The sequence below is a fragment of the Drosophila novamexicana genome, unplaced genomic scaffold, assembly GCF_003285875.2.
Source record: "Drosophila novamexicana strain 15010-1031.04,08,12 unplaced genomic scaffold, DnovRS2.1 tig00000108-arrow-pilon, whole genome shotgun sequence".
Taxonomy (NCBI): domain Eukaryota; kingdom Metazoa; phylum Arthropoda; class Insecta; order Diptera; family Drosophilidae; genus Drosophila; species Drosophila novamexicana.
The window spans coordinates 5,619,289-6,191,860 of record NW_020824772.1 but is presented as its reverse complement, the minus strand read 5'-3'; the positions used below and the strand labels follow the sequence as shown (position 1 = coordinate 6,191,860).

Below are 572,572 nucleotides of genomic sequence, written 5' to 3'. Positions count from 1 at the left end.
TCTAGATTAATCTGGCATTCAAATCTGAACACCGATTTTTTAGTCGAAATTCATGTCCAAATCTTACCCCAAGATTCGTATACACTTAGATATTGGTCAAAATTTACCACCCCCATATCTCGGCCAAATCTCATCCGATTTTCACGAAGTTTGGCTTGTTCTTCATGGTTTTCCATCTAGATTAATCTGGCATTCAAATCTCGACACCGATTTCTTAGTCGAAATTCATGTCCAAATCTTACCCCAAGATTCGTATATAGACATGGGTCAAAATTTACCACCCCCATAACTCGGTCAAATCTCATCCGATTTTCACGAAGTTTGGCTTTTTCTTCATGGTTTTCCATCTAGATTAATCTGGCATTCAAATCTCGACACCGATTTTTTAGTCGAAATTCAAGTCCAAATCTTACCCCAAGATTCGTATATAGACATGGGTCAAAATTTACCACCCCCATAACTCGGTCAAATCTCATCCGATTTTCACGAAGTTTGGATTTTTCTTCATGGTTTTCCCTCTAGATTAATCTGGCATTCAAATCTGAACACCGATTTTTAAGACGAAATTCATGTCCAAATCTTACCCCAAGATTCGTATACACTTAGATATTGGTCAAAATTTACCACCCCCATTTCTCGGCCAAATCTCATCAGATTTTCATGAAGTTTGGCTTTTTCTTCATGATTTCCATCTAGATTAATCTGGCATTCAAATCTCGACACCGATTTTTTAGTCGAAATTCATGTCCAAATCTTACCCCAAGATTCGTATATAGACATGGGTCAAAAATTACCACCCCCATAACTCGGTCAAATCTCATCCGATTTCCACGAAATTTGGCTTTTTCTTCATGGTTTTCCCTCTAGATTAATCTGGCATTCAAATCTGAACACCGATTTTTTAGTCGAAATTCATGTCCAAATCTTACCCCAAGATTCGTATACACTTAGATATTGGTCAAAATTTACCACCCCCATTTCTCGGCCAAATCTCATCAGATTTTCACGAAGTTTGGCTTTTTCTTCATGGTTTTCCATCTAGATTAATCTGGCATTCAAATCTCGACACCGATTTTTTAGTCGAAATTCATGTCCAAATCTCACCCCAAGATTTGTATATAGACATGGCTCAAAAATTACCACCCCCATAACTCGGTCAAATCTCATCCGATTTCCATGAAGTTTGGCTTTTTCTTCATGGTTTTCCATCTAGATTAATCTGGCATTCAAATCTGAACACCGATTTTTTAGTCGAAATTCATGTCCAAATCTTACCCCAAGATTCGTATATACTTAGATATTGGTCAAAATTTACCACCCCCATTTCTCGGCCAAATCTCATCAGATTTTCACGAAGTTTGGCTTTTTCTTCATGGTTTTCCATCTAGATTAATCTGGCATTCAAATCTCGACACCGATTTTTTAGTCGAAATTCATGTCCAAATCTTACCCCAAGATTCGTATATAGACATGGGTCAAAATTTACCACCCCCATAACTCGGTCAAATCTCATCAGATTTTCACGAAGTTTGGCTTTTTCTTCATGGTTTTCCCTCTAGATTAATCTGGCATTCAAATCTGAACACCGATTTTTAAGTCGAAATTCATGTCCAAATCTTACCCCAAGATTCGTATACACTTAGATATTGGTCAAAATTTACCACCCCCATTTCTCGGCCAAATCTCATCAGATTTTCACGAAGTTTGGCTTTTTCTTCATGGTTTTCCATCTAGATTAATCTGGCATTCAAATCTCGACACCGATTTTTAGTCGAAATTCATGTCCAAATCTCACCCCAAGATATGTATATAGACATGGGTCAAAATTTACCACCCCCATAACTCGGTCAAATCTCATCCGATTTTCACGAAGTTTGGCTTTTTCTTCATGGTTTTCCATCTAGATTAATCTGGCATTCAAATCTGAACACCGATTTGTTAGTCGAAATTCATGTCCAAATCTTACCCCAAGATTCGTATATACTTAGATATTGGTCAAAATTTACCACCCCCATTTCTCGGCCAAATCTCATCAGATTTTCACGAAGTGTGGCTTTTTCTTTATGGTTTTCCATCTAGATTAATCTGACATTCAAATCTCGACACCGATTTTTTAGTCGAAATTCATGTCCAAATCTTACCCCAAGATTCGTATATAGACATGGGTCAAAAATTACCATCCCCATTTCTCGGCCAAATCTCATCCGATTTTCACGAAGTTTGGCTTGTTCTTCATGGTTTTCCATCTAGATTAATCTGGCATTCAATTCTGAACACCGATTTTTTAGTCGAAATTCATGTCCAAATCTTACCCCAAGATTCGTATACACTTAGATATTGGTCAAAATTTACCACCCCCATTTCTCGGCCAAATCTCATCAGATTTTCACGAAGTTTGGCTTTTTCTTCATGGTTTTCCATCTAGATTAATCTGGCATTCAAATCTCGACACCGATTTTTAGTCGAAATTCATGTCCAAATCTCACCCCAAGATATGTATATAGACATGGGTCAAAATTTACCACCCCCATAACTCGGTCAAATCTCATCCGATTTTCACGAAGTTTGGATTTTTCTTCATGGTTTTCCATCTAGATTAATCTGGCATTCAAATCTGAACACCGATTTTTAGTCGAAATTCATGTCCAAATCTTACCCCAAGATTTGTATATAGACATGGGTCAAAAATTACCACCCCCATAACTCGGTCAAATCTCATCCGATTTCCACGAAGATTGGCTTTTTCTTCATGGTTTTCCCCCTAGATTAATCTGGCATTCAAATCTCGACACCGATTTTTTAGTCGAAATTCATGTCCAAATCTTACCCCAAGATTCGTATATAGACATGGGTCAAAAATTACCATCCCCATTTCTCGGCCAAATCTCATCCGATTTTCACGAAGTTTGGCTTGTTCTTCATGGTTTTCCATCTAGATTAATCTGGCATTCAAATCTGAACACCGATTTTTTAGTCGAAATTCATGTCCAAATCTTACCCCAAGATTCGTATATACTTAGATATTGGTCAAAATTTACCACCCCCATTTCTCGGCCAAATCTCATCAGATTTTCACGAAGTTTGGCTTTTTCTTCATGGTTTTCCATCTAGATTAATCTGGCATTCAAATCTCGACACCGATTTTTTAGTCGAAATTCATGTCCAAATCTTACCCCAAGATTCGTATATAGTCAAAATTTACCATCCCCATAACTCGGTCAAATCTCATCCGATTTTCACGAAGTTTGGCTTTTTCTTCATGGTTTTCCATCTAGATTAATCTGGCATTCAAATCTGAACACCGATTTTGTAGTCGAAATTCATGTCCAAATCTTACCCCAAGATTCGTATACACTTAGATATTGGTCAAAATTTACCACCCCCATTTCTCGGCCAAATCTCATCAGATTTTCACGAAGTTTGGCTTTTTCTTCATGGTTTTCCATCTAGATTAATCTGGCATTCAAATCTCGACACCGATTTTTTAGTCGAAATTCATGTCCAAATCTCACCCCAAGATTTGTATATAGACATGGGTCAAAAATTACCACCCCCATAACTCGGTCAAATCTCATCCGATTTCCACGAAGTTTGGCTTTTTCTTCATGGTTTTCCCTCTAGATTAATCTGGCATTCAAATCTCGACACCGATTTTTTAGTCGAAATTCATGTCCAAATCTCACCCCAAGATTTGTATATAGACATGGGTCAAAAATTACCACCCCCATAACTCGGTCAAATCTCATCCGATTTCCACGAAGTTTGGCTTTTTCTTCATGGTTTTCCATCTAGATTAATCTGGCATTCAATTCTGAAGACCGATTTTTTAGTCGAAATTCATGTCCAAATCTTACCCCAAGATTCGTATATACTTAGATATTGGTCAAAATTTACCACCCCCATTTCTCGGCCAAATCTCATCCGATTTTCACGAAGTTTGGCTTTTTCTTCATGGTTTTCCATCTAGATTAATCTGGCATTCAAATCTCGACACCGATTTTTTAGTCGAAATTCATGTCCAAATCTTACCCCAAGATTCGTATATAGACATGGGTCAAAAATTACCACCCCCATTTCTCGGCCAAATCTCATCCGATTTTCACGAAGTTTGGCTTGTTCTTCATGGTTTTCCATCTAGATTAATCTGGCATTCAAATCTCGACACCGATTTTTTAGTCGAAATTCATGTCCAAATCTTACCCCAAGATTCGTATATAGACATGGGTCAAAATTTACCACCCCCATATCTCGGCCAAATCTCATCCGATTTTCACGAAGTTTGGCTTTTTCTTCATGGTTTTCCCTCTAGATTGATCTGACATTCAAATCTGAACACCGATTTTTTAGTCGAAGTTCATGTCCAAATCTTACCCCAAGATTCGTATATAGACATGGGTCAAAATTTACCACCCCCATAACTCGGTCATATCTCATCCGATTTTCACGAAGTTTGGCTTGTACTTCATGGTTTTCCCTCTAGATTAATCTGGCATTCAAATCTGAACACCGATTTTTTAGTCGAAATTCATGTCCAAATCTTTCCCCAAGATTCGTATATACTTAGACATTGGTCAAAATTTACCACCCCCATTTCTCGGCCAAATCTCATCAGATTTTCACGAAGTTTGGCTTTTTCTTCATGGTTTTCCATCTAGATTAATCTGGCATTCAAATCTCGACACCGATTTTTTAGTCGAAATTCATGACCAAATCTTACCCCAAGATTCGTATATAGATATTGGTCAAAATTTACCACCCCCATATCTCGGCCAAATCTCATCCGATTTTCACGAAGTTTGGCTTTTTCTTCATGGTTTTCCATCTAGATTAATCTGGCATTCAAATCTCGACACCGATTTTTTAGTCGAAATTCATGACCAAATCTTACCCCAAGATTCGTATATAGATATTGGTCAAAATTTACCACCCCCATATCTCGGCCAAATCTCATCCGATTTTCACGAAGTTTGGCTTTTTCTTCATGGTTTTCCCTCTAGATTAATCTGGCATTCAAATCTGAACACCGATTTTTTAGTCGAAATTCATGTCCAAATCTTACCCCAAGATTCGCATATACTTAGATATTGGTCAAAATTTACCACCCCCATATCTCGGCCAAATCTCATCCGATTTTCACGAAGTGTGGCTTATTCTTCATGGTTTTCCATCTAGATTAATCTGGCATTCAAATCTCGACACCGATTTTTTAGTCGAAATTCATGTCCAAATCTTACCCCAAGATTCGTATATACTTAGTTATTGGTCAAAATTTACCACCCCCATTTCTCGGCCAAATCTCATCAGATTTTCACGAAGTTTGGCTTTTTCTTCATGGTTTTCCATCTAGATTAATCTGGCATTCAAATCTCGACACCGATTTTTTAGTCGAAATTCATGACCAAATCTTACCCCAAGATTCGTATATAGACATGGGTCAAAATTTACCACCCCCATAACTCGGTCAAATCTCATCCGATTTTCACGAAGTTTGGCTTTTTCTTCATGGTTTTCCCTCTAGATTAATCTGGCATTCAAATCTGAACACCGATTTTTTAGTCGAAATTCATGTCTAAATCTTACCCCAAGATTCGTATACACTTAGATATTGGTCAAAATTTACCACCCCCATATCTCGGCCAAATCTCATCCGATTTTCACGAAGTTTGACTTATTCTTCATGGTTTTCCATCTAGATTAATCTGGCATTCAAATCTCGACACCGATTTCTTAGTCGAAATTCATGACCAAATCTTACCCCAAGAATCGTATATAGATATTGGTCAAAATTTACCACCCCCATATCTCGGCCAAATCTCATCCGATTTTCACGAAGTTTGGCTTTTTCTTCATGGTTTTCCCTCTAGATTGATCTGACATTCAAATCTGAACACCGATTTTTTAGTCGAAGTTCATGTCCAAATCTTACCCCAAGATTCGTATATAGACATGGGTCAAAATTTACCACCCCCATAACTCGGTCATATCTCATCCGATTTTCACGAAGTTTGGCTTGTACTTCATGGTTTTCCCTCTAGATTAATCTGGCATTCAAATCTGAACACCGATTTTTTAGTCGAAATTCATGTCCAAATCTTTCCCCAAGATTCGTATATACTTAGACATTGGTCAAAATTTACCACCCCCATTTCTCGGCCAAATCTCATCAGATTTTCACGAAGTTTGGCTTTTTCTTCATGGTTTTCCATCTAGATTAATCTGGCATTCAAATCTCGACACCGATTTCTTAGTCGAAATTCATGACCAAATCTTACCCCAAGATTCGTATATAGATATTGGTCAAAATTTACCACCCCCATATCTCGGCCAAATCTCATCCGATTTTCACGAAGTTTGGCTTTTTCTTCATGGTTTTCCATCTAGATTAATCTGGCATTCAAATCTCGACACCGATTTTTTAGTCGAAATTCATGACCAAATCTTACCCCAAGATTCGTATATAGACATGGGTCAAAATTTACCACCCCCATAACTGGGTCAAATCTCATCCGATTTTCACGAAGTTTGGCTTTTTCTTCATGGTTTTCCCTCTAGATTAATCTGGCATTCAAATCTGAACACCGATTTTTTAGTCGAAATTCATGTCTAAATCTTACCCCAAGATTCGTATACACTAAGATATTGGTCAAAATTTACCACCCCCATTTCTCGGCCAAATCTCATCAGATTTTCACGAAGTTTGGCTTTTTCTTCATGGTTTTCCCTCTAGATTAATCTGGCATTCAAATCTGAACACCGATTTTTAGTCGAAATTCATGACCAAATCTTACCCCAAGATTCGTATATAAACATGGGTCAAAATTTACCACCCCCATATCTCGGCCAAATCTCATCCGATTTTCACGAAGTTTGGCTTTTTCTTCATGGTTTTCCATCTAGATTAATCTGGCATTCAAATCTCGACACCGATTTTTTAGTCGAAATTCATGACCAAATCTTACCCCAAGATTCGTATATACTTAGTTATTGGTCAAAATTTACCACCCCCATTTCTCGGCCAAATCTCATCCGATTTTCACGAAGTGTGGCTTATTCTTCATGGTTTTCCATCTAGATTAATCTGGCATTCAAATCTCGACACCGATTTTTTAGTCGAAATTCATGTCCAAATCTTACCCCAAGATTCGTATATACTTAGTTATTGGTCAAAATTTACCACCCCCATTTCTCGGCCAAATCTCATCAGATTTTCACGAAGTTTGGCTTTTTCTTCATGGTTTTCCATCTAGATTAATCTGGCATTCAAATCTCGACACCGATTTTTTAGTCGAAATTCATGACCAAATCTTACCCCAAGATTCGTATATAGACATGGGTCAAAATTTACCACCCCCATAACTCGGTCAAATCTCATCCGATTTTCACGAAGTTTGGCTTTTTCTTCATGGTTTTCCCTCTAGATTAATCTGGCATTCAAATCTGAACACCGATTTTTTAGTCGAAATTCATGTCTAAATCTTACCCCAAGATTCGTATACACTTAGATATTGGTCAAAATTTACCACCCCCATATCTCGGCCAAATCTCATCCGATTTTCACGAAGTTTGGCTTATTCTTCATGGTTTTCCATCTAGATTAATCTGGCATTCAAATCTCGACACCGATTTCTTAGTCGAAATTCATGACCAAATCTTACCCCAAGAATCGTATATAGATATTGGTCAAAATTTACCACCCCCATATCTCGGCCAAATCTCATCCGATTTTCACGAAGTTTGGCTTTTTCTTCATGGTTTTCCATCTAGATTAATCTGGCATTCAAATCTCGACACCGAGTTTTTAGTCGAAATTCATGACCAAATCTTACCCCAAGATTCGTATATAGACATGGGTCCAAATTTACCACCCCCATAACTCGGTCAAATCTCATCCGATTTTCACGAAGTTTGGCTTTTTCTTCATGGTTTTTCCTCTAGATTAATCTGGCATTCAAATCTGAACACCGATTTTTTAGTCGAAATTCATGTCTAAATCTTACCCCAAGATTCGTATACACTAAGATTTTGGTCAAAATTTACCACCCCCATTTCTCGGCCAAATCTCATCCGATTTTCACGAAGTTTGGCTTTTTCTTCATGGTTTTCCCTCTAGATTGATCTGACATTCAAATCTGAACACCGATTTTTTAGTCGAAGTTCATGTCCAAATCTTACCCCAAGATTCGTATATAGACATGGGTCAAAATTTACCACCCCCATAACTCGGTCATATCTCATCCGATTTTCACGAAGTTTGGCTTGTACTTCATGGTTTTCCCTCTAGATTAATCTGGCATTCAAATCTGAACACCGATTTTTCAGTCGAAATTCATGTCCAAATCTTTCCCCAAGATTCGTATATACTTAGACATTGGTCAAAATTTACCACCCCCATTTCTCGGCCAAATCTCATCAGATTTTCACGAAGTTTGGCTTTTTCTTCATGGTTTTCCATCTAGATTAATCTGGCATTCAAATCTCGACACCGATTTCTTAGTCGAAATTCATGACCAAATCTTACCCCAAGATTCGTATATAGATATTGGTCAAAATTTACCACCCCCATATCTCGGCCAAATCTCATCCGATTTTCACGAAGTTTGGCTTTTTCTTCATGGTTTTCCATCTAGATTAATCTGGCATTCAAATCTCGACACCGATTTTTTAGTCGAAATTCATGACCAAATCTTACCCCAAGATTCGTATATAGACATGGGTCAAAATTTACCACCCCCATAACTCGGTCAAATCTCATCCGATTTTCACGAAGTTTGGCTTTTTCTTCATGGTTTTCCCTCTAGATTAATCTGGCATTCAAATCTGAACACCGATTTTTTAGTCGAAATTCATGTCTAAATCTTACCCCAAGATTCGTATACACTAAGATATTGGTCAAAATTTACCACCCCCATTTCTCGGCCAAATCTCATCAGATTTTCACGAAGTTTGGCTTTTTCTTCATGGTTTTCCCTCTAGATTAATCTGGCATTCAAATCTGAACACCAATTTTTTAGTCGAAATTCATGTCTAAATCTTACCCCAAGATTCGTATACACTAAGATATTGGTCAAAATTTACCACCCCCATTTCTCGGCCAAATCTCATCAGATTTTCACGAAGTTTGGCTTTTTCTTCATGGTTTTCCCTCTAGATTAATCTGGCATTCAAATCTGAACACCGATTTTTAGTCGAAGTTCATGTCCAAATCTTACCCCAAGATTCGTATATAGACATGGGTCAAAATTTACCACCCCCATAACTCGGTCATATCTCATCCGATTTTCACGAAGTTTGGCTTGTACTTCATGGTTTTCCATCTAGATTAATCTGGCATTCAAATCTCGACACCGATTTTTTAGTCGAAGTTCATATCCAAATCTTACCCCAAGATTCGTATATAGACATGGGTCAAAAATTACCACCCCCATAACTTGGTCAAATCTCATCCGATTTGCACGAAGTTTAGATTTTTCTTCATGGTTTTCCTTCTAGATTAATCTGGCATTCAAATCTCGACACCGATTTTTTAGTCGAAATTCATGTCCAAATCTTACCCCAAGATTTGTATATAGACATGGGTCAAAAATGACCACCCCCATAACTCGGTCAAATCTCATCCGATTTCCACGAAGTTTGGCTTTTTCTTCATGGTTTTCCCTCTAGATTAATCTGGCATTCAAATCTGAACACCGATTTTTTAGTCGAAATTCATGTCCAAATCTTACCCCAAGATTCGTATATAGAAATGGGTCAAAAATTACCACCCGCATAACTCGGTCAAATCTTATCCGATTTTCACGAAGTTTGGCTTTTTCTTCATGGTTTTCCCTCTAGATTACTCTGGCATTCAAATCTGAACATCGATTTTTAGTCGAAATTCATGTCCAAATCTTACCCCAAGATTCGTATATAGACATGGGTCAAAAATTACCACCCCCATAGCTCGGTCAAATCTCATCCGATTTCCACGAAGTTTGGCTTTTTCTTCATGGTTTTCCCTCTAGATTAATCTGGCATTCAAATCTGAACATCGATTTTTTAGTCGAAATTCATGTCCAAATCTTACCCCAAGATTCGTATATAGACATGGGTCAAAAATTACCTCCCCCATAACTCGGTCAAATCTCATCCGATTTCCACGAAGTTTGGCTTTTTCTTCATGGTTTTCCCTCTAGATTAATCTGGCATTCAAATCTGAACACCGATTTTTTAGTCGAAATTCATGTCCAAATCTTACTCCAAGATTTGTACTTATATAGACAAGGGTCAAAAATTACCACCCCCATATCTCGGAACATCGATTTTTAGTCGAAATTCATGTCCAAATCTTACCCCAAGATTCGTATATAGACATGGGTCAAAAATTACCACCCCCATAGCTCGGTCAAATCTCATCCGATTTCCACGAAGTTTGGCTTTTTCTTCATGGTTTTCCCTCTAGATTAATCTGGCATTCAAATCTCGACACCGATTTTTTAGTCGAAATTCATGTCCAAATCTTACCCCAAGATTTGTATATAGACATGGGTCAAAAATTACCACCCCCATAACTCGTCAAATCTCATCCGATTTCCACGAAGTTTGGATTTTTCTTCATGGTTTTCCCTCTAGATTAATCTGGCATTCAAATCTCGACACCGATTTTTTAGTCGAAATTCATGTCCAAATCTTACCCCAAGATTCGTATATACTTAGATATTGGTCAAAATTTACCACCCCCATATCTCGGTCAAATCTCATCCGATTTCCACGAAGTTTGGCTTTTTCTTCATGGTTTTCCCTCTAGATTAATCTGGCATTCAAATCTGAACACCGATTTTTTAGTCGAAATTCATGTCCAAATCTTACCCCAAGATTCGTATATAGAAATGGGTCAAAAATTACCACCCGCATAGCTCGGTCAAATCTTATCCGATTTTCACGAAGTTTGGCTTTTTCTTCATGGTTTTCCCTCTAGATTAATCTGGCATTCAAATCTGAACATCGATTTTTTAGTCGAAATTCATGTCCAAATCTTACCCCAAGATTCGTATATAGACATGGGTCAAAAATTACCACCCCCATAACTCGGTCAAATCTCATCCGATTTCCAGGAAGTTTGGCTTTATCTTCTTGGTTTTCCCTCTAGATTAATCTGGCATTCAAATCTGAACACCGATTTTTTAGTCGAAATTCATGTCCAAATCTTACTCCAAGATTTGTACTTATATAGACAAGGGTCAAAAATTACCACCCCCATATCTCGGAACATCGATTTTTAGTCGAAATTCATGTCCAAATCTTACCCCAAGATTCGTATATAGACATGGGTCAAAAATTACCACCCCCATAGCTCGGTCAAATCTCATCCGATTTCCACGAAGTTTGGCTTTTTCTTCATGGTTTTCCCTCTAGATTAATCTGGCATTCAAATCTCGACACTGATTTTTTAGTCGAAATTCATGTCCAAATCTTACCCCAAGATTTGTATATAGACATGGGTCAAAAATTACCACCCCCATAACTCGTCAAATCTCATCCGATTTCCACGAAGTTTGGATTTTTCTTCATGGTTTTCCCTCTAGATTAATCTGGCATTCAAATCTCGACACCGATTTTTTAGTCGAAATTCATGTCCAAATCTTACCCCAAGATTTGTATATGGACATGGGTCAAAAATTACCACCCCCATAACTCGTCAAATCTCATCCGATTTCCACGAAGTTTGGCTTTTTCTTCATGGTTTTCCCTCTAGATTAATCTGGCATTTAAATCTGAACACCGATTTTTAGTCGAAATTCATGTCCAAATCTTACCCCAAGATTCGTATATACTTAGATATTGGTCAAAATTTACCACCCCCATATCTCGGTCAAATCTCATCCGATTTCCACGAAGTTTGGCTTTTTCTTCATGGTTTTCCCTCTAGATTAATCTGGCATTCAAATCTGAACACCGATTTTTTAGTCGAAATTCATGTCCAAATTTTACCCCATTTTCGTATATAGACATGGGTCCAAATTTACCACCCCCATAACTCGGTCAAATCTCATCCGATTTCCACGAAGTTTGGCTTTTTTCTCATGGTTTTCCCTCTAGATTAATCTGGCATTCAAATCTCGACACCGATTTTTTAGTCGAAATTCATGTCCAAATCTTACCCCTAGATTTGTATTTATACATGGGTCAAAAATTACCACCCCCATAACTCGGACAAATCTCATCCGATTTCCACGAAGTTTGGCTTTTTCTTCATGGTTTTCCCTCTAGATTAATCTGGCATTCAAATCTCGACACCGATTTTTTAGTCGAAATTCATGTCCAAATCTTACCCCAAGATTTGTATATGGACATGGGTCAAAAATTACCACCCGCATCACTCGGTCAAATCTCATCCGATTTTCACGAAGTTTATCTGTTTATACCCTGAACCCATTAAAAATGGGTATGAGGGTATATTGTATTTGTGCGAAAGCCAAATATATGTAACAGGCAGAAGGAAGCAACTCCGACCCCATAAAGTATATATATTCTTGATCCGCATAAATAGCTGAGTCGATCTAGCCATGTCCGTCTGTCTGTCCGTCCGTCCGTCCGTCCGTCCGTATGTATGAATGCAAGGATCTCAGAAACCATAAGAGCTAGAGACTTGAAATTTTTAGATGTAGATGCTCCTAGTTCCCGCGCAGATCGAGTTTGTTTCCGATAATCGATAACTTACTCCGTTTCCAAGCAATCGATTAAAATATATCGATATCCTGTTTTTTGGGCAATTTTGGTAAATAGTAAGAGCTAGAGTAACCAAACTTGACATATAACTTCTAAAATAGAATATATATATGCATTTGATGTTGGAAGAAGAGGGTTCAGGGTATCCCCTAGTCGGGAGCTCCCGACTAGAACCTCTTACTTGTTATTTATAGATATAGAATACATGTGCGGATTGGCAATTTATATATAGATGGAGTTGATTGTCAAGAGTAACATATGCAGACAGTCAGGATTGAATAGAAAACATTTATATTTCAACAAGGGTTCCAACAAGCACAATGAGATGGTTAGATCCAGAATATTTTTGTGTTAAGGGAGTCAAAGTTTTAGTCACGGAGCAGATGTATATGTGGAGTTTTTAGTAAACTTGACAGCGATTCTCCAGAGGATTTTGTTTAAAGTTGATTTACATAATGCAAAGATGTTTCAGACTCTTGACTCGAGTTTTACTATTTCTTAAATATATATACAAATTTCGTTGATTAATTTGTTTTGACTGCGATTGGCAGCTTTAACCGCGGCTAATCCCACATACTTAGATACAATCTTTGTTTTCTAGTTCCCTTCACCCGCCTTTGGGAAGGCGTCCTCATGCCATAATTAAAAGACGTCATTACTGAATCGCTGGGGAATTAGGCTCAACTTATTTATATTTTATCCATTGGCGAAAGGCTATGTGAAGCGTTGCAACAAGCAGCCTGGGTAATAAAAATAGCAGTCCCAAATTCAAATGCTTGCGGAAATAGATAGCACAACTTCCGGTGAGCCAATAAAAATAAAAAAGGACACAACTGCCCAAATGCACCCCAGAGGCTAGACGAGCCGCCAGGCGGCCGACTGAATGTTGGTCCTTAATTCTCACTTTTCTCATGCGACTGCTGCTATGGAACAAAGGAACAAAACGGTGAATTTGTGTTTAAAAATAGCAACAATAACTACTACAGCTGCAACAACAACAAAAAGAATAGAGGACATGCGATTGGAATCGATGGTAAGGATGTCTTCGCTGCTTCTGGGCAGCTGCTTCTGGGCGACAGTTGGCAGAGAATCGTTTGGTCCTGGGACGAGTCGCCATTTATCTTAATCTACCTTTTAACTTATCTCGTTGTTGTATTTGAACTTCTTATGCTTTCTTTTGCCCGATTCTCGTCTCTCATTTCTCCCCGGTCTGCGCCTTGCGCTATTGTTGCAACAAAAATCAATTAATTATTTATCACTTAAACTCTCCGCCACTTGTCATTATGTCATTGTTTACTCATTGCCCTGGAGGAGGAACAGCGAATGGCGGACAGCAGCAGCAAGCGAAAATGTTCTCTGCTTTCAAGTTTATCAATACTCAATTGAGATGGCGCGGGTGTTGGGGTTTGGTCCCGGGGCAGCAGCATTAGCTGACCCCATTGATGTTTGTGCGCTTAACTTTGCGCCGGCAGTTTGTCTTGACGGGCCTGGGCCTGGGCCTGGGCCTGGGCCTGGGCCTGGGCCTGGGCCTGGGTTGGGGCGTGGGGTTAGGGGTTGGTGGTTGGGGGTTGCCCTTGCGATGCCTTCCAGCCGTTATTCTTCTTATTTTATTTAACTTAATACTTATGTTGGCATTTTTTCTTTCTGGCCACCTTCAATGCCGATGTCGTCGCTGTGGCCTTTTGCAACAATCGAAATCCCCAATTGACAAAAAGAAAACCAATTTAGCAGACGACGACAGTAGTCAAGGCACTCCAAGGCCAGACGGGAGCAGAGCGGTTATTTCGTCTTGTGTCTTGTGACTCTGCTGCAAGCACACGTTGTGATAAATTCATCAGGTGAATGCCAAAGCACCCGCTCTCCGCACCTCGAACACCATGCCACCGTACAAATCCAGCTCCTTGATGCGGCTTGCTGTGTCGCCGCATCAAACGACAATTGAATTTGCTATGTTGAAAACTTGGACGGCCGCCTCAATATCGACAGATGGCTTGTTGCTTTTGGTTTTGCCGTTGGCCATTGGCAACACTCGACCATGACCAGGATCCGTGGCCATAGCTGTTGCCTCACATTCCAGTTGTCGTTAGTCGTATTTATTTAGTTGTGTTTGTCGTCGGCATGCCTTCAATTAATGTCAATTTGTTTTTAAGTAAGCTATCGATGGCAACTTGGAAGCGATTCCATTGACATTGGCTGGCCAAATGGTAGAGTGGCCAGTGGTGGGGGCACGGGGTCAGCCGGCGACAGGTCGCAGCTGACAAAACGCATCAAATGAAATGAAAACGTATGAGCGGGCAATTTGTTTATATTTGGATCCACAATCTAATATACCCAAAATGAAGCGAACACTCAATGTTGGCCCCCTAACTGGGCCAGGTGATCAACCCGACGACAGCTGATGTGTGTGGATATAAACTTAATGTAAATGTCTTGCCTCGTCCACGTTCTCGTCGTCGTCGTTGACTCTGCGTCTAATAGAAGGCTACCAGAAATGTTTTCCATTATGTTAGAATGCAATAAATTACCTGTAAAGGCAACGACAAAAACCACATACACAAAATGCTGGGCAGGGGCGGCAGGTTTTGGATTCAGAACCAGGGGTGGGACGGGCAATTGGGCAAGGGGCTCGAGCTGGGGCTGGGCACATGTATATGCACGCACATTAATTTACTTTTGTTGTCACTTTGCCAGTGGGCCACATTTGAAGTGCGCTGCCGGCAGGGATATAAAACAAATACAAATGACAAAGCATAGGCAATGACAGAGTGTGCGGCAAAAGAGTTTGAGTGTGTGAATGGTGGAGGGGGGAGGGGAGCAGTTGGACAGGCGACAGGAGACAGGAGACTACTCAACTCATACAGCTAGCTGCCAGCTTGATATGTAAATGCGTTTCGCACACATTTTGGGGCCGAGTGTAATGGAATTGTATGACATTACTTTTAATTAAAAGTGCTCGACATTTGGCCGGCAACCTGAGTGTTAGGTTCTCTTCCTTGTTTTCTGCTTTTTTGGCAGGTACTCGCCAGTGTTGAGTGTTTGTTCCCCTTTTGCCAGCTGTGAACAAGGACTTAAGTCTCGCACTTAGCCGGCTGCCAAGTCATAAAGTTGCCCAAAAATCATTCGCATACAACAAGCGCAATCGTTTATCAGTTGTATTTAATCTAATGGCTAGGAGAGGAAATTGCAAACAATTCAATTCCACACTTGACAGCAAACAATCAACTTAAGTACGAGCCCGAGAAATGGAAAAAATATTGCAAGCTGCCAAGTGCGCCGATCCTCTCGAACAAGAAACAGCTCTAAAAATAATTTTCTTGACTGTTTCGGTACCCTGCTCCGAACTAGTTTTATTGCATGGGCATGATGAGCTATCGCCAGTTATTGGGAAAGATCAAGATCTTATTAAATAAAGGTTAGTTCACTGAAATGAATACAAATATATTCTACTTAGCTTTGGCTGAACTCTGTAAAAGTTTCTAACGGTAGGTGTAACGTATACAAGAAGACAATCCGGCTTTATTCAGTATATAATATTTGCAGTTTCTATGAAAATTATTGACTCAGTTTCAAAGCTATCATCAGGAAACCTTCATCCAAGTGCAGTGCAGAAACTTATAATGGCTTCTTTTTAGATGCGTTAATATTCGCATTGCTTGTTAGTTCTTTCTCCTAATTGGTGTAACAAGATCTTTTAGCTCATAAATTACAATCCAATTAAGCACAGGGTATAGAGAAAAAGTTTTCAAGCAGAAAGCTGCGTATGTTCTATTTTATCAAGCAATGACCGCTTGGCTTTATTGGATTACACGGAATAGTATTTCAGTTTTTATTATTGCAAAAACATAACTTGAGAAGTAAAGGTTTCTTTGGAACGAAACGAAATGAGATGTACAATAAAAATGCATTGTCCATTCAATATATTTAAGAAATATGGTGATAAGCATAAGCAAATTCTTTGGTTTTTAAATTTTTAAAAATTTTTCTTAGAAACGCAAGGCAATAATATCATTTTTTCATAGCCTTTTAGATGTCGCATATTGCGCTTTAGTTTCTGCGAATTTGTATATTATGAAAATGCATCCCCCTGCTCAACAGGCCACCACGAAAGCCCCACTAACTTTATGAGTAGCGCGTAAAAAGCCAAAATTGCAAATAATGCGAATCACGTGGCGCATTTGTAGCTAGAGCTGTGACCCCTTCCCAGGGAAGCCACCAACAACAACCATAAATGAGAGATTGGATCGGAGGGGGGCTAAGTATAGGTGCACACGAAGGAGCGCCCCCCAATCGTGCAATCAACCATTACGGAGCGCGATTCAAGTTGAGTGTTTCGATTTGCAGGCAAATCATAAAAACAAATGTATAACATCAAATGGAAAATCAATGAAGCCAACCATCAACTGTGTCGATGGCATCGCCCGCGGTTTGTATAAATTGGTTTATTGCCTAAATAACACAAAAGAGTTGTTATGGCCTGGCTTGCACTGACGGCCCTGGTAATTTTATTTAAAATATATATATATATATATATATATATACTATGTTCATATTTTTTTGCAGTTTAATGCAAAAATAACATCAAGCAAGAGCCGGCAGCCTCCACAGCTTCCAGCCTTCGTTGATTTTCAGCTACAACAATAATTTTCTGGCACTGGTCCTCATATTGTATGGAGAGCAGGGTTGGTAGGGATGGTGGATGTTTGTGGAGCGGGGGGTTAAAATGTACACAATGGCTTCTTTGCATTCGACCGCCGAACCCAAAATAATTAAAAGTATTTGGCGTCTGTAAAGTAATTTTTAATTAAGTTGAAGTGCGCCGAAGTGGCGCGGCTGATGGCTTTTTTGGGAAAATGGTTGGGCGGAGAGTAGGGGGCTGATGGTGGGCGTGGCTCGATGAAATGGCTGCTGCCGGTTGCTTATTACCGTGCATAAACATAAACAATTTTAGAAATTAAATGATAATTTCTGAATATTTACATAATTTTATGCATTATCCCCAACGGCTGGTCCAAAAAGGCGGCCATCCCAACCCTCAGTACTTGCAATTGAGCGAGTCCTTATAAGTATATTTATTGGCATTCATTTTTTCGCTGTAGCAAATTAAGATACATGGATTGGTAATTTTCGTCTTTTCCTTTTTTTGTTTTGGCAAATGTTTACCTTATGAAATTTCATTCGCTTTGGCTACAGCTCAATGTCGCGTTAATCTCAATCTCAACGATTGCTATCAGCAGGCCCCAAATTGATTTTAGTTTCATCTACGTTTCCTGCTGTTCATTTTCGCCATCCTCATTGCATTTGGCAAACTCGCGCAACGCCGGCGCATAAATATTTATGACAAGCACAGGGTGCGGGCTGCCAGGAGCGGGTAGCAGATCGCGGAACTCAGGGCACGGTACGTGGCACTAAGTGGCGGCCGGTAAGTCTGCCAGGCAGCCCAGCACAACTTTTGCTCTATTTTGGATGCCAGCCAAATGCAATGAAATTCTATTTGAGCATTTGCAATGCACCCGTTCAGTTTTTCAGTTCTGAGTGGAGCTTCATTTGGCGCGTCGATGTTTTTTTTCTTTTTTTTTGGCCAGCTTAAAGTTTTAATTAAGTGCAAATTATAAAAGTGTAAATTTATCTGCTTAAAAAGGAACCAAGCCATCGTTGAGTGGGGCTGAGGGCAGGTCACGAGAAGAATGATTAACAAATTTGATTTTAATTACCTTCATCCTTAAATGTGTAGATAAATTATTAAAATAATAACACATCGAATGCTCCACCGAGATAGAAACATAATAGATGAATAATAAATGAATTGCGAATGAAAAGGTTGAAGCATTCGTTATCTCAAGAACTCGGTTTTCTCCAGAATTATTGAAATAATTTTCCCAGCTTTTTACAAAAATGGGTTGAGAAATGAAAACAAGCACATGAAGTGAAAATACCCCCGGTCCGACGTCTGAAGCCTGATGTCTAATGTGAGCTGCTAATGAGCAAGACAGACAAGCTTTAATGAAATGAAGAAGTTATGGAAATATCGGCGACTAAAGGGGTAGCGACGTTGTTATGAAACTTGGGATATGACTGAATATGTAAGGGGTGTGACGAGGCGGTGAGGCATAAAGAAAGCATTAATATGCTGCATAATTATGCGATAACCATGGCAGGTGGTCCCACACTATGCCTTCACTCTTCCCAGTTTGAACAACAAGAAACATCATAGCTGAACATCATAATATAATGCTACATAACGTTAACGCTAATGATGCCAGCAAAAGCATGGCCATAACCAACAACATTCAGCCGAACTACACAACAACACAAAGGTGTGTGTCAGGTGAGTCTATGTATGTGTGTGCGCGTGTGTGTGTGCGTGTAAGTATTGGGTGTTACATGCTGCAAAGTACTCCCCAAAGTGCCCCTAAATGCAAGAAATGACAGTCATTTCATATTTGTTGTACTCAACGGACTGCGCTCTCTCGTTGTTGTTACTGTTTGTCGTTGATGGCGATGTAGTTGTTGTTGTTGTTGCTACTGCTGCTAAGGATACGCACACAAGTGCACAACGTGTCATAAAATTAAATACTTCACTGGAGAATTAAATGCCGTAAAAAGTGGGCGTCGCCCGCACACAGCAAACAACAAAACACACCTCCATCAGGTACTACAAAATAGGAATTGTCCAAAGCCGAAGTGGTGTGGGGATTGGATGTGTTCACTAGTTGCTATGAATACCTGGGCGTTGCTTCCTCTAGCAGCAGCAAAACGTAGCTAATAACAAGTTTAAAGCTAAACGTGTTTTCATTATTATGTCCATTATGAATTCCTCTTATTGTCCTCTGACGCGCTGTCCGACTTTCTGATACAACTTTAATATGGCATAAATATACCCACACAAGCTTAACAGGTCGCTGAAGATTACGCTGACTCACCCACTGCCTGAACACTTTCGACAGCTCCTTGACCCTCGGCTACCACATTAGAGAATAGCTTAAGCCCCCATTTATAACATATCGAAAAGGTGCATTAAGGTGCTCAGCTTTGAGCTGAGCTACGCAGCTGCTAAAAAAAACACTCGGGCGCGAGCTGACTGCAATTCCAAAAACTGACATATTAATGGGCTCAGTATATATGTAAGTATATGTCAAAACGTCAGCCAATGGACTTAGTTATAGCTCTCTTGAATGGTTAGTGGCCGGGATTTGCCCTTTCACTTTAATTTTCTCGAAGGCCTTTTAAGTAGCGTTGGACGATTTTTTCAATAGTCATTTTTTTATAAGTATTATTGAAAAGTATCAATGACATATGCTTAAAATAATATTTCAGATCAATAAGTTTGTATCAGATATCTGAGAAGAAACTCCAAATTCGAGGAATACTAAATTAATTTCATATTTAAGTACTTGAAAGGCACATAAGAAGCTAATATATACAAAATTGTCTGTGTTTTTTTAAAGAATACATGTAATACACAAATTTACCTAAAAGCTACAATTTTATGTGTTTATGTGCAACTCACAAAACTATCTCTGAGATACAAGAAAACGAGCATCTATATATATATATATATATTTTAGAATTATTGTGACACTGATTTCTTAGAGTTGACCCATAAGCTTCTTATGATAAACCCACAACAGCCACACGCGAATACTGCTCATATATTTTCCAAGGATCAAGCATCGCGAAATATAGATTGATACTGTCCTTCGTCTGATTGGTGCATTGAATGGAACGAAGTTTGGCCCGATTGCTATAATTAAAACAAACCAGCGCTGATTTTGCCCAGATCTTTTGCTGGCGTCTGGCTGAGGTCGCCACCAAAGTTGACTGTCTTGAGCAGGCGGCGATGCGGTTTTGTTAAAATTACATTTGGCAAAGTTTTATCGCAGCTGCGGCGGGAGCGGCTGTAATTGCGACTGAGACTGCGGCAGTGGCATGATATCAGGACTGTAATTAATTGTGGCCGCTGCATTTCGGGGTGGCCATGGTAATTGTGGCGTGCAAATTAAAAGCCAGCAAGCAGAAAGAAAGCGTGTGGAAAAAGTTGCGGAAAACAAACAGAACATTTTGCAAGTGCGCGCAAAAATAAACCGAAACCCAAACAAAAGGAAAACGGCAAGAAAAGCCGGGATAAAAAAAACAACCAGGCAATGTAAACAGTGACAGCAGCAGCAGCAGCAGCTTGAACAGGACCAAGCATCGACAGACACCAGAAAATAAAAATACACACAACCTATACATATACAGATCAAGCAGAGACAAAATTGAAAAACAATAATAAAAAAAAAAAAAACAAAAGCTAACCGCAAATTATCCCGCTGGCAATTTTCGGTTAGGAAAAGTGAAAAGCAACACTCAGCAAGTCGAAAGGGCTACCAAACAGTCTTCGATTTCAAAGTGTTTCATTCTGTTGTTGCTGCTGCTGCTGCAGCCGCTAATGGCAGCAGTTGGAGTGTTGCCGCTGACAACAACATGGACGGAGCATAAAGCAGCCTAAAAGTGTCGCAGCAAATTGAGTGAGAGGGCGGCAAATCACATCAAAAACATATTTGAATATTTGCCGTCACTTTGCTTTCAGCCATTGCCAACGGCGAAGGGAGTGGCAAGTGGTTTCGATGGTTGCCGGTGACGATGTCGCTACCAGTGTTTGCCTAAGCGAAATGGTGCAAAACACTTCACTCAACCAAAGAGCATGCACACGAAAAAATGATATACTACTGCATGGAACTTGGCATATAACTAAAACAATTTGTTCTACACGACGGGCACAGGAATTCGCATGCTTCAAGTCAGCGGTTTAAAGTGAAATTGAAAATAAAAGTAAATGAATATTGAAAATGCCTTCGAAATGCTCCCCGTTTCTCTCAATGAGTCATGATATAACTACTAAAATCTCAACACTTTACACAGTCTGAGTTTGAGCACTTGTCCCTGCCACGACTCAGTCTCGTGTCTGGATTTTAATTCGGCGTGGTAAGTAAAGCTTAGCCGTTGCCTGCCACCTTGTGTACATAACAAAAAGGAACGCCACAGAGAGGAGGAGCGTGCTCACCAGCCTACGCTATCACAGTTGGACAGAGTTGTGCATGGTTGTGTGTGTGCTGGCAGGCGTATTGTCAGTAAAATGCCTTAGGCGAAAGTGTGCATTACGAGGTTTTAAATTACGCGAAAATACGCGCACACACACATAAACGCATTCACATACACGCAGGGGCTAGAGGCACACACATGTCTACATGACAGAAGCCACACTGAAAAACGCTCAACCTCAACGTCCTCTTGTCCTCATGTCATCTTGTGTGTTGTTGATTCTACTTACCCGAATAGAACTCGTAATGGAATGTGGTAGCAGGGGGAACCAAGTTGAGCAATCCTCGACGGCAACATTTGTGGGCACAATATCTAGTCCTTTATTGTATCGATGGCAACCCAAGCAATGGGGGCTGCACGTGTCAAAATTTGCGCAAAGGATATACAAAGTAACTCATGCTAATTTCACCATTGTTGCCCCGTGACTAGGCACGAGCTGGGGAATTGCCAACTTTAGTCGAAGGCTAATGCTAGGGGTGTTGGATGGGAGGTCCGCCTTGTGCCTGTGACTGGAGCTGCGATCGATTGCTGCTCCCGAGCATAAAGTAAAGACGTAAGCGCCAAATGAAATCTTACCATGCAAGTGTATAGAAATTGAGATAAGTGCTTATCGCACCAATTAAATTGGTTGTAATTATGTATGCAATTACTACGGCTTACATTTACTTGAAGTGTGGGTGTGAGTGTGTGTCTGCAGCTTAATTATAACCAAGAAATGATAAGCCGCTTAAAGGAAGGGAATAATAGTTTTGCTTGTTGCGATGAAATCAGCATTTTGTCTTCACAGGCCTTGTACGTTATTTAATAAGGTAAATGAAGTTACCAAACCTGAAAAGATTTGATAATCAATCTTTTTGAAAATATAAATATTGTAATTACAACTATTATCAATATCATTACTTTTTTCATTGATAATCAACTGTAATATTCATTATAATTTATATTTTAAGTGTGATCCTCGCTATTATTACTTTTTCGAAAACGAATAGTCCAGAAACTTGGTTTTAGTATGCAAAACATTTTTGTTGATGAGGATATCTTGATTAAATCAATTTCGAGGTTTTCCATGCTCCTTCTATATGAGTTGAATCAACATCGAAATACTATATTATACATCATCGCTAGAAATATTGTTAATTACCAAAATGAGAAATTACGAGCTTCACTTGAGTCCTCAATGTCTCTTAGTGCGCATCAAGTCAGTTTACTATGGTCCTTTTAGGAACATTTGGAAAATAATTCCCGCAAAATCATTTCCAGGCCAAATCTCTTTAGGGTATTTTAGTTTCGTTCACAGATGTGCAAAGGTAAATTAAATTTGAAGCCTAATGACAATTTCATATTTTTTTTCTATGGTCTATCAGTTTAATATATATATCTGCATTCGAATGACCCGTAGCCCTTTTTCAGTAGCTTATAAGGTCAGATAAGCTGCTATTGCAAATGCAGGTATATTGACCAGAGCTGCGAAAGGTAAACACAGTTGCCATTTGGCTCCCAAGCCCACTTGGCTTTCTCTTTAGTCGGACTTACATATTTGCATGTAAGTACAAGGCACATGCTAAGAGCAAATGCCCGCCCCTTCCCCTGATTGTGTACAAGTTGTACATGAGTAAATTGCAATTTCGTTTTATTTTATCACATTTTAAGGGCAAAGGCAGACAGCAGGGCAAGCTTTTGGCTTCTAGTTACGGTGCAAGCAAATAGAAAGACAGCTGCTAATTGACTGGCCTATGTCGAGACCTTTGGCTTAGCTAAGCCAATGCCTAAGCCCTACCCACGCAGCACGCTCAGTGCCATTAAAAGCAAATACAATTTGCGGCTGCAATTTGCCATTCTCGACTTAATTTGATGCACTTTAGGTTGCAAGTGGCATGTGGCAAGTGGCAAGCTTTAGTAAAAGCAAAGCATTCAAAACGGTTCCCACTAATTGGCAATGGTCTGTTCTGATAACTTGGCCGCGACTGCTGCTGCTTATAATTATTGGCCATCAAGGCGAATCGGCTTTTGGTTGCAGCGTTATTTTCATGGCCATTTCACATGCTGGTGCAAAGCATCAATTTGTGCGACCCTATGAAATGCTTTTTGGGGGGGAAACAGCTGCTAACTGTGCCCCAATGCTGGCTCACAGATGTAGCAGTAGCTGTAGCTGACCCGACAGCCATTTCGTTTGGCAATTCATTTCCATTATCATCATTAAAACTTTTCTACTTTTCTGCTTGTTTTTATACCATTTTATATATGTGTGTGATTTGCGCTCAAATAAGGCGATGTGTGTGCGTGTCTATCTTAGACAGCATCATAAGCAGCAGCAAGAGCAACGGCGGCATTTCTTTAAAAAGCAATTAAATTAAAAAGGGTATGGCAGCGGCAGCCTTTTTTCGGGCTGTCTGCCTGAGCGCTCACGTTACGTATACTTAATCGGAATGCTTGCTTACGTGCCGCGCACAGGACATTTTCCAGCGAGTGTGTGTCTCTTAAATGTTAATTAAATTGGATTTTTAGTGCGCATCGTAAAAAATTCAAGGCGCCCATTTAATTCACCGGACAACAACAACAACCGGGGAAACGGCCTTGTCCAGACGAAAACTTCATTTGCTTTTGGCTGCAACAGCAGGTGCCACAACACAAGGAGGCAGCCTGCTTGGTCAGCACAAGCACTTCAGTTCCTCGGAGTCATAAAAGTGAACGGGCCCCGAGTAGTGGACGTCAGCTCTTGGCGTAGACTTCGATGCGATTTGAAATATTTTGGAATTTTATTGATTTTCGGCTTACTGATGCGCTGCATATTAAATGGGCAATGCACCAACTGCAGCAGCCAACCACGCCACCTACTGAGCGGCGTATATTGCAGTTGTCATTATGTACGCCTGCTAAGTTTTTCAATTTGCGGGATTCGCAAAAGAGCGCGCGCGGGTCAGCTAAGTCTTTTTTACGGCAAATTGTGCTGCATTTTAAGCGGAAATGATGCGCGTCCTGCGGCGGCACATCCTGTCCACAAAATGGCCCTGCCTTTCCACCAGATTCACCAGCGCTTTATTTGCTTGCCCCCACCGAAAATATTTGCATATTCATCTAAACAAAACACCAACTTCCCGCAGCAACAGACAAATGGTACAAAAAACAAGTAAAAGGTTCATGTTGGAGACCCCTACTAGGGGATACCCTGTACCCTCTTTTACTAACACCAAATGCAGCTCGTGCTACGCGCTTGTTTGCTTGAGCAGAGCTTGGAATCTGGGCAAGCGATTGATTATCGAAAACAAACATATACTGCGGGGCACTATTAGGACTTACGTTCCAAATTTCAAGTCTCTTGCTCTTATATGTTCTGACAGACAAACGGACATGACTAGAGATACTCGGCTTTTGATGCTGATTAAGAATATATATACTTTATGGGCTCGGAGACGCTTCCTTCTGCCTGTTACATATATTTGCACAAATACATACGCCTTTTACCAATTTTTAATGGGTTTAGGGTATAAATATATATAAACAAAAAAATGGCAAAATTTAAAAACAGAAAATAAAAGAAAAGCATTTTAAAAGAAATTCGCGGGAGGACACAGGACGCTGCACAATGGCAGGCAGCAAAATTCTAATGGCCAAAATGACCGTGACCAGTGGTGGGTGTGCTGGTGGCTGTTTGGTGCAGTGTGGTGCCGTGAGTTGCGGGCGTGGCAGCAAGTCATCTTCAGTGCAGGCCAGCCATTAACTTGGTGACGTTCGCGTCGTCATGCCAGGATGCAGCATATTGGCAAAAAATCTAAATAATTGACATCACCAGCAGCAGCCACAGCTACAACAAGAGCAACAACGAGGTTTGTTTGCTTTAGTTTTTGTTGTAATTTTTCTGTTTTTTAGCGCACCTGCGTTGGTCAAAGCTGGCGATTTTCTAATTGCCTTATCGCTTGCAGCGGCGACAAGCGTTCAGGCGTGAACGGGGAGTCCCAGTCCTTTGACGATGACTGTACACGTATCGCAGTTTATCACAGGAAAAAGAAGAAGAAAAAACGCATACACACACCTATGTACAAGCATGTCAATTGCAATTTGAGTTTCGAGTTCGAGCAACATCAAAGGTGATATTTGCACATGCAAATGGCTTTTTGCCTCACTGCTGATGATAACACGTCGAAATATTTCATAAGTGCTGACCAAAAGAAGCAATAAAGTGTGCAAGTGCAACCGCAACAGGAATCCCTCATGGACGGACACTCTATTCGCATGCAAAACGTCGGAACTGTGTCATTGATTGCAAGTTAGATTGACAATTAGGCAAAATTGGCGCACAGTTTGCTATCGAATTACATAGCTAGAAGCAGGAGAAGCTTGCATGCGTGTCAGCCAAACGCATATCAGGATATGAACTGAGTTGAATTGTTAGCTGCTTCAGCACCTGATACTTGGCTGAAAGCTGACACATGATGACGAGTGAAATAGGATAGGTTGGCTGAAATTGATAGACAGTCTTTCCATTCCATATAGCCCAAAAGTTCATAATCATTTTATCGAGTATATAGCTTATAAGAAAATAAATTGAATAACGCAGAGTATAGATATACTCGATCGGGGAAATAAGGTGTTTAGACAGAGGTCAGTGCCCCTTTAAAAAGGCTATGAAAACTTAAACTATACATTTTACACCTTTGCCTATATGAAGTGGTTATTTCATGATAAGCCTTATTTCGGATTATTTTTGTTTCTCATAGGGTGTGCCACAGATTTTACACATTTGTATATGTGAATTAATTGTTATAAGATAAACTTTATTAACTCTGTATATTTCAACGTTTTTTTGTTTTTTGATTAAATTAATTGATTAAAACCAACAAAAATGGTCAAAAATATAAAGCTCATGAGTAAAATTCTTTTGGTTCGCTAATTGTTGTAAGATTATAAACTATTTGTGCAAATGTATGTAACAGGCAGAAGGAAGAATCTCCGACTCCATAGATTATATATGTTCCTGATCAGCATCAATTGCCGAGTCGGTCCAGCCATATCGGTCTGTTAGTACGTTTCCGATTTGAGTCTGTTTCCGATAATCGATAATTTCCCCGTTTCGAAGTAATCGATATAAATCGGTATCGGAAATCTGTTTTTGGAGCAAAGCCCTTAGATTTTACGAACTAGAGCTGACAAGTTTGATATGTAGGTTCTTGAATAGTAAATATATATTTCAAGTATCTTTCATTTATTAGCTATTGCAAATTCTCATTTTTCCCGTCGAAAGTGAATCTCTGCTATGGCTGTCGAGTAGAGGCGATTAGTAGAAGACAGTTCAGGGTATCCCCGAGTCGGTAATTCCCGACTTGAGTCCCTAGTTTCTTACTCTTTAATGTCAAAGGAATATGTGAAAATACAGGTCATATAATCACCTTAAAGCCGATCGATTAAAATGGACTTTATTTCTCTTTATGTTTGTCTAAGCCTACCGCTGTTTATTCTGTATTTGTAAATATGCTATTTATATCCTCACATTTCAAGGGTATTAAGATTTCGAAAACGGAAACCTCTTTGCGCACGAAGTAGCTTGTGTATGTATAGTCACAATGTGGTGGCAAGGGTAGCAAGGAACGGCTCATTCGTTTGTGGCATTTACCACAGAGTGTCAAAGTGTGGGGCAGCAGCAAGTCTTCACTTTGTAAGTAACTTGTAGCTCCCTACCGAGTGTGCTACTAAATAAAAATTTATGCCTTGGCAACTTTCCTTCAACACACACACACACAGACCCACTCACGTCCATACACACACACACACACAGGCGAAGACAACTATTGTAAAGTACTTGACCACTTCCACTTATGCAATTATGAAATTGCCATAGAAAGTGACACTTTTATTCATCGGTCTGCTGCCATTGTCTCTTTGGTTAAGGCACTTTAGAGAGAAAGGAGAGGGAAATGGAGTCTAGTTGTTTTGGGGAAGGGGAAAAACAAAGCCCCTAGCCAAAATGAAGAAAATTGCGTTTCGAAAACTCTTAACAAAGTCATTTGGTCCAGATGCTGCCAGTTAAGTTAGTGAGCAGTGGAAAGGCGCCGCTTGGCAGCATCAAGTCCTGGCCGACAAACAGGCACAAATAGTTGAGCTCTCGCTCAGACAGAGAAAAACACATGTGGTTGAGGCGTCTGGTTGGCTGCGAAGGGTTAAGGTGCCCAGGCAACCAGGCAACGAGCCAACGGACCCGTGAGGGGTGTTAGATGTAGGCAAAATGTGCTACTTACTAGACGCATTTGCGAATGGGTCCTCAAGTTTGTCCGTTGCCTGGCAATTGGGTCAATTTCTGTGTGCCACATAGCATTTGGTCACTTACTCTAATTGTCTCTGTTCCAGCGACAAGTTTTGGGTTAGCTCAAATTAAGTGCAGACAGCGATTAGATTGAGGAGCCTGGAAAAAGACTTTGATAGAAGTGTTGCAGGGTCAAGGCGCTCCATTTGATGATCTTGCGGTGTAAGTGGCGTGGAAAGTGGGGTCAGGCCGAATCGAGTCGAGTCGAGTCGAGTCGGGTCTGACGTCTTTCGCTGGGCTATCAACATAAGTTTGGCAAAATATGCGCCGTAAATTTACAATTTTATTGGTGGCACTTTATCTGTACGCCAGTTGGAGTGTATCTATTTTGACACGTGTCGCATGCCATTCAAGGCAACAATGGCAGCTGTTTTTTATACCCTCATCGATGATATTACAGTTTCGTCTTTAAGTATATAAATATGTTAAGTATATATGGCACGATCAGTTGCTATTTAAGCTAATCTCTAAGAATTAAAGCAGTTCATATGTCGGAATAAGCTGGATTTGACCACTATACCATACAGCTGGCACCGTAATAATCAAAAATAATAACAAAATCTTTTCAATATCCGTCCGCATTGCCGTATCGCTCTGGAGGAAGAATAGTTTAAGGAAAATGTTTCTGAAAACTTGTAAGCCCTATGTGATCAAGGGTATTTATTCTTCGACGTGTCGAAGATAGTTCCTTCCTGTTTCTTGTGTTTGCTGCTATCCGCCGGAGTCGCGGCCATTTATTTTGGCAGACTGTGTCAATGGTCATACACGGAAATTGGCTGGACTCTCTTTAGTGCTGCTTTTGCAGACGGCGGCAACTACTTTAAAGTTTATTTCACTGCCCGTTTCCAACGCGTGCAATAAATTTTCCCAGCTCACGCCTCAATTCTTGCCGTCAATTTGCTGCTTGCCAAGTTATTCGGTGGCTGATGTACAAATTTTCATTGCTGTTTGCTGTTCAAAACTATTCGACTGTTGCCTTTTTAAATGTCTTTATAGAAACTAAAAATTGAGAGAAAGGAGAAGCAGCAAAAGAATGTGAAAGTTAGAAAAAAGGTGACATATAAGAAGATCATTATTAATGCAAAAGCTTAACTTCTACTAAATGTCAAATCAGTTCGAATTGAAAAGCTTTTTGAGATTAAAGAATAGGATTGTCGCTTCATTCTCAACTTAATTTAATTTAATTGAAAGTTTTCTATATGTTGTTCTTGGATTAATAAAATTTTAATAAATTTGATTATTATATAGTACTATAAATTTCACTGGCTCAAAGACGGATCTTCATGGGCTTTGAATGGGAAAATTGTTAACCAAGCTCTCTAGTGAGAGTTGGGGTTAAATATTTTTTAACCAAATATATTTCTCTCTATTTAATACAGCTTGTATCCTGTATGTGAGAATAAGTAAATTGTTGTGATGCCCTTTTCCGTCAGGCGACCAGTGAGCTTCAGTTAGACAAACCGACACCCAGGCAAGCGGAAACTCACAAAATAAATGCAACATTTGGCAGCACATTTCATGGCAAGCGGAAAAGTGGCTGCTGTGCACACGTATACTACTACTGTGTGTCTCTGTGAGTGGGATAATGCCTGGGCTTAGCTTACGCACTGGAGTTGTTGCAAGAGGCACCCTGCTGTTGTCGCACTTGCAATTCGGCTCTTCATTCTGCAATTTCCACTTGCTGCTTGGCCACTTCTTTTATTTTTTCTCTCGTGCTGCAGCTCTTGCTTCGACGCTGCCTTTGTGTCTCTCTTTTGCTGGCTGCGTCTTTTATTGTTTCAAATTTTATTGCTGCATCATTTTGGGGCACACAGACACACGGGCACACACACATACAAACTTTGGAAAGCAGAGCAGCCGCTGGTTTCCTTTTGCATTTTTCTTGATGCCCGTCCAAGTGGAGCATTTCTTGCGCTACTTTTGCCAAACGCAACTCGTTCACAGTTGTTGTTCCATTTTATTGCCTGCATTTCGAGCTTCAGCAATACGTGTGTGTGTGTTTGAATGTGTGTTTTTGTGTGTGTGTGTGTGTGGGGGTACTCTAGCCCGCCGGCAGTGTATAATCTCTTGATTATGTATGACATACGCATATGTAAGCTTATTTGAGTGGCCGCTGCCAACGTCAGCATCGCTGCTGCTGCTGCCCTGCGGCGTTATTTATGATCCTTTACCATTGCAGCGTCAATAAAAATTCTAAAATATTGTTATTGTTGCTGCTCAACAGCTGCGTCCCTGTTTCTGTCTCTCTCCGTGTCTGGGTCTGTGGCCAGCTTTGAAAATTACCCAGCACAATTTACGTTGGCTACGTGCAAAGGTCAGTCAGCTATATTGCAATTTTTGTTGTTGTTGCTATTACTACAAAAGTTGCAATTGTTGTTGTCGTTGCTTTTGTTGCGTTTGCTTTTTTTTGGCTTTGGCTGCTGACGTTGGCGTTTCAACGCCGCGCCCTCAACTTTATTTGCGTTTGTTTCGTATGCACTTCACTTTCTCTGTGTCCTCTCACGACCACACATGTCTGCTGTTGTTGTTGTTGGTGTTGTTTTTGCCGTTGTTGGCGTTGGCCCTCGTGTTGATTTTCCTGTATGTTTGCACCGCTTACGCAGCGCCAGCGTCGAAGCTGACGTCCAGCTTGCACTTTGTGTTTGTCTTTCATTTGCATTTGCCGCCTTGGCGCATGCAACGTTTTTTTGCCGCCTCTGTTTGGCGTACACAATGCTGGCAAGCGCTGCAATGGCGATTTAAGGTGGGCTTATAAGCGCTCGACTTCACGCTATTTATTATAGACATAGCTGCCGTTATGTTTACGTATTTGAGCTGTGTTTTTATTAAGAAACTGACAGCAAAGTTGATTGTTCAAATAATTGTTTAGCTTAGAAGAGTTAACAACTGTCAGTATAAACGCATGATTGGCATGAAAAAAATAATGTAGGATGTGGAACAAAGATTTCATCTGACGATGTGACTGACTGTTTGACTTAAAAACTGGTGATCAAAGCACAGCCTTAATCATAAGAGCAACGACGACAAATATTCTCCCACATTACCCAACTCTTTTATCACATTTTCCTATATTACCAATAACAATTTCCAAAATACGCGGTATGTTCTAGTAAAACAGAAACTTAAACAAATTTTTTATTTTCCAAGCAATATTTTCACACAAGCCTAAGGAGCACGACAACAAAATCAAGAAAATGATGTAAGGTATTTAGCTCTTAATCGCTCGTCCGTTAAATTTTTAATATTTTCTATCATCGCAATGATTAGAGGAAGGAGTTTTATACATATGCTTGGAAAGAATGATCGGTTAATATATTGAGCTGATAAAACGAACTAACATGCGCTGAATACAAACTACGCAATCTTTCTCTGGCTATCCTCCGCTTTCCCTGTCTATCTCTCTCCCTTTCGCCCTCTCTCTATCTTTCTCTCTCTTTCTGTCTCTGTCTCTCCCACTCTCTTTTTTCAGTTACATAAATATCTTGACTGCATTATAATAGCGAAAAGCAAAGTCCGATTTGACTCAAAAAAACAGAAACTCAAGCACTAATTAAGCACGCTCCAAATGACGCTTTCATTGAACGGAAATATGGCCTGTGAGGTTGTGAGTCCTATTCAGCCTCTCATCAGGCCAGCTGGCATAATGAACGGCCAGTCGGAATGGCATTCATTCTATAACTATAGATTTTACGGATTTCGCTGTCGGCAAGCTCACACACACATACACTACCTGACTCTTTTAGGTTGGATTGAAAATCAATCCAAGCACTTAAACTTTTAAGCAGATTTGAGTTGTGCAAAATGCAGTGTTGCATAAATACAATAACACACACACACACACACAATCATCCTCACACGAACGCAGCACACACACAATGCTTAGCACAAGCAAAATGGCCGACAAAGCGACGTCAAGCTTCACTTTGCAATGTAAACTGAGAAGGAGAACAGAGCAAAAGCTAAGGATATACAAAAAAAAAAAAGCAAAACAAAAGAAAAATTGCATATTAATTATGTTTTACTGGCACAGTTACATGTGAGAGCACGAGCGAGACAGAGAGAGAATGAGAGAACGGAAGCTGATGTGGCGGAATGTATTTATTTTTACTTTGAACTTATGTGCTTGTGTGTGCGTGTGGGTGTAGCACGCAGGACCTGCCATTGCTCAAGTTTCTGTATTCAGGGCGCTCAAAGTGTTTTGTGTATGCCTGCGCCTGACTTTAATAAAAACACACACTCACACACAGTCACAGTCTCTCACACACAAACATGTGTGTATCCTTCAAAAGTGTTTGCGTTCAGCTGCGAACTGTTTGTTTACAGTTTTTGCACAGCTTTCACTGCACTCGCACACACATTCACATCCACTTAGATGCCTACCATTATCTTACACGCCGCTCAGCTATCGCTGGCACAATTTTTCTGTGTGTGCGTGAGTATGGGTTCTTTTTTTACCTTTCTCATGTAAACTCAAAATGGGAAATTGAACAACAGCTTCTGCTCGCTTTGCTGCCCGAGCGAGCGGAAGCTGCAGCAGTCCCCTGCCCAACGTCTGCCTCAAGCCCAGACCACGCCATGTTTTCCTTTGCCACCTGCACACAAGAGGGAGGGGACTGGAGGAGGGATGTAGCTGCAGGTGGGGGCTGCTATCAAACTGCAAGGTTAACCATAATGAAAGTAAAATGATGAACAAAATGGTTGCCGCTTTTGGCCGACAATAAACAGCGACAGCAAACAGCAGAGCGGACGCAACGTCGCTGACAGTGCTCTCCAGCCCCTTGATAAATGCAATTTTCTAGGGTCTTCACATGTGGGCAGCTGTTGTGTGTGTGTGTGTAAGGGTGTGTGAGTGTGCGGGCGTGGTGCGACTGTGAGCTAGGGGCTGCCAATCTGCCTGCAATTCATTCAGCTCTGTGCTGCTGATTTTATGGCAAGCATAATTGCAATAACATTGTCCGTTGTCCTCGCCTACCCCTCTACCCCTCTACCCTGCTGCACCGCTTCACTGCCGCCAGTTAGGCCCGCTGCCGCTCGTTCTTCTGTTGCCAACATTAATTGCACAAAAATATGCCTCACCAAAAATTGGTGACATTTCTTTTAACTGTTATTTAATGTATACTTTTGGAGCCAAACCGAAGGCTCGGCCATGTGCCAGGCTGCACTTGTACTTTACTTGTGTGTGCGTGCGTGTGAGCATGTATGTGCATGCTTTATTTGTTCTTTTTCGTTTATCACTGGCCGAGCGACAGCAACAACAATTGTTTGTCTTTAATTATATTTGGGAGCGTTGCCATTTTTGCGTTTCACAGGACCTACTTATGAGCATTCACACACACGCACGCACGCACGCACGCACGCACACAAATGCCGCTGCTCTGAGCCTGCCAAGATGCCCGAGATTCCCTTGGAGCTGAATACCCCGCCCACTGTGATGTTGCTGTTATTACTCGTCGGCGCCAGTGGCGAAAACAAAATTAAATGAAAACATTTCCTTTTCATTTGAGCACGCATATAATGCCCTGCGATTCGTCGAGCATCGCATCGAGCAGTCAGCCAGACGGGCTAACACTGCTGCTGCTTGCAGTGGGTTCGGGGCTCCGGTGTGGACGTGGGTGTGTGGTGGCATTTTGCATATTCGAAACATGGAAGTGCCATATACTTGTATTTTAAATTAATTAAATGGGCGAACTGCAATATTGATTGAAGGCGCCGAGCCGGGCACTGCCGCAAGTTTCGGTTCGAGGACGTTGTCCAGGAAGGAGCTCGTTCGGCTTGGCGTATGCGTAATTTTAATTGACAGTCCAAGTAGCAGCAGTAACATCGCAAAAATGTCTGGCACTTCATTTCAGCAGCCAAGCAAATGGACTTCGGCATCGCGGACCTGATCAAACGAGCGGCTGGGCGTGTTGCTGTTGTTCCACAAGGGGAAAGGAAGGGGCCGTGGGGCTGCCGCCGCAACTGGACAGCTTCATTTCGCGACATTGCATGTCAAAGTGAAATATTGGCTGGAGACACGTAATAAATTTTAAAAAAATTTTTAAGTCCTGCACCAAGCGCGCCGAAAAAAAAATAAAACAAGAGCAAAAATGCAAAAATGTGAAAGGGAATGGGACTGACATAGGCTAGTGGTGCCTTGGTGGTATTGGTGGTGGTGGGGCGACGCATTGCCGCCAAAGTGGTTTGCACGGCTGCCTGCGTGTCTGTCATGCGTGCATTGCCACATACTCGTCGCAATTGTCGTTGTTACTACTGCTGTTGCTGTTGTTGTTGCTGCTGCCTCTGCTTTTTCAGTTGTTGTTGTTGCTGTTGCTGCCATACGAATTCGGCGGCTCCTCAGTGTGGCGTGAATCGTAAATCAACGATTTAGGCGCATGCAGCGTACAAGCCTCCTTTTTTCATTTCATTTTGTGTGTTTTTTTTTTCATTTTGGTTCATCTCGACTGCCATTTGACATTTTCAGATCCGAAAGGAAATAGGCTCATTGAACCTTTTTATACTCTACTGGAAATAGTAAATATATATAATATTTTATGTTTCGATGAATACAAATAGTACTTTATTTTAACTATAAAAAAGCTTCAATTAAAAACTGTCTCTAGTTCCTACAGGCCATTGCTGATTAAAAAGGGAATAAACATAATTGTTTAATATTTGTAGACGTTACCGTACAGTTCTTCGTAGCTCAAGCGAAAGTGTATGCAGCTCACATAAGCACGGACTATTTGGAAAATGGACGACGCTGCGTATACGCAATAACGCGTCATTTTCGTACACACACACTAACGCTTCTCGCATACCGTCAACACATCAGCGTGTTGCTCTTGTTGTTGTTGCTGTTTTTGTTGTTGTTGTTATTGTTGCCACAGCAGCAACGGCAACAACAGCAGCCGTCTCATGACATATTGATTTGATGCCCTGCTATGTCGAGAATTTCCATTAAATTTGCGCGGCAAGCGGAGACCCCGAAAAAATATCTACAGGCATTTGCCATTAGAAGGCAGACAATGAGCCCAATCGCGACTCCTGACCATATCACCTCTCTTCCCCCGGGTGGGGGTCATGTCATGTTTCTGCAATTGGCAATTGCGCGAAAAACTGCGACACACATCAATCAGAGGCCCTGACGCGTCGAGTGGCATTGTAAAATATTAAATTGCCCTTTGTTGCGTAATTGAAAACATAATTAGCCTGAATTTATTAGCTGAAATCGCAACCGGCGACCGCCACATTGGAACGCTGCCCGTATAGCCAAAGAGCCAAAGCCACATTATTTGTATTTACGAAAATCCACGGGAGAAATGCGACACTCAACAGCACCAAAGGGGGAGAGTGTTTGGTGCTCGAACTACTTATTTCACATGCTTCTAATTTAATTAATTCATGCAGGCGGTTTCCAAAGGCTAATTACACTAGGCAACAAGTCAATTTTATAGACCCTTCAATAATAACTTTTATTTTCAAATGCTTTTATATAATTATATTCAGTAATACGCAGACGCAATAGCTCCTAATCATTTTGATTGCTTAACTAAAGATGCCAGTGAAGTATTGTTACTTTTTTTACTGCATCCCGCAAAAAGCTGACATCTAATAACATATCATATAAGACCAAATTCAGTGTGCTTATACGTAATATTCCAATTTTTTTGTGTTTTCTTGTTGCTCAATCAAAAATTTGACATCTTAAACCAATCATATAAGAGCAAAAGAATATAAGTATACGGAATATTCTGACTTTGGTACTGGTTATACAATTTGAGGTGTTACGAATTAGCGTAATTTTGTTGCGCAGTGTTATGTAGCTGATGCCACTTTGGGATCTTTTGCTGCTGGTAATACCTTAACTAAATATATAATGTTGCAGCAGTCTCGTAAAGCCGAGACCCGAGAGCCTAGTGTCTGGGTGAACTTGTGTGAAGTTTGTCTGGCGATGCTCGACAGCTTGTCCCTGCTGTCCTGCCCGTCCTCGCTGTCGCTTGCAGGCGCAGTTAGTTAATGTTGCACATTATTTCGACAGCGCGCACACAGCAAAATCACTAGCTGTAACATCAACAACAACAACTACAAAAGCTGCAAACGCCTTGGTTTTTTCGCTTGTTTGCCTGGCACTTTTCTTTGGCTTGCCCTCGCCGCTATCCGCCAGTCGCCTGCTGCTCCTGCCGGCAGGACTAACTACGTTTTTTGACAAGCTCATGCATGTGACTTTGTCGTTTATAACTGTCATCCGGTGTCTCACTGTATCTATATGATCGTGTCTGTGTGAGTGTGTGTAAATGTGTGTGCTGGCGCTTGTAAATGTCTGTTGGTGCAAAAGTCTTGTATCCTTTTTAGCTCCACTCGCCTCGACAGCCGTGCATTCATTTTAATTTTGAAACTTGTACGCCAGTTTTCCTTACACAAACACACATTCTTACACACACACACACACTCGCGTACACGTTGATATGGGCTCAATTTGTGCCTGCGCTATATTACTTCCGCTGCACGTTACGTATACGCCGCATGTGCCGCACTGCTTGCTTCCGTTTCTTTTGCCACCAACTCCTTCCACACAACTAATTATTTTTTTGCTTGACAATGAAAATGTTTAAGTTTAATTAAATGCAACTCTCGCTTGCGCGCTCTGCTTTCTTTTCAGCTCTGCCTGCCGCCTGCCGCCTGACTACAACTATTGTTGTTGATGTTCTTGCCGCACCTGATGCCGCTGCCACTGCCACTGCATCTGCTGCTACAGTAGCTATTGCTGTAGCTAAAGCTGGCATCTTGGCCGCGTCGTGTGACTGCAACTTTTGCTGTACTTGCCAACTATGTAGTCGTCGCTTTTGCTGGCCCCAAATTTATGTTGCTTGTTTTCATTCGGAAAGTGTTAAATGTGCTTTGGATTTTCCAGATTCTAGTCCTGCTACTGCTAGCGCTGCTACCGTTGGTGCCCAAAATTATTTGCTGGCGTTAAGATAAAGTTGCTTCGCTTGCAACGAATGAATTTCACAGCTAATTGCAGCAGTTCATTTTGGGCCCGGGCGGTATCAGTGGCAGATAAAAAGAGTTGCTCCACAGCAAATAAAATTTGCACTTAATGCAAGTTGTCTAGAGATTCTGTGTTACAGTATAGTTATATAATATATGCTTCTTTATAGAAAGCCAGACACAATATTAAATATTTAAAATTTAAAAGAACTGTTTCTTGTCTAGCCACAATACAAGCAGGGATTTCTGGTTCTTTGCAACCAAGCCCAACAGCGAATACTTATCTTTGAAATATAATCCCTGCTACAAGGGCACAATAAGCCTTTTCCCGTCTGACTACATCGGCTGCCCTCTTTAGGGACTCAACTGCTTCTGTGGCATTTTTGCAATCTTTCCACGTCATTTGCCACAGTAACTTCGCGCCGCACGTTGTAGCTAGTGCTGTTGCCTATGCTTCCCTCCCACCTGCTGGGCCTACTTGGCGTTTACATAACTCTGCCTTAGCGTGAAGCATGCGGCAGAAAATGCTTTGACAAACAAAACTATTTGTCTTTGGATGATTTCCGGCAAAACTTGTCGCTATGGCATTAGCAATCGATAATCGTAGAAATGCTTGCGGGCGCCAAATTATGTTCTCCTTGAGGCGCCAGCGTTGGTGCTGACTGCGACGTTGACATTGACGTTGACGATGAAGATGACGCCCTGCGGTCACACTTGTCATGACGTTGATCAATTTTTAAGCAAGCACTAAACACTCTCTAAGCACAACTCATACAGTTTAAGCCTCAAAAGAATTTGGCACAGTCACACATACATAAACACACAAGCACATAAAAGAAGCAAGAATAGAAAATTATTCAAAAACGCCTGCAAACAACTTACCCTCTTTTCTGGGTAGTGGTAAGGGGCGTGGCAGCTGCTGAGCAATGCATATGGGTGTATGTATCTGTGTGTGTGGTTCTATGTGTCCGTGTGTATGTGTGTGTGTGTGTATGTAAAGGGATTGCTTGTGTTTGCCGACTTGCTGACTGGCTCTGTGATGCTCGTAGGGGTCTATCATTGCATACATTTGGGGCGCACACGTTCCCCGCAACGGATGGGGTTAGCACAGTTGGGGGATGAGCGGCCGCCCGCTTATGTTTGCCAACGCGTTTTTGGTCGCGTCCATGTTTGCGTGCTAATGTTTATAAATGCTTAGCAAGCTTAGAATCCGCACTGTGAGGAACAGCCTTTTGAATATTTTAATATGATTTAATATTAAACATCACTACGCGTGTGCAAGCGAGTGTGTGTGAGTGTGTGTGACCGAGAAGAGAGATCAAGATAACAAGGGATTACCAAATGCTTTCATTTGGCGCATGTGGGCGCCCAGTTACTTGGCTCCGAGTCACGACTCGGTATCCTCTGCTAGGCGCCGGTCCTCCGAGCGAATATTAAGCAAACGTTTTGAATAGTTTCCAAAGTTATTTGGGTTAAGATTTTTTCGCTACTCCAGCCTCAACCCCCATTTCAATTGCCAGAGTCGGTGTCGTTCCATTTTAAGCATGCTAAAAGCCCAAATAAACGCATTTTAATTCAAAGTTTTTGGCAACTCGTCGGGCAGAAAGAGTGTGTGTCTGCATATACATGTGTTTGTGTGTGTAAGCGCCATTTTGTGTGCGGTTGAGCGTGTTTGTTAAAAGCTTTGAAAAGATTTGCCTTGTAATCGCATGCACAAGAAGGACATGGGCTGGCAGTCAGGCAAGCAGGCAGGCAGGACATGGAACACCAACATGTTAAATCTCTTTGATGACATTGTTAATTTGACATACTCGGTTTTCTCATTGTTGTCGTTGTTGTCGCGCACCGCTTGACTTGATGGCATAGGCCTTGATTGGCTCATAAATGGAATGTATAAAATCGGAATAAAAATTTTTTGTAGTGCGCGCCAGAATCATAATGGTATAAGTTTGACAGCCCAAAGCTGTCCTTAAAGGGAATTTCAAAGGCGCATAATCGCTACGTTTTATAAACAGAAATGACAACGATAAGGTGAACACTGAAATTGTGTACCAAAGCCGAGAAGTGTACGTCGTACCACAGGTTGAATAAATATAATACAAAAATAAACAAAGAGATTTCCATAATAATAGCAATGCTGGTTATTTTTGTTGCAAATTATCGATTTTCCAATATGAGAAAATGATTAAATAATTGAACTGATTTGTTTGTTTGCTCTGTTCCTATATATACATAATTACATGTACAGCTAACTCTTAAAAAACTATTTTTACACAATACAAATTAAGTAGAAAAATAAAGATATAATAATAGAATCATACTCTATTAAATAGGCTTTCAAATGTCTCACCTACAAAATACTAGAGTAGCAACACCACCCGCATGTTTAACCAGAGATGTGTCTAATGCGTTAAGTAAGTGGAAAAAGTGTATGTAAAACCAGGCGAGCACACACAGAGAGAGAGAGAGAGAGAGAGAGAGAGAGAGAGAGAGAGAGAGAGAGAGAGAGAGAGAGAGAGAGAGAGAGAGAGAGAGGGGAAGACAGAGTGAGGGTGCAACACTCAATGACAGAGACAGAGACTGCTGAGGATGCTTACAAGGCAGTTGGAGCTGCACATACACATATGACTACAGCTGCAGGCAGGAAGACAAGAAGCCTGGGAGACAGAAGACGAAATGTAGACAAGTTGTAGTCATGTTGCCGTTTGCAGTTTGCCGCTTTCCGTCGCCTGCTGCAGGTGACAACTCCGTGAGCAACGAGCAGCAGCAGCAGCAGCAACAACAATAACAAGCCATCATACACTTGGCTGCTGTTTGAGTAACGCACACAGACACCCTTCGGCGTCCACAGGCTTTCACTTGTAGCCTTGTCTCTGGCTATGTATGCTCATTATGGCCTGCCCCTGCTCCTCCTATATGTGTGTGTGTGTGTGTGGGTGTGTGAAAGCTGCTGTTTATTCGGCAACAAGTTCCACTTTTGCTTAGCGTATACGCAGTTTCTTATTTTTTTTTTTACTCGCCTGTCCTCCAGCCGTCGAGGACTTTGCTCGAGTGCAGTTCAGCTTTGGGGCGTTCGGTCTTTTGGCCAGTGGGCGTGTCAGCAATGGCGTTCGTGCGCTGAATTCTTCTTAATGAGCGACATCAAGTGTTGTATTAAATGTCAGTCTGTGTTTATATGCAGCTATCTGGTTGTGAGTGCGAGTATCTGTGACTGTACGAGTATCTGTATCTGTCCCTATCCCTATGAGTGTGCGTGTGCTTGTGTTGTATATATCTGCATCTGTGTGCTGGCAAGTATCTGTAATAAAATTTGTAATGAGTTGCAGGCACGAAAAAGGATTTTTGAGTGCAATTTATTTTATTTCAGCGCTTTTATTTTTATTTCCTCTTTTGCTTCGTTTGCTTTTGGCATATTTTTATGGCACATACACAGGCACAGATAAAAATAAAAAATACAACTATAAAGATTTGCAATGCCCGGCGATCCGCAATTTCATGCTCTCCGGCTATGACATGTTTATTTCTGTTTGTGTTTCATTTCTTATGATTTTTAATTACGCTGGCGCTTCGTATTTCACGCGCGCCATAAAACGTAGTATACTTTACAGCGCCCGCCGCTGCAGGGTTTAAACGGGAAGCATTCTGAATTGGATTGTACACGAAGCGCAAGCTGCACTTGCAGCTGCAGCTGCAGCAGCATCATAGAGTCGCAAATTTATCGAATAGCCAAAAAGACAATTCATTACGTGCTTAGCCATGACCACGCCCCCTTGGCCAGCCCCTTGTGCAGAGAGCAGAGCATTTGCATTTGAGATAATTGCCGCAGCGTTTTGTATGCATAGCCGCTGGCAGCTCCGGCAATGGCTGGACAAGTGCGTCACGAGCTGTGAGCTTCGAGGTGGCCCATAAATTTTGTTGGGTCCAACATGTGCGACCCTGGCAACCCGCCCAAATCCCAATTGGAACGAAGCTGAGCCGAAGCTGAAGCATTCACTGCCGTTCACTCTGTTTACAGTCATTGCTACGAATTGACAAATTCGCTGTTCCCTGTCATAGAAAGGGAGTAGGGCAGAGAGATAAAGAGAGAGAGAGAAAGAGAGTGAGAGAGAGGGAGAGAGGAAGGCAGGGAAGCAGAAAATCCTTGCCAGGGGAAACGACCAGAAAACTGGGCCCGATGCGATACAATAGGAGCGACATATAGGAGCCAAGCAGTCCGGGCGGCCGGGGCATAAATGATAACAGTGGCAAAGCGCTGATTCATTTACTAAATATTTGCATAGGCCTTGTCAGTGCTGGTGTTAAAGGACAAAGCGTCGCCGTCGGCCATTTTTTCAGCCAAGTCCCTTCACCCTTCATCCACCCAGCTGACTGCTTTGGGGCATTGCGCAAACATTGCTCAGATATGTTGGTCAAGATTTACGATTGGCGCATGTCAAAGGCTTAATGCGCGTCCAGTTCCCTTGCTCGCACGCACCCAGCCCAGCGTCCAGCTGTATCCTGGCATCCTATTTGCTCAGCCTTATTAAACTGCCCAACTGCCCAGCGGTTTCTTCATTAATTAAATGCATTGCCCATCGCAACGAATGCTGCTACTGTTTCGTATGCGTAGCGCTGACAAAAAGCATAAATATTGTAAAGCATAAAAATAAATAATAAACCGCCACAATCACACATACACACACACACACACATGTACCCACAAACGTACATATGTACTCGAATGTATCTGTTTGTTTTATGCATACAAATTTGTGAGCACATGTAGCTCATTGAAGAATCCTGGCAAGGGATGGGCCACTTGCAGACTGATGTTAAATCAGAATTTCTTGCGGCTCTGTGAAATGTCGGTACTTAAATTTGATGGTATGCAAATTTATTTCTCTTTGTCTCTCGCTCAAGAATTATATAATTGAATTCGCATATTTACATTTGGGTGGGCGACTCAGCAACACAATTGCATTATATTCCTGTATGTGACGCTTAATTATGAAAGGCAATTAGTTATTTTCGTACGAAAAACAAATATTTATGAATAACACACAGATGAGTATTTCTTAAATGTACTGTGGAAACGTGAATAACTTTTCTATTGCGTTCTTGTTCTAATATACTTCAAGGTCGAAAAGGATTTTGCCTTCAATGGTTTGAAAGAACCCAGTTAGAATTTTTAATATACCAAACTAGATCAGTTGGATAAAGAGTACTCCAACCTAAACCTAAATAGAACTATGTTTATTTTCGTTATTGCAAGTTTTGTGAGTTATTGACATGTCAACTATGATACCTTCAATAATCTGATTTTGAAAAATTAACTCAATTTCAAAAAATATTTGATATTTAATTTTGCTTAATATGTGTCGCACCAAGGCTGGCAACCAAATCTTAATTCCATTCGATGAGCTGTAAAATCTTTGTAAGGCATTTGATTGCTATGATGAAAGGTTCGTTTAGAGACTTTACTAAAAGTAACGGAATAATATATATATGCATTGATAGAGTCATTCCTGAAGCCTGTAGTTGATTATCAGGTAAATTAATTTTCTGAATGGCCCTAAAGATAATTCAAGTGATTGCTGACTGAATCGCATGCATTTTACAAAGAAAGTTCTTTATAATAACAACTTCATTAAAACGGTAAGGTATTTCTGATAGTATATGCTCTCCCATATTGGCATAATTTCTGTACAGATTTCTGCTGCTCGAGGACACACGTTCCAAATTTGAGCTCATTAAATGCTGCAACCTTTGCCGTACACGCAAACATGTCAAAGGGCAGGACAAAAAGGACGAAGAAGCGGCAGCAGCATAAAAGTGGCAAACGTTCTGAGGCAATTTTATTTTACCAACCAAAACAACGACCACCAACTCCCTGCAGTCGCTGATCACAGCAACAATGTAGCAAAATGGGGGGGAAAAATGAGTGAAAAAAGGAAAAGTTAACCATGTTGTCATGTTGCCTTGCTTAAATTATAATGAAAAGGACTCTAGCTGCTCTTGGATGCTTCCTGCTGCTACTGCTGTTGTTGCCAGCCAGCCTTTAACTCATACATACGCGCACACACACATAGATCCTGACAGGCGATGCTTTTTTCCAGCTGTAGCCTTATTTTACCCAAGAGGTGCTGGGACTGTGCAGAGCGAATGCACAAGTCGATTCCATCTCATTGAAGGCTGCCAGTGTGTGCCTACACACACTTTGCTTCTGCTGGACCACTCTTGCACGTGTTGTTGTTGTTGTTGTTGTTGATGTTGCTGGTCCTGTTGTGACTGACTGACTTTTGGCATCACTTACCGCTCGGAAATGGGATCATCAGCCTGCCATTTCCTTGCGCGCTGCTTCACTACACACAGCCTCAGATATTTTGGGGCCAAATGATTGTTTATGTGCGACTACCACAGTGTGCGTGTGTGTGTTTGTGTTGTGCGGCCATACATATTTAATATTTCATATGTCTGCAATGATTTCGTAGGTCTCATTTTGCTTTCGCTGTCCCTTGACTGTTCGCTCAGCGCGTCGCTGCGTATTACATTAAATCTAAAACGGAGCTGCTGATGACGACGAATTGTCCTCGTCCTGCCGCCCCACATATCCTCGTTTTGGGCTGCCGCGTTGCAGCTGTTTATTTGTCACTGCCTGGCCTAATGCGTCGTCTGCCGATTGCTGTTTGCCTTCTGTGTCCTGTTCCCGCTCATGTGTATTTCATTTTGTCTTTGCCAGTTCCGCTCGACTTGCTCGCCATGCTGACTGCAATTTGTACGGAGCACAGTCCTCACAGTTCACGTTTCGCTTGGTTAGGCTGCGCTCAGGCTCAGGCTCACGCTCAGGCGAAGGCCAAATGCGACTTGATTCTTTAATATTTTTTTCCATTTGGACTAACAGAAATGGTTGAAAGAAAAGCTGGTGCTTTAATGACATTTTAATTAGGCACAGTCCCAAAGGCAACAGCATTTTTCAAATCTCAAACAAATTGATCGTTGACTCAGGCCATAAAGTCTTGTTGAAAGTCTGCAACTTTTACCTTAGACTTGGGTTAAACGCACTTACTCAAACAAGACGCTATTCAAGGTGGTCACACGTATCACAGAATATATGCATATACACGAGCCACCCACTCAGCTATCCACTTGCATCTTGCCCGTGCACCGACAGCAGAAGAGTCGGCCAAGTGGTTGCAGCTCAGTTAAGAAAAATATGTTGGCTTGCTGCCTGTCTGTTCGCCAGTTTGCGAAATCGGCCAAAACTTAAGCTAAAAGCCAACTAAACAAAGTGAAAATGTATAACGTGCCACGCCCACACCCATAGGCCGCTTGCTTACCCTGACTCACGAGTAGTCCTGCAGGGTAAAGGGGTGAACGGGGCAAGGAACAGCACTTATGAGTGGGGCAAGTGCACCTTGAACGTTGTCGTAAGCATTTTAGAAAATTTCATTGGTTTCGGCTACGCTTTGCAGGTCCCTCATAAATACTTGAACACTCGGACCACCCACTTGGTCGCCCAAAAGCCACTGCAGCAGTGGGCGTGACATATGACATGGACTGCATAAAGTTTCTCACAGTTTAAATAGTTGGTCAAAAATTTGTCTAAGTAGGCGACGATGCTTAGTATGCAACTGTAAAAGATTCGTTTCAAACTTCTTTCCATCCAAGACGTACCTATGGGAAACTTGTGCGTAAAGGGTATCAGGTTAGGTATTTAAGTGAAGATGTAGTTTTAGATGAAATGAACACTGGTTTTATTCAATTTTCAAACATATCAACATATAGCATTCAGCTTTGCTCGTGACAAGTATTTTCCGTAAATTAAAGACAATTCTTTTCCCGTGAGATATATGATAGAATCTCGAATCTAAATACAACCCTAAATCTCCAAGGGGTGAATTTTGCTAAAGCCGTAAGACATGTCTCAATTGAATTTTCACAACTAATATACCAATATTAATAATATTAAAGAGGCTATCATTTGGGTTTTTTTGTATTTCTGTTATAAATTTATTTATTTTCGCTGAATATGCTGATGGGAAATTTGTTAATTACAAATGTTCTATCTGTATGTTTCCTACCATACATAACTTTCTTAAACTTATTTTTATCTATTTTACAGGGTAGCACATAAAAACATTATGAAAAATGCATGCAAACGAACCAGTTTAAGTTTTTTTATGTGAAAGAAGAAAAGAAAAAGTATATTAAGTTTTTTTTTGGATGTGACGAATGCTGATGACTCTGCAAAAGAGCATTGGCTTTGAGACTATCTTATAATGGCAGAGCAGAATTTAATATGAGGAATGCAGAAATTAAACTGACATACTTAGATCTTCAGCATACACGCACACACAAAGTCGACTGGCAAGCATACACACCCAAATACATCGAGTGACTTCCGTTGTCCAAATCCTACAAAAGTTGTTGTTGCTTCGGGTGGTAGAAATTCGACTGCTTGCCATTTGCTTAGGCCTGGGTCTGAGCCGGGGCCACTAAAAAATTCCATTTGTGAACGGCAACCGCATTAAACCAAACTCATCTCCGGTTGTTAATGACTCGCTGAGTGCGAGAGAAAGAGCATTAAGTACCCCAACAACCAAGCTGTCAGCCAGTAGGAGTCCCTTCAGACATTAACCAGCTGCAAACAATTCACGCACTGGCTAACACTGAAACAAATGAAATCTGCAGCCGCTAACTGCTCACAGTGAGTGATGGAATTCCTCATGTGGGGCTCGCTTGTTGGGATTTGCAGGTTGTCGCTGCTTGTTGCAATTGTGGGTGAACATCACCGGCAGTAGCAGCGGCACAGATACCGCAAATTAGTGCTAAGTGCCCCCACTTCACGCAACGATCCACTCTTTGGTAAAACACCCAGTCCGCTGCCCCCCGCCCGTTGGCCAACGTGTGCCATTTGTTGTGGCAAGATTTGAAAGTTGATTAATGAATACAAAAATAAGGAGAATGCCTGCAGCAAGAGGCAAGGAACGAGCATTGGTTGCTTACAACTCCAAGTCCGAGCTGACCAGGCAGGATTTTATTCACTGAGAGAGCCAGCGTAAATAAATAAAGTGTGAATTTTTGTGTTTCCATTGCCATCCAGCTCTCTTTGTTGGTCTCTCTGTCTCGCTCTCAAGTCTCTGTTTGAAGAATGCAATTTTGTGATGAAGAAAAATTGATTGTCGTTGAGTGGAAGAACAAAAAATGAGAAAAAATATATATATAAAAACACCGCCGCAGTTATAAAATAAAAGAAAATCCCAGACATTGCCGAGCAGATTCATGAATAAGGCAAGTCCTAGACCAACTTCGAAGGACGAAAAACGGCAGCAGCTATTGTGAACAAAAAAAGAAACTAAAAAAGACTTAATATTTTTTCAAATTGCGGTAAAGAAATATCATTCATTCGAAAGTTCAATAGTGCGTAAAATAAATTGTTTCCGTTTTTAATATGCCAGAGAGCGCGACACGAACAAAATAGAATTTCGCTTTAAGCAGAACATTCGGCATGTTATTTCGATTCAATTTAAAGGACTCATGCCTTATGCAGCGACTGATAATCAATTTGTCACTTTGGCCCAATGTTTTGCATACCAAAACTCAATTAAATCAAGCACACACAGAAACGCACGTTAGCCCAAATGTATTTGAATGCATATAGATACAGATACAGTTACATTTAAATTTCCATTTACAGCTGCATTTAGGATTTCCCGCTTGCTGCTGGCCGCTTGCCGCCTGCAGCTGCGACCATCGCGGCTGCAAACGCACAGATTTATGCGCTCCGGCAACGCCAATGTCCGTGTATATATACCACTATATACAGATACATATATATATATGTATGTATATACCAAATGTACGTACGCGTATATTCAACAATATTTTTGCATGAATTATGAATTGTGTAAATTGTGAGCACGCGCACACACACACACATGAACACACATACTAATAAACTCACGCCTATACGATATTGAGCCGCTTTTCTGTACTTGCTTCCGGGGTATACTGGGTACGTAAGTTGTCGCCAGTGCTGCCAAGTGGCGTGTAGGCCAAACCGCCGCGCCAGCTGCGCGTTTTGCCAGAGTAACCCGAACGAGGGACACATAATTTTACAGACGGAGCCTACAGAGTACAAAAATTTAAATCACTGCGTGGCCTCGAGTGCTTTTTGTTACAATTTACGCTTTATGGGTGACATTTTACAATTTACTTTGTCGCAAAAGCACTTTGGCAGTGTGTGCGTCAGTGTGTGTGTGTGCCTGTGTGTGTGTGTGCCTGTAAGAGTGTCTGACTCAAAGCGAAATGGCCAATATAAATTATACAGTTATGTGCAGTTACTGTGACACTGTCTATTGCCTTTGCTGCTGCAGTTCGTTATGTCTCCCCTCTCTCAGCATGCCAAAATATTTCCAGTGCCATAAATTTGCCAACAAATTTCAAATCACTGAAAGTGAAAGATCAATTAAGGGGCCAGAAAAGCACTGTGAAAATACCAGCTAGCTTTAGGCGCCTAGGAATAACAATGCAACATACAGAAGAAAATAAAATAAATATATACATTATTTAAATATTAATATATAAATATGGATATATAGATCCTTGGCAATGAATTTGAGCGCCATTTCCACCAAGGAGGAATGCAATTGAGGAGGGCATCCATAGAAAGTTATTACATGGGCGGAAACCGTTGATACCAATACTTGGTTCTTCAGTTTGGTTATATTATATTTTTACTGACTGGCTAAAAGAGACCTAAAAACCCATTCAAATTTGAATTGAATTATTTTTATTTAATATTCACACTTTGCTGCTGGCAGTATAAGCATCTATTACTTAAGCTGACAAGAAAAGATATATGGGATCCACGCCAGCGAGACTCTTCAGTATATATGTCATTTGAGTTATTCAAGTTATTTCGCGGTACATTAAATCCCGGCTAGAGCACGCTCATATTCGAATGCTATAATTCATTAAAAGCAATGGAGTGCCCAGCGATTTTACGATATTGAGTTTCATCATTATCTCCAGAGCAACAAATTTCAACCGAAAAGGGAGGACTGTGTAAATTGATGAGCGTATATCTCTCTGTAGCGCCAACCAAATCCTTCATTTAAATTTGTAATGCGAAATTACATTTTATTGTTAATCCGCTATTTGCTTTAGCGCATTTTATGCTGTTTATTTTCCCAACTGTTAGCTGTATGTGTGCTCCAGCGTCTTTTTCCCTTTTTCACATTTACATAAGGTATTAAATTATCGCCGGAAAATATGTAATGTAGCGAAAAATATAATTCTGTTTCCATTGAGTGCGTAAATTCTTAATCAGAACTTTAAGCCGTCTGGATCCAATTAATGTATGATTTCTAAACGAATATTGATTTGGTTCTTGGTTATTTTTGTTTGTTTCTAAAGGTTACATATGCTTGTTATATGCGTAACACCTATCATATGCCTTATAAGCATTCTAATTAACAATCTATAAGAACCAGAGACTTTAAATTTCGATCTTAGGTGCTTTCGTGTGTGATAGAAGATGCTGCAGGGTATTTGCTAGTCGGGCCCCCTCGACTAAGGTTCTCTTCCTTGTTTTTGTGCTTATTTGTGTTGAATTTAAAATTTGTTCTTATTTTTAGTTGTTGCGGGTAGATCATATTTTAATTAAAAAATATTTAAAATTAGCTAAGTGCAAACCTAGGACCCTAAAACGTAGAGTCGGGCGGTTGTTAGCTCCGGTCATATCTCTCTAATATTCATTAAAGGCACATAAAAATACATAACGTCGGCGGCAGTTGCCAAACAAATTATCGTTAGCAAAGTTAAAAGCCAAATTGTGGCGGCCTGCTGGTAGCAACAGCAAATGAAATTGTCGCACTGCAGCCTGAAGAAGAGCGTGGAATATAAGAAGAAAACAACACCAAAACGGGCCGCAGCCTGAAATGTTGGTCCAAACAATTTGCAACAATCCCAAATGGCGCGCAGAGAGCGGGAGAGGATGCGAGGCGAGTGGACACGTGCTGCTCCATTTATATATGTATATATATACTTGTGCTAAAGCTCATCAAGCAGCTGAACTCCCTGGTCGGGTACTTATGTACTCCCATTATCTGACACACCTATTTAAACATTTAAAGCGCCGAGTGTGACCCCCATTAGTCGGCACCCAACCAAGAGGCACACGCCCCAGAATGCGCATAAATATTTCACTTATTTCGTTTTTACTGTATTGTGTGCTTGTGTGTGCTTTCTTGTTGTTTGTGTTTTGGGTCGTCTTGAGCATGTGGACATCAATTTATTTAGTGCGACTCCGGAGGCAACCGAAAATTTGCACATTCCGGATATAACTGGTACATAACCGACCAACCGTGCTGTGCGCCATCGATGGATGAAATTGTCTCGGGTGCCGCTTAAACCTGTCGCCCGAAAGGTGCTGCGGTGTTTCTGTTTAAAGCATCGTCATTAGGACCAGGTCTACTGTGCTGTCATCATTTGAGGGGGCGGAACGACTTTTGTCTTTGACTGAAAAATACTTTTTGGGACCGTCTTCCAGTCGTTTGGCGCAATTGATTGTTTGGCGCTTTGGCACTTGCAACTGGTTATGTATGTTGGACAGCCCGTCTGGATTATGTGCTTCCTTGATTGAACGCAGATTAGGATCGGCTTTATTTATTGACCCGCAGCCTCAACCTGCCTGCATAAAGTATGTGAACTGTGTTCTGCCGGCTACTTAAAGGTACAAGGTTCAAGACTAACTGCCATCCTTTGAGAGTTTACTGTAAGGCACTCCAAATGGCCAGCGCTTCTTGTCAGGCACTCTGATTCTCTTCACTGAAGGTATTTAAAGCTTCTTCAACATAATATCCTTGACCCATCATTGAATGCTATCAATGGGAACTATGCACAGCTATTCTCCATCTCCCTTCCTCCCCAGAGTCGTCTCGCACTCAACGAGTATTACTTATAAGCCACATTTGCTCTTAATACTCTAATTGGCTTAAACAATGCCCTAATTTTCTGCTTAGATGCGAGCAGAAACTCGCAGCCACAAGAACAACAGGAATAATAAACAATGCGCTATTGTTTTGTCTTCACACAAATAAACAGAAGTCCCACCCATGCATATACACACACACACACGCTTACACTTAATTATGTGAAAATATTTTTAGACTCATTTTGGTTAAAGACGCTTAAGCACGTTATAACTTTAGCCTCACCCAGCACTCTCGCCCGCTGTGGTAAGGACTGCTTTTGTTATTATTATTGTTGTTGTTGTTGTTGGAGTCGTTGCTGCTGCTGCGTCTGACGCGGCCGCTGCAGAGTCCAATTTGACGCTGATTTACCTAACAAGCGCAGTGCAAGAAACAAAAGACAAAAGACGGAGAAGGGCGGCAGGGAATTCACTTTTTGTTTTCATTTAAAGTGATTTTAAAAATTCAAAGGGCAATTGTCGTGGCACACACACATGCACACACGCACGCGCGCACACGCACACACATGCAAAGAAGCTGTCCTTATGGGCTGCAAAGAAAAATGGCCCTTGGCTCGTCTTTGCCTCGCGAGGGCTTGCATGGCTCTCATTGTTTACGTCACTTTTGTTATTATGCACACTTGTTGTTATTGTTTTTGTTGTTGCCGTTGCCGTTGCTGCTGCTGTCACCGCTCTTGCATTAAAACACATGCAACACGCAGCCAATGGACTCCTGACTGCTTCACCCTTTTCAGCAAGTCTCCAGAAGCAGCTCCTGCCGTTTGGTTTTGCACATTTTCAAGCAAACAAGCGCACTTGTGTGTGCGTGTGTGCTTGTGTGTGTGTATGTGTGCGTGTGTGTGTTCTGATTCTTATGCTAACCAGAACAATGATAATGTCGCATGCTAAATTGCATGCAATTATGTAATTTTGCTTTTTTTATTCTAAAGCTTTTTCTCAACTAGATGACGACCAATGCTTTCTGCAATTTGCTACCTTAACGCCCATTACCGCCGCCACCGTCGTTGCCCCAATGCCAAAAGCACACTGACAACAACAATAACAACGAAAACAATAACAGAATGTGAGGGCTGTCATTGCGGTGTTCGTTTTGTGTTCTGTTTACCTAACAAGTCCACACTCTGGTCCTGCTTCTCACTAATTATAACCTCAAAATGCAGATAATGACTGGTGCTCACTTTTTGACTCGCAGGATTATGGTTGCCATGTTACTATTTTTGCAACAGCTCGCTCAGCTCTGATTAGCTTAAGCACAAACGCCCCCAGGTGCATTCGGTAAGCTGCACTTTTATTTGGCCAAAAATTGAATGCCTTTCATTTGCCTATGTATTCTTCGAATTTCACATTCGCTGTCATTAAACTAAACAAGAGGTCAATTATTAAGCATTTGGTATTTCTGCCAATCAAGCTTCGACAGAAAATGAACTGCATTAGCTACACGCTTTGAAAAGCCGAACTTTCCATGCAGGGCTGGTTGGCTCTTGCTGGCTTAAACTACTCCAGTAAAGGGTTCGAGTTTTCGGTTCATGTAAAATACAATTTTGTATCAACAGCCGAATTGATTTGGCAATGTCAGCTCCTCCGTCCATCTGCCCATCTGATGAAGTGGAGCTTTAGCTAAATACTTGAAATTTTGAACATACATAGGTCTTCCAAGTGCCAGCGCAGTATGAATTTATTTCGAACTATCGATAAATCGCCCAGTTTGTCAGTAAACGATAAGAATCCATACTGATCGTATCATGGCTTAGAAGCCACCAAATTAGACAAGGTTTTATACTTACACATACAGAATAATTTACTTTTCAAACACCTATTCCCGTTTCCTTATAAAAACCTTTTTGGAAGTATATACTTGGGCTTTACTAGTTACAAAAGTTTAGATGCCTAATTACAAAAAAAAAAAATCACTATCACAAGTGAGGAGCTATGGGAAGAAGAAGCACAGTCGCAGTGTGCTTGTATATGTTTATGTGAGCTTTAGTGTACGTAGAAGGAAGATCGAATACTTGTAAAGCCAACTCGACGTGGGATTCAAAATATTCGGGTACTCCCGACTAGAGAACTTTTACTTATTCTGATTAGATTATTAATCTATCATTTTATATTGTTGACTTTAGCCTGTGTTTTTGTAGTAGATTTACTTTTAATTATTTATTGTATTATTTTCTGACAATCTAAAATTCACATCAATGCCTTTAAAATAGACCCTTTGTTTGGATTAAAACAATTTATTAAATTTTTACAAAGAATTTTTCCACAGTTAACTTTTGCTTGAAATCTTTTTGAAATGCTTAAGTGTAGTTTACCTGTGGATGTGCAGTATAACAGTTTGTAATATTTGGACACAAATATACAGGGAAATTCTTGTGTCTGGCCAGAAAACAATTTTCGATGATGCCTCAAAAGGCAAGTGCCACGAAAATCAAGGATATAACGAATCGAAATGAATATTACTCATCTAATAAATATAATAAATATTGTATGTAATTATTGTAAATTATTGAAAATAATTTAAAATATTAATATGCAACAATATAATATTGTTAATAAGTAAGAATTTTAAGATTTCAAATTTATATCAACGTGTAAGTGGTTTTTGCGCTCAACTGGGCAGCGATTCGGCGCAGTGGGTCGAATCGATTTTGGACAGTGGAATTTGAGTGGCAAAAAGGACGAAGTAGCACAGACGAGTGACACACACACACACACACACACACACACACACAGATGGAAACGGAATACTGTATAAGGCTTCGGAGCGCAACGGCAGCCACGAACGAGAACGAGAACGACGACGACGACAGCAATAGGAACTGACGATGAGGAGAGAAGAGCAGCGCAGCTCGCGGCGGCACTGGTGAGAATGAGAGCGAGCAATTCGTGAATATTTTATGAACGAGCGCGTTACACGGGGGCTCGCTCGCTTAGGCGATGCAAATAACGGGACTCTGGCAATTGGCAGCGTCGGTTCCTCATCCTCGTCCTCTTTCCCGTCTCCGTTCTCGTCCATATATAGTCCGCCGTAGCTCGTGGCGCCTCGTCAGAGAGAAATGTAGGGAAACGCATCCCGTCGTCCTCGCTGCTGTCGTCCTCATCGTCGTCGTGCTCATCGGTGCCGTCGTTGCATCCACTGCCTACGCGGATCGTTCGCTGGCAGCGGTAGCAGCGGTTGTCCGCCTGGCATATCCTGGCCAGGATAGCGGCGCCGCCGCCTTCGTCGTCGTCGTCGTCGTCGTCGTCGTCATCGTCGTCGTCGTCGTCGTCGTCGTCATTGTCGTCGTCGCAGCAGCGGCAGCGCTTTTCAATTTGGCCAATGCGTGTGCTGCTGGCGTTCAGTAAGAAAAGCGTCGCCCAACGGTCTAGAACGAACCCGAACCGTACGCTTTGAGTTGATTCTGTTCTTTGGAGTAGCCAGCGACGATATAGTCGTAAAGTCGAACAGTCGTATAGATATATAAAGAGTGTGTGTGCGTTGCGCTCGTCTCTTGATTCGTGCGTTACTCGAAACGATCAGAGCAGTAATGATAATTGATATTATTATATGATAGGACATTTGTCTTAACCTGTCTGTGAATTATTCAAGTTATATTTATATCAAAGCACCTACTGAATACTGAGCAATTTATATTTTATTTTTCATTTTCAATACGATCTGTGGCTCTAGGATCTGCAATGTATTCAGTGCACTTCCTTCGACTCTTCTAGAGATAAGTGAGAGATTCCCAGTTTTAAGACAGACTGTAAACAATTTCACGCATTTTTAAGCTACTAACTTGGGTGACATTCATTAAAGTTGAAGCGATGTTTGTTGATGTTATTTGCTGCTGCTTCGTTCTATTTTTGTTTGCAGTCACTGACATTCAGTGACTTCCAAAGTTCACTGCAAACTCATCAGAGCCAGCAGCCAGCAAAATAATTTGCAAACTGTGCGCAGTTGTTGTTGTTGCTCTTGCTACTGCTAGAAACTTTACAAGCGACATTGAGCTGAGACTTGTCGGCTGTATAATGATTTTTTTTTGTTATTGTTTGTTATGCGAAACATTGAAATTGAAGTAGTCCTCGTCTCTTTGGCTGTCTGGCACACATATGACAGCAATATTTATAATTTCCGCTGCTGCAGACAAAGCAACAAAAATAACAACAACAACAATAGCAAAACGATAAGCAACGAGCAAAATAATTTGCGATTACTGCCAGGCAAGCAGGCAAATATATAAGCCCATATCCCATATCCACAGTCGAATGTAACGTAACGAAAGACAAGGAGACGGCGGCAAGGACAGCCGAAAAAAAAAAACAAAAAATATTACAAGCCAAGTGCGCTCGTGTTCGTGAATTTCCGGTTGAACAAACACATAAGCAAGAAGTAAAAGAAAAGCGAGCAAAAATTATAAAAATAATAAAAACAACACCCACAGCATCGAGTACATAAGCAAGGGGTCTTCCAGGGGCAAAGACGAAGCCACAGTACGAAAAGTGAAAATATACGGAGAAAAGTTGCACAGAGCGGCGAGCATATTTCATAAGTTTACACACTTACGGACACACAACCACACACACATACACGCACATACAGAGACTAAAACATACACATAGAGCCATATAACAAAGCCGGGAGCCAGTTAGAGCGAGTCCAAGTCATATATGTGAGACGAAGGCGGCGGCGACAAAGGCTAACGCACGACCTTTGGCACAGAGTTCAGCTACTGCAGCAAAGGACACGAACACGGACACAGGACACAGCGACGAGGTCAACAAATCAATAGAAACAAAGCGCACAGCGAGAAAACAATTGGCCACAAGCATTGCCACAACAACAGCAGCTAGCAAACCACCAAAATTCACTCACAAATTATGCTGGCCATGTCGACCCTAATGATGCCCGCCCCGACTATAGCCATGGGGGCCCCGCAGATCACGATGGGCCCCCACAAGCCGCCAGAAACGAAACTGCTTGCCATACATCCCGCTGCAGCAGCAGCGGCTGCCGCTCAGCAACAGCAATCCGTGACAGCTGCCCATCTGCAGCACAATGGTCAGCAGCAACATGCCCAGCAGCAGCAACAGCAGCAACAGCAGCTGCAGCAGCAACAGTCGAATGCACAGCAGCAACATCAACAGCAGATCGTTGGCAGCAACTCCAAGCCAGGTAAGTTATTTGTGAAATAAATAAAAATAAATGAAAGCCATGATTGTTACAAACTTATTTAGATAAGTACATTGTGTTGAAAAGTATCTGAAACAACAATTTTTAATCGCAACACAATAGAACCTAGCTTAATTCGCATTGTTAAAACTCAAATTGCTTTACATAACTCTGAATGTCAAATATTAAATCTTGTACGCATAATTTAATTTGCAATTGGAATTGCGAAAAAAAATAAATAAAAACTTAAACTCAACCAGTCGTGTCTATGACACTATGATACACTTCTCGCCAAAGTACTTGCTGTTGCAAGTTTTATAGAGAAGGGAATTGAAGTTGGGAAACTTAATAAAAACAGACAGATGCGCTCCACTTGCTCAAATCAAAAGTGTCTGCTTCAATTTGTTACATGTTCTGTGACAAAATTAGAATACCCGTCAAGCGATGCCGTAATAAAAAGTAATTTATAGGAAATTTGTATGCAACCAGGACAACCTCCGAGCAATGATTTGAAAGTTGAGGGAACCAAGCAACACATTCAATTACACTTCATGCCAGGGCCACAGGCATAGACGCAGTTGGAACAGGCTGAGACTGAGCTGAGAAAATTCCAATAAGTCATAATTTTAACAGACACTTTCAGTTCTTATTGTGTTGTATTTTTGTGGAAATGTAATCCGAATGCGCAAATTTGTATATCGTATATTCGTATATATGGCATGCCATGGAAATTACAAAAATTGCACACGCATTTCTCAAATGAATTATTGTGGACAGGCCACAGTCCGGAATACAGAATACGGAATACGAAATACGAAATACCGAATACGGCATGGCAGACGGGCCTAAATGTCAAACGTTGGCATTACAAGCATAAATATCAGTTACAATTTTCATATTCCCAACCACAAATTTACAATTTAATACTCGCAGTGAGCAGGCTCAAGCCTCGAGCCTAGAGATGAATTATTTTTGGTGTCGAGCGTTGGGCAGGGGAAATTGCACAAAACGAGGAGATTTACAACTTAAAAACAACTTAAACCAAAACTTGATAACAAAGCGCTGGAGAAGAGAGACAGAGTGAGACAGAGATAGAGAGAGAGAGACAGAGAGAGAGAGAGAGTAGGTGAGGGTGGCTTCAATTGCTTTGGCCAATTCCTGTTCCCTCGCCACGTCCTGACTGAGGTTGCTAATGGCAAAAACTATACGAGTACACAACTAGACACAGCTCAGGCACAAGACCGGAAACAACGGCTCAGGAAGCTGCATGAAAATGAAACGTTGGCAACGCCTGGCATGAGGAATGGTGTGTGGGGGGCCTGCAGGGGTGTGCTGTCGACTTAAGACTGTAATGAAAATGAAAAATGGAAAATGTATAGTTAAAATAGTGAAAAGCCTGTGTGTATTAGTAAGCTTGTCTCGCTCAGCCAAAAGCGAGGCGAAAGCAACTTGAAAATGAATTTAATTATGGCAAAAACGAGAAAATTTCCACACTTGAGTCTGGGAAGTTTGCCTTTACGAAGGCGTTGTTGATGAGCTTGAAAGTTGGGAGAAAATTGTTAGACAACACAAAACACATAAGAAATGCAACTAAAAAAAGCTAAACAGAAAAGTGAAGAGTCTGTCTACGCCTGGTCAGATATTATAGAGCTTTGGCGGGATTGTAAACCAGGCAAAATCTATTTTTGCCACAGGAACGCACATCGTCCTGAGCGGACGACAATTGACTTTGCAATGAGCCACACTTCAGCGCTAATTAGCAGCACTGCAAAAACTCGACTGGCATTGATTAGCACTGCACAAGCTTCGGGTCCGAATGATTGCAAATTGAAAATTAAGCGTGCTGCACATTTCCAATTCAAATTTGCTTGCCTCCACCCAAAGCACAGGTCACAGCAGCCAAGCCGAGCCAAGCAGCTGCGAAAATGAAACTGTGGCCAACCCGCGCAAACAGACACGACCATTTAAATTTATACAAACACAGATACATGCATACAGTTTATACATATATGCACCGCAGTATACGGTGCATGAACTTTCGAGCGGCACTTGCAAGCATATAAACACACATACAGACACACATATACACCCACACACCAAGACCAACACTGTCAGACAGCAGTTACACCTATGCGACGCGGCAAAAACAAACTGCAAGATTTGAAGTGTTGCTGCTGCAAGTAGTGGCAGGTGGCAGGTAGCAGGTGGCAGATGGCAGCAGGAGCCAAGCCAAGCCAACAAGTGCCACCGTTGCTGAGTAAAGAAAGAGACACTAACCGACAAAAACAACAACAATTCCAAAAACTAGAACGTACAGTAAAATATCTAATGATCCACAAAGTATTCATACGACGTGCAAATTTGTTCTCTCTTGAGTTTTGTTAAATGATAAATTTAAATCGCAATTTTAAGGCTAAATAAAAAACGTAAAAATAAAATATAGAGACAAGATACATTTTAGTTGTCGTTCTTAAATTCAAAATCCCTTTCAATTTACTTTAATAATATTTTAATATTGAATTTGAGATTGAAAGCTTTTCAATTAAACATAAAAATTGTTGTAACAATTTTAGTTTCTGTTCCGTAATCCAAAAACAATTTTTCATTTTTATTATATAATTTTGGTTTCACTTTTAATGACTAAGATCATAATTAATATGACAATATTAGATTCTTTTTTAAATTTCAGGATTCAATATTTGAAATTATTTTTGCTTTTTCACTTTTCAAGCACAGTATTTTCCATTAAACATTAAAAATAGTTTCATATTAAATATAGTACATAAATGTATCAGAAGGAACATTATAATACGAGGAATTTCTAATATTAATAATATTAAAAATGTTTTATTGACAATAAATATTTATTTCATAAAAGAAAGGTTGATTTTGTTTATTTTGTAGAAGGTAAGACAGACCTTCTTAGTCGTTGTTTACTGTAATCCGCAATAGCCTCGCATTCTGCGCGCTGCACTTGGTTGTGTTTCTTAGACAGCATGCGAAACGGCGTGAACAACTGAAGGGAAGGCTGGTGCTTCACTTTCGCTTTGCCGCTGGAGGCGGCGACAGCAAAACTTTTAAATTGGTTGGCAACACTTGTCTCACACACACAGCAGCACGCGAACACACGTACATACTTACGTTCACAAACAGAATGACAGTCTTAACACACAGATGCATGTTTGATTTGGAAATGAATTTGGAAAATTTTGTGCTCTGCACTGCGCGAAAAGCGGACAAGAAAAACAGGAGCAGCTCAAAAAAAAAAAAACATACTAAGTCAATTGGGGCAGGGGAAACACCGAACAGCACCTAAACGTAATTTGCCAGCAAATCATTGGAAAAGCGTTGAGAACAGCAAGGGGCAAACCGAAATGGCAACAGCAGCCAAAAAGTATGCAATGGCAAAAAATACATAACTACAGACACACATATGCGTGTGACTTGATGCGCTCGCCTGAGTGTGCGTGTGTGTGTCTGAGCGTGTATGTGCGAGTGAGTGGGTGTAAAAACCACTAAAGTGAAATGCATTTATCGACCGCAAAGCGTTCGAAATGAAATCTGTTTAAGGGATTTTAATACCCTGGCGAACGTGCTGCCTGTGTGTGACTGTCGAAATGGCGAGTGTGTATGTGTGTGTGTGAGCTTGCCAGTGTGTGTGAAACTATGTATGTGTAAGGAAAGGACTGCCAGGCGAATACAAAAAGTCAATGAATTCGTTTGGCGAATTGAAAAATTAATTCAGTTGCCGTAGCTGGCATCGATAAGTAAAAGAAAAGGAAAACTTTACACGCTGGCGTTCAGTTCGTGTGTCTTTATCTTCTGTGTGTGTGTGTGTGTGTGTGTGTGAGTGTATGTGTGTGTATTTAAGTGAGCGTGCGTTTGTGTGTAAAAGCTTTTTACTTACTAATGATTTCTCATTTCGCTTACGGTATTTCTCTGTTATTTGCGCTTTTTGTCTTACTCTGCGTTTTACAGCCAGCAACGAGCCAACAACTTCCCACTCGTCCCGCGTTGTAAGCCATGGAACTGAGGCCAAATTACTCACTGCCGTTGTTGTGGATTTTCCTCATTTCGCTCGCTTTACTCGACAACAACAGCAACAACACGAACATTGGCGGCAGTGGCAACACAAATAGCAAACGAAGAGAAGGAAATTAAGCAAAAAGCGCAAAGATTTATTTCGCTTTGATCAAAATTAAATGAATTGATTTTAATACGCCCCGTGGGCAAGATATTTCCTACGCTGGCCAAATGAAAACGCATAAAAAAGGTGCTGGTGGGCTAGAGACGATATACTGCTACCATGGGCGTGGCAACAACCTTGGCTTGCCTTACACTCCCATCGAGCTGCTCTGACTTTGTGAGTGTGTGTGTGTGCGAGTATTTAAAGCGGATGTTTCAGACCAGCTCTGCTTAAAGAAACATAATCAATTCTGGTCGAGCTAAGCACTTGATGCAGAGTAAAGAACAGAGCTGATTGAGTTGCGATAAATGTTAACTAAAAGTTGCTGCTTGAAAGTAAATTGGTATTGCCTGATAGTGAAAGCTTAAGTAAGCTATCATTCATACCTTTTTTCCCTCAGAGAAAGAAGTCCCAGTTCTGAATTTAAACGCTTTCAATAGCTAAAAAGACAATATTTTATCGATAATTAAGTAATAGCATTTAGATACATAAATATAAATATATTGTGTTCATAAGTTATCTTATTCTAAATACTAATTTGATTTTGTAAAGGAAAGAATTCTTTCTATTTAACTCTTATTTAATAGTTTTTTCATACAATTTTGTATTTATTATTAACATTTGTTTTAAATGTGTGTTTTTTTCCACCAGCCAATAACTAAAGAGCGAAAACAATTCCGTTCAAATTTATCTCTATTGAATTCCGGAAAATAAAACGTAATTTGTCAGCGCAGCTTTTTTATTTTTCATATTTTATAATGTCTGTGCCTGACAAATGCCAACTCTTCGTTTTTTTCGAAGATGAAAAGTTAACATTTTATTGTCCAATTCGGTTGACATTTGGCAATCGCATTCGCATAGAAAATGAGGCTCAAAATCGCGCCACCGACATTTGGCTGCCTGGAAAATGTTTTTCACAGCCAACATGCGCTCAATTTTCAAAATTCAGACATTTGACAGCGGCGTCGCTGTATTCGTCGTTCTTTGTCTGTCGCTTCTCCTTGTGCCGCAGTTGGCCCCCAATAAAAGTGTCGATTTACAGATCTCTCGACTGCTGGGACCACCCACAAAAGAGCCTGCCCGCGAGCCTACCTAGTTGCTATGTTTGTGTGCATTTGTGTCGGCCCGGTCAACACTTTGGCACAATTTAAATTTCATGCATTTTTCATTAACGCCAAAAAGGGTGACCACTTGAGTTGGGCATCCATTTCATGGCACAACAACGACACAACGACGTGCTATGCATTGAATTGAGATCGGCTCGAGAGACAGACCGGGCCATCTTAAATGGCCATCTCTTTTACTGCTGTCCATATAGCAAACATAACATTTGAGAGTTGGATTCCATTTACATTTTGTACTCTTGCGTTGCCCGGCCAGCTCTCTCCTTGGACTGTTTGTATCGATTTTGAGTGTCGCCTGCCATTCAAATGCCATTTATTTCGCATTTATGTGCAGCCCCAGACTAGTGGCCCTCGGTCCGATGCTTTTGCCGTTGACTTTGGCACGTTTTAATGCATCGGCCACAGCAGCAGCAGCGGAGGCAGTGGCGGCGGCTGTGGCGGCGGCGGCAACGTGTGCAGTTTCTTACTGAAACCTTTTTGTTTACATTTTTTTCTCGTTTGTGTTTTTATGCCTTTTCTTGGCTTTACCATAAAGTCATTTGACTCGCCCTGATGGAATTTTAGAGCAGTGGGTGTACCGGATCACCCGATTGTATACGATAAAAAAAACCTGTTTAATCGTAAGCGGAATTTAATGGGCTGCTGTTGTTACATTTTACAGCATCAACAAAACGCGCAACCGCCAGCAGAAATGCATACAACAATTTTATGCAAATAATAATTTATGAAAATCCAAATAGTTTCAGGAGGCATCAGCTCAGGCCCCACCCTAAATAAAGCAAACAGCAGCCAACAAAAATAAATAAGAAAATAAAATATAATTCGAAATAAAAACAGAGAGTAGGTAAATAAAACATGCAATATGGACGATAGACTACGGACTATGGACTAGGGACTATAGACCATAGACCATGGACTATGGACTATGGAGTGTCCTGCCACGGACGTGGACGCAGGCCATAAAAAGTGCTAAGTAAACACATGTGCGACTGCCCCAGCCCCCTGCCCAGCACATAGTGTAAACACATAAATTTATGCATTTTCAATGGAGAACTGTTAGCATAAATTTACGGCCCAAAAAAAACCAACATTGCTGAGACGGGGTGGCTGCGGGGATGACCTGCGACCGAGTCTGAGACTGAGGCTGATGCTGCCAAAGTCAGGCTAAACAAGAGAAGCCAAATGTACAAAAAAATAGCGTTAAAGCAACGCAAAACAAACAGTCCGAAGCCCGACAAAAAATAAAGTAAACAAACAAAAAACAAACACTGCAAAAAGGCAACTCACTGAAAAAAAGAAGAACAACCCATAGGTCAACAGGCCGAGCGGTTGGCGGAGGCGGTAACAGTGGCATGGGCGTTGTCGGTGGCGTGGGCGTGGACTGGCGAGCGGGCAGCTACAAAACTGCAAGTAAATAGCTGCAAATTTTGGTGCTTCAAAATGGTTCACACACACCCAATCATTGAATCAATAAACAGCGACAGTGTCTCAGTATTCGTGTGCGTGTATGAGTGTGTGTTGGGTGTATGCTAACTGCTGCCAATTGCTGCACACAAAATGCTTGCCTGCGAAGTGCACAATAATTGCAGCATTTGGCAGGATGAGTATCCTGGCGTTGTTGCAGCCCGCTCGTGAGTAGCTGAAAAGAGCGCGTTTTCATTTTTGTAACCGTGTAGACGGTATTGTATGACACATATTAGGAGGAATATCCAACCCATATTCTTGATCAGAATCAACAGCCGAGTTGTATGCAAAAGTGTCCTCAGCTTAAAAGCTTTACATCTTTCTGTTACAGGCAGCACATATATCGAAACTGGCTGAATGAGACAAATAGCTTAGCTTATATAGCTATCATAGAGAACATGGGTCGCAAGCTTAGTTCTCGTATGACGTGTGTGATTAAATCATTATTAATTATCGGCATTTATTAGCATCACTATGCTTCCCTTATATGAGCAAAATCTTATGAGCATCTGACTACTATATCATATAGCTTTTATGAAAACGATCGCTCAAAAATTAAACTGTTCTATAAAATATTTTCGCTCTCAAGATATCATATAGCTCTATAGATAAAATTGATCAATGAATAAAATTTTGTTAAAACTTCCGGCTTTTTAATATGTCTACCAAGAAAACAGCAATAATAAGCCTTACAATACTTTTGCAAGGGTATATTTTTCGGCATGCCGATGATCCTTTCACATGTCACATTTTATTTGCATTGGGTGCCAGGCTAGCCCTTGAAAGCTATAAACTTGTATGAAAGCGTAGGTTAAAGCCAACGATAGGTCTCGATCAGAAATTTAAAACTCTAAAGTACGCAACAATTACAAGGTAATTTCGTTTTTATAACTACCCACTAGACTTACGCTTGAGCGAGAAGTAGATGTTTGCTTTAAGAGAAACAAGCAGGAGACTGCCCCTATTATTCTGTAGGAATTCTTCCTTTTTGCTTTTAAAGTCCCAAGAAATCAATCAATTATCAATTGAAAATGCAGATTCTTTCATTTGCTTCTGATGAGGAATAAAAAAAGGTTTATGTCTATTCTACATTTATTTTTTAATTTAGTAGACCGCCATCGCGCCGATAATGATCTGCCGGCAATTGATTTCTGCGATTAATGTTACTTGTGTTGGAGATGAACATAATAGTTGAAATGAATTTAATTTCACAATGTTTGATTATATACCGAGTGCATTTAAATTCTGAGAAAGAATGTCAAAGAAAAAGCTGAAGAAAATTATCGTTTGAATGGATCCATTCCTCAACAGTTCCCTTTCAATGAGCTTATCAATTGCAAAAGAGTTTTCCCTCGCAGCTTTTTATTCGCTTTTTTTACGGCAGAAACATTTAATTATAAACAGCAGAGCTGGGCTATCTTGTTTTCTCCCTTGACAAGAATCAATTTCTAGCTTTGGTACATGCCCAACGGGTGACACTTTCGATGCAAGCTTTGCAAGTGCCCAATGCCGTTCAAAGAGCAAATTTAACACAGCGGCAAAAACACTTGGCGTCACACAGAAGAGTCGATGGAAGATAGATTTGTACTTGTGTCAATAGCTACGCAAAGGGAACTTATCAATTCTTGTACAGGGCGTGGCAGAGGTCGCCACCAGAAGGATACACAAACATTTGGACAAAGTCAAAACGTTGCCGGAAATGCCATTGGAAATAGTTTGAAATTGTGCTCCAAAAGGGAAATTGAGCTAAGCCAGCAACGCACAGCAGCTTACCAGCAGAACGTACGCAGCTATCTCCCTTCCACTCCCACTTAGTCACCCTCTTCTTCTCACCATCTCCCTCTCCCTCCTCTCTCTCTCTCTCTCACTCTCCCTCAATATATCTGTCTCGCTTTCTATATGTACATTTGTATACCACATGCACTTCCTGCCTGGGCTTCTTTACACTTTCATTCCGTATGCTGCTGCCCTGGCTTGATTTTCTATTTGCCTTCGACTCACAGCTCGCTCGCTGTACGCTGTTGGCTGCCGCCTGCTTATGGAAATCCGCATGATGATTGCATATCCTTGGCTGCATGAAAACGGGGACGCTGGCATATCCCTAATTCCGTTGAAGACGACGAGCGCCGAAACTTTGCGTTCATTTGGTTGGCTTGCCTTATTTTCTTTCGTTTTTTTTAGCTTTCAGCTGGCAAAAGTTTTACTTTGCTCGGTTTTTCCCATTTTCCATAGCGGCAGCGCAGGCGGCGTCCTGCCAAAGTGTTTCTCTTCTTGCATTTGAAGAGCTTTTTCTTAATGTCACTTATGCATAAGTTCCTATGAGTTTGTCCACACACACAAACGCACACCCGATCCAGGCGGGGGAGCTCTTGCTAGTGTTTGCTTGCGGATAAGTGCAACGAGCACGACACACGCCTCAGAGTGTGAGTGTGAGTGTGAGTGTGTGCGCCTGTGTGTCAGTGTATGCGTGTGTGTGTTTGTGTTTGAGACTAACTTGACGGCACATCCTCTGTGGGGATTTACAAGTGCTTAGTTCTATGTCGCAAAAAATGCTTTAATATTATTATATTTTCTTTTCTATGCACTTGGATCCCTGTACGCTACTGGGGCTTTTCTTGCTTAGCTGCTTGTGCTTTTCCCTGCAGTAGAATGAAATTAAATTAAATGAAATATCTGCTCGCCTGTCAAAATAAGATATAAATACCCTCGAAATGCAAATGCGCGTCTCCGAATGGGCAATACAAATTGACTACAATGGCGCTGAAAGGACCTGCCCACCAAAAGAATCATAAATAAACAGCAGCACGAAACCTACACCCGTACACACGCACATTCGCACACAGCCTGACTTGATGTATTACATGTGTTGGCATTATTTACTTAACTCTCTGCTCTATTTTTGCCGCTCCAAAAAGTCAAAGCACACTTTTGTGTGGCTGCCGCAGCTACTATTAGTGCAGCAGAGACGCGAACAGCCGGAATATAACAACAACAGCAAGGCAAAAAAAAAAGCAGCAACCACATTGCCAGCAGAGCTAGAGACCATGAAGAAGACATTAAGACACAGCATGCGTTACTTACTGTAACCAAAACACACACACACACGCACACATACTTGTATATATATTAATGTACACGGACATGGCCATGGCAGACATTGGTGGGCATTAAGAGAAAGAAATATAATGCCAACATAACATTTAATCCGAGAAATTCCATATCGTAGTCAGTAGGGAAGCAAAAACAACAAAAAGGCACTGCCAAGAAAAAACGTGGCACCGTGGTATAGAATTGAATAATGAATATTATATATTCGGAGAAACTTCAATGTTAGATACATTTGTGTTGAGCGTTTTTTGAATAAGGCAAATGCGTTATTCGTAGGCTAAATAATATTTGTATTAGCTTTCAGACAATTATTTTATTTTTGTTACTGCTATACTTATTAGAATTCCCCTGTGTACATTAACTCTCACAAGTAGCTGGCAACCATTGTTCTTTATGTAACTACTTTAATAACAGTTCACAGTCCGCTTTTGAGTCAGGTGCTTTGCTCAGCCCGGCACAATGGGTCGCTCATTGCTAATGCTCTGTGGATCATTGCAATGGTCGCTGCTCAACGAACATAATGCTTATTTCCACTGTGCTTATCTGGTCTGAGCCAGCGTTGGGACAGAAGCTGTTTGGCTCTGGCTCTGGCCGCGGCTGCGGCTGCGGCAGCGACAGCGGCGCACTTAAATTGCGCCCGAGAAAATAGAAAAGCGCACCAGAAACGGTGCTGCCAAATGCGCACACATACTTTAAGCAGCTGCGGCAGGGACCGAGGGGAGCAGAGGAGCATAAAAGCCAGCGGAAGGAAGAAATAATCATAAAAATTATTTCAGCACACACACGAACACATACATGAGTGTGTGTGTGTGTGTGTGTGGGCGTATGTGTGTTGATGTTGATCATAATGTTGCAAGAACGCAGCGAACGAGGCGTCCGCTGGGGAATTTCTCTACTTTCGATGCCGTTGCAAGATTTTCATTTTAATGACCTGGCGCTGGCAGACTTTTTAATTTTCGTGCTTCATATTTTTCTATTTACCAAACACCAAGCGTTCACTTTCTCTGCCTGTCTCTCTTTCTTTCTTTCCTTTTCTCACTGCAGAAAAAGCAAGAGAAAATTGATATCCCGTCGTCATTTTTAATGCCTCCTGAATGCGGTTAATGAAACCTTGTGTGCCTTGCTGTGCACAGCTATTTTTAAATAACATTTAATGTTTATTTTCTGCCCATTTCATTGCAGGTAAGCGCCTATCTTCTCTTTGTCTTGGCTTTAGCAAGGGTTTCATTTTTATATTTATATATTTCAAAATTGTGTAATTATCTCGCACTTTGAAGTTGGCCACTGAACCATCAATTGCAAGGGCCGTGGGATTAGAGCCACAATTGGCTTTGGCGACATTGAGGATCTCATTAACAATTAATTAGACCATTTTCGTAATCGTAATGAAATGAACTTGCTAGCTGGCTGAGGATGCTTTGTGCCCTAATGCGTCGCGTTGGTCAAGCAAATTGTCATTGATTTTGTTGCTTAATCTGCTTAGCCTGGCCAACTGCCCGGCTGGCCAGTTTACCAGTTGGCTAGTTGCTTACCTTCACCGTTGAATGGAGCATAAAATCGAATTAATTTGAGGTGTTTACGTTGTAGCATCTTACTTTGGCTTTGTCTCTATTTGTGCTGACCCTCGCAGCCTCGACGCGCCTTTTCTGTGTTTTGCTTTCGGCCCGATTCGTTGGCCAACGACTGGTCATTTGACATTTGTCGACAAACCGTTTACATTAAATGTTTTGGCATTTCTTTGCCTGTTTTGGTTCCGTTTCGCCTGCCATTTGTATTTCGTCCCGTTTCCCATTTGCTCATCCCGCCTGAATGTCTTCCCCTGTCCACGGCGACATTCTTGAAATTGTGCGCATTGCCCTGGCCATAGAAAGCGGAGATATTGCTACACCGCCCGGTTGGTGTTGAGAGGAGCTTGATGCTCAAGTTGAGACATTTGGGTTGACAAGTGTTTCAGTTTCAGATTCACTCTTTGCCAGCCTTCCCGTTGCATATTTCCACAATATGTCAACATTTAGTTTTCAGTTTCTTTCTTTAGTTTTCTTTATGAATTAATGCGACCGTTGCTTTGATCCTATAAAGTACTTTTGCTTTTTATCTGCATGCCGAATCAATATTGATTGGAGCTTTAAGCGACTGCATGTAGGAGATCCCACGCAAGTGTAAGGTATTTGAAGTCTTACGTGAGAACTAATCTAAAGAAAGAAGAAAATAAACACTAAAATCGGAATATCGAACGTTTTTTTTTATGTTTCCAGAGATGGTTTTAGGAAACTATACACTTGATCGTTATTCAACATCTAGTTAAGGTTTTACTTGGCTTCAACTTTAAATTTGCAACTAAAGTGAAGCAACATAGACATTTTCCTCAACCTTATTTAATTTCCGGCAATTCTCAATAGCATTTGCAATTTTCATTAGCATTGTTAAACGAAACGTGATATTTTCATGAGACATTGCTGCTGCTGCTACTGAGGATGTGGAAAATTCGTAGACCGCATTCTCTGGCAATTCTTAAAACTTGTGCATTTGCCAAATGGAACCGAGGAATTCAATTAAACACATCAGCTCTGGCACACACGTATTAAAAATCACTCAATTTACCATTTTTGTTCCGTAGAAAAACCACACGCTCCATTAAACGGCAAACAAATGTCAAAGACCGAACCCGCCGCAGCCCACAAATGTTGCCAGCCTGATGTTTGTAAGCAAATTTTTTTAATTTATTGCATAAAATGTTGGGGTTTCTGCGCTGGCAAGCCACAAAAGCCAAAAAAAATTGTTTCAATTTGTCATGACAATTTCTTTGAAATGAACGCCCCCGTCCCTGGTGGCAGGCGACAAGCGGCAAGCTTGGCAAAAGACGAAGTAAGGCAACAGAGCTGTATTCAATTTGGCCTTAGCCGTTGCTTCCTTTGCCAATTTCCAGGACTAAGTACGTAGGACTATGTCGTTGACTGTTTACATACTTTGATGTAATTTGCAATTTGCACCTTGCCACAGAATGAAAAGAAAACGAAACACTCGTAGGAAGGAAATTGTCGAATGCTAGGCCATTATCAGAAGCGGCAGACTGAGAGTTGACAAATCAGCTGCGCCTTCCAAATGACATTAGGGCAGCGAGCGCCTTGGGTTTTGGCTCGTAATGCTTGGCTGATGCCAAGGACAATGGAGGGTGCAGGCGGCATTGTTGCAATTTGGCAGAGTTTGCTTCTCCACTCGTAAATCTGATATTTCCCCATGGCAAAATTAAATAAGTAATAGCATTCGGCAGAATCGATCGCTATCTGAAACGGCTCTGCAAGTAATTGCGCCTATCCAGCTGTGGCTGGGGCGGGGCAGGAGCGTAAATGGCGGTCGGCTTACACATGTAAATGGAACAAATTAATATTGCACTAGCTGCTGAGCGTTTCAAACAATTGTGGGTCGCCATTTAATTTGCTCAGGCGCAAGTCATGCTGCAGCGACATGCCACAGGACTGTTGCCTGTTGCTCTAGCGCTTCACTTAATCCATGACAACTTATGCTTAAATATTTTGACATGCAGCCGAAAAGTTCTGCTGGAGCTGAGCCAGCCACTCAAGTGACTGCCTCCAAATTGAAAGCAGACAACACGGCTTATGCGCGACCTGGCAGGTGCTTAAGTGCAAGCAAGGAGCAAATGGAAAAGCGCTGAACAGGCCCCAGCTAAATGGCCAAAACAAAAGCAACGCCTGCACAGGACAATAAATCGCTTGTTGTTGTTGCTGTTGCTCTTGCTGCCAGCGCAGGCATCGATAATACGGCCTTAAGCTGCTTAGTCGCCCCCACCGACAGTGCCACCTACCGCGTTTCTTGCCTTGTGATGCAATTTCCGCTGCGCCGTCAAAACGGGACGGGTCGGCTCTCATATTAGCCGCCTGTGCATGGCTGCAGACGACGGAAGCGTGGATAAGACAGCGACTGGCGGGAAGACCGCGCAACGGGCATCTGCAGTTGATGACTGGGCGCCGTTCGCGGATGTAACGATATGATTGGATTATTATTATTTTATTATTTATTGAGACGCTGCGCCAAGTGCCGCTAGACTCAACGAGAATAAAAAAAGAAAAAAGGCTAACTGCATTTGCCATACCCGGCCATTTCTTTCCGTTGGTTGCCTTCGCTGGCTCAAATGGCGTCCAGACATGCAAGTGGCTTTAGAATCTTTACCAGCGCCTTGTAATTGGCGCTTTTATCTCGTTCACCGTTGCCCAATTAAAGTAAGTTTGCAAAGTAATTAGGACGATTATGTGGCGCTCAAGTATCAATAAACGGCAATTAAACGATTGCGATGCGAGCATCGATTGTCTTAGCTGTGTTTTACCACTTAAAAAATTTTCTTTAACCCATTTTTTTTCGTGCTGGCTAAGAGATTGCTTTTGCAATAGACAATTATAGACAAAAGATGGAAGCTCCCTTTAAAATGGAAATTGTAGAAACTTATTTCCAGGCACGAATTGTAGGCTGAGTTGTTACTAACTATCACTATACATCAACTTCACGTAATAACAATTATCCAAATAAAATGAAAATAAGAATAAGAAAAATTGGTTAATAAGACAACGTTGACATTGTTCGCACACTGTAAGTTATTTGCCTATAGTTGTGCCTACGTAATTAATTATTGAATGACAGCATATTTTTATAGATATTTTGTTTGATCTTATCAGATATTTTGCGTTTTATAATTCATGCTAGTCTCTGTCATCGCCTTCCGGGCTCATGTGAGCCTGACTAGATAGTAAAAATGTTCTATTAATGAAATAGCTTTAACGCTGCAATTTTAACGGTCAAAGAATAGCATTCAATAAATGTTGGCAAGTTTGTTAACATACATAAGTTGTTTGCTCCATATAGCTTAATTAAATCCGCAGAGTTCCTTTCATATTTTGAAATTGAAAAGTAGCAACGAGAATAGCAGCAACAATACGAATCTTGCAGTCGGAGCACTGCATCAATCAACTAACTTTTGCCCCTTGCTAATGAACTTCAATGCGCATCCACTAATTTGAAAGTCACTCAGCTTAATCCGCAAAATTTAGCCACGGCCCGGACCCCGCCCAACATGTGTACACACATACACATCGAGCTAAGTCAGAGATGTCGGAGTTAAGTCCTGGCAGTGCCAAAAAGTTAAAATTTAATCTGTGTGGCAAAAGTTGATGAAGAAACTTGAACCGTTTTGAGTGTGCCACATGTTGATGTGAATGCACACACACACACACACACAGAGGCACATACACACATATGCACCCTTACACAATCACAGATCTAAGGTCCTGCATGCATTTTGCAAGCCATAGCTCATTCGTTCACACACACACACACACATCACAGCTGCTGTGTTCGCTTGTTGAAAATGCGCTCGCATCATTGGGAAAAGTTACGCGCGTTTGATTCAACTGAACACCCTTCCCCCTGATTCAATACCATTTCCACTATAACGTACACCCTAGAACCGTAAAAAAGGAAAAAATAATAAATAAATCTTAGAGTTTTAGTGTGTAGCGTAAAATTATGGGTTTTTGGGTTGGGTGGGGGTCTGTGAGAATTGGTGCTAAAAAGCATTTGTTATCGCTGTAAGAACATAAATTCACTTTTGTAATTATTTCTCGCATTAGTTGCTGAGGTGGCGCTCCGAAAAGTCAGTCAGCAAATGCGCGCTGACCAAGCTCCATCATGGCCCCCTAAAGATGCTCTGAAATGAATGGACGCTGCTCGGGATTATTTGTTAAAGCACATAGCAGTCGACCGTTGTTTAAAAAGAGCACACTCACTCACACTTACACTCATGCAAGCACCCACACACACATGGAGTCGCACACTCTTACACAACTTTAAAATTGAATCAATCATTCTCACTTTGATGCACATCAGCAACAGAAGCTGCCCCAACTGCTGCTGCAGTTTTAGCTAAAGAAAATGCTTTCTGCTCAATGTGTGTGTGTGTGTGTGTTAGTGTAGGGAAGTACGGAGTGTTAGGGGTTGGTCTGCCTGGAAGCATAAGCTGTAACTATAAACAAGCAGCTTATGTGTTTTAGACGCTCGCTCTTTCGTCCTGAACGTCATTCGGTTGCTGTAGCTCCATCTTTGCACAGGGTGTTAATTTTTGTTGGTTTATGAAGTCGAATCGTTGTTGTTTTTGGTGTTGTTGTTGTTGTTGCTGGACTGTGGGCCCCTCTCGCTTAAACACTTCAGGCACAGCAGCTGTGCGCAGTTCTAACGAGCAAAAACTAATAAATCCCCACGAAAGCGGCTGCGGAAACGGAAGCCGTGTGTTGCGCTCTGTTTTTTTTTTTTGTGTTCCTCAGCAACTAGAAATACGAGCCCAATCGCAAGTCTGGAGTCCCAGCTCAAACCCTATTCAAGGAAAGGCCTGTCTACCCGTGTCTGTGATGTGTTTTCTTGCTTAATTCTTATTATTATCCCAGGCATTATTATTATTGTTGTTGTTGTTGCTGTTAGCGACTGTTGCTGTCGTCTTTCACAGATTTTCCTTAGCTTTATACTCTAATACATATGTATATATGTATATACTTTATTTTTTTTTTTATTTTTTTGGGAGCTTCTTTCATTCATTCGCTTGTTTTTCAGCACTTGTCTCCCGCCTGCTCTTTGTTGGCCGTGCACGTTCGTGTTGCTTATCGTTTGCTTGTATTATGATTGCCGTTGCCATTGTTCAGTGTCGTTTTCGTTGTCGTTGTCGTTGTCGTTGTTGTTATTGTTGCCATGCAATAGTTCATTTTAATCTACAAACAGGATAATGCAAGAAGGATTTCGTAATGTGGCCTTAACGTTTTCTGCGCCTTCCCTAAGACATTTCCCTCACACCCACTGCTTCTTCCTTTTTATGCTTTGTCTTCTCTATCGCCTGCTTTTTATTAATACATAACCCAGCGATTTGCACCGTCCATTCTTGCCTGTTGTTTCCGCTCTTCCCGTTTCCGTTCCTGTTCCTATTCACATTCCCATTCCCGTTGCTGTTGATTGTGCAAACTTTGCTCTGAACTCTGAAGTCGTATAATAAATTTCATCACTGCTGATTGCTTAACATATTTTGAAGCTGGCTAAAAACTTTCGGTGCACTTAAAATAATAGTTTTTCACTTTCCTCCGCCTCCACGGTTGCTTACTAGGCCAGCGTCGCTTATTGCTGGCTGTCTTTATTGTTCTTTTTGTAAATATTAGTAATAATATGTTTATTAAACCATCTGCTTTTCAGCTTCCAGTTTGAAATTTCAGATGCTTTGGCTTTAACTTTTTAAGCACCCTGTTTCATAAATTTATTGCCAGCATAACAATTATTACAGAGCAAGACGGCAACTTTGAGTCACGTCTGCTACACCCACATTGCGGCTTCCTGTTGCTCCAGAAGCCGAGCCGATGCGTGTTGCTAAAGTTTTTCCGAGAATTTTAATCCATCCATTCCAATTATTATTCTGTTAAAAGCAGAAATTATCTACATATTAAATTAATTGAAGTTTCATCTGGAAATTCAGTTCACAAAAAATCTAGCTTAAGCATCATACTAACTATAAGAGGGGTCCCATGGAACTCGCAGCAGACAGGTAAAATTCCAATGAGAGGAAACCGCAAAATAGCTCTACAGATTAACTTACAGAAAGCAAGCTGAGATGCCGTACAAAATGCAATCAAACTGTCGGTGCGAATTTCATTCTCCTTTAGCATATACAGAACAAGCTTGTTATTTCCTTTTGATATCTCCACCATTTGCATTATATTTAAAAGTATCGATTCTAAGATTTCTTAAGTATAACCGTATAACCGTATGCCGTATAGCATATACAGATTATAAGGACCTCGAGAGAGCTAAACATAAAATTATAAAATGGAAAGGTCGCCAAACACAACATCAGATTATAAATATTTATATTTCTGGCTATCTCCCCCATTCTGTATATTTGTGAAAAAACGTATTCTTATGCCCGAAAAATTTTAAAGATCGAACTTGAAACACCGGTGCTAGAATGTTTCTAAACTCAGCTCGATGTGTGCACTCCTGACTATAACTGTCTATAACGCAACTAACATTCAGTAGTTTCCTACAGGGAGTAAAATGACAAAAATAAATTAAAGTTTAAGACTTTAGTTGCATGTGTGTGTGTGAAAGTGTGAAGCAACAAAAATCTAATTGCACACAAAATGAATTGATGTCGTTGCCAAGCGAACATGAATGGTTGGCAAAGGGAATATGTATTGGGAGTGGAAACAGGGGACAGACATCGACGCAGACTACGCTGTTGAGAGCCCTTTTTGGGGATAGCATCTCGAGTGTTTTATTAAGCGTATGTATCCAATTTCGTAGCGGGGCTCAAGTGGCCAAAGCGGAACACTGACGTCGGATGGGGGACGAGGAACGGCGGACGCAACTAATTTATGGAGCTCCATTAAAACTTGAGTTCAATTGCCAAAAATTTCATAAAAATTTTATTTAAAAAGCAAAGCAAAAAGCCAAATAGAAAAAAAAAGAAAAACAAAAGCAAAAAGTATTTATATATATGTGAGAGTACATAAGAGATGCGCAATCAAGTTTATTACGAACTCAGAGTCGTCGCCCAAGCGGCGCCAAAATGTTGACCCCCCTTCAAGCCTTTGCAAGGCTGCGCTTTGGCCATGTCCTGTACTGCGCGCATTGCGCTGTTCATTTGTGCAAAAATGAAATAAATTTAAATATATTTTTAGTGCATTTCGCATAAAACAAAAAGATACCTCACTGTGCTGTCTGCCGCCTGCTGGGCAGCTCTTGGGTGCTCGTTTGCTAAGCCTTGGGCTGGATGCTGTTTCTTTTATTTTCCGGCCGTTTGCCGTCTCAGCTTTACCAGCGCCTTTTATTGTTGTAGTTTTGTCGCAGCAGCCATCCAGCAGCAACTCTGCCTTTGTCTCTGTTTACTTATTTACTTTTGCGCTTTATTATTCTCCATTAACTTGACAAAATGAGCAGAGCAGCAGACTCGGGAATCTTTAGCTGCTGACCGCCTATTGGCCGGCTGTGCCGGCCTCCAGTTTCATATTGCCCATTTTCGCTCAAAAAAACTAAGGAAATAAATAGATAAAGCCTAGGACAAAGTCTCATTTAAGCGCAGTGCTATGTGGGACACATTTCAGAAAATGCAAAGCAGGCTCTACAATGAGCCAGGTACACTGGCTGGCCTAGTTAAGGAAATAAAAATAAAATAAAATAATCCTCATAAAAGGGACAATTCTTCATACCTTATACGTATGCTTCGTGTTTCTAGACTTTTCTGCCAATCAGTCGACTCACCTTTGGCTTAACTTTTCCTTTTGCGTTCACATTTTATGAATTCAACCTCAATTCCCTCGTCACACCAAGCAAAACAAATGCTCATTAGGGTCATTCAGTCAATTTTCAAAAATTTGCCGCAATTCATTTGTTAGCAACAGGAACTTGCAATTTATTCTCAGGACATCTTTTGTGGCAAAAGGCTTAAAAACGAGCCAACAAAGTCCTCCCATTGGTGCTGTTGTTAAAATTGTTGTGAGCGCTTAGCGCCTTAACAGAGTTTCTGCTCTGATTGCATTAAATTTGAGTGTTGCCGCCTCTGCCTCTTTGCCTTTGTTAGAGGAAACACAGACGAAACACTTAAGTAAAGGCAAAGCTATGATAAATAAGCATAAAGGATTTTCCATTGAGCATATGCTAACTCTTATGACAAGTACGTTAGAACTGGGGCAATCTCAGAGATTAAACCAATTAGCCGCTGAGGCACTACGGTAGCTGTTAGCTTCTAGCTATCGTCCTTGCGAGGCTCTCGTCTTAGTCCAATTGCCAATGTTACGTAAATACCACTCAGCGCCGAGTATGTGTGGGTGTGCGTATGCATGTGTGTGTGGCCAGCTTTTCAGGTTTAATTAGCTGACGGCTAGTTATCTTGCTCTCCACTTCAGAGTACCCCCGATCCCTCTTATCAAGCAGCCAAGTGCATTCCATTTCCATTCCGATCTCAGTTCCACAATTTGCGCGCGCCTCGTATGTTATTTTGCCTGCATGCACCCAATTAAGAGGTTTGCCCTCTGCCATGCCTGCTTGTACGTTTTCTTTTTTGCTTGTTGTTTCGGTGTCGAGGAGGAAGGGGTGTAAGATTTTAAGTGAAAAATACTCAGCGCAATTTTACTTATTTAGTACGTAACTGCAATTTACGCCATGCATCTGCATATAAAATGCATTTTTTTTGCAGCCTTTTTTAGTGTTGCGGAGGGCGGCCCGCCCATTTTTTACGCCAACTTTGCACACAGACCCATACAGTGTTATTATTTATATGTCTATGTATGTGTGTGTGTGAGCACAGGACCCCTTCTCTTTTTTATGTACTGGCTACTAGCCTTGCCAAAAAAATGCGAAAATGCAAATAGCATAAATACAATGCTGAAGCGCCTCCTCAGGCTCCTCTCAGGCTCAACTCTCGTTTCGTCTCTCTGTTGCTCGAACCCCCCTTAGCTCGACCGCTTTTTCACTTAGCTCCTTGCTGCGGATTTTTGTATATTTAAATGCATTTTCAACAAGCACACACACGCACACTCACTCACACTCTTGTACTCGTGCCCAGCACATACCAGAGAACTTTGCATACTTTCGGGCCCACAAAAAATCTTGCCAAAAGGGTTCGCATTGGCTTTCTTTTTTTTTAGTGCCTGCGCTTCCTTAACATTTGATTAATGAGTGCAGAACGCGTTGGCAGTTCATTTTTGGCGCACTCAGGACGGCTTAAGGGGATAGCGTCAGTCGCTGCGAATATTGCGCATACGCAGGATGGGCCCCATCAGGCAAATTTTGCAATTACGCCATCATCGATTGAATGGAACTGAAATGGCGACAACTGACATTAAATATGATATCAAGTGAACATTATTTGAGAGAAAGCAACAGTTCACTCAAGGCCTGGCGCAACAAAAAAAATAATTTAAACTCGACAAACCGGCCAGTTTAAGATAAGGAAAAGAAACGAAAATTATACCAAATAGCTACTTCTGCCGGTTATTCATTAAGCTAAGAGATTCGCAAACCAGCTTCAATGTGAATGCTTAAGGCTTAAAAGGCATACACATACACGTTCTCGCTTTCTCCTGGTCGCCGTGTATTTCAATTCAAAGCCAATACGCGGAAAGAAGTAGACGGGAAAGCAAGCAGCGTTGTGGCCGCAGTCAATGTCTGCTCAGAAATTGAATTGTAAGTAAGGCTAGAAATGCCGTCGCATAAATATGAAAGCAAATAAAAAACATAAACTATGGCCCGCTCAGGCCACCGTCGACAAGGCAACGTCAACAGCAAAAGCACAGGCAACACTGCCAAAGTCTGCGCCACAAAACGAGGAAGCCCAACATCAATTCTGGGATTAAGGACACTGATTTGATATACTTTTTATTACCATTAAGTATAAGTTGACAAAATGCCGCCACAGCGACGATTTAATGGGAAGACCCACCAGGCATCAGGCACCATTCCAAGAAAAATATCAAGCATTGAAATTTAAAGCTTACGTACATTGTACTCGCACTTTATGAAATAGAATCGGCTCTCTGCTCTCCAGTCATTAGCTGCGCACCATTAGCGCCGGCGACAGTCAAGCAAACCCTCCCCGATCCGGCCTCACCCACAGCGCTGTGGCCCAAAATCGTGGCTCGTTATTATGGCTGATAACATTTTTACGATGCCGACAATGACATGACATGATTTTTTCTCTTTCGTCTTTTTTTCTTCTCTTTCGTTCAGTAGGTTTTTTTTTCGTTCTCCTCTCGTTCTCGTTCTCTGAAGCGCTGATGTTCTCTGTCAGGGGACAAAACGATTTTTTATGCTACCAAAATGACTCAGTTTTATTGTGCCTGGGCCACTTTCCCTTTACATTCTTCCATGCACTGAGATTTTCATTTTTAAATCATTAAAAATGGCTCATAAATTTTTTGTTAAAGTAGCCAAAGCAGCCGTCCCAGGCAGGCCCGAAATATGGCTTGACAAAGCTTATGGTGCCAATGTTGGAATTGCCCAATAATATTAAAGTTTAGGGGCTTGCTTGTAGTCACATATTGGATTTAAATGGGAAAACTTTTTTTCAACATTTGAAGAGCAAAATCATTCTCTAACAAGAAAAGTTAAAAATGCTCAGCTATGACATTTTTTAAAGATTCAAAATGTTTCCAAAAATAAAAGTAAAATGCTTTTTTATTTTGAAGGCTTTTTCAATAATTAAATTGAATAGCTATCTTAATTGTATTAAAGGGCTTAATTAATTGAGGCATTGCTCTGCGAGCATGTTGAAGTACTAACTAAATATGTGGCTAATGCATAAATTAGCAACAAATTATTATAGTAATAACAACGAAAATAACTGTAAGTGCAAATAATCTGGCAACCGTCGTGGGCTGGGTAACATGTGTATTAAATATTATGTAATTAATTGGCATTAAAACCCAAACAATGCCCAAACAAAACCAGCAACAACCAAAGCCTCAAAATAAAATAAATAAAAGCAAGTTAATGTACTGCAGTCGAGAGTTTTACACTAGCAAATACCCTTTACACACACGATCGCCACAAGATGCGCATTTTATTTTCTTCAATAACTTCGGTGTTGTGTTGTATACATGAACAGAAGCAAGAAGTGCTATGATAAGCTCTTTCTTTAAATATGCAGTCTCATATTCTCTGAATTCAGCACAGTCAACAACAACATCCGCATACGAACCGTCGCACAGACCAACATGTCCATATTAATTCGGCTATTGATATATATATATATATATATATATAGAAATATATATATATATATATATATATATATATATATATATATATATATATATATATATATATATATATATATACTTCTGCTACTGTAAAAAATCGTTATACCCTTTTTACCTGTTTTCAATGGGGTCAGGGTATAAAAATCCATACCAGCCACAATATTGAATATGCCACGAGTGGCGATTACCTCCGAATTATCGAGACCCGGCCCCACTAATTCTGAGTGCTTTCATGTTCGGCTTATGTTTTATTAATGAATCGGCGCTTGGGCATACGTGTGTGAGTGTGCCTGCTTAATAAATAATAAAAGAAGGGGTTTGCTGCAATTATTTTAATTACGCGCACAGAATGGCCAAAGCAACAAGAATAACACGAGCTACCTCCAAGAATGTCTGAAGAAAAACTGATTGCATTGAAAAACGTTATAAAACAGCTGTTATTGCAGCACGATATCTGTAAGCATTGCGATTAAATTCTGCGACTAAATAATCCGATTGCGTACTCACTCATCCACCTAAACACATGTACTTCCTTGCCACAACTGACTTTAACCGTCAATTGGGTTTTAAACACATATCTCTGGGAATAACTTTGAGAAGCTATTAAAAATTATTGAAACTGTCGTTTAATTAATTCCAATTAAATAAATAGTAAAGATTTAATTAGCTTTGAGAAGGGAAAGCTGCAGTCCATTGGCAATCAGTGCTTGGCACTTACCAGTTAGATTAAAGGCTGGTTTGTCACACTTAAGAAATTGCATTGATGAAATTTGAAAACTAATGCGTTGTGTGCTCGTATTGCTTGATGTCCTGCATTTGGAATATTGAAATTAATTTTAAATTACTTAGGAAATTAGTTAACATAGAAATGTCAAACCTCATTTAGCAATAAGCACTATTTCGATTTTGACCAAATGGTCACGTACTCGTCGTCTGTGACAACTGTCGACATCTTCAATCAAATGTCAGCGTCAGGCCAGTGGACGTCATGAAGTGCCTGGTAATTGCCAAACTAAACCACAAAAACTCACACATACCTCCGGCAATTGTGGGCCGCTGGTGGGTTGGTTAAATGCGTCATCAAATCGCCTTTGCATGACTTTGAGCCACTTAATGTTATTTGCATCCCATTGCGGCTGGCGACAAGCGAAGGACATTGACGTCGCCAGTTACGACCCGTTGCATATGTCGGTCAGGCGACAGAACGACCAGCCACCGACCGACCCACAACTCTAGAGTCTGAAGCCTTGTCGGTCTGCACGTCATTATTATAATTTCTGTATTTGCACAAATGTCGCCCGGCGTCGCCAGCCCGTAAATTGCAATTGCCAACGATTATTGAATTTAGTTAAACAACGTTTGTCGTGGTCGACACTCGGCCCCGCCACGCCCCTGACCGAGATTGCACGCCAGTTCTCGAACGCAGCAGTCCGTAGTGCACCTAATCATCAGCTGCTGTATGCCTGTCAGTCGACGCCTGTCGCCAGGACATTCCGTCGAGCAGGACGTCGCCGGCTCATTGCAGCAGAGCTTCCGGTGCGCTTGCGTATCAAAGTCTGTCCGCTTGTCTGATTGACTTCCGTTGTCTACGTTTGTCAGTTTGGCCATTTTGGTTTTGACTCGACCCGGTCAGACACACTGACAGACCGATAGACAGACAGGACGAGCCGCAGCCATTATGAAAGTAAGAGCGAAACAGAAAAGCAAACAGTGAGAGAGAGCAAGAGAGAGACGAATTGATTGAGGCATCTGCTTCAGCTGGCTGCCTGCTTTATGCACTTATTTACACTTTAAGTGAATTGTTTGCTTGCGTTTTAACGCAAATGCAATTATGCGCAGGCAATATCGCATTTGACGTAGCCTCAGCTGCAGCTGTTGTTGTTGTTGGCAGTGTAAATGCCCTTGTTGTTGCTAAAGTTGTTGCCACACAAAATGTAGAGCATGTTCTTACTAATGTTTGACCATTAGTTATTGTTGTTAATGTTATTGAAGTTTCTCTAACAATTTCCCATTGCTATTTGCCGAATGCAATGCTGAAAATCAGGACAAACCTAAATACTCAGCTGATGCCGTAGTCCATGCAATGTCTTTTGCTCAAGTGGCCAACTGAACTTCACACATCCATTCGATCGCCGATCAAAGTCAAGAAGGTTGGTTTTCTGAAACTGGAGGACTGCATCTATAAATTGGAACGCTCTCCCTTACAGATGGCTGCCACCAATGTGTATTATTAAACTATCATGAAGCCAAAGGTAATTGCGGCCGCAATTATTTCAAGAGAATTTATTAATATGCAAATGCAAAAAAAAAATTCACGCTTTTAGCAACTTTTAATTAACTGCGAGTAACCGCGACGTTAGCCAGGTGGTGAGCAAAGGGTCGGCTGTGTGTAGTATCCCAGACAGCCTGCAATTAGCGAGCAGCGTGCGTTGACCAACAGACGCTGTGGCAAACGCTCACAATTCAGCAACGGCAACAACAGCAACAAATGTAATAACTGAGAGCACATGTATGAATAGTAAATTTAATTTAATCAGACCTAGGCGCAGGCATATTTGTTTTTCTATAAATACATATATTGCTAAGTATTTGTATATATGCATATACACATGTGTTCATGCATAACTCATAAGCCACGTTGTCCGAGCAAATGTAGAAACCGTACAGCACAGGCGGCTCTGCCTAAAGGTTGACTTGGGCATTTTTGCTTTGTCTATAATTGTTCACAATTTATGAAAATGTCAATCGGCAAAACTGTCTACAGAGCTGTAGCAACAATAACACACACACACTTACAGAAAGACACAACCTTGCAAAATGGTCTGCAGGGGCTGTGTAATTATATGAGCACATAGAGTGGAGCTGTACGCACACCCACAATGAACAGAAGCCAGCTGCCCATCGAGGCATGCAATTTGAAGTTGACGTTGTCAGAGTAGTAATGAATGGCTGCAATTGGGGGCGGAGTCATATGTATACAAACAGATACAATTAACGGCTATTAAAGCCGCCTGAATAGCCACTGCGCTCGGCATATGAATGTGAATTTAATAAGTAAACTCTGTAAAAACAAAGGCCGCTACACAAGGCCCACTTTGTTGACAAGCGAAATCCGATTACTCTAAAATGTTACAATATCCCCCAAGCCTCACAATATGCGATATATTCTATAAGAAAGTTCGTTGACTTACAAAACATACACACACAGACACACTTGCAAATTTTCAAAGTTCTTGCCATAAACTTATGGCATATCAATCAACACAAAGTGTGGTCATAAAGGCAGCAGGCAGCAGGCATCTAAGTGAATGGGACAACAGGGTACAATACTGGCTGCAGCTGCTGCTCGACACAAAACATGAATATTTACGAATAAAAAATGAGTACCCTTTCACGGTCTGCGTCTGGTGTCCGTCCTTCCAATTTCAACTAATACCAAAGTTTAGCCCGGCTGTCGCTTTGTTAAGGAATCACATTGATGACCCAAAGGTTGACTTCTTTGCATCCTTTTTGAAGGATGTGTGTGCCAATGACCTTTACTTTATGATGGGGAACGTAAAGAAGCATAAAAATGAACTTAACCAAGTTATATGGAAAATTACATTTAATTGGCTATAGATGAATTGCAAACAAGCCAATCTATTTCTTTAAGCCTCAATGAAATATGGCTACAACAGACTTAACAAAGTCAAACAACATCATCAACATTTTGGCGAGCATCAAGCTCACATATATTTTGATTTCAGAGATGTGGCAAGTGGAGGCTGCGTGAGGCGCGTTTATAAAATTGTTCTTACACATATTGAGCTGCGTTGTGCTAAATGCAAATTGAAAACTTTTGCAATAAAATTACATTAAAGAACAATTTGTTAACGCACAGGATCTGCCCAAGCGAGAGAGGGAGCGTGTGTGTGAGAGAGAGAGAGAGGGATAGACAGCTTAAGTGCTGCCACGCCCTGTCGGCATGTGGCTCCTGCCGATTCGAACTGAATCAATCAACTGCGGAAATTATGTTAACAGCAAGAAAAATTTTTTCTTGCCTTTCTGCGGGACAAACGCGCACATGTGTGGAGCTCTGAGTTCAATTTTAATCGCAATTGTGTGCGTTCGTAATATATCATCGAGTGACCACAAATGGATCTCAAGATGGTGCTTGGAGACAGCAAATGTGTTGCCCGAAAGTCAATTGGTTGTGGTGGCACGTTTGCGGGCTGCAGGAATACATCAATGTCAGAGCCAGGGCAGGCCAGAACAGGAAAGGGCTTCAGAATGAAGCTCGTGGCGCAGGCTAATTATTTTAGATTAAATTAAATAATGATACATTTGCCAGAAAGGGGCGGCACGCAAAGAGTGAAAGAAAGAGCAAAAGGTACCATTGAGCGTCTCCGTCATCGTCAGCATAGCCGAGCCATGCGGCTGCCAGTTGAGTTCGTGCAACGACAAAGAAATCATTGGGGCACGTGACGCAATTTGCATAAATTTTAAGCAGCCACAGCGAACGCCGAAACGGAAGCGAGCGCGTAATTTCAATTGCGTCTAAACAGCAGCCAAGTAGAAAAGTAGCAAAGTAGCAAAGTGGCAGGCGCCAGGACTGGGGAGCAACAGCCGAAACTAGTCAGGGCTGATGGCTGGGAGCTGCACGCTCGTCAAAGGCAAATGTAATGCGCACATTATTGAAAACGAAGACCCGTTATCGACATAAATGTCTCCGAACGTGTCCCTTAATGGCTCTTGAATTTATTGAAAAATTATGAAAAGGACACGCCGTGAACGGCCCCAGGTTCGGTGGCTGGACAGACGAATAGCAAAAGCGGAAAACGGACAGAGTGGGATGGAGGTCTGCAAGCTATTTCTGTTCGGATGGATACATCCTAAATAAACAATTTGTACGCTACGCCAAATGGTCGAAAAATATTTTCCTATTTGCTGTTAGATTTCTAATGAATTTTGGTCAGCTACATCTTTCCCCGAAATTTGGACTGCGCTGCTGTCAGTGTTTTGGTAGAGATAACGAAAGCCACTTGAAGTGTTTACTTGCGACAAATTGATGTGTTTGCATTAGTCGAAAATAATAAATTAAGTTTTCTGTCCCGGCTGTTCGGCCCGTCTATCTAATAGTAAAAGTTTATCTTACAATGGCAAGGATTCAATCTGATTTCCAAAATAAATGTTTTATAATATGCGATATTAATCGAGACAAGAAAAACTATTGAATTTATTAAAACAATCTGTTAGATAAGCTCTCTAATTAATTATTACTTTCTTGTATTTATTCTCAGGTAAGCACCGAACACCACGCAACAATCAAGAGCAACGTTGAACCCATTAGCGCGTTGGGCTCAAGGTGAGACTACATTTATGGTATACATATCATATGGCGCGCCCTTAAACCCGCCTTAGTCGCGTTTCATTTTGGCAAACAGGCAGCAGCGGGCAGGCCAAACGTTACTTCACGATTTTCGCTAAAGTAGCGTTTAATGCACAGTAAATCTCAAGCACAAGCTCGAGCAGCGGCCACACGGAAAACGGGGCTGAATTGTTCCAATATTTTCTAAAAATAAAAACAGACGCTACTCGCTTGCCTGCAGCTCGATGTGGCACGCTTCCACCAATATGCGGCAGCTAAACGTTTCCGTGCACGCGAAAAACTCGCAAGACTCCGACTCTGACTCCGATTCTGGCTGGCGCTACGTACTGGCTGCTTTGCATTCTGGCTGGCTGGAAGCGGTGGGTTGCGGGAACCTGGGGAAATGCAGTTGGAAACCATGCCAGGCCATTTCTTTACACTTTTCGTGTGCTTTCATATTTTCCTAACGTTAATGTGGCCACAAATTGAAAAAGAACAGTAAAAGAAGGGAACAAGCAGAGAATCTGAAGGGATAGACGTGGTTGCGGAGCGTAGGGCAGCGCACCTGAACTCAATAAAAGCTTCATTTTGGGTTGTTCAAGCAGCAGAAAAGTAGCAGCAGCAGCAGCTAAGAAAACAAAAACCAAAAAAATAAATTATTTAAGAAAAATATGTTTTACATAAACTTTCGAGAGTAAGGGTAAAAAAGTACGGTAGACGAACAAGAACAAGAACAAGAACATGAAGCAGCAGCAGCAGCTACAACAACAGCAACTCAAACCGAGTAAAAAATCAACAAAGAAAGCTAGAACAAATGGCATGTAGTTGGAGCGTTGAAAATTGCAAAAGTAAATAACTTGGTAGTGCTCAGAAGGTCCCAGGCAGGGGCTTTACTTGGAGGTTGAGTGCGACAGCCAGGCGGGCGGGGCTGGCGAGCTTGGCCCCGCCAAAGAATGAAATCCGCGTTAAGGCAGCGTCAGCAGGCGGAACAGTTGCATAAAGTTATAAAAGTATTATGAAATTTCAAATAATAACTGCATCTACATAGCCATGGACAGTATCTATGGAGCCGCAGCTGCAACTAGCTAGTCGGAAGCCAGGGCATTGCAATTGCTGGCAAGTAAATAAGTTGAAATAAAGTAGTATGTAAGGTTTTTAGCTTGCTTTAGCCGCTGGCTGCTTTTTCTGACTGGCCGACTTAATAAAGTAAGTATCCATAAAAAGATATGACCACTATAAAAATGTGGCGGCTGTAAAAGGCGAACAACAACAACACCAACTGCAGGCAAAAAACATCAAATAGAAAGGAGAAAAGCTGGACCGGAAATTGCGCCCTGCAAGCATGCAACAGTGTTTGCCAATGCGGCTCATTTGAATGCAACAGCTGAGCAGCCGGATCAGCTGAATCGGCAGCTAACCAAAAGCCCTTGAGGAACCCAGTTGCCAAACAGCGCGTGCTTATCAGCTTAAAGAAATTATCAAATGGTAGCGCTTAACAAATTGCCATAAAAGCTGCAAATTGCATTGCATTTATGCCTTGTGTGGTGGCAGTTGCAGTTACCGTTGCCGTTGCCTCCGCCATTTCAGGGCGCAGCATCATCAATTGGGGTCAGTGGCAACAAAATTGCAGTGAACCATAAATGTTGCAAATGTCACAAATGTTAAGCCGCCAACACAAAACGGTCAGCGGTCGACCCGACAACAACAATAAGAGCTGCAACTGTTGGCTGACAACTGGACGCTGGTCTGCACCCTTTGTTCGAGGGCAGCGTTCTAAAATAAATGCCACACATGTACAATAAATAGAATTGAAATGAGCGTCAGAACATTGCATTGAAGTGAATCTCTGGAGGTCGTTGGACAGATAGTTGAGGTGCAGTTGCAGTTGCAATCAGATGGCTGCCGCCACCGGGGCATGTGCCCAAAAGCACTCCAAATGTCATTGAAACCTTACTTGTAAATTCGTAATTTTGAAAGGGATCAATATTAAAGCATTTTATTATTTATTTTTATTATTTTATTATACATTTATGACATTTTATTTAAGCAGGATTTAATTTATTAAACAATTTCACTATATCAAGCCGCACTTTTACTTGTCTCTAAGATACATTTTATTTTAACTGGATAATTTGAAATCATTTTAAAATATAAGTAAATATTTATCAGGCATGTCATTATATAGAAACAAGTTCAAGAAAAATAATATATATATCTAATTGGAAATAATTTAAAAATAGAAAGAACATGCAAGCCCAAACTATTACGTTGTTAGCAAGATATTTTTTTGATTCCTTGTACTTGGCAGCAAGAATTTGAATTGAATTGAATTTTGTGTATTATATCGGAAAAGTCGTGTATTATATTTAATGGGCTTCACTCTCAACACAAGACCTCTCACAAGCGCAATGATGAAGTCGTGATGCCCACTGCTGATAGTTTTTTGAACATTTTACAATTAACACACACAGACAGACGCTGTATTCATAGTGGCTGACATTTTGTGCACATGTATCCGCCTCCAACGCTTTGTCCACTCAGCTGCGCCCCCACGGCGCTATGTGTAATAGCTGTGTAGTCGTCTTTGCGCTCATTTTGTTTTTGCCGCTGCATAAATTTAATATTTTGACATATGTAAGCGCAGCAACAACAGCAATGAGGACAGTAGCGGCGGGAGAGGCTACAAAAATGAGCACAAATAAATTTACATGCATGCATTTTGGTTAAACTGTCAGACCACAAATCAGAAATACACTAACACCATGACATCTGTCCCCAAGTCCCGCCATTGCTGGCTATCTCTCTCTTTCTCTCTCTCTCTCTCTCGCTCCCACTTTGAGTGTGCGTGTGTGTGTTTACTTTACTTATATGAATAACTACTGTCAAGCGTGGCAACATGGCCGTGAGCATGCATGCCACGCCCCTCTTACACACCACAAAGTGTTTTTGTTGTGCCACACACTCACACACACACACACTCACACACACACACACTCACACACACACACACTCACACACACACACTTACACAAACAGTCCCACATATAAGAGATTTATGAACGGCAACGGTTTTTAGTTGACGCTCATCTCCCTCAGCTCAGCGTTGGTGCTTATCTGCATTTGTGCTGGGGCTGTTTGGATCTGGCCCGCACTCCACTTTATATTTAATGAATGCCATAATGACTGCAATGCAACGCATGAAATATTTATAGACGTGAATGGATATGGCTCAACCAGCGTCAGCGCCAGCCCCAGCCCCAATTCAAGCCACATTCTGAACACAAACAGCAGACCAGCTCTGCCCTGCACAGAGTGTGCTCGCCTTTAAGTTGATTTCTGCGAATATTATTCGTATTTGTGAATATAAATGTATTTAAAACATAATGATCGATCACTTGTAATTCTGATGCTTTATCAGGGCTGGCGTTAGTTTTGAATGCTGCTTCCTTTGATATTCTTGTTGCTGTTGTTGTTGTTGTTATTATTAATGCGGTGGTTGTTGCTGTGGCAAGGCAAGCGCATAAAAAATACGTAATTTCCTTTAATAAAGCCGCACAAATTTAATTAACCGCCACGCAAATGCATTTACACCTTAATTATTAATTGAATTTAAATACATAAATACACAGCACATATTGCACCAGGCCATGGTGTAACGCATCATCACACACACACACACACACACACGCGTGCACGAAGGCATATACTCTTTTATATAATATATATAGCTACATATTAATTCACTTCTCCCTTTATTATTTCACTCTGTCAAAATTGTCCTTTTCGCCGCGCAGTTTTTTGTTATTTTTTAAACTTTATATATTTATAATGTCATTATGAGCAACAAACAATTTTATTTTATGGCAGTCACATGTTTGTTTTACTTTCGTGTTTTCCTTTTTTTTTCAATTTTATTTAACTTAAATTATTTTTTATTGATTTGCTCTTTTGTCAGTTCGTCTGCATATTGCCTATTGCCACAGCACTCCACAAGCTATTAAACTTGGATATGGCAAGTTCTTTTAGTTTGTTTAAAAAAATTATTTAAATTTCTTTCTTTTGTCTGCATTCAGGTATGAATTCAGGTATTTTATAATATTAAATTATTAAAAAAATAGTTTGCTTTGAGAACAGCGTATAAACTTCTCTATTTGGTGTGGAAAAAACGCGCAACTAGTTTTTCGATCACCCTGAAATTTATTTTCAAAACTCAGTGCAAATTCATTTGGTAGGTGCTTCACATTTTTCAGAAAGTCCACGCTATCTGCTGGAAATGGTGGTCAAAGAAGTGGGTGAAGAGGATCCTTTTGCAAATTCAGTTGAGACGCCTTTCACACTTACCGCCAGATTCAGGTCTCCCGGCTGCAAAATTTGTATCAATGAACGAAAGTTTATTTTCACTTTAGACTCATTTTCAAATATGTATGTAAAATATACTGCTAAGATTGGGCGGGAAATGTTGAAAAAATTTGTGTAGAAAACTGCAAGCAATTTTAAAAATATAAATTGAAAACAATTTCCTTTGATTTTCCCTTTGCTACATACAATTGCGTAATTTCTGTTATTTGTCATGTTAACTATTTTAAAGGCTTCATAGAAAATAACGCTTAATCGAGAGTAACAAAAGCATTTTACAAATTTTGCTGTTTTAGTTAAGTTTGATTTCATTGCTTCCACAAACGTAACTGTAACACGATTGCTATGCTTTGCGGCAATTATGTTTTAATGAGTATGTGAAGCGGTGGGAGGTTGCCGCCGCGAGGCATGCAACACCAAGATATGCAGTCGTCTGTTCAGTCAATCGCACCGGAATTCCGCTGTCAAGTGGGCGTGGCGCTGCGCAAATGTCATTATGTAACTGCGTATAATTAACCGAAAATCGTTTAAATGCCCAGTCCTGGGCGCCCCTGGAACGCCATCGCTGACCGCAGAACACATATTAAAAACTCTGCAGTGTGCCTGGGAGCGTGGCTGTGCATTTGTTTGCATACGATGAGCGAGGAAGAAGTTTGTGGAAGGGAAGTGTGAGGAGAAGGGGAAGAGGGTGCTGCAGCTGAAACGCCAGTTGTGCGTTGTATGTTTACTTTGACATTAAATAAAGTTGTTTGGCCGAGCTGCGTTTTTAATTTGCAACACAGATCAGGGTCGAACCCTCGAGGAAGGGTGGACTGGTTGGTCAGTTGGGAGGGATGGAGGGGTAGCGGTCCTGTACGCATAAATAACAAATAAATCATTTATGGCCTGAGCGAAAACATTTATTGAGTTTCCCGCTCGCACCAGCACAGAGAGGGAAAGAGTGAGGAGAGAGGAGAAAGCACTTGAAAAGGGAGAGGCGCGCGTTGAGCAAAAATAAATTAATTAAAAGTTCGAGTGCGTGGTGCTATCAAACTTTTCGCATGGCCAACGCGGCGTATGCGCAATGTTTGTCGATTTTAGTTGCGTCGCCAGGCAGTCGCCTTTTATAAAGATGTACACACACACGCACACATGCGCAATTGTCAGGGCCAGGACAATGCTTCGATTGCTGCTCAGTCTGCCTGTCTGCCCGCGTGACTGGGCTGGCATAAATGTCAAATTGAGGACACGAGTTGGGCAGGATGCGCCTTGCAAGCGAACGGGCAGAAGGTATAGCAATCAGCAGCCAAGTGCAAAGCTTTTCACTTGCTGCGCTTTTCGTTCCACATTCGCAGCTGGCATTTTTAATTTGTCTTACTATTTTAATTGCAACAACGCGTTGCCAGCGCGTGGACCATTTTCATTTCTTATTGACATGTCAATGCACCGTTTGGCGGTGTGCTTAAATGAGCCTAAAAGCCAGACGAACATTCTATGGCATACTTGCGCCTAAGCGACGAACGTGTGAATGAATGAAATATGCTCAACAGGCTTGCAGAAACTTTGCTCCAGTGGCTGCTTTTGTTGTTTTTATTGTTGTTGTCCCTTGGCTGCTGCGCAACTCGCATATTTTTTGTTGCTTGCAATTTCAATGCATTTAAAAAATTCAAAAGCCAGGCAACAACAGCAACAACATAATGATGCAACCGACAACTTTTACACAGCTTGTTGCGGTTAGCGCAATTTTACCCGCCCACTGTCAGTGGCACGCCCTTCTGTGCCTGGAAAGTTTGTTTGTTTCGTGCTTATTTTAGCATAGAACTTTTGACGTTTTCTCTACGCCAGATGCTTATCAATAATTTATTTATAAGCTTAACCTCAAAACACATGTTGTCAGGTATGCCATGTCACGCCCACTCTGCCCCTGTCCCTACCCACCTACATCACACCTTATGCTATGTTGCTGTCGCTGCTGCTTTCTGCTTTATGAGTTGCTCTCACAGTAATAGTTGCGTTGGCAGTTTGGCTAACAAGCCACCACTGCTACTTGACACCTGCCAACTCCCTCGCCATACTCCATTTCCACTTCCCACATAAGTGAAGAATATGCTGAACCGGCTTGGTTCTGCTTGGAGCTGCTGCTGGACCAGCTAGCTGCTGGCTGTGAACTCACTCGACGCGTTTGCATAATTTATGATTGCAAAATGTGTTCATTTAGTTTTGCAAATTGTTGACATGAACAATCATTAGGGCCTAGCCCAGATTTCAACACCATTTCTACACCCATACAAATTCATATGTGGCATATAAGTTCCAGCCAACTGAGTTGCTGACAAGTTGTGCAGCCAACAAATGAATTGGGCTAATGAATTTGCACAAGTCATGCATTAAAAATGTAGTGAAATGAGTTCTAGTTCAAACCCGCAAGTCGGGACTGCTCCAAATTTAAATCAGAAAGCTAAATATTCAAAGATCGATATGCTTAAAGCTGTTGACGAACTGCGAACGAGCGAACGAATATTCTTACCTTACGTGATTATTTTTAAATTTACCTAAAATATGTAGTAGAATATATTATTATAATATCGCTTGGCGCAGAATAAAAGGAAAACGACAAGAAGTCGGCAATAAAAATACAGGTCTACTGTCTCATGCGATTGAACAACTTATTCAAATCGCTCAAATATCCCTCATATAGAGATATAAATCTGAACTAGATATGAAAATTTTTGGAAGACGAATACGAGTAAGATTCAAAGAAGGGCCGCATAGTGAAAAGGACGAGAGGGGAATTCCAGTTCAGCTTTTGATGGAAAAGCTTGTAATTCACATCACAATTATTGCGTATTATAATTTTTTTCAGCAGCTGATTTTGATAAGTATCATTTTAATATTTGGTTGCTAAACAACTTAGGAAGTGAGACAATAATTGGCAAGTGTCAAAGATAAATAAGAGACTATGCCAGCCACACACGCACACACCCCTTTATTCTATCTATTTGCTGCTACCTTCCACCACTGAACAGTCTTCTGCTTTAGTTTTCAGGCCAAAGTATTTATTTGCCTGTAGAAATAGTGTCAGAGTGAGTGGCTCTTCACATACTCCTGGCCCCGGCCCCGGTCCCGGCCCCGGCCACGGACCCAAAGGCAGCCCAAGCAAAACATGAATAACTATGCAAATAAGTGCGGCATGTGTGCCACGCCCATTTATAGCCAGCTCATCCCCTCCACTTAGAGACGGGGCGACAGTTGGCGCGCTGGGTAAGTGCAGTTGGCAGAAATTAAGTAAGTTTGTAGCTGCAATTTTTGGCCAGAACTATGTCAAGTTTGGTTTTAGTTGCCAGCAAAGTTTTGCTTAAGAAAATGCCAGCAAGTATGTATAAGTATATCAAACAGGGGTATGGAAAGCAGCACGGAATGGATAGACACTAAACAGCCTCGGTAAAACCTAATGAATTTCATGCATGACATGCAATTCTCGCGACGAGTCGCTTAATTAAAACCATTAGACGTGGCCCAAACTTTTCGGCCGAATAAAATTTGATGACCCCGGCTAACCCCGTCGCTCACTTCTCTACCTTACATAATAGTGCAAGCAACACAACCAGCAGCAAGAGCAGGAGCAGCAGCATCCAATTTACATAGTTTCTTTAATGTTTGCTGCATAATTTTCACATTTTTCAATGTCAAACTAAGGCGCTGCATTGTGTTCAGCTGGCTGCAGCCAAGAAATCTTTTGCATGTTTCGGTCATATTCTAAAAATAATAGCATCAGCTATATATATACATAAATATGTGTGTATATATACACATATATCCATGCATATAGCAGCATCTAAGCAAGCCTGGTCAAGCGACCCACTTTGCTGACCCGGTACTAAGATTTTTATGACTCTATGCCAGAGACAGGCACACCAAGTGGGTAGCTGTGTGAAATTATAACATTTGCTAAAATAATGTCACTTGGCTGGAACTGAAAGCGAAAGCTTAACAAATTTGCTGCATAGATTAAAAGAAAAACCACAAAAAAAATAAAATGTGACATAATTTACGTGCCGCATGGCGACAAAGAAAGAGATGGTTGGAGAGTTAAATCTAGAGCGGGAAAGGAGAGCTGATTAAATGTGCTTCTTTGGGGAAAACGTTGCAACTGACAATATAATAACGCTTTCAAAAATGAACTTGTTTTCATTTTCAACACAAGCGCTGAGCTAACTTTACTCTCCCCTCTCTTTACCAATCTCCAGCTCTAAAGCTTTTGAACAAGATTGCAAAATTATAAGCCAAAGAGGCAGCGGCAAATGGCAAGCGGCACCGCAGGATACCAGCCACGTCCACTGCCCAAAGCAGCTGAGCTATGGCCAAGTCAAAAAGTTTAATTCAAAAACTTGTACAAAAATGCACATTTAATGAAAATTTACTACCTGCAGTCGCGTCAAAGGCAGCAGCAGTAGCAGCAGCAGCAGCAGCAGCAGTTGAAGCCACAGCCACAGAAACAAAATAAATACGCACACAAAAATTGCAGCAACAACATTACGAGTGCCACAAAGTTGCAGTTGCAGTTCGGCGAATAAGGGTGGTGGACGGGCTAAGTCAGCTACAGTAAAGTGTTAACGGTTTGTTTGCGCGCCAAATGGCAGCCGGGGAGAATGCATGGGGTGGGGCACAGGCAGGGATGCGCTATTTCCGGAGCGACTGGCTCCTGCAGTTGTCTGTTGGCTGCGCTGCGACAAGCAGCAACCGGAAACGGAAATTGCGTAGCGCGTAGCGCCGTTGCATGGCCAGCCAGTCAGCTAGCCAACCCCCCGCACTCACTACCATCGTCCTGACTATAACCATAACACATACCCCCATACCAGCCCAGCGCAGCGCACCCGTGGTGGCCAATGGAACGCAGATGGTGCTGGTTGTCCGCCATTAACGCGTACCCACAGCGTCAAAGGGATGAGGTGTCAGAGGGGGATGGGCGCTGCAGCGAAAAGCGAGTGTTTTATAACCTGTTTGAAAATGTCAAGGTTATAGCGCTCGTAGGTCGCAGTTAAAGTGCATATAATGGCAAAATACGATGTTGTGTATTATCGGAGGGTTGACTGCCTGCAGGAAAATCGGGCAAAGCAATCGGCCACTTGGCTGGCACATATGTATCTGAAGAGCTCATTTCAGAGCATCATTAAACAACATGGCCGGACGACTCAGACGATTTGAAGCTCCTATTCGAAGCGAAACGAATGGAAATGGCAAAAAACTTTTCATGTGCAACATGCTGGCCGCAATAAAAACCGCTGCCAGCGAAATGAAAATGGAGAACTCCATTTACTGGCCAGCCTGTGGCTGTGTGTGTGTGTGTTATATTGTGTGGTATACTTGCTGTTCTAGAGCCAAACAAATAAGAAATTAGTTGTTGAGAAATTGTTGCAGCTGCAACCGTAAGAGGTAAGAGAAAAAGTAGCAACAGGAAAAAACTTTGCGCTAATGTCTTAATGCAAAAGTTTGTTAACATCGAAGCCCTGTGATGATAAAAGGACGTGGGGGGGGGGGGGGGGGGGTAGAGTTTGCGAAGCGCGCTTAAGTTACCTGGCTTAAAACTTGTGTGGGAACTTTTAGCTAGCACGTTTGATTGAAATTTGTGGCATATTGCCTGCAGCTCCAGCTTGCGCCTGTGCAGCGTCTATGGGTGTGGCCAGGCATAATACCATGATCAAACAGCCATCAGCGAACTATCCAACTGAACAGTTATACTAACTGAAATGAGGCATAAAATCTTATACAACTTGCACATCGAGGTCTGCATCCGGTGAATGCAACTCGTATTGATATTGGTTCCATATCAAGGGCTCACCTAGAGACCAATCGAAAAGCATGGCAAACACTCGCACACACGCTCTTGCAGTTTTGCAATGCCAAACTGGCAACGGCAGCAGCCAAACAAATTGTAAGCCATTACCAAGTGAAGGGTAATTTTTACTTTGCAGCTCTTACCAAGCGCTTTATTTGCCAGCCAAATTTGTACGAATTGCAACAGCAGTTGTAAGAACCAACAAAGCCATCAAAGAGCTTTAACAACAACAACAGCAACCAGCCAGAAGCTGCTTGTCGATTCCTAATAGGTGATTTGCCAAAAGGAAATTGAGACATCAATAAATGTGGCTTGCTCGATACAGAATGTGTGTGTGTGTGTATGCAATGCAGAAGTTCAAGAAGGCAATACACATCAACAGTATACGAGCAGGAGACAGGGATAGAGACAGAGACAGAGAGAGAGAGAGAGAGAGAGAGAGAGAGAGAGAGAGAGAGAGAGAGAGAGAGAGAGAGAAAGAGAAGGAGAGAAGGATAGAAGGATAGAAGGCGAGAAAGACCGAGCTTAGGACAAAAATAAAGCAGACCATATGCAAAATATGCGAATGTTGCGTATGCGACCCGTTGCTCGCTGTCATGCATATATGTTCGTGTGGTTATGTGTGTGCACACTTTATTGCTATTCTTGTCATTGAATTCAATGTCCTAGCCCCCTAATTGACTCGAAATACTTTTGCAAAAATTCGTGCAGCTGCCTTGCCAAAGCCTTGTTCTCATCATTGGCCTCGTTTGCTGGCAAAAACGTTTTTGCTGATCCTTTTTCCATAGCTTTCGCATTTTTGTTTTTTTAGCATGTCTTCTGGCTCTCTTTTGTGCAAACAAATCGAACGTTATTGCCTTGACTGTGTGCCGTGTGCTTATGAAATCAACGCGGTCCCTTTAGACATTAATGCTTGAGAGTCTGCTTTGACCAGACAGTGCACATGGTAACAGCCATAAATGCAACAGCAAGGCTTGCTGTTCATTTGCAGACCAGAAGACAAAGCCCGGCCATAAGCCGCCAGTGCTCATAGCATGTGATGGCCACGCTTATGAAGTCAACAATCAAAGCACAAATTGCCAATACAAACACAGAACACAACGGATCTGAGTGTCTTCTGCGTGTTTGGATTCATTGTGCAACGAACAAAAACTGAGTGCGTCATGTATGCACTTCAATAGACCCACATATACGCATATCAGCGACTGCAATACGACACAGGTGCAGCTGCAGCTGATCACAAAACTGTGGCCAGGCGCAAATGAAATACAAAGCCTAGCCAGTGGGAAGGGAGATGCTAGCGAATGAATTTAACTGTCATTGTAAGGTCGGGATATATTATCCCACCGAAGCAGCTAAATTGTGGGAAATGATTACAACATATTCAAAAAGGTAACAATAATTATTTAAAAAAAAAACTTCAAAATTGCATGGCATGAAATGAAAACAAAACTGTTACATGAGTGTACAAAAAAAAAAAAAAAAACAGAGCAACAATAACATAATGAACAATAACTGCAATTGCCGCTGTGATAACAATAATAATTAAAATAGCAGCCACTGTCAGAGAATAAAAATGCTCGTATTATGGGCTAAGCTGCTTGCGGCACAATGCAAATATAGTCATCATTTGCACATCACACATGCAGCTGAATTAACACACATGCGCAAACACACACCAACTGCAAATATCATAATCAGTGGCAATTTTGCGCCTAAAAGTTGGCTGCATTTTGTGAAATGCGCACAAATCGCAATGGAAAAGCCCTGTCTGTGTGTGAGAGCTGGAATTGTTTTTGTTTTTGCTGCTATATGCGACTGCTGCTACCGCTGCCGCTGCCGCTGCTGCTGAAATATGTAAAATGTTCATATATAATTTAACATGCATAAATTTTGTCGCCTGGCGGGCAAGCCAGAAAATTTGGTTAACAATTTTCTAGGCCAACACAAAAGTGTTGCGTGTTTGAGTTTCCCAGCAGCCGAGCAGCAGGCAACAGCAGTGAAAAGCTAACAATAGCACACAAGACAAACACACACAAAACTCTCATACACGCATACATACACACTCTCACATACATATGTATACAAAGAAACGTAGATGGAATGGCTTATATATTATTTGCAGTCAAATTAAATCTAACAGCTGTACATTTTACATACATATGTGCGAACAGGCTAGAGCACCCTTTTGTTTCCCTCTCCGTCTCGCACCCTCTCACTAGCATTCCTTCTCTTTTTTACAGCTTTTGAAAACAAATTTGGGAAAATATGAATTTTTAATACAATTTGGTGTATGTTGTTTTTGTTGGCTGCTCCTCAACTTTTGCGCATTGAAACTTTGCTGCAACATTTCTGCGTAATTAAGTATGCTAAAAGTGGACATGACAAGCGCCCACTCACACCAGCACACGCTCACATATGCATGCAATCAGATGCGACACGCTGCGAATAATCAAATTAAATTATTTATATTAAATTGGACATTTCCCCAGCAACGGAAGAGATTGTTCCAAAGCGACCGCACAAAACGAATTCAGCAGACCGGCCACCCATGCCCCCATCGTAACAATGCGATATCCGATTTAGTTGTCGTTCTAGAACCACTTGAACTAATAATTTACACAAATTGGCAATTTTGCTTGCCGAACAACGTCCGTCAGGAATCGGGCGGGACTGGCTCGTAAAATGCAAAATTCGGTCAAAAGTTTGTCTCAGGCATCTCGCAAACTTGTTCTCACTTTATCGCATCTTTATCGCCTCAGCTTCAGCTCGACAAACACGTCGAGAAATTCAAATGATAAGGCGCCGAATGGTCGAAGGGTGGGGCGGCTGTGGCTGCTGGGCATAGCGCGTTATGACAACATAAACGATATTTACTTTTTGGTTCGCTTTTGCTTGTCTTTTTCTTTTTCTTTTTCATTTTCGTTTCCTTTTTTTCTTTCCTCAGCCGTTGCCAACAATTTCTTGATTCCTCTCTATGGTTTTATGCGCGTTTTGCTGGCTTTTGGCATTTTACTCGAACTCGAACTCAACAGAACGCAAAACTTTTCGACTGTGTGCCATTTTCATTTTCCACTTTTTTTTTTATTTTCTTTTCGCTTTTCGTTTCAGTTTGTTTCTTTTTCACTTTTTGCTATTTGAAGTACTTCAAAGATTTTAGCATATTTTATTTGAATACTTTATTTCGCTGAAATGCGTTTGCCTCTGTCTCATTCAGTGTGTGTGTGGTTGTGTTAGTGTGTGTGTATGTGTGTGTGTGTACCGTGGGGGAGGGAAGATAAAAAAAGAGAGAGCGCCCAACTAGCCCAAGAACGACACGACTTTCAGCTTTGTTGACCTCGCCATCCACCCCTTTCCACTCATTCAACTCTAACTAGTTTCTATGTCTTTGGCGCAAAGTTTTTCTTTGGACATTGTGAAATTAAATTTTTGAAAATTTTTCCGCGGGGAAATGAAAAAGTTTGCGCTGGCGGACACAATGCGGCTGGCCGCGTAACTCCCGGCCATCCTTCACCCGGACTAGGAGACTGCACCCGATTCGCGAACTCGACAGTGTCATAGTTAATATTACGCATACGCCGCGTTGCCCTTTATGACTTTCGCTCTCCCAGACCAAACCGACTGGGTTCATGTCCTGCTTCTGCCATTTGCGTGCCAATGTGCAGAGCGCAGCTGTCGACGAAACCCAGAGCAGCTAGCACCGAGCACCGAGCATGGAGTGTAGAGCGCAAAGAATGGGATAAGCAATAAAGGATAATGTCATTCAATGTTTTGTGTGTCGTGCACACAGAGCACCGACAACAGCAACAACCACAACAGCAAAAGCAGCACAACAACAAAAGCGGAAGCGCTTGCTATCATCAACGTCTTCCTCATCGCTGTCGTCCTTGTTGTCCTTGTCGTTGTCGCTGTCGTTGTCGTTGTCATTGGCAATAGTTTCGCACAGACTTTGTTGCTGTTTTGAGCTTTCTGCTGTTCGTATTGCCGCGCGGCAGACAATAGTCAAAAATGTCTTCATGCTCAACGCGATGCGCATAACGGAAATTCGCATTTGAAAAATACTTTCTTCATTTAACAACAATGTCACGGAGTGGATAGAGGGGGGCTCTGCAAATGCTTGGGTGGCAAAGTGTTGGCATTACTGCAAATCGCTTTCGTTTTACGTTTCATAATGATGAAGGCAGCAGCAACGCTGACGCTGATTACAATGGGCGCACACTGAAGAAATAGGTGTAAAATCTGACAAGATGTTTATCCGAATCAACATTTTATATATTTTTTTCATATATTAATATTTGGACAATATTTTTATTTTTATTTTCATACTTAATAATGGTTTTGCATAAAAGAAAAGTTCTAAAAAGCCAATTAAAAATAAGGTCAATAAGCTTTTCCAAGAACCTCGTCCCAATAGAAAAAAGATTAACATCTGAAGGATAGCTCTTTCGCCTTGTTCGCATATATTTTAACTTTTAATAAGAGATTGAATATAAAATAGTTGCACAAGTAGTAAGTCGAATACCTGAATAGAAAAAGAGTGAACGGCTTTTCCGAAATTATCATCTCCAAGCAGGAAAATGATCTAGTTCTTAGACCTTATATAAGTCAAAATAAGTATTCGACCCTTCCAATCCAATTTAAGAAATAAACGATCAAATTTTAAGGCGCTCTTTTAGATTCCGTCCATTATTCAGCGTACGGCGCTTTTAAGATGCGTCGACTTTCATTGAAAAACTTTTCACATAAGCGTAAATATGAAATCGAATTGATTTTGTTTTGCTAGAGCGGAGCAGGGAGCAGGAAGCTTCGTGGAATCCACTTATATCCACGCTACGATTGATAGAGTTTTTCCAATTACATTTAGCATCAGTTCGAAACTGTTTTTTGTTATGTTGTTTCAATGAAAGCAGTGTACAGTAAGCGTTAAAAAATAAATTTCTGAGCTTACTATTAACAAATGCAGGTTGCATTCAAAATATCCGTTTAGTGCCAATTAAATCAGCTCAACTACTGAAAGAGTGCCTCAAAGCCAGAACAGGCAATTGATATATGTGTCAGGACGACAGCTCAGTTTCATCAGCAGGACATGCGCTGACATTTCGCTAGCAGCTACAGCATAACGGAAGGCCTGTGGGTGCGCCATATTTAAATCTAATTTTGTCACCCTGCAAATAACGACACGTTTACGCGCCAAAGACACATGACGTCCCGCCCCGCCCCGCCCCGCCCCGCCCACGACTTCGACAGTTGCCACTGCTGCACCTTGCTGGTCCTCCTGTGTGTTCCGTGTGTGAGGTGCTTTTGACTCGTCGTAATCGTGCTTTCCTGCGCAACAGACGGCGTCAGCATCAGACCATACACGGTCATGGTGGCGGCCTGGGCCGGAGCTCGAGATGGGGGAGGCTGCGTGGCAGTGGGGCCAAGCAGCTAGTGCTTTGGTTAGCTGGTTGGCATTGTTGTTGCTGCTGCCTTTGTTGGCGGCGTTAAAAATGTCACAGCGCATTGCATACTTATTGGCCCGTGTGTTAATGCACCGCCCACTGCACAGCCACACCCCCCAGGCCACCCGGCACCCGGCCTTGTACCGCCTGCCAGCCATTCATGCCGCGGGCTTAATGTTGTACGCTGTGTGCATTTGCGGCTGCTGAAATCCTTTTGATTTTATTGTTGTCGCTTTTGTTGCTCTTGCTGCATTGTGCTGCGCACCGCATTCGACGTTTGCATATTCACACACACACACACACACACACACATATCTCGTCAGTTTTTGCCACCTTTTGTACCATGTGTTGGAATTAGCTTTCATCTGGTTGGCAGGAAAAGACCGCGACTGCTGGCAATTGCACAAAAGCTTATTAGTTTTTTTTTTTCGCCCGCCTGCATATGTGTGTGAGAAAGTAATACTTTTTACAACAAATAACGCGCTTTGAGGTCGCGGGCTTCATGTGCATCAATCCGTTGGCTGTTGTTCGTTTAGCTTTTAGCTTTTACTTTTCTCTGCGCCACACTTTTAATGGCAACTAAAAGACATTTCACTGGAGGAGCCCTGCGCCCCGCTCAAAGATTCCTACATGCACAAATTACATAATATATTTTGGATAGACATGCCTCATACCTTGCATAACAGAGTCGTATTCACGCCCTCTACGACCCATTTTCGACCTTCATTTTCGAACAGTCAAACATGAATCGAATAGAATATAAATGGCATAAAATAATATTATAAGTGAACCAACAAATATTGTGAAATAGAAACAGCAATAAATTAATAGAAATAAATTTGTTCTACTCATTTAATGAGTCTGAAATATATACGCTTAGCATGGTCAGAAAAAATGCTTTTATCAAGGTTCTCGCAATTCCATATGTTTTAGCATTGGTTAACCTTAGTACCGTTGCAGTCGTGTCGATGTACCCATGCCTATATGCCAATATTTGCACTATTTTGTTATACAACTTCAATGGAACAATCGATCGGGAATTAAGATTTTGCAAGTGTCTCGATTCTTTGTCTCCTGATAGACAGATCTGCCTTCTTGTTTTCGTAATATCTTATAAGAAAAATAAATTAACTGTATATAATCTTTCTATACAATTTACCACTCGCTGTAAGCCTGTTGCAAAGCTCACATCGTTTGGGGCATTCCGAAAACTGCAATAAGGACGTATCTTAAGGCCACTTCGACAACAATAACAGGCAAAACTGACCAGTGATGTGCCATCGTGTTGCCAATGGCAAAACATAATGTTGAATATATTTTGGAAGTACTTACCGCTTATTGTTGTTGCTGTTACTGAGTATTTTCAGCATGAGTTGTTGTTGATTTAATTCAAGAGGCAATGCATTTTACAGTCGAGTGTTTATATGAAAAATGTACAGCAATTCCAGTCAGGACTTCTGCCCACTTATGCTTTTATCCTTTTTATCAGTGCCATTGTTGTTTTGGACGATGCTGTGAGGTTATTTGGGGAACGAGGCACTTGGACTAACAATGGACACTGATAGCCGCTGCTTTTATAGTATTTGCTGTTGTTGTTGCTAGTGTCAGGGTTGGTGTTGGTATAAGGAGGTACAAGTGGCAGTGTAACATAATTTCCGTTGAAAATACATCAAATTGCGCCCACGTTGTAATCCTGCTTTGCATGTGTTTGTATTGCAGCCAGGACTCGGTGAGTGGCATACACACATGGGCAATTGGTGTGGTTAGTTAGCATCTGTGTTTATATTTGTATTTGTGTTTGCATTTGTTGTCACCACTCATACCAATATACAGACATTTTTACATAGTAGGAGAAGGCCGTCCACACACACACACTCATACATGTCCATCACATTTGGCTTTCGTATGTGCTTTAGTATTTGTTGCCCACACGGTAAAGTGTATACATGTGTGCGTTTTAGTTTTTTTTGCCCAACGATTTGGCCTGGCACATTTGTGTTTGTTCAGCTACTTTTGCGGTTTGCCGCTTCGCGTACATTTCAACCACATTTGTAGTCACTCCGGTTTCAGTTCGCGCATTGGACATATGCCAAAATATATGGCCCAGCACAGAAAACATGGAGGAGAATCGTGGAGGAGAATCGTGGAGGCTATAGGGGCTACCACAACATTCTATTACCACATGCTTCACTTGAGTTCACTTTACACTGACTGCGCCCAAATGAAGGTAAACACTTGCCGCAAAATTTATGCATACCAAGTGCAGCCTGTACCCTCATACAACTTCGGCAGGCTCTTGTTATTTTTGGTAAATATGCACAAGGTTTGAATGCAGCTGCTCTTATAAAAGAATACAATTCCAGCTAAACGCTTGTAAAAATAATATAATTCATAAATGCTTGACTCACAAATGATGTTGTAGGGTTCTTTAAATTCCACATAATGTAGTAGAGATTTGCTTAATTAAATGCCAAAATGGGAGCACAATAACCTCTTACTGACGTCATCTCGTAAGCAATCTCATTGGATTGAACGAATGGCTAACCGACGCGCAATGGCCAAAGAGCGATTATGACAGCCAAATTAAAACAAATTATGACAACAATTCGACGGATATTCACGTTTGTGAATTGCGCGTATGCGCAATTTAATGATGTTCGCAATTCAATTACATGCGACAATTTGCCCAATTTGACAGAGGCCAAATTAAAGCTAAGCCGAGAGCGCTACACTGGAATTTAATATAAAAGGGACGCCAAGAGGCACGCCCACTGCCCTCCAAGTCCCAGAGGACAGACTGCAGCACGTATTTATTAGCTGAGTTGCATTGATGAAGGTCGCTCTCCTCCTTCTTATTGCTCACACACTACATTTCTATCTATTTGGCTCGCTCTCTCTCCCACTCTCCCCATTACACTGTTTTGGTCCCAGGTCGCTGATTGACTCACGATTATGCAATAAAAACAGCAGACGAGGACGAGGAAAGCAGCGGGAATGGTAACAGAGGCAATGCCCAGCAGGCTGCAAAAGTACTGGTGTTTGTCTCTGGGTGTGTGTGCCTGTTAGTGTGTGTGTGTGTGTGTGTTTGTGTCTGTGTGCATCAGTATTTCGTTGGCTTCGTTTCAACGCCAGCTTTTCAAAAAGCTAAAACTTTTTTATGTCCAACTCATTAAAAATGTGCGTCAATGGACTTTATGCAGACCCGCAGCGGCCACGCCCTCAATGCTTCGCTTTAGGGAATTTTGTTGGGATTTTGGTTCGTTTGCTGTTTGCCGAGGATTTCATGAATGAGCCAGTCGAAAGCCGCGCAAACAACCAAAAGCAGCAGCAGGAGCAGCAGCTAAATGCAATTTCCAAGTTTTTAATGTGCGAAATTTCTAATTTAAGATTTACGATATTTTTATGTTGAATTACATTTCCTACTCCACTGCCACTCCCCGCTCTCCTAGTTTGATGTTCGCTCATTTTCGAATTGTTGGTGTTTGGCTGCGAATTCACTTCACTTCGCCTTGCTTTGTTAAGCTTTATGCCCTGTTTTGAAGGTTGGCCTGACTTTTATGTGTCCCACCTACCGCTCTTAAAATGTACGCACTGCGTTGTCCATATTGCTGGCGATTAATTGTTGGTCCCATATAGTCACCGCAAATAGAAGCATAGGGCAGTGAACGCAGCTTTAATGCAGTTTTATGTACTGGAACTTAATTGGCCAACATATCAGATATCATATCATGACCAAATCCTTTATATATATGGACAGCGCTGATTAAATTGTTTTCGGCTGACCAATTGACTAAATTCTGCGAAAAAAAATTCGCTGCTGTTTGAATTCGCTTCGGAGTTTATGGCCGGTTGTTTATGGTCGAGCTTGTTGTTGTGGGGCGTGTTACGAGTTTTTCAGCTGCAGTTTATCTGCCTCTGGGCAATAAATTTGTTGGTTGATACAGATTTAGTTGTACAGAGAATGTCGGAGATACTGAGATTGCAGAAAATGAATTGAGCAACTATGCATGTGCATTTTTTATATGATTAAATGAAGATAAATAAGCTAACACAAAGTTAGAGCCAAAATGCGGTAAGGCATTTATATATTGGGATTCCTAATCTTTGTTTAAAATTACAATTACTACTACAATTAGTCATTAAGCTTAAGTAGCCTTTAATCATCCCTCTGAATTATCGCAAAACGTTAAGTTACACAGATTTTAGAGCATGACATCGGACAGCAGAATTCAGACCAAACCACTTGTGCAAAGTGCCAGAGTTTCCACCCAAAAAGAAACCACAAAAACCGTATCTCAATTGCAATCACTCAAAACAACGGAAATGACGCTTAGCACAACTTCCTGCCGTTTAGCCGGACAAATGGACGAGCGCGTGCCGAGCCACGGGACAACGCGCAGCTTAAACGTGGAGAAAACCAGCTGCAGACACGAAAAACCGAACTGCAAAAGGAAAAGGCAAGGGTGAGGGCATCAATGCCGTGGGAGCTGCCGCCTGGTCAACTCATGGCCCATGGGGGAAGTACGTTTTTTGGCATATTTGTCAGCGCTGTTTCCATTGCTCATGTTCACAGTGCAACACACAGAAATGAGTGCCACGCCCACCATTACATTCATACACTTGCCGCTGTCGCTACCGCTGACTGACACATTCAAGTGCAATTTCCTTGTAATACGAAACTATGTCATTTTGGCACGGATGCGGGCCGAAAAGCCGGTAACAAGAACAACACAGGAGACGAGTGGACCAGCTGAGATAGAAGAGAGAATTGTTACATCTGCGAGCTCCTGCATACAAACATGACACGTCGCCACACTTGGGCGGCCCACCTGCGCCAGCCAACAGTCCACCCGCTGTTGGCACGTTGTAACCGAAGCGACAGCTCTTGTTGGACGTAGGAGTATATATTCCTGTATCTGTGGCTGCCAGCTGGTTTGTCTAGAGTGGCCGAAGCAACAGCATCTCTACTGAAGTGTCGACCAGAAATGCCGCTTGCCAAACGAGTAGACAACGCAACTAAGCCGGACGTTCGGATGTACGGTTGCAGGCGACGTGGGAAGAGCAGCAAGCAGCCTGACAAGCGCCATTTGGTAATGTAAGGCCCAAAATCAGCCACGAGTCGAGATCCGAAACCAACCCAGACAGTGCATGCACAATTGCAGGTAGCGATTTCAGCAACTGGCAACTGGCAACTGGCAACTATCAAGCGGCAACTGTTGCCGAGGATTCTCATGTGGGCCTCTTAAGTGTGCGTCAAGTGTTTTGCCCTTAGGCTTAAGCTGATGAGTTTTGGTTGCCAGCCGTTTAATTAGTTTTAGTTCAACTTGTGTGCGTTCTCCTTCTAATTGCCTTTGTATTTTATCTCTTTTGTCATTGCAGAACAATTTCACATCTTTGTGGGCGATTTGAGTGCTGAAATCGAAACGCAACAGCTGAAAGATGCATTCACGCCATTCGGAGAAATATCGTAAGTTACCTTCCAATACAATAACTCTTATTTAAGATCGTGAGGCAAGGTGATACTATTTTCGACAGAATGTTTCACGAGCTTTGCTCATTTCGAAATGATTGTCTTTCAGAAAGAAGAATAAAAAGCAAAACACAGTTATGTGCTGATGAGCTTAATATAAAACACAGTTAAGATAAATATGTTTGAGCAGACAAACCAAGGATACCTGAAGGATAATATTTTGAACATTTCAATCAAAAATAATAATATATGCCCGACCTGATAAATAAATTTTCCTTAAAATAACATTAATAACAATCTTAGAGGCCATTCAGATATGGATAATACCAAAACATATCGATTGCAAAAACTTGCAAATATTTCATTGGCCATAAAGTATATCGGAAAAAAGGCAAGAAATTGGGTAAATGGTTTGGCTGTAAGCCCTGTTTATTTGATAAACATGGAAATTAATTTTATATTTCTATCGGCATTTACCGCTGTTAATTGCTTTTTCATTGCGACGGCGATTGGTGGATGTAAGTAGGCCAACAGCCCAGTTTGGCCGTTTGCTTATTGCGACAGCAGCAACGAATTGAATTTGGCCGGGCGCATTAACTTCAATCAAAGAACATTTTGCGGCACTTGTGCAAATTATTAAATAAATAAACAAGAGCCAAATGACGTGGCCCGGTCGAAGCTATTCCCCAGTAGCAACAGCAGAAGCAGCGGCCGCAGCCTATGCACGCTTTATTTATGAATAATTAGCAAGCCATGGGGGCCAGAGCTGTGGAAAGCCACAGAATGTGGCGCCACAGCAACGGGCAGGTTATTTTGGCATTTTTTTTTTGTTCTCCTTTTTCTTTTTGTTTATTTTTTTTTTATTTTTGGTCGAAGGGCATAAAATGAAGACCCAGCCATGGCAAGCGGAGCTGTGTCGGGGCTTCGAGCAACGGGCAATAAATTAATAATTTAATTTTCGACTTTTATGTTTGAGCCGACAACAACAAAATGCAGCGACCCCAATGCTGGCGAGATGAAAACCGCAAGCGGCGACGCGGCAGCAAACAAAGAGAGCGAAATGCACCCCAGAATATGGGCGAACATAATATTAGAGCAGAGCAAGTGAAAGCAAATAAAAACCTGATTTATTCGTTGAGCGAAAGGACTCGTGCCACGCCTACAGCCGCCTGCCGCCCACAGGTCACTGGCAAACGAGTCTTTGGCACTGGCGGCGCTTTCGTCACACTGGGAAGCCCCTTAATTTGAAGCGTGTTTTGCTGGCTTTTCATTTGCCACTTTCTTAATTAATGAGCAGCTGCCGGGCCGCGCTGTGCCTCGCCGTGCCACGCCGTGCCACGCCCCCTGTGCACCTGAACCAAGCCCGCAAGTTGTATGCGCTAATTTCTTTGAGATTTTGCGAACGGCAGCTACAAAAGTTGCTCTCATTAGGTCCAATGCTCTGTCAGCCACTATTTATTTATTTAACATTTTATGGGCCTTTTTGCCTTTTTAAGTTTCTCCCGATTGCCGCTTGCTCATTACGCTGCAAGCGGCCCGGCTGCCCAGCAGCCCGCCCGGACCCGCCCCCTTCTGCTGAACTGAGCCCTGAGGCTGTCAAATAGTTACATTTTCCGCGTGTTTATTTTTGTGAACGCAAATCTACGAAATAATTACATTTTTCATTTGCACCTGAAGTGGCTGCCTGGGGGCAAACGTTGGGTGTTTCGTTATTTGATTTTTAGCGTCTTGAAGGACGCTCGTGAGCTGCTTCATCAGAATCCTTGATGTCGTTGATGTCCTGCCCGTTACGCTGCTACGTTAGCGCCCTCGCGACGTCCTCATCGTCGTTGTCGCACTTAGCCGTAGTCTCTGGCTTTAGCTTTTAATTTATTGCTCTTTATGTTTTGAGTGCCCGCGTGGGAAATAATCGCAAATGTGCTGGCGCTGCCAGCGTCGCAGTCGCCGTCGCTGTCGTCGTCACCGTCGCTGTTGCCTGTTCTGCTTACGGTTTTACCTACTTTTCATCAGGTTAACAACACTCATGGGTAGATTTTTCATTTAGTCGCGCATAAGGAGCAAAATTTATACAACAATTTTGCCCTGCTGCTGCTGCTTCTTCTATTTTTTTTAATTAACTGAAAGTTTCTTTGCATACACTTTGTTTCCTGACCAACAACAACAATAGCAACAGCCTTAATAAATATAGATGTGTGTATGTTTTTTATACGTGTGTGTGTTGCTGTGGTTTTAAATAATGATAGCACAAGTTCTTATGTATATTTATAATGCCTTAAAGTTCTTGCGGGTTTCTGTTGCCATGAAAACTTCTCCAGAAGCCGGTAAAGATGTTAAATGTTATATCATAAAATCCAACTTCAAAGCGGCTCAAATATAATCCTTTATTCCATTCATATGTATCGTTTCTACTGTAGCACATTTAATCAATCAAATTACTTGGCCCCTATCTATTTATTGGGCATAATGCGTTCTGTGCATTATTAGTTCACTAGCAAAAACGGTCTGGTGCTAATTAAATAAGCCCAAGATATATTTGGATAAAATAGCAGTAATCAGAACGGTGTCTGTCCGATTGTTATTGGATACGGCAGATAATGGCCATAAAGCACATGGCCGAAGTCATGCACATAACTGCGCAGGCTCGATTCGCCACAAAGCAAACGTCTTTCTGACATGGCTAATAAATAATTCGGCTATTCAATGAAACTCGAGTGGACCGCAACCTCATGAAACAAAGTCCAGGCCAACAATTAGCCAGAACCAATCGAACCGACTTTGGGTGGGTGCAGCACAAAACTGAATTTTAATTATCCGCCCGCGGCGATCCTCTGATTACCGATGCTTGTTGAGCTGTTTGCTTGGGATTGATGCAACCGAGGAGGCGTCCTTATCGAAAAGGGGGCTGGGCGGCTGATTAATTACATGCAATATATTTATTGCGTGGGGTTGAGCGGAGCACTCATAAATGTGCCTATCATAAATAAGCAAGTCAGGCGAATAGGAGAGACGCAAACATGTACATACACACACACGTACACACAGCGAAGGACAGCCTTGATTGGTCTCGGATTCTTATCAGCTAGTCATTTTAGTGTATTGATAGCAGCATTATTACTCATATTTTTTTATTATATATATTATAACACGCTCTCATTTCTATGCATTAGCAGGGACTCATAATTGAATCAAATTTTTCTGTACCATACTTTTGTGCGCCCCACAATTTACAGTCGCCACAATTGTTGCTCTGCTATTTATTGCTGGCAAAAAAAGGCTTAACTTGGCTTTTGGGCAAACTGCAAAAATTCCAAATACGGCAACAGCAAGAAACAGACACACAGAAACTTGAGGTTGCTACAACAAGGTGGGACAAGTACGTGCCACAATGCCAAAGAAAAGCAAATCAAACAAGATAATAGCTGAATAGAGGCTCCAGCAAATGGAAATAAAACTCGCTCGCTTGCGCTCTCCATTTTTTCGGTTAGTTTTAATGATACTTGAGAAAGTTTTGATTTTGGCCGTACAGCTTACCCCTAGCCGTATGCCTGACGCTGCCGTTGACATCATTACGTTGATTTTTCTTGGCGGACGGACTTACATACAAGTAGCTGCTGCAGTTCGCCGGCGCTTAGGCAACAGCTCTGAATTGAGGCGATGCTGAAAATGAGCAAAACTTTCAACTTAATCTATTCAGAAAGTTGGCTTTGCAGCCGCCGCCGCCGCCATTGCCATCGCCATTGCCATCGCCACCGGTTCAGCGGCTGCTGTTTCATAAACTTCAAAATGCGCTTGTGCACGTCGCGCTGAGTTGCAGAGTTCGACTTGCAGCTGTTGGCTGGAAACGGAAACCAATGATCGGCGACAAGTGGGCGCCAAGCGTCTGATGGAGCTGCTTCCACTCCTGGCTGCAGCAGCGGAAATGGAAATGGAAGAAAAAGTTGTGCTCGTCGCTCTAAGTAGGCGTCGGCTTTTGTCACGACGCGGCGAATGACAAATCAAAATCGCATTCAAATGCGACGCGGCGTGCAGCGGAAGTTAATGCGAAAAACTTTGGCCCTAGAGCCTGCACAATCAGTCAGTCAGTCAGTCGGTCGGGCAGGCAGTCAGGCAGGCAGCCACTTGCTTTCGCACTCGGTCTGGCTCCTGCGTCCGCCCAAATCTTTGCTGGGTGTGAAAAATGAGTCTTGCGACTTTTGTTGCAGCAGCGAACGCAGCAACCGCAAAAGCCTGACACTTTTTCACGCTGCCTGCAACAATTTATTTTTGTTGGCAAGTGTCAAAAGTTGTTCTATGCCAAGAAGCTGCATTTAAAAAGCGACCCTAGTACGAGCTTTATACAGATATGCGTTTGTATGGAAGTCGCCAAGCTTCCGCTTTAAAAACGGCACTTCATTAAACGCAAATTAAAAGTATTGCCGAGTCCCAAAACTGTCAGCATTTAAATTGAAATAGGCCAAACGGCTGCCACATAATCTTTTAAATATAATTTTAATGGCCGCTCGTTGAAAAGTTTGGCCCCAAACAACCAGCCAAATCATTAAATTGCAAACAATTTTCAATTTGTACAGATTTTGTATCAATAGGAGAGCCAAGCGCTCTAATGTTTAGATAATAGACAACAGATCCGTTCAGCTTGGGGTCTAAGGGGGCACAAAATAAATTTATTTAATTTACTTTTGCCCGGCAGCAACTTTATGGCAACAACTTTTCACATAAAATACGCATTAATTCATTAAAATTGACAAAAAGGCAAAACACAAGTGCCAAACATGGTTGGCAGCCTTTGGGCAAGGACTGTGCCAACCTCTGCGCTTGGCAAGCGGCTAACTGAATGACTGACTGATTGACTGACTGACTGACTGACTGACTGCGACAGACCTGGACAGGCTTTTACATCCATTGTCCTGCGACGGGGTCCAACTAAACGGCACTCAGTTGGCAAGCCAAACAATTTGGAAGGCGCCGCCCCCAGCCCTCCTGCAGCGGCTAAAATATATAAATAAAACTGCTTCGGTGCGCAATGAAGAGCCCGACGATGGGTGCCGTCACCATTTAAAATTAAATCAACAGAAGAAGCGAATAAAGGATCGCCAGGGGAGGGGCCAGTTTGGCTGGAGAAACTTTTTTATCGCGCCAACAAAGCAGCAGCAGAAATTATGCTGCAATGAAGACGACAATTTTTGGCTGCCATTTAAAATGGCACTTTACGTCCCAGCTACAGCTACAGCTACAGCTAGAGCTAGAGCTCCAGTCACTCGGACTGCCACAGTACTCGCATTGCGCCTGTCATTTGCAGGCAGCGCGGCACAAATTGAATTTAAGTGCAGTTTTGGCTTTGCCACAGCACAGCCCTTGGCCAGCAGACTCGCAATTTTGAGCCACTGCCAAAAGCGGGCCCAACAGCGGGTCTCGGGCCCGCAACCCGGCGCGCACATATGTTGCAAGTTTATCACTGGGGCATATAAAAATGTTTGAAATTTTTGCTGCTTTGCTGGCCTTGCTCTAAACTTTTTGGCTACAAATTTATTGGCAATAAATTGACTGCCATTAAAGTAAGCGCCAGGCGTTGCTGGGGCGCGGCGTGGCAAGCCTAGGCATAAAAAATGGCTGCCAACGCATAAATCCCCAAAATAATTTGACACAATGAGTCACACAGATTGAGTGGTCCCCACTCTGGGATTGAGTCTAAGGGCCTATGCGACCTGCCGAGCCGCAGGTGCAGCTTCCACACGGAAATGTAATTTTAAAGCACTCAGAAAAGGAGAAGCTAAAACCGAAAAAATTAGGAAGACTCGCAGAGGCGACGTCGCAATTGCTTTAATCATGGACCAATAGAGTCCGGGGCCAACGTCGGAAATATGTCCGTCCAGTGAGTGACACTCTGTGGCGTTCGTCATTGTCCTGGCAGCGGCAAACAGGACACAAAAAATCTAATCAAAGCTAATCCAACAAAAGCGAATGACGGCCAATGTCAAGAGCCTTCATTTTGTTTGACCAAAGTGGCGTAAGCACTGGAATTTGCACAGCTGCGGCCGCGACGGCGTGGCAGCTACGCGGAGATGTGGCGACGCAGACGGCGACGGTGAGCATTTATTTAAAATACAAGCTATAAAATGAGCTGCCATGGTCGCTGCCCCTGCCCTGCTCCGGCTCCAGCCCTTGCTCCATCACCTAAGCACTGTCGAGTGCCGAGTGCCGTGTAATTGCAGCACAAAGGTGAAGCAGCAGCTTGGCGCGGGAGGTGCGGCGGACGGAAGGCAGATTTAAATGAATTTGATTTACGTTTTTAAAGCCAAATAAACGCCTTTCAATTAAGTCCAAGCGTCAGCCACAGTCGCGACCCTCTGTGGCAACCATCTGCGTCTCGGCCACCCATCCCACCTCCCGCCCTGCCGTGTCCTTTGTCCTTCGTCTCCTATTGACTTTGCAGTGGCGTTGACAACGCTCACGTTGGTTGCCATTCGCTCACTGGCGCAATACTCGAAAAACCACCGCAAACACCTAGCAAGCATTCATTCAACTACAGCAACTGCCGACCCCTCCTTGCAGCTACCTTTTTTACATGCAGCACCCATACGCCCCGTTGTCTCGTTTCGTTTGTCGTTACGTTTTGTACGCTTTACTCTCTGCTCGTTGCCGTAACGCTGGCATACGGCTGTAACAAGGAGTGGCTGGGGTACAGCCGTGTTCACTGATTTCACTTGCAAATTAATGAGAAATTAGAGACAACGGCAGGGCCAGAGCCAGAGCCATTGCCAATGCTTTGGCCATTGCCGTTGCCGTTGCCGTTGCCGCTGGCCACTGTTAAAGTCGTAAAAAGAACATTTGTGCTAATTTAGGAGAAGGCAAATTTGGACAGGACTTCATTACGGGCACGTAACGGCATTGGCATTGCCCCGTGTTTGATTGATTGAATTTGTCTGGATTTTTGCTTGGTCGAACACTTCAATCTATGCGCTTCCCACGTGGGGTCACTCGCACATTTAATAAAATATATTTAAAATATTCTCAAGCTTCTAGATTGATATCAATTTGATATGTTTTTGGCAGCCAAATTTGCATAATGACTTTTTCATCTCACATTGTCTGAAGAGGCGAAGTAAAAAAAGTTTAAAAGTGTTCTTGTCTGTGGAGGAATACATGCTTAGCTAGTAATTACTTCTGTTCAAAGGTAATACCGGAGAGTTAATAAAATTTAGATTTCATAAATTTAAAACTCTTGTTATTTGCTGGAGTTTATAAAAGAAAGTTTAACTTTTTTTAATAAATGAACAAATAAAATAAAATGAATTATTTCTGTAGGTTTTTGTTATCATATACAGAAATATATAGCTGGGTGTCTGTATAGAAAATATGCTAACGTTCATATTTTATACTCTTACTACAATGCAATATTACTAGACACCAAACTATGTTTAATATAAAGCAGTAAAAGTAATTCTTAGTTGCTGTAAATTAATGCATGTGGCAAGCTATTTGTACAGCACTGACGGTTTAAGCTTTGGATTAATTTTAAGCTTTGGTTAACGCTCGCTGCCTGAGCCATAATTCAATTTAATTGAACCAATTGCCGCTGCCTGGCACGCCCCATCGGCAAGTGAGAGAGTAAGCACCCAGAGGTCGCATGCACTGGCCCGGCCCGGCCCAGCGCGTTAGTTCAACTATGAAAAGTGGCACGTTGCTGCGATGCATTGTAATTTCAGATTAATTTGCATATTGAAAGGCATGACATTAACAACAGCAACAACAACGACAGCCAGAACAACAACAACGATAGATGCAACAACTGAAGCAGAAACAACGACATTTACATGTTTGTACTTTGTCAAAACAGTGACGAACCGATTAATTGCATTAGATTATTCAACCAACAGAGACACACACACACACACACACGCATTAACACGAATACGTACACATACCCATACACATACACATTTAATTTGTGCTTTGAGTTAATTTCATTTCCTTGTTGTTATTGCAAAGCACACGCAGGACACGGCAGGCACACAGAATAAAATTATAATTGAGCAGCCGCAGCAAAATCCTCGAGCGCACGCGCTCTTATTAGTCATATACATGCATACATATATGTGTATACATATATAGATGTTCTGTTGAAGAGGGGTATTCTGCCGGGGGAGGCTGCTTGTGTGCGTTGTTTGTATGGCTAAATAGCTGTGCATGCCTAATATCTGCATTCAACTGGGCTTGAACTGTCCTCCTCTGCTGTGGTCCCGACAGTAATTATAGACATGCGAACAGAATTAGCCTCCTACCTATTTGACTTTAGTCCCACTCCTCGACCAGGCCCATTCAGCATTGTTAACAATCAACTTACACATTACTACATGAAATTCACTCCCCATTCCCCTAGAAGCATTACAAGGTAATGTCGTTTTGTCCGCGCTTTTTATGATTAAAATAACACGAATATAAAAATGCCAGTGACGAAGGGTGTGAGTGGGTGTGTGTACGAGTGTGTGTGTTAATGTGCGTATGCTTGTTTTTGTGTCGAGTGCTCAAATTAATTAGGCAAAACAAAAAACGAGCAAAGCAAAAACCCACAATAAATTTCGTAAACGCGTCGACAATTTACAAAGTGTCCCAACTGACGCCCAAAACCCATTCCCCAACACTTATTGAGAACCAAGTCGGGACCTGTGGCTCTTGCTGCGTAATTAACAAATTTGATTTGACTTTGTACCATAGCTCCAAGACTTTCTACAAAAGCTCCTTTAAAATACCTCATTTAGACGGCTTACAACAATTTCATAATTGACAAGAATTGAAAGAAGTAAATTGTGTTCCCTTAATCCTGGGTCAAAGAAAACAACTAAGATAATTTCCCGAAATTGCAAAGCATCTAATTGCTTTTGATATGGAATACCTCATTTAATTTATCTTATTATTAATAATGGAGGAGCTTATAATGTTGTCATGAAATGCGCAGTACATTGAATTCGTCATCTCCAACACCGTCAGTCAGTCTCGACTGCTGAATAGAAATAGCCATGCCTGTCCGTTTGTCTACATTATTGCCAACTGGACTCTCAAGCTACCTTCAGAAAACTCTGTTTAGATCCGTATCTTAGATACAGGAAATGTAGGAACTCTAATTAAATGCTTCTTGGAGGATATCAAATCTTTGACTTGAGGAATCTTGCGTTGCCCATCTTGTTTGCTCATCATAATATCGTAGAACTCAAAAGTCCTGATAAGGAGTACATCAGCTCATTCATGTTAGCTTAATTCAGAAAAAGCTCTATAATCGAAGTGTAGATTTTTTATAAATCATAAGAATAAAAAATCTCCTCCAAATCTTTTTTTTTTTGAAACAAATAGTCCAGACATAAATAAATAAAGCCTGTCTAGGAGCTTAACTTGACATAACAACAAATGTCAAAGATATATTAAATTATAAATATGAATTAAATTTTTTGTAACATATAATATTAATAAATTCGAAGCATTTTTCACCATTCTTCTGTTTTGCATGTCATATCAATCTTTTCTGCATTCAAATTGTATTCACTCTTAGAAATTATCACCCAGAATGAAATATATTCATCGTCGAGCTGCGCATTTCTTGGGCAAATGCGTTGTCACCAATGTCAAGGACTGTGATACGGCGGCTGCCAGATGCCAGATGGCAACTGCCGGCGGCCATATGTTGTTTGATTAATTGTTGATTTATAGCGGACAGGCAGGCAGTCAGACAGGCAGACGGGCAAATGGGGAGGAGTGCAGCTAAGGCATATCACGTATACGTACTCACATTTATAAATCCAACAAGCGGACAGAGTGAAGACACAGCATATGAATAAAGCGAATAAGTTGAGCGGTGCCACAGAAACTGAAAAGATTTTGCCAAATGGTGCGAAATATATTTCCCAGTTGAAAACAAGTGGATGGAAGCGTTAGGTAGCAACAGCAGCGGTTCATTGGCATCTTGCAACAGCTGTCGAGCAGCCGTCTAAAGGGGAAGAGGACGCTTAGAGGGAGCTGGGACAGGGCCAAAGAGTTCTCTTTTGTGATGTAAGTAAGTGGTGAACCGGATGAGCTCTGTTTTTTTCTCCCCAAGCTGTTAGGGAACAACGTAACTTGTCGTCTTTGGGTCTTATGTTTGGCACATTGCAACGCAGCAGCCCCTGATGAAGTCATCATAAGGACTGTAAATTTGGGTTTCCCAATGCTACAATGTGGCAAGAACACAGCCTTATATATATATATGACTGGAATGTCAGAGCACAATTTCAGGACACACCTCTTGAGTAATTATGTGCGCCAATGCTCAGGTTGAAATCATGTTGTGTATTTCCGTAGCAATTTCGAAATTTTAAACTTGTTAACAGCAAATTGAAGTCATTTCCTGCGCCAACGGCAACAGCAACAGCAACAACAAGGAGTCCTGCAGCAGGCAATGGCAATATGGTGGACGAACGATTTGCTGTTGTTGTACCAGCACCAAATAAATGAGAAAACCGCAAAGTGCAGCAACAAAAAATGCACAAAAAGGCAAAGACTAGAGAAAACAAAATGCCAAAAAGGTACAAAAGCGGAAATAAATGCAGCAGGCAACAGGCAAGGCTGGATGGGTGAAAGGTGGCACCGGAGGCAGACAGCCAAGGCGCAGCCAGGACTAACAGGCGGCCACAGGATAACCTGTTGACCACGTGCATACTGCAATTCGAACAACCAGCAAACACACAAATACACCCACGCATACATACACACACAAAGGCAGGAGAGTAACGAATTCCAAGTTTTCGGCAAAAGTGCCAAGAAAATTGCATTTTCGTATGCCAAAAAAAAAATAAAGCAAAAATAAACAGGACAAATAAGAAAAGCCAAATACATGGAAAAGGTAGCAAAAGGCTGCAGAGAAATAAACTAGAGCATTTTGTGATTGTCGGGCGCGAGCGCAAGGCAAGTGAAATGCGCTCATCGCGTGCTGTGAATGCAATTTTGGAGCAACAACAACAACAACACACACACACACTCATACTTTTGCCGCTTACAATTTCAATGCTGTTATGGACGCTGTCTTGAGGGGGTAGCTGGGTCAGTGGGTAGCAGGGCGACAAATGCAATCTACAAACAATGAAATGAATTGTCAAGTGCACAAACATGTTGCTGACGTGCAAAAGCAGCAACATCGCTGCATGCCGGTTGCCTCCGCCTGCGACCAACAGCGACAACAACCGCAACTGCAAGCATTCATTGGCTGCAATGGCAGCCTTTCAACCCACATTGCCCCGCAATCCCCTCGCACACAATTGCAGATGCACACCCACGGCTTGTTAACGGGGCGCGAGTTCAAATTTGTTTCGCCTGCATCTGACAGTTAAAAATCAGGCAAACAACATCGCAAGAGTGTTGCGAATATGTAGTGGCTGGCATTTAACACTAAACGGCAAAGCAAAGAAATGCCTACCACTTAGACTCTGCGCCAATCACATCTGGCCAATCAAAAGCGGAAAAGCCTTCTAAACCTTTTCTAGCCAATAAATAAAAAATAAGTGTCCACAACTTTTATGACAGTGCAATTTTGCTCAAGTTGTTTGCTTTTGTTGCTTGGACACGTCTGAGAATGTCTGCAGTGACCCTGAGTTGTCGTCGTGTCGCTCGTTGTTCTTCTTCTTTTATAGTTTGACTTGTTCCAAGATTTATAGCGCCCACTTTAGACCATATCCGGCGTTGACACGCCAAGCCGTCAAAATGCAATGAACAATGCAGCAGGCATGGCTCCCTTTGAGTGTTCAGATAGTTAGGAGTAGCTCTCATTATTGATGAAGCTACTGGCAATTTGGTAAGCGAAATCAATTGACGAACATTTCGGCAACTCGACACAGGACAAAACAATATCAGAAATCTATTCTGATTCACAATATTTAGCACATTAGTAAATTTGAGTCGATCAGACTTAATATGAATAAATTGCAATTTTTTCTTGTTTTTTATTTGATTATTGCATCTTAAAGAAAACGCATTGAAAAGCTTTTTAAACTTTTTATACAGAACAATACACCAAGGGTGCGGGCTCGAATCCCAAACGAGTGTTTGAATAAGCTGTTAGCCTAAGGCCACTGACTTTTTTAATTATGTAAACAGAAATAACATTATTTTATTTTCAATCTCATGTTTCTACAATATAGCTAAATTCGTAGATGATATTTGTTATAGGTAATTTCCTTGTCACATTCTTGTTGAAAATTTCGACTTGGGTTAAGCAACTCGAGAACATAACAACGCTTGCCCAAAATTGTTGCTCTGAACTTTTATTCGCCTTTATTTGAGTTTTTATTTCATTATTTTTTTTGTCTGCCACAGGTCCTTTGGTCAACTCGCTTTACTGTTATCTTGTTGACATGCCGGACATTGACATATCCATTTTTTACGAGCCTTGCGTCGTTGCCCTTCGGGTTGTGTGTGTTTTGTGTGTATACAAAAAATAACAAAAAAAAAGATGAAATAACTTACTAAGAGCTACAATAAAATTCATCTAGTAAAGGTAATTTATTATTTTTCGAATTTAATGTCTTGGCAGCTGAGGCTCTCTCACTCTCTGTAGACACGCCTGCCTTCAAATCAATTTGCAATGACGTAATTATCAAATTGCAATGGCAGGCACGCCCACAAGTACTTAAGTGTGTGTGAGCGTGTGTGTGTTTGGTCGGTGGCACTCACACAACAATTAACACTTGGCCATTACTTCCATTTGTGGCATGTTAATTTGTTGCCACATCAATTGCTGTTACCAATATGCGAGGCGCATACAGAAATGCACACACACACACACGAGCAGAAAACATGCGAATGCCTATGCCTGGACCTGTGCCTGTGTCTGACTGTGTAACAATCTCACCGACAGCTGACGCTGTTGTGGTTTGCAGCTACAACTATTACAACAACAACAACAAGAACTACAAGAGCATGCAGCCTGCTGACAATTGCCTGACACTCGGCAGCTGGTTTATTTGCCACACACGTGGACAGCACACGTACACACGACCCAACCACCCACTGTTTTAGTCAACCAAGTCAGAATCAGAACCAGACAACCCACTGCCAGCAGCCGTTGGCCGGGCCTTGCGAAGAGGCGGGGCCAGCAGGCGTCGGCTGAGCAGTTGAACAATAACGCTTGAGTGATTATGCAATTGACAGCTAAATCAATCAATGATGTCAACTACATGCCGACAACGGGCCAACCAAACTCACACACACACAGAGGCATAGCCAAACATATAACAAGCGCACTCAATGTTGATTCCTACTTTTTGTGCGACACACAACAACTATTGCCACAGAAACGAACACACACATTGAATTGAATTCCGAATTGGTAGAACGCTTTACGTTGTTTCTGACATTTTCAATTTTTTATGACAAAACTCGCAAATATGTACAAGTTTTTATGCCTTTTTTCTGTATTGTGTATGTGTATACAAAACTCTGGAATTTCTGATTTAATTTCTGTAAGTTTTTTGAAAAAAGTACTTTCAAGCAAAATATTTAAAAAGTGACCGCTTGCCAGCAACAATGGGCTCAGTCGAATGTAACAAATTAAACTGTCTTCAATATGGCTGCTGTATATATAGATTAAAGCCAATTTCATAGATATCAGAGCAAAAGTACAATCAAATCACGAGCTCAGCGACTAAATAACAAAATTATGACAAATTCTGACAGCACCCACAAGCCGTACGAGAAACTCACATATTTGTCAATTCTCAGCGCTGATTGCCGGCAATCGTCAGCTTGACAAATAGCCAAAACGCCAACGCACGTCGCACGTTCCATTCGCATTCGCATTGTTTGTCTAGGAACCGTCAGATGATAAATATTTCAGGGTTTTTCCTTTTTCTTTTTTCCTCGCACACACGCACAGCTACCGCTCACTCATGGTGTTTCCTTATATATGTATCTCCTCAGTATTGATGACGTTTAATATATGCTTATAATGAAGTTTATGTTTTCGCTCACACGATAGACTCCAGATATACAAGTCTAAGCATGCAAAGCAGTCAATCAACCCAAACTCAACCCAAAATTCCAACCTGAGAACCAAACTGGGCAAATGGATTTGCACAACTTTACGTCTCGTAAGCTGAACTGTACGTTTGGTGCGCTCTCAGCCATGGAATATTTATAAGCTATGCAGTAGCTACTTCCGGATCTATGTTACTAAGGAGCTAGCCAAAAAATAAGAAATTTTCAGACGTAGCATAACAGAAGTTAAGGTATCAGAAAATCGCTCTTAGAATATACTGACAGACTAATGTTGTTGAATACAAATAAAATCGAAAGAACTATACATTGGTAAAATTAAAGTTCAGAATCCAGCAAGGCATTTAAAAACATACTGAAAGGATAATTACCCAGTTACAGAAATAATTAAACAATTAGATATTTAGGAAAAAAATAATATTTAGGAGAATTTCTAGCGTGAAAGAATAGTTTAATTTCAAAAGATGATACAGTACAGAACATCATGAATGGAGACACTGAAATAACTTTGCCGCTTAATCTACTTAAGTACAATCAAATTTATTCCACTGTGTTGTGTATCAATATCATCGAGTAGAGCATATATGTATGGATGTGTTTGTATAGCCGTGCACAGCTGTGTGCGAGAGTGTATGCTGCTGTAGCATATCATCAATTATGGCAAGCGGAAGTTACATTTTTGTAAATGTTGTATCTTGTTGTTGTTTCAAAAAACAACAGCACAACACAGAGCAGACTCTCTAGCCGGCTATTGAGACTCGCCCAAGTGGCTGCGGTGCGGATGTGGGAAGATTGCAACCAGAACGTTGATTGTTTTTGCTATCATTGAATAATTGATGCTTTTGTGTAGACAAAGACAGCAGCAACAACAGTAAAATAAATTTCCTTGGGGCGCGAATATGTAAAATACGCTGAACATTCGAAAAAAACGAAGTGAATTGTTGAAAAAGCAGCTCGTGGAAAATATGGATATATAACGATAACAAACCAACCGAGCTCGCATAGCATTCTTATTGTTCTACCACGCGTATTATGTAAATCAATGTAAGTGAATATTTTTGAAAATCTGCTTACGAACGAGAGAGCGAACATCTGTTGAGAATCTAAAATATTTCCAAGCCTAGAATGGTTGCCAGCAGACAGCCCTGCCGTATGTGCGACACAACGCTGTTGCATTTGGAATGTGATTTCGCAGTTTGTTTTGCTTTCTCCCCACAGTCCACATACTTCTCGAATCCATGCAGCAGATACAGCCTGTTGGCACTTTCATATATCGTGCTTCAATAGAACATTTTCAATATTTCTAACCTGGCACAAAGAGGGAATCGCTGCTGCGGCCGTTGCCATTGTTGTTGCCGGATTAACAGGCTACACCATCTGTGCGTGTGCGAATGTGTACAGAATGGCAGCAATGGATGCGTATATTTTATAGCATATGCTGTTCTGTGCGGGTGAAGTCATAGCTGTACCCGATCCGAATTGGAAGCCCAATACTTTACAAACTCTGTTAAGTACGGAATACCAAAAATTTCCGACAACGAACCAGATTGGATGTCTTTCGGCATTACATAAATATGTGGCCAATCCAAATCAGCTAGCAACAGAAATGACAGGCGCTCTACAGCCCATTTGATATGTGGAATGCACAGCTCTAGTTAAGCCAACTGCCAGGAGGCAACAGTTCTCATGTGCAGTTAATGAATGGAGATAAAAGCTAAAATTGTTGCCCACTGACAGCTGCAGTCGTTCATTAGACAATAAGCCCAGCCGGGCAGCTGTACGGCGATTTTTTGGCTGCCACGTGCAGATAATCAGCGCCCAAAGGTGCACTATGCTATGAGTATATCGTGCCCAGCAGTAACACAATCCGAAAAGCTGCAAAAAGAATGCTGAAAAGGCAGCTGCAATGCGCAGAGCTTAAGCAGCAATGAACAGACTGACCGACGCGTCGACAACCGGATAGTCGGACAGACGGACAGTCATATGGACAAACAGACGTACCACAACGAATGCAACTCAAGCCCGCAGCAGCTGAAATTTGGCCCCAACTCCGACTGTGCCTCCCACGGCGGATCACCACTCGACGTTGTAAAAGTCAGAAGCATAAAATCCGATAGCTTCCGCTAAGCTAGCTTATTCAAGCGTAGGTAGGGCCAATAAAACATTTCTAAGGATTTCGCTAGGATTTCACATTGCATCCTTGCCACACTGCGAACCGTCTGAACGCAATCCGGACTGTGGCCGTTGTGGGCGGTTCGCTTCTGTAGGTGGCAACTGGTGGCGACTGCACTTTTATTTGCACAGTTCGGCAATCGGCATGCAATGTCTAAAGGGCTCAGGGTTGGATAACTTGTTGGCGGTGTAAATTATTTCCTAATTAGTTGGGCAGCCAGGCAAATGTATTTAGTTTTTATTTATTTATTATTTGGCCAGTCATTTAAAGTCCATACGCTGCAGAGCCTGATTTAAGACAGGACTACTTATCATCTGGGCTCATCTGCGGCTACATTCGATCGCCACAAATTTAAGCATTATTGTCGTGCCCACTTGCAGCGCCATTGCCATTTAAGGGACAAAGCCTTATTTTATTGCCATCCTTTGTCGTAGACGCTGCTTCACTTATCTAAAGGAAGTTGCGCACAAAGCGCAGAATGGCTACAAACAAAATTCAAAGCCAGTTTGATGCTTATCCTTAATGATGCAGTAAAATGTTATTTTTTTCTTTGCTCGCCTCGGGACACAGGACACAGAGTTTGCAGTTTAAAACGTCGAGGCAAAGGAAAAAGTTTCCCAATGCCATTTCACACACTCCTCGGACTCAGACGCTGCCCACGAAGCTATTAAACTTTTGTTAGCAAAAGAAATGCCTAAAAAACAGTCGTCCCCGCCACTGTTGCAGTTTCCATTCTCATTTTTAATTGCAGCCAGCGCTCATCTATCAATAGAACTATAGAATACGATATGGCATGCAAATCAAATTATTCGCCTTGCCTGCAGGAGTCCCCCGTTGTCTTCTGCTGTGGTGTGGCTTAAAACAGGATAACGAGCCAAGTTGTTACAAGTTTTTAATAGAGCAAACTAGCCAATGGTGTGGGGATAGAACCAATGGCAAAAGTATCTCGTCTTAGAGGTAGCTTAAGCCCAAAAAGGCGACACCCGCAACTATCTTTAATTTATTACATCTCATTTAAATTTTTGATGATGTATATGGTATGATAGCTTGGATTAAAATTCATTTTCTTTTAGTAAATGCTGATTATAGAAATAAGACTTAATTTAAAAATATGGGCTAAAAGGGACACGCACGACTTTATACAAGCCTTTCTTCCCCTTTACAGAAGTGCAGGGTATAAAAAACTTCTGTTGAGAAAGCCACACAAAAGACTACTCCAACGGGCACCTGACTCTTCCACCAAATCAGCCTTCTTTCTGACGCGGCATAGGCAGCAAACTGCTGCATAAACTGCTAAAAAGATGATGAATTTTCAGCACAGACCGGCAAGTTTATAAACTTGCCAGTCTTCGGCAGCTCCCAGCACCCGGCTTTCATCTGCTATCGCTGTGCAGTGAAAGCTACCGAGTTCTTTGTCGGCTGTCGGCGCGTAATAAACAAACTTTTGAGCAAAGTTTATTTCACTACTTTTTTTCAGTGTTTTTTTTTCTGCTCATTTCTCTTTTATTTGTGAAGTGGTGTGCAGTCCGTGTACGACAAGTTTAACACCAAAAAGCGAGTGCAACACGGCACGCTTAGTTAGTTATGTAGATGGCCAGGTCGACAACTGGCAACCAAGCGAAGCAACGTCCATTGGCGCGCACACACACACACACGTACACACAGGCGCTAAGGCAGCTGCGGTCGCTCATCTCTGACATCATTAAGCGCCATTTTGTAGTCGGTTGGCAGGTGCCAACTGACGGCTAGCGGCTGGCAACTGGTGACTTCAAGCTGCTGAGATTTGGTCAACAAAGTTGCCCAAGTGTAGTCAAGCAGAAAGTGAGTCTCAGCTTGAGCTGCACCCACATAAAGATACAAAACGAGTAATTCACTTTTATTATGTATTTCATTTTCTCTCTCTGTGAGTGTGTATGTGTGCAGGTTGTTGCCTTACCGTGCATGTTTGAATGTGTGTTGAATTTTTTATGATCACGCAACTTGTAGAACGGGCTATTTTCGGGGCCATCTAGGTAGAGATTTGAGAGCAACGGGCATTAAAGTAGCCACAAGAACCAATTTAGCCTCGCCCTCCCCCTTTCAGCACTGCGCCCAGCTAGCGCTTGTTTCGCTTTAAAACTAATTAATCTAAATGGATTTTTTGTAGTTGCATTTTGCACCAGCGCTGGCACTGCCATTGCTACTGACGTATAAAAACCAAACTAACACACAGACACAAATACAAACACACACACACACATAGACAAATCGACATGTGTGTGGCACAAAATAAAAGTAGAGTAAACTGTAAGCGAGGCACTCATTGAAAGCGAAAAACCGAAGCGAACCGCAAGCAATTTGCATGTTTGAAACGCCATGCAACGCCATGGCCTTCTCTTGCGAGCCCTCAACCCCTCCACCAGTCCCCACCCATTCCGCTACCACCCGACCCCCTTGTTGCTATTGGCTAAAACACGAAAGGGGCCGGTCCACGTGGTATACTCGTATCATGCACCAAACGGGGACAGGACAGCGTTAAAGTAGCCTTATCGCCGGGCACACATCGCATCAGCTTCAGCACCAGCTCCTGCTCCTGCTCGTGCTCCTTTTGTAGCGTCAGTTCCTGCTCCTGCTTCTACACCAGCTCGAGCTTTAGCTATGGCTTCAATGTGGACAGTTTGAAGCAGTTTTATTGACGTGTATCCGGGCGTGGCCAGTGCGAGGTGGCAGCTATAGCTGCCCCACATGGGTTGTGGCTGTTGCGTTATAAATAAAAACCCGTTTACCCTGTTCATCAAAAGGCGGGCGCAACTGTAGACGCTGAAATGCACTTATTTCAACGTTTAGCCAGCGGCCAGCAGCATTTAAATAAATTTATACATTTTTTTTAAAGCAAGCAAATGAAGATATAACTAAAATTACTCGAAACACTGATTTCTATAATTCATGCCAAATCTAATGCCGCAGGCAGAGAGTAATTTATCGAGCAACTTTTGCATAACACACGCACATACACACACACACACACACACACGAGTATACATAGTGAGAGAGTGAGAAAGACGTTTGTGTCGGCAGAATGGCAGCGGCGCCATTTTAATTTGATTTTGCCAGTCCTTTGGTTTTTTTTTGTCAACGTCGGCGTCGTTTTGGCCATGTGTGACAGTTGGTTGACCGTTTTTGGCGATTTTAGCTGAAGGCTTCTGCAAAGCATACGATGGAGACAGTTATAAATTGCAAACATACTGTAAATTCTGTAAGCTCCAGTGGCTCCACAGACCATAGTAATTGTTGGTTATGTACCTATAAATATGAACCGATAGACCTTATCCTTACATGGCATTCATTGACGATAATATTAATATATATCATAGATGTTTCGACCTTAAAACATAACAGTTTTCTCGCAAATTTTCCGGCTCTTTTTTACTTTCTATTTAGCTCAATTTTCAATTATTTTCCAAGCATTTGACTTGGTAATAAACTACCGCAAGGCTGAGTTAACCAACAATTAAAGTTACCTTATCAGTTGCCACTTAACTCAATTCCAATTCTCAGTCAGTTAACCTTTTGCTAGTAAATGTGTATGCGGTGAATGTGTATATATATATATAAGCGGTGCAGCAGCTGTTGGTACTTTTGTTGTTTGTTTTTTTTTTCGGGGGTTTTGTGGTTTTTTTGGCACATCGTTTATTATGCCAAGCGAAAAATGCAATATTTTCTCCTGTGCCGCTACGTGGCCGACAAAAATATTTACAATTTGGCAGTACCCCTGCTGTCCGCTACTCAATCCCTAAAGCCAACCCACCAACAGCTGCTGCTGTAAAAAAAAAAGAGAAGCGGAAGCCATAAAAGGAAGCGCCATCGAGGCAAGCCGAACAGCCACCAAGAGCCGCCGCTGACTGTCGGCACACTCCATAAAAAAAGAGGCCACACACCATTCGGCTAAGCTCAAAAGCGGTAACTTCAATCTTTGAATGTTTTATTTACTGCAAAATCGATATGGTTTTTTATAAGCGTACGCGAGCGTGGGGGCTGGGCGACTGAGGCGCCACACGGGCTTAACACACAAGTGCCAGGCGTAACGAGTTGCATGCAAATTCGTGCCCGTTTTTTGTCTTCTCTTCCTATGCTTTTGATTTTTTTTTTTTTTGCTGCTGCTTTGCCTTTGGCTCTTTGACTCCTTGGCGCTAAAATATCGCCTGCGCCTCGGCCGTTTCTTTGAATAGCGGCTCTGGGCACAAATGCAGAAGTAAATGTGTTGCAACTAGACATCGAGCTGGGGCAACCTGGCGAGCTGGGAGGCTGGGTAAAATGTGTGTGGCAAATCACACACCACATAATTTGCCGCTGCATTGCGCACACCAATTTAAACACACACACAAACTTACAAACAGAGTCTGCTGCTGTGGAATTAGTGAAGCAGCTGCCTCTGCATCTGCTCCTTGCCCCTACTACTCCTGCTGCTGCTGCGTTGCTGGCGTCCCCGACCGCATTACGTATGCATGACGTTGGCGCTGGCGTTTGCTCCAAAACTCCAAGCCGATGCCGACCAGCGCGTCGATGGTGTAAATGCCTGAAAGGAATGAAAAACGTGGCGCCCCAGCAGCAGCACCAGACATATAAGGGAATGGGAAGGACATACCATTTCTCTCTTACTCGTTTCCATTCTTTGTCTCTGCCCCTTTTTGGCCGGTTCAATGCTGATTACGATCGCTGCTTTGGCCACTGGTCTGGATGGTGCGAAAGAGCTGTAGCATTTGACTTCTTTTTGTGTCCCACGTTGATAATTCGAAATTTGTATTCCAATCTTCAAATTGTCTCCAAAATGGAATTGATTTTATGCAGATGAGCATGAAATTGTCTCTATGCGAATTTACCATGTTAGTGTAAATAAATGCTGCACAGTCGGTGAACTAGCACGTGACACGCCCCCTATTCCACAGCCACATCGAGTAGATTGAATGCAAAGGGTGCGTAGCTGTGACTCTTCCAATTTAACTTTAAGTCATGCCGCATCGATTTCTAGCCACCAATTTATTACTTAATTCTTGGGCTGCAGTTAGCAGTTGGCCAGAAAATCAAATCAATTCAAATAATAGAATGCAGCCGCAGCGCCAAACTTATAAAATGCTCAAGGAAATCCATTTTAAATATTTGGCTATGCAAACAGCAAAACGCCCACTCCTCCACAGGACCCTCCTCAACCACTTCAAAGAATGAGCGCGCGCTGTATTTCATTTGAATTTACAACTGTATTTGATCTGATCGATGTAACTGCAACCACTCCCACACAGCCCATCGGCAAGGCAAGCCAATAAAATACTCGCAGAGAAAGAAAAAAATGAGAAATGAGCAAATCGCATAAAAATTCGCTGGCGAATTTGTAAAAATTCATACAAGAGAAAAATGCTGCCCATTCAAAGGGCCAATATGCAAACAGGGCCACAAAAAATATATTTCACAGATATCTAACATGATGGCAACGACAATACTCATGATGATGTCGATGACAATAATGACGATGATGATGATGATATTGCTGGGTACGACATGATGTTGCAGACTAAGCTGGATGCTGATTGAACGCTGATACATGTCTGGGCCAGAGCAATAACAAAATTGGCTAAAGGAAATTTAAGGACAACCGCAATTCATTGACTCTGTGATGGATTTTGACTGCCCCTCGACACTTCTCCAACTGAATGCGCGATATTATCGGTTTACATTTGTTTGCATTGCTGAGTAATTTGTGTTTACTGTGGATGTGTTTAGCATGCAGCGCCTCTCCACTCTAATACAAAATATCACATACGAGCTGCAAATTATATAGAGAGAGTCGTTATGTGAGTGCGATGAAGGGTCGATAAAGTGCTTTAAATGGCCAGGAAATTGCAAATTGCTGGTTTAGTTGACTCAAGCGGGCTATTGATATGTTTCGTATTTATTCATTGCATTTGAGAATTTGTAATGATAGTTTAGCTTCTCTAAATAAATATTGGCTCTGGCGATAAGAGCCCGTCCTTAAGAGTTACAAATGAGTAATACATACTCATTTGTAACTCTTAAGGACGGGCCAAAATATGTAGTATGGATATGTGTGTTTGTGGGCATTTGTAGCCTAGTTGCCACTGCCTTGGCAATTTATTGTTTATGCAATCAGGCGTTCGGTGCTTGTGTTATATTTCACAGCATTTCGATAACTTTCCTGGTGTGCCCATTCCCTCTGAAGCTCTGCCATTGCATTTTACTTTCGTTGTGTCATGCCGCAAAAATCTCATGCATAAGTTTTCATCTTATTTATTCGAGCAAACTCGACCTAAGCTCGATGCAGCAGCATCAGCATCAGCATCAGCTCGATCTCGAATTTCTCTATAAATCATCTATGCAATTTTAATTCAAACACAAAAGAATTTCCGCCACACATGCCGCACAATACATAAACCCACAAAGATACGCAGACACACGCACACACACACACACAGGCTGAGTGGGGGGCATTGTTAGCATAAACCAATTGTAAAAGCCAAAATAGCGACAACCTCCCAACTAATGCGCTCAACGCGCCCCAAAGATACACTGAAGAGACTAAAACTGAGACTGTGGCATGAGTAGTTGCCCCCACGAGAGTGCGGGCCAAAAGCTACTCGAGGCACCAGGCCAAAGGCTTGGGAATAGAGCCAAAATATGTAGTATAAATAACCGCATTTGGGTATGTGTGTATGTGTGTGTGTGAGAAATATTTTGTTTAACGTTTATAGTTTTATGCACTTAAGATACAAAAATATTTTTTTGGAAATTTATTTTCGAGCTGCAGCCAGAAACAGAGGCAACAGCAGAGCCGAAGCCAAAGCCAAAGCCAAAGTAAAAGCAAACGCAAAACTTTTGCCAATATTTGTAAAAAAGATATTGATTGGCCTGAGCTGCATGCCCAGACACACAAACACACACACATACACGCACGCACAGACAGATGCACAGGTCCTGCTTATGCACATAAATTCATCCTTTCAATAAGACATGCAGGTTGGCTGGTATGCGTTGCGTTAGCTCGTTGCCACCCAACATCACTGCTCAATTCTTCGTGCAAACAGAGTGTATGAGTGTGCAAACGCCCTCAACACGTAGCCCATGCCCCACAATGCACCATCGTGCACCACTCCACTTGACTGCTGCATAAGTAAACGTCAGCGGATAAATTGCCACAGTTGTTGCCGCACACTCATAGACGTAGTCAAATTTTTTGAGCTGAGTTTTTCGTGCATGATAACAACTATGGCAACAGTTTGAGAGCCATTGAAGCGAAGTGGCAACCCAAGCAGCATACACACATGCATGAGACAGATATACATATTTTACTTTTACTTACATATATATATACGTATCAGCTGACGCCACATTTGGATTTATTTCTCGAGCCCTGCCAAAGGTTATGTTTGTTTTATGTTAAATGTTCAAGCATATTATTGCAACACGATGCTCAAGCGAATGCTTACCGAAATTTGCTTATTTTTGATTCCTCTTATATATGGAAGGAGAACTCTAGCTTTGTTGTTGTTGCTTTTGTGTCTGCTGCATGTGAAAATATTCAAACAAAAATGCTATGAAAATATGAACTGATGCTTATCGATTGTGAAATATGATAAGTTGGTTGGGTGCCTCGGCAAACATGCAATGCCTGTTGTGTTCACACACAAGCAAAGAAACACACACACACACACACACAAAACATAGACACACACCCATACATATGCAATGCAGATATATGTCCCTCTCTGTTCTGCATACATTTAATTTGTTAGCACAATCGAAGCCCGGCTAGAGGGCGTCTGTATTATTTCATTATTTGTGTGCACTGCTGACGGACATATGCAGCTGTATGTGTATGTGTGTGCGTGTGCATATATTCATTTCGTGTACGTCTGTTTGTTTGCGTGCCAGGCAGACCACAGAGTGGGAGTTGAAAGGTAACCAGACTAGACCAGACCAGACCAGAGAATACCCAGCCCAAACCCAAAGCCGAGTGCAAGCCCAATCGCAATCCCTTACCCAATTACATGGCCCCGAGCAATTGCAGCCAAATTCCTTTGGTAGCTAATAAATATTAAAGTTTAATTAAATATGCTTTTTCCCCCAATATTTATGTGCGTATCGATTACGGGGCTCGGCCAGCGGTCCATTGGCCTGCACCAATGCAATTTCGCTGTTGGTCAGCGCCATAAATTGCAACCTTGAAGCTGGAAAGCTGAAACTGAAGCTAAAGCCGAGCCAAAGGCCATTAAAATACATTCTTTTTATTTTTTTGTCGGCCACTTTACATCGGCTGAAGTGTGGGCGGGGTTGGGGGTTGGGCTTGTGGGCCATGGGCTAACTAAAACTCATATTAAAAATTGACTTTTATCGTGATTTACAATCAAGTTGGCCTTTTTAAATGCCGCGGTCGACATGCGGGCTGCCAGCCCTTCCTTTCCCTAGTTGATGTTTGTTCGTGTTGGTGTTGCGGTTGAGCCAAGTATTACACAAACCCACACCCAACACTCTCACACACACCACACACTCATCAGTGGGTAGCGCAAAATATATCTTCGTAGCTTAAGCAAGACGGGCACACATATTTAAAGCTCTGCTCCTCCACTCCGCCGAACATAGACGGCCAACATCCGACACGTGGTCTAACACTTTCTGTGGCATTTTTGCAGCAGGAATCCTTTTAACTTGGCTAACGGCGCCACGCCCAGCGCATAAGCCGCATGCTGACGTTCTTAAGGAGCTGCTTTTATAATTCTCCTGCTCTTCTATCTCCAGTCGCCTATACAGAAATCCAATTCCCAACACTTTCTATTCGCACATGCACTTCTATTGGATTTCTTGGCAAAGGCCACATGACGTCGCCCAAGTCTTTGGCTTTCAGCTTTCCTCTTAATTTGCTGGGACTTTAAGCATCTATTATCCTATCTGGTAATTTTTCTGGGTCAGTTTTATCAGAATTTAGAGATAATTTAAAATTGCTTGAATATTTTAAGCTGAGTGACCCTTCCTAATTATTTGCACGAGCATTTAAGGGTTAGCTAATAAAATTAAGCAGCATCTCATCCAATTATAAATTAAAGCTTCTATAAATTGATTATATATGCATACATAAATAATTAAATTGTGCTCTTTCATCTGTCACTTACAGAGACTGCCGAGTTGTGCGCGATCCGCAGACACTGAAATCAAAGGGCTATGGATTCGTCAGCTTTGTCAAGAAATCGGTAAGCTAAAACAAAACTTGCTAAACTGCTTTGAATGAACTTCAAAAGATATCAAGCCCAGAAAACTTGACAGCAATTAGTTAAAATTGAATAAAACAGCAGCTCAGCACAAATAATTCAGCATTTAAAGGACCTTAGTTTGGCTATTAAGAAGTACGCTTCACTTTAAAACCAAACAATTTAAATTTGTATATTGGTAAAAGTATTGACAAAATGAAAAATTCTTTATATATCAGTCTTCGGTTTAACGTATCTTATAATATCCAGGTGGTGCTGAAACAAGCGGGAATATCATAATTGATCCACTTTAGTGGAGCAGGGGAAAATGCCGAAATCAGCGCCATTTGCGCACGAAAGAAAATAACTCCATAAGAGTCTCTGACATGCACGGGCTTCGACTTAATTTATTTGAAGATTTCCGGATGAAAATATTTAAGTATATACATCATGAATTTTGTAACGTATACATATTTATTGATATAGCCTATAAAAGGGGCTTAGGGCTTTCCATTTTTTTATAAATTTTGTTTGGTGATTTAAGACACTTTCCGCACAAATTAATCTAGAGAGAGATACGGTTACCCACGCAGCATTTAAAGTCCTTGCCACAGATGCAACAAGTCTCACGGTCCTTCTTTGAGAAAAACAAGAAAACGTTTACACGTATATATATATATATTATATATGCTCCAACCGCAAGTGATAAGGGTAGAAATAACTGATACACACGACGCTTACGTGTATGTGTTTGTTTGTTGTGATTGAATTTCATGTGCTTAATAGGTAGAAAATTCGACAAAGCTGAAAGTTGACGCCAAAGCTGAATGTGGTTAGGATCAAAGGCAGCAAAGCTCAGCTGTACGCGCTGTGTGGCAAGCAGTCAAGCAGAAAAAATGCGCAAGCTTAGCAAAAGACAGCCAGGCCAGTCAGACAAACGTTAAGAAAATCAAAATCAAAGCCAATGTCAAATCAATGCTCAAGTCGGCCAGGCGAATGACGTGAAATCCAAAGGCGCTACAAGTCAATTACGCAGCAAACGTTGAGAGTTATTAATGAAATTTTAAGGCTAATATTAATATTTTCATTAAGAGCACACAGATTAGATGCAAAATATACAGAGCGAGAGAGATATACATAATCCATGACGCTTAGACACCACCACATCCACACAGTCAGTGGCTGTCAGTCAAAAGCATAAGCCGAAGTCTAAGTCTAAGCTTTTTGGATAGAGTGTTTGTTGTTTCTTTTGCTGTTGTTGTATTAAAGTGAACATAAGCGCTCAGACAATGAGGCGTATACGCAATTTGGAATTGGTGCGCTTTCAAAATGCGGCTGCGACGTGTCAAATGCGTCGCTGGCACTAACTAGTTAAGTTTTTATGTTGCATCGATGCTCTGGGGGACGAGCGACAATTTTCGAACTTTCTCGATTAGTTTCGATGCCAACGCAGAAGCAAATGAAAGAAAAACAAACGCGTTCAAATGGCAAACTCAAATATTTCAAATTAAGTTTCTCGACATGAGTTTTGCACACAAACATTCGGTCACACACACACGCACACACACACAACCTTATGCACTCATATGCGCCGCCCTAAGCCGGTGCCCAACCCCCGGCCGTCGCTTGCAGCTGATTTAATGCAAATTTTATTTATGCGAAAAGTTTTATTAAATTTTTGTGCAAAGTTTATATATTTTCTGTGGTTTTGCGGAAATTGAAAAGTTATTTTTCGAATGGCTTACTGCAGACACATACACACACACAAACGCATCCACATGCGGGTTGTGTATTTGTGTGCATTTCGATTGCAACTGCAAACGGAAAAGGAAGAAACATTTTCTTCATTTTGCGCTTCCGCCTGCATATGAACATTTTGCCAATCCCAGAGCTTTGCATAATACATTGCTGAAGGAGCTTTCAAATATGAAGCGTAAATTGTTCGGCAACATGCTTTAAATAAACACCAGCTAACGCTGCCAACGCTGCAAAACGCTGACGATGTACACAAATTGCCATAATTTAATAACCATCAAGGCAGGGGAGCCGCACCAGATACAGCAGCAGCAGCAGCAGCAGCGGCGGCAGCGGCAGCGGCAGCCAAGGCAGGCTGTCCTGGCGCCTCCTGGCTGCGTGTCATTAGCATCATAAATCACAACAACATCAACAACAAACGCGTGTAGTTGAACAAAAAAAAAAGCAGCTCACGCAAACATTAAGCGCAATAAACATGCCGTTGCAGAAGAGACAAGAGCCGTAGCAGTAGGCAACTCCTGTGCGCCTGCTGCTGCTTGAAAATGCTAATGGCTGCCATCGTTGGCGGCATCAGTTATTGTCACACATAACATTAACATATTATTGCACACCAATACGACACTGCGAGAATGCGGCAAAAGCTACGTTTGAGCAACATCTCTATAACTTCTTAACGATTGTTGCTGCCGTGGATGTTGCTGTTGTCGCTGATATTGCTAGTATTGCTGCTTGCATCTTAAGTGGCCACTGTGCGGCTGCCATTGACTCAAAACTGATTACAGACAAAGTACAGAGCCGTGGCAAGTTAAGAGACTGCATTTAATCGTATTAGAGCTGCAAGTGGCAGTGGCACCTGCTGAGCAGTCTGCTGGCTGCTTTCGGTGTCTGCGTTCTGCGTTGCATAATGTGCTCAATTTAAAATCAAAATTTGACAATGTGTGCAGCGAACACGATATAATGCCGGCCCCATTCTGTCACAACCCATGTTTGCACTACGTCCTCCGTGGGTGTAGTCTTATTTCTTTCATCAACTCAGAAGCTTATGTTTGCATTCGTTGCTGTCATTGTCAGGGAGCACAATAACTGCGGTTAACCCGATGTTTTGGGTATGTTACCTATGTATTTTCAGAATTTTTTCAAACGTCAATCAAGTTTGCTATTTTGCCTCTCCAAGAGGTGTTTGCGAAAACACACACGCTAATACGTAAAAATTTATAAAATTTTAAATAAAGCAAGTGAGAGCTTTATAGCCGGGAGTGTTAGACTAGCAGATAACCTGAAGTTCGCGCGAAGCTACCTTTACAAATATTCTAGCTTCCTTCTTTGCAGACATTTACAAAACACACTGACACACATACGTACACATGCACATGACGCTTTGTCCGCACTGTGGACAATACAAAGCAGCAATGTTTATATAGGCTGATCGTGATGAACCCATAAATATTGTACCCAAATGTGTGTAAATGCTTAAGTTTAACGGTTCAGTTTTAAAAATAAGTTTTTCAGTTTTATTTTTAAGTGAAATATTTAAAATCTGTGAATATTATACCTACACATCAAATTTGGTGAATTGAGCTCTTATAATTGTTGAGTTACCGTGCATCAAAATCAATTTGTATTGATATATATATTTCAATGTAGTCTCTATCAGCAAACTTGCTGTACCTAAATACAAACAAACATACTTACGCACTGTGTATAAGATAATATTAAAATTAATAATTACCTATCAAAAACAAGATAGAAGCAGCCATTTCATATTCCGGGAACTCAAAACTAATACCAGAATAAAAAACTAATAACAAAATAAAAAGTTCGTGCAATTTGTTAGCTTAGAAAACTCAGAAAAGCAAACGCGCTTGAAGATAATTTCTCAGTATTTTTGAGACGCTCTTTAACGTTCGAACAAAAGCTAATTTTAAACAAAAGGCAAAATGTTCAAGTTGTATGTAATAAATTTGCTGGAGCGAATAAAACTTGGTTATAAATATAAATGGGCTGAACATTCATTTTATGTTTTCCATAATAATTCAGAAACAAGTGATTTGAAGCCTAAAACTGGCAACACACGCATAAGCCGACCCACTGGGCATGCCGAGTATATGGACACACAAGACCAACAGCAGCATTTCGACTGGCCCCGGGGCAGCAACTATAAAAAACAATTGAGAGGAGGATGGGAGACCGGATTGGAAAACAGAATCGAAATGAAAAGAAAACGCAAAAAAATGGCATACACAAATAAATCCTATGGAATTATGTCTTGACAAAAATGCGCTCTTGCGTGAAATACTGATTTTAGGGCCCACGCCCCCGCCAACGCCCACGCCCATGCCCTTCCATACTCACACCACTCCACCAAAAATGTTGTGATGTGTGACCGGCCAATGGTCAAAAATCGAAAACGTTTTTGGTCTAAACGAAATGAAAACAGTTTTCAGCCATCGACTAACTGCGCCAAGAGACGTTTCTGCGGGAGCTGCCTCACGCTGGCTTTACACATCAATATCTGTTTGATGCTTTAGAATGCGACGAATGGCACAGCATTTCAAGTGTGTAAACGATTTGCCACTTGAGTTATTCTCTGAATATCATGAAATCATCAGAAATGCCCAGAGAAATCATGCATTTGCCAGACGGATAGTTAGTCGAGACATTGTGGCTTTTGGAGCTCAGACTTTAAGATTCGACTTGGATAATGGTAGGCCTTAAAGACTCTTGCCTATCTAAATAGCCACGTTAATGAATCTGACCGAAGCACTAAGCAGAACTGGCTTAGAAGCTTGGCTGCCCAAACCTTTTAGCCTGAGACGATGTGCGGCCCGATTTAGGAGTGGAGGGAGTGAGACGAGCACTAAATACTTGTGCGTCTGGTTACCTTTATTAAAAGACAAAATGGTTGCTAGGAGAAAAAAGGACAACGCATTCCCATTTTCTTAGAGTGTATTTGTTTGGGGATTATCCCCCTTTTGTGTGTGTTGACTTTGCCTTTTTTCACCTTTTCGCTCGCTACAGTTTTTCCTTTTCCTGCTTAGCCCTTTTTTGTGTTTCTTTTTTTTTGCCTGCACCAGGCACAAACCATTTCCTTATTGTTTTAATAAACATTTAAAATGTCTTGCTCCCGACTTACGTTGTGTACACAAAATGTCAGCCCAACCATTTGTGGCAAATGGGATGGGGTAGGGGGGAGGCTTGGCTGTTGTTAGTAAACAGATGAAAAGTATGACAAAACCCTTTTAAACCACTTAAAAATTCTTCAACTTACTTTGCTTTTCTTTATTCGCTTAATGAAGGTATTTCGCCTTTTTGGTTCTGTTTCTGAGCTGCTCGGCAACAAAAACTTTTTAGTGACTTATACCGCTGCCGCAGCCCCGCAACCATCTTCCCACGGTCGGCAGTTCCATTTCCGTTTTTGAGGCCATGCGGGGGCATTAAAGGATTCTCTACGCTTATCAAGTAATCAATATTTACAAAGGCGTACAGCAAAAGTTGCACCAAAATGACTTATAACAAGTTGAACATCAAATTGAATTTAGAGAACATTTTCTTTAAATTTGGGCGCCCAGCGAGCCAAAAACTTTTGCCGCCATCTTTCGTGAAAATTAATTATCTTATCCGTAAGCGGAAGTTGTCGTCTCTATTAAATGAACTTTTACGCAGCAACTGGAATTCGGCATTTATGCAATTCTTTAAGTTAAGCACACGTTTTGCTTTATGTTTGAATTGCCATCCAGCAGGGCTCAGGGTTTGAGTAAAATTTAATTAATATACAGCTGCTTCACGTGGCGCTTAAAAGTCGGCTACGTTTTTGTCAGCATTCGATTAGGTTATTATTCCCTTGCCAGAGTAACATAAATATTTAACGAATATTGCTTGAAAAATAGTTTTACATAAGTTAACCATGTGCTTTCAATGGAAATAATTTGTGGATATTTGACTTCTGGTGGAATAAACATTTGCGTGGAAAAGATTTTTCGATTTAAATCTGCCAGGGTATTTAAACATAGACAGCACAAAGCTACCGCCTCTTGCGAGTTAATGTTCTTTGTGGCCATTGTTGCATAGGTTGTCACAACCACAGGCAGGAAAACGTGTCTGAAGTTTGTTCGCTATTAGCTGCAAATTTCCCGTACACAATTAATTAATTTCGCCTGCCCACAACAACAGCAAGAGCAACAGCAACTGATATCTTAACCAAACCAAGAAAATTTCTAACACTCAAGTGCCAATGCCAATGAGCCAAAAAGCCATGGCCAAAAACTGTCTACACCAAACCAAAACATTCTGTTTGTTCCGTTTGTTATTTGCCTCATGTTTTGCTCAGAAACTTTGCAATTAGTTTTCGACATTTTTTGAGGCAGTTGTTCTTGTCGTTGTGGATATACATTTTGCTGTTGTTGTTGCTGTTGTTGTCGGGTTATGCTTGGACCTGAAGTGAGAGTTTCATAAATAGTTTTGGCAAGTTGGAGCCAGGCGATCGGGTGTCATGTTGTGGTATTTAACAGACACTTGAGCTAGATGAATTGGCAAATTATTTAAAGGTTCTTGAACTGTGCACTGAAAATGCAAACTTATGACAGGCAATGAGGCGTTTTAAAGCGTATTTATGCGCATGATTTGCTCTTAAATACCATGCAAGCAAATACAGGACCATACTCTTAAGCTTTAATTCTTAAACAAGCCTCGAGAAAATGCACTTCACTTCCGTTTTGCAGTTCATGTTCACCAAATGTTTTCTAAGCAATTTACCACCAAAATGATTGATAAAGTTTTTGGCCAGACCCTTGAAGCGGCAACAACTATTTGGCCCACAGCAAAGGCAACTTTTGGCCAAAGTTCGCTCCGTCAGTGGCATTGCATTAGCCGTGGCCATCAGTTCGCTGCCAAAGTTGCAGCTAACAGCTAAGCTGACCGTTTGTTAAGACAATTTCCGTTGACACATGGAATTGCAATTGCAATTGGCAAAGAAACAGAAACAGTAACAGAAGCAGCAGCAACAACAACAAAGAGCTGCAACTGCATTTGTTACAGCGACTGCACTTGAAGCGCCTGTCAAATGAAACCAAGCCAAATGGGGAGCTACAGCAGCAGCAACAACAACTGGCAGCAGCAGCAGTAAATTAAATATTGCATGTGGCCGCTTAAAGCTGCAGGCGCCGCAGTGCCACGGCTGATAAATAAATGTAAAATATTTAAATAGCTTCTGATGCCCGGGGTCGAGGCGCTGCGGAGGGCTGTCGCATTGTTTGCTGGCCCGTCCGGGCCTGCTTGTCCTGGTTGTTGCAGCAGTGTCGCAATCAACGATGCGTATCGGTTAAAAAATGTAAAATTTATAGTTTATGCAAATATGAAAAATGCAACTGGCAATGCATAAAAATGCGCACGCACGCAAACTGCGTGACTTAACCAAGGCAAGCACACACCAACACACACACACACACACACACTCACTCAATTTAAATTATGGACAAAGTTGCGCGACAGTTGCTTGGTTTATCGCTGGGGGCAGCCACTCAATTGTTGACTTTTGTGCAAGCGGTTAAATTAAAGCGAACATATCAAAAAGAGCTTCAATTGGCTTTATACAGACTAAGAAATACTCTTACAAGTCTCAGCTAGTTGTAAATAAAACGACAATAAATCGAAGGTGCATCAAGTTAATATTCTGCTAGCAAGCTTGTGCCATCTCAGAGAGAGCATTCAATAGAACTACATTTTAATCTAATTAGCTATCTACCAACCACCAGACATCTAATGGAAATACACTTACTTTAACTACGCACTTCAAATACACTTTCTCCCGCTGCTGCTACTTGCTTTTAAGCATAATAGTTTCATTTCATTATATAGAGCATTCAGTAAGGTAACAGTTAAATATTTTTGACACTGATTTCAAGCTTTTCACGTAGTCCCCAAGTAAAAAGTAGAAAATGCTTAAGTGAACCTGCGGCGGTGGGTGTCTAGTTTCAGTCCATGTTGCACCACCGGCGCACGAAACGTTCGCCAAAAAATGCCAACAAACTCCGGCAATGTTGCTGGATTGCGCTCTGGACTTTTAGTGTGCCGCAACGAAAATTGCTCTGTAACACCCAAACGATATACACACACACACCCATACGGGTGTATGACTGCATGCAAGAGTTGCAGCTGCAATCATTTTTGTATGAATCACGTTTGATACGCACGAAATACCTTTTGGGTGAAATTGAAATTATAATTTGTGCATGCAGCGTCTGCTTGAAGAGTTGTGGCGAGAGTGGGGCAGCAGCTGGAGGCAACGCGAATCAAAGAGCGCCCAAGTTGTTGCTAGCAACAAAGTCGCAAGGAGCAAGGAGCAACTTTTCGACGGCCGCAATTGTTTTTTCTTCAACACTTTCTGAGCTGTTTGTTGATGTTTTTACTTGGCCTTGCAGCAGCTCAGGCTGCATGGCTGTAAGCGGCTTAAGCGGCTAAACAAACTGTGGCAAATAGCGCTCAGCTTTTAGCTAATTGTTTTCCATTTAATTTGGCATTTGCAGGAAGCGGAAACCGCCATCACTGCTATGAACGGTCAGTGGCTCGGCTCTCGTTCGATTCGCACAAATTGGGCCACCCGAAAACCGCCAGCCACCAAGGCAGACAGTAAGTGACCCCCTGCAACTCCGAACAACTTGCATCGAGACACATCATTTTGATATCTATCGTTTGCATTTTCAGTGAATATCAAACCTTTGACCTTTGATGAGGTTTATAACCAAAGCAGCCCTACTAACTGCACCGTATACTGTGGCGGCATCAATGGCGCCCTCTCTGGCTTTCTCAACGAGGAGATATTGCAGAAGACATTTTCGCCATATGGTACAATACAGGAGATACGCGTCTTCAAGGATAAGGGTTACGCATTTGTGCGGTAAGTAGTAAACACCCAGTGCGTATACGTAACGCAAATTCAGCTGTCTGTCGCTTCAAAAACATATCAACTAAAAGGGCTGCTCGGTCACAGGAACCACAATAAAAGTGACGCAAAACCAGGCAAGCAAAAGTATCGCAAGCAAAAAGCGGGTTCTGGATACCACATTAGCCCATTGTTTCCCGCCATTTTGATTTCGTTGACGGGGACTGGTATGCATTGTGGCCTGCGGCCCAGCTCCGCGCTCAAAACCGCTTCTATGTTGTTGTCGCTGCAATTGAGTGTACGCCATTTCAATGTGCCTCCGTTCAGCGACGGGTCCGCCGCACCGTTAATAAATCAACTACACTTTTGCACCAACGACAACTACAACAACAACAAAAACAGGCAAATTTTGAGGCAACAAAACAATGAAACGCAATAACAGCAGCAACGTCGCTGCCCATTGCAAAAAAAAAAAAGAAAAATACGAAAAAAAAAAACCAAATACCAAATCCCCGACCAAAGTAGGCAAAAGCGATGCCAATAGCATGAGAGAAACGTAAGCTGGGGAAATACAGCTGAGCTGTGGGCTGAGCAGAAAGCAGATCGCAGCTGCCGCCACGAATGGTGATAGGGTTTTAATGGCTGCCGTTGGCCCTCCTGGCGAGTGCTGAGGCTTAACAGCGCGCCATTACCCCAACAGCCAACCAGCAACAAAGGGGGCAACGCATTGCAGTTGCTGGCCAGGTCCGTGTGCGCCTTTTGTGCGCTATCCAAAACTCATTTCTGTGGTATGCACAGAGCAGAAGCAGCGCGAGAGCACTGAGAGCGAGTGTAAGAGGGCATGACAAGGGGCACAGGGAGGCGAAAGAGCCGCATTGGCATTGTTTGGCGTTTTGTAACATAATGAGCTTGGGGACTCCAAGTGGTCTCTGCCGTAGCCGCTGCCCTCGTAGTTGCTGCAGTTATACCCAAACCCTGCCACAACAACAACAACATCAACAACAATATCAACAACAACAACAACAACAACGACAGCAAGAAAAACTCTCAACTAGCAGCTACTACAAGTACAACAAGCACAAAAACAATTCCACAGACGCTTGTACCACTTTTACGCTTTGTTCTGGCTAACACAACTTGTTGTCGAGTTGTTGTTGTTGTTGTTTTTGCTGCTGCTGCTGCTGCTGCAGGTTAAATGGAAATTTAAGCAGGTCAATCTGCAGCCAACTCCCCCAGCAAATTAGTTTGCTCTAACCTTACACTCTGCTACACACACACGCTTATTTTCGCCTTTAGATTCTCGACAAAAGAAGCAGCCACACACGCCATCGTAGCTGTCAATAATACGGAAATCAACCAGCAGCCGGTGAAGTGCGCGTGGGGCAAGGAAAGCGGCGATCCGAATCACATGTCCGCCATTGCGGGCCAAGCGCTGGCGCAGGGTTTCCCCTTCGGCTCAGCAGCTGCCGCGGCCGCAGCAGCAGCCGCCTATGGGCAGCAAGTGACCGGTTACTGGTATCCACCGGCACCCACATATCCCACAGCGGCACCGGCCAGTGCCTTGCAGCCCGGCCAGTTTCTGCAGGGCATGCAAGGCTTCACCTACGGTCAATTTGCAGGCTATCAGCAGGCCAGCTACATGGGGTAAGCAGCGCTCATTGATTAAATACGAACAAGCGTTGGCTACACCATTCTTATTTCACTCAATAGCATGGGCGTACAGCTGCCAGGCACTTGGCAGAGTGTCCCGCCACAGCCGCAGCTAACCAGTGCAGCGGCCGCCGCAGCGCCACAGATTACTCAGAGCGTCGGCGGCGCCCTGCCTCAGGCAGCTGGCGTTGTGGCCTATCCCATGCAACAGTTCCAGGTCAGTCCACAGGTAAGTCTCGGGGCAGACTGTAGTGTGTACGTATGATACTTAGCTTGTAGCAATTGCAGCTGGCGGAGGATGAGTGGCTGGCACCTAGTTTGCTGGTGTAGCTGCCATGAGCGGTGGCCATGTATCCCACACAGCAGCAGCAACAGCAGCAGCAGGAGCAGCCACCGTGCGCCGATTACGTGAAGGAGCCGCGCTACCAACTACAACACCAACCGCAGCACCACCACGTTCAACAACTCCACCACCAGCAGCCGCAGATATACGAATTACAACAATTACAGCAGCAGCAGCAGCAGCAACAGCAGCTGCAACAACAGCAACAACAACAACAAGCAACGCACTTTGCCCCACAGTTGTATTATGCGCAGCCACACTGGATGCACCAGCAGTTGCCCAACAACGAGCAGCACCTGCAACTACAAGCCCAGCAACAACAACCACAACAACAACAACAACCACCAGTAACCCAAGTAAATGAAGTTTACGGCATCCCCGAATTGTACAAAGATTGAAATGCAAAAGTGACAAATTTTATTTCACACCCTCGGTTGATATTAGAGAAATGTAGCTTAATGAGTAGCGAGAAGAAAGTAGCGAGTAGCGAGTAACGAGAAGCAGGATACATTTGAGAGGAACAAGCAGATCGAAGATTATCACATCAGATATGAATTCAAGCAAACCACATAAAATATCTATATATAGAATATATATATAAAATAAACGCCCATTAACTCAATATCCAATTTGTTGAAGGCAAACGTAGTTTAAGTATAAAGAGCATAAGCAACAGCGATAGCAACACCAACAGCAACAGCAGTAAGGCCAAATATGCAATAGCTAATAACCATAATATGTACAACTTCTAATTGAATTCACAAAACAAAATGATTTAAATAAATGAAAATATACGTATGTGTGTTATTTGTGTCTATATTCTCGCAGTCAGAGAGCGCCGATTTGAAGCAATAAAAAACCTCCTTTAGTCGGGGGCCAATTCAGCAACTACACATATGGTACACATATAGCAGTAGGTATACCTACCAAAGTTAGAATAGAGCCGGTGCTAAAGGTCAAAGTTTTTTTTGTATGTTGCAGTGCACGAATCTCTCATAACCCTTTCGATTCCACTCGCAGAGTTTTTGAGGCATTGGTGTCCGTAGAAGCAAATTTAGAAATTTGTATTCGGGGTAAAAGATTATTAAAGCAAAGCTATCGCAACATTTTATTGACTGAAATTTCAAACTGATTCATTTGAATTGTTTTCATAATTTCAAATTATTTTTAATATATGGATATCGAACTGTTATCACTGAGCTAAGCAGACACCACCTTTTGCCCCTAGAAGCATGTCATGAGTAATTAGTTTTAACGAGAGCTCATTTAATAGATGTGCCTAATTTAACATGTACTTAAAATGTATCGGAAACTTAGTTTGAGCCACATTTGCTTCGATAGGTTTATCCCAAAGCTGTATTGAGTTTAAATATCGAGCAATGGAACCAAAATTATGAAGAAAATCAAATAAATAAAGTTGAGAAAAAACTAATATAAATATTTACAAAAAAAAAACATAATTACCTTCAAAATAGTTAAATGTAAACACAACTCAAAATAGTAGAAAATGTGCACATACAAAGGTAAAAAAAACATAGTGATAAAGCAACACAAACCAAAAGAAAACCTAAAAAAAAAAAAAAAACAATTTATTGATATAAAATGCATGTAGATGTACATGACTAGCTACAACTACTTAAGTAAGCAGCACTTGATATGAGGGCATAATTATAGAAACCTATTGATGTATCTGTGTAATGTAAATGTGAACAAAAAATTAAAATCTTTAAGTAAAGAGAAGCTGAATGAGGCAAAATAGTGAAATATTTAGAGAAAGCGAATGAGAATAAAAAAGTGAACAAATCCAAAACAGAAAAAGAATACATACAAATTTATGCAGTGTCCCTGACGTCGGCTGGAACATGCAGTAAAAGCAAATTACAAAGTTTAGTCAATGTTTAGTTAAGATTGTAATTGTAACTATAAAAACTATATGCTAAATGTTAACGAAACACAATTATTTATGGTATTTACAAAAATAACAAACTGAAAAGGCAAAAATTAAAAACAAAAACGAAAATGAAAATGAAAAACATCAAAATTGTAAACTATTTTTTACAAAAAAACGCAAAACGAAACAAAAACTCAAATTAGCCCACTATATTGGAGGATGTGGAGAGCCCTACAGGAAGTGCGTCTAATTTCTCTAAGTTGTGATTCAATGCGATGAGAGTAAACGATGCTATTGACAAAGTAAACTGATTTATTTTTTAAACTTGGCAAAACGTGTTTTTTGAGAGCCAATGGCAAAACTGTGCAGCAGTGTATGCATAACTTTACATATATATACAAATCTATATATACTTATATACATAAATACATATATACTAAATGTTATTTGAGCAAACAACAAAACTGTCTGCTAAGCAAAGCAACAAGCTATGCATCATTTAAAAGAAAACACATTAAATACACTATAAAACAAAACTATGATACCGATAAAAGGAAATATGAGGCAACACGGGAGGAAAAAAACAAACAAACAAATTGATTAGCAGCTAAACATATGTATGTTGAAAAATGTTGGAAAATAAGCAAAATTCTAAGCAAAAAAAATGAAAAAAGATGGCCAGGAGTGAAGCAAGAATCTTTATAAAACTATTACCTATAATATGAGATATGCCTATGTGTTAAGCATAAATAAAATTAATTATGTATACATAGTTACGGTTTAAGCAAAATGCATATACATATAAAAAAATGATTCAATGTTGTGTGTATGTACATATAAATATATATGTGTATATTATGAAAAAAAAAAAAAACAAAAATGCATATAATTAAAGAACGTCTATAAATGTATGTATGTGTGCTTGATAAAAGCAAATTAAACACATGAACACTCATCCAAACAGAAATAAATAAATATATAAATTTAAATGTAAAAAAAAACATGCCAGAGATTAAACAAAGCTGCATAAAACAACAGAAATATGTTGAAAATGACAACAGCCGCATGAACACACACAAACACAAGCACACGCACACGCACACGCACACGTAATTGCATTGAAATTAGCAGCAGTTATAATAGAAAAAGAGTAAAACACAAACAATTATGAACAGCGTGAAAGCAGAATGTCATAATTATGTTGGGAGCCTTTCAATCCAATCAAATCGAACGTAACACCCACAGGATAGATCCATATTTACAAACAAAAACACACACACACATACACACACTCATACACACCAATCCACGCAAGGTGTGCAGGCAAACAAGTTAATATATGCATAGCGAAATGCGGAAAAGCAGGAGAGAAATAATCAAATAAAATGGAAAATGTTAATCAAAAATAAAAATATAAATTGATTGCAGTTTTTATGTTAACATTAATGGGATACCAATTGCAGAGGGCAGCCAAAAAGCAGAGGTGAGTGATTATTAAAGTCTTTATTGTTCGTTGATTGAAGCGTATGAAAGCGCTGAAAAGTATGCAACACTTATGCAATGACACTCGAGGATTAATGGCAGTGAGGGAGGAAATAGTAAGAGTGAACCCCATGAAAATGTATTTAATTTCAATCAGTTATGTCACAATCTTTATTATGAAAAGAACACAAGTTGTATACCGAACAAGCAAGGCTGCTTACCACGGACTAAGCCCCTTAAAGACCATCAGATATGATATGGTATATATTTATATATACAAATACATTTCATAGTTACAACTGTGTATGTCTGTCTGCATTTCTATATGCACATGTCGCGTTTCCACTTGACTCGCTTCGCCGGCGAGCAGATGCATTGGCCAGAAGAACGCCAAACGCAACTGCCGCATTCTGGTCACGTAGAATCAAAATCTCACTGCACATACATGTATCCATGCATCTGTGTATGTGTGGTGTGTGCATGTGTGTGTTTGAGTGCACCTTTCAACTCGCTTGCAGCGTCATTCGCTGTCAGCAACAAAAACTTGACTGCCATTACGCATCATTGCTCAACGGAAAACTGTACAATTTCAATATTTTACTGCATTTTGCACTTTGGGGTCGCCGCTGTCGCTTTTGTCATGGAGATATTATACCATTGCGAATGCTAACAAACAAAAAGTAAAGTTTAAAACTAAAATTAAGCAAATAGACAGCTGCAAGCACAACGCGTATATAATCCATCAACATTAAATGCATATGCTACTCATACGCCCCATTGCCCATCCTACTAGATTGAAACGCATGTAGTGCATAAAGTTCCAAAATATAAAACAAAAGTTAATCTTAGTTTTGTAATCGGGTCCCATGATTCTAACAAAGAACTCAACCGCTTTAAGCCGAACATAATTGATTTATATGTCAAATTCATGAAGTATCCAGTTTGTAGAAAAAGGCAGCTTTTTTATTTTTACTGAAGGATAGTAGCAAAACAATTGAATTTTTAAAGGAGAGTTGAAAAAGTATGTAGAACACCCCTCATTTTTTTCGATTACAAATTTTTAAAATTTATTTTTTTGTTTTTAATATTAATTTACCTCCATCCCTTTCTCGCATTTTTATGATTTTCACCAGAAGACTCTCATTATTTATTTAGTTGATAGCCAGAGTTGTTTATTGAGGAAGTTTCAGCTTTACGCTGGCATCAGAGCATTTTTCAGTAGCTAATATTTTTTTATTATTCAGCATTCCAAAATACAAAGCCTCATGAAACTAAGCTTATAAAATTTAACTGTTTTGTTTTTACCTTTGCTTTTTTTGTGGCGTATTAAAAAGCTTGCCAAGAGGCCAACTACAAAAGTGCACCTAAGTTTCTTTATAAGTATATTAAATAAAATAAAATAACAAAAAAAATAGCGCAAACAATTCAAAGCATGCTGAACTTTGGAATACCTCTTTGTCGAGAGAAATATTTTTCTCTGACAAACTACAAAATAAAATTTATTTTCCAGTTAATAATAAATAAAAGCTACTAATATTATTTTCTGCACACAAAATTCAGAGCCATGTATAGATAGCCCAATCACAATAACATCCATTTCGAATTTGAATAGAGGGTATCGAAGTCATTCAGGGACTGCAGGCGCTGTGTATTGCATTTAAATTTGGTCGGGCTTATTACAGAGCAGCTACGTAGTACAACGGCAAATGAGGAAGACCCTTTACGACCGTGATACGAGTGTTTTCAGCTACGCCCACCTTTCACCTTTATGCTCTTTTAATAGCACTTGTTTAGCAAGCAAACAACGCTGCCAACTTAAAAAAAAAGCCCTCAAACCCGCTCAAGCTTATCCAGCCAGATATTTTTATAGCAAAAGTTTGAGTGTTTGTCTGTTTTATTAACCGCGCTCACTCGCTGGCTCCGGCAACTGCGAGAGGCTCCTTAGCTGGCTGGAAGCGTTGCACTGTGATGATAACAGTGGAAGTGGCGGCGGGCAGTGGCAAGACCAAGGCAAAAGTTTCTTGGCTTATTCATAACACACATGCGACTGCCTGACAATCATTGGCAACTTGCAGCAAACTTTTTGCCATACTTGTACGTGTGTATGTGTGTGTGGGTTCTTTGGATATGGGTTGTATTTTGGCCAGCACTTGACGGGCTTTTGTTGGCCTTTGCTTGGCTTAGCCTGGCTGTTATTGGTTTAATTGATTGCTGGATTCCGGCGTTAGTCATAAATAAGCCAGCTCCTTGATATGCGCATGATGTTACAGGCAGACGCTGCTTGCTCATTCTGCCATTACGCTGCAATTTCTTGCCGCAACCGCAACGACAAACAACAATCTCGTTTTTAGAATGCAAACACTAATGACAAAATGTTAAAATTTAGCCGCCATCGTCGCCAGCGCTAAAAGCAAACGATGTGGCACGCGTTGCTTGCCCCGCAGCCATGCGCCATGTGCTCGGTCGTCTGACAACGCAACCAAAAACCGCACAAAAGCGAGGCGTCCATTAATTTTCGCGTAACCGCAAAATTCAAAATTGTTTATAAAGCTACGCAGGATGCGGCTTCAGAGACACGTGCGCCATCCTGTTTGCTCGCCCACGCTCTGTCTCTGTCTGTGTCGCTGTCTCCGTCTCTGTCTCTGTCTCTGTATCTGTTCAGCATTCAACATTCGCGCTGTCTGTCTCACTGCTGGCCCGTCTTTATGGCCAGCGGCACTGCCCAGGCAAACAACTACAACTACAAATTAAAATGAATTTTAACGAGTCGGAGCGAAAAGTGTCAGCGTGCAAAAGAGCGCCCCAGCTCCAAGCTTATCCCGATCCACGCCTGGTCGGGAGTACTAAATTATACACAGTGCTGCCAGGATGCCACACCAAATGCGTGTGGCTAAGTTTTGTCAGCGCGATATCCGCGCGACTCTTCACTAAAATTGCGAACAAATTACGCAGAAAACTATTATCGTTAGGAGCATATGTGACGCTGTTAAAGCGCCAAAGGCCCAATCTTCAGTAGCCCCACCGTTTGATACCCTATTCCACACTCCGGACTATCCACCACCCACTTTCATGGCAAATGACTAGGACAACGCCACGGGAGTACCTTAATACGTTCGTTCCCCGCCCCCCGCGATGCATGCGGCTACGCTTTGTCTATTTTACCCTGTCGCATGCATTGCGTGTGTGCATATGCAATAACCACCAGAGCCACCAGAGCCACCAGTGACACCAGTGAGACCAGTGAAACTAGCAACCAGCCTTCAGCTATCAGCAACGCCAAAGCGCGCTTATTGTCTGGCTTTGTCGAGCCTCATCCCCAATCTCTGGGTTGAGCCGACCCTGTAAGCTTCTCTGTCGCTAAAATTTCGGGGCGCTGTTAATGTTGTTAGTTGATTTCAGTTTTGCCTTTCAAAACAGTTGTTGGCGTTGTCGTTGTCATTGTCAATGGGGTCAGGGTTGGATTTCATTTCAGGTGTTGCCAGCAAAGACCATTGTCAAAATGCAGCTAGCAACGTGCCACACAATGCGGCACAGCAAGAGTCCTTCTAACAAATACACTAATACCCACACACACTCACATGCATACCTATGTATATAGAGCTTTTGCGTTTGTGTTTATGTATTTGAGTTATGTGCGATATTTTGTTTTTGGGGCGTCGTAACGACGCATCCGCTTTTAATGGTAATAAAAACTAAAGCTGCTTTTGAGCACTCATGAATTTGCAGACTCGTGTCTGTCCATTTTGTCTGTCTGTCTGTATGTCTGTCTGCCTGTTGTTCATCCGGCGCAGCAACAAAATGGCCGCCGTGTGCAACGGAAGTGCACTAAACTCAACTAAGCCAAATTAATTGCCAGTGGCAGAGGTTGTTTAATGTGCCAACAAAACTTTGATTATACAATACGCAAAATAGATGGCAATTTGCATGCGACTTTAATATGTGGGTTGGATGGCTCCCAGTCTTGTGACCTGTGAAAACTGAATAATAATTCTACACAAGCGTTGTACCATTTTGATAGACCTTGTGATATTATTAATATTAAAATAATTTCTTGTGATCCATAATATGAACGCAATATAGACTGTTGTAAGTTTACGCTCTAAATGGGTGAGAATAGCAAAGATATAAAATTCATTGATATCCATCTATTTGGATATTACATATTCGCATCCTTAAAAAAATTAGTCGAAAAGGAATCGAAAAAATTGGAAATCAAAGTTTGTTGTTTTGCTAATTGTGAAAGTTATTTATTTTATATAGTTTTATATTTTGGCAGTCTAGAAAAATGTTGTTTTTTATTTCATATATAGCTAAGTGAGGCGATCCAATTGTATTTCTGTAATGATGAATCGCATAAGGCCTTGTTATAAACTTATCCTTAAGCTGAATAATGCGTATGAAATAAGTCAATATACAGTTTCCTGTAGTGTAACTATCATAGTATCAATCGGCAGACAGAAATTGAAGAGAGACAACACTCAGCTGACCGTAAAGACTATTATTGCTCAGTACCAATAAGCCTTTTCTTACAGGGTATAAGCAATGCCCAACTAGATCAAACAGGAGGCAGTTCCCAAGGCAAATGGTTGAAGCGTCGAAACTGCCAAGAATTAACTGCAATAAACACCAGCCCGGCAGGCGAACGAACAAAACATCTCCAAGCCCAAACGAGAGCAAAGAAAAAAATAGAACAAATAGCGAGTTGCAGGAGCAGGAAAATTAATGGTCCTCGCAAGGAATTTTAATAAAAATGCTTGCAACTAGATAGCTAGAGGTGAGCAAAAAACTGGCCAACTGCAGCAGCAGGCCAACTGCTGCTACGACTGCTACTGCTGCTGCTGTCATAATGCTGCAATTGTTCATTATCCACTAATGAACAAAAAGTGTATATATATGTGTGTGTGTGTGTGTGTGTGTGTGCATGTTAGGGAGAGTGTGTGAAAATCACACACACAAAAAACCTATATAAAGAAAATGCCGCACGGCGTACAAAGATGAAAAAGCGGCGACGACCGGCGACGAATGACAGCGTATGAAAAGAGGGGAAAGGGACAACGACTGGAGGGGTAAGAGGGACACAACACAGAATGCAGCGACTTGCTTGAAACACATTGCTCTGTCAGCAGCTGAGGAGTCAACGCAGGACCCAGTACAGAATCCGGCTTCCTGCCCAACCAGCAACTTTAATTTGCGCCGCAGCTCGCACGTTTTCTTATTTGCCGTCTGTTTTTGGCGGGGGGTTATGGCAAAGGGGGAGCTCTCTGGGGGGAAGGCCAAAGACTGGGCAGACGTTGCTTTGAGTGCATTACGTGGAATTTTTGAAGCACTTAAGCTGTACCATAAAATGCTGCTGCCGCTGCTGTTGCTGTTGCTGTTGCTCCTTGGTTCACATGTGACAGTTGCAGTTGTGCCTGAGTCCGACTCCGAGTCCTTGGTGAGTTTCGGCCTGGGCCCTGGGCTCCTTTTGTCTGCGCCGTTTTTGTTCGTGCGGCATTTTCTAATGACAATTGTTTTGCAATATAAATTGCACAAGTGCGCAATATTTGCTTTTGTTTATGCGAAAACTTGAACGCTCCTGCTGCCTCAGCGCCTAACTGCCAGCTCCCAGCTACCAGCTCCTGACACCTGCCCACCGAAATGGAATGGCGACTCAGCGAAGTAGCAGCAGGAACAGACGTTTTCAGCAATTTGTCTCGCTTTGCACGTTCTACACGAGAGCTGTATGTATGTATGTGAGTTGGTGTGTATGTGTTTTGTTTGCTGCTGCTCCGCCTGCTGTTTCTTGTTTCATTAGGGGGCTGCCAGCCCGACCAAACCCTAAAAATGCCAAAGTCTACGCTCTAACATAGAGCCTGCCACCGCACAGCAGTTGCATTCAATGGCTTTTGTTCAGGTCGTGATATTTGCTTAAATGAAATGACGTTAGTTATGAAATTAGATTTCTCTACAAATGAACTCAATGGAAATGCATAACAAGAACAAATCAGAGATAATATTCCATATTTACAAATTGATTTATCCAAATAGTAAAAATCTCTTTGAAAATAATAGCAAACATTTCATTTAATTTCAGGCATTTTTATACTGCTATCTTAAGACTTTATTTATTTCATGAAAAGTATATTTTATAGAAAAATGCCCAAAGAATTTTAACTAATTCCTTTCAAGACTTTAGATTTTATTCAGATTTTCCAAACGATTATAGATATCAAATTGGAGCAAGAACATAAAATGTATTAAGAAAGAATTGAAGAATTTACAAGACCTATGCCCAAAGATTACAAGTTTTCTCCTTGAAATTTTATTTTTCAATTTCCTTATTATTTGGCCTTTAAACAAGATTACAGAGCAAAGTGAACGTAAAGCGAAAACAAATGCAGCTATTAAGGAGAGTGACATTGAGGTTTGTGGCTGGTCCTGGCAACAACGTCAACGAGTGACGGATTTATCCTTATTTGCATATCATTTTGCTAGTTAACGGTGAATGCGTACCGCGCTGCCGCCACTTACATGTGTGCGCGCACATTTGTGCCACGTTAAAAAGCTGTCCCACCTTCCTAATATCCTGCTGCCCGTTGCCTGCCAGAGCCAGGCTGATTTTGAAACGCGCGCAGCAAACAGTGCAAATATGTAACAGTCTAATGTAAATTTATTGTTAAGCAAAGGGGCAGCAGAGTGCCAAGGGCGGAGACGAAAAACCCTTAACGATGTCCCTGGCGGTCAAACGGACGACCGCAGAACGGCCAGCACAGCTGCAGGCACAAGGATGGGAGCAGAGCACCCACATCCAAGCCAACCCATCCACAGCCCACAAAGCAGTAGCAGTAGGAACATCAGCACCTGGCAGGTGCAGTGGCGCACAATAAATCTAATTTGCGTCGCATTTAATGACTTTGTCATGGCAGCCAGCACCCCTGGCTGGGCGACTTTCCTGGCAGCTGACTCGTAAAAATAGTGGCCGCCTCCGATGGCGGCTCCATTGCCCCGGTAATGTGGGGCACTTGGCAGCGTCCAGCGCGGTGGTGATATTTAAGCTGTTCCCAGCGCAATTTTAGCCAGCAATAATTTTAGGTAACGGTGCAAAGTGCCCCATAAACAAATTAAAAGCGCTAATTAGAATTATGTGACAAAGTTAATGCGCAAATTGTAAATTAAACAATGTGCAGGCACCAAAACACACGCTTTCTTACACTTGGGGTTAATGTTGCGGCTACATGATGTCTATATAAATTGCACCCATTCTGCGCTAGCTGTGTCGCAGCTTCAGCAGTAGCATAATACATCATATGTCATATATATATATATATATATATATATATATATATATCATAATGTTGACTTAGTGCTCTGAATATTTGTTTAATAGTTGAAAGTTTATCTTGAGAGTACTACATATGTATTCCCAGGAACAAAAACCATCAAAATAAAAAGTAGGCATCTACTCTGGTCATTGCTGTAGACGATTTAGGTTACACTTCGGCCGCAAAAGTTAATTGACAGCAGCCGGTACATTTCAGGAGTTTACATTTTATATATATGCAAGCATGAATATTAATTGAATTTTCAATAGACACAATAGTCTCACAGGCTTTAAGCTTTAATGATACTTGATATATGGTTTTTCTGTCTTTTAAAGTCAACAAGCAATTGTTTGTAAATTAAACTGTAGCTTGATCAAATTTTGATTGTTTTACTTCAAGGGAAAGAAATTTTGTTCATAGAAGAGCCTTGCATGCTAATCAATATTTTAGCACCCATGATAATTCTGCCCATTACCAATGATAGCCTTTCATTTGGCAATATTTCAGGTAAGAAATAAGCAAATGAGTATAAAAAGTGTCTTTTAATTTCGCATATCGTTTCAATTCGCTCAATTTTAACATACTTCATTTAAACAGAAAAAAAACTTCAGTGTTTCAAAAGTATTAAAACAATAGAAGCGGTATTGTCTCTTCCAATTCCTAGCATAAGAGAAGCTCGCTCGCACGTCTACCGGCATGTTGGCGGGCTCGTATTCTCCCGTCATCGTTATGAGGTGTAGAACATTTGTTGGCTCGTGATTTCGCTGATTTATGCGCTCTGATAAGTGCTTCACTATGCGACCTGATAATCAGACGCCATTCGACAAAAGCAAAGCCTCATGCCTCAAATAAAATGTTTGTAACGACGAATTTTTCACATCGAAAAAATTTATGGCGCAGCACGCAGCATACTCACAATAAGAGAAAGCAACAGCAGCAACAACAAAAGGCAAACAATTTACCATTTACAATTTACAATTTGCATATTTGATGCTGTGTTAAACGTCACCCCTCAAGCCGAGACGAATTCCCTAATATTTTGCCAATGCGTTGGCATTTTTGATTTACAACACATCCAGCAAATTTTTTGGGAGCATTTTAAAAATTATTTATTTGCGAACGAGCCGCTGGCAACGCAACCAAGCAGCTAAGAGTCCCTAATTTCGTTTCTTTGAATTTCTTTCTTGGCATTCAAACATATTCGAGTCACTCACTCAGGCAGGCAGGCATTCGTTTGCATTCATTTGATTTGATAACATTTCGAGGCGCCTCGTGTTACGCATCTCATGCGCAATGATTTATTAAAATTCCAAAAGCAGCCACTGAAAAATATATACACAAAGCAAGCAGAACGCAAAGGACATTAATAATACAAAAAAAAAGTCGAATTCCTTTGACTTGTGGTTCAATGGTTGCGGATGTAATGCAACAGTTTGGCAAATATCCTTAAGATATAAATCGGCAAGGGGCAGTCAAGCACAAAACCGAGCAACAATTGACGTTGGCTTCGATTTACCGCAAACAAAACACCAAAATTCATTTGCTCAGCTCCCAAACAACAACCAAACAACTGAAACGGTAACAAATCACAGGTTGTCGCATAAAATATGCATTAGACAACAAACTAAATGCAACCACTTAACATTAGCAGAAGAGGGGCTATCTGTGTGGCCGAGTAGACGGTCGGCTGCGGGTCGGTTGAGGGCTGTTTTTGACAAATTTAAATTTCAACTTTAAGTTGGTCACACTGGTCCACACACTGGCCCACACACTGGCCCACACACTGGCCCACACACTGACCCGCACACTGACAAGTCCACTGCATAAATTCCCATAAAATTATGTTGTTCGTGTCAAGCAGCGGCTGTGGCAATTTTCTGTCGACTCGCAACTGACATGTCAAGATTTAATTCTCCCATGAAACCAAACTGAATCTTTAATGAGAAGCCAACAAATGTGTTGGCCATTGTTATTGTTGTAGCTGTTGTTGCTACTTTTGACTGCCTGTTATGCTCCTTGTTGTGGCCGAGCTTTTGTTGTGGTGGCTGCCGTACAAGCTCAGGTGTCACGTTGCCTCGCAGCCCCCAGCTCATTGAGTCTATAACTATTTTATTTGGTTTTGTGGCACTTACATTTAATTTATTATGCAAAGATTTCCCTTAACGCACTTGTGTAAGTATTAATTGTTATATTTGTGTCTGTTGTAGTTGTGGAAAAAATTAATCCGAAATTGAGAATGAAGTAAACGCCAGACCAGATACAGCACACAAACTCTAATATCAAGCGTTATTTTGTATGCATTTATTTATTTTGAAAATGACAGTTTCACATTAATTTCAGTGCAACTTATGAAATGTATTCAAAGGTTAGGCACAAAGGCGGCTTGCAACCATTTATTCAAATTAATTACGTCCTGGGAAATCAGAAGGATACCTTGCCACTGCATACCACCCGCTTGACTTCCGGTACATAGTATTAACTCATAATTACAAAATCAACCTAACAGTTAATATTTTTATAATCAAAGAAATTTGTATGCGATTAAGTCACTTTACTATTAAATGGAAAATATTCTCGGCAGATAGGGGTGCCGCCTTAGGGTTCTTAGGCAGACAGCGAGAAAGCGTCTCTAGCTCTGATAAATGAAAAAGATTTTAATAGTTTTCATGAGAACGATGATTGAAAAAAAATTATCTGCGCACGCCAAGACCCTAAATTCAAAATGTATATTCTCTTTGTCTCATAGCTCCTAAAATCGACACTGACGGACTGACAGACGGACTGACAGACAAGACTAGATCGACTCGGCTGTTGGTGCTGAGCAAGAATGAGGTCGGAGAAGCCTCCTTCTACCAGTTACTTGCAACTGCACAAAACCAGACCAATCTTTTCACCTACTGATAATCGGATATATATATATGTATATATACACACGTGTGCTAGTTACCAAGATGAAACTGTAATCCTTAAATACTAATCGAGCCACTTCATATTAAGTTAATAATACAATTATTTAAAACTAAAATATGGAAATACTCTGCCTGCGCATATTCCAAAAATCTGCATATACATACATGAATATATGAATATACAAATATTTTGAGTGATATGCCAGCTGCCGCCAAAGAAATTCCCTCGACGTGTGCTGTACTTTATTACAACAAAGGCAGCAGCAATAATAACAACAACAACAAAAACAACAACAATGGCTACTAATAACACCAATGCAGCAACACAGACAAAAACAATAAATAAATAAAAAGATGGCGTTGCTTTAGCCGTTGCTGATGCCTGCAAGGCCGCAACAAGCGCACAACACACGTAGCAGTTATAAAGCAGACACACACACACACACACAACCTTTCACACAGTCAGCGAGAGCCGAAGGAGTAATCTGCCCGTTTTATTTGTTTTCACAATTTCAACATTTGTGCATGTGTGTGAAATGGTTGTGTGTTTGCGTTATTTTGGATCCTTTTGGCGCACACATGCAGAAATTTTTCTTCACGCGCTTGTCAAACCATTGCACCGCTCTCATCCATTTGCCTGGGCTTACCCTGGTCTGCGCCCAGTTCCGCTTAGTTGTCATGCGCCGCCATAGACCAAAACTCGTGCCATCGCTTGAAGGACTCGCGTACGTGGACACAACAACAATAACTAGAGCCACAACAACAACAACAACAACATATTTCGCTGGCCGCAGTTGTGCATTTTTACAAGGCTCGCAGTTTTTTGAGTTTGTGCTTTTTTCCGTTGTTTTTTTTTTTTTTTTTTTTGTTTTTGCTGTTTTTTTGGTACTTTTGTTGTTTCTGGTTTTATATTTTTAGTGAGCCGCTGACAACGTGGCGGTCAGAAGCATTGAGGTTGGGCTTATTTGTTTTGCCAGCCGGGCAGTTTTGCAGCCGACTGAAACCTTGCTTTGTTTGCTGTTGCTGCGGCACGATTAAAATGTGCTCGACAAAGGAATTATTTAATACACGTTTCACCTTTTTTTCCCGCTGTTACCAAGATTTTTATTTGCACTGCGTCACATGTGTTTTGCTCACACATGCACATACCCTCTCTCACTCTCTACGTGTGTGTGTGTGTGTGTGTGTGTGTGTGTGTATTTGCAGAGGTTGCCTCAAGCAAATAGCGTGTTGGTTACACATTTGTGTGCCCGCTGCTCAAATATTTGACTTGAGCAACGGCGCTTACATTACAACATTTGCAGCAGCTGAAAATATAAAGTATACGCAGCATTAATATGCATATCTGTCTAGCTGCGACTGGCTGTGTGTTTGTTCTCCTGTGTGTATGTGTGTGTGAGTATGTGTGTATTTGCAGGTGTGCGAACCTTTAACGCTTGACAGCATACATGACTTTGATATGAAGCAAACTTTTTACTATTACAATAAATGTAAATGCCGTGTGTCGACTGTTAGGCAAGAAATACAACATTTATAAATATTTATAATGCCCAGCTGTACTGCTCCAGATAATAATTTAATTTGTGGTGAATCGTAAAATGCAACAAAGTCGACAACAACTCTCAGGTGCCAAATTGTAGTCGAATCACACACAACGCACACATCAATTCGGGCACATAAAAAGTAATGCTAATGCCCCGGCAATTGGCACTCGTGCACGTTACACATATCTTTATTTACTTTCAAGTCCTTTCCAGGCATTTATAGCAGCGACTTTACGCTTCACTTACAATTAGCGATAAAATAGCGCTTATCGCAAGCCACACAATTGCCCTGGCACGAAGAGTGGCATCGGCAGGGAGCGGGCAGGCATTTGGCTATGACTATCATAAGCATTTATAAGCGCGGCAAATCAGGAGCACATTTATAAGCATAAGAAATTGAATGCTCATTCCCTGGGCAAGCAACCCGTTTGACCCCTGACGTGCCGCCCCGTGCCCCGGCCATATCGCATTACTGATCATTTGCTAAAAGGCGGCGCACAAGTGCAGCATCATTTCCGTTACATATAAATACACTTTTCTGCTTCGATTGAGACTGGGCCATGACTTGGCCAGCAGCAGCAACAACAGCAGCAGCAGCCACGGCCTCAGCAACGGCAGCGGCATTGGCATCGGCATCGGCATCGACATCTTCCGCACGGCAGTCAACAGTCAACGAGCGCAATTTAAACTTGTTACGTGCTTCAAGTGCCGAGCAGCGTCTTGTTGAACGTAATGAAATGTGGCACACACACACACACATACACAAACACTCACCCACGAATACATACACTATATGCAATAGCTAGTCAGACACGGCAGCGTTTTTCTGCCTGATTTGAAGGCATCGACTGCTGCTGCTGCTGCTGCTGCTGCCTATCGAAGCGTATCCTTTTATGATTATCAACAGAGCGGCAGCGTCATGCTTAGTCTGAAACTCCTTCACTCCCCTAACAACCCAACCCCCTGTACCCTATCAGTCCCCTCATGTGTTTATCTAATGCTTGAAATTATGAATGTGCTTGGGAGCTATCTGTGATTCCAGGCAGCCGAGTCATGGCCAATTTCAAAGTGCTTTTCATTGCCAGCGCAATGATTTGGCTCTGGGTTTTTATGTGTTACGTATACGACATGTTATCCCCACATGTTATCGAGCAACCTGATAAGAGTTGCATTTACGACTTTTGTTTTATTTTGTGAACTTTGCGGTAGATCATTTGACAATTATTTCATAGCCATGAAATTCAAGGAAATGAAATGTAATTAAACTTGAATCTGAGCTGCATACGCCATGTAAGCCAGTACACTTTTGTGTTGTATGCATATTTATATTGCCAATTCAATTACAATTCTTATAAATACCATTTGCCAAAGAAGCGGCAGGCATTGAGCAGAGGGCAGCGGGCAACGCATATGTAAATACAAAATGAATATATTTTGTGTTGGCAATCTAGGAGTAATTGCCAATGAATAACCAGTTAAAAGCAAATAGACAGACACATAATGGAATTTTTAAAGTGCAAAGCCAAGCTTCTCAAGGTGCAACACATCCATTTTAGCCAATATTTTCATCAATCGCACAATAATTAAAAAGTCAATCTGCACCGTAATAACAAATAAACTACAAGCCACAAATCCACACCGTTCCACACAGTTTGAGCCATAACTCAGGCCAATAAATTCCACGGCTTTCACTAGGCTGCGAACTGATTGCAGCCATTTGATGATAAATTAAACCATGTGTCTACAGTTCGAATTTATTATGCGCCAAAACGCCAAATGCCTGTCAGACCTGGGCCTGGGGCAAGCCGCGAAACCTTTTAAACTTTAAATCCCGCTTCAATGCATCATCGCCAGGCCAAAGAGTGGCGTTAGCCAAGTTAGTGCCAAGGTGAATGAAAAAAAAGAAGAAAACTTTGCGCTGCCTTTGCTACGCTTGCCATAAATTGCAATAGTGGCTTTGCTGGCAACTACATAGATTCTGCCTTCTCCCCCTCTACGGCCATAACCTTTCACAGGTTGTTTATGCGCTTCACACGCTTGTCTTTTGACCTGTCTGCGGCCTGCCTCCTGCCTGGGTCGACTCCTGCCATATTGGTTATTAATGTTTTTGACTGGCTCGGTCGGCGGCTTTCGATTGCCTAATGCAATTCATAATTTAGTTCCTTGTTACGTTTATAATAATTCAAGCTGTCATTGATAACTTCCCACACATCCATGTACTCGGTTTAGCTGTGTGTGTCTGTATGTAGCACCTACCATGTGCAAGTTTTAATATGGCGCCAAAACCACACTTCCGTTTTAGAGCGATCTGATATTGTTATGCTAGCATGTACATGTCCTGGCATGTCCTTGTTGCCGTTGCTCCTGGCCATTTACTAGTTGTGCTTTATTGGTTTTATATTGGCTCATATTTTGCGCAGCTGTCGGCTCGTCCAGCTTCTGCCGGACAGGTTGTGAATTGTGACAAGTTGCCAATAGGGCTTTAAATTTCAATATTGCTGCGTTCGGACTCGTGTCATAGTGTTGGGGATTCCCACCAATCCCCCAACCTTCACCCCACACTACCTCTCCCACAATTCGTATCTATGTACGCCTTTGTCCATGCGGGTGTAGTACCGAAAATTTATTGCGTAATTGAAACCGGAAACTACAACGTTCTGTGGTGAATTTTAATAAAGTTTGCCTTTGTATGCAAGTTATTTATTGACAAATAGCAGATAATTTGATTTTGTGCCAATATTTAAAACAATGCGGTACACACACACACACACACACACGCAGACACACACAAGCACCATAGTCAAAGACATTATAATATATAAACCCTATCTCGGAAATTTATCCCATGCCTATGCTTAATAAAAAAAATTTCATTGCACATAACAGGGTAATCCAACAAAAAAGATAATTGACTATGTGCGCAAATATGATGAAACATACAACTAGAAATAGTCCCGAAATAATATTTAATATGAATAAAAATTAAACAAAAATAAACATATTATGTACTTGCAAATCTTGCTTCAGCTGAACAAAAAAAAAACATACCGAAAGTAGGACAAAGACGATATTTTTGTTATCATTTTTTAACCTCTGCCAGGAAACAAGGAATGCTGTCAAAGTGAAGAAATAAATAAATAGGGGCACTCACAAATCTGTTTTTATTGATGAGGCCATTATATAATGCTGATGCTCACACTTCTGAATCGATTTCAAAGCCAGAAATAAAATTTGCGACAAGTATCATTTCATTTTTTGGGCAATAAAATTCCATTAAACAAAGGAGAACTTTTATCATGACATTGGCCTTTATGACGTTCACGAACGAGTCGGTCCCAGAGGAATGCAAAACGAGACAACGTCCAGTGATGAGTATGATGACATTTTTGACATAACCGACACACACACACACACAAGCGCTTGCATGCGTACAGCTAGTTGGACAAGTGGACAAGTTGAGCAAGAGATGAGGCCGGAACCGAGATCAAAGCTGTGTCGGAGGCATAGACAAAGCCATTTTTAATGGGACTGCTGCTGTCCCGATGGACGAGATTAGCCGTTGCCATCACACGCACAAGTGAAATCCCACTAAACAGTCTATGAGGGCAATGTAACATTCCTGGCCAAAAGCTAGACTCAAAGCCGAAGCATATGAGCCCATGCCTGATTTAAGCTTATTCAGAAGGAGACTCTTTCCGCTCGGGGAGTGGAGTCCAACTGCGCTTTGACTGATGGCTTTAATATCAATTTCAGACCTCGTTCACTCCCCCACTCGATGTCGCCAATCCCAATATGGGTAACTGTACGCGAGCTGACAGTTGGCATAACCGAATCCCATTGGCCATAATTCTTAAGCCAGTGACGGATCATAAATTGGAAACTGGCTGCCAATCTGCAGCTGTAGAAGCAGAGATGAAGCCATCAAGCAAACAGTCAATGGCGAAAGCATCAAATGCGAAAACCAACTGAAAATATTAAGTTCAGCACATACGACACTCATATTAGAAATCGGTGAAAATTGGGGAAAATCAACAGGGAGATTGTCAACTAGTTGCCAAATGCAAAGGTAGGGCGAATCTCCATATTCAGCTATGTCAAGGCGAAGAAATATAATCGGTTATATTAATATATTAAAGAAAAAATTATTGTGGGACTCGTAAATATTAGGCGTAGTCTAAGGAATTAATTTTTAAATTTGAAGTAGTTTAAAAAGAAACTTATATAGAGAATGATTTGTATTATTAAAGAGCACTAGCACCTTAAATAATTAATAAATTTAAATTAGACTGCGATTATTTGCTAAGTTATTGATATATTTTCCATTCTGTTATATTTAACTCAGATCTTTGACATTGATAATTACAAACAATTTGGTAGTCGTAATATACCCACAGCTGTTAGGGCATAAGAGTGGAGAACGTTTGTCGGCACAACAATAACAAGGACAGGGCATGGCAGCTGCAAATTACACTTCAATCGAAGACACAGTCCCCACAAAATGAAGCAACAACAACAACACCCACTATCATATGAGGTAGAGTAAAAAGGTAAAAGACAAAAGAATGCGATTGGAAAACGATTTTCATTTCTGCAGCTAATATAGGCGACAAATCTAAACGAGGCTGGACTCTGGCGTTGGGTTGAGATTGCCAACTCACGCATACACACACACACACACTCATGGAGACAATTTCGAAATCAATATTTATGACTACCCCAGCAGATTTATTGCAGCTTGCCAGCACACACACACACAACCACACACACAAACTCATAGAACCGGGCCAAGGGGTGAAAGTATTGAGATGGGGTTCGGCTATGGCAACCAGTTCCTATAGCTGCTGCCATTGATTTGCACGTTGCCTCGTTGGCCTCTCCTCTTTTTACGGCTGATATCGCTTTTTGCTGTATTCACAAAATAATAATATCCCTTCTTTGATTTTCATATGTGCACACACACACACACACACGCACACCCACAGCTGCCTAGATGTTTATTGTAGCTGACTTTGTAGTTGTGCCTGGTTTCACTTATGACACTGCAGCATGCAATGATTTATGTTTTTTAAAGAAAATGTCAGCAAATGGACGACAACGATGACAGCATAAAGACGAATTGAGCTGAATCGTTGCATTCCATTTTCCAAATACTTTTGCCGTCTGCCTGCACAAAGTATCAAAGCAAACGGAATTGAAATTGATGCAGTAGCATTGCATTGTTTTTTGGGGCAGATGTTGCTGCGACTGCTGATGCTGCTGCTGCTGCTGCTGCCGCTGCTGTTGCTGCCATTAGGTAAAACAAAAATTGCATTCAATTAACACACACATTGGGTTATATACAGCCGACAGCTGTATTTACCACCCGCCCACAACCCCCGTGTCCCAAAAAGCATTGCAAAATTTCGTTTGTTGTTCGTTGTTTGGTTGTGTGCAGCTAAACACAAATCCAATTGAATTATGAATTTCAATTTTACTTCATAGCCTGGGCAGCAGCAGCAGCAACAACAACAACAACAATGGCTACAACCAGCAATGTTAACAAATGCATAAACAAACAGTAATTGCTACCTAGCCTGTTAGTAATCTTCAAATGGTTGAGGCCTTCCAAAGCGCTCTGTTTGCTTTCGATGAGGACGGCCATAGACGCAGCTGCTTCTCGGCATCAAATACGATTTCAGCTACCATGATGATGAGAAGCTAGCACGTTGATGGCTGCTGCATGGCCATCATATATACATATGTATGTATGTAATGTTCATTAAGACTTTAAGCTGTTTGTCTGTCCAGTACACAAACACACACTTAGTCGCTTTTGGGATTTTGTTGTTCTAGGCTTCACAAAAAGGCCGAAGCATTGCATCATATTATTTGACTAGATGAGACACGGTCTGTGAGGTATCTGCCAACTGTCAGCTGCAGTCGTTGGCGTTTCAATCTGTGTGTGCGTGAGTGTTTGTTGCTATATTATTTGATTGAGTTTTGTGATGTTGTTTAAATTCAAGCATAATATTTGATGTGATTGCTACTTTCGAAATGTGATGCGACCTGTGCAAACAAACTGTCCACATGATATTAATTTGCTCTTTGGAGAAATATTATCTAATTAAGGCTGCCGTTAAAAGCTTGTCAAGGCTTCCAGGCTTTGGTCCTAACAGCAAACATGCTGCGCAAGTTTTCGGCTAATGAGCATCATTTAATGAACTACAAACGAGGTATTTTTGCAAAACGACAGCCGCAGCAGCAGCAGCCGCAGCAGCAGGAGCCAGCGAAAACATGCCGCAGTATGACTTTCGGCATTGTACCTGGCTCAATGAAGGCGCAGGTAAAGCAGCCACGCCCACTCCTCAAAAGAGCTGCATATGTATATCATGTAGCTGTTGCTTGGCCTGCGGCAGTTTTTGGCAACTTCAGCGAGTAACACACGCGTCAAGGCGTAGCCGCAACAGGGGACTTACTTATAATATACTTTGCGCGGCTTATTTCATTAAATATGGCAGCAATAAGAAAGTAACATGCCCAAAATGCCGCCAGCCAAGTTAGTAGTTTGCGTTAACAATGTGGCTTGCCAACCACATTTTGCCGATTAGGGCTGCGCGTAGCTTAGAAGCAACAGCAACCAAATGTGGTCCTTGTGGACGCTGAAAAGGAAGCCGTTAGCTTAAGCTGATGATGAAAATGTGTGGGCAAAATTCCTTTGAAACGCAATAACTTTTGAAAAAGTAAAACACAAGCACAGATTAATTGGAAAATTGTTTGTGTCTAATGGAAATCTGACAAAAGTATCGATAACATATCGACGATGGCTCAATATATTTGTAATGTATTTGTAATTTGTAATGCATTGAATGGTTTTTAAGAAAATTAATTCCGTATAGCATTTATAGTTAGATAAATGTAATGTAATTTGAGCTGGATCTCCCGCAAAAGTTTTTAATTCTAAACGTTATAAAGATATAGTTTGTTTGTGACCTATTATAAATGCGGGGTATTATGAAAACTATTTAGAAACAGAAGAATAGAAATATAACAAGTTTTTGCTATGTACATATGCCACAATAATTGCTTTTGCCGTTTAATATTTAGACCCCAATTTTAGATTTATTAAAAACTTTATTGAAAACTTTTTATGACAAACTTAAAGCGAATACCTAATTAAACCGTCCATTACTTTCTAATACATAAAAACAAGAAAGAGTGATTGATATGGTAAATTATGTCAGCGAATGTATCAAAGCAGCCGGCTAGCACACACACAGACGCATAGCAATTTATGCTGTTTGTGCTGGCATTTTAATTAAATTATGCAGATATTTTCAAAGAGTTACCTATTCCTATGGGCCACTGCCCGCACGCATCACCCCGCTCCAGCTATAATTGCCCTCATCAAAGCAGCATTTTAACTAATGGATAGCACGCGCGTTAAATTTCTTAAGCTCCGCAACACCCTTACCTTCTTTGATTATCACCAGGCAATGAGTTTTTTAATTAAATTCCATTGCCTGGAAACGGACAGCAGACAGTTGCATACAGGGTTTCAAAAAATTATCTGCTCAGCTTTATTCTTATTCACCTCATATTAAATGTCCAAGAAGTATTATTATTTTGAGTTCACTTTTGTTGTGTAACCTGGCTCAATGCAGCTTCAAATTAAGTTGAACGCCAGTCGGTGGGCGGCGAATGTGCGAATGTGTTCAATATGCATATCGATTAGCTTAAAACCGAGCATAGGCGAAATGAAATCTATAGCTGTGCAGATGGCCAGAGCAAAGCGGCTTAAGGATGCCCGGCACCTGCTCCTGGTTGTTATCCCGTGCAAGCCGCAATCAGCAGCCATGCATTAGGCTTTAGAACAAAAGCAAACGCAACAGTAGAAGCAGCTGTTTGACAAGACTAGAGATCGACTTAGTCCAAGAGTAACATGCAACAACAACAATAACAACAACAATGCAAGAACATTGTTCGGACAACAACTAAAGTCCCTGTAGTGGTAAAAATCTTTTGCCTTTTGACGTCCTGCACTTACCGAGTCGTTGCAGCTGCCTGCTATTATTTAGTGCGTAGGCAATTCGGCAGTGTGAGCGCTTAATTACTTACATGCCCGTGACCACGCCCACTTTTGGTAGGTGCGAGGCGAATGCCACTTGGCCAAGATTAAAATGCCAGCTTAGTGCAGACTTTTGCATGTGAAATTAGAAGCTTAAACTGTGTGCAGAGACTAAAGGGCTGGGGAACGCTGTGCTAGTATATAGCTGCAACTTGTTTGTGGCATGCATAGCAACATGTATGTACACACACACACACACACACACACACACACACACATACACAAGCATACAGCTGTAAATTTGTGTGTGCTTGTTGCTGCATGCGTATGATAAAATAATTCACTCCACTGCAACTCATAAATTCTCTAAGGTAGCGCATAAATTTTCGACAAATCTCGGCAAAATGCCGCAAAGCAGCCCCTAATATCAGACGGGGACACAACCAGGGACGTAAAACATGAGATGAAGCCCAACAACAGCAACAGTAGCAGCAGCGGCAGCATCAGAAAACACCGCAAGCTGGCCTGTTAAGCTTAGTCAACGACTCCTGGCCACGGTTGTTCAAGTTGTTGTTGCTGTTGTTGCTGCTGCTTCTACTTGACTTTCACTGCAAGAAAACATTACAACATATTTATTTAGCTAAATAGATGAGTCAACTCGCAAGCAGGGCTGGCAGGGGCTAGCAGACTCTGGCAGGACTAATAGCCGGCCAAGTTAAGCCTGCAACAAGCAAGTTCCTTAACAATATGCTATGAGTCGAACAACAAATTGATTTGTTAAATATATTGATAATTTAGTTGGGATAAACGCTTTCTAATCAATTTCAAAATAAATTCCTATTTATTTTGCATGCAACCAACTGTGTTTCTAAAGCTCTTTTTATCATACATGCCTATAATTGGGCCATTTTCTAATACCTGATCTGCAAGAACATAAAATGCATTCTTAGAACATAGATAAGCTAAATTTATGCCTTAGCATTTGTCCAATTGGCCAAGTCAATGGGGCAAATAACTAACAAGCGTCCCGGCTGCACTCTTAAACTTTGGTATAGTTGTTGTTGTCAAGCCGAAGGCGTCAGAAGCGCAGAGCAGTATTTACAACAACAACAAAAGATGTACAATAAAACATATTGATTATATGAATTTAATGAAATAAATTAACAAGTATATAAATTATAATTATTTTATTTTATTTTCACATGTGTCTACTGTTTTAACTTTATGACCAGTTATTTGTAACTTTATATTCTTATTGTTATCCATTCTTATAAAAGTGCCCAAAATGAAGAAAAGTTATTAACATTTTATGCAATTATTTTTAGATATAAGCACTATCGATGCTGAATATACTGTGATGATCATTATAAAGAGAACTCATTCGAAATTAACGCCAGACAAATGAATTCTATGACATGGAAAAACACACTCTCCTACCCAGGTCTAACCACTCGCCAATTTTTTAATAAAAAGCGGATCTGTCAATAATTTTGATTTTTACACTTGCTAAAGTCAATGCATTTTTATAGGGACAAGGCCAGCAGATAACAACAACAAGGGAAATGTATGTGGAAACGAAACAGAACACAACAAGCGACGCCAAAGAGTTTACAATGTATTCTGGTGGTTGTAAAACAACAACAACAACAAGCAGCAGAGATGAGGCAGTAGTGAAAAAATTACCATTTAAAAAAAAATGCCAAAAAATTGTTGCCGTTGCATTTTGCACGCATCATTGATGCTCAATGGAGTGTGCACACACTGATACAAAATGGCGGCAGGCCATGCGAGTGTGTGAGAGTTTGTGTACCAAAAAAAGTTTGCATGCACCGAATACTACTCGCATGCTGTTCATTCTTCATTGGCTTCGGCTAGGTCGCAGCTAGTAAGTAGCTTGTTTGGCATTTGTTTCGGCCACTGGCAAAGTAAATCAAAAGGTTGCTCTAATAAACGGAAACGGAAATGCGCGCATGCAACTTTTCTCAGTGCAGCACATGAAAAATGCGCAGCAAAAGTTGCTGCAGCAAACAAAAAATGAAATGCGAGAATTACAAAAAAAAAAAAAAGTTTATATATCTTAAGACCAGAGCACTGCACTTTAAGGACAAGCAAAAGTCCTCTTTAAGTACTGAGCGGCTATTTCTCAGTTATTGACTAACTGGAGCTAAGACAGCAGCCCAGCATTGGCAATCCCTTAAGATTCTAATTTATATCAGTGGCAAACTTATTTTCTATTTCCGCGTTGCTGCGAAAATGTCGTACGTGATTCAATTATAAAATGCGGTCCCTCAAATCGTTGCAAAATTTATGTATTTCATTTTATTTGCAGCGTCCGCGTCTGCTACTGTCTTCGGGCTGCTGCCTCATGTGGCTACAGGGTGGCAGTGAGCGCGCGCGCCTTGGCAGTGTGTGCCCCCATTTTAATGGACTGTCTCGTAAAATAGCACAAAAAAGTGTCACGAAATTTATGCGCACCATAAAGAGCTGGAATATCTTAAAAACAAAGCATGCCGAACAGGACACCAGAAATAGAGCACTTCAAGGATCGCCACTTCAGCTGCACTTTTGGCATTGCGCTTACTTAGGTTCATTTCAAGTGCAGCTTGCGCGTATTTCACGGATATCAAATTAATTATGCACTTAACGTGCAGACGAGTACCTTGCTCTGGTTCCGATTCTGATTATGGTCAGAGTTGTAGAGCTCTGCTGTTTATGGTGGTTTTCAAATGAACACCGCTGGCGGTTACAATAGTTGCAATTGCATAGCCTGCTAATTGAGATAGCAGCCAAGTAAGCGGCAGTACAAGTGCACTTTCTGCCTGCCACCGCATTTGCGTTCATCAATTTGCACAGTTAATTGCTGATTGACCTCAGGAGCTGCTCTTAATGTTAACGATAATGTGTACTTGCGGCTGCTTGGGGCCCCAGCTTGCCGCTCCGACACGCTTCATGGATGCCATTAAAAATGCTCAGAAAAAAAAGACAAAAGACATGAAAGCACATGAAAAATGTATTTTCATAAAACGGCGAATGGTGTTGCCAAGAAATGACAGGCATCTCGGTGGATGTTGCATTTCGCAGTTCTTTTGCGTTATTTCCTTAACATTCGCTTGTCCTGCCATCACTCAGCTCTCTGCAAAAGTCATAAATCGCAATGCGTGGATTATGCAATTTTCATGTTTGCATTTGCGAGCGCAGCACACAAAAAGGCTGACAACAATGCGTTACATTTAGCATCAAGGACGGCATCTGCAGCAACACAAAATAACAAATTTGGAATCTATTCAGAAGAAGCTTGAGGGAGATAAAGGGGACAATGGCAACAGGAAGCGTCAGTATATGGGAAACCTAAGTAGCTAGTAGGATATGCGGCACTTGCAGCAGCTACAGAAACACCGGAAGCCATCAAACAATGACGGCTATGACGGCAGCAACACGACAGATTCAAATACAACATACACATGTGTCTGTATGTGGGGATATGTCGGGACACAAGAAAAAGAAAAAAGTGGGAAAAAAAATAAGTGGAAGCTGCGCACAATTCGAATAAGAAAAGTCAAACAACAATTTATATAATGCCCTCAAATATTGCAACAAATAAAATAAATTTTTCTGGAATTAAAAGAAGGTTAACCAAGCAGCAGCTGCAATGGGTCACATTACTATAAAAATTGTCGGAAAATTTTAAATGAAAAACTCTGCAGTTCTTTTTGTTATTAAGAAAAAAGGTTATAAAATGAAAGAGACGAAAATTGGTCTGCTTTTACTTTAACACTCCTACTTTACAAAACGATACAGAGGCCACGTTCTCAGATGTTCCATTTAAAGGGTAGATAGATTGGAGAATAAACAACGAAAAGATTATTTAAATTAAGGCTCTGATCTTAGCAGTATTCAGCTTAAGGGTTATATCTAAATATATCTTTCAAATCTTACGATTCTCATCTCTAAGAGCCGATAAGATATAGCATATATTCAAAAAATAAGATTAACAACATATTTTGTTCATCAAATGTGAATTTCATTTATCAATTATTTAACTTTTAACCAAAGCCTTTAATATTTGTTTGCATATAAAAAGGGAACACGTATTGCCTTTGTTGTTGCCGCAAATTGTTGGATACTGGCTTCATTTGGACCTCGGGTGGCTCATTAACATTGCGTTTAATACAAAAAACGCACTGAATAGCTGGCTACTGACTGGTCAGCCACACACTGTAGCGGCAACCGGCCTCAGTTTAACTAAATTATTTAGTTGGTTGTGTGGCCAGCAACGGACACAAGTCATGCCCCCGCGCCGCTTGAAACGCGACTCACTGACACGGCCAGTCGACGGTCAGCCCAGGCATCAAATGATTGCCCAGACACTTTATTATGTATGAGGCGGCAGCAGCAGCAGCAGCAACAGCAGCAACCAAACAGACAACAACAAAGACAATGGCAACAAATGAGGATGAACAATGAGCATGAACATGAGTAAACAAATTATTTATATTTAAATTGTTTGTGTGCGACTGCATTGTTGGTGCGCGTAAGTCTTGCATATACATTTGCGGCAGACACAGGCAACATACATGTATCTCTCTATACATAAAACTGTTCAAACCTGCAGTCAAACCCATAGCTAGGGAGCTGAAATTTTTACCGTAGTTAGCTTTTTATACTTTGGTATAAGGGTGCACCCCAAGACGGCTTTTGGGAAATTCCACCCAGTAGTGTGGAATAGTCGTGAAACACGTCTGTTTTTTGTTTAGCATAAGATCGACCTCTGAGAAGTTTTAGAAAAGTCCACTTCTTGGTAGCATTTGGGGTTAAAAGATTTGTTAAGTTTCAGGTTCACTTTTATATCCAAGGATTTTCATGGAAATGGAACTGAGACGTGTTTCGCAAAATCCGCACTTTTTTAAAGGGAAAACATGGCTCAAAGCTTATATAACCGAAGATGGGCGGAAAACGTTAATTCCTTGTTTTAACGCTAAGTTCGAAAGACGCCCAACTAATTTTTAAATATACATGTAAATATAACTTTAGACGTGGCGTTCAAGCTAATGCTGGTAGTTTTAAAATTCCCCCCAGCGAAAAAATAATGTCTAATACATTAGGAGTTAACCGGGCAAGGCCGGGAAATGCCTGCCAGCACTTGCACATACAGATAAATATATTTAATATGTATATATAGATGTTCAAACGCAATGCTGAATATGATTATGTTGCGGGTGCAGCGACTTTTTTGCGCCAAGCCAACCAGACAGTGAGACAGAAAAGGGTTTATTTATGCATTTCATTTGGGGCTGCACTTTGCTGTGGGCAGACACTGCCGGCGCGGGTCGGGGTTGCGTGTGTGGGCTGGCATTGTGGTTCGCCTTTGAGTTGATGTATTAAAAATTTTCGCACATGGCAGTTGGTTGGTTTTCAGCCGCCCAACACGTCGTCGTCCCTGCTGCGTTCGCATAGAGGAAAATTTGATTTTCCTTCTGCCTTAACTAGATCAAAACTCCCCGAGATGGGGACATATGCACAAAGGACACCACCATATAACCCATCATCCACTGGCAGCAACTTTGCTTTGACTGTGCATTTTTCAGCGCTTGATTTGCTTTGGCTTCGCACCGCTGGATTTTGTTTTACGCATCGGTAGTGGCAAAGTGGCAACGGATTCGTGCTGATTAGCGTATCACAGGGAAGCACTGCTGGCACTTTGCTGCCAGTGTTTACCTTATTAACCGAGCTTGGAACTGCACTCGGAGTTTTTATGAAAAATGTTGTATAAACTTTTTACGGCTGATAGCACTAGGTGGGATCGCTTCATGGGACGCACTTTCATGGCTTTTTAGCACATGCATATTATAAAAACAGCTGCAAGCTGTAGCTAAAAATTAAGTGAAGCCTGAAAAACTGATGAATAATAAAAGGGAATTCTAATTTAAAATGTGACAAAAGTATCTGCATAGTAATTTTGTTTGAATTTTAATTATTATTTAAGATACTATAAAAGTAATAAAGCTGTTTAGGACTACTGTTTGAATTAGTTAACTGTTTGAGTTCAAGACAGCAAATTAAATTTTAGCTAATAGCAAGAAACATGTCGAAGACTAAATACCTTTGTTGTACCTGTTGGGATTACAGACATGTGAGAAGAATAGTGAACCTCGTTATTGCGGACTTTTGTGAAAATATCTAGAAAAACACAAAATTCTGTCAAACAAAAGAGGCTAGTGAATACCGATTTTGCTGAAGACTTCCTAATAAACAAAACAGCTGTCCATACAAGAACCTACTTTTCGACTGATCGTTCCTACGGCAGCTATATGGTATTGTGGTCTGATCTGGCCTATTCGAACATAGGTACTGCCAGGAGAAAAAAACAGATCTATGCAATGTTTTATTACAATAGCAGTTCACTGAGAGACTAGTTTGTATAGAAACAGACAGACGGACAGATACAAACGGATTCTTGTATGGATATATGTTTGCAAGCAAAAGCAGGCATAGGCTTTCTAAATCGCCTTTATTAATTAGTAAATGGAGCCCATCTTCTAGAGATCGCTTTCTCAGTAAACACTAATCAGAAATGGGCTGGTGACCGTAGGCAATGACAGGCAGTACATTTTCTATGAAGCTAATCGAATATCTGGGATGCAATTTAATCAAAACGTAGTTCAGGCAAATGTCAAGCCATTTGTGTTTATTATTAATTTGCATTTTGATTGGAATTTGACACTGTCAACTGGCTGACATCTGTCGGCTTGTGATATTAGGAAATAATATTGGCAACTTCTTGCGAGAGTCGGGGTGAAACAACGCCACAAGCCGGTTCGATTAACGTTAACATTTCTCATGAATTTTTTAATAAACATTTAACTGACAGTCGCCCAAAAAACACTGCAATAAATTGCCTGGCAATAATTGATTAATGTGGAAGGAGGTGGGCATCTTTCCAGCTACGCCCAATTTCTTATCGTTGACAGGCAAAGGAAAACGCAAGCTGAAAGCTGAAAACTTTTGCCATTTGCTTGGCTGAGCAGACGCATCTAATTAACACGGCCAACAACGCGCGGTTGGCAACTGGAAACTGGCAACGAACGCCCCAAGGTTTAATGCTTTGTGCGGCAGAACCGCATAACTAATTTAAATTGATTGAATATGCTTCGATAGCAATTCAATTAACTTTTACGCGTCCTTGTGCCACAGTTTTAGATAAATTTCTGCATCCGTTTAAGGTGCAGCCTCCGGTTGCTAGCGCTGTCAGGCTGCACAAATGAGATTCGGTTCGTCATTGCATGTGCGGGACATTTTGCATAGCAAGTGGCCTGGTTGGGTCCAAAAGTAGCGGAGCAGAAACTGAGCCTCGTCTCATTGCATTTTGTGAGCCAACTAAATCACCAGAAATCAGTTATAAATCCGTTGGACGTTGTGCACCAGGACATTGGACATACAAATACGTATGCATAATTCCCATTGCCGTCGGTCCTTGGCGCCGATAGCGTTGCAGGCATTCCGCTCAACTGTCAGCATGTGTATCTGTGTGTGCCTTTCAATTATTCAAATAACACAGCATTTTGGCAGCAATGGCAGTCAGGATTAATACAGCAACCAGGACGACCACTTTGTGTGCTGCCGTCGCGTTATCCTCGCAGCCCAGAGCAACGCTCATTTAAATCGTCAGGCAGCTAACGACAGTCGCACAGTCTGTTGGTCAGTCATGGGCTCTACGTAGCTGCCCATTAGTATACGTTTTGGGGCCTTGCATGTGCTCACTTTAATCTATTGCATGGAAAATGCACACAAGCACACACACACACACAGTTTGTGCTTGTGTGCGACATGAAAACATCAAACAACATTCGTCGGGTTTTAATTATTATTTGAAATCACGCTGACGCTGATGATGTCTGCCTCCTTTTGGTTAGGTTAGTCCATGTCCCTGGGAGCGATGGTGAAATCTAATGAAACATTAGCCACTCTGCTACAACAGCAACAACAAGCCCCGTCACAATGGACATCAGTCACGTGTGTGCATGGCATACAGGCAGGGAATGATGCGCGCTTGAGCATAAATTTTATTGTTTGCACGGCAATAAAGCGACAACAACAACAGCAACAACAACATTTGTTGCTAGCATCTTCGTTGTCAGCCAGCACAACGAGGCAAACTCACACAAGTGCTACAAATGTGCCAGGTAAATACTTATACATATGCAAATACATATTCAGGTACAGTCAAACCGTTTGCAAAATGTAAAGAAATGTTGACATGCAGCATGTGGCCGGCTTAGCGAATGTTTACTGTTTGCTTTAACGACCAAATCAGAGATAGACAGAGTGAAACGCACATAGAGAATGAGAGAAAAAGTGTGAATGCAATTAGCCTGTGGCAGAAAATGATGGCAATTAATGTTGCCTGGGACACCATTTCGGCCATCAATTATCTCCTACAATTGCTAGCTGCATATAAAAATAGTCACCCATTAATAAATATGAAAGAAGACCATTGAAGAGCTAACAGATGGACATGGCTACAACGCTTTAGCTCAACAAAAAATTTCTCTTCGAACTTTAAATTCTCTTAAATTCTCTTTAAACATATTGCTCACGGTTAGACAGATATGTAAAAATTATAAAAAGCAGAATATTTTTGAGAATAAAAACTATTGTTTTACCTTTTCTCGCTATAGTGCTATATGATACATAACTCCAATTACAATTTAACTAATGTTGCATAGTAGGAATAGAAAATAAAATAAAAAATTAAGTTTAGTTAAGATATCTTAAGATATATATATTATAGTATATATAAGATATAGTAGCTTGGCGTTGATAAGATTATGATTGTATATAGAAAGTTAGTGAAACCAATATATGCTTGGATTGGACAAGATATCTTCATAGACTTACTTTTTAACCAACTATTTCTATGCTACAGCGCGCTAAGGAGTCCAAAACGGAAGAACTATAGAAACGGACGGACAAGAATAGGCTTATTGACTCGGCTGTTGATCAATGATATATATACTTTATTGGGTTAGGCTTGTCTCCTTTTATAGACAACACTTTTCATTCCTTATCGATTGTTTTTTAGTATTGTTGGTTGTTCATATCCACTATCAATGTGTGCTGTTTGCAACTAGTTGAAATCAAATGAAATGAATTCTTTTCAACCTGAAGCAGCATACAATGTTTTTGGCCACTTGTATTAAAGTTCAATATCACATCACTTATTATGCAAGTCTGTTGATTTGTATTCACATTAAATCCAATAAGCAAATCTTTTATAATCTGGCACATATGTTTCGATGACCACAGTTGAAGGAGCCAATTTGATTGATAGCACCGGCAATGCCAGCAGCCTGTTGGCCACACTGTCAAGTGCCAATTAAACTAAAGCGTGGCAACAGCCTACATCCGTTGTGTATAGGCCGATAAAAATGCCAGTTATTTTTTTCCTCGCACTAATGACACAGGACACCTACTAGGACATGGCCCACACCATGCAGGCCGCGTTGACGTTGATAGGCCACAACAATTTTCATTGGACAACCATTTACAATAAACGTCAGCGATTGCCGCGCGGCCAGCCTAAGCGTTTGTTATATGTTGGACTAAAAAAAAAGGAAAAGAAAAGTAGAAAGGTCGTGTAGTTTAGGTTAAGCGCAAAATCAAATGGCCATTGAGGTTGGGGCTTGATAAGCGCTAATGAATGGTTTTCTTGTGCGCTTCAACGGGCCGTGTCTATGGCTGGCCACAACCATGGCAGCAGTCGCAGCCGGACACTTGTCGCGGTTTGGGCAATTTAAGTGGCGGTTGATGTTGTCGTCCATGTCGATGTCGACGTTGACGCTGATGGTGGGCCTGCGGCTAGCATCGCTGCCTGCGGTTGGGCTGACGCAAATGTTTGGTTTCGCTGGCAATTAACGTGGCCAAAAAACAATGCTGCTGCATTTTTTCGTTGACCATTTTTGGGTCTTGTAATAAAATGGCAAACGTATGCCTGCAATCAATAACCGAAGCGAGCGGCCCCAACAAGTATGCTACGGCTTTTGTTTGTCCTTCTCTCCCTCCATATGTTGCGTGTGTGTGTGTGTGTGTGTTCGTGAGTGCTTGTGTATATGTGTGCAGCCAAAACCACAACAGCAACAAATCGAACACAGTGACAAAGCGTAAGTGAGAGACAGGCTGTGACGGCGGCGAAGGCTACCAACAAGCGACTTAATACAGGCCCAGTTGATGAAGACACAAGGCAGATGGATAACGGCAGGTAAGCCAAGCATACAAATAAGAAAATTTTGCAATGCAACAGTATCAAGGAGAAGCAGCGGGCAGCGGATGAAGTGCAAGGGGATGATAAAGTGCCGCCGGCAAAACTTTTGAGAAGCACTCGGCAATCGGAACAATGGCAGCCTCTTTTGTGCTGGCCAATGCAATACAAATCGTTACCAATTTTCAACCGGACACCAGAAAGCAGCAGGAAGGCTGAGCAGGCTAGCTAAGCCATAAGCAACGGTCAACTATATGGCCAAACATGCGGCGCACACCTTTCATTTATTGTACGTTTCATACACTCACCTGCCTCACTACCTCGCATTCTTTTTCTCTGTCACTGTTCCCTCTTTTTCTTTCTTTTTGTCTGCATGTGCTGGTGCCGTGGCCAACTTTTACCGAACCGCGTGGGGTTTTGCAAGCTTTTGGACCACGTCTGCCGCCTGGTCCATGTCTCTGCATCGACTTTATGTTGTGCATGTGTCTGGCCGGGGTCTTTACGTTGGCTTGATTGGATTTTCCGATGCAAATGAAGAATCCAATTTTTAAAGTTTGTTTTTCGTTATCGTTACGTTTCTTGTTAGTCCTGCTACTGCTCCTTCTCCACCTGTCCAATGCTCGATTTTGCATCCTTCCCTCTTGTTTTTTTTTTTTTTTTTGGAATATGCACTATGACGCTGCCTCATCCAGGGTTCAACAGCTGGAGTGTCGTTGACGATTCCACCCCAACTCTGCTGCCTTTCTTGTTGTGTGTTTGTGAGTGTGTTGTTTGCACGATTGTTGTGTATATTTTTTGGCCACATCAACACAGATATGCGCACATACACATGCATACAACTAACTGTCCAGCCATTGACACAAAGCATCGGCATGCCGAGGCAACAGCAATAACAACAACGTCAACTGCAACAATAACAGGCTTTTCAAACTAAAAGGAAACACTCACACACAGACACACTCACACTCCCTATAAAAATCACCTTTTTTTGCTCTTTATTTTGCATGCCATTTGTCTGCTGTGTTCTTGTTGTTTTTGTCGACTCTGCCTTACCACAAAATCGAATTTTCACTTTTAAACAATTGACGTTGCCTCACTCACATACCATAGATTTCTCTACTTCTCTACTATCTGCATTTTTATACCCTTGTAGAGAGTATGAGAGTTCTTGCATAAAACTTGAAACCCATAGAAGAGCACGAGACCATAACCTGTTTCTGTAAAAACTTGTCTCCTGATTTTATGAATCTTTCAAAATGTTGTATACATTTATCAGAGTAGGCTGGGTCAAAAAGTAAGTTGCATACACTTTTTTGATATATTGGCCATAGCTTGTAGCTAGAAAGCTTGAATTGAGTTCTTGCATGAAAAAGAAACAATTCTTGTTTTAGCCAATCCGAACTTCACTATGGCTATAACATATACACCCTTTTAGACAAAATGTTAACAAGGGTATTAAATGGTCGACAATAGTTCTATTTTTACTTGTCTTACCTTATATGAGTACAATTGGTATTTCGTGCCTGACAATTTGTTGTTTGCCCATTGTTTTTGCTTTGGTCAGATTAATTCTTGGCCAACTCCTAGGTTTTGTTAAGTTCGCTTCTTTTCCAGCTTCGAATTTGCCGAGCAATCTAAGAAAAATAATAATATTTTACTGATTATGGTACACAAATTTCAAACTTCTATATAATAAATATTATCATCGGTAAATTTAAATTTTCGACTAACGGAAAATGTGTGGAATAGGTATATCTAAAATTTGAAGCAAGAAACTATGGCCAAGCAAGGGAAGGAAATGCCAGCTATTATTTACTTATTCAACTAAACTTGCGATATACACTCAATTTACGGCACTAAACGTCAAATGTCTGACCATTATATATTTCTTTATTTACTTTTAGCAGCACGAGCAATGTAAATATATTCTAAAATCATTATCAAATGTCTGTTATTAATATGCGGATAGGTCAAGTAGAAAGAAGCAGCAATGTATTTCATTTTTCATCTAAATTTGTTAGTTAAACAAATTTGCCTAAATATAAAGCTGGCATAAAACAATACAATTAAATTGCTTGAAATTTGATAGCACCTCTTCGGAGCGCGCAATAAAGCCGGATCCAACGCGTTGGCCACTTCATTAAATAATTGAACACCAAATACTGGTAATTTATCATTAATGATTGCCACAAAACCAAAACAAAGCACCCAAGAACAAGCTATTAGAGTGGGCGGTACTAATATACCCTGCAATTGCTGGTAAATGTTAAGGCAGTATGAACAACAAATTATTAAATGTATAATCAAATTTAATTGGCTTCAAATTTGTACTCTTACATGTACGCGGAGGAGGGTTGCACGCAATTGAGATTCATTTAAAAAATAAAAGGATCACCTGAAGCAGTTTTACAGGTAAGGTCTTGGTGAACTCGCTCGTAACAAAGTCAATATTTGGATTATCCCTTTATACCGTGGCCATAGGGTATTAACAAGATACACTGTCTATTTGCCTCGTCCAGATCCCCGCCTCCAAAGCAAATTACTTATAAATTTGTGTGCCAAGCGAGCCATTGACAGCGGCTACAATTACCGCCGAAGCGGTATACTATAACAACAGGCAATAAAGCAACATAAACTCAAATAAATAAATCACCTTTGGGCATGTGTTAATTATCTAAACCAAACAAAAAAAAAAACAAAGGCGCCATGATAAATGGTCGAGACACATTAACATATTTTATGCAGGCCATAAGAACAGATTAAAAATACATTCGCTGAACACCACTAAAAGGTTTTTCACAACTTACCAGAATTAAAGTTCATAATGCTTCACGAAAAACAAAATAGCATGTTCTCATTTTAAATATTTCGCTGTATACTACTTGTGCACTCCAGTATTAAAATACATAATGCTTTACAAGCAAAAGCCAAATTGTTCATTCCAATTTTTTTTTTTACAACTTTTGACGTTTTGAGTGCTTTTCAACACCAAATACTTAGTTGTGTTTCCAACACTGAATTGAGATATTTAACAACAGTAAAACCTAATCATTATTCAGCACTGGTCCTGTATTACCTGGATATTTCAGGCTACGGCAATCTTTTGAAATTTATTTATAAGATAAGTATTTTTATTGTTGAAAACTTGTACAGCTCTTGATAATGGCAAAGGCTACGTTAATCTGTTTGCATGTTAAGCGGCATTCAGAATTAGCCCCCGCTTATGCCATAAATCGTATCGCGAGAGAGCGTTAAACGTTGGTCAAACAACAAATATCAAGTTTTATTGACCCACAAGTAACGTGCAGATAATTACAAAAACAATGGCAACCGCTGGCGGCTAGTTGGTGGCCAAAACAAATGCGCAAGTGGTCTTTGCCATGGGTATTTGTTGGCCCTCAGAGTCAGTGGTGGTGGTGGTGTGTTGGTGGAATAACATGGCAAAGTGGAAAAACTACTTACAAGTATGTTAACATGCGCAATTGTTAGGACCCATTGCCGTTGTCTTGTAGCCCTTAGGGCGACCCAAGCCCAAGCCCAATCTCAAGCCAAGACGAGTATGCAACAATAACTTCAGCATTTTCCTTTCTTATTTGCTTTTCCCACTACTCTGCGTTTCGACCAAGATGCTCGAGTTTATCTGTTGTGGTCATGGCAAAAAGTAATTCAAAAGATAAAATACAATAAAATAAAAGGCCAAGCGGTGAGTAATGTCTGTTCTCGATGTTGCTGTTGTTGCTGATATTCTCATTGTTGTTGTCTATTTTTTCCTTTGGTGCTGATGTTGTGGCCAGCGCTGCATTTGTGGGCAGGTCGCTTAGACAATACCTTCGAGCATCTCGTGTATTGTTGTTGTGTGTGCATAATTTATACGGCAAGCTTCTCATGTTTTTGGCTAAATTATTTTCCTGGGCCCGGCACGTGCTACGCTGCCTGGTCGCAGATTCAATGGCTCGGGCGCAAAGGCTCCAGGTCAACAATTTGGTCATAAATTTTGGCGCCTGGCCTGCGACACGCTCTATGACATTATTGAACCCGAAAGGGGATATGGCCAAACAAAAACAGCAGCAACAGCCAATGGCCAAAAGCACATAAGCCAACCAGTTGACCTTGAAAATGTGTGCGAGACCATAAAGACTGAATAGTGAACTGCATAAAAAGGTTTCGGTAATAGATATACCAACTTTAAGTTAATCAGAAGAAAATTAAAGAAATTGAGCTAATGACAATAAGCAACATATGTAAAAATATACAGCTTGGATATTAACTGGCTAACATTCTTAGACAAGGAAAGCATCTGCATATGCGTCACATAAGCAGGGGCAAGCTCCACCTAAAAATGTTTGTATAAGCCTTAGCAAGCCATCAGCAAAACAAAAAGACTTCTTACTCTGGAAGAGGTAAAAATTATACTCAATTTGCCTACAGTGCTGGCCAATGGAAAATAAAAACTACAAGAAATAAATTCAAGTTGTCGAAACTTGAATACGCTTCAAGACACTTAATTCGAACGTGCGAAATAGTTGTTTGTAACTGATGGTTAAGCCGACTCGTGGTCTAGGCTTACAATTAAAACAATCAAATTTTTCTTTTTTATTAATGAAGACATACATAATAGTAAGACTACTCGAGTTTGAAGACTACTCGAGTTCTATAGACGAAAAAAGAGGCACTTGTACATCAATTTAATGAAGTTGGAAAATTTTCTTCAGAGCGTTACATATTTAACAACAAAAAATTAATACGCTCTGCTAAGGATTAAATAACTGACTTGTGGATGACTTAGCCCAGCATTTTTATTAGGCGAGCGAGTACTTTGGACTGAAATTTTCATTGGCCTTTTCGGGTTTTTAAAACCAACTGATGTCTTCCCCTGTTGCTGTTTTTGCAGTTGTTTCTGCTGTTGCGGTTGCAATTGCTTTGGGACCATTTAGCATTTTTGAAGTAACCACATGGGGCTAAGGCCAGCGGCACCAGCTCATCCGTAATGGTTGAAAACGCCAAAAACAAGCAACATGGCAGCATCTAGGAGACGCAGACGCCGAAGCGTTGAAGTATTACAAAACTCTAAACAGGCACCAAAGTTTTGCCAGAAAGGAAATTTTCTTAATTTGATTTCTTCAGCGCCCCTGGAGTGCAGTGCGCTGCCTAAATGTGCGTGTATATTTTATAAATATGTATATATAAAACACAAGTCAGGACCCAAAGGCAGCAGACAACGTGTAATAAAACAGGGAAGGTTCCAAAAAAGGCTTGGGCACAAAGTTTTTAATAAAGTTTTTATACCTTGCTGGCAAAATAAAGTCGGCCCTCGGTGCGTTGCGGGAAAGCGGTGCAAACGAAAATAATTGAGCCAATTTGTTGCAAAGGGAATAGAGGGATGAACCTGAATGTTGAGCAAGGTAGGAGTGCGCTGGGATTGTGTACTACATCCTTACAATATCTTGAAGAAATTGACGCTTGAAGAGCTCTCAGTTAATGTGAATTTTAATTAGGGAAATATGCAAAAATCAGCGTAAGATAGTATATATAAGATAAGTGTCGTACAAGGCATAACTCAAACTGATTCAAGCCAAATAGCTTGTCGCCAGGAGTCTACATGCCAAGCTTGGTGAACCTAGCTCTTATAACTTTACATTTATGCTTAAAACCCATGTCTTAAAATCGATATTTATCAATGTTATGGAGACGGGATGATATTGAAGAATAAATATACCTAATGCGTTTGATATCCGAGAGTATTCATTTTAAAAGAGCGGTTAAATTACAAAACAGCTCCTTCTCGTGATCAAGAACATATATGCTTCGTGGTGACTGTAAAATACATTTGCAAAATAACCCTTTTACCCATTTTCAATATTCAGGGTATAAACAATAAATTAAATATATTAATAAGATAATCGTCTTAAATTGCCCAGACATTTAAATATAGGATAAGGCTTCAAAGCTAGATTTCGAAATCGGAGGTGCCCAGGTCAGTTGCTTTAATGCGGGGGATAAGTCATCTATCGACATGCATCTGCTCTACCCGCAGATCATTTGCGTAGCGAAAGTAAATTTTCAATTGCAAATAGCGAGCAACAATACTTGAGGGAACTTGGAGCAACCACAAGGCAGTGCACACAGAATACACAGAGCTCCCAAATGGTGCTTGAATTTCATTTCAAAACAATTTGTAAAAGTCTCATACACACTCGCAGCAATCGAAGCTTGTTTGGCAGTTAAGCAAATTTGCAGTCATCCGCTGCTGCTGAGCCAGAAATGGCAAGTGCGTGCCAGGATCAGCAACTGTTGGCCTCCTAGATGCTCCTCATCTCTATGTCAATAGTTTTGCGCAGTTTTTTCAATATATATTTTTATATACCCTCAAACGTTTCAAATTGGATAAATAGGGTATAATAGTTTTGTACAAACGTAAGTAACAGGCGGAAGGAAACGAGAGCTGGGTTAACCTAGCAATGTCCGTCTGAAGGACTCAGGTTCTCGTATAGTATACCTAAATTAAGAATATTTTAATTTTTGGATACATTCTCCACCTATCAAAAATTTAATAAAAGGAAGCCGTCACACAGTTTGGGAGAAGGTTGACTTGACACGGAGGCAGGTTGAGGGTATTTCCTGGTCGTGCACTGTGGAATAGAGCACTCCGGTTTTTTTTTCTCTTCTATTTTTTGATGAATTGACATGCAATGCTATTTGCAGCAGTCAATATGCTTGTTACATTAAATTGCCAGCTGACTGCTGGCGGCTGCCGTTGCTGCTGCTGCTGCAACACTTTTGCCATTGTTAATATTAGACGCGCCAGTAACAAGTATTACTCTGCGTTTTATATGCAATTGCGCTATGTGTGTGGATTTTATAGACTGACTGAAAGACTGACAGTAGCCGAGCAAAGCACGGTGGCAACGCCAGCAAATTGTTTTGTATTGTGCAGCCGACAGCTCGATTTGCTTGTTCTCTCGCACCCGCTAGCTCTCTTGCTGTCGCTCTATTTGAAATAGGTTACGCACATGGCATGTAGCGCCGGAGCGTGCCAATTGGCATCCGCATTTGCATCCACATCCGCATCCGCATCCACATCCGTATTCACATTCGTATCTGGATAGAGCATTTTGCGCTTGAACTTTATGAAAAATTGCCATTGAATTTGAGTATTTGTACTCGCTGCTGCAGCAGAGGCAGCTATGTCCAATCAAAATTGTTCTGTCCCATGATTGCAATCAACTACTTGCAAATTGTCAGCAATAGAATATTACTGGGACAGCGCTCAAATTGCATGTCCGGACAGGTGTCTTTTCATTGACGGAAATAATTCCGGGAAATAGCTATATGATGCCCTTTACGCCTTAAAGCGCTTGCATCAAATCGTAGCCACAAGTTGTGTTTTCACATGACTTCACTTATTTTGTGGCTTAGTCGCCCCAGCTGAAAGCCTTTGCTAGTCCTTCTTCTCTACGTTATCTTTGGCTTTCATTTCATTTGCACCTTGCCACGATTTGCATGCGAATTTCTTCGCCCAGCTGTGGAGAAGCGGAAATGAGATTCTATTTGCTACGTGCTTCACACAGCCCTGGCGAAAGACTCTTTGTTTGGGGCCAGTCAAGAACAAAACTACTTTCATTAGAAGTTTGCAATATATGTATGGCAAGTGTCTGACTAGAAGATATCCTGTAGATGTCTTATACAAATATGTACGTTTTAGGTATATAAACCGAAAAACTATTCAGGAAGTTGTTTCAAAACATAAACCAAACCATGGTCAATTTATTTTTAGAGTGCAGTTTGACAGCTTATACCCATTGCAAACATGTTCACAACTTCGTCAACCCTATATAATCCACTCGTTTTCGCGCAGGGTAAATAGAAGGAAAATCTCAAGCAATTGGAGAAATAATAGGAGTGAAAGAAATCACAGCTATTGAGAAGAAAATCGGTACAGACTGAAGGGTTAAAAGTTGGTTGTTATTGCGTGACCTTTTTAGCCATTCAAGTCTTGCGAAGTTGCGTTCAAAATGTGAGTAATATGCAATTTGCATTAAATATTCAACACTTTTCGCTGACGTCAAGCCTTTTGGCGGAAATGCTACGCCCCATAGAAAATATCCACTTAAATATCAAAGTCGGCGCTGTTAATGATGTTCCCTCACTGCCATTTCTCTGAATGTGTTGTGAATTTTATAAATAAGTGCATGTCAACATAAATTATAAATACTCCCAGTTGATTAATAATGCACAAGGAAAATGTCACAAAGAAATATGTTGGAATGTGCGCGCCCGGCGAATACCACTCCACAGCTCGCTTAACCTGCATGCACTTCACATGATATGGGGGAAAAAAGGGGGACACCCAGGCGGCAAGAGCGCAATAGTAACAAGATATACCATAACATCTGTAGTAAGACGAAAACTAGATGCTCTTAAGGATATGCAATCCTGTATTCTGATTAAAGCAAACAACATTTGGAATCAAAATTTCATTTTGCATATAAAACCTCATCATGCAATGTATACAAATTATTTAAAATGCTTTGTATTATTACAGGTCTACGATGTGCCTAGGCTGATTATTAGTAGGTAGTTAACAAAGCTATAATAATTTCATGTACAATACTTATTTTAGAATTGCAACAAAAAAAATAGTTTTAATGTTTTCGCTACAGCAGAAATAAGCATAACAGAATCTATTGTTAAATGCCTAAAACACATTTAAATACTAATTGTTATTGTACATTGTTTGCCAATACAAAAAAAAACCGATTATATTTGCAATAATTGAAAATTACATTTACGTTGGCTTAATTATATTAGGAGCATGTACAAAAGCCGCAGATTTTTCGTTTATCAATTATTCAGTTATTCCCACGATATTTAAATTATTTGTGCAGCAGTAACTTTTTAGGTGCCAGACATAAAAGATACATTCCGAATAAAATTTACACGATTACAATTTCTAAAATAAAAACTGAAAACTAAAATAACACGTAATAAGATTATAAAAAAAATATCAACTTTATATAAAAATATTAATTACCCTTTGCTAGGGTATTAAAATATTGTATGGGAGCATAAAAATAAAGTCATTAAAATTGTATATATGCAAAAGGGAAATGTTCGAGTTGGTAGGTGTACGGGGCGTGGCAGGGCGGCGGGGGCAGTGGGACTGTGGTCGTTCTGCATGCGTGCAAGAAATGGAAATGCGGTTAATTTCCGTAAAGTATGCAATAATTTCTGGCTCCGAACATAAGCAAGTGTGTGCGTATGTGCATGTGAGTGCGTGTTTGTATGTGTAACTGTATATGAGAGTGCAGCAACAAAGGCAATGTATAAAGTAACCACCACGCCCCCCCGCGCTGCATGCACCCATCCAGCAAGTAAATCTCTTTGGCAGTCTGTGAAGACGGAACTAACGAACAAACGGACATTCATCAATATAAATCAAGCAGCGACCACAAGGATCAGGCACAGGACCAGCACCAGGCCTGGACCCGTAGACCGTACGAGCACGCGGCTCTGCAGAGAATAAATAAAAACATTTTTGTATGAAAATTGCTGCGAATTGGTTCGCAAACGGGAAGATTGCAGGCGGAGGCTGTTTAAATGTTGGCCAAAGAAATATTTGCATGTTTTTATTTATTTTCCTTATTCGGCAAGCCGGCGAGAGACGGTAGATGGCATTTGGTGGGCGGCAAGGGGACAGATGGCGAATGGCTTCGGCTGTGGACGCCGCATTGTGCATTTGGGGCCAGGCTGTCCAAGCCGTCCTTGCCACGACTGTGGCTGTAGCTGCCACAGTAGCATTTTCGTTTCATTATGTTCCGTGCGCCTAAAGGATTGCAATACATATTTGCATTTATTTTTATTATTTTTGCTATTTTTTGTTGTTGTGCTATTTGTTGTATTTTTTGTTGCAAGGACAACATGGGCAATGGGTTATAGTTACATCGGCTGCATTCGCATTGGTATGCTTTGCAGTCAGCGATGGCAACAGCAACAGCAACAATGCTTTGGGCCAACGCATTTTGACTTCGGTATTTGCGGCTTTTTATGTAATTCATGGTCATTCAATGTACGAGTGTGTGCGTTTGCTTGTACACAAAAAATATGTATAGCATTTTTTTGCAACGACTTTTATGCACGGATTTGGCCAAAGAAGCGTATGCGAAAATCACGTAATTTATGTGATTCCCGTGCAGTTGCAGTCGCCAAAAAGCACGATGAAAATAAAGCCAAGCACAAACACACACAACACACATACTGCACTGTCAAACGTCGAAAAGAAAATCAAATGCGATCAGTTTGGTTAAAATCCTCAATTTAAGCAGATTTTGTAACAGGTTCAATTATAACACGTCGGAGACTACGAAATACCCTGCGCGCTTTATGCTACTATATGTATACTTTCTTATTGATAAACATAAACAAACAACTCACAAGCCCATACACAAACAAACAAATGCATCTCATAATTATTTTCACCGCCGAAACCTGTTTTCAGAGCTTAAATATGGCTGAATCTATAGTTTTCCAACCCAACTTATTATTGATATTTATCGACGCAATATTAGCCTTTATAGTCTCTAAGAGTTCCCTAACGACTCTGAATGCCACGATTAAAGACCCCTTTTGCCTGTTACGCCCATTTGACCAGTCTCATAATATCCTTTAAGCCCATTTCTGGGTAGGGGGTATAACAAAAGAATTTAAGATGAAAATGCATACGAGTGCGGAATAATGAATCTGCGTAAGCTTTACTACATTAAGCTGGAAGAATACTGTGCAAGATCAGACAGTATGATATGTATTTATTATTAAAAGGTACGTTACAATAAATCAAATTATTCTAGAAGAACTATCCACAAGGTAAAACTAAGTCTAGGATATACGTTGACTCACTCGCTTTCTGTCCTTTTGTTCATAATTTTACCTTTTCGTTGTTGTCTCGAGAGAAATACCTTGTTACCTTAATTTATAGTTTTACTTTTATTCTGCCTTTGAGGACAATACATTTTTCTAAGCTCTAGTTGGGGATAAATTTAATACAAATTTACTCTGCCAAGCTTTTATCTTATTTTATAGCATATTTTGCGAAAATAAAGTTTTGCATTCGATTTTATTAGGGCGCATATTTTGAAGGGACAGAAAAGTAAATGCCTCTTAAGTCTGTCTCTAAACTGCTTCCATACTCAAAAATTCTGCACTTAAAAAAAAAATATTTTAGCGCGCAGCTCTAAAATTTGATTACAATTATATTTGGCCATGGCAAGCGAAATTCACGTTTTCGACATACAGTTTTTCGCTGTGCATTTGAATGACGCTGCATTTTATTTGCCATTTCCGGTTTATGCAGGAAGTTTAAATTATTGAATGCGAGCGGAAGTGCAGCCGAGCAAATACAAAAAGTCGAAGCTGAAATGTGTGTTTAAAGCGCGACATCGGAGCGAAGCGCATGTCTCCCAGTTCGTCTTTTCGACTGCAATGTTGTGTGTGTATTTGCAGCGGCCATAAATAAATATATAAATTTAAATAAATGCCAGCAACGTACACACACACACACACACATACAGCTGCATGGGTATCCAGTTTGTTTGTCAATAAATCAGAATGCTTATCAACGTCAAACGACCACAAAGACTCCAAGCAAACAATATAAGCGGCCCCGGAACAGGGCAACAGTAGTTGCTGTGTGTACGAATGTGTGTATATATATATTGATGTGTGTGTGTGTGTGTGTGTGAGAGAGTAGAGCTTTTATAAGAGGCTTGTACATTGAGCCTGCGACGGTTTATTACGCGCGATTAAATTCATTAAAGAAATATGCCTGGCAAGCGACATCAAGCGGAATGAAAACAGCGCCAAACGAAACGAAATCAGCTGCCTGACTCGACCAGGCGTAACCACAAAATGGCAACAGCAACAGCAACAGCAACAACAACAACAACTATAACGAGTACAACAGCCAGAACAACTGACAGCTGACATTTGGCGCTCTATCTGGGCGCCTGCAGGCATTGTGGCCGCCAATTTATGGCTCGGCCGCAAAGTTTGCTCCACTAAACCCGCTAATTGTGCCGCTTTAGACGGGTATCCCCTGGCACGCCCCATAATTATGCACAATTTGCGCCTCATCACGGACTGTTGCCGCTCTTATTGTTTGCATTATTAGCTGGCAATTTTTGAAGAACTCAACGGCAGCATTGAGGCTCGATTTGAGCGCCGTCTTGCTTCCAGCTATATGCAGGATTAGCAGGCGCTTTGTCTGTAACCATAACAAGAAAAGAAGCAGCAGCAGCAACATCTGTGGCAGTGGCAGCGGCAGTGACTGTTGCCTGATAAGCCCTTTGGCTAAGTAGTTTCTGTTTTTCTTGCACTCGTATAATCCTTGTTATTTCAGGCCAAGGTTCTATGCTAATTTGGGTTGCTGAACCATGTCCAAAAATCGAAACAGTCTTTAATAGTGCAGTTAACTAAAAAATTATGAATCCATCAATCTATTTTCTATTCTATTCGAAACTCATCTAAGTTTGCATTCAGCAACTTTGACACTTTCAATTTAATTTTACATGGTGCCAAGCACTTTTTTATAGATATAATCCTTTGAATACTTGATTGCTTCATGCATTCAATATTGTTTGGCTAGATACCGAGCAAATATTAGGTAAAATAGATTATTTACTTAGGGTATATTAGCTGCGAACTCGTGCAGCCGTAACTAGAATAGCTAACTCTGGTTTTGTGCGTACACCTGCCTAAATAAGCTCGAAAGTCTATAATGAGGAACGAACACTTCGTGCCCAAAATGCATGTCTGCATATAAAATATATGACTAATTAGCAACGATTAGGGTATTTTATTGTCTAGCACCTTTGGCAAACGCATGTTTACCTTTATGTCATGTTTCTGGCTGATAGTGCGCCTCTCGTCACCAGCAACCACATAAGCCCAACCCCTGACGACCAAAGCTTTTCGCTTTCTGATATAAAAATAAAAAGCTGGCAGTTAGGGCGAACGGCAGTTTTTATAAATTGCGATAGTTTTTCACAATAAACCTGAGCTCTGTGAAAAAACGGGCGTGCATGAATAAAAGGTGCTGGCACATTAAAGGATTCATCGCACTCAACATCCAATGCCGCGTGTATAAATATAAATACGTTATACGATTTTATACACTCGTACATCATGATGAGATAACATTCAGTTTTGGCCTGGCATTTTATTGGCAATATAATAAAGCATTATTAACAATGGTTTGCTTTTTAGTGCGGCTCACTACACATTAAGCATAATTTATGGTACAGAGCAAAATATATTGAAATTATTTATATTAATGGGCAGCCAGCCTGCTGCTATGCAGGTGAACTAAAAATGATTAACAATAATCGAAAGATATCACAACAACAACAACAACAACAAAAACAAAAAAAACATCAAACTATTGTTCTGACAAATTGCTCAATAAAATATTATTTTTATAAATTGAGAACAAAACGATTTGTAACCCAATAAGCTATGGCGGATCACAAAATTAGTGGAGATTTGCCAACTAAATGCCCCTACTGTGCCACACATTTTCGTAAACTCTAAAGACAAAACAGAGGGGAGAACTCAAAAGAACTAAATAAAAATTTGCTACATCCAAGTTTCAAGACGATAGCTTAAAAACTGAGAGACTAGCTCGAATAAAAACTGACAACGGACAGACGAACACACGGACATGGCTATATCAACTCGACTTTTGACGCTGATCTTAAATATAAACACTTATTGGGATTGGAGATGGCTCCTTCTATGCGTTACTCATTTCATAACAAAATTAGAGCACGACAGAAAAGAGTCAAATCAATGTGATGAACTCTTTGTACAGTAAGCTATGTTATTCGTATTATTTAAGTTGTATGATAGCTCTTCTCTCCCGTTTTTAGTTGAGTTCACAGTAAAAATGTTTGCATTTAACTCGATAAGTACAAAGCCGAATGCAAAACAAATTGCCAATGGGCCGCATCGCTTGCCCGCTGTGGCGCTCATCAAAATGGCCATGATGGCAGCAAACAATGCGAGTGCACGGCCCACACATCCTGTCAATCCTTGTATACTTATGCGCATCCGGTATGCAAATGCAGTCGCCTATAGGCATCTCTGCCCCGCTGTCATCCTGCCTGTCTGACCGTCTGTCCCTCGGTCCATCTGTCTATCTGTCTGTCCGTCTATGTATCTGTGCGTCGTGCGTTGTCATTCGACCGGAAGAAATTATTGTTATTCGAATTGATCTGGCACGGCCGGCGTTGTTGCTGGCATCGATAGTCAATGTCGGTGCCACGGCAGCGATATCGCAGCGCTGGTCAGCTGCTGGCAGAGGGCTGAGATAACGTCAGCGCAAAAGTATGGAAATGCAAGCGGCCCCGTTTGTTTTATTTATGGGCGCTCACATATGCATAAATAAAAAAAAATTAAAATGGCCCACTCAATCCAACGGTCGACGAATGCACAATAAATTGCAAAAATATTATTTTATCAACAATAATTAATTAAATGCACTTAATTGCGTGCCGCAGTCACAGTTGCTGCTGCGCTGCGTGCAGCTGCTGTCGACAGGCGGCGTTGCGACCGACGGCGGGCTAGGGGAGGGGATTGGATTTGGTTGGGGTTGAAAACATGGTCATCTGCATATGCTTGAGCAGCGCTGTAAGTAGCCATGTAAGTGGACAAGTGACCGGCGGGCAACAGTTGCCATACTCATCGTTTCCACATTTTCCCTCACACTCCCTCATCCGTTTTTGCCTTTTTTTGCCAGGGGCCTCACGATTTATGTATACTTTTAAGTGGCATTAAGTGCGCGTTAACATCTTATGCAAGCGGACATACAACAATAACTTACGAGTGTTGCAACAGCAGCGGCAGCTCCACCAGCAGTTGAGCGGCCATTAAGAGCGCCATTGAAACGCCCCAAGCAACAGTTAATTGACAATCGCTGCGCCTGCAAGCCATGCTTTAAAAAATTTGTCGCTTGCTCTTAATGAGCCATGCGGCTAATTGTGGCAGCAGCAGCAGCACCAACAAACTTGCCGCACATTGTTGCAGCTGCAGTTGTAGCTTGTTACATTTGCATTGACCAACTTCTCTGGCAGTTTGTTTTTCTTGTTGTTGTTGTTGTTGTTGTTACTGTTGATCAAGTTTTGTCGAGCGATTCGCACGGACATATGCGCCAAAGGAATATTACACATACGCCATGCTGTACGCCGTTGTTGGCCAAAAACTTTGCACATTTTTGTTGTAGCACGTTGCCTGCCCACTGACGTCTCATTTTGGGTTCTCAAAGTACTGGTATCTACGAATTCAATTCATTTGCCTGCAGCAATAACAAAATGCTCTTTGAGTATATGGCTGCGCGTGTGTGTGTGCTTGTGTGCGTTTATGTAATTTACAATCCCATGTGCATGCCATGTACGCATGCATGCACGTGTATGGGTAAATTGTTAAATTTATATACAAAAGCAGCACAGTTGCAACTGCCAAAGTAATTTGCGATAAGTGCGTCAGATTCTTTGGGGAAAATACGACCACACACTGCAGCAGCAACAATAAAAACAACAACAGAAGCAATCCAAGCACCAAAAAAAAAAATTAAACCAAAGTAAAAAAGGAATATTTATTTCGTGCAACTACAGCCCCAACGAAACTGCAATCCGCTACTTAAAATAAAGAAACAAAAAATTCAACAAAATGAGGTTGGGCTTTCATAATTAACTGTATAAATATAGGCTTGGCATTAATTTCAATATTTTTGTGGTAAAAGACTTAGCACAAAAATTAATGTTAAATATAAGCTATGCAAAAAGTTAAGCTCTTTTTATGTTCAGAATATTATTCAATTCGTTATGATAAAATTTAAATCGATGTGAATAATTAAAAAACGAGAATATAGAAAAAATCAAAGATAATCCCAGTACATTAAGCCTTTTTTAATACAGATTCTATATTATTTTATTATTTGTACTCATATCTCGACACATAAAAAAGGTTTGCAAAAAAAAGAATCCTAATAACTTTTTTGTATTAATACAAATGTAACATTCCTCATTTGGACACTGTTTAAATTAGACAGGTCTTAATAAAACATTGTTTTTGTGGCCAAACCAATTCCAAAGGTATTGGGTAAAAAATAGTAACTACTTCAAGTTAATATTCGTCCCTTATTATCATTTTCCTTAATGACACGAACTTAAACAATTTTAAAACAAGTATAATTTGTTTTTTATTTATCGTTTTCTTTTGAAAACAAAATTTAGATAAACGTATAGATTATCTAGAAGTCTTAAAATATCCTCATATTGACATTTGTCTTGTCTCAAGCACTGCAAATGAAATTATAAAGCTGTGATACCCCAACGCTCAACAACCAATTGAGGGCTAGCGGCAGCCGATGAAGGTTGCGGCAACTATGCAAATAAGCGCCAGCTGGGAGCCGAGCGCTGAAAAGGCGAACGTTTCATTTTGTGGCTTGTCCTGTTCGCCGCAATTCCATCTGTGCGTGTGTGTCTCTCTATCAATAACTCACACAAATGAATGTGAACAAAAAAAAAGGCAATTTGTACTTCAACTGTAATTTTTATACCCTGTATTCATTGAAAATGGGTATTAATTGTTTAGTCTATTTGTATGTAACAGGCAGACAAACCAAACCCATAAAATGTACATATTCTTGGCGAATGTAATGAACGCAAAGATCGATAAATGTCGATTTTCAGATTTGGTCATGTTTGCATGTCTTAGGGCTAATATGAACTGGAGGGACCAGAATATTTCATTCCCACATTCTGAGATGATTGAAGAACTCATTTTCCTCAGAGTAAAGGAAAAAGATACTCATGCTTGTGGGGTAAAAAGCGTGTGTTTGTTTGTATACAAGTATAGAAGGCAGCTAGTCAAGGGTATCCCCTAGTCGAATACTCTCAACTTAAGCACTTTTACTTGTTTTTTCTGTTTCTGCTGCCTCTTCGCATTGTAATAATAAATTGTATGAAAGTATGCAATGAAAATAAAAATGCCAGTGCGTAATTAATGAGTCAAGGTGGTGTCATGTGGCGCATACACACTCACTCACACACACACACATACACACAAAGAGAGAGCGAGAGAGAGCCGAGCAGATTGCGTGTTAAGTCGCGTATTTCATGGCGTTTATTTATTATGCACAATGTGCCTGCGACCGTAGAATGCGGCAGAGCCAAATTATTGACTCAATTTGTAGGCACACATGCAGACACAGATGTGTCCATGTGTATGTGTGTAAGCCCTGTAGGCGCGTTAATTGCTTACGGAGCGCACATTATTCAACTGTCATTTGGCAAGCGGCAGTGCGACAGTGGGACAGAGCAGCAAAGCAATCGCCGTTCGCTGAGAAGCGCCCCAAAAGTTGCGGCTTTGGCAAACAATTAGGCAGCTAATTTGCAGCGGCTCAGGACGGAGCAGCTCAATGTGGCAACGTATATGTGGGGCAATGCGTGCTAATCCTATCTCTCACAGACATTGCAGAGCAGCGAGTCCTTGTCGGGTTGTCCGTCAGAGGCGTTCGTTGGCGGGCGTGAAATTTGGGCCAGTTGCTAAATCACAGCAAAATCCTTTTGACAAATACCCACAGAGGGACGAGCGCTGAACTCAGCTGAACTCAACTTAGCTGAACTGAGTCGAAAGGATACGGAAACGGAAACGGAAACGCTAATATGGCAAGTTATTCAAAAGGCATTCGCTCTGGGTGCTCTGGGCACTGCCACCCGCCATCCGCCTCCTGGGCCGGCTGAGATAAATGCACTTGCCGTTAAGCGCAGCCTTGTCAACTGTATGCGCTTGTCAACGCCGAAAACTAAAAGGTGACAGGGATAAACGCAAACCATGGCACGGCTTGGCATCGCACACATGTCAGTGGAGCAACTGCATCTGCTGTGGTTTACAGCCCAGCCCTGCCAAGCCGTGCTCGCCCAGGCAGGCAGCCAACCAACTAGCCCGGGCACATGGCAGCTGTCATGCGTGCAGCGCTCCATTTGGGATTCTGGGCCCTTGGCAAAAGTTGCAGTCGCTGCATAGGCGAGCACATCAATCAGCCATTGCCGCCGTAGACGTCACTTGTCAGACGTAATTTACGCGCATTCACGACGTTCCACACGCGCCAACAAACAAAAGATTCAAACGCACCCGGTGTAAAGGCAGCAGCCACAAATCGTTTTGATTTTGCCCCACACGTGACTGGGGGTCAGCCAGCCACCAATCAACCATAGCAGCCAGGCAAGCCAAGCAGTCAAGAGTCCCTGCCACATGCTTCAGCTGCTGACAAAATGTCTGGGCGCCAACTTTAAGCAGTGCTGATGTTGCATTTTATGAACTCCTCAGGTTGAAGACACAACGCACCTGATTGTTCAAAAATGGCTGCAGCTAAAAAATGGCAGACAACTTGTTCCAATGATGTGCGACAAAGTTTGGCGGTTAGCGGTGCGGCTTAATATAAAATATAGATAACTCAGCAATTTAAACAAAAGTAACTCAGGAATAATATATATAAAGCTGTTTGCGTGCATCAAAAGAATTTATTTTATTTTTAGCAAGTTTCAAACTAAGCAATTACCAGTTTCCTTTTCTGTAAAGTATATCGTATCATTATTATAACCAAAAGAATCGATCCAAGTATTGATATTGAAGAACTGTATCATAAATCTTCCTTATATATTTCGGCCTTCATTCATTTCAATTTTAATATTTGCTTTTGAATGGTTTCAAAGCTTCTTGCACAAACGTTTCGCCTTCTCGTATGAAAAAGCATATAATTTTTATTCAACTTTTCAATTATTTTATATTATAAAAAAAAATGGGCAGAATTTGATTTCTGTTAACGTGACTCCACACTTTGACGCGTCATTTTGAAGCCGTTGTTGCCTATTGTTACATATTCCTTGCTGTTCAGATTGTGGCAGGCACACAAATTTCATTTTGGCTGCCATTTGTAATGAAAACAATTTAATTCAATAGACAATAGTTGTATATGACGTGCTTGGATAACAAAATCAATTTCTTGGCACTCACACACAGAGTTACACACACACACACACACACACACACAGGTGATCAATAGATTTGGCAGGTCGCAGCGATTCGCAACGAATTTCCTATATTAGTGGGGAATGGCTGTCTATTGAATTATTATAACAGTCTCTACTGTCAACGTTGCCAACATTGTTAGCGGTGTGTTTGGGTGTGTGTTTGCGTCTATGTGCGTGTGTGTCTGTGTGTGAGTGTGTGTGTGCGGTTGTTGTTGGCAAGTACGTGACAGACACGGTTTGGCGCGATTAAAATACGTTTATGATTATATTTTGTTGCAAAAACACAATGTCATACAATGCTAACGCACACAGATGCCATAAACAATCGCTGGCTGGCACACACACACAGATGTCTATACCCTAGCTGCCAGCCACAATGTATTGAAGTGTAAATGGTTAACAATTGTGGCAAAATGACAATAAGCTCCATATCAACAAAAATAATGTATGATGAGTGTGTATGACGCCTTAGTCATTGTTCTATTTTAGCTTAAATATTTATGGAGACATCGTTTTAATTGAATTTTCATTTATTACAACAACAAACGAAGCATATTGAATTCCTGTGAATGATGACTAGAAAATTATTAAAAAGATATTTGTAACGCTGCTGACGAATTAATGAGCTAAGACTGGGATAAGCTCTGCTAAGTGCACAACTAGCCTTATGCATAGTAATTCGTAAATGATGCTCGAGCTATGCGTGTTATTAGCGCATAAACATTTATTACAATTTCATGAAGAGATACTTATATTTCTGTCTGCTATCCAGCGTTGAGCGCTCTCTAAGCCATTCGCCCCACTGGGCTGGAGGCTGACACTAAATATCATTTGGGCTGACACTTATTGCTTATTGCAAAAAACAGCGCCTGCTTATTTCTACATAATGCGAAATTAATAACAATCATACGCCACGTTGCCTGCCAGCCATTCGCCTGCCTTGCCGCCAGTTGCAACTGACAGACGCATTCACGGGTTCATAACTTCTGCTCACCATGATTTTCTAAAACTGTCAGAAATTGCAGTAAAATTACGCGCAGCATTGAAACAGGCGCCGGAGCGCAGCTGCAAGAATGCTTATTAAAATATAAATATGCTAAAATACAAAAATACAAAAAAGGTGCTGCGGAGTCGCCAACTGGGCGCGGCAGAGCCCAACAGCAGCAAAAGCAAAATAGCAGCAAGCGACCGGGCGAATGAGCCAAAGTTGAAAAAAACTAAAGTTTTATACTATAAAATAATTTCAACTACTCGAAATGAGCACGCGCCAAGGGCTGAAGTGCTGAGAAGGTGTGTCGAAGGGGCGGATGAAAACAAAGAATAACACGATGGAGCAGCTAACCTTTGAGTGCCAAATATTGAATACCCTTGCAGACATTTAGCAGTTAGTTGTGTTTATATATATATTTCTGATATGAATCTGAAAATGTTGCTATGGGAGCTTATGATACAGATCAAGATCAAGGTTCCATTAAATACAAAAAGTTTTTTACATGAAACTACAATTTTTGAGCATTTGTTCTAATGCCTTGTAGGATGCTTAATTGTATGCTCACATTATATTGGGAGCATATACCAGTTTGGACCTTATAGTTGGCATGAAAGCTATATATAACTTTACTGACCACGCCCAGCTAGTTGTAGGGGCAAATTTTAACGTTTGCAAACCTATCTACTTAGTATTCTCTTACAAATTATTTTACTCTTAACAACTTTAATCCACTTTTTTCTGTTTGACGAATATATAATCTAGTTCAAACATACTCTATCTCTATCGACTCGGCTTTGGTATTGACTCAGCAAATGTGTATATACCTTGCGGAAAGAGAGATGCTTGCTACATTCATAGTACCTGCTGGAAGGGTATACAAAGGAAACAGAAACAACAACTCAAAATATGTACTACAGTACACAACTAAAGTAGAAATTTCATGCGCGCAGTCCAAACTTTAGCACTTTTCAAGCGTCCTGCTCCCTGGCCCGGCATCCGCGTACGGGCACAGAGCTAACCACCCAAGAGACGGGAAAAGCAAAGTTGTTCTTTGCAAACAATGCACAGTTCTTCTCCCGGTGCATCTCGGACCAAGGTTATTTCTATATGCATTATGCAGGCGCTGCCAATCTGACGGACGCTGCAGCAAGAAATCTGCGTGCCGTCAAAAAAAAAAAAAAATTATAAAATAAAAAAAAAATACTTTTCACAACAGTTGGCAAAGATAAACATAACTGGCCCTCAGTCTGTGCATTTTTGATGAACTACGCAACAGTTTGGATTCCGATTGCGAATGTAACTTAAATGCAATTAAGCAATACTCAGCCGCGCTGTCTGTCTAACTGTCTGTCTGTCTGTCTGTCTGTCTGTCTGTCTGTCAGTCATCAATCAATTAGCCAATTAGCTCGACATGCCCATTAATTTCCATGCAAAAGTAACTAATTGCCGGCAAGCAAACGCAAAACACATCTAATCAAATTTAATTAAGCTATCGAGCAAACAAACTTGCAACATTGCAACTTGCCAAATGCACCTGAACGGGCTCTGCGCCTACGCCCACGCACACGCCTTACCGTTTAGCTGGCCTCTGTTTGATTTGCAGTTGAAATATGGTAGCCGTGCACGAAACACAGAACAAGGATAACAACATTTTGGGTTATCAATTGCAAACTGCGTTGCGCCAAAAAGTATGCAACACAAAAAGGCGCACGTTAAGCAATGCGTGGAACACCCTAGATATCCGTATCCGCTGCCCCTACTCTAAACCTACGCCGAAGGCTGTTGCGTGCCCGAAAACGAACTTGAGGTAATTTCAAGAGTTTTTATAGCCAAGTTGTTGACTGTTTATTTGCGCATTATGGACAAACCCAACAGCCTGTCTACCCGAAATAGCAAAACAAACCCAACGTTCTCTGATTGCATTCGACTTGGGTGCCCATTAGGTGAATGGGCTTTTGCAATTGGAATTGCGGATTGTAGAGCTCAACCGTTTGCCCGGGCCCATGCGTTCAGATAATCAACTAAACACTTCATTATTTCGTTGGCGGCGCGCAAATTGTTTCACCAATGCGTTCACTTTTCCTGTTTCGATACCCTTTGCTCAAATTAAATGCAAAAAGGCGGTAATTTTCTTTCGAAATGTATGTAACAGACAATTGAAGGTAGACTTTCAGTAGCTAGTTCATATCATATTACACCAGCACGAAACTCTCATTTACAAAATCGTCACAGAGTAAATCTAATCTGAATAAAACGCTTCTGATCTTATTACGGTTTTTAAAAATCCAAAGGATATTCACAACGGCTACAGGATAACTGCACGTCGAGCACTTTTGAACCTGCGAATTCACTTATTTAGTCAGAAATTGTTTTGAGAGGCGGGGATATAGTGTGAAAATGCTCCTTTTTAATTTCGCACATTTCGTATGCACGCGTTTCCTTTTTTTAATTGAATGATAAAACTACGACTGTGGCCGCTGTGAGTGAGGGGCATTAATTTAGATTAGCGAATGGAAAGTACGTCCGGTCGACGAGTTAATAGGGTTACGTTTATATATACAGTTTAAAGAGCTATCAATTTAAGAGATAAGATAGGAAACGCTTTTCTTTTTAGAAAAAAGTGAAAATAAATACTTAGCTACCCAGTCAGTCAGTGAGTCAAACAGTTACAAGCCTTCAAAAATCTTTGTTAATTAAAACAGATGCGCTTGTTGCAATCCACAGCTCCCACTCAGTTGGCTATCATATCTCTAAATTCAAATATTAATTAAAGTTATCATTCCGCTTGTATCGCAGTTTTGTAATACTATAAAATTTGTTTTTCATATTGGAAACTGTGCCCTAAGTCCTTAAACATAAAATAATAGTAAGCAAATAATATAAACACTGCAATGCTCCAAAGGTTATAGTAACCAAAATGTTACTTAAAACTCACTGGTCAAAACGAACACAAATATTATTTTAAATACCAATAACAATATACAGCATAATTCTCTAATACTTAATTAAACGCGCGCTGCTGGCAAAAATGTATAAAATAATGTGAAAATGGAACAATCAAAACACAAGCACGAACGGCTGAGCAGACGAATGGATGGCAGAAATAATAAAAACTGAAATGTTAAGCAACAAAAGTTAAAAAAGCATAACAGGTCGGACCGAAGCTTAACTGGGCGCTACCCTTTGTTTCCTGATATTTTAGGAAATATCAAATGTAATCAATTTATTTTATAAGATAGCAAACATACAAAACTTCTCTTTAGGAATTAAGAAACAAATTCAAGTCTTCGTACAACAGACAGTTTAAATGGACACATCAATTATTTCCATTAGCTGCTACTACTTAGTATCTTAAGTACTAATGATGTCAACTATCGACTACCGAAATAGATTAATAGCGCTTATATTAGCATACATTGCCCCTTTCAATCGCTTACGGCAGGGTATAGCAACAAGATGACTTGCCGCATGTGCCTGTTTGTGCGTAAATATGTGTTGCAAGTGTATGTGTGTATTGCAAAACTAACATTTGTTAGGTGCGTGCACTTAGCGCTGCAATATGAACAATAACAACACTCATAATCGTTTTAAAGCGCAGATCTCTCACACAAAAACAACATCCGCACCGAGCACGGAGCCAAAACAAAGTGCAGCAACCACACACACATGCACACACACAGCTACACACACGCACACACAGCAACAATAACTGATGATCACACATTAAAAATAAACCAGGCAGCCAGCAAGCATCAAAAATAACGAAATGCATTATCATTATGCACATTTTGCCAAAAATTTAATAACCAACTAAGTTTAGCATAATTAACACGGTCGGTTTTCCGCGCATTCATCCATGCAGCGACCTCCTCCTAGTCCTGCTCCTGCTCTTTGTTTCGTTTCAATTTTAATAATGCAAATGTTCGCGCAACATTCGATGTTTGCGGCGTCGCAGATATCGATCAATTTGTGCATCCAGTATGAACTGAGGCAAGGACGACGGCGTCGATGTCTCCGGCACACTTATATGGACCGGCGCTCGACTTCTATAGTAGTAGCCCGCGTTCTGTATGGCTTCCTTGGTGAAATTGTACGCCATTTTGTGCGCCTGTTCTTTTGGATCGTACTCACAATCATCCATGTTTAAATATTTTTCTTATTTTTTTTGCACTTAAAATTTGTATTTTGCTGTTAAATTTAATATTTTAAAATAAATTATAATCAAATAGCCTGCTGAGCTACCAATTATTTAAAGAGCCAACGAAGTTGATATCAGACAAAGCTGACGGGGATTAGATGGGCATTGTTGAGCACATTGCTTAAATCAAGCACTAATGAAATGCTTTTCATCAGAAATTTTAAAATATAGAGTATGCAACAACAGTTGTGTGTTATTACATTGCAGGCCCAGGACATATTCTACTATAAAAATATTTGCAATTATTTTTTATAATATTAATAATAATAATATTATTTATATATTATTTATTATTTTTTATTATTATAATTACTTTAGTTATTATTTCTATTATCATTAGTATAAAACATTAGATATACCAATAAACCTAATGTTTATTTTAGTCTTTCAATTGCCTAATTGGATATTTCAATCAAATAACTTATTTACGCAGAGCTGTTAGTTTTTGCTTGAAATATAGCATGTTGTTCAACATTAGTGTACTATAACTTAAATTTACCAACTGCAAGGGCATTAAATCTTCAGTCCGAACGGCGCTATCTTATTCCTTGCCACAGCCCCATTTACGCTCAAACAGGCCAGCTCCAGACTTCATAACAATTCAAAAGCAATTATGTTTAGGTTCGTTAGAGGAAAGGCAATGATGGGTAGCTTGTGCGCCTTTGTTTTTGTCCTTGCTGTCGCTGCTGCAAGTGCACTCGAGAAGGGGCCCATTGTCGTTTTATTGACAAATGAATGAGCTGATTTGCCTGACGGCATTTGCAGCAGTGCCAAGTTCGCTCTGTAATTTTGTAAAGTATTTAAGCATTTCACACTCATTAAGTTTAATTACATATTTTGCACGCTGTGGCAATTGTGGCGTTCAACTTGCAGTTGTAAATCAGTGCCAGGATCCAAATCATTTCTCGAATCAAGTAGGGTTAATAGCTATGTATATGCTTTAAGCTAGAACTTGGTATTTAAAAGGAAAAGCGAATCCCAATAGAAATTTAATTACGCTTAAAAATATCTTTATTTTGTTAGTTAAAATTGATTTTTAAAATTTACTTCAAGCTCGATTTACCCAGCTTTCGGTGCGGCGAACATCTTTACTTATTTGTCCAACCACCAACCCATTTGTTTGACATTTTTTACCGGCTCACACAATGCACATAAGAGGCATAAAAACCACATAACAAATCATTAAGCGTTCGGCATGTAAGCACAGGGGAGACCGATAGACAGCAAACAGCTGTGTTTCTCCACGTATCAGCGGGTGGGGCATTGTCGCCAGGCTATGCCAGGCCAGGCCAGGATGGTGGGCAGCGAGATCGTAAAATCGACGCTCGTTAGTACCAAAGTTTGACGCATTTTATTGCTTGGCCAACGCAACACGAGAGGCACGAGACGGGAGCCCGATGTGGCCTCGACGCCATCAGTGGTTGTCTCCGGGTGCACGTAAAAGCAAATCAAGCAAATGGACAAATGTTGAGCCGACCGCGACAGACGCGAGTTGGTAGACCCAACTGAGCTGCATGATTGCATTTTATGTTTGTGTTAATTTTTTATGTATACTTTGCGAGTGCGTGCATCATAAATAAAGCAACAATCAATTTTCATACGCACCGTTGTACGACAAAGTAGCAACCGATTGTGGGCTAGCCCTGGCTAGCCGGCAGAGAGCATTCAGTCGTAAAAAATACCCGAATCGAAATCGTATATTTTAACATAATATTATTGCACAGCTGGCTGTGTCGAAAGCGCCCTCCCACTCTCCAGCCAGGCCTACTACTTAAACATCATAAAATATGAAAATTCATCTGCAATTCATCAATTATTTATTTATGGCAATGTTCTTCTGCGTTTTACGCATGTGTTAATGAATAATTTTTTGTCATATTTCGCCATTGTGTGCGTGATATGTGCGTATGAGTATGCCTGTATGTGAATGTAATCAATTCGAATTCTCTTTTGCATCTTTATTGCACTTATGCGCATTGGCAGAAATACAAATAATAATAAAAATCAGCCCATCAAACCAAATGTCGCACATTAATGGCCCTGAACATATCTTTCAATACCCTACCAGAGCTTGTTTTATACTTAACAAGACATATGTAACCTATTAATTAATGTATAGCCTAGCTGAGCTTTATCATCATGATATCAGCCCAAGTTTTTTCTTTATGAAGAACAGCTTTTAAATATAAAAACTGTATATAGGAATAATCAGCAAAAAATCTGAACCTCTTTAAGCCAAACTCTAAAATAAATGAAAAAAAAAAATGTACGAAATTATAGAAAATTAAATTATCTACCGTTTTAATAATTAATTTATCACAATCTTTTGGTCCTGTGAGTTGACTGGGTCGATGAACTGAGGAAAAATCATAAATTTCCGTCTATAAATCACTTTAAATCATTTGACTTAAGCCAACCCACGTAGATTAAAATTGGCTCAGGGGTTTATCAGTGGTCGATTTGTAAGATTGCTTTGCCTCTAATTAATAGCCTCTCGAGAGTAGCATAGGTGGTACCTGTGAAACCATTCCACTTGCATTCCTGTTCTATTTTATTCGTAAGTAGGGTATAAATTTAAAAGTTAACCCCCAAACAGCACAATTGCAGCTTATTTTGCTGATGCCTTTGTTGCGCACCAGATCTGTAAATCGGACGTGGGCGTATGTATTAATACGTAAGGATAATAGCTGGCAATGCCAAACATCCAGTCCAGGTCCCTGGCTCAGGCCCAGCATTGGGGCTTACCAACCAGACTTTTTTCCGTCTACGCGCATAATTTGCAATTTAAATGTTGATTTTCGTTAATGCGTCGAGCAGCTCAATCGGCATATGGACAGATTGTTTGACCGAATGGTATAGCTCATACCGGTGCGAACTTTCCAACTGCATGCACTCTATAATGAGTTGAATTGAATATAGTATATTCCATTAACAATTTAATAAATATAAATCATGCTCCTGTTTGGAATGCGTTGCGACTGTGCACTCAATATACCTGAATTGGTTTTGGGCTGTTAAGCTGATTATGAGAGGCTTCGAATTACAAAATAAATATATTATGCAAATTAATCTGTCACTTAATCTGAAATACCTTAAATATTGCCATTGCCATTATAAAATGTAGCTGTCTGTATAAGCCGTAACATTAGCAGATTCAAGGCCAAATGCGATTGACGGGGCTTAATGAATTGGATTTATGATGTTGCAAAGATATCCTTCAATTCTCGTTTAACTTCAGTTTTGCCCTCTTTCTTTGCTTTTTGCGAGAAGAACCCTGCTCTGAGCCTTTGGAACCGTCGTTTTGTTCTCGTCCTCCCCGTCTTCATAGCTTACTTTCATCGTTTCAATCTCGTTAGTACCCTCTCGTTATTTAACTTTCGCTCTAGTTATCTCACCTTTGAATCTTTTTTTTCACTTAAGTTTTACTCTCGTCAGTTTGCCCTATCATATCGCTCCCATTATTATGCTTTCATCATTCAGTATTGCCATTTCGTTCTCATCATTGCGCTTTCATCGTTTCGTTTTTGGTATTTCGTTCTCTTCACTGTGTTTTCGTCCTTTCGCTCTTGTCGTCTCGCTTCCATAATCATCGTCACATCAGCCAGTATCATCGTTGGCTCTCGGTGTTCCGTTCTCGTCATTTCGATCTCGTCGCTTCACTCTCGTCATTTCGCAGTCAACCCTCAGTATTTAGTTCTCAGCACATTGCCGTCTTCATTTCGCTCTTGTCATCTCATTGTCATCGACCTGATTGATCACTCGTTATCATTGTTTAGCTCTCGTCATATTGTTTCTGATATATTGATACTCTTGACGCTTAGATCGTATGCTGTTTCCACTTATTGTGTTCTCGCTTCTAATTGGTTTTTTACGAACTCTACAAACACAATAAGCGTCCGATTTTTTTCAGAATAGTAAAAGCAAGCTGAATAGCCAAGCGACATTCATTTTACTCTTTTCATTAGAGTGGTTCAGATGGGTGTGTTTCAAGCTTACCAAAGCATGCCCACTCGCATATCAAATACGATTACGCACCGAAGTCGCTCGTGCTACATTTGACAGCTTTCAACTTCCGCAACGAAATGCAGATAAAGTTAACCCCGTATGCGGCAGCCGAAGCAGGTGGCGTGTCCACGTGACGGTCCAGGCCATCAGCCGTCAGCCAGCCAGCAAATAAGCTAAAGAAAATTCCATTTGAGACGCAGCTGTTGCCGTTGCCGTTGCCGTTCCAGCTGCATCGACTTCCATTGGCATGCATTACAAGCCCGCGCAGAAGTTCTTCCGCCGGCAGCGTCAAGTGCAAATTAAACCGAACAGCGCTCGAGGTTAATTTCACATGCATTTCAGTGGCAATCAGTGCGTGTGGCAGTTACTGCACGTCTCCACGGCTCCAATGTTGCTGGCACTTAGCCCCAAACTACTTATACAGCACTCTGACAGCCGCCACCGGTTGGTCACCCGCAGCGCCTTTCACTGAAATTATTCCCACTCTCTTAGTTTCTATCCTGCGACTGGTGTACTAATCCGAGACTCATTTCCTTCCGTGCCAGCTTCACTCTGGCAGCGGAAATGAAGCGCTGTCAAAGATGGGGCTCCGACTGCAGTCCGCCCGAAAAGTTTCTTTGCATGTGGCCGGATAATTGCGTGTAACAGGTGTGAAAGACGGAATTTACAATGGGTTAGATAGTCAGGCAGTGCACAAATTAAGTTCAAGTTGTCGTGGGTACTCCAACCATCTCTACACCCCAAGCATTTTTGCCCTTGGCCTGAGGCTAATTATTATTCATGCGCTTTGCGCGATAAATAAGGACAAACACATTTACATACACACACAGATACGCGCGCATGCAGGACGCTGCATAACTACGTGCAATTCACAGTTATGTTTGTCGTTGGCTTCACATTTTAATTAACCAAAAACCGACTTGTTAGCTTTGAGCCAAACTCAAAAGTTCGCACCATTTCACTGTCCTGTGCTTTTATACCTTTTCCTTTGGCCTTGCCTTTGGTCCTGGCGCTAGATTCTCATTAAACCAAACGAAGAAAAACGGTTTTAGTTTTTTTGCCGCCTTTGGCACTGCCGCATTAACTGCCGCCATACGCACGCACTGCGCATGGCCCAATTAAATTATTAGCCAACGGTAAGGGGAATATGGAACCTTAAAATGCTCGCAAAGGCGCAAAAAGCATATGTTAATTATGTTTAGTGTGCTCTGCTCACTTGAAAGAGAATTTTAAAAGGGCTCTAAGTCAACGCTGCGTATGCGTAATCTGTAAGAAAAAGAGAAATGAAAGGAAAAGGTGCCCCAATCCCCGAACGTCGCCCGCGCGCAGAAGTTTGCCATTAGCAAAGGCGAAAATATGCATTGCCGCTTCAAGAAATCGCAATAACAAGCAGCTCTAATGCGAATGTCAATTGTATTATGTATTTTTGGGACCCGAAGTCTTCTGGCACAAACAAAGGACAAACTTTTGCTGCACAATGGCAGCCATCAAAATCGACAAGGTCGCCGCAGCATGAGAAATCATTCAGTTGCAGCACACACAACGAAAACAACAAGACAAACTGTTAACAGTAGCAGTCAAAATAATAATACGCTGCTGTTATTACAATAGGCGAGGTGGCGACCGGGACAGGGGACAATCAAAAAGTTGCTCCTGCAGCCAAAGGATCAGCGGCAAGTCGTAGATTGCGCAGCCAGGAGTGCAATGCGGTTATCAGCAAAACGACGAACTCACACTCACACACACACACACGCCCAATTGCAATGCGCTCCAATGGCAACCAGGGCGTGGCAAATTTGCATGCAACGCGGTCGCGCTGCACACGCATTTGATGCAAATGAAACATAATGAAATTGTAAAAGTTACTTTGCCAAAGATAAAATTTACATTTCTCACACAGACAATGCCTGACTAGGACAGGCAGCAGGGTGGCAGCGAGGGGGCAAGTGGCAAACAGAAAGCTGCGGCACAACTTTGACATTTTTATGTGCTGCATTTTGTGCGATTTGCTTAGGAATTGTGTTTAGCGTTGCGTATTTGACATTTAAACGTGTAACAAACATGCGAAACTAACACAGGGTGCCCAGGAAAAGGGGTGTGGACCACAGTTGCGCTTGTGTTTGTAAATGCGAATTTGCAGTGACAGTTCGAGGTGCACTCAAGCGACCAGCTTGACGAGGCGGAGCGTGAGATGTTAAATGCAGAAATAACTGCGACAAGAAACGGAACTTTGTATAATCCAACAAGACCCAGAGGCTCAAGCAACTGATCTCAAGATGCGCACGAGCACGTCCATCTAACCAAATCAATTACCTATCTTTAAGATCGAGCATAATATATAAGTATATATATACATATTTGTATATAAGCGCATCCCACGACTCAATTTAAAATGTATTCTTATTTTTATATAGAAATTATATAAATTAATGCTCATTAGGCGATGGAGATCGTCTTTATAAGTATAAGAAAAAGTAGATAAGAGTAGGAGCAGAGGAAAGAAGGAGGGAAATAAACAACAACAAACAAAATAAAGGTTATTCGCCTGCCAAGGCAACTGACGTACTTAAAGACAAGCCTGACGTACTTAAATTCATGAGAATCGCATAGAAGGAGGATATTTTAAAAACATGTCTTTAAACCTTGTTATCGCAGCGGATTGAGTTATCTAAAAATCAAGTAAAGCTTGGCCTGTTTAATTGAAAGCAAATTGGAAAACAACAAATTGGATAAGAAACATATTCTTATCGCATGTTTTTCTTTTCATTTCATTTCAACTTTTTACCAGAACATTAAAACATATGAGCATAAAACTGTTAAGCAACATACATATAATACGCCACACTACTAATTATTTTATATAGTCGGACCCAATGGATTATCATTTTAGGACCATCCGGAAAGGAGTCATGATAATTTATTTATTTATAATTAATCAGGTAGGGAGAAGTACTGTGTACTGTACAGCACGAGATTTCAATCAAGAATCGTATTTTCATATGAATTTGAAATGAATTTGGCGAAATGTTACAGATTTTCTTTAAAATTCACAATAATCACTGCAAGAGGTACACAAATGAAATGCAATAACTGCTCGTCCATGAAATAACCTGCGATGGGTTTTTCAAAAAATAATGCCTAGTATGGCAAACATTTTGCAAATATCGTAGCTGCATATCAATTAACATTTTAATTGCGAAAATCAGTCGAGAACTCCTAATGAACCCACTGAAATCATGCAACAAATTAAAGGATATTGCAAAACGTATCGATATTAACAAAAAACTATGCACGATGCATATTTTACAACATCGCATGGCTTAAACTACACAGCGAACGCACAGTTTTCATTTTAATATTAAATCATTTTTCCCAGCCATGAACATTGCTCAATATCCGTTTCGATATTGCACTGCACTTTATTCTGCAATTTGTCGCATAAATAAAAACTCATTTTCGCAGCCAGATAAAACGAAGGCGCCAGCAAAAAAAAAAATGTATATATATATATATGAAGAAATTAAGAAACGCACAGTTTCAAATATTTTAAGCATATTCCTACAGTTGGAAAATTTATTGTCGCATGCAATTAGGCGAACTCGTAAATCCTGAGACTTGCCCAGCACAAGAAAAAATAAATAAAATTTGGACAAGGCAAACGGTCAGCTAAGCGCAAGGAAACTATAATTCATAATCTCGTATGCTGTGTGCACGTGGCCATGATTTCAACTATCCAACTAGCACAAAGATCAGCTAGCCAATAAACATGGAATAAACAGCACAGAAACACAGACACGCACGCCCAGCGAGCGTCAATTTAAAGCGAAGCATGTTTAAAAATCTTTTAATATGCTACTTTATAGCCATTTTAGCTATCCCCACTGCCATGCGGTTGTATGGGTGTGTGCGTGTTATGGCTTAAGAAACAGCTCGCGATTGTGCCACACTTAAGAATTCTATTTAAGCGCTAAACTAACACACAAACACGCACACGCACTGGTCATATCTGTGTGTGTGTGTGCGAGTATTGATTGTATTGTTTGGCTAGTTTACCTTTTGAGCAGCCGTAAAAAGAATAACAACAACAATAACATCTGAGTGGGATGCACTTACCGTACATACTTATGCTATAAAGAAAGCCTGAGTGTGTGTGTGTGTGTATGCGTGTTCAGTCAAAGGGCTCCGCAACAAAACGCCCATTAGGTTGCACAATAAAAATGTTTAAAATACTATACAGCGCAGTTTGTACAAAGAAAATGGGTCATCGTTTGGACGTTTGCACTGAGCAAGGGTGAGTTTCATATATCCTGCGAGCCATCTTAAATAGAACAAGAAAAATAAAAAAAACATAAGATAACGAAAATGTAGGCAAAGTAAATAGTTAAATAAGCTGATATTTCTCGATGATAAACGGAATATATACCCCATTTGATAACTTATCTCATTTCAAATGCAACAAGTAAGAGGTTCTAGTCGGGAGCTCCCGACTAGGGGATACCCTGAACCCTCTTCTTAAAACATCAAATGCATATATATATTCTATTTTAGAAGCTATATGTCAAGTTTGATGACTAGCTCTTATTATTTACCAAAATCTTATTATTCACCAGATTGCTTGGAAACGGAGTAAGTTATTGATTATCGGAAACAAACTCGATCTGCGCGGGAACTAGGAGCATCTACATCTAAAATTTTAAGTCTCTAGCTCTTATGGGTTCTGAGATCCTTGCGTTCATACATACAGACGGACGGACGGACGGACGGACAGACAGACGGACATGGCTAGATCGACTCAGCTATTTATGCGGATCAAGAATATATATATATACTTTATGGGGTCGGAGTTGCTTCCTTCTGATTGTTACATATATTTGGCTTTCGCACAAATACAATATACCCTTATACCCATTTTTAATGGGCTCAGGGTATAAAAAGCCAAACTTCGTGAAAATCGGATGAGATTTGGCCGAGATATGGGGGTGGTAATTTTTGACCCATGTCTATATACGAATCTTGGGGTAAGATTTGGACATGAATTTCGACTAAAAAATCGGTGTTCAGATTTGAATGCCAGATTAATCTAGAGGGAAAACCATGAAGAAAAAGCCAAGCTTCGTCAAAATCGGATGAGATTTGACCGAGTTATGGGGGTGGTAATTTTTGACCCATGTCTATATACGAATCTTGGGGTAAGATTTGGACATGAATTTCGACTAAAAAATCGGTGTCGAGATTTGAATGCCAGCTTAATCTAGAGGGAAAACCATGAAGTAAAATCCAAGCTTCGTGAAAATCGAATGAGATTTGACCGAGTTATGGGGGTGGTAATTTTTGACCCATGTCTATATACAAATCTTGGGGTAAGATTTGGACATGAATTTCGACTAAAAATCGGTGTTCAGATTTGAATGGCAGATTAATCTAGAGGGAAAACCATGAAGAAAAAGCCAAACTTCGTGGAAATCGGATGAGATTTGACCGAGTTATGGGGTGGTAATTTTTGACCCATGTCTATATAGGAATTTTGGGGTAAGATTTGGACATGAATTTCGACTAAAAAATCGGTGTCGAGATTTGAATGCCAGATTAATCTAGAGGGAAAACCATGAAGAAAAATCCATGCTTCGTGAAAATCGGATGAGATTTGACCGAGTTATGGGGGTGGTAATTTTTGACCCATGTCTATATACGAATCTTGGGGTAAGATTTGGACATGAATTTCGACTAAAAAATCGGTGTTCAGATTTGAATGCCAGATTAATCTAGAGGGAAAACCATGAAGAAAAAGCCAAGCTTCGTCAAAATCGGATGAGATTTGACCGAGTTATGGGGGTGGTAATTTTTGACCCATGTCTATATACGAATCTTGGGGTAAGATTTGGACATGAATTTCGACTAAAAAATCGGTGTCGAGATTTGAATGCCAGCTTAATCTAGAGGGAAAACCATGAAGTAAAATCCAAGCTTCGTGAAAATCGAATGAGATTTGACCGAGTTATGGGGGTGGTAATTTTTGACCCATGTCTATATACAAATCTTGGGGTAAGATTTGGACATGAATTTCGACTAAAAATCGGTGTTCAGATTTGAATGGCAGATTAATCTAGAGGGAAAACCATGAAGAAAAAGCCAAACTTCGTGGAAATCGGATGAGATTTGACCGAGTTATGGGGTGGTAATTTTTGACCCATGTCTATATAGGAATTTTGGGGTAAGATTTGGACATGAATTTCGACTAAAAAATCGGTGTCGAGATTTGAATGCCAGATTAATCTAGAGGGAAAACCATGAAGAAAAATCCATGCTTCGTGAAAATCGGATGAGATTTGACCGAGTTATGGGGGTGGTAATTTTTGACCCATGTCTATATACGAATCTTGGGGTAAGATTTGGACATGAATTTCGACTAAAAAATCGGTGATCAGATTTGAATGCCAGATTAATCTAGAGGGAAAACCATGAAGAAAAAGCCAAGCTTCGTGGAAATCGGATGAGATTTGACCGAGTTATGGGGTGGTAATTTTTGACCCATGTCTATATAGGAATTTTGGGGTAAGATTTGGACATGAATTTCGACTAAAAAATCGGTGTCGAGATTTGAATGCCAGATTAATCTAGAGGGAAAACCATGAAGAAAAATCCATGCTTCGTGAAAATCGGATGAGATTTGACCGAGTTATGGGGGTGGTAATTTTTGACCCATGTCTATATACGAATCTTGGGGTAAGATTTGGACATGAATTTCGACTAAAAAATCGGTGTTCAGATTTGAATGCCAGATTAATCTAGAGGGAAAACCATGAAGAAAAAGCCAAGCTTCGTCAAAATCGGATGAGATTTGACCGAGTTATGGGGGTGGTAATTTTTGATCCATGTCTATATACGGAATCTTGGGGTAAGATTTGGACATGAATTTCGACTAAAAAATCGGTGTTCAGATTTGAATGCCAGATTAATCTAGAGGGAAAACCATGAAGAAAAAGCCAAGCTTCGTCAAAATCGGATGAGATTTGACCGAGTTATGGGGGTGGTAATTTTTGACCCATGTCTATATACGAATCTTGGGGTAAGATTTGGACATGAATTTCGACTAAAAATCGGTGTTCAGATTTGAATGCCAGATTAATCTAGAGGGAAAACCATGAAGAAAAAGCCAAGCTTCGTCAAAATCGGATGAGATTTGACCGAGTTATGGGGGTGGTAATTTTTGACCCATGTCTATATACGAATCTTGGGGTAAGATTTGGACATGAATTTCGACTAAAAAATCGGTATCGAGATTTGAATGCCCGAATTATCTAGAGGGAAAACCATGAAGAAAAAGCCAAACTTCGTGAAAATCGGATGAGATTTGACCGAGCTATGGGGGTGGTAATTTTTGACCCATGTCTATATACAAATCTTGGGGTAAGATTTGGACATGAATTTCGACTAAAAATCGGTGTTCAGATTTGAATGGCAGATTAATCTAGAGGGAAAACCATGAAGAAAAAGCCAAACTTCGTGGAAATCGGATCAGATTTGACCGAGTTATGGGGGTGGTAATTTTTGACCCATGTCTATATACGAATCTTGGGGTAAGATTTGGACATGAATTTCGACTAAAAAGTCGGTATTCAGATTTGAATGCCAGATTAATCTAGAGGGAAAACCATGAAGAAAAAGCCAAGCTTCGTCGAAATCGGATGAGATTTGACCGAGTTATGGGGGTGGTAATTTTTGACCCATGTCTATATACAAATCTTGGGGTAAGATTTGGACATGAATTTCGACTAAAAAATCGGTGTTCAGATTTGAAAGCCAGATTAATCTAGAGGGAAAACCATAAAGAAAAAGCCAAGCTTCGTGGAAATCGGATGAGATTTGACCGAGTTATGGGGTGGTAATTTTTGACCCATGTCTATATAGGAATCTTGGGGTAAGATTTGGACATGAATTTCGACTAAAAAATCGGTGTCGAGATTTGAATGCCAGATTAATCTAGAGGGAAAACCATGAAGAAAAATCCAAGCTTCGTGAAAATCGGATGAGATTTGACCGAGTTATGGGGGTGGTAATTTTTGACCCATGTCTATATAGGAATCTTGGGGTAAGATTTGGACATGAATTTCGACTAAAAAATCGGTGTTCAGATTTGAATGCCAGATTAATCTAGAGGGAAAACCATGAAGAAAAAGCCAAGCTTCGTCAAAATCGGATGAGATTTGACCGAGTTATGGGGGTGGTAATTTTTGACCCATGTCTATATACGAATCTTGGGGTAAGATTTGGACATGAATTTCGACTAAAAAATCGGTGATCAGATTTGAATGCCAGATTAATCTAGAGGGAAAACCATGAAGAAAAAGCCAAGCTTCGTGGAAATCGGATGAGATTTGACCGAGTTATGGGGTGGTAATTTTTGACCCATGTCTATATAGGAATTTTGGGGTAAGATTTGGACATGAATTTCGACTAAAAAATCGGTGTCGAGATTTGAATGCCAGATTAATCTAGAGGGAAAACCATGAAGAAAAATCCATGCTTCGTGAAAATCGGATGAGATTTGACCGAGTTATGGGGGTGGTAATTTTTGACCCATGTCTATATACGAATCTTGGGGTAAGATTTGGACATGAATTTCGACTAAAAAATCGGTGTTCAGATTTGAATGCCAGATTAATCTAGAGGGAAAACCATGAAGAAAAAGCCAAGCTTCGTCAAAATCGGATGAGATTTGACCGAGTTATGGGGGTGGTAATTTTTGATCCATGTCTATATACGGAATCTTGGGGTAAGATTTGGACATGAATTTCGACTAAAAAATCGGTGTTCAGATTTGAATGCCAGATTAATCTAGAGGGAAAACCATGAAGAAAAAGCCAAGCTTCGTCAAAATCGGATGAGATTTGACCGAGTTATGGGGGTGGTAATTTTTAACCCATGTCTATATACGAATCTTGGGGTAAGATTTGGACATGAATTTCGACTAAAAAATCGGTGTTCAGATTTGAATGCCAGATTAATCTAGAGGGAAAACCATGAAGAAAAAGCCAAGCTTCGTCAAAATCGGATGAGATTTGACCGAGTTATGGGGGTGGTAATTTTTGGCCCATGTCTATATACGAATCTTGGGGTAAGATTTGGACATGAATTTCGACTAAAAAATCGGTGTCGAGATTTGAATGCCCGATTAATCTAGAGGGAAAACCATGAAGAAAAAGCCAAACTTCGCGAAAATCGGATGAGATTTGACCGAGCTATGGGGGTGGTAATTTTTGACCCATGTCTATATACAAATCTTGGGGTAAGATTTGGACATGAATTTCGACTAAAAATCGGTGTTCAGATTTGAATGGCAGATTAATCTAGAGGGAAAACCATGAAGAAAAAGCCATACTTCGTGGAAATCGGATCAGATTTGACCGAGTTATGGGGGTGGTAATTTTTGACCCATGTCTATATACGAATCTTGGGGTAAGATTTGGACATGAATTTCGACTAAAATCGGTGTTCAGATTTGAATGGCAGATTAATCTAGAGGGAAAACCATGAAGAAAAAGCCAAACTTCGTGGAAATCGGATCAGATTTGACCGAGTTATGGGGGTGGTAATTTTTGACCCATGTCTATATACGAATCTTGGGGTAAGATTTGGACATGAATTTCGACTAAAAAGTCGGTATTCAGATTTGAATGCCAGATTAATCTAGAGGGAAAACCATGAAGAAAAAGCCAAGCTTCGTCAAAATCGGATGAGATTTGACCGAGTTATGGGGGTGGTAATTTTTGACCCATGTCTATATACAAATCTTGGGGTAAGATTTGGACATGAATTTCGACTAAAAATCGGTGTTCAGATTTGAATGGCAGATTAATCTAGAGGGAAAACCATGAAGAAAAAGCCATACTTCGTGGAAATCGGATCAGATTTGACCGAGTTATGGGGGTGGTAATTTTTGACCCATGTCTATATACGAATCTTGGGGTAAGATTTGGACATGAATTTCGACTAAAAAATCGGTATCGAGATTTGAATGCCCGAATTATCTAGAGGGAAAACCATGAAGAAAAAGCCAAACTTCGTGAAAATCGGATGAGATTTGACCGAGCTATGGGGGTGGTAATTTTTGACCCATGTCTATATACAAATCTTGGGGTAAGATTTGGACATGAATTTCGACTAAAAATCGGTGTTCAGATTTGAATGGCAGATTAATCTAGAGGGAAAACCATGAAGAAAAAGCCAAACTTCGTGGAAATCGGATCAGATTTGACCGAGTTATGGGGGTGGTAATTTTTGACCCATGTCTATATACAAATCTTGGGGTAAGATTTGGACATGAATTTCGACTAAAAAATCGGTATCGAGATTTGAATGCCCGAATTATCTAGAGGGAAAACCATGAAGAAAAAGCCAAACTTCGTGAAAATCGGATGAGATTTGACCGAGCTATGGGGGTGGTAATTTTTGACCCATGTCTATATACAAATCTTGGGGTAAGATTTGGACATGAATTTCGACTAAAAATCGGTGTTCAGATTTGAATGGCAGATTAATTTAGAGGGAAAACCATGAAGAAAAAGCCAAACTTCGTGGAAATCGGATCAGATTTGACCGAGTTATGGGGGTGGTAATTTTTGACCCATGTCTATGTACAAATCTTGGGGTAAGATTTGGACATGAATTTCGACTAAAAAATCGGTGTTCAGATTTGAATGGCAGATTAATCTAGAGGGAAAACCACGAAGAAAAAGCCAAACTTCGTGGAAATCGGATGAGATTTGACCCAGTTATGGGGGTGGTAATTTTTGACCCATGTCTATATACGAATCTTGGAGTAAAATTTGGACATGAATTTCGACTAAAAAATCGGTGATCAGATTTGAAAGCCAGATTAATCTAGAGGGAAAACCATAAAGAAAAATCCAAGCTTCGTGGAAATCGGATGAGATTTGACCGAGTTATGGGGTGGTAATTTTTGACCCATGTCTATATAGGAATCTTGGGGTAAGATTTGGACATGAATTTCGACTAAAAAATCGGTGTTCAGATTTGAATGCCAGATTAATCTAGAGGGAAAACCATGAAGAAAAAGCCAAGTTTCGTCAAAATCGGATGAGATTTGACCGAGTTATGGGGGTGGTAATTTTTGACCCATGTCTATATACGAATCTTGGGGTAAGATTTGGACATGAATTTCGACTAAAAAATCGGTGATCAGATTTGAATGCCAGATTAATCTAGAGGGAAAACCATGAAGAAAAAGCCAAGCTTCGTGGAAATCGGATGAGATTTGACCGAGTTATGGGGTGGTAATTTTTGACCCATGTCTATATAGGAATTTTGGGGTAAGATTTGGACATGAATTTCGACTAAAAAAACGGTGTCGAGATTTGAATGCCAGATTAATCTAGAGGGAAAACAATGAAGAAAAATCCATGCTTCGTGAAAATCGGATGAGATTTGACCGAGTTATGGGGGTGGTAATTTTTGACCCATGTCTATATACGAATCTTGGGGTAAGATTTGGACATGAATTTCGACTAAAAAATCGGTGTTCAGATTTGAATGCCAGATTAATCTAGAGGGAAAACCATGAAGAAAAAGCCAAGCTTCGTCAAAATCGGATGAGATTTGACCGAGTTATGGGGGTGGTAATTTTTGATCCATGTCTATATACGGAATCTTGGGGTAAGATTTGGACATGAATTTCGACTAAAAAATCGGTGTTCAGATTTGAATGCCAGATTAATCTAGAGGGAAAACCATGAAGAAAAAGCCAAGCTTCGTCAAAATCGGATGAGATTTGACCGAGTTATGGGGGTGGTAATTTTTAACCCATGTCTATATACGAATCTTGGGGTAAGATTTGGACATGAATTTCGACTAAAAAATCGGTGTTCAGATTTGAATGCCAGATTAATCTAGAGGGAAAACCATGAAGAAAAAGCCAAGCTTCGTCAAAATCGGATGAGATTTGACCGAGTTATGGGGGTGGTAATTTTTGGCCCATGTCTATATACGAATCTTGGGGTAAGATTTGGACATGAATTTCGACTAGAAGATCGGTATCGATATTTGAATGCCCGATTAATCTAGAGGGAAAACCATGAAGAAAAAGCCAAGCTTCGTCAAAATCGGATGAGATTTGACCGAGTTATGGGGGTGGTAATTTTTGACCCATGTCTATATACGAATCTTGGGGTAAGATTTGGACATGAATTTCGACTAAAAAATCGGTGTCGAGATTTGAATGCCAGATTAATCTAGAGGGAAAACCATGAAGAAAAATCCAAGCTTCGTGAAAATCGGATGAGATTTGACCGAGTTATGGGGGTGGTAATTTTTGACCCATGTCTATATAGGAATCTTGGGGTAAGATTTGGACATGAATTTCGACTAAAAAATCGGTGTTCAGATTTGAATGCCAGATTAATCTAGAGGGAAAACCATGAAGAAAAAGCCAAGCTTCGTCAAAATCGGATGAGATTTGACCGAGTTATGGGGGTGGTAATTTTTGACCCATGTCTATATACGAATCTTGGGGTAAGATTTGGACATGAATTTCGACTAAAAAATCGGTGTTCAGATTTGAATGCCAGATTAATCTAGAGGGAAAACCATAAAGAAAAAGCCAAGCTTCGTGGAAATCGGATGAGATTTGACCGAGTTATGGGGTGGTAATTTTTGACCCATGTCTATATACGAATCTTGGGGTAAGATTTGGACATGAATTTCGACTAAAAAATCGGTGTTTAGATTTGAATGCCAGATTAATCTAGAGGGAAAACCATGAAGAAAAAGCCAAGCTTCGTGAAAATCGGATGAGATTTGACCGAGTTATGGGGGTGGTAATTTTTGACCCATGTCTATATAGGAATCTTGGGGTAAGATTTGGACATGAATTTCGACTAAAAAATCGGTGTCGAGATTTGAATGCCAGATTAATCTAGAGGGAAAACCATGAAGAAAACGCCAAACTTCGTGGAAATCGGATGAGATTTGACCGAGTTATGGGGGTGGTAATTTTTGACCCATGTCTATATACGAATCTTGGAGTAAAATTTGGACATGAATTTCGACTAAAAAATCGGTGATCAGATTTGAATGCCAGATTAAGCTAGAGGGAAAACCATGAAGAAAACGCCAAACTTCGTGGAAATCGGATGAGATTTGACCGAGTTATGGGGTGGTAATTTTTGACCCATGTCTATATACGGAATCTTGGGGTAAGATTTGGACATGAATTTCGACTAAAAAATCGGTGTTCAGATTTGAATGCCAGATTAATCTAGAGGGAAAACCATAAAGAAAAAGCCAAGCTAAAAAATCGGTGTCGAGATTTGAATGCCAGATTAATCTAGAGGGAAAACCATGAAGAAAAAGCCAAGCTTCGTCAAAATCGGATGAGATTTGACCGAGTTATGGGGGTGGTAATTTTTGACCCATGTCTATATACGAATCTTGGGGTAAGATTTGGACATGAATTTCGACTAAAAAATCGGTGTTCAGATTTGAATGCCAGATTAATCTAGAGGGAAAACCATAAAGAAAAAGCCAAGCTTCGTGGAAATCGGATGAGATTTGACCGAGTTATGGGGTGGTAATTTTTGACCCATGTCTATATACGAATCTTGGGGTAAGATTTGGACATGAATTTCGACTAAAAAATCGGTGTTTAGATTTGAATGCCAGATTAATCTAGAGGGAAAACCATGAAGAAAAAGCCAAGCTTCGTGAAAATCGGATGAGATTTGACCGAGTTATGGGGGTGGTAATTTTTGACCCATGTCTATATAGGAATCTTGGGGTAAGATTTGGACATGAATTTCGACTAAAAAATCGGTGTCGAGATTTGAATGCCAGATTAATCTAGAGGGAAAACCATGAAGAAAACGCCAAACTTCGTGGAAATCGGATGAGATTTGACCGAGTTATGGGGGTGGTAATTTTTGACCCATGTCTATATACGAATCTTGGAGTAAAATTTGGACATGAATTTCGACTAAAAAATCGGTGATCAGATTTGAATGCCAGATTAAGCTAGAGGGAAAACCATGAAGAAAACGCCAAACTTCGTGGAAATCGGATGAGATTTGACCGAGTTATGGGGTGGTAATTTTTGACCCATGTCTATATACGGAATCTTGGGGTAAGATTTGGACATGAATTTCGACTAAAAAATCGGTGTTCAGATTTGAATGCCAGATTAATCTAGAGGGAAAACCATAAAGAAAAAGCCAAGCTAAAAAATCGGTGTCGAGATTTGAATGCCAGATTAATCTAGAGGAAAAACCATGAAGAAAAAGCCAAGCTTCGTCCAAATCGGATGAGATTTGACCGAGTTATGGGGGTGGGAATTTTTGACCCAAGTCTATATAGGAATCTTGGGGTAAGATTTGGACATGAATTTCGACTAAACAATCTTGGGGTAAGATTTGGACATGAATTTCGACTAAAAAATCGGTGTTCAGATTTGAATGCCAGATTAATCTAGAGGGAAAACCATGAAGAAAAAGCCAAGCTTCGTCAAAATCGGATGAGATTTGACCGAGTTATGGGGGTGGTAATTTTTGACCCATGTCTATATACGAATCTTGGGGTAAGATTTGGACATGAATTTCGACTAAAAAATCGGTGTCGAGATTTGAATGCCAGATTAATCTAGAGGGAAAACCGTGAAGAAAAATCCAAGCTTCGTGAAAATCGGATGAGATTTGACCGAGTTATGGGGGTGGTAATTTTTGACCCATGTCTATATAGGAATCTTGGGGTAAGATTTGGACATGAATTTCGACTAAAAAATCGGTGTTCAGATTTGAATGCCAGATTAATCTAGAGGGAAAACCATGAAGAAAAAGCCAAGCTTCGTCAAAATCGGATGAGATTTGACCGAGTTATGGGGGTGGTAATTTTTGACCCATGTCTATATACGAATCTTGGGGTAAGATTTGGACATGAATTTCGACTAAAAATCGGTGTTCAGATTTGAATGCCAGATTAATCTAGAGGGAAAACCATGAAGAGAAAGCCAAACTTCGTGAAAATCGGATGAGATTTGACCGAGTTATGGGGGTGGTAATTTTTGACCCATGTCTATATAGGAATCTTGGGGTAAGATTTGGACATGAATTTCGACTAAAAAATCGGTGTCGAGATTTGAATGCCAGATTAATCTAGAGGGAAAACCATGAAGAGAAAGCCAAACTTCGTGAAAATCGGATGAGATTTGACCGAGTTATGGGGGTGGTAATTTTTGACCCATGTCTATATAGGAATCTTGGGGTAAGATTTGGACATGAATTTCGACTAAAAAATCGGTGTCGAGATTTGAATGCCAGATTAATCTAGAGGGAAAACCATGAAGAAAACGCCAAACTTCGTGGAAATCGGATGAGATTTGACCGAGTTATGGGGGTGGTAATTTTTGACCCATGTCTATATACGAATCTTGGAGTAAAATTTGGACATGAATTTCGACTAAAAAATCGGTGATCAGATTTGAATGCCAGATTAAGCTAGAGGGAAAACCACGAAGAAAACGCCAAACTTCGTGGAAATCGGATGAGATTTGACCGAGTTATGGGGTGGTAATTTTTGACCCATGTCTATATACGAATCTTGGGGTAAGATTTGGACATGAATTTCGACTAAAAAATCGGTGTTCAGATTTGAATGCCAGATTAATCTAGAGGGAAAACCATAAAGAAAAAGCCAAGCTTCGTCCAAATCGGATGAGATTTGACCGAGTTATGGGGGTGGGAATTTTTGACCCATGTCTATATAGGAATCTTGGGGTAAGATTTGGACATGAATTTCGACTAAACAATCGGTGTTCAGATTTGAATGCCAGATTAATCTAGAGGGAAAACCATGAAGAAAAAGCCAAACTTCGTGGAAATCTGATGAGATTTGACCGAGCTATGGGGGTGGTAATTTTTGACCCATGTCTATATACGAATCTTGGAGTAAAATTTGGACATGAATTTCGACTAAAAAATCGGTGATCAGATTTGAATGCCAGTTTAATCTAGAGGGAAAACCATAAAGAAAAAGCCAAGCTTCGTGGAAATCGGATGAGATTTGACCGAGTTATGGGGTGGTAATTTTTGACCCATGTCTATATACGAATCTTGGGGTAAGATTTGGACATGAATTTCGACTAAAAAATCGGTGTTCAGATTTGAATGCCAGATTAATCTAGAGGGAAAACCATGAAGAAAAAGCCAAGCTTCGTCAAAATCGGATGAGATTTGACCGAGTTATGGGGGTGGTAATTTTTGACCCATGTCTATATACGAATCTTGGGGTAAGATTTGGACATGAATTTCGACTAAAAATCGGTGTTCAGATTTGAATGCCAGATTAATCTAGAGGGAAAACCATGAAGAGAAAGCCAAACTTCGTGAAAATCGGATGAGATTTGACCGAGTTATGGGGGTGGTAATTTTTGACCCATGTCTATATAGGAATCTTGGGGTAAGATTTGGACATGAATTTCGACTAAAAAATCGGTGTCGAGATTTGAATGCCAGATTAATCTAGAGGGAAAACCATGAAGAAAACGCCAAACTTCGTGGAAATCGGATGAGATTTGACCGAGTTATGGGGGTGGTAATTTTTGACCCATGTCTATATACGAATCTTGGAGTAAGATTTGGACATGAATTTCGACTAAAAAATCGGTGATCAGATTTGAATGCCAGATTAAGCTAGAGGGAAAACCACGAAGAAAACGCCAAACTTCGTGGAAATCGGATGAGATTTGACCGAGTTATGGGGTGGTAATTTTTGACCCATGTCTATATACGAATCTTGGGGTAAGATTTGGACATGAATTTCGACTAAAAAATCGGTGTCGAGATTTGAATGCCAGATTAATCTAGAGGGAAAACCATGAAGAAAACGCCAAACTTCGTGGAAATCGGATGAGATTTGACCGAGTTATGGGGGTGGTAATTTTTGACCCATGTCTATATACGAATCTTGGAGTAAGATTTGGACATGAATTTCGACTAAAAAATCGGTGTTCAGATTTGAATGCCAGATTAACCTAGAGGGAAAACCATAAAGAAAAAGCCAAGCTAAAAAATCGGTGTCGAGATTTGAATGCCAGATTAATCTAGAGGAAAAACCATGAAGAAAAAGCCAAGCTTCGTCCAAATCGGATGAGATTTGACCGAGTTATGGGGGTGGGAATTTTTGACCCATGTCTATATAGGAATCTTGGGGTAAGATTTGGACATGAATTTCGACTGAACAATCGGTGTTCAGATTTGAATGCCAGATTAATCTAGAGGGAAAACCATGAAGAAAAAGCCAAACTTCGTGGAAATCTGATGAGATTTGACCGAGCTATGGGGGTGGTAATTTTTGACCCATGTCTATATACGAATCTTGGAGTAAAATTTGGACATGAATTTCGACTAAAAAATCGGTGATCAGATTTGAATGCCAGTTTAATCTAGAGGGAAAACCATGAAGAAAACGCCAAACTTCGTGGAAATCGGATGAGATTTGACCGAGTTATGGGACGTAATTTTTGACCCATGTCTATATACGGAATCTTGGGGTAAGATTTGGACATGAATTTCGACTAAAAAATCGGTGTTCAGATTTGAATTGCAGATTAATCTAGAGGGAAAACCATGAAGAAAAAGCTAAACTTCGTGGATATCGGATGAAATTTGACAGAGTTATGGGGGTGGTAATTTTTGACCCATGTCTATATACGAATCTTGGGGTAAAATTTGGACATGAATTTCGACTAAAAAATCGGTGATCAGATTTGAATGCCAGATTAAGCTAGAGGGAAAACCATGAAGAAAACGCAAAACTTCGTGGAAATCGGATGAGATTTGACCGAGTTATGGGGCTGGTAATTTTTGACCCATGTCTATATACGAATCTTGGGGTAAGATTTGGACATGAATTTCGACTAAAAAATCGGTGTTCAGATTTGAATGCCAGATTAATCTAGAGGGAAAACCATAAAAAAAAGCCAAGCTTCGTGGAAATCGGATGAGATTTGACCGAGTTATGGGGGTGGTAATTTTTGACCCATATCTACATACGAATCTTGGAGTAAAATTTGGACATGAATTTCGACTAAAAAATCGGTGATCAGATTTGAGTGCCAGATTAAGCTAGAGGGAAAACCATGAAGAAAACGCCAAACTTCGTGGAAATCGGATGAGATTTGACCGAGTTATGGGGCTGGTAATTTTTGACCCATGTCTATATACGAATTTTGGGGTAAGATTTGGACATGAATTTCGACTAAAAAATCGGTGTTCATATTTGAATGCCAGATTAATCTAGAGGGAAAACCATAAAGAAAAAGCCAAGCTTCGTGAAATCAGATGAGATTTGACCGAGCTATGGGGGTGGTAATTTTTGACCCATGTCTATATAGGAATCTTGGGGTAAGATTTGGACATGAATTTCGACTAAAAAATCGGTGTCGAGATTTGAATGCCAGATTTGACCGAGTTATGGGGCTGGTAATTTTTGACCCATGTCTATATACGAATCTTGGGGTAAGATTTGGACATGAATTTCGACTAAAAAATCGGTGTTCAGATTTGAATGCCAGATTAATCTAGAGGGAAAACCATAAAGAAAAAGCCAAGCTAAAAAATCGGTGTCGAGATTTGAATGCCAGATTAATCTAGAGGGAAAACCATGAAGAAAAATCCAAGCTTCGTGAAAATCGGATGAGATTTGACCGAGTTACGGGGGTGGTAATTTTTGTCCCATGTCTATATAGGAATCTTGGGGTAAGATTTGGACATGAATTTCGACTAAACAATCGGTGTTCAGATTTGAATGCCAGATTAATCTAGAGGGAAAACCATGAAGAAAAAGCCAAACTTCGTGGAAATCTGATGAGATTTGACCGAGCTATGGGGGTGGTAATTTTTGACCCATGTCTATATACGAATCTTGGAGTAATATTTGGACATGAATTTCGACTAAAAAATCGGTGATCAGATTTGAATGCCAGATTAATCTAGAGGGAAAGCCATGAAGAAAACGCCAAACTTCGTGGAAATCGGATGAGATTTGACCGAGTTATGGGGCTGGTAATTTTTGACCCATGTCTATATACGGAATCTTGGGGTAAGATTTGGACATGAATTTCGACTAAAAAATCGGTGTTCAGATTTGAATGGCAGATTAATCTAGAGGGAAAACCATGAAGAAAAAGCCAAACTTCGTGGAAATCGGATGAGATTTGACCGAGTTATGGGGCTGGTAATTTTTGACCCATGTCTATATACGAATCTTGGGGTAAAATTTGGACATGAATTTCGACTAAAAAATCGGTGTTCAGATTTGAATGCCAGATTAATCTAGAGGGAAAACCATGAAGAAAAAGCCAAACTTCGTGGAAATCTGATGAGATTTGACCGAGCTATGGGGGTGGTAATTTTTGACCCATGTCTATATACGAATCTTGGAGTAAAATTTGGACATGAATTTCGACTAAAAAATCGGTGATCAGATTTGAATGCCAGATTAATCTAGAGGGAAAACCATGAAGAAAACGCCAAACTTCCTGGAAATCGGATGAGATTTGACCGAGTTATGGGGCTGGTAATTTTTGACCCATGTCTATATACGGAATCTTGGGGTAAGATTTGGACATGAATTTCGACTAAAAAATCGTTGTTCAGATTTGAATGGCAGATTAATCTAGAGGGAAAACCATGAAGAAAAAGCCAAACTTCGTGGAAATCGGATGAGATTTGACCGAGTTATGGGGGTGGTAATTTTTGACCCATGTCTATATACGAATCTTTGGGTTAGATTTGGACATGAATTTCGACTAAAAAATCTGTATTCAGATTTGAATGCCAGATTAATCTAGAGGGAAAACCATGAAGAAAAATCCAAGCTTCGTGAAAATCGGATGAGATTTGACCGAGTTACGGGGGTGGTAATTTTTGACCCATGTCTATATACGAATCTTGGAGTAAAATTTGGACATGAATTTCGACTAAAACATCGGTGTTCAGATTTGAATGCCAGATTAAGCTAGAGGGAAAACCATGAAGAAAACGCCAAACTTCGTGGAAATCGGATGAGATTTGACCGAGTTATGGGGCTGGTAATTTTTGACCCATGTCTATATACGAATCTTGGGGTAAGATTTGGACATGAATTTCGACTAAACAATCGGTGTTCAGATTTGAATGCCAGATTAATCTAGAGGGAAAACCATAAAGAAAAAGCCAAGCTTCGTGGAAATCGGATGAGATTTGACCGAGTTATGGGGTGGTGATTTTTGACCCATGTCTATATAGGAATCTTGGGGTAAGATTTGGACATGAATTTCGACTAAAAAATCGGTGTCGAGATTTGAATGCCAGATTAATCTAGAGGGAAAACCATGAAGAAAAATCCAAGCTTCGTGAAAATCGGATGAGATTTGACCGAGTTATGGGGGTGGTAATTTTTGACCCATGTCTATATACGAATCTTGGGGTAAGATTTGGACATGAATTTCGACTAAAAAATCGGTGTTCAGATTTGAATGCCAGATTAATCTAGAGGGAAAACCATAAAGAAAAAGTCAAGCTTCGTGGAAATCGGATGAGATTTGACCGAGTTATGGGGTGGTAATTTTTGACCCATGTCTATATAGGAATCTTGGGGTAAGATTTGGACATGAATTTCGACTAAAAAATCGGTGTCGAGATTTGAATGCCAGATTAATCTAGAGGGAAAGCCATGAAGAAAAATCCAAGCTTCGTGAAAATCGGATGAGATTTGACCGAGTTATGGGGGTGGTAATTTTTGACCCATGTCTATATAGGAATGTTGGGGTAAGATTTGGACATGAATTTCGACTAAAAATCGGTGTTCAGATTTAAATGCCAGATTAATCTAGAGGGAAAACCATGAAGAAAAAGCCAAGCTTCGTCAAAATCGGATGAGATTTGACCGAGTTATGGGGGTGGTAATTTTTGACCCATGTCTATATAGGAATCTTGGGGTAAGATTTGGACATGAATTTCGACTAAAAAATCGGTGTTCAGATTTGAATGCCAGATAAACCTAGAGGGAAAACCATGAAGAAAAAGCCAAGCTTCGTCAAAATCGGATGAGATTTGACCGAATTATGGGGGTGGTAATTTTTGACCCATGTCTATATACGAATCTTGGGGTAAGATTTGGACATGAATTTCGACTAAAAAATCGGTGTTCAGATTTGAATGCCAGATTAATCTAGAGGGAAAACCATGAAGAAAAAGCCAAGCTTCGTCAAAATCGGATGAGATTTGACCGAGTTATGGGGGTGGTAATTTTTGACCCATGTCTATATACGAATCTTGGGGTAAGATTTGGACATGAATTTCGACTAAAAAATCGGTGTTCAGAGTTGAATGCCAGATTAATCTAGAGGGAAAACCATGAAGAAAAAGCCAAACTTCGTGGAAATCGGATGAGATTTGACCGAGGTATGGGGTGGTAAATTTTGACCCATGTCTATATACGCATCTTGGGGTAAGATTTGGACACGAATTTCGACTAAAAAATCGGTGTCGAGATTTGAATGCCAGATTAATCTAGAGGGAAAACATTGAATAAAAAGCCAAACTTTGTGAAAATCGGATGAGATTTGACCGAGATATGGGGGTGGTAAATTTTGACCCATATCTACATACGAATCTTGGGGTAAGATTTGGACATGAATTTCGACTAAAAAATCGGTGTCGATATTTGAATGCCAGATTAATCTAGAGGGAAAACCATGAAGAAAAATCCACACTTCGTGAAAATCGGATGAGATTTGACCGAGTTATGGGGGTGGTAATTTTTGACCCATGTCTATATACGAATCTTGGGGTAAGATTTGGACATGAATTTCGACTAAAAAATCGGTGTTCAGATTTGAATGGCAGATTAATCTAGAGGGAAAACCATGAAGAAAAAGCCTAACTTCGTGGAAATCGGATGAGATTTGACCGAGTTATGGGGGTTGTAATTTTTGACCCATGTCTATATACGAATCTTGGGGTAAGATTTGGACATTAATTTCGACTAAAAAATCGGTGATCAGATTTGAATGGCAGATTAATCTAGAGGGAAAACCATGAAGAAAAAGCCTAACTTCGTGGAAATCGGATGAGATTTGACCGAGTTATGGGGGTGGTAATTTTTGACCCATGTCTATATACGAATCTTGGGGTAAGATTTGGACATGAATTTCGACTAAAAAATCGGTGATCAGATTTGAATGCCAGATTAATCTAGAGGGAAAACCATGAAGAAAACGCCAAACTTCGTGGAAATCGGATGAGATTTGACCGAGTTATGGGGGTGGTAATTTTTGACCCATGTCTATATACGAATCTTGCGGTAAGATTTGGACATGAATTTCGACTAAAAAATCGGTGTTAAGATTTGAATGCCAGATTAATCTTGAGGGAAAACCATAAAGAAAAATCCAAGCTTCGTCAAAATCGGATGAGATTTGACCGAGTTATGGGGGTGGTCATTTTTGACCCATGTCTATATACGAATCTTGGGGTAAGATTTGGACATGAATTTCGACTAAAAAATCGGTGTCGAGATTTGAATGCCAGATTAATCTAGAGGGAAAACCATGAAGAAAAATCCTATATCATATATATATTCTATTTTAGAAGCTATATGTCAAGTTTGGTGACTCTAGTTCTTATTATTTCCCAAAACTGCCCAAAAAACGGGATATCGATATATTTTTATCGATTGCTTGGAAACGGAGTAAGTTATTGATTATCGGAAACAAACTCGATCTGCGCGGGAACTAGGAGCATCTTCATCTAACATTTTTCTAGCTCTTATAGGTTCTGAGATCCTTGCGTTCATACGGACGGGCGGACGGACGGACGGACAAACAGGCGGACACGGCTAGATCGACTCAGCTATTATGCTGATCGAGAATATATATACTTTATGGGGTCGGAGTTGCTTCCTTCTGCCTGTTACATATATTTGTCTTTCGCACAAATACAATATACCCTTATACCCATTTTTAATGGGTTGAGGGTATAAAAAGAAAAATTATTTGGTCAGGTTTGAATCGGTATCGCTATCTGTATATAAAAAAGTTTGTCCAGACTGACTGACTAACTGACTTGCGATTAAAGAATGGAGTCATGATTCCCTAGGGTTAAAAGTGACCGATAAGTCGGGCTTTTTAAAAATCCGACCACCGCAGTAAGGTAAATGGCGGTCAAAGTTTGTTTGGAAAAGCACCAACAAGAACGCAGCCGTATGAATGTGTTTTGCAGACGTGACTTAGTTATAACTTAGGTGTCTAATCGTGCGATTAGCAAGCGGGTGGTTGCCGGTTGAAATCCTGTAACAATTTTCAGTTCTTATATTTTTTATTGTTCACACAATAAATGTAAAATAAATCAAACTAATTGTTGATTAATGGGAACAAACAAGCAAAATAATAACCAAATTTATTTTGTTCTGTCTTTTGAAGAATTGATGCAGCTTAAAGTTTTGCGTAAGAGGCAATTGGGCTTTAAATAGTGCTAAGTGCAACTGGGCAAATGGCAAATGCTAATTAACATGGCAACCGCGGCGTATACGTAACATGTAGAGCCCTGAGCACACAATGGAACAAAATGACAAGCTACTTGAAAATCATATTAAAAAAAATTACTTAAGCTCATAATTAAATTAACGTTAATGAATTCGTTTGTATACTTTACATATGAAAAAATAAATAAAAAAATATTATTAAAAATACAAATATATAAAATTGTAAGCAACCCTGATCATTTTTAAGAACAGGACTCTTAGGAAATTTAATAGGCAAACCTGTAAACAAAAAGAATGTCGTATAGGAATGATTAAATCATTATTTCGACGCAGATTAGTTTGTAAAAAAAAACAGTATATTCCCTCTATATCCTCCTAGTTAATACAACTCTTGTAAAAGTTCTAAAACTCTACACAACTTTGATGCCTTTATCCAATAATTTCGTTATGTAGATAATAGAAGTATGCAATATGTCTATTCAATCGTACTAGATCGCACGTTTGCGCCCACTGTGGCAACATGGCCAATAGAGGCGTCTATTCGGCATTGGCACAAATGGCCGACAGGCTGTCAATATAAACGGCATCGGGCTGCCAGCGCCATGGCAGTCGCAACACATTTATGACAGGCGCCACTATTCTTTTTTTGCCATTAACCAAATGCGACACTGATGAGCGCTGCACAAAAAGGGCACTCCGAAACGCACTTAGCGGCAGCAGGACTGAAGTCCCAGGCAATGCAGGCGTGCCGCGCTCTAGGGCTGCCCACGGGAGTGCCTGGGCGCAGGCTGGGCAGGACTTGCGACCAGGCTGGCGCGCAAACCAATGAATGTCCTCGGCTGCCGGGCGCAGCAATTGAAGTTGACTTTGAAGTAGCATCGTCGGCTATCAGCACCATCATTGCCATCATCATCAACGCCAGGACGCGAATTGCGGATGCGGCTCCCTGTTGCTGCTGCCTGAAGCCTCCGCCACCACCACCACTGCTGCCGCTGCTGTTGCTGCTGTTTTTATTATTGTTATGGACCCATAACTGTCAGCGCAATAAATTTTCCATTTTGCTCGAGCACCACTTTCATTACAGATGCAACGCTGTCAGGCGAAGCTGCTGCCAGGCGTAGTCGAGTCTATACAAGGAGCAGTCAAATCAGTTGGCTAAAAAGAAGACGCTGCCTGAGAGCACAAGTGCTGTACTGCAGGGCCCGAACAGATGGCAATCAATGCTCGCCAGAACGAAGGGCTAATTAAAATGCGACAAATCAGTGTCACGGAACTCCTTAAGCCTATGACGTTGTCATGTATGCCAAATAAGGGACTTAATTTTGTTTTTTGGGTCATTTTAATTTAATTGCGGAAGTCCGCAGCGGCAGCAGTTCGGGATAAGCTGGCGCTGCAGCTGCATAAGGTAGACCAAGGGTCTGCCGGAAATGCTCGGAGCGTTTTTGGTTTTTGTGTGCTTAATTGCGGCAGCTGCTGCAGATTCTGTTGTTTGTCCGGTTGCTGTTGTTGTCGTTGTTGTTGCCGTCCTTGTTGTTGTTTTTCCGTTTCGCAGTGGAGCGTACAAAAACATGACGCTTTTAGTTTTGCTGTGTGTGTACTGTAGTTTGCTCCGACACTGGCGCCGCCTGCAGCAATTGAAACAGGAACATGTTACCCAACCAGGTGTGTGTATGCGAATGTGTCTGCATGTTTGCGTGTGTGTGTATCCGTGTGTGTGTGTGTGTGTGCAGCGAAATGTTTTTTGGGCGCACACACATCTTAAATGCCATTGTGCATAAGACATGCACGCATGCTGAACGGTCGAATGCATTTCCGGCACGCCTGCAGGCACACGCCCCTAAACAGCTTGCAACAAATCCATCGTCTGCGCACTTCTGGCGCACTTCTCATACCAAATGGCATCATTTGGCTGCAGGCGCATTAATTAATGTTTTCAGCAACAGCAGCAGAAACAACAATATTCCTAATGCATGCGGTGGCCATGGTGAGTATAATATGCACAACAAATATATGCAGACATAAATGTGTGTGGATGTGTGGGTGTGTGAGTGTTTGTGTGTTTGAGAGAGTGAGCGTGTGTATGTATGCAAATTGCCTGCGCTTGACCAAAACATAATATCAACTTAGCTGCTACTGTTGAAATAAGTGAAAGAGCTCGTCTATAAGATGCATCGCAACACGCATGTGTGCTCAAATACAGTGAAAGCTCTCCAAACGGACACTTCTATTAGACGGACACCCCTCTTTGGAGGACATTTGCTTGAAAGCATTTTGAATCAGGCCCATATCCATTTTCTCTTATGAAGCTGACACAAATCACCCCACTGTACGTACATTTCTTATTACGAAAGATTTGATATTCGTTCATTCAGATTGATATCCATTTCATTATCATGCTCTGAGTGATGTTAGTTTCAAATTGGTTTCTTGTGTTTTATTGGAAACCACTTTTAGTATTCTAACGTCTGCAGTAGCCCTGAGGCACAACAAGAGCAGAGATTTACCCGCTTTTCGCATGGCAGACTTTTAAATGCACTACTAAAACTATTAAAAAAAAAAACGTTAATCGTTTCTCTCTTCCAACTAGAAGTACCCTGGGTAATCTTTAAGCTCTAATTCTATAATCTAACCTATGACACTCTTCGAATGTTGTCCGCGTTAAGTCTCGGATATTTTCTCCATATTGCAAAATATGTGCATCTTCTATATGTGCATCTTCTATCAAGAGGTCTGTGAGCTCCAAAGACAGAAATGATTTCCTTATGTCGCTTTTGTCGTTTGGCCTAGGATCTTTGTGTGGCAATTATAGTTAAATACATTTTAAATAGTATAAGCTTGCAACAAATAAAAAAGTTACAAATAACCACTTACCTTAGTTAGTAAATCAAATTTTAAAGCAACAAATTAGTAAAACGCCAAAAGGTGAACGCACAAAACAGCCTAAGGTAAGCAGCTGAACAAAATGCTTCAACTAAAAGTCCTGAACAATCCTTGCGCTTGGCTGATGCCAATATTTAAACGCTGTCTCATGCTGACATGTGTGCGGTCTGGACAAGTCGCAACTGGAAGGAAGAGTCCAATGGAACACACACAATAATTCTTCATCAACAGCTTAAGGCGGCGGGCAGGCAATAAATTTTGCGCTGTTAATTTGTCACATGATTTTAGTTGGCCAATTACAACTATCAGACAACAACAGCAGCGGCAGCAACGGCAGCGACAACAATGGCAGCAACTTGACAGGACTTAGGACACACACACACGCGCGCGCACACACACACAGACTCATACACAGACAAAGGCACAAAGAATGACCACAACGTTAGCAGCTTAGCTGAACGGGAGCCAAAGTGTAGAAAAATGCCAATGAGGCAAAAAAAAAAAACTAGCAGACCCCAGACTCAGCGTTGTGCGTGTCTTGGTATTTATCTAATTGTCACACACAGATACACACACATGCACACACGGGCGTTGGCTAGTTGGGAAACGCAATTCCTGCATTTCTGGACTGCCAGATGAATGTGTACAACAAAAATGTGGAAATAATACGGCATTTGTATAAGTCTAATTGCAAGTGTGTGCGTGTGTGTGTGCGTGTTAGCCATTGATCCTGGCCAGCTTGACATTTTAATAAATCCCTTGACTCGCACACACACACACACACGCACGCACACGGCTAGTGAGACAGAGAAAGCAATGTCCAAGCATTGACGCACTTCCGTTTCCTGTTTGTACTTGGACCAATTTTGTATGCGCATGGCTGTTGTTGTTTTTGTTGTTGTTGCATGTGTGTGGACGCAAGGTTATCGGCAGAAGCTGCGTTAATGTCCCTGAGTTAGGCAAACATATCATTAATTTCATTTCAGCTCTGTACCTTCGCTCCCCCTGTCTCCGGCGACATCTTTCCTAGGACCTAGTGACAATTTGTCAAGTTGAGCAGTTAACTGTGTGCGCTCGTCTGTATTTAAATGTATTTTAATTGCCATATAAGCGTCAATTTCAAGACACCTCAGCCTCTAAGACACCCAAGTACGAAGATTAACTCACTTCAATTACAAGTATAGCTGTTTCTGCTGATCTATATACCATATATATACACTTTGAGTGTCGGTTCAGCTACAGAAAAGTAAGGACAAGTTGGGCGGGGACGCCGAAGATTAAATACCCTTGCAGACCTATGGTCAGTTTGGTTTAAAATAAGTTGCAGACTAGCTTTTGCGTAGTGAGCTTTTGAGAGCAATAAACGGACATGCAGATATGAGCTCTATTCGTTTAAACAATATGTCTCAATTTCGACCTTTTTTTGACAGTTTTTAGCATATAGTAGTCTAATCCGCGGCATTTCGAAACATAGAAGAGGATGGAAATCTAAGAGAATTATTCGCATAGAAATAGAAACATAAACAGATATTTGTATCAAAATATATATGCATACTAGTGTGTATTATTCGACTTTGCCTAAGCTTTTTATCTTGCAATTCCCACGATAAATTTAATATTATATGAATGGATATTAAAAATAACAAGCACACATTGTTAAAATAATTTTCTGAAAGAACCTTATATATAAGTTTGCGGACCCATTTTCCAGACTGCAGGTGTAGTTTTTGCGATAAGTGTGAATCACATCTTAAATGAATGTGGACAAAAGTCTGCCAAATGAGCCCTGAGCACAAAAGTTACATACAGTAAAATGCAGTCTCCAAATCAGTAAGTCAGCCAGTCAATCAGTCAATCAGTCAGCCAGTTAATCAGTCAGTCAGTCATGACACACAGAGATGAGCTGCCAGGCATGTTTGCTTAAATAGACTAAAAACTACTTTTAATAAATGTTTTCTCCTTATGTCTTCAAATAAATAAATGAATATTCGCACAATAATTTATCTTTGATTGCCAACTGTATCTTCAAGCGAAATATAATATTTGATTCATGCACATATACTATTCACAATTTTTTTTTTTAATATTTCAGGCAGGCCCATATCAATTTCATTAAGCCAAATAAATGTCAAAGCAAAAGCAGCCAATAAAATTGCCAATATTTATTGGCTGCATTGGTTATTTACCTTGGCAAAACTCATAGCCTAAGCCGCGAGCATTGAAACCCTAAAATATAATTAGTTTTTGGGCAGCACACACACACACACACACACACACACGCACACACACAGATACCTTGTGTGGAGGAGTTCACAGCGCATCTGAAACAATTTTATGAAATATTCAATTTAATTATTTGAAATAACGTAGATGCAGCCAAAAATCCATTGAATCAGTTGAGCGCATGGCTCTGATAGCGGGGCTTCCTAATACCGCTCCATGATGCGGTGACAAATTTTCCCCGTGCTCGACCAAACTAATTACTCGGTGCGCCAAGGCAAAAATGTGAATCAGCCAAAATATTTTTGGTCTCTGAAAATAATGGCGATAAGCCGATGTGCAAATTGTTGGTGCTGCGGTCTTCGGGTATCGAGGGCTGCACAAATGACGCTGCCAATTGTGAGGATTATCCAAATATGGAGATTTACCTCTGAAATCAGAGCTGCCCATCCAATTAGGCTTATGCATACACGCATGCACGAATAGCATTAATTAATTTTCTATTCGAGTATTATATCCAAGAACTTCAGGGTATACATATGTCTACACATAACCAAAACTATCTTTGACATGCGAAAGCTTTCCTCATACTCTGCCTTAGGAGCGATACTTAAGAAAAGAGTTAGAGTAAGACAGTGCGACAACCAGATTTGAAAATACACTTTTCGCTATTGCCCCCTGTCATCCCCCTCGTTGGGGTGTTGAAAATGAAACGGATCTTATTTTCATAATCAATTTAAATATATTTATTTAAAAAAATCGGAACCAAAATCAAGGTTCAGATATGTGAAACACCTGGTTCACGAACCAAACCTTAAGGCGAGAGCCGCGAACTGAGCCAAGGACAATTTATTATTGGCTATATATATATACACATATATTGGTTTGGAGACGCCCTATGTCTATATGTAAAACTGCTTATCCTGACTGACTGACTGATTGACTGATTGATGATCAACGCACAGCCAACACCATAAGAGAAAGCTGCCTCTTGTGATAAAGGGGCATGCTAAGACGGGGTTTTGGAAATATTTCATTCGCAAGTATGGAAAATACTTAAATACCGTTCTTGTATCTGGTCTCCGAAGTATAACAATAGCCGGGATCGTATTGAGTCAGTTCAGAAGCAATTTTCGCCTTACGAAGTTTAAGTTGGGATGCCAATCTTCGGTTGCCATCCCACTCCAGCAGGCTTCTTCAACTTTAAATTAGAATAGTTTATACCACGCTTTCTCCACCGAACTATGTCTAACGCTAATAAAATCATTGCTTTCAAGACACCTTCGGGAACTCACTGACCATTCCCAGCTATGAGCAGGGGCATAGCTTGCCGAACAGGCTATAAATTACCCCCACCGGGCCGGTGATTAGCCATAACTATCTCTTTTTCCTATTTACTTAACATATAAACAACAATATTCTTGAAGATGTAAACTAATTGTTCTTTCGTTTCAAGCGACACTACAATATACATATGTACGTATGCATATGTATTTCACACGTAATATTCTTACCTGCTGTTTGCTTACACGTCAGGTGCATAATTGTCTTTAGCTACCCTGCAGCCTCGTAACTTTCATAATTATGGATATGGATATGTACGTATGCATGGTTTGTGCACAGCTGGACAAATTACTCCCGCCGGCGGACAAGCAGCTACTTAACATCCAGGTATGATTGGACCCGAGGCGAGTGCAGCAAACTGATTATGAAATGAAGTGCCAATAAATTGCATCGTTGCGCCATAGACATATCCATCATGAGACGATGTGCCCCCTGTTCTCAGTGCACCTAAAGTTCAAAGGTAAGTCACGGGTTAAACGCCCATTAAATTTAGCTACCATACACACACACTTACCACCAAGTCGCTCGCTTCCACACATACGATCCAGTTTAGAGCTAAAAGCTGCGCCAAGGGGTCAGGCGATTAGACTTGGCCCCGATCCTGAGCTGCAGTCACGCCAGCCAAAAGTCGCGCGTATCCCCACTGAGCCATAAATATTGGTAACACAATCTAAACACTGAGCCCCAGTGGCGGGGCCAGAAAAGTGTGAAAAGTCACACAATGAGCCGGCACACACAGTCACACACACACACATGTGCCAGGCCCAACGCCACCCAATCGAATGGCATCGTGTTTTAAATCGCTACGAAATTGGTTTTCAATTTTTAAACGCCTCACGCTGGCTCCGTTCTGGGCCTGGCATCTGGCGACGTACATATGGTAGGTGCTATGGCCTCCTGCACTAGAGTCTTGCGTGCCTTTGAGCCAGCTCCGATAGCCCCATCCAGTCGATGTGTGTGCGTGTTTGTCGCTCTTATGTTTTATACATGATTTTTCCACGCGTCGACTTTTTGTTTCTGTTCGGATTTGTCGAGTAGTTTGGCCCGGTCGGCGTCCGGGCCACAGGGGTCGGCCTGGCCAGGCTTTCCTGCTGGCCCATAATTCAAGTAAGGCGTTAATCTGTGACACCCAACGCTAGAGCCGAGCCGACAAAGCCAACAGCATAAGGTGTATGCGTACGTATGTGTGTAAGCCTTAGAGAAGGCTGGAGCAGATGTAGGGTATGTGTGTGTGTGTGTGTGTTGCTCCTTGGTATGCAATTTGTTGCCTGCTTGACAAATGGCGCATAACTTCAAAAAGTGGTTAATTACTCAAAAGGTCGATTTGTGTGTCGCGTTTATTAAGTTTACGTTTATGTTTATGTCTATGACGTTAGTTATGCATCGGTTTGTTATCCTTTGCAGATCCAGTTTGGTGTCAGCTACTCAATGGCAACATGCTGCGGCAACATTTTGTAGCCGAACTGTGGCGCCCTCTTGTGCAATTTATGCGCAACAAGAGCTGCATAACTGCCGTTATTTGGCATCAAACAAAGCAGTGCACGGCTGGCCCAAAACCGACTTTTCCGACCGCTGGGAAAAGCTTCAGAGTATTTAACTTTTTTTGCACGGGTCCACTTTGCGCCTCGCACTTTCGAAAAGCTGCAGCTGTTGAGTTTTTTCAAGTTTTTTTTTTTATTCATTTTTTTTTGTTTTAGTTTTTCTACTCAATTTACTTTTAACATTTTTTTGTTAATTTTAAAAAATTTTTTATAATTTTTTTGTTACGTTAGTTTATAAGTTTTTTGTTTTTTTTTTTCTGTTTTATACTTTATAATTAATTATTTATATAATAATAGTAAATATTAATCTTTATGGTTTAAACTATCACGTTTTTCACAATAATCTTTTTTCGTTCTTTTTTTTCTTGTTTTCTCGTATTTTCATTTAAGTAACTTACAAAATTAATTATTAGATTTTTTGCGTTTACTTGGGTTTTGCATCATTTCGTAGTTTGTATATAAAGGTATCATAGAATTATTGTAGTATGTATATTATATAAAAAATTGAAAACTTAAAGGGATACCACAAAAAGTCTAAAATGTGTCCCATTTAGTTAATAATCATAAAAAGATATATATATATATAATCAAAACTCAACATATTTGCGCACTTCAGTGTGGAAAAGAAATTAAAACAGTTTGGACCGCAAATTAATATACAATTACGAGGTATGCAACAGCCGAATTCTGATTGAAAATGTCATTAAAAATGTGGTCAATATTGTTATACATACATATATAATTATATATATATATATATATAAGCTCATGGGAAAGCATGTGTGAGGTTTTTGTGTGTGTGTGCGTGTGCACGTGCACGTGTGTGTGTGTGTTTACAATTACGGAGTGACAATTTAAAAGCAGAAAAGATATTTACAAATAACTAATGTTTAAAAGAAATAATTATATATGCATGTGTAATGACAAATGTTTGCACTTTTACTTATTTGCTTGCTAACTGTTAGATGAGCGAAGCAGAAACCAAGGAGCTAATGGATTTGCGATTAGTTCATATTGGATTTTGGGATTTCACTTTCCATATGCTGAAGCTGATCTGCAGTTTTGCAAACTGAGCATCAAGCAAAGACCGTGGATTCACCGTGGATTTTACACTTATATTTTCAAATGATAGTTACGCTTTAGTCATATGTATATCGTATATAGGTAATTAATTATCAGTAGTAAGCTTACGTTTGATTTCTCACATATGTTTAAATCTAAATCTAATAGCTATGCAAAACACATTTTGTTATTGTTGGGTTTTAGTTATCTGCTTTGTTTTTTTTTTCTTCGTTTGCATCGATTTGCTTTATTCTTTGTTTGTTTTTTTTTTTCGTTTTTAAAGTTTTAAACTTTTTTTTGACTTGAAAATATTTTTCATAATTTTGAAGATTTTTTTTTTCAGTTTTTCTAGTATTTCAAATAAATGTAACAAGTGCAATAACTTAAAAGTAGAAAAGGGTTTACGGTTGTGAACATAAACGTTTAAATGCTTAGCGGGTTTAAACAAAAAAAAAAAAATTCTGAATTATGTAGCCAATTGACAGCTTTATGAACTGGGGAAAGTTGTGGAGGGACAGTGCAATGCTCAAAAGAAAATAAAAATCAATCAGAATTGATTCGGACTTTTTGGTTTTTCCTCAGATATTTCAGATTGAAAATTGCATTTCGGATACATTTTAAATGCCTAAATTACTAAAATTCGCTGGCAGTGGCGCCCGCATGCCTCGACAGGTATAGATTTAAGGATAAGAAACGCAGCTTCTTATACAATAACATTACATTTGCGCCTGGGCCACACAAGAAATTTTTGTTATGTATTCACTATATATAGAATATACATATGGATGTATATATATATGGTGCTATATATATTAATATAACTTGAATGTACTTTTGCGGATGCACATTTCGAATATTTAATGTACAAAATTAATTTGCATTAAGATCATTTGGTTTCTGTATATTAATTTCGTTTACATTGTCGTTTTGGTAATTATAGTAGGGGGGTTATTTATCGTTAGATCTTTACCTTTATCATTATCGTATATAGTACAACAGTTAATGGCATAACGTTCAATTATCAACGCTGCTTCAGTAGGAAATTTCTTTGTTGTTATATATATATATTCAAATATGAACAATCAACAAAAATTTTGTATGAAAATTGAAGATAAGTAATTTAGTTCATAGCTGATTGGCACTGGGCACAGAGCACAGATTGCCTGTGTATATGAATTTGTGTGGTTGTAGTTGTGGTTGTGGGTGTGGGTGTGTCTGTGTTTGTGTGGATGTGGATGTGTACTAACAACAAACATTGAGCATTTCATAAGCAATCGTTTCAGTTAGATGTGGGAGAAAGAGAGAAAAACAATAGAAACAATTATTCATAACTACTAAACCAACTCGAAGCAATTGCAATAAACAAATTTCAAATTTAACTTAATTAGGCTAACGCTAACGGATGTCCCCACATAACGCTTCACTCGAATACTACTAAAAAAAAATAAAGAATAATAAGAATAAACAAAAGAGAGAAGAGCAGTTGGACACAGAAGATCCAAATCCAAGCTCCAAGCTAATTGTAAGTCATAATTAATCTTAATTCATATGTGTGGCTGCGTTATTGCGAATTACTTCTTTGACGATGACGTGGAGGAAGATGACACTCCAGCTGCTGTTGCCGCCAACGCTGACGACGAGGTGGATGCTGCTGCTACCGGGCCGGTGGAGTTGCTGGCGCGTGCTGCACTTAACTGTGCTCCGATCTGTGAGGCTACCTGTTGCTTTGCCTTGTGCTGTTGTTGTTGCTGCTGCTGTTGCTGCTGCTGTTGGCGCTGCTTGTGTGGCGCCAGACCGGAATTGCTACCGCCGCGGCGCAGCTCGTGTTGTGAACCCTGCTGATAATTGCGATTGGCCACCTGTGGCTTGTTGCCTAGAGAGCCGCTGCGAATGCGCACTGTGCTGCTGCCAAAGGAGCCAGTGCGTCGACGATTCTGCTGCTGACCATAGCCGCCGTAGCCGCTGCCTGGCTGATGCTGATGTTGATGGTGCTGTTGTTGTTGTTGCTGCTGCTGTTGCTGTTGATGCTGTTGCTGCAGCAGGCGACCTACATAATCACTGCGATTGGTGATTGTGGTGTTAAGACGACGTCCACCGGCAGTAATCACAGCGGTGCCGTCGCTTTCGGAAACGCTGCGCAGTCTGTTGAGCTGACGTCCTGGAGTCAGGCTGCCAACTCCCTGTAGCATTTCATTGATCTCTGGCTCCACAACGCGGAAGTCCTCAATATTCTTGAAGCTCTTCAAATATTCGGCCAACTTGGGCTGCACTTCCAATTTCTCGCCGTTCTTATAGTACTTTAGGAAGGCCCAGAACTTCTCCAAACCATAAAGTTGACCTAGCGGACAATTGGAGATTAGTATAATTAAACATATATATACTGATTATATATTCGTTAAATACCTGTCTCATAATCGGCAATAGTCTCGTCCTGGAAGTCCTGATAGACATTCGGGCGGAACTTCTTTTCCAGGCCGTACGAAAAGAAACGGAATAGGCACTCCAGACCATAGCGGAAACCGTTGCCCGCATCCTCCAGCGCCAGGGCACGGAACTCATTGTACATGCTCTTGTTAAAGTTCTCGCGCAGGAAGAAGGACCAGAACCGATAGAGTGTGTTCATTTCCTGCGATTGGCCATAGCCGAGGCGACGGCGCTCCTTCAGGCAGCGTGAATGGTACTTGTGATATACCTGCTGTGTAAAGTTGTTCTCCTTAAGCAGCGCATGCGATGGATGCTGGAAAACGGGCAACGATTGCGGCACTGATGATCCAAATGAACCATAGGACGATGTGGTGGGCGATGTGCCCGTCGATGAGCCCATCGAGGTGGTACGGGGTCGATGTTCTACGGTGTCCAAGAGCCAACCCACGTGGGCTTCGACTGGCGGATTGGCGGTGTGACGCAATTTGCGTTTTCTTGGCGTGCGCGGATCAATTGAATGCGAATTTGGTGCGGCATAAAAGCGGGCACGGCGAGACTTCAACGTGGAGTTCAGTGTGGAATTGAGCGTTGCATCAGCATCCACTAGGGTGCTATCGGCATCATGTTCTGGCTCGTCCACATAGCTTGGCGGCGGCGGTGGCGGTTGTTTTTGCGCTTGCAGCTGGTTTGCTGTTCTCTTGCTGACCGCTAGCTTCTCAAAGTCCGCCTGAGAAATGACATTGACGGTTCGATAGTCATTGTTGGGCACCACATTTGTGGTAGTCCACAAATCCTCCTCATAGTTGGCCAGTCCATCGTTGATTATGTTCTCCAAATCCTGTGTGATTTTCGTGCGTGAGGTGTAATCAGCGGTACGGTCATAGCCATCATGTTTGGGCGCACGTCCCACCTGGGCGACAATGAGCAGCTTGTTGATGTCGCGGTCAGCAAATTCGTAATCAGATTCGTCGTCGTCGTCAAAGTTTTCGGTGAAGTTGTTGATGCGTCCAGTGGCGGGTATGGGGTCCATTAGCTCCTCGTCAAATTGAAAGTCTAGTTCTTCCTTTTCGGCATGGCACTGAGCGGATGGCGCAGCAGCAGCTGTTTTGGAGGAGGATTGGGAGTTGGTCGTGTAAGCAGCGTTGCCAGAAGATGATTTTTTATTGTTGATTTTTGTGGCAGTGGAGGAGGTGGTGGTGGTGGTTGTGGCGTTGGTGGTAACAGAGGCAGCGATGGATGTGTTGCTGGCTGATGAGGCGTTGGATGTGGCGTTGGATGCAGACGAGGACTTGGACGTGGTGGACATTGACGTGGTCGTGGTGGCGTTTGCAGTAACAGTGTGGTTGTTGTTGTTGTTGTTTTTATTGGGCTTGACATTTTTGACATTGTTATTGTTATTGTTTTTGAGCGTTTGTGAAAGCGTTTGCTGTTGTGTTGTCGTGGACGTGTTGTTGTTGTTGTTGTTGATAGATTTAGTAGCGTTTTCTTTTAAAGCGTTTGTTTTGGAGCGTCTCTTTACCTCTTTCCACATGCCCTCAGGCTCTGCCACCAAAGCAGCTGCTACCCCATCACCTTCAACAGTCCCAGCTGCCATTGCCGTCGTTCGCTTCTCCGGCGTCGAGCTGCCCTTTGGCTTGACACTCTCGGCCAGACCGCTCAGATGATCGGCTAACTCAGCCGCAGCACCAACACCAGCCTTCTGGCCACCAACCCCCTCCACGCGCTGGGTAAGCGCACTGATGGCATTCACCGAATTCATGCCCGACATTGTGGGTCGCTGCTTCTCCAGCAGCATTTTTGGCACCAGAGTCTGCGAATTACGCGGCACCGGTGGCGGCGGTATGCTGCTCAATGGCTTCGTGGCCATAGCTGAGGTCAATATGGCTGGTGGTGGCGATGATGCCAACGGTACCTCTGGCATCACAGCCTCTTTAACCGATTCAGTCTGCTTATCTTGCTTCTCCACCTGCTTCTCTGGCTGTTGCTGTTGCTGTTCCTGTTCCTGATCCTGCAACTGCGACTTGTCAGCATTATGAGTGAGTAGCTGACCCTTGGCGTCAAGGGCATCGCTGATGGGCCAAATGGTGGGCGTTGTCTTTGTGCGGACCTTATAGCCCTCAAACAGATCCAGCTTGTCCGAGTCCTTGATGGCGTTGACAATTAATGCCACATCTGTAGTAAGCGCCAGGACGCGATGGAACGAGGCGATCAGGGTGACCGGTATATAACCCTCTGGGTCCATTTTGCGGCGCAAAAAGAAGTCGCCTGTGAGATTATCGGCGCTAAAATAGTATTCACTGCGGGAAAGGGTGCAATAGAAACCGAGTTAGTCAAAACGCTTGTGAAGAATGTCACAAAGGATAGCATAGAGCAGTCCATGTGGACAGAACAGGACATTAATTTATACTTATATTAAGCTAGCGGGAAGAGTTTCTCACTTCAAAAATTATACATTTTTCACCCCTGAAACGATCTCACATTCCATTCAATCTTGAGCCACCCAATTTGTCTATATTCCAAAAAGTGTGAGACTCTTTTCCAATAAGTTTTCAAGTTAAAAAGTTTCACGAATTTTCCACTATTGCGGGTGAAATTAAACTATTTTATACAATATTTAGATTAGGGAATTTTCATGCACACACTGATATCGAAGTAATTCCAGGCCTTTTATGCACTTTACATCACATTTTTATGATAGGTTAAAGTTATAAATTTATGTTTAGTTATTTGAAGGATTTTTATATTTATCACAGAATACACTGACTAGAACAGTTTTGGGGTGAACTACAACAACTACTTACACTTGCTTCTTGATGGCCTCCTTGACGCTAGTGGCGTCCATTTCAATGTAGGCGGCCGGCACATTGCCGAAATAGTGTGTGCCCATGAGGACATAGGATTGCGAGGAATCTGCGCCGGCTGCGTCCGCCGGCAAATAGTTGACGTACTCGCCGGAAGCTAACAGATGGCGTGGTATGCGATTAGTTGGACGACCTGGTCCCGGTCTTGTGAATCCACCGCGCCCCTGCCGGCCGCCCCGATACGGCGTCCGGAAGCGGCGTGGGCCACGCAAGCCGCCAGCCCCTGGCGCTGACGCGACACTTGCTGCTCCTTCTGCTCCTGTGCCTGAGCGCTGCTCATCGTAGACAGCGGCACTGGGGCCGCTGCTACGCCAGGAATCCACGCGCTCGGGCGCAGCAGACGTGCGTGCGTTGTACGCATAGCGGCCACCATGTGGCCGCGATTCAGTTGTGCCTCCTGACTGGCCCTCAGCACCTCTGGCGCCTGCTGGGACGCTGCGCTCATTGTATGCACGTGGCGGGCGCCGCTGCTCGTACGCATCATCGCTGAACCGGCGATTGGGCCGGCCGCCAATAGGCTTGGGGCGGCTAGACTTGGCCAGATCGATTTGCAGCGGACGCCACTTGTGCTTGGGTATTTTCTTGTTAATGGCAGCTCCGGCAAGGGCGCCAGCAGCTGGGACAGTTGCGCTGCCAGTGGATTGCTCGGCGTCTCGCTGGCTTTTGGCATCATGACTCGTGCTGGCTGTGGCGTTATTAGCTTGGCTGCTACTGCTGCTGGTGCTGCTGGAAACTGGGGCAACGCTTGGCTCTGCGCTGCCTTCTTTTGTGGCAGCTCCTGTGGCTGCTGATGCTGTGTTTACTGTTGCTGCGGGTTGGGTTGTTGTAGCGGCCGATGTTCCTTTGGCCACTGCCTGTTTCTTTGTTGAGCTACGTTTGGGTTCGTTAACGGTGGCTTTGCCACTGGCCGAAACTCCTCCGATAAGCGTGGGCCACTCACCAACGTTGCTAAAATCGCTGGCCTGCAAACGAGAATTGAAAAATAGTTGTAAGACAGGCAAAGATAGAGGATGGCTGGAATGCGTTACCTTTTGGTTGACCTTCTTTTTGTCCTTTACTACTGCACTGGCAAGCGCATCCGCAATAGTGGCATCAACTGTATGGTACAAAGGAAAGTATTGTTAATATAAGAATTATTTCGAATCAGGCCAATCACAACATCACGTCATATCATGTATCCGACGCAGTTGCGCCGAGAGACGAAAAATAAACAGAGAGAAAGAACGACCGGACCGAGAGCGCACGTTTACTCACCATTCGTTGAAGCGGCGACGCTTGTTGTTGTTGTTGCTGTTGCTGTTGTTGTTGCTGCTGCTGCTGCTGCTGTTGTTGTTGTGGTTTTTATTGTAGTCTGTGTCGCTGCTTGCTGCTGTGGTTGTTGTTGTGGTTGTTGCTGCTGCTGCTGTGTCTTTTTGTTGCTGTTTTGTGCGCCCTGATTGATATTATTATTATTATTATTGTTGCTGCCGACAGTCTGTTTCGATTGCTGCTGCTGCTGCTGCTGTTGTTGTTGCACCTTTGGTTGCAAGACGCGTTTGTCCAATGGCGAGCTGCCAGCTTTTGGGCTGCCCACTTGTTTTGTTGATATCTGCATGAAAGAATTTTATTTAAAAAAAAATAAAGGTTTAATACGTTTACTATCATTGAAAAGTGCTAAACATTTGTGTTTTGTGTTTTGTATAATGTGCGTCATAGCGACGATTGAAAAATCAATTCAACATTGTTTCATTTCTTTACTCAAATCCAAACATAACCTAGAACCTAATGTCACATGCAACAACAACAAAGCCAAGGCAGGCAGCCATTCGGCTTGGGGAGTGTCCCTAACCCAGATACGGTTCGGTTCGTGGCACGCATTAGCGAGATACATACAAAACCATGCTATAGGAATGATGTGCGCAAACACATACTACATATTTATATATATATATATATATATATATATATATATATATATATAATGTATATTGTATATATACATGGTGCGAAGGAAATTACCTTAAGCTTTTCACAAACGCCTAAAATTTTCCATAAATATAAAAGGCAACACTGGCATACAAATAATTAAATTTAGCCGCTTGCAGCTCTTTTCGTATGTGTGTATCTTATCGCACACTGTGTTTGTTTTGCTGTTCACACAATACACATGCATTTAAATTGCTTCAATTGTTGTTGCTTGCTGCTCTCACTCTCACAAATTGTTTAAACAAATTACTGTTTATCTTTAATTGGTGTGGAAGACTTTTTTAAAACGCGTCCGTTCTCTTTAGCTGCCAGTTGAATTCTGTGCGCTACAATTCAACCAAAAGCAATGACAACAGCTCTGCCGCTGCTCGCGTCTCTGCTGCCGCGCGTTCGCTGTGCACGCCTTGACTACGTGAGCAAAAGCGAACACAACGAAGATGACAACAAAAACAACAGCAAAAGCAGCAGCGCTCGCATTCGACAAAGAGGGCCAGGCAACAGCGACAGCAGCAACAACAACAACAACAACAACAACGAGACCAACTGGTTTCACAAAGCAACAAAGATTGAACATAAAACCGATTCAAAATAAAAACAAAAAACAGCCGATGCGCCGGTTGTTTTATGCGTGAGAGCGAAAACGAGAGCGCGGCGAGAGCGCAATTTGCCGGAGCCAAGGCAGCGAGAATCAGCGCAGGCTATAGAGCACCCTGTATAATAGATGGATACACGTTTTATTTTTTTGTGTATGAATGTATGAGTGTACTACGTGCGTTCCATTTGTTGTTTTATACGTATTTTGTTTAATACTATGCATATATTTTTGTTGTGTATTTTTTTGGGGCTTTGCTTATAAAAACAAAATAATTAACAGGTGAGCCAACTGAAGTCAAAACAACACTTGGCAGTAAACGTAAACATTTTTGTGTCGCTCACAAAAGTTTGTAACTGTAAAGCGAAAAACAGCAAAACAAACAACATGTGATTTTCGGCACGTAGGCCACAGACGCAGCTACCACGGGTGGTGGAAAACTCGCCATGCAAGACACCGAATTAAGAAGAGAAAAACGGAGCGAGAGAGAAAGAGAGAGAGCAGCCTCAATGAATTGCGCGTTGTATTTTTTCTTTCAAATACATGCATATGTAAATATGTATGCACATACATATGTACATATTGTATACCCAAATGCATTTATAAAAAGTTATTTTTGAATATATTTAAGAAAATGCATTAAAATGGGATCTTTGTGTTGCATGCCTCTTGCCTAGGAATCTATGAGTGCGAAACCCAGCACGTAGCCAAATTTGGAGCAAATCATCCATTCAGGGTTTTCCATGACTCAGCCCCAAATGCAGGACTCGATTATGAGTCATTCCTGGTTTAGAATCAGGGCCAGTAATTTTCCACTCAAACATTTTCCCAAGCCCACGTGCTATCAGCATGCTGCTTGTTCAATAAAAGTATGTGTAAGTACTAAGTACACGTACATTTGTACATTTACTAAAAGCAAACAAATATATGTCTATATGTACGTACATTTATTGCTCTAATCTGCTTAAAGACATATGAACCCCCCAACTCTGACGTATTTGCCATATAAAAATAAAATACGTTTGCACTTAGATTCGAAGATGATTGTACGTAGTATTTGCTGATAATTCAAGGTCATTAATTAGAAAAGCACAAAACTGTATGAATCGAGAAATCTCATGTGCATTAATCATCGTAGATACTTGAGTCGATTAACATTTTCCCATAAGATTTCAAAAGCCTTGAGAATATTTGCAAAACAAAACATGAACTTGCCTCTTGAGTTGATTTCTTTCAAATCACAAATAATACGCAATAGAGTTGCAAATGTAATTATATTTTTGTATATATATATATATATATATAGATACGTTTCTTTGTATAGCTCCACAACGAACGATCGCTGTAAGACGACTGAGACGATTCAAATGCAATAGAACAATTTAAATATACCCAAACTAGTCAACAGTTAACGTCGCAGTCAACGTCAACCGCGACGCTGGCAGAGCCGGGCGGGTCTTGCAAATCGTATAAATATATACAACAGACAATTGCAACAAGAAATCGTGCAAATATACCCACATTCTCTAGTACAGTTTTCCACACCTTGCGGGGGTGGGGCGTAGAGCGAAGGCAGTTGAGGGTCTTCTACGTTCTAGTAAATTGAAATAGATGGCAGCCAGTGACCGATCGGGCGGTGCGAAATGCCGGCCGCCAAAGTGCTTATTTCTGAGCTGGAAAACGTGCTCCAAGTCAAATCAACAACTATGCACATTTTAGAGCGAGGGGGGACTGACAGGAGGGCGGGGCTACCGACCAGCTAAACAGGTTTCCAAGCTATTCGACCGAGCCAAACAAGTCTTATCAACACAGGCTGACAAATATATATGCTAAGAACTAACTTCCATATAAAGCGCGAAGAAGATATAGATATAGGCACGCCGAAGATTTAATACCCTTACTGACATTAGTGTCCGTACCTGAGAAGCACAGGGAAAACAGTTAATGCCGAGTATGGTTAAGATATCTTGAAAAACTAAAAAGTTTTCCGTGCAAGAATGTACATTTCGACCGATCGTTCCTATGGCAGCTATATGATATATATCCGTTGTATATAAGCTTTTGCATAAATTTTGGGAACATAGTGAAAACTGTAAATGGCGAGTTTGGTCAATATATCTTTAAAAACAAAAAAGTTTTCTATACAGCAACTTATTTTTCGGCCTATCGTTCCTTTGGCTGCTATATGATATAGTAATCGCATGTTGATAGGATTTTGAAAATATATGGGGAGCATAGTAAAAGTAATAAATCCCGAGTTTGGTCAAGATACCTTGATAAACAAAAAAGTTTTTCATACAATAACCTATTTTTCGGCCGATCGTTCCTATAGCAGCTTTATGATATAGAGGTCCGTTGTAAATAAGATTTTGCATAAATGTTGGGAACATAGTGAAAACTGTAAATGGCGAGTTTGGTCAATATATCTTTAAAAACAAAAAAGTTTTCTATACAGCAACTTATTTTTCGGCCTATCGTTCCTTTGGCTGCTATATGATATAGTAATCGCATGTTGATAGGATTTTGCAAATATATGGGGAGCATAGTAAAAGTAATAAATCCCGAGTTTGGTCTAGATACCTTGATAAACAAAAAAGTTTTTTATACAAGAACCTATTTTTTGACCGATCGTTCCTATGGCAGCTTTATGATATAGAGGTCCGTTGTAAATAAGATTTTGCATAAATGTTGGGAACATAGTGAAAACTGTAAATGGCGAGCTTGGTCAATATATCTTTAAAAACAAAAAAGTTTTCCATACAGCAGATATAGTAATCCCATGTTGATAGGATTTTGCATATATATGGGGAGCATAGTAAAAGTAATAAATCCCAAGTTTGGTCTAGATACCTTGATAAACAAAAAAGTTTTTCATACAATAACCTACTTTTTGACCGCTGGTTCCGAAGAGGCACTTTTGCAAAGTTCCATAAAGATAGCTATAAAACTGAGAAACTAGTTTGCATAGGAACAGATAGACGGACACTGATCGAGAATATATATAAATTATGGGATCGGAGATGTCTCCTTCTATGCGTTGGACATTTCACGACAGAATCATAATACCCTCTGCAAGGGTATAAATATAGCTATACAAAAAGGTCAGCTTTGAACGCAAATAAATTTATGTGTATTTTTGCTTTTTACTTTTTCTATTTGCTATTTTAAGCGTTTTTTTTTTATTATTGGATTTTACGCAATTAGAAAATTGATAACAACAAGTTGACGAACTGGAGCCAGCACAAGGCAACGAGACGTATGTGTGTGAGTGTGTGTGTGTGTGTGTGAGTGTGTAGGTGTGTACTGTTGCGATTATGATGTTTGTTTTGTATTATTCTAACGATGGGCTCCATTCTACGGCGTAGCTAGGTCACATTTAGACAAACACCCAAGAGAGCGGTGCTAGAGATATATTTCGTTCTAGTTTCAATAATTCGAAAACAATCATGTGTAAGATACGAATTCTAATTGGAATGGGCAATGGAATGTAATTGCTCTTCCAATTAGTTTGTTTAGTAAGCAAAGAGAAAGAGGCTAAGGTATTTTAAACGAGCGCTAGTAGCTTTTGTTTCTTTTTTAAGTTAGCACACCTTTTTCTATCCTGAAGCCATTGAAAGCGGTAAAAAAAAAGTGTAATGTAGTCTCAGACCCAGTCAGTTTGTCCTTCCGTCCGTCAAGGATCTCACAACCCATACGAGCTAGAGACTTGAAAAGTTGGTCGTCCTATTGCCCGCGCAGAACAAGTTTGTATCCGATAGTCGTGCACCCATCACTAATAACAATATCTATCGTAGACATGACAGACTTATTATTATTACTTTTGAAAATAAACAACTTATAAATACACCAATTGTTATCAGAACACAAGGAAAAAGGTGTTACGGCATTAATCATCGCATATTATAAGTGAGAGTATTACGCGTTGGCTCTAAAAGCTGCTTTCACTATAAAGTAGGTCGTAATTAACTATATACTTTACTCTTAAGCTATATTTACAAGTTGAGTTGGCATCAAAATGTGTACACCCAACTCTTCTGCCTAGATGGATCCAAGATATGATCTATTTACAAAATATGTTATGCTGGATTGAAATCGTTTTTACTATAAGCTACAAAAATACATTATGAAAATAATTTCAAATTTGAAATTGATGACAACTGTCGATTAATTAAATTTTAAATCTATTGCTCTAGTCGGGAGTGCAAGACTAGGACATACCCTGGAGTCCGCTACGAGCTGCCGTTAAACACATTCCAATGTTCTTCAAAACAAATCACGACTTCTGGTGGGAAAGTGCGGGGTATTCCAAATAGAAATATTCTGTATTCCTAACACACATGTATACTGAGGGAGACTTTTACATTCCAATTTTGATATTATGAATATGGATTTCGATATTCGATATTCTTATCGATTGCATGCAACCGCGGCAAGTTATCGATTACTTTACGAAATGTTCGTATTGACACGAACGGACGCACAGTCGGAGAGACAGAAGGACGAGCATGGTTACTTTATGGATTCAGAGATGCATTCTTCTGCCTGTTTCATACTTTTGCACAAAACTATGATATCTTTTTACACATTTTCAATGGGTTTAGGGGACAATTATTACGATCGGAATTGAAACTAACCTATAGAAGATAGCTCTGAACCTTTTGCTTTAGGTCAAATGTGATTTTATTTATAAATATTGATATCTTCGAGCAGAAATTAAAGCCCAATTGGGAACTACTGTTTATTAGCCCTATTCCAATTGAAACAGGCAACCAGTTGGCTGTAAAACGCCATGGACTCAATTTTGACAATATTTTCTGTGCTGTCGCAATTAATCTAGTTTTTCGATTCATCAGAACGGTTTCAAACCTATATCACCGTTGTCCCTTCCAGGTAGGTTGTCATTTATGAAAAAACTCTTAGTTAAACACGTTTATTATGTTATTCAGGGTCCACAACTGATAAGTAACCTGTATGTAAGCCCGGCTGGAGAATATTTATAATTGACTAATTGGATGTTTGAAAAGCAGATACATAACAAAATTTTACTTTACATTTGTAGAGAACCTATTATAAAGATAACGATAACGATTTAAAGGTAAGAAATCTTTTAACGAAACTGAACGATGCCCCAATAAGCTTACGGATATACATAATATAATAATATTTGCAGATGCGATACTTCTTTCTTACTGAAATTGTAATATTTCAAATATGTAAAGGCTCGACTTCGAACCCAAGCATAAATATAATTAATGTGTTTAGAGAAGTCCTGTTCCTTCATTTTATATACATTTAAATAAGTTCAATTGCAATTTTACCCAATTAAAGGAAACGAAGTTCCAAGTTCCAGAAAACCTTTCTAAAGTGACTGAAATTTCTATTATTGTTGAATAAAAGATAAAATTGTATTATTTAATTAAATCTTTGGCAAGCATGTATAAAGATTAATAAAAAATTAAATATACATGTACATCAAATACACAAGGAAACAAAAGAGAATTAAATATATGACCCGGATGGAATGAAAGAAAGAAAGAAAGAAGCATCTACTTAAGACGACGAAAACAAAAGTCTGCGATAAGATAAGCAAAAATTAACCTCAACTTAATGGATATATGGAAAAACATATAGGGAAAATGAAAATGGAAAACTAAAACGAAAGCACTGTGAAACGGAAATTAGATAAAAAGTTGGAAATGTGCACATAATAAACATGTCAGTCAGAGTTGGGTTAAAGTAATTAAATCCATCGTCTCGCTATTTCTGAGTGCAACGATCCGTAACAAATCGGAGATGGGTAAACGTACTGCGAATCGAACCAAAAACTTATCGCTTTAATACTGACAGGGGATATCTGAAAATGTGCATATTAGATAGATTTTTGCTTACAATTAAGTGGATTTTCATCTTTAATAGAATAGAATATTCAACAATTTAAACTATCAAGATTTTCACTTGCAATGCAGAATATAAAACTACACAGTCAAAACTCTCTAGAACGGACACCCGATGAGAAGATCTACTAAGGAAGTTAAGGGTATTACAGAAAGACAACAAATAAGTATGCTTTTTTAAAATGTTTAAACTATTAAGATTAAAGATCTTGTGGCTCAACGATTTACATTTATGTAAAGGGAATACTGAAGCTCGTAATGGCTGAGTTTGTTGACGATATATTGAAAACCAGATCATTTTTCCATACAAAATCTCAGTTTTCGACCGATTCTTCATCTATAGCTATACAGTAAAGTTGTCCTTTGTTAATAGGCTTGGGAGCATAGTGAAGATATCCTTATAAACCAAAAAGTTGACCATCAAGAACCTATTTTTAGATCCAACCATCTTTTCTATGTCCATTTTATGATAATGGTCTTGCGATTTTGATACCAAATGGCTTTAAGTTATTGTAAATTTCTTAACCCCAATTTGATTTATTTAAAGTTGTTGAATTTTGTGTAAATTATTAAGTTCTTTGCATATTTACTTTCGTTTTCATGTTTATTGTTGTTGTTGTTGTTGCAATTCCTCGTTGTAGTTGTTAATTATTAATCGTTGCGCCGGCGAATTTGTTCTAATTAAAAACTGTTCTGTTTATACACATACTAATGCAGTTGCTTGTACGTGTGTTAGTCTAGCGCAGCAAGTTGCCTTTACGGTATACCATTTGAATGAACAGCACACACACACGCACAGCAGAGAGAGAGAGAGAGAGAGAGAGAGAGAGAGAGAGAGACAGGGAGAGCGTTAAAGCTAGATGATATTCAACAAGTACTCATATGCACGTTTATATTTGCCTCTTTGTGTTTATTATTCTATTCTATTCTATTTACGACATATTAATCAGAGCGAATTTACAATTCACCACGACACACAAGTGTGGTGAATTCAGAGGACCACGACGCAAGCACACGTGCTGCCCAATTTGAATAGTTAACGAATTAGGGTGACCGTTTATTTGTTTGTTTATTTATATCTAAGTATTTTATTGTATTGTCATATGTGGCTAAAAATGATGTTGAGAGTTTTCAAAAACACAAGCTACTGACGGACGCGACCGTTGCGAACGTCTGTAATGGCACACGTCAACTGGTCGCTTTACTTTCTGATTTGAATTCGCAGCAGAGCGCTGCGTTTCGTTTCGGTGCAGCGGCTGATTTGACGCGACGTCGGTAGGTAGTTAAAAACAAGAACAACACCCGCCACGGCGAGAAGCCAAAACCTGTGTGACAGCCAAAGATAGCAACAACAAACGGAAACAAAAGCGAGAGTAACTGTTGTTGTTGTTGTTGCTATGAAGAAGGTGTTCACCTCGGCAACAGCGCGAATGTTTTTTTTTATAAAATAAGCTTCAAGCTTCTTTAATTAGCCTAATTTGCATGATACTATTTGCATATTGTAGGCCAAAAAAGTGCGAGGTAGGTTCAAGCAATTTGAAAAACATCAATAATGAAGTTAACATTATTTGATGTTGTTAATAAATCATTAAACTTTGATTGTTAAAGACAAAATGATTCTATGCAGCATTTCATGTTTCAAAAGGTGGAGAGAACTACATTTCTGCTTTGATTTCGTTTGGAGAGATTGTCTATATGTGTATATGTGTGTATATCATGCATACACACACATATACTATACAAATGCAATTATTTGCCACACCTTTTTAAGCACTTTTTATTTTAGTTTCTGCTGTTGCTGCACTTCTTTCGCTCGTGGAAGCCAAATCATAAATTTTTGCTGTTTGCTCTTTCTCCACGTTTTTGTGTTGGATAAACAACAACAAACTACAATTGCTGACGTTGACGCCGCAGCCGGCGTCAACGATGCCAGCGCTGCTGACCTTGACATTTATTTTTAACTGTACATTTTTTTTTACGTTTTCTCTTGCTTGCCGTTTGATAAATACAAAACACAAAAAGCAATGAATTTCAAAATATAAAACAAAGAGGACACAATGTAATAAAGCAATCGAATTATTTAGTCAGACACTCGTATTTATTAGCTGCATGCGAAGAGACAGCACAAAAGACAACAACCGATTGCGAGCACGACTTGCGCTGTTGTTGTTGTTGTTGTTGTTATTATTGTGGGCGTACTTTTCATGGGGTTTGACGTCTCAATTGCCGGTGTTGGCTTCGCGTTTTTCGTATATTGCATAACACGCAAAAAAATAAAAATAAAAAAATAAAGCAAGACAAAACACAAATGCCAACATTTGTGTTCTTTTGTTTTTGCTTTCGCGTGGTTTTAACGATATGTTTCTATTTCATATTATGCAATATGATAAAAACAATTAATACAGCTATAATATCAATTTGTTATCGTGTTTGGATAAATATCAAGATAACAACAGCAGCAGCAACAATAACAATAATAATAATAATAATAATATTAAAAGTAACAATGAAGAAGAAAACGTGTTTCCATGCTCATGTTTTGTGTCTGTTTGTTGTCTTCGTTTTGCAGTTGTGTTTATCAGTTGTTATGCTTTGCTCTCCCTCTCTCTCTCTCTCTCTCTCTCTCTCTCTCTCTCTCTCTCTCTCTCTCTCTCTCTAGCTACATTTATGCCATTCTACGCATATTTGTTTACCAACAGATCAACAAACAATACAAAAACAATGTCGTTTATGGGCATTCGCTTTCCTCCCTCCCTACCTTCCCCCCTTCCTGCCTATCGCTCTTTGTTTTGATTTGGTGTACCACAAGTATGCCGTCATTTTGCAAGCATGTGGACATGGAAAATGACATTAAATATATTGTTCTTATATTTCAAAATGATCGAATTTATATGCCAACTATAATATGGAATATTTTAACTATTTAGCAAGAACTAAAATTCTTTTAAAAATTTCGATTGGAAGTGCTCAAAAATAGAGAGATTATCCAGAAATTAGAATCAATACGCAATGCATTGAACATTTTTACTCCTGGCATGTTTTAACATTCTACAATTTGTTCAAAAATATACTTTTCTTTTAATTCATTTTATTTTGATTGCATAGAAAGAGCTTAAAGAAACTTAAGTGTTGCATCAAGATCGTCATTATTCTTCCCATTTCCATTGGTTTAACGATCTTAGCACAAAGATGATTGATGGAATGCAATTCAAGATTATGTGTGGAATAATTTGAGAATCGACTTACCTTCCAGGCGTTAACCTTTGGCGGCGGCGCTGCTACGAAGCGTTTTGGCTGGGGCGCAGCTGGCGCTGCTGCAGTGGAGGCGACTGTCTGGGCATCGGGATCGCCGGATTTGGTCTCGTTGCCACTGTTGCTAGCCTCCAGACTGGCGCTGGGTGAGGTATCAGCCTTGCGTTCCTTTTGGGTCTTGCCGTTGCCGTTGCCGCTGGTGCCCGGCACAGCCGTCAGTTTACGTGGACTGTTGCCGCGTGGCGCTCGGGGACGTCCCAATTGCTTGCGGCCGTCAGCTTCGTTGCCGCCGATCGGACGCCGACCAGGCGCCAGTTTCTGGCCCTGACCCTGACCTTGAACCGGACCAGGGCCACTGCCAGCAGCTAGCGGCTGCTGCTTGTCACGAAATTCGCGCGTTGTCGGCTTATCCTTGCGTGCCTTTTTACGATCGCGCCGATGATGCGATGATAGCACAGGCAGAAAGTCATTATTGTCGTCCAATTCAGATGAATTCTCAGCAGTATTGTCGCCGCCAGCGGCGGCACGTTTCTCGCCCACATTGGGCAAATCCTCGACGGCGGCCTCAGCGGCAGCGGTTTCCTCACTCCACGATTTGAGAGTTTTCAAATTCGGTTGATTCTCCTTGTTGTCCACAGCGGCAACTGCCTTCTTGCTATCCAGATTCTGGACAACATTCGCATATGATGCAGTTGCTGCATTGGCTGTTGCAGCTGCAACGGCAGCGACAGCGGCAACGGCATTCGATGCAGAGGCATCATCCTTGCTACTGCTGCTGGACATGTTGGATCTTGTTGTTCCTACTGCTTGTGCTGCTGCTGCTACTGCTGCTATTCTCTGAGTAGGCAGCTCTCGTTGCGCTACTCCAGATTGCGGCTCGGCTGCGGATGCTCTTCGGTCGTTCTTGTTGGTGGATGGGGAAACTCTTTGGTGCTTCCTTGCCAGACAATAATTATATCAACGAGTTCGAACAAACGCGCTGCTGTAACTGTAAATTTGCAAAGCGTAAAGAACAACATTAATGTGTTTGTTTTTCTTCCATACCACACACCCACACACACACGCATACACACATATTTGCACATCGACCTTTGCAAGAGCGGAGCAGAGAGTAAGAGAAAAACTTTAACAGGAAAGCACCTGCATGCGGCTTACGTTTGCACTAGCAATGGGCCATAACCCCCTGCCCGCACCGCGCCACGCCTGATGCTGGTGGCTGCTGCTGCTGCTGCTGCTGCGCTGCGCTGCGGTTACTGCTGCAACACAAACACATACAAAATCACAACTTGAATTTTGTAATTTTCACGCTTCTTTAGAAATGGAGTATTTTCGACGTCGTCACTATGCGCTGTTTTTCGCCTCAGAAATGGTGCATTATACGCTGCTAATGAGGCACATTCAATTGATAGCAAAACGCAACTGAAGTATAATATTATGCAGCCACACAGTGTTACAAGTGAGGTTAAGGCGCGGCGAAGCAGCAGTCACAGTCGCGAATGCCCCCCACACTAGTACGAAGCAGCAGCGCAAAAAGCAACAAGCGCTTAGTTGCGGTGCTGCCAACTTGTGTTAAAATGTCCAGCTATGCGACTAGCAACATAATTTAGAATACGACGCAATAGCAAATAGAACAGCAAAATATACACAAAAAAGCTTAATGAATTGCACAAAGCGAAAACACATTTTGCTGAGGAAGAATTCCCAAAGGCAACATAGCAGAAGCCGCAGCCATGGTTATGCAACAACAACGATTGCATTTATTGCATCCCTGGAAAGCGAACAGCTGTTTATGCAGCTTGCCAACGACTGCTGCACTATATTCTCCAATCTCAAATTTCAAATGGACACATTTATCAGCACGCCCACTCACACAAATGTATTTCATTTTTTTTTTTTTTTAATAAACAATAAATACGCACCTAGAACTTAAATCACAATATGTGTGTACGTGTATCGTGACGGCAAGTAGACGAAAACAACACGGTAGCAACAACAAAAATTAATACACAATTCGACTTTTTGCTTTGCTCGTTGCTTTGCTAACGTTTCACGTATGCTTTGCTGCTGTTGTTGTTGTTTTTATTTCGTATGCTTTGCTTTGCGGTTTCCGTACTCTTCGCACTCGTAATCAATCGCTCTCGCTCGCTCACTCACGCGCTGGTGGGTTGGTAGTTAGAACGTTTTTTTTGGTTACGAATTGGCTCGAATGGAATTATTACACACAGATTGTCACAAATTGCAATATTATTCAGTTACTAGTTGACACGAAGCACTTGTTTATGTTTTAACAGCACTATGCAGCATAATTTTACAAATTCTCGGATACCGAGCAAGACATGTGGTTTTTTACCCGTCGCGGTCGAAAAGGAAAAGAGCAGGGCTGTTGTTAATATCGTGCTCGTGCAAAACATATCGATAAGCTGTTTGTCATTCACAGGCAATGCATATTACTGGAGAGATGGCAACGCTGCAAATGCCGCTGTTCTTTAGCGTTGTTTTTAAAATCAAATTAAATTCAGTTTTTACGCGTTGTCTTCAAAATATTGGACAGGTCCGAGAACTGCATAAGCCTCTCCATAGAAGCTGTTAGTATTAAGTAGCGTTCACCACTACGCCCCATGACAAAAGCAACAACAGCTAGCGAATGCAACGCTTTTTGTTTACATTGCGCACGTCAGCTGCTGCCGCTTGATTACGGTTGTGGGTGTGTGTGTGTGTGTGTGTGCATATGTGTATGCGGGTGTGTGTGCGGCCAACAATTTATCACTCAAAGAAAAAATTCCACGAAATCGCATTGTCGACGCAGTTTATATTACGAAGCAGAGCGACGTAGACGTGGCCCAAACATTAAGCAACAAGTAGAACCAAATCAATCATCCAAGCAATGTGCGGAATCTTCGCTTACCTAAACTATCTGACGCCAAAGTCGCGTCAGCAGGTGCTGGAGCTGCTGGTGCAGGGACTGAAGCGTCTCGAGTATCGCGGCTATGATTCCACTGGCCTGGCGATCGATTCACCCAACGATGCTAACGATATTCTCCTGGTGAAACGCACTGGCAAAGTCAAAGTGCTCGAGGATGCAATTGCGGAGCAGTGCCAGGGCGCAGGCTATGATCAGCCCGTGGACATACACATCGGCATTGCGCACACGCGCTGGGCCACGCACGGCGTACCCTCCGAGTTGAATTCGCATCCGCAGCGCTCGGATGTGGAGAACAGCTTTGTGGTGGTGCACAATGGCATCATAACAAACTACAAGGACGTTAAGACGCTGCTGGAGAAGCGCGGCTATGTGTTTGAATCGGATACGGACACTGAGGTGATTGCCAAGCTGGTGCATCATCTGTGGCAGTCGCATCCCGGCTACACGTTCGGCGAGCTCGTCGAGCAGGCCATACAGCAAATCGAGGGCGCCTTTGCCATTGCCCTGAAATCCAAGCATTTTCCCGGCGAGTGCGTGGCCTCGCGACGCGGCTCCCCGCTGCTGGTGGGCATCAAGGCGAAGACAAAGCTGGCCACAGATCATGTGCCCATACTGTACACAAAGGCGCATCGTCCGCACGGCCAGACGCAGTTTCAGCTGCTGCCCAGCGGTCGCACACTCAACGTGGATGTCAGCGCCGAGTTCCAGCCGCTGGAGCACAAGGAGGTCGAGTATTTCTTTGCCTCGGACGCCTCGGCTGTCATTGAGCACACCAATCGCGTCATCTATTTGGAGGACGACGATGTCGCTGCCGTCAAGCGGGATGGCACTCTGAGCATACATCGCCTCAATAAATCATCGGATGATCCGCACGCGCGCGAGATAATCACGCTGAAAATGGAGATACAGCAGATTATGAAGGGCAACTACGACTACTTCATGCTCAAGGAGATCTTTGAGCAGCCCGAATCGGTGGTCAACACCATGCGCGGACGCGTCCGTTTCGACACGCAAACCGTGGTCCTGGGCGGCATCAAGGAGTACATACCAGAGATCAAGCGCTGCAGGCGCCTCATGCTCATAGCCTGTGGCACCTCCTACCACAGCGCGGTAGCCACACGCCAGCTGCTGGAGGAGCTCACGGAACTGCCCGTCATGGTGGAGCTGGCATCCGACTTCCTCGATCGCAACACGCCCATTTACCGGGACGATGTCTGCTTCTTCATCTCGCAATCGGGCGAGACGGCGGACACACTGATGGCGCTGCGTTACTGCAAGCAGCGTGGTGCACTGATCGTGGGCATCACCAATACGGTGGGCAGCAGCATCTGTCGGGAGTCGCACTGCGGCGTGCACATTAATGCGGGCCCGGAGATAGGCGTGGCCTCCACCAAAGCGTACACCTCACAATTCATTTCGCTGGTGATGTTCGCCTTGGTCATGTCCGAGGATAGGCTGTCGCTGCAGCAGCGCCGGCTGGAGATCATTGCCGGCCTCTCGCAGCTGGACAAGCATATACGCACCGTGCTGCAGCTGAACTCGCAGGTGCAGCTGCTGGCCAAGGAGCTGTACTTGCACAAGTCGCTGCTGATCATGGGGCGCGGCTTCAACTTTGCCACCTGCCTGGAGGGCGCACTGAAGGTCAAGGAGCTGACCTACATGCACAGCGAGGGCATATTGGCTGGCGAGCTGAAGCATGGCCCGCTGGCGCTCGTGGATGATGAGATGCCCGTGCTGATGATCGTGCTGCGCGATCCGGTGTACACCAAGTGCATGAACGCACTGCAGCAGGTGACATCGCGCAAGGGACGGCCCATCATCATCTGCGAGGAAGGCGACACCGAGACCATGGCCTTCTCCACGCGCTCCCTCCAAATACCACGCACCGTGGACTGCCTGCAGGGCATCCTCACCGTCATACCCATGCAGCTGCTCTCCTACCACATTGCCGTGCTGCGCGGCTGCGACGTCGATTGTCCACGCAACCTGGCCAAGTCGGTGACCGTCGAGTAGACGGGACAAATCCCACACAAATCCCGATCGAAAACAATTCCATTTTATTGACCGCTTAGGATGGACTCTTTGCCGGAGCGTTAAGATATATATATTTAGTCTAAGCTGAACAATTATATATATATATATCTATACATATACCGAGCACTATTGCATTTTTAAGATCTTTGTTCGTAATTTTGTGCTGTAAAAACAAAATATTTATTTGTGTCTGTGCAATTCAAATATATATAATATATAAATATTTGTGTACCCATAAATTAATGAAGATTTAAAGCTACAGAAAACTGAGAGATAAACTGAGTTAGCTGTTGATAAGAAGAAATATATAAAAAGAAACTTCAGCAGTGAATTTTGCTTTATATAGTTTCTAATTGCTTATCGCAGGCCGCCAACGTTTGGAACCAGTTTTTCGAACTAGGAACAGGTGGACCTGTGTCGCGCATCACACAAACACAGCTTGCAGCCCTGGCAGATAAATATTTCTGTATATTGTTTGGCAGCCCTGTTAGTTTGCAAACGCAGGGTTCATCACAGAAGAGAGAAAAAAGCAAAAGAAAAAGTTGTGCAACGTAAAAACGTATCAATAAAAATACACAAATCGATTGCATTTCATTGAAAATATGACGGTTAATAAGCGGGACGCGAGTGCAACGCGTCCGCGTTGTTTTTTTGATATAACGCTCGGCGGCTTGAGTGTCGGTCGCATCGTGTTCGAGCTGTTTAGCGATGTTGCGCCCAAAACGGTAGAAAATTTTCGAGCTCTGTGTACGGGTGAAAAGGGCACCGGTCTTGTCACCGGCAAACGACTACACTATAAAGGTGTCATATTCCACCGTGTGGTCAAGGACTTTATGGTGCAGGCGGGCGATTTTAGTGCAGGCAACGGTACCGGCGGCGAATCAATTTATGGCGGCACATTCGAGGGTAAGTTTTCTCCCTGTGCGTGTGTGAGTGCTGCTTATATGCATGTGTCTCGTGTGTGTATATATGCATGCATACATACAAAGTGCTAACAAATAATTACACCTAATGATACTACGATTATAGAAATTATCCGCAACATGACATACAACTGTCAGCCTTTCAGTTCTCTGTAGCTGCAACAAAAAAGAACCATTAAAGTATACACTCTTCAAGGGAATCAGGCTTATTCTGAGTCTTGCAGCCAGTGTTACCAACTGCCGCTTCAAAAAAGTAGCTACATTTAATGTTGCAATGTTAACTTACTGCGCCCAAATTGTCAATAAACAGGGTTGGTAGCACTCTTCACTGAGACTCCATAAATAGCTAACTTAGCTGTTTCCGGCTAGTTTGTTAGCTATAAGAAAAGGCCGTTAAAGTTGAAATACAAAGGAATTCTTTATTTTTAGATTTTTCTTCATTCTATTAAGTATTTAAATACATATATTAATAGTACTATCGATCAGATACATTGTGACAGTATAACATTGTTTTTAATAATATATATTTTAGTAATTTAATTATTTCAATCTCTGTTACAGACGAATGTTTCGACAAGAAGCACGATCGTCCCTTTCTGCTGTCGATGGCAAATCGCGGCAAGAACACAAACGGCTCGCAGTTCTTTATGTAAGTGGGCTCGTTGTGGCGCCCTTCTTTTGGGTTTGAGCTATGTTATCCTGCCTGTTTAATCCATGTGTATTAGTTAAAGTAAAAGTTTCTCTTGCAGCCAAACAACATGAATTCATGAATACATAATTATTTTGCTTTGTACTTTGTTTATCTATATTTAAAATTCTGTTGTTGTTCATTGATCTATTGCCGTATAGCGAGTGTATGCAATATCTCTGACCAGCGGACTGAGCACCCACCGACAACGACAGCGACACCGACACCGACTCACTCCCTTCTGCTCAACCCAACGCCGGCCTCTGCATACGTACGCACTAGTGTGTGTGTGCGTGTGTCTGTGTGTGTGTCCTGTTTGTGTGTCTGTCAGTGGGTGCACCTTGGCATTGCTGAAGCCGTCTTCCTTCACTCGGCTCTCCTTGGCAACAGCAGCAACAGCTGCAACAGCTGCAACATTGACAGCCGCAGCCACAATAAAAGAGTTTGTGGCTAACAGCTGTACCCGGACCCGGGCGCCCGGACGACAGCCCAATCGATGAGATGACCCCAAGAGATGAGATGACCCGCAGTCGAGCCAGACGGGCCTCAGTTGTCGCAGTTGTCGTCGCCTTCGACTTGATACCTTTTAGTTTGCTGTTTGCACAAACATTGTCTCCACCAACTCTCCAACAACTACAACAACAGCAGCAACAGCAACAACAGCTCAACAACAACAACAACAGTAGAAAACTACAACAAATCGCTACCAACAACCAAACAACAACCTGAACAAGTTTGCAATGTGTAAAGAATATTTTTCTTCTCTTCTGTTTTTCATTGTAGTACAACACAGCCTGCGCCACACTTGGACAAGTAAGTTTTCTTATTAGTTATTTTCACTTTCATTTAAATAAATTTCGAATGAGTTATTAAATCTAGAAAAAAAAGAACTGTCAAAACTTTACATAGTTTTGGAATGCTTCCAAGTTCCCCAAAACACAATACAGTTAATATATTTATATTTCTTTTAATACAAAAGATGACACTTTTATCTGTATAATATATCGAAGTTTATGGTATCTAAATATTTATTTCAAAATCATTCTCTAAAATTAAAATAAATTGGAAAACTTTCCATACAAAGCTTGAATTTTGATTGACGAGATCAACAAATACTATTATGTTCATTAAATGTTTAAAAAACTGAACGTTTTACTATTTTAATAAATATAATTTCAATTAATTTAGCTAATTTAATTTGTTGCAACTAACCTACAATCATAATGGCCCAAACATAAGCTGCAATACTTATCCATAAATATCTGTCTTTTTTTTCAACTTGCAGTATCCATGTTGTATTCGGTCAGGTTTTATCGGGTCAGGATTTGGTGCGTCAGTTAGAGGATCTGCCCATTGATCGCAATTCGCGCCCATTGCAGGATGCGGCCATAGCCAACTGTGGCGAGTTGGTCAAGCAAACAAAGGGTGAGTCACAGCTCAGTTAACTGTCAATCATGTATCTGAACTTCGTGTCCCAATGTTTAGCAGCAAAAAAGGAGAAGAAACGCAGAAAGCGTTCCACGGCATCGGAGGAATCGGCAAGCGACAATGATGAGATTGCGGTCAAGCAGCGCAAGGATAAGCTTAAGAAGAAGCGTTCACGCAAGGAGTCCAATTCGAGCGGCAGTGAAAAGTACGTTAATTCCCAAGTTAAATGCGTTCCTAATCTCAAATATTATGATTAACTACTGCAGCAGCGACTCGGGACGTGCTGCCCGCGGTAATGGACGCCAGATTTACTCGGAAGAGGAGGGCGAGATACATCCGTTGGTTACGCTAACAAAAATTGATCCCAGCGAGATACCAGAGGTATAAATTAAACTCGAGATATATAACTAAAGAAGATACCATATATTCAATTGGAATCCCGAACTGATTTGTTTTGACAACGCATCGAAGTTCCTTTCAGGAGATTGCCCTCTGAAACTGTTCTGATCTCTATTTTATGCAGGTTTCGAATAAATTCCTAATGCGCGCCGAAAGATCACGTTCCCGTGAGGAGCGCGGAGGCCGTGAAATATCTCGTGATGCACGTCAGCGTGAACGCGAGCACGATCGCGACCGTGATCGGGAGCGGGAGCGTGATGATCGCGACAGGGGCAGAGAGCGTAATCGTAACGCCTTTGGCTGGTCAAAGAAGCAGGTGCCCACCTCGCGCAGCGGACGCATTGTCAAGGGGCGTGGCGTCTTTGTAAGCAACATATAAATCCCACCAAAAAATGTAGCCTCATGTATATAGACTATATAAATAAAGATTGTTCTAATTCACAGCGCTTCCGCACGCCCTCGCGCAGTCGATCGAAGAGCATAACGCCGCCGCATTGGAAGCATGCACAGAAGCGCACCATCAAGCTGTCGGATCTGGAGCGCATGGAGGAGGAGAACAAGATGCGCGACGAGGAGGTGAGGCGTCGTGAGCAGGAGCGCAAAAAAAGGCACGAGGAGGCCTCTAAGGATCCTAAAAAGTCCTTCTTTGAGCTGTCACACGCTAGCACCTACGGCGGCAAGGTGACGCCCGAGAAATCGCCCTCGAAACAGAAACAGTCGAGCGGCAGCAATGCCAAGCAGGGCACATCCCATTCGCAGAAAGAGTCAGAACGCGGCAAGGCAAAGGAAAGTCACGATAAAGAGCGCGAAAAGGAAAAACCCAAAGAGGAAGCACCCCCAAAGCGGCGCAAATCCGTTGATATGAACGCCTTGGACTACGAACAGCAGACGGATAGTGAGCCCGAGCCGGAGATCAGCAAGTCAACCCAAAAGCACAGCGAGTCCAAGGCGTCCTCTGCAAAGGAACATGAACGATCAAAGGTGGTCGAACCGCCAGCAGAAAGTCGCAACAAGCGAGATGAACGCAAGGCAGAAGACAAAATCCGCGAGCGGGACAGATCTAAGCGCAGTCGAGAACGTTCCAACTCGCGCAACCGGCACAGGAGTCGATCCCGTTCCCCTCAACGCAGACGTTCTCCGGCTCGTCGCCAGCAGCGCTCGCCTCCGCGACGCCAGGGCAATAATAATAGTAATAATAGTAATAATACTAACAACAATATGAGCCAGAATCAGTTTAACCGCAACCGTCGCAATCCCTTCGCCGATCGAGATCGACGTCAACGGTCTCCGGACAACGAATACCGCAACCGCTTTCCGCTCTCGCCCATACGCGCCCGCGGCTCGCCTGTGGAGCGCCGCCGGTCCAGAGAACGCCAGCGACGCTCTCGCAGTCGTGGGCGCCGCCAGGAATCGCCCGAGCGCAGACGTCAGGAGTCGCCAAGTCGCAGACACCAAGAATCGCCGGTTCGAAAGCGGCAAGAGTCACCAGAAAAAAAACGCCAAGAGTCACCGATTAGGAAGCGACAAGAGTCGCCCGTTAGGAAACGGCAAGAGTCACCCGTTAGAAAGCGGCAAGAGTCGCCGGAGCGCAAGCGACGAGATTCACCGGACCGAAAGAGACGAGACTCACCCAGTCGCAAGCGCCATGGATCGCCAGAGCGAAGACGCAGTCGTAGTCGTGGCCGGCGGCACAGCGGCTCACGCAGCACCAGCCGGCCGCGACGTGGCCAGCGCTCCCAAGAGCGTCGCTCGCGGGAACGGAGTCTGCCAAAGGCTTCCTCGGCCGTGCCTGGCTCGGAACCCGAGGATAAGGACAAAGCAGCTCGCGAGAAAATGCAAAAGCGGGTAGAGGCCGCTCTGTTGCTCAAGGAGCATATGCGCAAGGAAATAGCCAAGGAGGAGGAGCGACGCGCCGAGAAACAGCGACAGGACGAACTTGAAAAAGAACGCACCACTCGTGAGCTAAATGAACTGGAGCGTCTGAAGGCGGAGACACTAAAGAAGCTGCAGGAGGAAGAACACGACCAGGACGATCCATCGGGCAGTCGCGTCAGACGCGAAAGTCGCGGCAACAGCCACGACGCCAAAAAGCGTAAGCATAAAAAGTCCAAGAAGCAATCAACACGCTCGCCACGATCGGAGACGGATTAGTTACCTATAAATACCATAAAACAATCTGACACCATATTCAAAATCAATCCACAGTCAAACAATTGAAGTAATTATTAATAAATACAAATGTAAAAATCAGTGCATGAATTCTATGTAGTGTGAGCGCCCAATAAAACAAAACTTTATCACATGGTCATTTTTATAAAACTACATTAAATTTTATATTTGGTTTTAATTTCATATTCGGCGTGAAGGTTTTTCCTTTCAAAAAGACCGCTTAGCTCTTGCTTAGCAAAAAGCTCGCTGCTATATAAGCACAGTGAGTGTTGTAAAATTCAAGCAGTGCATATGGAATATCGATACTTTGCATTGTTTAGAATGATGTGACCGCCTTATTAAGGCTAAATAAATTGAAATAAAACAAAACCTACCTTAACACTTATTTATCTATATTTAAAATAATTTGCCCGCCACTGCGGCATTTTTAAAGATCGTATTCCACTTCTGACAAATTTGCAATTCTTTTGAAATAATAGATTTCTTAAGGTTAATTGCTTGTGTGAAGCACAAGACCCTATACAATTGAACAGCAAAAAAATAATATCTGAAGTTCTTGCATTTTTATATACGATGGCAACGCCAGGCCTAACAACGCTTTCAACGTTGAAAGTTCTGTCAGTTTATTTTGTGCATCGTTTTTCTTCCGTTTCGCTTATGGCAAACTTTCATTCATGGTGGCGAGCTTTTGACGCTGCCATTGAATTTTGTTTCTTCTTTTTGCAGCGCAAACAAAAACAAAAGTTGGCGTCAACGTCGACGTCGCCGGCAAACGCAAGCTTACGAGTATCTGTATGACTGCTCTCTGTACGCGCGTGTGTGTGTGTGTTGTATTGTGTGTGCGAACATGTTAGTGGCAGCGCCAGTTCGGACCAAAGCTCCCAGTACACGAATGGCGTACAAACTGTTTGGACGTGTTTGCTGCTCGCTGGCGATGTCGCGAGTCGAGTTCGCATTTTAATTCTGAGTGCAGCGTTGTAAATATTCAAGCGGCGCTTCGACTGGCGCTGACGAATATTCGTATCTGTGTGCGTGTGTATCTTCTTGTTATTGCACGCGCAGAGTGCCATAAAGCAACAAACAAAAATGCTAAATAATAACAACAAAAACCGCAAAATAATTCCGAGAGCGACAGTGAAAATAATTGTAATTTGTTGATTTATGCGGCGGCAGCGGTCGACGCTGATGTCGCCGAATGCTAAGGCGTGCGTGAGAGTGTGTGTGTGTGTGCAAAAATTACAAATAAAAAAGCATTGATAGGCTGAGCCAGCGAAATACAAACATAAAGCGGAAATGCAAAAAACACAACAAAGGTAGTAACAAAGCAAAGCTATGGCGTCAGCAGTGAGCGGGGGCGCAGGCAGCGACGATGGCGGCAACAAAAGCCGGTGCAGTGCGTACGCACACACTCACACGCATAGAGAGAAACAGAGAATGAGAGAGAAAAATAGAGTGTAAGAGAGATAAAAAGAGACACATGGGCTATGTTTTTATGCTGCAAATCAAATGAAATGTGATTCATTATTGGCTGCTGCTGCTTCTGCTGCTGCTGTTGCTGCAAATTCCGGCATTGTTGATTTTGGTGTCCTGCTGCAAATAAATTATGACATAATAAGGCATCACAACAAAGAAATCAAGTGCGTGCCGATGTCATCGTCGCCGTCAATGTGCCTGTGCGTGTGCCTGTGTTTGTTGTTGTGCGCCAGCGGAGGGGTAGGCCGATAGGCATAAATATTAAAATGAATATTTTAAAATGAGAAATTCCATGCAAACAGACAGCGATGAACGCACGAGCTAAAGATGCCAAACAAAAAAGGATATAAAACGCAATAAAGCACACGACTGTGTGCTCTGTGGCGGCGCTGCTGCTGCTGCTGCCGCTGCGGCTGCGGCTGTGAAAGCCGCCAAGTACAGTAGTAGTTCTTCGGCCAGGCCACAAAGGCTGCTGTCGAACAAAAAAGCACACGCACGCACACAGTGACATACTGGGCAATAACAAAAACAACAACAAGAAGAACAGCAACAGCAACAGAAACAGCCACACAAGGCCATGAAAGCAACAGCGGCAGTTGTAGCAGGCAGGCAGGCAGGCGAGCAGGCAAAGCCAAAGCCAAAGCTAAAGCTCGGCGTACAAACACAAAGCGAAAGCGTAGCAAAAACAAGGAGCAAAACAGCAGCGACGTCGCACAGTGTAACAAATTGATTAAGAAATAATAGAACCAAGCGTACATATGTATGTATATTTGCTTGAACGTTTAATATTCAACGTAAAATGCATAAACTTCAACTTAGGCTAAATAAAGAAAGCAGTCGCAAGTGCAGAAATGAATTATTTGATGCATTGCATTATCTATCTAAATATTAAAACATATTAGTGCCAGCTTTTTAAATTATAATTTAAATAAAATAAGTCTTCGAAAATAATTCTTTTTCGAATACAAGCCAGAGATTAACTCATATTTAACCAATGTATATCCTAATTTCAATTGAAAAATATTAATCTTTCTAGAAATATTTTTGTCAATATTTAGTATCATTAGGCTTAACTTGGAATCTATGAAAAACGTATGCCATCTGACACGTTAGACATTAGTTTGTGCCTACAATAAGAATTTTTTCATCATATGTAAACAAATTACCAAACTAGAGTTGTTCCTTTTTTGTTGCTTGAAATACACTGTGCGACGTCGGCGTTGGCGTTAACATCAGCAGAGGACCAGAACCAAAGTGAGAGTGGGCTGCTGCTGTTGCTGATGCGAATGTGGATGCTCAGAAAAAGCTTAGTAAGCTGCGCTGTCGCTGTCGCTGCCGCTGCTGCTGCTGCTGCTGTTGTCGTTTTGCAAACAAATGTACAAAATGTATATGACGGCTAATGCTTATGATGAAGCATGTGAATGGCGATGATGAAGAAACAAGAACGCGAAGAATAACCATAATAGAAGGCACAACAAGGTAGAATTTCGAGGAAATCGAAATTTGCGTCGTCGTTCAATTTTGACCGGCATCCGCAGCCACATCACAAAACAAACTTTTAACCATGTGCATGTGTGTGCGTGTGCGTGTGCGTGCGAGCGCTTTGGTGTGTATGTGTGTGTGCGCGTATTTCGCATAGTCAAATTTGTTTTATATAATTCTCAACTACCCCGATATGATTTCCGTTGCGCTTCTTCCTTATCTCTCAATTGAGCGTGGCAATTTTTTGTTGTTGTTTTGCAGTTGCTGCCGGCAGCGAAAAACCACGGAGAAAAACGTTGTTTGCTTTTGTTAAAAACTTTTTCAAATACACAAATGCGTTGGCAATGGCAATAAATACAAGTTTTAAACAATGAGCAAACTTTACGCAATAAAAACCAATATTAAATTTGAGCACTGAAAACCACAAAAAAAAAAACATATGTACACACAATTTGAAATTGTCGTTCTGCATTTTTGCCTACATTCCAAAAATATATTATATTATGCAGAGAAAAGTTAAACAATAGCGCAAAATATTTCCGTTGCAACAGCTAATGTAATACACACACAATCACACACACACATGCAGACAAATAAGTATAAGCATGTATGTATGTATGTAAAGAACTTTGGAAGCGGCTGCTGCGTCAGCGTCGCAGTCGCAGTTGCCGTCGCTGCTGACGACGCCATCTGCTTTATTTGTACTTTTTTCCACTCTCTTCGCAAAGCCTTTGATAGTAGTTGTAGCAACAACAACAATAATGGCAATGTCAGCATTGCCGAAATATATTTTAGCATTCATTTATGCGACGTTCTCTTCTTATTTTGTTTTTTTTCCTTTGCCGCGCAAATTCGTGCACTCCAGCTAGATACACGCGCATTTCGGGTACTTGTTGTCTTTAGCATTGGTTCTGAAATTGAAATGTACCCGGGCTGCTATGGCATCATCAGACGCCGCCGCAGCATCATTCCGATGATGATAATGAAGTGGCAGGAGTGGGTGAAGCTCAAGCAGAGCTTGCCATAGTCGTGTGCGTCTTGCGGTACAAGGCAAATCCCCACATACAACACACATCAAACAGTAGAAAGCAAGGACCAGGCGAAGCAGAGTAAAGCAGTGTAGGGCGACGCATCGCTATAGATTGGGCTCAATTCTAGAGATTCGTCATACTTTCCAGTAGGTGCAACAAGTTAATAGAGGGTGTTCTCTCATATGAATTGCAAAACTAATAATATTTATTAATTTTTCCCTTAAATAACACTCATTCGTCATGGAAAACTAGTTGAACGAAAAATATAGCTACATAATTTCCTTCAATTTAATTGATATTAATAGCATTATAATTCTTTTAAAATACATTATTTCATTTAATTGTAAACATTTTTATTTTAAACTTTATTCATTTCTCTTGAACTTCTGCTTTACTTTGCATATTATTAGGTTCTTTTGTCAGATGTTTTGTTAACATTTGCTTAGGCTCTTTTGCCAAATTAATCCAGTTTGTTAAATATGAACTTGTAGAACTACAAACTAGTTTAAATAATCGCAAGAATATATATTTCTTACGCTTACTTTTGTATAGGTTAACTCGTATTTCAAATTCAGTTAAGGGCATTTTATACTTAACTTACGATAGACTAGAGCCCAATGCCATAAATTTCATCATACGCAACGCTCATGTCAAATCATATTTTGATACTGGCGCCAGGATTTTGCGGCCTGTTAAGCAAATAACGTATACGCACTGTTGCACGCGTTAAATATTTATGCATGTTTCATAAACTTAGCTAAAATATATTAGCATACTTTTGTGTGCGCATCGTGGCACAGCGATTCGCCATTTGCTGTGCATGTGTGTGTGTGTGTGTGAGTGCGAAGAATATCAAATTTGTTTTTTTTTTTAGATTGAAAGGACAGAGAAGAGTCGTAACAGCGCGCACATAAACAATGTAAATGTGTGCGTGTGTGTGTGCATAAAATGCAAGTAACAATAAGAAGATGCACTTAAGAAGAACATTCAAAAGTAACAAAGCTATTGAAAGCAACGAGCAGGAAATCGAGTTCTTCATAAAAATACAACCAACAAAGAGATAATTGCGATTGCGTTTGCGGTTAGCTAACCGAAACTGGAAAAACCAACGGAAATTAACGCCAGATTGCAATGTTTTTGTTTTACAATCGACGCATTTTTGTCATTATAATAATTGAAATTCTGCTGCTGCTGCTGAGCTGCGATGACAATGGACAACCGACGCTGACCAAGTTGCCGACAACAGGTGAGTAACTGCTGCAAAGTCTAAGAAACCCTTGCCAAACTCCAATAATCATAAACTAATGGCCAAACGTGCGGGCGTGTCCTTAGCCAAAACCATGGAACTTGTTGAGTTCTGAGTGTACTTGAAGGGGGTGCGGCAGGCCGAAGCCCATAAAGAAAATCGCCAGTATAAAATATTAAAGTTGGTAAAACACGCGAGAAAAGTTTTTTGGCTACACAGCCACCCTTGGCTGTATGCTTCCCTTGGGGGTTGATCCGTTCTGCTACGCTCTTTGACTTGGAATAGCCCTTTCGCATGTGTGTGTGCCATTGCGAGCTTATTGCGTCGTTGATTTGGCTAAGCGAAATTATAACTCTAATTTATGGTAAGTGAACAGCTTGGTAAGCAGCACAATTTCTACACAATCTCCGCTTGTCGAAGCTTGTGCGCTTCTCACGACCCTTTTGTCAACATTTTCATGTTTACTTTGAAGATTTGAGCATTGTCAAATTACCCACAGCATTGCTAAAAGTATTTAACAATCAATCAATGCAAACAACAATTTCACATAATGCCCTTATTGTGCCACACAGCCGCACAAGATACGTGGGCAGCTCTTAGTTCAGTCAAGTGCAGGGCATGTGCAAGTTCATAAAACCCCAATGGGAAAACTTTTGCACACATGATAAAACAGCAATAGCTTAGTTTAGGGAGGAGGAAATGCTGTGTGGCAAAAGTCCAAGTCCAAGTCAAACGACTAAGCGGCATGTCGTCAATAAATTTTCCATTAAATTCAAAGCAACCCAAAAAGTAAAAAAAAGTCGAGGGAAACGGCTAGAAAAACAAGCGCCCATAAAGGAAGGTAGCGTCGAGTACACTACATAACTTTTGGGCCCTTACATTCAGTTTGTTTGAGTGTGTGTGTGTGGGGTGTGGGGTATGGGTGTAGGTTGTTGTGTAGCTTCCTGTCTGTCCTGGGAGGCCCTTTATTCAATTTAGCACTGGCGTGTGGCGCCATCTAGCGCCCACCACTGACAGGCAACCTGGGAGCATAGCAACAGCATAAAACAACAGTTAAAGATTTTCGTATACCCTGTAGAAGCTCGAGCTGGCAGCTAGATGCGACCACTTTAGTGTAATCAGAGTTATCAATACATCATAATAGTTTTCATCTTTTATCTGAACTAGAAACTAGTAGGAAACATTGCGAGATCAGATCTGTGGGATCTTAGACTAACTATAGTCGACGCCTTAATCTTTCTTTAATCTAAGAATAAGTAATATCAGTCGAGTCCTGGAGCAAAACAAAGATATACTTTTTCAGGAACAAAAGAGACGCATAAGCAAAAGCTATGACTAGATTTGGTATATAAGCAAATAAAGTGTGACTTAAAAGGTTGTATATCTGTCCCTGATCTTAGTCAAACACACAGCATTTGTTAAGAGAAAAGAGTTAAGGATAATTAACTAAGCTACAAGTCAGACACTAGACAAGTCAACAATTATAGTAATGCCATAGCAATAAGTACATCATTTTGCCCGATATTTCTTATACATCAGAGCAACACTTCCCAAATTTAAATCTCAAATAGCCCAATCGCAGCCGTCTCCATATAGTATATGGTGATTGTAAATTTACGAGCTTGTGGCATACAGATGCTCATAACTACATCGGATGCATATCAAATCTATTTGAGGTTTTGCGTACACTATCCAATTCATCCTTTTAATCATTAAACTTATATATAAGTTACTCTATGCGTTATTTTAAAGGGTATCTTTTCGTCGTACACTCTCGATTAGGTCACATATTTATTTATTGTTTTTGTTTTTACCGGCGGCAAATAACTACAACATAAGCTATTGGCACAGCAGCTTTCACATCATGACTCTTTCTTGTTGTTTTTGTTGGTTTATTCATATAGAAAACAACATATCATTTGCTGTAGCTGTTGTTGTTGCTGTTGTTGTTGTTGTTGTTGTTGTTGTAGCTGTTGTTGTTACTGTTGTTGTTGACTGTGGCTGTTGTTGCAAGCCGCGTGCCGCGTAGCAACACAAAAGCTGCCTCGGAGCCCTCCATATTCATATGCAAATTGCGTTGGAGGACCTTTGGGCTCAGCTGCCTGGCTTTTGTTGCTAATGTTTTGTTTTTGTTGTTTTTGCTTTTTTTCTGTTTTTTGGGTAAGCAGAATTATTATTATTTGTGTTGTTGTTATTGTGGTTATTGTTGCTGTTGCTGTTGCTGTTGCGTTGGTGGCGCCCAGCGCTTGATTTCAATTTTCAAGTGCTTCCTGTTTTTGCAGTTGTTGCTGCCTGCCGCTTTGCTATTTGACATCTCAAGCAGCATTACGTGGCTGCCACAACTACAACAAAAAGAAACAACAAACAGTTGAAATAACAACTTGAGTGCCTCCCTAACTCCAACCTCCCGATGTTGCTGTTCCTCAACCTCTTCCTCCATCTCCTCCTCCTGCTTCGATTGCTGCCGTTCACTACACAAATAGCAAATCGGTTCTGCTCTTGCCACAAATGCGTCGACATTTGGCGCTGCTTTTGACTGCTCGAGAGTGCCTATGACGACCTTATGCTGCTGCCACAGCTGCCTCCAAGAACAGCCGCAGGCGCGGCAGAGACCACCAAGTGGTTCGTTGGTTTATGTGAGGGATTGTCATTTTGGGTCTTGGGATCTTTCTACTAGCAACGCTGCCTCGTGGCGCCTTTGCGGCTTTTAAGCCTCGCCTCGAGGTTCAATGATTTTGGGTGTGTGTCTGTGTCTGTGTGTGTGTGTGTGCGCGTGTGCGTATGTGTGCTTTAGTATATATGCTCTGATTAAAGTGGCCTTACAAACATGTACATGCATGTTCCGAATTGCCTGCAACGCATTACTGCTAGCAATTTTTTCGCTTTATAGCCTCCTCTGAGAGTTCTCGACAGCTTAAACTGATTGCCCGCTGCTGGTCGCCAGGACTACATCTTCGGCACTTGGCCCCGCAGCAACCAATCGCAGTTGAAGTTTAAAAAGGACACGATAAACGTGCTCGTGTGTGTGTGTGTGTGTGTATGAGTGAGTGTGTGTTGGTGTGTAGCAATTCCCGGAAATCAGTTAGGTACGGCGTGGAGCTGCGCCTCGGGCGTTTGGCACCCAGCTAAAAGCAGCAATGATTACATTTGGCAGCATTTCGCATTTCGCCGCTGCCCTCTGTCCTCTGTAAAAATGTGGCAAGAAAAATCATAATTTTTAATGCGAACAGCGGCCGGATACGGGGTAGAACGACCATTCAAAGCATATTTTTCCGTGTGCCCGCAGCACGGCCGGACCATGCCACAGCAAAAATACCCGAAAGCTGCTCTTATCTGACGCGTGCGGGTGTGAATAAAAAACAAATTCTATTAGTTCAATTAGACAGTTGCGTCGGCCCAGAACCCTCTCACCCTCTCTCAGCTGCTGACAGCTCTGACAGGGCACACTGTGCGGCATTATTTAATTTCAATTTAAGCGCTCGCAATGTGGGCAACACGAGCGGGAATACCTCTAAGGATGTTTGTCTCTTCTTTTTTATGTTGGACACATTTAAAGACTGCAACTGTCGTTTCCCAGGCAGCTTTCCCAGTTGCTAAAAAAGAAATTTTCCATTTTCTTTGAAATCACTGAACTTGCTAACAAATGCCTTAATGGCCTCATCATAATTTGCTTGAAAGCTCATCAAACATCAGCAACAATTATCAATTACTGGGAAAAGCATTTCAGCCTGTGCGTCTATAAATGATTATCAGATTGGGACATATTATATAGTTATTAATTTATTTTTTTATAGTTATTTACTTGTTTACAAAGCCCTTCAAATAATTAAAAATTAAATTATAGTTATAGTTATAAAATGAACAAAGAGAGTGCGAACGAAGCACGTAGAATCGTCACGTTAATACTTTGTATAGCTTAGGGTTCTGTATTTCGGACAAACAAGAGAGAAGTCGCTGGTTCAACGACAGCCGCAATAGTGGCAACTTTTAAATATTTGATGTAGTTTGTTATTATACACAAGGAAAGAGTTGAATGTGAGAGCGTTGAGTGTATTTGACTTATACTTATTTAAATAATACTTTAGTGGGGGTTGTGGGTTTGGGCGTGGCCAAAAAGTTCAAACATAAATATTAAGAAATGGAATTTTACAATACTCACTTTAACATTTACTTTTAAATCTTTAGCTAAAGAATATCATTTGATTAAATTAACATATTCTTTTCTTAACCCCTTTATCAATGATATTTCGAAGCACATCATATAATAATTCTCTTGTTATAAATTGGGTAAAGTAGGCTGTTTATATATATTTGTTGGTCCGTTTGTAAGTCCATTAGCTGCCCAGTGATTCTGGTACGTCATCTGCAAAACGAATCGAAACGACGCGTCGACTCAATGGAAAGCTTGGTTTTTTCTCATTTCGGTCGGCAGGCAAAGTGGGCGCAAGAAAAACAACACATGGAAAAATCCACCTTAGTCAGCATGATGTTTGCTTTATTTTATTTAATTATTATTATTTTTTTATTTGCCGCCGCCATTTGCGCCAACTTCTTGAGTTCTGAACTCCGCACTGCGCTTGTGGCATAATGCGCAAGTGCTGCCGTTTGGCAATTAAAATTAAAATTATTATTATTATTAGAAGTTAGTTGGCAGAATTTTAAGTGGCCGGGGCGCCACATTAGAAAAGTTTTCAAACTTTTTGAATTAGTAGAGCGGCACGCCTAATTAAGATGCTTTTATATATTGCAGCCTTAAAAGGCCATAGAAAACTTCTTGGAAGTCCGAACTGCCCAGCTAACTGAGCCTGACGTTGCATTTTCCCATTTCTTAAGGTTTTTACCAACTAAACTATCACGATTTAATTCTAGATATATTGCTATGTCTTTAATTTGGTTATGAAACCAATTTAATTGAAAAAAACATCGTGAAAATACCGCTTCTCCATAATTTTAAGTTTTCTAGATAAATATTTAACATCGCGGAAGTATATATAAACAGAATATTTTATACAATTATTCTTTTATTATTAAGTTAGTTAAAAAGTGTTTTCAAACTTAGTTTAAGAAAACACTTCGTAGACAATATCAAGAAAAAAGTTTGTGCAAAAGATTTTAAAATTATTATAAATACAAATCTTTATCTTAAAAAATTGTAATTAGCGATAACTATAAAATACTAAGAAATATTGGAAATCAACTAAAAACTTGAATAGAAACCAACTTAAATAAAGTAGTCCATATTTTATTCTATTAATTGACATACTATTATTATAAGCATTCATTTGTCTTCTTATTTGCATGAGAGACTACGCATTGCACAACTTATTTCGTGTATTAAAGCAATGAATTTAATATACTATAGCACGTATTCCCTATAGAACTCTCTGTACCCCTAATAAAACCGCTGTTTTCAGCTACGAGTAGGGGCATAGCTTACTGGTCAGGCTATAAATTTCCCCCGCCGGTCGGTGATTTCCCATCGTTATCTCTATATCCTATCAGGTTGACATTTATATCATACTTCCATTTTCTTTACTTGTTCATACCTTTTTTTCTGCCTCTTTTCTAACTTATTAACATTCTAAAACATTCCATCGGGTCGGTGTTGGCATAAGAAATGTTTGTATTTAGTTTGGGCTTTTTGTTTTTAAGTATGCAATTCTAATCTATTAAATACTTGGGTTGACACTCGTTTGATCGACCATTAATAGATAATTATTATTAATATCATTTTATTATTATTAGCATTATTATTATTATTATTATTATTATTATTATTGTTATATTTGAGATTAATAAATTATGCCATTTACAGAGGATAATCAACTCTCATTAAAACAAATAATAATTGCTTGTTTTACACAACGTTAATTTATTTGTAATCCCACCAAAGACCTGAAAGTATATACCCTATAATTTATTGATTGCAGACACAAAGCTGTTCACAAGCAATCAATCTATTTCAAGACATAATAAGCCTTTACACGTTCAACAGATGTACATATATGTATGTATGTGTAGGCATACGCACATATGTTAATATCTGCCCAATTTCGACAGCGTTGCTTTCTCATGTAACTGCCTTCCGATTCTACCTATTTATATAAAAACATATTGATATATATGTATATATGTATATGGGTATTTATACCTGGTCAGTGTCCGCTTTGTTCGCATAAACACAATCAACACAAAAAACATTTCAGCCCAAGCCCCGCCGCCCAACCCCCCCGTCACAGTTCACAGTACAAATAAAGTCCATTAGAAGTAGAACCATGTGTAAGCCGAATTGGAGTAGTTTTGTGTGGTTGTTTTTCGTGCTTTTTTGTTTTTATGTTTTTTCCTCTTTACTCGATATTATTCGCATTAGAATGACGCACATTATTGGCAGTTTAGGTGTCGAGCGTGGGGGAAGGGGGAGCGGCACATAATAGCCACAGCAGACACTATAATGCTCATAAAGTTGCCAATGGAAAATAACTGAACTATTTGATACGATCGTATCGAAAATATTAATTTTGTTTTTTCAATACTTCTGCAAAGTCATTCTAGATTGAGGCCCAACGTAAAAAAGACAGTTTCGGCGACTGTCTCTAAAAATAAGCGCGACTTTCAAGTAGTTTGTTTTTGTCCGTCAAGATTACACATATATATCTATATGTATGCAGATATGTATATATATATATATATATACAGGAATAGTTAGCATGGACCACGAGTCGCACAGCTTTGAGTGACAGTCTGTTGTGTGTTCCTCCTTTGGCTGGCATTGCTGTCATTTGAAAACAACATTATTACTACTATTATTATTGTTATTTTTATTGCGCGTATTATCAGTAGGTTTCGAGTTCATTGAATTCGACTGTCAGTCGTCCGCCTACCGCCAACCGCCCACCGCCCACCGACCACTGGCTGCCTGAGTCTTGGCAGGCAAAGTGGGTCAGCGTAATCAACACAATCAGTGCCTAGGCATGCTCCGAGTAGCTAACGTCTGCCTTGCCCCTGCCACTTGCTGCTTGCCCCAGTTTAGTTGCTCCTTGCCAGCGGCATCCACACCCACACACACACACACCCGCACACAGAAAGTTTTCTTCTTCTATCGTTCTAACTTTCGTGCTGGTGTTTACACTACTCTCCATGGTTGCCATGTCGCTGCGACAATGATGATTGCAATAAATGAAATTAATGCGTATTTGAAAGACCCAGACAGGCGAATCAATTGACAAAAATGGAGTGTCGCATTTGTCCGACACGGTGCAAATCAAAAACCGTGAAAATAACCAAATTGAAAACATTTTTCTGCCATTTCATTCAGTCTGATCTTATTTCATTTTTTGTTTTGTTGTTGTCATGTTGCAAGCTATAAGTTTTTCCATACAGCATGCGTCCCATGTGCCCCTTTTAATGCGCATACAACAGTCGAGGTCTGCCAAATAATCGAAGCATTCGGCGCAGCTTGAAAAAGATTCAAGTGATGCGGTATTCATGTTTAAGATATCTTCAAAAAGAGTACAACATTTTGGAAACAACTCTGACTCTGCTATTCAAATGAGCTTGAGGTTAAAAAAAACATACATCTTTTATTCTTGTAAATATATCTCAACCTATCTTTAATGGCTGCCTTGGCACAAGTGTAATTTTATATACATCATTTATTGTGTGATTGTGAGGCGAAAAAAAAAGATGTTTTCCCATTTCAATACGTGGACTTAATATCCTATTAAAAGTAAAGCGGCTTATTTCAGTGCATTTATATAAAAACCAAAATTACAGATAAATTGTTGCCTATTTTTGACTGGCGGATATCTGTTATGTGTGTGAGTGTTTTTTTTTTCTGTGTTATTCATGAAATAAATGAATGCAAATTTCCCGAATACAAAGTAAGCTGCACATTTATATAATTTATTAATTTATATGCCCCGCTCTGCGGACAAAGCCCAGAAATTGTCGGAGGCGCTGGACAACTTTATACATAATAAAATGCATTTAGCATAATTAAGTTAATTTCATAAATATATAATTACATTTATTTTTAAGTGGCCAGGCTCAACAGATTGCATGTATCTTGGGCATTTTTTAGAAACCTAACCAAGCGTTGAAGTCAGCCAAAAAAAATTAAAGTGCAAAAAAAAGGAAATATGAAAAGAAAAACTCCGTCACGAGGTGTGTGCAAAGGGTGTGCCCGCCAGCAATTAAATATGCCGAATAAAACAAAAATTGGCATAACACAAAAACCAAAACTCAACTAAAAAAAGCATTAAATAAATGCTGAACAGAGGAGAACAAAAACAAAAAAAAGCTGAAACAAAAAACGTCAGCTTGCAAATTGACACGAGATATGAGCACGGACATGGATACGAACAGGCAAAAAGTGAAGCAACTTGGCTTGGCTTTAACACTTCTTGGCTTGGATTGCCATTGCCATTTTTTTTTGTGCTCTTTTTTTTTTTTGGCAGCCACAGAGCGTAGAGCGTTGAGCGCACCCTTGGCTATGCCCACATTTTTGGTAGGGGCGGAGGGCGGGAGGAGGGGATCAAATGTTGGCGCAAGCTCGTTAAAAAGAATTTGGTTCACTTGTTGTTGTAGCTGAGCAGAAAAACAAAAACAAAAAATAAATAAACGCTGCACGTTGTTGTGCTTGAGACACAGGCTGTACGCCAAACTGGTTTTCGGACTGCATTCTTTTGGGCCACGTTTATGGCCAACTAGCCAGCTTCAAGCAGGCTCCTCGCTGCTATTCAGTTCGCCAAGTTGTTTGACTGAAAACAAAATTGAATCATATGCGGCAGTGGCAGCATTAAAAACAAAAAAAGAAAATAGTACAAAAAAATGTAATAGGGTTTCACTATGGAGCACCCGACTAGGAGATACCCTAATAACAGTGCAAAAATGCGAGAAGAATTGAAATGGAGGTATTCGAGAAGTAATCAAATGGAGGTATTCAAACGTAACATATTCGAGCTACTCTCAGAGTAAGCTACTTCTTTATAGTCTATATATATGTAATCGAAATTTGATATAATTTAACACCCAAATACGGGTAGAGCAATTGCTCGATGTGGAGTTGCGGTATACAGCCGGGTACCGTGCTCAATAGATCGGAAGAGGATTAAGAAAGGCCTCCTGCTAAACCAAGATAGAAGGCACAACCCAGCTGTCGTGGCACCTGCGGAATTGGGGTTCCAGGTGGCGACAAAAAAATTTCAAGTCTCTGGACCTTTCAGTCTCTAAGTTCGACCAAGATCCTTTTGTCTGTTACCTACTGTTGCACCCAATCATTATACCCTTTTTAGACGTTTTCAATGGGCTAAGGGTATCAAAATAAACCGAATAATAAAAAGGCAGTTTCTATGAATTTCTGGCCGTAGCGTTCTTTCGGTGTGTCGAGGCTTACCTGCTACAGTTTCTGGAACTGACTCTTTTTGTCATTATTCCCAAGTTCTCCAGTTTCTGGTAAGCTTTTTTTTTGTATTTTATTTTGTTTTTTGTTTTTAATTATTTTTGTTTTATTTTGCATCTATATTTAGGTTTTAGCATTTGGTGCACGTTTCGCGCTTTGCATGATTAATTGTTTATGCAAATTGATGTTTGCTTTTAAGGCATAGAGCGAGAGAGAGAAAAAGGGGAGGGAGAAAGAGCGAGAGCAAGAGAGGAGGAGCTTGGTGGAGCAGAGCGAAATAGAGGCATTTGCAGCGTATGTTGTTTGTATATTTTGCGTAGGCAACTTGATATTGGCAGTTTATCAGCATAGTTCATTTCATTTATTGACTGTATGCCAATTTGTTTACCATTTTATTGTTAGCTGTATCTATATATGTATGTATACTTATGCTGCCTGGGCTAGGCATTATCCCACTATTACACATGTACTGCTTATGACTATTCAATTAATACACAATTAGCTCACTTGCTGCTCATTTGCATAAAATGCGATATGATTTGAATTTCAGAATAATGCCACGAATTGGATTTCATTTCAATAACGTGATTAACTTTGTAGCAAATTAGTTGCCTGCCTCAACGCCAACTCACAGTTCCAGATAAATCGCTAGAAATAGAGGCGATGCGAGAACATAGAAATGGAGGGATTGAGACAAAGTTTTAATTAACATTACAGCTTAACGCCATATTTTTTCTCTATTTTTTTAGTTTTTTGTTTTTAAATGTTACCGTGTGCCAAAGTCGTTGGGCAAATCTGAACTTTGATCCGCCCAAAAGACTCTGTTTTTAGCTTTTCGCAGTTGGGCTTAATGTTTTGAAAAGTTTGCGGCTATTAAATTATATGTAATGTTTAAAGGTAAGCAGTTATTTATTGCACCTGTTTCCACTAGACTTCTGTTAACAAAAAATACAAAACTTTGTAGTTTTGCAAGCCTTAACTAAAAGCTCCAGCAGGTGATTAAAGTTTGACTTAGATGCGTTTCAGGTCGCAAAAAAGCTTACATCTTAAGATACAAAAAGCTTAATCTTTAGACTTAATGCTTAACTCAAAAGGAAATAATTTACATATACATTTTCTATTGAAAATGTTGTACAAATTTTATATGAGTAAAATTGGTATTTGTTTGTTGTCCCACTGTGCCGCCCATTTGACATTTAAACTAGATGCAAACGCACAAATTAGCATAGTTTTCGAATAGTTACAAGGTGCCGAGTGCACGACTGGTCTCAGATCAGATTGTGAGTGTAGTGTGTGTGTGTGTGTGTATGTTTGCTAGTGTGTACCGCATGGCACTCAATTCTAGCTGGCTGACAGGTAATTGTAATAAATAACTCTACTAATTAGTTTTGAAGTTTCCCATAATTTATGTTTATTAGGCAAATTTCCAAGCGCCAGCAAACGTCAAATCGTTAGTGGAAAAAACATGTTGCAGCAATTTGGTAACATTTGCTGGGCCTTTAACAAATGAAAAATGAAAAACAAGCTGGCTGCGAGTTATGATGTAGTCATAATCGTATTGAGCACCAGCAGTTCGAAAAACAGTGAAAATGTAAAAGTAAAATTGATGAATTGGCTGACAGGAATCGTGCGAACAACTTTGCCCGTCAGTGACACGGCACGGCACGTACCAGGCGGCGTATACGTATTTTCTAATTAAACGCTAGCTAACGCTCTGCTCCGGCGAGGCCTGCTGCCCTCGCTGAAAAATCAACTGCACGTGCCATTGTGATGGTGATGGGATCCGTACCCGTCCACCGTGCCTTCTGCTGCCTGCCCCATGTCATATTTTAGAATCGCCGCCACCTGCTTACACACAGTGCCTGCCGCCTGTCGCCTGTTTAGTCCTGACATCAAAATGGCTGCCATGCGGCCATGTTATGCGGTGTGTGTCCTCTGCCTTCTGCCTCCTGCCCCGCTCTGGACTGTCTCCTGTGTATTTGCTGTCATTTGTAGGTATTTCTGTTGTTGCTTTGGTAACTAATTGTCATATTGCCCCCTGAGAGTGCTGAAAGCAACACAAGCACATACACACAGGCGTATATATCCCGGGCAACACAGCCCCAAACGGGGTGTTGAGGGACACAGTAGCACTGGCAGTCGCACTCAGTGTGTATATGATTCAATTGTACTTTGTTTGCGCATCGAACTGTTGTCCGCCTATGCTCTTTGACGAAGGGAATTCTAATTTTGTCACTTCATGTGTCACGCATCGAAAATATTGCCATGTTGCGCTGAGTTATGTTTATGTTTTATATTTTCACCTGGCAGCGGTATGTCATGAAATGTGTAATACATAGAAGAAGACATCACCAACCCCATAAAATATATATATATTAGATCAGCATCAATCAATGATATAGTCACTTTCAGTTTTCTTTATACGTATCTCTGTTGCAGGCAGCACTTATGTCGAAACGACGATCAGTCGCAAAGTAGATTCTGATGTATTATTAGTTCCACTGTGATTTTCATATATATGTAAAATCTTATCAACATCGGACTACTATATATATATCATATAGCTGCCATAGAAATGATTTGTCGAATAATTTATTCTGTTTTCAAACATATTTTCATCAAACTCCGCATTTTACAGATTCACTATTGTCCTATATCTGCATAAGGGAAATGTCTACAAGCGTGTTAAATATTCGGTATGCCGAAAATATCCTTACTTTCTCGTTTTTTAGTATAAAGGAAGTTTTAGGATTTATTAAATAAATATTATTTATATCAATATCCGTGTGCTATAAACTTGCTTAAAATTATTAAATTCAAGAGGCGAAAATTAAGATTTACTTTGATTAAAGATGATTTCCTAAGACATCTTAGGAAAATATCAAACTGGGCAATATGATGTTCGACTATTCATAAGTGTGCTTACTAAATAAATTGACAATAATAAAATTAAATAATTATTTGGAAAAAATTCCATTATTTTATATAATTGCAAGAGCATTCAATTGTCGTTGTTCGACGAGAAATATTACTTTTAAAACATTTTTTAAAATGGAAATGCCAGCAATAATTGAATAATGTGAGCAATAAAAAGAAAAAAATATACCCAACACAATTTGCTACATATTCGTTTCGTATTCGTATTGAGGATATTCCTCTCCAATAATTAATGACCTCTGGATATGCTGGATATGCCAGTGATTTATGCAAGCGGTTTAATGCCCGCTTACTTAATAAGTGAGCTGTCCTGGCCAGAGTGCGATATACGTAATGAATGTTGCGTTCGACAGGACCATTATGCAAGCTTCGTATCGTTTGATACATTTATGGTCTGTGCATTTGGATTTAATTAATTTTCTGTGCTGCCATCCGTTTCGACCAACACTTGTTGATTTGCGACGACAATCGCTCAGGGCGTCCGTTGTCAGCTTGTAAAAGTGTCTTTTTCGCTTTCGAAAACTACACCCACCTATAAGTGTGTAGGCTGAGCTATGCAGATACTTGTATGACAAGTTTTATTGTATAAGCTGGCTCTAGCATCATTTTTTACTTGTTGTTTCTTTTTCGCTAACACAATTTAGTTGTCATAGAAACTTAAGACGCTGCTCGCATTTAATATGTGTCCTGGCAACGGAAACATATAAATTGCCAGGCTATTTGTCTCGAGTAGCCCACACTGCAAAGCTAAAATTTCGAGAACTATTTCAACCGAAGGTTATCAGCGCGTGTACAATTTTAATTTGGCCTTAGCTAGATAGGCTGGCTACTCATTTGCCTCGTGAAGTGCATAAAAATAGATGGGTATTTAATTTTATGTGGCGTTTGAAAACTTAATTATTTAAATGTTGATAGTTCGATGTGTTAAATCTCTATAGTACAGTATGTATATGCCTTTGGGCAACCAATAAACTATTAATTATGGCATTGTTTTCCAAGAATTTGATAAACGTCGGCAGCATTTAAAACAAAGATCCCCTGAAACGAACGTTCTTCAGGGTAGCTTATAATTATGATTAGAGATACACACACAGTACATTAACATCGAAGTGCCTCAGGCTATATTTTGTTTACGTTTATTAAATCTTCTCAAGTTCTGGCATTTCAACAAGTTCATCGAATTGTTTTAGGCAATTCTTATGCCGAACATGTAAACAACTGCTGTGTGTTGAGTTTCTTTCGATAAACTCACGCAGTTAATCAATTTGATGTAAAGCAACGTTTGTCGCTTTAATCAGCTGTCATAAATCAAATGTAAGACACATGTTTAGTACACAGATACCCACAGGTAGGCGACTACCTGCTGTCTGTTTAATGAAGCGTTTGATTTGCATTTGTCGGTCTGCCAGCCATTTGTTAATTAAATTTTCTGCCACTGACGCACCACATGCCACAGCGCGCCATTGAACTTTTACATATGTGTAACAAATGCGCCCGGACTCTCAAGCCAATGATTTATTGTTGTTTGTCGAACACCAAACTTTTCTAAAGTAATTTGCGACAAATCATAAAAGCATTTTTTTTTAATATATATATATTTTTCTCTCTTTTTTTTTGGGGGGTGTATGTCGTGCCGCATGCGGCGCAAAATTTATGCGCACACATGTGTCTCAGGTGATTGGAGCTGAGTTTATTTTCTGAAATACCCTGCGGACATAAAAAATTCTTAAAACGGGCATAATGCTATTGTTAAAATGTGTGTAACACACTGAAGCACAAATAATTTAAATAAATATAAGTATTTTTTATACAAAGAGCGATTGTAATCGTCATATTTTAACTTTATCTGCAGAGACTTCAAGTGTGCTTTAATGTTAATTCATTACGATTTAGAAGACTTCATTACATCAGCCCAACAACGGCTGAGTTTTTTTCTTTCTCTCCAAGCAACATTTGTTTAGTTTAATTCTGGCCTTTACATATACATAAAAGTTAGTTTGAATGTGTGTTATGCCAGGGTAACTATTAGTCAGGCACTCCCAATCGGAACACTGTTACTCATTTTTTTTTTACTACGTGTAGATTGCTGCGCGTGGCAGCTGCCAGTAGCAGCATCATAAACTCTGAAAAGTTGCTCGTGGCCATTGGCTTGGCTTGGCCCTATGTTGCTCTATCAACATTATTAACACTTTGATATAATTTTATAGTTTGGTAGAGTCGGGACCAGCATCCATCTATTAACATAATTACGTAAAAACATAAAATTATCATGTCGCAGCCAGAATTGCATTGGCTCCTCTCTGTCTTTCTGGCTGATTTTAATTTGGTCTTGAACTCGAGCAGAGAGCAAAAGACCAACACGTCCTGCAGTACATCATCGTCATCATTAGCGCTTCCTACCAGCTGAATGTGCGTGTGTGTGTGTATTTATGTGTATAGCTACAACTACAACTGCAGCTAGAGGCCGGCTGTAGCCTGGCTGTCATTTTGCATAAGTTTGAGCTGGAACAGGGAACGGCTTCTTGATATGCTCGACTCCTTTGCTGTTGCTGCTTATAATTCCTTATGGAAATACTCAATACTCCTTCCCTTGGCTCATTCATCTCACAACATGCACAGACACACATACACTCAGGCAAGCAGACAGGACGCCCATAATTCAAGTTGTACTCATGGCACGAGACTCAGCTCAGCTCAGCTCCGTACTGCTCGCCGGCCGAGTCTGGGGAACGGGCTCAGCTGTCTTAACTGGCAGTTTTACTTCACGCTAGCGTCAATGTTGTCGTTGTTGTTGTTTTGTGTTTGTTGTTCGTTGTTGCCTAAGTTGCCTGTCGCTTCAAATTGTGAAGGGTTTGTCCTCTGCTTTCGAGGGGGGTTGGGGCTGCTGCTGCTACACCCTGGTGGCAAGGCACGACCCTTGCTGTCCTTAAATTTTTGTGATCTGCGTAAAGTGTTTCCCAAATTGTAATTATGCTTTTGCGTTTCAAGTTATTTGCCATAGTTATGCCGCTTCCTTTATGTCTTAAGCTGTTTATTTTCACATTTTTTTGGTGCCCTTCTTGAAATTGATATGATAAAGTGCGAGCGAGCAGCCAAATGGCTGGCATTTTAACTTTTTTGCATTTCGGCAATTGCATTTTAAGCAGCCGAAACGCGCCAAGGGTTGTTATTTGTGGAATGCCTGGCCAAGGATTTGGCGCATGTACAATGCGTCGTATGCGTAATGTCTTCCTTAGCAGCAACGCCGTCTGCATATCTTTCTCTTTCTCTATCTCTCTCTCTCTCTCTGTCTGTTTGTCTGCTTGTCCGGCTTCATCTCTGCCCTGTGTCTGCGGGCAAGTGTTCATTTCGTAAGCTAGAAAAAGTTTATAAATCATTTCAATTACATTTCGCTGAGCTGTGACAGGAAACAGAACTTGGTCACAACTTTTGCCCAGGCGAATGGATGAGTTCCTAAAAGTTTGTCAAAAAGTTGACAGTTCGCAGCAACTAGATGTTAACTGCTTGGATATGCGCGTTGACAGCTCTTTTAAGTTACAACTTAAAGATTGTGAAACAATCTTCAGCCGCTAAGATCCCGAAGAAAACTGGCCAAACATTTACTTTCCATATATAAGTACATGGATAATTACTGTGCTGTCGATACTATTTGATTGCCTTAAGGAAAAAGTTGCCTTAGCAAGCATTCGAGTCGACTTATTTATCGCACTCAATGATATTGATGACGCTGCCAAACATCACCATGGCAAACATTACAATTCATCGAGTTATCTGTGACAAGCTACACAGGGCAAACTGCTTTTAGTGCACCGGCCATTACTTTATCTACTCCATGATGTCTCCGCTAATATTGCAGGCGTCTCCTACCGTATTCTCTATATTCTTCCTCTTCTTTTTTCTTTTTGTTTCCACCCTGCTGCTTCTGCTGCTGACCATTCGAACCCGGCGCCCACGTTTGGCTCAACGCTGCTGCCCTTTCGTTTTATATGCTCTACATAATCAGATATGGCATTTTATTTGCTCAGCAAGGGGTTCGTGGGGAGCAGCTTGAGAGCTGCTGTGCCTTCAACGTACCAAAACTGAAATGCAGATAAATATCAAATAGAACCTTCATTGTTTGGCAGGCCAGAGCAGCCCTCTGTCTCCATATAAATATATTCTATATATGTGTAGATATATGTAACATATATATGTATAAGAATATGGCAATATCTATAGGAGTTTGCGCGCATAATAAATACATACATATATATCTTATGATATATTTCGCCACATTTATCACAAGTTAATTTGATTTTAATGAAATGAATTCTCAACACACACTCACAGACACACACACACACACACACACACACGAGTTGCAGACAAACTGGATATGCCAAAAAAACAACTTCTAAGATTACAAAGGGTAGATAATGTTAATGAATAAAGTACAGGAGGGAACTGCAGGTACACACACACACACAAACACACTGCCATACACACACACACACACACACTCGCATGCTCGCATACACTGGCAGTCGCTTTGAGGGTTTGTTTGCAACGTAAATTCGACAATATTAGGCTATTTCCATTTCTGGCCCTGCAACTGCAATTAACAGAGGCAAAAAAGTGTGTTTAGCTTTGCCGGCTTTTTATTTTATTTTTATTTTTTGCATACATATTTTTTAGCAGCTGCCGTCGGGTAAACGTGACGAGCATTTTGGCGTTTTTATAGAATTTTAATAGCTCCTTTTTTATTATTATTATTTTTTTTTTTTGGTAACGTATAGCGAAAAAATTAACATAAGCGTCAGCGGCGCATATTTTAACTCGGTCAAATTGCCAGCGTCCGGTTCACAGTTGCCGCGCGTCCGAGTCATTGTGACCTGGCACAGCCACCCCCTCATCCTCAGTCTACCATTGCCCAGTCGTCGTTTGCATATACAAATTTGCAGCACCATTTGCCGGCCGGTTTCGTTTGGCTCTTTAGCTTTTTACTGGCTATGCAATTTGTTAATGAAAGTTCCCACCATTAGAAACAGGTTCAGGCGCTGCCCCCGAGCCGGGCAGACAGGAAGAAATCTCGCACGCTGATTACGCAAGATTTGGCATGCATAAGATTTGGATTGTGTTTATGCAAATTAAATTTTCGCCTGCTGTTGACTCACAGCCAGCTGTAGTTAGAGATGTGTATGCCATTTTTTTTATGAGAATTTAATGGCGATTCATATGATTAATTTGCCATCGTTTCAACGCATTCATAATGCATGAAACCAGAGAGAGAGAGAGAGAGAGAGAGAGCGAGAGAGAGAGAGAAAAAAAACAATAAAAATATATAAATTGAATGGAATAAAAAATTACGCCGATAATTTGTATAAATGGGCCGAGTTCATTGCACTTTCCGAGTAAAATTTCATTTCGTTTTCCTTTTCGTTGGCAGCCAACGAAACATGCCAAATTCTAAGGGTTGCTTCATTAAGCGTGGCCGCAGCCCCTTCGCCAGGGCCAAAGGACCAAACGGCCCAGACAAAGGCAAATGCCGTTAAGCGGGCAAAAAGGAAGCGAATAGCGAAAACAAAATCATGTTTGTGCGTTGCCAAAATGTCGACTAGAAGTTGAAGCTGTAGCTGTAGCTCGAGCCTTGCCAGAGTATGTTAACGACGTGCCATTGTTTGTGCTCGCATGCAAATGCCATTTGTCTGGCTCGGCTCGGGTCCTTGTAGGATCTGTGCAATCCTTTGGCATGTGCGAGCTGCCAGCCTTTGTTCCCTTTGCAGTACGCAGTACCAAATATATGTGTTAAATTGTTTTTAAAAATATACATGTAATTAATTTCTATATTTTTCAATTATTTCGTCATTGTTGTCATTTCTTTTGTGTGGCAAGCATTTCTCTTTGTTTTCGAATTGTTTGCTTATCCAAAAATTTGAAATGCAAGCTCACTCAATTTGCTGGCCTTAATTATATTCTTTGTTGTTTGTATTTAAGAGGCTGTTTTACAATAACTTTTGGATTTTCTTATAATTTTCTCAGCTTATTCTTTTTGTTTAGCAAAAAATATTTCTTTGTTGTCTAATCAAGAGTTTTAGTGCGAATTGCTGTAATATTTTGTTTGTCTTCAGTGTTTTGTTTATAGAAGTTGATTAAAAATTTTTGGTAATTATGAATAGAAAAACAAGACTTAAAGTAAATAATTTATAGGTAGATAGGTATATGAGTGTAAATGAAATAGATCTTACGAAAAGAGGCACCTTTAAGAGACCTTCTTAATCTGGTTGCTCTAGCTTGGATCGAGTCGCACTTTCTTTTATGTGGCTTTGGTAGGAAAAGGTTCGACTAGAGCACTCAAACTTGTTAATATAGTCAAGCTTATTGCCATGTATTGCACGTATATCCTGTATCTATAAAATATGGTCATATACTCTAGTGATTTATAGATCTATCCACTGATTCTCTCAGTGTATTCAGAGTATTCTCTATATACTCTAGTGATTTATAGATCTATCCACTGATTCTCTCAGTTTCAACTTCAAAATTGAACTGTATTTCTTGTAGCTGACCACTTTCGTTAAAGTATCTCTAAGTTATTTATGTGATGTTGCTTTAAGCAGCCTTTTAAAAGTGTTTCTCATTTCTTTTAAATATTGTTATCTTTTGTTTGCCAATATCTATCCAGTATATTGTGTTGCAGTTCAAGAAGCGATTGCTTTGTCAATTTCAATGGAAACTACGTTACTTGGCCACGCCTACCCATTACAGGCATCAATAAAGCCATAAAATTCGATAAGGCAATAAAACCCTTCCTCTGCTTTTCTTTTACATTCTGCTTTGTGCACCGCCCGACCCCCTCCGCTGCTCGAGGAAACCATAAGAAAGAACTGCCAAAAAGCAGGGCTCTCTCTCTCTCTCTCTCTCTCTCTCTCTCTCTCTCTGAAGACGCATTATTAGAGTTGAGGCTCTCCATGAAAGACGTTCGTTGTGCTTAAAGTAGTAAAGTTTTGTTGTGTGAGTGCAACACCCACACACACACACACACACACACACACACACACACACACACACACACACACACGCTCTCGTTCTCTCTCACACACAGCTAGGGGCATACTCTGTCATTGTTTTTGTTGCGTTTCTTACTTATTTGTTAAGCATTTTTGCACGCTGCTCTTGTTGGTGTTGGTTGACGTTGTTGTTGCTGTTGTTTTTTTTTGTTGTATTTGTCGGCTACAATTTGACGTCATGCTTCAAAGCAACGTAAATCACCAAGAGCACAGAGAGGGGAATTGCACGAAATAAGCGACATAGAGAAGGAGAGAGCAAGAGAGAGAGGGAGAGAGAAGCAGCGAAGTTTTATACGGCTGCTTAGGGTTAATGGAGTTGCAACGGAGACGGCAGCAAAGTTGCAGCCGCATTGTTGTTGATGACGTCGCCGCAGCAGACATTCAATTGACAGACGACCACCAACACACACACACACGCACACACTCGCACAGACTGAGGCAGTGCAAAACTTACTGAAAATCACGTTGTCGTAGGCCATGGTCGACGCGTCGCCAACGTCATCATGAGCACATCCTCAGCGTGTTATTCATTTTGCTATTGTTTAAAGCCTGCCAGTTGCTGCTTGTTGTTGCGGCCTTTTGTTGTACGCTTTGGCAACAGTTGTTGTTGTTGCCTTTTGCTTAATCCACTTGCAGCAGTCTTCCATGAAGCGAGCGACTGCATCACAAATTCGATTTGCACAGTGTAACGCAATATTTTCTTTAACTTTTGCCAGAGACTGTCCGTCCACCCGCCCGCCACCCTCCCCCACCCACCGTCACTCGGTGTGTCTGCCTTTCTATTGCATTGTGTGCGCCTCAGTTGACGGCATTATAATAATGAAGTTTGATTGGATTACATTGCAGCGGACACAGAATGCAAAACGTTAACACTGTTCAACAGCATCTTGGCAATAGCCAAATGCATTGAGGGAAAAACTTTCATAATTTCAAGCAGTTAGTAAAAGTTCGCCAGAGATTGCTAGAATAAGATGGAGGGAGACACATGGGCAAAGAGAGAAAGAGAGAGAGGGAGCGGGAGCGCGAGACAGAACTGAGAGAACTGCTTTATACAGAGTTTGACGCCGGAACAGGGGGAAGTTGTCATGGCCAAAAGTTTTTGGCTCTATGAAACGCTTAAAATTGTATACATTGACTTCCTTTGGATTTGTGTGAAGTGCTTCCGCTTTGACATCATGCAGCTCCAGAGACAGGGCCAAGACGCAGCAGAAGTCAATGCTGAAAATCAGATGCCAGTAGTTTGCCAGTGTCAGAAGTTGAACAAGATAAATGGCCCTTAGTTACATTCACAGCATCAACAACATGCCGAACCACTTTTTGTGACACAATCAAAATGTTTATATCCTTGGTAAATATTTTTCCCTCTTTTGATATTGATCACGTTGACAATATGAGTATGAAATCTGAAGCTTAAATTAAAGATTCAAAAACTAAATCGATTTGCAGAGCTTTCCATTTCGTCAAATGCCTATCAATTTTCCACAAAAGTATGTTATGTGTGTTAGATTAAATTAATATTGTCTTTTATTGCTGGTTCTTGGCAAACTTTAACTAAATTTGACTTTAAATTCCACAAAGTTTAGATTCATTCGCAGTAATTATAATATTGTAATTTAGGGCTCAAATAGTTTTGTTTCTAATATCAAATGCTGTGGTTCTATGGATAAAGTTGCGTACTTTTACTTTTTGCAGCACTTTTCCTGCTATCTTTACAGGCATACAAAATTATATTTATCAAAATATTGTAAAGTTGTTTATGAAAACGAATACTTCACAAAGCAAATATATTATTTTTGCCTTGGGTATCAGCAGGGCATAAAAACTGTCGCAGCTGCGAGCTGAGTTTGACAATTACTAATTAGAAACCTGCTCAAAATAGCTCGTAAAACTGTTTTGTTATTTCTCCAAATTGTAAATTTGTTGTGTACTAATACAATATGAACTTTTTACTTATTTATTTTTTTGTTTAAAACTAGCGGAACTTTAAGGCGTAAAGCTTGTACTTTTTAGTAAAGTTGAGAGCTCTGTTTTTGATAAGCTCTCTCTCTATCTCTCTCTGTCTCTCTCTATTTCTGTCTGTGTCTCCGTCTCATTTTCTTTCATTCTCTTACATCATTTCAATGCACAAAATATGCAAAATGCTTATTTGTTTAGCTGCAGCTCAAAAATGGCAGACGCTTAGCAACTGTTGCTCTACATTTGTTTTACGAGTACTTCAGAAAACTCCATTGCGCTGGTTTCTCACAATCTTCAGTCTGGGCTCCGTTCATAGTTTTTGTATCATTTACTCATCATGTCACGCTGACTTGACTGCTTGAAGTTGTTGTTGTTGTTGTCCGTGTTGTGCTGCCAACTTGTCGGCTTGTTGTTATTTTTATTTGCATATTTACTTAGCATCAACTACAGCATCAGCCACAAGCAAAACCGCAGCCAGAGCAAATCCTTCTGCCTTCTGGCTGCTGGCTGCTTCTCATTTTTGCTCGTTTTGCGTTTTCTTTTCATGTTGTCAAACAATTTTTACCAAGCTATTTTAGCCACGCTTGAGTTTTGCGACTGCTTTTTTAGTTGCTGCAGCTATCGAAGTTGAAGTGCAATTTTAATGCAAACAATTGAAGTTGAAGCGTGCAGAACGCATAAAACGTGGAAGGGCCCTTGGATCTCGATCATGGTGCCATGCACAACAAACACACACACACACACAAAAACACACAGCTTCCAGCTTGAAGTTTAAGTCGCTGACTTTGAGTTCGGTTCCAGCCCATTTTTAAGCGTACGTACTTTGAACCTGCCTGTTACAGCCTTACCTCTGTGTCTCGCTCTCTCTCTCTCTCACTCTCTCGTTTTAAGATTCTCCTTCTCTAGCAATTTTATCCAGTCAGTCGCTTTGTGGCTGTTGTGTTGATTGTTGCTGCTGTTGTTGCTGTTGTTGCGGTTGGCGGTTGTTGGTTGTTGGCTGTTGGTTGGCGGCGTCAGCGGCTGTCGTTGGCTTATTGAAATGCATTTGTTCAATATGTTGCTCAACATGTTGGCTGGCTGCGTGTGTTAGCTAATGTTGGTGTTGTTATTGTTGTTGTTGTTGCGGTTGTAGTTGTTATTGTTTGATTGTTGTTAGCTTAAGTTGCCACTGAGTGACGTCGTCGGTGGCAGCGTCATCGTTGACTGTTGCAAATATTGACAATGCCAATGTGTGCTCGCTAGTGTGTGTGCGTGTGTCTGTGTGTGTGTGTATGCGAGTATTGTGGGAGTAAGTTTTAGCACTATTAGCCATTGTTTGCATTGAAATGGAGCTGCCAGGCAAGTTGACGTTGCTTTTAGCTGCATTGGTTGTCTGCCCATATCGCGTATACGACCCGGCGCACCGCTGTCCTTTAGTTCCCAAGTGCTTCTGTGTTGGTGTTTGTTCCTATGTGTGTTTGTGTGTGTGTGTGTGTGTAACTAAAGTGACGTTAATGCGTTGAAAGTGGTTTGGCTTGGTTTGGCTTGGCTCATCCACATTTGTATTTGCATTTTGTATTATTTACAAGTCGAAGGTAAATATTCAGGTAAAAGAAGACAGAGCGGAGCGAGCAGGAAGCGGATCGACAATGACGACTTCATTGTTGCAAATTTTTGTCCGTATTCTCGCTGCTGGTGGTCGTCCTCGGAGCCGTTTGGTCTCGCCTGAATGCCGAAATGGACGTAAAAACAGAACGAAAATCAATATAAACTGACAGTATCTATGACAGATGGCTGGGCTTTGGATTGTATTCTCGTTCTCGTTGGTCTGACGCGGCCCGAGTCGGCTCCGTCGTTTGTTTATTAAGTAAAGCGACGCAGCAGTCGCACAAAAATTGACAATGCAAACGGATTCATAAGGATTCCGGATCACACGCACCAATACATATACAAATAGACAGACAGAGAGAGAGAGAGAGAGACAGAGATGGAGAGAGGGATGCATACATATTCACAGGCACGCACATACGCATACAGAATGTTATATAATACATAAGCACCATTGTGTTAACCGCCCGCTAGCGCTGCGGGCTTCAGCCAAATGCAATGCGAGTCTTGCAACCCTTCGCCTGACGTAACAAGACCAGCACCATGGGCAGGAACAGTTGCGGGCATAGGTGTGGCAGCAACCGCAGCAGGAATAGCAACACCACCAGCAACGGCAACAGCAACGGCAACAGCAGCCGCAACGTAACAGACTTCAGACGTCGAGTGTTGAAGCTCAAATGTCGCATTGCAATGAAACTTTTCCTGTGGTGTGTGCGTGTGTGTATTTGTTATGTGTGTGTGTGGCATTTCATTATAATGCCTGCGTAAGGGTAGCAAACACGGCGGCAAAGACAAAGACCGGGAAGGGAGACGCTGTCGAGGCAGGTAACATCATGAAAGCGCATCAAGCACAAATTTATTAGGATAGGTTTCGGTGAATGCTTGCATTTTGATGTGCTCATAAGTGTCGTGCCTGTGCTGTAACGCAGGGGGCGGCCGGAGGGCAGGAGGGTAAGAAGAATGAGAGCAAATGCATTCAATACATACACATATACGTGCGCATGTGTGTATGTATTTGTGTAGGCCAATGAACTTTCATTGTTACGAATATTAGCAGCAAAATCAGAAACTCCCTGTACAGAAACTCTCTGCGAAGCACAGTCAAAAATGTAAACGAAAACCTTTTACCTCCAGGGCATTGCAGCTCATAGTTCACAATTTGCAGTTGGCAGTTCAATTCAATTTTTGCTGCACACAACGACTGAACATGCCCCACAACAGTTTACTTTTGCTACAGCGGTTTGATGTGTTACCCTCTGCTGTGAGCTGCAGATCCCCAATACCCGTTTAAGTGAGTGAATCATTCATTAGCTCTTCGTAAACACCACGAAAAACTAACGAAAAACTGCCAACTGACCGAATCAAATGCAACTGCCAGCTTTGTGAGTCTATGGTATTGGGTTTGGAGAAGGCGTTTGCAATTTGTCTAGTGTTTGGATTACTAATATCGAGTAAATGCTTGTTGTGCAGAGATAAATTTGACATGTTCTTAATTAAGATGCTGTCTAGATGATGCCTGCATACCTAGATTAATGGCCAATGGCAAGTCGCAGTTGGACTAATGTGTGCATATACATATAGATACGGATTGTAGTAATATCAAACTGTTATCGTAGTAATTGTCCTTGAGCCATGCCATGTTTGAAGTATTTAATTAGTGCATACTATGCATACGCAATCCCTAAAGGAGTTTATATTGTGCGCTTAAGCGCCTTACAATTGGGATTATCCCCTTTGGGAATTTCATTTTCATAACGAATAATGTAAATAAGCAGCGCGCCCAACCTTTGCCCCTGGTGCCATGGAAACCGCTCGCAAATCTGAAGTTTAACTTGACTTTTCTAGAACCGTTTCACTGTTTGAATCTCGGTTTTTTTTTTTTTTTTTTGTTAAGCAGCTTTCGATTTATGCAGATGAGTTGGAATTTTATGCAGCAAAAAAGAGCAGGAAAGTATGTACTTTAAAATAAATATGATAAGACGGTTATGAGCAGGAGTTAAATGCTTGCGCTTGGAGTTAATGATGGCAGCTGCAGCCGCTGGCGCTGTTGGCTTTGACTCCGTTTTCGTGCTTATCAGTGCCCTGCACTCGACAGTCCAAAACATGATTTTTAATAATGAAATTTCTCAAAAAACTTTCAAAGCAGCAAATTCTTGGCAAAATAAGGTGCTGCCGCAACACCCAGAGCAGAGCAGCTGCTCTGGAAGAAGTCGCATATTTTAACATAATGCTTCAAATGATGTGCTTTCCACTTTCCACTTTCTACTCGTTGCCGGGGCTAGTATGCAAAATTTAATGCCAGCAAAATGAGCACAAAACTGAAATTGCCACGAGAACCCTTTCTGTTGTCCTTGCTGCCGCTGCTAATGTTGTTGTTATTGTTGTTGTTTTTGTTGTCGTTGTTGTTGTTGTCAGTTCTGGCTGCAGTGTTAGATGTAAGCCATGAAATTATTTTGGCTTTTTGGTATTTTGCTGGTATTTTGTTTTGTGTGCGCTGCTAGGTAGGTCCGCTTGCTGGCTCAATTTATGCAAAATAAATTGCAATACTTTATTTTTTATGCTTTATTTTGATGTCACTAGCAGCAGCCCACATAAAAGTTGTGCCTTGTGTGCTTGTGTGTGTGTGCTTGTCCATGCTTATGAAATTATTAACGTAACTTTGATAAATTATGCTCATAAAAAATGCTTAAACGGCAATTTAAGTACGCCCAAAATTACACGTAGTTTGGTACCCACAATACCCCTACCAAATTATTGGCCATAGACTCATTTGGGCAAAAACTCATTTGCCAACGACACACGAGCATGCACAGTGGCTACCAAAATACGCGCCACAGCAGCCGTAACTTAAAGCTACAACAACTGTCACCTGGAAATGAGGGCGTGGGCTGTGTGTGTGTGTGTGTGTGTGTGTGTGTGTGTGTATGTCTGTGTGCATTGCGTTAGATTAATAACAGCGATGATGTTGCTACTGGGAACTGGCTGACTAGCAGGCTGGCTTCCAAATGCTGCACCGGTGAACGACTCCAGCTGCGAGTGGGTGTTGCTGTTTGGCACCTTGGCAGCAGCAGCAGCAGCAGCAGCAGCTGTAACTGCAGAGAGCTGTTGCGGCTGTCTGGCTCTTGGCCTGGCTTCGTTGATGACGAATGTGAATGACTTGCCTCGAGACATGCAGTCAACTTGACGCGCATTTGTCTGGCAATGCGTCTGCCCAAACCTACACACATATACAAATAAACAGGCATACAAATTTACTTATACATAACCACCTGGGTAGACAGCTTGTAAGTGTGCGTGTGTGTGTATTGTTTATGTGGTTGTGTTTAGCTGTTGTCTCTGTCAAGATGGCGTCATTTGCAATGCTGCAACACATGCAATTGCTACCTTTGGCTGGAGTCTGTGTTCTCTGGAACTGGATAACAAGCTGTTGAGATTGCAATGACGTGGGCATAATTTGTTTTAGTTTATGTATCTTTTTTTCAACTCCCTCTTTCACAATTCAAATGTTTTAAATCAACTAATTTTTGGCTTTTGAAATTCTTGTATATATATGCATTTGTTTATTTATATAATTTTGTAAACTCTACGCAACTTATTTGCATTTCGTTCTGCTGCTGTACATATACTACTCTTCATATCAGGCGTGCATATCGCAGCCAGCCACAACTTTTAAATCTTATAAAACTTTTACATCCTTTTGCAGTTTTTCATGATTCCTGCACAGATTTTGTGCAAACGAAACATTTTCACTCTGCTGCACATTATTACAAAAGTTTTTTTCTTATCTTTTGTGTTAGCTTTTTTATTTTTTATTATTATTTTAATTCTTTTTGCTGCTGTGGCTCAACCGGAGCGACGGGACGCTTAATTCAATTAATTTTTATTTAGTTTTCGTTTAATATTTGCTCGCACTGCACATTTTTAAGCAAATATCCCAGCCAACTAAATGAAATGTTATTTGCATAAAAATTTCAGCAATTCCTTTTTTTTTCTTTTATACTCTTGCCGAGGGTAATATAATTTTGTCACATTTTCTGAAATGCATAAAAGAGGACGCCTTTTTTTTTAGGTATATATATTCTCGATCAGTATTAAAAGCCGAGAATTTCTCAGTTTGGATACGATTGTCGTGAAACTGTGCATAATGGAACTCAGCAAATACGAACTCGCCTACTCTCTTATCATATTAATCTGCAAAATCGTATCAGACCAGACTTCTCTATTACATGGCTGCCATAGGAACAAGCCAAGCTAAAGTGTATTGAAACCTCGGCGCGCCAAAGTCCACAATTTCTTCTTTCTTTTTATTTTTTCATATTTTTGAACCTTTTGTAAAGCTAGCCCACCCGCAAGTGGCCCGTTCTCAAGCACGTTTCTATATCTTTACTGTGTGTGTTGTCCTTTTTTCTGGATTTTTTTTTTGTGTGCGCATTAACACGCAGTTGCTCTTGGCTTTCTTTTTGTACCCTCCTTTTTTTTGGTAAAAAAAAAGACTAAGCGCATTTACACATTTACCAGTCACTGGCGCAGCGCCTTTTAAAATTTAGTTTTTGGCCGCGGGCGGAAACAAAAGGCGGCCCATGCCACGTAGGTGCGGAATTGTTTTTGTGGCGCCGCGGCTGGAATTACTTTATTTTAATAGGACTTCATTTAATCCGTGCGCATTATAAAGACAATGGGCGGAAGGGTAGGCAATTTGGTGGGGCGAACGCTGCGTATACGCAATCTGAATATGTCTGGGCGAGTTGTTTTTTTTTTTTAAATTGTAAACTGCACTCGGCTGTCAGACACGCTGGCAGGCAGGCAGGCAAACAAACACGCCCTCACATACAGGCAAAAGGAGGTCGACTGGTCGGTGGGCTGGGTGGAGGGGGAGGGCGGGGAGGTTGTGCGTGTACAGCAAAGCAGCAACAACGTATACTTGTTTAATACAAAAGTTTCATTTCCGCTTTTCATTAGCTCAACGGCGACACAAACATGGCGAAAATGCGTAAATATCACATACCCACGCACACATAGTTACAGCTACATACAGTTAAGGCCATAATGAGATATATATATATATATATAAGTATATATATACATATATAAAAGCCGAGGCAGCTCAGCGGCAAATCGAGCGAGTGTCAACCTCAAACCACGTGTTAATTTTACTCCTTTTTACCAAGCGCTCCCATTGCTGCTGCTTATTGCCTGTGTTGTTGTCCTCAATGGTGTTGTTGCAGCTGTTGTTGTTGTTGTTGTAGTTGATGTAGCTGTTGCTGTTGTTGTTGTTGCTGAACTAAAAAGCCTGAAAGGGGCTTACGTTGTGTTTTATTTTGTAGGGCTGCGAGCTGTTTTTCTGCCACTTTTTCATATGCCAAACGGGCAGCCAACTAGCTGCTATATTAACTGACTTACTGCCACGCCCCCATTCCTTTAACTGTTTGCGCTGGTTTGCTGGCACTGGCTCTGGCACTGCTGCTGCTGGTGCTGGTGCTGGTGCTGGTGCTGGCGCTGGTGGGCGTTGCAGTGTTTGTGTTAACTCAACACGCACCGTAATGAAGTAGCCAGCGCCAAAGCCTCATGCAATGCCTGACTGGGCCTCATGCTTAATAATCTCTGTCTATCTATGTGTGTGTGTGTGCTACGCCGTGTGTGCCTGGCAGGGCGTATGTGATCCTAGCGAGGGAGCAACCGAAGCAGCGCAGATAGATACAAGCAGCGCAGTCAACGCAGAGGTTATTCAACTGCAGCCCCAGAGTAAAGTTAGGGGGCGATGGCTCCTGGGCGAAGGGGATGCGATGGTGCGTTTTTGCTCCCATTTTCCCAAACACTCGCATCCGCTTCACTTTGCACGCCATTTCCGCCTCGGAACAAGTTGCCAGCGCCACGTCTATCGGTATCTATTGCCCCGTAACCTAAACGTATGGATCGCACCCACTCGTATCAGCCCCATCGTTAGTGAGTTTTATTGATTTTTGGTTTTTTACATGCGCATTTAATAATGTGCCTCTGCATAAGAAGAGGACTCCGTTTACCAGGACTCCCGCAAACTCTATGCACTCACTCTCGGCGCGCTCAATTATGTGTGCGCATTAAGCCTTTCGTGTCATTGTTGTTTTTGTCTCCTCCATTGCGTAGGGGCTTTGGGCCCTGTGTTTCATTATGTTGACAATATTATTATTGAATTTTTTGTGTAATTGCATTATTTACTTGCGGCCAGTGGGGTAAAAACAGCTAACAATATTACTTATAACAGCAGCCTGGACATAAATGCAATTTTCATGCCGCTCTTGCCTTTTATTATTAAACATTAATTTGTTTAAACAACGCTTGACTGCTGCTGGCGCACTCGCAACTGCAATTCCAATTACCAGCGGTTAATGAATGCCATTAAAAGTGAAAAAAAGGTGTTTTTATTTTGTTTGTGTGTTGTTGTCAACAGTCGAATCGAGTATCGCATTACAAATAAAAGCAACAACAATAACAAATTGCGAGCCAGGCAATATGTTCTCCGTGTAATATATATGTGTGTGTGTCTTGTGAATGTGGATATTGTTTGCGCTGCAATTTGCCAGCAGCCGTAGAACAAATTGCATATTACGTATACGCCGCATCGTACATGTCGTACAAATTTCGCATATGTTAGATGATAGAAAGCGCGCGCACATACACCCTCGCACAGAAAGAAACAAACACACAAACATTTGTTTGTCTGCCCGTCTGTGTTTGTTTGTCGAAATTTAAAGCACTCAACGGCAGTTGCCTTCGTCATCGTCATCGTCTATAGATCCCCACACAGCCATCGCGTTCATTGAACTTTATTTCGTATAATTTTTCAATGTATTTGTCATGGCATATCAGCTGGCAGCGGAACAAATTTTCGTCTAATTTCATGGAAATTGTTTAGCCTTAAAACAAAGGAATTTATTGTCTTAGATAAGCATTTCTTTACCTAATATAATGTTGGGATTATTATGAAATAATCTGTCAGTTCGGCAATTAAATGAAAGAAAACATCAATTAATATGTGTATTGGTAATATGAATTTATATATATCTGTGTATTAATCAGCGATTATTTGTACCTATTTAAACATTTTGCATTTTCAGCTGTGTTTTTTTCTCAATAAGATTTTTCAAACTACAAATTTCAAAATTTCTAAGAAAAAAACAGATGGGAAAGCCTTTTAAAATTCCAAGCCTTATTAAAACGTACTGAAAATTTATAACTTTGCCAACTGCCAACAATTTCAAATGATTTTCTTAGCCGTTTTACTTTTATTTATTTATTAATTTTCTATTTTAAAGTACATAATACTATGTTCAAGCTGTATGTAGTAAATGGTAAGATCTAAGAGTCAAATTGAAAACCTCCTAATTCTGAATAAGACATATTAATATTGGAAGCGATTGCCAGATTGAATATTTAAGGTCATATTTTCAGCTAGTATCATTGGAGCTTATGAAGATAATGTTCAGTTCAATGAATGCGTAATTGACAATTTTAATAAGTGCCAAATAAATGAAAAATAAAGTAAATGAATGATTTGCTGTTTATACGCAATTAGTAAGCGTTATGTGTTAAATAACCACATTAAATTGTGTTAATTCAATTTATATTTGTATTTATGCAGTTAACCCAAAATATTCAAACTGCTTGCTCAGTGTTTAAATTGCAATTTAATTGATTTTCCACACAAGCCTCACGCACGGCCAAGCTGCTTATGTACACACACATATAAAACAAATATATTTTACATATATAAGCTGATGGCTATTCAGAACATTTTCTATAGCTGTTTTGCTTAGCTGCCATCATGGCTATAATCACTCTGCCATTTCGAAGCAAATCGCTTTTAAGCTCCTAATGCTGACTATAAAAATTTCCTCGCTCGCCTGCTGCCTGACGGCTGCAAAAAACATCCACACACACACACAGATACACAGTCAACAACACACTTAACTTGAAAAGCGAAATACATAATAAAATTAAAATTTGATAAATGAATACGTTTAACGGCATTTAAACTTTGACCAAATGTTGCGCCCGCCCTGAAAGCAGAAACTGACTTCTTTTTGGATGTTCTGGTATTGATACTCTATAACCATTAGACATGAGATATGGCTTTGGCATGCATCTTGCTCAATTAGACGATATAAAGATTGTGCTTGGAGCAATCGACAGCCGATCTGTGAACAACTTATAGATAGACTCTCTAAGATAGACTTTCATTTAAGATTTTCATAAATAAGTAGATTTTAGTTATTGGTCAAAGAACATAGTAAAAAAAAGAGTACTTTAAATTGTAGTAGTATTTGCCTGTATGGTTTAGATGTGTGAACGTCGAGCTAACAATCAAGATGTCGTCGGTTCAACTTCAACAATTTTTATCAATTTTAATATTAAATTTTGATTCTCTAGTCCACTACACCTTTAAAAACTCTAAGAAAATTGAAACCAATTGACTATTTTCTAATGAGTATATGTGAACACAAATGGTAACTTATGAGTACTTATGCTAACTAATGAGTACTCATGCATACCTTTGTGTACCTATTAAATATTTTGCGTATGGAACACAATATTTTACTAAGACTATTATAACAAGTTCTTATAATATCAACAACTTCTACGGAGCATCTTCTAGCTGCGCACGCTCGACTAAAAGATTTTCCATGGCTCCGTTTTAAGTACTTGTAAAGATTCTGAACTGGCCGCATATATGTTCCTATATTTGTTGTGATTGTTGTTGGCCAAGCATGTGGCAAGTGGTTTTCAACGGTTCACAAAATTTCATTTTGTGGAAAATAAAATTTTATTGCCATTCTGCAATTGCAATGGATAGAGTGGCGGGACTAGAGAGCAGGGCCACTCACTTGACTGCTTTCATTAGCCAGCGTCGACGTGGTGTAATTTTAAGTGTTACTTTTAATTTGTTTGCTTGCATAGGAGCACACTGGAGCTCTACGTGTGTGTCTATGCATGTGTGAGCTTTTATTGCTTATTAAGCTTTTTTAGTTCAATTAAATCGTATAATCGATTAAATCCTGACGATAGGGACGACGACGACACTCACGTGCCCGCCATTTGCGCCGCGTCCTTTTGTTGCCCTCCCTGCGCACTCAGACGTGCGACGCAATGTCTGGGCGCAAGACTCACAGTCAACAGCAGCTCAACCATCTGACCACTCCGCCCACACCCGGACACGTTGATTACTGCTGATTGCCCGACAGCAAACAACGGGCCAAATAGCAGGAATCAGACCTCCGACGGAGCTGTACACCCCCCTTCGCGCACTCTGAAAGCCGTTAATTGATTTGCTACAATCAAATTTCCACACTCAATGAAAAAGTCTGATGAAAATTTCGTTAATGCCAGAGCTTTGTTCGGCTCACAGAGCCAGATCTAATGTGCGGGCTTTCTGGGCGAGACGTGGCCCATAATCCAGCCAGAGTTTCCAGCGAATTGATTTGACACAAACAATCTATAAATCTTTTGCATTTTGTTCTGCTCTAGAAATGCGCGAATTAAATGGCATTTTTGGTTACGTTGGTCCCATGCCAAGACATGAATATGGACTTGGACCTGCACATGGACATGAACTGCAATAAAATAATCATAAATTTTGGAGAAATGTTTTTTTTCTTTTTTTTTCTGTTATTGTTGCTACAATTAAATTGTGCAAATTTGGCAAATGCACAAAAATGTTTGCACATTTGTTATTTGACATTTTTATGAGTCTTCGTTGGTTTTTGGCATCCCAATTTCAAGTCTTAATCCCATTGCCATACTTGGACTCGTCTTGATTTATGAAGTTGATTGTCCAGCTGAATGGCAGCTGGCCGTAGGACTGAACGGGCCATTTCTTGCAGTGTATTTGCGTGTGCACGCTTTATCGTTTATTCCACATTACTCAAGTCATAATTAAGATCTTGGCAGGCGGTGTCCGCAGCAGCGGCGGCAGCGGCAGCATCGCTCATAAATTGTGGAAGTGGCTCATTGACAACTTCATTTCCGCGCATGGTGCGCAGCAACGAGAACAACAACAACAACAGCAACAACAACCTGCTTCTGCTGTGGCATGTGATCCGCTTAAGATCAGGGAACTCAAACTGAATACTTGGCGTCATCTGCTCAGCTGCGTCCAGTGTGTCGCAGTGTTGCAATGTCGCAGTGCACGCAACGTGCCGCTAAATGACATAATGAACTGCATTATTTATGCGACACACTGTGCGAATGTACATGCACATACATATATTATTCAAGCATATATATGTATTTATATATAACCCCCAAGCAGCAGCAGCAACAACAACAAGAACAGCTGTTGCTGTTGCCGGGCCAGCTCCAGCCGCAGCTTCTGCCTTGGCGACAAAGGCGACAATTTGTGCGTGTGCCCGATAATAAAACTGCTGACATTTTGCCTTATGATGTCACGACAGCCGCTTCAACACCATCAAGAACGGCTGCAACGCGCGCTCCGCCCTGCTCCATGGCCCATCGTTTTGTTTTTTTTTTTTTGCCACTCGTGGTGCCTGTGGTTAGTTCCGGCTGCAATATCCTGCAGCCTGACTTGCATAGACCCAGAGTCAAGAGCGCAACATTGATGAATGAGCCTGCATGTTATCACCGAGTCGCGTATTTAAGATCCCAGCTTATCAATCATTTTGATAATGACATTTATTGTAGATATGACTGAGATATCTACTCGAACTGAGATGTAGTACCTATCATTAGATTAAAGGCAGCGCCAATCGACGTTGATGACCTTTAAATATGTTGTGTGTGCCTTAATACGCTCTTTCGAATTTAAAACTTGATATAATATCAAATTCAACTTACATGTAATCTATCTATATATATGTACGCAAGTCTATTTTGTTCATAAGTATTCCGTTAGTGTAACTTATCTTAACTTTTTAAGGCAAACATGAAATGCAATATCCATTTACCCTTGCCCACGTTTTCTGGTTATCTGTTTATTTTGATAAAATTATAACAAATTTCGCGTAAGGATTGCCACAACATTTCTTCGTAACTTTGGGATTATGTAGAAAATTATTAGCTGACTGTTCTGAAAATAATATTTCCAGGGCAGCAAAAGAGGTTTACGGTTTGGTAGGCCACGAGTTTATGCTTTGATTTAAGCTTATTTTCTGTGCGTACTGAGAATGTGGGTGAAGGAATATTATCTAGCTTACGGCTTACAGCTCGAACTTTCCGCCTTGGGGCCCAGTTTGTGGGTTTGGTCTTCCACAGCCTTAAACCCAGGATTTGGTTAATACCTTTTTTTTTGCCGTGTACGTACTTTAAAAACTTTTTTCAAACAATTTAAATTATTAAATTATGAATTTAAGTATTACATGATTATTGCAGGCCGTACGTGCTTTCATATACAACTTTCTGACCAAAATTTAACACTATCCAAAAAAAAATTTTCCAAGTAAAATTGGTTCAGTTTGGTTTTGGGTACAGCGAGTGCATTTCTAATCCTTAATAAACAGTTTTCTGAACTTAAATTAATAATATATAATAACAAAATACATTTGCTATCAATTTACAATCACTTTTGTTTACTCAACTAGTTTGAAATAGCCAAAGGAAATGCAACTCATTTATATTTAAACTGGCAACTGGCAACTGGCAACTGGCAGCTAATTAGTCTCTTCAAACATTGACAAACAGTTGCTGTTTGGTTAAATTGATCTGAGGTTTAGCTGGGGGTTGGGGTTTCGGTTGGGGTTGCTGTTGCCGTTGCCGTTGCTGTTGGTTTGGTTTAATGTGGTTTAGTTTCGCTTGCTTGATGGCAATTTGCAGTTTTATGCATAGGCTATAAACTATTTACAGTATCAGCTATTTACCGCTTTTTGATTACGCCGCATTTGTTTGTTTCCTGTGGCCTTAATTTGCACATTGCAGTCCCAGTCCCAGTTGCAGTCGCATTCGTTAAATGACAGCCGCTATATAAACACACACACATACATACACACACGGCACACGCAGGTGGCGTTTCACGTTTCACGCGCTTTTAATTGAGTGCTTCCGCTGCAATTAACAAGTACAACGCATCCCAGTGACGTCGCTTGACTGGCTGAGTGTCTGGTTAGTTGGTTGGTTGGTTGGTTGGTCGGTCGGTCGGTTGGTCTGGTCAGTCATCAGGATTGGCCAGCTGTTGGCAGCTAATGCTCTCTCGCCTGTTCTCCCCTTTTGACTGTTCTAGATTACGGCATGCTTACGCACTAATGCCTCTTTAAGTAAATGGAAAACCATTAAACGTGTTGGCTGCCACATTTTGTGGCAGCAGTGGCAGCACTTGCTGCACTCTGCAAACTAATTATCCAAATCTGCTGCTGACACTCAAATCGAGCCTTTTAACAAATATGCTCATTGTTCTGTTGCTGACTTAAAATGCATTTAAAGCTGTGTATTGAGCACAATTTGTTCATCGATTGCTGCCGATTGCCGTTTGTTGCATGCAACACTCTGCTTGGCAGCTCATTTTACCATTTTCCTCCATTTACACAACTGCCAGTTTAGCTTGCAATTTTCCAGCTCAACGATAAATGCAAATAGATTTCACCTGCAGACGTTGTTTGTCCAACATTTTGAGAATCTTTTTTCGTAAATTATGCGCATGGCATTTTCTCAGCAACATTTTTGGTGCTTCTACAGCAGTTGCCGCAGTTGTTGTTGTTGCTGTTGTTGTTGCTGTTACTGCAATTGCTGTAACTGTTGTATGCTTTTTAGCTTAGCATGTTGAGTATCGAGAATCATGTATGAGCTTGACATTGACAACTTGGCAGTTACATACATGCGACCGCTCCACAGCAGCCCGAAGGAGCACTGCGAAAACTGTGATTACATGCGCTACCATAATGGCTACGGCGGAGAGGTGGCAGGTGGGCGTCATGCTGTTGACCGCAAAAAAGAAGGTAGAGGAAGTTTTCACATTTTACATTTATTTACATTTGTACAGTTAGTCGGGGCACTACACCGCGAGAATCGTTTTTGGCATGCCGTTGATGTCTGATAAAGCAGCTTGATCGGCCCTTTTGGTTATTTGACAGTTTACTGTTGTACCAAAGCAAAGCCTTGTCATTTGACATTATTGTCAGTTGACTAATGCGAAAGCATTGTAAATATCAATCACAAGCACGTTGTCACTCAGCCATTTGTCACAGTGTACGCCCCACAACTGTGGCCACTCAGTGGCAGCAACATTTCGATGCGTTTCTGCCCCCTCTGTGTGTCCATATCCCGTCCAACTCCATTCAATTAGCAACTCATAATAACAATAATTTTTCTTGCAATTCGCATTCAGTAAAACATTTTGCGGCACGTTCGACGTTGTCGTAGTTCGTGACGTTGCCTCTTTCGACTATCGTCAAGTTGCTGCCGTGGCACTGACACAGAGACAGGGGCAGGGGCAGGAATGGGGACAGGCATAGGCACCGTCATCGTCAACGACAGAGGCAGGGGTACAAACCCAGACCCGGGCACAGCTACAGGCATTAAGGGGGTTGCGGGTGCCAAAACCCCATGCTCTAGTCATTGACTGCAACAATGTTGCCTGTTAAATGATGCATAATAATCGGAAGCGAGAGCGCGCTTTCTGAGCTCTGCCAACAACACGGGAACGTTGATGGGATGTGGGACAATATCCCAAATGGGCCAACGGCAATGCCAAGCGAGCGACGGTTAAGAAATCATAGATGTGTAGTCCTCAGTGATAATTACAGTGTACAGCGAGGTTGAAATGTATTCCTCTGGGTAAAATATGTGGCCACAAATGAAGTTCAGCTGGAGTGCATATTAACAAAGATATTAAGCTGTTCCACGTATAATCCATTGTTAATTACTTGTATAATTATCATATCTGCATATTCTTCATAAATGTTCTTACCGTGATAGTCTTCCCCATGGAGTCAGTCATGAACATGTTTAAGCTTATGCTTTATTTCGATATGTATTGACTTACATGTTGTATTAAGTATTTTTAAAGAAGTATTAGGAGCTGCTATCAATATCAACAAGAAAGAATGGTTATGAAATGAAATTGAAAACACTTATTTCTTAAGGTGCATACTTCATTCTCAACTAACCCAATTTACTTGAGAATATTTTTTAAACTATCCACTGTCTGCAGTTCTTGGTACATCAGTTGCCTAAGTAACCGAACTGAACTGATGCGGCTTCCCATCCCAGGGCAATGTTATAGTGCTATTGTGTTGTTAAAAATCATTTCTTTTCGTTTAAAGCTTTATTCTAAAGTCTTATTATCTCCAGCTCAGTTCAGTTTAAGAAAAGAAAACGTATCTGCTCCACTGTGCATGGTTAAGGTTCTCGTGATTGTGTTGACGGTTGCCGGACGTGGTCCCTACTCAGCACTTGGGCATTGTAAACCGCCCGAATCAGCTGGACCCTGTACCCAAGCGTGCGCCCATGACAACGTGCACGCCCACCTTTACCAGAAATTTGCTGAGTGCAGCTGGTTGCGGGTTTCGAGCTTCTGGTGGCTGCTCACTTGCTGCGTAGCTGGCGAAAATTCGCTTGGCTTCCGTTGGCCCAAGTGCACTCCGAGCTGCCCAAGTTGGTCATGGTGGCCATAAGCCACCGAAACCGTAGCTGGAGCTACGGCTAGCCATAGTCGTTTTCGCATAGTTGCCTTCATTGCTGCTATGTGTATGTAAGAGAGAGAGGGAGAGAGAGAGTGCGAGGGAATGAGTGAGTATGGTGTCTTTCAATATTTACTCTGCTTGAAATGAAACATTTTTATAATTTCTTTTCGGTTCACTTTTTTACTTGGCTTGACCATTGTTATACCCTGGACCCACTAAAAATGGCTCAAAAGGGTATAATGTTTTTTAGCAAATGTATGTAACAAGCAGAAGGAGTCATCTCCAATTCCAATACTCCATACACTAATATATTCATGAGCCGGATGACAAACATATTTGCCTGCCGCCCGGATAAGCGCTTCGGTCTCAGATACAATAAGAGGTACAGACTTGAAGCTAGAGACTTTTGAGCGTAGGTGCTCCTAGTGCCCGCGCATTACGATTTTGTTTCAACTTGTCGATAACTTATCTCTTTTTGAAAAAATCGATAAAAATCTAAATACCGTTTGTTAAGCATATCTCGGGACTTATAAAAATAACAAACATAAAGTTTGGTATGTTGCCTCTTCTATGGTATAAAAAGATCAAGACTGTTTCACTTTTTGTATGCCTCTGCTCGTTTACTCCAAAAAGAAAAAAAAAAAGCCATTTTTAGAGATATGTATGTATGTATGTTGTTGAGCTTTGGTATTTACACACATTTAAGATCTGACAAGCGAGGTGCGTGCTGGAAGGAATGGAGCATGAATGCGTGGCTCGGGTATCACGGAACTTCCGACTAAAGAAATTTTTCTTTTTCTGTTTTCGAAGAACATCTGATTTTCATAATTTTCTAAATCCAAACTCGAAGATAGATGAATGAAGAAAATTTGGTAAGAAGGTTTTCGCATAGTATACCTTCTCCCGTTCTTCACAAAATTGAAAAATTATTATTTTAAATTTTCAAATATTTTTAAGATCCAGTCATGTGTTTTGGCTATATACAGACATTTGGGTCTCAGCTCTGAGCCATAAAATTTGTAAATAGATCGTACAAAAATATATATAAATATTTCTTATATCGTGGGTCAAGGGAATCTTAAATATTCCTATACAAGAACGAGTTGCTTGTTGCTGAATACAGGATGTCTTTTAGTCGGTCAGTGCAACCGTCTGCAACGGTCTTGTTTGTTGTTGCAGCTGCTGTTGTTTGGTTCGTTGGCTATTGGCAACATTGTTATTTTCTGCTATTTGGCCATTGACTATTGACCATCCATACCCGTGGCCAGTGCTCAGCACTTTTTCAGCGGTTTATTTATTTATTTCGGTTTAATGCACGTAGCCCCTCCCCCTCCCCCCCCTCTCTCTCTCTCCCTTTTCATCTCCGTCCAGCTCTGTTGAGCTGTGTTCTGCTTCCATGTGTCGTGTTGCCCGCCCGTGGGTCTGCCTTCAGCCTGCGTCTGTGCCGCTCGATTCCAGGAAGTTGTATTGAGTCATTGGTAAACGGTTTACGTTTAACCCATTTAAAAATGCACGAGAGCAGGAGGAGCAGTCGAAACGCATTTTCAACATTCCCCAATTTACCAATGCCATTTAGCATACAATGTGGCTGGAGACAAAAAAAAAAAAGAAAAAGAAAAACAACAAAATAAAACCAAAACCAAAACAAAAAAAAACTTTGAACTGTTGTATATTTTGTTTCTCTCTGTATTTCAATTTGTTATTGTTTGTTTACGTCGCCAGAACAAAATATTGAACGGAAATATTGCAATATGATTTATTAAAGGAGTTTGAGTGTGAGAGAGACGACGGCGTATTGCTGCCAAAATTCAACGGAAATGAATTCGTTTATGGCACAGCATATTGTATTTTGGTTATCCGCTGTTGTGACAATCGGTTATGATTTGCAATCGGAAGGTATTTGTACGGTATTCGCGAAATGGCCAAATTTTGGGCGATTTTTTCTGTTTATTTACGCGCTAGCCAATTGATGGGAATAATAAACAGACGCTTATATTTCGATTACATTTATTGGCAAATGGCAAATGGCAAATCGAAAATAGTGTGATTTGCAGCAACTAATACCGAATAAAGATCTTAGCTGCCATTATGAAAACCATTTAGAGAGGATTAGTTGCTGGCACCATTTGCAGCAGCAAATTTCTGGCAACAAATACAACATAATCGCCAGCCCTTCGGCATTATTTTAGATAACACACTTCTCTGCCTACCCCAAGTTCTATGGCCTGCCAATGCAAATTGCTAAAGACAATTTATTCCAATTGTTTGCTGCGCCAAAAGTTAAACAAATATGTCAATTGATTTTCATGTGTGTGTGCGTGTTTATGTGTGTGTGTGTGTGTGGGGTGTTGCAAACAAACAGAGCTCAGGACTTTTGCCAAAAACCAACTAACCAAACGGAGCTTGTAGTTTAAAAGGCAATTTATCTTTGACTTTTGCAAAGTAAATGCCCGCCATTGTTTAAAGTGGTTCAATCGCCAGAAATCCCAAACCCACAACCCACTCTGGCACCCTGGTATGCTATGCATATATATGTGTGTGAGTGTGTGTGTGTGGTGCTTCCCGGGTTTCAGTTGGGTTTGTTTAGCTATGTGTGTCTGTCGGGTAAGCGCTTTTAGCTAGTTCGCAGCGCAGCTAGCAGAATTTCGAGCATTCTCAACCACTCAATTACACACTACACACACACTCCACGCAGACCCACATACGCACACACGCACACACTGAAGTAATCAATTGAGCTGCCAGGCAAAAGGCACTAGGCAAACAATGGGCATTATACACCACCAATTACAGTGGGGTGGGCGTACTAGAGACTTTCTCATAAATTTCTCGCGGCATTTGGAAATTGCATTGAAAAATGCACGTAAAACTATTTGAGCTGCTAACCCAAATAAGCGGCGGCAACTATCGTAGATGCCCGCAACAAAAACAGGAAAGCGGAGGCAACTTTAACTGCCGAATAATAAATACCCTCGCTAGTAATAATAATAAAAAAAGGGCTAACAAAATTGTACAAACTATATATATTAACTCGATTCATATAGATTTTTGCCTAAATGTAAGGATCATAATAAGATTTATGTCCAAAAAAAAAACCAAAAGAGCTTCAAATGCAAACATTTTAAATTTCCACTGATTGTTTCTATTGGACCTATGTGTTATAGTTGTCCGATAGAACTCAAAATATGTGATGTGCACGCCAATGTTGTAAGCTTTTAAGCTAGGATCCGAATAACCCGAAAGGCTTTTACCAGGCATTGGTTCTTAAAACAAAACATGCTCGGGTTAAAATTAGCATGAAACATGCATACATATTTAGAATACTTCTAATACACTTGAGAGTTGTTTTCTTCCATTTGTTGCAAATTTCGAAAATAAATTTGAATACCCTTTGCAAGGGTATAAAAACACTGCAAACAGCAGCAGGCAGCAGCAAAGCGACGCCAATTGGAAGCCACAATCCTCCGACTGTAAGATGTGGGCACTGGCTGGGAGCGGGCGCGCGCGCCAATGAACTGTGTGGTGCAAGCAATGAATAGATGCGGCTCCAACTTGAGATACAAGATACTTGCAGTGCAACCGTTGAACTTCCCACATGCTTGCGCGGAATGCTATGGAATGTGCACACGCATCTTCGATTGCCATGCCAAGCTACGAGACCCCTTTTCACATCCCCCTCTTGCCCAGATTAAGTTTGCGGCAGAGTTGCGGTGGGTGTGCAGACACTACTGCTGCTGCTGCTGCTGCTGTGCGGCAGCATCTCGTGGCTGCCAGGGCAGCGGGGCAACTGGGCAGTAGCTTACATTTATGCGCGAAATTGTCGTACACATTTGCACATTCATAAATTCTCGTTGAGCGCCCCCAAAGCGACAGGCCGCAGCGCCAAAGAGTGGCCCATTCTGTTAGGCTTGAGCGGTGTGGTGTAGGGGAGCGGGGGTGCGGGAACAGCTGCAAGTAGCAAGCCGCACAGTTGCTGTAGGCGCTGCTCTTGGGCTCCTGTGGCATTAAAATTTCATTTTAATTTTATTTTATTTTCTCTAATGTTGATGGTTTTTCTTTTGTTGTTTTTGGTGGCTGCTGCGTTTTATTGCCGCATTTTATAACAACGTGGCGCAACCTTAGAGCAGCACGTCATTAGGCGATAAATTATCTCTCATGCGCGCTGCATACTGCATAAAATGTTGCCATGGTGCTGCCGCAAAAGTGTGCCAACAGCTGTGCCCGCCACGTTGCAGCTGAGCCTGGACCTGAATCTGAATCTGAATCTCTGCCTGAATCTGAATCTGATGCGAGCCAACTGCGGCTGGGAACTGCAGCTGCTGCCGCTGCTGCTGCTGCTGCTGCTGCTCTTGGGGCATTTAAAGGATGCCAGGCAATTTGAATTTGTGAAATTCCATTGAGGGAAGCAAATGTTGGCGTTGCCGTTGCCGTTCAATGCCGTTGCCGGGCCTCACTTATCTATGCACAAGATGTTGCCATTTGATAAGCGCAACGCTGCGCAGCAAGTCAGCAATTTATGTGCCGCTGCTGCTGCCGCCGCCGCTGTTGCCGCCGCTTCTGTTGCTGCTGCTGCAGTTGCAGTTGCATTCATCATCGACTGCAGCAACAGTTGCTGCATGGAATGCGCTGCTGCCTTCGACGTGCGTTCAACTATGCAAATTTGTGCAAGTTGCCCCCACCAAACCCCACAGCGTCCAGCATTAACGTGCAACTTGCTACAACTTAGTAACTGGCTGCTATGTGCCTCTGCTGTGTGTATGAGAGTGTGTGTGTGTTTGTTGTCAAACAGCATTCGAGCACGATTCTGGGAAACATTCTTGCCCAGTGAGTTGACTTGCAGTGCAACTGCAAGAATTTTTGCATTGCTTTGGCTTTGGCTTTGAATTTGCCCAGATGGGGAGCAGATTATAAAATAAATGACCTGGAATTATATTGGAAGATTGCAAATAACGGTAGGGCCAATCGACGCACAACAGCTGATTGTCCTGACAGTTCAATCATTGAGATTGTCCATCTTGTTGCCAGCTGCTGTGTTATGGCCACCAATTGGTAGCATGAAAAGTGCTTGTCCCGCTGATAGCTGGCATCTAGATGGTATCAAATAAATGGCACTGGCGAGAGCGCAATCAGCCCAAACTGTGTAGTCGACTGTTAGTCGAGTAAAACGGCTGCAATTTAAATTCAATATTACAGGCATTAACCCCTCCCGTCCCTCACGCTGCTAATGATTGTCGACGTGCTGCTGTTGACACCGCCCTTTTCAGGTATGAAAAATTGCAGTTAGGTGTGGCAGGCAATGACAGCCAAAATAAAAAAATAAAAGAATGACTCCTTAACACGCCGACGATTAAATACCCTTGTGGACATATCGCTTGAGGCTCTGCAGATATGTGCTACAGCAAAAAGTTCTATGCAGGTTTCTTAAGAAATCGTATATAGCCTATAGCTGAGAAACATGTAGAGGCAGACACATACACATAGTGTGAACTGTTGGATTAAAAGCTGCCTTCTTTGCGTTACATGCGTTTTTGATATACTATAATACCCGCGGCAAGGGTAGAGAACACATATGTGCTGAACTTTGACAGTGCACTGTGGGGCAGCAGTTTCTAAAGCGCAATTAAACGCCCTGCCATTGAAACAATTATGCCATAACAATTACGTTTTGGTTGCACATGCAAAGCCACGCCCCCGCTCTCCGTCCCCACACGGCTTTAGCTGCATGTTCTGTAAAGTTGCCACATTTAGCGCGGCTGTTGCTGCTGCAGCTACTGTTGCTGTTGCTGCTGACATGGCATTTGGCTGTTTCAGCCATCACATTGGCAGGTCCAAGGAATTTTCATGCGTCAAATTGCCGCATGTGCATTGCGTGTAATTACAGCAATAAAAATTGCAACACATTGCGTACAAACATGCAACATATCGGCGGGCTGCGTCGCCACTCGCATTTTGATCAAAACCCAGTCAGCATTCTATGCGGCTGTTCAGCAATTATCTTATTTATTTCACTACATTTATCAAAAACTGAAACAAATTCACAGTATTCCTCAGAACTCAGCGAATCAGTCGTCTTCCCAGTTACAACTGGCTCGTTAGCCCAGTTGGCCTGGCCACAAGTGAGTGCGCCCTGTGGCTGGCTGCCACTTGGGTGGCCGTAGCTGGAGCGGAACGCTAGTTGATTGCATTTTTAGCATAAATTTCAACGCATTTGACTAATGCTTGGCGATTTGTTATTGGGGAACATCGCAACGGTTTGCTTTCCACCATTTTTCACCAGCCACTTCAGCTCCGACACTAGAAAATTCTCGGAATGCAACAGTCAGAGCGAACTAATAGATGTTTCGATGATAGACGGCAGAGGATGGTCGTATGCAAAATCCAGTCGGTTGCAAATACGCTTTATATATGTATATATACTACTTACTATGCTGCACAAAAGGTGTATCATTATGCAATATTAAGTATACGCACTGTGAGTGCTACTTGCCTGGAATTTTGCCGTTCATCAGCCAACAGCGAGGCGACTTTAAAGCGTTACAATGCCAACGACAACAAAAAACGACAAAGAATAGCAAAGAAATTAATTAACACGCTCACACCTTGGCTGCGTACCAGAGAATCACAGCCAAAGCCACCGCCAGAAACAGAGGCACCAGCAAAATCAAAACCCGCGCCCAGCACGGCGTTTTGCGATTTGGCATTCTTTGCCAAGGATTGGACAACCACAAAAAAAAGGTTGTGCGAGCAAAACCATAAACTCCATAAGGCCAGCCGAATCAACGGCGTGGCTAAGTGAAAAGCGTGAAATTTATAACAGCCAATAGATTACGTCCGAGAATAAATAATGTTTTATGTTTTTCGCATTGTTTATTGTCTGCCCAAAGTGTACTAGATTATCAGAGACATTTTTAATACTCGTTCACAAAGTAGAGAGTAGTTTCGGCCTGTAACACTCGTTCAAAGAGTGAAAAGAGTTGCTTTGGCTGTGTTATACTGTGTCACGAATTGAAAACAGTATATTGGAAATAAAAAGAGTATATTGCAAATAGTATATTTGGTTTGTTCAGAAAATTAATTAAGTATTTGAGCTTGTTATACTCGTTCACAAAATGTAAAGAGTATATTGCGTTTGTTATTCATTCATAACGTAAAAATGAGTATCTTCTATCTTTTTTTGGCAGTCTCCGTCTAGGCCTAATGTGTCCAAGTTTTCTCTGCACACAGCCTCCTCTAAGCTGCCAGTGGACAAGTATTGCGTTGTCGGTTGCAACCGACTGGAATGTTCGTTCTGTTTGATGTGCAATTCAGGCTCATTGTTCATTTTTCTTTGCAGTTGCTGCCGCCACACAATCGAAAAACTCAACAATATTGAAGCCGTATCTACAGATCAAGAAGCACGCCGTCACAAGGCTGGCCATAACCAATCCACATGCAACCTATTTACTGCAATGCAATCCCATCATATATCCCTATGACTACTATCAGGGTATGTTGACCACAGCTAGTTACTCCGGCACATTTTAACGCTTTAATTGACCACTTTGCTTCACCTTAGACGGCCTTCCTATATACTGCAGCTGGTACCGCAACGATGAGGCCATTGAACACCTGACCATACGCAAGAATGAGTTCTTCATTTATAAGAATGGAACGCTGCGTCTGCCGCCCAATGAGCGCGCCAACGGCGTTTATCACTGTCTAATTGAGTCGGATGAGATGAAAGTCATATCCGACAGCATCACGGTCGAATATCCAGGTGCGCACGTACGCAGGCCTCTCCCACCTGAACTTGGTTAATCCCTTCTCTCTTGCAGTTCTGAAACGTTTGATTGTTGGCCAGCAGCAGAGTGCCAACATAAGCGGTCTGGAGCAGCGGCCACTTGTGCTCAGCTGTCCTTTTTTCAGCGTGCCCGCCGCACGCGTCACCTGGTACTTTGGCAACGAGTCCCTGGCGAATGACAGCAGGCGAGTAAAGATCGGTGTTGTGACATCGAGCGCGCAGCGGTTGGATCTTGATCATATATGCTCGCTATAGCACGCCGCCTGCTAGCTTGGTGGCTTCACTAACGCTTGACATGAGTGGGCTTGGGTTTTGAATTGCAAACCAGCAATAAGATTTCTTTTTTCAATTTTTTATCCCTTACAGCGCTTTTGTGTTGAACAACGGCACGCTTGTACTGCGACAACTGCGACTGGAACAGGCTGGCAGATACAAGTAAGTGTAGATATGGAATGTAAACAAATATAACTGATGTCGGGTTAATTAGAAGGGTTTATTATTAATATTATTTTAATAGCAGATATTGCACCAGAAACTATGTCTAAGGCCTATGCTAGCCTGGGATACAAATCCAGATTCTTCTTATTCAATTGCCCAAGTGTCTAGGCCACATACGCATCTCATCATCTTATTTGCAATTTAATGAACCTATTTTAATTTCATATGCTTGAACACACACGAATCTGTTGTTTTGCTTAACACGAATAGCTCGTGTTCAGTCGTATATGCACAACAAGGTCCCATTTCTTGTCCAGACCCGAACCGCATCTCATTTGCTTTGAGGTGCAATTTATAATTGCCTGCTGCTACTGTTGTGGCATATCAACACCTTGACCACAATTCATCAACTGATCAGCAACCCCTTTTGAGTTTTCCCTTGGTCTAGTGTGCTGCCTAAACTAACCAGAGTGCATTAATTAACACCACGCACCGGCCGAGTGGCTGGCCTAATTGTGCCCACAGTCCATGCCAATTAATGTGTGTGAAACATTATCCGTTACAGATGCGTGGCCCAGAACCAGTATGCCAGCAGGAGCCACCGTCAGTTCGTGTGGCAGGTGCGTGTCGAGCCGCACGGCAGCGGGCTGCTGGGTGCGACGGCAACGCAACTGTTGCCCGCCTTCCAGAATGCCACACTGTATGTGCCCACTGGTGGCACATTGCGGCTGCAGTGTCACGCCGTGGAGGACTATGTACCCATCGAATGGTGGCTGCAGCATCCGAACAACACCTTATCCCAGCTGAGCAACAACAGCATGACGCTAGAAATATCGAATGTCAGCATGGCCCGGCATGAGGGCTACTTCATGTGCACCACCCCCACCGACAGGCAAACGTTTCGTGTCGTGGTTACCGTACCGCCGAGAATAGTTAGCACGCTGCCCGTGGAGCTTGGTTTTATCAGTCTGTCGACAACGCTTAGGTGTCGCGCCGAGGGTAATCCACGGCCCAGTCTAAGCTGGTACCACAATGGAGCACCGCTCAACAGTTCCTACACACGCTACATCAGCGGCAACGAGCTGCACATACACTCATTCGATCCGGAGGAGGGGGGCATATATCAGTGTTTTGCGCGGAATGTGGCTGGCGAGGATTCAGTCACCGGCGAGATGCGCTTCAAGCGCCAGACGGAAGAGCCGAATCCTCTGCAGAATATACGCTGCTATCCGCACAGCTTTCACACCATCAACGTCACCTTTGACAGCCGCACCTTGGAGGTGATTAATCAACCATTTACCATGTGCACTTTTTTTGAATATTTTTGTCCTCTCTTTTGCAGTCCATGTTCGTGGTGCACATTGTGCGCAGCAATCCGCATCAGTGGAGCTCGTTTGCTCCCATGAAACTTAATCATACCTCGTTTGTGGTGATCTCAACCGGCCTGCCCATCTATCGTCCCTTTGCGCTGATCACGCGCTTTCTCCTGCCCACCTCGGAGGTGCTTTCCGGCAGTATAGTGCCGCAGCAGATGATGATTAGTTCGCTCCGAAGTCCGGCCGTCGTTTGCTGCACCCAAGGCTGTAAGTCAATCTTCCGCTCAATTCCTGTTCCACTTCTGAACCATCTATCACATTTATTTTACCATAGTGCTGCTGCGGCTGGTGCATCTGGGGAACGACACCTTTGTAAAGTGGTCGCAGGCGGAGCTGGACAACAAAAAGTACTTCATACTGCAGTTCTCCATCAATCACACTCATCCGCATCCCGCCCAGCTGCTGGACGGACCACTCCATGGCACTGTTACGTCCGTGGAGGAAAAGGCGGACGAGGTGCGTCGCCAGCTTACCATCATACGGCCCCTCAATCAGTCAGCTGCTGCTACAGTGCTGCGCAATGCGGAGCATGAGGTGCTGGACAACGAGGTGGACGATGTTACGCTCGAAATGGAGGAGGACATCTTTAGCTTAGTGGTGGACGCCAATGTCACAGGTCTGCTTTTGCAGCACTTTAGTCGCATCAAGATGCGCGTTCTAATCATTACCAGCGAGAACGAGTTCCTCGCCCAGGACTTTCGCTATGTACAGTGGAAGATTGTGAGTAGACTGTACTGTAGTGGCAAGTGGCAATCACTTTACCCCAGCGCCCAGCGTTTCGACGCAGTCCATTGCATGCTCTAAAGTCCCTATGTGTCTGCTCTTCCACACAGATCGAGAACGGCACATCTGATCAGTCGAACATGTCCTTTCGCCTGATTACCGTGGAGTCGCGCATGCTGGCCTTTCAGTTCTTGGACAGCCTCAACGACACCTGCGTTTACGAGTGCCATCTGCACGTCCAGTTGTCGCTGCGCAAACAGGAGCCCAAATGCAAGGAGCGCACCATTGTCAATTCGATGCTGCTTGTCAGCGGCCTCAGCGCCAATGAGCGCTACAATTTCCATTTTTACAATTGTAAGCCACAAATCTTCTACGGCGAAATGGATGTGCAGACGCTGCCCGACCGTAAGCACTTCCTATATTCATTATGTCAAGATTAGATTCCAATTCTTTACTTCTCACTTGCTCACTTAGCACCCGGCACCATCAGCAATTCAGGTCTGGTTAAGCACAACGGTCTCAAGCTCGTATGGGAGCCACCAGAGCATCCCAATGGACGTGTCCATCACTACAATATACTCTGGACCTTGGGCAATATCACTCACGAAGCAAATGTACTCGAGTGCCGCACCTGCTCCTATAAGGTATGTTTAGCCTTACAAGTGTCTAAGTCTTCATAAAAAAATTGAATAGTTGGAAGCAAGAGTTTGCCTCTTCAGTTCAGACTAGAAGGTAAATTGGCGGAAAACGAGGCCGGTTTATACCCGCAAGTATTATATATAAAAACAACTTTTTGATAAATTATAAGCTTTATTAAGACATATCCAAGCTCTAAGCCTGTTAAATTCAATTTAAGGATGTAGCCGACATATACAACATTTAATCTGAATGCTCTTTGGAAACATTCTCATATAAATCACGTTTCCATTTTGCAGTTTCCCAACGTTTCGGAAACGGACAAGATTCATGTGGCCGTGCGCGTTGTTGGCGAAACGGGCGTCGGTGCACCCATGTTCTTTGACCTGGTCAATCATCATCATCATATTTTAGAAACGGTGGAGAACAACTCGAATCATGAGGTTTACAGCGGCATCGCCATCGGCTCACTGCTGTCCACTGTTTGCGTTTTTTGTTTTGCGCTGTTCATCATATTTCAGAGACGCCGGTTTAAGGCACGCGCCCAGGGCCCCACGCATTTGACCACGCCGACGGACATCAATTTCGGCAATCTGAGCAGTGCCTCGGGCATGCCCGGCGACAGCGCTGGCGGGCTGAGCGGCAGCACACTGCAGCAGGACTGTCACGAGATGCAAACACTGATACCACGCTCCCGCTATCACATAGAGCTGCTGCCAGAGCACACGCTGGAGTATCAGACGAGCACAGCGACTGCCGGCGCAACGTTGCCCAATGGCAATGGAAACGGTCCGACGTCGCGGCGTGCCGAGCAGGAGGCACAGCTGGAGCTGAGCATTGCGGGCGTGCACAATCTGTCACAGTTGCCCCTCTGCGCCAGTTCGCCGGAGCGCAAAACCGTGCAGGATGCCATGCTCCAGGAGGCCAAGGCCTTCTTCATACCCTATCGCCATACGCCGCCCAACGCAGTGGCCTTGCAGGCAGCCGGCAACACCAACTCCAATGCCAATCACAAGCAAACTACCTCCAAGAACAGCGATGGTGGCCTGGAGGTGGTTGTGCCGCCCAACTCGCTGCCGCTGGTGGCCACAGTGCCGGGCCTGGGCAATGTGAGCAGCCGACGCAGCGGCAGCCTGAGCAGCAGCAGCGCCAGCAGCAGCAGCAGCGGCAGCAAAAAGCAATTCCATACAAATTTTGCGCGACACTCGAATTCCAATGATGGCATCTGCCTGCTGGCTGAAGAGGAGTCGGCGGCGACGCTGACGCCAACATCGGAGCACGAGTACGCGGGTGTTAGTCTCACCAATGGTTTCAAGTTGCCCGCCGACATGACAAAGCAAATGCCAAGTAAAAGCCAATACAGCAACAACAACAACAGTAGCAGCTGCAGCGGCAGCAGCAGCAGCAGCAGCAAAAACAAGAAGAAACCAACTGTTGTCCAGCTAAAGGATCGCCAACAGCAGCAGCAGCCGCCGCCGCAGCAGCATCCGCATTCATCCATAGTTCCTGCCAACGGGCCACAGACGCAATCTGTGACCGTTAATAGCAAAAAGACGACGGCAATGGCCAAACAGGCGTGGCCTGCGTCCACGGCTCTGCATCGTCGTACCCAAGTCGATCCAAATGGCTGATTCTGAGTTTGAGTTGTTGCCATTGTTGTCGTCGCCTCGCCAAGCAAAAGTATTCCATGAAGCTACTACACACAAACACACAATCACACACACACACTCATAAACACAGACACACAGACACATTCGCAGGTCGAAACATTCCAAACGTTGTGGGATCCCTATACATTTGCATTAGTTCAGCATAAGGATACATAAGTATATGCCTAGTTATATGAGTACATTTTATAAATGTATTTAGGTTCGAGAACCGAAGATGAACTATCTGAGAATATGAGTATACAAGAATATGAGTAAATAAGCAGCATATTTATATACATTCATATATATTAACACATATTTACACTAATTTTAAGCACATTTTTACATGTTTAATTTTTGTTTGTTTTCTTTCGTTTATTGAGGCTCATAATAATAATTCTAAATATATTATTATTTGTAGTATATTTAAAATCATATGAATTAATCAAACTGACGTAATTTTTAATTACAAACAAACATAGCCAAAAACCTCAAATGCAATAGCCCAGCTCACACACACACACACACACACACACACACACACACACACATACACACACACACACACACACACACACACACACACACACACACACACACACACACACACACACACACACACACACACACACACACACACACACACACACACACACACACACACACACACACACACACACACACACACACACACACACACACACACACACACACACACACACACACACACACACACACACACACACACACACACACACACACACACACACACACACACACACACACACACACACACACACACACGCACACACACAACATGCAACCACAATAGTCACAAGTGTTCATATCGATTTACTGCAAATATTTATATAAATATTTGCATAAATATTTAAGCTTAATACATAATTTTTGCATTTTAATTGCTGCATTTTGTGTTTTGTTTGTATATTTTCTTTTTATTTTTAATTTTTGTTTAACCGATATATCAAATGTACCTGATTATATTCATTTTGCATTTTGTTAAGCGCTCATTTTCAGCACCAAAACATAAATAAACACGCATATTGCATTTCAATTTTAATTAAACAGACCTTTTGTTTATGCCTAACACGCATTTCAAATGTACCGCAGCCGTATTGTACGAGTCTATCCCAAATACCGACTGTACCTAGTTTGTACAAACAACAAAACCTCTAGCTATGTCACACAAATACACACAAGCACACACTCACCCACATCTACACACACTCGTACGCACACAACATTAAATATTCTATTTCTATGAGCATTGCAATTAATATAAGAAGTATTTGACATTGAGCGCAGCATTTAAAATTGGCTCATCTATGATAGTTTGTTGTGAATTGGTGTTCAATGTTCAAAACGAGATGCAAAAATTGTTATGAATTATATAGATACACTCACACACACACACACACACACACACACACACACAGATACATTCCATTTGATAGACATATAAAATAGTACATGCATAAAATATTATAACTGAATGAAACCCAAAAAACTAATTAGAGAAAAAAACGTTAAATAAAATACGCAAATTCAAATAAACAATGTATGTATGTACCGTTCAATAATAGAAGAATGCGTTTAATATCTGTAACTGTATACGTATTTAGACCTAAGTGCAATACCACATATATGAAACCTAAACGAACCCGTGAACCTAAAACCAACCAAACAAAACTTAACAAAAATTACAAACAATAGTACCTTTCCAATGAAAATTAGATTGCATATAGACAGTAAATAAATTTAAATATGCGGCTTACTGAATGGTATATGTGCTTCTATATGAAAACAAATAAAAATAAAAATAACAAACTTACTGCAAATACCGTCTTGAAGCACATACAAACACACACACACACATACAGACCATAATACGCCGCCAATATTATTAACCAATCTGATTTGTGTTCATATTAAAATAAGCCACAGAATTTCAATTTCCACTGCATTTGGAATCAACTGATAGAAAATAGTCTTAGCTCATACAACATTTTCCAGGTGTTCCATCAAAATATATTAAATTCAAATAGATAAAAAAAATCAATGCAAGCTCAGAAAATATAAATTACAAAAAATAAAAAAAAAAAACAATTTTGATGAACGCAAAAAAAATCGCATTCAATTAACATAAAAAATATTCCGTAACTGAACTCAAAATTCCTAAAGAGAAAGAAAATTTTAAACAAAAGTTAAATTTAAAAAAAAAATCTATATATATTATGCAGCAAAAGGCAAAAGATTTATGTAATTAAAACAATATATAAAATTAGCTATTAAGAAATACTTATTAAAAAAAAAAACCGAGAAAGAAATTGGCAAGAAAGAGAAATTAAGAGAAAAATAATAATAACTGCGATTGTGATCGCTGTGTAAGTGGATGTGATAAATGTTTAAATTATTTAAGCGCGAAAACAATAAAACAAAAATGAAATGAATTATTCGATGGCATGGAAATGCGAATTGCGACTTTTGCATAGGTTTTGGCTAAAAACAAACCAATCCACATATGAAGAGTCCACTAAAATTGTAAGCAAATTTTGTTCTCAACTCTTTCTGTAATGCTGATCCTAATCATTATTTGAACTAAGCATGTCTCGTACGTAATTTTAGTTTGGGTTTTAAGTCCTCATTCTGTATACCTCATTAGTAGAGTGGAAATTAAACTGTAACTAAATTATAAACATATATACTTAGTTGTTTGCCCCATCTGTAACATGTTTATTGCTAAATTGCTTAAAAGCTGAACAGAAATCGAACGAAAGATATAAACTAAAAGAAATCTAATGTATTTTTTATGTAATTTATATACATTGTATATGCTACAGAAATATTATTGTACTGTATGTAGAAACTAAGCTATATATATATACATACTATACATATATGTAGAATTGTGTTAAAGTTTTCGGTGCAAGTAATTTGACATACCAACCAGCAATTAGCGCGGCTGCAGAGTCTAATAATATGTAACGATGATTTATGTACGTGAAACAGGTGAAGTACGCTAGAAAAGCAACCTTAACTATTGAAAAGCAAATGAAAAAAAAAAAAACAAATAAAACACATATTAAAACTAAGTTATGATGACAAAACATATGCTACAATATGCATTTTTATTCAAAATAAACGTTAAACGTATATTTAAATAAGTATATACACTACAATTGGCTTAGTCGTAAATCTTTAGTAGTTCTCAGTACTTTACAGGTTTGTATAAAATATCATATGGGCAATATCATAAAAGGAGCCACGAAATGAATTCGTTGGTAACGTTTAACAGCGGTGTTCATTAACAAGTATTAATATTCTTCAATTATACATATTAACATATAGCTTTCTATGGGCTGTGGTATGTGCTAAATACCTGTAAAATATTCAAATGATCACAACTAACTGAACGAATGATCACAATAAAAAATAGCAAAAGTTCTCATATCCTACATATATTACGTGCTAAATGGCATGCTTGAACGCATCTTAATGAGTGTGTCTGAAAAATGAACAAAAACTAAAACTTAAAACTTAGCTTAAAAATAATCTTTCGCTTTGCTAAGCTACAAATGGGCACAGTCAAGAGAGTTTGGATGTTTGATATATTTCCGAGACTGCGATGGGAGGATACTTAAAAGGAATACCAAAACAAGGTCTACTAAACTCTGTATTTAAACCATTAAATTATCAATTCCAAAAACAAAAGCAAATATTAAAATCAAGTTAATTCTGATTGCGCTCAATTATGAATTTAAACAAAACAAAAACAAAAAAAAATCTATGCTATGCACCACAACATGAAAAAGGGCGCTCCTCATATATTTTAGGTACGCATAAATATCGGTCAACTTTTAGTTGTAAGCCTATTCACATATCGATTCCAGTTCATTGAGGTCCTCTAGATATTGTAGACTAATTGAAGGGCGCTCAGCACACCTTTCTTATCATTTTCACAAGTTCCTTGTACAGAATGCATTCCCGGCTGCGCGGCTTGCAGATCTCGCGATGATCCAGCCTTATGCCGCACACTTCACCAAAACCTGGATCTGTTGATGTTAAAGTAGGCTTGATTAAACTATATTTGATAAGTTAGGAAATAAACTAGGTCTTACCGGCTGAATCTACGCCCACAATGCGTAAATACAGTACCGACATGAGCGTCAGAGCTGTCTCCACAAAACTAAATACCTCGATCTTTAGATGACCCAAGTGATAGAGACCCGCAAACCGCCGATGCAGATCCAACAGATATTTGTTATCTACAAGGAGAGTTTATACTACATATAACTGAAATAATAAAACATAGTTTCGTCATACTCTTCTCTATCTCCAGCAGCTCCACGGAGCGCGTCAGCAGCGGCGCCTTAATGGAGGCCAAATGGGAGCCGCGATGCGGCACCGAGTAGAAGAAACAGCCGCGAGCGGATCGCCAGAGTGGTCGCATAGCTGGACGCCCGCTCTCCCAGGCATCCACAATTAGCTGCTTGATAAAGAGGCCGCCCTTGGAGTGGCCTACGTAAATGATCGGATGGCCGTGGCCAACGCGATGCTGCATAAGCAGCTCGGCCATTTCGCGCGAGCGCTGAATGAGGCTGGAGCGTGGCTCCTTGGTCTTCCAAAGCGGACGCCACAGATACTGGTCAGTTGTATAGTTGACAGCTATGACTCTTACACCCGGACAATCCAGTGGCAGCCAGTCGCCGGGCCAGCAGTTGGAGTAGTTCGGATCATTGGCAGAAGGTTTCTTTTTGCTTTTGCTGGCCGTCTTGCGCGTCGCAGAGGCCTGTGTGGTGTCCATGTTGGGACTGTTATTGCCTTCGGCCTGCAGCATGGACTCCAGCTCGACCTGCAGCAAATGGCTGTTGTCGTGCATACGCAGACGGAATGTTGGGAAGCTGTACTCGATGCCCTCACAGATTTGTATATCCTCTGGTTCGCCACAAACATACGCGTAACTGTGGGCGAATCATTGATTAGTGAGTGCAATGGCAATATTAAATCTCTACTCACTCTTCGGCATCATCATCATTGTCGGAAGCACTGAACGCCTGTGGCTCAGTTGTCTGTTGCAGCGTTGCCTGCTGCCAGGCAGCGTCATCAAACGCTGCATCTGTTTCCAGAAGGCGATTGCAGGAGGCAAACTTGGCGCGTTTCTCGCGCGGCGCAGGATGTATGGCGGCGCTGCGTGAATGGCGTGGACGCTTTGGTGGACGCACAGGTGGCCGGGGCGGTCGATCGAACTCCACTGGATGACGCTCGTTTTGCCACAGGCCCTGCCGCCATGTGTTTAATAACGAACCGTGCAGACCATGCACAAGCACAATGTCGGCGCGTATGGGTGTGCCCGCCGGCGGTGCGGCAAGTATATTAAGAGTGCAACAGCTGGCGCTTGAGCTTTGAAGACTGTAAGTTGGCGGTCCCTGCAACGGCGTGCTGGGCGTTGTGGGCGTATTGGGCGGTGTGGACGTTGTGGGCGTGGTCGGTGTACGTGTGCTCAACGTATCGGGCAGACTTTCCAAGCCATCTTGGGACTTGCGCAACTTGAGCAAATTGAGCAAAGGCCCCAGACGATTGGAAACTGTCAATGGAAGAGATTGTGGATAGAGCGATAAGCATTTGATATAAAAAGCTGTGAATTTCAGTATGAGCACGATGACACAATGAGTATGTGGGGCACAGCAGGGACTTACCCTGAACGGAGGATAGATTCAGCGATATGGTGTTCGCGGCAAAGGCCACCAGATTGGTCAGCGCCTGGCGACTGGAGGCCAGATTCTGCAGCACCCGCAGCACGCGTACATCCCGAATGCCCTTAATGCCGCGGGCGACACCATTCGCCAGCGGCAGCACCAGACGCACCAGTATCCCCAGGACAACACGCATGCTGCCGCTGTTGTGGCTGCCCCTTAAAGCATAGATAGTTGCCAGGTGAGCAATTGGAAAGGTTGACACTGGATATTTACGGGCACTTACGGTTCCATTAGCACGCCGCCGCTGGACGAGCGCACCAGCTGGCTTATCGCCTGCTCCTCCTCCTGGCGATCAATTTCCAGCTCGTTGCCATTGCTCATTGTGCTCCCAAGCGGCTGATCCGCGCTTGACAGCAAGGCCTGGGCCGTCATCTGGCCAACTTCCTCGGCAATGCTCATCATGGCTATGTCACAAACGTAATGCTCATCGATTGAGCGCAGTAATGAGCTGTTGCTGTTGCTATTGTTGCTGTTGTTGCTGTTGTTGCTGTTGTTGCTGTTGTTGCTGTTGTTGGCTGCCTTGTCTTGAAGGTCTGTGTTGTTACTGTCATTTACATTTAATTCCGCGCTGGCTACTGCACTGCATTTGTCATAGGTTTCGGTCTTGGTAAACATATTGATCTTGCCTTTTCTTTCTGCTCTTCCTGTTAGCTTGCCTCCACATTGGTCTGTACCTCTGGCTGGCTGCCAATTAGCACAGATTCAACATGTTGCCGGTCGAGAGCTGCGCACTAAACTGCAGCCAAATAAATTAAATTTGACTGTTAATCATATGCACACAGTTGGCCGAGCATTAAGGGAATGCCACAAATGTCAATGTCACTGCCATTGCACTCATTTAAATAGAATAATTTGCACTAGTTTGTCTTCTGTTTCGCTTACCATTAAAAACGAAATAAATTTCCATTTGCCAGTTTAAAAATATATACTCACTGGCGCAGTGTGACGTCGCATCAAAACACGTATACGACTTGATGGACAGCCAGAAATATGCAAACTAAGAAAAACTGGTAAAGCGTGCGTTCACCAGCTTACTAACTTTTCACAGTATATTTCGTTGCTGTGTTATGCAATTTGCATTAACAGTTTGTAAACAGATTTTTCTTTAAGCTGAAAAAACTATGACATACTATGATCAGGTTGTTCGACGCTAGAAACTTGCAGTGTTGGCATAACATGAGCACGATTCACAAAATGTACATAATACAAGAATCTGAAAGTATTTCATTTGACTACATCAATAAATTGCAAAATGAGGAATTACAGCAGGAATTGAATTACATTAAAAAATTAAACTAATCATGGTTTGCTTTCTTTGGGACCTATCTTAATAAATGAAGAATTACAAGAATTAATCAATTTGTAAATAAATAAATATAATTTAATTTATTAAAATGAATAGATCTCTTCTGCCGGCTGGTGTCACGAAAGGAAGCACGAGACACGCACAACTCTGATATAAATAATCTAACGTGATACTGTGACGATTTTTGTTATTGGCTAACGGTAGATATGCAGGAATATCACTAATACCAACTGTGGCGAATTATATATTATATTTTCTTTGCTGCAATCCCATTAGACAACCAACATCAGACGTCAACTGCAGCGTGTTGCATTGGTTGTTATGCCGCATGCCACAGCGGCAAACTGAAAAGGTTCAAGTTGAGGGTCGTTACATGTCATGATGGGAGAAAAGGGCAAAGCTTGTTGCATGCCAGCGTGTGGCATGCATCGGCCGCAAGGCCTAGCACAATGGACCTTGCCAATGTAGTACAACTGTTATATTTTTGTTTTCTTTTTTTTTTCTATTTATAGCATTATAAATATTCCACGACGAGCGGCAATAACTGTACATTTTAGCAAGCCACAATAAGAAATTTGCGTTTCCATTCAGAATGTAATTACAAAGGGCAACATGGCACCGCAATAACTCAGCTGATTAACTGACAATGAATGCTTAGAAGTGAAGCGGGGCCACCCACCCGTATTTAAGTTACACCGCCTAAGCAGCTCGACTTACACGACTTGTTCTGCTCTTGGACACTCGGGTGAACCGCGCACAATGCAAATCAAAGTAGAACTGCAATCGGCACCTGCAGCCCAACTGTGGCTAATGCGTACCACGTTCGAGTGTCTGCGTCCACAAACACACTCGAGCAAGAACTGCTCAAAGTGTCATTCAGATGGGACAGGCACAAGTATCGAGTACTGAGTACTTAAAATGGTGCACCTCGAGTACGTGCTGCGGTGCAACAAAGTCAAGTGCAGTCAAATTTTAACCATATACCATGCATAGTTTTCCCATATGGGCTTTTGCCTTATGAATAAACATTTAAAAGCGGCGATAAGCCATAAAGGCTTTCATTTGTTCTTATCGCTGTGCGCAGTTGCTGTTCGCCAGTCGCTTCTGGCGAAATGTTTGTGGTGCCTAATTGGGAAATGTCTTTCTGTAGGCATTTGCTGATTAAGTGTTGATACCCTGTAGCCAGCTGGCCCGTATCTAGATAGGTCTATTTTTTTTTTCAAATTTATTATGGATATTATTAATTTCGTTTTAGCAATTTTATAAATAAACCTCATTAATATTTGAATAAATTAATAACTGCGGCTTATCCACAGCAGATACAAAAAGCTCCTAGTTCAATTCTAAGTACTCTTGTCTTTATGATGGCAGATATGCATGCATCCAATATAGTATTTTTATTTAAGCACTCTTGCTATACGTGATGTGGTATATGTTTATATGCTTTCGTTAATGAGGCGCTTTTTCAGGTGTGTGTGCACCACCGCAAGCATGTTGCGTCGTGGGATGGACGATGGACAACACAAGTTTTTACTTATTTGTGCAGGGTACACAGGGTATTTAATAGTCGAGCTTCTTAAGTTCTTTTGGTTTCTACTTCTACTTTATCTAATTTTGTCGATTGGCACAGGTGGTTTGAGGCATCAATTTTTCTATTTGGCGGGTTGAACTTTAATTAATTGCCATGCTTGGCATTGATTGGCTTGAATGAACTTTGCCTTTATCATTGTGCATAGAAAAAAAGAAAGAAGTAATCTTTGTTATTTCACCTGGGCCAGATGTACACTAATTTGTGTTATCTAATTTGGGGTCTGTGAACGTTGACAATAGATAATCCTAGGGGACTTGAAAGAAATGTAGACAATTATCGGCCAGCTCAAGTGCATGGCTCTAATTTATGACTTGGCACGACAAGCAGACTGATAAACCCCATTTGTAATGCAATCGATTACGCTATTTTCTGGCAATCACAAGCTTAGGCAGTCGAGAATAAATGCTACGACCTACACTTGAGCTCATGGTCTGCACAAATATCCGAAGCTAGTCGTCGAGAATTGCCAATCGTGTGCCAGTTGAGTGTACTTTGTGCCCGTATAATAAATATTGCGGATCATTAGCTGAGTGTATCGAATCATGTCCAAATAAATCTACAAATTCAACAACATGCACAAAACTAATTGAGAAATATGTTCTTTATAAGTTGCAGATGTCGCTGACTAAGGCTTGAATATATATATTAGAAAAATGAATCTATGAATAAATAAGAATTATGAATGCAGCACATGTAAAATTTCGGGATTAAAGATCGAAAGGGGTGATGCTCTACTTCAACTTTGTTTCGGATTGTTTGACGGGGCGTATATTACATTATTACTCATACGCAATGTGTACTTTGTTCAGCTGAGCTGCTGGGCTATTCAACGCCGCTTTATCAAAAGTTCGTCGCAGTTGCAGTCGCATTTTATTGTTGCTGTCTTTTATCAGAAAATACGGCGTATTATGGGCACCAGGCAACTGCACTCGCAGACAATTAAACAAATAAATGCATGAAAGCGCTGCCTCCGTCGACTTTGTTGCGTTCGGTTTCATTTCATTTCATTTATGTTAACCGATTGTTTTCAATGAAGTTTTTGCATAAGCTGACTCGTTGCCCAACAAAATGCTGAGAGTCCGAGCATTTATTAACTGGAAATTGAGTGGCAAGGCGACACAAAAGGCAAACATCAAGCCGTATAACATTTTAATTGAATTGGCGCATGTGGCAGCCACGTGAGCCCCCAATTGTACTAAGTACATTGTGTGTATATATGCGATTGCATGCTAGAATAGCCAACAAGCTCACCTGCCTTCAGTCAGCCCCGGATATTGACGCCCACGCGACGGCAGGCGTCAGGTGTGCGATAAACTGGAACAAAATCCAATCTGAATCTGAATCTAAGCGCCAGAGAAATGTACTTAATATGCATTTCAGTGAAAAAATAGTTTATTCATGCGCTTCGATTGACACAGACAATTTGATTGAAATGTGTGTGGAATATATGAAATAATAATGCTTGAATTCGTCAAATGCACTGTGTCACAGTTTTTAGGCAGTTGACTAATTTGATTCAACTCGTGATTTATTGACATATTGTAAATATCCAATGTACTGAAGTTATTATTTATTGTTCCTAATGATATCATGATGGGTTGAAGCATAGATTAGCTTAACAACAGCAATAACAACTAATGACAACACAATTGAGCCTGGCAAAGAAAACTACAGGCCGACTGATAAGAGCGTAACACAAATCAAATTGTGATTTAATGTGTAGCTGAACAATGTTAGCAATAAAAAACGATCAATCGACTGTAACCATGGTTCAATAAATACTAAAAGCGTTTTTGCTTTGCAGCCATCAAAAATACATATACTTATATTTCATGTGAATAGCTCAATGGGCTTAAAAGGGATTTTCAATTCGAATTCAATCGATTTAATTCAATTCAAGTGAGTTGCTACGAGAAGATAGGTCCGAACTTATAGCTTAATTTACGATGCTCTATAAATTCAGAAATCAGAATACTAAATGGTATGAATACCCAAAATCTGTGTATTTAAACTTGAGACACGAAAATAGCATTAAGCAGCTGTTTTTATTTTTATTTATCATATTGTAACAAAGGTCGAATTCAAGGCAGTCTCCTATATATTGGACATTTAAGGGTAAGCAAGTGCATTAAGAAATGGAAACATCAAAAGTATATAATAAGCTACTTAAGAGTACTTAATGCGAGATGTGGGAGGCATGTTGAGTAGAATGGTAATTATATAATATATATATAGTAAAATAAATTAGGCTATTGTTATTTTAGTACGAGGCATCAAAACAGAGCATTAATGGGATTTATTTGAGAGTGTGAAAAGTCTCAATTGGCTTAAGTGTACAAATTCCAAATGAGAAATTGAGAATATGTATGCTGCCCCCTCTTGATACACAAATCATTTTTATACATACAATTGTTAAACCTAACCGATTAGCTGACTGACTGACTGACTGATTGTTAATCAAGGTGCAGCACACGCCGCAAGCTGAATTTATTTTACAGTATTTAGTTACCTGGCGTTGTGTAAGTGTACGCTAATATTGCGTTTGGAATTCAGCCCACAAAAGTAGAAAATTCAGTTGCAAAGGTGAAAACCATATACATTTCCAAGGACAGGACAGGAAAGGTAAAACGGTGATTGAATTATTGCCCTACAATGAATTAATCATGAAATTAAGTAAACTTTTTGATTTACATAATTTAATTGTTGGAAATCAAATAAACCTAATTTCTTTTTAATATTTCGATTTATTATTGATGCATCAATGAACGAATGTGTCTATGTATGTATATATAAGTATGCGTTCTGCCAATTTTACTTCACTTTATTAATAATTCAAGCTGCGCAACAAACTAGATAAAACCCTTTTTAAATGTCACCCCACTATTCGATTCTCATAAACAGAATGTTTGCTTTCTGGACTTATTTTCTTTGAATTCGCTTAAAGTTCTTCATGCTTTGATTTTAATCATTTATAAGTGTTATACTACAAAAGTTTGTTATATTATTAACTTATTGGTATTTATTATTATGAACATGAACGTGTCTTTGTATTTCTACAGGTTTGAATGTACGTATGAACAATCTATATATCTATCTATATATCTATACCCATCTATATCTATCTATCTATCTATCCAACATTCTATCTATCTATCTGTTTATCTATCTATCTATCTATTTATCTATCTATCTTTCTATCCCTTCCCTCTCTCTTTCAGTCCCTCTCTTTCTCTCCCTCTCTCTCTCTCTCTATTCCTCCTTTTCTTTCCGTCTCTCTATTTCTCCATCTCCCACAATTCAATACAAAATGTTGAGAAAAGCTGGGGGACCATCATTTTGGTGAGAAGTTTCTTTACTTGGTGATTTTATGAGTGATTATATATATACAAAACTACAGACATAATTACAATAAATTATTGAACAGATGCCAAAAATATATTTATAGCATATAACTTAATTTTTTACCGGTATTATGTGTATAATAATAAGTAAATAATATTATGAAATTTTAAAAATATAAAACAATTTAGCTTTTGAGTTTTTTAACAAAGAGGTTGACTAGCAAGAAATCTCAAACAAGTTATGCAAAACCTGCCAGCAATGAAATATATAAAGGCACACAGAAGCGTGTATCTCTCAGCATACATATGTATTTATCAGTCGATATAGACAACATCAGGCCACATTATAAAATAATCATTAACATTTTGTGTTCTTTTTTTTTTTGACTGCGCCGCCATGAGAAACAGAATCAAAGCTTGCAGAGCCTTGGACCACAAAAGAACCGTGTCCGAAAATCAATGAAGTTGGTTTAGTCATTTGATGGGTGGCATGATTAAATCGGTTAACTGTTATGATATCATTTTATATAGTAATGGCAGGTATTTAGCGTGTGCATAAGGCAAGTGAATTGTTTGGCTGACAAATCTAACAGCTGGCACAGAGCCCAAATCCATTTGTATATATATTTATTACAACATCAGCCAACCCAACCGGCAAACAGTTAAGAGAGCAAAGAGCTTCACAGCGTGTGCTGGAAAATTCCTTAGCAGGGCGGCGGCAAGTGGTTGTTTATGCTTGTGGCCTTATGGCTGGTTAGGGCAGGGCCGGCACGCGAGAGCAGCGGGCGTAGGTGGAGTTGAGGTAGGCTGGAGGAATGCGCCATAACCTTCAGCAAACGTGTTGAGCGTAACCAAAGCTCCAAGCAGAAGCAAAAGAAATGAAATAATCATTGGTGTAAGACCAACTGTATGTAAATATATATACATATACAAGGGGCTTTGTTTGCCTCCCGAGCAGCTGGATAAGTCAATGCGACTATTTTCTGCCACAGTGCGGGGCAGCTGAGTAGAACAACCAACAGCTCTTTTGTGCCTGATTGCGTGCATGCAGGCTGCTCAGTTTACTTGCAGTGCATTGTAAATACACCCATACATATGTACATACATGCACGCATAATAAATTGTGCTTGATTACGGTTCAAGCGCCGTTCACCCAATCAATTTTCAGCTGTTCATGAATTCATATACATACATACACATACACATAACACTACTTCCAAAGTGAAGTTGTTTTGATTTTTGCAGCGTTCAATTTAGTTTGTGCACCTGTTTTTATATCATTGAAATTTAATCAGCTCCTGATTTTTCAACTATTGAGTACAACAAATGTAATCATATTTGTTTGTTTATTTATCTTTGTTGTTGGAGCCGGATAGCAACAAGCAGCAAAAAGCACGCGACGTTGATGTTGTTAATGTGTACATTTTCTTTATTATTGTGTTTTGTGTGGGAGGAAACGAGACAGAGAGCTCTCGTAAGACATTAATAAGATTTTTTGCCAGCACACTTTATAAAACTTACATACACTAGAATAAGTGTATATGTATGTACATATGTTTATGTATACTACGCAGTGGGTACAACTATAGGGCACACTCACACTAGACTTAAACTTGGCGAGCAGCGAAAGCTTTTTCCGCAGCGTAACCGACGACAACAGCGTGTCCACAGCGCTCGAACGCTCAACGGCAACTATTTGTTATTACAAAAGGCACATACGAATCTCTGCTGCACAGATACACGTTGTTACACACACACAAGCACAAGTTCACACATGTTTGCGTAGTGTGAGTGTCAACAAAAGTTTTACGCTAGAGAGAAGTCAGCAGCTGTGTCTGCGGCAGCTTTTTGATGCGCAGCTGAAAAGAGCGAACATAATAAAAAGCTAAGAGAGCGGACAATTCGATGCTGCCAACTTGTCTGAAAATTAAGACGCTATTTTATTAGCTTAAATTTGAGTATTTTTGTTTTTGTTTACGGTTTTTTCTTTTAGCAAATATATGCAAACATATGAAAATATATGTTTTTGACAAATTATTTAACCTCGCAATGGGTTATCTACCAAAAAACGCGACACATGGCTCTAATTCGACCAGTGTCGCAGCCAAATGTGCCTTTGGCTGTCATCAAAAAGATTGTTTCCCCAACGTTGCTTTTAACGGATTGAGCGTTAAAATCCCGTTAGTCCAAACGTTGCCTGACCCAACTCACGACGATGATGAGGACGAGTCCGAGCTGCTGGAGCTGGAGCTGGAGTCGCTGCTGTGCCCATGCTTGCGGCGTCGCGACTTCTTCTCATCTATAACCTCATAGCTGGGCAATGTGGAGTTGCTGGAGTCCGAGCTGCTGCTGGTGGAGCTGCTTGACTCCTCAATAACAGCCTCAATTTTTCTGGATTTTCTAAAAATAATATATGAAATGAAAAAGTATTTGAAAAGTGCTGCCTGTCACCTACTTTTTGTCAGCCTTTTCAGCATTTTTGGCTCGTTTCTGTTTTTTAATATTCATGGGATCGCAGTCGCTGGGCGAGCTGCTGCAGATGCGCTTTGACTTCTTGCCCTTTTTGTCCTTGCTACTAGCCTTGGTGGAGTACAGATTCTGTGAGCTGGCAGTGGAGTAGCCCGTATCCTTTCGCTTACGCTTTTTTCTGAGTAAAATGCAGTATACATCAGGTGATTTAAGGTGAGCTAAGATATTTTTACTCACTTGCCCTTTTTGTCGCGCTTCTTTTTGCTGTAGCTGGCTTCTGGTTCAACGCAGTCTCTATCCTTGGCTCTGGTTTGAGGAAAAGGAAAGCGAACACGGTTCAAGAAGGGATTTCCCCTATATTTGAGCACTCACTTCTTAATCTTCTTTTTGACCTCCCCGCCACGCTCATTGGATATCATATAGATGCTGTTCTGGTCCGCGTCGTGAACTCGCCGACGCGACTGATACTGACGCGCCTTGGCCATGCGACTCTCGCGTCGATTCTTCCAGAACTCCGCATTGACCACATACAGGCGGTATAATTGGAGTATAATGACCAAGGAGTTCTTGCCTGAAACATGTCAGTTGTAACCAATCGTTGCCAATTAATTTATCTCTGATAGCTCACATGTGAAAAACACGTTCATGTAGTTGATTATCTTGTATTGAAATATAATCAATAGACGAAATGTGAGAAACGGCGCATCCTGCAGAATGACGTTCAGCACTATGCCTGTGGAATAAGTTAATGCATATGCATGTATATCTAAATATTATATAATTATATATATTTATACTGTACCCCACACATCGATGCCACAGCAACAGTTCTGGCAGCAATCCGTCTGGCTGCAACAGATGGAATTTTAGTATCTGTTCGGTAGAGGATAGGATAGGATATATATTCGACTTACTCCTCCTTGTGATGGGAGCCACTGCCTCGTGGTCGCCTGCCTCTTGTGGCCGACAGCACAATGGTAAACTGCATGAGACTCCAGGACCAAATGCCCAATGTGAGGAAGACCAGAAATCCAATGCGTGCTATGGAATCATCTTTGTAGGAGTCAAAAAACTCAATGATATCTGCCGCCGTGCCAATGTAGACCAACAGCAGCTGGCTGAGCTGGTCGCGTGTCAGGTCTCCCTTGGGCAGCAGCCAGCGGCCCACAATCAGGATTAGCATGAGAAACTGTTCAATGAGCGTCGTCCAAGTGTCGGGGCTGATGACGGGCAAAGTGATCCCAGCATCATCAAGCAGATCAGCCACTGGCGCTATAGCGCTGCTGTTTGTGGTGGTGGTGGTATGGGTGGTGCTGGTGCTGGTGGTGGTGGTGGTGCCGGCGAGGCTGCTGTCATTGACGGCAATGCTGGCATTTGCATTGGCTAGCGAGGCATTCATCAGCAACAGGCGCCGCTCAATCTTATCCAGTTCGAGTAGCCAAATGGCCGGCACAATGCTGCTCAGATACAGAAAAACCGAGGGGCAGAACCTGAATGAAGATAGCACAGAAGGGCATCAGGAGAAATGGTGCAAAGGCAAATGTCCAAAACAAACAGAAACAGCAACAGTCAAAGTGATGCGCCCCGCGCCAAAAGGTAAACAACTAGCGAAAGACACTAACTAAGGACCTGGTGCGTTTGGCAATGACCGCCCACCTTCGTGAAATTCCATTAAAGTTTTTTACTACGACGGCGCGTGGGTTGTGGCCTGGAGGAGTGGTCTTCGTGGTCACTCACTATGAGCTGCTCGCGAGGGTGGTTGCTTGCCACGGGCACACACATTAAACACATGATTTCACTTTTAATTGAAAATCAAAGCCCCGAACATGACGTCAACCCCAGCCGATTATTGTTTACATTGCCTCAAGCAATACCACATATACGTGATGGCCCGAATATGCATAGCTGACAGGATTTGCTTACTTACCAGCGCCATTCCTGCGTCTTCTTGATCATGATGGTAAAGATGCCCTCGAGCAGCAGCAGCAGCAGTGGCCCACATAGCGTCCAATAGATGATATCCTTCTTGAACGTGGTCACCTGCCAAATGGCCAGCAGGCTGTGGGCGCTGAATATAATGCGCGTTAGAATGGCCTTAATCGTTGATATTATTTTGGCCATGATCACATCATCGATATAGTCCTTCCACCAGCGACTGTCAACTATGCAACCGTTAGTCGCAGCTACTAACAAGGCCAAGAGAGCCGCTCAACTTTCAAACGAACCGCACGCAGCGAGGCTCCAAACGCAACTAAATTGACGAACAGTAAAAATCGCAAGCCAAATGCTTTCATTAGATGTTTAAACGCTTTTTAAGAAATTAAGGACAACGCAGCAAATGGCGCGATACATAAACGCGAGTAATTGGTGAATGGACGTTGCTCGACTCCGTGGTCGCCCGCTGAAACCGAATACTTTGACATGGGAGCCAAGCAATGTGCTCAAACATAATGTCAGTTAAATTGCCAATACATAATATTTATTTATTCGATGCATATTATTGGGGTTATGCATTTAGGCAATTATTTATTTCTGAATTAAAAATGCCTGATCTCCTAGGTATTTTATATTTGGCATTTAATTTAAAACATTGATTCGGCTGCGATAACAATTGAAATCTTCTTATAATACATATTTGCAATTGCTAGCTGTGATCCCATTTGGGCCCCCTCTTGCTTAAGGTTCGGCCCTGTGAATGACTTTCGAAATGAATTTAAACGCAAGCGTGCCACGTACAACATACTCCTGATAGGATGGCCAAAAGTCACATGGCCGTTAAATGCTTTAGTCTTAGCTGTCTTTCAGCGGGTCGACGACTGACCCAGCCCACATTAGACTGGCTGACAAATGCAATGTAAACAAGCCGCGAGAGTAAGAGCCCCAAGCCTTGGCCATCTAAACTGTGGGCATGTGTAGCTAGATAGCCAACTTATGGTTTCCATTAAAACTACCCCCCAGGATTTTACTGATGTTTACGTTTATATGACGAGAGTTAGGTCAATGTTTTTGTGCACGTGAAGTAAATGAAGCATTTAATGAGAGAACGGCATGCGACCAACTGTTGACAGTTCATTTTGACTTCATTGATCTTAACACCTTTCATAAATCTACTCATTAATTACTTTCAAAAGTTGTAGTATGGCGCCATTCAATCCAATTGGAAGATTTGACATGCGTTGCGTTGCCACATCGCTAAACTAGCGTGTTAGCAAGAGAAAAGCATTGCCACATGTTAAGCATCAATTTATCGATAGTGTTGTTTAGTTATCACTTATCGATATAGCGCACGACTCGTCTCTATAAGCGTAACAACAACAAAACACGTGAATTTGATTTAAAATTGTAATTTTACCTGTATTGGCAGTTGATAATGGCATCTTCAAGCGAGTCCTCGGCAGCGTCAGACCACGAGGCGAGTAGCGAGGACGAGACACGGGTAAATTTATTGGTGGAATATGCCAAACTCACTTAATTCAATTTTCGCCCATCCGCAGGGTGTGATTCGCGAGGATCTAAAGAGCATGACCCTTGAAGAGATAATGCAGCTCAAGGAAGAACTGGGCGCAAAGGTCTACAAGGAGGCGGTGCTAGGCAACAAAAGAGTCAAAGAAAAACAGCCTAAAACAAAATTAGAGCTGAAACGCTTGAACAAGAATCGACCTAGGGAAATAAGTGCTAAGCGACAGGTGCCCTTTTTGGGCGCGGAGCTGCGTGTGGAGCGTAAAAAAGAGGACGTGCTCCGAGATCCACGTTTCGATGAAAGCTCGGGCACCTATAACATTGATACATTCAAGCAAAACTACAAATTCATCACGAAAATACGAGACAAAGAAGTAGTCCAGCTGCAGAAACAGCTGGACAATGTGCGGGATGACGACGAAAAACAAAAAATCAAACACACTATGCAAAGGCTCGTTAATAAAAACGTGGAGGACAAAAGGTGGCATATCAAGCAAAACTTGTTAAAGAGGGAGCGCCAAGAGATACAAAAAGCGTACGAAGAGGGTCGCCAGCCGCACTATTTGACCAAGAGTAAGTTAAGGACACATTAGAATTGACCCCAGGTGTTTAATATTTACATTGCAGAGGAAAGGCGTGCCAGAGAATTGGTCGCTCAATTCGAGCATTTGAAAGATAGTGGAAAACTGAACAAACATCTGGAAAAACGACGCAAAAAGAACGCCGCAAAGGATCGCAAGAGAATCAGCATAGAATAGATTTCTTAGTTATAAATGTATATTATTAACAATTTAAAAATGTTTTTCATATAGTATATTTAGCCCGTTCGCAACATCTTAGCCTCGCGTTTTTCCTGCAGCTCGCGTCGCTGGTCCTCGACAATAACTTTGCGCTCCTCCAGAAATTGGGCATATTCCGTGGGATCCAGATCACGCACCACTTTAATGCCGCATGTCCGTGCAATGCTTATGAGCATTTCACACATTTGCTAATGAAGTAAAAATTTGTAAAAAGGATTTAAATATGTAGCTTTAACTTACCTGCATGGTAAGCAGCGCATTAGGCGGATCTTGTATCTTGATTGCCGCAATTTCATACAAATGCTTTAGGGTAATCATGCCGGCCACCTCATGACCAGGTGTCATTGTTCCCCGCTGGATGCCCGCTGCTTGCTTAAGAAAAAATGTTGCAGGTGGATGATGTATGACCAAGTCGTAGCTGCGATCGCTGTTCATTGAGATCCGGCATGGCAGGGGTACGCCCTCCTTCATTTCCGCTGTTTTTGCATTAAAGTCTTTACAAAAGGCGGCTATATTAATGGCACGCTGTCAAAATACTTTTTTTATTCACATGTTAAGCATAGCGAAATAGCAATTTTTAACCCACCTGGCCTAACATGGGACCCAGCGGTGGGCCCGCTGCTGCCATGCCGGCAGGTATATTTGTTCTTAGTTTCGTCGTATGCGTCACTCGCTCCACTGTCTTCTTCAGCGATTTTAATTTACCCGCCGCTTTTGACATTTTAATTGATTTAGTTCGGTCTCAATTTTAGCGTTTGGTTGTTATGCAAAGAGATCCAATGCGATTAGGAGGAGGAAGAAAAAACAGCTGTTGGCGGCTTACTGATGAGTTATCGGATGCCAATGCAATATATCGATATTAGAATAAGTAAATAACATTTTTATCAAATGTTATAGAGCAATTTTAAAATCTTTTAACATTCTATTATAATCGAATTTCTTATATATCAACTCAAGCCTTTTCGAAAGTATTATTTAACGAAGACATCAACTTCATTTTGTTTACATAAAACAGTCTCTCTGTCTTTATATTCTTTCGAAAATTGTAGCAGCTGCTGTTAATAACAGGTAAACAAACTGTAATAAATGCGGACAGACAAATGAACCAAAGGAAAGATATGAAGAACAACTGGCTCAGATGAACTTGTTCCAAACGATTTGATGCAAAAAAGACGCGTTTTTTATTAAGAATCTAGAAAATATAAAACCACATTATAGCGATTAAATATTAATCATGTCAATCGAAATAGAATCAGCAGAGTAAGTATAAATAATCCCGCATTATATAATCTGATTGTTGAACACACCTCTTTCAGCGTTATTCGTCTAATCCAACAATATCTGAAGGAATCAAATCTGCTTAAAACGCTACAAACCTTACAAGTAAGATTGAAGCTCCCAAATTAAACATAAATAATAATTTGCTGCCTTCCAGGAGGAAACTGGCGTCTCGCTTAACACAGTGGACAGCGTCGACGGCTTTGTGCAGGACATATCGAATGGACACTGGGACACAGTACTCAAAGTAACTCAATCGTTAAAGCTGCCCGACAAAAAGCTTCTCAATCTGTATGAGCAAATTGTCTTGGAATTAATAGAGCTGCGGGAATTGGGTGCCGCCCGTTCTCTACTCCGTCAAACGGACCCGATGAGCATGTTGAAACAGCACGAGCCCGAGCGGTACATACATCTAGGTGGGTATCTAACCTTCTCTAAAGAAACCCTATTTACGCGGTTTATCCCTCAGAGAACATGTTGCAGCGTGCGTACTTCGATCCCCGTGAGGCCTATGCGGAGGGCAGCAGCAAGGAGAAACGGCGCACGGCCATTGCCCAGGAGTTGAGTGGAGAGGTGCACGTGGTGCCCTCGTCAAGGCTGTTGGCGTTGCTTGGCCAGGCTCTTAAATGGCAACAACACCAAGGTCTTCTTCCGCCCGGCACCACCATCGATTTGTTCCGCGGCAAAGCAGCCATGAAAGACCAAGAGGAGGAAATGTATCCAACGCAGCTGTTCCGTCAAATCAAATTCGGCGAAAAGTCACATGTAGAGTGCGCACAGTTCTCACCAGATGGACAGTATCTGATAACAGGCAGTGTGGATGGCTTTTTAGAAGTTTGGAATTTTACCACGGGCAAAGTACGTAAAGATTTGAAATACCAGGCGCAGGACCAGTTCATGATGATGGAGCAAGCCGTGCTGGCATTAACCTTTTCGCGTGACTCTGAGATGGTTGCGTCTGGCGCTCAGGATGGCCAGATAAAGGTATGGCGCATCATCACCGGGCAATGTCTGCGTAAGTTCGAAAAAGCGCACACCAAAGGCATCACCTGTCTGCAGTTCTCCCGCGATAACAGCCAAGTACTCAGTGCCTCCTTTGACTACACTGTGCGGCTGCATGGTCTGAAGTCGGGTAAAATGCTTAAGGAGTTTAAGGGTCACACCTCATTTGTCAACGAGACAACGTTTACACCTGATGGCCACAGTGTCCTAAGTGCATCCTCTGACGGCACCGTCAAGGTCTGGTCACTTAAGACCACTGAATGCGTAGCTACGTATAAACCATTAGGCAATGAGCTGGCCGTCAACACTGTGCTTATATTGCCCAAGAATCCGGAACACTTCATAGTCTGCAATAGATCTAACACGGTTGTCATTATGAACATGCAGGGGCAAATTGTACGTTCATTCTCATCGGGTAAGCGCGAGGGCGGTGCCTTTATCTCAGCAACCCTTTCGCCCCGAGGCGAATTCATTTACTGCGCTGGCGAAGATCAAGTGCTATATTGTTTCTCGGTCTCCTCGGGCAAGCTGGAGCGTACCTTAAATGTAAGTATTGTCGTGAGTTTATCTGTAATCAGTCTCAAGCATTTGCTCTGTTTTCAGGTACACGAAAAAGACGTCATTGGCCTAACACATCATCCACATCAGAATCTTCTGGCCAGTTATAGTGAAGACGGCCTGCTAAAGTTATGGAAGCCCTAATTTACATAAGCGTTCATCCACTCGTCATATACTAAGTTTTATTTAGTAGCAATAGAGTTTACCTATCAAAATATATATATCTAATTGAACTGCCCTTTAATACTATCCAAGTGTTTGAGTAGACGATTTGGATTTTCTCATGCCCTGTATCAATATTGTCAATCATGTCTCTATCAAACAAATTGACTTTAATTAAGAATTATGCAAAGCCACAACGAGAACGCCTGCGGTAATCCGCAGTCTTCGTTTCAATTGGCGTCTGCGGTTGATTTAGTCAAGCAGCTGCACTGAAACGCTCCACTTGTGCCTCGTTCAGCCACATTCCATAAGCATGAAAAGCGACGAAATTATTGAGAAAATTCGCAATAAGCTCAAGGAGTCGGATCCCGAAAAGCGTACTGTGGTCAACACATTTCAGTTTAATTTTACGGATACCGATGGCAAACTAATTAAGAGCATGGGTGAGTTACTGCCATTGCAGTCTTATGGCCTCTCACAGTAGTCTGTCTGACCATCTCACTGTAGTTTTTGATTTCAAAGCTCTGGACATTTATGAGGGCAAAGCACCTGATGCCGACGGACGGGTCACAATAGCCGATGAGGACTTTTATTTGGTCGGTACTAAGCAAAAGAGTTTTGAGCAAATATTGGAACAGGACAAGGCTTCGGTCGACGGCGATGCGGAGGCCATCAACAAAATGTTGTCAAAATTTCGTTTGAATTCGCAAACTAAAAACTGAAACATTTAATTATGCATTTTTCTGCAAACCACTCTCTCTTGGTGCGGTCCACTTTGAAGTAATGTGGCATTTTAAGCTGTATTTAATTGCAAAAATAAAATATTCTCAAAATTTTTTATAAATTTTCACATATGATTTTTTATCATGTCATCTTTAAAGTTTCAAGATTTTGAAGAAAGCACTTAAAGTAACATCCCTCATTAAAAGCGATTTCCAGTGATGATATTTAAAATAGACATTTCATATAATGTGCTAGCGGGTATAATCCGGCCTTGCCCGTGGCACATATAAAGTTTAAAGGATGGTAAACAAAAACGTTTCGTTAAAACGTTTCTCGCGATTTTTCCACACTTGCGGGTGAAATTTCCCGAAACCCCGTCTTAGTGTGCACCTACATCACATAAGGTAACGACAGTGAAAATTTCAGCTGGGCTGTGCGTTGATCACCAATCAGTCAGTCAGTCAGTCAGTCAATCACTCAGTCAGTCAGTCAGTCAGGATATACTATAAATTGAATAATAATGACAGTTGGATTTGGTTTAGTATTCATTTATTTAATTACCTTTATTTATATTTAATGTTAACATGGAATTGTTTTTGTAGGTGTTTTTGTTCAATTTTAAAAGTTTGCGTTTTAATCAACTATCTTTTGCTAAAGCGCTGCGATCTATGCCAATGCATACGCTTGGGTTAAGATTTTTTTCATTTTGGTTTAGGCTTTACATATTTGTTTAGTATAACTTATCGTTCATTGGTTTGCCTTGCTTAAATATAGATTTAAATGTAAATTTAACACTTGCTTGTTTAATTTAACGTTGTGTGTTTTTTTAGTAAACGCTTAGAACTTTTCACGGGGATTTTGTCGTGTGTTTCTCGAACATTTTTATTAAATTTTTATATGTTTAGTAAATAGTTTTTTTTTTTAATTTTTCTTTGTTTTAATTGCTAGAACACAAATTCAATTTTTTAATTAACTAATTTAATTGGGGCTCATTTTAATGTCATACAACAACAAAATGTATACACTTAAACTAAATATTTATTCATTTTTTCATTGTTATTTTGCAATTATTTAAAAATAATTTAATATTTCTTATGAAATAGTTGATCTTTATGCATTTTGCAACAATTTAACAACGTTTTATTTCTTTAATGTATTGGATTTATTTATTTATGTTTTTATTAAACACCTACATATTTTTACTTTTAGTGATTTTTACGTTGAACTGTTTAATTTTTTCTCATTTATTTAAGCCTTTTCTTTTTTTAAAAAGTTCTTTATGCAAAATGTACGAGCGCTATGAAACCAATAATTTTTTTTTATTTCCTCGAATTTTCATTTATGTTTTATCATTTAAAAACCCTCATTTTAAAATCATATAAACTAAAATGTTTACCCTTAATATTCGTTTTCCATCGAAGAAAAGTATAGCATAAACTATATCGGAACTAAAGAAAAAATAATTATTATTTTTACTCAACGATTGGCAGAAATAGTTGCATTTTCTATTCAGTGTTTCTTATTAGAGTTAACTTTTGGATTTTAATTTACTGTAAAAGTGTTTATTATCGTTCTGTTTAGCGTGTACATTTTTATAAATTGTTTTGTTTTAATCTTTTGTTAATGTCGCTGCAACATTCCATTTAAATGTCTATAAAAATGTGCTTAAATAGACAAAAATCTTTGAATTTATCGACTTTGGAATTTGAAGCGCACGACACGAGTGACGCTTTTTAATTTGTTTGTATTAATAAGTTCATTTATTTATACAAATCCCTCAATTAAAGGATTTTACGTTTAACTTTTGCTGGAAGATACAGGTTTGATAGTCACTAATTCTTTTATTTATGCAATCTTCTTGTATGTATGTCTTATGTATTTTTTTATTTTTTTTATTATACTTGTTAAAAACTTCAATTTATAAACTTGTTAAACTTGAGCTTAATCGGTCTTGTGGCGAGAAATGTATAATTTTGTGTGTGTTTTGCATATTGTAAAAAAATGTGTAAATAAAAGTTATTCGCGCCTGTATAGATATATACTTTAGGTATTTACTTTATTGTTTTATGCCCTTTAATAAGTTGAATGTTTTTATTTTGCCTGCGTTCAAATTTATTTATTCATGTTTCTGTGTTGTGTGTTTGTGGGTTTCTTTCTTTTTTTTTTTTTTTTTTTTTTTGTTTTGTTGTATAATTAATTCAATTTATGCTTCACCTAAATATTACTCGTATCAAATATAAAAATCAACAACTTTTTTGCGGTCTCTTGTGGCTAAGAAAATGCTTTACATATTCGCCGCTTGGGTTTTCCATTCCTGAACCATCAATGTGCGTTTCGCAATTCTCTGTCCCCCCATAGTCGCTATGTGTATAATATAGTATGTATGTATATTTAAATGTAATTATTATTTGTTGTCTGTCTTCTTTGTTCATCGTTAATCGTTAATCGTTTATCGTTTATCGCTACTACAATGTTTACGCCCTACTGTACTTTTTACGTTTATTTGCGCCCTCTTTATAGCTTATTAAATTTATGTCTTAATCAATTCGCACTTTTGCATAATTTTTTGTCTTTTAGGTATTGTTAACTTTTAAATTTTTGTTCTTGTTGTTCAAGTTCTTTCTGCTATCTGTCGCAGTCAGTATGTATATAGACATTCAACTCCAACTTCACCCGAAGTTCGTACTCACTTATCTATGTACGTACCCCTTGACTGGGCACGTCCTAATCTAAAGCGCTCTATAGCTGAAACTATCGATAAAAATGCTTATAAACATAGTTAAACGTTTGCCATTTGGTTTACATGATCGATATTATCCTCGTCGAAATGCACATCGTTTATGAATATATCCGCCGCCAGCTGATCCTCGTCCAGCTCCAAATCGTCGTCGTCATCATCGTCCTCGTCGTTGGACATCAGGCCGTGTGACATGTCAATCCCGGCTATACATATATGCGGTGGCGGTGGCACGCTGGTGGGTGGCAGGGGCGCGGGTGGAATGATCAAGGTGCCGCTGTTAATGCCGTGTAAACTGCCCGCAATGCTCGCCCCTCCACTCTGCAAATGACGTCGACTGGAGCTAAGACCAGCTACCAAATATTAAGATGGTCATAGTATTAAAAATCGATCTATTTCAAAGCGTTTCTTATGATTACCTCGAAATTATAAAAGACAAAACGAAATCAAAGGAAACCTAAAATCATAATGGAAACATAAACTCAAGACAAAACATCTTGCGATCCTTTGACGCCTCTTCCCTTACCCGTTGCGCTCGTCTGCGAGTCATAGTGTGCATTCCGATGTAAACCCAATTGACGCGCATGATTTCTACGTTTTCTTCTGGAGTGACAGAGTGTGCATAGGAGACAGATTAGGGACGAGACGACGACTAGTGTTATTATAATTAGGACGTCGTGATCCTCCTCGGCCGCTTCCGTGATACCTAATTCAGGAATCGATACGTAAATAAACCAAAGTACAAAACAAATAAATAGCATTTGTTAATACAGTTAGCTGCAAAAATACTATACACATAGGCTTCCAAACTCTTTGATTATGATAAATGTAAATGATGCTAAGATAATGTATAAATGATTATCTAGCTAAGTAGTTGACAGATTATGTACTCAGTGGATGTGTTGGCATTGAAGTATTTGGTTTAATAGATATTATTAGCAGATGGTTTTTATTGGGATAACAGTTGAGAATGCAGCTCAGTTTATCATTTGGTATACTAATTTTTGGGTATTGGGGAAAGACAGTTAAGATCAGAACATAAAAAAGCCAGAGTTATAAAGAAATACTTCATCAGCATGCTTTGAAACTATTTCCGGAGTGCTACTGAAAACTGAAATATGCAACCAAAGAGAACAAATTTGTAGAGGGTATTTATATTTGATACTAATTAATGCAATATCTTTCTAAAACGATGCATTACTCAAACGTGGCATTTGTGGCAAGTTTTCAGTTTGAGAGTTGTGGTGGAGTGTGTGGGTCTCTTTTTTTGGTGGGTGGGTACTGTGCATGTCGTGATTGTGGGTGTGGGGGCGTTGTGGGCGTGTGCAGCGATTTGAGACAAGTTTATGCAGGACTCACGTGTTATATGTGACCAAAAGTATTATGCATTTTTTTTTAATCTTATACATTAGCATTTACTTGGCGTGTAATTTATGCTTGCAAAAATTATTACAAATTGTTTTTGTTTTTTTTTTTTTATTAAGTTATTGCAATAGTTTTCATCACTTTTCCATCCAATTTGAAATTTTTTGATTTTAGTTCGTTTTACTTAGATTTAGTTTTACGTTTTAGTTGTACGTATTCAAGACTAATGCCATAATTGCTAAAACAAATGTCTGTAGAAATGTGGGCAAATGCGTGGAGTTTGCGTCACCTGTGTAATTGTCACGGATTGTTTCAGGTATTTGTTTGAGATTATTTTAGGGAGTTTCAAATGTTAAGTAAAGTTTGTTAGTTTTCAGTTGGTTTAAGTGGAAAATCACATCGAGAAAGTATATTAAAGAAAGACAGAGAATAAAGAGAAATAGAGGAAGACAAGTGAGAAAGAGAGATAGTTTTAGTGTGGGCGTGGCTGTTGTTATTACTGAGAACGCTGTGATTTTGGTTTCGTACGATAAAGTATGCCATTTAACATGTTTGCTTTGTGTAGGTAGAACAATAATTATGCATAGCTTAGGGTGAGTTCTTGAATGGGTGAATCCTAAAAAACAATTGTAAATTGTATGTACAAAAATTCTGGCCATGAAAGTGAAACAAAACAAAAACAGAAATAAACACCATACAGAGCTGTTCAAAATTGTGGTGCTTAGAGTTTGTAGGCCTCAAATTGTTTGAGTTCGGAGTTAATTTCGTTTTTAATTTGGTTAGTATTAGTTTAAAGTTATTTTTGGTTAGTTTACACATTTAATTGATATAGTTTTTAGCAAGTGTTTCGTCGGGTTCAAGTTTTCGAGGCTGTTATAAACAAATGAAAAGCGTAATAAACAAAATATGCATCAATTGCATAGACTTTATGTATTATTATCGAACGACAAACCAAATGGAAATCATGGAATTTAAACTAAAGGATTACTCATACGATTTTCATGGTCGCTCAGTGGACGCACTGAAAACACAAACTCAACGATAAAACAATACATAAGTATGTAAATATATATAGAGTATAAACAAAAACATAGCACAAAGTATATCAAAAGGAAAATAAAAATTGAACTGAACCGTTCGACTCACTCACGACTCACAATGCAATTCGTCACTATCATCGCCGGGACCGCAGTTCTTGACGCCGTCGCAGCGCAGCTTGTCCGATATGCAATAGCCTGCCGCACACTGGAAGTGGTAGGTGGACTCGCAAAGCAGCCCAATGGATGGTGGTCCCGGGCCGGAGTCCTGTATCTCCGTCCATACAATGCGGAAGCCCTGAATAAATAAAGTGTTTGTTAATTTTGCATTTTATTCAGCTGGGCATTGCCAAATGGCAAGCCCCAAAAACCTCCACTTCCGCTGAATATCAATGCCAGCTCAATGCCCACCTGTGCACCGACGGTCTTGTCGCTGGTGGTGAAACTGATGCGTGCTGTTTGGCCAGTGGATATATAATGCCAGTGCTCAATGGGAGGCTTCTCACCGCACAGCTCCAGAGGCGGCTGATCCGAATCGACATTTACCCAGAGCCGCAGCACAGCAGCGGGACAGCCACGATCTGTGAATACACAGAGTTGAGAGTATACAGTTGTGGATGGTGATAGTGGTACTATTGTACTTACTCGCCGGATCGCCCTCGAGCCCAAACTGCTCAAAGTTGATGGACAACTTGTAGCCGGCGCGTGCGGTCATCACCCAGTTGCAGGCATTGGAGGCCATGCCACGACCTGGCGCCTTGTAGCCGGCTGGATAGTTCGGGGAGGTGATAATGCCCGAGTCCTCGTTGCTGAAGTTTCCGCCACAGTCGCCCGCATCGGATTTGGCCGACTCAAAGAAATATCGCGCCTTAAAGCCGCTGGCCACGCTCTCCTGATCCGTGTGCAACGTAATGCGTAAACCAACCGCACCTCGTGGACTCTCAACGGGTCCGGGTGCAGTTAAACCGCAATAGCGACCCAGCAAGCGATCGTTGTTATCCCGATACACCACATACATTTCCAGCCAATCCTCAAAGCAGGCACCGGAGCTGCAAGCGATCGAGACATTGATATCGGCTGATTCCTGCAGTTGGAGCTGCACTTACCCATAAGAGCCCGCAGTGGCGTTTCCATTGTTGTCGGCCTTGATCTTGAAGTGGTCGAATACAATGGTAACTTGCTCGTTGTGCTCGGCCAAGAACAAATAGGAACAGTTTGTGTCTGACGGATAGTTGGATGGATATCGCGGGCTGTTTAACTCGCCGCGTTTCTTCGAGCTGCTCACATACGTAAAGCTGCAGGTGCCGTCCGGTGCCGCCGTGCCGGGTATTTTATATTCCGTCTCGAATATGTACTTGCCCTTAAAGCCGCGCCCCTGCAGCTCACCCGAACTAAACACCATCGCCAGACGGGGCCCATCGCTGATGACGCGCTGCGTCTCATTGCCGCAAAGCTCATAATCGAACTTGTCGTACGCATCGGCCGTCTCTTGGCCCTTCAGATAGATCTTTAGATAGCCATCAGTACAGTTGGATCTAGAATGAAACAGACATGGACGTTAATTGCCTTTAGTTTGTCATACTGTGTTTAATTTGCGTTTGCGCACTCGCTCTTGTCCTTGTGCTCCACTTTGGGTATGTTGAAAGAGATAAACTCGAGACGCACACGCTCCAGATGCTGGGCATCTTGCATGCCATAGATGAAATATCTGCGAAGCATATGGATATGGAATATCGATATTATATTATTAATATCTGCAAAAGATTTATTTATTTATACATTTATTTTACACTCACCTACACACAGTTTTTGGTATATATGGATAGGGATAGTTGGGGGAGAGCACAAAACCAGTTGATTCCTTTTTCGATAAAATCTTTTGATCACATTCTGAGCCACGTATGTGAATGCCATCATTTTCACCTGATGGACGCAATAAATGTTGTGTGTTTATTGTTGCATTTTTAGATAATTAGTAAATATTTTCAGATAGCAGTTGCAGCAGATAACGTAGTTTTCAGAATTTCAGTTAGAGTTGCAATACATAGTAGAGGAAAAGGGGATACAGAGAGATAGAGAGAGAGAAGGATAGAGGGTTAAGTTGTAGATAAATTTGATTAGTGAGTGTCCAGTAAACCGAATGTTGATAAAATGCAACAAAAATTAACAAAAAGCCACTGAGTGGAAACGTGCATCAAACACATACACGGAGCCGTTAAATGTGTGCGTGGCGGCCATTTTGCTGAGCAATGCAACAAAATGGCCGCAGTTTTGGGCAATGGCAACTGAAAATGAAATGTAGATTATATGGTTTATCGCTGAGTAATACTTACGTATAAAATCTAATTTAACAAAACTTTCGCTAAATTCATAAATTCCTTTAAAGCCACGATTTTGCGAATTTGCGGTGCGCGGCAGGGTATAAAAATGAACAAAAAGGCTCGACTCGCTCGAATACAATACTAAGTTTCTTTGCTGTCCGCAATATGTACCGATTAATGCTGACGAATTATCTGGACCATCGTACACTTTCACATAGTCAAATGGGCAGCTGTTTTTTTTTTTTTTTGATTGTATGTTGTTGTAGTTATTGTTGTTGTTGTTGTTATTGTTGATGATGATAGTAAACAATAATTTTGTTGTAGACGAATAGATTGTAATAGCAATTGGAATAGAGCGTACATATATAAATAGAATAGAATTTACGTAGAATTTAAATAAGCAATTCTTGCAGATAGTACGAAAATATGATTCTTTGTGCGTGCGTGTGTGTGTGTGTGCCTGTGTGTGTGGTGTCAGTGGAAGCTGCATGTCAAGGCAAATACCGCAAAGATATCCAGAATTTGCTTTGATTTTGACTGGAAACTTTTTGAGAGTGTGTGTGTGTGTGTGTGTGTGTGTGTGTGTGTGTGTGTGTGTGTGCGTGTGTCTTGTGTGAATTTGTACAGCATTAGGGGTACTCACTGTGGTCCACCAAAAAACAGATCAAAATCACGAAACTCTAATCTAACTCTCTGATTCGATTCACCAAGAAATTGATATGTGCATGACATATCCTTCGGATAGGCACCTGGATAGGTTGGCGATATGAGTGCGCCAGTTTTATTGATACTCATGCTAGGCGTTATCGTGTAGGAACATGGCGATCCAGCAATGGGTATACCAATTTCATATTCCGCTGTGAAGGGCATACGATTAGGGTTTAACTGCTCAATCAATAGACGCCACGGGTTGCACTTACATGCATTTATAAACCGAAATGTGCCCTCGAACAGGTCCGTCGACACATTCTTGTTGCTAAAAAATGAAATGGCAACGGCGCGGTACATGGAAATGCGACGACGCGGCGGTATTGCGCCACAATAGCGGCCGCCGAATGGGGAATTGATCAGCTCCGCTGGTTCGGACGATTGCACCTCCGAGTAGATATCCATGTACTCATGAACACAGCTGCAAAGCGTTATCGAAACTCAAATTAAGCTGTCATTAATTAACAAATTAATTACTCACCTTGGTAACTCACCGACGGCCGAACCGCTAAAATAATAAAGGCCAGATTATATATGTTCAAATGTTACAGTCGGCTGTAACCGACAGAATAATACTCGTTCACAGTCTTGTATAAAAGCAAGGTTTTCTTAACTTTAATTGCGAGGAGATAATTAGCAGACGGACAGCAATAAACCAATATACTCCTCTCACTTTGCGAACGAGTATTATAATAAATAATAAAATCAATTTTCTGTGCGTGACTTACTCTGGCGGACTTCCTCTTAAATTAAAGGATTTAAAAACTACTTCGACGCGCTGACCAGGTCCTGCTAGGAATGTGTAGAGGCATTGCCGCGAATGATTCCGATGGTTATGCAGCAGCGGAGCCGTGAAGCTGCCGTTCTGTGGCCCTCCAATGCGCGAGACAAACGTCTGATCACATTCTGCTTACATGCAAAGAGAAAGAGACAGAGAGAGAGAGAGAGAGAGGAGAGGGGAAGAGAGTTGCCCACAAACGGGTAAAGTTTGTGTGCGGTTTTTGGCATTGATAAGTCGAGTAGTTACAAGTCGCAGCAATGGTTATACAATAGACAATAGACACACACAACATAACAAACACATACACAAAACGTAGCAGTAAAACAAGAGTTGAACTGTATGTATACCAGCCAGGGCTGTGCGCTAGTGTGTCAGTGTCTGTGTCTGTGTGTGTGTGTGTCTGCGTGTTTGTGTTTGTCGGTGTGTGTGTGCGTGGTGTGTTGATGTATTTACAACTAGAAAGCGGTTTCAATTTCAACTAAGTCAACTTTCAACTACAGATAGACACTTAAATTTAACTGTTAACTACGGGCGCGGGAAGCACACACACACATCAAGAGAGAGAGAGAGAGTGAGAGAGCGAGAGAAATTGAGTTTTGCTAGTGGCGCCACCTACTTGGCGATTTTGTGGGTCGCACCGGCGCCTCCAAGTATGCCACAACCGGCTGCATCCATGGCTCGCCAGCGCCCTCGCCCTCAATGCCGGGCGACTTCAAATGCGCTGTGGCGGCCACTGAGTTCGGTGTATTTATTGGGTTGGAGAGGGGAAGCGGGGGTTTTGGGTATAGACGAAAGACAAAGACATGATGTTAATGATTTGTATATACATGTCTATGTATGTGTGCGTGCGTGTGTGTGTGCGTGCGTGTGCAAGTGTGTGAGTAAGCATGTGTATATATCAGCTTGACGCACAACATGGAAAAACGCTTCAGTGTTTATGACAGGTGCTCTGCTTTAGTTAGCCTGTCCATCAGCTGAGATAAGGTGTGTGGGGCAAACATGTTTTTTCCATAATGAAATTAAGCAACTACAGAGGAAACTGTTTTACCTAAGCTGCACTCAGTGAGCAAACACACGCACGCACAACGCATCAATTATTGTCGGTGCGTGCCTGTGTGCCTGAGTGTGTGTGTGTGTGTGTGTTGGAAATTTTAAGCGCGGCAATTGTGCACAGCTTTCCGTTTAGTGAGTTCTGCTTTGCCAAGCACGCTCAGCAAACACACATACATAGACTCTCCCACGTGCAATACGCATCGTGTGCATTTTCAAGGTGATTGCAGTTAAAACTTGCCTCAGCGTTCTCCTAACTTTGAGCGCATTTTAATCCGCTTTGCTAAACCAGTTAACTATGCTTCTACTCGATGGTTCAAATCCTCACGTACAAATTGTATACCCTCACCCCATTTAATTTGTACAATAGTATACAACATGCAGAAGAATGCTTCTTCCGTTCCCAATAGGTAAATTAATTCTTGGTAGGCTTTGATGCTTCCGTCCTTCCGTCTGTTTGTCTATTTCTTGGTCCACACTTCAATAATAGTCTGGCAACAAGGTGACAAGAAGGCTCTAAGTACGTATTGAAGATAGTGCCATTGGTGTTACGACAGCTTAGTGTATAGCGTAGTCGGACAGTCCCGACTGCAACTCTTTTACTAGTTTGATTCTCGAATACTCATAGTTTTAACCGGCTTTTGATTATGATTTCGGCAAAATTGCAGCGATCGAGTTCAAAAAAGGCAGACCAGAGCTTGCGGTTGCACCTTCTAATTAAATTAAATGCTGTTCATATTTTAAATGGACATTGTTTGCAATATATTTTTGGCTTTCGGTTTGGATGAGGTATTTGGGCTTTGCTCCCATTTGCCATTGTGGGTAGCAGCTGCTGCAGCCCAGCTGAATTTGTGTAGTTCGAGCGCAAATTCAAATGATGCTGTCTGCAAAACATTTAAATTTAAATACATAATACATATAATACATAAGCGAAATATGTTATACAGAAGTTTGCACAAATGTGGTGGCTTCCATAGTGGCTTAATGTGGATTTTGTGAAACTCTATTTCAAAGGGCCGCATTCGTTAGGGATCCACAGAAATGCTTATAACATACATTAAGGGCAATAGCATGAACTATTTATGTTATAATAAATATCATATAAACATTTTAAGATTTAATATCAAGCACAGGAAATTTCATTGCGTTTGGGGCTCCAATATTTTTTGTTAGTAGACTATGCTTCACTCGTAATCTACTTTCTTTCATTAGCAAACAGTTCTTCATAAATTTGCAGAATTAGCCTATTTCATTGATTAATAAATATTGTTTGTTAATATTACTTCTCAGGCTGTACTGGTCAGGTGAGAAGCTATAATCCATATTCTTAACTTAACTAGATGTTCCCCAGTCTGTGTAGCTCCAAAAAGTATGCTATAAATATTGAAATGGAATTTAATCATAAGTCAAGTTAAAATTTTAAAACTCATGATAGTTTTTTTTTTTTTTTTTTTTTTTTTTTTTTTATTGGTTTTAAGTTACTTTTATTTTTGCTAATTTTCTGTTACTTTTCACTTTTAGCAACTTTTATCAGCGTGAGTTCATGATAGTTGGTTGAGCTGCTCGAAATGTGAGCAAAATATATTTCTGATCGCAGCGCACGCAAGTTAAATTGAATTCATTTCAAACGACGACAACATGCGTAGTTAATTATGTATTTAAATGTAACGAAAATCAGACTGTAACTGGTTTATATTTGCATGATGTGTGTGCTACTAAATGCCATACTCATTATGTCGACAATTTTTGTTGCGCAACGATTGTAAATGAATTGTTATGCGACGCACTCGCTTTTATCTGCATTTGTTGCTGGGATGCGTGCTGATTGCTAAACTGCAAATAAATAGCGCACATGCCAAAACTTTGCTCATTAAAACGAGAACGAATCACAGGAAAAACAGCAGAAGCAGCAGCAGCAACACCAGAAACCAGGATACCAGACCCAAGGATGCCAGGACACGCTTGTAGGACTATGCGTTAAACGCTACAGGCACTGCCATGTGGTACTTGGTCTAGGTGCAGGGTGGGTCTATGGGCGTAAGCCTGGGCGTGGCCATGGGCGTAACAATGTCAACCGCAACGATATCTGAAAAACGGAAGAGACCTGCACAGTGCCGCATTCAGCATTCTCGCCAAGCCCGCCAAACGTCCCCCAACCCCACCCACCACCTGCACACACCGCCAGCCGCCAGCTGCCTAGCCATGACAATGACAATGCGCAGCACTCGAAAAGTGTCAATAAATTTTATGCAGACGCCATTTGCATTGGCATAAATATTTTTGTATTTTTGTTGGCGGCATTTGCTGTTGTTGTTGTCGTTCTGCTCGTTCGTTTGTCTGCCTAGACATTATGTTAATTTACAGCACTTTGTTTCAATGCTAAACGCTTCAAATTGTCGTCGTGTGCGTGTGTATCTGTGTGGGCATATTAAATGCAGGTTTTAATTACATATTGTGCAACTAGAACGATCAAAAACCGCAAAATGGCCGTAATAATCCGCGCAACTGCCATGTAAACAAGTTGCCTACTAATATATACACAATGAACAGGTGTAACCGACCGGGGAGGTGAAACTTAGAGGCACAAGGTAACCGCAGCTCTGGTGTTTTGCAAATTGCTCTCCAAGGATGCCAACAACTAAATGCGTTGAGACCGGGAAGTTCGACAAAGACGATGATGACGACATCAAATACTCCTTCAGCTGGCGGCAGACAGACGGCCCAAAGAGCCATACAACATTACGCTAATAACCTCACGCAGAAGCACACACAGCTATACAGGTGACAAGTGTGAAAGCCTTAAAAAATTGCTGGCAGCAGACATCAAGGATTGTTTGTGGAACTTGGCAAGTATTTATATTCATTAAGCTTCTGCTTTTAGATATGCTTTTGAGTAACCCATTCAAAGAAAATATATGGCTAAATTGTTTAGGAAGAATTATAGAAAATTTGGGTAATGAATTGGGTTTTAGAAGATTTTGTCTTAAATAACATTTACTAATCTTGACATAAGAGTCGAGCTTAAGAATGTTATTGATAATAACATTCCCAATTAAAGCATAGAATGTTGTCTGCAATTGCTGTTATCGATAGTAACGATAACAGCAATAATCGACTATCGAATTTTCACAATGTTCCTTATCGAAAGTCTTGCAGTGCTAAACAACGGTGTAATACTTGTCCATGCAATATTTGTTTATTGTACGATCTGTATCTTTCTCTCAAGGAGTCAAATTGTTTGCGACACTTTTGTCGGCATTTATAATCCTCTACTACGCTTTGCTGCCTGCTTGCAGATTGCCTGTGCGAATGTCTGCTTGGGTTTGCTGCACACACACACACACACACACACAGACACAAAATTCGTGAAAATTTAATGGCCGGCACTGCTGTTGGCACTTACAGGGCCACCCGCAGTGTAGTCCGCCCCGCACCGCGCCGAACCGCAGCAGCGACACCTCAGTCGAACAGCTCATGTTACAGACAATTTGCGTTAAATTTACAAGTAACGCCGTTTGGCAAATGCCACACCACAGAGATACCGGAGCCTTATGCTCGTTATTGTTGCTGGTTCGCGTAACCGCAGCCGTTGACGAGCAGCAGCGGCAACAGCAATTAAAGTGGATTTTCATGAAAATGAGTTTTCCTAATAGTTTATTTAGCCCGAAAATAAAATCGTGGCGATAAAACGCGTTGATTAAGAGACGAGCGAAAACGCCAGCTGCAGGTGAGCCGGCATTTCGCATAGCCATGAAGATAAGATGAAGATGAGCCTGCGCCAATGATAAGAATCATGTTGCCATAGACATAGCGCTGTCACAGCTGCCGCACCTGCTGCTGTTGTTGTTGTTGTTGTCGTAATCTCAGTCTCAAGCGCTGACGTACATAATTATGCATATTATATAGCAAAGGCTTAAGTGCATATTTGCGTTGGCTAGAAGAGCAGGTAAACTGAGTTTGATTTATTGCCAATTAGCGGGATGATTACATTCAAGTGCTTAAATAACGACCCTCTATTAATTGCCACTTAAGCTGCAAATTGCACCAAAATCAGCTAAAGATTAATATGTACACAGCACTGCTTAGATGGCTGCACTTAATATTACTCATACGCCCCGTAGCCATGTGACTAATGAATATTACGTGTTGTCCAACGATTTGGCTAGCCCTAACAATTCATTGCACTGGCTTCTGGCAGCAGCTTTAATGTGTCTCAAACACTGACAAGCTAATTAACTTTCAGCTCGCACAGCGCCAGGCCAACGCTTGTCCGGTGCTTAAGACTGAAGAACACTTGGACAAGGTAAAGGAAAAACAGGCAAACAATCCGAAAGACAGACACGGACCTTGACTAGTCGCCGCTCGGTTGGCGTGCGCTTAAGGTATTTCCTTTTACATTTTCATTTCGATTTGGAATTCGAATTTTATTTTTATTCAAATGTATCTGAACGCTTCTCAACGCTGGGCAGCAGGAACTTTGTTAGCGTAGAAATGTATTTGCATTTTTTTCTCGGCAATGCAATTTTTCATTGAACTTGTCGAATCTTATATTTGATTTCTATACACTGATAAATATATTTATATATATATATTTTTTTTTTCTCCCGAAAACTGAATAATTTGGTAAAAGCTTTTGAAGCGCACTTCAAGCGGCCAACTTTGAACACGTTCCAGGCAACTTGATCGATAAGTGTGTAATAATAAGAGCAATTCTGAGAAACTACTTACGCTTTTGGCTGGCTTGTTGAAACGTACCTGCAAAAGAGAGAGCAAAAAAAATATTAATTAAAGTTTCCACCTCAAAGTTAAGTGCAAAAATGCACATGGTAATTAAAAGTTAATTCAAGTTAAAATTTGATATGAAGACCTTCTCAGAAATGGTTGACTGTAAAAGCAGATAAGATGATAAGTTTATTGAAAAGCGATTTCAAAGATACAATTGTGGTCGTGTATGTGGTCGGTTGTGTGTGTGTGTGTGTGCCATTAATTGCAGACACAATTGGAGCCCAGTCTCAGCATCCATCATTGTCGACAGCGCTAGCATACAAAAGCCGTCTTAGAGAAGACAAGCCAGGCAATTGCCTGTGGCCCTGTCATGAAAAAAGGAATATAAGCCAGACATTGCAGCAATATATAATTCGAGCTGTAGCTATATGGCTAAGGGTACAGCAACAGCATCAGCTCAATGTGCACCATTATGCATTCTGGTCGTGTGCTTTCGTGTGTGCTGAAGCACCTCATGTTGCATGCTGCTAATCAATTATGGCTTAGCTGCAGTTAGAGCAACTGCTATTCCACCCGCTGCTCTCAATGGGCAATTATTGATTGATGCCAAGTGCAGAGCACTTCGGGGTGTCGCTCAAGTGGCCTGCGCTGCCTTGTAACCCTGATCTAGTGCCCCTTTTTCAATGGAATCTTGCGCCTGTTGTCGATGCAGTCAATGCGGCTTGCCTGTCAATGTTAAGATTTTAGACATTGAAATTTTCTTTAACAACATTTTTTTTGTTTTCCATTTTTGTGCGCGCTGTCCTTTATGGCGCAAAAGTTTAAATATGTAATTTGTTATGGTGACTAGCAAGTATAAGATATTATGTAAGTACACTATAACAAGGAATATAATGCGCATAAATAATGTAAAATTATATATGGAGCAGCTAGTTGAACTTTAAGGTTTCTTATGGTTACTGGGAATTTACTGTTGATAGGAAAACTGGCCACATCAAAGAACTGCATACCGAGAAAAGTACATTGCCTCGCTGGTTATATAATTTTAGCACAAACTGTGGAACGCATCGACTGTCAGTTTGTCTATTTCCAAGTAAGCTAGCCTCATAGTTTAAGCTCATACACAAAATAACGAAAAACATTATTTTTCGTAGGCATCGTATTGTTATATCATAAAGTTGCCCTTGGGACATTCGTGAAAAACCTTGTCGTTCATACAATCCACATCTGAATGAAACTGAACTAATACTCAGGCTAGATATCTATAGATATCTAGGTTAAAATAATGTGTTTGTACAAACTGGTTTCAATTTTGAAAGATATCTTTCCCAACTTGGAATTTACGAACTTCTCATGCTCTTGAATGAAAGTAAAATCTTATAAAGATCAGCTGAATGATAATAATTAATTTTCGGTTTTTCAAAATATCATGACAAAACTCGCAATTCTTCTACCTTATAAAGCTTATTATCAATTATTAACAATTTGAATTGAATAAGATTGCAAGAGTTATAAGAGGAGTATTATATCGGGACCCGAAAAATGTCAGCTATTTTTATGGGAAACCATAAAATGAACACTTCACTTGATTCGTTTTATGGTGCGTCCGTTTTCCAGTCCTTTGTTTGTGTTCAGAGCCTGTGCAGATTTCATACATATTTATATCAGCATTTTATGTATTCGTAAACAACAAATTACAATGAGAAGTCAAAACTCAAGAAACTTTACTGCGATTGCTTTGAAGCCAAAATGTGTGCTTCAAAAATTATATTTCCATTTAAAATGGCATAAAGTTGTTCCAGCTGTGATTGCATTAGCATATTATTCAATTTCAATGGAAGCAAAGCATTAACTTAAGGTGTGTGCAGCCAACACAATAAATTTATTTAAATGAGTCATGAAAATTAAGCGCAACTGCGTGGCAGGTGGGGCAACAGAGTCCAATTCACAGTCATGCCACATAGAGTGGAACAGTTGTTAGTCAAAGCGTGAGATGTAGATAAGACAAAGCCTAGAATGCGAAGACAAATAAAACTATAAATATAGGCGTGCCAGTGCCCTTGCCTACAGCATAACAGTTGAGAGGCAGAGCTTATTTACATAAGTGCTGGCGCACGTGTTTGATATTTCTTTTAGTTTTATGCCAGACAATGTCGCACACATACACGTACATATACATACACATACACATACACACATACATACATATGCCCATTGATAATTCAATAAACTAAACAAGATTCTGCACAAGATTTATGGGTTTGCTGAACCCACACATAAGACCTGCACCGTCTGAGTACAGGCCGCAAAACAGCGCTGAGAGGTTTATAAATCTTCATTTCAACATACCACAATATGTACACACACACACACCCACAGCCACGCCCACACACACACACTTACTACTTGGCTTAAATCTTCATCTTCATCTTTGGCTACAGCTTCGCGTGACATCATCGCCAACTTGGCCTAGATATGAAGAGGGGGGAGAGGCGCGGCTTGCGTGCTTATTAAAATGCTATCTGTATGACGAGCGCCCAATTTAAAATTGGCTTTTATAATGAACGGCACGCAGCTGTTTCATGAATTGCCAACACTTATGTTCAATAAATGCCCATAAATTTGTGCTACAATACACGCCTCGGGCGAGGCATTAAAATGCACGAGGCATGCCGCAAGGTAGGCAACAGACAAATGTCAAAAATAAAATATGTTCCCCTGTGTATTTAAGTGTGTGTGTGTGTAGGTGTGGTTGGGGTTGGGGTTGGGGTTGGGTGTGTAAGTATCGCAAATCTGTGTATTATTTTCGCGGCATAACGCAGTTGCTTTTTTTGAAAACCCAAACATTTGTTACACCCACAACAGCAACATCCACTCGCAGCTGTGCCGCAGTTGAGGCAAACACTTACTGGATGGCCGCTCGCTTCAGGCAGCCCCCACTAGAAGAAGCTCCTGCTTTAACGTGTACCCATCAAATTGATGGCCAAAGCGGCAACATTTGCCAGGCAGCCGAATTGATTAATTGACAGTTGACTCAGCGGCATTCGCCACTTCTGCTGTTGTTGGTTGTGTGTGTGTGTGTGTTTGTAAGTGTTGACTTTGGCTTTGGCTTTGGCTCTAATGTCCAGCATTTGTTATGTGTCCATAATGCCAAATGCGCCAAGCTGACTTTGCCACATTACACAAAAGTGCATTAAATTTCAGCCCATTAGACATGTCGCAAATTTTGGCCAACTCCCACAACTGGGCCAAATTTCTTTGGACGGCATTTATCTGCAGTTTACGCATCGCTGACTGCAGTTCTTGGCGCTATCGCCGCTATCAAATTAACATTGTTCATTTTCCAAATGCAAATGAGCCAAATCAAAATCGTGCACAACATTTTAGAGCAGAGAGAGCGCAAAATATAGCTGAGAGCTGCAAATGTAACTAGTTAGACAACTCTGTGTTTACTTTGTTTTCGATTTTGCTCTCTAATTTTGCAATTTCCCTTAGGTAATTGCTTTTTGCACATAACCCAACACTGCCAACCCATGCAGAGTTACCAGGCCATGCTTTAACTGTGAATGTATCTGTATCTGTTGGATGCAGCATGGCACTGGCCTGCGCGAATCCGCCGATAGGCTAATTGCCACCACAGATATCTGCAATTACATGTTATTAATGCAATTTTGTTTCGCAGCACAAACAAAATGAAAAATCACAACATTTGCATAATGCTGACGTGGGCACGGCGAGCCAATTGCCACTACTGAGTGCGTCAAAAGCGAACTGCACAAGTTGTTGATATGCGCAGTCATAAAACGTGACATTTGACGTGAGGTTGAATTTAAGTCAAGGCATCGACTGCCCATAAATATGTGTGTAAATATTCCTACACACAGCTGCCTCCACACACACACACACACACACACGCGGTAAGGTAACAAAACTCAAAATGAAACGCAATTTGCATACATGCATGGGCGGGACGGGGAAAAGGCAAAGTTAAGAGTGTGTAGATTTTTATGCGCACTCACACACACGCACACACATGCCCGCTGTGAGTATGTCAAGTCAAAAGTAAAGGTAAACCAAGGGACTTGGCCTAATCTGCATAATAATAAACCACACTCACTCTCATACAGTACACACACACCCACACACACACACAGACCCAATTCGCACAAAAAGTGCCAAATTGGCGCTCCGGCAGGCACAGCTTGGTTGCAAGTAGCTCAAAAATCCCAACTCATCCTTGTTGCGAGTTCACAACTTGCCATATTTAATATTGTGTAAATTGAATTTCCATCACTTTATGATTACTTGGTGCTTTCAGACGGAAATATAACGGACACAAGCGACTCGGGCCCAGTCAACACGACACGACACGGCACAGAACTCAACGCAATTGACTTCAGGTTCATATCTACAGGAAAAACCAGAAAAAATGTTTAGCTAAGGGCTGTAGAAGATTGAATACCCTTACACGCCAGCAGAATGTCTGATGTCTGATCTGATTTGATACCGTAAGTTATCCTCTTCAAACGAAAATCCGCTTGTGAAACGATTGTTTCCAGGATATAACTCTTGTCAAACTGAATTTAATGAAAATGCATAATATATCTTTTAGTACAAAAAGCTGCTCAAACAATTGTGACAAGTTTGTGGTATAGTTAGTATTTCGATCTAATCTAATGTAGGAGAAGGATATGTCCAGAATAGTTCAGGTTGAAAACTAAGCGACCAGATTAATCAGCTTTAAGCAGAGGCTCTCTATCAAATATGATATATTTTTGAAGTAAATATATCACTTTTGCTCTATTTTACAATAAAATTATTATACCCTCTGCAAGGGTATAATAAAACCGTTAATTCTAGAGCTTGCTGCACAGCAGTTTGAAAGTGCTGTGAAAATCAATCATTCAAGTGAACAATTTTAATTTACGCTTAATTTTTCACATTGTGCTGAGAAGACATAGTCTTTTAATTTATGTGTCATATAAACGATGAACAGGAGGGATTTTAAAAAGAGAGAGGGAGCGAGTAAGCGAAAGAGCTTAATATATAATAAATAGGTTGTGATTGTTTTTCTACGGAACAAGAAGCCGCCGGCTACTATTAATAGGTACGGGTACACGTAAAGCCTAGTCGAAACCATTTATTAGTAGGTCTGCAAGTAAGTCTTTGTCTAATTATTATTAAAATTCGTATACAAATCTTCTTCATTACTTCGAGAATCATTCTCGAAAAGCGATCTCTAATTTTCTTCTAGCTTTTCAAGCAGTCAGTTCCAACGAACAGTCAGATATTCTAAATATGTGTATACTATAAGGGAATCTCTAGCTCTTATAAGTGCTATGTTTAAAAACAGGATTTCGAATAGCATTCTTATCGACTTAATGGAAATGGGTCAAGGTATAGATGCCGTGATTCTAGTGGGTAATAACTACGTTTAAAATTTCATGTATACAGCTCTTATAGTCTCTGCAATTGATGCACAAACGGGCAGACGGACATTGCTAGATCGATTCGGAAGATAAATAGATTATTCCCTCTGCGTGTTACAAACATTTGCACAAAATCGTCATATCCTGTGAACTCATTTTTATTGGGGTCAGGGTATTTAAATTGGTTTTCTGGATCAGCTTAACGGTTGGGTTGCGAAAAGCTGGAACAGCTCAGCTGCTTCCGCTGGTGTCGAACATTTCTTGCAGCTTATTCTCATTTTCTAGCTGCACTCGCAAGCCAGAACCGAGCCACGTTTCCATTTTAATCAACTGGCTAGGCGAGAATCATTGACAGGACCTGCACTAATAAAATTTTATTGCCTTCATGTCGTTGCCCTACTACTGACCCGGCACCAACTGGAGATTTTTATGGTGCTTCTCTGGCATTGGCAATTTATAAATTTGTAGCGTCTAAAGCTGTGGCAGGGGCAACATCAGCTTCCAATTTGCATGTGTGTGTGTGTGTGTGTGTGTTTTGCTTGTTCAGGTGTGGAACAGCATGCAGCGGAATTGCATGGTGCACAGCTACCGCAAACACCTGAGCACTGCAACACTCTCTAAATTGCGTGCCGTCAAAAACTTGAGCATTGAAATTGAATTTGTTTTTTATATTCTTTTTCCCTTTCTCTTTGCATTTCATTTGCACGTTTTTGCACTTTACTGAACAACCATTGGCAACATGTCTGACAATTGCACCACAAAGCGGCAAGCGTGTGGCGATTGCCGACGATGTGGTTGTCAAGGGAGCCGCCGCACGTTGCACAATTTATTGGATGTTGCATATGCAGCTGGGAGGGTGGGGGAGGTTAGCTGACAGTTGCAGCATTGAGAGTTCTCCATTTAAGCCACTAGTCAAATAAATTAAATAATTGCACTTTATTGTGGTTAAACGACTGTCCGTCGTGCTTACCCTTATTATGCACGCAGTTATTGAAAGCGATTGCAATTGATTAATTTTATTTTTGAGCGAACAATAAAAACGAGTTGTAGGAGTTGAGTTTACTCGATTAATTTATTTTCATATTTTATATGTTTACAGCGCGCGTACGGTTTGCAATAAATGTATTTACTTTGAATTTATTAAATCAAGTGTTCATTGTTTAATGTTATTTGAATTGAATTATCGTATTGAATCGGTTATAGACATAATCTCATTGGTTTGTAACTCTTTGTTTCATAACTCTGTAGTACACATAGAAAGCTAAGTAATTACGTACATGTAACCATATGTGTTTTGCATTTATTGCATACACACATGTAAATTTATATATATATATTAATATATTTGAGTTTTAACACACACATAAAACTTATCCAAAAGTTATTTGATATATAAAATGCATATCATTTACTAGAACTAGGCCAACAGCTTGATTCCTGATACGCATTCCTTATTCCGTATCTTTTTGCTGCATTTAACAAGTGCGATGCTTAGATACCCATATTCCACATTCTCTCATATTCTCAGTTTCTCAAAAATATTTCAATATTGTTTTTTTTTTCGAGTTTCCTAGAGCAACGTCAGGCCTTAGCCGACTTATTGAGCTCTTTGGTTGCAATATCCGTTCCTTTTCCTGCGTCTTCGCCTGTGGGGCGTCGAAATCGCGCGCGTTTTAAGCCGCGCTGCCGTTTTAAACAGCCTGGCCACATGTTGCGTGCTTGGACTTTGGCTTGGTTGTCAATTGAGACGTTAAAGTTAATGTAAATTTATTTCGCTTGTCTGTTTCTGTTTGTGTGTGTGTGTGTGTGTGTGTGTGTGTGTGTGTCTATGTGTATATAAGTTGTATGCAACATCAATAAAACATCAATAAAAATTTGATAACAACACTTGTATAAAATCGCGATGTTACGACGGTTGGGTTATACATATAATGTATATGGGTATATAGGTTTTATATTCTTTCTTGTTCATAATAACATTTAACAGACACACAAGGTTAACAGCTACTTATAGATGTGTTTCGGCGTGAGGAATGATCAACATTTTTTTGAATTTTTATTTCACATATTTCTAATAATTTCACATCACAGCCAATGGGTACTGACGATGGGATGCCTTCTCTTTCATTTAATATCGCTGTCGCACTCTCTCTCTCCCTCTCTTTCGAACTCTTGCTCATGTTGGGTGACATTGAATTCTAGGTGTGATTCGTGTGATAATTCTGACATCGATCGGCGACGGCGGTAAACTGATTCAACTTCATCTTCATCTTTGTCCTGTTGTTATTGGTATTGTTGTTGTGGTTGGCGCTGGTATCTGCCCCGGCAATTGTGTTGACCGCAACTAACAATTTGGAGGTCTCTGTTATCCATCTGGGAAATTGCCAGGTCCCAGCTGGAGCATGTCTCACTTGGGCTCCTCGAACTGCTGCCCAACCACTATGATGATCACAATGAATACCGCCAGCAGCACCAAGATGCAGCAAATGGCCACGGCCACCATGGCGCTGTTACTCATTCGGGCGTCTAAATGGCCAACGTCTGCCTCAACAAAAGCCTGTTGTCCTGTGCTGGATTCAAGCGTTCAGCCGAATTGTTGCCTCTGTTCGCAGTTAATTGCTGTGTGAGATACAGAGACTTATGTATATTTCTCTGTGCTACCCTTTTATTTTTTTTTTGTTTGATGCCCCGTTTTGTTTGTGCACAGTTGAGATCATCCGTGGGGACTAACCAAAGAGCGTACCCGTTGCCCAATCACTTGTCATAACTGCCCGACTCCGTGCCCTCTGCTCGGCATTGATATATGCCCTCACATTGCTGCGGGCGGCCCAAAACAAATTGCGTACCATAAATTCCAAGGACTGCCTATCAGTCGCTCGACTGTACGTGAAATCCCCCGCCTGCTGCCGGTACTCCAATCAACCAACCCCTAACACTACGCACTCTGACAGCTTGTGGACAGCCCAAAACTTGTCATGCCTCTCTGTTCGCATTGTGCAGAAACAAAGTGCACTATGTGTGTGTGTATGCGTCTGTGTGTGTGCTTAAGTGTGTCCTGGCGCTCCTCCATCAGGAGGCGCACAAGTGGAAATTTGACAAAAATCACAACCGATAATAGCGAGTGTGAGGCGTCTGTTAATGTGTGTGTCTCTATCTGTTTGTGTGTGTGTGTGTTTGCTTTTGACATTTGATAAATGTAGTTCTCAATACAAGTGTCTATCCGTGAGTGTGTGTGTGTGTGCGCTGCTTTGTGTCCAAAGATCACATTTGTGCCGTGTTGCATTTGCTGTCAGCAGGATGCAATATGAAGTGCCTATTAACCAGTCTAATAGATACTAAGCCAACAATAATGCCATATACTACAATATTATCTAATTTGTGCAAGCACTCCTTGCAATAATTGACACAGAGGCCACTCGCTTAATTTCCTGCAGAGCGGGGCAAGCGCACACGGCAGGAGAATTCAATTATCGCCAAACATAACAAACATAACTTGACAAACTCAATTAAAAATACCTGCTTTTTTTTATTAAAAAGGGGTGTTCTTTGTTGGACAGGGAAAAAAGTAATAAAAATTGCATTATGAGCTGATGAACATGCACTCATGTAAAAAACTTTTTCAATGTTCATTAGGAGAAAATTACTCTTAATAAAAGAAAGCTTTTGGCTTCACAGAAAACAAAAGAAGCGCAAAAATTTATTTGAAAAGGCCAAAAAATTTTTTTTTAATTACTCTCATTGTTTTTATTATTTGGCAAGTGGCTAAATTAAGATATATTTCTATATATAAGACTGTTTATCCTGACTGATATTGGTTAGTAATCTAGGCACAAAAAAAAGTAAGAGCTAGGCGCGAAATGGGCCTTAAATATTGTATTATCTTTAATGCACGCCTGTTGGATATATAACTTAAGAATATGTCTAGTATTAGTTAAGATAAGATTTCGATTTTCAAATGTTGGAAATGATTGGAAAATTATCTAAAATGTAGAGCAAGAAACTTGGACCGTGCAAGTCCGGGTAAAAACCAGCTAGTAATATAAAATGTTTGACACAAATGAAAATAACGCTGACATTTGCCCAAAGGGGAAAGGCTACAGCACAACAACAAGATACACAACAGGAAAAACTGCAATATACAAAAAAAACCGAAAAACAAATGACAAACTGAAAGAAAAACATAGTTCGGAAAAGTTTTTCACAGGAATGAAGCATAAAAACTAATGCAGCCCGACAGCAGCAAATGGTCACAGCTGCTGACAGTCAACGAAGAAGGATAAAAAAAAAAAACGGCGAAGAACTAAAATGAAAATACAAAATATAATAAAAAGAGACTAAATTTTCAATTGAATGTTTGCTCGGAACTATTGGCACGGCGGGCAGCTGGGCAAATCTCTTGACAGACATTTCGAACTGCACAGCGAAAACATTTTAAATTTCAATTTCAAACGAGCAAAGGGCAAAGAATCACCCAAGTTTCTAGCTCAATACAGAACTGAGGAGCTCGGGACCCCGCATATTTGTCGATGGGCGAACATATTAATTAATTGGGGCGGCGTTATACAATTTGTTATGCGGGCCTGCTGTGCCGGGCAGGTCCTGCGATTTGGCAAGGCGCCGCGCTCTTTACATATTTTGGCATTATTTCTTTTTGTTGGCCAGGCGTTGGTTTAATGCCTTGTCGTTATTTATGTGCTTGTTTTTTACACTGCCTTTGCCTTGGCACGTAAATTTGTTTTTTATGCTCTCTTCTCTGCTGTTTCCTTTGTGCGTGCGGCGCGCGGAAGTGAAATGTTATATATAAGCCAGGCATAGTTTGAACTTGTGAGCTTTTTGTTTTTGCCGGACCTGTCCCTTTCGTCTGTTCCTTTTGAATTGGTCAATTAATATTAATGAAAACGGCAGCACTTACTGTCCGGCCCACCCCAACTAAATGGCTCCTGCTGTGTGATAAATGTACCAGCTGCATAATTGATGCGCCACAGTTTGCTGGCGAGCGCTCTGCTCTAAGAACTTTAAATTCAACTACATCATAAAGCCAACATTGTCACAAAGCGAGTGGGGACGGAAAGTTTGCCCATTTCGATTACATTGCAATAAGTCAATTTGTCAGCTTATTTGCAGCTTACGCAGGTAAAACAAGCAATATCTATACACGTTTATAAGAAAATGCAATGCAAGCAGTGCGTATACGTAACATATTGGCCCTTTGGCGCTTGTTGTTTTATAACAAACGATAATAAACCTAAAAAGTATTCATACTTGCTTATTGTGCTGACACATGCGCCCGAAGAATAACGAGCGGAAAGGACTTTTACGGCCAGCCAAAGCATAAGATCTTAGACAAAGAGAAAGACTCTTACAGCACATTTCACTGACACATATCGCCTGTCGGTTTTGTCTATGGGTCTTAATTAAATTAGCGCTTCCCCAGCAACAGCAGCAGCAGCAGCAGCAGCTGGCTTTGAAGGCAACGCGAAACAACAGAACAAGGCGGCCAGACAGCGCCAAAATGACAGCACGTCACCCAAGAGGACGACGCCAAAAAAAAAATAACAAAATATAACAAAAACATGAAAAAAAGGCTATGTGCGGCACGCCGAAGAATAAATATTCTGGTAGGCTTAAAACAGCTTTTAAGCCAAATCTTATTTACAGACTGATTGGACATATGGCAGCCATATAATATAATATATATTTGTTGAAGATATCATAAGAACAAGCTAGTTTTCAATTGATTGTTCAGTTGAGCTATATGATAGAGTAGTTCGATGTTGATAAGCTTTTGCTCTGTATTAACTCGACTGTTGACATCGATCTATATTATGTCGGAGACATCTTTTGCTGTGCGTTACACTTTTAGTGAGAAAACTATTGTACTCTCTACAAGGGTATCGAAAATAAAACAAGACACACCCCGATTCTCGTGTTTCCGAGCGAACAAATAAAATACATTTTGCAATTTCGTAAGTTTTATGCGCACATTTGCAGAAATTTGTTTATGCTGGCTGAATGCGTAGACCAAGGCCCCGCCAATGGAGCTGGAGTTGGAAGTTGAGGGCACAGTCCATGTCTGGTGATTCCCAAAAATGGTGAATCCACCCCAAGAGGCGCAGCCATCGATATCATCAGCTGCGGGTGACGTTGGAAACTGTTTGTGCCAGCACAAATTCAATTTGTGTCAATAGCGAGAGACGCATGCAAAAAACTTGAAGGATTTAAAGCGTGCAAAAACTACCATCAAATTAGAAAGAAAATTGCATTGCCCCAGTGTAAATGCGGCGTAATTGCGTACGTATTAAAGGGGCATAGCTTTTGGGGCAAGTTCAGCAGCGTTGATTGTGCTGCTGACCTTGAGGCAACGCCGTCAAGTGTCGCCCCCCAATGGGCGGCTCAGCGCGTGTAGACACACAATGGCAGCATAAATGCTTTATAAGTGCTTTAAGATTGTGCCACGCGTTGTTGTTGTTGTTGCTGCTGCTGCAACTGAGGCAGCAGCAGCTGTTGTCTTGCAATGTCAAAAGTCAAAAGTGCATTAAAATAATTGCACTTGTTTAGTCAGTACTGCGGCAAAGCCGCTAGCAGTCAGCAGTCGGCGAATATTTCTGATTTTTTTACCAAACGATGTCAGGTGTGTTTATGTGTGAATGTGAGTGTATGTGTGTTTGTGTGTGTGTGCCTGCCATAAGTATTTCCGCCACTGACTACACTTAAGCTTGAACTCAGCAGAAATCTTTTGTCTTAGTTTTAAAACGCACGTCTGGCGCTCAATGTTGGATGAGTGAGTGAAAGATAGAGAGAGAGAGAGAAAGAGAGAGAGGGATTTATATGCCCTGCGATATCTACTCTTTGTAACTAACTTAACCTCGACACAGAGTCCTTGCCCCAAGCCTTCACTTTCCGCCAGCATTGTTCTGTCCTGTTGCATGCTTCGCTTTCACTTTTGCCTTATGCAGATGCTTTAAAGATTACGCAAATGCGACAAAAAGACTTTTTGTATATACTATATATATTACAAAAGATATGCCAGGCGTTGGTAGTCAAAAAGGCAACGCCAACCGCCTAACCGCTTTCCGACCCAATTCAAGCGCTGTACGAAGATTGATGAAATTCTTGAGTAAACGACATTACCATTTAGGTATCAATCCAGTACTGACTGCCGCACAAATGGCCGCTGGTTATGCACAGCTGCCCATTTGAGCCAACATTGATACAGGCAAAATAAGTGGCAATGCTGCAGTCGAAGACATTCGACTGGCAAATACTCTGTGCATAACTGTGGAGAACATGTTGGCTAACTTGACTACCTTTCCTTTCTTTTGAGTAAAACAATAAATCTGTAAGACAAGAATTAGTATCCCCAAGCATTCTTCATTTTGGAAAGCATTGCACAATCTTGTTATTCCTACTTTTCTATCTGGTACTGTATCGCCAAACTCACAGTTGAGAAGATAGAAAAGCGATAGACTGGCATTGTATAATCAAACTAACTAATGCTGCTGCCTAAATATATCATTAGTCAATGTTTGTCTATTTAATTTGTATCTAAGAAGGGTATTAAAACGACGTATTTACAAATTGGCATATTTTATGATGTTTCTGTGCTTCTGTCAAATTTAATTTGCAAAATTGTTGATTTTCAAATAAGTTATAAATTCAATGTGTATTACATTTGCATTATTAATTTTTGAGCGAATTTTGTATAGTTTCTCGTTTGAAACTGTCACGTCCGCGGGCAAATTCATGATTCATTTTATGTAAATTAAATTAAAACAGTTTTATTTTTTTTCTTTTTTTTTTAGTTTGTTTTACAACAATTTCGCATTGCCAATATAACTTATCGAGTTGACTGCAGTGCCGCGGGCATAATGGGAGGCTATTAATATTTCATTTGGCCCGAAACTTTTTCGGCCACGCACATTAAAGAGTTTTATTGAAATTGGCAATGCTGCTGTTTTATTATCTATGGACCCCTTTTGCTCGGCCAACTCCTGGCCTAACTTGGCTAACTTGGCTTTTACAATGCTGAAGAAGTTTCGGTCTGTACGGCTGTCAGGTTTGGTCAATTGCAGTGCTACGATTTAGCCCTGAAATTGGACAGGACTTGAGCATCTCGAGGTGTAATTAATTGGATTGCTTGAGAAATGGAATCGCAGTCGGCTTTAAATATGTAAGCAATTGTCAAAATGTTTTCAATTTAGTTTTGACTTTATAGAGCATCGCTTTGGTTATAAGTCAATAATGTGCATGCATAAAATATTTGAACTCAGGTTTATAATGAATATATAAATATTTATTGCTGAATATGAGACACATTCGTGCAGAATTGCAAAACTGAACTTTTCCAAAGAAAAAAGCTAAATACAAAACGGAAATGCAATTCCGAGAAGGGTTTCGGGTCAATTAATGCATAAATTATAATGAATAAATAAAATATTCATAACTTCTGTGAGTTCTCATCTGTGACAGGTGTTGTAAGTCTAACAAGCCAAGCATGCCATACAGAAATTTATATTCTGCGTGAATATATTGGAGAAAATATATGCGTAATAATAATATACATTTTGTTGTTCCGAGCTAACTTAATCAACTTTTGCATTAACGAGGTCCTCAAATCGTATCAACATTGGACACAAGATCATATAGCTCAAAGGGAATCGATCTATGAACAATGTATTTAATACTTCCGATATATTTTTAAGCGTGGCATTTACGAAGTTAAGATGCTTTCTCCACACGAGTACGTACTTTTCAGCTCTATAGAAGGAATCGATTCAAAAATTTGTTTTTCCTAACATATCTGCAAAATCGTTTCAAATCTGATGAACATAAACATTCCCAAGCAAAGATAGATAGCTCAACAAACCATCTATTAACTTAAAATAAAAATGAATTAAAAGAACAGCAATTGGTTTTTGTTTTCATAGTCAAAAGTTGGCGTTACACTCGGCGTATACTTAACATTTGCCATTTGGCCCTTAACCTGTTTTAAATTACGTCGCTGTTTTCAATTTCTCACGATTAACAAAGTGTCAGGAATTCAATTAAGAGACTTAGCTGCCGGCAGGCAGCTACTTTGTAATTTTAAAGGAATGTGTGAGGGCAATAAGAGTCGAGGCTTGGTTATAGGAGGCTTATTACGCTTTAATCAGCGAACTCATTAGCGCCGCGCCGTCTACAAACGATATATAATTTAAAGTAGTGGGCATGTCGACGCCCATCTCCTAAATCCGGAAATGCCTCCGCCTGCGGCAGACTGTGGCAGCAAAGTTTTTTGGTTGGCAGCCATCAAGTTGATATAGTGAAAAAGTTGCAATATATTTCTATTTAGTTTCATATCGCACGACAGCGGAGGCAAATGTTGCAACTGGCGGGGCAACTGGCCGGAAATTCACACAGTCCTTGCCCTCTCGAAAAGAAAATACCATATATACATATATATATATTTACAACAACAACGGATTAGCTCATGTGCTGCAGGCGCTAATTAAATTCGGGCTCGCGGCTTTGAAAGTTGAGCTTACGCAACGTGCGGCCAATGCCAATGCGCAAAATTATAATAATTTCTTTGCTAGTAATGAAAAAACGCAGCGCACCGGAAATAATCAGAAAACTAAACGGAAACAATGCCACACCCACTCCCACTCCCAGGCAAACGCCCGCCGCTTAGCCTTTTTCTTTGCATTTGGTGAGCCAAAAGGTTACTGAGAACGCGCAGTCATATGAGCATATGAGGGCGGTTTTCTATGAAGATTTGTGCATGTGGGCGTGGCAAGCAAAAGTTTCATGCGTCTGCATTAAGGTTAAATGAATGCAGCTCATTTTGAAAAACCCTGTGTAGTTCGTCAACCGTAGCTGAGCCTGGAAACTGGTAAGCGCCCCCGCACATCAAGCCAGGTGAAATTTTAACGATGCACACAAAAGCCGAGCGACAGCTAATGAATAAATAATTTATGCGTAAAACCCACAGACAGGGCTCAGAGTCGGGCAACATTTATAGTCGTCAGTCAGCCTTTTCTCTGGCTTTTTTAACATTTACCACACGTAGCAACTTTTATCTCTCCATTAGCCGCAAAGCAAAGGAAGCTACGGTGGCGCACGCAATGGCCCAGGACTTGGCTCGAAACAGGTGTCAGCAGTTGGGAGTTTCTCTTCGCACACAAAGGGTTGTGGTTATCACTTGAGTAGGCTGTTTGCTTATCACCTGGCCAGCTAAGCACACACAAACAGGCACAGCTACAAAACAGTAAGAGAATTGGCTATTGATTGACTATTTGCACAGTTGGCACGTTTCAATCTTGGCAACGATTGGCAAATTGCTGCGAATGCCAGGAACTGAAGCAACAGCCAACCAAAGTATCCTGTTTTCGATTTGATTTTCAAATAAGTGGCCAAAGTCCACCACAGACAAACACTATTAGCAGAGAATCACAAAACAATTTTACATTTCACGTTTAGCTAGCTATGTCCAAACAACATCCAGCCATAAATCCCTTAACAATTGTGCTCAGAGCCAATCAGAACAACTGGTATTTGCATTCATATGAAAGTCGCCCACTCGCATGTGTGCGTTGCCATTGTGAGAAGGATAATGGAAATCGGTGGCAGCAAAGGGGAAATCTGTCGCTGCTTGTTTGTCTCTTTGAGCACATCAGCTAATAATGTTTGCCTTTTATGCAGAGCTTCGCATGCATATTAGGCTAAATATGTAATAAATTTTTACTGCGCTTGAATGGGTACAACCGTAAGAAGCATTAAGGAGAATTAATGCGATTACATTAGATAAACAGCGGATAGTATAAAATCGAATGACTAATACCTATTATAGATTCCCCTTAAGCACATCTTTCCCGAGCCAAACATTCCTATTTACTTAACGCTCATTTTATGATTTCAGCTTGATGCCAAATCTATCTCACTTGTATTTCAAATGTGCACAAACAAAACCCACATCAATACTTTTATCTTTTTTTTTTTTGGCATTTTCAAGTTACATTTTAAATATATTTACGCTTTGTAGACGCGAAACCTTTGTACACAATGTCCTGTATTAATTTGTTGTACTGTTGAAGCTCGTATTCTCAATCTTATCGTCGTTAACGCGCGTGGGAAATAGTTACCAAAACAAGAACGCGAATCGAGCACAGAAAAGAAAAATGCGTAAGAAATGTAAATTTAAATATGCAACATAAAAAGCACAAAAGCGTTTAAAAAATGGCGACGCGCGACTTTAAACAATATTTGCCGTTTCAAAACACGAGCCAAAAGTAACGGGTAAGCTGCTGATAAAGCTTGCCACACGACACGACTTGAACGGTGACTTTAACTGCTGCTGTTAATGCTGCTGCTGCTGCTGCTGCTGCTACTGCTGAAGCACTGGCTGAAGCGACTTGCGTGCCTGGCCGACTGTCATCGACTGAGTTGATTCGTGCGCTGCTTCCAGCATATAAAAGCAATCAGAGAGCCGAGTGCGACAGGGAGAGACAGACGAGCGAGAGAGCGAATGTGTGCGTGTGTGTGCGTGCCTCTGCTGGCAAGGACTAGGCAAGCGAAAGCTTTTGCCTTAACGTTGACTGTTTGGCTGTTCGACAATCGAATGGACGCAACTCACATGCAATAAATCTTAAATCAAATTGAATTTATGATTCTTTTATTTCGTTTTATCGCGCAGCATCTTTGCTCACCCTCCCTCCATCCCTCCCTCCCACTCGCTCACCCTCTACTGCAGCAGCTTCTGCTTGGCATTTGCCCTAGCTCTCCGAGTCCTAGCTTGTTTACTTTGCTATCTCATTAGAGAATCGCCTATTTCACTTGTTTCGAGTGCCCAATCGCAATTTTATTAGTGTCTTAATCACTCGACAAGTTGGCACCTGACATGCTGACAGGTGGCAACAAAAGCCAACCGACTATGTACTGGCTACTGCTTAAATGTTGTCAGATGAAAATCGTGAAGCTTAGCCTTCATTATCTGGTAAATTATGGAAAACTCGTTAAGCTGCCCATCGACAGTCAGCAAATTCTGCGCGCCAAACAATAGCTGCAATACCCAATAAGCAATTTCAATAGTCACTGATAAGCGCCGGACCTGATAAGGTGGCACGCGCACTGCGCAGGCGTGAGCTTTAAGAGAGCGAGCAGCAGTAGCAGCAGCAGTAGCTGGCTCAACTGATAAGACAGTATGGAGCAGGCCGGGCAACGCTTGAATTTACTTCAATCGCTGCTTGAATGTGGCCAGTGACAATAGTATGGGGCATTTAACGAATTGTCATTGATTTCCTTTTGCATTGGGCGGCGTCTTTTGTTGCCTTTATATATTTCTTTGTACATTAGGCATTTGTGAAGGGCCAGTGGCAGCCCCCCAGACGCAGCACCACCCGCAAATGTTGGGCTATCAAACGAGGATCGCAAATTGAATTTGGTAAAGCAGCTGCCTGCCACACAACATTGTCTTAAATAATTATATTCGCGTTTAATTAATAAGTTTGCTGCACTCCGACAACAACGAAAACAACAACAAAAGTCGGCAACTGAGTTGCCAAAAAAAAAGGTCGCGGCCCATTGTCTGTGTGACCCAAACTTTATAATAATAATGTATTTTTGTTATACCCTGTACTCATTGAAGGTAGTCAGGTCTGTCTCTGTATGAAAGTCGAAAAATTCAAGGGTCAGATAAAGGGCTTTCGTATATTATTCGCAGAAAGAGTTTACCTTTTCCACATTCCCATAATATCAACAAATATTCATTTTATCATAATATTTTTTGAGCATACAGATTTTAAGCTTAATGGCAATCTTTACCGTGCCCATAAGATTGAAACAAAAAGTATAGCTGTGCACTTTGGTATATAAACACCTTTTAAGCCTTGCAAATTGCATAAGGGTCAGACTTTACTACAGATAGTTATGCAGGAATGAAATTTTAAGCGAGGAAATATATGTTTCACAAAGAATTTACATTTTACATAATTTACTGCTTGCTACGGGGTATTTCCCATTCGTGCACTTCCCACTGAGGCACATTTGGTTATTTTTTTTACATCATGTTTTTTTTTTCTAAATAAGCGGCAGCAAGACGAAAGTCGTAATACAAAAAAGATGTTAAAAAGTTGACGCAAAGGACTCTCGGGGTTGCATTTTGGGGCAGAGTCCAGTCTGGTTAGTCATTAAATTTGTGACCATTTTTTTGTTTTCTCATGTCGATATAAATAATGAGCTGCCGCCAGCTCTCGCTTGACTGTGTGTGTGTGTGTGTGTGTGTGTCTGTGTGTGGGGCGGGTCAAATTGCAAATATTGTCAAAGTTATTTAGGCAGCGCTTAAAAGTCTGCCAACATTTATATATTTATTTACTCGAGCGGCATTTGGTCGTAACTCGGTTACAAACCATCGAAGCCACAACACAAGAACAAAGGCAATGCTCCACACCAAACTTGGCCTCAATTAGAGCAATCCTCTGTTAAGTTGTTGATATTGACCAAAGAGAAATTGAGGCTAATTAAGTGCACAGCCTCTAGATAAACAACTACGTTAACTTGAGGACTAAACATGGCACTTACCTGCATAGAACAAAGGTAACAGATTGAAGACAATAACAAGCGGAAATACAGTGCGTGCAAATTTTTGCATATCCATAAAGAATCTGACAGTCCGAGGGCCCGGGTTAATGGCAGCGGCGGCTTTTGTGCAGTGTTGATAGAGTTTTCGTTGTTTTGTTGCTGTTGTTGTTGCAGTTGATGCTGTTGTAGAGTCTTGACCTTGGCCGTGTTTGGTTTTGGAAGATAGGCGTGATTGTATTGTTGGCCTGCATGTTGCTGTTGCAGCTTTTGTGTTTTTGTTGTTGTTGCTGCTGGAGTGCGCAGCAAAAGCAGTGGCAGCCCCAGTAGCAACAGCAAAGCTTCGACATCCCGCAATGCCAGCGCCAATATCGTTGTGGCCGTCATTGCAATTAGCATCATGTGTACCTGAGACAGGATATTGCTGATGCAGCTGCGGCATTTGCTGCTGCTGCTGCTGCTGTTGCCCAGTCTTCGTGCCAGCATGCTGTAACATGCTGTTCCTCCTGCTGCTGTTGCTGCGGCTATGGCTGGCGGTGCTCGCAGCGATCTCATGTATTGTCCATATCCAATTCGAAGCACCTTTTTCACTTCCGCTCGTTTGTACATCATCTGATGAAGCTGCTGCTGTTGCTGCCCCGAGTGTTGCTGGCGTGAGTGGCTGCCATGTTGTAGTTGTTGTTCTTGGTGCTTCCGATTTACTTTGTGTTGTTGTGTGGCACAGAAACGTTTCGCTTTCAAATTGCTTCCGCTTTCTGCTGCTGTTGACAGTGTGTTGCTGCTGTTGTTGTAAGAGTTGGCGTGTTGTGGAAGAAAAGGACTTGTTTGTTGTTGTTGTTGTTGTTTTTGTTGTTGTTGGTGTGTTATAGAAATGTCGTATCTGTGCTGAGGCCATGTTGTGCCCTGAAAACGGAAAGAGCATGAAACATAATATGTTAAAAAGATGTCACAACAAAAAGAGTCCTTTTATTCCGGGTCATCCCAACACAAACAAATGTTAAGCACACACATATATGTGTATATGCATATGTGTGCAAATTGAAAATGACCAATACCCAATCCTACCTCCGCCTAGGACCCGCTTGGAACTCTTTGGCTTTAGATAGCCGATTCGCTTGCTATTTAGTGAGAATTCCTTGGCCTTTGTGAGCATGTTGCGAGGATTAAGCGTCCAGCAACAACATATCGTTGATGCCCTGTGTATTTAGGCTATCCCTGCCATCTGCGCTACTTTTTAATCAATTTGCACTGGCGGTCGCCGGCGGGACAATCCTTTGACGTTTTGCCAACCATTTCTCCTGTAAATGAGGGTACATTTCGCTATTTTGTTTATTTGCAATAGCCAACAGTTTGCTTTTTTATTTGTTTTCATGATTTAAAGCTCAACATAGCAAATCGATTTAAGGGCATTTTCTTGTGTTTGAGGTCGCATCTTAGAAGGAATCATCGGAAATACTTATTTAAAATCGAATGACTTTGGCTTTAAAATGAGGAGAGGGTATAGTATTTTATGACCAGAACGAACGTAAATGGGCATGAGAAACATATTATTTATATTACCAATAAAAGAGGCCATCAAAATGTTTTTTAATCAAATTGGTCTATTTTGGCTGTTATCATGTGTGAGAAATAGGTTTACGAGCTGCTTTAAAATCATTTTTAAAGATCTACGTCAAATTCACTAAAGAGATTCTTCGCGCTTCGCACTGAGTACAAATTTAAGAATTTGGGCAATATTTATATCTTCAAAATCTTTTATTTAACCTGAGATTTCATATTCAAAGTTCTGTGTATAACTTTTAGTCTCATTTTTGAACATATATATGTAATATACCATTAGACTTGAAGTTTAACATAGTATAATTGAAGAATTCTAAGGCAAACCAACTTTTACAAAATCTACATTACTTATCAGCGCTCTGTTATGTACTACTGTTAATTAACAGTCAAGGGTTATTGCTGGTTCGCCCATAAAAAACGTTTAACATATCCATTTATGGCAGTCGCTTATTTTATAATACAGCAACAAAGCTTTTAAGGACTTACAGAAGTTAACTGTCACGAGCTTTGCACCGAAAGCTGCTAGTCAAGTTTTTCACACATTCGCCATTTTAACTGACAAAAGCTTTGCCAACGTCCATTCAATCAAATGGGCAGCTTTTGCATGCCCCTCAACTGTGCTGATTAGCAGAGAGCTTTTAGAACATGTTAAGGGCCCACAACTAATATCGGTATCATAACGCTTTAGCTGTGAATAACAATAAATTATCTTCAAGTGCATTAGATTAGCTTAGCTGGTACGTTACGCCCACATTCTTATGCCACACACATTTATCAAATTTCGTGGCCAACAAAATGCGTGGCCAACCCGAGCGACGTCAATAACAGAAAGACACAGAGTAAAACTCATTTTCTCATTTTCACTATTGTCTGGGGGTTATCTAACACCGATTCCTATGTGTGCCCACGTGTGTGTGTGTGTTTGTTCAGAGTTGTCCTTGCGGCTATTTCAGACACTGATAATAAAGTAAAAATTGCAACAATGAACGCATAGTTGTCATTGTCATGTTCGGCTGATGGTAAACAGACATAGCCACAAAACAGCAACAGCAGCCACAGAGCTGAGCATAACGCCCACACGTAACACGGACTCACAAAGTGCTCGTAATCAACGTAAAATTCCAGACCACACACACAAACACACACACACGTACGCACACACATTCCCACCTCTGTCAGTGGCTGTTGCTGTTAACGCATTGAGTGTCCTTTGCCATTGGGGCCAGCCCCAAAATTGGCCCCCGCTGCCCAGCTACCCAGCTGCCCATTTGTCCAGTAAATTTTTCGTTTTGCTGTGTAAAAATGTCTGCAATGCTGCACTAATGTCATCTGGGCATATGCGAAACTAGGTGAATGTGTGTGTGTGTGTTTGTGTGTGACCGTGTGTGTCTACGTGTGTGTATGTGGTCATGTTGATTGCCCGGAAAGGGGTGGTGTCAAGGAATGGCTAGTTTCGGCTCAGTTCCTGTGCGGTTGTTTCTTGTAGCATTTCTACACTTTTATATTACAGGCGCTCATTAATGCCAACGAGAACTAGCTATAGGGGTGCACGTATGTGTATATTCGTGCCGCGGTGTGTTTAACAAGCGCACCTGTAATAATTAAGAGGCTTCTAGTAGAAAGTGCTCGTCTAGGCGTTACCCTAATGTTAAGGCTACGTAACTGATCTTAAAATCGCAACCAAAAAATGCTTTTCAAACTTGAAAGAGATAAAGAAAACAAAAATTTCATCAATGAGAATTGCATAGAAAGGCGACATTTAATGCAAGAGCAAATAAGTTTTTGTAAGCGCAAAGAGTAATAGAACGGGGAGGAGTTCGGGTAAACAACAAAGTGGGAGTAAGAGAACATCCGATAGGGGAAGAGCACGTACGACATTGAAAGAGCATGTTTAAGAGAAAAGCGAGCAAGTGAGAGAGAGAAAAAATAGAGCAGCCGACTCACAAAGATGGAGTTACAGGCTCTATACACTATAATCGCATCGTATTGTAATGCCTTTATATGCTTTTTATCCTTCTGCCTTATTACCCACAACTATACTTCATTATACCCTATTAACTCATTATTTATAAGTAAAGGGTGTAAAAATGAGTCCTTCCTCTTAACTAAAGCAACGGCAAATGAGACCAGGCAGCACGAGTCCCAAGTCCTGTCGCGCCTTTAATGTGAATGCTGCAATTTAGTTACCACATAATTCTTTATTTTGTATGCAGCGTACACACGTACATACACACACAAAAACACACTTACACATGAGCACCCAGTTGTGGATTTTAATTGCAGCGAGTGTAGAGCAACAATAAGTGAGAAAAAAAGGAAACGCGTTGCAATCGGATGCACCCGACTGCGTAATACTTGCCTAAGACTTCTTAAATAGTCTTCATTCCAAAGATGATGACTTTGACTCTTAAACCGTTGGGCCATATAAACTTAACACATACGGACAGACATTGCCCAAAACAAATATACTCCTTTCAGCTTGTGAACGGGTATTAAAACAAAATAAACCAAATAAAACGACATTTGTTTTGTCATTTTGAATGTTTGCGCTGTGCATTCGCATTGGGAGTGCGCCTGGCACACCAGCACACACACACACACACACGAACACCCACACCCACATACCCTTTTGTTTGTTGTTGTTGTTGTGGTTGTTGTTGCTTGTATTTGTTGCTGCTGTCGCTATGTTTCTATTTGATGTGCTGACTGTTGCGCTGCTCCGCTTCTGTGCCATTTGCATTTGCATTTTTGCAATTAGTTTTCATGCTGTGCATTCGGACAGACACACATGCACACACCATAAAACACACACACAAGCACGCAGCCGCACACACATGGAGACATTTCGAGTATAATTATGTCTCCGTCCAGTCGGGCAATTTGTCAGTCAGGACTCGGGGTTTTAATGCGCTCGCTTAAAGTTGAAGCGGCAGCAGCTGCTGCTGCCCCAAATGCATTTTCCACTCGGAACGCAAAAAGGAAAAATAATGGAAAAATAGAACGAAGAAAAATTAAAAGCCAGCCACAGCCAATTAGAAGGAACTAAAGCGCAGAAACCACTTCAAAGTAAGCGCAGAAAACAGAGACTACAAAATAAGCATTGCAAATAGCGAAGCAAAAAAAAGAAGATGGAGGCGAAAAATAGAAAATGAACAGCACACCGAATCCAAAAATACTCTGACAGGTTCAACTTAATGAAAACATACATTTTCTAACATTTAATTGTGCAAATTTGTACAATTCCGAAGTCGCAGCCTTGATGAAAAGTAAAGAATATGCAGAGACATGATCTCCTGTAAAGCCATATACAGATATATCTCCAATGATATCACATAATTATAAAGCCTTAACGATGATAACAACTTTTAAGAAGTCAACATTATAACTTTACATTACATTATATTACTAATGCACAAAGGGACCTGGTTATACAGATTGCCAGATAGGTGAACATCTCTGTCAAACGAGTAGCAATACCCTCTACACGATAATGGAGGTAGTGTTCACGGTCATTGGCTTAACGAGCTAAGAGGTGAGAGAAATTAAACTTAATCCCTTTGGGCAAGAAGCAAAGGTTTTTTTAATCCGCCGGGTTAATTGGCGATTAGCTGTTGCTCTTCTTATGCTCATAAAGTCAAAGTCAAAACAAGTGCTTGTATATAATATCTCAAGTAACAAATACCACAAAAACAAACAATATTAAATACAAGAATTTATAAATATATAAGCCAACATGTCAATAATGGTTGTCTCTAGACTTATACAGAAACGGATTTCAAATGTGGGTGAATGCATTTCGTTTGTGATCTTGTGGCAAATGTTTCTTGAGATTCCTGTTTGAAATGTATTTACGAACATTGTAAGCAAGTTGAAATGCTCACAGCAAGAATAGCAAGAATGGCAAATGACTGACTGAAACAAATGGCGGTTGTTGCAGCGCAAAAACTGCACTAAACAACAGCAACAGCAGCTGCAGCCACATCAGCAGCAGCAACAACAACAACAACAACAACAAAGACAATAACAACCGCAGCACATGCTATGTTGTTATGCGCACTTCAACACCCGCGAGTTTGTTGCATACATTTTGCGTGAGCAACACGAGAAGACAGTGACAGGCAGCAAAGGAAGCTCAACTGGCTAACTGACTAACTGACTAACTGACTAACTGACTGACTGACTGACAAAGTGACAGGCTATCTGTGACTAACAGGATTAAGCTTGTTACTGTGGCTGTAGCAAGCCAAAAGCCAGTTATCCGCTAAGTGCTTAATTCTGCATAGACAACGACATTAGCTGCAGAGTACAACGGTGCGTATGAATGCGCAGTATGCTCAGCATTCGTGGGCGTGGCACTGCCTTTAAACTCTTATACGTTCCAAGCAGTGACAATATATATATATTTTTTTTCGATGCCAAACATTTTGCGCATTTTTTGAGGCGACTTTTTGCTGCAGCCAAAAAAAAAATAAATGCATTACGATGGGGCGTTTGCAAATGGGCGTGGCATGCATGACTGCTTGTCAGATTGTCTGCCAGCCTGTCGAGTTGCAACCGAATGCAATATGCATGGACGACAGCAAAGCCAAGGCAGAACTTCATCATCATCATCATCGTCAGCCAATGGAAATTAGCGAGACGTTACAGTGCAGTGTGGGTGTGTTGTGTGTGTATATGCGTGTGTCACTGTTGTTGTTGCTACTGTTGCAGTTGCTGCTACGTGGCCTTTATGACAAATGGTAATTTAAATTTGGCTTTTGTTGCAAATAACGTGGCTGCGTGTGGCCTTCCCTTGTGTGTGCGTGTGTGTGTGTGTGTGTGACGGGTGTGCATGCAAAGCCACTTATTATGCTTCAAAATAATTTTTAGTTTTTAATTAGAAAAGTTAGTTCAGCATTTTGTCAGCTTACACACTGAAACCCATATTTTTATTTATAAACAGGTACAAATCTGTGTGTCTAATTATCTATCTGATGTATGTGTGTGTGTGTGTGTGTGTGTGTGTGTTTGTGTGCGCGTCTGTGTGACTGTATTTGTGCTTCTCTTGAAGCGTGCTTGTTATGAATGCACATTTCTGAAAATTCTAAATATTTTACTGCATAAATATGCAGAGCTCTTGCTAATAGTTTGGGGCATATGCGGCGTATGCGTAATGCATGAGCGCCGTGTGCATTGTGTGTTCGTCTTGTGAACGTGTACAGCTGGTGTAGCTTACTAGTCCTGGGGCAACAGTAGTACTTGGATTGAGCTGCATATCAACAAGCGTCAGCTCTCACACACACTTCTTGTCTTCCCAGGCGAGCGCTGCCCCTCAAAGTAGGCAACGCCTTTGCAGAGGGGCAAAAGTTTTCACTTGTGCGCAAACTGAGTGCAATTGATTCGATGCGGAAGAGTTGACTTTCGATTTATTATATAGGCACACTCACCATATCGTCTGCATTTAGAGCGCTTGGGTACACCACGTCCTAATCACGGAATATTTGAAGTTTCTGCAAAGATAGAAGCAAGGATTAAAACTTAATGGATAACATTTGGCGACAGCTGCAAAAGCAGTTGCAAAAGTTGCATCTAGAACTAAGACAGAACCAACAGGACTTGAGCAGTTCCTACAGAAAAGTTCAGCACAATATTTGCCTGGCAATTTTCAGCTTGGCAAAAGTTTAGTTGCGTAAGCGGCGTGTCTGGCGTAGGGCAAAGTAAATAAAAGCCAAGCGTCAAATCAATTTCAAAACGAAAGAGAATTAAATAACGACAGCAAAGCATGCGGCCAAATAGATAAAAAAATATACCACGCCAGCACACAGACACATGTGGCGCAAGGCACAAGCGAGGGACAAGTGGAGCCGCAAACAAATTGTAAAAAATGTTGAGCTCGATGCGAACAGGATGGCTGCGAAGGCAAGGTTACCAGCTTGGCAGCTGCTTGGCATTGGCAGCACTTTGAGCCGAAATCCCAGAGCAATTTATCATCTCTATGTTTAAAATTTATTACATTTATTTCATGTTGTTTGCCTTTTTCTTGGCCCGCAATGCTTTTTCACTGTGTATGTGCTCCATGTGCCATTTCATTTGTGCGTGTCTGCGGCTCTCTAACAATTCCCAGGCAATACTTTAAAGCCCATAGTCAAGTATATCTAAGGTGGCAAGTAAAGAGTTTCATCGAATCCCCGCTTCATCTAGCTCCATCCCTTTTCCATCTCTGTCAGCTTGGCGCTGAGTTATAGCCCAGGCACCTGGCTTCATATAATTGAATTTATCGCCGTGTCTGTATTCATCAACGTCAGGCTGCAGGACAGAGTCCTTGCCAAATGACTAACAAATGCTGTGCGATCAAATTATAGCATCAAAGATTATGCGCAATTGCGCATACGCAGCGTTTGACAGGCAGCTCAAATTGAAAATACCTTCATCCACCCTACGCTCCACCCCTGCCCCCTTGCTCTATCGACCAACAACTGCCCCGGCGCCAAATTGCTCTCGATATCAATTTGCCTGGCAAAGCTTTTGTTTTGCTCCGGCTGCTCTGGCAGCTTTGGCCACAGCTGCAACAAAATCCGATTAGAATGCCATTCTGACCCGCATTCTGTGCACTCCCTCGTCCCAGCACTTACCCGGCGCCACGCCTCCCCGCCATTCCCCGCTTTACCACTGAAAGCGTTTTTGCCGTGTGCCACAAACGAAATTGTTTAAAATTGTTGCCATTTTGGCTGCTTTTTGTTGTTCTCTCAACGGACAGCTACCAAATCCAATACCATCCACTGGCTGCCAAAATCTCGCCCGGCGCCGCTCTCCCCTGTGTCGACCAGCTATGCAATGCCAAATCAATGAAGCCCGCATGCCGCATGCTGCATGCCGCATGCCACACTTGTTTCCAGCAATAATTATGATAAAGCTGCGTATATATAGTTCGAATAGGTATATGGCATGTGTGCTTCCCACTGACCAGCATTTAAATTGCTTTCCATTAAACAGCGCTAATGGAATCAGAGCCAAGTCAGCAAATTTAATGCAATTTCAGCATCAAATTAAATCAATTTATCCGCCGATGTAAAACCAAGCGAGCGGACCGCCCGGTAGGCGGGTGTTCACTTTGCATTCGCCAACATTTTGCCACAATATATATAAATCAAGAGTCAGGGACGAATCTTCAATGCAGCTGCCAGAGATTTTACAAATACGATAAGAGCTCAGGTCGAAGGGCAAGTAGAGTGGATTAAAATGCAGTAAACTGAGCTCGTATTTTCAATAATTTCAAATTTCAATTGAAACTGAATAAGTGCAAAATGCAATAGTAGAATCAGCATGACTATGACATACTCTGCATGCTGGGAGAATACATATTTGATACTTTGGGCATAGAATGAATACTCTGATTAACCGAACAAATTTTTTACACGGATAACATTCATATTATGATTAAAATTTAAGGTTAAAGATGACAAATTTGGCGTAATACTTGTAACTATTTTATATTTCCTATACAAGGTAAGTGTATGACATAACTACCATCTAAAGGACATGGGGGCTAGGATATTTCCAGCGCAAATACTCGTAGTTAGATTGATTCTGCATATAAATAAAAATGTAAACGCTTCAGGATGCATTTTCCTGTTCACTTTAAAAACTAATCGATCGAATTTTGTCTGTAGTTTATATTGCATTTTTTTTCTCATTCAGAAAAAAGGATATTCATATATATATTCTCAACTTGTAAACAGGTGAGGTAGATACTTAAAATGTTAGATAAAATCAATTTGTTAGAATAAAAACCTTTGATTCTCAGCACTTCAAGTGGATCAAGTATGTATATTTATTATTACCCGGATTTAATTTAACAACTTTAATTTAAATTTACTCGTACTGCTTTAAGCCCCAAGTCGCAGACCATATTTTACATGGATATTTAAATTAAATGAACCTGAGGTCGATCGATATATTAACTCTACTGTAGTATTTAAAAGCTTTGAATCCGAAAATGTAGCCTTTGGTATTCCAAAAATGGTGAAACATCTTTCAGAAAGATCTTTGCAGCCAATCAAAAAAGGTTCATGCAACAATTTTCCGTCAATTTTCCACAGTTGCGGGTGAAATACCCATAAAATACGTATTCATTCATTTTTTATGTAGATCTATTAAAATAAGTTCGAAGCCGATCGAACGAATCTTGCGATTCCATCCAGAAAACCATTAACTCTTATTTTCCACCCAGGATTTGTGGATATTTCGAAATTTCTGAGACAATTTTCAAGTGGATTTGAGTAGAGTTTTCAAAAGAAGTTTGAATTCTGTCGAACGAAGCTTGCGATTGACTCTCATTTCCCACCCAGAAGGTGTGGATTTTCCGAAAAGTGAGAAATATGTCTAAAGCCTATTAAAAAAAGTGAGCGAGACCAATTGAATGGTAAACAAAAAAGTTTCTGACAATTGATTTCCATGATTTTTCCACTCTTGCGGGTGGAATTTCTTTAAGCCTCTTCTTAAACTGCAATTTTATCAATTTCCGACTCCTCAACAGTTTATCATCCATAAAAAAACCTATTCAAGTGTACACAAAAACACAGAAGCGCACGTAAAGCAAATGAAGCAACATTCAAAGTTAATTTCATCTGAAAATAGCTGAAAATATATGAAATGCAAAATGTCAACTTGTTGTTTTCAATGGCAGCTCAAATGAAATGGGCAAATTGTAAATGGAACGCCTGCCGAACTGAGTGTCAAACATGCGTTTAAATCAATTGCAGCTGTCAATTGCAGCTGCTTCAATTGCAGTTGCCAAATGGAGGCTGACAGCAGTGCAATGAATGCCGCTTTAATGATAGCAATTAGTCGGTTGTACGCAACAATATTGGATTATTGCTTGTTATAGACACGCATGTGTGTGGCATGAATATCTGATGCACTTGGTACAGCTGAAGCCGACTGTCAATGCATAACCAGCAATGTGATAGCCTTGTCAGGCAGCATAATCCATTTTCATGGCATGGCCTTTGTCTGCGCTGGCGCTGGCTCAAATTGAAAAACTCCAACTGACAATGGCAAATGCCAATGTACACAAGCCCACACACACCCACACAGGCACACACACACACACACATATATGATGTATTGTTGCGACTGGGCGCATGCAACATAAATTATCAAAGTGCAAGTTGCAAATTGCTTGGCCTTCGGCCTCGGCAACAGCAGAAGCAAGGGCACGAAATGTGCACATAATTCCAAATTTATTACGAATTTACGTGCCGTGTCACATGATGCATGGTTTACACCGGATACAGGAGAACTTGCAACAGAAAGCAGAAAACTGAAAACTGTAGACTTTCGGCTAACGAATGTACGCGGACCGGGGCGAGCAACTAGCTCAGGTAACCATGGCACGTGTTGGCCGTGTATGTCACATGCAAATAAGGCCACACACACACACACATACAACGACACACACAGAGCTGCAAAATCAGCCGCTGCGCTGCTTGGCACCTTGTTTAAGACAAGCCAACGCCTTGCATCGCCTTTTGTGTCGAATTCCAACCGCTACCGCCGGGCATGTTATGTCCACTACCACGTCCCCATCCACGCCCCATATCCCTGCTTAGCTCGTTCCGATTAAATGCCTCATTGCCTGGCATTTCAATTGCAGCCAACGCCAGCCGCAAACTCAAAAAGGAGCCACATAGCCAACGCCCGTTGTGGCCCGTTTGTTCAGCTCGTCGTGAAGCCACCAAAGGCGACACCGCCCAAAAGAATGTGGTGCACTTGTGTTTGGCTTTGGTGTCCTGCAGGGCCTGGCGAGCTTGACTATTAAACATTGTTGTTGTCGCCAGCTTTTCCACTTTGCCATTGTCCTGGCCCAGATTGTTGTTGCTGTTGTTGCTGCTGTTGTTGCTGTTGCTGCTGTGCACCTAGCAACAGCATTAGCCAAGCAGCTAAAGGATATCAAGCGAAAGCTGTAAACCTGATTGGGACAGGACTTTGCGCAAAGTAAAAGATATCACAGGACATGCTCTACGTTATATTAAAAGGCAAATCAAATTTCAATTTAACGATAAAAAGTGTTAAGTGACACAGAAATCGTTTCCTATTCGCTTGAAATTCAAGTTGAACATATGTGAATTTAAGAATATCTTTTATGAACTAAAGAGCATTTCCGTTCTAATCTTTGTTATGTAATTTTGTTTAAAATTAATAACATTGTATTGTGATATCATACTAAATTTAAATTCCTTGAAATAAGGAAGAAAGAATGAAATTAATTATAAGGTTAGTAAATCATCTTACACCTTAAACTGTTCTTCTGTTTCTTAGTGGTTTATAGCATCATAAAATAACATAATAAAGTTTTATGTGATTTAGACTATATTTTCAACCATCTTCATCTGAGAACTAGCAAATCTTACAAAATCAATAGAGCTTTACATATAAACGGTAAGGGGACCCCTTTAAATTGGGCAGAAGAGTCTATGGGTCTGTCCCTGGCTATCACACTTATCCAAAATAAAGATTTTCAGCAGTTAAGTAGACCAGATTTGTGCTTCCTAAGTTTTCCAAATAAGATGTTCATTCAGACAATATCTATCAATGCCTCTATCACCCTATATTATACAAATCTTTGCTTAAACAAAAGGCTATATTCGTTATAAACGATATATAATCTGCCTTTCAAGAATTTTCTTAATTTTTCATAATTATAGCATTAACTTATGAAACTACTGATATCACAAGCTGCACTCTTGAAAATATATTAATTCCTGCAAACATACTTTGTGTATTTAGCCTGTGAGTCTATTCTCCGCAAATGAGATGAAAATATAATAGTTTTCTTTATTGTGATTTCAATCTAAGCCGTTATTCAAAGCATATGCCTAGTGGCATGTACTCTACCTACTCCACGCCCACGCCCACGCCCATGCCCATGCCCATATCCCATCGGTATATTTACCAAGCGTGTGCTGCATTCAGATCAGTTGATTAGTGCAGCACACAAAGGCTGCCTCGCATAGAAGGATATAAGGATGAGCAATGAGAAATCCAAATGCCTGCAGGACTAGGCAGACCAGCGATAGCAAAAGCAATGCCAGCGAACACACAAGCAAGCACACCCAGGCGCCCACACAGATATATACATTATAATAGGCGAACTGATAGGGGGGGCAGTGGAGAAGGAAGAGCTCTGGGCTGCAGAATTAACGCGTGACTGCTGCAAATTGAAAGCAAATGAAACTGAATTGCACTTCCATACAGTTTCAGCTGTGGCAACAGTGGCGCCTTGTCTGCTTTCACTGCTTTCTCTGCTTCTATGTCTCTATTGATCCTTGCCGCTTCGCATAACCAAGGCAATTAGCCAAGATACACGCGCACACACGCCCACACGCCCCACCGTCCACACCAACAAGCATTTCTCATACTTACATTTATGCTCGTTGCATCGCATGGCATTTGCTGTTCCACTTTGCCCATGTCCTTGCCAGCGCTACATTTTCAGTTAATTGCTTCAGTTGTACCAAAAAAAAAAAAAAAAAACAAAACAAAACGAAAAACTATAACAGAAAAAAGCCCTTTGTTCCAACGTTGAAATTGCTGCCTGCAAAGAGATGGAGAAAAATGGAAAGGATGAGAAATGGGAGCCGAGCTTTGTGAGATAAACGAAGTAGAGCAACTGCTGCCAGTCAACTCAAGTTGCATGCAAATGCGAATTGGCGCCGCACAAAAGGCAATGTCTGCCAATGATCCTTGATGATGCCGCTGTTGCTGCCACTGCTGCCACTGCCACTGGCACTGGCACTGGCACTGCTGCTGTTTGGCAATCCTTCGCCGAAGCTAATGTAATTTTTGCAAATTTTATGTGTTTGCCAACGCGTTGCAATGCATTTGTAACTGACAGCTGAATAAATATTTATGTATGTATATATTTATATATAATTCAAGAGTCAACATTAAGCCTCGATTCGTATAATATGCATTAAGCCCGAGGGCTCCCTGGCTGGCTGGTCAATTATGCCACGCACGTAACAAAGCCACCATAATTGCCAAAAGGCTATGCAAATTGCGGCCAGCCGCAAAGTATGCAATACAAATGTATACAACGGCTTGTGTGGAGCCAAAAGCAGAAAAGAATGAAGCACGCATATCAATGGAATTAATTGGCAATAGACAAAGAGAGATGTAGCCAGCCGAAAAGGCAAAACAGCAACAACAAAGCGCAGCGCGTATCAATCTCAACAATAACAACAAAGCCTACACACCCACACACCGACACACCGACACACACACACACTCTCACACAAAACACATTGACACACGAGTAAATTACAACCAATTTTTATTGCTGCGAAAACAAAGGCGCAGCATATTATCACAGCAGCTACAACAACAAGGGCAACAACGGCAATCACAGGCAGCATGGCAACAAAATGGCGGCTCGCAGCAGCATAGGCGACACGGGGCGTGGCTGGCGCTGGGCTGACGTCTGCACGTTCCACTAACAATAAATGATAAAACATAAATTCGCACACACACATACGCACACGTGTGTATCAAATCGTTAAAAGTCAATTGTAAACTTATGCGCCCAAAGGCACAGCTACAACTACTCACACACACGCACACAGGCAGAGTCATGGCTGAGCATGTTATGTGACGGCTGTAGCCGAAACTGTTCGAATCATAATGCCGCCTTATCAGCAGCATTTAAATCAGCGCCTCAAACGAATTGGACGCAGGCGGAGGCTCCGCTGCTGCAGTAAGAGAAACCACTGAAGCGGCAGTTGGATAAAATTTACATTGACATTGCCAAAAAAAAGAAGGAAGAAGCGTCAACGAGCAACTGCACACATACATGTCCACACATTGACACACATTCACACACACACTGATGGAGCGAGCAAGAACAAACGAGGCGTAAGAGCAAATGCCACAGCATCAACACGAGAGCGAGCAAGAGAGCGCGCCTGCGCTCTTCGCCGTACACCAATGAATAAGAGCGGCGAAATGAAGAGATTAACGATGCCAGCGAATTTGTCTCTGCCGCGGCCACTGCTCCCGCTGCTGCTGCTCTGCTGCTCTGCTGCTGCTAACAGCGGAGGTTTTATATTTTAGCCAGAACCACAAACAGTTGTTGTTGGTTCTTTTTTCATTTAACTTTTACCTTTTGCCAATTCGCTTGGCTTTTTACGCCCTGCCGCATTTGTCGTTTGTTCGTATTTAATTGAAATACTCAGAAAAGTAGGCTATATATTTTGCGGCTTCTGGATTTTGAATATGTATTTGTTTGTTCTTTTTTAGTTTGTATATTTTACATTTATTATTTGCAAACACATTTTAATGACACAACAATTATCCAGGCACATCACAGTAGGCCCCTTTATGACACTCGCGGGTGCGCTTTTGCGGCCAGAGGCCGTCAAGATATGGGCGTCATTTTTGGGCATTTAATTAAAAAAACAAAAGACAAAAGTATCTCTGCCCAAAACGATGCATAAGTACAGAGTCTCATAACGCCTTTAGGCATGCATCCTGCAGCGTCAACGACGCGCTCTCCTGCTGCTGCTAAACGTTTTGCAAATAACTATTTTTTATTCATAAACAAGCAACAACACACAAAACGTGGCACACTCTAAGCGACCACTTAAGTGTGTTGCCCCAGCAACAACAACAACAACAACAACAATGACAACTACGCTGCCACAGATGCATGCATCGTTCCCCCAACCCCCTTCAATTTGCCAGGGCAGAGCTGGTAGCGTCCAGTGCTGCACAAGTGGAGCGCATGAATGAATGAATGACAGACTCGCCGCTGGCAGCATGAGTGGGCGTGGCCGCTGCTTAGCCAGTGCCCCCATTGTTAAATGCGACTGCTGTCATTACTCGACGTGCCTGACTGTTGTTGTTGTTGTTGTTGTTGTTGTCTGCCGTCATTTCCATCTAAGTGCACACCAAGTGCGCTCCAAAAGCGACCAGGTTTTCATTTATATATGTGTGTGTGGGTGTGTGCGTGTTTTGTTTTTATACCCTGTAACCATTCAAAGCGAATTGAAACGGGTATCCTGAAAGTTGCGCCAGTGTACACGAAGAACAGGACCTTCCTTCACACTTACAGATTGCAAGAGGTATTATATTAATTATAAAAAGCATTTATAGAAGAACAGTTATTCCTGTGCCATGGCTATTGTATATAGCAGTACACTGAATCTGTGTACAGGGTATGTGCCAGTCGGGCAAAGCGCTGTTATTGTTTTGTAGCTATGCAGTGCTTGTTGCTCTCGTTTGGCACCCTGTGGTTACTGTTGCTGCTATTGTTGATGTCTCCTTCTGTGCGCACTGTGCCATTTGTGTATTATTTTTGCATGGCCCACTGTGCGGGCGCACGGTGCGGCATGCGAGGGCTTTCCGCCGTTGGGCTGATGGGGCAACAATCAACATAGTTAGAATTGTGAATACTTTATCTTTGCTATTGTTGTGGCAGCGAGACCTGCACATGACTTACATATGGAACCATGTCCGTCATTTGCAGGCAATTGTTATGTAAGGATAAGATACTTTTTTTTTTTATTACAGAATTCAATATTTTACAGGCCACTTGGGCTAAACTGCTTGAAACAACATTTGAGGGCAGCAACAACAACAAGAAGAAGAAGAAGAAGAAGAAGGGGAAGCCGAAATACATTTGTAATTAAGAAAGTTTTGTCAGAAAGGCACTTGAATGAAATTTTAATTTATTTCGAAACTGTGCGTTGTGGCATTGTCATTGCCGTTGCTATTATTGCCACAACAACAACAACAATCGAGTCAGGCAACAAAAACTTTTCTAAAGCGTCGACAGAGACGAAAGCAAACAGACAGAGAGACAGACAAATAGACAGACTGACTGACTGACTGACTGACTGGCAAGCTAGAAAAGCTATTAAATATTTAAGCTTATCACAGTCATTTGTTTTGTGGGCGTGGGCCACCTTCTTGGCTTTGCATTCGATCGGCATTCGGCGGCATTTAAAAAAGCGCCTCAAGGATGCGTCAAGCTAATTATGTTGGCCCCCATGAAACGCTTAAGATATCAACACAATATTCGGTAATTAACCCAGCTAAATGCGATACTTTGGCCAAATGTTGCGACCAGGCATACGGCAGAGACATCTTCCACTTGGCCACAAGGCGACGTGTCCTATGTTAATGACAGGGCAATAATGCCTAGAGCCTACAAAACTGTGTGTGCATGTGTGTGTATGTGTGTGTGCTTGTGTAGACTGTAAACTGTATACCCTAGCATATATTAGTACAGTGGTTGAGAGAGATAAACCATTTAAATGTACATAAAATAAATTCCTCCTTTTTCTAATACCCTACTTTTGCGAAGACTTGCACCCTAACCTAGTCTTACCTAGAAAGACTAATCTAAAATTGGAAAGTTTCAAGGAAATAACTTATAACCTTAAGATCAACATGTGCCTACCTATATCTACCTATAGCGACTGCACTACTCAAAAAAATAGCTTCAATAAATTCGATTAAGTTCACTCAGCAATGTCGAAATTATTGTATATAAGTACATACAATAATATAAATAATACAAATAATATATTTATCTAGCATATAATTAATATATGCCTGCAAGGGTATTTAATCTTCGATAAACCATAAAAACCTGTGCGTTGTTGGTTTTATTTGTTTTCCGCATTATCGTGATTCAAATTTTGCTTTTTAAGTTAAACGCGCGCACGCCATTTTCAACTGTGCAGCATTCTTATCAGCAACACCTACCAAATTATTACGTCCACCCCCCCGTCCCCTCCCCACCCACACACGCAGGTTTCGAGCACAAATGCTTCGCTATCAGCAAAGAGCAAAAAACAGCAAAGAAAGAGAGCGCGTCAATGCAGACACCAAATAATAAAAGAGAAGACTTAAGCCATAGCACAGCAGGGCATCGCTTTGTTGGTGTACAAGAAGTTGAGCACAAGGCGGGTGCAGCGGTAAACATAGTAGCTTGCTTCAGTCTCTCTCGCTCTCTCTCTAGCGCTCTCATTACAGCCGCAGCCGAAAATCGCCCATCATCCATTTTTATTTTATCGTCAATTTTATTACGCACAAAGTAAAGAGGCGCAGCCAGAGCCAAAGCCAACGGCAAAAGCAGCAACTTGATGATGTAGCAGCGCAAAAACAACAACAAATCGCAACCACGCATACAGACACGTACACACATAAACACACACACACACACACGTGCATGGTACTTCTGAGAGCAGCAGCTGAAGACACAACACGCCCTTTTTGATGTTTGTATTCGCTTTTTTTGTCACTTTCTCTGCTGTTTGACTTCTGCTTATTTTCGTTTTTTCTGTTATTGTTAAGCTTAAAGATTCTGCAATTGTTGTAGTAATACGCACCTACAGTAAATACCGCATTTGAGAGCAGCCTTGTTTTGTGGCTATATCCTTTTTCTGTTGCAGCTGATGAATTTGTTGTGTGGATGATGATGTTGATATAGTTGTTGTTGTTATTGTTGTCTTTTTGTTGTTGCTGAACACTATTGTTGTTGTTGTTGTTGTTGCGGATGCACTTTGTTTTGCCTTACACCTTATGCAAATATTTGCGCAAATCCTTATGTAAGGAAAAAGCCGTTATAAAAAAGGATTAGCACTGCACTACACAAAATTGAGCACACATTAACAATTACACGCATATGTGTTTATACAGTGTGTGTGTGTGTGTGTGTATATATATGTGTGTGTTTACTCTGGCTGTAGCTCAGTTATGTGGCAACATTGTCATCTTTGCGCCAGCCCCGAGTATTCGCAACTAAAACTCTGCGTTAGATAAGCACCAATTGCGTCTCCGTCAAGGCGCAGAAACCGTGATGACACTCGGGCACTCGGGTCACCTAGAGGAACGCAGCTGCTTCAATTGGAGACCGCACAATAAACCCAATTTTACAATCAAGTCTGGCCACTCAGCTTGCACGCGCGCGTTTGTGTGCATGTGATTGTGTGTGTGTGTGTGAGCGCGCCTTGATTGAATCAAGAGCTTGCTAAATGAACCGATTTAGAATTACTTTGGGCACACCTTAACTAGATCTAACAAAGCAGCTCATCTAAATAACTGAAGTACACCTATTTGTGAGGTGGCAATCAGCGCTTATTAAGAAATCGGCTACATTTTGATTTATCAACGACCTCGTTGCGCATTCCACTTATTCAATTTAAAATTTGGTGGAAATTTTCAAGACTGCGTACAACTAATTAAAACAAAGCCACAAAAAAAAAAAAAAAAAACATGATCAAGGAAAAACTTTACAAAACAAGCTTTATTTTTACATCTTTTAAGAAATAAAAAATTATAAAACACTTAAAAATCTGAATCAAAACAAATTATTTTTTGGCTATTTTAAGGCGTTTTGTGGCTTTAGTTCATTATTTTTTTTTTTTTTTGTCATTTTTTAGGCATTTATTTTGTACTCCCTTCTTGTTGTTGATAAGTTCGCAATTTCTTCTTTTTTTTTCTTTTTGGGAGCGGCCTCAAAGCAAAGCAGCGAAAGTAAAGATTTTCTCTTTGCCATTTGGTGCGGCTTTTGTATTCAATCTCCCAATTATTTATTTGAACTTAACTAGGGTGTGTTTTTTTTTCCTTTTTTTTTGTTTATAACAATTTCATGCAGCGACAATTAGCTGCTACCGAACTGCTAACTGTGCGAACGAGAGGGATTGCCTTTTGTTCATTTTCGTCCTTTTTTTTTTTTTGGGCTATGTTGTACTCTGTGGCATGGCATACTTTTGGGGGTTGCGGTGCGGTTCGCTGCCTGCCAGAATCCGAACCTCACCGACTACAACAACAACAACAACAACAGGAGCAAGAAGAAGAAGAACATGACAACAACAACGGCAACTCGCGCATATATGTATATGTAACCAGCAGTAAATTTTTCAATTATAAAAATGTTGTCTTTGTTGTCTGATTCATTTTGGTGGATCGCAAAATGGCACACTGACCCACACACATACACACACACTCACTTACACACACACACGCACATACGGTCCCGCACGAAGCAAATATTAAATAGGCAAGAAACAGTAACAGAAACAGCGGCAAACATCCAATTTTCTGACTTAATCATCTACACTTTCCACTTTGCTATGCCCATTCACATGTTTTTGCTGCTGCTGCTTCTGCTTCTGCTGCTAATATTGCTTGTATATTTGCCTGAACCATTTACCGAGCCTTTAGCCGCAAACGTTCCGTCGCTCTCGAGTTACAAATTCACACTGAATCGTGTCTCAGGCGAAAAATGTCGCCCTCGTGTTCATTCTCATCAGCATCGGATGCTGTCGCTGCTGCTTTTGGTAGTTCGTCAATGTAAATCCAAGGACTCACCGGCGCCCCCCGCTCTTTACACTTAAGAGCACCTTGTACATTAAAGAGCGGAAAGGCGGATGTTTGGAAGGCGTTATTGTGTTATTAAACACTTGAAAACTGCAACGTTGGCCATTCATTAAATAAGTACATAATAAATGCAAATTAAAACTAATGCTAATTGCCTTGCATTAATGCATTGTTTACGTAAATTATTCAAAATTAACTATGCCATGAAAATCATTTAGGGCTGGAGAACATACAATACAAAAGTCAATGGCTTTAGCTTGAACAGCACATTTTTAACAATCTGCCAAATATATTTTAGTTATTCAATATGTATTTCAAACATTTCATAAACTACACGTTTTGCTTATTGTTGAAAATGCGTTTGAAACGTGCGCGCTTAATGTTCATGTTCAAGCTATCGATAACCGATAGTTGCAGGAACTAGTTCTGGCTGGGAACCTTACTAGAATCAAATTTAAGCAATTAAGTGAGTATATAAGTAAGTATATATATATACGCGCTAGTATTTTTGCATTTTGTTGCATATCGACTAACGTTTTTTAGCTGTATCCAACTACGGTCACACTGCTGCTGAGAGACTAAAAGTTAAAAGAAATTGGTAATTAGAAGTTGTGACTTGTTCAAGTTAGAGTTAAAGCCAGTCAAAGTTAACCGTAAGACTAAGCGAAGTAAAATAGCAACTTGTTTTTTTTACCACACAACATTGATTTGCGATACTAGGAATTCAGGGTTCATCAAAAACGCCAACATTTACCACGCAGCACTTTCATGCAATCTGCCACACAATTGAAAAATCAATAAATCTGTATAGAGATGTTTCCATCAGTATCAAGTACTTTGTTGAAACATTCCACAAAAGTGGCGTTGATAAAGAAAAAAAGAAAAACTTAAAGCAAATAAAAAAGAACATGGAAATTGCAGTCATACAATTATAATTACAATATTCACCTAAAATCGATAAATATTGAATGATTCATAGCTATTTATAATAATAACCCGCATGAGTACTTATTTTCTTTTATTGTTATTGTTGCTTTCAAATTAATTTTTATTTTTGGTTTTTTTTTGCAGTAACTTGTAATTAGCCACAGACTGCTGAGCTGTCAAAATGGGTTCATTATTCCGTAGCGAGGAGATGGCGCTCTGTCAGCTCTTCCTACAGAGCGAAGCGGCCTATGCCTGCGTCTCGGAGCTCGGCGAGCTGGGCCTGGTCCAGTTTCGTGATGTAAGTGCAATTTGGCATAAAGAAGCAAGCAGAGAATAATCAATATCCACACAGCTCAACCCAGACGTGAATGCATTCCAACGTAAATTTGTGAATGAGGTGCGCCGTTGCGATGAGATGGAGCGCAAATTGCGCTACTTGGAGAAGGAGATCAAGAAGGATGGCATTCCCATGCTGGACACCGGCGAGAGTCCAGAAGCACCACAGCCACGCGAAATGATTGACTTGGAGGCAAGTCTGTTGCGATTTGAAACACCTTTCTTCTTATTTGGCTGTCGTTTACATTTCAGGCCACCTTTGAGAAACTGGAGAACGAGCTGCGTGAGGTCAACCAAAATGCGGAAGCATTGAAACGCAACTTCCTGGAGCTGACAGAGCTGAAGCATATACTGCGCAAGACGCAGGTCTTCTTCGATGAGGTATGCATGCGGTTATTGGCTAACATCTCTTATAGGGTTCGCCGGCTAACACATATTTAAGATTATATATATATGCGACTACGTGGCAAAGGCTTTCCGAAAGCTGTTGGCACAAAATTTTCTAATTAACATATGGCAATAACTTGCTAACCAATAACCCAGCCTGACAACACAAATGGTGCAGCTTTGGTATATAACTACACAAACTTTTCCCAAAGTATTATTATTTATTTAAATGAAATCGTAATACAACAGAACAACATAATACATGCAGCACTTACCACCGCCAACATGTCCAAGCCTATATACTATATGCATATTTATACAAATGTATGTGCACTCTCTTTAGTTGGTGTATTTTTCTGTGCACAAGTTAGCTTTAGTTTAAGCTTAGTTATTTTATTTATATATATAGTTATATTTTCTTTTTCTGCGCATGCCTGACTTACGTTCTAGCTATTGTATGTACATACATATTTGATTAGCGTTAATTGTTTTATATTTTTGTTTATTTTATATTATTTGTTTTTACGTTTTATTTTCCATATCAATCAAATCAATTCAATATACCCAATACAAACGAAACAAAACCCCGAACCCTGCAAACGCACAAACCAAACCAAAACCAAAACCAACAACACCCCCCATAAACACCACCACACCAACAACAACAACAACACCGCCACGTTTTTCCGCCCGATTGTGTTGCCAGTCGGTGCCAATGGTTTACAAATCGTCCACACATTCATCAAAACAATATCGACGCTATCTGCAGATGGCCGACAACCAGAACGAGGATGAGCAAGCGCAGCTGTTGGGCGAGGAGGGCGTGCGCGCCAATCAGCCTGGCCAAAATTTGAAGCTTGGGTAAATATTGAAACCTCAATGAATTAGTCGATCACTCTGCAAACAAGAACTGCCAACCAGATACCAATGGAAAACTAAACTCAGCCTGCGCATTTACCAAATGATAAAAAACAACAACAAACAAAAAAATGTTTGTCAAATTTAGAGCAAAACCAAACCAAACCAAACCCGACTCGCTCGCTCGCTCTCATTCTCCATGGCTATTTTGCGTGTCCTATCTATACATAAAATATATAATTATAATTGAGTATTATCTGTGCGTCTGCGTGTGTGTGTGTGTGTGTGTGTGCAGGTTAGGTTCTGTTTAGCGAGACCTTTTACTAAGTTTAATATGTAAATGTGTATATATGTCTGTGTATATGTATTAACTTAAGACCAATGATTGTTCTGGTGATGGTTATTATCCCCCAACCTTTCCTACCCGTACCGACACCCATACCCATGCCCATCCACAAACCACAAAGATTTGGAGGCGGGAAGCTTTATTTAACCAGCCAAGCTACTAATCGCATAAACTAAGCATATATGTATGTAATTTGATTCACAAAGATGCTGGTGTTACCACAGAATTGTCGCCAAAGAAAACAAACAACAAATATTTAAAACAATTTCTAGCAGGAGGGCGGCCTGAACCACACCACCGAGTCGATGACGCGCGCCCTCATCACCGATGAGGTGCGCACCGCCGGTGCATCCATGGGTCCCGTACAGCTTGGGTATGTATCCAACCATGTGCATACAATAGCTACGTACTTTTGGCCACTGCCATGCAATTAATTACGTTACATTAATTATATGAAACAAAAAATTATTGCTTAACGCCGCCGCCAACTAACCAATTAAAGACGCTGCGCTTATGCCACACAACGAATCCGAATCCGCATCCGCATCAAAAGTGCCACCAACACATCAAATGATCCAACACCAAACATTATCGATGTCGGGCTTATATCTTTTGGAGTCTCCCTCTCAAACCCTTTCGGAGCAATAATTTTCTGTTCAAAAAAAAAAAGGATCCTTTCCTTAAACAAAAAAAAAAAAAAACTAAAACCAACACCGTTCTCTCTTCTGTTCCTCTCTTCCCAAAACAAAACAAAAAAACATCCGTCTATATGATCAAACACAAATCGTGATAAATTCTTTATCAATTGTTTAGTTTTATGGAAAAATCGATTGAACGTGAGGATTATCTGCCCTGGTTGGTATCCCACAATTCAAAATTTAGACTAGGAATACTCATGCTCATAAACTGTATATAGAGACATGTCACAGTGGTCATTGGCTTCGCTCGCCGCATACGCCCCCTTAAAAAAAAAAAACAAATATTCCCAAAAAAAAAAAAAAAAAAAACATGTGCCCGTTCTAAATGTTATCGCCACGCTCCATTCCATGCTACGTTCATTGGTATTTGTGCTTGAGAGTTTAGTTTTCCTTTTTGCCGTAACTAACCGGATTGATAGATGGAAACCCTCCACAAATGCTCGTCTATTAATCTTTGATCTCTCATAGCTTTGTGGCCGGCGTCATTTTGCGGGAGAAGCTGCCCGCCTTTGAGCGCATGCTGTGGCGCGCCTGCCGCGGCAATGTATTTCTGCGCCAGGCCATGATTGAGTCGCCTCTGGAAGATCCCACCAATGTGAGTAAAACGAGAAGATAACATTTCAATTGATATTCAACGTTTTCAATGCATTCTTCAGGGCGATCAGGTGTACAAGTCGGTGTTCATCATCTTCTTTCAAGGCGATCAGCTAAAAACGCGCGTGAAGAAGATCTGCGAGGGCTTCCGCGCGACGCTCTATCCTTGCCCCGAGGCGCCAGCCGATCGTCGTGAAATGGCCATGGGTGTCATGACACGCATTGAGGATCTGAATACGGTGCTCGGCCAGACGCAGGATCATCGTCATCGTGTCCTGGTCGCAGCAGCCAAGAATCTGAAGAACTGGTTCGTCAAGGTGCGCAAAATTAAGGCCATTTATCATACGCTGAATCTCTTCAATCTGGACGTGACTCAGAAATGTCTGATTGCTGAGTGCTGGGTGCCGCTGCTCGACATTGAGACGATTCAGCTGGCGCTGCGACGTGGCACTGAGCGTTCGGGTTCATCGGTGCCGCCAATTCTGAATCGGATGCAAACATTCGAGAATCCGCCTACATATAATCGCACCAACAAGTTTACCAAGGCCTTTCAGGCGCTAATCGATGCATACGGTGTAGCCAGCTATCGGGAAATGAATCCGGCGCCCTATACCATCATTACCTTTCCATTTCTGTTCGCGGTCATGTTTGGCGATTTGGGTCACGGAGCCATAATGGCTCTCTTCGGCCTCTGGATGATACGCAAGGAGAAGGGCTTGGCTGCACAGAAAACGGACAATGAGATCTGGAACATTTTCTTTGCCGGTCGCTACATCATTTTCCTGATGGGTGCCTTTTCCATGTACACGGGCCTCATCTACAATGACATTTTCTCCAAGTCGCTTAACATATTCGGCTCGCATTGGCATCTGTCGTACAACAAGTCGACAGTTTGGAACAACAACTTTTTACAGCTGAGTCCAGCTACCAGTGATTACGAGGGGACACCATATCCGTTTGGCTTGGATCCCATTTGGCAGGTGGCCACATCGAATAAGATTGTCTTTCAAAATGCCTACAAAATGAAGATCTCCATTATATTCGGGGTATTGCACATGATCTTTGGCGTCATCATGAGCTGGCACAATCATACATATTTCCGCAATCGCCTGTCGCTGATCTACGAGTTCATTCCACAGCTGGTTTTCTTGCTGGTGCTCTTCTTTTACATGGTGCTGCTTATGTTTATCAAATGGAATCGTTACGAGGCTACCAACGCATGTAAGATAAGGTGCTATCTTCTTGTTGCCATTATTTAATATCTTCTTATTGTAGTCCCCATGACGGAGGCATGTGCGCCTTCAATTCTGATTACATTCATCGATATGGTTCTCTTTAAGGAGTCCAAGGCGCCGGGAAAAGACTGCAACGTCTATATGTTTTGGGGTCAATCATTTTTCCAAACTGTTTTTGTATTGATCGCTCTCGCCTGTATTCCGGTCATGCTGCTAGGCAAGCCCATCAAGATTATGCAGGCGCGTAAGCTGGCCAACGTAAGTACATGATACTGCATATCTGCTGTCATATCCGGCGTTAGATGCATTCTTGCCAATCCTTTCACCATTCAATCCACATCACATCTTCGTTAAATTTCAAACTAGTGTACACGTGCCTACATTAATAGATAATTATTGTGTTTGCACTTCTGTTTATTTATGCCCTGCCCTTGCCCTTGCCCCCAAACTAACCAACCAACCACTTCCAAAAAACACGCAACAAACGAATAAACTAAACACCAACCCAAATGCTGCAGGAAGAGGTTAGTCTTGTCGTTTGTTGTACCACAAAGCCTAAGAACAAGTACCCGAGTCTTTAACTAATACATCAACTCTTACATTCGAACAGGTTCAGCCCATAACTGGCGGCTCATCTGATGCTGAAGTCGGCGGCATGTCGAATGGAGGGGGCGGCGGACACCATGACGAGGAGGAGATGTCAGAGATATTCATACACCAGGGTATACACACGATTGAATATGTGCTGGGTTCCGTATCCCACACTGCATCTTATTTGCGATTGTGGGCTCTCTCCTTGGCTCATGCCCGTAAGTCAAATCAATTAGTCCTGCTCGATATGTAAAACAATTTAACTTTATTTACAGAACTTGCCGAGGTCTTGTGGACAATGGTTTTGTCTCTGGGCTTAAACAAGGAGGGCTGGCTTGGCGGCATCTTTTTGACCGTTGTGTTTGCCTTCTGGGCTGTTTTAACCGTGGGCATTTTAGTTTTAATGGAGGGTCTTTCCGCATTTCTACATACGCTGCGTCTGCACTGGTATGTCTGATATCCAAAGAGTTGAAAATTTAAATTAATGCTGTTGCCTTTTGCAGGGTGGAGTTCCAGAGCAAGTTCTATATGGGTCAGGGCTATGCCTTTGCGCCCTTTTCGTTTGATAGCATCATTGAAAATGGTAGCGCAGCCGCTGGTGAGACCGAATAGACGGTCGACGAGATATGAACAACAACCAAAGCATGTAGAGAGTCTCATCGCTTATGCAGTTAAATTAGTACATATAATATGCCAATCTAATGGAATTTAATAGAAATCTGCTTATTAATCGTTCTATTTATATAATTAATAATCGTGAATTTATGCAACGTATAGCCCTATTACATTGTCTAACGTTCTTCATAGTCGTTTATCGTGTTTACTCATTAATATAAATATATATATATCTAAAGCGCCCGCTTCAGGCGTCAGCGCCAAAACAAAAACCGTTTAAATACTATTGACTCATCAGTTCTTTTAATGCCTCTATAAACATTTGCATATTCTTTGTGGCTGGTTCGTAGGGCCTTAGAGCTCCGAAGTCCAAAGTGCTTAGTTTACTGGCAACCTCATGCACTCTGCAGTAGTACAGGTAGTTCTCAGATGCCAATTGACGCGCTAATTCCAGCTGATGATTGTCCATCAGTTCGTCATTCACTACGATTAGTCCTGCCTTGCCATTATTCAATATATCCATGCATGTACCGGCGCCAGCATGTCCAATGATCACATCGGCAGCCCTAATATCCTCCACATTCGGGCGAAATTTGTATTGCTCCACTTGAATGCCATATTTCTCATTGATACGCCGGATTTCTGACTCGGCCACCGGCGTGGAGTTCCCATGTTGCAGCACAAGCTTTTGGCATTTGAGATCTTGCAAAGCGCACAGCACCTGGTTGGACGACATGGCATCAATTAATGCATCGAATTTTGTAGTGCCAACAGTGACGTAGACAACATTTAAATGCATCTTTTAGCAGCAAGTATACAAAAGATAACAATAAAACGGCATAGGGATGGCAAAGTAACAAAAGCAACCGAATCCTGATGCGATACATATGCATTATTGTATATCGATACTTTAATGCGATAGCACGCTGCGATTAAGCCGTTACCTGCTTCAAAATTGTAAGTGAGTTTGGTTTGTCTTTTATTAAATTTTAACTGTTTTTCGAATCAATTTATTTAATAAATTCATAGAAGATTTGTAACATTACACTTCCAAAATTTTGTTAATCATAATAAAATGTATTCAAATTTCTTGTTTGTTTTGACATGTAACCGTATTCTCTTCGGGTTTAAATTCATTTCAGTGAATAATTTATATTAGAGGATATACTTATTTGAGCTTCTATCTATTTTGGTTTTATTTCTAAAAAGGCTTTTCAGTATATTGGTAGATTCTATATAATAATCATTTGCATAATTACGCGACTGCTTGCTATTTCACTGTCTGTTTCTCACCCACACATGGGCCAAAGCTGTTACTCTCTTCCTCTCTTGTTTCGATTTCGATCTACACGTACGCTGGCTACAATTATGTTGTCGGTGCTGTTGCGCTTTCAGTTCTCGGTCGGTCGTTACGCGTAACGGTTGTGTTGACTTTCGTGCTGCTGCTGCTCGCTGGCTGATGTGATACTTGGACAAATTGCATTTATGTATATAAGCCAACAACGTCAGCGCAGAAATCCAATTCATCTTCCTGGAAAAAAAAACTTGTTTACTTTAATTCAATTATCAACGTGCGACTGTGAAATTGTAGCCTTGACCGCTAAAAATCTAGGCAATTTTAAATTTGCAATTGTGTTGGTGACCACCACTGGCTACTGCTTGACAGTGTGTGTGCAAGTGTGCGGGAGTATTTATTGTCATACTCGATTGCAGTTGCGCCGCCAAAGCATAACACAAACTGCACATAACTGTAAACTTGTAGAATCGGTGGGAGTGTAAGGAGAGCAGCGCCACCGCAGGCAGAAGAAGAGGTAAAACTCAAATCCAGCATACTTAACGCTGTAATTATTTTATTGATATTTTTATTTTAAATGGATTTCGTGATCCATTTATATTCTGCAACAGAAACAGTGGGCCACTACGTAAAGACAAGTAGATGTACACATAATATATATGTATATATAATTAAAAAAATATATACATGAGTATTTATTTGTGTACATACAACGTATAAGCCGTGAACTTATCAACACTTCATTTAATATCATTTTTATTTCTGCACATTTCCAATTTGTTTATTTTGTATACAATTTCCATATTAGCTGTTGATGTGTTTCGCGCACATCTCCAGCCTCAGTCAGCATTTTGCATCTGTTAAACATAAACTCAAATGGGCCACTCGCTGCCGGCTTTAAAACTTGATATCTACAACTACATATATATGTGAATACATATGTACATATATATTATGTGTATGCATGTATGTGTGAATGTGTGCTCATCATTTATGGCAGCTCACGCAGGATAAATAAATAAAATACCAACATTTCCTTGATTAGGTACTAGTTTCTTTATTTTTATAACCATTCATAGATCGAACTCATAAAAACTTTATAAGCATTTTCTACAAAAAAAAATCTGTTTAATTTTGTGCTTTCTGACTACACTGCTGCCGAAATTTAATTAGTGCACAAGTGCAAATTGGCCTGTCCAGTCCGTGATCACTTCTTCATTTGTAGCGCGCAAATATGTATGTATGGGTGAAGAGAGACCAGAGACAGATGGACGCCACGCAAACAGCGCCCCGCCCCCTTTAACATCATTACGATCATAATCATCATGCAACGTGCAATAAATATACTTTTTATAGTCTCGTGTGTGCGCCTCTTAAACGCGTGAGAGTGCCGCAGATAGCAACAGATTAAAAGCAGCGCCGCGGGGAAGCCAACGATTAAATGTGTTTTGATGTTTCAATCATGCTGATGATACAGTAAAAGCTGTACTAACGAACGGCTCTCTTGAACAGTTATATTATGGAAAATTCTTTTCTCTCACTTTTTCCACAAAACGCTTCTAGATCCAGCAAGTCAACTTTTTCTATATATAATATCCGCTCAAGGAAGGGTTCACTGTAATGTGACACATGCATATGTGTGACCATATGCAGCTAAAGGCGCTTCGCAATGTACATATGTCCTTGTGTGTTAATAATTACTTGACCAGCCAGACAGCGCCATCATCATAATCATCATCGGGTTTACGCACTTGGCCAATAAAATATTGCTATAAATTGAACCCTCGCAGTGGGACCACTGACCCCCATCGGGAAAGCGTAGACATATGAGCCACATGCGAGGGCGTCGCATCATCTCAGTTGTTTCTCTTTTTTTTAATGAAGGTCAAAGTGTCGGCAATGCGGCCAGAGTGGCCAGCGTTTAATTGTGGCAATTTGCAGCAGCCCGCAGATCAAATTAATGTCAAAACTCAATTAGCCGACATTCGGGCACACTTGCTCGTGTATATACAGATATGCATATGCAAATGAGTGGAACATGTTTACATTCTGTAGGAAAGCCGATTATCGCCACAGACATTTCATGTACCTTGTTGTATTTCACAGTATTTTTAATTGACATTTTCCCAGCTATAAAAATTGAATAAAATGCTGATGATTAACTTTTGCCGCTGCAAAATTACAAAACCACAAGGGTTTGCTGACTGGAAAAACCATATAAATTGTTTTATTTTTATTTTTGAATAACATTTTTTTAGCAACCTATTGCAGTGAAAATTAATAACTTAAAGATCGAATAATAATAAAAATAATAATTACATACATATGTATATATATGTAAAAGACATCAGATCTATTTAGTAACAGAATATCTGGTTTTTCTCAGATAAAACGTTTATTATTACAGATTATCTAGGTAACAGTCTAAGCCAAGGCTCTGTATGAATTGGGCTCATACAACTAATGAAAATACTAGACTTATAGAATCTAATCATGAGATCATTATTACGCCCTTGTCTATTGAGAATGAAGGATAACAACAATTGCATGCTTACTTTACTTACGTATTGAATAATATATTACTGTCTCATTATAAAGCACAGCTTGACAATCATTGTGACTAATCTTTTTATAAAAACGCACAAGCACTAGCAATTATTAAATAAATACACATATTTCGATGTGGATTGACCATGACTTCTTGATAACCATAGCCACAGATTATGGGGCTATAGACTGGACACTGACCCTTACCATAAGATTAATATAAAATTCACACTCTTTTACGCATTTGATCTGGGCAGCAAGATGGGATTGGTTTAACCAGCTGTTCATTACTCGGAATCATTAAAATATATCATTGGGAATTAACATTTAATTAAACAAAAACGTCTTATTGACAGCAAAATGGGAATTCCAAAAGAATGTATTCTCAACTGACACAATATATCTACAGCTAGCATATAGTGCTCTGACGTATTAAGTACATAGATCGTCGACTAAGCAAAACAGGTATTTAGCACCGAACACCTAGTCGTTATATGACACATAAATCAGCCTATCGAGAGGGTTACATATATATATATTTACAACGTTTCGCATGAGAGTATATCTTATGCTTGAACAAACTGAAATAAGTAAGTGGTTCTAGTCGGGAGCTCCCGACTAGGGGATACCCCGAACCCTCTTCTTCCAACACCAAATGCAAATATATATACTAGAAGCTACATATCGACATAGATTTTAATCGATTGCTTGGAAACGGGGCAAGTTCTCGAATATCGGAAGCAAACTTGATCTGCGCGGGCACTAGGAGGAGTCTCTAGCTCTTATAGGTCTCTAGCTCTTATAGGTTCTGAGATCCTTGCGTTCATACATACGGACGGACGGACAGACGGATAGACGGACGGACAGACGGACGGACAGACGGATAGACGGACGGACATGGCTAGATCGACTCGACTGTTGATGCTGATCAAGAATATATATACTTTATGGTGTCGGAGGTGCTTCCTTCTGCCTTTTACATACATTTGCTCAAACACATTATACCCGTTTTACCCATTTTTAATCGGTTCAGGGTATAAAAACACTCGCTGAAAATTATCGCTCTAAGCACAAATATTTAAATACATTTATGGAATATTCTATTATTAAATATTCCTTTTTTAAGGAAAAGTATTCCTTCAATGTAACGATAATGGGAAAAGGCATGAATAGGGTAATAAATGAAATAAGTAAATCGTGTTTGGGCTCAAAGATTTTCTTCCTGAGTGTACTGTATGGGGGGATATTTGAGATACTTAGCCGGCTAAATCTCTTAAGGGGTAAATTATATAATTATGCATATATACTTTGAACTAATATCATGAGCAACCCTTTGTCCTAACCACAATAAACGTGCATATAAGCACGATTCGATCAACGTTGCAAGACTCTGCCGCAAGTCCAGGGGGTTGTAGGAAACCACTGAAGTGGCCATGGCTGGGATTCAGATTGCAAAATAACGTGCCACTTTCAACCTGCAGATGTATATCGAATTACTGAATACATTACGACCATGACGAGCTATCAATTAGGCTTTGCAAATTGCAGCGGAAGTGTAAACGGAAGTGGTGTGCACTCCACACATACTAATCGATAAGTTCTTCCTGTGCACAGGTTAAAGCAGCGACATGGTCGTCAAGGAAATGCCACTGCACGAGAATCTGAGCATGGAGAGCCGGCATGGCAATTCCCTGGGCACACCCGCTGGCAGCAGCGGACCCACAGCAGGAGCCACTTGCTCACGCATGGGCCGACGATACACCGTGTCCCTGACGACGGCGGTGCTGTTGGCATCCTTCTTCGCTTGCACAATACTCGCCGTTGGCTTTATTGTGTATAATTTTGCGACTTGCGGCGATCTGGAGCCCGCAAGCGGTGAGGATATTGTTTGCACCAGCGTAAATTTGCGCAACTCAAAACATGCGCATGACGCCAGCGATGGACCCAAATACGATCAGGATGTTCGCCTGCCCCGCTCCATACAGCCGCTTAAGTACAATATCACGCTGGAGCCGCAGCTGAGCGGCAATTTCAGCTTCACCGGCAGCGTACAGATTCGTGTGCGTGTGCTCGAGGATTGCTACAACATAACCATGCACACCGAGGATCTGAACATAACGCGCAACGATGTGACCGTCCATCGTGCGCTGCCCAGCGGCAAGGACGAGTGGGAGTCGGACAGTCTACGCATCCATAAGCAGTACCTGATCGGTGCCAAGCAGTTCTTTGTCATTCAGCTGTACGATAAATTGCATCGAGGCTCGGAATATGTGGTGCACATACGCTTTTCGGGCATTATAAAGGACTATTTGCAGGGCTTCTATCGCAGCTCCTATAAGATGCTCAATGAGACCAGGTGAGCTGCGTGGCATCAACTCGGTAAAATTATCTGGCTAAGACTTGAGTTTTTCATTTTATGACTCACAGGTGGGTGGCTTCTACGCAGTTTCAGGCAACGGACGCCCGCCGCGCCTTTCCCTGTTTCGATGAGCCGGCACTTAAGGCGAATTTTACGCTGCACATAGCACGCCCACATAACATGACAACCATCTCCAACATGCCCATTGTCAGAAGCAATAATCAGTAAGGATTCTTTATTCGTTAGAAAAATATAATGAGACAAATGTAATCCAATTAACACCTTAATTATACAGCGAATCGTTACCCGGTTATGTGTGGGATCACTTCGCGGAATCGCTGCCCATGTCCACGTATCTGGTGGCCTATGCCATATCTGATTTTTCGCACATGTCGTCTGGTAATTTCTCTGTCTGGGCCCGTGCCGATGCCATTCAAACAGCCGAGTATGCGCTGAGCGTGGGTCCCAAGATCCTTGATTTTCTGCAGACCTATTTTGGTGTCGCATTTCCTTTGCCCAAGATCGACATGATAGCGCTGCCCGAGTTTCAGGCTGGAGCTATGGAAAACTGGGGCCTCATCACATTCCGGGAGACAGCCATGCTGTACGATAAGGGCGTAGCCACAGCCAGCAACAAGCAGCGCGTTGCCTCCGTGGTTGGACACGAGTTGGCCCACCAGTGGTTCGGTAATCTGGTCACGCCCAGCTGGTGGTCGGATATTTGGCTAAATGAGGGCTTTGCCAGCTATATGGAGTATCTGACAGCGAATGCTGTGGCGCCCGAGTGGAAGCTGCTCGATGAATTTGTAGTCAATGAGCTGCAGACTGTATTCCAATTAGATGCCCTTGCGACAACGCACAAGATCTCGCAGGAGGTCGGCAATCCGCAAGAGATTTTCCAATTGTTTGATCGCATTTCGTATGCCAAAGGCTCCACAGTAATACGCATGATGAGCCACTTTCTGACCGATACCGTCTTTCGGGGTGGACTCAGCAAGTATTTGCAGAGAATGGCGTATAAGTCCGCCACGCAGGACGATCTCTGGCGCTTTCTGACTGACGAGGCAAAAACTTCGGGCCTGTTAGATAGCAGTACCAGCGTCAAGGCTATCATGGACACCTGGACACTGCAAGCTGGCTTTCCAGTGGTCAAGATCTCGCGGCATCCCAATACGGACGCCGTGCGCCTGGAGCAGGTTCGTTTCGTCTATGGCAATAGGAGCAAAACAGACGACCGTCCGCTCTGGTGGATACCTATTACATATACCACTGCAGACGAGCTTAACTTTGAGAACACACGACCCACCACGTGGATGCCGCGCACCAAAACCTACGAGCTGGAAAATCGCAATCTTTCTACAGCCAAATGGTTTATATTCAATATACAGCAAACAGGCTACTACCGCGTCAACTATGATCTGGACAATTGGCGTGCGGTGACCCAACATCTAATGGATGCAAAAAACCATCTAGAAATTGCGCCCGCCAATCGTGCCCAGCTAATTGATGATGTGATGAATCTGGCACGCGGCTCCTATCTGTCATATGACACTGCCATGAATCTTACGCGCTATTTGGCATATGAGACAAATCATGTGCCCTGGAAGGCAGCTATTACCAATTTCAACTTTATCGATTCCATGTTTGTTAACTCTGGGGATTACGATTTGCTTAAGGTAGGTCCAATATTGATTAACAAGATCGCATCATTCTCTTGAGCTGACATTTTATTCTCTTCTTCCAGGACTATCTGTTAAAGCTGCTGCGCAAGGTGCAGTACGAGGTGATGTTCACTGAAGCGCCTCGCGGTAAGGAAGATATTCCGCTCTTGTTAAAGCGCTCTGAAATATTTAGCATGGCCTGTCATCTGGGCCACCGGAAGTGCATCTCGGAGAGCACCAAGCAATTCCAAAACTGGATTGAAACTCCCAATCCCGATGCTTATAATCCGTAAGTTGGCAAGTGATAGCTGTTGTCGATTAAAATCTTATATATTAAATGCCAGCATTAGTCCAAATATGCGTGGCATTGAATATTGCTCGGCCATACAGTATGGCACGGAGTACGAGTGGGACTTTGCCTTCAAGCGCTATTTGAAGTCGAATGTGCCAGCTGAGAAGGAGCTGCTACTGAATGCATTGGGCTGCTCAAAGGAACCTTGGCTGCTGTACAGGTATCTGCGTCGCGCCATTGCCGGTCAGGACATACGTAAGCAGGATGTATTCCGGGTCTTTGCAGCCGTGTCCAACACGGTGGTAGGTCAGCAGATTGCCTTCGATTATCTGCGCAACAACTGGCAGGAGATAAATATTTAGTAAGCTTCTGAGTGGCTTGGCCATTACCTTAGCTAATTTTTATTTGTAATTATAGCATGGGCTCACAGATATCCAACATTCACACGCTGCTCAAGTTTGTTACCAAGCGCATGAACACAAAATTCCAGCTGGCCGAGCTGGAGGCATTTGTGCGCGATGCGAACTGGGCTTACGACAGGCCCATTCAGCAAATTGTGGAACAGGTGGAAATCAGCGTTGACTGGATGAATCGCAATTACAAAACGATTGTCAAATGGCTGCAGCGTGAGGCAGGCACGCTGGCCACGTAGACACTAATCCACGCATCCATCCGCACTTGGCTTCAGCTGCAGCAGTATTACATTTTGCAACAAAAGTGGAGCTTTTAATTTTTAGCATGGGGCAACCAGTGCATTTATATATTTATGTGTATATTTTAGTATTTATGTCGAGTGTCATGTCAAGTCAAAGCCAAAGAAACCTTTATAGCGCTTGATCAAACTGTTTAATGGACGGCCATTTGGTCGACCGTACAAAAGCTAGTAGAACCCTGTGTACATTTTTTACTTTTAATGTCCTTTTTAATAAGATCTATGAGAATCTGATCTTTTATTTCGTATATACTTGTATTGTACTTAAATGTAAAGAATAAATCGTAATTTGTTCAAACTTGTAACTACTTTTAATCGTAAGGTTGTAAAATGGAATGTCTAATCATTTTTCACAGCTTTTCTTCTCAAAATACCCAAGGAAACTGGACTGAGAACATCAGCAAACATTAAAGTGCCAAGAAACACGAGCACAGTGCCCAACCAGTGATAAATTGTAAACGGATTACTGAAGTATACAATCGAGAATACTAAAGATACGAATTTACGTAGTGTCAAGATCAATGTGACGGTAAGGGAGCTGCACTCGGTGGTCAGAAAATATACAGAGCTAATGCACAAATGCTGCATCAGAACATTACCAAGCAAATAAAGCAGCAGCAGCGGCACAGCCACATTTCCCAGCCAAGCAAATTTGTAGGGTTCGCTTTCTAGGGCCAAAGTCCAATGCGCTTTGATGTTGTCGTGCATAAACAAAAAGGCGGGCAGCGGCAGCAGATGTGTGTAATAGAGTGCCTCGCGGGCGCACTTGCCATGTCGACGATACAACAACTCTTGGGTGATGCCCATGTACGAGGAAATGAAGAGCGCCAGCACAAGCAGCAACACGCCCACTAGCCACCAAAATATGTTTGTCTCAGAGTGTGTCCCATGCCCTTTATCGATGTCCACATCCCGGCTAGAGAAATATGTGCAGATGAATATGCCGAGAGTAATCATGATAACGGATATATATTGCTTGACCCGATACTGACGTTTGAGTATTATGGTGCCCAGGCACATGTTCGAAATCAGACTGCCTCCGCGTATAATCATGTGCAGTGTCATAGGCACATTTAGATGGAAAACATAGTTATTGCACACGCTGGTCACAAAAAACATGACCACAAGCAGGGCATAGTCCCGCAGACTTATCACACGTTTCGCTCTACCAAATTTCGATGTGAATACGAATCCTTCCAGGGCAATAAATGCAAACTGGGCAGCGGTAATTAGATTACCCGCACCTGGATCCAATTTAACGAGCAGCTCCAGAAACACAACACCACAACAGCAGCCAACAAAGACGCTTGCAATGGCTAAACAAGCGCGAAGATTCATTGCGCTGGCCATGCATTAGACTGTAAATTTTGAAAAAAAAATTAACTTCGAATGCGTTGACGGCTTACAATTAAACTCACCTTTGGCCAGATATATAGGCCATTGGACGTTTGCCCAACAACTTTCTTTTACCCATGTCAACAAAAACAAATGCCACAGGTGGGCAACATCAGCCCTGACGGATAGTACGCTGATCAAACTTTCGATAGACTAAGTTACCAAAAATATATTAACTTTTCATGTATAAATAACATTGGGTTGACTGCTCTTTTGAGAAATCATGAATTTATAATAAGCATTTGACAACATTACTTGTTTAAACAATACAATAATTGATCAAATTCGATTAATTAAGCAAACAGAGAAAACTTGGTTCATGGCAGCTCAAAAGAACAAGTTCAGTCAGTTCACTTAACAGATCTTCAATTAACAGAACTGCCAAGAATGTCTGTTAACTAGCTAACCTTAAATCAATTTTTAAAGCAATGTTATAGTTGGGCGCAAAAATACAAAAATTGTTTGAATTAAAAAATAATAATACAAGCTTCCACACAAAGAAGTAAGTTTTTATTAACTACGTTTTGTTTTGTATGTTTCACTAGATTTAATAGCGCTTATTGCTTACAGTTACGTTCCTTTTGAGTCCATGCGTGACATATTTATTTATATAGTCGACATTGCTTCCAACTAAAGAATAATTGAGCACCCAATTTGTTTTAATGACTAATTAAATGTCCAGCCAATGCCTTGCCCGACTTATAAACAGCTCGCAGGCAAAGAGGGTCAAGCTAATTAGCACACCAACTACGTAACCTTGCAGCACGTCGTGCAGGTCCTCAGTCACTAACGAGCGGACATGACGTGCCTCGCCCAGGTCCCGAATCTGCAGTTTGCCCGCTTGTACCATGTAGTAGAAGCTCCTGGCCACCCAGTGCATGTACAAGCCCGATTGACTCAGTTGCAGTAGGAAATGATGAAGTGTGGCACGATGCGGCGAGTTCTCCGGAATAACCAAAGCGAAGGGCACATACTGATAGAAGCAAAAGTTCTTGGAGTAGTAAAACAACGGCCTGGAACTATATGCCTGCTGCTCCGCGTACAGCTGCCACTTGGTGTGCGTTACGGTATAGGCGTAGCTGGTATTCAAGGAGTTTCGCAGCCACAAAAGCTCCGCCACCTTGTCGCTGAGGTAAAACGCTTGCGCATATCGCGTGCGCAGATCAAAGTCATACAAGTTGTGTTCGAAGCGCATTCCAAAGATGCGCACATGCGAATTGGAGAGTGCGTCAAAGCTGTGAATGGATGGCTTTCCAGGTGGTGCAACAAGCAGGGTAACCAGTCTGCCCTGGACGTTGCAGGCCAGCATAATGGCCAAAAGCTTCCAGCCTATACCAAGCAGACGTCTATGACGATGGTAGCGACCTAGCAGGAGCTCATGGAGCGCCCAGAGCACGGCCAGAAAACACAAGGTAGCAGCAGGCAACATCCATGTGTATATTTCTCGTACACCTAAGAGCGGCTCCATGGGCAACATTGTGCACCAGCTGGCCATATATGCAGGATATGCGTACTCATGGTAACGATCCAGGTGGCGCAGCGTTAATGGCTGCACGCTGGCCGCTATGTCCACCAAATTATCACGCGCCAGATCCAATACTTGAATGTGACTCAAGAACTTTCCCTCTCGAACCACATCGATTAGTTGCAAGCCGGCATTGTGTTTGCGTGCAAATTCCTCCAGCATGTTCCAAACGTAGCCAAGCAGTCGAGGCTTACCTTCCTTATCGCGATAGAGTATGGTGTTGGGCTCAGACAGATCCGGCATTGTGCGAATCCGATAACCATGCAAGTCCAGCATTTTATCAGGATACAAATTGAAAAGCTCCTGCGTAAATTGTTTACGCTTCAGCAAGAAACTTGGATATGCATCGTAGATATACAACGTATGCGTTTCTCCGAAACTCCCAGAGATTAATGCAGCATTGAGCATCTGATTTTGTAGACAAAATTCTAGCACTCGCCTGACCAAGGGCACATCCTGATTGGTAATCAATTCTATAAGCAGTTTGGTCTGGCGCATATATCGCAAAGTGCTTGAGATTGTGTTCAGCAAATCCAGGCGATATACGCCAGGTAAGCAAGCCACAACCAGTAGTTGGGCATTGATGAAGCTGCTCAGCTTGAGTTCATCAATTGAGCGCCACCATAGCAAAGGAATACCCTTTCCTAGTACTGATAGCCAATTCTCCAAGTGGCAGCGCTCCTTTCCATCCTCAGGATCCAAATAGACTATTGTGCTAAAGCTGTTCAAGCGAACAATGGCTGAAAGGAGCTCAGCGTAGATTTCAACACTATCGTTCATGGTTAAGGTCTCCAAAACGACTGACTGCCAGCCTGGCAAGTGTTACAAAAGTTTACCCACATTATACTCTTACAATTTGAGTATGTTATTTATTTCATTCATATTAACATGTAAATTTTGTAATACAATATAAGAACGGGTTCCTTAAACTTCATTTTCTTGTATACTTTTAATAGAGTTTTGAATATTTATTACCATAATATTAACCTTTAGTTGGTGCTAAAGTGTATTTAACCGTCGACCACACGGATCAAGTTTGTATTAATGACATAACTTTGAATAATGACTTTTACAAAATGTGCAGGCAAACATTGATATAGAACACAATCAACTCAAATACAAATATCAATAGGGATATAGCCATTGCATATCCATATAACACCACTATGAAGTCCATCTCAACGAGTTTCAGGGGCTTTACTACAACTTGGGTGCTTAAGTCCTGCAGTTTGAAATAGCCCGCGTTTAGCATATCGAGAAAATGTTTGTCTATAAAAAACCTAAGGATGCCGCTTTGCCGCAACCAAAGTATATATAAATCTAGTTGATTGCGATGCAAAAAGTTTTCTTGAAAAATAACAGAATTATGTGAAACTTGTCGCACACAAAGCTTGGTAGAGTAGCGAAAAATTGGTCGTTTAAAGAACTTTTGCAGTTCGGCAATATTGTTCCACTTAATTTCATAAATTGTATAACCAAATGAAGAATTAAAACTATTACGTTGATATACAAATTGTGTGTAGTTTTCAAAGGATATGAATGATGATGCGTACTTGATTCTTATTTCGTCAGGATACTGATTAAATTCAGCACGTGCTCCGATAATCTTTAATCCGGATGCGTTCAACTGCTCCCAACTGGAAATCAATCGAAGTTTCTGCGGACCAATAAACAGCGCAGATAGTTGCGCAACCACGGTGCAGAGCAGAGTCAGTTGAATCAATGAAGGGAGCAGTGTCAAGATCGGCCTTCCGGGCATACGGCGTTTATATAGGTGGCGAATCAAACAATAGACGATACCCAGATATACCCACATCCAGGGCGACTCCAACACTCCGGTCATAGCCTCACGCGGACTGACCACACGCTCCACGGGCAACATAGTGCACCAGCTGTTGATGATAACCGGGTAGCTGAAAGTATTGAGGTTGCTATTTGAAGAATAGGTGAGTGGGAAAAGGCTGGTGGTAACGTCAGTTGTTCCATTTTGGATGTGCGGCAGTAATTTAAAGTAGCTGCTCCGCACAGAATGGGTCGAATTGGAATCATAACTCAGATCAAGAGTGGCGTTCAAGTAACGTGCAAACCCCTGCATAAAACGCCAGAGCACCCCGGTTGTTATTAATTTTCCGTTGCGATCTTTGTAAACCAATAAATAGGGCTGTGTTAGATCTGTCCGTGTCCTTATCACCTGGCCGTGTAGGTTGGCCAGTTTGTAGGGATATAGCTGCAAGCTGGCATGGTAGACCTGCGACAGCAGCCGGAATTTGGGAAACATTTGATAGGCATAAATCATATCAGTGTTAAAGAAATCATTCAATAGCAACAGAACATTCGGCATAAGCAGGTCCTGGCAACGCTTAAGAATCTGTCGGCCTTGTTCCAGCATACTTGTTTGATCCGGATCCCTTGTGCATATCTGTAGCAGCAGGGGTACCTCCCTCATATGGTTCAGCATTGTACTTAGCGTGATCAATACGGGTTCAAATAAATCAGAGTTCAAGCAAACCAAGCCCAGAATACCTACATTCTGGCTTAACCTTAAATATGGTGCATTCGACGCGTTGTTCCATACCAAAGTGGTAGTCGTCATGTTTCCCTCGTCCAATAGTTTTTCAATCCAACAGCGACATTTTTCCGCCTTGAAGTACAGAAGAGTTCTGAATCCAAGCTCACCTTTCAAGTGCAACCAGAAGCTAGCCAGTTGCTCTGCACTTGGCCAGTCGAGTACGGATTGCTGGTTCTTCCACATTTGTATTACGACTGTTAGCTTTGACAAATGTCCTGGATGCTTTTATAAGGGTCTACAGAATTGAAGTGTCAGCATGCTTAAGGGGCTGACTTGCAAATTGGCATATCTAGTATCCGAAATTATAGCGGAGCAAGGACTTTTGTTCGAAAATGTTAGATCTTTATAAGTATTTCGACGGGATAATTATAATTGCGCTTATTATATACATATATATCACCATACTAGTTAAAGTATATTATAAAAACGGATATTTACTTTTATTGAATTTATTTTACTATAACAAATATTAGTAAACATTTAAAAAACTTGCTTAAGTTCGTTATTATATTTTGGATCTAATCGTAATGTAAAATTTGAATGTAATTGATAATAACGCAAATAGTGAATCACGATTCAATATGCTGTCACAGCTGTAACTAGTTCCCTTCAAATACTTTTGCAAAGTAACAGTGACTGCTTTGTATTTATCGCACATCTCTAAGAGCTATCGCGCCGACTGTCGCTCTCTCCTTCGCACCAAATTCGCGAGCTGGTCATATAGTTTTTTTTTTCCCGCACTGGCATAATAATTGTTTCGCGCTTTCATTTGCGAATAATTTTTTAATAAAAAAGATTAACTAGCAACAGCCGTGAAATGAGCGAAACTATAAACACGGCGGCCCAGTTTCCAACGTTCGAGAAACCGACAGTCCAGTTCAACGAAAAGGGCTGGGGACCATGCGAGCTACCAGACACGTTTAAGGATGTGCCTTACCAGCCATTCAGCAAGAACGATCGCCTGGGCAAGATCTGCGACTGGACAAGCACCTCTAACAATGACAAGAAGTATCAAAGTAAGTTAAAGCCAAACTTTTATTTTGCATATGCACAAAGTGAGGTTATGTTCGCATGTCTGCGCTTTGTTTGTGTGTGTGTCGTGGCAACAAACTGGAGATTAAACTTTTGTTTTTAGATAAATATGCTTCTACCTTTGGCACCGGCAACCAATATGCCTATTACCATGAGGAGGACGAGACAACGTTCCATCTGGTGGATACGGCACGCGTCCAGAAGCCACCGCATCAACGTGGACGTTTCCGCAACATGCGTAATTCGCGTTCAGGACGTGGCCGCAATGCACGCGGTGGGCTCAATACGCACGGTCATGGCATGACCACACTGAGCAGTAAGAATGTTAAGGCACGCGATCCGCGACGCGGCATGGGCAAACGGTTTGGTAACCGCGGTCCGCCACCAAAGATGCGAGAATCTTCGGTGGCTGTGCGGGCCGACTGGGCCTCCATTGAAGAGATGGACTTCCCGCGTCTCATTAAGCTATCGCTGCCGAACATCAAGGATGGCGAGGATATTACCACTTGCGGCACCCTGGAGTACTATGATAAGACATACGACCGCATCAATGTGAAGAACGAGAAGCCGCTGCAGAAGATTGATCGCATTGTGCACACTGTAACCACCACTGATGATCCGGTCATACGTCGTCTGTCCAAGACGATTGGTAACGTGTTTGCCACGGATGCCATTCTGGCTACTATTATGTGCTCGACACGCTCCAACTACTCTTGGGATATTGTCATCGAAAAAGTTGGTAAGGGATCTCATGCATAAAACTAAAGTGACTCTACTAGCCATGCTTTTATTTTATCGACAGGCGAGAAAATCTTCATGGACAAGCGCGACCATACGGAATTCGATTTGCTAACTGTGAATGAGACTAGCGTTGAACCGCCCACTGACGACGATAGCTCGTGCAATTCGCCGCGTAATCTGGCCATTGAGGCCACCTTCATAAATCATAACTTTAGCCAGCAAGTGCTCAAAACCGGCGACCAGGAGGCCAAATACAAGTTTGAAGAAACCAATCCCTTCATTAGTGAAGACGAGGACATACAGGTGGCCAGTGTTGGCTATCGCTACAAGAAATGGGAACTGGGCAGCGATATTGTAAGCACATCCCTTATTTGCGTAACTTCTAACTAATTGAAAATCTTTGGCAGGTTCTGGTGGCGCGTTGCGAACATGATGGTGTGCTGCAAACGCCCAGTGGTGAACCGCAGTTCTTGTCCATCAAAGCATTAAACGAATGGGATTCGAAGCTGGCCAACGGAGTTGAATGGCGCCAGAAGCTTGATACACAGCGCGGCGCCGTGTTGGCCAACGAGCTGAGAAACAATGCTTGCAAACTGGCCAAATGGACGGTACAAGCTGTGCTTGCTGGTTCTGATCAGCTAAAACTGGGCTATGTATCGCGTATTAATCCACGTGATCATTCGCGTCACGTTATTCTGGGCACGCAGCAGTTTAAGCCGCACGAGTTTGCCACGCAGATCAATCTGAGCATGGATAACGCCTGGGGCATATTGCGGTGTATCATTGACTTGGTGATGAAGCAAAAGGATGGCAAATATCTGATCATGAAGGATCCCAACAAGCCGATTATACGCTTGTATGATATACCCGATAATACATTCGACTCAGATGATTCGGACGATGGCGAGGGAGATGATGGTGAAGGTTTCCAGCAGGTCTACAACTATGCCAACAACAGCAACAAGATTTAGTTTTGTTTCCAGCTCTGTTACCATTATTACGCTATAAACACAAACACATACGCATACCTATAAACATATTTGTATAATCATAAAAACAACAACCGGTTAAACAATGCCAAATCACATTAATAATTTTGTTGGCATTAGCTTTAATCATTTGATTATAAGTTGGCTTCGTTTGCAAGTGCAACGAATTCCGAGTAAAATACAGAATGGAAACAGACTTGTTCAGTTGTGTGGCCTTTTAATGGGTAGGTCGCTGGGCAATGCAATATACCCAGCCTCACAAGCTGGCCAACAATTGATCATTCGGACATCTAGCTGATACATTGGCGAAACGAGGTTATTCTCAACGCGAAGCTTGCGACAATCAGTTCAGGCTAATCTCTCGGACGCTATCTGTTTATGTTGGCGGCAATGAAGCTGCAGCTGATATTGCTGGGCGCATTAGGCGACTTCTAGTTGTACATTGTTTATCTGGAATTGTGGTCTCCTGTTACTCAAGCCGATACACCGGTTGAAGAGAGGATCTCGATGAGCTTTCACACCAGGCCTCCAAGTGCAAAGAACTCTGAGTAAAGCACAGAATGGTAACTGACTTGTTCAGTTGTGTGGGGCCTTATTGGGTGGATCGCTAGGCAATGCAATCCGTACAAGCTGCTCAACGATCGATCACCCCTGACATCTAGTCGATTTATTGGCGAAGATAACGGGCAGCATTTGCCTGAAAGCTATCAACTAGTCGTCAATATGAAAGCGAGTTTAGTCTCAACGCGAAGCTCGCGACGATCAAGTCAGGAAAATCTGTCGGACGTTATCTGTTCATGTTGGCGGCAATGAAACTTCATCTGATATTGCTGGGCGCATTGGGCGCCATTGGCATTGCTGGTAAGATATTTGGCCTTTTTTGTTACATCATTTATCTGGAATTGTGCTACCTTGTTAGTCGAGCTTGAGTCTCCTCTGACCTTCAACCGGTTATACCGGTTGTTGTAATAGTGCAATGCTAATTGATATTGAATTAATCGGAATGCTGATCTCCGTTAGCTGCCGCCACTGCGCAATTTAGTTATGGCAGCTGCGAGACCAAAGACACCAAGGAGCACGGCTTGTGCATTCACATACGAGACTGTCCATTTCTCTACGAGATACTCAATATAAGCCAGTCGACGCCAGAACAGCGTCAGCTGCTCTCCGATAGCCAATGCGGCCTGGATAATACTCGTCAAAGCGGGTTGGTGCAGCGTATTCTGGTGTGCTGCCCGGACAGCAAACGCCGCATGCAGAGCGCAGACACTGCAACTGGAACACCGATTGATAATCGTTCTGGGGGCGAGCCTGATCCGAGCAATGTGCTACCTAGCATAGGCACTTGCGGTATTTTATTTTCGAATCGCATTATTGGCGGCACTAAAACGCAGCTCTTCGAGTTTCCCTGGATGGCGCTCCTGCAGTACAAAAAGCGTAAGTTTCAGCCACTTATCTGCTTAGCATCTGGTTGATTTATCTTTCAAACTGGCAGCCAAGGATGAGCTCGATTTTAACTGCGGCGGAACATTGATCAACTCACGCTACGTTCTGACGGCCGGTCACTGCTTGAATAGCAGCCAGCTGCAAATGCATGGCTGGCAGTTGTATAGTGTGCGTCTGGGTGAATGGGACATAAGCACTGCTCCGGACTGCGTGACCGAGGTGGGCAATAAGCAACGCACTTGTGCACCCATGCACTTGGACATTGAGATTGAAAAGCGGATTTTGCATGAGCTATATGTGCCAAACTCCATTGATCAGATGCACGACATTGGACTGTTGCGTCTCAAGCAAGCGGTGCGCTTTACGGAATATGTGAAACCCATTTGCCTGCCGGTTGGCGACGATGTGCGCAATAACGATTTCGAGGGCTACGCCATGGACGTGGCAGGCTGGGGTGTTACTGAGGACGGTAAGCCTAGCAATGTGAAGCTTAAAATTACTGTGGATGTGTGGACTCTTAAAAGTTGCCAGGATAAATATCGCGCCTACCAGATGCATCTGAATAGTTCACAGTTATGCGCTGGCGGAAAGATAAATATTGACACCTGTCAAGGTGATTCCGGCGGGCCACTAATGGTACCTACCCATGTGGGTATGCAGGAAGTTTTCTTTGTGGCCGGCGTCACATCATATGGCCCCAAGCCCTGCGGCCTGCAAGGCTGGCCAGGTGTTTACACGCGCGTGGGACAATATGTCGATTGGGTAGTGAGCAAATTAGAAATTTAATCCGATTGATTACTTTAATAAATAAAATTGGTAATTTATTATTCACATAGTATCTTGCATTTCCTAGCTTATTTAATATGAAAGAAGCGATGTGACCAATTGCCTGCTTTTACTACATTATTTAAAGTGGAATGCAGATTCCTAGTTGGGGTTCAGCTTAAATCCAAGTGCTATTAACCTAGCGCACAACAAATTTAAATACAAAATAAATAAAGTTCATCTAAGCAAAACACAAAAAATTGAAAAATACTTTGATACACTTTTGCCAATAAAGAAATATACATCAAATTCCTAGTTTAATCAATTGAAGAACAACTAGATTATTTACAGAAAGAAAACTAATGCTGGGAATTATTAGCTCTATAGACATTACATATTTTATAGGCAATATTTGTTTGTATACGCATGAACTTGGTGTTAACATAAAACGAAATAGGGACTAACTAAATAAATAAAAAGTTTTTACAAATAATAAGCGACAAATTTAGGAAAATATCTTTTTTTTTTTTTGGTTATAAAGTTTGTTAGCCGATCGATAAGCCAAGTTAATAAGGTAGAGAGTATTCGAGCTGTGATTACTTAAATATATAAGAAATAAACCCTGTGAAGGGCTCAATTTCAAGAGCAGGCGGCGATAGTCTTGTGTTTTATATAATAGGCACCACAACGAAGGCAAGGCTGACAAACATTGAGCATTGCGAATATTCGCGTCAATCACACATCCTCGGGTGCAGCTCGCGGCGCTGTGGCCGCAACAGGAACAGCCGGCTCACTTTCCTGCTTCTTTTCTAGTGCAGTCAATTCGTTCTGCAACGCCTCCAAGACACCTTTGACCGCAATGCAAAAGCCACGACTGCAGGGCAACAATGGAAACTCTGGCATCTCGCATGGTGTTTTATAGTCTTTAGGCATATCTGTGGGAGACATTCCGTTTAAAATAATGTTAAATGTCATTTAATATATAACAAACCATTAATGCTAGTTATTTTTAGTCGTTGTGCGTCGGCCGAATATTCAGACCAAGCCTGCATGCGGCCATGTAACTCGCTACCGAATTCCTTAAAGTGCTCAATCAATTCCTTTCGAAAGATGAATGGGGGATTTTGCAATTGTTTTACCGTTGAATGGACTATTTTAATAATTGCCATTTCATTGTAGACGCGTGAGTTCTCATTGCCCAGCTGAGTGCCTAAGAATGAGTGGATTGCAATGATATAATTCTAAGTTGGTCTGTAATTAATTTATGTTTGTTAACCTACCACGTTGTTTTTCATAGCCTGCCTCATTATAGTAGGGCTCATCGACCAGTATGAGTCCCTGTATAGAGACCAGCACCTGCAGCATTGTACTCTGAGGCGACCACACCTCAGTATCGCGTCCTGACCAGGTGCCTAGCAACGAGACGCAAACCTTGCCCTCTTCATATAAATTAGGATTAAGGCGCTCCGTACAAAAGCTTATGTAATGACAAGTGGGCGGACTCTTGGGATAGTCACAACCCATTTGGAAGTCAAAGAAAAATAGAGCGTTTTGGTAAGGTGTGCGCTTGGGACCCACCATCATGACAGATATGAGATCCATACGATCCTCATAGGCACGCACAACAACGCCTGGAGGTAGCGATGCCTGGAGCATAGCATACTCGCGCTGTACGGCACGCTGATAGTGTGCCTTGTTGTTCGGATGTATAATATTTCCAATAAAATAATGACCAAGTGGAGCATTGGGCATTACTTCAAAACAATTATTACTTGACGTGGTAACCTGCCAGGGCGAGGGTGATGAGCAAGCGGTTGGACTTTCTAACGGGGGCAATGACTCAGAGAGTCCATTGAGATTCAAGGGCTGCTCCATAACCTGATCCTGCTCTTTCTCATATGCTGGCGGGATATCATGATCTGACGTCTCGACGTCGACATCCTCCTCCACATCCACATCCACATCGCTTATGTGTTCATCCACATCCTTGTCTTCAGTTTTGTTTCTGCCAAAGGTTTCCACGATTGCCTCGCGGCACTTGGCCATTTGTTCTTTGATCAAAAAACAGAAAACCTCACAAACGTCCGCATCGTGATTAGCCACTAACTCAATACTGGTACTGGAAGACGACCTCAAAATAGACTGTTTTTTCTCGCCTTGGGTAGTATCTTTTGAATCGCAACCGGAAGTGATTTCGCTCGAGCTGTTCTCGCCGCGCGAATGAACTCCAGAGTCATTCTTTAAAACAAATTAAATTAAAAGATTTGCACGATTCAATCTGTACATTAATGTTGGGTTGCTTACCTTACTGTTCTTATGCTTCTCGAAGGCCTTAGTAATGCTGACACGTGCTGTTCTGATCATATCCGCATATTCGCTTCGATACTTGGTAATCAGCTCGTTATAGGTTAGCTGAGTTTCGCTATCGGACAGTGAGATGTTGTCTAGAAGTACCGACTGCTCTGCGGAATCCTCAACGTTTATCTTTTCGCTGCTGCTATTCTTTTTGCACTGGACCTCATCAACATGAGTGGAGGACTTGCGTTTATTTGGCGTAGATGTTGAAGCTGCTTGTCCTATCAAAGGCATCTCCAACTTTATTGCTTGTCGAACAACTGGTGAAGCTATATCCGGTATAGAAAGTTGTGCCTCGACATTGCGCTGAGATGTGTCCGCAGCGGACTGAGGCGTATTTGAATTGCTTTTGGCTGCAGACGGCGAAGCAGTCTGCTTTTGGGACTGGGGATTTTTCTTGCGGCACAGAATACCGGTAAAGTAATCTTCGTGAAAGAAATCTGTTTTTAGAAAACGGTCTAGAAATCGGCAGTTATTATATACGGCCAGCAGATCTTTGAGAACATCCGCCTTTCGCTGCTCTGGCAGCACGTGAAAGATTTTTTCCAGGCGCTGAATGGCTTCTTTGGCACGATCGATTCCTGATATTATGTGATCCTCTACATCCATCGATGCGATGCTAGCGCTTATGTTCATTGTTTGGCTATTCTCCGACTGTGTTTCCCAAGAATTCTCCGAATCATCAGACTCGTACGCATCTTGCGTATCGCTCTGATGGATCTCAAAAAGATCCTGCGGATAGCACATGGTGATATGGCCCTTGGCCCACCAAACACGCACACGGCCATCGGGAAAGTTGTCAATTACTTGGCCAGCTGTAGAATTAAGATCCTCTCCCGTGAAATTAGACACTCGAATGACCATGGTGCCTGGTCTGTACTGATAGTCCGCATGATCTTTCAAATCGTAAACACTAAGCTCCTCCACATCCTTGCATGATGGACTGAAAAAATGGATGTGCGCTGACTGATGAGTAGTTCATTTTTTCGATGTCATTTACTTACACTGGATTATCCATATTGCCATAGATGTTGAACCACTTAACTTTAGCTATGCGTTCATCATGATCCACCGACTGTATGACCCCGTAATCTATCTGTGAGGTACTGTAATCGTTAGCCTTGCTAACAAAATCTCCTGGAAAGAACTCATGATTGTCCAAATGGTGTATCGGATATAGATCGGTTGAAGGTATGCCTGATTCCACAGATCCATCCTGCCACACAACCGTTAACGAACTATACACAACCAAAGTTTCTACAACCATATCATCGCCATCTTTGGGATCGCTTTCCTTTCTTGGCATTGATGTTTTTTTGCTGGGTCGTGGTTTTTTCTTGCTTGATCTACGTTTGAAATTCCGTGTAACAATACGGGCTGCTTGCGAGGCAAAAGAGTTTAAGGAATTCGTGCCACCTTCAGTCTCGGGAGTATTGGCTGTCGCTTCAATTGTTTCTATTACGTCCTGAGTTTCCTGTAGTGGCTCTTCATCGCCCTCATCATCCGCAGTGTCCCAGGTCTCATCATTGTTTGCCCGTGTCTTTTTACCAGTTGAGTGAGTTGAAGCGGACGTCTTAATTGGCATATTACTTGCATCGTTATTTTCGGCCAGAGAGCGATTCAGTCGCTGATTGCTAGGTTTACCTGTGACACGCCGCACTTTGAACATGTGAGCACTGCGAGAGCTGGATGGCGCCGACGGCGAAGGCGTGTTCTCAAATCCAGTCGCAGTCGCAGTCGAGTTTTGCTTCGACAGCTCATTCTGTGCCGTTTGCTTACTCTCCTCGCTCTTTTGACGTTGGAAAATGTTCTGGTATAACTTGGCTGCACAACAGATTGAAGATATGCTTATCGGTTATAAAAACAATAAATAAATTTACGTTTACATACCCTGCTCCTGCTCCCAGACGGAATATTTTATAAGTTTATCACATTTCGAATATTTGAGGTAGAATCGATCGTGAATTTGGAGCATATAAGATTCGTAGATGTTCAAGCGCTTAACATTGGCCAAGTCATCGCCCTTTATGCAGCTTTTTGGCTGCTTCAGTGGATCCAATTCATTACCACTATCAAACTGCGGCGTGGCCTTAAATGTCCAAGCAACAGTTATCGCCGTAGTTTTGACAGATTCGACAGTATACTAAAAAACAAAGACAAAATGTCACAAAGTAAGCAAGGACAGTTTTCATCTATACCTAACATATGGATGTATTCATATAGAAACAAGAGAATAGAGTCTAACGGATAGACCGCTATTTATGTATAGTTCTACTAACCATAGAGCGTCGCTTGCGATTGGTTGGTAAAGGTATGTCCGGGGTTAAATTGGTGACGCGATCCAAGGGCGGTAAACGTCCAACAACTACATTATTTGGGTAGTATACACTGGGACTAAAGACTTCACGCTCACTGGGCCCATAAGCATCCCTGAACTTGTGGAAGTCGTTCGATGTGATTTCAAGAAGTGTGCCAAAGCTTGATCTACCGAAGAAAATCAGTTATTTAATGCAAACCACACCCTATTTGCGGCTGCTTACTCACTTTAGCACGGCAGACTCATCTACGTTGATGGTGTATCCAATCCAATTCCCTAAGCATACGGGCACATCGCGTGACCACTCTGAAATCGGCTTTAAGCGCTCCGAGGGCACATTCCTGATCACGTATTTGGTGCCCAGCACTTTGACGTCTGCGCGGACGTTTACATCGCGCACATAGCCAGCCTGGCCAGACATATGTTTCTGTCCTGGTAGGCGGCGTCGCACCACATCACCTGGCATCAGCGTGCGGTCGACGAGGCCAATCTGAAATATGTTCACATTGTTAGAATTCGAGTTGGAGAAATAACGCACAAAAGCAGAAGACAAACAACACGTGTCAATGCTGATGTGCCCAAAAAGGCAAAACAGTTGTCTAAACAGAAATAACAGTTATTTACAGTTCTGCACACACATGTGTGTTCATACATACATGTTGATGTGAATACAGCAGTGACAATTACATAACCTCAACATACTTACCGATTTTTCAGTTCTCACAATTTCCTTGCCATCCGGATAGAAGGCGACGCGCACCTCGCCCTTGCTGAGCACCTCGTTAGCTTCCTCCTCCTCATCATCCGAAGAGTACGATTCGGCTGTTCCAGTGACGACTCCAAAACGTACGCGACCCTTGCGATCGATGCGAAATACTTCATCCTCGAAAAAGAACTGAAACTCCCGATTGTCCGAGCTCTTAGACGCCGCAGCGCCGCCAGCTGTTTTACGATTACTAGATGCACCGCTTGCCACAAATGGCCGCGATTCAGCTGTTGGTGACGTTTCAGTCTCCATATCTACTGCTGCTCCTGGCGGTGGTGTCGCCGGAGTCTCCATTGGGGTGCCGCCGGCATTGGCAGCACCCGCGACTTGACTCAACATATTACCAATTGTGAACTGTGTGAATCAGAATAAAAATTGCACATTTAATTCTGATGAAATGCGATATTTGATTATTTGCAAATTTCAGTTCGCAAGTTCGCAACCCAAATCACATTCTTATATGCTAGAAACATCGGCTGCATCAATTAGGCAGCCGAGATCCTGAATGGATTTCTGTACATACCATGGGCCGCCTATCGGCAAGAAGTTGTGCTTCCTAGTTATAATGTATGTAATTGCTGTTTCACGTACTCTACACAATCGAATTTATTTACAACCGAGTACTGGGCGAGAGGTGTCTAGCATAGTTCAGATTTCTTTCTAATACTGCTTAATGAATACATTTGAAGTCTACACTGGGGCGACTCCGGAATTTTGTAACAATTTTGCCAACTTATTTAAAAAAAAAAAAAAACCAAAAATACAACATCTGAAAACTAGTTAAGTTGGGCCCAATGCCTGTATTTCGTACAGCAGCACATTTAACATTTTACTGAACTGTTGTTAACAGAGAGCACCCATATTTACCAGAGAAATGCGCCTTCGGTCGTCTCATGAGTTTGATTAAAATTTAAATTTAAATTTTAAATAGATACATTTTGGGGCAAGAGTACAAAACAATTAGTTTTAACAAAAAAAAGTTCCTCTGATAGCTGGCTTACTGCAAAAAACACCCCAAACAAGAATCGAATTTGAATTTAGCAGCTGATTGCTAACAGAACAATAACAGGGCACAAAATATACTTTATTTTAAAAGCGACGAATCAATGTTAGTCTATACATATATGTATATTATCTTATGTATGCCATATACATCAATTTGATTTAATAATCTCAAGATATCAAACATCAAATCCTTTTTTGTAGAAAGCATGGCTAGTAAATCGATAATTTTTCGATACAATTTATTTTTCATGCGCGCCTATTATGTGCCCGGTATTGTGGATGCAGTTTATGGCATGTCTACTATAAATAAAATTATATAGATAAACCATCAAAAGTCAACAATATTTGCTTAGTACACACCTATTTCGAAAGCACGTTCTGCAGCGCTATTAAAAGTAGTAACACTAAGCTGGCGACCATAATTAGTACATATACTATTGTGGCTATGATGCATATTATTTTCATAATACTATAAATATCGCATAGCTAGCCGTCAACATTTCAAATGCCATCAAACCGTATACTTACTCGTTTCTTTAAAAGCAAGTGCACTTTGTGCAAGAATATAGTTGTTATACTGATTTGCACGTATTTACAAATTTCGCTGTGTATTGTTGCATTCACAAAAATTTTTCACAAAAGTGTATACTTAGATATAAAATAAAATTATGATTAAAATATAACAAACAAATGAAATTTAAAACAAGACATGCTTGGATTTTTTTTCTAAACATATGGGGAGATTTCGAATACACCAGGGCTGCTATTTTTCGATTCCAAATGACATAGCTAGTACCAAGTATGATTCTCCTAACGATACCGTTAACAAATAATTCGTGAACACCCAGAAATAAATTGGCAGTTAGTCGAAAAAGTTCCGCTAAAGCAGCTGTTTCAAAATCCGAGTTCAAATACAGTAGATTTTGGGAATGCTCTTGGGTTTGTTTCCACGTCAATTCGCAAAAGGTTAAAGCTAGACTACATGCTACATCCCATCCCGAGATTTAGCAAACCTCGCGATAGCGAACCTAACTCCGTATGGGGCTTATAATTCGTACAGACATAGAACAATATTCAAGTTAATTATAAATTCGTATTTTATTACTAAGACATTTTTCTAATATTGCAAATTTACATATTATCACATCTAACAATCATTGGTGGAGCATATGGCGAGTGGTGCACACCAAATGAGTAGGCGCGCCCCGATCTTCCAGGACGATAGTACATCAAATCATAGTAATTAGGACCGGGACCAACGTTCTCTTTACGCATATTACAAATCGGCCTCATGGAATACTGAGGCGCACGACATAGCTTAAGATTCAGATCTCCCGCAGCATATGCCGCCGGGCCAGGCGAATCGGCCTTGCGATTTAACTTCGCTTGGATGCCCCTGTTAAAACAAATGCAATTAGCCCAAGGCCAACAACACAACCGAACATAATACCCACATGCTATATGCTGGAGCGGATGGCTTTATGGGACTGACTTCGAACTTGTAGGCACTCGGACCAGGTCCGTACTTCTTGAAACTGAATTCATTCCGTTTACCCAATGAGTAGGCTGGCGCAGAAACCCCCTTGAAAAATGGCTTATTATGAACATCGTGTGCGCCGGGACCGGGACCAACTCTTTTGTCTGCAATTGAATCGAGTTATTAAGGCCGTGTCACTATTTGCTGTACGTCAACTTACCAATAATTTTTGTCATGGGGCCCATGGTGTATTGGAAACCCCCTCCTCGGCCATAGCGCGTAAGTTTATCTACCTGATAGGCACCTGGTCCTGGTCCCGGATCAGGACCCATCATGTTGGTACGAGCCCCGAAGGAGTATTGTGGCATTCGCTGTTTCCGGGTATCGTGCTTATCATACCCCACGGTTGGGGGCAACCCGTAAGCGCCGGGACCAGGACCTATTGTCGAGGAAATTGTAGAATAGTATCGTTTAAGGACTAACACACTTACCTAAAGGTCTACGCGCCATGTTTGTCTATTGCAATATTAGAAAAAAAGGCTTGAATTTTGAAACTCTTGCGAGTTGTCCGTACGGTTCCCAAATGTAAACTGAATCACATTCAGACAGCCCCATACCTTATGCTGGGACTCACATAACACTTAAGCCATGGCAAACTTGTTTTAAAAAAATTCAAATAAAAATGCTTACAGATAAGCTTTTACGCTTAAATCCATTATGAAGAATAAAACAAGAATTTTGTTTCTGTGCATTCGGCTGTCCGTTTAAACACGCCCACTTAGGAGCAGGTGACCGAGAAACTTAAATCTTCCACTGTCTGACAAGAGTCGTAATATTTTGCCAAGAATATTTAATATCTTTTACATAATATAGCCGTCATATAGTAAAAATTGACGTTTTCTAAAGATCCAATTTGAAAAACTTCTTTGCGCTTGTCTTGGTGCTGGATTTGCAGGACTTTGTGTAAAAGAATTATAGATGAGAATTTATTCGCAAATTGATGTGAAATTGAGCCGAAAAATTTCAACATGTGGTTGGGATAGCGAAAACTTCCTACGCTGGTGGGTCCACATACAAGAACAAGCGACAAATGATATAGAGGGCAACATTTTTTGATGATCGCAACATTAAACATTCAACGCACATTTCACACTTTATTACTACTAGGATTCATTTACATAAAATTTTTTCTAATATTGCAAATCTACATATTATCACATCTAACTACCATGGGTGGAGCATAGGGCGAATGGCGCACACCGAATGAATAGGCTTGTCCAGTCTTGCCAGGACGATAGTACATCAAATCATAATAATTAGGACCGGGACCCAGGGTATCTTTTCTCATATTGCAAATGGGTCTCATTGAGTACTCAGGAGCGCGATTCAATCTGATATTCATATCGCCTGCACCATAAGCAGCCGGACCAGGCGAAATTTCCTTGCCCTTAATCCTGGTTTGTATACCCCTATTTAAAGAAAATTAATTAGTTCATAGTCTGGATAACAATTGTAGGTAATACCCACATGCTATAGGCGGGTGCGGCTGGCTTAATTGGATTGACCTCATAATTATAAGCACTCGGACCGGGTCCACACTTCTTAAAACTATAATTGTTACGCACTCCCAAGGAATAAGCTGGTGCATTGACTCCTTTGAAGAACGGTTTTAAATGGACATCGTATGCGCCGGGGCCGGGGCCAATTCTTTTGTCTGCAGAACAGAAGCCCAAATAAAACAGCAGGAATAACTATTTGATCCCTTAACTTACCAATAATTTTTGTCATGGGGGCAATGGTATATTGCAAACCGCCGCCCATTCCATAGCGCGTTAATTTGTCTACCTGATAGGCGCCCGGTCCTGGTCCAGGATCGGCACCCGTCGTTTGCGTGCGCGTTCCGAAGGAGTATTGCGGCATGCGCTTCTTACGGGTATCATGCTTTTCATAACCCACGGTTGTGGGCAACCCGTAAGCGCCGGGACCAGGGCCTGTCGATTAGAGAACCATTAGCTGTGGTGCTTCAAAGGGCCTATTCAACGCTTACCTAGAGGTCGACGCGCCATGTATTTTTAATTTATTGCAATATTAGAAAAAATTTTCGACTAATTTTGAACTCTTTTGAGTTGTGTGCCGAATGAATTTCAAAAGTGTAATGAGAGCAGCCGAGGCTCTCACACATATTTAGTTTAGTGTCCACATGAACTTTATGTCAAGGGCAAGTAGTTTTGCGAGTAACATCAAAAGACATTTAGGTATAGGGATTTAATGGTTGTGCTTTTCATAGAGATTTGGTAAGTTGTTGACATATATTGCTTGAGCTTAAAGTGAGTGCAGTAATTATTCCAGATCCATGGAATTGTAGAGCTGCTTATAGCGTGAGCCACGCCCACTGTTCTGCATGAGCAAATCGTTTTGATGCTCCCTCAGGCGCTGTGCGTGCATGGAAATGAAATGAAAATATGAGAAAAATTACACTTTCCTGGGATTATTATTTGAAGCACCTACTTTCGGATCATATTTCTGATATAGATAAACCAATATGGGGCCGTATAGAATATTGAAGATACCCACAATGCGCATAAGCCAGGCAAAGCCAAAGCTCTGTGCCAGCTCGCCGCCAATTAAAGGAGCTGCCAAATATGAAGCAAACTGCTAGAAAGCGTCAGAGGATGAACAAAGTCTTACCAAGGCAGTAAGCTAGGCTCACGGATGTCTGCTGTATAGCATAGACCGTGCCGTAGCTCGACGTTGAGCTGCTGGTCTCGCCGAGCTCATCCTGCGCCAGTGTGGCATCCACAAAAGTGGCCAGAAGTGGAACCAGGGCCGCATCGATCACACCAATGCCTAGGCCCAGGGCAAAGTGGGGCAACAGTAGTTGAGCAACAGTCGTGGCGCTGGGTATCTGTATAAAAAGTTATAATATTAGCAGACAGAATGAAGCCAATCATCCTACAATACCTACCAGAATCGAGGCAAAGCCCACCAACAGCAGGCTGACGCAGGAGACCTTTAGCTGGCCATAACGATAGGCGATGCTGCCAAAAAAGTTGGTGCCCACAAAGTAGCCCACGGAGTCCGGTATAAAAACTGTGCCCAATTGCCATTTATTCGGATGCAGATATTGAATCAACCAAATGGGCAAACACGGCTCCAGTATGGCCATTGTGGAAGTGGATAGCCAAATGGCAATCACAATGGCCAAAATCATTTTGCATTCGAGAAGCGCGCGCCACTTAGTCTTCTGTTCCACGACCAAAACTTCTGGCTGCACGGAAAGGTCCATGGTGAGCAGCTGTAGACCCAGGCTCAAAAAGATGACCGTGGCGAGTATTACAAAGGGTGCCGATTTGCCCACCATATCATAGAGTATGCTACCAAAAGGATAGCCCAATAGCACGCCCAAGGCAATGCTGCCCAGAATGATGCCCATGACCTTGGAGCGACGTGCCTCCTCTGGATAGTGCTGGGCCACCAGACTCATGCCGCACACACCAATGCAGGCGGAGCCCACGCCCTGAATAGCGCGAGCCAGCAACAACATCCAATATGATTCGCCCACGGCAAACACTGAAACGAAAGCATAATAGAGGGATATGCAAAAGTGAGCAGCCTGCTGCAAGTTTACCGAGCGAGGAGAGCAAAAGAAAGCAGGTGCCCACCATAATGGGCAGTCGGTAACCACACTTGCTCGACATATTGCCAACAATGGGATTAAAAATCAATTGAACCAGCGCTTTCATGGCCAACAGCAGTCCAATGGAGCCATTTTCGTGCGTCAGGCTCAGGCTGTTGAAATTGCCTGTGGTATCGACCTTTGTGGTTGTCGTCGCATTAGTGCCGCCCAAATGATTGCTGGGCGGCGGCATATTTGGCATCGTTGTGGTCGTCAGTAGCTGCAACAAAGTGAAATTCACCATCGATTTGCCGGGTATTGGATGCTTTGCCATGTAGAATTGCGCGTGACCTTCGTTGCGGTAAGCAAGCTGATGTACCATCGGTGTGGGGGACGGCGCGCCCTCCTCCAGCCGATAACCCTCAAAGGTGGGCTTCTCAAGGCTGGCCAAATAGTCAGGTAAAATGGGCACTGTAAGCGGCACACTTTAGTTTCTGTTATCTCGCTGTTGTTATCTTTTAATTGGCATTACCTATTACGGTCAGCAGCACATTGTCCAGCAGTAGAGCTATGTACACAATTCCCGCTATTAGGCAGCGATTCTCAATGCCATTCGACTGAGGTGTTGAGCTGCGCCTGGCGGAAATGTTTAGCTTGGCCGCTGCCTGGCCACTTGTTGACTTCGCCGACATGACACGCGCGCCACGAATCCAAATAAATATGCAACACTAATACAGACGCACAAAGGCTGAATGTTATTACACTGGCATATGGCCGAGCAGAGAGGCGCCGCAAAATATGCTAAACAATAATAAGCGCACAGGCACTCACGCACACACACGCAGACGCACAGGCACACACACACGCACACAGCCTTAAAAGCTTGTTTAGAAGCAGAGTTTTCGCGCTCTTTAACCAACAGGTGGTGTTGCTGCCTTGTCAACGCGTTTGTGGCTAGTGAAAGGTTGCAACAGGCCGCCAAATGCTTTTACTGGCAGCATGCGAGCCGAACGAAACGAACGAGCACACGAATCACAGTGAACGAGCGCCAGCTAGGAAAGGAAATCATCTGAATTCAACATGTGGTTCAAGAGTGGAGCGTATGCACTACCCCATTGTGTTGGTAACATTAAAGTCAAATATATTATAATTCAAAACTAAATATAATAGATTAGAAGTGTTCATACAAATCAAATATGAATTAATAACAAATTGGAATAGAAACTAACTGGCAACCCCTAACAAAAAAGAAAACAATTATGCAAGCATTTCACAATTTATCGATCTCCCAGCCAGCTCCATGATTGTTGTTGCAAGTCAGTTTTATGATATTTATTATGGACAAATATTTTATTAATTTTTATTACATTTATTATTTTTGGTCAACTAAGTCTCAGTACAGGGTACATTTCTGTCGCCCACACTCCATTTGTTGCTGTTCTTGTTGTTGGTGTATGTTATATTGCTGCTTACCAGACTGTTGTTATGGCTGTTGCTTTGCCCATCTCCACGATGCCACACCCACTTAAAGCGCTTAAAGTTCATACGACTCGCAGGCCTGCAACCTGCCTTGTCCCTGATAAGCATGCTATAGATTTTTCAGACTTTCGAATCATTTTCCATTTCATTGAACTCTTCGCCGTTTAAATTTAGTCCCAAGAGAGCTGCCGTTCAACATAAATCTGTGACGAACTGCGTCAATTGCTTGCTACACAATAAAGCACATTTAACAAGGGGACATTCTCGGAGAAGAGAGCGAGAGATTGACACTTGCCGAGTGTGTTTATGCGTTGACTGTGGCCCAGTTTTGTGTGTGTAGATTGACATCCTTAATGCAAGTCATCAAACAATCGTTTACTATTTAACTAAAAGCTCTATTAGAAACCATTTTGCTTAAGTTTGCAATATGTTTACATATGTTTTTCGAATACTAATCAACTTAGCATTTAATTTTTCTAATTGATTTGCCTTTAAGAATCTTTTGAACACCTGTTTTAGTATAAAATTCTAATCTCAGCTGAGTTCCTTAAGGCAATCGAGGTACATAGGTATGTCCCCGATAAGATAACCAATTCGCAAAAATTATCATCAGAGCTCAAGAAATAGACTGCAGCTGCGCTATTTTCATCATTGAGGGATAGACAATCAATTAAACCAAAATTGGGCAAGTGGAACTTTTATTAACATATTCATTTTCGATTTTATTCTATTTTCCCCCTGCTTATCCGCACTCTTCGATTATAAGCGATTAATAGATTTTTCTATTGTATATAAATGAGCCGTAATCAACTTTTTAATTGCACAGTGCTTATCCCATTTAACCACTTCAGGGGTCTATTTGTTAAGATTAGGTGTGAGTAGAAAAAAAGCTTGAGTCGGTTATGCTTTGAACAATTGATTCAGTTAACGGGCTTCTAGACAAGCGATCGGTCAAAAAATGTTCAGGTGCAAAAATGATTTGCTCCTTGGCGCTTTGCTGTTGCTGCTGATAGCCGCAATCGGTAGGTATCAGGCATATGCAGATACCACAAAGAACACCTGTTTTATAAAGTGCTTACCCAGGTGGCCAGGCTGAAACCGTTCCTTGTAAGCTTAAAGATGCTCAATATGGCAAGGTATGTGTTTGCACAGCGGATTACTGCGACTATCTGGAGAATCCCACGCTGAGCCAGGATGATGAGTTCGCGCTGATCTCTAGCAGCAAGCAGGGGCTTCGCTTTGAACTAAACAAGGGCAACTTTGGAGTTCAAGAAATGTACACCATAAATGACTATGAAGAGCCAGCTGCGGAAACCACGGCCAGCAATGGCACAATCCTATCGCGGATAGTGGATCAGGCTTTAGCCACTATATTCTCGCAACCTGTCTCCCCGACCAGCAGCATCACTCGCTCCGTCACGCTGAAGGTGGATCGCAGCAAGCAATACCAAAGAATTGAAGGTTTCGGTGGCAGCTTCACGGGAGCTGTGTCCTACTTATTGGAAAACTATAAGGAGCAGGACATTCAAGACCATCTATACAAGAGTTTCTATGCCGCCGAGGGATTGGGATTCAATTTAATGCGCGTTGCAATGGGCGGCTGCGATTTTGATTTGGAAGCCTGGTCCTATAACGAGCAGCCCGAAAACGAAACTATACTGACCGGCATGGATAAGCTAGACGATCGTGATGTTATTCGCGTGGAGCAAATCAAACGACTGAAGGAAGTGTCGGGCGTCGAAAATCTGCGAATCAAGGGAGCTGCCTGGAGTGCGCCACCATGGATGAAGACCAACAATAGGTGGACTGGCTTCGGGCGCCTAAAACGCGAATACTATCAGACCTGGGCCGACTACCATCTCAAGTGGGTGGAACTGATGGAGAACAATGGTCTGCCGATTTGGGCCATTTCCACTGGAAATGAGCCAACAAATGGAATACTTTTCATGGTTTTCGTCAAGTTTATGAGCATGGGCTGGACACCACAGACGCAAGCTGTATGGGTGGACGACAATTTGGGTCCCACAATTCGTAACTCAAAGTACAAGGACCTAGTCATATTCAGTAACGATGATCAGCGATATACCAGTCCGCTTTGGTTCAAACAGGTAAAACGATTAAGAGTCCAATTTTTTCTATACTGATTTCGACAAACTTATCCCTAACCCAATCCACTCGCAGATGAACCGCACTCGCCCAGGTTCGCTCAAATACATTGACGGTGTATCTTTGCACTGGTATTGGGATGAAATATTTGGTAGCAGCTTTGTCCAAGACACCAACGAGTTCATGGCCAATAAAATACAGATAATATCTGAGTCTTGTATTGGCGACAAGCCCTGGCAAAAGGCAGCTCCTCTGTTGGGCAGTTGGGAGAGCGCAGAAAAGGTTGCACGCTCATTTCTGTCCCATCTGCAGGATGGCTTCCATGGCTGGATAGACTGGAATATCATTTTGAATGAGGCGGGTGGTCCAAACTATGTAAACAACACTGTTGACGCTCCAGTTATTGCCAATACGACATGTAAGCAGTTGCACACGCTCATCGAATTCGGCTCATCCTATCTTCATTACCAATTTTTGTTTTGCCAGCCTATACTGAGTTCTACAAGCAACCCATGTTCTATATCATGGGTCATTTCTCCAAGCTTGTGCCTGAGGGCTCCGTACTTATCGAGGCGGTGGCCAGCAATGTCAACCTCGATTGTGTGGCCTTCATACGACCTGACGAGAAGATTGTCGCTGTCCTCTTCAATAGTGGACGCGCCGACCTGGATATCAGTGTCGTGGATACTGTGCGCGGAAACCTAAAAGTCAATGTGCCCGCCAAGTCTATACACACTTTACTCTACAACTAAATGCGCAATAAATTTGTCTAATATTTAAAATATATTTTTTTTAACTTCCATCGAATTCCCTGATTTAAGGAAAATATTTATCTTTGGATCAGTTTAAGGTGAGCAAAGCGAGTGCAAATGTGTGCTGGGTTACTTTGGATTCGAATAGAGAGTATCTTTTAACAGACCACTTACACTTCGTATTTTAGAGCGAGAGAGAGATAGAGATAAAGAGAGGCGGCTGTGAAAGCAACTCTCATATTAAACGAAGAGAGTGCAATAAACTACCTTTTGCATAACTTTTACTTTGGATTGCCAAATCCGTGAGACGATTTCCAAGTGGCGCAGTCGATACGGCGCGTCGCTCGCAGCTCGCCGTCGCCGGCCGCTTTATCAGATCAACAGCTGGCGCAGGTCAAGTAGCAGGCACAACATAAACAACAATATGAGAGCCCACTTAAACCTATTTACACTAATAAATATCAGCGAATTCGGTTGCGATTGATTAGGAGAAACGCGTTTGCCGCTGGCGCCAAGCAATTTTACGGCTCAACCCAGCCCAGCTCAGCTCTCGAGTCAGTTGTGAGGGCGCATTCGGAGCGCGAGTTTCGTTGCAGTTTTCGTGTTGTTCGGGGCAAAAATGAAAGCGTGTTGGCTGTTCTTGCTGTTCGTTTTTGGCTTGTGGGCACGACGGGGAGGTAAGTGAATTTGTGTACCTTTGATTAAATTTTTACCTGTACATGCGCTAGTTGCAGCTGCCTTATCAGCACCTTGCCAGCTGAGGGAGACAAGCTACGGCAGCGTTTGCGTCTGCAACAGCAGCTACTGCGATTATCTAGATCAGCCGATTCTAAGTGACAACGCTCAGATTGTGGTAATTAGCTCTAGCAAGGTAAATGTGAATACTAATTAAATGCAATACATAATCAAAAATAATTTTAATTACAGAATGGCCTGCGTTTCAAGCAAGCCAATGCCAGTTTTCTGGACAAAGAGGCATTGGAAGTGCAGGATCATCAATGGATTGATGAAAACTTTGTAGCGGACTCCATTATTGTAGAGCAAAACAAAGCCTGGCTACAATTTGCCAACGTTCCTCAACGCTTCGGTAATTGAAACGCTGCAAAATCAACTATTCAACACTTAAGCTCTCCCTCTCTCTTTCTTGTTCAACACTACACAGCTTTCAATGTGAGCATTAAGACCGTGCAGTTAACAGTTAAACGCGAACTGCGTTATCAGAAAATAACAAATTTTGGAGGCGCTTTTACGGGTAGCGTGTCGCACATTTTAAAGCAACTGCCAATCGATTTGCAGGATCATGTCTATAGGTATGTATATGCCCTGGAGATCATACGTGGATTTCTAATCGAATATTTGATTTTGATATAGATCCTATTTTCACGCCGATGGCATTGGCTATAACTCAATACGCATGTCAATTGGCGCCTCCGACTTTGATCTACAGCCCTGGGCCTACAACGAGCTGCCGCGCAATGATCCATCACTGAGCAACTTTAGCACACTGGATTCACGTGATCTTCAGAAAATTGAACAGCTGAAACGCCTTAAAGTAGTTGCCCAACTGAATGATCTGAAAATTATGGCCGCTGCTTGGAGTGCGCCTACATGGATGAAGAGCAACGAAAGATGGACGGGTTTCGGTCAGCTGAAATCGGAATACTATCAAGCCTGGGCGGATTACCATTTGAAGTGGGTGCCCGACAAAGTTTACCAGTCGGTGGCTATTTTAATGAGCATTAATGTGCACTCTTTGCAGATTTCTCGAACTGATGCAGTCTAAAAATATGCCCGTCTGGGCCATATCCACTGGCAATGAGCCGTTAAACGGCGTCATTGGTTTCATCTTTATACACTTTATGAGTATGGGCTGGACGCCCTGGCAGCAGGTTGGCACAGCAATTCATAATTATAAGCATTTATACAGTAGATTTTCCTTAATAGGCGATTTGGCTCGGCGATTATCTGGGACCGACCATCAAGAAGTCCAAGCAGAGTCATGTGCTCATATTTGGCAACGATGATCAGCGCTATACGTATCCCTCCTGGTTTCGCAAGGTAAGTTAACAGATGAAACTGTGATAAAGTTACGTAGGTTCTTTGAATCTACCCACGTAGGATTCTGATTCTGCAATATGTTTTCTAATATTGATGGATGGTTTCAAGCTGGAAGTTCGTAGAAACTGTAGCTTTATAGCATATCAAAATGTGCTTACAGCATAATTTGATCACGAAATGCGTAATTATAGCATAGCATCTAGATAGAGTACCAGCTGCCTTAGAAACGCACTTGGTGAACATAAATAATTCAAACTTAATAATCTCTCACAAATAGATGCGCGCCTCTCGCTCGAATGCCCTCGACTATCTTGATGGCCTGGCGGTGCATTGGTATTGGGATGAGATCTTTGGACCAAAGCTTATAGATGATGCCCATACAGAGATGCCAAATAAATTGTTATTAAATACGGAATCTTGCATCGGCGACAAACCGTGGCAGACGCACGGCCCAGAGCTGGGCAACTGGGGGCGTGGCGAGAGCTATATGCGTGCCTATATACAGGACTTGCTGCACAATTTCAACGGCTGGCTAGACTGGAATCTGGTGCTAGACGAGCAGGGCGGTCCAAACTATGTGCACAATTATGTGGATGCTCCGGTGATCGTGAATACAACAAGTCGCACCGAATTCTACAAGCAGCCCATATACTATGCCATCGGGCATTTTAGCAAGTTTCTTCCGGAGCAATCCGTGCGGATCGAAGCGAGAACCAACGAAACCGAGTCCTTCGCCCAGCTGAGCGCGGTGGGCTTCCAAAGACCGGATGGCACCGTGGCGCTGATCTTGTACAATGGGTATGTGGCACGCGTCTTGTCTAACACTCAAGTGTCTGCACGTCCTGCAGATGTTGCTGCTATTTTTGGCGGCATCTGCGCTAAAGTGGCTGGCTCTTAATTGTGCATAACACTCGAAGACACTCGAAGAACTAGACAGCATTTACTGCATTTTATGAATGTATCTCAAAGATACTTTTCATTCTTACAGCGAAAACTTGCCCGTTAATGTGGCGCTCAATGACAGTCAACGCGGTGCATTTAATTTGCGTCTGCCCGCTCGCTCCTGGCACACCGTGGTCTACAAATGATCTGCAATGGCTTCCAGGAAACTACAAAATGGGTTAAGCATAGCGTAAAGTGATATAATCTATATATAGCCAAGGGTCCAGCCGGCGGTGCACGTAGCGCCTAGCACGTTGTTACTGCCCCAAGGACCAATTAGGATAGAAAACATGTTTGCCACTCTGCTCCGCTCAAGTGACAAGCGCAGGAAGCCAATAAATTTGCCCCGCAACAGGATGCGGATGCTCCCCAATGCGTTGACTCTGGAGATTTGTCCAAGCGCAACGACCAAGACAACGGAAATTTGTTTAAGCTGCTCAATTTGCCGTAACACGTCTGTTTACAATGAAAATTCATTTGCCGTTTACCCCGCCGCACCGCCCCGTCTCAGTCTGGTCTGGGGTATGGGGCATGGGGCATGGGTAGGTGGCACGGCAAGTATAAACGAAATTTCGGATCAAGTTGAGTGACAACTGGCAGTCGAGCGGCGACAACGACCAACCGAAAACATCGTTCGTATAAATATTTTCTTAAGTTTTTCTTCAAATAAAATGTTCTTCTTATTTTTTTTTACATGCTCTATAAATATGATTGTCAATTGAGCGCACAGCACATGCATTTGCTGCATCTAGTATATGCATCTGGCCCCGACAAAATGGGGCGTTTTATGTAAATCTATAAATTAAACATGAAATATTCATAATTTCTGTATGACCAATGAGTGCACCGCAGAGAATCTTTTTGGCAATAATTTAAGAATAAAAGATACTTTTAATATCAAATGCACAACAAATGATGAAAATGTTTTGGGGATAAGCGCAGCCATTTCTCATTGGTGCCCAGTTTAAGTACGGGCTATATTGGGGTAAATTTAATGCGTTCATTACATGTTGCAGTGGCAAGTGGCAACAGCATGTCAATGCGTCTTGGGAAATACTTTCAAGTGCTTACAACAAAATACACTTATCAGGCAGCAGCGTGTCAATTACATGCCACACCCACGCCCCTTTTTTTTGTATACTTCTTGCCACAAAAGGGTAAATAGAGCATATTGACTGTGCGTAAAGTCTTTCGGTCTATCCATGTAGTCGCTTCTCAATTATTATGCTCAGATCAAAATTTAAAATTATTTTTGCCATATCAAAAGACTTTTGATCAATCATTATATAACTAAAGTAATCACTTTTATTTTATTTCTGATCATAGTCCAGTAGATTGCCTCAAAAAAATGTTATTTCTGCTCTGCTCCAATTCGTGTCGATATCAACGTTAGATTGATAGTGCAACGATAGATTACTTTTGACTCAGGAGAGTTGATCCTTTCCACCAATTATTATACTATCTATCTTACTCTAATAAAGAAAAATACAATTGCAATGCATAATCTATGTTTATTGCTCAAGACGTAGGACTTAAAATCGGTAGAAATGGAAAAGAGTTCGTTTATAAATGAAAATCAAGATCCACACTCGAAGCGTAGCTCGCAGCTCGTCGCTGGTTTCAGGGTATCTATAAGTCGGGCACTCCCGACTTGTTTACTTTTCTTTTTTGAACAGCCAATACCAAAGGCCCTGTGGGATGTGCCAGCGAGAGTGTTGAGTGCTTCTTTAAGTTGATGTAGTTGGAGTTGTTGTTCTTGTGGTGTTTGCAGTGCATGAAGTTAATGAGGCTCATTATGAATATGGCAGCGATATGTTTGTGTCATAAGCAATAAGAATGCAGTCAGGGCATTTACACGCGCTGCTCTCGTCAGGAGAAGATCAAAGCGCACTACCATTTCCCAGGGTGCGCAACCCACCCATAATGTGTTATGAGTTATTGGAGTATGGCCAAAGCAGCGGCAACTCCAGCTAGCTGATCCGCTTCCTGGCAGTCTCGCCACGTTTACGTCCACTTCCACGTCCACGTCGTGTGCCTGTCAACAGCTGACAGCGCCATGTCAGAGCAATTTGCTGTACTGAAGGTAGGTGCTCCGCTCATCAGCACCTCCTACACATGTCGTGTCTCTGTGACGGGCACTCAAATTGAATGCTCAAAACAAACGCACACACAGGCTGGATACTATTTAGCGTCAGATTTATTTCAAGCATAAAACGGCGATCACATTTCAGAGCGACCGTGGTAATGGGTCGGGGGGGTGCACTTAAGTGGCCCGCGGGACAAAGGCGCCGGATGTAACTATTCGATATACATACACCATATTGCCCCATAGTAAATACACACACACTCATGCATACACATTTGTCAGCGAGAGCTGTTCTATGCAGATTTGTATTTTATTTTGCCAAATGATAGGTCGTATTTTCCCAACTATTTGCCTGATAAGATAATCAAATTAGCCAATCAATCGAGCCAACCGTGGCCCAATTAACAGGAATCATAAGCGCTATAGCCAGCAACAAGATGCGACGTCCGTTGTCACCAACGCTAGCAAAGCTGGCCGAGCAGGAGCTGAACGAAACGCCCGACAGGATACAGCAGGACATCATCATATTGCGCGTCTGGATACGCCAGCAGCCACATTTGCGCGCCCGCACCGAGGACGACTTTCTGATCGCGTTTCTGCGCCGCTGTCGCTATAGCCTGGAGGAGACCAAGCGGCGCCTGGACCGTTACTTCACCTACTATAATCTCTTTCCAGAAATTATGAGCAATCGCTATATCACACAGCGACTGCTGGATATCAATCGATTGGGGTAAGTAGCTGGTGAGGAATCACACCACATCATGTAGCCTGTCGACATTTTAGGATCTGCCTGTATCCGGATTTGCCCAAGTGTGACAACCGCACCGCCCTGTTCATAGCACGTTTTGGCAAGCTTGATCCCAACCAGTATAGTCTGCGCGAGATTTATCATTTCACTTCCATGGCGATGGAAATTGTTGCGCTGGAGAATGATTACGCATCTGTGGCGGGTATTTGTGAGATTATCGATTTGGAGGGCGTCACCTCGGATGGGATGCGCCGCTTCGATAAGCAATTCTTTCGCAAATGGTGGAACTGGCTGCACGACTGCAGTCCACTGAGAATCAAGGAAGTGTATGTCATCAATATGCCGAAGGACATACAAGGCCCCATTATGTTTCTCTACAATGTGCTCAGCATGCAGGTCAACTATCCGGTGAGCTCAATTAGCACTCTCGAATGACCTTATCCCGTCCAGCTAATCGAGATTTGAATCGCAGATACGCGTGCTGAAAAACAGCGAGGAACTCTTTGACCACATCGGCAAAGCCAGCCTGCCCGAGGAATACGGCGGCACCAATGGCCACATGGCCGAGAGCGTTGCCTATATGGAGGATTTGCTAAACAGCTATCGTGGCTACTTTGAGCAGGAGTACAAGTATGGCACCGTTGAGGAGCTACGACCGGGCGAGGTAGCCATGTACGAGGCCGAGTTTGGTGTCAATGGCTCCTTTCGCAGGCTGAACTGGGATTGACAGTGACCCTGTCCGGTCCAACCGTATTGTTAAGTCAAAGCTCTGCTGTAGTCGATCAATTAAATTTGTGTACCCCGCATAGATAAACAGTATATCGCTTAATTCGCTTATCGCCAAGTACACATGTATGTACATTCATATATCTCTCGCTGGATATCTAACAGCGAGCGTTCCAGCTATTACCAGGTCGCTGTTGCTGATTAGATAGCCCGCCCAAGCTACTCACTCACTGGGCGTCAGCCATTCGGCATTCGAGTTGCAGCTATCAGAGCGCTAACATGGCCGGACTGCGACCCCTGGCACCGGAACTCTCGGCGCTCGCCCTGTCCGAGTGCAATGAGCAGCAGGCGGAGCGCGGGGCTTTGATAGCCACACTGCAGACGTGGATTGGCAAATCGCCGTATCTGAAGGCGCGCACGGATGAGCGACTGATTTTGGCTTTTCTGCGACGTTGTCGCTTCAGTTTGGAGGAAACCAAAAGACGCATTGACAATTACTATTCCCTGCGCAATGCCTTTCCCGAGGTGCTCTGCTCGCGGCAAGTGGACGAGGCGCTCCTGCGGCAGTTTGATCGCGGGTAAGCCCCAACTCTTCTTCTATAATCTACATTTATATTAGTAACTGAACCCATCTTAGTATACATGTCATACCCGCACGACCAGCGAACCCGCAAGGACCACGTGTTATCATCTCCCAGTTCTGTAAGATCGATCCGAAGCAATCGAATCCCCGCGAAGCCTTCAAGCTGCTCTTCATGCTGCTGGAGCTGCTTGCATTGGAGTGCGATAATGCATCTGTTGCGGGTCTATTCTTTGTGGTGGACGCACGTGATGTCAACATGGAACAAATGATGCAATATGATCCATTTCTGCTGAAGAAGACCTTTATGCTGGTGGATCAGTGTTTGCCGCTGCGTTTCGCAGAGATTCACTTGGTGAACATGATACCCTCGGGTCAGACCATCTTTAATTTTGTCACCAGCTTTTTGCCAGCCAAGCTGCCCTGGAAGGTGCGTAATCCGACTCACTTAAGCATAGAATTCCTATTAATCCCCTTGATTATTCCGAATAGTTTGTAGTGCACAAGAAATCCGAGGATTTGTACAAGCATCTGCCGCCCGAGGCGATGACCATCGAGTATGGCGGCAGCAATGGCTACCAGGCGGAGGCCCTGGACTACTGGCGTCAAAAGCTGCAGGCGCACAAGGATTACTTTGCCGAAGATGCTCAATATGGCACAAACGAGAAACTGCGCGTCGGCCTGGCCAATGCCTGGGCCACCGGTGAACTGGGCGGCACCAGCGGCTCCTTTCGCAAGCTGGAAGTCGACTGAAAATTTGCGCTTGCTGTCTGCTTTATTCTTAGTGTTTATTTAAGTAGTTGCTAAAGCTAAAAAAGTACTAAACTAGTTCTACACGTTCACTGTTATTTGGTGTGTCCTTTTTGGGTATAGCTTGTATCCTTTGGCTGGCACTTAAACCTATCTTTACAATTAACTAGTTTGGCTGTATGTCGCTCAGTGCTAGGTGCTGCATTTTTGCTTGAAGTTCGCGTGAAGCGTCGACCCGCTGCCCTTCGCCGGCGGCGTGCTGCTGGATGAGATTGTGGCGCTGGATTTGCTGGCGGCGGCTTGCATTTGAACGGCGTTCGTTGTGCTCTTGTTGATGCTTTGGACAATGAGATTCAGGCAATCCAAGCTGGAGCCACTCGCACTGGCGCTGCCATCGAAATCTACCAAGAATTAAATATATCGATTAGGGTTAAGCAGGTAGCCCATTACCAGTTGATATATTACCTGCAAACTGGCCATATTTCTCCATGTGTTTGTTGTAAAAGATTAGCTTATCCTCCAGATACGCGCCCGCATAGGAGCTCTGCAATTGAAATGGAAAACGCATCCATGAGATATTATACTTAGATGCAATATTCCGTGCTAGTTTGTCTAGCTGCCACGAAATAAGCGAAACAATAAATTACAGCCAAAAAAAAAAAAGAGAAAAGAAGAAATAGCAAAAGTGTCGCCCCAAATGACAATGTCAGAAATGTCTGTGTCCAAATGCCATAGAAAACGCGCTCTAATGATGAGATTAACCCGAAATATATGCGACTGGTTGCTAGGGATTCCACAAAGCAGCCAATTAAAATGCATTGAACCGCTGCAGCCGGAGCCACAAGCATTGTCCCAAGAAGTCAGGAGTCGCGGGGCCACTTATTAGCAATTAAATTAATTTGCGCATTCGCAGACGACAGAAGTGGGCAAGCAGAAGCAGTTGGAGCAGAAGCTCGTACATGAACGGAGATTTGCGCAGATTTCATTAGAAAAATTCGCCTTAACGTTTTGGCCAGGAAAATTATAATTGCCAATTCTGGGTGGGTTCCCGACTGCAGTTTGGCGAGCGTGTTGCCGTCGCAGCGTCTACAAGGATCAGAGCACATGGCCAGTGCCAGTGGCTGTGGCTGGGATTGGGACTGGGATTGGGGGGCTGAGGCAGTCATTGGACGTGTTTGTTATTTTTAGGCACACTGTGACATGAGAACAACACCCAGCAGAGAACAGCAGCCGAACAAGCAAAGAACAAAACGCCGAACACAACAACTCGCGGCTGCACTTTTATAAAGCGATTTATCATTTCCCGAGCGTTTACTGACAGCGTGCGCTCGATATAAGCGACACACATATGAGCACACTAAATGCATATAGTATATATTTTATTTTATTTTCTTTTCTTTTATTTTACTTGGCGCAGACAGCATAGGCGTATAGTATATGTAAGCATGTTAATATCTGAATGAAATGCCACTTATCACTCGCTAAGCATTTATGAGTTGCGCAAAGATTTTAAGCCGCCTTTTGGCGCGTGGTTCTTGGAAGTGGACTCCTCTCAGATCAGAGGAAAAGCAGAGACTTTTGAATTGTAACGGATATGCCGCATTATGCTGCCTGACGGCCTTTTTATTATAAATTGTGGAAGCATATATTAACCAAATTTAACGACCTTGCAATTTCTTTTTGCTTTTATTTTTACAAAATATTTGTAGACAATAATTGATTGAACTAAAGTCGAGCCGTAGATAAGACAGCATAGATAGTTTCACGCAACTAAGTACATATAAAGTTCACTTCCGTTTTATGGCCAAACGATAGACTCACATATTCCGCGGCATGAGTCATTTGCACCTAAATGTTTATACTGGGCCAAATTTATTGATGGCACCGAATACAAACTTATGTGATTACGTTTGAAGTGTCTACTCAACTGATATGGTGGGAATTGTTTGATAGAAGGCCTGGCACAGTCGCCAGGTGTGCCTTTGTTCAAGTTTAAAGGTTTATGTATAATAAAAAAAATATATGATTATAATATGTTTTATTGCGGCCGTATGAAAATAGAAACAAATGCAAATGGACTCGGCAAATCAATTAAAATCGATCAGCTACTCGCAATAAATTGCAATATCTCTTTCTGAAAGCAAAGCAACTAAGTATATAATGAATTTAAATGTAAAGATATCTTCAATTTGAGGGTATTCAGATTTAACGAATAAAACATTTAGGACACGGCTTACAATAGGAAAAATATAAGAAAATAGGAATATACATTTATACAAATGTATTGAGTGGGACTGCAGTTTTTTAATGGGAATGCAGAGCAAATCTATTTGCTAGGTTTATTTATGACACATTTGTTATCAACGCTTAGAACTTTGCACGTTAATATTTAAAAATACAATTCCAGTTTTAACAATTCCCCCAGCTTGCATTTGCTACCCCAATGGGATGGATGGATGAATTGTCAGGCTGTGGCTGGGATGCATTTTAATGTCTGGCACGCTGGCATTTCGCCAGTTTTTAATCAAACTATGGACGCGCATTAATATCTGCCATTGAGGGCGCGTACTGTCGGCATATGGACAAATATGCAAGGTTTTATGGTAAATTAACAAATTTGTACATTAAAATTTGTAAAACTCAAACAAACTGCATGGAAATTACTCAGCAGAGTGTGGCATCAGTTCTTGCGATCGGGCATCCATAAAAGATATAGCCGCGGCTATTGCAAAAATGTTCGCATAATTGTTGACAATTTGTTTTGCTGTCACATCGGGCCTCTCGGCTGCCCCATCGGGCCCATGTCTTGCAACACCTTTCGGGGAACAGCGCTCCGATCTTGTCATGTTTTTCCTGTGCAATTTGTCAACTGACACATTTCCCTTTTTCGACTCGAACATATATTGTGAAATGGTATTGAGAGAGGCCCCTCTTTAGGGAAGAACATTCAAATGTCGCTCAAGTTTTATCACATGAAAAGCTGCCTGTAGCTATTTCGAATTTGTTATAATTAATTTACAACACGTTTCTCGTTTATAGTTTAGAGTTTGGCATTGGGTGGCTTTGCACCCCCCACACCCTCTCCATATTTAGTGAGCGCCTAAAAAGAAAATTTATTTATTGAATTTTACTAAATGCAGACCGAAGCCTCCCTTCAACTTAATATAAATAAATTCTGCGCCCATTTCAATTTTGTGTGTGTTAATTTTTGGGCCATTTTTTTCTGATTGTGCCCCAGCCGCTTGGACTTTTTGAACAATTGGGGAGCCAGCTCTTGAGGCAATCATAACTCATAATTCTCCCCTTAAAGCCTTTCCCGATAGAAGAAGCTTATTAAGCTGCACGTCAGCGAGCGCATAAATTGTTGGGCAGCAAATTGTGTCGATGTCGCAGTATGGATATGGCTCGGAGATATTTTGGGGGTATGGGCATTGAGATCTGGTGAATGGGGAGCTGAAGCTAAACGCAAGAGTCATGTTATTCTATTTTCACGTTCGGCAAGCTCTCGGGCAGACACTGAGATTTTGATGAATGTGCGCGTCAGCCAAAGAAAAATGTACGAAAATGTTTTTCATGCATGAGGTTTTTACGAGAAAATAATTGCGGAACGTTTGCCATTGCCTTTAATATTAATTGGCGTTCAGCAAAAACTTACCAGATAATCGGACTGGCAGCTCTTGCCGCTTAAACTGGGCGCCAGATTGTCGCCATCGCGTGTGGGTGTGGATTCCTAAAACAAACAAGCCGCAGCAGAGTTAATAACTGAAAAAAAAGTGACAAAAGACATAAAAAAAAAGCTGCCCACCTGCAACAGATCCTCGAGACTCTCGATGTATTCGATGGCATTGCGCAAGATCTCAACCTTGGGCAGGCGCTGATTGGGATTGGATGATGTGCGACGCTTCAAGATCTCAAAGGCCTCGTTAACCTAGAAAGCCAAGTTATGCGCCGTCATCAATTAAAATTCATCATCGAAATTATAGATACCATAGAAATCCATTAGACCTGCCATAAAAACCCACCCAGCGGCTAGCTCAGCCTTAAGTGGCTCTTTAATAAAACATATTTTAAATTAAATCGTGCATAAAATTTAAACAATTAAACCGTTGGGCGCGGGCGTTCATGTTGCTCGCCAGACTCCCATGTCCCCCCTTTTCATAATGTTAATAGCCCTGTCGATCTATAAATACGACGCTCGGAACTCGGTTCTACAGTGTTTACGATTTGTCCCAGAACTCTTCCTCCGACTGTTGAGCTCGTTAATGTTCGCGTTTAATGTTTGGCCAATCCTGCTGTTTTATGCTTGTTGGGTGGCTTCCCCGTAGATCCAATGCTTTTCGAAATTTAGGGCCAAATGATTGCAAGTGACATTTACGTCCATGATGTGTTAATCTTTGTGGTGCAACTAAGTTGCGCGCAATCGGGCTCCATGCAAACGAACAGATGGGCGTAAATTATTCCAAAATATGACTACACTTCTTTTTTGTCAATTTATACATATTTTATTGCTGCGACACAATAATCACATGTATCTTATATAAAACCCCTTTTTCCAAAAGAACTTATTAGCTATTTAAAACTTAGAAAAATGAAGATTTTCGAAAGACGTTTAAAATTGATCGGCAGATATTTATGCAGGAAAAAAACTGTAAAAGCTATTAGAAAATTATGATTATTCGGAAACTGAAGATTTCGTACATCTCCTTACACCTCGGTAAAAGAGTTTTAGTTATTAAACCAATATTCAAACTTGGAATTTCTTTCTTAGACTCAATTTAAATTGGCTCCCATAGAACAATAAAATACAAGTCAAACATATTACAAACTTATTTTCATTGCCCAAATTTGTTTAACATAATGTGCAAAGTATTCTTCAATATCGTCGGTGTATATTGTCCGATCTCAATGAAATGCTCATGGCTTAAAGATAGCAAACCAGAGTATGTATTTGCTAAATCGCATTTAAAAAATAGTTTTTCTTTTCAATTTTCAAGTCAAATATTTTTCATCTGTATATTTGAATTAACTATATACAAAATTCGGTATACTCAGCTTTTATCGAATATTATTTTCACAAAAAGGGACAGACGGACTCGGAACTCAACTCGTCGTTCTGACCAAGAATATATGAACCTTATGGGTTCGAAAATGCTTCCTTTTGCCTGTGTTACATATGTGTGTAACAAATATTATACTCCTACCATTTTCGATTGGTTCTGGGTTAAAGAAAGAAATTTAAAAACTAGTTTTATTGATTAGAAAATAAAAGCATTTAAGTGCGGAATACTTGAATACGGAATACTTTTTCAATGAATAAAGTGAAAAAACGATACAAAGTCACAAAGTAAAACAAGTAAGAGGTTCTAGTCGGGAGCTGCCGACTAGGGGATACCCTAATCCCTCTTCTTCCAACATCAAATGCATATATATATTCTATTTTAGAAGCTATATGTCAAGTTTGGTGACTCTAGCTCTTATTATTTACCAAAATTGCCCAAAAAACAGGATATCGATTTTTATCGATTGCTTGGAAACGGAGTAAGTTATCGATAATCGGAAAGAAACTCGATCTGCGCAGGCACTAGGAGGAGTCTCTAGCTCTTATAGGTCTCTAGCTCTTATAGGTTCTGAGACTGCGTTCATACATACGGACGGACGGACAGACGGATAGACGGACGGATAGATGGACACGGCTAGATCGACTCTACTGTTTAGGCTGATCAAGAATATATATACTTTTTTGGGGTCGGAGATGCTTCCTTCTGCCTGTTACCTACATTTGGATTTTGCACAAATACAATATACCCTTATACCCATTTTTAATGGGTTCAGGGTATAAATATTTGGATAAATTTAGGAATTTTAATATTGGTTGCTGATGTTTTTCATTCGGATTACTTTTCAAGCAAAACTTTATCAAAGTCATATTTTTAAAATCAAGACGAATATTTAATAAATATACATATACCATCATCACTTTGATGTATTAAGACAGTTTTATATAGATTCCCAATTCCCAGGCGTGACAACATCTAAAGAGTTTAGTTTTCTGCTTACCGCTGATATGGTCAATAGAAATCTCTTGCGAATTGTTAACTAGCGACGCTTTTTAACACCCTAGAATTAATATAGCCTTAAAAGTTCTTCATAGACTCCGAACTCACCTTTCTCAGACGCCGTCGCTCTCGCATGGTGGCTGCCTTGCGGCGATCAACGGTAACATTCTTCTTTTTGCACGCCTTGCAGGCCCAGGTGAGGCAGGGCCGCGAGGACTGGGCGGAGGCGCAAACGAGCGGAGCAAGCACATGCTCCTCGGAGCTCAGGCTGCTGTCCTCGTCATCGTAGTCCGTGGTGTATATGGGCGAGGATGTCATCGATAGCTGTTTGCCGGGATCTGACGTCTGGTGGTTTCTGTTGTTGAAACTGCAAGCGGCGCTGCTGGCATCGCCGACGGCATTGAAGCGGCTGAAGAAATGCTGCAGCGTCTGGTGAGGATTCTGATGGGCATTCGGATGTGGCATGCTGTTGTTGCCGTACCGATAGCCACTCGGATGCGCCTGCTGTGGATAGCTGCTGTATTCCTGCTTGATGGTATTGTCAATGGCCGCGCCAGAGCCCGTCAGCATGGCGTTTGTATTGTTGTACTTGGTCATGACTGGAAGTAACTAGTTGACCCCTTTCAATGATCACTTGACAAGCACTTCACTTCACTTCACCAGGCTCCACAGTTGCTTTCGATCGAACGGACACGGGAGCAAGACAATGAGAACGGGAACGAGATCGAGAACGAGAACGAGAACGAGACGAACCGTCGCCCGCAAGAAACGCAACACATTTGGCTGACAATATTCGAAATCTTGCCCAGATTCACATGTGCTCTGTGCTCTGTTTAGCTCTGCTCGGATCTCAGTTCTTGCTGCGTTTTGAGTGGCTGCTCGGCGCTGCTCTCGAGTGGCATCTATTTATAACGCGGCACGCCATTAGACGCTGGCCGCACTCGTCTTCTAAACAGAAGGACGCGCATGTTGTGTGTGTGCTGCAGGCCACGCCCCCGACTAACTTGCTGCTCAGGCTCAACGTTGTTCTGCTCAATGAAAATGTTGAATGTTGTTTGCGAAAGGCTTAGCACATTAGAAGATCTCGTTTATTTATTGCCAGCGCACTGATCGGTAGTCAAATAAATTTGAATCTACCTGTCCAGCGGTTAGCGTTTGGAGACGGCAAGCAATTCGTTAATGTGACACTTTTAATGCTGTCAGAGAAAACCCCTCTACCTCCCCCTCCTCCCCCTGCAAAGCGGCGCACACCTTGCCGTTGAGTTTTCCCAATATCATTTTCATTGTTATATTTTCTCGTTATCCGTCGTTTTGTTGGCTTCGCGTCAAATTGACCAGAAAGCAAGAGAAAAAAAAAACGGAAAAGCGGAAAAACTAAAAATTGCCTTTGCCTCCCCACATATAATTTGTTTATTTATTGCCGCCCAAAGAAAATATATATCTTTGGAAATCACCTCTAAATCTTCTTGAATGATATTGTAAATCTTTTGTCTAACGGCTCGTGGTTTTTTTTGTGCATTCCGTTTTATTTTCCATTTTCACTTTGTTTTGATTCTCGTTTGTCGCAGCTTTACTTTTGTGTTTCCTACTCGCTTTTCCGCTGTCACTTGAGTTTTGAGTTGATAAATGTTTTGTTTTGATTTGCTTTGATTTTATTTGGAACACACCAAGGTGTTGGCTTTTCACCAGAGTTGTTTATGACAAGCACAAGATAATCCCAATAGAAAATCGACTCTTCTTAATTGTTTTGTAACAAGCTTATAATAGTCCTTAGATAATACCAAATGTAAACTTGGGATAGTCTATTTATATAGATCCTAAGTCTGTAAGTACCAAGCAGCCATAAACTTGACTAAATTGAGTTTCAAAATGATTTTCAAGTTTAATTTGAGTTTTTAATTTAATGTTTAGTGTTATTTTTCATTGCATAACGCTCTTGTCATATTACAAAATTATAATTTCTATGGGATTAAAATGATCTTAAGCAAAATTAAATTAATTTGAAAATTTTGTTTGAAATATGTTTTTTGTAATTTTTTTTTGCTTTCGCCATATTGCTGTCTCACTCCCTCTTCCGTCCACCCACTCCCCGTTGCTCTCTTACACTATATAACTCGCTCTAGCACTCATTGTTTTTTGATCTTTCATTCACTCTCACTCTTTCTCTCTCTCTCTCTCTCTCTCTCTCTCTCTCTTTCTCTCTCTCTGTCTCTCTTTCACTCCTTTTTATATTTGATTTCACTCCAAACGTTCTTATCTTCATGCTCTTCTTAACACCCATTCATTTTTGTACTCTGATAAGACTTACACATTTCGCTGCTAATCTTGTGTACAGGGTACCGCGTTAGTCGAGCACTCTCAACTCCAGCTCTTGCTGATTGTGCCTGTAATTGTTTTCAGTTGGACATTAAAGAACTACGCCAGTGCTGCCCATTAAGCACTTAGCGTCATTAAAAAGACTAGCGCCATCTGTTGTTCAGGATTCTTATGGTTTAAGTATTTGCTAGGTTTTAAGCATTATATAAACTGTTGCATACTTTTGCGATGCAATAGCCAATTTAAGCTAATAGAAAATGTGTGCATGCATTAGATATTTTCTATAAATAATAATGAATTTAACGTATGCATATAAATATTCGCATTTCCTTAATGATGCAAGCCTCAGAAGAATTTCCAAATAATCAAGTGTAAATTCAATTAATCAAGTAAATTGTGCAAGCATTCAACTCGATTGTTATCAAACTTTTGTTGTTTGTCTGCAATGACAGAATTTTTTAGTTACTGATGAAACTTTCTGCACAGTTATCAACACTTTTTATCTCACCTTTGGGCGAGGTCACATTCAAAATAATCATAAATTAATTAATTTGAAATTAGAGCAATTTGATTAACATGCCGCTTGTTGACAATCAAATACGTCACCTTGCAGTCACGTGTTGGCCTTACGAACACCAATTTCAATGTTTTGTTTATGTTCCCGTTGCCATGGTCGTGGTCATGGGCAGTGCTTTCTGCTTTCCATTCATAAAAATGTGCAACATGCGGCAAGAGCGCGACACAATTACGTCAGCCAAACAAATGTGTAGGCGACAGAGATGCTACCGAGTGTGCAAGTGAGAGCAGGTGAGGCGCATGTGCTGAAAAAGAGAGAGCGAGCGAGAGAGCGAGAGAGCAAGCAAGTATGCAGAATAGAACGTGTGGAAGGGAAGCTTTCTTATCACAGCTTGCCTCAAATCACGGGCATTGCCTTTGCCCGAACGGCAACAGCTGTGCATGTGCCACAAGACGGGGCAATCAAAAAAGAAACTAAATTAAACTTAAGACATGTAAATGCGCAATTGAACATGCATGTCTGTATACATGTGTGTGTGTACACACATGTACACACTGTGCTTAATGTAAAAGTAAAGAAAACAATTTTACACTTTTTTTGTGCACTCAGCTAAATATTTACGATGCTACAAGCAAAATGCTGAATGGTTGCCTGGCGAGGAGAAACGGAGCGATGCGAAGTATTGCGTGGCAATATTTGAGCGCGGAAAGGCAGCGCCAAGCACGCAGTTACATTGAAGCCGTCGCACGAGACGGTCAGGCGCGCAGCTCGTCGAGAGTGATTCGGATTGTGTTTCGCACTCGCATTCGCATTCATACATGCACACATATACATACACACACACGCGCGCGCATGCTGTGACATGTAAACAAAACAAAAAGAACATAGAAGATGCTGATAAAAAGGACGTCAAAAGCTAAGAGTGCAGTGCAAAAGTTGAACGGAAGTTGATAGGCACAAGCGGATAAGCGGCAACAACAAAAGCAATAATAACTGTTTACCGTTAAGCATTAGCTGTGAAAGCTGCAACAAATACGCAGGTAAAAAGCTGCAGGCGCAGCATCAGTTGTGATATTGAAACCAATGCGAATGTATGTATGTACATGTGTCAGCATGTCAAATGTTTATAGGCCGTTTGACTGACAGCTCGCGGCTCTCTAAACACATGTACACACTCATACACTCATACACGCACACACGGACACACTCACATGCGCCGACAAAAGCTTCAGTGTCAACACATGCTGTCAACAACGCGTGCATACAGCTGTACTTTCTGACGTGTGTGTTTATGTATGTGTGCATGTTGACATTGTTTTTGTCTTACAACTCTCATTACTCTGGCCGTAATTTGCGCGCGCTCTTATCAATGTGGCGGCATATGTATGCGTTGTTGTTTTGTCTCCTCTTTACGCTCGCACACCTGTTATCGGCATTCGTTTCTCTCTCACACAGTAGCTAATTTGCTGCAATGATCGCCTTAATTCTCTCTCTCTCTCTCTCTCTCTCTCTCTCTCTCTCTCTCTCTCTCTCTCTCTCTCTCTCTCTCTCTCTCTCTCTCTCTCTCTCTCTCTCTCTCTTGCCCTTTGGCTCTCTTTGTCAACACTTACAGTTGTTGTCGGTGCATCAAAACAAACTGAAATCTAATAATACAATTTATGGGCCAAGCAATCAGAAGCAGCCATGCGCTCGGGGGATGCACTTCCCATCAGTTGGGTCATGAGGGGAGGGAGGGTTTATAGATAGGCATTATAATATATAAGGCGAATGAACGTATGTATTTATTTCGCTTCGCTTAAAAGCCTCAGCATAACTATCTAAGAGTGTTGCATTTCAAGGTCACCAGCTGATCGAGGCGAATACTATTTACCGAGAACTACTTATCAGCCAGGTATTTCCAGCCTGACTTTTAGACACGAGCCGATGTTAATATATAATATACATATATACAAATGTATGTATGCATTTGCGAATGTACACAAATACGTTTACTTTCATCAGCTATGCACACAAAGAGATTCGTCTGAGTTTGTCAACACTTTTGTTTTTATCCCATTAACATAGTTAAGTATACGACATAAAAGTTATAGGGTTTTCAAGGTGTAACTGCTTAAGTAATTACAGCAAAAACAAAGCTATAAAAAACCGAAATTATTGATGCTTTAATACCGATGCATTTTATTGCTCAAATTTTATTATATTTAAAACCGCATTAATTCTAGTTTATTAAGCTATTAAAATTCATTAATATTTATATATATATATATATATATATATACAGGCACATATTTGCAGCATTATACGATAAGGAAAATATATGCATACCCATTAAACCAGAAATTCTAGCTTGGCTATTTTCAAACATTTTTGTGAACAAAATATTCATTTCTCTTTCGGGGCAAATTTAGCTAATTAAACAGGTTTGGCATTCAAAATAGATTGTATTTGTGTTTGAAGTAAAGCATATAAAATAATAAGTGCATGACCCAGTATCCTGTTCTATTAAAGCGTTTGAATAGCTCTCGTTTATATATTTAGCAATTTTTATGCATTTTTATACCAATCATTAAACAAATGCCACAGCTTTTCGTAATGAATACTGAGTTGAAGGAAATTAGGCCAATTGTGCTAATTGGAAGAATAGCTAGAGAAACCCCTCAAACATTAAGATAGTTATTGTTTACACTTTGAGTTATTGGGAGTCGAAATGTCTGCACTCAATTCACTTGAGCCTAATCACTTTATCAAACATTAAATATTTTGTTATTGTTTTTTTTCCCCCTCTTATCGAGGGTATATAAATAAACAATAAAAAAAAACTCTTTTGGCAAATTGTCTGTCTGCGAGGAGTTGTGCAAGTACCCCACAGAAGCACATGAAAGCGTACGGCTTATCAGGGCCACGTCGCGTCATATAATTGAATGTTATCAGAAAAAAATGTTTGAATTGATTATCAAAGTGTTGCTGGTGTATTTATTAATTTATTAAACACTTTTAGCGGGCAGCTGCTCTCACTTAACTGTAATCAAATTGCATTTAAAATATATTTAAGCCTCGTATTTTTAGCTGGCCATTTGAAATACGTGCCCGACGTGTTTGAATTTGTCTGTAATAAAATAAATATACATTTAATTGATTTGTTGAAGTGCGAATTCGCACTGTTTTCGTGTATTTTCATTTCAAGTGCCTTCATAACTTTCAAGAATTTGTTAAGCTGTGCACTCGAACAATGCGGCTGTCCGGATGGGATAGGTTTTTGGCATAGCGACACGTTGCAATTAGACAGACAGACATGCAGGGATTGTATTTCATTAGGCAACGTCCACGTCAATCCTAATTGATTGCTGTGAAGCGACAAATAGGAAACATTGTTTACACCAAATAACAAGCAATAAGATACAATTGTACACATCAGATACAAATGCACGTAATGGGAAATGAACAATGAATGGTACATGCGTCTGGCACATGGCATCGTGTCTGCTTTTATTTGATTTTATTAGTTTTGTTGACGAATTTAAGCCACACACAGGAATGATCACATAAATACACCCCCACACACACTCACACATCGAGAACACACACAGTATCTTGTTAAATTAAAAATATGGTATACTACTATAGCCTTAGCTCGTATATGGCTGGCACATTTCTGTAGCGCCTGTTACCCGAAAAAGAAATACAAATAAAAGTATAAGAATGTGGCACACAAGCGAGCAATTAAAGCCCCCCGCAATTGTCCCCTTATTTATGACCCGTGCACTGTGAAATCGGCAACCTTGAACCGTTTGCAAAAAACTTTCACAATGAAAAAAGTTCAGTATCAAGGACTCAGAAACGAGCAGCATGTGTCTCTTTGGTTTCTCTCGTATAAACGTGCACACACACGCACACACGCACACACCACACACACATGCAAAAATTCTTACACACTAGTATAAACAAAATGTTTGCTTGGTTCGACGCTGCGTATACGTAACGTACAAATTGCGGGCCATAGAAAATGAAAACGCTCCCCAGTACGATTCGGCATGTATGCGTATGCGTATGTATGCGAACCCGTGTACACACACATGCATATGTATGTATGTCATCTCGGTGATGTGCGTGTGCGTCCTCTTAAGGTATTTAAATCTTTTGGTTATTTTCCATGCGCATTTTTGTTTTTGGGTCAGCGAATAAATGCCTCGAAATAATTTAAGCAAAAATCCAAATTAAAAAAAAAAAATGTAAATACGCTAATATTTAGAAAGAGCGTGTAGAAAACAGAAATCGCACACATTCATAATTCTCGCTGTGTGGGGTAGACGATAATCAAAACAAAGTGTGCAAAATGTTTAAATATTCATGCACAAATACATGCTCAGTATGCATGAACACGCTATAAAATCGCTAAAAATATAAAACATAAAACATGCACGCACGCATACATACATACATACATACGTCTAAAATTGTGACAGCCAGACCAGCGCGATACGAAAGAACTGAGCGCCAAACATGCCGGGCATTTCTGGCTTCCCGTCCCAATTATTATTTAACAGCTGCGCAGTTAGAAAAGCCTACAAAATCGCAGACCCCAGCCCAATATCTAACCATGTTTGCCAAAAATAAAGAACAAGAACAACTCAACTGTACAACTGGACGTATTTGTCTCAATGGAGGTTTATTTACTTGCTGCTCTGTGTGTGAGTGCAGATGTGTGTGTATGTGCGAAATTATTTCTTTTATACCGTAGAAGCTGCTTGCTTTAGCTGGCCAAATAATGCTGTCGTCTTTGACAGTATAATAGTAGCTTAGAAGTTATATCTTGTCTGTTTATATAAAAAACAATTGTTGTGCATGCCAATCCATAACGAAATATTAGGTTTGCAGTGTTTATGAGAATCGCAAAGAAAGGCAAAGCTACAGTTCACTGTGATTATATTATTATTATTTTTATATTTAAGGTTCTTAAATATATTATTCAGTAAAGAATGTATTTTTGAAAACAGTTTATAGAAGAACCATTCAGAGCTATCATATATGCCACTATGTTTCAAAATAGAATTAAATAAGGCTAACCACATGACACGTATATCTGAGCCTATTTAAAGAAATAGAGCATTTCTGCAAATAGAATTGTCGAGTGTAAGTAGAACTGTGTAAGGAACAAAGGAAAAACAACAAAGAAAAACAAATCTTGGGAAACACCGCATTATATGGGTTGTATAAAGATTACAAATAAATCGCACAATAAAATACAGCAAAATGTTATTGCCCTTAACATTAACAAAAGTGGGCTACATGATTCGCAATATTTCCAATCAGATTTTAATAATTCTAATCAAATCTTATTATCAAGAAATTAACTATATAATTCCCAAGTCAAATGCCACTTAAATATTTTGAAGTATTTGCAAGGTAGATAATCAATTTGTGTAGCAACATTTTTGCCGTGTCATTTAACTTAAGATTTAGCACCTATTAAGTATGCATATAAATAATTGCCTACGCCTAATGGGCGACTTTTTTATGGATCGTGTTTAAAGCAAGTCAGCTCTACCTTATGGAAAAGCAAAAGAACTTGTTCGATTCAGTTTCACTATCAGCGTTGAGAGAGAGAGAGAGAGAGAGAGAGAGAGAGAGAGAGCGAGGAAGTGAGAGAGAGGGAGAGAGTGTGAGAGAGCGGGCCATGTATCTGCTTGGTGAGGGGGTGAGCGTGAGGGCGCCAAACAACAACAATTTGAATAAACTCACACACACGTGCCCGTGTGTATTTACTTTTGTATAATTTTTGAGTAGATTCACAGATAAGTCTATTGCGCTAACGCTGCAGACGACTTAGACAGAGCGTCATAAATATTTATTGTACAATAATTTTTTTTTCTCGCTCAAAAATGTTTTCGTTTTTCGCACGGGCCGCGCGGCTGTTTAATTTGAACTTAGGATCGTCAGTCGCGCGGTTTAGTTCCCGGTCCCAATCGGAACTATTCAGTGGCAACTTGCGAACGGTTCGCATACAAATATAATAATTTATTATAAGCAAAACAAAACAATTGCAAGAATACATATGTAGAAACTAGTAGAGTTAGATGCGATAGATCAAGTAAGCCTTATGTGACATGAAAAAAAAAACATTTCAAATTGTAGTTTTATGTAATGTGTAACCAAAAAGATTGACTAAATTTTCCTCCATACAGAGACGGCGAAATCTGCTAAGAACTTGGGCGTAAAATGCGAAACGTGAGATAGCAGCAACGCGTTGCATGCCCCCATCCAATATACCTCCAGCATGCCAATATAAGAGCCGAGCACTACACAGAAACAGTTATACATTATACATACATACATATTTCACATCAGAATAAAATCAACAACAAGTTAGTTCGGCAAAGGGCTCAAATTAAGAGTGTGTTAGCAATTTCTTTTGGACACATTATGGCACACTACAGCGGACATCAGGCTCCAACCGAGGTGCCCGCACACTTCAAGAATCTTTTCACCGATGGCAAACTGGGTGATGACGATGATAGCAACAACAACAACAACAACAACAACAATAATAACAACGACGGCAACAACGATCAGGAGAATCGTCCCGATAATGGCAATAACGACAGCCACGCCGCCTGCTGGGTCTTTGGCTACGGTTCCCTGTGCTGGTATCCGGGCTTCACCTACACCAAATGCATAACAGGCTATATACGAGGCTACGTGCGCCGCTTCTGGCAGGGCAACGTAACGCATCGTGGCACCGAGGAAGAGGTGAGTCAAAACGATTAAAGCCTTCCATTAAATTAGTTAGCCCTAGCACCTGTGACCACTTGATGGGCGGGCATCTAAGAACAGTCTGGCTGGTTTTCCCGGATTTTTGTATACATGGCATTTGGGGCCGATTCTCTGTTTTTATTATTATCTAATTAGTATGTGTTATCAGTAGCGGACAAAACAAACCTAGACGTAAATGGCTAGACAGAGTTTAATTTAAATACTTGTCGCCTTAGCGTAACCGGCAGGTTCTACAGACATGTACAAAATACAGAATTAACAAGCTTCTTTAGGCGCGAACTATTCAAACGAAGCAAACAACAGGCCTTTAAGTTTCCAACTTTATATATATATATACATATTTATATGTACGTATGTTTGTGCATATATTACATAAAAATTGATCAACTTTGGTGCCCGTGCATAATCGGCACCTTAACATCATTTATTTTTGCGTTCTGTTCTGCTTATTTAACGAACTATGTATTTATATAAGTCAGGGTCCGATCTACATATCGAGAATAAACAAATAAACAGAACGTGCAGCTTGCGGCTAGCCTCCACTTTCTTTATTCAACAATTTAAAAACGAAAGCGCATTTCTACATTTAAATATTTTTCTTTATTCTTTTTCACAGCCTGGACGTGTCGCAACACTTGTTGAGGACAAAGAGGTAAGCGCAACCCCATTAAATATTTCCTATAAAATAAATTATATACACACATATATTTTATGCCTATGTATATGTACATCAGTTCGTTAATGAGTGTGTGTAAGGGTAGGTAAAGAAAAAGTTATTGCGCGCGCTGCGTTTGAATTTCCCTACGTAAGCCCCATTCCGTGTAGGCGGGCGCTGTGACACGCCCACCTACTCGTCCATATCTTATGTTCTCTGGCACATTTCCGCAGTCAACCGAGCGCAACAATTCGAGACCCTTAATAACGGGTCTCTCTTCATTGGAGTACGCAAGGCGAAATACCGCGAAATATAGGCGAAATTGTACACGACGGCAGCGAACCGTCGCACCAACTGTTTTTTACGCCTTGATACTTTCTATCCGTGGCCCGGGGACTTTACCCAGGGTGATAAATGGGAGCTACCAGGAGCTCGTTTGTGACCCCGAGAGACAAGCCAGGAAAACTCAAAGCGGGCTGAACTGATTGTCGTTCGCCGCTATTTATCTGTGACGCACGCCGAAAAATGAGTTGGGAATTCTAAGCATGAACGAAGCTATACGAATAACATGCGCGCGCGCTCAACGAAATCTTTTTTTAGACGCACAAATTTATTTTTAAAACATGAAAACTATTTTACATTTTTTAAACGTTAATTTTTTTTTCTATTTTTTATTAAAATAATAGAATTTTTTATTTTCAGGGCATTACATGGGGCTGTGCTTACAGAATAACAGGCTCTACGGCTCTGGAGTATCTCAAGCAACGCGAATGCACATTGGGTGAGCATTCAAAAAAATATTTAAAAAATAAATATATATATAGGCCAACTCTAACTTATCTTCATTTGTGAACAGGTGGCTATGCAACGCTTGAAACGAAATTTTTTCCCCGCGTCGCTTCGCATGACACACCCTTTAGTGGGGAGGCCGTCGAGGTGATGGTATATGTGGCTACACCGGAGAACCGACATTGGCTGGGTGATGCACCACTCGCGGTAATAGCCGAACAAATCGCAAATTGCCGCGGACCAAGCGGACACAATGCGGAATATCTTTTGCGATTGGCACTCTTCATGCACGAGGAGATACCAGGCGTGCGTGATGAACATTTATTTGAGCTAGAGCGACTGGTGCTGCAGGAGATTTACCGCAAGGAAATCCCTCTGTCATCTGTAATGGGTCGCAATCCTGATCGCATACGTCGCGACTCACACGAAGACGTACGCCGCCCGCCATCATTCGAGTTTACCTCCCGAATACCGGAGACAAAACTGCGCTGCTTGAATATTTGATTGTGGATTTGGTCTCAACCACAAAAAACATGCATGTGGAATATTCCAAATACAATATCAATATTCACCAGCACAGGACACGAGAGTCTATGACTAATATCGATGTATTCTTTAAATTGTAAATAATCATACATAGCCTTAACAGTAAGCAGTAACTACTCTCGATAACTGATCTGATATAGTTGTAAGCCTTGACTAAGTTCTCGTAGTGCGTAAGTCGCGTCGTCAACGCACACATTAACATTTATATACAAAGTGCCCAAGAAGAGAAAAAAAGTCCAAAAAGAAATGAAATAAAAACAATCAAGCAATAAAATAAAAATCTTATAAGTGAGAGTGCGCTAGTCGGGATTGCCCAACTAGGAAACTAGGACCCTGAACCCTGCGCCGAACTGGCGTTACATTCTTTCTCGTGTGCATTTATTATAAACTGTGCACTATACATTTAGAGTCTATAACCAAAATTTGGTATCTCTTGCGCCGACATATACCCAAAAAAAACAGAATTCTAATATCTATTTTTTCAATGGATCATTGATCGATCCGAAACTGAGGAATAATGTTCAATATTTCAAGTCTCCCATTCTTGTTTTCTTAGACGCGACGTACATACGTACGGACAGGCAACCCGAGTGTTGATGATGAGTGAGAATATGTACTTTGTGGGGTCGGAGATGCCTTCTGCTGCCTGTAAGATACATTTGTACAAAAGCATTGAAGCCGCATTCCATTTAAAGAATAACCAAATTTTTGAACATAAAAAGCTAGAATTCTTGATTAATTTCAAAGCCCGGAACACTTACAAACTTTATTTTCATTGTTTACGTACTCGCTAAAAAGCTTAGCTTGGGTTTCTTTGACCGTGAAGCAAAATTTAAGGGATGTTTGCCAAATAGTCCTTAATTGTGGCAGGGTCCAAACGCTTAAAACCGTTCTGATCACAGATTCCAACCTCAATGTTATCTGAAGTCATCTTTCCTTCGAATCCTTCCTTCAGAGTCAGAATGGCAGTGTGCACAGCGTCTTCCAGCTCAAGATCTTCACTATAACTACAAGCGCAACACGAGCGTTATGAAGTTGTTAAAATGCATAGACTTATGCCGTACTAACCGCTTTTCCAAAAATGTTTTGCCGTTAACGGCATTTTTGCCCATTGCAGTGGCCTTCCAGGCAAAATATGCGCCTGAGGGATCCGATTGATAAAGATATGGACGGTCATTGTCCCAGCCGCAAATCAATAGTGACACTCCAAATGGACGCACGCCACTAAAGAAAGTAAAAGTTAGTTAAATACACTATACTATAATGAAAATATATATTTTTTACCCCGACTGAGTGTATTCCTGCATGAGCGTAGCCACGCGCTGCACGAGCTGTGACACCGGTATGGGTTCCTTGTAAGTGAGATAGTATGACTGGGCGATTTTACGTGCTTGCTTCACCAGTAAGCGGTAGTCGGGCCCCATGCCAGAATATACCATTCCAATATGTTTGTTTACCATTTCCACGCGGTGCACACTATGTTCCTCGTAAAGCGACGATTTGTATTTATTTTCTGTTGCAATAACGACGCCATTGGATGCTAAGGAAAACCAAACATTCTACACACCGGGCGCAATGCAATTTATGAAGTAGGCTTACCCATAATACCAACAGAAGGTGCCCCTCCGGAGACGGCCGCCAAGGCATATTCCAATTGGACAAGCTTTCCTGAAGGACTGCAAGCAAATGATAAAATTTATATTTGTGCCAGTCATGCAGACACGTTTTCCATATATCAAAAAGGGAGAAAATATTGTTTACGGTGAATTGTGAAGCCCAACTTACCTAAATGTTGTCAGAGAGAAGCTGTAACGTTCAGTAGCCATTATTGTTGGCTTAAATTTGTGTTACAATAATTTTTAAATAAATGCCGACAATTCTCACCAAAAGGAAAAGATGACAAGCAGAAACTAGAGCTGTGACACTATCGCCAATGCTCCCAATAGTATCGGCTCCATAAGCAACGATAGTAAAAATACCGTGGTAAATGTGGTGGGCGATCAATTGTCGGAATCGATATTATGATTAGCCGAAAAACGATAATAGCATTTCATCACATTATTCTTTATTTAAATTTGACATTGCTGTTAAAAGACATGTACAAAAAAATTTCGATTTTTGCAATAAACTCTTTCTAAAAGTGAATAACCGATGGAATCTATCGATTATTTTTTTTGCAACTCGGCCAATACTAAACAAACTTTTCTTTCGAACTATCGTCATTGCAACCCTCGACAAATTCATTGAAAACTGTCGTAGACGCAGTGTGGGACTTGCTGATTGAATTAGAAATCAATTTCGTCAAAATTATTCATTATAATAAAAGTATGGTACGTGGAGCGCTTCGAGGCGGAAGGCCTATGCGCGGTGGCATACGGCCGCCGTTCAAGAAAACATTTGTACCTCGCCATCCGTTTGATTTAACATTGGCCGAAGTTGTGTTTCCCAAAGTCTCGCCGGCTGTGGATGATTCTGCCTTGACTGCGGTAAAATCGATAATAATAAAATTATTTATATGTATACAATCAAACATTGATGTGTTTACTTTGGATTTCATTAGGCCCTATTGAAACGCAACCAGGATCTTAGTCCAACTCCGGCCGAGCAGACGGCAATTGGCAACTTGGTAACTAAGGTGCAAGCTGTTTTAGATAACTTGGTCGTTGCGCCAGGCGATTTCAATACTTGTGTAAGTTGTACATAAACCCACATAAATTCACTTTTACAAATATACTATACTATAGCAATTGGAAGAAGTGCGGCAAGTGGGATCTTTCAAAAAAGGCACTATCCTCACTGGAAACAATGTGGCAGATGTTGTGGTCATCCTTAAAACACTGCCTACTAAAGAAGCTTGCGAAGCACTGGCCAAGAAGGTGGAGACTGATTTAAAAAATAGCATGAAAACCGAAGTGTTGACCAAGGGTGAACAACACACCATACAAATACACGACAGAGGCTTCGATGTGTCCAATTTGCAAGCCAAAGTGCGCATTCTTATTTCCACATTGCCGCAGAACATCCGTAAACTCGAGCCGGAAATACATTTGGATCATAAATTGATGCAGAGTCATTTAGCGGCAATACGTCATACTCGCTGGTTCGAGGAGAATGCTCACCATTCGTCAATTAAAGTCCTGATACGTATTTTAAAGGATCTGACAAAGCGATTTGAAGCCTTTTCACCGCTCTCCGCCTGGATGCTTGATTTGATTGCCCATCTGGCAATAATGAATAATCCATCGCGTCAAGCGTTGCCTATCAATTTGGCATTTCGTCGTGTATTTCAATTGCTGTCTGCTGGACTCTTTCTTCCAGGATCAGCGGGTATAACCGACCCAACCGAGCCGGGCCACATTCGGGTCCACACAGCCATGACTCTCGAGCAGCAGGACGTATGCTGCTATACGGCTCAGACGCTACTGCGAGTATTAGCCCACGGTGGATACAAGCACATACTGGGATTGGAGGGCAACACAAGCATTGTGCGCGAAATGTCCGTATGGAATGGAGTAGTTGTATCGCCGCTAAAGCCCGTGTATGAGAAACCGACCGACAAAAAGGAAGGTGATCTTGAGGAAGATATTGAAATGATCGAGAATGAAAATGAGGATGTAGGCAGCGACGACGCAGCTGAATAAACTAGTCATTAGGAATTTTATTACATTTTATTAAGAAACGTAATCAATAAACGCCGCTGACTTATGGTATCAGCATATTCTCAGTTATGGGCTCATCTTCATTGACACTGTCCTTTAGCCTCATGCCAATTATATCAAAATATTTTTCTGCAGAAATACCCGACGGCTCGCTGACTTTAATTGCTAAATCGGCCGCTTGAATTGTTTGCCTAACGTCCAGACTTCGTGCAGCCACAATTGATTTACCCAATTTGAGGCGACAAGGCAGTTCGCTCTCTAAAATAACCTTCTCCTTTCCCTTACCTTCTTGTAGTGCTTGCTCCAACTGCTTTCCCCCACCCAAGATTGTAACCACTTGATCAGCACTGAGGCCAGGGGTGGAAATATATGCGTTATGCTTAAATTCATTTATGAAGCGGACCAGCGACCACATTTCGCTGGGATCAAGAGAGCAGCGGTGATCTGAGCCTTTCTGGTTCTTGTCCAGTGTAAAGTGTCGCTCAACTATCCTAGCTCCAGTCAATATAGCTGCCTCCGTGATGCGTACACCCAGCTCATGCCCAGAGTATCCAATGGCAACATTGGGATAACGTCGCATTAGTGTTGCGATCATTTGTAAATTGCAGTCATTCGGTGGAGTCGGATAGGCAGAGACGCAGTGCATCAACGCGTACCGATTGTTGCCCGCTTGCTTCATAATTTCTACGATCTTATCAACAGTTTGCATGGTTTGCATTCCGGTCGATATTACTAAAGGTATGTTGAGACTTGCAGCTTTTGTCAGGAGTGGAAAATTGTTCGCATCTCCCGAACCAATCTTAATAAAGGGTACCTTCAAATCAACGAGGAAATCCAAAGACGGCTGCAAAATTTAAAAATAAACATTGTGATTATTACAAATATTAGTCGAATTGTGGTAATCAAAGGCATTCTTTATTACCTCATCCATAGCAGATGCAGTGAAATCAATTTTAATTTCATTACTATATGCTTGCAGCTGCTGATACTGCTCCTTGGAAAATTCAAGAAATTGCTTATGTTCTCCGTAGGTTTTACCCCAAGAGTTTTTGCTTTCATATGCTCGATTAAGGGCGGAACGGGTGAACTTCGATTTCAAATCTGATTTTTGAAATTTTACACAATTGCATCCCGCTTTTTTTGCTTCTAGTATCATCGCTTTAGCAGTTTCAAGACATCCCTGATGATTTTGGCCAATTTCCGCAATTAAATATACCTCATTACATTTCTTTTTAGTAATAATTTCGAGCAACATTTTTAACAGGCGCTGATTCAATTAACCAATTTAATTTAGCGCAAAGCTTAAGTGAGACAGCATTCACGATTGTGTGACCAAAGAAAAAATATATATATAGTTGTGTACAAAACTTCGATTATTGAAAAAACATACACTTACATTACATTAAATGGAATTTGGTAAATTGGCTAATATATTTGGTCAGTATTTTTTAACCGTTAAATAGTTTAAATATTATTTTATAGCACGCTAATGATGTTGCCGTATAATATTTTGAAATCAAGTTGGCAAGGTGCTAACAATTAGAGCCATAGTTGTCCTGCTTGCACCACGCCAACAATAGCCAAACGACGCATATGGCGGGCAACGGCGCAACCCTGTGAGTGCAAGTGGGACACACTGCTTGTAAAATGTGTGACTAACTGCCCATTTCACTTCCTCCTGTTTTTTTTTTGTGAAATGTGGGCACACTGGAGAAATTTTCTGGTAGTAGCTGTGCTGTGAAAAATATTTATAGTGAAAAATATACATCAGAGCTACTTGCCATTCTTCGGTGGAAAATTCAAGCACAGTAACTGCGCAGCAAAAAACAATACAGAAACATGGGCGATGTTATGAATATCGACAGCATCATATCAAGACTTCTGGAAGTGCGTGGGGCACGGCCTGGCAAAAATGTTCAGCTCTCCGAGAGCGAAATTCGTGGCCTCTGTCTGAAGTCGCGAGAGATATTTCTCTCGCAACCCATACTTTTGGAGCTGGAAGCACCATTGAAGATTTGCGGCGACATACATGGCCAATATTACGATTTGCTGCGCCTCTTCGAGTACGGTGGCTTTCCCCCGGAATCAAATTACCTGTTCTTGGGCGACTACGTCGATCGTGGAAAACAGTCGCTGGAAACCATCTGCTTGCTGCTCGCCTATAAAATCAAATACTCTGAGAACTTCTTCTTGCTGCGCGGTAACCACGAATGCGCCAGCATAAACCGCATCTATGGATTCTATGACGAGTGCAAGCGCCGCTATACCATCAAATTGTGGAAGACATTTACTGATTGCTTCAATTGCTTGCCAGTAGCGGCCATTGTGGATGAGAAGATATTCTGTTGCCATGGCGGTCTCAGCCCGGACCTGTCGTCGATGGAGCAAATCCGACGCATTATGCGTCCCACCGATGTGCCAGATCAGGGTCTTTTATGCGACTTGCTGTGGTCCGATCCGGATAAGGACACCATGGGCTGGGGCGAGAATGATCGTGGCGTCAGTTTTACCTTTGGCGCTGAGGTTGTGGCCAAATTCTTGGAGAAGCACGAGTTCGATCTCATTTGCCGCGCCCATCAGGTCGTCGAGGATGGCTATGAGTTCTTTGCAAAGCGTCAGCTGGTCACACTCTTCTCGGCACCCAATTACTGCGGCGAATTTGACAATGCTGGCGCAATGATGTCTGTGGATGACTCTCTAATGTGCTCATTCCAGATTTTAAAACCGGCAGACAAGCGTAAAAAGTAATAACACCAATAAATTTCCCACACACACACACACACACACACACACACAAACACACAATTTTCTTTACAAAGCAGGCAAGAAACCAATAAGAAATTTAATGATTCAACGTAAGTAAAGCGACTAACATATTGACTTGCCTATCAAATTCTTATCTACATTTCTATCGTCAGCAGGGGCAAATCTAATTTTACAAACCTAGCACCGACAATGCGGCCAGAGAGGGAAGAACCGAACGCTCTGCGTCCAGTAAAAAACTTTATAAAATGCAACCCAATCCTGGACAACATTTGACCTTTTAAGAAATAAAGAGATTTGCTTCAATTACAAAACATTCGCATGCATTCAAACAGGCATAATTTACGTAGAAACCATTTATTTCGATAAACATTTCACCATACAACAACACCTCTATCCACAATAGTCGTATATCGACACATGCACATATGCATGTACATATAGTTTTGTCCAATTTAAACGCGAGACTAAAATGTTAGTACAAGATCAATTTTATTTCACATAGACATACGATCAAGGCGACTGTAACAGTCGGTCAAAATAAACGTAGTAGGGCTTTGTAAAAAAAAAAAAAATTATAATAATTAAATTAAAACTATGGCATACAAATTGAAAAATTGGAGGAAACGAGAAAGAAAGAAATAAAACAAAGAGTTAGCGCTTGCCAAGAAAGTAAAAGTAAACACTAAGTTTTGACCTTCGAAATAAAAATCAGTTTATGTTCGTCCACATTGCAGCCAACCATTGGTACAGCTGGTCCATGTCTTATTTTATACCCAAGTCCGCTTTCATTTGTTCAATTATGATGAACTCTTGTAATTCGATCCATGCTTACATGTACAATTTTATTTTTTCGTGTTTATCATTTTTAAGATGTGTTTAAACAAAAGAAAGAAAACAAATAACTTACTATTATTAATATGTCTTATCAATAATCCTTTGTATTAATAAGCAAATGATATACCACGTGTATGAATTATAAAATTGATTTCAATAAATATTTAAAAAACCCACTAATGCAACGTTTATATGTCTATAGTTGTCAAATACTTCAAGCCATTTAAGGAATTTGCGTGCCTCCACACAAGTTTTATTTATATTTAGGAAAATACCTTACACTTCTTAGTCTTACAAACTGGTAACATTTCTACGAGAATCCATTCTAATGGTATGCCTTATGTGAGCTTAGCAATTTAGTATAATGATTCACTCGGTATTATCAGTGTGGCCGGGTTCAGCTTGGACGGATATGCTGTGCTTTGTATTTTCGGTCGTATTGCCGGCAGCCATGTTGTTTTCTTCAATGTGGCAATCGTCTAAGGCTGCGCTCAACTCCTTATCGGCTTTGTCAACTGCTGCATTTTCTACTTTGTTTACTTCAGGTATACCCTGTTTGACTTCTTGCGTGATCTCCGACTCGAGAGAGTCCTCAACTTGCACGGCAACTGTCACTGGCTCGGAATCGGATTCGCCGGCAGCGTGCTGACTCTGTCCCTGCAGCACCTCTGGGTTAATGCTATTTATAATGGCACGCAAACGCTGGATTTCTTCGTTTGCCTCCTGTAGATCCTGTGATAGGCGTTCATATTTATCGTGCTGATGCCGCACCACGCCAATGTTGTTTCGTATATACTCCATTGGGTTTTCTGGGCGCTCCTTAATTACACGTATAAATATTTTTGTAAGTGAATCGAGAACGCTTCCGCGTTCCAGATAGCGACGTATCTCATCGCGTTTCGGATCAATTGGCTGTATTGTATTCAAATAAAATGCTGTCATAAAATAAAATTATTTGCATTGAAATCTAATCTTACCTTAAAGGACATGTTGCGAAAATGAAATAATATAGATTGGAGTTGAATCGAATCGTTCGGAATAAGTTCAATTGAACCGAAAGAGCGAACCAAGTTTATCGTTCGCTCTTTTCTAATGGGCTGCAATTAGTTACTTGTCACACGTATTTTTAAGTTGCGACGAAATAATAGTGACAAAATAAAAATAGTTAATAATTATCAAGTACAATTTAATAAATAATATTATAAATGCAGTTAATTACTCATTATTAGGATTCAAAGAAGTTGTTTAACAATTGTCAACTAGTTGATTTATTATTATGTATAGAGAGAGGGTGTTCAGCAAATAAAAATATTGGTTATGATATATAATTAAATTGTGTAAGCTGGCTTATGAACAATGTCTGCTCATATTAAGTTATATTTAGATGGATCGACTACAAATTCAAAAAATCTTTAAATAAATTGTCCCCAAACAACCACCCAGACGTAATTTTCCCCTAGGGCGCTGTGTTTAAATTTGGCGCCAAAACTGTTTTAATCTGTGCAATGCGCATGCCTTCAAATCTGAATTATATATGCCCATCGTACCGCATACACACAGCAGACAAGTTGGCAATACACAGACAATACAGCAGACTTCTGAAACGAAAAATGGACATTTTTGAAAATACTTTTATAAGAGGCCCTTCGCCATCATACTCAGACGAAGCAAACTCGGAAACTGCCTTATCCGTAACACTGCCAATTGGAGCTGCCGACATGGACCTGGCCCGGATTGATTCGAAGACGGACACCGTAAATTTCTTCGATGAGAAGTTCAATTGTGCATACGATGATGATAGCTGTTCCCATTTACATCCCAGCCGGAAAAGACGTAATAGCTTTGCATTTTGGATCTCTGTCTTAGTCCTGCTAATCTTGACAATTGGCAATTTGATCCTGACACTCACAATTATGGGTGTGTTACGTTTGGGCAAGGGTGTACAGGGCATGGAGCTTATTCCGGAAGTTGATTTAGTTAAATTCTATGATGAAACCGATTTGGATCGCATCCAAACGAATACAATTGGAATACACGGCTTTTCCGATGTACCCGTATCGATCAGCAGCGATGGAGAGGACAGTGGAGTGCATTTACGAGTCTTTCGCAATGGTAATGGTGCCGCTTCCAGTGTCCTGAATGAACGGGATCGAGTTGTGCTCGACAAGGAGGGAATTGCCATAGAAGCCAATGTGTTTGAAATCAAAGATCCAGTTGATCAATCGACATTGTTTACCACCCATCGCCCACAATACAATATACCCGATGGAGTGGATGGTGGTCTACAAACCAAGGTGGCCAGTGTGAGCCGCATTTCCAGCCCCATTGACGCACCTTTGCTTATAGATAGTGACGGGCATATTTCCATTAAGGGCTCCGAGGGCGTGTTCCTCGATGGAACTATCATAGAGCTGCATGTCGAGCATCACGTCTCAGTTAACTCAACACAGGGCGCAACAGTATTGGAGGCAGGCAAAGGAATTTTCTTAGACATGGATCGCATACCGATTGTCAGTTCGGAGCTGGGTCTGCGCACTGGTAGCGTGCAGTACAAGATTTGCGTATGCATGCCGATTGGCATACTCTTTCGTATAGCCATTCCCAGAGTGCACAATGGACCTAAAATATCTTGTGCGCATTTCGACAGCCAGTTTGATCCATGCGAGATTAACTAAATATGCAATCAAAACAATATATACAATATCAAATATAGTATCCCTATTAGAAATGTTACGTAGCAATTTTGTATTTGTATTTAAGAAAAATGTACAAGAACTTAGAAGGTTAGTTGGTATGCCTAAAGGAAACCCTACAATTTCCGAATTTGTGTGTTTAATAAAATAAAAAACCAACTGTATCCAAACACGGACATCTTTTCAATTGTTTCGATTGCTGGGTATAATACAGAAATGGTATTCAATTCGTTGAACGTGAATGTACATAATGATAGGCGAAAATCAAAGGATATTTATAAATTGAATTCCATTCAAAACTAAGATTAGGTAGATCAAAGCTAGTCAAGTACACACGTAAATTCTAAATTATGATTATTATAACCGTACTGCGCTTAGCCTTAGCCTAAACACCTGGCGGTGGGGGCTCATCGTTTGTGGCAGAATTTGTCGGCGTTAGATCCACCATATTATCCGGCACCATACTAAGAAGCTCTGCTTCACTTAGCTGCGCCAAGCGACTTTTAGCCTTTGTCGCACCCACTGCACTTTTAGTAGCTGAAAAATTGTTAAGGAGTCAGTGATTGTGTTCGAATTAAAATCAATTTATAATCCACCCTCTTACCCATGCCGTATGAGCTGTTTGAAGTGATTGCATCTTCTGGATTGTACTCCTCATCATCGCTTGACTTTGGTCTAGTTTGCGACTCACTCTTCTCCTTTAAGCTAGCCAAAATCTTCGTCAGATTAGGCGGTATTGATATACTGGCTAGCATTTTGGATGATGACGATGGTTTATCTAGAATCTGTGGATCGTAACAGGATTATTTAGGGCAATTCTTAATTGCAATGTTCTCGGGGCACTCACAGATGGCTCCACATTTAAGAGGCCGGCTATTTCCATGCGTTGCGCAGCGATTTGCCTATTAATTTCATTTACTTTGCGCTCCAGGTCATTCTTATTGCCTGGAGCCGATGTGGGCAAATCATCATTGTCATCAGAACTGCCTCCGGGCGAATATGGCGCATTCGGATCATCTATGCTAGCCAGCGCTTCCGCCGAAACGTTGGCTGGAATTGAACAATATCTTTTATTGCAGCTGACGAATGGTTTTAGCTTATATACACAGTACTCACACTTTTGCAGCTTGGCAATAGGCGCTTTTATAATGGCGTCAATATCGAACTCGTCATCCTTGGAGCTAGTCGAGTGCGTGCTATGCTTGCGCTTCGGACTGCTCGGAGGCGTGAACGTTGTTCTAACGCGTGTTTTGCTTGAACTCTGAAAAAAAAACGGGAAAAAATATAGTCAACATCTTTCAGATATGTAAGCTAATGCTACCTTTGCAGTTTTGTTGCTGGCAGTGGTTAATGGTAGGGGCAGCGTCTGGCTCAAGTTAACCAAACGTTTGCTCAGGCAACGCACAATGATGCCGAGCAGCGTGTTTGGCCGTTGCGTGTCCTCGTAGAAGGGAACACTGTCTAATGTGTGTAGTACTGTGGGCAACTTATCACGGGTGCCCAAGGGGAATATATAAAAGTCTCGAATATTTTCCGAGTCGGCACCCAAAACACCAAGACGCTGTCGTGAGTCAAGGTATTCGAAGAAGCTGTCAAATCTAACAGTGTTTGAGACGTTGGCAGGAAACAAACTGACAATAACAATCTCCTTGGTGGGACTCTTTTTGATCTTTTTGAGATATTCCCAGACATTCACACGCGTTATGCGACCAATAACATCCAAATTGATGGGCAGCAGTTTATCCAGTTGATTTGTATCCCCGTGTACGGAATGAATGACCACATCAAAATTGGTGACATCCACCATATTCAAATTGCCAGTCCATATTGCCGGGTTGGGCAGGCCCTGTACATAGCGAGCGTATCTATCCAGAGCAGGCGTTGGCACTTCAATTTTGGCTGTAGTTTTTGTGGCTACAGGCAATGATTTTAATGTTTGTTTGGCGGGCTGTGTCAGATTAGCGGCCTCTTCCACGGTTTTCTCCGACTCCAGAATTTGATCAACCAAATTAAAAGCTACCAAGGGGGGTTCAGCTTTCTTGTCAGTTGGTTTCTTGTGCAGCGGGGATTGGACTTTTTCGGCGTGTTCCTTACTTAATTGCTTGTCGCGTGCTGGCTGTTCTTTTTCTTTATCGAGCTCATTCTCGTGATGGTGCCTTTTGTGGCTGCGTTTTTCTTGACTGCGGCCTCTGCTGCTTGACCGGCTGCGGCTTCTTTTGTTACCACTTTGGTGATGATGATGCTTGTGACTCCTATGCCGCTTGTCCCTGTCACGGTCACGGCTGCGTTCCTTTTCCCGCGACCTGGAGGACTTCTCTTTAGTGTTAACTTCTGTGGCGGGTGAGGTGTCCGTAATAGATTGAGATGATTTTTTGCTGTCGTAACTATCAAACTTTGATTTGTTCGCCTCCAATTCTGACTCCTCCTCTGGCAGTGTTACATCCAGCTTGGATTCGATTACCTCCTCACCTTTGTGCGTCTTTACCACGTAGTTTTGTGCACAAGACAATAAATCCAGCTCGGACTTTTTAATCATATCCAACTGATGTCGATTTTCCTCCTCACGCCACTTGGCCAGCTCTTGGCTAGCTAACTCAGCCGGTGTCATTCTAACCAGTTGCTTGGGCTCTACTTGTTTGGCACATATCTTCTCGAACAACGTCTTATTTTTACGGTCCTTGATGTTAAACATAAGAGATCGATATTTAGACTTGTACTTGGCGCTTACATCCCGCCCAAACGAATGATACATTTCCGACTCCACTCGCTTCACAAAGTTCTCCACCTCCGCCGCCGTTAACCAATCGGACTTTTCTGTTGGTAACTCTGCCGCCTGCGCCTCCTTAATGCGCGACAGCAATTGCTCCTTAAGCGTGCGTCGCACATTGAAACGTATGGGTTCAGGCTGGGAATTACTCACAGGTCTTTCCGTGCTGCTCTTTTCGGGTGAACGACTAGGCGTGATTGTCGCCTTGCCGGCAGGCTTCTCCTTTTTTGCCATGCTGGGCATAGCTGGTAGCATCTGTAAGGATCTATTCGGACTTTCCGGTGTCTTTTGTGTGGGCAACGACAAAGAAGTTTTTACTGTAATAATCTCTGGGTTAGAGTGCTCTAGCTGCCGTTTGTTTTGACGTTTCTGGAGAAGATTATATTAGATTATGTATGATATACATCTTCAACTTGCATACCTCAATTTCCTGCGCCTGCTGACTGCCAGGCTGCACTACTTCAAAGCTGGGATTATCCTGCAGCCATTTCTTTAGTTGCTGAGCACTGGGCGCTAAGTGACCCGTAATTGCACGCCCGCTTCGGCGCTCAAAGACATTGATCTGGAAAGTAAAGTTACAATAGCAACAGGCAAATATATTTATTACACCAGTTCACATACCCGCTCAACCTTTGACATGGAATCGGCCTGGCGCAGCACATCCTCAAACAGATCCTTCTTTTTGTTCTTTTTGGCTTCGAGTGCGTTTGCTAGTGATGGTTGCGGAGCAGCTGGTTGCTGCGTCGGCTCCGGCGTCTTCGGTACGGTCTGTGCCTGAATTGCGGTCTGTGCATATTTGCGAATGCATTCGTCACTGCAATAAACCGAATTGACGCGCGCTGGACGCTTGCATACTACGCAGGTTACATCCGTATTGGATGTGAAGCTGCTTCCGCCAAGCTTGATAAAATGCAGTTGCTGTTGATGCATTCTCGGCTGGGGCTTGTTGAGTAGCTGCCGTTTTTGTTGCTTCACAAGCGGACTACTTGTGCTTATGGGTAGCGATGTTACCGATACTCCGGAAACGGGCGGAGACCGCTTAGGCGTAAGCTCCTGAAGCTCAACAGCTGCTTTGGTTTCATTTGGTTGCACGCACTCGGCTGGCTCCACAGTTTGCTTGGGTAACAACATGTCCGTGATGCGTGGTTGACTCTGTACGGGTAGATATAATGGTGTGATTAAAACTAGATGAAACTATTGTGTAAAGTTAAAACATTCCACATATCAGTTAAAAAATTGATTACGCTACAAATCGTGTTAAAAGTATTTGTAATAGCTACCTTCTCCTCCTGTTTTTTAACGCACTTGGGACACTTCCAGTCAATGCCCTTTTGCTCCATTTCCAGGCCCATGGCCTTTGTCACACTAACACACGTTCCATGGTACCAATCCTCGCATAGATCACAGCATATCATAAATCGATTATTGTGTGGCTGACGGCAGATACACCATAGCCTAAGACGAGGGCAATTTTAGTATCGCATGGAATGAACTTAACAGAAAGCTTACTTATTGGGATCATCATCGTCCTCTTGAGATTCCGAGGCTTCCGGATCATTAACTTCACTGTTAATATTTGACTTGTTTGATCTTCTAGGCCGCCTGACGCTCCCAGCGGATTCTCTGGGCAACTGTTTTCTAGCTACTCCACCTATTTGTGACGAAAAGCTGTCACTATCTAAGCTGCTGCTGGTCAAGTGGCTGCTATCCAGGGTTGGTTCTGTAAGCGACGTGGTACTAATGTCTGACATTGTTGTAACTGTCACGGGAAAGTTCTGAGCTCGACGCTTGGCGCGAGTTGTGGGCGCCTCGATGGGTGGCAGATAAATGACACGTCCATTGCCTCGCACTATTTTCGTCTCAGGGCGGGATGACAACGTTAACGTTCCAGTAGAGCGAGCGGGAGTGCTGCACGCCATGGGCAAATTGGTCAAAGAACTTGTTACAACATTGGCGGGAAAATCATTGAGCAGCGGCTACGTAGAAGCATGTATCAGAGTATTATTTTTGGTAGTTGATATTAAAAACTTACCTGAGCAATTGTTGGCAACTGGCTGGCAACATCGAAGATTGGAGGCGCCACAACATTTGCAATTGCATCTAGAGCACCCGTTTCAGTGCTGGCCAGCACCTGTTTGACCACCTCGGCTTCAAATTGTTTGTCCTCCTCTATGAGGCCCACAACATGTTGAAGGAAGTCCGCGGTGATTTCATCCTCGTCTGGAGTTTCCAGCAAACGTGCACTGGCTATATCAATGTTATCCACAACTGCAGTGGCTACCAGATTACCATCGAAACTCTGTTGTTGTGGGATATTGAGCGCATTCATTGTTGGTTCGGGTACTTGATCCAGACACGCGGCAGTGCTCTCTAGCATCTTAACTAGTTTGGGTATGTTCTCATCGGCTGTAGCAGGCGGTTTTTCGATCAAAGATGCCTTCAGCAGCTCATCCTGCACAATAGAGTCAATGAGATCAAGTTGTTTGTCGTTTTCGGCAGCCAGCTCCGAGGAGCTCTGATGCGTTTCGATAACAATCTGTGCGGGTAGCTTGTGAGAGGAAGCCGTCTCCACGCCAATGGGCATAAAGCCCTTAGAAGATGAAGATACCGGTGCCGGCGTTGGCAGCGGATTCATACTCGACTTGGGAGTGCTGGGCGTATTTAAAGGGTTCTGTTTGCTGTTGTCCGGCGTTGATGTCAGCATCGCCGTATTGTTATTCTCAGCCAGTAGACTGTTTAGATTGGTGAATACACCTTTGGGGCTTGACAGATTCTTATTTATAATAATCTCTTTAACCTCTTGCGGAGGCGTCACGAACCCGCCCGGTGGCACATTCACCACACGACCCACTTGCACAAATGGTGCTCTCCGCATCTTGGCGGCGACCGCGGAGGCGGACATTCTGTTTGCCTCGTTCGGTAATGCAGTAGCTGGGGGCAGGGATTTGTGGGTTGGGCGCATTTTAAGAAATGATGTGCTCAATATGTTACGACCCAAGGCAATTACTGATGGTGGCGCTTTTGTATTAAGCTGAACAATCTGACCAATTGCTGGAGCAGACAAATTGCCATCCGTCTGTTCCTTGCGTCGCTTGAAATGTGGAAGTGAACTTTGTGCTGGTTGTTGTTGTTGTTGCACCTTTGGTGTAGGCACTGTTTGTCCACGCGCAGACTGCGAATGGGATCGCCTGGAAAACTTCTTAATACGCCTACGTTTGTTCGCGCTACGGCTGTTGTTCATTTTGAAATCAATATCACTGTCTCGATCGTTGTCAGTTTCACGGGAAGCGTCACTGGGCTCGCTATGTTCCTCGGTATCGGCATTCTCCTCGTCCGCAGTTGCCGAGCTGTTTGCATCTTCGTCATCCTCTACGTAGTCCTCCGCAGGACTTATCACTTTGACAGTACTACGAACTGACCGTGGCCCCGGTAAAATTATCTGCTGCTGTTTGGATGCTGGCGGCTGCTGCAGCTGGTTGTGTACCTGCTGCCTGTGCAGCTGCGGTGGTTGCTTGAGAAGCTGCTGCGGTTGTCTCTGCTGCTGCTGTGGTGGCTTTGGAGGTAACTGTTGTTGCCTGAGTGGTTGCTGCGTTGTGGTATGTACCTGCTTAATAGGCACCACTTGGAATCGCTTTTTAGCGCTCAACATTTTCACATTGGATTGGGTGTGAACGATGAATTTGCGTCCTTGGACTGTTTGACGTTCCAAAGCCATTCTTTCTGCTGTCTTCTGTGCTTTCATTTGTTCGGGCGACGTGAATGGAGTGTAATTGTGATCGTTTCGAATAATCTCTAACAAAGCATCTGTTTCCGGCGTGCGCTTGAATATAGATAAACCAGCCAACTCTGCAATTTTTATAAATATACATTAGTTTAGCTAATAGTTCTATGTTAAACAACATACTCAGAGCATTTTTCACCACCAAATCGGCAGAACTTTCCGCGTAGAACTGTTCGACACTGAGCCCCACAATTTGTGGGCGTTCTTTAGGTTTTCGACGTTTTTTCTGCTTTTTGGGAGCTTTGGGCTTGCGACCGGGGCGCTTTTTAACCTTAGGTACCTCGGCTTCGGTTTCCGTCGAGTCACCATTATTTTCGCAGCCGGTGTTGTCATTGTCATCGCCGGTAACATGATCCTTTTCACTTATCAGCTCATCATTGCCGCTTTGGCTATCATTATCTGTATCCGATTCTTCCCGATCAGTTGCCGCTTCTAGAAAACGCTCCAGCTCTTCCAGACGTTCGGTTTCCTCTTGATCGACCATGCTTGGCGTGGGCGATGTAAGCCGCACAACACTAATACTCGCAATTGATTTTTCCTCTAAAATTATATTATTTGATATATGTATGTACATGTACGAGAGCAGAGATAAACTGTCTTACCCATAATATTCTCAATGGCACGCTCGTCAAATGAGATGCCATTTTTGGTGTATACCACGACCAGGTTGGAATCTCCATCGGCTCCATTTGGCCGGGCACTGGGCGGCTCGCTAAATACAGAACTAGACATGACAGCAATGCTTCATGGATCAGCTACTGTACATTCAGTCCAGATCAGATCCGTTTTTCCACTCGTTTTGCGTGCTCTATTTCTACTTGTGAGCGTTGATATTAATTTGTTTGCTCATGCCGCGGCCGCGTTGTGACGCCGACATTGGAACTTGTGACGCAGCTGTAGGACTATTTGCTAAGAGCAATTCAGCTCTGTATATCTAAAAATAGAGTTGAACTGCAGTGAATTTGTCTGTTTCACTCCAACAATAAAAATCGCTCTATTGCACTTTAAAAAATGCTTTATTCAAAAATATGAAAATAGAATTTGCAAAAAAATTTTACTTCGACGAAAGAATGTAGTGTGACCAGCTACAGCCAAGAGAGATGTGCACATTGTATCATAGCGTGAACGTGAACTAGTTTCAGTTCCCCGCGCTTTTTGCTACTTGTTTCTTATTGTGTGCGTTTTTGATTACTTAAAAACAATAATGAATCAAATTAAAAGGGACCGTTTGTAATAAAAAAATTATTAAAATTGAATGTTTTTTATACTATTAACAATATATACGCTGAATGCATTCCTCTCTGAGCGTTTTAGCCAATAACACACCAAAGAACTTGTGTTCTGTTGGTTTGGAATATCAATTTAGCCAATACGCGACCAAGAAAAGGCATCACAGCTATGAGACTCTACTGCTAAAATATCGATATTTGCTATATAAGTGTCACTGTTAACAAGCCCTGCACTGTTATTCACAAAGCAGCTGTAGAATTTTAAATTTTTTGCTTAATTGAACCCTATACTCCCTAACTAGCCGATAGCTAGACATTTTTTTTTTGGAAAATCCCATAATTTGTTAAGTATTACAATATATACGATACACTACAAGCTAGTACCTGCGGATTTTCTACACAACATAGCCGCCCACTGAAAATAACATATTAGCAAAATGTTAAGTTAACAGGTCAAGTAAAGAAAGCCAAATCACGTAAACAGATATTGTTAGTGCATTTCGCTCCAAGATTCTACAAAAAGCTTTCCCGCAGTCCAGTTGTGGAGATTTCTACACGCAGAACAATAAAAAAAGAATCAACAAAAACCAATAAAGCAGCGATAATAAACGCTTATTTATTGCAGCTCACAAGTGGTTCATGTAGATATTGACAAGCTAATCAGGGCGAAAACACACCAGTTGCTCCCCGGCATTCATAATCGTAACGCTAGGCAAAAATGGCTTGCTTTCAAATGGGATCCTGTCACGCGGTGCCGATGACATTATTCAAAAACAATAGGAATAAAGTCTGCAAGGCACTTCTAGACAATTCACTGGATAGCCTAAAGTTAGGCTCTGGTCAGCTGCTCATTCTTCTAGAGGGTGGCAAGGATCAGAGCCTGTACAATACTGACGTTGACTATGTGTTCCGGCAGGAGTCCTACTTTCAGTACATGTTTGGCGCCAAGGAACCCGGTTGCTACGGCATACTTAGCATTGATGTAAAGACGGCTCAACCAACTTCCGTTTTGTTTGTGCCCCGTTTGCCCGAGGAGTATGAGACATGGATGGGTGCTTTGCTGAAGCCAGAGGAGTTCAAGGCCATGTACGAGGTAGACGAGGTCTACTATGTCGATGAACTCGAAGCCTATCTGGAAAAGACCGCACCCAAGCTTATACTAACGTTAAGTGGCACAAACAGCGATAGCGGCCTCACAATGCAACCGCCGGAGTTTGCAGGCAAAGAGAAATATGTGACAAACTGTGATCTGCTCTATCCCATACTTTCGGAATGTCGCGTTATCAAGTCCAAGGAGGAGATCGAGGTCTTGCGGTATGTGGCCAAGGTGTCTTCCGATGCGCACATTAAAGTTATGCAGTTCATTCGCCCTGGGCGTATGGAATACGAAGGCGAATCTGTGTTCTTGCATCATGCCTATGCCGTGGGCGGCTGCCGGCACGCGTCATACACCTGCATCTGCGGCAGTGGCACCAATTCGGCCATATTGCATTATGGACACGCTGGTGCACCCAACAATCGACCCATTCAAAACGGCGAAATGTGTCTCTTCGATATGGGCGCCAACTATTGTGGATATGCAGCTGACATCACCTGCAGCTTTCCGGCAAACGGCAAATTTACAGAGGATCAAAAATTCATTTACAATGCGGTGCTGGCCGCACGCAATGCTGTCATGGAGACGGCGCGTGACGGCGTCTCCTGGGTGGATATGCACAAACTGTCCGGTAGGGTGCTCCTGGAGCGCCTCAAGGCTGGTGGCATGCTTAACGGCGATGTTGATGAAATGCTTGAGGCTGGCCTCTCCGGAGTGTTTCAGCCACACGGCCTGGGTCACCTGATTGGCCTGGATGTCCACGACGTGGGTGGCTACCTGCCCGCTGAGCCTCGCCGTCCCAGCGAGCCCTGGCTAAGCAAGTTGCGCTTTGCTCGCATCCTCAAAGCGGGCATGTATGTAACCATAGAGCCCGGCTGTTATTTCATAAAACAACTTATGGACAAGGCGCTCGCTGATCCGCAAATTCGCAAATACATCAATGTGGAGATGTTTGAACGTTTTCGCAACTTTGGCGGTGTACGCATTGAGGATGACGTGCTGATCACCGAGACCGGTACCGAGAACTTTGCAATTGTACCACGCACTGTGGAGGAAATCGAGGCAACAATGGCTTCCAAATAAATTGTTAAATAATGTCCACATTTACGTGGTATACTATAATATAATTTCGTATACCTATACTATATGTAATACATATATAAATATAAAATATATATATTATTATACATAAACTACTATATACGAGTAAAAATCTAAAGTAATTTACTCTTTTACTGCTATTAAAAAAAAAAACAAGTGCAAGGCGTATATTAATTTTTGTAATTTACAGCAAAAGTGCGCGTGTATAACAAGCATAAAGCAATATTTTAGGTCTTGTGCCTTAAATTAGTTAAATGAGCAGCTAGGAAATTGCTCCAATGCCAACTGGCTATTTTCGGGCAAAGCTTCAGCTCGACCCAAACAGAACATTTTTTGTGTCTTTTATCAGCAATGTGTTGCTGCTAATATTTATATTATTTTAGTTTGAGGTATTTAACCAACGGACCAGCATTGCTTAAAGTTTAGTTTACTAAAAACTTTTGGTCAGGTATTTATTATCATTATCATAATTAACTCTTTTTATTATATGCCGCGCAAAATATTAAATTTGTTCCGCTTAATTAAAAGCAACAAAATGCAAAGAGAGCAAATCAAATATCTAGCAATGGATATTTTGATGCTTAACATAGGCTCACTTTTATTTGTATAAAAAATCATATAATTTAAATCTTACGTTAAATTATAATATGAAAACGAAAACTGTTTTAGTTTGTCCAAAAAAAAACATATGAAGTAATTTTTACAAAGGCAGAAGTAATAATATTTTTTAAAAGGAAAAATAGATTGCATAAAAATCGAAAATAACTTCTAATTTGCAACGTGTCACCAGATTGCAATCCACAAAGTTCTTTTCCTTCGCATTGCTCATACTATTCTTCTCAATCATTCGAGACGTCATCATTTATATATTGGCTTCCAGCTAACAATCTAACCTGCGTGCTCATAAAACCTGATGAAATCGAGCCATTAAAGAGTTTCTATCACTATTTACAAGCCGATTTGCAGTTGAACGCATTGCATATTGTAATTAAAATTGTCTCGGTATGCTCCCATTTGGGTCTACATGTACTTTTTGCTAAGTCCATTGCGTTGCTGTTGCTTTCCATGACCGTGTCCATTGCTAGTCGAGGTTTTAACGGGCTTAACATCATCGCTGCTATCGGAATCCGGCATTTCGGTAATGGCAACGACACTGCGACGTGGAAACCAGCCACGTATGGGACCTTTACGCTGACGCCTCTGCTGCGAGACAGCTGTGTGCTCCAGCTCGCTGGGCACACGCTCACCAAACAGCCAGTGCCGGCGAAAGCGCGTCACCTTGATGATGTCGTCGGGCTGTAGGCGAATGCGTGGCTCGTCTGTGCAGGGTGCATTGATGCAGATGCGCCAACCCTGTGAGAAGATGGGCATCCATCGACCTGATACAGGGCTTATACACTTGTAGACGCGGGTTCGGGCACGTTTCTCCTGCTTTTGGGCCAGCTGCTCGCGCTGTGAGAGAAGTTTTTTAGTTGGAAATGTTTTTCGCGAACTGATAGTGCACTTACGGTCAACGTGTATTGATCACAGCCCTGGACCACAGGCCATTCGATGCCATCACCGCGTTTTTGACACTCGTCGTTGAACACCTGGCGCAGATTAAGCCGCCACCCCAAATCGTATGGATAGACAAATGGCTCATAAGCGTCGGCTTTGTATCGGCGATAGATCGCCTTCTCTACAATCCAGAGCTCAATGCCCGTCTGATTAATGATGATTGTCTTCAACTGTATAAAGAGCAGCATGCCCAGTCCAATCACAACGCCAATGGCCAGGCCCATGCCCAGTATGCACATGACAATGCTGCCGATAGTAAACTGTACGCTGGCCAAATAGGCCATTCCGTGGGTCAGGTAGTAATAGCGGTGAATGCCGCGATAAAAGGAACAACTAAGAACCACGGAACCATGCAGACTGCCCAGTATAGAGAAGAGCAGAAAGTAGCAGAAATAGGCGTGGTTGGCCCAACCAACACAATGGTTGATCCATGGGCAGTGATGGTCCATTTTTTTAACACAGCGATTGCCTGCAAGAAATTGCAATTGTTTAGTATGATTAAAGGCTGGCATAGTTATTCATGTGGTTCACCTACATTTGCGACAGTGATGCGAACGCGGCGCCTTGTAGCCCTCACACTGCTTGCAGTACTGCAGCCACTCCGTGTCCTTGGGGTCCTTGTCAAATTAAAATATAAAATATGCGTGATAAGTAAGTTTTATAATGTAGTATTCCTCACAGCTCACTAAATGACCCAACCAACCAGCTAACCTGCGCCCATTGCGTCGCGTCTGGCGTGTGGCCCACAAAACATTTATGCAAATTTTGGGTAATTGCATTACGAGCACGGCTCCGTAGTAGCTGCGTTTACGTTCGCGTGACAGCCTTTTGGCCATAAGTTATTAGGGGGTTGGGCGCAACGGGCCCCAATTGATTGGTGTCGAAAAATTGCCACCGCCCCAGCAGTCAACAGTCAGCAGATTTGTCTAGCCGCCTGCTGTGCTTCAGCTTATCGTCCACTTCTGAGTTAAATTGCAGCGTCTAATTGCTGCATTACGCGCCAGCTGGCGATAAAGGGTCGAGCACGCGATGCCGTCAACTTTGCTGACCCATTTGTAGGCCCAAAGTCGTGCACGGACATTCATATGCATTCGTATGCATGAATGAGCTGCCCGGTTGCATTTGCCCCCCACAGATTGGCTGTCTCAGGACATGCAAACAAGTGGCTGGCAAGGCTTTTTTGTTGTGCTAAACAATAATTTCCGATCCAGAAGTGACGCGGCATAAAAATGGGCGACCAGGTGAGAGCATGTCAACAGGGATCCTTACCATGCTTACGAAAGCAAGCAATTGTGAAGGCTCTTAGGATCAAGTATACAGATATATATATATATAGCAGAGTTGGGTGCGTGTCGTATTTTACTTCCAGAAATCAACAGGAAGTGGCAGAAAATTCGCAAACATGACTACAAGATTAAGTAAAAAAACTGAAGGAATATAGAATAAAATGCTGCTGATTCTTTAGATAAAATAATATTGGAAGCCGACTTTCTAGAAAAAACAATTTTTTTAATAAATGATTAAACATTTTTTCACTCAATTCTTTCATTTAAAAATTGATTAGAATGTGACGAGCCAGAAGCTTGGTTCGTTGAAATGGAAACCAGATTAAAGAACCAAACCTACAGGCGGAGCCTTGGTAAGAGCCTAAAACTGAACAGCCCATATTTTTTGGGCTCTACGCCTATAACTTGTACTAATAGTTTAGCTCTAGAATTCTCACACTCCCTAAGCACAAGCCTGTGGAAATTACTGTGATATATTATAGTAAACTAACTAAATTAAGCATTTCCGTTTGTTGCAGCCCAGCATATTAATTTCAAATCAGATGACTGGCCCAAAGAAGGCCTAACCTGCCATTAAAACTATACTATGCATATAACTTGTATATACGTATATATTCATATTGAAAAAGCTGCTCCTGCTCCTGGCACGCCCCTACGTTGGTATCGTGACCCACCAGGGAGCACAAGCCCGACCGACCCCAGTTGACAAACATTTTCCATGCATGCCAATGTCACGACAAAATGTTTTATAGTATTTTTCTTTTCGTGTTGGTTTAGTTGCCTAATGGTGCGAGCTTGGGCTTAGTCGGGGATCTTGGGGCTGGGCAACGTTTGTAATGCTTTACCTTTGGCTGCCATTGTTTTGGCAGCAGGCCCGGACCTGTCACCGTGGCCATGATGTAATTGAAAGTGGCCAACGTGGAGAGCAGCAGGAACAGTGCCTGATGTGCGAAAGCAGCAAACGATTCGTTCGGTGGCCACCACATCGAGTTCATGTAAAGCGTCGTCAGCGTTATGCATTTAATGATGCCTGAAATGGGTAGAGAGATGAACATTATTATAAATCGTACGCATGGCTAAACATTCCACGGGTAACAAGAGATTTGTAGTTGCATATTACCACAGTATGCATATATATATTTGTAAACATCAATATGTACGGCGATTGTCCGTCAAGTGGTGTTGGGTTACTGTTTGGAGGGTTCTTTGCGTGCCACGGAAATGAAATACATTTATTTGTATATTTTTTTATGTCGCGTCTTGATTAAGCGTTAACACAAGGGTGGCAATTGTATTTTAACTGACTTGGTTAACGCAGGCAAGCCGAGCCCAGCAGAGGCATAGCCATCGTTGTCCAACCCTCCTCCTACGGGGGCGGGGGGCAGCAACAAGCGGCGCCAAATTCAGTAATTAAGCTATGTACAATAATATCGCAGTTCAATATCAAGGTTGCCTTTTCAGTTGCCACAACACGAACCGGATGCTTTATGGTCATATTACCGTCTGCCCAGATGGGCCTGAATAGTCAAATTGCACGCAATTTTCGTCCGGACCACGTTTAATTCGCGGTACTTAAGTAGTATCGGTATAATTTATTCAAGCAGCAACTAAAATGCAATTAGCGCAGCATTTTACGGGAATTAAATGACGAGCCACTCCTTAAGAATGCGTCCATCCAAGTGACGATGGGGGGCGGCCTCAATGGCGCCAGCGTCGGCGTTGACCGCCTCGGAATATGAAAAACATTATTACGTTGCAGACAAAACACAACAATTCTTGAGCGTGAGTGGGTGGGGGATGGCACTTAACGTGGCACACTTGTTATTTGCCAATTGCTGGTTCCCTTTTGCTGCAGTTCATTCACTTTGTGTGTGCACTTAATAATTTGCAAATGTCAGCGACTGGTCCGTTCTTATTAGACTTAGATATGCAGAATGGGATTAACTATGATTAAGACTTCTTTGGGCGTATGCTTCAGATGCATTGGATTTGAAGCGTTCGGCTTTACTTACTCAGCGCGGTTATTGGACCCCAGTGTAGAAAACGCCGAAAGCCAGATATTTCGGCGCTCATTATTTAATTATAGTTTTTATGTTGACGGCCAAAATGGTAATAAGATGTCGAACTCAGCACACGAACAGGTAAACAAAAACAGCGACCATAACAGCGTTGCCAGCCTGTCGAATCGCAATGCATTTGGGCAGCCAACAATCGATACTATCGATATGCGAAATCGATTGTAATTTTGATTTGCAAGATATTTGGCTCCCGAGATAGAATTTCTAATGCGATTGCAAACAGGTAAATTTGATATATTTTTTTAAACAAGCCACCGATTAGTAATTTTTATTTGCGAATACAACAATTGTAAGTTACAACTACACCTGAAGCTATTCTATTAACTGACGACATTCATTTGTTGGCCAAAATTTCAAATTTCATGCCATGCTCATGCTTTTCCAGCTCGCTAATAAGGCTGGTTTTGGAGAATGCGGCGCCGGGTGGGAGTACACCCCCAGTGTCCGGCATTTTGTTGCTCTCTCGCAGAATGGTAACCGCTGTGGAAAGTAGGGCAACACATGTGGAACCGTAGCCAGGATTCGGACCCGAAACCCTAACCATGAGGGTTTTGGTTGGGGGATCCTTGTACTGATCCGTGCCCTCGGCTAGACGCTGCGAACTGGGCCAACCAGTCGCCTTCATGGTCATTTTAAAGTAGGTACGTTCCATGCGTGCTTCACTGGGTCCATCGCGCGATACGAAGCCGGCAGAAAAGAAGCCAGGATACTTGAGTAACAAACTGCGCCCGAACTGAAATTTGGCCATTAGGCCAAAGAAGGTCGCGAAGAGAGCAACGACAATGGCTGAAATCCATGAGGGGAAACCAATGTAGGCATGCATTTGTACCGGTCGTTTCTTGTCGTGTTCGTACAGAAAGCGCTGGGACCGCATGACCACCGAACGATCGGAGCCCGGAAAAGGCAGGCAAACTTTGTTTACCTCCGAGGAACGGAACATCAACGGGCGATGCTTCAGTATGGGAAAGAACTTTGGCAGACGCTCCGGGTACAATTTCTGTCGAATGCCACGCAGCTCGTCCGAGTGCGCCAGCCCATAAACAGCGCTCTCCCAGGTGCCTGTATTGAGACCAGCTTTGCCATAGGAAGCATCCGCGTCTTTTACACCATTTACCAAAAAGGTCTCCACAGAATTGACGACACCATCGAAATTCTTCTCCACAAAAACGATGCCCATATCGGCAGGTATGGAATCGAAGCCGCAAGCACTGATCACATACACGCCGCGCTCTTTGGCCAGCTCATTGTATTTCAGTTGCATCGTTTCCATGTACTGGGGCTCACCACTGACGTCCACGTGATGGGTGCCGGCGTTGATGCAAGCACGGACCACATTTTCGCCGTAGAATCGATATGGGCCTGTGGTATTGACGACGATGCGACAGGCTTTGGCCATGTTTAGCAACGAGTCCTCATCGTTGACATCGGCAATAATAATGGGCGTCTGCGACAAGTCCTTTTTGGCCTTAGCGCCCATCTCCTTGAGCACCGCCTGCAGTTTCTCGCGATTGCGTCCGGCTATGCCCCATCGCAGATCCTTGAGCACGGACACCGCCTCGTAGACCGTGTATTTGCCAGTGAAGCCTGTGGCTCCAAATATTATCACGTCCAAGCGTTCAGTTTCCATTCTGCGTTCAAGGTCAGTGTAGACGTCACAAGTCTGGTATGTGCCCGTTAACAGGAATAATTCGTTATCAGAATTATGCGCTCGATGTTGCTGAGAGTAAGAACTTTGAACTACTGTTTGATTTGTTCAGCGAACATCGAAATTACGAGAAACTCACCTAACTTACTCTATTGATTAACTTGTTAAAACGCACTTTGCCCACAGGTGTACAACGTTCGTAGTTCGTCTGGATTCAGTTATTAATGCCGGTGTGTTAGTTATGAGTAATTCAATACAAATAATTCGCACTGGTCGCATTTAAAGATTGAGCCTGTAATAATCGAAAAAAAATCGATATACGTTACCGTAAGTAAAAACTAACTAAAAATGATTTAAAACTAACACATTTATTTTATTATAAATAATATTATTCTGATTTAGTTACCCACAATCCTTTCCCTAGCATTACTTCAAAAATCAAATTGAATAATACAAAATGTTAATGCGAATGCATTGCATGAAATCAATTTATCGCATCCTTCAAATAAAACACGATTTGTCACGGAAATATATCGATATATTTTTATTTACTTTACGATTGTTGGCAGGCGGCACATAGATGGTATGCTAAATATGTAAACATTGTTCGAAATGAACAATCCGCGAGAGCATCTGCATTGCAGCAGAAGAGGCTGCAGCTACACTACCAACAGGGCATATAACCTAGAACGACATGAACGGAATCATGACAAGGGCAAGGTACCAATATCGCAGTGCCAGCCGTGTCCGCACTGCAAATATGCCGCCGGATCACTTCACAATTTAATGAGACATATAAGTAAAAAGCATACAGAATCGACGGTAAAAACACAGCAACAGGTTGCAGCTAGCCAACAAGCAGATCAGCAGAATGAGCTGCCTTCTACAAAGAAGTCCATGTTCAATTTAGAGCATAATCCAAAGCTGGAGCAGACTGTGCAGCAGCCACTGGAACAATCCGCAAATTCATCGCTTTGGTTTTGGAGCACGCCGCAGCAACAGGAGAGGAATTTCCTTAAGCGAAGTGGCCTAAAGGCCGAATGTAAGATACTAGAGCGCAGCGTGAATCTGTTCAAGTATGCAAGTTTAAATGAAGAAATATATATATAAATTGATTTAATGCCATTTATTAGATTGTACGCACTGGTGAAAGCTCGAGGAGGAGCTCTGGATGTGGATGAGTGGGATGATATCGCAGCAGCCCTAGGCCTGCCACCAGGATCAGGCTGTAATGTTGGCGTCAAGTACATGAAGGTGATTTTTGAATTTGAGAAGAAAGAAGAAGTCCGTTTACAAGAATGCATAAAAGTTGACGGCGTGCCGCCTTGGTGGGACGACGGTGATTTTATCGAGGACAACATGAATTGTTTATACGGAGATTCTGATTGGTGTAGCAGCGGGTGGAAAGACATGAATCGTCAGTCTACTACTGTACAAAATGCTGTAATTAAAATGATTTACGATAAGTATTATAGGAATCACGTAAGCAATAGCAAACCGTTTCAACGCTTCAGCGTGAAGGACTCGTGGCTGCGAGCAACAATGTTGAATTATCAAGCGCTAAAGTCTCAACTACATTTAATTCATAGTTCTGCTTTTTGATTGGCTAATTTTATTAGTTATAGCAGATTTAGTCAGACTTATTTGTGTAGTAAGATCAAAAACGATGTCATTTATTTAAATATATAAGACCAGCATATCAAAACTGCCGCCAAATAAATATGATTACATTTTCCCGAATTTTTAACTGAAGTGAAGTTGGTAGCGGGCTTAACTTTGTGAATATTCAAGTAAAATTATAATCGAGTAACTCATCGATATCTTTTGAGTATTCTGTATTCAACACCTATATTCACCATACAAACACAAAATCGATACCCTGCTACCATCTCTAGTATATCGAATTCTTGTATCGCGCACAACATTGTGAATTCTGTTTTAAAGCTGGAAGGTCGTATGTGCGCAAGAATCGGTGGGCAAAGTAATTTTCAAAAATAACTGAAAATATAGAAAAGTTTGAATTGCGATTTGTTTAGACTTTACACTACATTGAACTGTTTGTTAAAATTAAAATTAATGTGTTTGCGTGCGCGTTAAAAGTCAGTTAATTTGTGAGCACATTTGGGAAGCAGGACTGCGCAAAAAGAAGAAGCATTTCGTGATTGGCGGCTGTTCGTTTGAGTGTGTGCGTGTTTCTCTCTTTGTCGTGTGTGTGTGTGTATGTAAGAGGCGGTGCGGCGCAAGAGCAAAAGGAGAATTCGCAAGATAGAAGAGCCAAGAAGCGGCGTGTGAATCACGACTAAGCGAGAGCACAAACTGAATCACATCAGTTTTTTTTGGTTGGCATCTTTAAAAAAATACGGAGAAATCGAAAAACTAAAAACACACAAGAAGGAAAAAAAAAACACCAATAGCAATTGATTATTGCAAAAGTTAAAAAGCAGCTGCTGCATCAAAATGGAACACGAGGATAACGCGCACTTCGACAATTTCTTGCAAAATCGCCTTGCGGAGAGTCTGCAAAACGCTGGCAGCGCCGGCAATGCGGTAGACGTTGCTGCCGAGCTGGTGCCCAACATTGGCCCCAAGTCTGGTGAGCACGATGACGACGAAGAATGGAAGTACATAAAAGAAGTGCAGCAGAGCGAAAAGCAACAACAGCAGCAGCAGCAGCAGCAACATCAATTCTACGGCGAAAAGTTTAGCGACGCCGACGTCGACGTCGCCTTTGGCGTTGGCGTTGGCAATGGTATTGGTATTGGTGTTGGCAACGGCAACGGCAACGGCGTCGCAGTTGGCAGCAGCAGCGACGCGTACATGTCGCTCGGCATGGACTTGAGCCTGGGCAATGGCGTTGGCAGCGCAGCCGGCTTCAGAGCAGCTGCTGCTGCTGCAGCTGCCGAAGAAGAAGAGGACGTCGAGGTGATTAAGCATGATGGCGACTTTTCAAGCAACTCGAACACGACCACAACTTCAACCACGGGCGAAGTGGAGCCGCAGCCAAAGGAGGTGTCGCTGCCAAAAGCAGAGCAACTGCAGCCAGATGACGCGGACGCAGATGAGGAGGATGAGCCAAGCTCCGTGGCAACCACCTATGGCACTAGCAGTCTCAGCGAACAACAACAAGAACCGGAACAACTAGCCAGCGATGTACAAGCAGAACACTTTGATAACAAGGAGAATGTCCATCCAACTGGCCAGGAACCGGCTGGGCTAGATCTGGAGCTGGATCTGGAGCCGCACTCGCAACTAAATCCCAATGCTGTTGAATTTGTGCCACACTTTGGCTCGCAGCCAGCTTCGCCGGCACCTGTCGAGCCACTGCAGACGTTGGGGCGCCAACTGTTGGCCGACGATCTGGTCGCTGAGAGTCCACGCAAAGGAGCACGCGACTGCAACATGGACACCATTGCGCTGCCCGATGAGTGCGAGTTCGACAATGGAGCCGACAGGCGTCCGCACGAGCTGGAGCAGGAGGATGACACGTTCCCCGGCGAAGCGGATCTGACTACCGCCGATCAGCTCCAGAATGGCAGCGAGATCTATCAGCAGCTGGAGCAGCGCATCGATCATGGTCCGGAGACCAGCGTTGATTTGGACGCCGACTTGGATGCAAGCTTGGAGTTGCAGGAGTCACATGAAGATAAGAACTTTGTGCCCACTCAGCTACAAGACGACATTATGAAGCAGTCCATTTACGGCGAATCCAACTCGAATGCCCCAATTGAAGACATATTGAATTCGGTGCAAACGCTGCCGCAGCAGACGCCAGGCGAGGAGCCGCTCAAGGAGAAGGAGTTGCTCAATGTGGAGGAGAAGGAGCTTGTTTCCCAATCGCCCTCCATTGAGGAGCTGCATCAGCAACAGCCACGTCAGCTGATCGATCCCATGCAGGCCTCTTTCTATTTGGAGCACACCTCCAGTGATGCATTCGCTCAACAGGATCACGATCATGAGCAGAGTCTGCTACTGGACACCAGTGCGCCCATGTTCAGTCCGGATTCGCCAGAACACGAAGAAGCGGCTGCAACAGCCACGACCACCACGCTTGAGCTCCAGCCAGAGCAGGCAGACATTGTGGACATAACACCGTCACCTCTGTCCTCCTCCACCGAGGAGAAACACCTTGTCGAAGAAACAAAGGAGCAGCAGCAGGAGCCACTCTTGTTCTCGGACCACTTGGACAATCATTTCAATGCCGGTGCTCCGCCCCAGGTAAGCTTACAGTAGATTTTAAACTGAAGATGGTCGCGTGACTTGACAAAAGCAGAGCTTTAAAGCACGAGAAAAAAAACTCTAGAAATTAGAGATACATAAAACATTAAAATCCCCAAAAAAAAAATCTTACTTTCTTTTGTGTTTAACACATGATTGTAGAAAGTCCGAATTCTGAAATTCTAATTAAATCAGGCTAATTGGAACGATCTATGAAATCACACAGTCTAATAAGAATTTGATATTAAAATCAATTTTATGAATATATAAATATTTTTGTTGGCATACTAACTTATAATTAATTGCTATTATAAAATCATAACCTTAAACTTATTTGAGTGTCGTGTCACGCCACAGACAAAGGTGGAGCCGCGCCCATCTCTAGATACAACTGAATGAGTCATTCTGGAACATTACGTATTTGTCAAAAACGTCATTATACACTCGTCATTTGTCCTGCACCCTGTCTGTGGCTGTGTGTGTGTGTGTGTGTGTGTGTGTGTGTTTTTACGTCCCCGTCTCAGTTTCCGACGTGTTTCCTCTTTGTTGTCACTATCGTAGCCATATCGTCCGCCCTATATGCTTGTCCTTGCCATGTGTCTACTCACCTGGGCCAGGAGAAATCATTAAATTTGTTGGTATACTTCTTTGTTTCTGTGCACACAGCTGTCTGCATGCATTTTGGCGTCCCTCTCTTTACGGTATTCCCCATTACGCGCTCTCTTGCTCTTTAGCTCCCTCTCTCTGCAAGTGCTAATGCAATTTTTAGAACGTCAGCGCTAGGGTGTGTTCCGTTAACTCGCTCGCTTACGCTCCTTTTCTCTCTCTCTCTCTCTCTCTCTCTCTCTTACTTGCCTGTCTACACGTTTCCGTTCTGACACACTCAGCAGGACATGCAAGTGCTTTGCTTGTGCTTTGCGTGTGTGTGAGGTGTTTGGTGCCAAAGATTAAGCTGCTCTTGGGTGGGGTTATTATGCGCCTATAAGTACGTACGTTAGTCTGTGTGTGCGTGTGTTTGTGTGTACTTTAAACTCCATTTTTAAATAATTAAGGGCAACCCAAGGGTTGTTGCTGCTATTTTTATTGCCTTTTTGCTTATACCACTTCCTCTGCTTTACTGCGGCTTTTGTGTGGCAGCACTTTATGCTGTTGACCTCTTGCCTTTTAGATAAAATATTATTGTCGCCATTTGGCCACTTGGTTTTTGTTATTTTTGCTACCGTGTTTTATTTGAGGTGTTTTTTTGTTATCTGCCTTCGGTATTTGATTTCCGTTCCAATTGGATATTGTGCTGCTGGCAGAGCTTGCGGTCAACGATTCGGCTTAATGCATTTCTTGTATATGTGTATGTTAGTGTGAGAGCGTCTGCCAAACTCCCCTCAAACTTGCTCTCTGTCGCTGGCGCTCTCGCCGCTGTCTGCAATCTGCATGACCAACACTAACAACTACAACAGCAACAACAATATAAACAGAAACAACGACTTCGGCAAGAGTGGCAACCTTTTCGCTTCGTTGCAAATTCCAGCTCCAATGCACACAAACACGTATACATTTATACACACACACAGACACAGCTTTCATAATTACACAAGCGCTTGGGTTCACTTAATTGGGTCATATACGGTTTTCGCTTGCATGGCACATACAAGCACACAGACATGTACTAATACAATATTTTATGATTTTTTTGTATGTATGTGCTTTGTCTTGCACCGCCGCCGCCGTTGCTGCAGTCGACGCTGCTGCTGCTACTGCTGCTGGGCATTGTTTGTGCTGCTATCGAACTTCCTGTGGGAGTTTCGTTGTGTGTATAATTTACGCCTGTAACAAAACGCTTTCTTCATGCATACCCTACCCCTCCTGCTCCCCCACCACCAACTCTTCGTTTTCATTTTCGCCGCTTGTTTTTGCATATTATTTACCAACATGATTTGTGTCTTTTTCTTATTTATTATTACATATTTTGTGGTATTTTGCCTAAACAAAGATAGCACGCACGCAAAGGTATATCCATTTACATGTTGATTGAAATATATATATATATATTTTTTTTCGCTTTGCTCTGCTTTTATTCCGTGTCCGTCACAAATTTATATTGTTTATTTTCTGTTTCCAACATAAAGCAGAACTACAAGAATAACAACAGCAATTAGCGTAACAGACAGCTTGTCACCAATCGGAGTCGCGGTGAATTTGTAAACAAAACCGGGCGCTCAAAAGGCTTTGTTGTTCGACTCTTGATTTGGCTTTTTTTTTACTGTTTCTGTTTCTTATCAGAAGCTATTTGAAATGCCGCTTGGCGAATAAGTTGTGCAGGCGTAGCCAATTAGCGGCACTGTTAAGCCGCATGCTGTTAAATAACAGTAATCGGCAAATAATCATTTGCTTGATTAATCAAATAAACAAAATGATTTTTTCTAAGCGCCATTAAAATTGCGCGCTGTCTTATCGCTGAGTCTATTTATAATATTAAACGGCGCTATTCAGGCGACAAAATACCTACGTTTGTGCATGCATATGTATGTAAGTGTATATGAATATGTATGTATGTACATGCGGGCGTTTCGGGTGCATTTCGATTCTAGACTCTGAACACAAACAAGCTGATAAAAAAGTTCACGCGTCTGAGTTATGACTCAGCCGGGGCCTGCGGCTCTAAGTTCCCACACATTCATAAAACTACTGAATAAAATTACAAATTTTATTGTTTCTATTTTTTGCTTGTTGTTGCTTTTGTTGCAAACTTTCGCCACAATTCGCATGACATTTGTTTAAACTTGTGTTTAATTAAAATTTGTGCAATTTACATAAATTAGCATCGTCATCATCGTCATAGCAAAACAAATGCTCTTTATTATTACGATTTTTCTGACAATTGATGGACAGCAACACAGTAGCAAGCAGAAAAAACGTAAGCTATTTTTGTTATAATTGAGCGCAGCGCGTCCATAAATATATTTAAAATAAGGAAACACATGTCTGACTAACGCAATAGACGAACTAAACAATGAAATATTGAAAAACAGTGTAAATGAAGGTCGTTTTTAGAAGATAGAAGTTGCATAACTTATATACAACAAATATCATAAAATATATATTTTCATCTAAACAATTTAGGATAACGCATCCGTTAACACGCTGTTAACGATTTTAACAGTGGCTTAACAGACGTTGTCAAAGTCTTTATAGTGTCTTAACAGTGTAATGTTCAGTTGCTCTTATTTTAAACAATAATTGTGTCGAAAATTGCTCAAAAAAAAAAAACATTAAAAATAAAAATAATAACAGACAGCAGCAACAAAAACTCAATAAGCACAAACTGGTAATTAAGTTTGAAAAATCCATTAAGATTATTAACTCAATTAAAATTGCTTGCTTCTTCAATTTTTTTTTTTCGTTTGTAATTTAGTTTACACACACACACTCACACACATGAGTGTGTTGTTTTCTATAAGCGCTACTCTTGTTGCTGTTGCCATCGCATGCAGTTTGGGCAACGGGTGGTCCGCTTTGAGCTCTACGTAAGCGCATTTGGCGTCTACGCCAATCCTACGCCCAGCCTCGTCTGCCCACACGAACAAGTGCTTAGAGATACAGATACGAGTATCTGTCGCTCTCTCTGGGTGTGTGTGTGTGTGTGTGTGTGAGGAGCGTGCTTCAACATATCTTGTCTGCCCACCTAAGTACGAAAGTACGAGAAGTATATATGTAGCTCAACTGACGCCCAAAATCAGCCTAAATGCAAAAAAAAAAAAAAGTAAAAAAATCAGGCGTCAGACAAAGTTGGTAAATAATGTACAAGAGTTGGCCAAGTGTGCATGTGTGTGTGTGTGTGTGTGTGTGTGTGTGTGCGAGTGTGTCCGTGGCTGTGTGTGCGCAAAACGAGTTTCATTTTGCGGTCTCCCAACGAGGAGGAGGCCCCAAAAGCCAAAAGCAGAACAATTGCGAGACGACGGCGACGGCCAGAAATCTTGCTGCAATATGATTGCTATTGCCATTGTGTAGGTTGACTGAAGTCTGATTGCCAAAATGGTAAGAGCACACGTCTGAAGATGCTGCTGAAGCTGTGGCTGTGGCTGTGGCTGTGGCTGTAGCTGGAGTCATGCCACTTGAAGCCGTTTGGCGGCGTCTAATTGCAGCATTTTACGTTTTGCAGTTCAAAAGAAATGGGGGCTCTGTGCAGCAGCAGCAGCTGAAGTGCTTTTTATCTTGCAGATACAATATCTCATTTTGCATGCGGCTGTCTTTGCAGTAATCGCATGGCCTCTCGCTTGCCCAGTCTTGCTATATGCGCTATCTAAATTTACACTGTCAAATGGGCATATATATACATACATATATGTGCACCCCATTCTATAATATATTTGTATGCGTATGTGTTTGTAGGCGACACTTTCGCTTGGCCCGCTCGCAGATACTCGCACTTGCAGATACATTTTTTGCTTCCTGCTTCTACACTGCACTGCAATGCAATGCAATTTATGCATGTTCTCCTCCGCGTTTACGAGTTGAAATTTATTTTTAAAATTTCAACCCTGTGCCAAGTTCAATAGCTTCTCAAAAAAAAAAAAAAATGTAAAAGCAACGAAAAATATGTAAAAATAATTACTAAAATGGGCGACAAAATGTCGCAATGCATTTTGTGGCCCCTGCAGCGCTGACGGCTGACTGCATCATGTAACCCCCCATCCGCTCCAGCCTGTGGCGAGGCGGCACAAAAAATCGCCTGGAATAGTCGACAGTTCGCAAGCAGCTCGGGGCTCTGGTCTTATAAATAGGCTTTAATCGTTGTTGCTGGGGTGTCACAGCCAAGTGCTCCAAAAGTGTTTTTAATTGAAAGTCATTTTGTGCAGGCCAGATTTGCTCAGCGGTCTCTAGCTATTTCCAGAGGTGATCCATCTCTCTGGAAACGTCAGAGTCCATGGCGATTGCTTCTGCACAATCTATTCCTGCAGCAGCTCGAGTAGATAATGCTCTTAACTTGCATGTGCCGCAGGAGCGAACCGTAGACGATGTACAGTAATTTGCCTAACGTTAAGCTATTTGTATTTTTAAGTGGAATTGTGCGTCTCTGACAGCCATTTAGGAGACATGCACAAGGCTCCCGGCGTTTTATGAAGATCAGTGGACGGACTTTAACTTTTTGTATGGGCTGCTTCGAATGAGCTTTATGTAGTACAAGCATCAGTTCCAGCGAAGAATACGACTCCTTTCGAATGCCATACAAGTAATAAAAAGCCAAAGAAAAAATATTTCAAATCTTCTTAAAAGTGGAAACAAAAAATGAGTTCTCGTCTTAATGAATAATCCAATTATGTATTATTTAAGATATCTATAAATTCAAGCAGACAACAATATAAAAGCAAGGGATTGCAAACTTCAAAACCTGTTCTTTATTTACCTTATTTTATAACTACAAAACAAATCTGACATTAATTGCCTTTAACTAGGCAATATAATAATATATAACATTCCATGAAAGTCAGATAGTTTGGGTATTTGTTAAATATGACTAACTAAGATGACAGCACCATAATGAGCTCATACCAGAAACTATTTGAAATACTTAAGAAACTTAGCATAGAGCGCTACGAACCAAACTTTCTTATCTGCAATAGCAGAGCTCAAAGAATTTACCGCTTGGCCAGCAGTTGGCATTCGATTAATCATAGTCGAGTTAAACATGCCTTGATAAAATTAAGCCATGATATAATGGGAAGAAAGCAGCTCTAAATTTAGACAAGTTATCTAGCTGAATGCCTTGTGAAAGCCGCACAGGGCGAGTGCAGATAGGAAGTATCTATTAGTTGCGAAATATTCGCCATAAACAAGCTAAATTGTTAACTACCGTCCAGCCCACCGATCTTCAGGCCCTAAAGCTGCTCGGCTCATGTTGACCATAACAAAAAGCACAAAAAAGAAATGTGCAAAAAATTCTAAGAATGATGAATATGATGTGGAACCGGTTCTGTCATACAACCCAACCTGCAGGTCAATTTAGTTTAATTAATCGCAAAAAACGTAAGACGAAACGTAACGAAAAAAAGTCAAGAACGAATAGTTTTTTCGGAACGCCGAATATTGAATACCTTGCAGGCATATGACTTGGAAATTCTTTTATAAGATAGTTTCTGTAGCTGTCATATTTGATAGGTTTTTGCAGATATGTTAAGTTTTCTCAAATGTGCAGAGCTGGAAGGTCGTAAATGCCAAGTTATTTGAGGCTATCTTGAAAATCAAGGAAGTTGTTTTAACATGAACCGATTGTTTAGTTATATGAACTGGAGCTATACGATCGTCTGATATCTTTGTATTTGTTTCTTGACAATATCTTCAAATGCACAGAATCTTTTGCATAGACAAACAGATATGACAACTATATCGACTTGGCAGTTGCTACTATTAAAGAATATATATTCTTTATTCGGTTTGGGGGACGTCCTTCGATGCGTACTATAACTATAATACCGTCAGCAAGGGTATAAACAATATTTACAGCTACGTACGTCAAGTAATAATATGGGCGTCTCGCCTATCGGCAGGCTGTGAAAAATATGGGCAGGGCAATGACAGTCGAAAGAGTTTTGCTGCGCTAAACTAACTGCCTTTCAAATTGTCCAGAGCTGATTGCATTTGGCTTGCAATTGCTGGATTTGGCTAAGAGTGTGTAAAGCACTTGGCAAAGACAACCAACCGCCGCAAGAGACGATGGCCTGGCCATTAGCCGTCGGGCATTTGCCCAGCCTTTGTCTGCCCGTGGGGCACGGCCAATGTTAAAGAACTCATAAAGCAAGAATGGGCAGAAGTGGTAGTAATCGTGGCTCTATGGGAAGGCTTTGCGAGAGGGGCCTGGCTTAGTTAGCCGTGCTGCCAAACCGAAACAATGTTCGTGCGCTGGCCAAACGACTAGCGTCTTAGTTGGCCAGGTGTTTTCATATATATATGTATATATATATATATACACTTTTTTTTGTATTACCATTACCATTTGCGCTATTAACAATTTCTTTTGGCCTCTAAAACAGCCGTAGAGGCCCCTCAGTGTAGTATTGAAGTATCTATATCATAATTTTGCACTATTATGATTTTTTTTTCTTTACATGCGTCCAGTTGCCGCTTATCCATGTTGGCTTTGGCTTGGCAGTACGTCAGTCTCTGTATCTAATTCACGTTGCCTCCGCGTGAGTCAGCCAACTATTCAGGCACTTGGCCAACAAAAGCAGTCAATTTCATGGCAACGGCCGCCGCCATTCTAATGTATCTATATCTATAACCATTCATGTGGCTCACTGCAATGTGGTCTAGTGGTCTGGCCTGGCCATATTGTAATTGTATCTTTTGGTTCTTTCGTGCGCTACGTATCCGTTGAATACTTTCACAAAAGCGCAGCTGAATCTGTTTCATGTCGGCGCGCCAATATGCTTTTGTCTTTGTTGTTGCATTTCTTTGCTACAAATACATATGCATATAAATGTCTATAGTATGTACATTTGTTTTCTTCTTTATTTATTTATCGGATTATTTATTTTTTTTTGCTTTGGGTTTTGATATTGTGACCGCATCTTTATCAACAATTGCCAATGGATTAACGAGCGTGCATTGAAACTCGAGAGGGCAATAGGCGCAATTTGTTGCCCATTAAAAGCCTTTCACTCGAGCAAAACTCCTCCAACATTCATACTGGCAAATTAAAGCGCTTCCCATTTATCTGCCGGTCGTTTAAATAATAAATTTAACAGACCAAAAGCACTTCCCTTCCAAAGATGCCCAGTCATATTAATTGAATGAAAATTTTTAGCTTTTTATATAAAGTGAATTCCGCCCGAACTGTTATGTATATATTTTTCAATCTGTTTGGGATTTCTGGCTTCAACAATAGGCTTTTTAACTCGGGACTATTTTGTAGAGAAGCACAGACGGATATTAAAATCGAAAAACTTTATTTTATCGAAATTCTCCATTTGATTTGAATTATAATATGCTCTGACTGAATTACCATTACCAGACAGGCTACTTTCATAATGGAACCAGTCTAGAACTCTAGAAATGTACATCCAATTAAAATACCTTAATCAATCACAAAATGTTGGCAATTTATTTATCTTTGCTCCCATATATATACTTATATATATATATATATATATATAGCCATTTTAATGGTATTTCCAGCTAGCTTTCTTTAATCTTAAATCCAAAGTCGCAAGCGAATAGTTAATATGTCCCAACTTGTCTTGCGGTTTCTAAAGCGAATTACAATAGACATTTTCTCATATTTATTTTGGACAAACCTTTCACAAATTTTCCCCAAGCAACAGACAGACAATCTGCATAAAACGCGAAAAGGTCCAAACCCGACCGCAGAACAAACGACGCGGCCCAGCTCGTTCATCATCAACATCATGATCATCATCATCATTACCAGCATTAGCATTCAGTATGAACAACTGACGACAGCGTCGCGTTGGGCTTTTCTTTTGAAACCTGCGAAAAGTATGGAAAATAAACTCTCTAGAGCTCAAAAAGCAACGGCGCGAAATAAAACTTAATTAACTTTCTATTCTTGTGCTATGTTTTATACCCTTGATGGGGGTATTTTACTTATGTCACCTTGTGTGTAACGCAAAGAAGTCTCTCAAACCAATAAGGTATATATATATTCTTCAACAGTAACTACAGCCAAGTCGATATAGCCGCCATATTAGTCGATCTGCTTCATCTATCTTCTCGAAGCTTTGCATGGGTCCTTCTGTCTGATATAAAAGATATCAGATATCAATATTATATATCTTTCAAGTGTCTATATCATTACGAGCTTTATCATAATCCTAACATACTGTCTCAAATCAGATTATAGAGCTTCTCTGACAACAATGTTATAGTATAGACACATTTCGCTAAATCATATGTATGAAAGGGTATTTACTCTTCGACGTTCCCATGTTAGTCATTCCGTTTTGTGTGTACTTTTCTCTGGTTTTGCAAAAATTGGTTGCATGCCACGTTGCCACTGGTGACTCGGAGCCCAGCGAATAATTTTAGGCGGACTACTTCATAATTGTCACACCATTATAAATGTCATATATGTAACGTGGTTTCGCAAATCTTTAGTAGGTGCTGTGTTGGGTCTGATCTATTTTTATGTTTTTATGCTTTTTGTCTGTTGTCTTGTTTGCGAAAAACTGTTGCCATGGCCACTTGCCGGTTTTCCTACACAATACGCGCGGTGTACCAACTTGTTTATTTATTTTTATTGCTTATTAATTCTTTTATGAATGGCGTCGCCATAATTCATTGAGTCAGTCGACTCGAGCCAGATGAGTTGGCGTAACTGTCGCAGCTCTGTTCACTAATTGACCAAATTATATTTTGACTTTCCCGGTCTGTTGGCCAAACTAGTGCAGCGCAACTGTTCCCAATTGATTGGAATTCGTAGCTGACTAAGCAAAATGTTCAATTCGTGGTGCAGGCAGAGCACAGTTTGTATCGAGGTGCATTTTTCTAGACTTGTATCATTTCCGCTCTGCGAGCAAGACTAGAAGATTAAGGCAATACAAAAAATCAATTATAACTAAGAAGAAATAATCAAGCAAAAAACTAAATACACAAAGGGCGCCCCCTGGCGTTGGTTTCATGCCTCAGCTGCAGCACTGTTTTTTGTTTTGTTGTTAAATGTGTAGAAAAATAATGAAAATAGCATAAAATGTTGCATTAATCAACATTGGAAGATTAATGATGTGCAGCATGAGCTGCTACCAAAAAACAAAGAGAGAAAAAACCATATAGGCAGACTGCCAACATTGGCAACATGTTGCGTGCTGCAGTTGCATGTGGTGCGCACTGGCTGCTACCTCTACTGCTGCTGCTGCTGCTGTTGCTTGCCACACACAGACATACACAATTTCAACATCATTAGCATTATGTACCAAGAGTAACAGTTACAGTAACAGTAACAGTGCAGCGCACAGTGCTTGTTATTATTGCACAGTTAAGTAGCTGCAACACATCAAAGGCTGCGAAAGAGAGCGCGATAGTGAGTGAGCGGCAAAGAGAGTGTAGATTGCATGCTCAATTAATAGATTTTGGCTCCTTTACTTGTGTCAACTACATTGAGTGTGCCCAAACATTTATAAATAGAAATTACATAGACGCACATTATTTTATGTGCATGTTTGTGTGTGCGTGTGTCTTCTGCTGTCGCTTAATTTGGCATTGTTTTTTATAGTTTGTGGTCGCTGTCTTTTGCCACCGCCCCAGCGCGAGCTTAGTCATTGCGCCGCTCGCCGCCTCTCTTTCTCTCTCTCTTTGCACATTATTAGGCATTTAGCTATTTTATTGTTTTTATAATATGCATAATGTAAGTGTGCGTATGGCCAAAAAGAGTTAGACCCTGCTGTCAGCTTACTGCAAGCCATATTTGTATGCGCTTAATGGCCACTGTCGTCTGTTCGGTTGCCCAGTTTGGTTTTCTAACGAGCCATGTGATACAACAACGTCGACGACGATTCAATAATTCAAGTGATTTGTTGGCTTTGCGCAAAAATTTGCGACTCTATAAATTGTCTTTGCATGTTGTTTGCTGTGCCATTTTGGACGCATTGAAAAGTTATAGCCAGCCCCAACGCCACCTGCCCCTGGCGACATCGAACTAAAGCGCCCCCATGGCCAGTCGAAATGCAAATGTGCGCCATCTGTTGAACTTGATTTGTGTGTGTGTGTGTGTGCGCTGTTATTGTTGTTGCTTATGGCCCAATTTTGTTTTTGATTTTCAGCAATTTGCACGGTCGCACACACAAACAAGAACAAGCACAACTCTCCCCACAGTCGGCTGATCTTGATTACCTTGCTGCTCTCTGCTCTTCACACTCAATATTCGTTCGCCCTCTTTTGCTCTGCCTACGGTTGACGTCAACTCTGGCAACGTTCGTGCAATTTCTTCTTTTGCTGCGCACTTTTCACAATTATCATCAGCATTAAAATTCGCCGTGTGTGTGCATGTATAAATGAGAGAAGTGGATACTGAAAATGTTGATGTCATCGTTGCGTTTTGTTTTGCTTTGTTATTGTTTTATTTTTGTGCAAAATGACAAGAGAAGCAAGCAGAAAGAAACATACACAAACACACTTATACATATACACATAATTCACCCACCAGCAGCGACGCCGCCGTCAATGAATAAGTTGCGTCCATTGTTGTAGCCGCTGCTGGCAAGATTTGCCTGGCGCCGTTGCTCGTCTTAAGTGTCAAAATCATTTGTCAATAATAGAAAAAATCATGCACTCAAATTTGAAACCTAGTTGCTGCAAACACACATACATACATATACATATGAACATGTACCAACAGAATTAGAGTTTGCAAAAAGGCACCTTTTTTTTTTTTTGCACAAAAGCAAAACAGGTCGAAACGTTTAGCAAACAGGCAGGCCGGCCGGCCGGCAAAGTTGGCAGCTTCGCAGCGTTGCCAGCTCGTTCGACACTGACGCATGGTTTGGACTGATAAAATGCCAAACTGTCTTAGTGCACCCGTGAGAGTGTGTGAGGAGAGAGGTAGAGAGTGTTAAATGTGGGTTATTTATAAATGGCAATTGGCATTGCATAATTTTAAACCACTGATTAATTAATGAATTCTGCTGGCTGCTGTTGATGAGTCATCTACATATAAGGTGACTAAGCTGCGATTTAAACGGTTCATGCTTTTTCTTCTCTTTTACTTCATTTTCATTTTGATTTTAACTTTTTCGGCTTCAGCTCACTTTTAGCCCCATTACGCTTGAGCAACAAAAGAAAGCCAGCAATTGCGCGAGTGGGCCAAAAGTGGGCAGCAAGACCGACAAAACACCGGCAACGGGCAACTGCGGCCCCGGCTGGTGGCATTTGCTGGTCAATGACATTTTAAAGCGTCTACAACTGCGACGTTGACTGCGACGGCGACTGCGATGGCGACCGCGACTGCGACGGCGATTGCGATTGCTGCTGCGGTGTTGCGTTGCGTGCTAGAAGAAAAGTGCCGGAAAAAGTGTTAACGCTACATTTGTACCCTGTTGGACAGCGCCGCCAAAACTAACGCCGTGTCACAGTACACGCTTCCTGTCATCTGACTTTTTGCTTTCTGTGCGTCTGTTTGTGTGTGTGTGTGTGTGTGTGTCTGTGTCGCGCTATGTCATCGCTGTTTGCTGTCGCTTCTCTTCGTTATTGTTGTTGTTGTTGTAGTTGTTGATGTTGTTGTTGTTGTTGTTGCGGCGGTTGCTGCCCAATGGCAGCAATTGTCATGACATTGCCAGCCGCTATGCTAGCTGCTTTCTCACTTTCACAAGTTCGCCTCAGCGCGCGGCTGATGTCATTATCATAATTTGTATGCATTAGTAATTTGAGTTGTTGTGCGTGTGTGTGCATGTGTGTGTGTGTTTGCACAACCCTCGCAAATACGCACATACAGCTGATATGCAGCAGAATCTGCTGTGTGCTGTCTGCTGTAAGCGCGTGCTTCATTTGAGGGTTGTTGCTCTGCACAGTGCACGCCCTCTCTTTCCCTCTCTCTCTCTCGCTCTTTGCCCCCTGCAACAGCATTTCCAATACTTTACACTTTTATAGCATGCTTCTCGGGGCCGCCCACAATTTATTCAGAAATCATACACTTAAGGGAATGATGTCAATTATTTTATATATATTTGTGTATGCTATGGTACGATAAAATAAATGTGACCCTGAATATATTAAATCTGGTTTATTGAGGTTTTTAAATATATATCTTTAATTGGTTTTATGCAGCAGACGCTCGCTAATTAGAGCGCTTTAGTTTCTACAAATTCTGGTTTTCTATAATACAAAAAATGGTTGTTATATGTATTGTTGAATTAATTTTGTCCGAAAGCAATAAAAATTCCCGAAACACTTTGTTAAATCGGGTTGGAACGAACTTGCATGAATTGTGTTTATTTATCTTGTTTTCTTACTCATCTGATATTGGGGCAGAAAGAATCTTTCATTTATTTAGCTGGAAATTCATCGGCTGGGTGATTTATTTTCACTGGCATCGCCACAACCATAAATACTTGCACTTGCTTATATATATATATATATATATATATATATAATTCAGTTTGTACTTTGTGGGCGCTGCTATTTTTATAGCTTGCAGTGCACTCAGGGCTCACTTGGAGAGGCGACAGACTGACAGGCTGGGGGAACAGGCTATAACATATATAACACCATAAGTAACATTTTCTTGACGCACAATTGCAAAACACACAAAATCGAAAAAGAAGGAAGAAAAAAGAAGCTAAAATCTTTACCATATTTTTCCAACGCAAATCCCGAAAAATGAAGACATTTCCAGGGACTTTAGCTCCATGTGCCGGCTCATTGCATTTATCGATTTGACAGGCAACAGCGGGGCGCACAAGACGCATTTAGGTTGGGGAGGGGGGTGGGTCAGGGAAGGGGAGATGACGATGTCGACATTATCTGTGCGTGAAGAAGACGACAGCCAGACAGAATCCAAATGCTGCTATTGTTGTTGTTGTTATTGTTTAGTGCCTTTTGTTTTTTGGCAGATTGTTGTTAGTCATCGTCATCATTATCATCGTCATCATCATCATCGTCATCATCTGCTGGGGGTATTAACATTTCAAATTCATTGTGTGTGATGCATCGCAAGTGCTGCGTTAAGAGCTTTGCTCATTCGTATTTAATTATCGAGTAGTTTATCCACAAACAGAACATATTCAACAGCTTCTTTTTCTTTTCTTTAAGTTGCAGGTGGAGAATGCTGATTTCATAACAGCTACCGGCTTTGGAGTCCACAATAAGGAGGAGCCAGCTGAGGCCAGCAATCCATTTGATTTCGAGGAAGAGAAGCTGCCTAAGACCGAAGCGCAATTTTCAAACGAGCTGGACAACCAGTTCATGCTGCAACAGCAGGAGCATAACTTCCAGGAGGAGCCGCAACAGTTCTTCCAGGAGCAGGAACCAAATTTCCCGGAGGAGAAGGAGCAGCAGTTACAGGAGGAGCAGCAGCAGCTGAAACACATTCAAGAGGAGCAGCAGCAGCCGCTTTTCCAGGAAGAACAGCAGCCGCATTTCCAGGAGGAGCAGCAGCAGGAACAGCAGCTGCATTTCCAGGAGGAGCCGCAGCCGCATTTCCAGGAGGAACAGCAGCTGCATCTCCAGGAGGAACAGCAGCAGTACATCCAGAGAGAGCAGCAGCATGACGAACAGCAGCAACACTTCCAGGAAGAGCATCAGCAGCTCTTCCAGGAGGACCAGCGCCAGCAGGAAGACTTTATACCCCAACCGCAGCAGCGTCTCTTCCAGGAGGAGCTGCAACAGGTGGCGGAGGAACCAGCTTTTAAACAAGAAACACAAGCAAACTACGACGAACTGAAACTGCAGGATGAACTCATCGAGGAGGTGTCATATTCGCATCCTCTCAACACAGAGCCCGCACCCTACACAAATGGCCTGGCCATCATTGAGACACCAGAGCCAACACCCGAAGCACACAATGAGGAAGCGTCAAAGCCTGTGGCCGACATTGAGCCGCTTGTGGATCAGCCGGTCGTACCGGAGCCAGCTGTGGAACAGATTGCTGAGCCTGTGCAGCAGGAGACACCTGCCGTGTTGCTCAGTGAGCCCAGCGAGCCAGCTGCTGCTGAGGAGCCAGCCGAGGTGGCACCAGTGGCTGATGTACCCGTTGCTGCAGTGGCTGCTGCAGCAGTTGCAGCTGCAGCAGGCGCTACTGTTGCAGCTGTAGCTGCTGCTGCTGCTCCTGCTGCCAAGCCCAAGATCAAGGCTAGCCCCACTGATGCAGCCAAGAAGCCAGCCGGCAAGACTGCAACAACTACAACTACAACCGGCGCAGCAGGCAAGGCGAAGCCGTCGCCTGCCGCAATTACCAAGAAGAGCACAGTGGGCGCCACAGCATCTGCTGCGTCCAAGCCGGCCGCAACACGCCCACGCACCGCTCCGGCTGCTGGCGCAGCCAAAACAGGCTCTTCCACAACAACAGCAACAACTACAACCACAACAACTGCAGCCAAGACGGGCAGCGCAACCGCACGCAAGCCGCTGACGGCCAGCAATGCAGCTGGCAAGCCGGCACCGCGTTCCACCAGCAGCACGCTGGCCGGCGCACGCCCGGGCACAGCACCGGTCAGCAAGACCGCCAGCAGCCTGAGCAAGACCGCTGCCAAGCCGGCAACAACAGCCGCTGCACGGAGCACCACCAGCACCGCAAGCACAGTTCGCAAGTCAGCAACCGGCACGAGCAGCAATGGCACCACAGCCACGGCCACAGCCACCAAGTCGCGGCTGCAGGTGACGGCCAGTAAGTCGGCTACCACCAGCAGCAGCACTGGCTCCACCACACTGGCTGCCAAGCCGAAGACGCTTTCGCCGCGCAGCACCTTGTCCTCGACGCTGCGCAAAACGGCGCCAGCCACTGGCACTTTGTCGGGAACGCGCAGTCCCACTAAACCGCTGGCCAATGGCGCGCCCAAGCCCAGCACAACTACCAGCAGCAGTACCAGCAGCACTCGCATCAGATCGGCCGCGGCCAACGGCAGCTCCGGCAGCAACACGACAACTTCAACAACAACAACTACGACCATTACAAAGAATTTCACGGCGCGTCCGGCGCCCAAGTTTACACACTCGGCGCCAGTTGGCAGCAGCACCAGCAGCACGCGCCGCACCCAGCTGTCCGCGGGCAGCGGTGCTGCCGTCGCCCAGCGCAAGTCGTCGCCGCTGAAGAATGCTTCCAGCAGCTCGCCGTTGAAACCGAAAGCCAAAGAAACCGCTAAGACGTCACCAGCCGCTGGCATGAAAATCAAGCGACCCACAACAACAGGCACCACACCGGCCAAGGCAGCAGCCGCTGCAGCAGCACCAGAAGCAGCACCAGGAGCACCAGAAGGAGCACCGCCAGCAGTCGAGATTGAGCCAACAACTCATGCTGCCAATGGCATAAACGAACTGGAACAGAATGGAAATGGCTTGCACGATGCTCTGGAGGCGGCGCAAGAGGCGCTGCCCAATGTGGAGCCACAGCAGCAAAATCCGGAGGTGGCACTGCTAGATTTCTAGGCGGACTCCAAGCTGCAGCCGAAGATGAGTTGATGATCATATATGGAGAAAAATAAAAAACTACTTTACTAATATTATAAACATATTATGAAAAAGTATTTTGCGCATGAAAAGCGAACTGCGAAATTTGCGACCTCTTTACTTCACCTGCTCCTCTTCCTCCACTCCTCCTCCGCTCCTCCCAATTCCAAGTTGTGGCTCAGTGGAGCGTCCACTTTTTTACATGTATGCCTTCCTTTCCAAATACTAACGCCACCATTCGAACAGCACAATTACGATCTTTCCAAGCCCAAAGTCGATTCGAGTTTTGTGCTATATTTTGTAAAGGATTTTCCATTTGTGTGCTCGCTTCTTTTCCTCATTTACATACTTTTAGTTCATTTTTTTTAATTTTAAATATTATAATTGTTCCTCACGCTCTGTTATTTTTGCTCTCATGTATTAAACGAAATTTTTAATGTGTCTATTTCTAAGTTGAAAACAAGAACGAGAATCTTTGGAGCGCAAAAAACGAAACGAAACCAGAAAAAAAACACACAAAAAACTAAAAGTGTTTTCATAAGAAACCACACAAAAATATTCAAAAACAAAAACCGAAAATAACGAACAAAAAAAAAAACAACATATATTATAAAACTTATTCAAGAAAATGTGGTGAACGTATAGCAGCAAAAAAAAAAAAGAGAAGTTATAAATGTAGCTCGTAGTTGGAATTCTAACACGTAATATTTGATATATCAGAACTAATCCATAAAGAATGAAAAAAAAAAACAACAAAAATTATGAAAAATTTGCGCGCAGCTGACAAAAATTTGTTCGGCAAAATGTTTGATTACGAACCACGGTGCGCTATAAAAAAAGCATTGAATATTATAGAATTTATGTGTTTTTTACTGTCAACATTTGGGTGCTTCCTTTGAGTGCACTCCCAAACACACACACACACACACACGCAACACACGTATACGCAGCATACATATAAACGTTCCTCAAATTTACTTAAAAGGAAAAAAAAAAAATGAAATCTTAACACTTATACGAAACGCAAATTTGTAGTGTGGTGTACGCAGAACTTTAGCCCAGTGTTTTGTCAAAAAAAGTAACTAAGAAATATTCATTTCATTTTGTTTTTGGTTATTTTGAACACATTTTCCGCACACAATTTGATTTGTATTGTATTATTAATTTTTAATTTGTAAATTATGCAGCGAGAACAACAAGCACAAGCAGAACATTTAATGTAACTTTTGCACACTCTATACTTTTATGTTTAAAACGATATTACATATTAAAAACAACAAAAAAAGAAAACAACTAAAAAAATCTCAAAAAAAAAAAAACGACAACATTTATACAAATCTTTTTATTTTGTTTTATTTTGAAGTCTTATAATTTGTATTTATTTGCAAAGAAGTGCTTGAAATCCCATTGAATTGATTGCATTTTGTGAGTTGGAGAGAGAGTTACCAAAGCGTCAACGATTCGAATTTATTGAGAAACCAATTTTGCCTGCTTTTTTGTAAAAGTTTAAAACTCAGACCAGAAATGGGCCCATTTTGTAGTTGTTAAGTTGCTAGATTTGAAAGTTTGCCTATATACAATAAATCAAATATACATGCCTAACGTGCAGTGGCACATATGTGCTACGATTACGGTATATATATATATATAATATACCTGCTTAAATACATAATAAACGTATTTAGTTAGTTATTCAATTTGCGTTATGGTTTGCATAATCCCGCCCCAGTGCCCTTCACTTTCGTTTGCCTTATTATAAGTAAATTGCTAAAGCATAAGCTAAATTATAATTATATTTATTGCTAAATATGACTAATAGAGTTGCCCGACCGACCGCCCGCCCGCTCGCCCGCCCTCTATTTTGACAACCCCCCCCCCCCCCCCCCCCCCCGCCCCACGCCCCACATCACACACGGCCGTAATTTGTTGGGCTTGACTTGGCACAGACCGCGTCAAGCTCCGTAGAGAGAGAGACTGATCCAAGTGATTCATTGACCAACAGCTGCTGTAGAGGGTTGGGACAGGGTCTGGCTCTGGCTCTGGCTGGCTCCATTTGTTGGTTCTTCTTCCTGCATTGCATTATATTGGCCATAGAGCGCATTTAACTAACAACTATATTTTACACACATTTATATAAAATGATTTGCAGGAAAACAAACATGCGTACTATTTATATGCGTAGTTTAGTTATTTATCCAGATAAATATTAAATATATATGATAACAAGTTGAAAAACAAAACCAAACAAAACTAATATTATCAATAAACATACATATTACCAAAAAAAATAATTAAAGAAGAAAATATACAAGATAACAAATGCATGCATTTACATATATATACATCATATACCAATAAATACATACATCAAATATCAAGTCAACAAGTACATATTGTGAAATGGATAAACCAATTGAAATGAACAGATATTTGCAAACAAATTTATTACCAATAAATGTTAAATATACAAAATCAACGCCAGACTGCAATATTATATTTTCCTTGTGTTAATTCAATGGCTTTACTTAAGGATTTGTCAAGGCTCCCAGGTATGTATAAAATATCCAGGTTTACGTACATCTGCATCACTGAAGATTGATCGTAATTGGTCCAAATGCGTTTCTGAATTACCTTCAAATTATGGAAAAACAGTTGACAGTCGCCATTTATCATTTACCTCTTAACGCTTTAAAGGTAAATCTTAGTACGAATATTTTTGTACTCTGCTGTATTAAGCATTTCTATGTAAATGAAATATACTCTTATTTTCAAAGTTGTCGAAAATATTGAACTTTGGATTTTCGTTAAGTTGAAAACAATTCATTTGTAATTTCTAAATTATTTCCAGCTCTAAATATATTAAAAGCGTTAAGAAGATTTTTTGGAACATTTCTATTATATATGAGTACAATCTATGATCCCTGCCATAAGTACTAAAATTTATCAAGTAGCATAGATGGACAGCTGGCCGGCTTAATGAAAGGGCTTTAATTTATAAAAATAATGTTTTTGTTTATAATAATGTTTCCTTATAGTAAGGAATTTATTATAATAGGATTGACCTGTAGAATCAAGAACTTGGTTTACTTCAAATAGAATGCTTAAACCGACTTTCATAACTAGTTCATTATAATAGGAATTACTTGTAGAATCATGGCGATCAAACATTTTAACATTTTTAAAATATAAATTGCAACTTTAATGACAAGTTAAATCAAGTGTCTTTAACAATAGATCTATACTGCTGCTACATTCCTTAGATATCGATTTAACCAACCGTTAATAATTATCATTTGTCGAGGCGTTAAAATGATAATTTATAATTACTTCCTTGATTAATTATTCACTCGCAAGTGGTTTTACACAAATTTAGCAGCTGGTAATTACTAATTGCAATTAGTCAAGTACGTTCCTGCAATTAGCCCATACAGTTGGGAGCGCATTTGTGCTATCATTGTCACAGCTGGAAGGAGCGGTGCCTCAAATGGCGCTCGTTATGGCTGGTGACCCAGGCGCGCCCCCGGCGGTTGACCCGACGCCATTGTTCATTTGCATTGTGCGCACTGGAGGATGGGCCCAACATGAGCTGAGATGCGAGGACGATGACGACGTCGGTGCAATGGGAGCGCCGCTATGCGTACTGGAGTAAGAGAAATGAAGTGTGTTTGCGTGTGAAATCGGTTGGCCTGGGCCAGCATGAATCACTCGCTCGCGACGACAGCGTGCACAAAGTATAATGAATCATGTGCCAATGGAAGCCGGCAGCAGGCACTCAAAGTGGCTAAACACAAACACTCAAAGCACAAATTCACATTCAGTTTTTCTTTTCTTCTGTTTTTGACTGGTACGTGTTGGAAATTTGCAATTTATTCTCGTTGGGCCTTACAAGTTTTTATTTGGGCTGAGCGGCTGCCCATAAAGGCAGCGAAATTGTTGAGCAAAAGCGCGTTTGCCGACAAATGTTAACAATTAGTGATACTCAGCTTTATTAGCATATTGTAAAATATTCAAATACAATTTTTGAATAGGCGCAGACACATATTGCCAGCTTATAAAACTTATATCAATGCACTGTCTGTTGTTGCATTGGGATGTGGGTACTTCTTTTTTTTTTTTAACTTAAGACTAGGATATTAGGCGGCAAAACAAAAAGATTAGACCTTGTTGGCCTTCTTGAATGGTTTCGGCGTGAAACCGTTGCCCTGTTCTGGGCGTTTCTTAAAGGGCTTGTTCGTCTGATTGCTGTTGTTTTTGTTATTGCTGTTGTTGAATTTCTTAAACTTGGCCGGAGGTGCATTTGATGCAGCAGGAGCAGCACGCTTTCCAAAGAATTGCTGTGGTTTGTTTGCCTGTTTCTTCTGGGTCAATTTATGTTTTAGTGCAGAGTTTGGCTCCAAGAAGATGGGTTGACCCTTAATCATCCGTTCGTTGAACAGGAAGGATTTGCAGAAGCCATCGTCAGTGGCGAATTTGATGACTGCCCTGTAGGGCATCTTTAGGATGCTCTCAATTTCGCCCACTTTCTTGAACAGCTCATTAAGATCCTCCTCTTCGACGCCTAAACAAAAGAATTTAACAAATTAGTAAATGTTACATTGATAAAAATGATTATAATAAACGCACCTGGAGCTAAGTTTGTTACCCGAATAGTGCGCCCGCAGGAGCTGTAACGATACTTTTCCAATTTAATCTCCAGATCGCCAACAGTCTTGCCATTTAACTGCTTAAGCGCCTTTTCGGACTGCTCGGCAGTTTTGTAGGTAACAAAGCCCAAAATGGTCTTCGTGCAAACTACATCAAGGTCTATAATCTCGCCGTGCTTCTTAAAGATCTTCTCAATAGTTTCTGATTTGAAGTGTTCATGATTGCCTGTGTTAGCGATTGTCAGTGTGCATTCTGGCGATTTCAACTCTTTGTTCTTGTACGAGTCCTCACGAACTGTGATGAAGCGCGACTGGAACTCACTGTCGTGCAATTTAAGGGCCTTGGGCACCGAGCTCACCGAAACGAAACGCACATATGCGGTGGGCAAGATACGATTGTTAGAAAAGTTAATAGCCTCAATATCACCACAGCCCTTAAAATGTTCAGTAATTTGTTCCTTGGTGGCATTGGGTCCAATCAGGCCCACAACAACAGTACGCTCGGGGAAGTCACCCTTGTTTATTGGACGAGACACGTTTACGACCTGGCCATTGATCGTCAATGCCTTCTCCTTGGCAGCAAGTGCGGCATCAACGGCTTCGGCAGACTCAAAGGCAATGACAAGGTTGTTGCCGCCAGCCTTTGACTTAATGCGATTGATTACAGCAATTGGTCCAAATTTTGCAAACAAGGCAACCATTTCAATGTGTTTGTATACTGCAAAACATAAACCACGCATTCAAATATGTTTATATATAAATGAGTATACAAACTGAGGTTAAAAATCTTCTCGGCATTATTGTACCTACCTTGTGGGAGATTGCTAACGAACAATATCTGATCCTTGGGTGTTTCGGGTGGGATGCGGCCCACGATAACTTTTGGTATGCCGCCCTTTTGGGGTGTCTCTGCTTGTTTGCTCTTCTTGCCAATTGGCGCTTCATCGGGCTCCTCGTCGGAATCGGCTTCCTCATCGTCATCATCATCAGATTCCCCGGCGGATTTTGCGCTCTTTGATATCTCGCCAGGTTCGACTGCGTCCTCATCCTCATCTTCGTCTTCCTCCTCATCATCATCATCTTCTGCTTCCTCACCCTCTGAGTCTACCAAGCCTGATGCACCTTCCGCCTATGTTAAAAGAATAGCCGGTGGATTTTATATAACTGCATACATATTTAACATTTGATTTTTACACACCTCAGAATGGCTGCCATCCTCAAAGTTGACGCCATTCTGCTCCTCATCGGCGTCAGAGTCGTCATCGCTGGCGTCTACCTCCATTTCAGGCTTCTCCTCTTCAACCTGTTTAGCCTTGGGGCCGCGCTTGTTGTTGCCCGCGGATTTCTTGTTAGCCAGCTTCTTTTGTGCCATTTTTATGAGTTCCTTTTAATATAAACGTCAATTTGTGAAAAACGCGTGCTGCGGTGTGGGCAAGTGCACGTGGAAAAGAATTGAGGCAGAGTGTGACCGCGCTAAGCAAACATAAAAATACCCATATACATAGATGGCAACGCTGTGCTGGTGTTGTCTAGTGACCAAACGAACTAGTTCATTTACGCATTATGCAGCACTGAAAACACTAGATGGCGACAGAAAAAAGTTGTGTGGCGCTGTTGCTCATTAAGTATACATAAAAAAAAATTAAATTACACACGTATTTGTTATTAAAAGGTGCTTAAAAACAATAAAGAGAGCGTGCGAGCCAATAGACAACAGCAGCAGTGGCGGCACACAGTGAGCAGCAGCGTTTACAAACACCAACACAGCAGAACCAACAGCAGCAGAGACAGAGTCAGTAACAGCAGCAGCAGCAGAACGTCCAGAACGACGTTGACGGTGACGGCGACGACGACAATGAACACACTGAGCGCTAACACGAACGGAAGCGGTGCTGGATCGACGGGCAATGGCAATGGCAATGGTAGTGCTGGTGGCTCCACGGCGAATGCCACAACAGCCGGCAGTGCTGGCAGCGGTGGCAACGGCGGTGGCGGAGGAGGTGGCAACCTTGATGAGCTTGGCGGCGATGCCAGCTCACGCAGGCAGGCGACGCGGGTGTTCAAAAAGAGCTCATCGAATGGCAAAATCACAGTCTATTTGGGCAAGCGCGACTTTGTAGATCATGTCACGCATGTGGATCCAATTGATGGCGTGGTTTTCATTGATCCGGAGTATGTGAAGGATCGCAAAGTGTTTGGCCAAGTGCTGGCTGCATTTCGATATGGACGCGAAGATCTAGATGTGCTGGGCCTAACATTTCGCAAGGATTTGTATTTGGCTCATGAACAAATCTATCCGCCCATGCAAATGGAACGGCCCATGACCAGATTGCAGGAGCGGCTCATTAAGAAGCTGGGACCCAATGCGCATCCATTTTATTTTGAAGTGCCGCCCTATTGTCCGGCTTCGGTATCCTTGCAACCAGCACCGGGCGATGTTGGCAAATCCTGTGGTGTGGACTACGAACTAAAGGCATTTGTGGGTAAGTTTTCCGGGTCATATATTTCTGTGTGTGTGTGTGTGTGAGGAGAAAGCCAGAATCATTGTTGGGCAGCGCCTTTATATTTGTAATACATACATACATATATGGAAGATATTTGTATAATCAAATATATAGCAATGTATGTGTGTTAGTTGGCGCATGTGTCACGCGCGGGGTTAATTAATCCAACTGCGTCGACTGCGCAAAATGTCATTGTGTGTAGTGCTCAATGATGACGCAGCGCGGCCACCTAATTGGAATTCGACGCCTCTAATTGGAATTCGGCTCTATTGCTCTCGCAGTCGCAGTAGCTTTAATTAGGCGTCTTTCCGCTGACGTTCAATGTTTTTTTTTTTTCTTACGTTCAGCACTTACATAAATGCTTCTTGGAAACTCGAGGCAGCTGGGTATATTTGCTTTGTTAGTGCTAACGTAAGCTACAAAAAAAAAAAAAAAAAAAAACTACAGCAGCAATGACCCAAAAGCGTAATTACCGATCCCGCTCTACCCTTGCACGCTCTCCTGCTCCGTTCTCGTGTTTCCTCTTGCGCCTCGCATTCTCATTTAGCAATAATGAAATTGACAACACTAACAAAAAACAAAAAAAAAATGCTTGAACAGCGTATTTAGCAGCGATTTATTGGGAGTTACGCGCGCATGTTTGCGATTCGCACGCGCATTCGCATTTCTCACTTGGGATCTGTTCTCTGCGCTGCGTTGCTCTGCTCCAAACTGAGGCTCTCTCGCTTTAGCGACTCTTGCCTTTGTTTTGTTGTTGATTTTATTGCGCACGAATTGCTATCTATGTACATGCATATGAACATGTGTGTGTGTGTGCTTGTGTATTGTGCCCGCTTTGCTTTGTCCGTTAATTTTTGGTGGTTTTATTGCCCGGCGTCGACATTCTTATCTGGCAGTAATGCTGCCGCCGAGCACGTTGCTGCTGCCCCCGCCGCTGTCACAGCCAATTTGTGTACAACCATAAAAAGATTATTGAAAGCAAACTTACGCCAATTGGCTTTTGGGTGGGCCTGAGCGGGCCACCCTCTGCTGCACAATGTCTGCGAAATTATGGCACGCCCCACACTTTAACATTCGCTTAACAGAATATATGTACATACATATGTACATTTACATAAAAATCTATTGATTGAAATTAGGAATAAACAATTAAGGAATTTGCTTCAAAGTTTACCAGAACAGCAGCCATGACTGGCACGATCGCCTTTTGAAATGAATTTTCTACAAGAATTGTACTCCCAGTCTTAATGGAGAAACTAGCTGAGATTATTCGGCTTTCCACGGGCTAAGAAAACCACTGTTTGTTGCTTATTACCAATTTATTACTTATGTAAATAGTTGCACAGGGCTACATGTATTTTCCAAGCGTTATTTAAATAGTTCTCTTTTATAATTCTCAGTTTAAGCTCAGTCGGGGAAATAATTGACTGCCCTTGAAAAGGCAATTCGATCTGTCTGGTATTTGACAAATGCTTCTATTGTATTTGTTGTTCTCTGAAAAATAAAACGGAATTTGTTTATTGTTTTTAATAAGCAAACAACATATTGGATCCAATTTCTTCACTTTATTAATAACATGTTTGTGGAAACAGATACTGCAATTATATAAATTTGTTATCAGTTAATTGCGACAATATTCAATTTTGCAACTGTTCTTTTTGCACTTGACACACAAACTGTTTACAGTTTCCATATAACAATATAGTTTTTTGATCAGTTGCAAGGGCATCTACACTTCTCGAATAAGTAGAATAGTTGTTTTTATTAACTTGGCATCTGTTGATTTGTTTATTTAATGTGCTTTGCTCTCGGTTCGAGCTGCCAGTTTTTGGTATAAACAATAAACTTTGCACCGCCTTCCTGCCTCTGGCCCACCGACATATGCCAACAACGCGCACGATTTATGAGCTCAAAATGGAAAGTATTTTAATTTTTGTTGTTTTTTTTTCGCACATTCAAAATTGAGGCAAAGAAATGATTATTTTAAGCAGATTCCTAGTACCAAGATAATGGTGTGTATCGGCAATGAGTCGTTTATTTTTAAAACATTACCTGAAATCATCCCATATGCTTATAGTTAAGTCAGTGAATCACCTGGTTGCTAAGCTGTTTTGAAATTGTGACGCACACAGAACGGAGCTCGACACACCCCCAAGCCAAATATGCCTAACTATGCATATTGATTTGTATGTGTATGTGTTAAATATGTTAATATGTTATAAATATAAGTTGTGCCCAAAGCTAATGCTGCTTGTATATTTATCTAACGATAGGCGAACACATTGAGGATAAGCCCCACAAACGCAATTCGGTGCGTTTGACGATTCGGAAGGTGATGTATGCACCATCGAAGGCCGGAGAGCAGCCCTCCATTGAGGTGAGCAAGGAGTTCATGATGAAGCCCAATAAAATACACTTGGAGGCAAGTCTGGATAAGGAGCTGTATCATCATGGCGAGAAGATATCAGTCAATGTGCATGTGGCCAACAATTCCAATCGCACGGTCAAAAAGATAAAGGTGTGTGTACGCCAATTTGCCGACATATGCCTCTTCTCGACGGCCCAATACAAATCTGTGGTGGCCGAGATTGAGTCGGAGGATGGCTGCAATGTGGCACCAGGCTTTACGCTCTCCAAGGTGTTTGAGTTATGCCCCCTGCTAGCGAACAACAAGGACAAATGGGGACTGGCGCTGGATGGTCAGCTAAAGCATGAGGATACAAATCTGGCGTCAAGCACGCTTATTACCAATCCTGCACAGCGCGAAAGCTTGGGCATATTGGTGCATTACAAGGTCAAGGTGAAGCTACTAATTGGCTCGCCGCTGTTGGGCGGAGATTTGGTTGCCGAGCTGCCATTTACGCTGATGCACCCCAAGCCAGAGGAAGAGGAGCAACCGGTGCTGGGCGATCGCTCCCCGCGCGCCAGCTTGGCAGCGCCGCTGCTTAGCCTGGGCGATGCAGTCGATGCAGGCGCCGCGGCTTCCTCAACACAAACGCCAAACGATGTGCCCACCACCACGAACCTCATACAGCTGGACGACGATGAGGCTCAAGACGATGATATCATCTTTGAGGATTTCGCGCGGCTTCGCTTAAAGGGTGCCGAAACAGAGGCCTAGACGCTGAAAGTCAACGTCTGTCAATGTCCGTGAGTTGTTTGTGGTGTTGCATCGAGCAGCTGCAGTTTTCGATCAGCCCATAGACATGCGTACGCGCAATATTTATTGTCCAACTCTACGTATATATACATATATATATATATCCAAAAATATGGCATTTGTATCATACGATGTTTATGCGCAGCCCTGATTGTAAACTTTGAATACATAGCCACGGTACATAGTTTTATATTGCTATTGATATGTGTAGGCCATACGTTCTAGTATCTATAGTATTTAAGCTGAAAGTGTACGAATTTTTGAAAATGTGAAATTGTTTAACAAATACACACACACACACACATACCTACACATACACATACAAAGAACCCTCAAATACACCGACCAACAAAAAAGCCAGAAGTTGAAATTATGCACAAAACATAAGCAATTTATTACTGTAATTGTTTTAGCCATTGTTGTTTAACAATACCCAAAAGCACGCACAATTCCTTGTTAAGAGCCATACCATTTATGACAGTAAGCAGACATTTATTTAGTTTGTTTCGCTCTGTTTGTTGTTGTTCCGTTTAAACGGGTGTCGCAACGTTTAAAAGCTTTAAATGAGAATTATTTTGAACTTAGTTTCCAAGCACAAGAACATTTTATTTAAAAAACAGAATAAATATACGTACACATATACATTAATCTAAATACTTTTTTGTAATTTAACAATAAAATATAAACAATTATTTGTTATAACCAACAACAAAAACCCAATTGCAAGCAATGTATAGTGTTCAAAGCTTTCCAAATAATTCAGATATGCATTCATTAACGCAAATATGTAATTGATTTCTTAACAATTAAGTTACACTTACAAATCTGTAATCTAAATATTTCGTTAAACTGAGACTGAACCTCAATAAAACTTGAGACACTGCTCTCCAAGGATATATATTGTAAACAATATTTAGACGGTGCGTATATATTTTGTTTACTAGTAACAAATAGATTATTCTTGCTTTAATGCCATATTATATCAGTTCCGCATTACAATATAATTTGTATGTATTGAAGTGCACCGAACAATAGATAAGAGAGAGCTATAAGGTAAATCGCAATATTAGATAACTGGAAATCTTATCATAAAACACTCAACTGTGTGTATATCTGTTAGTTATTTGGAAAGTGTGCATATTGCTCGGCAAGCCGATTATTTTTAATTGTTCAACATTCCAGCACGCGATTTTTTATTTACGCTGTTCAATGGAGGGAGAAGCTGCGATGAGCTGCGACATTATTCCCCCATATGATATCACGTTTGATAATGTACTCGAATACGCGTCAATGTGTAAGAAATTGGCTTTGTGAATCGAAATTGAGGAAACGAAAATTAACTCGAATACGAAAAGCAATTTTTAACTAGAAAATTTATGTATAGGTATATAAAACATATTAAATAATTATAATATAGCTGTTAGCTATCTATCAGAGGCGCAGTAATAAAATTTAAATAAACTGGAATTGCGAAAAAAAAACAATATATTTTTGACATCATTTCATATATCATATATCAAAAAATAAGTTCCTTTTATTTTTGGCGCTTAGTAATGAGGAAATATGTAAATGCATTGTCCTAGGTTTTAATATTAATAATATACCTGTAAGATTGATAACATCTGTTTTCTAACCTTATTTCAATTAAGGCTTTTAAATAATATGCGCGATTGTGAAATGATCACGAATTTGTTTTCACTGCCCCAAAAGCAGCAGAAAAATGTTGTAAAAAAATATTGAAAACCAATTGAAAATATATTTTAAATTGCATTTTTATAACGCGTATATTTGTATCTGTAAGATATACATTAACACTTATTATATACATAGCATAAGTTTGTTAGAATGTTTTTTATCACAAAACAAAAACAAAAGAAAACTTAACAGTTCAAGCATAATGAAATTTTAACATAAATGTGCATTACAAACTGGTAAAATGGATACAATATAGAACAATTCAAATAATTAATTAGATAAGTCTATCAATGTGAACAACAAAATAAATTATATATTATTAACATATACAATTAGCCTTAGTAAATGTACATGAAATCGTTTTAAATATGAATACGAGTATGTACCAACATATTTAGCGCAAATATAAAGCATTTATGTATGTATGTCTAAAACAATTAAATAAAGTTTAATGTATTCAAATGAATGTCCCACTAAATCAGCTTATCAAGAATTTGTCAAAATTATTTTTAAACATTTTTATAATACATTTTATATGACAACATAGAAGTGTATGTATACAAAACGAAAACAGACAAAAAGTAAAAAGTAAAGGACCTGTTTGTAGATGCACAAAATAAGAACATTTATTGTATTTATGAAGTACATGTTTGTCTGGTACCAAAATGCATTCAATTTGATAAATGTTTATGTTTAATGTATAAGTACATACATTATATATATGCATACAAATATTAGCTATTAGATAAGTGAAGAGTATTATGAGCTGTTACCTAGCCCACACAGAAGCCCCCACGTTACCATTAATGCTAAAGAACTAACAAGAAATAACGCTATTTGCAAACATTCATAAATATATACATACATATTTACATAAATATACATTTACATACTCTATGTAAATTGTCATTAGTAAACGGAATCGAAAATTGGTTGATTATATGGCTAAACTAACCCACGCGTAATATGAACGATAAATATTAAAGTCTATATAGAATGAATTAAAAATCTATGATGTGTACATCTATCTGTATCTTTATATAGCATGCGGCATATGATATGCAATTGTATGTGAATTTCGTCGAATACCTTATAAGCCCATTAACAGAAACGTGACATTGAATGTTGTGTTTGTAAATGTTATAACTAACGATAATAATTAAATAAACTAAACTAATTGTTAGCTACAGTTAGGCAAAGTTAATGCAGAAAGATACATTAGAATTGTGTCCTAAATGCCATACCGAAAAGCTTTAGCCAGAGACAAGTGTGAAAATATAATTGGATATATGTATTATGCCATGTGAAATTGTCATCAATAGGTCGTCATTAATTATTCATTATATTAATATTGTATCTATTTAACGTTTTATTTCTACATTAGTTTATCAGACTTTTGAGTTTAATTTGTGTAAATTGTATAACCAAATTGCGCATGCAAACAGACAAAGTCCAACGTAGATTCAACATATTTGAAATAGTTTGGGCAACACAAATCTATATATATTACAAAATGCATTTTATTTAAACTACTGTCAGCGTTGTTGCACCCTTTTAGAATAATTAGTGAATTATGAAATATTTATGATGTACTTCTGACGTTGCAAATTGAATAACAATTTGCCTTTTGGTTTTTGCACAAATAGTAGTTATACGTGAATGTATATAGCTACAACAAATATTATTGCGAGAAAAATGTGGGCTTAACCATGGAAGCAAATGAATTAAATGAACATGAAGTAATCACATAATATACACAAAATATTGCTAATTGTGAACAAAATGAACGAAATGCAAGCCGATTAAATAAATAAATACAAAATGCAGTTTTTATGCGTGTAACAAAGTAAATAATACAATGGTAAGTGCACATTGAAAAGGAATTAAACTGGCTAAACTTTTATTTAAATTTATAAACCAAATCAATTTAAATGCTTTAAAAAATATATTAAGCCCCGTAAATGTAAATGTAAGGCCATAAAATGTTAAATGAAGTCTCTTAGACTTACCTCTCAAATTGACCCATTAAAATCGAATGTAAATTGCGCCAAAAATGAACGGAACCCACAAGGCAGTTTCTGGCTTCGAATAAGGAAAGAGAGAAGGTTTTATAATTTATGCACTTCACATTACCTAATAATTTATTAATGCACAATGGACCTGAAAGCGGCCTTGTGGTTAAGACTCTGCAGCGGAAGCAGACAGACGGAGACGGAACTGGCTGCCTGATGATGAACCCGTCATCTCTGGTGCGTTATATATAAACCAAAGGACGGAAAACCGCAATATGAAAAAGCCATTTGCTGTTTGCTGTTTGTTTAGACCGCGCTATTATGACCACTTAAAACTGGCTGCTGCAGCAACAACAATAAGCCTTAGGAGGGCATGTAACATTTTGGTTGATTCATGGCCATGTCTTGTGGGCTTTGTCAGCTAGCGACCACTGAAATTGTCACAGGGACTCGAGCAACAATTCTTCATTTCCGGTACAGCTTAAGAGCCTTGATTCCTTCTCGTTGCCATCCACCAATGCCAAGTGCCAGCACGAGGAAGCGGCGGCTACGTGGACGAGCATCTGCCTGCAATGGCTAGAGTCTGACAAAAAGGAGAGCAGCACCGCCAGCTACACAGACCGGAAGTTGTTCGCCTGGCCAACCGGACCGATGCCGTCTTTGCCCCCAGATTCACCACGTGCTTTACACACTGTATGGTTTTCATTTCCGGTTTCCGTTGTTCCTGAGTTACTTAAGCGGATTACAGCAACAGCAACAGCAGCAAGGAAAATGACTAAAAAAAAACGTCGAACAACCATTTCATCTGTTTTGTCCAATATTCGAGGACCAGTGCGGTTGTGTTTAGACAGGTCGATAGTTTTTCATAAATTTGTTCAAACACTTGTGATGTATGCTCAGCTCTTCATATATGTATATATTTATTTCGTTCTAAACGATCGAACAATATTTTTTAGGCCATAACATTGCAGTTGGCACTGTTCCAATTGTTGGCGGTGTTGACAAAGTAGTTGGTCAGCTGAGTCAGGTTGACTGCGGAGAGCAAATCATTGACATCGGGCAGCACATACTTGGCGATCAGTTGATTTACTCTGGGCTGGATCTCTTTAACTAAGGCCAAAAGTGTCTCGCGGGTGATGCTTTCCAAATAGTTGTTGGTCGATATATTCAGCAGTGTGTCCCAGTTGTCGATCTTCACATCGGCCACGTAAAACTGCAGCTTTAGGTCGATCATGCGCAGTCCATTGGAATTGGACAGGCTCTGGGCAAATGTGTATTCACCCACAATACGCAGTTGCTGCAGTCGTTCGTTGAGCAAAGTGTTTTGGCGCATGGGGAACGTGAAGCCAAGCATGTTAAAAACGCCCTCCATTATGGTGGAGCCCAAAATTTGAATCTCCTGGAACAAAATGTCGAATGAGGCGCGCAAAGTGTTGGGATCGTATTCACCTTTCAGGATCACAATATTGCTAAGGCCCGAGATGCGAATGTTGCTCGCATTGCCAACGATGCTCGTCTCTCCTCTGGTGTAGTTGAAGGCGGTGAATGCGTCGATCAGCGGCTCCAAGACAGGTATATTTTCCGCAGCATAGCCACAGGGCGCCATCTTCTGGAAGGCCTCAAGGTACGTTTTAACGGCGTCAGCATAGTTAACCGTGCTCGTCAAGGGTGAGGCACAACTGGCGGCAACTAGTAGGCCCAATAGGAAAACTTTTGCTATCATTTTGCTTGGTTGTTAATGGAACTCTGTGAATGTTGGCTCGCACTGGTGCCCTTTTATAGTTGTATCTTTATCTATGTATCGCTTAACTGGGGATTTGATTGATTACATTTCGATAAACCAGGTGCTCCAAGACCTTTTGTCGTCAATTTGCACATGAATCAGTGAATCATAAGTCTTATGGCCGAATTGATATTCATCGGGATGTAGTATCACGGCAGTATAGTTTTTAAGATGTTCTCTTTATTGATACATTAGAGCTATATCAACATACATAAGGCTCATCTTTTTTTCAGTTTTCTAATTTTTACTTACAGATTCGTAACTTTAACCAATTGTCATAAATTATTCAAAAGACCTCATGTTTCTAAATATTATAGATCTTATATTTTCTGATAGATTTCAAATGCCCAAATTCTGTTAAGTTCCAAAAAATATTTTGGAAAAAAAATGCATTAATGACCTTTTGCTTTTTCTAAAAATACTTCTAAGTTGTACCAAGTAATTATTTTCTTATTATTGATATGTTAAACAATCTTTGTTTTTGCGGCTCAAGCAATTGACTGTTTATAAAGAAATTGGGCTTGACATTAAAATTAATCGGTGTTTCTAGCGAACATACTTATCTGAATCAAGAAACAAGTAAGAGGTTCTAGTCGGGAGCTCCCGACTAGGGGATACCCTAATCCCTCTTCTTCCAACATCAAATGTATATATATATATTCTATTTTAGAAGCTATATTTCAAGTTTGGTGACTCTAGCTCTTATTATTTACCAAAATTGCCCAAAAAACAGGATATCGATATCGATTTTTATCGATTGCTTGGAAACGGAGTAAGTTATCGATTATCGGAAACAAACTCGATCTGCGCGGGAACTAGGAGCATCTACATCTAAAATTTCAAGTCTCTAGCTCTTATAGGTTCTGAGATCCTTGCGTTCATACATACGGACGGACGGACAGACAGACGGACATGGCTAGATAGACTTGGCTATTGATGCTGATCAAGAATATATATACTTTATATGGTCGGAGATGCTTCCTTCTGCCTGTTACATACATTTGGATTTTGCACAAATACAATATACCCTTGTACCCATTTTTAATGGGCTCAGGGTATAAAAAGAAACTAAAGTTAAACCCATTTAGTTGTGATTGCTATGTTCATAATTAGCCTGTTCCAGGGAACTCTTAATCAGAATAAAATACTTGGTGCATAGGTACAGACAAGTAATTAATCGTTGTTTCTAACAAACCATTTTAACTTATTCAAAAAAATTAAAGTAATATAAGTACAACTTATTTAGTTTAGAGTGTTTTGTTCTTAGATTACCCGTTCTACGGAACTCTAATCATAATCGCTGTTTCTAACAGACATTTTTATCTAAATCAAGAAAACAACAAAAGTAATAAAAGTAAAACTTATTCAGTAGAGCGTGCTTGCTTTTTAGATACCCTGTGTTTGGTAATCTAAATGAGGACAAAATTCTTAGCTTAAAGGTACAGAAGGCTCCTATTATATTTATGTATAAAAAATATCCAACATTTACTTAAAGCCGGTCATCTGTATATGAGCATTTATTTATCAGGAAAGGCTACTAAGCCAAATTGTCATCAATAATCAATTTGTGCTACGCTCTGAATACAAAACCAAAAGATTAGCTACTATGTGAACTTCATCTGTGGGCAATCTACTACTATTTTATAGACACTATAAATTGTACAGTGTATACTTTTAGGCAATTCGTTATTATGGTTTTTCCTTGGCCCATGTTCTACATGAGCCGACGAAACGGTAGGCGACCCCAAAGAAGTTTAAAAGTGTGCAATGAAAAGCCCTTCAGCAATAATTAAATTTTACTAAAACTATGCTAAGGAATATAAATATATTGCTTTGAGTCAGTTCCACGTACAATTTTTAACCGTGTAGAGATTCTGTTCAGGGCTCTAATAGATTCATATATAAAATGAAGGGTGTTTTTTCGTTTTTTCTGTTGATTTTATTTTTTTATCATTTAAAGGATTCATAATATTATTCCTAAAATCTGTCAAGTCTGAAAGCCTAATGACTACGGTAGAGGGAAGAGGCTAAATATTGGCTAAACTTAAGTTTTCATTTTCCATTAGTTATTCAAATATATAAAATATTATTTTAACTAGAGGGTGTTACTCGCTTTCGTCCACTCCCCGTGCGACTTTGGACCACGTATTCATTATGTTATGATGATTATAAAGAATGTACACTGATCTGATGAAATTTGAACATTCAATCTTAGTTCTCAATTGGGGAGATTCGGAAATTGCAAAGCATAAATTCGTGATTATAATTTAATGAATATTCCAAAGTTTCAGGTGAAAACATATAAATTCATATGTAAATCAATTAAAATTCAGCTGTTTAGCTCATGTGGTATTGGTTAATCTCCAGTTCTCCATGCAATCAGTCGAGACAAACAGTTCAATGTATTGATATACAATGAGGCAACAATCAAATATGGTTTAGGAACTAGAGACACCAAAACTATTATTTGAGTTATTGCATTGCCCAGACATTGACACCCGGAGCATATTAAACAAAATGCTTAGTTTAATTAATTGCTTTTTTATTTATTGTGCATATATGCAAGTTGAAGAGTCCATTCTTAGGCCTTAACGTTGCAGCCAGCACTGTTCCAGATCTCGGCTTGCATTACAAAGTAGTCAGTCAGCTGAGTCAAGTCCAGTTTAGAGAGCTGGGCATTGATGGAGGGCAACACATACTTTCCATAGAACGGTTTGATATATGGCTGAATCTCCTGGGTGAACAGCAGGTAGAAGGAACCGAAGATATCGTTGAAGTAATTGTTAGCGGCAATGTCCAAGTACTTGTCCCAGTTGTCAACCTTCACATCACCAACATAATAGTGCAGGTTGAAATCGCTAATGCGCAGTCCATTGGAGTTGCTCAAGCTCTGGGCGAACGTATAGTCGCCCACAAAACGCCAATCCGTCAGTTTCTTGTTGATGAGAACACTTTGGCGTATTGGAACTGGGAAACCAGCAATGCTAATAACGCCCTCCACCTCATAGGAACCAAATATTTGAATCTCGGGATACAAAACATCGTAGGTGGAACGCAGCGTGTTGGGGTTGAAGCTGCCGCTGAGCACCTGGAAGTTATTCAGACCCGAGATGCGGATGTTGCTCACATTGCCCACAATATTTGTCTCTCCGTTGTTGTAGTCAAAGGCGTAGAAGTCGACAGTCAGCGGAGCCATGGCTGGAATATTGTCGGGAGCATAGCCACAAGGTAACATCTTCTTCCAGGCATCGAGAAACATTTCAACGGCTTCGCCATAGTTGACCATGCTCCTGTCCTGGGTGACGGGTGAGGCACTGGCCACAACGACCAAGAGCGCTAGTAGAGAAAACTTTGCTATCATTTTGCTTCGTTAATGATAAAATGAATACTGTGAGGTATGGGCCACACGCGTTGACTTTTATAGGCGAATCGTTATCTATTAATTGCTCGGTAGGCGCCTTTGATAGATTGAAATTTTGTGGAACTAATAGTTTAAGCTGTTTCACAAGGTGTTATCAAATAAAACTAAACTATCTATTCTAGGAATAATCGACAGAACGTATAAGATCAATCGAATGCCTTAAAATGGACTTATTGTTGTACATTTTTATGAGTCCGGTATTAATATTTTATAAGAGGGACATATGATAATATACTTCTTGAAAACTAATTACCTTAGATGTGAACTTCCCATCTTGAATCAATCTTGACTATTTTATATTTGAATGAAGTACGAATGGTACCAATATGTCTGGTACATACATATATATATATCTGAATAACTCGCAAAACAATTGCTTGTATATCAGATTGAAATTACAATTTTATCAGCATTCTCAGTAAGTCAAGAGCGTAATTGGTTTGTTATTTAATATTTAGAGAAAATAAAATAAACCACAATATGTACAATGTGAGTCATTTTCAAACTGCCTCCTTCAAATTAAATCCTTTAAGTCAAATAAATAAATCGTGTTGAGTCATACAATAGATTGTTCAGTTTAATATGATAAGACCGCATGAAACGTGGTACCTTAACGCCGAAACGGCCAATTCAAATGCGATCTATCAACACGATCAAGCCAAAAAAAGTACAAAGATAACGATTCGCCTATAAAAGTCAACGCGTGTGGCCCATACCTCACAGTATTCATTTTATCATTAACGAAGCAAAATGATAGCAAAGTTTTCTCTACTAGCGCTCTTGGTCGTTGTGGCCAGTGCCTCACCCGTCACCCAGGACAGGAGCATGGTCAACTATGGCGAAGCCGTTGAAATGTTTCTCGATGCCTGGAAGAAGATGTTACCTTGTGGCTATGCTCCCGACAATATTCCAGCCATGGCTCCGCTGACTGTCGACTTCTACGCCTTTGACTACAACAACGGAGAGACAAATATTGTGGGCAATGTGAGCAACATCCGCATCTCGGGTCTGAATAACTTCCAGGTGCTCAGCGGCAGCTTCAACCCCAACACGCTGCGTTCCACCTACGATGTTTTGTATCCCGAGATTCAAATATTTGGTTCCTATGAGGTGGAGGGCGTTATTAGCATTGCTGGTTTCCCAGTTCCAATACGCCAAAGTGTTCTCATCAACAAGAAACTGACGGATTGGCGTTTTGTGGGCGACTATACGTTCGCCCAGAGCTTGAGCAACTCCAATGGACTGCGCATTAGCGATTTCAACCTGCACTATTATGTTGGTGATGTGAAGGTTGACAACTGGGACAAGTACTTGGACATTGCCGCTAACAATTACTTCAACGATATCATTGGTTCCTTCTCCGTGCTGTTCACCGAGGAGATTCAGCCTTATATCAAACCGTTCTATGGAAAGTTTGTGTTGCCCTCCATCAATAACATGCTCTCCAATTTGAGCCTAACTCAGTTGGCAGATTACTTTGCATCGCAAGCCGAGATCTGGAACAATGCCGGCTGCACAGTCCAGTCTTAAGAGCGTGTATATGGGAATGTTTGATTACCTTTTTAATCAAATAAATGCTGTATTTTATGAAAATGTGATGAGCGGTTGCCTGAGAAATAGCCGACACCAAAACTTATCACTTACCCACAAATTATTTAATAATTTAATATAAAGTCTAATTTATGAAAAATGGAAAAAAATACTCCTAAAACCGATTATTGAATCGAAGGAATATAAGCGCGGTTAGGTCTAGGCTGTAAAATCGTTGCATTTTGGAGTTTTTCTAATTGTTGTCCAGGTGATTTATCGGCAGTTGGTTTTCGTGTTGTTTCAGACGGTTGAAATACCTAGTGTTGCATCTAGCAATATCCTTCAGCTCTTTTTATATACAGATGTTGGAGGTATAATAAAACTAATGGGCCATGGACATGGCTATATCTGCTCAACTTAAGAATCAATAAACTCACAAATGGGTCAACATTTGTTTTCTATTAAATTGAAATTTCAAATTTGCAGTTCCTACAAAAATTTCCGGACTCTAGAGAATCATTACCACATTTAAGCTGCATGGAAAAACTACTTAGTTTTTGACATACACATCTTTTTCATTGAAAGGTTTTATATATGGCTGAATCTCCTCGATGAACAGCAGGGAGAAGGAACCGATGATATCGTTGAAGTAATTGTTAGCAGCAATGCCCAAGTACTTGTCCCAGTTGTCTGCCTTGGCTTGATCTTTCAATTATAAGTTGGAATTATTTAGCTTGTATAGTTTAGTTGGAATTGATAAAGCCCTGTGCAAGTTTTAATTGTTATATATTAAGAAGCTCATTTTGGCTAAGACAACGAGAGCAAAGGATAGTAAGGCTTAGTTTGAAAACACAATGCATCCACACATCAATTTGCATATATTACAATACGTTTGAAATGTTATCCAATTTTGCATACAGATTGAAGTTTTTCTGCGTTTTCTACAAAGCACATTAGAGTCCAGGGCGAGTGTGTAAGCAATAGGATAATAGCTCTTGTTAGTTGGCAAAAACTTACACAGAAAAGTGAAATTTTTTTGCCATTTCCTAAAAACTGAAAATCAGAATCTCATTCGCATTTTTGTAGTGGGAATAGGTTTTCCTTCTTATTTTTTTGTGAGTTGTGAGTTGTGAGATGTGGAGTGGAGATTGTATTATTTGGCTGCTTTTGTTTCAAAATTTTCATTTGGTTGAACGGCTGCTGTTCTTTCTGCATGTATGGCCATTGTTGGAGCTTGTTTCTGCTTTGTTTGAGCATTTCACTTGAAATGCAAAGTTCAATTCACTGCAGGCGCCATTTTGCTTTCCTTAGTCGTGTTGTTTTGCGTTTCGTGCCGGAAACAAGCTGCGTTGCTACCTCCGTTTATGCACACACACACACACCCACACCCACACCCACACCCACACCTGCACACGTTTCAAATGAAACAAAGCAACAGAGGTTTCTGCAACGGACAGTAGTTACCGCCGGGCAAATACGTCCACATCAAGGATGGATGGCAACGGCTGGGCGGTCAGTTAGCAGGCAGGTCTCACTGTCTCCACAGTACTCTGCATGTGTGTGATTGAATGGACTTTTGGATGTTGTACAGCACTCAGTACAACGATGACCATGACGACGTTTGCCGTTCGCTTTTCCATGCAAATGCAAAGAAAAAAACATTTTCACATACACAAATCTAAAGGTGGTTGCGACTAGGGGTTGATATGTGCGTCGTATATTGGTGGGGGCTTGGTAGTTGGGCCACAACAGCTGCTGCTGCCCCCGGGGCCGTTGATGATTTTCATAACATGAGCTGCGCCGGACGCAGCGAGTCTGGCGAGATGCAGTCTGTATGCTAATTCTCAGCAGGAAGAGCTCGCTTATCTATGTACACATGTATGTGTGTGTATATGTATGAGAGGATGTATGCAAAATTGGCTCGCGGCCAAACAAGTGTTGCCAACATTTTTGGGCACATCAAAGTGACAATTGACCGAATTATTTGTATACAAATACAAAAAGTAACTGCGCGTTGCTGTGTCTGTGTGTTTGGCTGTGTGTGCCGCTTTAATTTGTACGGCCAGGTACTTGATGCCACTCCATGTGACCACAACAAAGCATGGCCCACAGCCAATTACGTTAGATACAATGCTAATTGGGCCAAGGGTTTGTGTGTGGCTTGAGACTGGGGCACAGGCGCTGGCACAGGCACGGCCAAGAGCTCTTGATTATAGTATATGCAACAACAACTTGCTTAATAGAAATTACGCCACAAAAACCACATTATGCCGGCGCGTTGTCGCTTTAAGCTACCGGCCCAGTACCTGGGCTGTTAAGCTGCTGGCGCTTGGCCTCTTTGGATTTGCGTTCTGTTACCGCAAAACTTTTAACGTTTGTTTGGGTTTTGTTGTGGCTGCCACTTTCGTCTTTGCGCATTTCGCCCACATGTATTGACTAAATTAATATTCTCAATTGAAAACTTTTCAACAATAGTTGGCGCTGAAAGTTTTTCAAAGCTATTACACTGCGCTAAATTTCCGGGCTGCTAAGCAAATTTGTGTGCGCTATAAAAATGTAATAGAAGTTGGATTAAATACCTTCGAGTTGCGGCAAAAATATATTTACGCATATATTTAACTTTAAGTTGCTGAGATAAGAGATATATATATATATACAACTGTTTATCCTGAATAATTGATGAATGAATGTGGACAAAGCCATAAGAGGTATAAACTAATGTTCAATGATCTTTGGACATTTTTTTAAATTCCCATAGGTTAGACATGGAGTTTGCTTTGGCAAAAATGTCCTCTCCAATCAACATAAAAAACTAGACCTGACAAGACCAAGGAAAACGCCCCAGTTCGGTTGATTACAGTTTTTTGATATTTCCCGTTACGCTGGAAAATAATACTATCAGATTCTCAAATATCCAAGTGAGAGTTTCCGGCTATCATGCTTTGATTAAAAGTATTAATTAACTTCTAGACTTTCGCTTTGCTTCTCCTGTTTGCTTGTTTATTTAAATCGAATTAAAAGTGCAATATTTTTCGCAGTGTTTGGCGGGCATTCCGCAAAACTTTTTAGCATTCCGTAAATGAAGCTTCGTTTGCGGGTGCGCGTGTGTGAAGGGGCGGGCGGGAGTATCCCCTTCTAATAAGTCGCCAGCAATCTGACATTCAAATCTTGGAAAATTTTCAAATTCAATTTGCCGTAGGAAAACAACAAAAGCCGATACTCTCAAGACGCCAAACCACAAGGCAAAAACAAACTCGACCACATCTCCCTAGCTGCACTGCGGCCAGGTTTGGCGCCATTTCTAGTCCGTCATCTATTTTGCCAGAGAAGTGAACAAACATTTTTGAAAACTTACTTGAATGGATTATTAGGAATTATCAAAACTTAATTTAGCTTACGTTCAGTTTCACTTCAGTTTGGTTATGAATGGCGCTACAGCTGGGTGGCTGGCCAAAAAGGATAGGGAGGGGGGGGGGGGGGGCGGGGCAGGTACACGTGCGGTGCTTCTGTTAATGAATGTCTGAATGGATAACTTAAAATCAGGTGGCAAACAATCAGTGAACACCGCTTGAAAGGCAGCTTTTGAAGTGGTTGCAAAACTTTTGACTGTGCCTTAAAGCCCATTGATCTTGGCCAGTCTTTGTTGTCATCGCTGCTAAGCGGCTTAGAGGGCAGCCCCAGCAGTGCTGGGCACTTAAAAGTTTATCACATGCGATTTTCGCAGTAAAGGAAATAACAAAATCTGAGCCATTTTCATCGCCACGGGCAACATTTATTAACTGGACATGGGCGATGTCAATGTCGTCATTGATCTAATGAGGCTGCCAGTTAGCTGGAGACGTTGTCTGGCCTGGCATATCCAGCTGTGTAATTGACTTCAATTAAATAAAGCCAACGACACCGACAATTGCACGTTGCCTTTGTGCCGGGGCCAAGCAGGCGGTGTGCGCGGAAATAATGGAAGTGCGCTGGCACAGCTTAAGCTAAGGCCAGAGTCAGAGTCAGGGTCAGAAGCAGAGTCAGACTCGGAGCCTGTGCGGCAGCCGAGGCCACAGTGAGAGAGCAGCAAATAGTAGATGAATCCATTGCTTCAATTGTAGCCAGGGTCTTTATTCTTTATGCTCGGGCCGGGCGACCTTTTAGCATCGCTTCCTGGCGCCCACGCAGCGCCGTGCCCAGCACTCAAAGTGGCATTAATAACGTGGCACAAATTTACAGCAGTAAAATAGAAATACTTAGCTTACCTTGGGGGCTCTGGCCGGGGCCGATAATCGCACGGAAAACGGATGTCCAATTAGTTGTGTGCCAGCTTCCGGCTGCCGTCGCCGCGTTTCTTTCATCAATGCGTATCAACGTTTGCCTGTCAATTGCAGTTCGACTCGTTTTCTATTCATTACGTGCCGGCAAGTGGACCCACGGATTTATTGTAACCATTTTTTGGATGCCAGTGGCATAATTTTCATATTTGCTGGGACCGTCAATTGCCAACGATTTGCATAGAGTGGCACATATATATGTATATATGGACGCTTTACCTGATTTATACGCCCGTCTTTCTACTTAATCAATGCTCAATTTATGCTCCAAATCCTCGGGATTTGCTTGTGACGCGCTTATCGCGCTGCATACTTTTAGGCGTTCATGGCTAAAAATTGAATAAAGGATTTACGGTCTTCAATTGAGGCAGCGCCCAGAGAATGTTATGTCAAATGCGTGTGTTTGTGTGCGTGTGTGTGGGTGTGTGCGTGTGTGACAGGAAGCCAAACAAAGGCGACATGTGTAACTTGTACGGGCTGCTAACGTCTACAACGACGTCGACGTCGACGTCGACGTTGGCGCCATCAAAAGGCGAGAGGCTGGAAATCTATTAGAACGTGTTTCGCCTGTCAACCCGATGCTGCTTGCCAGCCTCTCCTGCATGCCCCGTTTATATTTTACCCGAGGGCATAATAAGCTTGCCACTGACTGCTCCATGTGATCCTGGCTCGCGCTCCTTGCGCTCCTTTTTATTTCAGCAATCGCATGCGTGTGTGCCTGTGTAATATTTACTTATGATTGAGTTGCGTGGCGGCAGCGCTAGTGACACCCTTACACACACATCCATACAGTCATGCATACACACACACCCTCACACACACACACACTCACACACACACACACACACTTGCTCGCGCACACACGGCACAACAATTTGGTAAAAGATTGCGGTTGCTTTACTGATTTTCTCACCCATTTCGTGTTTTTTATTTAACCATGTTAGTGTGTGTGTGCTTGTGTGTGTGTGTGTGTGTGTGTGCAGCGGGTGTGAGTATGTGCGAGTATGAGATGAAAATTTAAATTGATTTTGCATTGTTTGACTGTCATTGTTGTTGCTTTTGCTGCCCTCGACTTCGGGGTTGTTTCGCTTTCTTTTTGTTGTTTTTTTTTTTTGTTTTTATTTGTGGCCCTGATAAACTGCGACCCACACATCCGCAATATTCTTATAAATTTCAATTTGTGCACCATAAATGCGGGCATGGAACATAAAATGAGTTTTCTTAGCATTCTAGGTGTGCAATAGGTAACATTGCCAGATAACTCAATGTACATATTTAGAAGGTAAGATTGCTGTAGATCGCTCTGAACGTAGTCTGCAGTGCATATGTATAAGGTATTTTGTAGAAGAGTGTACGAGAAAGGAATACAACACCAATCAGCGGCGAGTTTGCATCTTACAAAAAGTGTAAATAGATATTTGGATAAAAAATGTATTCACTGGGAGATATATTTGCGAAAGTAATCATAATTTTAATGTAAAAGCTTCCATAGAAAGTAAAATCTATGGGTTATCTTAAAAGATTATATAGTTTTATTTCCAGCATTTTTGTTTTAACTTTTGTCTCATTTATGCCTTCGCTTAGATTCAGTTCAACTCTTTTGCGCCTTAAATGATTTCCAAGGCATAAGCAGCACCCTTTGCGACCCGAAAATTATTTGGTTTTATATGAAATTGTTTTACGCCGTTTACCGTGCATCCCTTCGGGCGTTTTGGCTTACGGGTGGACGACTGCTACCGCCTTCCCACTAAACTACAAACTTATTTTGTTGGCTTTGTTTCCATTTCTTTAGGTTTTTCTTTCTCCAGCTAGTGTTTGCTGTTCATACAAATGTTTATCGAGTTGTGCGTTGATTTTCTGCTTGCTTGGTTTTACAGCGCCCGCTCCTTTCGAGATTTTCGGGGTATCCATTGGCATGGCCGTGGCTATAGCCGTAGCCATAACACGTGCACGGTAGGGTTAAACATCACCGACACTGCCATGTGGCCCCGCACAGCACATGGTATGGGCTGCTACGATTTCAGGAGAGATGGGCTCTGTAGCGGCTGAACGCATGTGTATTGGTAATTGAATTTATTGTTTGACACTCAAAGTACCGTTGAGTCAATTACGCTGGAAAATTGGTATCAAAATATTTACGAGCTGTTTATTGCATTACGCAAGTTGATGCTCGGGGCCCCACGAACTCAAAGGTAATGCAATTTACATGCTGATGCGGCAGCCCGATTACGTATATCGTAAATGGTGTATCATTCGAGAACGATTATATGGATGGAGGCAATACATCGCAAGACAAATAGCACTGAAATGATTTGCTGAAGTGTAAATTACACGCACACCTCAATTAGGTGGGTTTACGCAGCTCTCTTGTAGCAGATACAAGACTCGCAGATAATTTTGGCACAGCTAACGGTTCAGTTAGCACTATTACCCTAAATTATTATTGGCAATTGCCGGGTAAATTCAAATGGAATCATTCAGCATTTGCGGATCGGACATCAGTGTACCACTCGTCGTATTTCCTAGTAAATGCATACAATGTTCAGGCCAATCTTCTTAAGTCAATTTCTGTCATTACGGAAAAATCTTTTGCCTAACTTCTAGTTTTTATCGGAATGATGTTTCAATCTTCACTTCAAAGAACGCAGTGTAAAATAATTGCCCTCAAGACGGTTTGCCGATGTGCAACTTAAATATATTGGAAGCGAAATATTAAATTAAATCGTTTGTTAACTTTTTATTTTAACAAACCCGGATCTCGAGCCAGCCAACATAATATTTAAAATGATAAAAATATATATTTGTAAGAACCATCCAAATACAAACTTCAATAGTGTGGATGTTGTTTATCATAATAATTTTGTTGATACAAATTTTGATAATTTTTTTATTATTATTTTAAAAGATTTAGTTAATAACTATAAGCATAAAGTTTCTGCATTCACTGTGAGCCATAAGTCTAAAATTTGTGTACGAATCTTCGTTTATTAATTTTCTGAATAAATGGGGGCCAATTTTCTCTCGCTCTCTATTATAGTCCTAGCGCTTTTGAGAAAAAATACCAGTTGGCAGACGGTGAGACGTCAACGCTTGGCTGTTCTTTTTTATTCAGAATTTATTTATTAAAGTTTAGAAAGCGCCTTATTAGCTTCACAAACTCTTTCTTATATTCATTTGAATTTGTATTTAGCAAGAGCCAAGACATGTCCATCAAGTTTTTCCTTTAAGCTGGGGAAGCTAAGCAACGCAGAACAAGAGCTTTGCGCTCGCCCTGTTCGTTTGCTTAAATTTCTAAGGTTTTAATTCTTGAATAGCACACATTTGTCTGCAATTTCGAATGGATTTACGAATTTGAATTCAGTAATATAACATTGGCTATGCTGAAAACGAACGTGTGCCTCCCATTGTGCAGATATGTAAAACATGCTAGCCAAATAGTCCTGTGAACATTTGCCATATTTGCAGAGGAATGGATTCTGGGTGTCGTATATTGTTTCGCAACTCGATAAGTGGCTGGCCGACAGCTGGGTCATAAGACAAACGAACTGTGGAGTAACAGTTAATTAGCGCGACTATATCAAGCCCATAGACTGCCCGGAAGATTCTACGACGAGCAAGCACACACATGCATCCATCAACAAATCTATTTGGATCTGTATGAGATATGCATGCGCTGTTAGCAACAACAATAGGAACAAAGCAATAATAATGTCAACCAAACCATGCAATTAAATGCAAACAATTTGCTATAATTTATGTGCGGCGACATTGGCGACTGCGCCGCAAAATGTTGCATCAAGCGACTAATGCACAACGGAAGCGGAAATATGTGTGGCCGCCATGACTGAAAGCTGCAACTGTGTGTATAAGGCAAGTACATATATGTGTATATATGTGTGTGCGTGTGTATTCTTGTTAATTGGCTCAACCCCAATTGAAGAATTTGCTGACCCGTCAAAGCTGAAAATTTGCTTTGCAAATTTTGCATAAGCTCGGATAAAAAGTTCAAATTAAACAAATGGAAAAAAACAGAACAACAAACAACTAAAACCCAGACCAAATGTTGTAGAACAAAATATGAAAGCGCGGGGCAGTTTGGAAAATTCACAAAATTTGCATATGTAGCGACCAGTATAAGCAATGTATATTAATGCATTTAAGTGAGCCGTAAAATGCATGAACAAAACAAAACGACGGGAAACAAAATAAAAGGCTATCATCTGCAAGCCGAAAGTTGAATATCCTTGTTGGCATTTGGCTAAGAGGTGATTTGATAAAGTTTTTCAGATGGGCTAAAAGAATAGAATAGAATCTTTAAAATCACAAAACATTTATTTTTTGATCGAATCTTTCTATAAAGGGACACGATTGACATTGTTGGTAAAGATACCGCGTTATGGTCATATAGACTCGGCTTATTTGAGACCATATTTCTTTCGAGTTGTCTTCTTCTACTCGTTCTATATATCATGACAATATCAAATATTCTACAGGGTCATACAAATCATTAATTCTCTTGCACGTTAGGGTAAAATGCATTGTATTAACTGCATTTTGTGGTTAATTAGGCGGTTTAGTTGAAATTTCCGGTTGTGCTGTTCTGCTGTAAATTTCATTCTCGATTTCGCCAATTTCACGGTACGTCTGCTAATGGGAAACCCCATAGCTAAACCGATTGTAAAATGATTAGTACACAGGTGAAGCGAAGCGTATGACTATTAGCTCATTATTATTGGCCACCACAAGCTAGCCCATAAGGTCCCAGTCTCCAACCTGCCAGCTCCATAGAAATAGATCCTCCATAGATGCATTGGTGGGCCGCTTTGGCCAGCAGCTGTCTAATTTAAATTAATATTATGCCAAGCAGCAGCCACAGTCATATGGCATATGGCATATGGCACATGGCACATGGCACATGGCACATGGCACATGGTATCATGGCGCATAGCGCATGGCGCATGAATTGTCCTTCGGGCCTACGCTTGGCTCCTTTGTGCGCGATGTCCACGGCAAATTGAAATTGGAACTGCAACCGGATGTAATTGGGCTTTCATATGGTCGGACTGTCGTTTTGTCGGACAGCCGTTCGGTGGTCTGATAATATCATTGATAGCTTTTGCCACAATTTGTAACCACAATAAGTTGTAGCTGCGACAAAAAAGGTCAGAGGTCTGGCCGGCGCATGCACAGGATTCACTTACCATGGCATTCGTATTCGGTCATTTCTGTCATTTGCGAACTGGGATTTTAAGCTTGGCTTGTGCGTGCATGCTTTGCTTCCATTTGGTCATATGCTTTGTTAGGCTTTGCTGTCTGCATTTGATTATTGCTCTGGTCGCCGAGTAGATTACATTGTTACCGCTGCACAAATGAAGTCTATACGTATATATGTGTGTGTGGGTGTTTTCGTGTGTTGCACAAAAGAACCTGTACGCTTGTAATGAAATTTGTAATATCTATAGATGGTCATTGTTATGATGATAATCCGAAGTGAACTGTGCGACCTACTATTATTGTGGCGAGCCACTATCATTGTAGTTGCATTTATGGCTTATGGTTACGATAAGCCCAAGATGCTTAAGCATTAATTGTTATGTTGCTACAGGAAATTGTAATTTGCTTCTCTTGCTCACTGTTCAGAATATTTTATTATTCCTTGGCGATTTTCATTTGTGAGCTCAACTGCAAGTAATATTAATTCAGTGAGTTGTTTTGTAAATATTTACGTAAATGCCTGAGTTGGTAAATCTCGTTCTCATTTAAGCTTAATAAATGCCAGCTGTGCCGCATGACTGCAGCTAAAAACCAAGTAAATCCCAAAATCTACTAACTCTTAACCAACTACACGAAAAGTCTGGTAAATACCACAAAGAGTTCTCGTTTCGGGAGTAGCAGACTAGGGAATATTCTGTATTGGGCGCCATTCTGTCTGCACCTTCTTTCTTTTATATAAAAAGAATGTGTTACAACTAAAAATAAACTTTTTTTATTGGTGGAGGTATTTAGAGAAAAAAACAGCTTGGATCTGTGCATACTAAGCGAGAGGATCAAAAAGTTGTATTACGGGAATTACGTGTCAAATTTGCAGTCCCTATCTTTAGAAGTTTTTAAGGTTTTAGTTTGTGATTCAGATCAAGAATATATATATACTTTACGGGCTCAGAGATGCCCTTTACATACATTTGCACAAAACTTAAATAGCTTTTTTTACTTAATTTGAATGGGTACAGGGTATCAATGAATACTTATATATGTATGTATGTATAAATAAATAAGGACAAGAGCAGATACAACAGGAAGCCAGCGAGTTGGAAAACTAAAAACTATCGCAATTGTTGTGACTTGTAACTGTTTACAATTGTTTAACTTTGGCCAATAATATCACCTGGGTCGCTAGGCAGCCAACAGCTAAGCTAAGCTGCATTTAGCTGAGGGTTTGCGCTGGCTGCACAGACAATGGGCCAACAATAAGGGCCAAGCGTCAGGCAGCAACAAGTAAAAGTGCACGTATTTGCTATTTACTTTGTATTTCTATGACTTTGTGGCATTGTTTTTGCTGCTGTTGGGGCTTTTTAGAGGTTTACTCGGGCATTAAATAAGTCAAAGCGTACACTATTTCAGAGGCGGGAGGCAGCGGGTTGGGGCAACCATGGCCAGCTGCTCGACTCGCCTGGCACAATTGTCAACAGTGGGCATTGTTGTTAACAACGGGAAACTTTTCTGCTTTACTTTGACACTGCAATCCGCATTAAAAATAATATTCTACGTCGGTTTGGGCTTTGTAAACTGTTTTCACTTTTAACACTTATATTTCAACTTTAAGATTTTACTTAATTTTCGTGAGCAATAAATTTGCTAAATGTGATGAAAAACTCAAATTTAGATTGGATATCTAAACAAAGAACAACATGTGCTTAGTGAATTGTTAGGAAATAATTAAATTTGAAGAAAAAAAAAAACAATATAGATAATTCTTATTCCAAATAAATGTTTAGAAATCAGTTTAATTAAACTTCTAAAGAAATATATATTAATAATATAAATTATATGCATATAGTAAATACTTAGTAGCGCACATATTCTTCGATCTGAACTATGCAAATGTATGCAACTAATTTTCAAACTAAGATTGTCGTGTTTTTTTCATGGTAAAAAAGTTTCTGTATGTCAATTACATCCGTTATTTGTGCGTCTCCAGAACTTCAATAAATTGTCGTAATCATAACTTTTCATTGCGCAACAATCAAAATTAATGTTAAAGTAAATTCTCAACTTAAATCAGGGCATTTGCAAAACAATACGCTTAACGTAGCGTAAACGCAGCGACCCCAAAAAAGCACATAACAATATTTTGAAAGCGATAACTGTGAGCCCAATTCAAAAAGGGGTATAGTAGCCGAAGGGGGAGATGGGTGGGGCATCGTGCCGGTCGCATATCATTAAAATGTTTCCGCCCCTGGGACGTTGCCATTGTCAGTTGGCGTTGCTAATCAGCGACACTGCTAAAAGGTATTCATATGCAAAAGAGACGCCATGGAGGACGTCGACGACATTATTCATTGCAAATGGCAAACGGAAGGGATCTATAGCCAGGACTATATACGTGCATGTGTGTGCATGTACGTGTGTGCGCGCGTGTGTGTGTGTATATACCAAAACTTAAGCGCCGCTCAAGGTAAAATATAATCAAAAGCCGTGAAAAACATTTTTACACGTCATTAAACTCAAATTCAGCAAACCATGGCATTGCATGTTACAGCATTCAGGGACGACAAACACACACACACACACACACACACATACACACACTCACACATTCATGGCTGGCATATGGCAAATCCAAAAAGCTGCGCAAGATTGATGTGTCTCGGCTTCATAAATAAATTAAAGCGTCTCTCTGAACAATCAAATTGTGAGAAACTGAAAAACTGTCCATACCTCAGCACTGGGCCACCCACAGTCAGTCTTACAGCCCGCTGCCGAGAGTAGTTTGTTGAGAACTTCTAATTACCGTGTAATGATTGCGATTTACATGCGTGTGTACATGTTTGAATTTTGTGTCAGCGACAGCGATGCCCAAATGCGCCACGCCCACTGGCAAATGCTGTGACAACCCAGTGGCTGCCACTTATGAATAATAGCTTTTATGACAACTTTAGGCAAACGTCAAAGTTGTCAGCGTTTCCAAAGTTGTCGTCGTTATTGTTGTGGTTGCTGTTGCTGTAGTATTTGCGATTGCTTCTTCTTACTGCAAGAGTTTGCTATATAAAATATGCAAATCTCAACACAGTCATATTTTCACCTGTACACACCCACATAGACGTATATGTTGTTGAGCTTGTGCAAATTGAATTGAATTAAAATTTATTTGCAAGCTGTAAACTAATTAAACTTGTTACGGACTAGACATATTTGATATTTCAATTGAAGAAATCAATGAAATATTATTTGGAGATGCTTAAAGCCTGTCCGAACTGAATGCTTTGCTTTGAAAGGCCAGTTAGCTCTCGAAATGTAAACTTTTGAATTATTAATTTTTGGGCTACAGATGTGTTGGAGTCTGTGTGTGTATGTGTGTGTGTGTAAAAAGGGCAGCTGACTTGGTTGTGTGCGCCTGTGATGTGTATAAGGGGTCACATTGATTTAGCCTTTGGGTCATTCAAGCACAAGTAATGAAGGATGGGGCTGCTAAGCTTAACGGGCCGATTTAGTTCCTATCTCATGTACGCTTGTACGCTTGAATGCACATTATTAAATTTAAGTAGCTGCCGCAGGGGGAATTTTCCACAATATAAAAAAACCAAGGCACATTTTTGATCAGAATTTCATAATAATAAGTCCGTTGCATTGATTCCCTCTTCGATAGCCGAGTGGTCGGCACACATATACATACATAATGCATGAGTATTAAACGTCGGCACATTTTTGGCAACTGACATTCGATCTAACTGATTTCGGTTTTGCTACATATATTAAACCAAAATGCTGATTTGTTTACGTGGACAGGCAATTTTCACAGCTGCCAGACGCAGATGGCATCATCCATTGCATTACAAACACAGCACAAAGAGGAACGCAATGCCATCTACCGAATATGGCCCGCGGCAACACAAAAAATATGTAGCGCACAACTTTGAAGATACGAATAGAGCGGACCTCAACAACTGACATTTTTGCTGTGCAGTTGCGTTTTTGCCAACTGTCAAAATGAATTGTTTTCGTCGCAGCCACTGCCCGGCAAGTTCAGGCGGGGGAGGGCATGGAGGCGGTAAATTACATTATCAGAAAAATTAAATTAGTCACCTGCGGCGTCTCCGTCTGCCACGCCCACTGACAGATTTTTTCGCATCGCATAATTGAACGAAATGCTTTACAGAATGAGACGACACCAAAATTAATTTACATGCTCAAAATGTTCATGTTACGTTTTTCATTAGCTAATTAAAATTGACTTTATCATTTGGTTACCAAATTGGCTTGTTATCGTTATTGTTGTTGCTGCTGCTATCGTTATTGTTGTTGTTGTTGTTGTTGCTGCGTTGTTGTAGCATGTTATTGTGCGCTGCTCGCCTGCGGCTGTATTCGATCGTTATTTTACCGAAAATGATAACAAAATTACCACAATACAGTTTTCTATAGATAATTAAATTAATTTAATTTAGTCCATGTTTTGAGATGCTTGTGTCCATGTTAAGAGCTTTAATGAATGCCTCTTTGTTTACTTTCAACGAAAAAATTATTCAAAGAACAGAATTTAGTCCGGTTGCGGCGTTAAGTATGATGCACGAATACTGCGGAGGTCGCTAAGAAGAACTTAGGAACTTCATTGATGTTATGTGATGGAATATAGATCTTGATTAGCATTCAGCATTTTAGTCGCTTAGCCATTTTTATAATCATTGAGTTTCTAAAATGTAGACATACGTATTCTCATATTTAATATTATTGGAATGTATGTATGTATGTATGTATGTATATATGCAGTAAGTATTAACATTCAAACAATGCGCTAAACCTGTAACAATTCCAAGTTATAGACATAAAAATCAGTTAACATTCACACAAATACACGATGGCAATTACAATAACAATAGCCATGTTAGATAATAGACAGCTTTTATGCAGGACGACCACAAAATTGTCTATAAAATTAATCACTCGACCAAATTGTGCAATTTGCGTAGCCAAAAATTAACTTAAATGTTGCTTTTTTGCATGCACAATTGCACACGAATCTTCTGTGTGTATGCCTACACACATGTAGAAGCTCGCGTGTGACTCAGTTATGACCTCAGAGATGGGGTGGAGAGTGGGTAGGTTTTTGGGTAGAGCGACAGGAGTGTTCTGATGCTGCCAGAAGCATAAGCTGCCCCAGTGTGTGCCTTTACCGGTCCCTGAACGCCACGGCCTAACCCATTGAAGCCCGAAAATGTACGGCAATTAGAGTGACCATTGTGTGCTGGTCAGTCGTTAGCCGCTACGAGAGGGTGGTTGGGGCTGGGAAACCAGTGGAGCGGCAGTTGTAGCCGGGCAAACTATTAGATAGCAATCCCGTAGCTGTGTCGTTTTGTCCTGTGCATTTGGCCGCATTTTGTGGCAACTACAAATGGCTCTTTGCTGTTTTCGTCGTGCTGGGTAATTTTTCAAAAAGCCGCCATGCATTGTTATGCAGCCTTATTGTTATTGCATAAAAATGGCGACTTTCGCTTTCTCCCTTACACACATATGAACGCACACTCTCTTTGTCTATCGCTTCCTCTCTCTCTCTCTCTCTCTCTCTCTCACATGCAACAGTTGCAAATTGCGCGCAATTAAGCGCCGCAATTAACGTGTTGCAGTGTTTAACCTGTTACATAGCGTCTGCTTTTCTACGTGCTGACCATTTGAATGGGGGATTTTCTAAATTTTTATGTGTGAGTGTGTGTCAGTGTGTGCGTGCTTAGCGCAATCGACGTCCATTTCTGTCCCCACAATTGTCGCCATTGCAATCGCTTGCAGTTAAGCGCCCACATTTTTCACGTCCTTATTTTTTTTTTAGAGTTCCTCTGAACAAACGCATTATTTTTAACGCCAATTATGTACACACTGGCCAGGCCGCAATGCGAGCGTCTATAAATTGGCAACAATGGCAGCGGCCTCTTGATTACACCTATTATGTTAATTGCCGTACGTGTCGCCTGTATTTGCCATGCCACGTAATATTTTCCATTTAATAAAAATTTGTGCCACAAACACTTTGAAATGCGCCCACTCTAAAGCTCTTGGACTGCTCTGGCCAATCAAATGTAGGTAGATAATAATTAAGTAAAGTTTACGAATCTAATTAATAATAATGAAAAAATATTATAATCCAAACTTGAATTGAATCCCAGCCTTGAAGTATGAAGACTGCCCCAAATTACTTATAATTAAGTAGTTCTATTTACAAGATTTCGTTGAAATCAAATTTAATCGATCTAAAAAATGTATTCTAACGTCCTGCAAGTCCCTTGGAGTAATGGTAAACTTCAATTATAAATTGTCGACACACATATAAGATGGAAGGACCTATATAAATTTCAATAAAATGGCAGACATGATAAATTTCCAACCTACAATACTTTTTCTAAATTCATGATATTTCACCTTTAATACCTTATCTAAACTTCTGAAAGCCCGCTCAAAAATGCGCACATAATAGAGATAACTTGTTTGTTTATCTACCTCTATCGTAATACGATTTTGCGATTAATTAATTTCTTTTTGCATAGATCAAGTAGCCGCATCAACCAGCCAAATGTCCATGCACAGAAATGTGTTCGTTAGTTTCCACAGGCTATTGTATTTCTAATAATTCCTGCAGCAGCCGCATATTTTGCTTGGTTGAGTTTTGCATAGTACGTGATTTAATTATGAGGCAGGAATTGTCTGTAGGGCAACAGTGGGGGTCGTTGTTGTTAGGTCGTAGCAGTGGGACGGGTTCGCTTTTGCTGGCCGCCAGTTAAATATGCGAATATTTTTCGCTGGCATTGAGGTTACATTTTTGGTGTGACCGCAGACGTAGCTCGGACGCTGCGTGCATACCCGTGCGTTTACATTTCATAGCATACCTTTGTGCGCCCGTGCATATTTTAAATGAAAATTTCGACATATCTTAATTATGTGAACATTACAGCCAAATGGATTAAATATTAACTATGTTTCACGAACTGTGGCAAAATATTTTTACCGCATTTGATTAATACATTACATTACATTATTTGCGTGTTTTTTAGTGTTGTAATTTTATGCAATTTTAAGGGTAGCCAAAATAAACTATTCTATTATTTATTGACTGTCCGCCGGGCACTCATAAAAATTCATAACCCACAAGAATACGCTTGAGCGGCATTCCACACAGGCGCACACACTCACACACACACATACACACACACACCACACCACAATCGTGTGTCCATTCAATTATCTGTTCGCATACACAAAACGTTTTAAGCCATAACAAAACCTCATCAATTGCAAAATGTGTGTAGACAGATAAAAATCAAAATTAAATCGAGCGAATTCATGCGTAAGAATTAATAATTTCCGTTTTGTTTGATTCGTAGTTTGCCCAAGGAATTATGAATATGCATATAGATGTATGTACCGGAAATTAGAGTGCTATTGGCCATCATAATTGCACATCCATTTCCCCATTGACATTGTGATAAACTGAAAGAATATTGCCTCTTTTTATGATACCTAATTATTATTTGTATAACTCGTTACTCGTTAGCAAAGTGAAAAAAGTTCATTGGTTTTGAGCCATTTCTGGCTCGCGTTGTTAAGAGACTTGAAAGTTTGTGTATATAGTCGTGTATACTCGCTTCAGAAAATATATTTTTGAGCTAGTTATATTTTTATAAATCTGGAGTGTAGCCTTCTATTCAATTGTGAAAAAGTATTACGCAGTCGATGGCAAAATTCTTACAATATTCGAGCTTGTTTTTAATGAATTTTTGCATATTCATAACAAGTTATGTTAATTAATATATATATCCTGTACACAAATAATCGAAATTATTAAAAATTATTTATAATTTTTAGTTAATATGAAATACCTGTCAAAATTCCATGAATGAATTGTTCTTCATATTAGCTATACAACAATATGGCGTGCTGTCATTCCTGATTGGATCCATGAGTGCCGCTTTTTACTGTCTGCTGGCTATGCCGGAAAATATTGCATCCAGAGCAAACGTGCGCATCGAAGTTAACATGATTTTTCATTACCTACTTGCAACATTTCCGATCCGAAGCATGTCCATGTAGAAGCACGTATTAAAAAATGTTGTATAAACTCATGCGCAAATTTACAAATTATCTAATTTAATCCAATCTTAGTATTTTTGTACGTTGTGGTAAACATTTTGGCTGAGCTTAAGTAAACGTATTCAAAACCTTGTATGACAATCAATACGCAGTACTTCCACACTCCGATACACACAGAGCTGGAGTCGAAAGAAATATTTGTAGGCAAACATGGTGTTAGCCATGCATCGATACAACCAACATCCTTTATCGTATTTGCTTAGCCAAAGCCAAGCTGGAGTGCTAGACATAACCCAGCCACATGCCCATCCTTTGGCTGAGCCACGCCCCTGTTGGTATATTGTGTTTGCCTTTAGCCTGTATCATTTTTTGTTCTCCTTGCGGAGTGCATGAGTATTTTGTACGTTATTGGCTATTGACTTTTTACGCCGTTTGTTGTTTTAAAATTGCTCATTTCATGCACATGACTGAGCACACGTACCCCATTTTTTCCACCACTCGACTAGTGTATATACACACACCCGCGCTGACACACACATGCTTGTCAACAAAAGGGGGTGTACTTGAGCGGGGCCTGACAGCCCTTTGACTGCTGCTTTTTATTGCAGTTGACTTTTGAAGTGTTTTATTTTTTATAGAATGGACAGCCCGCTGATTACAAAATTGTGGCAATCGCCAGGCTACTTGGTTATGCAGCAGACATCACAAAGGCGCTAACTGCAGGCCATCGCCATGGCATATAGATGAGGTGTGGCAAGCAGCTCGAATACGTGCCGTCGCAGGTGCATGAAATTGCACATGAAATTGAGTTATGATACATGTCTTAAGAGTGGGCGTTGAGGTGCGTTGGCTCGCCTTGATTGCGTGTAAATGATGCGGCCCAAAATAAATTAAAATAAAAAAAAATTACAAAGCAGCTGCTCGGGCCACGAATAAATTTTGCTTAAATCACAGCTGCTTTGGGCTTGATTAACGGCCAAGTGCCAAAAGAAGTAAAAACTTCCGGTTAACAACTTGCAGTTTGATTGGCATGCCTCTCATGTGGCTGTTAGGATCCAATGGGGATGCAAAGGGCGCACAAAGGTGTGCTTCATCAACTGTGGAATTTAATTAATGAGCACAATTTACTTTCTAATTAGTGCAACCACTCGCAAGCACCTTGGCGATATTTGTGATTGATATGCCAACATTCAAGTGGAAACTCAGTTATTTTAAGCCCGGACGACAACGCCCTGCACCAAGCGTGTTCGGGCCAACCACTTTTCGCTGGTAAATTAGTTCAAGTGCGTAAATTACTTGGAGCTACCTCAGGTGATTGCCAGGGCGCCAAATTGTGTGGCTGCGTGTGAGCCGGGCCTTAATTGAAATTTCGGTGGTTGGGCTCCAGCATCTCAACCGATTGACCCTAGCAGCGCGTTGTTGTTTTGCGGTGGAAAAAAGGCAAAGGTTTTCACTTTAAACTAAATTAGACCGGACTGAGCAGAGTTTTGAACTGCAAACAGCTGTGATTTTTTTTAAACTCTATTGCCGTTCTTCAGCTATTAAATCAATATTTACCTTAAAATTTTACGGCCAGCCTAGTGAATGATAAGGAAAACAGCATGTGGGTAGCTAATTGAGCATTTACCGTCAAATTAAATCTTAATGTAGTTACATTTTAATGCAGTTGGATAACATAAATGACATTCACTGCAACCTAGTTCAATATCTTTGACTACAAATTTAAGCTATGCCAAAAATTCAAATCTGTTCTTTGACAAAGCAAACAATGCCTTCAATAAGTTCACGCGTTTTAATTGCATTCTATTCAGTCAGATTCTGCAGAATGTGTTGTAATTCACGTTGCACAACAATACCTCGACATTTTAATTAAGAAATAGAAGCCACCTGAATTCCTTTCTTTGTGTTAAATTCCTCGAACTTTAAGGTTTTGGCAATCAAAAAGGCCAATTTGTATTAACTTGGTGTAAAGGCCAAATTGCATGGGCTGTGCATTTTCATTGTTATACCCTGCATAGTTTATAAGAAAGACATATTGATGACAGTGGATAAGAAATGAAATAAAATATGCTAGTTAAGTATTCCGAAGCGATTTATTGTTGTATATTCACAACAGAGTTTGTTCTGACTGACTGAATGACGGAACTTGAAGAGCTACGAAGCGGAAGTTTTACTGAAGCTTCCTGCTGGGAAAATTATAACCGCAAGTAGTGAAATACGCTAGTCATAGTTTGTATAAAAACCTCAAAAATATCACAGCTATATAATACTGTCTTGCAAACGTGGCGGGAACCTGGCTTAGGGTTGTGGGCATCGGACATATAAGAGAGAAGGCGCCGGATCAGCTCCAGCAGCTATAGCCACTTTTAATATCTGTTTATTTATGATTATTATTGTTTTTTCTTTTACATTTCTAATTTTGTCAACTATAAAACTGTCATATTAATTTTTTGACAGGCATCATTCAGTCAATAAAGTAGCGTAGCTAATATGATATAATTTGGTTGTATTCGTAAAATGTATAGTATTAAAAAATTGAAGTAATATACAAATTACCAATTGCTAAATATAATTTCTATTTTATCCTGGATGCGATGGATTTAATAGTAGGGAATAATATTATGAGATCAAAATTCACATATTAGTTTTCAGCTTTATCCAAATTAAGTTGGCTAAAACATGGTCAAAATAAAAATTCAAGGCTAAGCCTCACCTTTTGAACTTATCTAGTTACGGCTATAGTTCATCAGCTGACAAGCAATTGAATGGCTTGTTCCTGGGCGCATACACCCAATTAACTTCACATTGTGCAACATGTCCGTGCGCTGGATTAGGTGAAGGCTTACCACAATGAAGATATCTAACATGTGTTTCCGTTCGCTTCAGCTAGGCAAGCGGCTAAGGTTACTTTATTATTACATTAGCCAGGGGGTCGCTGCTGCTGTTCATGCTGACCCTGGGGTTATAGTTGGGGCTGAGGGTGCTTCACTTTCGATCTGATCAAAGTAAGGTTGACATTTTGGTCCGGTTGACATTTTGGTCCGGCCTTTTGCCAGCGCATGGTTTGAATTACCAGCATTGTGCACTCTGCTGCCTCGGTGCATCTACAAAATCACGAAACAACTAAAAATTTAGTTGTAGAAGAGATGACTTGTCTAGCAGATACCTTAGGCTCGAAATACTCTTAAGCGCTGACGTACTTACAAAGGTATAAAGGATATATACCTGGCAAAAAATAAGTGATAAACTCTCGTGTTTCCTAACATTATCTTATGACCAATTAAAATATTAAAATTGTGGATCTATTGTACCTTCAGTTTGTCCTTATAGGTACCGTTAGTTGTAGCATATACTACCCCGTCTGTCACATTTTGTGGGTAAAGGGTAAAATAAGGCCGGCCAAATTGACAATATGATTCGAGTATTATGACAACAAGTGAGTCCATGATGCCAGCTTGGTTGCATTTTAATTACCGAGCTGGCCACAAAAGTATAAAAAAAATTAGTTTGCTTTAAACTTTTGCCAATAATTTATTAATGACTTTAAACATTTTTTAAATGCTTTTGTAAAACTCTTTTTATTTTTGTGCTGCATGCAAATTGAACAAAAAAATTGGAAAAAAAGTGTTAATATATAATTACAATATGTTGGCATTATTTTCTAGTCACTTAATTGCTGCAAAGTAGTAAAACTAATAAAATATTCCGTTTGTTGTATTAAATGCAGCAATTAAAAATACAAGCATGAATTAAAAAGGCTTACAGAATTCGCAGACAGACAAAGAGAAGAGAACGCCAAAATATACGAAATATATACACATTTCTACTATATAATATATGTGTGTGGGTATGTGTGTGTGTGTGTTAATACAGACAAAAGCGACGACAGGCTGACTGCCACACCCACTGATGCGACGCTTGTCGGTTGGAGAAGGATATGGTGGGAGAGGGGGGGGGGGGGCAGCAAACGCAAATACAAAACTGATTAAATATGCACTTTGCAGCGTGGAAACGCGGAATAAATTAAAGTGTTAATTTAACATGACATATTAGTGTTGCCCACCCTCACACACAGACGCACACACACACACATGCTCAAATACACACAAATGTACACACACACACTGCAATAAGCACACACTTAGACATGAGTTAGCTTTAGCTTTTGGCTTGCGTTTTAGCACTGGTCTGTCTGGCATTACTGCCTGATTTTTGTATGTGCTTTTGGGTGTCTGTGTCTGTGTGTGTGTGTATTTTTGGGGACGAATTTGCTCTGCTAATGAGCTACGCTGCAGCTTCTGGTTTGAGGCTGCGTGGCATGGTTACAGCGCTGGGATTAAGCACACCAATGGCCAAACCCGACGTTGCCGTGTGGCAAGGTGTTTGAAGTAATTACGCGTACGCTGATGTATTAGCATTTTCAAGCGTAATTATTGTCGTTGTTGTTGTTGCAAAAGCTGAGAGCTCGAGTGCAGGAATAACAACAAAAAAAAGTAAACTTTGAAGTTGGTTTAATTGAATTTGCGGTTTTTTAACTGCCACTTGTTTCTGAGCGTATGTAGAGCTGTATGTTTGTGGAAGTGTGTGCTCCTGTGTGTGGTCGTTGGTGGCCTAATGCATTTAACTAAGTGCTTTAAAAATTTGGCAACAACTTTATTTGTGCTTTACTCGTGAGAATGTTTATAATGAAAAAATAATTATTGGGTTGAGAGCTTTACATTATATGCTTACCACCTAAGTTGACAAAAAATAACCTTTTAATGCATTCTATGAAATCCAACGATGTATGCTAGATGTGTAAGGAGTAGTTCAATTATTAGAAGTGTTTGCGACTTTACGGAATATACACATCAAATTAAAAAATATCAATTTATTTTCTAATATTTATATAATAGTTGTTTCAACTTTATAAATTAAAACTATGTTGAAATTAGAAAATGAAATTTTAAAAAATTAAATATAGAATTCAACTTAATTTTGTTGGCTAACAACATTAACTAATCTTTTCAAATGTAGTTAAGTATACACATTAATTTAAATGTTACCCAAACTCATACTATCAAAGTAGATCACTAAAAGTTGATCACTGATTACATTGAAGAACGTTAATATATGACTAATTTATTAGCTAACTGCAGTCTATGGACTTAAATAAGTAAGCTAGAGGCATACATCATAGTATTTGAGATATTGTTGCATAGCTGTGTTGGGGCAAAATATGCGTATATGGCGCAAGGCAGTGCAGATTTCGAATTTTTTAGAACCTGTCCCGTTCTCCCCATAAAGTTGAGTCGTGCGAGGTGTATATTCCCACAGTAAGGTCTCATATTAAGGCTCTAAAAATAACATATTGATCGGACTATAATCAGCGAGGTTATATCTGTATATTATCATACATATATATATTGGAAGGAAGCTCGGCAGTTCAGCACTGCGTACAGACTATGTCTTAGTCGGGCACTACCGAATTGTCCCTAGTAGTAAATTGCAAACTTAATCTATGGCTGAGTTAATCTCCGCTTAGACTGCAGTGACGAGAAATTTATGAAGTTGTCAATGCTGGCAACAACGAACTAAACAAAGCAAAGCCCTCAGACTAAGAGTCGGATATGTGTATATTTTAACCGAGACGTGATTAAATGTTGGCGCTTACGTTTTATGTGAGCTGCGAGATGCCATAAACATGGCAGGTGGAAAGTGCTAGAGCAATTGGTCACGCTTAATCGCCTGCTCAATGGATGGCAGTAAGAATGGCTGCAATCGCAAGGGTAACAAGAGCGAAATCAAGTATACGCGCCGTGTACATAATTCTACCCATTGGCAACGACACTAACTTAAATACCAGCGACTAGGGATTGAAAAGCACAAAGGCGGATAGACACACGTAGAATCATAGGTCTGTACGACAGTTCAATGAAAATAATGAAAAGCGAAAGCATCCTGGGAGTTTTATTACAATTGATCACCTGTTACGTTCATTGGTAATTGCACCCAGAGCCATACTAAACACGCACACACACGCATACAAAGGCACATGCACACGCATCTTTTCACTCACACGGTTGTCCGATCTGAGTGAGTGAACCGACGGTGCGCATGATGCCCAACACCCAAACCAATCTTCGCTTTAAACACCGCTCTGAGTAAATGTAGTCGCCGTTGCTCCTCCGTTTGGCTTTGGATTTGCTACATGAGGTCAGCTTTTGTGTGTTGGCTGCCTGCATGCTGCATGCTGGAATCTTCCTGGTGGCTGTGTGCTTGCAAATGGCATACGACTGCTGATGCGGGAGCCGAGAGTCGCAACCAGCGCCAGTGCCTCCATATCCAACCAATGTGCGCAATTTTACAGTTGCCGTGTGTGCTCCCAATATTGCCCCGGGACATTTGTTACAGTTGAAATGCGCTCGTAAAATGTTTTTCGACTGCTCTGTTGGTTCTGCTCCAGCAGTGGGTTAAAAATGCAAAGTGTGGGCGAGTGTTGTCCAGTTGTAGGGGCACGAAGGGAGTTGCTATTGCGATTGCCAACAAGTAAAATAAATTGTTGCATTTTAATGTGTTGGCATTCCCTTCAACCCCTCCACTTCTCCAGCTCTGTGTATTCCAGGTGCGTGCTTGTGCCTTGTTGCAGGATTTATTGAATTTTAAATTTTAATTTGCTATTCAAAGGGAGCGAAACAAGGCGTGCGAGGTCAACCGTGGTGTACCCAAAGCAAACGTTTACCCAACAGCAACCAATTGCTTTAACTTTTATAGGCATGGTATTTATTATGTTTTCATTGTTTTTCTTCGTGATTTTTTTTGCAGGCAGTTTATGTGTCAGAGCCGGCCACTATGATATATAGTTGTTATCGAAGTGATCGGCAGAAAATTAAGTTCTTCTATGAGATACTCTTTTGTTTTTGAGAGATTTTTTTATCAAACCCTGCATTCATAAGCTGCTCTATGCACTTTGCTCCTTACTATGAGCCAGGTCTTTTCTACTATATCTGGAAAATCGGAAAAAAAAAAATTTTTCGCATTCTAGCTTGACATTTTAGTCCAGGACTTATCAATCAATTGATTTTTTTGAAGCGTATTAAATATATCTTTCTAAATCAGTTACTAATCTCATTTTTAAATACAAATTTTGGGGAACAGATAGTAATATTTTCCTAATTTTTCATAATTCACTTCTGAGTATTTTCCTGACTCTTAATTTTATTAATAATGCAAACTGGACTCGTTGAAATCGGTATTTAGTGCAATCGCTCTCAGATAACTGTGAGGACATATGATATCCTGGATATATCAACTAATTATACCCTGAACCCATTAAAAATGGGTACAAGGGTATATTGTATTTGTGCAAAATCCAAATGTATGTAACAGGCAGAAGGAAGCATCTCGACCCCACAAAGTATATATATTCTTCATCAGCATCAATAGCCGAATCGATCTAGCCATGTCCGTCTGTCTGTCCGTCCGTCCGTCCGTCCGTATGTATGAACGCAAGGAAATTTTAGATGTAGATGCTCCTAGCTCCCGCGCAGATCGAGTTTGTTTCCTATAATCGGTAACTTACTCCGTTTCCAAGCAATCGATAAAAATCTATATCGATATCCTGTTTTTTGGGCAATTTTGGTAAATAATAAGAGCTAGAGTCACCAAACTTGACATATAGCTTCTAAAATAGAATATATATATACATTTGATGTTGGAAGAAGAGGGTTTAGGGTATCCCCTAGTCGGGAGCTCCAGACTAGAACCTCTTACTTGTTTTAACTTAGTTTTGATATCAAACCAATGAGCAGCAAGAATACTATACTAATAACAAGTGGTTAGCTATGCCATTGCAACTGACATGTTGTCGTAACCGTTTGCCACTTGTTCTAAGGCCCAGCCTCCTACCTTGCCCACGAGCCAGTTCAAAGCTTGCCGTGCTTGCTGCAGTAACTGTTGCACTGTCAGTTGTCAAACGTGTTGCACTGCTTTGTAGTGCAGCTCGACGTTTGAGGCATTTGGTGTTAATGACAGCAAGGCTCTTTTACGCATTCAATTAAGTTGGTTTAAAATTCATGACACGGCAGCAACATAATAGAAACTGCGAGTAGCAGCTAAGATGTACTTAGTAGGAGGCTATCTCTCGTCAATCAACGAGCAAAGCGCTTATACGTCGGCATGTCTTACGTGGATAGTATCTGGATGGGGCATATACTGGGTACAGAAATACTCGGTAAACATGTTATTTTTAAATGAGTTTATATTTAATTAAAATATATATATCAGCTTAACTGAAGACCGATTCAGAAATATTTTTAAAAATGGTTTGGTTTAAATTAAAAATGATTAAGAGCGACCCAGCAGCAAGGCGTAAGTAAGATTTCATAGAGGTCATTTTTGGATAGATATGAAAATTCTTCCATTATTTCCAGGAAAGTGGGAAATCATAAATAAAAAATAAAATCGTTTTACCAAATTTTGTAAATATGTAACAATCGCCATTCCTATGTCTGTTAAGCCAGCTTCACGAGGTTCAGGTTCAAGTGAACAATTTCAATTTATTAATTTCAAGGCAATACCAAAAAAGGCACTGCAAGCGGAGGAATAGACTGATAAATGTAAATAAGCACGATAATAAAGATGATAATTATAATAATATAAAAGAGATCGCCCGTATTTCGACGTTTCGTGCAACTTTTGTGATGTCACTTGAAAGCGGAAAGCTTTGCAGCAAGCAACGGGGCAACACCGCGGGCATAACTTTTAATGAAATACAACGCATTTGCTGTTAATAATAAAATGCGACAGCAAAGGCTGGCAAAATTATGTTTATTATTTTATACAACTCGACTGGAATTTTACTTATTACTGGAAGGAGTCGCACCTTTGCCAGCTACGCAAATCAGTTGCCCTCGGCGGGCAGCCGAATGCCGAATGCTTGTCAACATTGCTGCGCTCCGCCTGCACCATCCCCAAGCTTAAGCAAATCTTCTTGCCGCATAAGGTAGATTTTTCAAAAAAAGGAAAAATAAGATGAAGAAGTAGAAAGGCTATGCCAACCCCTGGGCGCATTGTATTATTCTTTTATGCGTTTCTAATTTCATTTAGCGACATTCGACATTCCCCTTCGAACGTCTCTCGTGCAGGTGGCACGAACTTTGATAAACATTTCTTTGCCTCATCCTTGGCTCGCCTGCATTGTTGCTGTTGCTTTTGTGTGTGTGTGTGTTTTTTTTTGCTGTGTTCGGCGTGCTGAATATTTTCTTTTAATTTTTTTCTGGCCCCCATTGCCTCCCTTGACTTTGGTAAAATTAGATTAGAAATATTGCTACCAGCATTTTGCTTTGCTTTTCCCATTTGTGTTCTCTTTCTTTTTATGTTATTTTCATATACCCTATACCCATATTAGCTGGGTACAAAAGGCTCTGTTCGACTGGCTGTCTGTTTGTGCTTATGATGTTGATCTTAGAAACTGTATGAATTATTTAAATTCATTAAATAATGAAAATCATCGATAGCTTCCTCCCTCTCCATGAAATCAGTAAACATTAATGACCAGATTGAGTCTTAAAAGCAAATCTCAGATACCTTGCCACGCACCCACCACAAAAAAAAACTAATAAGTTAACTTTTTTTCGGAGGTATAACTTTTGGATGTGGTATATATACTTTTAAATGCTATGTTTAACCCCTAAAATTTTCATAACAATCGGCCTTTAAAACCGAATTTAATTTCAGCATGCCTGAAGTCCTCGGTAGGAGAGTTGTCTAAGTAGCCCAGTCATTAAGGTAGTTGAAATTGGGTTTCCCTGCAGTGGCTAAGAAGCACCTGTTGGGCTTTAAATTTTTGTTACGGCAGCTGGGTGTTAGGTGCAGGGTATCTTCCTGTCGGTCACTCTTGCTTATTTCTCTGTTGTTGGGTGTGCGTTATTAATACGCATGTTGTACTTGTGCTGTTTTGCATGCGCCAACAACTACGACAACAGCAATAACACCCAGCATGGAAGAATAAAGTTGTTTTTATGTTTGTTTAATATTTGAGATTTCTTTTGGCACATGGGGGGGCTGCCGGCGACTTGCAGTGGGACGAACTGTTTCAGCACAAATTATGTTTTAATTTAGTTGGCCTTGTTAGCGTTTTCATCTGCTGCCGGCTACGAGCTGGCCAAGTTTACGGTTGCGGCAAATGCAAGGGCCTCTCTAAATTTGCAAAGTAATTTGTTTTGTTGCTAGGGTAGAAATTCTCTTCCTAATGCCCATAACTATTTCATTCATTGTTATTTTGTATCAATTGTAATTAATATGTACATAGACAGTGATACGTTAACTTCACCTGTCTGTACCTTTTCGTAAATATTAGTTTCAGTTGCATAATTAAGCATTTATTGAAGACCTCCTGCCTAATGATAGTTGGGCGCATTCACGCATTATAATTACAATTTTAGTCAAAGGGCCAGCAGCAAATAAAAACAAGTGCGACGTTTTCCGAGTGCCGAAGTTCAAATACACATTCTTGTACAATATTGTAATTAACGAAAATTAGAATAGAAGCTATCTTCTTTATCAATAAGGCAGTAAAAAAAGTAATGCTTATATTATTCATGCTGGCTTTTTTTTCGATTGGAATGATGTTCAAAGATATATAGGACTTGTTTATTGGTTGATATTTCCAATGATAGTTTGACTGGATTAATTGGTATAACTTGATTCAAACCAGACTTAAACATTATCAGTACAGACTAACAGATAATTATATTCGCCTTGATATGCGGTTGAAAGCATTAGTGGTTGTTTTCACCAGTGCAGCACATAATGCAATCATGTGAGAGTATTGAAAGTGCATTTACTTGATGTTGAGTTTCATGCCGCATACAGACACACACACAGACATACAGATATAGGATTACACTTGCTCATTAGTCTATTTTAATGCAAATTAGAATTCGGAAATATTGTGTTCGTAATATTAATTTTCATTCAACATATGGAATGCAGCTTTTACCAATATTATTTGAGTTACGCCTTACATTGAAATCCTCGAAATACAAGGAATTTTACAGGCAACATATTTCTGTTTAAATTATGAGTAATTTTGATCGATTCGAGAGCCCCAATGTTCATAATTACACGGCAAGAGTGGAAACCACATGAAAATCAACAAGAACAGCAACGTGAACAACAACTAATGCATATGGCTACACATAAAGCTGCCATCATGCAATCTAATATCGGATAATGTGTGCATTCTGTTGGGTGCTATATCAAGGTTCATTGTTTTGTTGGAGTCGATGTCTTTGAGGCATCTGTCAGTAGTTGCGGCAGCGGCTGCGGCTGTGTAATGAATGTGTTTTGCAGACCTTAACATTTGTAGGCCTATTTAACAGCTCATATTGACGTCATTATGTGCGTCTTGTGGCCCCGGTGGTCATCCTTTGGCACTGAAACCAGCTTTGGCTCGGTTAGCAGCAGCGACCACTCCGCACCTATGGCTTGCAGCTATGTTTGTTATATTCTAATTAATTCGCTTGCTTTGCTGTTGATGCTTGGGTTTTGATTACATTTAAAGCATAAACTGATTAATGTGCATAATTTTTCAGTTGCATGCAAATTACATAGTCATTTGTGGGCGTATGGGTTAATTGCAGTTGGGCATTTGTATTTGCGAATTAGACACGCCTTGGCAATACCTTGTAACATAAATGATCGGCATGTGTACTGACTCATTATGTTTATTCGAGATGAAAATAGCTTTTGATATAATTAATGGGAAAGTCTGCCCTAACTAAAGGACCCTAACTAAAGATAGTAAATATAATGAAGGAAAGTATATTTTTTATTGGAGCTATGTATAAAATTCTCTTAAAGTTAAGAAATAAGTTGTGCTGTTTATGTCTGCACGATACCCATTAAAACGTGTTCAAATTGTTTTTGGCGGACCCTTTTTTATGACCATTCACGTTCCATTGTTAACCAAATGCATTAAACTTAATTCACAATGTTCGTATTTATATAAATTAATTAAGAACTCCACTCTAATCCATCAAGTGTAAAGAGAATTTTATGCTTCAATTAATTCTCATCATAGAAACAGCCGTAATCAATTTTAAATAAAAGTCCCAAGCCACTTTTCCGGCCCCTTAGCTAAAGGTGGCTATGCTGCCAAAAACTTTGAAAAAAAAGGTTTAACCGTTTATATACGAATAAATGTATATGGACGGTTGGTTGTGGGTTTTAACTTCGAAAAGAAATAAATTTACACACACTCACACGCTGGCACATAGAGAAGAAAAAAACTGCTCGGCGTAAAAACAACAATGCAAATTGAATACAGGGTCGGGCATCGGATCCGGTTTATTTCATTTCAACCTGGCTGCTGGCCGGTCACAGCCTCAACCCCATACCCACATGGTGTATTCTCACAAGCATTAATTAAAAGTACAATTATAAGGTTCGTTTTTGTTTTTGGTTGCCGTACTACATACAACATACTACATACTGCATATACACATATCATACATATAAATGAAAGTTCATAAATAAAAACACATTCGGCGAATGTAACAGTAGCAGGACGAGGTCGGAGCACATGGGTTGACAGCTTAAAATCGTGATCCCATCCTTGAACCGCTGTCCATTTGGCAAATTGAACTCGTGTCCAAGTTTTAAGCAGATTACAGACCATTAAGCATTTTTTCATATAATTTGCCCAGCGCTGGGTGTATGTGGCTGGGGTGAACAATTTCTGCGCTTAACATATGTGAAGTCATATAAATATTTTGATAAGGGTTGCCTGGCCAACGGCCTGCGAACATATTTTGCTTACGGCCATATGATTTTGGGAGTTTGTGTGTTGCGTGCGTACTGTTGGCCGTTGAATACACATCATGACTTTTAAGTTATCTCTTTTTAAATTAAAAAAAAATGCCTCTAAAGGATAATTTGACCCCTAGCAACATAACCAACAACAAGAGCTTTACAAAAACTTCAAAGTATATTCTTATATGTACTTTTATACATATATAAGTTTTGACCTTTTCGCAAATCCCTAAAGTGCCTGCCTGAAAACGTTGTCATATTTTCGTTGACAAATTGAATATATGGAGCAGGAGGCAGTGGGTGCGAGGACTGGTCCGACTGGATGCTGGCCAGGCAAGTACCTGTCATTCGCATTTTATGCTAATTCATCTCATTAAAATACAAAACAAATGGCACAAAATGTGACATACATTTGTGCCACTGTCTGCCTTCTGCCTCAAGTCGTACACATTTTGCATATTAAAGTGAAATTTTAATGCGCTCGAAATTAGCAGCAAGCTTTTAATAGATAGCTTGACAGTCGGGTCTACCATGCAACCTGAAAGTGCTGAAAGTTAACGTCACGCCCCAGCTGCCCCCACTGCGTCTCATCAAAAATTGCATATGCCAGTTACAAAGGCGGCCGTCGCATCACACAAAGTTGCAAATTAATTTCGAGCTATTTGCAAAAAAAAAAAAAAAAAAAAAAAAAAACAAAAATCGCAAAACGTAAGCAACTAAACGGAGTTTCTGACATTTGTATTTGTGTGTTTGTAGAGGTTGTCAAAGGGAGCTTCGGGGTTGGGGTAAATGTGGGGCTGTTGTTCTCTGCGGTTGGCAAATCACAGTTGCAAAAACTGTTGAAAATTCCATTAAACTTCGCGCAAATAACCAAAGGCGTTCAATTCTAACCGACGTCGTTTATATAATTCTGTTGCTTGCCATAACAAAAACAAAAGCAGAAGCAATCGCAACGGCAACCTCAGTGGTAACAACAAACCAGCCAGTGGGGGACCAGAGCGCCGGCCTCTTCGCTTCGGCTTTGGGTTTGGGTAGGCAAAAAAGTTATTCGCGAAACTTAAAACATGAAACACGGGTATCTTCAGCACTTCGCAGATAAAACACACTAACATATGGCTTATAACGCTTTTTATACAACAAATTTCTGGTTGCTAATGGTATGGTTCCTACACAACTGTATCTGGTACTAATTAGATTGTGATCATATGTGCAGAACACATATTAAAAAAAAAAAACATAATGTCCTGACACAAGAGTTTCATGTTCGAGTGATCTTTTTTAATGATAACTGAGTGATATAGTTGTCAGATTCAGTCGATTTCGCAGTATGATAATTGCTTTGAGCAAAAGAGACTTGCTTGGCTATATCGACTTGGCTATTGACAATGATCAAGTTAATATATATGATGTCCGAGATGTATCTTGTTAGTGTGTTAGTCATCTCGTAAATATAGTATATTACCCTCTGCAAGGGTATAAGATGCACAACATCTACTTGTTAAAAGTTGAACATGTTTGACGTGCTCCTCGCTCTTTTCAGCGTGTTTCAGCGCTGCCAAATTCCGGATAAATTAACTAGAGCATACTTAATAATAATACCAGAGCCATGGCTGTTGCTCCTGCATTTCTAGTCAGAACACACACACAGACGCACACAATAACGTATGCACCTTGTTGCATTTGATGCTGCCATCATACATGATGCACTTGTTTGGCCCAAAGCAGTTCGTTTTTGCCAGGATGCGTGGATGCATGTGGCATGTATAGTATTATATGTGGAAGTTATTGTTTCAAGAGTCGAAAAGCTGGCAAAATAAATGTATAATATTTTCGAATTAAAGTTTTTGAGCCACGTCAAAGGCGAGTCCCATCGTCTGGCATTTAAATTAACAAAAAGTTGTGCGTTTAATTATCTTCTCCAAATAGTTGAGTACCTGTGGTTGTTCTGAAGTGTGTTCATTGTTATGACAGGTCTTGTAATTTGCTTTATTAAGAAATTTATGATGAGGTTTATTATGGGGTAGACACAGCTGCAAAATGAAGATCAGGCAGGCTAGACTGAAGAAATAAAAGTCTGCTCTAAGTCTCAGAAATTGGACTACTTTTCTGCGATTTAAGCAATCTTAATTTGTAAATTTGGTCAAATGTGCATTTTTAACAAATCCCTTGGGGGCAAAATAAATTTACCAATTTGCAGTGTGCACATTTAAATCTTGAATAAACTAATTGCTGTCCAAGGTAACTGAAGGTTGAAATATTAGTTCCCTATTATGAATGACAAATTCTGAAGAAAGGAATTAATTTATATATAATTAAATGTAGTCCTCTTTTAAAGGTTATTAGAAATTGTTGCATAATTTCTATACTTGGACAGCTGCAAATTGGGCTCTTAAGAAATATGAATTCAATATTCTCTAAACTATGTTGTTAAAACACAAGAACTCGATTATGAAGTTGTTTTGTAGGCTCTAGGTCTATTGTGGGGCGCTGTCATAAATTTGCCTCTCTGGAAATGGTTGTTTTAATTGAATGATAATTAATTGCATACTATGCACATGATTATACACAAACATACACATGCACACACAAAAACATACAAAGACAGAGCAAAACCGATAATCAACACAAGAACAAGCAAATACAGTGCACAGCCCCTAAACTGAAGGGCAACACAGGGATTAGTTGCACTTCAAATGCGTTAAAGCAAGTATGTGCATAGTAATTGTGTGTGTTTGCATGTGTGTGTGTGTGTGTTGTTAAGTCTTAAGTATATGTTGAAGGCATTTATGCATAGCTCAATACCAGCTGCAATTCAATAGCATGTCTCTTTACACATCTTGCGGCAGCAGCACTTGCAACAGCTGCAACAACTTTTTCAATTATTTAGTTCTGAGAATTATATGGCAGTCAAGTGCACTCAAAACTTTTGTTTGTTCCTTGGAATGCCAGCTCCTGCTCGTGGTAACTGTAACTGAAAATGTGCTATTGTCTATGGGATACAATTAAGGCTATTTACTGGCCAAGTTATGCAATGGCAACCATGGCAACACCACCTGATGAGCTTTGCATTTTATTTAGTTTTTACCTATTTATCTTTAGCTGTCGACGGCGTACTCGGCGAATGCGCAATGTGTTATCATTTCATCATTTTTACGCTTCTCTGTGCTTCATCAAATGCTTAATTTCATTTTGCGCTTCTAATTGTCATTTCATTCTTATTGTTTTAACATTTTTTTTAAATGGCATTTACGTAACAGTTGCTTCCTTCAGCTTCAACAAACTTGAGCAGCTGCTGGTTTCGTTGTTTCGAGCTTCTTTTGGACAATCCGCCGGCGGGCGTTGCTCCCCTGCGTATTTAGTTTGCCTCAACGTTGAGCGTTGCTGTAATTGAAATAAAATGTTTTAATTCAAATATTATTCTAATTATCCTCAAAGAAAATAATGGCAAAAACTTTTGTTTTACCCGCCCCTCACTACCACTGGCAAAACGAGCTCTACTGCCAAGTGCTTTTCTTATACGCATAGTTTCATATGGAACTCCTTTCTTTTCACTCGGGGACTTCATTTGGCAAACGTGCAAACTTTGCTCTGTGGAAATTGTAGGGCATGCTGCACAGTTTGGTTTCGCTTTTATATTCCGTGCCCATTGGCATTGGTAAATAGAGTATACTAAAATTAAGCATTTATTGCTTACAAGCTGGACAGAAAGCTTGCGACTCTTTAAATCATTGTTATCCTTCATCATCAGCATTCAGTCTTATTAATTGTGCCATGTACAACTGCCAATAAAATTAATTTGAAAAAAAAGGCTGAGTGTCTGGCTTACATCTTTTAACTTGACCATTTTGTTAAGACTCCACAGCATCGGCATAGCTTCGTTTGACTTGTGCACAGGGTATTTTCAAGTCGTGAACTATTACTGTCAATGACGAACTTTTGCTATTACATATTACCAAGCCTTGACCATATAGTATGTTCTCGGGTGTTTTATAGCTTAAGCTATTGGCTTGTAAATTATGGTAAAATTATGGGGCAATCGAAGCATGCTGGCAGTGGGCCTTAGAGTGAAAAAGGAGCGTTTGCCACATCAAGGCGTTTTAGAAGTTTTTAATTGCTGCAAGTAGATGAGCCAACAGACTGATTTATAAATTGTGGTCTTCCCATGCACATATTTAAATATTATATACTCTAATATGGCTTAGAAATACTTCCAACTAATACAACAGCTGAGAGTTAATAGGCCATTATTAACAATTTCCGCTTCGTTTGCGAATGCTGAATGTAGCTTTTTGAGGTGAAAGTGTTGTAAAATATTAATCAATTTTTATGAATTGTATTCGAGGTTGTGCTAATGCTTGAAACTGATTGTTAAATTCTTGGCTTATCCTGCGCACGTCGTTCGTATTAGCTGGCAATTGCTTAGCCATATACAAAAGGCCATTCGGAGCACTAATAAAATTGAATTTGCACACACTTTACGGCTCTTTCGTCGCCGTACGGCACTTAAAGCAAATTAAAAAATTCGCACATTTCCAGTCACGCCCATTTGTCGTTGGCATGCGAAATATGCCATTAAGTTTAATTCAATTACAATTTCATATAAGAAATATTTTGAAACGCATCTTCGGCTTCGCCCAAGGGCTGCGGATGTCGGGCCATTCAATTCAGTTCAATTTGCCATTAACCCATTATGGTTGAACGCGCAATAATAAGCGAAGGCATTGCAGGGGTCTCGACGGCATTGTGGGCGTGGCACATGTGGACGAATATGCAATAACACATAAAATGCCTTCATTTTTGTGCTGCCAGCAACTTGGCCAACTATTGAATACTAATACACGCCCGCACGACCACACACAAAGCGGCGCTTTGAGAGCTCCGCACCGTCGTTGTCATCAGCCAGGCAGGTGCCGCCGGGGGAAAATTGCTAGCAGCAGCAACAACAAAGAGCCTGTAAGGTGTAACGCGCATTAAAAAGGGGGCGAGGCAGTGCAGAATTTTTCAATTTTCCAGCTTTTGTGTGTCAATAAACGTTCAATTCACGAGCATCCGCAAAGTGCCTACAGCTGCCAAAGCGCACCCACACGCACACACACACACACCTGCATAGATACACACATGCACCGTACTGCCTGAGCTTCACTCCCATGTACGCAGTTTTTTTTTTTGCCCGCTAACGTTGCTTTATTATTCCAGCTTCATCTCTCGGCGCTTCAGTTGCTGGCAAACACCAGCAGCAACCACCAACAATGCCAACAAAAAGCAGCATCGTTAGTGGCTTTGCGCTATTTTTTGCCTGACATTCAAAAGGGGCTTTTCCATAATCCTTCATTGCCAGCGTTGCGCTATCCCTGCGCTCTCATGATGCTTTGTAGGCGTTGCTGTTCTCGGTAATAAGCTGCTTTCAAGGCGTCAGTCTAAAAAAACAAAAATATAAATAAAAGGAACAACAAAAACAACAGCAGCAGAAGAATTGCAATTTCTCCACGGCTGGCAATATTGGCACATTTGACATTGTCAACGTCATGGTTGGTCAGCATCTGCACCTTTGCCACGCCTTTGCTCTCGGGCACATAGCTAAAGTTAATTAATTTTTGCTTTTACGCCTTTGTTGTGCTTCAATGCACTCAACTAGGTGCCTGCCCTTTGTACACCTGCCTGGTCCGATTGGCTGCTTTGATCATGGCCCAGCTACAAGGAAAACCCACTAATCCAGGTGTCAATCATTGAAAGCATCAGCTTGGCTTGTGAGTTGTTAAATCAGATTAGAGAAAAAGGGCCATATGCTAATACTTTATAATCCAGCTACAAATAGTTGCAGTTATTTACTGAATTACTAAATTCAAATTTAAGTTTTTTCTCTTTACATATTAAAGGTTAAATTAAAATTTCAATTATTTATAGTGTGTGCATTTTTTATAATTAAATATTAAGTTTTCACACTCTTACTCCAACTTAACAACTGACTCGTAAGACAATTGACTTTTATATTTCCTTAACTGACTCACTTGTATTACACTAAGTAAAACTGAGCTGTCTTGACATCAAAGGAATAAAGAATATGACTAGGCGCATTGCGATGCTTCATTGCTAATAAGAAATCTCATAAAATATGACTTTGCACTAGAAGTATATGACAGCACTTTGTGCGAGGACTGTGACTACAAAATACCCTATAGAAAAGAAAGACAGACAATTCGAATTACTGACATATTTAAAGCACAACCTGTTGTCAGAGCTAAGAGGTATATCTTATGCAAAAACTAAAACTAAAACTAACTAAACATCTTTGCCATGTTTACCTAATGGAGTCGCAAATGTGATAGACTTTAGTTCCCCACCCAAGGGTATAATTTATAAATAATAGTGCACTTTTGTGCGCATCACGCGGCACTCAACTTTCGCTTTGAGTGAAATATAACAATAATTTTGTTTTCCAGCTGCTGAAAGCAGAGCTTATTATGGGTGCGGCCTGTGAACTACGCTGACATATCAATCAGGATTTAACAATAAATTTATGCACTGGAGCTGTAAGCGCACACAGACAACCACCCACACAAACACGCACACGCACACGCACACACACACACACACACACACACACACACACACATAACTGCAACGCTCTTGGCGTTTGCTGTCTGTTGAATTGTGTTTTGCATATTTGAATAGTTTTTATTTACTTGAACTCACAATTGCACTTTTGCCATTACTTTGGCTATTACACCGAAGCTTTTAACGACGACATATAGCATGTGTGCATGTGTATGTGCGTGTGTGTGTGTGTGTGTGTGATTGTTGTGCTCATTATTTATGCATTGGTGTTAGCGTAGCTGGGTGGCTTTCTCAGCGCCGCTCAGTGTCTTAGGTGTGCAGCTTTACTTTGCATACATATTACACAGGAACGGGAGCCTCGACTCGTTGTCTATCGTTCTCTTTCCATGTGTGTGCCCAGTTCATATATGTGCGTGTGAGTGTGTGCGTGTTGCATGTATTACCGTTGATGCTATTTATCCTATTTTTGTATGCAACAAAGAGTTAACAGCAGTATATGCAGCACCTGTAAATATACCTGTACATATACGTAATGCAATTTTAATATGTTGTGTGTTTTGTGTTTCTCATTTATTATTCGTAGACACACACATGGCCTTTGTTAGAGGCAACGAACAAACAAAATTAGAAAAAATCTGTTAAATTCTTATAAACATTTATTAGTCTGCATAGCGGTCATAACTCAGTTGAGGTCTCGCTAATTGCACAAAGGCAAACTGAACTTTTTTAATTAAATGCTGCAGCCGCAAACCTTGACAAATGCGCCGCGTCTCGGCTATAGCTAACCACAAATCTTGGTTAATGTCAGCTGACACTTGCTGCGCCCGTCTTGACAAATACCCACAACAATTTTTAGCCCCGGCACTTTACAATTTCTAAGCAATTTATACGAGTAGCCGGCTGCACTTGGACGTTATCTTGCGTAATTACGCTTTTGCGCTCTGCCATCCGGTCAGGAGGTGTACAAAAAATAGTTTATTGTTGCTGCAGCCAGCGTTGAAGCAGCAAAAAGTTAATTGAGTTTACTTTGTCTAGGGGCAAAAACGTTTACAAAGTTGTAAAATTACAGCACGTGGCACTGCAGCATTGCAGCGCTGCAGGAGTGCAAAACTCTGTTAATTTTTATGAAAAACTGCACTGAAAGCGGTCTCTGAGTGCAGCCTCCCTGTCATCCATCCCGCCACGTTGCATTTCGATATTCAACATTATCGCAAATTCGTTTGCCACGGCCGCCCTCTTAATGATATTGCAAACTATACTTGCCATCGGTTGTATGATGAGCCCCACTCCCAATGCCGCAGTGCATGGCCACAGGCCTGGGTGCAGAGTAATCGAACGACAGTCACAAAATAATTAAAATGTTAAAAAGAATACTGCCTGCCTCCTGCCTGTCCTTGTGCCTTGTGCCTATGAACCCTGCGAGCACCTGATGTTTCAGCTAATTGCGGTTTTCGTTTGTGTGGGACTTGAGGGTCGTTTGCCATTTACGTTGCATAATTGCCAACAAATTGTTGTTTTTATTTTTCAAAGTGGGCTAAAAGACTGTTTTTTTTTAACAAATATGCACAGTTGTCCCCTTTGACCGAGTACGGTTTTTTATACAAGTTAACAAAGTGAAAAAAGTTCATTTTTTGCCACGTCCGCCTAGAATTTGTTTGCCACATTCACGACGACGCTATTTTCACCAAATTTGGAATAAATACTAATGATGAGCTTTTCTATAGATCGATAGGTAAATAGAAATCGATACCGCTTTAAGAAATTATTTTTAGTCAAGATTTTATGGCAACTATATGAAATCCATATTGTCTTGACATATGTATTGCCTACAACAATATGACTTATCCAAGTGAAGTTTTTTAACATTAGCTTGCAAACTGGCAACTAGTTTGCATAGAAACATAAAGACGGATGGATGAGCGAACGGACATGACTTATTAAACTCGGCTAATACAAACTTCGTGGAGTCAGCAATGTCTTATTTTATGCGCAACACATTTCATTACAATTCAATTCAATACAATTATGATATCCTCTACAAGGGTATAAGAGTCTTATACTTATTCAGATTATATTCGATTATCAGGGTTGAAAATATGTTATTTAAATATTCAAATGCTTTTAAATCGTAAATTTTCATATTCATTTTCTCCTTCCAATCAATATCTAAGATATTTAAAATCGATTGAAAGAATTAAGTTAGCCTCAAGAAAACCGGGTAATGCCATATGAAAGTAAAATTCAATTTTTACTCAGATAAAGCAAAAAACACTTTAAAAATATTAAATCACTTTCCCACATTGATACTGAAACCCGAAAAATGCATTTATTCAATACGCTTTCTTATTGATGCCTCTTTGTTATTTTGAATTCAATTTAAGCATTCTGCAAATTTCATTTTAACGACATAGTGAAATAAAAAGTATTGAATACTTAAGCCTTTCTAAGCGGATTTCTATATTTCCATTTCCGTTTACTACGACCATGCAGAAGCATTTTGCAAGCAAGTTGGAACTTGCAACTTTCTGCTGGCTGCACGTCAAATTGGTTAAAAATAAGGGAAATGCACTTCTAATAAGGCAAGCCATGATACAGTCCCGGGTAACAGGTAAAACTTTTGTAGTCTAGGCACAAAAATATTCAGCATACATGAATATGCTTCAGAGCCTTTTGCCCCATGCCGCTTCAGAATGGCTTGTGCATGCGTAATTGAAAGGAATTCTGCTTGGGCTTCCTGCGGTGCCATACGGATCGCTTTGATGACGCACAACGGGCTATATTCTTTGTGCTGTCGATTATTGCATATGGACCGAAATCAATTTGGTATAAATGGAACAGCTTGAGAGATTCAATTAAAATGCGAGCACCAATCAACGCTGGATGGCGCCGAAAGTTATGCAGTAGTCGGTTACAAATATTTTCTGTTTACTGCTTTTCTATTATTAAATATTTTTTTGCTTTTGCATGCATGTGAGGTAGCAATGGAATGATGGGAGAGATACAGCAACAGCAGGAACAAGCGCAACAACAACAACATCAGCTTAAATAATACTAACAATAACAATAACAACAACAACAACAATAAAGGCATCCAGAGCTCAGCTATAGTCACGTAAACCCAGAAAACTACCTGACTGCCAGTAAAAACATATCCGGCTTGACTTATCTATGAGTATATTTTTGTTATTGCTCTCTGTTTGCGTGTGCTTGATGTCAGTATTTGTCTTTATTTGCCATTTTTTAGTTTTATGCCACTTTTACTCAGGCGACGCTTAGTTTTTGTCATGCGGTTGCTTTGCTATGCTCAATATTTTGATTGTTGCTGCTCAAAATGGGCATTGGCCAAGAAACTATGGAGATTTATGTAGCGAGAAGCACTACTGACACTTGGGCGACACTCAGCTGAGATAAAGAGGATAACAAATTGCGCTCATGCAACAGATTTCCATGCCAAAACGCTAACACAAACACTAACACACACACACACACACACACACACACGCACACAGACACAGCTACATACACACATGCAAACAAGCTTGTACTCGCACTCAGACAGCTGAGCTATTAGAAAGCGAAAGAGAGCGAGAGCGGGAGAGAGCGTATCATAGAGAGCGTGCGCGAATACGATATTTAGGAAAATAGCGAACTTTTGCGTACATTAGTACACAAAATATTGCCTACACCACGCTGCGTATGTTTAGTGTGTATATAAAATGCATTTTCAAATAGTTGACTTTTGAATGTTACTTGCGGCTGCACAGCTCTAAAACCAAGCCGTTTCCCTTTTGAAATTTGGACATGCCGCCAACAGCTGTTGTCCTGTTCGACTGGCGCACGCTCTCGGCAGGAACTCACCACGCGCCCGAGAAATCAGCGAGTGTGCGCTTCGCTCACAGCCTGTGGGCAACTCTCGCTGTGAGTTGGGTTTAGTAACGAATAGTCAAGGTGCGAACAAATCAACGCGGTTATCACGCAGCACACTGCATGGCATCTAAAATAAATTCTAAAAATTATCAAACCAAACGCTAAATGTTCAAAACAATACGCAATGACAGAACAATTTTAGTTGACACCCAAATGCGTTGGCCAAACGCGTGTTGACCAAGTGCTACAGCTGTGTACGTGCATTGCAAATTACGGCATCGGCCAGAATATACGCCAAAAACGCGTCCAATGCTACACTCTTTGGCAAGGTGTGCGTGTGTGTGTGTGTTTTGGTGAGAGCACGCGAGAGTCACCCGTATTGGTATTGGTGCCAACGACAACGTGCTACGTGGCGCGTGGCATAACATTCGAGTTGTTTAATAAATAATTCCATTATTTAGCCAAACTAACAACAACAACAACAAATACAGCACTAAACACTTTGACTAACAACAATATCAACAACAATTGAAGGAGCGCGCGTTAATTGAGCAAACGTGAATTAAGCCCTTACTTCCCCCCTCTCCCCATCCCGTGCTCAGTGAACATAGTTTTTAACGACTGTGTTATTACTCATACGCCGCCGCGGCCGCGCTGTCGAAATGTTAGCATGTGGCGTCGCCGCCGTCGTCGACGTCATCGCATTAACGGTTTAGTGCCGGCATATGCAAGTGCTTGCATAATTTAGCATTTATCATGCTAAGCAAATATGCACTCAACGCAGGCAGCTGAACTTAATTACTCAACTCAATTCCAACTAAATGCGTCCAAAACTTTTGTAAAGCCAACGCGTCGCGTCGTGCACAGTTTATAGTAGTAGTAAGAAAAAAGGGGGGGAAAAAAAAAAATAAAGAACTAAAACTTTTTGAGTGCCTGAATGGGTCGTCGTTGTGTGTCTTAGGCCCACCAACGACTGGCTTGCATTGTTTCAAGGCTGTAACTCGTGTCGCTTATCTGTGTGTGCACCTGTGCAGCAAAATTCATACTAACAGCGCTGCCAAGTGCCACTTGGGTGGCAACGCGCACGTGCAACGTGCACCAAAAGGAAAGTGAAAACACTCGAAAGTGACTTTTCAGCACGTCAAGCTGACTAGTGATGCGTAGGTAAGCCACGACGTTGTCTTCGTTGTCGTCATCGTCGCAACGACGCCTGCGATATCCTTACACGGGCCACGACGTAGCCAGCAATCAGGTCGACCGCCTACAGTCTTGCCTCGCCTGACGAGAACGCAGTCGAGCAAACGCAAACTGTATAAACACCCACCCACCTGACCCACTGCTAGCTCCGTTAGCCGCCAAGTGGCGCCTGTATGCAGCTCCCCAGAACTACGACCACGAAAGCCTCCAACAAGAACAACAACAGCAATAGCTATCCGCTTATAGCGGGCAACACAAAAGAGGTGAGCTGAGTTATGCCAAGTCGTTTAGCTGTTTGCCAAGCATATTGATATACGACTATGCACAACCGAATATAAGCATGTGTGTATGTATGTATGTGTGCATGCGTACTCATTCAGTCATACAGTCAGCCAGGAAAGTAAACGCTTGGGTGACATTTATAAATGTTGATGTCGTAAACTTGCTTTAAGTTTATTCATTTACAATTGCGAAGTATAGCCAATATCATTAACTATTGAAATCAGGGTAAAACTGCTTTTAGTAATTAAGCTTAAATTTATTAGAGTTGACTTTTTACATTTCGTTTTTTAATGGGATTTTCTTTAATCCTTATTTGAATGGAACTAAATAATTTTTTGCTTATTTTGGATTACAAAAAATCGGATATTCAACTTTTTCTTTAGCTGCTTGCTGAACCTACACTTACACAACAATGTAATATTGCGTTGTAATGTGTTTGGTGTGAGTAAACTTCATTGACCCACTGTATGTTTTCCTTTACAGCAATACGCATATTGTTTGTATCGAGTATAGACCGTATGCTAAAATAGAAAATGGCTAGATGTATATATTATGGTAAGCTCCATTGGTCAAGGCAACGAACGTACGATTTTGTGCGTTGGTGTGGATTTTCATGTCCGTGTCCTGCTGTTCATTTCCTTTTCCGAGTGCTACATCCGGTTACTCATTGTTATGCCAGTCGCTTGGTCGCAGATATCCATCTTCATTATATGGGCGCGGGCGCAGCTTTCCAAAGGCTTGCGGTTACTTGCACTTGCCAACGACAGCAGTCGCTGGAGCAACAGCAGCAGCAGAAGCTGCGACATATCTGCCCATCATCAGGCATCAGGCCATCAGAGCTGAGCACTCGTGGCATTTCTTCAGCTTCATTTCACTCCAGTTGCGTCTTGCAACCAGCCTGACTAGCTGGTTGACTGGGTGGCTGAATGTCTGCTACCCAAATGTCATGTCTTGCTGTCAAATCAAATCAACTGTCCTGGCTGGGGCTGTCTGCCTCGCTGGCTTGCCAGTCAACGACCACTTGTTAGTCTGTAATTTGCGCTCACACCAAACGCACGCACGCACACACACACACACACACACACACACACACACACAGGCACTTGCACTTGCCAGACCATGTGCCAACCCTACAGTCACACACATACACATACCCGTCAAACACAGACCCAGACACAGCCACTGAGGCACAAAGCGCTTACGCTTTTTGCTTGCTTCACTGGCATCAGCCAAGCTGCTGAAGCTGGTCCTGCACCCGCTCCTACCCCATCTATCCTATCTACTTCGCCTTCGCTCTGCTCTTGGCGCTCTGTTGCTTGGTCTGTGGCTTCTGTCATTTGTTGAATCTTCGCACACTGCGCCTCAGTCATTCAGAGCGCATAGCCCGCGTTAAATTTCGTTTTTTTTTTCTTCTAGAATTTCAACGAGTTTTCGTGCTGAGCCGCGTGGTTTTCTTTGTTTTGATGTCGACTCTCGCTCTCTTGTGCTCAACATTTGCCATTTACTTTTCGCGTTTCGCCTTTGTCTGACTCCAAATGGAAACTCACCACAACTTACAGCTCAGTTCCGCTTAGTTCAGTTCGCTTGAGTTCTGCTCAGTTCGTCGCATGGGCTTTTCCTTGGAATCTGGCTTTGGTCTTAGCACGGGATTTCATAATATATCATGCAACTCATACAGCTGGTCAATGCCTAATGGCATTCGCTCTTTGCCCCTTTTTTAACTTATACCCTTATAGAGGGTATTTCAATTTCTGCACGAAATGTGTAACGCATAGC

At 41.1% G+C, this 572,572-nt stretch overlaps 48 protein-coding genes and 3 long non-coding RNA genes across 81 annotated transcripts; 25 read left to right on the top strand and 26 right to left on the bottom strand.

Annotated features, from left to right (window-relative positions):
- Positions 1–54,364: 54,364 nt before the first annotated feature.
- On the top strand, positions 54,365–140,339 carry LOC115771991 (nucleolysin TIA-1). Its single transcript, XM_030717913.1, has 8 exons — positions 54,365–55,173; positions 104,188–104,275; positions 129,619–129,694; positions 137,968–138,070; positions 138,146–138,338; positions 139,620–139,967; positions 140,034–140,202; positions 140,262–140,339. The coding sequence occupies exons 1-8, from the start codon at positions 54,879–54,881 to the stop codon at positions 140,301–140,303; spliced, it is 1,314 nt and encodes a 437-aa protein (XP_030573773.1). The 5' UTR covers positions 54,365–54,878; the 3' UTR covers positions 140,304–140,339.
- A 34,651-nt stretch (positions 140,340–174,990) lies between these two features.
- Positions 174,991–176,635, bottom strand: LOC115772133. Its single transcript, XR_004019020.1, has 3 exons — positions 176,550–176,635; positions 175,237–175,376; positions 174,991–175,170 (listed from the first exon to the last, which is right to left on the bottom strand). It is a non-coding gene; the product is annotated as an uncharacterized LOC115772133 (long non-coding RNA).
- A 58,842-nt stretch (positions 176,636–235,477) lies between these two features.
- Positions 235,478–253,919, bottom strand: LOC115757700 (la-related protein 1). Of its 3 annotated transcripts, none has more exons than XM_030698045.1 (7): positions 253,505–253,905; positions 251,580–252,573; positions 241,137–241,470; positions 240,911–240,978; positions 239,823–240,844; positions 237,001–239,318; positions 235,478–236,935 (listed from the first exon to the last, which is right to left on the bottom strand). In XM_030698045.1, exons 2-7 carry the CDS (start codon positions 252,366–252,368, stop codon positions 236,169–236,171), a joined length of 5,298 nt encoding a protein of 1,765 aa, XP_030553905.1. In that variant the 5' UTR covers positions 252,369–252,573; positions 253,505–253,905; the 3' UTR covers positions 235,478–236,168. The 3 variants fall into 3 exon arrangements, with proteins under 3 accessions (XP_030553905.1, XP_030553906.1, XP_030553907.1); XM_030698047.1 differs by lacking the exon at positions 235,478–236,935 and having other exon boundaries at positions 237,997–238,122; positions 238,541–239,318; positions 253,505–253,919; XM_030698046.1 differs by lacking the exons at positions 251,580–252,573; positions 253,505–253,905 and adding an exon at positions 248,924–248,950.
- Positions 253,920–254,343: 424 nt separating this feature from the next.
- Positions 254,344–256,756, top strand: LOC115771617 (glutamine--fructose-6-phosphate aminotransferase [isomerizing] 2). The gene has a single exon (XM_030717395.1). It carries the CDS (start codon positions 254,470–254,472, stop codon positions 256,519–256,521), a length of 2,052 nt encoding a protein of 683 aa, XP_030573255.1. The 5' UTR covers positions 254,344–254,469; the 3' UTR covers positions 256,522–256,756.
- Positions 256,757–257,067: 311 nt separating this feature from the next.
- LOC115771616 (peptidyl-prolyl cis-trans isomerase G) lies at positions 257,068–262,273 on the top strand. Of its 2 annotated transcripts, none has more exons than XM_030717394.1 (8): positions 257,068–257,448; positions 258,027–258,114; positions 258,937–258,966; positions 259,439–259,578; positions 259,642–259,786; positions 259,848–259,962; positions 260,105–260,344; positions 260,425–262,273. In XM_030717394.1, the coding sequence occupies exons 1-8, from the start codon at positions 257,145–257,147 to the stop codon at positions 262,129–262,131; spliced, it is 2,769 nt and encodes a 922-aa protein (XP_030573254.1). In that variant the 5' UTR covers positions 257,068–257,144; the 3' UTR covers positions 262,132–262,273. The 2 variants fall into 2 exon arrangements, with proteins under 2 accessions (XP_030573254.1, XP_030573253.1); XM_030717393.1 differs by having other exon boundaries at positions 259,639–259,786.
- Positions 262,274–263,068: 795 nt separating this feature from the next.
- Positions 263,069–317,816, top strand: LOC115772040. The gene is made up of 12 exons (XM_030717978.1): positions 263,069–263,177; positions 267,010–267,381; positions 312,244–312,396; positions 312,466–312,666; positions 312,725–312,875; positions 313,057–313,125; positions 313,694–314,408; positions 314,471–314,711; positions 314,779–315,224; positions 315,338–315,632; positions 315,702–315,871; positions 316,163–317,816. Exons 2-12 carry the CDS (start codon positions 267,267–267,269, stop codon positions 317,492–317,494), a joined length of 3,888 nt encoding a protein of 1,295 aa, XP_030573838.1. The 5' UTR covers positions 263,069–263,177; positions 267,010–267,266; the 3' UTR covers positions 317,495–317,816.
- On the top strand, positions 276,363–277,279 carry LOC115772041. The gene is made up of 3 exons (XR_004019015.1): positions 276,363–276,612; positions 276,675–276,834; positions 276,909–277,279. It is a non-coding gene; the product is annotated as an uncharacterized LOC115772041 (long non-coding RNA).
- A 2,813-nt stretch (positions 317,817–320,629) lies between the features above and the next one.
- LOC115771602 lies at positions 320,630–331,214 on the bottom strand. Of its 4 annotated transcripts, none has more exons than XM_030717361.1 (7): positions 331,128–331,214; positions 323,513–324,025; positions 323,230–323,444; positions 322,550–323,168; positions 321,857–322,494; positions 321,652–321,798; positions 320,630–321,585 (listed from the first exon to the last, which is right to left on the bottom strand). In XM_030717361.1, the coding sequence occupies exons 2-7, from the start codon at positions 323,902–323,904 to the stop codon at positions 321,467–321,469; spliced, it is 2,130 nt and encodes a 709-aa protein (XP_030573221.1). In that variant the 5' UTR covers positions 323,905–324,025; positions 331,128–331,214; the 3' UTR covers positions 320,630–321,466. The 4 variants fall into 4 exon arrangements, with proteins under 4 accessions (XP_030573221.1, XP_030573220.1, XP_030573222.1 ...); XM_030717360.1 differs by lacking the exon at positions 331,128–331,214 and adding an exon at positions 324,172–324,569; XM_030717362.1 differs by lacking the exon at positions 331,128–331,214 and adding an exon at positions 324,223–324,569.
- A 224-nt stretch (positions 331,215–331,438) lies between these two features.
- On the bottom strand, positions 331,439–334,204 carry LOC115771906 (transmembrane protein 26). The gene is made up of 8 exons (XM_030717796.1): positions 333,924–334,204; positions 332,911–333,486; positions 332,799–332,845; positions 332,625–332,729; positions 332,369–332,567; positions 332,234–332,302; positions 331,983–332,174; positions 331,439–331,927 (listed from the first exon to the last, which is right to left on the bottom strand). The coding sequence occupies exons 1-8, from the start codon at positions 334,115–334,117 to the stop codon at positions 331,735–331,737; spliced, it is 1,575 nt and encodes a 524-aa protein (XP_030573656.1). The 5' UTR covers positions 334,118–334,204; the 3' UTR covers positions 331,439–331,734.
- A 1,079-nt stretch (positions 334,205–335,283) lies between these two features.
- LOC115771771 (ribosomal RNA processing protein 36 homolog) lies at positions 335,284–336,245 on the top strand. Its single transcript, XM_030717626.1, has 4 exons — positions 335,284–335,301; positions 335,361–335,432; positions 335,491–336,028; positions 336,083–336,245. The coding sequence occupies exons 2-4, from the start codon at positions 335,367–335,369 to the stop codon at positions 336,211–336,213; spliced, it is 735 nt and encodes a 244-aa protein (XP_030573486.1). The 5' UTR covers positions 335,284–335,301; positions 335,361–335,366; the 3' UTR covers positions 336,214–336,245.
- On the bottom strand, positions 336,215–337,064 carry LOC115771772 (39S ribosomal protein L11, mitochondrial). Its single transcript, XM_030717627.1, has 3 exons — positions 336,842–337,064; positions 336,496–336,780; positions 336,215–336,443 (listed from the first exon to the last, which is right to left on the bottom strand). Exons 1-3 carry the CDS (start codon positions 336,974–336,976, stop codon positions 336,273–336,275), a joined length of 591 nt encoding a protein of 196 aa, XP_030573487.1. The 5' UTR covers positions 336,977–337,064; the 3' UTR covers positions 336,215–336,272.
- A 270-nt stretch (positions 337,065–337,334) lies between these two features.
- LOC115771780 (WD40 repeat-containing protein SMU1) lies at positions 337,335–339,334 on the top strand. Its single transcript, XM_030717640.1, has 5 exons — positions 337,335–337,515; positions 337,572–337,638; positions 337,691–337,949; positions 338,003–339,081; positions 339,139–339,334. Exons 1-5 carry the CDS (start codon positions 337,490–337,492, stop codon positions 339,235–339,237), a joined length of 1,530 nt encoding a protein of 509 aa, XP_030573500.1. The 5' UTR covers positions 337,335–337,489; the 3' UTR covers positions 339,238–339,334.
- A 174-nt stretch (positions 339,335–339,508) lies between these two features.
- LOC115771781 lies at positions 339,509–340,079 on the top strand. Of its 2 annotated transcripts, none has more exons than XM_030717642.1 (2): positions 339,509–339,698; positions 339,778–340,079. In XM_030717642.1, exons 1-2 carry the CDS (start codon positions 339,569–339,571, stop codon positions 339,975–339,977), a joined length of 330 nt encoding a protein of 109 aa, XP_030573502.1. In that variant the 5' UTR covers positions 339,509–339,568; the 3' UTR covers positions 339,978–340,079. The 2 variants fall into 2 exon arrangements, with proteins under 2 accessions (XP_030573502.1, XP_030573501.1); XM_030717641.1 differs by having other exon boundaries at positions 339,763–340,079.
- Positions 340,080–342,132: 2,053 nt separating this feature from the next.
- Positions 342,133–391,724, bottom strand: LOC115771944 (cubilin). Of its 6 annotated transcripts, none has more exons than XR_004018999.1 (18): positions 391,616–391,724; positions 386,646–386,817; positions 380,669–380,731; positions 373,686–374,585; positions 348,875–349,052; positions 348,628–348,654; positions 348,359–348,567; positions 348,082–348,295; positions 347,451–347,668; positions 346,914–347,040; positions 346,724–346,825; positions 346,224–346,652; positions 345,763–346,166; positions 345,529–345,698; positions 345,231–345,415; positions 343,242–343,421; positions 343,135–343,172; positions 342,992–343,068 (listed from the first exon to the last, which is right to left on the bottom strand). XR_004018999.1 is itself a non-coding variant. In XM_030717846.1 (18 exons), the coding sequence occupies exons 4-17, from the start codon at positions 374,575–374,577 to the stop codon at positions 343,162–343,164; spliced, it is 3,339 nt and encodes a 1,112-aa protein (XP_030573706.1). In that variant the 5' UTR covers positions 374,578–374,585; positions 380,669–380,731; positions 386,646–386,817; positions 391,616–391,724; the 3' UTR covers positions 342,992–343,068; positions 343,135–343,161. The 6 variants fall into 6 exon arrangements, 4 of the variants coding, with proteins under 4 accessions (XP_030573703.1, XP_030573704.1, XP_030573705.1 ...); XM_030717846.1 differs by having other exon boundaries at positions 345,238–345,415; XM_030717843.1 differs by lacking the exon at positions 343,135–343,172 and having other exon boundaries at positions 342,133–343,068; positions 345,238–345,415.
- LOC115771946 lies at positions 361,209–371,524 on the bottom strand. Of its 2 annotated transcripts, none has more exons than XM_030717847.1 (2): positions 371,126–371,524; positions 361,209–362,750 (listed from the first exon to the last, which is right to left on the bottom strand). In XM_030717847.1, the coding sequence occupies exon 2, from the start codon at positions 362,647–362,649 to the stop codon at positions 362,539–362,541; it is 111 nt and encodes a 36-aa protein (XP_030573707.1). In that variant the 5' UTR covers positions 362,650–362,750; positions 371,126–371,524; the 3' UTR covers positions 361,209–362,538. The 2 variants fall into 2 exon arrangements, with proteins under 2 accessions (XP_030573707.1, XP_030573708.1); XM_030717848.1 differs by having other exon boundaries at positions 371,143–371,524.
- Positions 391,725–394,191: 2,467 nt separating the features above from the next.
- LOC115757670 (V-type proton ATPase 116 kDa subunit a) lies at positions 394,192–400,467 on the top strand. Of its 10 annotated transcripts, none has more exons than XM_030697992.1 (13): positions 394,196–394,261; positions 394,680–394,833; positions 394,888–395,064; positions 395,124–395,252; positions 396,738–396,835; positions 397,276–397,317; positions 397,629–397,755; positions 397,817–398,975; positions 399,030–399,247; positions 399,508–399,513; positions 399,600–399,798; positions 399,856–400,027; positions 400,084–400,467. In XM_030697992.1, the coding sequence occupies exons 2-13, from the start codon at positions 394,717–394,719 to the stop codon at positions 400,190–400,192; spliced, it is 2,553 nt and encodes an 850-aa protein (XP_030553852.1). In that variant the 5' UTR covers positions 394,196–394,261; positions 394,680–394,716; the 3' UTR covers positions 400,193–400,467. The 10 variants fall into 10 exon arrangements, with proteins under 10 accessions (XP_030553849.1, XP_030553852.1, XP_030553851.1 ...); XM_030697991.1 differs by having other exon boundaries at positions 396,735–396,835; XM_030697989.1 differs by lacking the exons at positions 396,738–396,835; positions 397,276–397,317 and adding an exon at positions 395,965–396,119 and having other exon boundaries at positions 394,192–394,206.
- Positions 400,213–401,045, bottom strand: LOC115757672 (UDP-N-acetylglucosamine transferase subunit ALG13 homolog). The gene has a single exon (XM_030698001.1). It carries the CDS (start codon positions 400,992–400,994, stop codon positions 400,479–400,481), a length of 516 nt encoding a protein of 171 aa, XP_030553861.1. The 5' UTR covers positions 400,995–401,045; the 3' UTR covers positions 400,213–400,478.
- Positions 401,046–401,282: 237 nt separating this feature from the next.
- On the top strand, positions 401,283–409,013 carry LOC115757669 (aminopeptidase N). Its single transcript, XM_030697987.1, has 7 exons — positions 401,283–402,006; positions 405,651–406,392; positions 406,464–406,619; positions 406,691–408,071; positions 408,140–408,345; positions 408,401–408,709; positions 408,766–409,013. The coding sequence occupies exons 2-7, from the start codon at positions 405,665–405,667 to the stop codon at positions 408,998–409,000; spliced, it is 3,015 nt and encodes a 1,004-aa protein (XP_030553847.1). The 5' UTR covers positions 401,283–402,006; positions 405,651–405,664; the 3' UTR covers positions 409,001–409,013.
- Positions 409,014–409,386: 373 nt separating this feature from the next.
- Positions 409,387–410,857, bottom strand: LOC115757671 (UDP-xylose and UDP-N-acetylglucosamine transporter). Of its 2 annotated transcripts, XM_030698000.1 has the most exons (3): positions 410,479–410,857; positions 410,053–410,418; positions 409,902–409,976 (listed from the first exon to the last, which is right to left on the bottom strand). In XM_030698000.1, the coding sequence occupies exons 2-3, from the start codon at positions 410,408–410,410 to the stop codon at positions 409,912–409,914; spliced, it is 423 nt and encodes a 140-aa protein (XP_030553860.1). In that variant the 5' UTR covers positions 410,411–410,418; positions 410,479–410,857; the 3' UTR covers positions 409,902–409,911. The 2 variants fall into 2 exon arrangements, with proteins under 2 accessions (XP_030553859.1, XP_030553860.1); XM_030697999.1 differs by having other exon boundaries at positions 409,387–410,418; positions 410,479–410,836.
- Positions 410,858–411,055: 198 nt separating this feature from the next.
- On the bottom strand, positions 411,056–412,794 carry LOC115771965. Its single transcript, XM_030717877.1, has one exon. The coding sequence runs from the start codon at positions 412,758–412,760 to the stop codon at positions 411,126–411,128; it is 1,635 nt and encodes a 544-aa protein (XP_030573737.1). The 5' UTR covers positions 412,761–412,794; the 3' UTR covers positions 411,056–411,125.
- Positions 412,795–413,049: 255 nt separating this feature from the next.
- LOC115771716 lies at positions 413,050–414,732 on the bottom strand. The gene has a single exon (XM_030717536.1). The coding sequence runs from the start codon at positions 414,730–414,732 to the stop codon at positions 413,050–413,052; it is 1,683 nt and encodes a 560-aa protein (XP_030573396.1).
- Positions 414,733–415,247: 515 nt separating this feature from the next.
- On the top strand, positions 415,248–417,507 carry LOC115772099 (eukaryotic translation initiation factor 3 subunit D-1). The gene is made up of 4 exons (XM_030718061.1): positions 415,248–415,565; positions 415,685–416,320; positions 416,384–416,676; positions 416,730–417,507. The coding sequence occupies exons 1-4, from the start codon at positions 415,367–415,369 to the stop codon at positions 417,291–417,293; spliced, it is 1,692 nt and encodes a 563-aa protein (XP_030573921.1). The 5' UTR covers positions 415,248–415,366; the 3' UTR covers positions 417,294–417,507.
- A 540-nt stretch (positions 417,508–418,047) lies between these two features.
- On the top strand, positions 418,048–419,775 carry LOC115772100 (spaetzle-processing enzyme-like). Its single transcript, XM_030718062.1, has 3 exons — positions 418,048–418,172; positions 418,332–418,748; positions 418,807–419,775. The coding sequence occupies exons 1-3, from the start codon at positions 418,109–418,111 to the stop codon at positions 419,541–419,543; spliced, it is 1,218 nt and encodes a 405-aa protein (XP_030573922.1). The 5' UTR covers positions 418,048–418,108; the 3' UTR covers positions 419,544–419,775.
- A 57-nt stretch (positions 419,776–419,832) lies between these two features.
- LOC115772097 ((E3-independent) E2 ubiquitin-conjugating enzyme) lies at positions 419,833–426,632 on the bottom strand. 2 transcript variants are annotated; one of them, XM_030718060.1, is made up of 10 exons: positions 426,494–426,632; positions 424,901–425,314; positions 424,422–424,684; positions 424,157–424,361; positions 423,768–424,020; positions 422,882–423,701; positions 421,827–422,820; positions 420,803–421,760; positions 420,514–420,732; positions 419,833–420,457 (listed from the first exon to the last, which is right to left on the bottom strand). In XM_030718060.1, exons 2-10 carry the CDS (start codon positions 425,297–425,299, stop codon positions 420,258–420,260), a joined length of 4,311 nt encoding a protein of 1,436 aa, XP_030573920.1. In that variant the 5' UTR covers positions 425,300–425,314; positions 426,494–426,632; the 3' UTR covers positions 419,833–420,257. The 2 variants fall into 2 exon arrangements, with proteins under 2 accessions (XP_030573920.1, XP_030573919.1); XM_030718059.1 differs by lacking the exon at positions 426,494–426,632 and adding an exon at positions 425,484–425,656.
- Positions 426,633–427,038: 406 nt separating this feature from the next.
- Positions 427,039–428,035, bottom strand: LOC115771826 (outer dense fiber protein 3-B-like). Its single transcript, XM_030717705.1, has 4 exons — positions 427,934–428,035; positions 427,663–427,881; positions 427,420–427,606; positions 427,039–427,361 (listed from the first exon to the last, which is right to left on the bottom strand). The coding sequence occupies exons 1-4, from the start codon at positions 427,950–427,952 to the stop codon at positions 427,097–427,099; spliced, it is 690 nt and encodes a 229-aa protein (XP_030573565.1). The 5' UTR covers positions 427,953–428,035; the 3' UTR covers positions 427,039–427,096.
- Positions 428,036–428,595: 560 nt separating this feature from the next.
- LOC115771827 (outer dense fiber protein 3-like protein 2) lies at positions 428,596–429,594 on the bottom strand. The gene is made up of 4 exons (XM_030717707.1): positions 429,490–429,594; positions 429,215–429,433; positions 428,970–429,156; positions 428,596–428,911 (listed from the first exon to the last, which is right to left on the bottom strand). Exons 1-4 carry the CDS (start codon positions 429,506–429,508, stop codon positions 428,647–428,649), a joined length of 690 nt encoding a protein of 229 aa, XP_030573567.1. The 5' UTR covers positions 429,509–429,594; the 3' UTR covers positions 428,596–428,646.
- An 88-nt stretch (positions 429,595–429,682) lies between these two features.
- Positions 429,683–432,115, bottom strand: LOC115771828 (synaptic vesicular amine transporter). The gene is made up of 6 exons (XM_030717708.1): positions 431,591–432,115; positions 431,071–431,529; positions 430,408–431,012; positions 430,131–430,347; positions 429,951–430,075; positions 429,683–429,875 (listed from the first exon to the last, which is right to left on the bottom strand). Exons 1-6 carry the CDS (start codon positions 431,748–431,750, stop codon positions 429,783–429,785), a joined length of 1,659 nt encoding a protein of 552 aa, XP_030573568.1. The 5' UTR covers positions 431,751–432,115; the 3' UTR covers positions 429,683–429,782.
- A 23-nt stretch (positions 432,116–432,138) lies between these two features.
- Positions 432,139–435,395, top strand: LOC115771715 (lysosomal acid glucosylceramidase). The gene is made up of 5 exons (XM_030717535.1): positions 432,139–432,158; positions 433,477–433,559; positions 433,621–434,645; positions 434,719–435,061; positions 435,130–435,395. Exons 1-5 carry the CDS (start codon positions 432,139–432,141, stop codon positions 435,393–435,395), a joined length of 1,737 nt encoding a protein of 578 aa, XP_030573395.1.
- A 539-nt stretch (positions 435,396–435,934) lies between these two features.
- On the top strand, positions 435,935–439,287 carry LOC115772105 (lysosomal acid glucosylceramidase). Of its 3 annotated transcripts, XR_004019018.1 has the most exons (10): positions 435,935–436,072; positions 436,124–436,266; positions 436,323–436,482; positions 436,558–436,705; positions 436,767–437,087; positions 437,155–437,284; positions 437,340–437,453; positions 437,731–438,251; positions 438,442–439,027; positions 439,126–439,287. XR_004019018.1 is itself a non-coding variant. In XM_030718070.1 (9 exons), exons 1-9 carry the CDS (start codon positions 436,015–436,017, stop codon positions 438,539–438,541), a joined length of 1,695 nt encoding a protein of 564 aa, XP_030573930.1. In that variant the 5' UTR covers positions 435,935–436,014; the 3' UTR covers positions 438,542–439,287. The 3 variants fall into 3 exon arrangements, 2 of the variants coding, with proteins under 2 accessions (XP_030573930.1, XP_030573931.1); XM_030718070.1 differs by having other exon boundaries at positions 438,442–439,287; XM_030718071.1 differs by having other exon boundaries at positions 435,937–436,072; positions 436,130–436,266; positions 438,442–439,287.
- Positions 439,288–440,918: 1,631 nt separating this feature from the next.
- On the top strand, positions 440,919–441,956 carry LOC115757661 (alpha-tocopherol transfer protein-like). Its single transcript, XM_030697977.1, has 3 exons — positions 440,919–441,211; positions 441,265–441,637; positions 441,702–441,956. The coding sequence occupies exons 1-3, from the start codon at positions 440,919–440,921 to the stop codon at positions 441,954–441,956; spliced, it is 921 nt and encodes a 306-aa protein (XP_030553837.1).
- A 275-nt stretch (positions 441,957–442,231) lies between these two features.
- On the top strand, positions 442,232–443,449 carry LOC115771849 (alpha-tocopherol transfer protein-like). Its single transcript, XM_030717731.1, has 3 exons — positions 442,232–442,533; positions 442,593–442,965; positions 443,028–443,449. The coding sequence occupies exons 1-3, from the start codon at positions 442,235–442,237 to the stop codon at positions 443,286–443,288; spliced, it is 933 nt and encodes a 310-aa protein (XP_030573591.1). The 5' UTR covers positions 442,232–442,234; the 3' UTR covers positions 443,289–443,449.
- A 17-nt stretch (positions 443,450–443,466) lies between these two features.
- Positions 443,467–450,097, bottom strand: LOC115771848 (myogenic-determination protein). The gene is made up of 5 exons (XM_030717730.1): positions 449,450–450,097; positions 447,091–447,213; positions 446,941–447,015; positions 443,751–443,829; positions 443,467–443,686 (listed from the first exon to the last, which is right to left on the bottom strand). Exons 1-5 carry the CDS (start codon positions 449,936–449,938, stop codon positions 443,478–443,480), a joined length of 975 nt encoding a protein of 324 aa, XP_030573590.1. The 5' UTR covers positions 449,939–450,097; the 3' UTR covers positions 443,467–443,477.
- Positions 450,098–458,145: 8,048 nt separating this feature from the next.
- LOC115757724 (glutathione-specific gamma-glutamylcyclotransferase 1) lies at positions 458,146–461,041 on the top strand. The gene is made up of 5 exons (XM_030698089.1): positions 458,146–458,262; positions 458,357–458,921; positions 459,562–459,597; positions 460,303–460,381; positions 460,457–461,041. The coding sequence occupies exons 2-5, from the start codon at positions 458,595–458,597 to the stop codon at positions 460,891–460,893; spliced, it is 879 nt and encodes a 292-aa protein (XP_030553949.1). The 5' UTR covers positions 458,146–458,262; positions 458,357–458,594; the 3' UTR covers positions 460,894–461,041.
- A 622-nt stretch (positions 461,042–461,663) lies between these two features.
- LOC115757725 (proteasome subunit alpha type-2) lies at positions 461,664–462,841 on the bottom strand. The gene is made up of 5 exons (XM_030698090.1): positions 462,721–462,841; positions 462,535–462,611; positions 462,220–462,475; positions 462,004–462,159; positions 461,664–461,942 (listed from the first exon to the last, which is right to left on the bottom strand). Exons 1-5 carry the CDS (start codon positions 462,759–462,761, stop codon positions 461,768–461,770), a joined length of 705 nt encoding a protein of 234 aa, XP_030553950.1. The 5' UTR covers positions 462,762–462,841; the 3' UTR covers positions 461,664–461,767.
- Positions 462,842–463,160: 319 nt separating this feature from the next.
- Positions 463,161–464,648, top strand: LOC115757723 (interleukin enhancer-binding factor 2 homolog). The gene is made up of 3 exons (XM_030698088.1): positions 463,161–463,421; positions 463,496–463,624; positions 463,680–464,648. Exons 1-3 carry the CDS (start codon positions 463,263–463,265, stop codon positions 464,574–464,576), a joined length of 1,185 nt encoding a protein of 394 aa, XP_030553948.1. The 5' UTR covers positions 463,161–463,262; the 3' UTR covers positions 464,577–464,648.
- Positions 464,638–466,143, bottom strand: LOC115771714 (sialic acid synthase). Its single transcript, XM_030717534.1, has 3 exons — positions 466,132–466,143; positions 465,517–465,861; positions 464,638–465,438 (listed from the first exon to the last, which is right to left on the bottom strand). The coding sequence occupies exons 1-3, from the start codon at positions 466,141–466,143 to the stop codon at positions 464,638–464,640; spliced, it is 1,158 nt and encodes a 385-aa protein (XP_030573394.1).
- Positions 466,144–466,192: 49 nt separating this feature from the next.
- On the top strand, positions 466,193–467,671 carry LOC115771758 (serine/threonine-protein phosphatase alpha-2 isoform). 2 transcript variants are annotated; one of them, XM_030717608.1, is made up of 2 exons: positions 466,193–467,449; positions 467,516–467,671. In XM_030717608.1, exon 1 carries the CDS (start codon positions 466,434–466,436, stop codon positions 467,340–467,342), a length of 909 nt encoding a protein of 302 aa, XP_030573468.1. In that variant the 5' UTR covers positions 466,193–466,433; the 3' UTR covers positions 467,343–467,449; positions 467,516–467,671. The 2 variants fall into 2 exon arrangements, with proteins under 2 accessions (XP_030573468.1, XP_030573467.1); XM_030717607.1 differs by having other exon boundaries at positions 467,513–467,671.
- Positions 467,672–468,416: 745 nt separating this feature from the next.
- LOC115771759 (c-Myc-binding protein homolog) lies at positions 468,417–469,241 on the bottom strand. Its single transcript, XM_030717609.1, has 2 exons — positions 469,172–469,241; positions 468,417–469,106 (listed from the first exon to the last, which is right to left on the bottom strand). Exons 1-2 carry the CDS (start codon positions 469,181–469,183, stop codon positions 468,564–468,566), a joined length of 555 nt encoding a protein of 184 aa, XP_030573469.1. The 5' UTR covers positions 469,184–469,241; the 3' UTR covers positions 468,417–468,563.
- Positions 469,242–469,694: 453 nt separating this feature from the next.
- LOC115771739 lies at positions 469,695–471,057 on the top strand. The gene has a single exon (XM_030717566.1). It carries the CDS (start codon positions 469,700–469,702, stop codon positions 470,867–470,869), a length of 1,170 nt encoding a protein of 389 aa, XP_030573426.1. The 5' UTR covers positions 469,695–469,699; the 3' UTR covers positions 470,870–471,057.
- An 81-nt stretch (positions 471,058–471,138) lies between these two features.
- Positions 471,139–478,504, bottom strand: LOC115771738 (death-inducer obliterator 1). The gene is made up of 12 exons (XM_030717565.1): positions 478,038–478,504; positions 477,559–477,975; positions 475,687–477,500; positions 475,164–475,630; positions 474,935–475,109; positions 474,276–474,806; positions 474,076–474,216; positions 472,209–474,023; positions 472,004–472,148; positions 471,735–471,937; positions 471,492–471,672; positions 471,139–471,424 (listed from the first exon to the last, which is right to left on the bottom strand). The coding sequence occupies exons 1-12, from the start codon at positions 478,165–478,167 to the stop codon at positions 471,273–471,275; spliced, it is 6,171 nt and encodes a 2,056-aa protein (XP_030573425.1). The 5' UTR covers positions 478,168–478,504; the 3' UTR covers positions 471,139–471,272.
- Positions 478,505–479,157: 653 nt separating this feature from the next.
- On the top strand, positions 479,158–480,908 carry LOC115771733 (xaa-Pro dipeptidase). Its single transcript, XM_030717559.1, has one exon. It carries the CDS (start codon positions 479,383–479,385, stop codon positions 480,841–480,843), a length of 1,461 nt encoding a protein of 486 aa, XP_030573419.1. The 5' UTR covers positions 479,158–479,382; the 3' UTR covers positions 480,844–480,908.
- A 96-nt stretch (positions 480,909–481,004) lies between these two features.
- On the bottom strand, positions 481,005–485,860 carry LOC115771734 (palmitoyltransferase ZDHHC6). Its single transcript, XM_030717560.1, has 5 exons — positions 485,717–485,860; positions 484,550–484,734; positions 482,954–483,035; positions 482,370–482,887; positions 481,005–482,313 (listed from the first exon to the last, which is right to left on the bottom strand). Exons 1-5 carry the CDS (start codon positions 485,775–485,777, stop codon positions 481,882–481,884), a joined length of 1,278 nt encoding a protein of 425 aa, XP_030573420.1. The 5' UTR covers positions 485,778–485,860; the 3' UTR covers positions 481,005–481,881.
- Positions 485,861–486,017: 157 nt separating this feature from the next.
- LOC115772125 (saccharopine dehydrogenase-like oxidoreductase) lies at positions 486,018–487,667 on the bottom strand. Of its 2 annotated transcripts, none has more exons than XM_030718102.1 (2): positions 487,567–487,667; positions 486,018–487,499 (listed from the first exon to the last, which is right to left on the bottom strand). In XM_030718102.1, exon 2 carries the CDS (start codon positions 487,407–487,409, stop codon positions 486,117–486,119), a length of 1,293 nt encoding a protein of 430 aa, XP_030573962.1. In that variant the 5' UTR covers positions 487,410–487,499; positions 487,567–487,667; the 3' UTR covers positions 486,018–486,116. The 2 variants fall into 2 exon arrangements, with proteins under 2 accessions (XP_030573962.1, XP_030573963.1); XM_030718103.1 differs by having other exon boundaries at positions 486,018–487,512; positions 487,567–487,663.
- A 307-nt stretch (positions 487,668–487,974) lies between these two features.
- On the top strand, positions 487,975–489,244 carry LOC115772126. The gene is made up of 2 exons (XM_030718104.1): positions 487,975–488,503; positions 488,561–489,244. The coding sequence occupies exons 1-2, from the start codon at positions 488,040–488,042 to the stop codon at positions 489,027–489,029; spliced, it is 933 nt and encodes a 310-aa protein (XP_030573964.1). The 5' UTR covers positions 487,975–488,039; the 3' UTR covers positions 489,030–489,244.
- Positions 489,245–489,380: 136 nt separating this feature from the next.
- Positions 489,381–508,298, top strand: LOC115772124 (205 kDa microtubule-associated protein). 2 transcript variants are annotated; one of them, XM_030718100.1, is made up of 2 exons: positions 489,381–491,642; positions 505,401–508,298. In XM_030718100.1, the coding sequence occupies exons 1-2, from the start codon at positions 489,885–489,887 to the stop codon at positions 507,723–507,725; spliced, it is 4,083 nt and encodes a 1,360-aa protein (XP_030573960.1). In that variant the 5' UTR covers positions 489,381–489,884; the 3' UTR covers positions 507,726–508,298. The 2 variants fall into 2 exon arrangements, with proteins under 2 accessions (XP_030573960.1, XP_030573959.1); XM_030718099.1 differs by having other exon boundaries at positions 489,382–491,642; positions 505,395–508,298.
- A 3,417-nt stretch (positions 508,299–511,715) lies between these two features.
- Positions 511,716–513,839, bottom strand: LOC115771983 (DNA-binding protein modulo). The gene is made up of 4 exons (XM_030717904.1): positions 513,588–513,839; positions 513,200–513,518; positions 512,370–513,107; positions 511,716–512,304 (listed from the first exon to the last, which is right to left on the bottom strand). The coding sequence occupies exons 1-4, from the start codon at positions 513,759–513,761 to the stop codon at positions 511,901–511,903; spliced, it is 1,635 nt and encodes a 544-aa protein (XP_030573764.1). The 5' UTR covers positions 513,762–513,839; the 3' UTR covers positions 511,716–511,900.
- A 163-nt stretch (positions 513,840–514,002) lies between these two features.
- On the top strand, positions 514,003–518,413 carry LOC115771897 (beta-arrestin-1). 2 transcript variants are annotated; one of them, XM_030717782.1, is made up of 2 exons: positions 514,003–514,872; positions 517,167–518,413. In XM_030717782.1, the coding sequence occupies exons 1-2, from the start codon at positions 514,245–514,247 to the stop codon at positions 518,012–518,014; spliced, it is 1,476 nt and encodes a 491-aa protein (XP_030573642.1). In that variant the 5' UTR covers positions 514,003–514,244; the 3' UTR covers positions 518,015–518,413. The 2 variants fall into 2 exon arrangements, with proteins under 2 accessions (XP_030573642.1, XP_030573643.1); XM_030717783.1 differs by lacking the exon at positions 514,003–514,872 and adding an exon at positions 516,993–517,085.
- On the bottom strand, positions 515,483–516,958 carry LOC115771898. Its single transcript, XR_004018995.1, has 2 exons — positions 516,068–516,958; positions 515,483–516,015 (listed from the first exon to the last, which is right to left on the bottom strand). It is a non-coding gene; the product is annotated as an uncharacterized LOC115771898 (long non-coding RNA).
- Positions 518,414–522,712: 4,299 nt separating the features above from the next.
- LOC115771713 lies at positions 522,713–523,483 on the bottom strand. The gene has a single exon (XM_030717533.1). It carries the CDS (start codon positions 523,481–523,483, stop codon positions 522,713–522,715), a length of 771 nt encoding a protein of 256 aa, XP_030573393.1.
- Positions 523,484–526,124: 2,641 nt separating this feature from the next.
- Positions 526,125–526,904, bottom strand: LOC115771712. The gene has a single exon (XM_030717532.1). The coding sequence runs from the start codon at positions 526,902–526,904 to the stop codon at positions 526,125–526,127; it is 780 nt and encodes a 259-aa protein (XP_030573392.1).
- Positions 526,905–527,714: 810 nt separating this feature from the next.
- LOC115771711 lies at positions 527,715–528,494 on the top strand. Its single transcript, XM_030717531.1, has one exon. It carries the CDS (start codon positions 527,715–527,717, stop codon positions 528,492–528,494), a length of 780 nt encoding a protein of 259 aa, XP_030573391.1.
- Positions 528,495–572,572: the final 44,078 nt, after the last annotated feature.

Excerpts from the sequence above, each read along its gene's own strand:
- LOC115771714 (XM_030717534.1), bottom strand. Across the intron at positions 465,439-465,516 it reads CTGCATCTGCTATGGATGAG|CCGTCTTTGGATTTCCTCGT; the intron begins GTAATAAAGAAT and ends TAAATTTTGCAG.
- LOC115771616 (XM_030717393.1), top strand. The coding sequence starts at position 257,145 with ATGACGGTTAATAAGCGGGACGCGAGTGCAACGCGTCCGCGTTGTTTT. Across the intron at positions 258,115-258,936 it reads AACGGCTCGCAGTTCTTTAT|TACAACACAGCCTGCGCCAC; the intron begins GTAAGTGGGCTC and ends TTTTCATTGTAG. Across the intron at positions 259,787-259,847 it reads AATTCGAGCGGCAGTGAAAA|CAGCGACTCGGGACGTGCTG; the intron begins GTACGTTAATTC and ends TAACTACTGCAG.
- LOC115771827 (XM_030717707.1), bottom strand. Across the intron at positions 429,157-429,214 it reads CCCCATGACAAAAATTATTG|ACAAAAGAATTGGCCCCGGC; the intron begins GTAAGTTAAGGG and ends TCTGTTCTGCAG. Across the intron at positions 428,912-428,969 it reads GCCGCACCCGCCTATAGCAT|GGGTATACAAACCAGGATTA; the intron begins GTGGGTATTACC and ends TTCTTTAAATAG.
- LOC115771772 (XM_030717627.1), bottom strand. The coding sequence starts at position 336,976 with ATGTCAAAAGCGGCGGGTAAATTAAAATCGCTGAAGAAGACAGTGGAG. Across the intron at positions 336,781-336,841 it reads TGGGTCCCATGTTAGGCCAG|CGTGCCATTAATATAGCCGC; the intron begins GTGGGTTAAAAA and ends GTATTTTGACAG. Across the intron at positions 336,444-336,495 it reads ATGCGCTGCTTACCATGCAG|CAAATGTGTGAAATGCTCAT; the intron begins GTAAGTTAAAGC and ends TTACTTCATTAG.
- LOC115771849 (XM_030717731.1), top strand. The coding sequence starts at position 442,235 with ATGGCCGGACTGCGACCCCTGGCACCGGAACTCTCGGCGCTCGCCCTG. Across the intron at positions 442,534-442,592 it reads CTGCGGCAGTTTGATCGCGG|TATACATGTCATACCCGCAC; the intron begins GTAAGCCCCAAC and ends AACCCATCTTAG. Across the intron at positions 442,966-443,027 it reads CAGCCAAGCTGCCCTGGAAG|TTTGTAGTGCACAAGAAATC; the intron begins GTGCGTAATCCG and ends TATTCCGAATAG.
- LOC115757725 (XM_030698090.1), bottom strand. The coding sequence starts at position 462,761 with ATGGCTACTGAACGTTACAGCTTCTCTCTGACAACATTTAG. Across the intron at positions 462,476-462,534 it reads ACCTTCTGTTGGTATTATGG|CATCCAATGGCGTCGTTATT; the intron begins GTAAGCCTACTT and ends GGTTTTCCTTAG. Across the intron at positions 461,943-462,003 it reads AAAACATTTTTGGAAAAGCG|TTATAGTGAAGATCTTGAGC; the intron begins GTTAGTACGGCA and ends TTGCGCTTGTAG.
- LOC115757672 (XM_030698001.1), bottom strand. The coding sequence starts at position 400,994 with ATGCATTTAAATGTTGTCTACGTCACTGTTGGCACTACAAAATTCGAT.
- LOC115772125 (XM_030718102.1), bottom strand. The coding sequence starts at position 487,409 with ATGGAAACTGAACGCTTGGACGTGATAATATTTGGAGCCACAGGCTTC.
- LOC115771991 (XM_030717913.1), top strand. The coding sequence starts at position 54,879 with ATGCTGGCCATGTCGACCCTAATGATGCCCGCCCCGACTATAGCCATG. Across the intron at positions 129,695-137,967 it reads TCAGCTTTGTCAAGAAATCG|GAAGCGGAAACCGCCATCAC; the intron begins GTAAGCTAAAAC and ends TGGCATTTGCAG. Across the intron at positions 138,339-139,619 it reads AAGGGTTACGCATTTGTGCG|ATTCTCGACAAAAGAAGCAG; the intron begins GTAAGTAGTAAA and ends TTTCGCCTTTAG.
- LOC115771738 (XM_030717565.1), bottom strand. The coding sequence starts at position 478,167 with ATGTCTAGTTCTGTATTTAGCGAGCCGCCCAGTGCCCGGCCAAATGGA. Across the intron at positions 475,631-475,686 it reads AGTTGCCAACAATTGCTCAG|CCGCTGCTCAATGATTTTCC; the intron begins GTAAGTTTTTAA and ends GCTTCTACGTAG. Across the intron at positions 474,807-474,934 it reads TTAAAAAACAGGAGGAGAAG|AGTCAACCACGCATCACGGA; the intron begins GTAGCTATTACA and ends CTACCCGTACAG.
- LOC115771897 (XM_030717782.1), top strand. The coding sequence starts at position 514,245 with ATGAACACACTGAGCGCTAACACGAACGGAAGCGGTGCTGGATCGACG. Across the intron at positions 514,873-517,166 it reads CGAACTAAAGGCATTTGTGG|GCGAACACATTGAGGATAAG; the intron begins GTAAGTTTTCCG and ends ATCTAACGATAG.
- LOC115772040 (XM_030717978.1), top strand. The coding sequence starts at position 267,267 with ATGTTTTTGTTTTACAATCGACGCATTTTTGTCATTATAATAATTGAA. Across the intron at positions 315,633-315,701 it reads TGTGCAGACGCTGCCCGACC|CACCCGGCACCATCAGCAAT; the intron begins GTAAGCACTTCC and ends TTGCTCACTTAG. Across the intron at positions 315,872-316,162 it reads GCCGCACCTGCTCCTATAAG|TTTCCCAACGTTTCGGAAAC; the intron begins GTATGTTTAGCC and ends TCCATTTTGCAG.
- LOC115771965 (XM_030717877.1), bottom strand. The coding sequence starts at position 412,760 with ATGAACGATAGTGTTGAAATCTACGCTGAGCTCCTTTCAGCCATTGTT.
- LOC115757671 (XM_030697999.1), bottom strand. The coding sequence starts at position 410,410 with ATGGCCAGCGCAATGAATCTTCGCGCTTGTTTAGCCATTGCAAGCGTC.
- LOC115771946 (XM_030717847.1), bottom strand. The coding sequence starts at position 362,649 with ATGAGTAACAGCGCCATGGTGGCCGTGGCCATTTGCTGCATCTTGGTG.
- LOC115771906 (XM_030717796.1), bottom strand. The coding sequence starts at position 334,117 with ATGGCCAAAATAATATCAACGATTAAGGCCATTCTAACGCGCATTATA. Across the intron at positions 332,303-332,368 it reads GTCAAAAAGAAGATTAAGAA|AGCCAAGGATAGAGACTGCG; the intron begins GTGAGTGCTCAA and ends TCCTCAAACCAG. Across the intron at positions 331,928-331,982 it reads GCTGAAAAGGCTGACAAAAA|AAAATCCAGAAAAATTGAGG; the intron begins GTAGGTGACAGG and ends TATTATTTTTAG.
- LOC115771828 (XM_030717708.1), bottom strand. The coding sequence starts at position 431,750 with ATGTCGGCGAAGTCAACAAGTGGCCAGGCAGCGGCCAAGCTAAACATT. Across the intron at positions 431,530-431,590 it reads TGTGCTGCTGACCGTAATAG|TGCCCATTTTACCTGACTAT; the intron begins GTAATGCCAATT and ends TGCCGCTTACAG. Across the intron at positions 429,876-429,950 it reads ATCAGAAATATGATCCGAAA|CGCCTGAGGGAGCATCAAAA; the intron begins GTAGGTGCTTCA and ends ATGCACGCACAG.
- LOC115757723 (XM_030698088.1), top strand. The coding sequence starts at position 463,263 with ATGGTACGTGGAGCGCTTCGAGGCGGAAGGCCTATGCGCGGTGGCATA. Across the intron at positions 463,422-463,495 it reads ATGATTCTGCCTTGACTGCG|GCCCTATTGAAACGCAACCA; the intron begins GTAAAATCGATA and ends GGATTTCATTAG. Across the intron at positions 463,625-463,679 it reads CAGGCGATTTCAATACTTGT|CAATTGGAAGAAGTGCGGCA; the intron begins GTAAGTTGTACA and ends ACTATACTATAG.
- LOC115771712 (XM_030717532.1), bottom strand. The coding sequence starts at position 526,904 with ATGATAGCAAAGTTTTCTCTACTAGCGCTCTTGGTCGTTGTGGCCAGT.
- LOC115771848 (XM_030717730.1), bottom strand. The coding sequence starts at position 449,938 with ATGACCAAGTACAACAATACAAACGCCATGCTGACGGGCTCTGGCGCG. Across the intron at positions 447,214-449,449 it reads AGCGACGGCGTCTGAGAAAG|GTTAACGAGGCCTTTGAGAT; the intron begins GTGAGTTCGGAG and ends TTGGCTTTCTAG. Across the intron at positions 443,687-443,750 it reads GAAATATGGCCAGTTTGCAG|ATTTCGATGGCAGCGCCAGT; the intron begins GTAATATATCAA and ends AATTCTTGGTAG.
- LOC115771716 (XM_030717536.1), bottom strand. The coding sequence starts at position 414,732 with ATGTGGAAGAACCAGCAATCCGTACTCGACTGGCCAAGTGCAGAGCAA.
- LOC115771983 (XM_030717904.1), bottom strand. The coding sequence starts at position 513,761 with ATGGCACAAAAGAAGCTGGCTAACAAGAAATCCGCGGGCAACAACAAG. Across the intron at positions 513,519-513,587 it reads AGGATGGCAGCCATTCTGAG|GCGGAAGGTGCATCAGGCTT; the intron begins GTGTGTAAAAAT and ends CTTTTAACATAG. Across the intron at positions 513,108-513,199 it reads CGTTAGCAATCTCCCACAAG|TATACAAACACATTGAAATG; the intron begins GTAGGTACAATA and ends TATGTTTTGCAG.
- LOC115757669 (XM_030697987.1), top strand. The coding sequence starts at position 405,665 with ATGGTCGTCAAGGAAATGCCACTGCACGAGAATCTGAGCATGGAGAGC. Across the intron at positions 406,620-406,690 it reads ATTGTCAGAAGCAATAATCA|CGAATCGTTACCCGGTTATG; the intron begins GTAAGGATTCTT and ends TTAATTATACAG. Across the intron at positions 408,346-408,400 it reads AATCCCGATGCTTATAATCC|CATTAGTCCAAATATGCGTG; the intron begins GTAAGTTGGCAA and ends ATTAAATGCCAG.
- LOC115771781 (XM_030717641.1), top strand. The coding sequence starts at position 339,569 with ATGAAAAGCGACGAAATTATTGAGAAAATTCGCAATAAGCTCAAGGAG. Across the intron at positions 339,699-339,762 it reads CAAACTAATTAAGAGCATGG|TTTTTGATTTCAAAGCTCTG; the intron begins GTGAGTTACTGC and ends ATCTCACTGTAG.
- LOC115771780 (XM_030717640.1), top strand. The coding sequence starts at position 337,490 with ATGTCAATCGAAATAGAATCAGCAGA. Across the intron at positions 337,516-337,571 it reads ATCGAAATAGAATCAGCAGA|CGTTATTCGTCTAATCCAAC; the intron begins GTAAGTATAAAT and ends CACCTCTTTCAG. Across the intron at positions 337,639-337,690 it reads AAACGCTACAAACCTTACAA|GAGGAAACTGGCGTCTCGCT; the intron begins GTAAGATTGAAG and ends GCTGCCTTCCAG.
- LOC115771713 (XM_030717533.1), bottom strand. The coding sequence starts at position 523,483 with ATGATAGCAAAAGTTTTCCTATTGGGCCTACTAGTTGCCGCCAGTTGT.
- LOC115771944 (XM_030717843.1), bottom strand. The coding sequence starts at position 374,577 with ATGGCCTCAGCACAGATACGACATTTCTATAACACACCAACAACAACA. Across the intron at positions 347,669-348,081 it reads CTGTTTTTTGGTGGACCACA|CTGCCCATTTGACTATGTGA; the intron begins GTGAGTACCCCT and ends AAAAAAAAACAG. Across the intron at positions 347,041-347,450 it reads TGTTAAATTAGATTTTATAC|GTGAAAATGATGGCATTCAC; the intron begins GTAAGTATTACT and ends TGCGTCCATCAG.
- LOC115772099 (XM_030718061.1), top strand. The coding sequence starts at position 415,367 with ATGAGCGAAACTATAAACACGGCGGCCCAGTTTCCAACGTTCGAGAAA. Across the intron at positions 416,321-416,383 it reads TATTGTCATCGAAAAAGTTG|GCGAGAAAATCTTCATGGAC; the intron begins GTAAGGGATCTC and ends TTTTATCGACAG. Across the intron at positions 416,677-416,729 it reads GGGAACTGGGCAGCGATATT|GTTCTGGTGGCGCGTTGCGA; the intron begins GTAAGCACATCC and ends AATCTTTGGCAG.
- LOC115772097 (XM_030718059.1), bottom strand. Across the intron at positions 424,362-424,421 it reads GATGAGTCTGCCGTGCTAAA|ATCAAGCTTTGGCACACTTC; the intron begins GTGAGTAAGCAG and ends TTTCTTCGGTAG. Across the intron at positions 420,458-420,513 it reads AAAAATAACTAGCATTAATG|ATATGCCTAAAGACTATAAA; the intron begins GTTTGTTATATA and ends TGTCTCCCACAG.
- LOC115757661 (XM_030697977.1), top strand. The coding sequence starts at position 440,919 with ATGCGACGTCCGTTGTCACCAACGCTAGCAAAGCTGGCCGAGCAGGAG. Across the intron at positions 441,212-441,264 it reads CTGGATATCAATCGATTGGG|GATCTGCCTGTATCCGGATT; the intron begins GTAAGTAGCTGG and ends TCGACATTTTAG. Across the intron at positions 441,638-441,701 it reads GCATGCAGGTCAACTATCCG|ATACGCGTGCTGAAAAACAG; the intron begins GTGAGCTCAATT and ends TTTGAATCGCAG.
- LOC115757700 (XM_030698045.1), bottom strand. The coding sequence starts at position 252,368 with ATGTCCAGCAGCAGTAGCAAGGATGATGCCTCTGCATCGAATGCCGTT. Across the intron at positions 240,845-240,910 it reads AAAAGAAGGTCAACCAAAAG|GCCAGCGATTTTAGCAACGT; the intron begins GTAACGCATTCC and ends TCTCGTTTGCAG. Across the intron at positions 236,936-237,000 it reads TATTGCCGATTATGAGACAG|GTCAACTTTATGGTTTGGAG; the intron begins GTATTTAACGAA and ends ATTGTCCGCTAG.
- LOC115771826 (XM_030717705.1), bottom strand. Across the intron at positions 427,607-427,662 it reads CCCCATGACAAAAATTATTG|ACAAAAGAGTTGGTCCCGGT; the intron begins GTAAGTTGACGT and ends ATTCAATTGCAG. Across the intron at positions 427,362-427,419 it reads TCCGCTCCAGCATATAGCAT|GGGCATCCAAGCGAAGTTAA; the intron begins GTGGGTATTATG and ends TTGTTTTAACAG.
- LOC115772126 (XM_030718104.1), top strand. The coding sequence starts at position 488,040 with ATGAACAATCCGCGAGAGCATCTGCATTGCAGCAGAAGAGGCTGCAGC. Across the intron at positions 488,504-488,560 it reads CGCAGCGTGAATCTGTTCAA|ATTGTACGCACTGGTGAAAG; the intron begins GTATGCAAGTTT and ends GCCATTTATTAG.
- LOC115771617 (XM_030717395.1), top strand. The coding sequence starts at position 254,470 with ATGTGCGGAATCTTCGCTTACCTAAACTATCTGACGCCAAAGTCGCGT.
- LOC115771711 (XM_030717531.1), top strand. The coding sequence starts at position 527,715 with ATGATAGCAAAGTTTTCTCTACTAGCGCTCTTGGTCGTTGTGGCCAGT.
- LOC115757670 (XM_030697989.1), top strand. The coding sequence starts at position 394,717 with ATGGGTTCATTATTCCGTAGCGAGGAGATGGCGCTCTGTCAGCTCTTC. Across the intron at positions 395,065-395,123 it reads GCGAAATGATTGACTTGGAG|GCCACCTTTGAGAAACTGGA; the intron begins GCAAGTCTGTTG and ends TTTACATTTCAG. Across the intron at positions 400,028-400,083 it reads CATACGCTGCGTCTGCACTG|GGTGGAGTTCCAGAGCAAGT; the intron begins GTATGTCTGATA and ends TGCCTTTTGCAG.
- LOC115771602 (XM_030717361.1), bottom strand. The coding sequence starts at position 323,904 with ATGTTTACCAAGACCGAAACCTATGACAAATGCAGTGCAGTAGCCAGC. Across the intron at positions 322,495-322,549 it reads AATGATGATGATGCCGAAGA|TTACGCGTATGTTTGTGGCG; the intron begins GTGAGTAGAGAT and ends ATTCGCCCACAG. Across the intron at positions 321,586-321,651 it reads TGTGGGCGTAGATTCAGCCG|ATCCAGGTTTTGGTGAAGTG; the intron begins GTAAGACCTAGT and ends TAACATCAACAG.
- LOC115771771 (XM_030717626.1), top strand. The coding sequence starts at position 335,367 with ATGGCATCTTCAAGCGAGTCCTCGGCAGCGTCAGACCACGAGGCGAGT. Across the intron at positions 335,433-335,490 it reads GTAGCGAGGACGAGACACGG|GGTGTGATTCGCGAGGATCT; the intron begins GTAAATTTATTG and ends GCCCATCCGCAG. Across the intron at positions 336,029-336,082 it reads GCCGCACTATTTGACCAAGA|AGGAAAGGCGTGCCAGAGAA; the intron begins GTAAGTTAAGGA and ends TTTACATTGCAG.
- LOC115772105 (XM_030718070.1), top strand. The coding sequence starts at position 436,015 with ATGAAAGCGTGTTGGCTGTTCTTGCTGTTCGTTTTTGGCTTGTGGGCA. Across the intron at positions 436,483-436,557 it reads CAACGTTCCTCAACGCTTCG|CTTTCAATGTGAGCATTAAG; the intron begins GTAATTGAAACG and ends AACACTACACAG. Across the intron at positions 437,285-437,339 it reads GCTGGACGCCCTGGCAGCAG|GCGATTTGGCTCGGCGATTA; the intron begins GTTGGCACAGCA and ends TTTCCTTAATAG.
- LOC115772100 (XM_030718062.1), top strand. The coding sequence starts at position 418,109 with ATGTTGGCGGCAATGAAACTTCATCTGATATTGCTGGGCGCATTGGGC. Across the intron at positions 418,173-418,331 it reads GGGCGCCATTGGCATTGCTG|CTGCCGCCACTGCGCAATTT; the intron begins GTAAGATATTTG and ends GATCTCCGTTAG. Across the intron at positions 418,749-418,806 it reads GCTCCTGCAGTACAAAAAGC|CCAAGGATGAGCTCGATTTT; the intron begins GTAAGTTTCAGC and ends TCAAACTGGCAG.
- LOC115771758 (XM_030717608.1), top strand. The coding sequence starts at position 466,434 with ATGGGCGATGTTATGAATATCGACAGCATCATATCAAGACTTCTGGAA.
- LOC115771733 (XM_030717559.1), top strand. The coding sequence starts at position 479,383 with ATGGCTTGCTTTCAAATGGGATCCTGTCACGCGGTGCCGATGACATTA.
- LOC115772124 (XM_030718099.1), top strand. The coding sequence starts at position 489,885 with ATGGAACACGAGGATAACGCGCACTTCGACAATTTCTTGCAAAATCGC. Across the intron at positions 491,643-505,394 it reads ATGCCGGTGCTCCGCCCCAG|TTGCAGGTGGAGAATGCTGA; the intron begins GTAAGCTTACAG and ends CTTTTCTTTAAG.
- LOC115757724 (XM_030698089.1), top strand. The coding sequence starts at position 458,595 with ATGGCACACTACAGCGGACATCAGGCTCCAACCGAGGTGCCCGCACAC. Across the intron at positions 458,922-459,561 it reads ATCGTGGCACCGAGGAAGAG|CCTGGACGTGTCGCAACACT; the intron begins GTGAGTCAAAAC and ends TCTTTTTCACAG. Across the intron at positions 459,598-460,302 it reads CACTTGTTGAGGACAAAGAG|GGCATTACATGGGGCTGTGC; the intron begins GTAAGCGCAACC and ends TTTTATTTTCAG.
- LOC115771715 (XM_030717535.1), top strand. The coding sequence starts at position 432,139 with ATGTGGTTCAAGAGTGGAGC. Across the intron at positions 434,646-434,718 it reads GTCCGCTTTGGTTCAAACAG|ATGAACCGCACTCGCCCAGG; the intron begins GTAAAACGATTA and ends ATCCACTCGCAG. Across the intron at positions 435,062-435,129 it reads AGTTATTGCCAATACGACAT|CCTATACTGAGTTCTACAAG; the intron begins GTAAGCAGTTGC and ends TTGTTTTGCCAG.
- LOC115771734 (XM_030717560.1), bottom strand. The coding sequence starts at position 485,777 with ATGAGCGCCGAAATATCTGGCTTTCGGCGTTTTCTACACTGGGGTCCA. Across the intron at positions 484,735-485,716 it reads GGGTCCAATAACCGCGCTGA|GCATCATTAAATGCATAACG; the intron begins GTAAGTAAAGCC and ends TACCCATTTCAG. Across the intron at positions 483,036-484,549 it reads CAAAACAATGGCAGCCAAAG|GACCCCAAGGACACGGAGTG; the intron begins GTAAAGCATTAC and ends TAATTTGACAAG.
- LOC115771739 (XM_030717566.1), top strand. The coding sequence starts at position 469,700 with ATGCGCATGCCTTCAAATCTGAATTATATATGCCCATCGTACCGCATA.